This window comes from Bombina bombina, chromosome 6, assembly GCF_027579735.1.
Source record: "Bombina bombina isolate aBomBom1 chromosome 6, aBomBom1.pri, whole genome shotgun sequence".
In the NCBI taxonomy this organism is placed as follows: Eukaryota; Metazoa; Chordata; class Amphibia; order Anura; family Bombinatoridae; genus Bombina; species Bombina bombina.
In genome coordinates, this window is record NC_069504.1 from 776,482,020 (window position 1) to 777,058,735 (window position 576,716).

The 576,716-nt window shown below is 39.5% G+C and overlaps 3 protein-coding genes across 3 annotated transcripts in view; 1 reads left to right on the forward strand and 2 right to left on the reverse strand.

Moving 5' to 3' along the window:
* Nucleotides 1–31,315, forward strand: part of TM2D2 (TM2 domain containing 2) — a 57,048-nt gene extending 25,733 nt beyond the window's left edge. The window contains exon 4 of the mRNA XM_053718081.1: nt 30,885–31,315. Coding sequence (XP_053574056.1) covers nt 30,885–30,930 — 46 coding nt within the window. The 3' untranslated portion in view covers nt 30,931–31,315. The remainder of the gene's footprint in view (nt 1–30,884) is intronic.
* Nucleotides 31,316–38,058: 6,743 nt separating this feature from the next.
* On the reverse strand, nt 38,059–40,066 carry LOC128664606 (jerky protein homolog). Its single transcript, XM_053719423.1, has 2 exons — nt 38,224–40,066; nt 38,059–38,126 (listed from the first exon to the last, which is right to left on the reverse strand). The coding sequence occupies exons 1-2, from the start codon at nt 39,998–40,000 to the stop codon at nt 38,059–38,061; spliced, it is 1,845 nt and encodes a 614-aa protein (XP_053575398.1). The 5' UTR covers nt 40,001–40,066.
* Nucleotides 40,067–50,562: 10,496 nt separating this feature from the next.
* Nucleotides 50,563–362,262, reverse strand: HTRA4 (HtrA serine peptidase 4). Its single transcript, XM_053718083.1, has 9 exons — nt 361,319–362,262; nt 262,494–262,593; nt 188,071–188,275; nt 176,559–176,753; nt 162,562–162,594; nt 149,746–149,860; nt 115,598–115,655; nt 78,170–78,265; nt 50,563–51,954 (listed from the first exon to the last, which is right to left on the reverse strand). The coding sequence occupies exons 1-9, from the start codon at nt 361,788–361,790 to the stop codon at nt 51,789–51,791; spliced, it is 1,440 nt and encodes a 479-aa protein (XP_053574058.1). The 5' UTR covers nt 361,791–362,262; the 3' UTR covers nt 50,563–51,788.
* Between the last annotated feature and the right edge of the window lie 214,454 nt (nt 362,263–576,716).

Genomic DNA, 576,716 nt, shown 5'->3' on the forward strand with positions numbered 1-576,716 from the left:
TCTTCCCAGTAAAATTTCATATCTAAAAATGCATCTAATTGGTTTTTTCTATAGTAGCCATATTGCTCTAGTGGGAGTATGTCATTGGTCTTCGATATCCATTGCTGGACTGTGGGTGTCAGTGGTGACTTCCAATTTAATGCTATTAGTGACTTTGCACTATTCAAGCTTATCTGTATTAAGCCTTGGCGAATCCTGCATCTACAACTAGAAGGGTTATTTAATAACGCCGTTAATGGTGATAGAGTGAAATCTGTGCCTCCTAGTTTCTGTAGTATCTGCTCAACTCTCCCCCAAAAAGGTTTAATCTTGGGGCAGTGCCACCAAATGTGTGCCATAGTCCTTGTGTCCCCGCAGCCCCTCCAGCACAGCGCCGTAGATGAGGGGTAAATTCTATGTAGCCTATGTGGTGTGACATACCAACGCATCAGAATTTTAAAATTAATTTCAATTATTTTGGTGGAGGTAGATGACCTGCGGGTGTTGTTGAAGATTTTTTTCCAGGCTTCCTCGTCTATTTGTATATTTAAGTCTTGTTGCCAGTGTGTTGTGTATGTTGGGAGGCGTGTTTGCATGGCTATTTCTAGTGTTCTTTTCGCCATAGAAAGAGTACCCCTGATGGGGATAGCCGAAAGGCACAAGCTTTCGAAGGTAGTCGGTGGTCTGGTTAGATCCTGCTTGTTATGATTACTATGTATGTCGTGCGAAAGTTGTGTGTGTATACTTGAGCCAGGACGTAAAAGCCCCCTGTAGAATATGTGATGTTTCCTGCCTAGGTTTCAGTACTCTCTTATCTAGGAAGTTAATAATTGGTATTGAATCAGGAAGCTCCCATGTAACTCTAACGCCCTGTAAAGGTTCATATCCTCCTGTTAGTTCCATGTTAGCCGAAATTGGTGTAAGAGGGGATTGGGATGAGGATAGTTTTGGGTATTTTTGGATTAGGTAGTCCCATACCTCCAATATATGTTTGTAAAACAATGATGTGTGGCAGATTGCAGGTCTGAGGCACTTGGCCATCCAGCAAATGGCGCCAGGTTTTGGGCCCTAAGAATCTGGGAGTCCAAGGAAACCCAGGCTTTTACATCTTTTTTCATATGCCAATCTAGTATATGTTGGAGGGTTATTGAGTGATAGTAAGTCTCTAGTTTCGGGACCCCCAGTCCTCCCTCCCTCACCGCTCTATGTAGAGTGGCCGCGTTGACACGCAGTTTTATCTTGCCCCAAATAAATGAGTGGATGAGTTTTTGTAGCGGTGGTAGATATTGCTTAGGTAGGGTGACTGGGATTGCTTGTAAAGTATAAAGGATCTTAGGGAGAATTGTCATTTTTATCGCCTGCACTCTGCCCCACCACGATATAGGTTTATGACCACTAAATTTGACCAGGTGTTGTGGCTACAAAAAAGGCTAAAAAGAGTCATTTTTGAATACCCTACTACTCTACTCTACTTTTGCAAATAGTATGCCATGATGGAGTAATTTTCATTCCTGCGCTGCCATACTGTCTCAAAGGCAACATAGGTCCAGAAAATCAATGTGGCTTCTAAATAAGATTGAACCTTGGAATCAGAAGGCATTAGAATTGAGAACCAGGAAGACAAACAATATACTGTATGGAGATGACATCTTGCTCACACTGACTAATATTGAAAAATCTATACCATCTGCCCTACAAGAACTCGAGGAATACGGGGAAATATTGAATTTCCACCTTAACCTATCAGTTGCTCAACATATCGGAACACCAATCTAAGAAATTATTTATAGCCTATGCCTCCTCAAGGTAGCACAACCTATAATGCAATACTTAAGGAATACCCTTATAGCCGATGTCCACACCTTAGTCAATATCAGTTATAAGCACAACAAAGAGGAAATCGTCAGATTGGAAGAAAAAAAACATATCTCATGGTTAGGATGGGTGGAGATGGTAAAAATTAATATTTTACCTAGAGTCTTATACATTCTTTAAGCAATCCCCATCTCTCCCTTGCCCCCTTACATTACTTAAATCCAAAACATAGCATTGAATCCTACATTTGGCAGGGGGTTAAACCTAGAATCAGAAAAAAAAACATGTACTTACCAAAGGAAAGAGGTTTTGTTGTCCCAAACCTCTCATTTAATAAACAAGCTGTCCTCCAAAGATTAGTGTCAGAACCCATGCCAAGAAGCCTGGGTTCAAATGGATAACACAATTTTCCATAAGGGGAATGTTGATACCCAAAAATAATCCCAAACTACCCTCCTAGTAACTGACATATTCTGTGAAAGGGACACAATTACACAAATAGTCACATCTGCACACCCTACTCTCCACTAAACCCCATTAGAGAAGATCCAGAGATCGGAACACTTCCTTGTCTAGGGGCATCTAAAACTCACTCGCTGGGAGAGGATCGTCTGTGGTGCCCTATCACAAGGAAAATTAAGATTGCAGCCAGAACTCCGCAAATGAAATAAACTGCTTTTCTCTTCCTAGTTCAAATATGCACAGTTCTCCCACTATTTTGTCTCTCACAAGCATAACGCTTCTATGGTTAGAGACCTCACTACTTACGAAAAACTGTGCATATCCTTGCACCCAGCCAGGCATATGATATCATTAATATATAAGATATTATTGATTCCAGACGATACCTTACCATCTTAGATACACAGCTGTAATAAAGACCTTGGCTACATAATAGACAACAAACAATGGTTACAAGTATTTGAACTAGCAAAAAAGGCCTCTGTTTCTGCAAAGGTATATAAAACTAGGTGAAATCTCACACCCAGTAGATTAAAATACACCTAGCCCAACACAAATGGAAATTGCTGGAGGGGCTGCGGAGGCGAAGGTACATTACATTTATGGTGGCACTGTCTCAAATTGGCACTTTACTGGAATTAAATTTTTACAGAAATGAGCAAGATATTAGGAAGGACCATTAAACCTGACCCTCACATCCTCCTATTTATTAAACTACCAAAACAGAGGGAAAAGACCAAGAAGTTCCTACTATTATTCATCCCCAGACATTGGAAGACTCACATACCCCCAAGCATGTCTAAGTGGAGATTCAAGGTTACTGAATTGCTACGTCTTGAAAGATATCATTATCTCAGGACAGATAACCTAGATCGCCATGAATTAATGACCCTCTTATGGGAGGGTAAAAGCTTGTAAACTAAAAACATTGACTCATCACCCAATTTGCTTACTGCCAACCTTTTATTTCAGACATTGGACAGTCAATAGAGAAAGACTGATAATTTCATTCTCCCCTGAGTATGATTCCCCCTTATTATTTCCTTCACAGCGACTGGCCCATACAGTAGGACAAACAACCCCCCGCCTTTTTTTCCCCTATCCCCCATTCTAGTGATGGGAATGCCCTATACTTCTTGAATAAATCTAATACTTACTGTTGATCACTTCAATTTTATTACAAGGACAGAAACTCCTATTTTGCATAAACTTTTCATTTACTGAACAGACAGCACTTCAAATTTGAATAAAGTATACAGAAAAATTCAACCAATAGGGTTACAAGTACATGTTATGCAATATGTAAACAGCCAATCAGATAACAGCCAAGGATTTAGTAGACAGTGATATAACATCTAATCCTCTTTTCACTTTGCTGAACAGATGTTTAGTATTCAATTTCAAATTTTATTGTTAATAAATTAATATTTATTGTTAATTTAGTTTATTATATTTATATGTATTTCTCTTATAAGGTGTATCCAGTCCACGGATTCATCCTTTACTTGTGGGATATTCTCCTTCCTAACAGGAAGTGGCGAAGAGAGCACACAGCAGAGCTGTCCATATAGCTACCCCTCTAGCTCCACCCCCCAGTCATTCTCTTTGCTGACTCTAAGCAATAGGGTCTCTCTCGGAAGGGTAAAGTGAATGTGGTGTTAGATTTGTAGTTTTTGTTCTACAAGCAAAAGTTTGTTATTTTTAAATGGTACCAGTTTGTACTATTTACTCTCCAGCAGAAAAGGGATGAAGATTTCTGCAGAGAGGAAAATGATTTTAGCATGTTGTAACTAAAATCTTCTGCTGTTCCCACACAGGACTGAGGAGTACAAGAAAACTTCAGTTGGGGGGAACGGTTTGCAGATTAAGCTGCAATAAGGTATGTTCAGTCATTTATTTCTAGACAAGACTGTGATAATGCTAGAAAAGGACTGATAAGATCCCCATGAGGGAAGCGTAAGCTTTATTCAGAGACTAAGTATGGAATTACAAGCTTACATTACAGGGCTAATTTATGCTGGTTGACACTTTTTTATGGGTTGACACTTTTTTATGGCAAACGGTTTTTACTTATAAACATCGTTTTTGAGATACTTTGAAGGTCCTTTTGTCTAACACGCCTCCCTAACATAGCCCGCACTGTCTAACACGCCTCCCTAACATAGCCCGCACTGTCTAACAGGCCTCCCTAACATAGCCCGCACTGTCTAACCCTCTATCCGCTATCCCCCCTCACTAGCCTAACAATAAAAATGCTATTAACCCCTAAACCGCCGCTCCCGTACCCCGCCGCAACCTAATAAAGTTATTAACCCCTAAACCGCCGCTCCCGTACCCGCCGCCAGCTATATTATATCTATAACCCCCTAAAGTGAGCCCCTAACACCGCCGCCATCTATATTAAAATTATTAACCCCTAATGTAAGCCCCTTACACCGCCGCCATCTCTATTAAAATGATTAACCCCTAATTTAATCTACCTACCCCGCCGCCAGCTATATTATCTATATTAACCCTAAGTATATTATAGTTAATATAGTTATTACATTATATATATTAACTATATTAACCCTAATTATATTAGGGTTAATATAGTTAATATAGTTACTATAGTATTTATATTAACTATATTAACTCTAACCCTAACACCCCTAACTAAATTTATATTAAATTAATCTAATTAATTAATAAACTAAAATATTCCTATTTAAATCTAAATACTTACCTATAAAATAAACCCTAAGATAGCTACAATATAATTAATAATTACATTATAGCTATGTTAGGGTTAATATTTATGTTACAGGTAAATAGTTCATTATTTTAACTAGGTATAATAGATATTAAATAGTTATTAACTATTTAATATCTACCTAGTTAAAATAATTACCCAATTACCTGTAAAATAAATCCTAACCTAAGTTACAAATACACCTACACTATCAATAAATTAAATAAAGTACAAACATCTATCTAAAAATACAATTAAATTAACTAAACTAAATTACAAAAAAAAACAAACACTAAATTACAAAAAATAAAAAAAAGATTACAAGATTTTTAAGCTAATTACACCTATTCTAAGCCCCCTAATAAAATAATAAACCCCCAAAATAACAAAAATTCCCTGCCCTATTCTAAATTAAACAAATTTCAAAGCTCTTTACCTTACCAGCCCTTAAAAGGGCCTTTTGTGGGGCATGCCCCAAAGAATTCAGCTCTTTTGCATTCAACAAATACAATCCCCCCCCCCATTACAACCCACCACCCACATACCCCTATTCTAAACCCACCCAAACCCCCCTTAAAAAATCCTAACACTACCCCCCTGAAGATCTCCCTACCTTGTCTTCACCACACCGGGCCGAACTCCTGATCCGATCCGGGCGATGTCGTCCTCCAAGCGGCAAAGAAGAATTCTTCCTCCGGCGACGTCTTCCTCCAAGCGGCAGCAAAGTCTTCATTCTTCCGGCGGCATCTTCAATCTTCTTTCTTCGCTCCGCCGCCGCGGAGCATCCATCCCGGCCGACTGCTAAACTTGGAATGAGGTACCTTTAAATGACGTCATCCAAGATGGCGTCCGCCGAATTCCGATTGGCTGATAGGATTCTATCAGCCAATCGGAATTAAGTTAAAAAAATCTGATTGGCTGATTGAATCAGCCAATCAGATTCAAGTTCAATCCGATTGGCTGATCCAATCAGCCAATCAGATTGAGCTCGCATTCTATTGGCTGATCGGAAGTCCTTACGCTGCATATTGGATACCAAACTGCGCGGGTTTGGTATACCTGCCTATGGCCCAAAAAACTGCGGGCGACGGCAGAAATATACGCGCGTAACTTCTAGCTTACGCCGTATATAGGATACCAAATCCGCGCAATTATTGGCGTCGCCGGCTTTTGCGGGCGACGCTTTATATCGGATCGACCCCTAGATCTTCAGGCTGTGTTCACATGGTGGCTCCTGCTACAATTTGAGGACCCATAAGAAGCTTTTTCCCCATAAATCCGACTCCTAAGGGAAGGTAGGGCCACAGCAGAGCTGTGGCAAGGTGCTAAATTTGTTTTAACCGGTCTGTTAGCTTACTATTGATCCGGTTTGGGCATTAAGGGGTTAATCGATTTTTTTGCTAGCTGTGCAATCTTACCAATGCTTTAGGTACATACTGTGAAAATTTCAGAAAGTTTGGTGCATTTTTCACTGTTTTGGAAAATTGTGTGCCTTTTTTATTTCTTAAAGGCACAGTAACGTTTTTTTGCAAAGTGTGTTTTTGCTTGATTAAAGTTATTTCTAAGCCTGTTTGTCTTACTATTAGTCTGTTAAACATGTCTGTCACCAAGGAAAATCCTTGTTCAATGTGTTTAGAAGCCATGGTGGAACCCCCTCTCAAAATGTGTCCCACGTGTACTGATATGTCTATACATTTTAAAGACCATATTGTTGCACTTAAAAATGTGGCCCGGGGGGCGGAGCTGACAATTGGAGAGAGCAGACATGTTTTAGCAGAGCTCCGTCAAAAATATCAAATAAATATGCATTTTCCCACAACTCTGGAACTTAAAAGCACCCCACTCTACACTATTTGATCTGCTCATCGCAACTTGTCTGAGGGGGGCAATTATTGCCAGCTACGCGGCTGAAAAGATTTGTTGCTGGCGGAGGAAGGCTGTGCTACCTGCCCAGCCCAATATTGAGGCCACGAACCATACCCTAACTGCGTGATTATCTAGCTCAGCCATGGAGGATTTTGAGGCTGGTTTCCGGGTCCTGATGGCGGATTACGAGAGGAGATTCCTTGAAAGGATTGACAGGATCATTGCAGCATCGCAACCTAGAGGGAGCCGGGCCTGTGACGCATCGCATAGCATGGCGGTAGCCGGGAGAACACCAGATGCGAGTGATGCCATGGATCAGCAAATGCTGCCAATACCTACCTTGTTGTCCCCGTTTCCTTCAGGGGCCGGACTGGAGGAGGGGGTGAATATGGACCGTGAGCTGCAGAGACCTGAGCCAACTTCCCCCGCCTCAGTTACCCCCCAGGGGGGCCCGGACTTCATTAGTTTCCTCTGCAATGTGGTTGGTGAGACTAGTTTTCCCCAGTCTGGTGGGAGCGCGGCCCAACTTTATTTGGAGCAGTGGAGTGGTGACGGAGTGATTGCATCTGGGTGTGCGGCTGGTTCCCATGAGCGTGATGCTGGTGTCCTGAATGCCCTACTAATAACTTTCAGCCAGCGGTCCACCCTACCTCTTTTTGCATGCGAAGCCATGGTCTTCTGGCGTAGAGGCGAAGGGTAAACACTGGACATTGTTTTAATATGAGCAGTGTGTAGCTCATCTCTTTTGTGTTCTAAAACTTGGGACAGAATGGCGGACTCATCTTCTAAAATTCATGATATTTGTCTGTCTCTCCCCTCTGATTAAAATACATGACAGTTCTGTGCCTTCCGCCCTGTTAATCTAGGAGTTTTGAAATGTTAATAAACAGTATATGGGGCAGGGTACACCATCTTAGCTTAGATGAGAGGTCATTATAATTTATGTCATAGATATTTGGCCTGCTTGCCTGGGTGAATGCTTGTTGCATTGGAATGTCATACCTTGTACAGCACCTTGAATACTGAAGTACACATACATATCACATATTCTCAGTTCACAACTCATATAAGTTTGACTCATAGCTAGTGTCTGGAAATATCTAGTATATATTTTGGCTGGGTGGAGAGAGCTTAACGGTATATACCATAGATGTTTTTCTCCTCCTCCCCCATAATTCATTAGTACACACAGATATGCTCCGTCAGCGGCCGAGATGGGGCGATCTGTTCAGATTCCTATTATCTTCTTAGGAGGGGTAGGAACCCATAGTTATAAACATGCTCTCCTCCCTTGTATCGATGCAACATGTTACAGATACTGGTTATATTTCTTCTCTTCTAGCATCTTTATTCACCTAGTCTAGCTATGCTATTACTAATCTCGATGACACAATATACGTATTTTTCACCTCACTTTGTACCCCCCCCCCCTGTGTAATTATATACACCTCCTATGTCGGATTATAACTGTGTAAGGCCCACAAGGGGCCTCTAGACAGTTAGGAGGCTAACATAAAGATCATTTTATTAAAACCCTCATATGGTGTACATGGGTAGATAAGGCCCGTGAGCGGCCTGTAATATTTCAGAGGGCAAAATAAGAGGTTTATTAATTGGCACCTTAACCATTTCCTTTAGTTCTACTAAATTAGGCACTCCTAATCCACTAGATGATATCTGCACTACATTATGTACATTTGACAGGGTGTATGTTGTTGCAGCCATAGGATCCTCCTGAGACCAGTTAGTAATTGCCCAGGGTTGTTTGGGCAATCTTTATATAGTTTGGAGGTCCAATTATATGTCTCTTTGCATTAGGGGTATGTGAATTTGAGGCTCTCTAGCAGCCTATAATATTTTGGGAAATATCGTATTATAATGTATATCTCTCTGTGCAGCTGCTAAATTTTCAATTTGTTGGCGGATATGCATTGTGAATTGTGTTTATTGGGTGCTTATTTTGTCTTTGTATTGTTTAAACCTCAATAAAAATATTATTTTAAAAAAAAAAAAAAATGTGGCCCAAGATGATTCTCAGACAGAAGGTAATGAGGTTAGCCCGTTGACCTCTCACCAAGTGTCACAACCAGTTACGCCCGCTCAAGCGACGCCTAGCACCTCTAGCGCGTCTAACTCTTTTACCTTACAAGATCTGGTGGCAGTTATGGATAATACCCTCTCAGTATTTTTATCTAAGCTGCCCGTGTTACCTGCAAAGCGTGATAGCTCTGTTTTAAGAACAGATTATGAGCATTCTGACGCTTTAGTAGCCGTATCCGATATACACTCACAACGCTCTGAAATGGGGGCGAGGGATGTGCTGTCTGAGGGAGAAGTTTCCGATTCGGGAAAGGTTGCTCCTCAGACAGACTCTGATACGTTGGCTTTTAAATTTAAACTAGAACACCTCCGCTTATTACTCAAGGAGGTATTAGTTACTCTGGATGACTGTGACCCTTTGGTGGTCCCAGAGAAATTGTGTAAAATGGACAAGTACCTAGAAGTTCCTGTTTACACTGATGTGTTCCCGGTCCCTAAGAGGATTGCGGATATAGTAACTAGGGAGTGGGATAGACCAGGTATTCCGTTTGTTCCCCCTCCTGTTTTTAAGAAAATGTTCCCCATATCTGACACCATGCGGGACTCGTGGCAGACGGTCCCTAAGGTGGAGGGGGCTGTTTCTTCACTTGCTAAATGCACAACCATACCAATTGAGGACAGTTGTGCTTTTAAAGACCCTATGGATAAAAAATTAGAGGGTCTACTTAAGAAAATTTTTGTTCAACAAGGTTTTCTTCTCCAACCTATAGCGTGCATTGTTCCTGTAACTACTGCAGCTGCTTTCTGGTTCGAGGCACTGGAAGATGCGCTCCAGACGGAGACCTCATATGAGGATATTATGGACAGAATTAAGGCTCTTAAGCTGGCTAATTCTTTTATCACAGATGCCGCTTTCCAACTAGCTAAGTTAGCGGCAAAGAATTCAGGTTTTGCCATTCTGGCGCGCAGGGCGATGTGTCGTCAAAATCCAAACTACTGAACATCCCTTTCAAAGGAAAGACCCTTTTCGGGCCTGAATTGAAAGAGATTATCTCTGAAATCACTGGGGGAAAAGGCCATGCTCTTCCTCAGGACAAATCCTTTAAGACAAAGAACAAACAAAATAATTTTCGTTCCTTTCGAAATTTCAGGAGCGGTCTCGCTTCATCCTCCCCTGCTGCGAAGCAAGAGGGTAACACTTCACAACCCAGGGCAGCCTGGAAACCTTACCAGGGCTGGAACAAGGGTAAACAGACCAAGAAGCCTGCAGCTGCCCCCAAGACAGCATGAAGGGGTAGCCCCCGATCCGGGACCGGATCTAGTAGGGGGCAGACTCTCTCTCTTCGCTCAGGCCTGGGCAAGAGACGTACACGATCCCTGGGCCTTAGAGATTGTATCCCAGGGATATCTTCTAGAATTCAAGGACTCCCCTCCAAGGGGAAGGTTCCATATTTCTCGTCTGTCTACAGACACGACAAAGAAAGAGGCGTTCTTACGCTGTGTAGAAGACCTACATACAATGGGAGTGATCCACCCAGTTCCAATTGCGGAACAAGGGCTGGGTTTTTACTCAAACCTGTTTGTGGTTCCCAAAGAAGAAGGAACTTTCAGACCAATCCTGGATCTCAAAATTCTAAACTAATTCCTCAGAGTCCCATCATTCAAGATGGAGACCATTCGGACAATCTTACCAATGATCCAGGAGGGTCAATATATGACTACCGTGGATCTAAAGGATGCGTATTTACACATTCCTATCCACAAAGATCATCACCAGTTTCTCAGGTTCGCTTTTCTGGACAAGCATTATCAGTTTGTGGCTCTCCCTTTCGGGTTGGCCACTGCTCCCAGAATTTTCACAAAGGTGCTAGGGTCCCTCCTGGCGGTGCTAAGGCCGCGGGCATAGCAGTGGCGCCTTATCTAGACGACATCTTAATTCAGGCGTCAACTTTCCAAAGAGCCAAGTCTCACACGGAAATTGTAGTGGCCTTTCTGAGGTCTCACGGGTGGAAGGTGAACATCAAAAAGAGTTCTCTCTCCCCCCTCACAAGAGTTTCCTTCCTAGGAACACTAATAGACTCGGTAGAAATGAAAATATTTCTGACGGAGGTCAGAAAGTTAAAACTCTTAACTACTTGCCGAGCTCTTCATTCCATTCCTCGGCCATCTGTAGCTCAGTGCATGGAGACAATCGGATTAATGGTAGCGGCAATGGACATAGTCCCTTTTGCACGGATACACCTCAGACCACTGCAACTATGCATGCTCAAACAGTGGAATGGGAATTATGCAGATTTGTCTCCTCAAATACAGTTGGACCAGGGGACCAGAGATTCTCTTCTCTGGTGGTTGTCTCAGGATCACCTGGCTCAGGGAATGTGTTTCCGCAGACCAGAGTGGATCATCGTAACGACCGACGCCAGTCTGTTGGGCTGGGGTGCAGTCTGGGACTCCCTGAAAGCTCAGGGCTTATGGTCTCGGGAAGAAGCTCTTCTCCCGATAAACATTTTGGAACTGAGGGCGATATTCAACGCTCTTCAGGCATGGCCTCAGCTAGCTGCGGCCAAATTCATCAGATTTCAGTCGGACAACTTCACGACTGTAGCTTACATCAACCATCAAGGGGGAACAAGGAGTCCCCTAGCAATGATGGAAGTAACAAAAATAATCAGGTGGGCGGAGGATCACTCTTGCCACCTCTCAGCAATTCACATCCCAGGAGTAGACAACTGGGAAGCGGATTTTCTAAGTCGTCAGACTTTTCATCCGGGGGAGTGGGAACTCCACCTGGAGGTATTTGCCCAGCTGACTCAGCTATGGGGCACTCCAGAATTGGATCTGATGGCTTCCTGTCAGAATGCCAAACTTCCTCTTTACAGGTCCAGGTCCCGGGATCCCCAGGCGGTGTTGATAGATGCTCTAGCAGCGCCTTGGTCCTTCAATCTGGCCTATGTGTTTCCACCGTTTCCTCTCCTTCCTCGTCTGGTTGCCAGAATCAAGCAGGAGAGGGCGTCGGTGATTCTAATAGCACCTGCGTGGCCACACAGGACTTGGTATGCAGACCTAGTGGACATGTCATCCGTTCCACCATAGACTCTGCCAATGAGGCAGGACCTTCTACTTCAAGGTCCTTTCAAACATCCAAATCTAATTTCTCTGCGTCTGACTGCTTGGAGATTGAACGCCTAATTCTATCTAAGCGTGGTTTCTCTGAGTCGGTTATCGATACCCTGATTCAGGCTAGAAAGCCTGTCACCAGGAAAATCTACCATAAGATTTGGCGAAAATATCTTTGTTGGTGCGAATCTAAGGGCTACTCATGGAGTAAGATTAGGATTCCCAGGATATTGTCTTTTCTCCAAGATGAATTGGAGAAAGGATTGTCAGCTAGTTCCTTAAAAGGACAGATATCTGCTTTGTCTATTCTTTTACACAAACGTCTGGCGGAGGTACCAGACGTTCAAGCGTTTACTCAGGCTTTAGTCAGAATCAAGCCTGTTTATAGACCTGTGGCTCTGCCATGGAGTCTGAATTTAGTTCTTTCAGTTCTGCAAGGGGTTCCGTTTGAACCTTTACATTCCATAGATATTAAGCTTTTATCTTGGAAAGTTTTGTTTTTGGTAGCTATCTCTTCTGCGCGAAGAGTTTCAGAGTTATCTGCTTTACAGCGTGACTCACCTTACTTGGTGTTCCATGCAGATAAGGTAGTTTTGCGTACCAAACCTGGTTTTCTTCCTAAGGTTGTGTCTAATAAGAATATTAACCAGGAAATTGTTTTTCCTTCTCTGTGTCCTAATCCTTCGTCAAAGAAGGAACGTCTGTTACACAATCTTGATGTGGTTCGTGATTTAAAGTTCTATTTACAAGCAACTAAAGATTTCAGACAAACAACTTCCTTGTTTGTCATCTATTCTGGTAAGAGGAGAGGTCAGAAGGCGACTGCTACCTCTCTTTCCTTTTGGCTGAAAAGCATCATCCGTCTGGCCTATGAGACTGCTGGCCAGCAGCCTCCTGAAACAATTACTGCTCATTCTACCAGAGCAGTGGATTCCACATGGGCTTTTAAAAATGAGGCTTCTGTTGAACAGATTTGTAAGGCAGCGACTTGGTCTTCGCTGCATACTTTTTCCAAATTTTACAAATTCGATACTTTTGCTTCTTCGGAGGCTATTTTTGGGAGAAAGGTTCTACAAGCAGTGGTGCCTTCCGTTTAAGGTACCTGTCTTGTTCCCTCGCGTCATCCGTGTCCTAAAGCTTTGGTATTGGTATCCCACAAGTAAAGGATGAATCCATGGACTGGATACACCTTACAAGAGAAAACAGAATTTATGCTTACCTGATAATTACTTTCTCTTGTGGTGTATCCAGTCCACGGCCCGCCCTGGCTATTAAGTCAGGTAGATTTTTTTTGTTTAAACTACAGTCACCACTGCACCCTATGGTTTCTCCTTTTTCTTCCTAACCTCCGGTCGAATGACTGGGGGGTGGAGCTAGAGGGGGAGCTATATGGACAGCTCTGCTGTGTGCTCTCTTTGCCACTTCCTGTTAGGAAGGAGAATATCCCACAAGTAAAGGATGAATCCGTGGACTGGATACACCACAAGAGAAAGTAATTTATCAGGTAAGCATAAATTCTGTTTTCTTTCTCATTCCTTAATGGGTTTAGTGACTTTTTTCCTTTTTTCTTTGTTTATTTTGCTGCTTTTTCCCTACCGGTATATATATTAGCCCTCCATATTGTGAACCGCTTCCATTTTAAAAAAAATTCCCTAGTTTTTACCCTCTCACTTCTACCTTTAGTCTTATCAGCGTCTCTGATTCAGGGCTACTCAATTGTCGGCCTTTGTCTCCACCCCCTTCTTTGTGACGCATCATTTTTTCCTTTCCCGCCCTCAGTCCCGCCTCAGCCTTTCCGTCATGTACATCTTATCCTCCTCCTCTCACTCGTTATTATATTTTGGCAACGTTTGTTGCAATCCGCTCAGTTTTTTATTTTTATGTTGTGTCAGTTATATTAGTTAAATATTTGGTAGTCTTTTAGTTACATTGAACTGGACAAATAGCTTAGTGGTTAGCTTGTCAGTTTTTATACCTCAGAGTCTTCAGTTCAATTCCCTATGTTGAAATAATAATATTTTAATAGCTGCTCTGAAATTGACAATTAAATGAGTTTAATTCCCATATTATTATTTATCAATATTATTGAATAATAATTTTATTTTAATATTTATATATAAATTATTATTAACATGTCTAGCTGCTATGATTAAGGCTTACTAGCCGAAACGCATAAGCATATTCCTGTGGGACAGCTGTCCTTACTGTTTTGCCTATGGAGGGTGCCTCCGTTTTTTTTATATATTATTCAGTCTCTGCCGCCTATTCATTATTTGCACATACCCAGAAAAGCAGCTTGCAAAAGAAAGCATTTGAGTATTAATAATGACATTCCCCCCCATAAATTCTGCTGATAAATTAAATAAAAGTCTGCCTGGTTTAGACAATGAGTCTGCTCTTCCCAAAAAATTACAGGATTTTTCCTCTGAGGATTCAGATCCTGTTTTATATAAAACAAAGAAACAAAAAATTAAGCGCAACGTTAACATTGTTTCAACATCTGAGCCTGACGACTCCTATTCTTCTAAAAAATGTTATGATGATAAAGATGATGATTCTTTTTATGAGTATGTTTCTGAGTTATCATCCTCTTATGATGATTCTCCCAAATATAAAAGGTCCAAAAAACTTAAGTCTAAGAAACCTAGATTATTAGATAATGCTTGGGAATCCTGCCTAGATCCTGATGACATTGAACACCCCAGGTCTTCTAATTGGAGACCATCTAAAAGGGTTTCTAAATTTATAGCTTATTATATTAGGAGACCCTTATGCAAAAAATAAAAAAATATTTTAAGGGCAGAATGTCCTAGGCCTAAATTACTCAGTTTAGCTCATGCTACTCCTGAGATTGATCTCAATTTATTGAAATGTATTGGTACAAGAAATTTTAATATACGCAAAGGTCCTGACAGGTTTTTAAAAGCCTTTCAGGACAAATTGTTGGACACTCTGGGTCCTGTTACTAAATTATTAGAATTGTCTGAAGATGGAATTTCTAATGAAACTCAGGTTGACCCTATAGTGATTAAACAATGGGTTCAACTATTAGTGTATTTGTTAGGTGATTCTAACTCAGATTTGTCTTGCCAAAGGAGACGTATTTTATTAAGAAAACTTGACCCTAAATTAACAGATTTCGCACACAAAGAGATGGGTCGAAAGGCCAAAGGCTTTTCATTTGGTGATACAGGACTGAAAGAACTCTCCAATTATGTTCATCTCTCAATTCTTTGAATAAAATCAAATTCCAAACAAAGAACATTTTCAATCAAAACACTAGAGTTTTTGACAGGGCCAGGAAAGGAAGGGGCAGCTTTCCTGGGCGCTCATCCTACGTCTCCAGGCCTCTCTACCAGAACAATCCAGTTTCTATCAACCTCCTTTAACAACTTCTTTCCAACAAGAGGCAGACAATGGTAATCCAGCCCATTTTAGAGGAATAACGTCTAGAAGACCCTATTCAGGTAAATTTGAACATTTGTCATTCCATACTTTCCCTCAAAAGATAGGCGGCAGACTTGCCTTATTTATTCACAATTGGGAGAAAATATCTCAAGACCCGTGGTTGCTTCAAGCAGTATCAGGTCTTCACCTAAATTTCATTTCCATCCCCTATCAGTCATCTCTTCCAAATCCCATAATCTTTTCCCTTTCGGATTATCATCAATTAGATCTAGAAATCTCAGAGTTAGCTAAAAAAAACAAGCTATAGAGAGAGAGCTCCATCAGACAAAGATTATTTTGTCCTGTTATAAACCTGAGAAATCTCAATTACTATTTAGTATACAATCATTTCAAGATGGAAGGAATTAATCTCCTCAGAGATTGTCTTCTTTCCAAAGATTGGTTAGTTCTTCTAGACCTGAAAGATGCATACCTTTCTATTCCTATTCATCATTCTTTCAGAAATTTTTAAAGATTTCTTTGGAAAAACAACCTTTGGCAATTCACATTCCTTCCTTTTGGACTTTCTTCAGCACCTTGGGCATTTACAAAGATACTTTGCCCTATAGTTGCTAGGCTTCGGATGAGGGGTGTTCGTCTTATAATTTATTTAGACAAAATCCTCATCATGCACCAAGATCGTCTTTGTTTAACTTCTCATCTCAATTTAACGATAGATCTCTTTCAGAATTTAGGATTTGTTATCAATTTCAACAAATCGGAAATCGATCCTTCCCAATCTCTAAATTTTCTGGGGGTTTTAATAGATTCTCAATCTGCAACCTTGCGTCTTCCTTTGGACAAAGTCAAGAAGATAAAGAAAGAAATTTCTTATGTGCTCAAGAAACCTCAATTTCCAATTCGGACTTTAGCCCGTTGGTCTTCTTTCATCATCCATCCAAGCTATTTTTCCAGCTCCCCTTCACTACAGGGCTCTTCAGAGACTGAAGATTTATTATCTCCGACAATGTTTTTCTTATTTTCACAAGATTACTTTGTCAGAAGAAGCAAGATCAGAATTATTATGGTGGCTAGACAATTTAGAGGCTTGGAATGAGAGAGCCATTTTTGGATGTTCTCCCGACATTATTTTGGAATCAGATGCCAGCAATTCGGGATGGGGAGCCAGATTTGGTCTCCTAATTACTGAAGGCAAATGGACTTCAGAGGAAAAGAACCTTCATATCAATTGTTTAGAACTATTAGCAGTTTCTTTTGCCATCAAGAGCTTTGTTTGCTCCGACCATCCTATTTCTGTCTTACTCAAGATGGACAATATTTCTGCTGTCAGGTACCTCAACCGTTTAGGAGGTACTACATCAAAAATATTTTCAGATCTAACATCAGAATTTAATTATTCTTGTTTGGATCACAATATTCACATTCAGGCAGAATATATCCCAGGTCAGAACAAAACCATGGCAGATTGGGGTTCTCGTCACCTTAAGGATTCCAGCGTTTGGAAATTGAACTCCAAGATTTTTCAAATCCTGTCTTATCGCAGAGGTCCTTTTTTCCATAGACCTCTTTGCCTCTCGCTTGAACCACCAACTGACTCCATTTTTCAGTTGGAGACCAGATCCTCTAGATTTAGTGACTGATGCATTCCTTCACGAATGGCCAATTCTAGGAGCTTATGCATTCCCTCCTTTTTCAATGATTCCACGGACGATATCCTTTGTCAGGAAGAATCTTATCTCAATTCTTCTAATAACTCCCTGGTGGTCAGCCTAGTCTTGGTTTCCAGTCCTCCTGGAGATGTCTTACCTTACTCCTCTTCTTCTTCCTCTCCAACAAGATCTTCTATTGAACCGGACAGGACAACCTCACAACCTGGTTCTTCAAGGATCCCTTCATCTGATTGCTTGGATGATTTCAGGGGATCCTGGTCATTCGAGGGTCTTTTGGAAGAAGCTAAATCACTACTCCGAGAATCTTGGGCACCAGGGACCAAAAAATTATACAAATATGCATGGCTCAAATGGTCTAATTTGTTGCAGTTGCAGGGACCTGGATCACTTTACAGCCCCTGTAAATGAAGTCATTAACTATTTGACTTCTTTGTTCAAAGCAGGTTTGGCATACAGGTCTATTAATGTTGCACAATCTGCAATTTCAGCAGGGCATTATCCTTTAGCTAATATTCCTATTGGCCAGATCTCTGCTGTTAAAAAAACTTCTTAAAGCTGGGGCGTGTCTCTGGGCAGCACCTTGAATGGTCGCAATATCGGTTGTTCTCAGGGGATCACAGATAATCTGCCCTCTATCCGTGACTAAGAGAACCATCTACCTGCTGTTACCTGATAATATAAGTCTACACATCAAGCTGATTTGATCAAAACTATATTATTGGGAGAACTACCTTTGACAACTGATCTGGAGCGTTGAGGCCTAAGGCAGTTCCCACAGAGAAAGGCCTTCAACACCCCCCCCCCCCCCCCCGGTATCTTGTAAGCCGGGTATACAGTGCCTTGACACTGATGTTCTAAAACCCTTAACATAAGTACCTACAGTGGAACTTACTACTTGTTATCTTTTGGGACAAGGGACATATCATATCTGATCAAGTATCGCACATTATACATTCACAATGGCGCTAGATACTACGCTGATCCTAAGGGAAATGAAAGCCATGCTGGATGCCCACTTTAAAGAAATTTGCGCAACACTTAAAGAGGAATTCGCCTCCCTAAAAGATTTGTGTATCAATGCAAGGGGAGAGATGCAGCCGTCACTAAAGCTACCCACTAAACCTCCTACATGCCCGATTCAAGCACCCATACTAAACCTAACGGGGAAGCTTCTCCTTACTTCAACAACTCACCAAAGCGCAGACATGGCGGCTGCGTGTGCACCGTCTGGCAAGTGGATGAAGCGACCGGCTGATCTGGAGTGGAGAGTTGCGTTGGCGAGTTGCACTGAGAGCTGCAGGGTTAAATCTATGGGAGGAGAGGTGCCGTGGCTGAGTCAGCAGATGGAAGCTAACCGTCTGGATCCCCAGGGGCCTGTGTTGCCAGCGGTTTTTGAGGTGCCTGCTCCCGACATCCACCGCACAGGATTTGAGACTGTACATTCCCAGGACCTCTTCACTCACACCGCGAGATCAAATGCGACCTGCGGACCTAAGTCTGAAGAGACAAACCCATTAGGGAAGAAGCTGCACTCGCAGGAGACGCTGGCATATGCGGGTCACATTTATCATAAGAGCCGTCGTATGATCCGCTGGTCAGTAACTTTATCCGCTAAACTAATTCTTTCAATTGCCAGCTCCCCTGAAACTGGATGTGTGCAAAGGCTCCTTAGAGCCGGGATAGGATAAGACACTAATCGTTATAGGCTCCTATTAGTGGCACAACATGCTATGTCTACTACCATGCTAATTTTCCTATTTGCTTGTTTTAACGAACTATTGCAGCGTGCTTGAATTGTCCTCCTTCTGGTTTAATTTTAATATTTCTCGCAGCAATTTTTGGAGACATGACTACCTGTTTAGCTAAATAGCTGTTAGATTTATATTATCAAATGTACCTCATTCTGTTGCTGCCCAAGATTGCTAGGCATCGGGGAGAGAGAGAAAGAGTGAGTATATATGGCATGTTTACTTAAGTTTATCACAGGGCAATAACATTATGGTATATGATTTATGCCTATCTCCTTTTTGTTTCTTTCCTTACATGTGAATCCCTCTCTTACAATGAGCCATATACACTATTTGAATATATTGATACCTATGTGATGTCATCATACTTGCAATACCATGCTATTTCTATGTTTTGTCCTCTGTGACTTCCTTAGAGCTGGTGTAGGTTGACTTCCAGAGACTCAGAACAGTGGACCCAGTGCTCTTTATTAGTTAATCCTGTTTGATGTTAGGCATAGGGTTATATGACAGTCACGGACTTGATATTAACTGATGCACTATTTTACTGTTTCACCTACCTATATCATTGATATTATGTTATGCCCTGTTGTTTGTGTTCTTTATAATTATCATGCATGGGATCTCTACCTATTGATAGGGTACTGCTACACACCTAACAAGTCCAGAAATTACTGACTCCTCCACAGGCTTCTTGACCTAGAGAGACTTTTGCATTTGGTATTTGAAGATTCTTCCATACACATTCCTATAGTAATCCCCATACAAGGTCCATAAACCTAATTTATACTATTAATGTTGTTCTTAATCTCACTGTCTACTCTATTCTTCAGGTAGTCTATAAGGTAGAACGTTTTATATATAGCTGCATTGTCTTTCACTATCCACAATACCCTGAAATTGGGCCAGTGTTTTTGTGCTGCCGGCGGCCGAGGTGGCGTGTATACATGGCATTAAACATGGTTTACTATAGTTAAAGGGACATTAAACACTTTGAGATGGTAATATAAAATGATAAATTGTATATAATAAAACAACTCTGCAATATACTTTCATTATTTATTTTGTCCTCTTTGCCTGTATTTCCATTCTGAAATTGTGAGCTTTTCAGTTCCTGTTAGAAATGGAAGTGCAGAAAACTGTTAAATCCAGCACAACCATTGGCTGCACAGTCTAGTGACCTATTTATAACTGACCCTAATTGGCCACAGCAGAGAAGGTAACACAAGTTACAACATGGCAGCTCCCAGTGTTTTATAGACACTAAAACTTTACACTTATTTTGTCACTTTTTAAACAACTAATGAATCTTTAAAAAATACATCTACATGTTAGTCATGGACTAATCTTTTCTTTGAATGCATCATTCTATCTAACATGTATTTAGTGTTTAATGTCCCTTTAAGTAAGGACTCCTTAGTTGAGGTTTGATATTTTTAAGTGAGGTTGTGATCAATTTCACACAAAATTAGCATAAATGGGATACTACTGGAACTAGTTTATGTCTAAGACACTCAGTATATGTAAACTATAGATAGTGCTAAGATAGTCTGATTTGTTTTCTACATGTGTTTATTTAAACTGTATTCGACTGAGTGGGTTTTGGGCATACTCTGGCCCATAGCCTTTAATATATGGGAAGAATATTGTTCTTGTTAGTTTGCTATACTTACGCCAATATATAGGTTTTATTCAATATAATATCCCCTGGTTTCTGGGTTATAGGGCCATCAGCTCCTATAATATTTTTATGCCGACTGTATCTCCCCTCACCCTTTCCCGCTCTACATTTGCAAGCGGGTCATATCCACTACCCCTTACCCGTCTGTGTCCAGTGGTGACAATATTCCTGAGGGGAGATACTGCATAAACACTACATGATTCTTCTTACCATAGTGATCCAGTGGTGTTAGGTTCCCTTACCAATCCGGTCTTAAACTTATATTTCTCTGTTTTTTGTCTTAGCCTCACCTCCTTTGATTTTACTCCCGTTCCTCTCCCCCCCCCCCCCCCCATGACACCACTGAGCCTAATTCATAGGCAAAGGAAAATGAGTCCTATAGAAACATTTATTCTCTTTTTTTGCATGACAACCACCCAATTAATTCATCATCATTATTTCGCTCTAGTGATCTTAACAATATTGTGATATGCTTGATTGACCTTCTTTAGATAATGAGTAGGTGTTGATGAATGTACCACACTTGTTTTCAGGTGAGCGATATGTTATTCATGCTGGTTGATAATTATTTCATGATTATTGTTGATATATATATCTAATGTTATATACTATACCAAGCCCAAAAGTGGCTATAGACCCAATTTACCTACCTCCGACAAGTCTTTATATTGTACCATGGACCAAGAGTGGCCTACTATTTTCAGAGGAGGTATATATCAGTATAAAAATTAGGATATTGTTGTTTTTGCCCATTACATTCTGAATTTATATTTATCTAATTATTCACTGTTTCTTATTGTGAATGATATTCCAAAGTTTGTAATACTCAAGTATTGGCATTTCTTCATACGCTGTATATGTTTATGATATCCTCAATAAAAAAAAAACTTCTTAAAGCAATCAGTTTTAAAAAACCTCCTGTTCCTAAACATTCTTATTTTTGGGATGTAGATTTATTAAAGGGGCACTTAGCTACTTTATTATGTTTACTTTCCTGTAAAAGAGTTTCAGATGTAAGAGCAATAGATTACAATTCTAAAATGTTTTTTCCTCAAGGTGCGTTTTTTTTTTTCTCTATCTAGGAGAACTAAATCTTTCATCCTCAATTTTCTATCCTTACTTTTTTTGTTTACCCTAAATTATGTGTAGTTTCTTGTTTGAAAGAGTATGAATCTAAAACTTTACCTTTTTATATTATCTTCTTCCTGTCAACTCCTTATTTATTTTGTTTCTCCTCATCTGCCTGTCTCAACTACCACAATAAGTAGGTGGGTTAACCCCTTAACGACCAAGGATGTCCCTGGCACGTCCTCTGGGATTTGAAGCTCTGGAAGCGATCCTGATCGCTTCCAGGGTATTGCAGTGATGCCTCGATATTCAGGCATCTCTGCAATACCCTTTTTACCCCACCGATGCAGAGAGAGTCACTCTGTGGCCCTCTCTGCATCGGCCATCGATGGGGGCGATTGTTGGTGGGTGGGAACTGCAGTAGGGAGGTGGGTGGGTGGCCCCTCGATGGTGACATCAGTCTGTGATATACCAGACCCCGTTGGCAAGTGACGCGGTTGCGGCGGGAGGGGGTGGGGCGCCGTGTGCACGCGCGCCGCAAATACCCGGTAATACTTTGACTCAATGGAAAGGAGGGAGAGGGTGGGTGTCATCAAACGTGCTGGGGAAGGGATCTGGGAGGGGGAGGGTGGGTAGGGTATTGAGGGGGGCTGCAGCTACAGTACAGAAAATATCATTTTAAAATTTAAAAAAAAAAAAAATTGGGGGGGGCTAATTGGGTACTGGCAGACAGCTGCAAGTACCCAAGATGGCGGCAAATAGGTAGAGGGGGGAGGGTTAGAGAGCTGTATGGGGGGGGGGGGGGGGGGATCAGAGGGGATCCTACACAGCAGAATAAGTTTTTTTTTTTTTAAAAAAAACAAACAAAAAAAACCTACTTTTATTTTAGTACTGGCAGTACTTAAGATGGAAGGGACAGGTGGGGGAGGGAAGAGATGGGAGGCTGATCTCTACACTAAAGCTAAAATTAACCCTGCAAGCTTCCTACAAGCTACCTAATTAACCCCTTCACTGCTGGGCATAATTCACGTGTGGTGCGCAGCAGCATTTAGCGGCCCTCTAATTACCAAAAGCAACGCCAAAGCCATATATGTCTACTATTTTTGAACAAAGGGGATCCCAGAGAAGCATTTACAACCATTTGTGCTATAATTGCACAATCTGTTTTGTAAATAATTTCAGTGAGAAACCTAAAATTGTGAAAAATGTAATGTTTTTTTTTTATTATTTGATCGCATTTGGCGGTGAAATGGTGGCATGAAATATACCAAAATGGGCCTAGATCAATACTTGGGGTTGTCTACTACACTACACTTAAGCTAAAATTAACCTTACAAGCTCCCTACATGCTCCCTAATTAACCCCTTCACTGCTGTGGCATTTAACGGCCTTCTAATTACCAAAAAGCAACGCCAAAGCCATATAAGTCTGCTATTTCTGAACAAAGTGGATCCCAGATAATCATTTACAACCATTGGTGCCATAATTGCACATGCTGTTTAAATAATTTCAGTGAGAAACCTAAAGTTTGTGAAAATTTTTTTGAAAAAGTGGAAAAAAATTTTTATTTGATCGCAATTGGCGGTGAAATGGTGGCATGAAATATACCAAAATGGGCCTAGATCAATACTTTGGGTTGTCTTCCAAAAATATTTACATGTCAAGGGATTTTCAGGGATTCCTGAAAGATATCAGTGTTCCAATGTAATTATCGCTAATTTTGAAAAAAAGTGGTTTGGAAATAGCAAAGTGCTACTTGTACTTATTGCCCTATAACTTGCAAGAAAAGCAAAGAACATGTAAACATTGGGTGTTTCTAAACTCAGGACAAAATTTAGAAACTATTTAGCATGGGTATTTTTTGGTGGTTGTAGATGTGTAACAGATTTTAGGGGTCAAAGTTAGAAAAAGTGTGATTTTTTTTTCCTCATATTTTATAATTTTTTTTATAGTAAATTATAAGATATGATGAAAATAATGGTATCTTTAGAAAGTTAATTTAATGGCGAGAAAAACGGTATATAATATGTGTGGGTACAGTAAATGAGTAAGAGGAAAATTACAGCTAAACACAAACACAGCAGAAATGTAAAAATAGCCTTGGTCCCAAACGGACAGAAAATGGAAAAGTGCTGTGGTCATTAAGCGGTTAAAGGGACATGAAACTCTAAAATTGTATCCTCTATCTGAATCATGAAAGAACATTTTTAACAAGTTTCTAATTTACTTCTATTATCTAATCAGTTTTATTCTTTTGGTATCATTTGTTGAAGGAGCAGCAATGCACCAATGGTTTCTAACTGAACACATGGGTGAGCCAATCACAACCAGTATATATATGCAGCCACCAATCAACAGCTAGAACCTAGGTTCTCTGCTGCTCCTGAACTTGCCTAGATAAACCTTTCAGCAAAGGATAACAAGAGAAGGAAGCAAATTAAATAATAGAAGTAAATTGGAAAGTTGTTTGAAATTGTATTCTCTATCTGAATCATGAAAGAACAATTTTGGGTTTCATGTCCCCTTAAGTGGATTCAATGGTGTCACTAGAGGGGTGCAGACCGCACCCGGGTGACACCTGCTCAGGGGGTGACACCATGGCTGGCCCCGCGCTGGTCCAAAGTAACTATTGTTTTTGTTTTTTTAAATTGCAGAAGAATGCTTGTGCGTAGTATGCTGGTGCACATGCGCCGGATCCTTAGATTCCCTCGACTCCCCAAGAAGATGAATATGGGTTATGACTGCATGGGCATGGTTAAAACATCACAGATGGAGGGTGTGGCTAGTCGCAGGGTTGCAGCCATGGCCACACTGGATGCTGAAGTGAGCAAGGATAACAGGCAGTGCAGGAGGCAGGAGCTGGTCAGAGAGCTGTTCCGGAGTCTGTGCAAGACTTACAGCTCCCGCGCCGGCCTGTGTGGGATTATGAAGGGATGCTGGGTCCAGGGCTGCGAGAGTGGCTATGTGCAATGCTATATCCGGGATGGAGCAACATGTGGCAGCTCACCGGAGTCACGGCAGGCAATGTGTATATAGTACTCACTGTAAACAGCTCAAATAGTGTGCTTCGCTATATGCTGACTCCTGTATATTGCTCTCTATGTGTCCCTCACGTTAGGCTGCTCTCTGTATAAAGATAGCTGTCTATTTGTACCTCACTATAATCTGCATGTATAAGTGTATGCTATGTAGTGTGTCTGTGTGTGTATCTGTATGTATAAGTGTATGTTATGTAGTGTGTGTGTGTGTGTGTATCTGCCTGTATAAGTGTATGCTATGTAGTGTGTGTGTATCTGTATGTATAAGTGTATGCTATGTAGTGTGTCTGTGTGTGTATCTGTATGTATAAGTGTATGCTATGTAGTGTGTGTGTGTGTATCTGTATGTATAAGTGTGTATCTGCATGTATAAGTGTATGCTATGTAGTGTGTGTATGTATCTGCATGTATAAGTGTATGCTGTGTAGTGTGTGTATCTGTATGTATAAGTGTGTGTGTATCTGCATGTATAAGTGTATGCTTTGTAGTGTGTGTGTGTATCTGTATGTATAAGTGTGTGTGTGTGTCTCTGCATGTGTAAGTGTATGTAATGTAGTGTGTGTGTATCTGTATGTATAAGTGTATGCTATGTAGTGTGTGTGTGTGTGTGTATATCTGCATGTATAAGTGTAAGCTATGTAGTGTGTGTGTGTATCTGTATGTGATGTTCAGTCCATATCAATACTTGCTATTATTCTAAAACGTATAGCTGTCTTATTCCATAGTTTTAACCTCCCCCAAATTTTATTGTCTGTTTACTTAACATCTCACCCTGACCAGACCAGAATCTAACTTTCCAATTGGCCTTTCCAATTGTTTTTGATTAGCAATCAACTAAATTTAGTGGACTCAGCTGACTGCCCTCCATGCATATATTTCACACCAGTCTGGCCTGTGCATTGCTATAACAACATATGTTCACATTTTTAAAGTGAACATTTTATAAGTGAGGCACTAGCAATAGAATTATACAAGAATTGAACAAGGATTGGGCAAGGGGCAAGAAAAAGGCAGGTACTTTTGTAATATTATGTTTTATATACCTTACTGTTTTCTTATGAAATTGCTACTGTAATACTGTGCCTTATGTGTTTAACTGGTTCCCTCTTTTGTAAAAATGCCTAATATCTTCTTATTCCTTTTTTCTGCCTTCTGTCTCTATAACAAACTACATTATTCAATTACTCCTTCTCCCTCTCCACCTGCACTGTTCATTAGCCCATCTCTCTTAAACTCACCTTACTTTTGTACTCATGAACTTTACTTATTCCTAAACACTCTCTCTCCCCCCTGCACCTTGTCTCAAAAGCAGTCTCACTACTGCAAATCTGTATCTCATCTCATGTCACTCTCCCTCTTGCTTTTACTAACTGCTGGTGACATCTCCCCTAATCCTGGTCCCCAACAACTGCCTAGCCGTGCACATCCATGTATACCGTCCCACAGACTCTAAAAACAAAACTCTGACAACCTTACTCACATTCCTCTTGCATCAAAAGCCACTTCCCCTTTCACTTGTGCACTTTGGAACTCTCTCTCTGTTGGCAACAAACTCAATTCTATACATGACCTCTTTATCTCCCACTCCCTCAACCTTCTGGCCCTAACAGAAACCTGGCTCTCTCCCCTAGACACAGCATCCACTGCTGCTCTGTCACATGGGGTCTCCACTTCAGCCACACTCCTAGGTCTGGTAATAGACAAGGAGGTGGTGTAGGTATTTTACTTTCCTCTAGTTGCACCTTTCAACAAATACATCCCATCTATTCCCTCACATTTTCCTCATTCGAAACCCCCATGATTTGCTTATTCTCTCCTCTTTCTATACGTGTTGCAGTCATATACCGTCCTCCTGGCTCCTCAACTCAATTTCTAGATCACTTGGCTGCCTGGCTACCTTATTTCCTTTCCTCAGACACCCCTTCTCTCATTCTTGGTGACTTCAACATCCCTCTTGACAATCCCACTGCCTCCTCTGCAAAACAACTTCTGCAACTCACTTCCTCTTTCGGTTTGTCACAATGGACTGATTCTACCACTCACAAAGACGGTCACTCCCTTGACCTGATCTTTAGCTATCGATGCACCCTCTCAAACTTCACAAACTCCCCCTTTCCTCTTTCTGACCACCATCTCCTTACTTGCAACATATCATCCCTCCCTACAACTCTCCCTCCTTCTGCTCCTCACACCAAACTTCACAGAAGCATTATGTCATTAGATCAACAACAGCTTTCTAATTCCCTCAAATCTCTCCTCTCATCCTTCTCCTCCTTTTCATGCCCTGACCAATCTATCTGCCACTATAATTCCACCCTTACATCCGTCCTTGACAATCTCGCCCCTCTTACCATAGTTCAGAAATCAAACACTCATCCTCAGCCCTGGCATACTCCTCTGACACGATACCTACGCAGATGTTCCCGTACTGCTGAGCGGCACTGGAGAAAATCTAGGAGTTCAGCTTTTTTTCAACATTACAAATTTATCTTGAAATCCTACTACTCTGCCCTTAATTTCCATAAGCAACACTATTTCTCTACTCATCTCTAATCTTTCTTCAAACCCAAAACGTTTGTTCTCCACTTTCAATACTCTTCTCCGCCCTCCCCCACCTCCTAATACAACTTCTCTGTCTTTGCCAACCACTTCAATAACAAAATCGACTCCATCAGAAGTGAAATCAGCTCTCAACATAATTCCATTCTTTCACCCCCTCAAATGCTCTCAATCAACCACAACCCACATAACCTTAAACTTAGCTCATTCTCCCCTGTTACTGAGGAAGAAGTTTCGGCACTTATACTGCGCTCTCACCTCACTACCTGTCCCCTTGACCCTATCCCCTCACAGCTACTCCCCTCCCTCTCTGCCACCCTTACCCCTATACTCACACACACTTTCAACCTCTCCCTCAGCACCGGTATATTTCCCTCATCCCTGAAACATGCACTGGTCACACCTATCCTAAAAAAACCTTCCCTTGATCCTACCTCCCCATCCAACTACCGCCCTATTTCCCTCCTCCCTCTTGCATCAAAGCGTCTCGAAAAACTAGCTTATGCACGCCTATCCCATTTCCTTACAATAAACTCCCTCCTTGACCCATTGCAATCTGGATTTCATCCCCATCACTCCACAGAGACAGCAATTGTTAAGGTTACCAACGACCTACTTACAGCAAAATCAAAAGGCCACTTCTCTCTGCTTATCCTCCTTGATCTGTCCGCAGCCTTTGACACTGTTGACCACCCTCTCTTGCTCCAAACCCTCCAATCCTTCGGCATATGTGACATAGCCCTCTCGTGGCTCTCTTCCTGTCAAACCGTACCTTTAGTGTAGCCTTCTCTGGGGCCTCCTCTGCCCCGTCACCACTTTCTGTCGGAGTACCGCAAGGCTCTGTCCTCGGTCCCCTTCTCTTCTCAATCTACACGTCATCACTAGGTTCCCTAATAAAGTCCCACGGTTTACAATATCATTTGTATGCCGATGACACCCAAATCTACTTCTCTGCACCAGACCTTTCTCCTTCCTTGCTAACCCGTGTCACTAACTATCTTTCTAACTGTCCTCTCACTACCTCAAGCTAAATCTCTCCAAAACTGAGCTCCTTATTTTCCCCCCTTCTTCTAAACTCTCCACCCCCAATCTCTCTATAACTGTCGACAACTCCATCATTACCCCTACCCCGCATGCCCGATGTCTCGGGGTCACATTTGACTCAGATCTTTCATTCACTCCTCACATTCAGTCATTGGCTAAAGCCTGCCACTTCCACCTTAAAAAGTCTCTAAAATTAGACACTTCCTTACACAAGACACAACTAAGATTTTAATCCACTCTCTCATTGTCTCCCACCTCGATTACTGCAAGTCTGTCCTCTCTGGTCTCCCCACCTACCGCCTAGCTCCTTTACAATCCATAATGAATGCCTCTGCCAGACTCATCTTCCTTACACTTCGCTCTTCATCTGCTGCACCTCTCTGCCAATCTCTTCACTGGCTTCCTCTTGCCTCTAGGATCAAACACAAAATTCTCATTCTTACATACAAAGCCCTCAACTGCACTGCTCCCCCCTATATCTCAGACCTTGTCTCCAGATACTTTCCCTCCCGTCCCCTTCGCTCCGCTCACGACCTCCTACTCTCCTCCTCTCTTGTCACCTCATCACACTCCCGTTTACAGGACTTCTCCAGACTGGCTCCCATCTTGTGGAACTCTCTGCCTCGCTCCACAAGACTCTCTTCTAGTTTTAAAAGCTTCAAGTGCTTCCTAAAGACTCTACTGTTCAGGGATGCATACAACCTACACTAACCTTTCTTTATACCAGTTCCTCTCCTCCATTGCTATCCCCTGAACCCCCTTACCATGTAAGCCTAAGAGTCCAGCTGTTTGTTGATCACCTTATCAAGAGCTGACTACAACAGTGCAACTCTTGGCAGGGCCCTCTACCCATTTGATCCCTATAATTGTTTTGTTGTACTCCGCCTTTGTTAATAGCGCTGCGGAATCTGTTGGCGCTCTACAAATAACCGATAATAATAATAATATAAGTGTGTATCTGCATGTATAAGTGTATGCTGTGTAGTGTGTGTGTGTGTGTGTGTGTATCTGTATGTATAAGTGTGTGTGTGTGTGTGTGTGTATCTGTATGTATAAGTGTGTGTGTGTGTGTGTGTATCTGTATGTATAAGTGTGTGTGTGTATCTGCATGTATAAGTGTATGCTTTGTAGTGTATCTGTATGTATAAGTGTGTGTGTGTGTGTGTATCTGCCTGTATAAGTGTATGCTATGTAGTGTGTGTGTATCTGTATGTATAAGTGTGTGTGTGTATCTGCCTGTATAAGTGTATGCTATGTAGTGTGTGTGTATCTGTATGTATAAGTGTGTGTGTGTATCTGCATGTATAAGTGTATGCTATGTAGTGTGTGTGTGTGTATCTGTATGTATAAGTGTGTGTGTGTATCTGCATGTATAAGTGTATGCTATGTAGTGTGTGTGTGTGTATCTGCATGTATAAGTGTAAGCTATGTAGTGTGTGTGTGTATCTGCCTGTATAAGTGTATGCTATGTAGTGTATGTGTATCTGCATGTGTAAGTGTATGCTAATGTAGTGTGTGTGTGCATATGTAAGTGTATGCTATGTAGTGTGTTACTGTGCATTTTTGCTAACTTTAAAGGCCAGAATCTAGAATATTAATGGGGAATGCAGAGAGCAGCTTTAAAGAATCTATTATTAAATGTCCAATTAAGATAAAAATATTTAGCACTGTCTCTGCAAAGGTGGTTTGAGCTTGTGTTTGATTTGCTGCCTAAGAGTATTAAAATATGACTTTATTTAGAATTTTATTTGTATTACTTTGGTCTTATGATTTTTTAAGCCCCGCCCCTTCTCCTGCCCACCACATTTCAAATTTTTGCCACATTAAATCAAATTACAATTTTATTACATTTTAGGATTTGTTGGTTGTTTTGATATATTTTGCACATGGCACAAGTACTCCTTTGCACACCATCACTATTCTATGCACACTCCACATTTTGGTTGGTTACACACTTAGGGGTTTGCAGACGTCACATTATTAAAAGTTTGATTACAATGGACGTCCTAAGACCTGTAAATGTTTACTGATTTTTTTTTTTCTCACTCTATACTATATATATATATATATATATATATATATATATATATATATATATATATATATATATATATATATATATATATATACACATACATACACACAAACACACACACACATATATAACTATATTTTATTCCTGAGGGGGGTGACACCATGAGTTACCGCACCGGGTGACAGCAACCCTAGTGACGCAACTGAGTGGATTATGTCTTTAGCTGGTGTGGAAGACAAGTTTTCAGCTCATTCAGTTAGAGGAGCTACTGCTTCAAAAGCCTTTGTTAAATCTGCTCCATTACAAGAAATTCTTAGTGCAGCAGATTCTGTATTCTGTCCGTTTTATTTTAAACCGATCACTTTGATTCCACACAATCTTTTGTCATGATTAATTTTGCTTTAAACTTGCAAAATAGGAGTCTCTGTCCTTGTAATAAAATGATGATTATCCCTAACATAGTGACGGAATAATCTAGATTTTATTAAAGAGACAGAGACGAGTATTTTCACTCCCATATTTTCTATGTAGTTTATTTAAATTACATGTATATTTTTTCCCCTCCCAGTTAATTGAGGGTTTATTATATATTATGTTGTTATTTTACATTTTCTCTTTTTCAGCTCAGAACCTTGCGAATTCAGGATTCCAACAATGATCAAGCCTTAATATCATATATTTCAACAAGAAATTCTTCTCTCCATCAGAATGACGTCAGACCTCTTCAGGAATTTTTATTTCGTCTCTGGAAACAGCTTCTTTCCATCAAGTTTTCTGTGTTTTTCACAATTCTGTTTTGCATATTTGCTTGTATTTCCCAATTTTGTTTCATATTTGTTCCTATCTTCTTCATGTTGTTAGCAGCAAAGTTTAAAGAGGATTAGATGTTATATCACTGTCTACTTATACCCTTGTATGTTATCAGATTGGCTGTTTACATATTGCATAAAATGTACTTGTAACCCTATTGGTTGAAGTTTTCTGTATACTTTATTCAAATTTTCAGGGCTTTTAAGTGGTGTATGTTCAGTAAATAAAAAGTTTATGCAAAATACTCCTCTCTGTCTCTTTAATAAAATCTAGATTATTCCGTCACTATGTTAGGATAATCGTCATTTACGCACATAATCCTTTGCTTGCTCAACCTTAAAAATTCTGAAGATACAAGGTCAAAAGGGACTAACTTTCAGTTGTTTGATCGACATCACAGACATATGTTATGGATATGCTTCAATTTAACCCGAAAACAACCTCAATCCTAAACTTGGACGCTGATTTACAGATTGTAGTTCAGTAACCAGTTACATTTCATTACAGTTTTTACATGTATGAATGTCATAATAACAATTCATTGTTGTTGTTTTTTTCCCCTGCAATATTTTGGTTGTACTATATATAAATGTTAATAAAGCTTGTTATAAAAAAATAATAATAATATATATATATATATATATATATATATATATATATACCTTAATATTATTAATTTTTTATTTCCTTTCAAGACAAACTTTATCCAACCACAGCTCTAAGAATTTGCGAGTTAGTGTATATATTGCGGATCATGTCCGCTACACATCGATAAATGCCGACAGCATACGCTCTCGGCATTTACCATTGCACCAGCAGTTCTGGTGCAATGCCGCCCCTGCAGATTTGCGGCCAATCGGCCGCAAGCAGGGGGTGTCAATCAACCCGATCGGATTGGATCGGGTTGCTTTTCGGTGATGTCTGTCCGCTGCCTCAGAGCAGGCAGACAGGTTATGGAGCAGCGGTCTTTAGACCGCTGCTTCATAACTTGTGTTTCTGACGAGCCTGAAGGCTCGCCAAAAAACACGGGGCATCGGGAGCTTGATAAACAGGCCCCTTAGCATATACTCTCTTGCGCTATTTCTGCGTTAACTGTTGCTGATGCTGTTGATCTTTATTTAAAAAGAGATTGTTTCTGCTTATAATAAACCATTTCATCATCACACTGACAACTGAGCTTTGTCTCTTTTGATGTCTAACTTGCTGTAATTAGATAACTGTCCTGGTAAGGGAATTTCAGCAAATACCATCTGAAGAAGTTACTCCTACTGATTGTAACTCACTGCTGTGAAAATACACAACCTGCCCTTCAGCCTATAGAGAGAGAGCGATTGTAACTGAGACTAGCTTCCAAGGAGGAGATACAGTCACTAACCTGACCCCGGTTTCAGCAACGGCTCAGAGAGCTTAAAGGGATAGGAAAGTCAAAATTAAACTGGCATGATTCAGATAGAGCATGCCATTTTAAGACACTTTTAAATTTACTTCTATTTTCAAATGTGCTTCGTTCTCTTTGTATCCCTTGTTAAAAAATGAATACGCACATATCATACACTAGTGGGAGCTGCTGCTAATTGGTGCCTGCACACATTTGTCTCTTGTGATTGGCTAAATAGATATTTCCAGCTTCCTGTCAGTAGTGCAATGCTGTCCCATCAGCAATGGATAACAAGAGAATGAAGAAAATTTGATAATACAATTAAATTGGAAAGTTGTTTAAAATTGTATGTTCTATCTGAATCATAAAAGAAAATTTTGGGGTTTACTATCCCTTTAAACTCCTAAAGATAACGCTGGGTGGAGAGAGTGCTCCAGGGGTCAGTATTGCCACATTACCCGCCTAATTTACTTCACATTTTCAGTCATTGATAGTGCCCACAAAACTGCAAAGAAATGAGTTAATCCAATTCTAAATTGCTAACACCTGCAAAGCAGCATTAAACATTTTAAAAAAACATTCCTGTACACACACACACACATCTGTATTATGTAGATAAAGAAACGTTTTCCTCAGAGTGCAGACACCATACATAGTTTAAATCCTACAGCATGGAATGACTGACTAAATGGAAACTCGTCACAGGAGTAAAATGTCACAGAAGTTAGTTCCAAATAAAACCGCTCCACTGTCTCCGTGCTCAACGAGATTCAGTGGTCACAGCTATCTTTCTCAAGAGCAGTAAATCATTTGGTTGAAAGGACTATATCACTTCTAGCACTAATCACCATTTTATATTACAAATAGAAAAGTCACCTGATATTCCATAACCATTCAAAGTTTAGGAGAACAGGTTTACAATAATAACCAACACCTGCTATAACATTTGTTTGGAAGGGTAAAAATAAAGTTGTATTTAAAATGACCAAAAATACAAAAAAAAAATTAAATATAATAATTAAAAATACAAAAAAAACAAAACATAAAAAGAATATAAGCCAGATTACAAGTGGAGCGCAAATGTTTGCGCACGAGCGATAAGGGGTTTATCGCAGGTGTTTGTGCTCGTCAGGCTTACCGCTGGTATTACGAGTTGAAAGTAAAAGTGATCGATTGAGCACAATCGCGATTTACGCTAAAATAATTACTGCGACTTCAGAGCTCTAGAAACATAGAAACATAGATATTGACGGCAGATAAGAGCCATAGGCCCAGCAAGTCTGCCCCACCTTACCTAACAGTATAAACTTATCTAGTTCGTAGGATAGCCCTATGCTTGTCCCATGCATTTTTAAAGTCCCCCACAGTGTTTGTTGCTACTACCTCTTGAGGAAGTTTATTCCATAAATCAATCACTCTTTCTGTAAAGAAGTGCTTCCTCAAATTACTCCTGAATCTACTACCCTTTAGCTTGAGCTCATGACCCCTTGTTCTTGAATTTTCCATTTTATGTAAAATACCCACAGCCTCAGTTTTACTAAACCCTTTAATGTACTTGAAAGTTGCTATCATATCACCTCTAGTTAGCTGTTTCGAGAAATAAAAAAGTTGCACACAACACATCAAAAATACATTACAAAGTATAGTTACATTCATAATAACACTATCTAATAAAAAAAAAATATTGTACACAAAAGTTATAAGGGTTCAAAGATATGAGGAGGAGGATTTATCAATGTCTGTCAGACATTGCTGAATGCCGACAGCATACACTGTCGGCATTTATTGTTGCACAAGCAGTTCTGGTGAACTGCTTGTGCAATGCTGCCCCCTGCAGATTTGCTGCCAATCGGACGCTAGAAGGGGGTGCCAATCAACCCGATCGTATAGGATCGGGTGGATTGATGTCTGCAGCCTCAGAGGCAGTGGACCAGTTAAGGAGCAGCGGTCTTAAGACCGCTGCTTCATAACTGCTGTTTCTGGTGAGCGTGAAGGCTCGCACGGAAACAGGGGCATCAGGAGCCATTCAGCCCTTGATAAATCGGCCCCAAAGTCTCAAGTGTTAGAAAAAGAAAAGACAGGCAAATGGCTTTAACACAGACATACATACATACATATACATGTCTAAATATGTATATGTATGCATATAAATATGTCTATATATGTATACATATGTATTTATATGTGTATATATGTATTTACAGACTGTCAGGGTTTTTTTCCCTGTTGTATTTGTCATGTGCTGCTGGCAGCCATTTTACTCACCTCTCTTCCTGACTATGGTGCATTGTGAGGGATGCTGCTCAATTCCTGCACTTCCTTTTATGGCCAGACTGGTGTGCATCATCCATGTGATAGTATTGTAAGTGTTTAAGCAGAGCGCTGGTTAGAAGGAGGATACCACACAACTTACAAAGAGGAAAGATCCTTCTTTCTTTCCAAATAGAATGAAGTTAGGAGGGGGTAGTAAGTGCGCTAAAAGGAAGCTAAAGGTATCCTAAAAAAATTATCTATAGTATATATGTTAAAATATATTAAAATTGTAAAAAGTATCTAAGTGCAAAAAATATCTTGTGTGATAAAGTGAATGGATATCTATCCAAGTGTTAGGTGAAAAACCATATAATATTTCTGATCCCTACACTGGGAAACTATAAAAAGCTCAAAAATATGTTCTATTCTAAAAGGAAATTGCTGAAAATATATGTCATTAAACAGTGGTACAATATACTAGTGGGAAATAATCTATAATCCTATGTAGTAGATTAGTTACTTTATAACTAAAGTGTCAGACAGAAACAATGTGTATTTACTATAGTGCCACAAAATATTGTTAAAAACAAATATACGCTAATAATATATACTATATGTCCAAAAGTGAATGCTTGAATAATAATCTAAAAATACTTAAGACCTTGTTATGATATAAAAGGATATTTTTATTTTTAACACCAAAAAATCAGAATTTAATTTAAACTAAAAGTAAGGGGACGTCTCCCCAAAGATAAAATGTTAAAATCAATATTGAGCAGGTTGATATTCCACAGCAGATATGATATACACAAAAATGCTTAGCTGAAAATTGTATTTGTAATCCACTCTGTTTATACAGGGAAAGTTAGTCTCTTTATATTGTATCAAGTATTCGTGAAATGCCGTTGCCTTGTAAATAGGCTTTGCTGACCAGACTCGAAGGTGAACGATAGAACAATGGTAAGACTTCTTATAACACGATACAGTCAGTGTACCTTATTAATCTTAGTATTTTAAGGTTCTTTTTACTCACTTCACCTCTCGTGTGAGACTGATGCCGTCTGTTAGGATCCAAATTCCAAGCCGAATCAGTGCGCCGCGTGTGTCTTGGCGTCTGACGTCATCGGATACTTGACAGCTTTCAATGCTGGTTATCGGCTTCCTGGATATTCAAATCTTTAGATGTTATAGAGATAGTTACCTCTTCTATTGTAGCCAGATATGATTCCCTGCACTTAGTGCTTAATGCACGCAGGAAAAAAAGAAGATATAAGAAGTTATTAGATACGTGGATAACCCGGGTTATAATGAAATGCTCTGGAGAAACTTCAGAAATGAAATGTCCTCATTCAAGTGATATTTTAGCAAATAACACAGCCACTCAGATCAACGCGTTTCGCTCACCAGGGAGCTTTTTCAAGATAGAGGTGACTGGTCAGGTGTATCCTTATAAAGGTATCAGATGGTTCTGATTGGAAGTTCCTTGATTGATATTTTTTAAGGTGGAATTTCAGAGATGCTTCATATCAGTGTTTTCTCTGTATGTGTTCTGACTTGTTAAGGTGGAATATTTTTTCTTTTTCAGCTTAAAAGAGGAATACCTTTCTTCATTCCGGTTTATGTCTTACTATTATACTAATTCAGGTATTTTCTTAAAGGATAATACTTCTTATATTTACTCCTGTGGTTTATTAGTGATATTATTAAAATTATTAAAATTTGTACTCTTCATAAGATTGGTAATTATGGTATGGTAAATAAAAAATAAAAATATGTACAACAGACATTTAAAAATTACATAAAAAGTTTTTTGGAATTTTTCTTAGTTAGATGGCCATAGAGTTTAAGTCATAACATATGAAGCGGTTTGTCAGTTATGACTAGGAGATCAAACAAAAAAATGTAGATGGTCTCTACCCGTATGGAGTTGATCTTATTTCTAATTAATCAAAAAGAAAAGGTGAGAGGTCTAGTTCGGAGTTTAGACCTTTTGGGTATAGAGTATCATATTTATAGATTAACTCAGCCTCTTTTATTAATAGTTTTTTCTCTATATTCCCACCTCTCCAATGTTTATGTACTTTCTGTATACCCCAATACTTTAGATCCTTCGTTTTGCCTTTATGGACTGATTTAAAATGTTTATATAGATGAGTATCATCTCTGCCATTTTTTATGTTCCCAATATGTTCTCTTATCCGATCCCTTACCATTCTTTTTGTTTCCCCAAAATAAAAGAGGTTACAAGAGCACTTTAGAACGTAGATTATATTTTTATTAGTGCATCTTATAGTTTCTTTAATAGTAATGGGTTTCTCTATATTATTAATTATAATACTACTCAATTTATTACTATGGCCACATGCCTTACATGAGTAGCATGGAAAGAAACCCATAATATTTTTCCCAGTTAAGTCTTTTTGTTTTAATATAGTTTTCTTTTTAGTTTTTAGTTCACTAGGTGCCAAAAGTGTTTTGAGGTTTGCTACCTTTTTGAAAACAAATCTGGGGTTATCGGTAATTTTGTCCCCTAAAAGGTCATCTTCTCTTATCAGGTGCCAGTGCTTTTTTATTATTCTTTTAATAATATTTTGATCAGCACTATAGTCTGTTATAAAAGGAACCATGATTTTATCATTAGTATCTTTTTGTTTCTCTTTATAGATTAGCAGGGACTCTCTATCTGTGTTCTTAGCTCTCTCTATGGCTTTGTCTGTGATGTCATTTTTGTATCCTCTCACCTTGAATCTTTCCAATAATATTTCAGATTGCTGTTCAAAGTCTATCATCCTGGAGCAGTTCTTTCTTATACGTAAAAATTGTCCTACCGGGATGTTCTTTTTCCATACATCTAGATGGCAACTCTTTGCATGTATATAATTACTGCAGTCGACCTTTTTAAAATGGGTCTTGGTTTCAAGTTTATTTTCTGCTTTCATTATTTCTAAGTCAAGAAACACCACTGAATCTCTACTATAACTATATGTAAAATTTAAACCCCAGGTATTATTATTCATTTCATCAAACATATTTTTAAGTTCACTTTCAGTGCCTTTCCATACTATTACAGTACAACTCCAAAAATCCGGACTGCTTGGGGATTTGTCCAGTCCGTATTTTTGGATTTTCCGGATTCTCAGACATCAATGCTAAAATACAGTACCTTGTAAATAATAAAGGAGATGTGTTAATTTTTTTAATTTTTTTTAATGCAGTAACTAATGCAGTAACTAAATAATGAACAAATTGCCTAGAATAGAGTACAGTACTGTACACATGCATATGTACATTCCTTTCTGTTGCAGGTATTTCTTCGGTACATGCTGAACTGCTTGTTCACCGAATGCTAACACCTGCTACACCTGGTGATCCGCTTGTGAACTGAGCTTCTGCGATGCAGGATGGCTATTAGCAGATGTTTCCTCTGTTTTAAAAGATAAAAAGAGATGTTTTTTTAGTAAATACTGCACTGTGTAAGGCGTTTCATTTTTACAGTATTAAAATAAAGTACAGTACTGTACCTGCATATGACATGTTTTCTTCTTCCTGCTGTGCAAGGTGATCTGTTTGTGGATTGAGTGTTGTGAGTGTTTGCTGCTGCAGTTGATTGGTAGTTTGGATGGCAGATGCTTCTGTTGTTTTTTGTAAATATCTTCGTATGTCACATTGTCTGCGACTTTGTAATTTCTTTGTGATAAAATTATTTTGCACCATGTGCACTTGCATGACGTCTTGGAGTGTAAAGCTATGGTTTTGTTCCACAAATTTCACAATGGTTTCCATGCATTTTTCAGCAGTAGCCCAAGATACCTTTTCAGTTTCAAGTCTGTCATCTTCTTCATCAGATTTTTCAGAAGTGTGCTCCTCTGTCTGATCTGGATTTGTGATGCTGTCAATGATTTCTTGATCAGTAAAAGTGGCTGCAATCTCAACATCATCTTCAATGCATATCCACTCTTCTAGGTCCTCTTCATTAAGTTTGCATAGAGGGTTGTCTTCCTGGGCTAATTTGACAGATTGCATGAGTTCATTCACTTCAGATGCTCTCTGCTCTACAAGGAACCCTTCAAGATCTTCATTTTCCTCACACTCTAGCTCTCCATGCATCACATTTGGCCATAACTTTCGCCAAGCTCTTAAAAGAGTTACAGGCTTGACTGTGTTCCATGCAGTTACAAGAGAAAACACTGCATCTTTTATTGTAAAGCTACGTTGAAATTCTATAGAATCAACATCCTTGTTTAACATTTTCATCATAAAGTCATTTTTATAATGGCATTTGAAGTTCCTAATGACTCCTTGGTCCATGGGCTGAATTAGTGATGTAACATTTGGTGGCAAGTAAGATGCAAAAATATTTCCACAATCAGACACTAATTTTGATTCATGGGGGTGAGCCCTACAGTTGTCAAGAAGCAGCAAGCACTTTGTGTTAGCAGGTTTTCCCAAATTTGTTAGGTTCTGGCGGACTGATGGAATAAAATCATTAACAAACCAATCTTGAAAAATGTCTTTGTCCATCCAAGCATTTTTTTGAGCTTTATAAGTCACAGGGAGGTGCAAAATTCCTTTAAATGCCCGTGGTCGCTTATATTTGCCAATCACCAGAAGCTTGATTTTATGCTGTCCAGAAGCATTAGCACAGGTGAGGACAGTAAGTCTTTCTTTATTCATCTTAAAACCTTTAGCATTTCGTTCTTGGTTTCCAGCCAGAGTTTTAGTGGGCAGACATTTCCAGAAAACACCTGTTTCATCTGCATTGTAAATTTGATCAGGTGTGAGATCATAGTCAATGACAATTTTTTCAAATGTTGCACTATAATCTGCTGCAGCATGTGTATCAGCTGACTGCCTTTCTCCAACAACATTTAGCTGTCTAATACCATGACGCATTTTAAAATTCCTAAGCCACCCACTGCTAAAGTTACATTCAGAATCAATGTTCATTTGCTCCTTAAAAGATTTTGCTTTGGTGATAAGCATTGGCCCAGAAATTGCCATACCTTCTGATCGTTTAATCAAAAACCATTCATGCAAAACCTTATCAAGATTTTCTAACTTTGGCTTATGTAAACTTTTTCTTTCTGCAATTTTGTTGTAAGGCTCAGATGAGGCTGTAAACTGTAGAATTTTATTTTTGGCATTTTTTATATCATAAATGGTAGACTTTCCAATGTCATATGTTTCCATTAGAACAGAAACACTAACCCCTGATTCAAGTTTTTTGATGATTTCAAGTTTGTCACTCAATTTTAGAGTGTTTCTCCTACGCTTCTGTTTATCCACTTTAGGAGACATTGGTGGTACAGTACTGTATAACGGTACTGTGCAGTGTAAAGATGCTAAATACCTGCACAGGTACCGGTCATGTACTAGTTGTGGAGCTCAGATTTCACTTTTTGCCGCACCCGCACTGAAATTTGCATGCGCTTTGAGAAACCAACACCCGGAAGTTGTGATCGCGCCGGAGTCCGGATTCTCGGGTTGTCCGGATTTCCGGGGTCCGGATTTTTGGAGTTGTACTGTAGAAGGTCATCTCTATACCTTTTGTAGAGCACAAGGTTTGCACCATAGCTGCCGGTGCCAAAGAAATCATTTTCTCAGGCACCCATGAAAAGATTGGCATAGCTAGGTGCAAACCTTGTGCCCATAGCTGTACCCTCTATCTGCAAATAAAATTTAGAGGAAAGAGAGGAAGAGGAGTTTTTAAACGAGGCAAAAAGGTGGAGATAATGGGTAAACATCAGGGTTTAGGCGAGGTCTTCAGTTGCGCAAACCCAACGCACCTTAAATTTAACTGCGCTTGTGCAAATACGTTTACTTTCAACTTGTAATACGCAAATTAACGCACCCATGATATTCTTATATTGCGTGTGCTAATGTTAGCAGGCCACTTGTAATCTAGCCCATAATGTACAAAAAAAAATTGCCAGTATTATAAAGGGATACTGAACCAAATATTTTTTTCTTCATGATTAAAATGAGCATGAAATTTTAAGCAACGTTCTAATTTACTTATTATCAATTTTTCTTTGTTCGCTTGATATCTTTATTTGAAAAAGCAGGAATGTAACCTTATGAGCCAACCCATTTTGGTTCAGCACCCTGGGTAGCGCTTGCTGATTGCTGGTGATAATAGCAGTAAATTAGAAAGTTGTTTAAAATTGCTTGCTCTATCTAAATCATGAAAGCAACAATTTGGGTTTAGTGTCCTTTTAAGAGCATAGTGACTTTAGTGGCATTGTCATAAGAAGCAACCTTAGCCACAAGCGGGTTTGTAAGACTTCTGCCTTATTATATCTGCCATGGTAGAGTGCTATTATTGTAAAGTGTCTAAAAGCAACAACAGCCCAGCCACAAAGTGTTAGACCATGCTATCTCACAGAGCAGGGCGTGTCGAGTGATGAAGCACATGGAGCATAAAAATTGCCTATAACCTGTTGCATCACTCAGTTCAGAGTTCCAAACTGCCTCTGAAAGCAAAATCAGCACAAAAACTGTGTTTTAGGAGCTTTATGAAATGGGTTTCCATGGCCAATTAGTTGTACACAAGCCTCCCATCAACAAGAAGAATGCCAAGTGTTAGCTGGGGTGGATTAAAGCATGCCACCACTGGACTCTGGAGCAGTGGAAACGTTCTCTGGAGTAAATAAAGTATAAAGGCATTTTAGACAATTGGATACTTCCAACTTTGTGGCAACAGTTTGAGCAAGGCCTTTTTCTGTTCACAAAGTGGGGTCCATGAAGACATAGATTGATTCATTTGGAGCAGAGGAACTCATGAACCCTCATCTCAACCCCATTGGACAACTGGGATTGTCTGGAAAGCTTTTTGCGAGCCAGACCTTCTCTTCCAGCATCAGTGCCCGACCTTATGGTACTTTTTTGCCTGAATGGGCACAAATTCACAGATACACTCCAAAATCTTGTGGGATGCCTTCCCTGAAGAGTAGCCACAAAGGCTCTATATTAATGCCCATGGTTTTGGATGGGGATATTCAACAAGCTCATAATGGTGTGTTAGTCAAGTGTCCACATATTTTTTGCTATATAGTATAATTATAAAGATCATTATATTATTCTAAAGTCATAGTTTAGATTTTAAACATTAAAAGGACATTAAACACTTTGCGATTGTAATATAAAATGATTAATCTTATATATAAAAAACTCTACAATATACTTTCATTATTTATTTTGTCCCCTTTTCCTGTAATTCCATTCTGAACTTGTGAGCTTTTCAGTTCCTGTTAGAAATGGAAGTGCAGAACACTGTTATATTCCACACAGCCATTGGCTGCACACTCTAGTGACCTATTTATAACTGTCTCTAATTGGTCACAGCAGAGTAGGTAACCTAAGTTACAACATGGCAGCTCCCATTGTTTTATATACACTAAAACTTTACACTTATTTTGTCAATATTTAACCCCTTAAGGACAAGGCCATTTTTCAATTTCTTTCCCTGAAGCGGTGTTTGTGTTTAGCTGTAATTTTCCTCTTACTCATTTACTGTACCCATACATATTATATACCGTTTTTCTCGCCTTTAAATGGACTTTCTAAAGATACCATTATTTTCATCATATCTTATCATTTACTTTAAAAACAATGATAAAATATGAGGAAAAAATGGAAAAAAGCACACTTTTTCTAACTTTGACCCCCACAATCTGTTACACATCTACAATCACCAAAAAACACCCATGCTAAATAGTTTCTAAATTTTGTCCTGAGTTTAGAAACACCCAATGTTTACATGTTCTTTGTTTTTTTTTGCAAGTTATAGGGCCATAAATACAAGTAGCACTTTGCTATTTCCAAACCACTTTTTTTCAAAATTAGCGCTAGTTACATTGGAACCCTGATATCTTTCAGGAATCCCTGAATATCCATTGACATGTATATATTTTTTTTTAGAAGACATCCCAAAGTATTGATGTAGGCCCATTTTGGTATATTTCATGCCACCATTTCACTACCAAATGCAATCATATAAAAAAATTGTTCACTTTTTCCCAAATATTTTCACAAACTTTAGGTTTCTCACTGAAATTATTTACAAACAACTTGTGCAATTATGGCATAAATGGTTGTAAATGCTTCTCTGGGATCCCCTTTGTTCAGAAATAGCAGACATATATGACTTTGGCGTTGCTTTTTGGTAATTAGAAGGCCGCTAAATGACACTGCGCATCACACGTGTATTATGCCCAACAGTGAAGGGGTTAATTAGGGAGCATGAAGGGAGCGTCTAGGGTTAATTTTAGCTTTAGTGTAGTAGACAACCCCAAGTATTGATCTAGGCCCATCTTGGTATATTTCATGCTACCATTTCACCGCTAAATGCGATCAAATAAAAAAAAAAGGAAAATTTTTCACAATTTTAGGTTTCTCACTGAAATTATTTACAAACAACTTTTGCAAGTATGGCATAAATGATAGTAAATGCTTCTCTGGGATCCCCTTTGTTCATAAATAGCAGACATATATGGCTTTGGCGTTGCTTTTTGGTAATTATAAGGCCGCTAAATGCCGCTGCGCACCACACGTGTATTATGCCCAGCAGTGCAGGGGTTAATTAGGTCGTTTGTAGGGAGCTTGCAGGGTTAATTTTAGCTTTAGCGTAGAGATCAGCCTCCCACCTGACACATCACACCTCAGGATCCTCCCAAACAGCTCTCTTCCCTCCCCCATCCCACAATTGTCCCCGCTATCTTAAGTACTGGCAGAAAGTCTGCCAGTACTAAAATAAAAGGTATATTTAAAATTTTAAAAAAAATTGTATAGCCTATTTACATATGCAGCTGTGTAGGATCCCCCCTTAGCCCCCAACCTCCCTGATCCCCCCCAAACAGCTCTCTAACCCTCCACCTCTACCTTACTGGGAGCCATTTTTTGCAAATAAAAATGTTTTTTTTAAAAAAAAAATTCCCTTTTTTCTGTAGTGTAGCTTCCCCCCCACAGACCAATCCCCCACCCGCTCCCAGATCCCTTAGATTTACTTTTATTAGGGATTTTATCCCCCCTTACTGCCACTTATATCAAATGTTTTTTCTGTAGTGTAGCGGTTCCCACCCGCTCCCTCCCCGTGCACGCGCCGCCCCGCCGCCCCCGTGCATGCTCCCGACAGCCCCGCCCCCGATCCCGCCCCCCTCTCTCTTTAGTCTTTCATCGATGGCCGCCCACCCGCCTCCCACGTCAGCTCCCAACCACCAACGATTGCGGCCATCGATGCCGGTGAAGAGAGGGCCACAGAGTTGCTCTCTCTGCATCGGATGGGGGAAAAATGTTATTGCAGGATGCCTCCATATCGAGGCATCACTGCAATAACCGTAAAGCGGCTGGAAGCGACTGGTCTTTAAAGACCAGGTTGTGTGCGACGTACCTTGTACGACTTGTGTCGTTAAGGGGTTAAACAGGTAATCAAACTTTAAAAAATACATCTACATGTTATTATCAGACTAATCTTTTCTTTGAATGCATCATTCGATCTATCATTTATTTAGTGTTTAAAGGGACAGTCTACAATAGAATTGTTATTGTTTTAAAATGTAGATAATCCCTTTATTATCCATTCCCCAGTTTTGCATAACCAACAGTTATATTAATATACTTTTTACCTCTGTGATTACCTTGTATCTAAGCATCTTCTGACAGCCCCCTGATCACATGACTGTGACTATTTATTATCTATTGACTTGCATTTAGTACTGTGTTGTGCTAAATCTTAAAGGGACATTAAACACTAAATACATGCTAGATAGAATGATGCATTCAAAGAAAAGATTAGTCCATGACTAACATGTAGATGTATTTTTTAAAGTTTCATTAGTTGTTTAAAAAGTGACAAAATAAGTGTAACGTTTTAGTGTCTATAAAACACTGGGAGCTGCCATGTTGTAACTTGTGTTACCTTCTCTGCTGTGGCCAATTAGGGTCAGTTATAAATAGGTCACTAGAGTGTGCAGCCAATGGTTGTGCTGGATTTAACAGTGTTCTGCACTTCCATTTCTAACAGGAACTGAAAAGCTCACAATTTCAGAATGGAATTACAGGCAAAGAGGACAAAATAAATAATGAAAGTATATTGCAGAGTTGTTTTATTATATACAATTTATCATTTTATATTACCATCTCAAAGTGTTTAATGTCCCTTTAAATAACTTCTCGGGCATGAACACATTGTTTTCTTCAGTGCTCAGCATAAATGAGTACACCCCAACAGATTTGTCAGAAAACCTTTACTTACCTTTCAGAAACAACATATTCTATTTGACACTATACTACAAAAGACTCCTACAAATGCGGGCCATTGATGGCAACCAAGATTTATTAATTTGCACCAACAACAAAGTATTTTTCCTAACACTTTTCCTAAGAAATGTCACAAGGCCTGAGAAAGAAAATAATTTAGTTACACAAGAAAGGTGAAGGCTACAAGAAAAGCAGCAAAGCTTTACTTATCAGTCAGAAAATACAAAAAAATGTTATACAAAAATGTAACAAAGATGGAACTGCAACCATCTCACAGAGACGTCCAGGCCGTCCAAGTTAACACCTCGACGGGAGCGTCTTCTGATGAGAAGGGTTGAAGAAAATTGCCATGCAAGTTCACTGCAGTTAGCTAAAGAAATAGAACTTGGGTGACTGTTTCCGTGACACACTACAGCATATACTGCATAAGAATGGCATGCATGGGTGTCGTCCAGGAAGGAAGCCTTTCCTAAAGCCCATGCACAAAAAAGCCTGCCTAGAATTTGCCAGGACACATGCTATAAAATAAGAAGACTACTGGGACTCTGTACTCTGGAGTAATGAGACCAAGATACATTTTTTTTAACTGATGGCTTTAAAACTGGATGGTGTCGCAAAGGTGAGGAGTACAATGAAAAATGCATGGTGCCTACAGTGAAACATAGTGGTGGCTGTGTCCTTCTGTGGGGCTGCATGAGTGCTGCTGGTGTTGGGGAGCTGCCTTTCATTGATGGTATCATGAATTCACAGATGTACTGCTCTATATTGAAAGAGAAGATGCTACCATCACTCCATGCCCTTGGTCGTTGTGCAGTTTTCCAACATGACAATGATCCAAAACACACATCTAAGGCCACTGTTGCATTTCTGAAGAAGAACAGGGTGAAAGTGATGCAGTGGCCAAGTATGTCTCCTGATCTGAACCCAATCGAACACCTATGGGGAATTCTGAAGAGACAAGTTGAGCATCACTCTCCATCCAGCATCCAGGCTCTAAAAGAGGTTGTTCTTGAAGAATAGAAAAAAGATAGATGTTGCAATATGTCGCCAACTTGTTCATTCCATGCCTAGAAGACTTGGTGCTGTCTTAACAAATCATGGAGGTCATACAAAATACTAGATGTAGTAGTTTTTGTTGTGGGGTGTATTCATTTGTGCATCACCTACTTTGAGTAAACCTGAAGATTTTGTAATCTAAGTTACAGTATATCATTAACCTTAGTTTCATGTAATGAGCTAAACAAATGTTCTATAAAACTTACTTTTGTCAAAATCCTGGAAATTGTTCTTGTGTTCACTGAGATATTGATTAAAATCTTACTTTTCAAAAGGGGTGTACTCTATGCTGATCACTGTATATGGCCCACATGAACTAGTAGTCTCCTGTTGTAAAAAGCAAATAATAAAGCATGGGATTAAGAGGCTGTCTATAGAGCCTTTGAAACAGGCAGAAATTTAAATGGTTTTTAAAATGTTATAAAGGATATTAATCTAACAATGTTGGTTGTGCAAACCATTATCTATCTTTTTAAACAATAACAATTTTAGTCTAGACTGTCCCTTTAATTTGAATGCTCTCAGAGAAAGAAAACTCTCTGCTCCCTAAATACATTCTTCATCATACTGCGCACAGGGACTGAAAATGCATATAGCATTAACCAGCAGCATGTTGAAACAGAAGTTATGAAGCAGTGGTCTAAAGACCGCTGCTCCATAACTTGTCCGCCTGCTCTGAGGCCGCGGACAGAAATCAACTCGATCGAATACGATCGGGTTGATTGACACCCCCTGCTAGCGACCGATAAGCCGCGAATCTGCAGGGGGTGACATTGCACCAGCAGTTCACAAGAACTGCTGGTGCAATGATAAAGCGTATGCTGTTGGCATTTATCGATGTGCGGCGGACATGATACGCTACATCGTATCATGTCCACTTGCACATTAATAAATATACCCTATAATGTGTGTGTGTATATATACAGTATATATATATATATGTAAATATATATATATATATATATATATATATGTAAAGGAGAAGTGCACTCTCACTCCAATATCATCCACCAGGAAGCAGGCAAAAAGTTTATAGATATAAAGGAAGTAGCTTGCACTCATTGGATTTTCAAATGTGTTTATTCACAAGTGTGAAGTTTCGTGTCTTCACCCCTTCTTCAGACAGAATAAAGTAATTGTTCAAGGGTGCAACTATATAACACATAAAAACGCTCCCCCTAATCAAGTAGGACTGCCTGCAATCAATTAGTGCCATAGCAACAAGTCACATAATCATAGCATAGTAACACACTAAAACAATAGTTTAACATATCATAACTCTGAATGGCAGTAGCATTAAAAGTGAAAGCATTGTTGACCGACACTGTTGACCACCCTCTTCTGCTCCAAACCCTCCAATCCTTCGGCATCTGCGACACAGCTCTCTCGTGGTTCTCTTCCTATCTGACTAACCGTACATTTAGTGTAGCCTTCTCTGGAGCATCCTCTGCCCCGTTACCACTTTCTGTTGGGGTACCTCAAGGCTCTGTCCTCGGTCCCCTTCTCTTTTCAATCTACACGTCATCATTAGGTTCCTTAATAAAGTCCCATGGGTTTCAATATCATTTATATGCCGATGACACCCAAATCTACCTTTCTGCACCAGACCTACCTCCTTCCTTACTAACCCGTGTCACTAACTGTCTTTCTCATATCTCATCTTGGATGTCCTCTCACTACCCTAAGCTAAATCTCTCCAAAACTGAACTCCTTATTTTTCTCCCTAATGTCTCCACCCCCAAAATTTCTATAACTGTTGATAATTCCATCATTACCCCTACTCCGCATGCCCGATGTCTTGGGGGCACACTTGACTCAGATCTTTCCTTCACTCCTCACAGTCAGTCCTTGGCTAAAGCCTGCCTCTTCCACCTTAAAAACATCTGTAAAATTAGACATTTCCTTACACAAGATACAACTAAGATTATAATCCACTCTCTCATCCTTTCCCGCCTCGACTACTGCAACTCTGTCCTCTCTGGTCTACCTAGCTGCCGCACAGCTCCTTTGCAATCCATTATGAATGCCTCTGCCAGGATCATCTTCCTTACTCGTCGCTCTTCATCTGCTGCACCTCTCTGCCAATCCCTTCACTGGCTTCCTCTTGCCTCTAGGATTAAACACAAAATCCTCACGCTGACATACAAAGCTCTCAACTGCACTGCTCCCCCTACATTTCAGAACTTGTCTCCAGATACTCTCCCTCCCGTCCCCTTCGATCAGCTCAGGATCTCCTCCTCTCTTGTTACTTCCTCACATTCCTGTTTACAGGACTTCTCCAGACTGGCCCCCATCTTGTGGAACTCCCTGCCTCGCTCCACAAGACTCTCCCCTAGTTTTAAAAGCTTCAAGCGCTCCCGAAAAACTTTACTATTCAAGGATGCATACAACCAACACTAACCTTTCCTAACTCCATTGCTTTCCCCTTGAACCCCTTAGAATGTAAGCCTATGAGCCCAGCTGTTTGCAGATCGCCTTCATAAGAGACGACTACAACAGTGAAACTCTCGGCAGGGCCCTCTACCCACTTGATCCCTACAAAAGCTATCCTGTATACAGACTATGTTTGCGGAATCTGTTGGCGCTCTACAAATACCTGATAATAATAATAATAAAAGCATAGTGATCTCAATTTAAAATATGTAAGAAAAAATATATATAAAAAAAGGGCATTAAATATAAGTTGTAATTCATACCTCATACACCTTGGAAACTTCATTGCAGAAACAGGTAGCAAGCAATGCACAGGGAACACAGTTTGATTGAGAGCTTGCATTGTTTGGCTGTATTAGGAACCCAGGTTTTGGGAGATACCTTGACGTGGTACCTGGGCTTGTCCCATTTGGCCAGATGCGGTAACTAACTCTTCCAGTTTTGCTTTTAATCTTAGTTGAGAGCTTATAAGTGAGTGCTGGACTTTCTCTGTGTGTTGTGTTAATTTGTTTTGCAATTTTATCTATGGGCCTTGCACCCAGACTTGTTTGGGTTTAACTGCCTGAGACTCTGGGGATGGTACAGCTACCTGAGAGTGCTGTTGAGCACCCAGGGCTGTGCATGATGCAGGGTCATGGGATGTGTACCCGGTCCAGTCTGAGAGTGCAGTTCCCTTCCGTGTTAGGGTGATTACATAAGTCTGTGCACCCTTGACTTGTTCCCAATTTGTTTGATTGAGAGCTTGCAATTGTTTGGCTGTATTAGGGACCCAGGTTTTGGGAGAGACCTTGACGTGGTACCTGGGCTTTTCCCATTTAGCCAGATGCGGTAACTATTTCAGTTTTGCTTTTAGTCTTAGCTGAGTGCTTGCAAGTGAGTGCTAGACTTTCTTTGTGTGTTGAGTTAATTTGTTTTGTAGTTAACTGCCTGGGACTCTGCGGACGGTTCAGCTACCTGTGAGTGCTTTTGAGCACCCAGGGCTGTGCATGTTGTAGGGTCATGGGTTGTGTACCCGGTCCAGTCTGAGAGTGCAGTCTCCTTCTGTGTTTTGTATATATATATATATATATATATATATATATATATATATATATATATATATATATATATATATATATATATATATATATATTTATATATATATATATTTATTTATATATTTATTTTTGAAGATACTACAGCATAGTTAAGGGACATTAAACACAAATTGTAAACTACATGATTATCAACATATCAGCATATATAATAATAGTTTTGCAATGAAACTGCAACTTTATTTTGTCAAATTAGTATATTGTTTTATGTTTATTCTTTTCACTGATTACCCTGTCCCCCAGAACAAAAGAACCCTTGCTAACCAAATAACAAACTAATATTCAGATATAGCACAAACTGTTTGCACACATGCAGACTGTGTTAGTCTTTCTCTTGTAATTACATTAAAGGGACACTGAACCCAATTTTTTTCTTTCATGATTCCGATAGAGCATGCACATTTAAGCAACTTTCTAATTTACTCCTATTATACATTTTTCCTTGTTCTCTTGCTTTCTTTATTTGAAAAAGGAGGCATCTCAGCTATTTTTTTTTGGTTCAGGACCATGGAAAGCACTTGTTTATTGGTGGGTGAATTTATCCACCAATCAGCAAGAACAACAGAGTGTGTTCACCAAAAATGGGCCGGCATCTAAACTTACATTCTTGCATTTCAAATAAAGATACTAAGAGAATGAAGAAAATTTAATAATAGGAGTAAATTAGAAAGTTGCTTAAAATTGCATGCTCTATCTGAATCATGAAAGAAAAAATTGGGGTTCAGTGTCCCTTTAAGAAGGTTAGCACTAATTTAACTTAGTTACTATTGCAAAGAATTGTTTTCCTATCATGACTGTTGCAAAACTGATAATCCACCTTTTAAAAGTGTGACAACATAGAAGCTTAGGGAGGGAGGAAAAGTAAACAAAAGCTCACATAAATTGCCTAAAAGTATTAACCTAAGCCTTCCTGGGAGAAAGTCAAACAAGCACAATTGTTAGATGTATTTTAAAGGAAAAGGCTGCAAAATAAATAATAAATGTAAATTGCAATAATGTTTCACTTGCAATAATGAAACATTTTATGCGTTGTTGAAATGTAAAGTTTAATGGTTCTTTATTTTCAAATTCTATGGCTTTCAGACGATATAATATTATTACAATACAGATGTAAAACACAATTTACATACATTTATTTTGATATATTTTGCAAAAATCTGGAATTCTTTGAATGCCGACCTTGCTTAGACCAGAAATGGAACTCTGGAGTTTTGTATTGTGAGAAAATATAATGCTTTATTCTGTTTTCTTGTAGTAAATGAACCCCAAAATGATTTACCTCACTTCTATTTAACTTCAAAGCCATCATTTTCATTTTTCAACAATTTACAACGTTTTTATTTTGGTTGAATCCTTTAATCAGAAAAACATCTTTGTTAATTAAAAAAAAAATGACAATAAAAAACATAAAATATAAAAATATATATTCTCATAAGCATTTGTTTATGCCTAGCTCTAGAATAGTTACACATTTTTTTTTGATGCGGGACACTTTTTTCTATACTTTAAGATTCATATGTTTATACGCTTAAGATAGACCCACTACTCAAATATTATAAAGCTATATAATATATGTATATATTGTAGAAGCCAGCATGATTAAGGATATCTTCTAGTGTGTTTTTATTGTTGTCTATTTTCTTTGAAATGTTGTACTTGCATTAAAAATGTCATTTCAAATAATATGCTTCCTATTTCTTGACATCAAGAATTTCTGGTTTTGCAACTAAAAATGTCTTTCCTATAGTGTTATAATTTTCAGTTGCTATATCTTTAGATGTCATAAATGCTCATCTTTAAAAGTCATATGTGCTCATCTTCTTTAAAAGCCATAGCTTCTCAGTTCTCACCCTCTTTAAGTGCCATAGCTATTCACCTTTTTATGTCATTACAAAAAGGGATGTTTGGAAATTTGTGTTTGCATCTAAACTAGGTTCAGACTTAAAATAAAGTTTTTAAAAACCTGATTACTAAACAAATAACACTGAATCACTAATTAAACATAACCTGCAAACATATTTTTTTTCTATATATTTTTATTTACTATTGCAGTTTGTGTAGCAATGGGATATTTGATATAACTACGTAATAAACTGAATAATTTGCAAAGTTGAATACCTAGCCAACCAAAGAGTTCAAAGGTTGAGACAATTGAAGGTTTCTGAGTCTAACTGTTTTCTGCACAATGAACTCAACATGATGTAAAAGTGATCTTGATAAGACTGCTGGAAGATGCGGGCGCGATCTTAACCCATCTCCTCAGGCACCACGTTGAGGATGATGTCTTCATTTCCGCGACGCACCACTATGGACAATGTTTCATTTTTCCGGACTGCCTCGCTCACCTCGTCTGTGCTGCTTACCATCTTCCCATTAATACTGATGATAACGTCATGGTCTTTCATACCTGCACTAAATTGGAATAATGATTAAATAATATAAGATAGGGATCAGGTGAGGTATACATTTTGTTACTGAAAGCAGAACATGTGCATTGTAAAGATTTCTAGTGCAGATACAAGTCCCCAAATACAGAATTCCAAAATCCATAATTATTCCAAAAATTAATGTTTTTAAAATAAAATTATTAAAAATTACTATTTGTCACTGCTATTAAGTCATAGGGGTATATTTATCAAGCTCTGTATGGAACTTGATGCCCCGTGAAGGCTTGCCGGAAACAGAAGACCGCTGCTCCATAATTTGTCCGTCTGCTCTGAGGCGGCGGACATAAATCAACCTGATCGAATACAATCGGGTTGATTGACACCCCCTGCTAGCGGCGGATTGGCCGCGAATCTGCAGGGGGCGGTATTGCACTAGCAGTTCACCAGAACTGCTGGTGCAATGATAAATGCAGAGAGCGTATGCTTTCGGCATTTATCGATGTGCGGCGGACATGATCCGCAATATTGGATCATGTCTGCTCGCACCATAATAAATAGGCCCCACAATCTTCTGTGGTTGTTTTTATACAAATATTCTGAATTCCAAACCTTTTCTGGTCCCAAACAGTTTGGATAAAGGGTTTTGTACCTGTAATAGGATCTACAAATGTATATACATACACACAGTATTGTAGAGTTGAGCTTTATGAATTGGTTCAAACAAATAATACTGATATATAGATAATACCGAGCATATAAGACCTTGCTTGGCTCTGACAGATTGGAAGTCCATACCCACATGCTTTGTCAAAATACATTTGTATTACTTTTTTTTTGTAGATTTATTGAATAGCCTGTCAGAAGTGATAACTAAATATACCTTAATGGTATAGGATTAAGCTGTTTTAAATCTTTCTTTCTTTTTAACCATTTAAAAAATAATAATTTGAAAGTATTTCTGTGTTCAGACAAATTTGGTAGACATAAATACAATGAAGGCTCTCAAGAATGTTTGTAATGCTTTTATAGTGTGTTAAAAAAATCTTTTAGCATTACTATAGTAGATGGAAGAATCTTTAATAAAAAGCAGTAGGTATAAATATCATGAAAGATTCTATATTCTTCGGGTTTAATAGAATACTAAAAACACTTGCTTAAAGGGACAATCTAGAAACAATACATAATTTTGATTACTTATTGTTACATACCAGAGAAGCATTCTGCAACTGGTCCCATATATATAAGCTTGTAAGAAGGACATGAAAAAATTAAATATTTATCGTTTGTTAGGAAATGAAAATGGTAGCCAACATCATTATTGAGTGTATAATTTGATATGTTAAAAGGGACAGTCTACTACATAATTGTTATTGTTTAAAAAGATAGATAATCCCTTTATTACCCATTCTCCAGTTTTGCAAAACCATCACTGTGATTACCTTGTATCTAAGTCTCTGCAGACTGCCCCCTATCTCAGTTCTTTTGATAGACATGCATTCTAGCCAATCAGTGCTGACTCCTAGGTAACTCCATTGGAGTGAGCACAATGTTTATCTATAAGGCACATATGAACTAGCGTTGTCAAGCTGTAAAAAAACTGTCAAAATATACTGAGGCAGCCTTCAAGGACTTAGAAATTAGCATAAGAGCCTACGTAGGTTTAGCTTTAAACAAAAAATACGTATTATAGGTTCAAATAATATATTATGACCTAGATTAGAAGATCGCAAAACTATTAGGGCTATTGAGCACTAACACAGCTCAAGCTAAATCAATAGTGTTCTTATTTTTCCACTTACATTACAAGTTGAAAGTGAGCGAAGGTCTTAGGATGCTTACATCTGGAGGTTATATAGTGGGACCCCACTGAATGCCTCACCTAATAGACTTCTATTGGATGCTCCACAAAACTCAGGCCCTGGCCTTCACTGGAGTGTTAACCTGAAGGTCAATTAAGCTGAATTGCTTTAAGAAATATAAGTAGTTTTATTCTTCACTCAGTATAACATTATAAATAAAAGTGTGTTTACACTGTTTTAAAGGGATATGGTATATAAGGTGTTGGATTGGAAAGGGCAGAAAGGTTTATATGTATGAGTATGGACTGTGTATACACATATTATCCCTTTAACTCAATGTTTTAAAGGAACAGTCTAGTCCAAAATAAACTTTCATGATTCAGATAGAGAATGTAATTTTAAACATTTTTCCAATTTACTTTTATCTCCAATTTTGCTTTGTTCTCTTGGTATTCTTAGTTGAAAGCAAAACCTAGGATGTTCTTATGCTTATTTCTAAGCCCTTGAAGGCCGCCTCGTCTCTCAGGGCATTTTGACAGTTTTTCACCAGTAGAGGGTGTTAGTTCATGTGTGTCATATAGATAACACTGTGCTCACGCATGTGGAGTTCAGGTGAGCCAGCTCTGATTGGCTAAAATGGATGTCTGTCAAAAGAACTAAAATAAGGGGTCAGTTTGCAGAGGCTTAGATACAAGGTAATCACTGTGTAATGGTTAATAACGGCATTATCTATCTTTTTAAATAATAACAATTCTGGTGTAGACTGTCTCTTTAACATTTTTATTAATAATAAACACCTATTTTACATTTAATATGTAAATATATGCACGGATAACTTTATTTTAATATATTTTACATGTGTTTTGTTAAGCTTTTATTCTAGCCCTGACACATTACTTCAGTTCTCCAGGCATAATTCGGCCAATAATATATTTACCCCTAAGGATTCTCATCTATCAGTTAATGTTCAAGAAGTATTTAGTAAGGATCTAAGCATTTCATGTCCGTGTATCTTTTCAGTGAATCTTCATATACTCAAGGGATTTAATTCTAGTCAGGTGGCAAGAGGAAGTCTTCCTTCAGTTCCAATCCATACCTCTTTTGTTTGAGAAAAAAAGTATAGGTCTGTTTTTATACAGTTCAAAGACTGTTTAAATCTTTGCTTTCCAAAAGTAAGTTTTTAAAGAAGTGCACAGAGAAATTGTTATCAATGGGAACCACTCTACATATCTTTTGTTTATTTATTGCTACTCCAGAGCATGATCAAGTAAATGGGGAAAAAAAGTTTAACCAGAGAATTTTAACGTGGCTGACATTTTTTTTTTAGCAAGCCCTATAATTTGAATCGATAGCACAGGGTGCATTATTATTACTCACAGCACAATTGTGAGTTGTGTGTTGCGCAACACATAATAGGGCTGGAAAATGTAGCACTATAGGTGAACCTGAAGTCAAGTGTTTATGCTTGAATATATTCAAAACAAAATACATGGAAAATATATGGAAGAAAGTTTTTTTATCAAGCATATTTATACATATTAAATGGAAGATAATTTTTTTCTGTGGAATATAGTATATGTAATGGATGGGAAAATGTTCATGATTCCATACACAAATTATTAATCAATATTAATAATATTAATATTGCTTAGTAGAGAACATATATAAGCAGTAAAGATATATAGTTTTCAGTATGCATACATATATTCACTATATATACACATGTTTAATAGTGATGTCGCGAACTTAAAATTTTCAGTTCACGAACGGCGGACTTGAACTTCCGCAACTGTTCGCGAACGGGCGAACCGAGCGAACCGCCATTGACTTCAATAGGCAGGCGAATTTTAAAACCCACAGGGACTCTTTCTGGCCACAATAGTGATGGAAAAGTTGCTTCAAGGGGACTAACACCTGGACTGTGGCATGCCGGAGGGGGATCCATGGCAAAACTCCCACGGAAAATTACATAGTTGATGCAGAGTCTGGTTTTAATACATAAAGGGCAAAATAACCTAACATTCCTAAATTGTTTGGCATAACGTGCTTTAAAACATCAGGTATGATGTTGTATCGATCAGGTAGTGTAAGGGTTACACCTGCTTCACAGTGACAGACCAAACTCCCCGTTTAACGCACCGCAAACAACCGCAAACAGTCCATTTGCACAACCACGAGATAGATAGATTTGATAGATACATAGATTAGATAGATCTATAGATGCAATATACATTTGATAGATACGATAGATAGATAGATAGATAAATAGATAGATTTGATAGATATATAATTTCCCAGACAGAGAATTACAAGATGTGCGGTCTGTGACCCATGGTAAGGTTCCCAGAGGCAGTTGCTGTGCCAGGGGACGTGTATATGGCATGGATTTTAGGAACCGGGAGAAGGAAAAAGATGCTTGGTCGGTCCTCCTACTTCAAATTTGGGGATATGAGTGGTGGCACTGGGCAAGTGGGCCGGGCACACACGTTGGCAGGCAGGCAAATGCAATTAGAATTACACTAGCAGACTGATGTTTCACAGTCAAAAAAGTTTTTTTTTTAAAAATTATTTACACTACTGTTACACCAGATATGGGTGGTGGCACTGGGCAAGTGGGCCTGGCACACACGCTAGCAGGCAGGCAACTGCAATTAGATTACACTAGCAGACTGATGTTTCACAGTCAAAAAAGTTTTTTTTTTTTTAAATTATTTACACTACTGTTACACCAGATATGAGTGGTGGCACTGGGCAAGTGGGCTGGGCACACACGTTGGCAGGCAGGCAACTGCAATTAGATTACACTAGCAGACTGATGTTTCACAGTCAAAAAAGTTTTTTTTTACAAAATTTACACTACTGTTACAACAGATATGAGTGGTGGCACTAGTTGGCAAGTGGGCCTGGCACACACGCTGGCAGGCAGGCAACTGCAATTAGATTACACTAGCAGACTGATGTTTCACAGTCAAAAAAGTTTTTTTTTTTTAATTTACACTACTGTTACAACAGATATGAGTGGTGGCACTAGTTGGCAAGTGGGCCTGGCACACACGTTGGCAGGCAGGCAACTGCAATTAGATTACACTAGCAGACTGATGTTTCACAGTCAAAAAAGTTTTTTTTTTTTTAAATTTACACTACTGTTACAACAGATATGAGTGGTGGCACTTAGCAAGTGGGCCTGGCACACACGCTGGCAGGTAGGCAGGTAGGCAGGCAATTGCAATTAGATAACACTAGCAGACTGATGTTTCACAGTCAAAAAAGTTTTTTTTAAAAAAATTTACACTACTGTTACAACAGATATGAGTGGTGGCACTAGTTGGCAAGTGGGCCTGGCACACACGCTGGCAGGCAACTGCTATTAGATTACACTAGCAGACTGATGTTTCACAGTCAAATTTTTTTTTTTTAAATTTACACTACTGTTACAACAGATATGAGTGGTGGCACTGCAGGCAGGCAACTGCAATTAGATTACACTAGCAGACTGATATTTCACAGTCAAAATTACACAGGCAAAAAACAAAAAAACAAACAAACTGATGTTCTAGTGCTGTCCTTACAGCAGAGATCAGATGAATCCTTCAGGACTGTAGTGGACACTGAATACACTAGCCTAGCTATCAATTTCCCTATAAAATCAGCAGCAGCTACACTATCCCTCCTCTCACAAAGAATGCAGGATCAGAATGAATCTAAAATGGCTGCTGTCCAGGAGCTGGGAGGATCTGGGAGGGAGTGTCTGCTGCTGATTGGCTGAAATGTGTCTGCAGACTGTGAGATACAGGGTCAAAGTTTACTCAATGATGATGAATAGGGGGCGGATCGAACATCGCATATGTTCGCCCACCACGGCGAACACGAACAAGCTATGTTCGCCGGGAACTATTCGCCGGGGAACTATTTGCGACATCACTATTGTTTAACATATATATCCCTTTAATGAAAATCCCTTTAAAGGGTCCCTTTAAAGGGACACTCAAGTCAAAATTGTGATTCAGATAGAGCACACAGTTTTAAGACATTTTTCAATTTACTTCCATTATCAAATTTTGCTCAGTCTTTTTATATTTACACTTTCTTGGGAACAAGATCCTACTAAGCATTTGCACAAGCTCACAGGGTATACGTATACTAGTCTGTTATTGGCTGATGTCTGTCACATGATACAGGGGGCCGGAAAATAGGACAAAAAGAATATTCGTCAGAAAAAAATCTACTGCTTATTTAAATTGCAGAGCAGGTTTTAAATCATTGTGTTTTTATTATGCACTTGTTAATTATGCAATTCTACTGCATTGAGTGGTCCTTTAAGAAGTTAAGTTACAGGGATTTTAATTATTTTGCGGGCTGTTGTTGCAAGACACTTTCTGTATATGAAAAACTTGCTATGTACTCACTTTTGTTTTGGGAAAAAGCTTTCCTTTACGTTAAAACATTTATATGCAATATGATAGACATAACCTGTAAACACTGGAAGAAGAATAGACTGAATGGGGCAAAACTGATTGCAGAAGAGACTTGATTAGATTGGACTGGTTCTGGAAATACAAATAGATTGGACTGGTTTTGGAAATATAAATACAATGGGGCCTATCTATCAAGCTCCGAAAGACTCGCCAGAAACAGCAGTTATGAAGCAGCGGTCACAAAGACCGCTGCTCCATAACCTGTCCGCCTGCCCTGAGCAGGCGGACAGACATCGCCGGAAATCAACCCGATCGAGTACAATCGGGTTGATTGACACCCCCCTGCTAGCGGCCCATTGGCCGCGAGTCTGCAGGGGGCGGCGTTGCACCAGCAGCTCTTGTGAGCTGCTGGTGCAGTGCTGAATACGGAGAGCGTATTGCTCTCCGTATTCAGCAAGGTCTGGCGGACCTGATCCGCACTGTCAGAGCAGGTCCGCCAAACCTTGATAAATAGAGGCCTATTTGTCCTGTTTGACTTGGAAAAGGGTAAAGCTGAAACAACCTTCAAACCTTAGAGCACTTTCAGCTTAGTGCTTGTTCAATAGCCTACATGAGATTTTCAGAGTGCCCTCATAGAATCCTAGTATGTGAGGGACGTAAGCGCACCGGCATTATCGGACATTAAGATTTTAGCACGCTCTAGGCTTTTTGCTTAAGCGCTAATATACTACTTTCAACTTGTAATATGAGCTCAAAAATAAAATAACTATTCAATTAACTTGAGTGGTGTCAGTGCACAATAGCGCTAATACGTTTGAGCTACACTTGTTATCTAGGCCACAGTGGGACAATGTCCTGATTCCTGTTGCAGAGGCTAAGATGGTGAATGAAAACTGTCCTGTGCCTCTAGTCCCGCAGAGGACTACAGAGCAGCTATTTCAGGAGAGGTTTCAGGATCCACTTATTGACAGCAGCCTGGAGTGGTGTCCATGGGGAAATGTTACTTAAAGATATGTAAGGCACAATAAGTGCTTGATCTGTAAAATTCATTCTGCTTTTTAAAGGGCCACTAAACCCTAAATTTTTCTTTCATGATTCAGATAGAGAATACAATTTTAAACAACATTCCAATTTACTTCTATTATCTAATTTGCTGCAATCTTTAGATATCCTTTGTTAAAGAAATAGCAATGCACATTGGTGAGCCAATCACACAAGGCATCTATGTGCAGCCACCAATCAGAAGCTACTGAGCATATTTGTTTTCCTTTCATGATTTAGAAAGAACATGCAATTTAAAACCACTTTCTAATTTACTTCTATTATCTAATTTGCTTAATTCCCTTGATATCATTTGCTGAAAAACATATCTAGATAGGCTCAGTGGTTGTTGATTGATGGCTTCACTTAGATGCCTTGTGTGACTGGCTCACCCATGTGCATTGTTTTTATCTTCAACAAAGAATATGTAAAGATTGAAGCAAATTAGATATTAGAAGTAAATTAGAAAGTTGTTTAAAATTATATTCTCTATCTGAATCATTAAAACATTTTTTTGGGTTTAATGTCCCTTTAACATGCTGTAAACAAGCATTTTGATTGGGGACTCATGCTACTTAGAATAGAGTACCCAGACTGTCCATATTACCCTTTTGTACGGTCTTTCAATATGTATACTGATTACCTTTCAATGGTAGGTCCACTCTGATGCAGAACATTCTATTTACCATACCAGGTGCAGGGAATACATCTAAGTTTGTTATCTTGTATAGCTAAGGTTTCACAACTAAACCTTTGGTGCTCACAACCTATAGCTGATATTGATATTCACAACTCTGTTGCTCTGTGCCTTTAGTTAAGTGTTAACATAGCTCTGCCATTATCTTAAAATATAGACTAATATAATTTGTGATCCCTTAATCTGCACATTGTAAGACTGTCTTGAATTATACCTTCTACTGATTGCGACATGCATATCTTGAGCAATACTCCAGAGCTTCCAGCTGATAAAGTAGTCCACACCTTGTGATAAAGTTGCACACCTTGTGGTAAGGTAATTTGTTTTATTGTACTATAGCCACAGTTGGGTATGTGCCCTTTGTATTATATCAGGGCTCAAAATTTTCACTCGCCATTGGCGAGGGGAAATTTAATGGTGGCGAGTGAATGTTGAGTCTGAAGTCTGGTGGAATGTTGTAAGTAGCAAAGTTGGTACATTGTATTTGCAGAATGTACATTCCTATTGCAGCACTGACAAAAACATATTTTGGGCTATATGTTAAAACTATTATCTAAATTGATATTATACATCCATGAAAGGGCAAGGATATGTTATTCCTATAGGGCTGTAGGGACCCCATTAGTGTTTACACTGTTACTTATGAGAGGGTAAATGGGGCAGAGAGAGAGAGATTGGAGAGGAAAAGTGAAAGTGGAGAAGAAGGTAGCGTTAAGAGAGAATGAAGAAAAAAATGAAGAGATATGAGAGAGGGGAAAGAAAGAGTGTAAAAAAAAATATATGACCTGAGAGAGAAGACAGGGTAAAAAGAGAGATTGAAGGTGAGGAGGGAGTCAAGAAAGATAGTTAAGAGCGAGAAAGAAGATATGATAATTATTATAAAAAAAAAAAATCTCCAGGTCTGCTATGACCTTTCATGACTGTCAGGATTCTCTGCACTCTCTAAATTCAACAACTTCCTTTTTTCTATCCAGCTGTTGCCTTCCCCAGAACCTCTAGTTAATGTTTCTAGCTGCTATGAACTTATTTTTGTTAATGTATTACTGTATGTAGCATTATTTAATTTGTTATGGTATAAAATAAAAACAATATTGCAAAATGTTTCACAATGGCTTAACATATGCAAATGGGGTAAAGTAATGGGTGTGGTGTGGGTGGGATTAGAAGTGGCGAGTAATATTTTGTCCTGGCTAGTATTTTAGGACTTGAAATTTTGAGGCCTGATTATATATTCTAGAATAGGGTATAAATATCCTGTGAAGCAGCTCAGCAAGAACTGGATGGAGCTAACTAACTCCTTTTACTCGTATAAATAGTTAGTAGATGAGGAAGTTCTAGTGAACTGCTTGTGCAATGCCGCCCCCTGCAGGGGGTGTCAATTAACCCAATCGTATGCGATCAGGCGGATTGATGTCCGCAGCCTCATAGGAAGCAGACGAGTTAAGGAGCAGCGGTCTTAAGAACGCTGCTTCTTAACTCCTGTTTCCGGCGAGCCTGAAAACATACATAGGGGCTTTTTTAAATGAGGGGCTTAAGGGGCTTTATAAAAATGGGTCATGGTGATCTCTAGGCCTTGTTGATGGCCTACTATAAATGTAAATATGTTAAAATCATTATTTTATTTTTTAAAGTTTACATAATTTTATATAATAATTGCCTTTCAAGCAGTGGGTTTTGGGTATTTATAGGGCTCAAGGGAGCTGAGATTGGGGGGTTTGAGGGAAAACAAATTAGCTCTGAAAGCCCCCCTCCTGGAGAAAGACAACACATGCTAACAGCAGTATACTTAGGATTGTAATTTTACAAATTCTGATTATGCTTTCACAGTTTCTGTGCAACTTTAACAAATTAGGATCATACTTTGTATATCTATTTGGATCTTTTACAAATTACACTGCTCTTAGTATTTTTTTTAAATCAATAGAAATTATTGCACAAGCAATTAGCACATCTAGGCAAGTATCCCCGCTTGCCTTTACCCAGTAAAACTCCATATACATTGTTACTAATGCACAAGAGGATTCTGGGTAAGATATGCAAATTAGATATGCAACATCTCAGGCTTTTTGCTTTTAATACTGTGTTAACACACAGCGGTCCCCTAATGGGCTTTTAATCTCAAGCTTTTATCTCCACCATAATTTTAATGATTTTTTTATTTATTTTTAAATAAAAGTGAAAAACTGCCAGCTTCAGTTTCCCAGAGAGCTTCATTACTTTCTATGGGCCTGATAAGCAAAGATTTTCTAGTTTGGAGAGAAGTAGTGCAGACTTTACAGGGGCTGAACTCACAAAATTCTATAAGAAAAAGACCAGAACCTGGAAGTCCCAGAGAGATGAGAGATGCCTTCCATGGAAACTAAATACCTAGATTCTCAACAGTTTGGATTGGTAGAGGGTGTTCAGCTGCGGGCTACGTGTAGAGAGCACCGCCCTCCCCAGTAAGATCATCACTGAGTATGTCGGCTGCACATTGTGGGGTTCAAGTACACTATGGATGCGCCTATTCTTGGATATTGGGGGACACTGTTGAGTGGCATACAAGATTAACATAGAGGAATACAGCGAATTCCGGATAGAGAGGGACAATGAGGACTATGAACTGAGCTTAGTATCTTCTGTTGCATTAACTGACTTTTCAAGATACTCTGTTTTTTCCTCCTTACCCGCAGCCTGTGATGTACAATTTCGATATTGTGAGGTATGTGCAATATAGCAATATTATAAATTGTGAGGTTTGTTCTTTGGATGGCATTTACATTCGCTAATGTGTGATACGTGTTAATAAATATTAACCAACATATATCAGAGCTTTTATTCATTTTTTAAGTTGGAATCTGTCCCTAGTTAATAAAACTAATAGTTTAAAGGCAAGAGTTCTACTTTGGAGTCTTTGTATTTCTTTTTTTTTGTGTATTTAAATGTTTTATATACTCCAGAACCGCGTACAATTTGCCTAACTATTGAGCAGAGGCTATAAGTTTATAATTTTGAAGGATAAACCTAAAATATATTTTAGAAAGACTCCTAATTTTACACATAAACTGACTAGGAGTTTTTTTTTAAGATCTGAAGGAAAGCTATTGAATTGTCTAAATAATAAAGAAAAGGGTTTTTATAGATGTAGACTATGATGCAATTCATTTGGAATTAAAAAAAATAGTTAAACATTTTTGGTACAGATAAGATTTTTTTTTGATATAGAACAACTTATTACATATAACTCACATTATGTAGTGTATGTGTTAGAATGCTCATGTAAGAAACATTATGTAGGTCATACCTCAAAACCATTAGCGAAGACACTGAGTGAACGCGTTTATAGGGACCTATTTATTAATGTGCGAGCAGATGTGATACAATGTAGCGTATCATGTCCGCAGCACATCGATAAATGCAGACAGCATACACTGTCGGCATTTATCATTACATAAGCAGTTCTTGTGAACTGCTTGTGCAATGCTACCCCTGCAGATTTGCGGCCAATCGACCGCTAACAGGGGGTGTCAATCAGCCTGATCGCATAGGATCGGGTGGATTGAAGACCGCAGCCTCAGAACAGGCGGATCAATTATGGAGTAGCGGTTTCTATTTGGAGCTTGATAATTCGGCCCCTTAATATTAAGAAAGGCTTTCAAAAACACTCATGATCAGACCACTTTAGGAAGATACATAATTGTGATGCAACACATATCATTAAATGTATGGGTAATAGAAAAGTATTTCAAAATTAGAGACAAATTTGGACAACATGAAATTAAATGGATATATTTATTAGGATCTTTGATTCCAGGTGGTTTGAATAAGGATTTTGAGTTTTGTCATTTTTTTATAGTCATTTTTATATAATCTTTTTGTAGCCTTTTCTATTATGAATCTAAATGTAATTTTTAATTGTAGTTATGTGGTCTAGGGCTCTTATTTTTGGAACCCCTACATTTAGAGTTTGAATCTTGTTTAAGCCTTCCTTCAAAAATATATTGTATATTGGTGTAACTTTAAAAATAAATAATAAATATATATATCAGTATAGTTATAATAATATCTCTTTTCTAGTTAAGTGTAAACATACACATAAAAAATGTTAGAATGTATTGGGTTTCCTTTAGTAAAAAAACATGTAAATTGCAATTAGTTTTAAGGTTTTATATACAGAAACATATTGAGAAGTATGGTAGTCCAGAAGTAATTTATGGAACCCAGGATTGACAAGTCATGGATCTCAATCCTTTTATATCCCTCTAGTTTCGATTACTATTAATATTATTATTATATTTTTTATTTTAAGTTGCAATATCTTTTTAATTGTAAAGTAGATAGATATATTAGATTGTATGTATTAAATGACATGTACCTTTGTTTTATATATGAAGTTGCTCAGAAATAACTTAAACACCTGTTTAGGGTTAAGGAGAGATGGACTTTATCCAATGAGGATGTATGAAGAACTTTAAAAGAAGTAGGATTCATGTGGATTGTATAATTGAAAAAGCTGCTGTAACAGTGAAACGTACAATTGGTTGTGAATTAATGTTATAAGGAGAGACGTTCCAGTATAAGAAAAAGACTCTTAATGCCTTTGACAAAGCCCGGATAGGGCGAAATGCGCATCAGGCGCTTAATTGAGAGCTCTGCAACCTCATAGACGTTACTTAGCGCTACTTTGTATCCATTCCTTAATTGAATATTGGAATTTCTGCTGCCATATACACCGCTCCAGTACTGCACCAGCTTAGCATAATTGGTTGAGGCTTGTCCTCTTTTGTAGATTAGTTTTAGTGCAATCCGCGAGCATTTTATGGTGTTTTTGCAGCAGACCCATTCCCTTCTATGTTTATAGACTTTATACTTGGTTACATTGTTGCAGCTACGTCTTTAAGGATACTCTCCTAGGTTCACCAGCTCTACTGTACCACAATACAGCTTTTAATGCACTACACAGGTAGTCATTACTACCTTTTTAATTAATACAATTAAATGTTAAGTTTTACCTTACACCCACTGCATACTACCTCACTGTTCTATAATTGAAACACTAAGAGTGCTCTGGTATATCCATTTTTTTCTTTGTTTTTCTGTAATTTTAAGTTTCATTGACCCTAGACTACTGTTTTCCACTCCGCTCCAGCAAGCACAGAGAAGCACTTCTACTGTGCATTTAACCCCTTTGTGAGGGTTAAACGCACAGTAGTCTATGATCATTGGTCAGGTCATTAGTCTTAAAATTACATGCTCAGATTAGAGCATGTCATTATTTGACTATTATGGCCCTTTAATTATTTAGTGCTTTGACAAGCTTAAAGGGCCACTCAATGCAGTAGAATTACATAATTAACAAGTGCATAATAAAAATACAATGCAATAACACCTACTTTGAATTTAAAATAAGCAGTAGATTTCTTTCTAAAAATATTATTTTTTTCTCCCATTTTCCAGACCCCTGTATCATGTGACAGACATCAGCCAATCACAGACTAGTATACGTATAACCTGTAAGCTTGTGCACATGCTCAGTGGGATCTTGTTCCCTAAAAAGTGTGAATATAAAAAGACTGTGCAAAATGTGATAATGGAAATAAATTGGAAAGTGTTTAAAATCTGCATTCTCTTTCTGAATCATAAAAGTGTATTTTGACTTGAGTGTCCCTTTAAGCAAAATTTATGAATAACAGAAAATGTAATAATGCAAACTATTACATTATATTATTGCCCCAGTCCAGCTACATAATACCACTCAGCTGGCAAAATGTTTTGTGGAGATCCTATATTCTAAGCAGCAGTAAACAATAGAATGAAAGTAATCTGAGAACCCTTAAATGACGAATTATGCTTATAGAAGTTCACAAATCTTAGATAAGATAAAGAAAAACATTATTTATGCTTACCTTATAAATAAATAAGTAAATAGACTTTCCACGTATGATACATTTTCCTAGTAACTGGCTTATAAGCCTAAATCAGGGTACCTATTAACAAAATAGCAAAACCCCTCTGGGCAAGTATTAACCATTCAACCTCCAAGCAGTCAAAGAGGTTAAAGATTTTTATAAAAGAAATGACCTTGAGACAACAGATCTAGACTATGCGGAAGATGCCACGGTGGAACACTTTACATTTTAATCAGATTGGCATACCATGTCCTGCGGGCCACACAGGAGCTATCAGGATTGCTGCATCTATCAGCTCTGCTTGAGGGTCACTGGATCAGACGAGACGTCATCAAATATATGTCTGGGAGGCCCCAATGTTGAACCAACTGATCAAAAATGTTCTGATTAAGGGACCGTTCCCCTGTATGAAGAGTTTGATGACTCAAGTAAACCGCCTCCCAACTGTTGAATGTGTATTGACAAAACTGTACACTGATGGGACTCTGCCCAGGATAGAATGTGAGATACCTCCTTCAATGCTAAGGAACTGAGTTTACCCCCTTGGTGATTGATATAGGCTACCAAAGTAATTTTGTCAGATTCAAAACAAACTGAACTGATCTGAGAGGAGGCCCAGCCTGGAGCACTTGGAAGATCGCACAAAGTTCCAATACATTAATTGGTAACCACCTTGGTGATTGATATAGGTTACCACAGTGATGTTGTTGGGTTGAAAACAAATACATTGAACTGACCTTAGAGAAGGCCAATCCTGGAGCACTTGGAAGATCACACAAATTTCTAATACATTGATTGGAAACCCCCTTTGTGATTGATATAGGCTACAGCATTGATGTTATTGGATTGAAAACTAATAAATTAAATTGATCTGAGAGCATAACAAGTCTGGAGTGCTTAGAAGATCGCACAATGTTCTAATACATTGATTGGTAACCTCGCCTCTTAAGGAGACCAAACTCCCTGAGATCTCCCAACCTGAGAGGCTTGCGTCCATGGTAATTATGTCCAAAAAGGGACAAAGAAAAGACATTCCCAATGAAACCGGATTGGGTGACAACCACCAAGCAAGGGATGAGTGACCAATTGACCCAACTGAATGAACTGAGACAGTTTGGAGTAATCTCCATTCCACTGCCATAGCATGCAAAGCTGAAGAGAATGAAGGTGAAACTTTGCGAAGGGAATGGCATCTGATGCTGCAATCATTAGACATTTTGCGTTGATTTGTCAAGTACAGCTGCATGGAAACTGAATCTATAATCACGCCAAAGTGTCAGGGTTTTTTCTCTGCTTTGCTTGCCATGTGCTGCTGGCAGCCATTTTACTCACCTCTCTTGCTGACTCTGGTGCATAGTGTGTGATGCTGCTCATTTCCTGCACACCCTTTTATGGCCAGACTGGTGTACATCATCCATGTGAGACAGGTTGCAGTCTCAGAATTGTGATGTCATCACTTATCATTTAAAGGGCCTCTGTTCAGTATGCTTTGCCCTTGCGTTGTCTCAGACCTGTTTGTGAGTTCCAGTTCCTGTGTATTACCTGGCTGTCTGACGTCCCTCCTGGTTCCTGATCCCTGGCTTGTTCCTGACTCTGCTGTTCACCTTGTTCCTGATTCCGGCTCGTCTGACTTCTCGCTTTGGATCCTGACTCGGCTCGTCTGACTATTCGCTTTGGCTCCTGACTCGGCTCGTCTTATTACCAGCTCTGGTTTTGACTCCTGGCTTGTTATTTGACTTGAGGACTTTTTATTATTTTTTGCTATTAATAAAAGTGTGATTATTTTTGCACTTCTCGTCTCAGTCTGATTCCTGGCACCCTGACACCAAGGAGGACACTCTTGTCTGAGGAATCAGAGAACTCTTGGCAATGTTTACTTTCCAGCCATGACTGTGAAGAAACCATAGTAGTTTTTTGGTATGAGCAGTCGCTAAAGGTAAAGATGGTGCCTGAACAAAAATATCATTCAAGTATGGCGCTACAGCTACAACCTGAGCTCTGATAACAGACAGCAACAACCACAGAACATTGGTAAAAACACTGGAAACTGTTACTAAGGAAGTGCTACAAACTGAAAATGTCTGTCCAGCAAAACTACGGAACTGATGATGTTCCCTGTGAATAGGGATGTGAAGGTAAACATCCTTCAAATCTATGGTTGACATAAATTGCTCCTGTTGGACTAACGGGAGTATTGTTCTGACAGTTTCTATCTTGAATGAGGGAACCCCCAGAAATTTGTTTAAGGTTTTCAGATCCAAAATGGGTCTAAATGTTTCCTCCTTCTTTGTAACAATAAAGAGGTTGGAATAAAACCCTTCCCCTGTTCAGACAGAGAAAATAGGATGAACACCCCCATGTTCTCTAGATCATGAATACACTGAAGGAAAGCAGACCTTTTCTTTGAAACATGAGACAGAAGAAACCTCCCATGAAGAGTCTTTGACCGAAAACCTATCCTGTACCCTTAAGATACAATATCCAGAACCCAAATGTAGCTCCTTAGCCTTTATATTGGCATATGAAATAGCTGATTTAGCCTGTAGTATCCCTATCTATACTGAAAGTTTCTAGACCTAGGTAAAGGCTATTGAGGAACTATGTAAACACAGACAGCATAAGAAATTACACTCACTGTGGGAGGTGGATGAGATAAAGCACTAAAATGTTAATTTTCAATTGTTCTTTCTAAATATTGTACAGAGACAGAGATACGATGGGCTATGGTTTCAAAGAGCAAATCCAGCTATTTCTTTTGCAAAAAAAGCATAAATTATCAATTTATCATACATTTTATATGCTCCAGCTGGTATACTAGGCTATGTAAACACATTCAGGAAAAAACAATTTTACAGTGAACTGTCCCTTTAAGCAAGGAACGTAAATGCTCAACCTTACGCCTAGATTTAGAGTTCTGCGTTAGCCGTCAAAAGCAGCGTTAAGGGGTCCTAACGCTGCTTTTTACTGCCCGCTGGTATTTAGAGTCAGTCAGGAAAGGGTCTAACGCTCACTTCCAAGCCGCAACTTTTCCATACCGCAGATCCCCTTACGCCATTTGCGTATCCTATCTTTTCAATGGGATCTTCCTAACGCCGGTATTTAGAGTCTTGGCTGAAGTGAGCATTAGACCCTCTACCGACAAGACTCCAGCCGCAGAAAAAAGTCAGTAGTTAAGAGCTTTATGGGCTAACGCCGGTTTATAAAGCTCTTAACTACTGTGCTTTAAAGTACACTAACACCCATAAACTACCTATGTACCCCTAAACTGAGGCCCCCCCCACATCGCCGCCACTATAATAAATATTTTTAACCCCTAATCTGCCGAACGCACACTGCCGCCACCTACATTATCCCTATGTATCCCTAATCTGCTGCCCCTAACATCGCCGACACCTACATAATATTTATTTACCCCTAATCTGCCCCCCCCCCAACGTTGCCGCTACCTTACCTACACTTATTAACCCCTAATCTGCCGACCGGACCTCGCTGCTACTCTAATAAATGTATTAACCCCTAAACCGCCTCACTCCTGCCTCGCAAACCCTATAATAAATAGTATTGACCCCTAATCTACCCTCCCTAACATCGCAGACACCTAACTTCAAGTATTAACCCCTAATCTGCCGACCGGACCTCGCTGCTACTCTAATAAATGTATTAACCCCTAAAGCTAACCCTAACCCTAACACCCCCCTAAATTAAATATAATTTTAATCTAACGAAATAAATTAAATATTATTAACTAAAGTCTTCCTATTTAAAGCTAAATACTTACCTGTAAAATAAACCCTAATATAGCTACAATATAACAAATAATTATATTGTAGCTATTTTAGGATTTATATTTATTTTACAGGCAACTTTGTATTTATTTTAACTAGGTACAATAGCTATTAAATAGTTATTAACTATTTAATAGCTACCTAGTTAAAATAATTACAAAATTACCTGTAAAATAAATCCTAACCTAAGTTACAATTAAACCTAACACTACACTATCAATAAATAAATTAAATCAATTAACTACAATTACATACAGTTAAATAAACTAAACTAGTGGTACATAATGTATAATGTAGGTTGCTGCGGTGTCCGGAGCAGCAGATTGGGGGTTAATAGTAGAATGCAGGTGTCAGCGATAGCGGGGGCGGCAGATTAGGGGTTAATAAGTGTAAGGTTAGGGGTGTTTAGACTCGGGGTTCATGTTAGGGTGTTAGGTGCAGACTTAGAAAGTGTTTCCCCATAGGAAACAATGGGGCTGCGTTGGGAGCTTAACGCTGCTTTTTTGATGTTTTTTTTCATCCCAAACTGCCCCATTGTTTCCTATGGGGGAATCTTGCACACGCTTGTTTTCCTAGCTTACCGCTACCGTAAGCAACGCTGGTATTGAGAGTTGAAGTGGCGGTAAATATGCCTGTATGCTCCCTTTTTGGAGCCTAACGCAGCCCTTCAGAGAACTCTCAATAACAGCGTTATTTAAAAGGTGCAGGGGAAAAAGAACACGCGTAGCTAACGCACCCCTTTGGCCGCAAAACTCTAAATCTAGCCGTATGTTAGCAGACATAGCCTCAGATTCTTAATCTGAGTTCGAGAACAAGTGCTCCGAAGGCAATTCACCCTCAGAGGATATGGAAGATTTTTCAGAATCTGAATCTTGACATGCCTTGGTAGAAACAGATATATTTTGCAAATTACCTCTGGCAGAAGAGTTAGAGGAAATACATTTACGTGTTCGCTTACTTGAAGGTGGCATAACTGCTAAATGTCTCCAAAAATTAACCAAGTTATAGGGGATACTGATTCTGCAGAAAAATACCACAGTGAGTCTGTAGCGAATGATGGCTGCCAGCAGAGTGAGGGAGGAACAGACAAGCGTGCGAAAAGGCTAGCACAACGGGAAAAAGTTTAACACTCTCCCTACCGGAGAGTAATGAATCCCGTGCTGCGCTATTGAGGCCTCCCACCATGCGCTCTCTGTGCCTCACCCCCGGAACCCTCTTAATCCTCTTAATACCCCGCAGCGCTGATCCAAAGGGGGGAAGAGGTAAAACATGTACACATTGAGAAACCCTAAAGTGCCTGAAAATCAAGTCCTGTGCATGAACATACACACATAAGTATGTACAATAACTATGTAAGCTTAAGCTGTTGTGTAAGCGGTGTCCCTTAGTTTGGTGAGATGAGACTGACTATGATGTAAACATACACATGTACCTACTAATAGCCTATTGGCTTTGTGAGTGACCAAAGTACTTACTTAGCAAACACCCACTCCCGTGTGCTTACCCGATGTTACATGAGGATACAGTACAGAACCCATCCAGTAGTGTACTATACCACTAGAGGATACACCGAGGGAGTACATCTAGATGGAAAGACAGGAGGAGGCTGAAGAACCAGTCCCGGCGATACCTGTGGCAGGCTTGTGATCACAGCTCCCGCAGGAGAATTACATAGCAAGGCCCAGTACTTTCCTATGTCCCTCTCATCAAAGTTTTTACTTTATGGAAGAAGTTAAAGTAGCCATAGCCAGCCTTTTGCCCCACAAAGCCCCAGGCCCGGATGGGTTCACGGTTACTTTCTATCAAACTCTTAGTTCTATTTTGTCTCCGATTTTGCTTTGACTATTTGCGAGGGTAGTTGTCCGGGGTAGCTTCATTCCAGAATATTTAGAAGCAAACATCATTGCAATACACAAGGAAGGCAAAGACCCAGCACTCTGCTCCAGCTATAGGCCCATTTCACTCATCAATGTGGGTGCCAAAATATATGCGAACAGACTAGGCAGACACCTGCAGACACTCATTACATCTAGATCAGGTAGGATTCATCCTTAACAGGCAGGGTTCGGATAACACTCAACGCCTCCTAGACATATTTACCGAAGCCGCCAACCTGGGGCTCCCCATGCTCGCCCTGTCACTTGATGCTGAGAAAGCGTTTGACAGGGTGAAATGGAAATACCTGTTCCGGACTCTTTCAGCGTTCGGTATACTGGACTCCTTTGGTATGGCGGTTAGAGCGCTTTATTCAGTTCCCACAGCAGTTGTGAGGGGCCTAGGGTTCTGTTCTCCCAAAATAGAGATAAAAAATGGAACTAGGCAGGGATCCTCCCTTTCAACACTTCTGTTTGTCCTAGCGATTGAGTCTCTGGGGGCAGCCATCAGAAAATGTTCAAATATACAGGGACTCCAGATGCACGACACTGTACAGAAATTAACACTGTTTGCAGACAGCCTTACGGTCTTTCTTACAGAACCCCTGGACTCCCTCCCCCCACTGATGCTCCTATTGAAGCAATTCTGCGAAGTCTCTTATTATAAGATTAATGAGGGCAAAACAGAGGCATACTCCATTAACATTACACCGAGCGAACGGGAAGCTATTTAACTTCTCTATTCCTTCAAATGGTCCACTAGGGGAGTTCGCCATTTGGGTGTCTTCCTCTCCCATATAAATTCTATAGCCATCAAAGAAAATTACAAGTACCTACTGGCAGAGATTACCTCTGAACTTAATTCCAAGAGGTATGGAGAGATATATTGGATGGGCAGGATTGTGGCCGTCAAAATGATGGTCCTCCCCAAACTCACTTATTTATTCCGCTGCATCCATATCCCGATCCCAGCAACCTTGATTCGGAGATTTCAAGCCCTATTTAACTCACACATATGGCACAACAAAAGGCCTCGTGTGGCGGCCCACATACTTCAATCCCCAACCGAGAGAGGAGGTATAGGCCTCCCTAATATAAAGATGTATCATGAGGCAGCGATGATAACTCATGTTACAGCATGGGGAAGTGATCTCTCCCCATGTAGATGGAGAGACCTGGAACAGGCCTCGCTGCCAGCATATGTCACCTTAGAAGATCTGCTCTGGCTTCCCCCGCATTGGCAATCCAAAATCCACAATAGTATAATTAAGGGATATCAAGAGACTTGGGTTAAATTGCGAGACAACAAGCTTATTGCCCCACACCCCTCACCCATACATTCCATACGGGCACTATTGCTAGGGCTACCTGACACACACCTTAATACATGGGCCAGTACAGACGTAACTGGCTTGAAAGACTTTTACTGCAACAAACAGTTACAACCACACACAGATATGCTGACACTACCCACGCTGACCCCCAGGTTTCAATTTGATCTATTGAGACTAAGGACCTTGATGAAGTCCTATGGCTTCTTAGAGAATACACTACGAGACCCTACTCCCTGGGAATCACGATGGGAGATGAACTTCCAACTATACAAACCCCTTTCAGTACATTATAAGTGCCTAATTGAGGAACTGAAATCCCCCCCCCCCCCACACACAAAACGATACACATGGAGGCCTGGAAGAGGGACCTACAACTGACATGCACACCTGAAACATGGAACAGGGCAATTAGCCTAACGAAAAAAGCTACTCATTGCATTACTCTCTACGAGTTGTATTTCAAAATATTCACAAGGTGGCACTTGGTGCCAACAAAATTGGAGAAAATCTTCCCCGATCACTCACCAATGTGCTGGAGAGAATGCAGAGAGCTGGGGACCCCCCTCCATGTCTGGTGGACGTGTCCAAAACTGGAAAGCTATTGTCGCAAAGTGGAAAAGACCTGTAACAATCTAGATTAAGTGGAAGCTCTAACTCCGGCCCTTGCAATATTACACTTAGGAATTGACAGACTCCCCAAAACCAAACAAAGCTTACTCCTATGTATTCTCATCTCCACTAAATTGCTTATCGCTAGAAATTGGAAAAAGAACCAACCCCCCAGATGGCAGGGAGTAGTGGACTGTGTAAACTATATTAAAAATATGGAAAACTATGTCTTTAGAGAACGCAGACAACTGAATGACTACTGCCTTATATGGGAACCGTGGGAATCACTTTGGACCCGTAAAATTCCACAGTCAGACTGGCCAATCGGATTAGAGTAGTAGCCAACAGATGAGACCCCCTAACCCCCTACCCCCCAGGCAGTACCAGACCCTAGATGATTCCCGGTATGTGACCCTTAAGCCTCCCCCCCTAGATGAGCCAGGTGCGGAGGAAGTCGGACAGCCTCACTGTATTAATATATTTAAGTAGAGGGGAGACTTGACATCTCCCTCCGATAGAATCCGTAATACTGTACTAACGAGGTGCCTTAGTAGACTAAACTGTTATCTCAAAGGTCACGCCTTCATTGTTTATTGTGGAACAGTCAGAAGACCCATAGAAAGAGAATATGTAAACAAAAGGTGACCTCTGTAAAAATGAGGTTTTAAGAGATGAGGTACTTTTCAACCTCCTCTCACAAAGTTTTTGTATTTCTGAGTGCAACTCTATGGCCCCTATTTATCAACCCGTCAACTTGCTTGCATTCGCCGGCACCAATACGCTTGCCTAAGATCGCCTAACATTGCTGCTGCGGACCTGAATACGTTCTCCAAAGTTACCAAAAAAGCTGTCAAAAAGCCGTGCACCAAGTACGGGGCGATGAGCAGCGGACTGTTGTTAACTAACAGTCATCGATCTCGCTGCTCTTCGGCTTTTTCCCAGCTTTATTGGTATACTGTCAATAAACACCCACACTATACTAAACTGTTTTACCCCTATCCCGCCGCTCCTGGACCCAGCCGCAACTAAATAAAGTTGTTAACCCCTAAACTGCCGCTCCCGGAGCCCACCGCCACCTACATTATACTTATTAACCCCTAATATGCCGTCCCCTACACCGCCGCCACTTACATTATGTTATTAACCCCTAATCTGCCCTTGTTACACCGCCGCCACCTACATAATACTTATTAACCCATAATCTGCCGTCCCCAACGTCGCCGCCACTATATTAAATATATTAACCCCAAACCTAAGTCTAACCCTAACACCCCCTAACTTAAATCTAATTTAAATAAATATAAATAAAAATAACTATCATTAACTACATGATTCCTATTTAAAACTAAATACTTACCTGTAAAATAAACCCTAAGCTAGCTACAATATAACTAATAGTTACATTGTAGCTAGCTTAGGGTTTATTTTTATTTTACAGGCAAGTTTGTATTTATTTGAACTATGTAGAATAGCTACTAAATAGTTAACTATTTAATTCTACCTAGCTAAAATAAATACAAAAGTACATGTAAAATAAAACCTAACCTAAGTTACAATAACACCTAACATTACACTATAATTAAATAAAATTAACTAAATTAAATACAATTAACTAAATTATATACAATTATCTAAAGTACAAAAAAAAGCAAACACTAAATTACAGAAAATAATAAACACATTACAGAAATTTAAACTAATTACACCTAATCTAATAGCCCTATCAAAATAAAAAAAGCCCCCCCAAAATAAAAATAAAACACTAGCCTAAACTAAACTACCAATAGCCCTTTTGCGGGGCATTGCCCCAAAGTAATCAGCTCTTTTACCTTTAAAAAAAAAAATACAAACAACCCCCCCAACAGTAAAACCCACCACCCACACAACCAACCCCCCAAAAAAAATCCTAACTTAAAAAACCTAAGCTCCCCATTGCCCTGAAAAGGGCATTTGGATGGGCATTGCCCTTAAAAGGGCAGTTAGCTCTTTTGCAGCCCAAAGCCCTAACCTAAAAATAAAACCCACCCAATACACCCTTAAAAAAACCTAACACTAACCCCCTGAAGATCGACTTACCGGGAGACGTCTTCATCCAAGTCGGGCAGAAGTGGTCCTCCAGACGGGCAGAAGTCTTCATCCAAGCCGGGCAGAAGTGGTCCTCCAGACAGCAGAAGTCTTCATCCAGACAGCATCTTCTATCTTCATCCATCCGGCGCGGAGCAGGTCCATCTTCAAGACATCCGACGCGGAGCATCCTCTTCGGCCGATGACTACCCGACAAATGAAGGTTCCTTTAAGTGATGTCATCCAAGATGGCGTCCCTTAGATTCCGATTGGCTGATAGAATTCTATCAGCCAATCGGAATTAAGGTAGAAAACATCCTAATGGCTGATTCAATCAGCCAATAGGATTGAACTTCAATCCTATTGGCTGATTGGAACAGCCAATAGGATGCAAGCTCATTCAGGTAGGTGGGAGGGATTATAAAGCTCTTGGTGTAGGGTGTCTTTGCCTCCTCCAGGAGGCAAGGTGATGAATTTTCAACAGTAAGGAATCGTGGACTCACCACCTAAAAAAATAAATATATGTAAAATACTCTTACCTACTGTATAGTCAAGTTGCTGAATGAACAATTAGTTAAATAAAAGCTGTCATGCTAATAAAATCTGACAGTAATGTAGTTGTATCTTATATTGTGAACATTATGAAAACGCAAAAAAAGTATCAGTGCAGCAATATATTAAAACAATCAATGGCCAAAAAAGCCATTATACCCGACGGTTCACAAGAAAATTGGTGGAACAAAATAAGGCAGGCATCTATTTAACAGACACTGCGGCCTGTAAAACCTTTCTGCCAAAAGCTGCCATAAAGAGGTAAATAAATGATAAAATTTAGACAAAGTGTGTAAAGAAGATCCGATTATTGTTTTGCAATATGTTCCACCTAAAAACTCAAGAAGTGGCAATTGAATTAAAGAAATGGGCTGTGATGTGAATTGGAGAATGCTTACCCACCTCTATCTATGTCTTATAAAATACATTTTGCAACCAAGAAGTTTAAACAGCTGTCGCTTTATTGAACCATATGTGGATCTGAAAAAAAAGGCAGATATATACTAGTTTTATTGTGTTTTGACTTTGAGGATTAAAAATTGAATTTTAGGGGGGACTTCTGGGTGGCGGCCATGATATGCTGGTTACAGTTTTGTTTCTTTCTGCTAGTTATCTCAGAACAGTTATTACATCGGCCCCTAGGTGTCAGTTGCGATTGGTCGCGAATCTGCAGGGGGCGGCGTTGCACCAGCAGCTCACAAGAGCTGCTGGTGCAATGCTGAATACGGAGAGCGTATTGCTCTCCGCATTCAGCGAGGTCTGTCGGACCTGATCCGACAGCGCGGATCAGGTCCGACAGACATTTGATAAATATGCCTCCATATGGAGGAAAGTGATAAAACAATCCCGAGTATAAGGAATATTAATATATAAACACAAGAATATGTGTAAAATACATGTAATAAAATGTGTGTTTATAAACTTAGGTATAAACCTCAATAACCTCTTCTGTGTAATCAAATAATACACACTATAGCCCCACAAGAAATAGCTGTATAAACTACAGTATGTGGAGAGCAAAAATAGTAATAATTGGTATAGAAAACGTTGCCCTCTTCTGAAAGTGCTTATTATAGCTAGCCAGGCTACAAAAAGAAAGAAACCTTAAAATGGCTGCCACTGTAAAAAACAGACTGAAGAGCTTTAATAGCATGGCGGGAAAGGTTAATATCTGCTGTACAATACTGCCATGCAATTATCAGTTACAATAGGGGTTAGAAGAGAGCGTGCTACAGGGAAACTGTAACCCGGCTCTGTAGCATGCTGGAAGTGAGAGGAAGGTAGTGCATTACCTGAAAAGAAGCTGAACCCATTCACACTGAAGGCTAAAAATGAGAGCACACTACAGAGAAACTGAGACTTCAGCTCTGTAGCGCACTTAAATTGAAAAGAAAACCATTTGCATTCGTAGGTACTTTACCTGAAATAACTGTGCAATAAAAGATTGTATAAGTATAAAAATAAAATGTAAAATAAAAACTTTATATGTTAAAACAAATAAGGATTAAAAAGTAAACACAGAAAGGTGCCTGAGAACATATAAACACACAATAGGGCCAATTTATCATACTGCAAGCAGACATGATACAAAGTAGCGTATCATGTCCGTCGCACATCGATAAATGCATTTATCTTTGCACCTACAGTTCTTATGAACTGCTTGTGCAATGCCACCCCCTGCAGATTTGCGGCCAATTCGCGACCGTTTTCGATCGGGTTGATTTCTGTCCGCTGCCTCAGAGCAGGTGGACAAGTTATGGAGCAGCAGTCTTTAGACCGCTGCTTCATAACTTCTGTTTCCGGCGAGCCTGAAGGCTTGCGCACAAACAGGGGCATCAAGCTCTATTGTGATGCCCGTGGAAGGCTTGTGACACTACCCAGTACTCCATACCCCCTATATATATATATATATGTGTGTGTGTATATACTGTATATAAATGTGTGTATATATATATAAATCCAGGAAGGGAAAGCACATTCAAACAATTTTCCCAAATGCCATGGTGCACTTTAAATCAAAGTACAGATCCAAGTCCAGAAAAGGCACTCATTGGTCTTTGATAGAGTATAAAGTAACATTTATTATACAAACATTAAAAAAAATATATATATAAAATTGAAAACTTATATAGTTTTTTTAGTCTTTTGCTTTAAAATGTTCTATATATCATAGGTTTCTTACTTAGCAGCTGCTGTTCCTGGAATGACTTCAAACACATAAACTCCAGAGGTGACATCAGGGAAATCTCTGTCTCGCATTTTGAGTTCCCGTATTAGACTAAAAAAGAAAGTTAAGGTTATAATGTTTTCTATGCAAGAGAATATTAACACTGTTTTACAATTCACTATGTAAAAATGAAAAGTGACATTTCAAACCTACTTAATGTTAAAGAAAAAAATCATCAACATTTAAAAATAAAAAATAAATAAAAAGGACTACAATTCTTTAAAGACAATCTGCACCAAAATAGTGCAAAAATTAAATCTTATCGATTGTCACTTTGATGGTACTTTCTTGATCTATATTACATAGTTTTAATCAGATACTGTTTAAAAGCTGAAACAGAATAGAACAGGCCAGAACAGCCATATAATAAGTAAAATAATTTTAAAAAAATTGCAGGGAAGACTCATCAGAACCATATTTTAGAGGTGGAAAACATATTTTTTTAAATGTTCTCCTTCCTAGTCAACATGAATACAAAATACAACTGGCCGGAACGTCCCAAGTAGCCACACCAAAAAAAATAATGAATCAGTTCCACAAGGCTAGCAAGGGACACAAAAAGCTACATATCTGCCACAAAATCCACGTCTAAGTATCCTATCTGGTCAAAACAAGTAATCACATCAAACAAATTCACCCATTCCCCAATGCTAGAATACAAAAAGCCACAGATCCAAATCCAAATCTGAAAGTGGGCTCTCTAGGTCATTTTGGTGCAAAACGTTTTCGACAAGAATGGACACTTTGCCATGGATTCTATGACAGATCTCATTCTCTGTCTCCTAGTCTTCTTGAACTGGTGAAAAATAAATAAAAAGGACTACAATTCTTTAAAGACAATCTGCACCAAAATAGTGCAAAAATTAAATCTTATTGATTGTCACTTTGATGGTACTTTCTTGATCTATATTACATAGTTTTAATCAGATACTGTTTAAAAGCTGAAACAGAATAGAACAGGCCAGAACAGCCATATAATAAGTAAAATAATTTTAAAAAAATTGCAGGGAAGACTCATCAGAACCATATTTTAGAGGTGGAAAACATATTTTTTAAATGTTCTCCTTCCTAGTCAACATGAATACAAAATACAACTGGCCGGAACGTTCCAAGTAGCCACACCAAAAAAAATAATGAATCAGTTCCACAAGGCTAGCAAGGTACAAAAAAAGCTACATATCTGCCACAAAATCCACGTCTAAGTATCCTATCTGGTCAAAACAAGTATTCACATCAAACAAATTCACCCATTCCCCAATGCTAGAATACAAAAAGCCACAGATCCAAATCCAAATCTCCATTCTAATTAAAAAAGTTCATTTTGTAACAAATGTCCCACTTTCTAAGTGCCCACAACTAACAAATTCACACATTCCAAAAGGTTTGGAGAGAGAGACAAGGAGCCATAGATCACCATGGAATGCACATGTAAATCTTCATTCTGTGGAAAAATGTGCTTTGAATAAAAAAGGTCCATAGTGCCCAGTTCCCAAGTAGCTACACAAACCAAATTGACCCATTTCAAATAACAAAGAGGGAGAGAAAAGAAGGAGCCACAGATCATAGTTATGTGGCAGATCTGTGGCTCGTTGTCTTTCTCCATCCTTGCCTTATAGAATGGGTAAATTTGGCTAGTGTGGCTACTATGAAAGTGGGCTCTCTAGGTCATTTTGGTGCAAAACGTTTTCGACAAGAATGGACACTTTGCCATGGATTCTATGACAGATCTCATTCTCTGTTTCCTAGTCTTCTTGAACTGGTGAATTGGGTTGGTTTGGCAACCTGTGAAATGGTTATTTCTTTTTTTTTTTTTTGGTAAAACATTTTATTGACTGGAATGGACACTTAAGCATGGATTCTGTGGCAAGTCTATGGCTAGTTATCTCTCTCTACTTCTAGATGTTCAGTGCCTTTTTTATGTAAACACAATAGACACTTAGATTGGATGTTGATTCCATCACAAGTCTGTGGCTCCTTTATTCTTCCCCAATTATTATTGTAGAATTTGTGAATTCAGTTAGTGTGTCTACTTGGGAATTGGGCTCTCTTGGCCTTTTTTAAGCAAAATGCTTTTTTGACCAGAAAAGACACTTGCACATAGATACAGTACCAGGTTGAGGCTCTTATTTATTAACCTTATGAATTTGGTTGCTATTGCTAGTTGGGAAAAGAACATTGTGGACCTTTTTACCACAAAATGATTACTTGACTGGAATACACTAGGATGTGGATTTCATGGTAGATATGTGGCTCCTGGTTTCCCTCCCCCATAGCTTTGTGGAGTAGGTGAATCAGTGGATTTTTTTTATATCCATTTTAGCCTTGAGGATTATGTTTATATGGAATGGATGGTGTGGCTACTTGGAAAATATAAGTTTTGGGCCATTTTAGCACTTTTCTTTTAACAGAATGGAAACTTGGATGTAAATTATGTGGCCGATCTTTACCTCTTAGTTTCTCTCCTGTTTGGCATTTTAGAATGGGTAAATTTTGTCGATTTGGCTAGTTGAAACGTGGGTGTCCCAGGCCTTTTTTACACAAAACATTTTTTTCCCTGATATGACATTTGTACGTGGAGTTAGGTCTGTGGCTGTCTCTCTCCCTCCTAGTCTAATGGAATAGGTGAGTATGGTAGGTGTGGCTACTTGGATAGTGGGTGGCTACTTGGGAGTGAATTCCAAGGTAACATGTAGGTTTATATCTCTATACCATAGCCTTGTGAAATAGGTTTATTTGGTTGGTGTGGCTACTTGGAAAGGTGGTGTTACAGGCCTTTTGAGAGCAAAAGATAGGACACTTAGGTGTGAATTCAAAGGTGTGTCTGTAGCTTGTTGTGTCTCTCCTTGCTAGCCCCATGGAACTAGATAATTTGGTAGGTGTGGCTACTTGGGAAGTGGCTGTTCCATTCTGATCCATATTCATCCTTTCATCCTTGACATCAATGGGTTAATATAATTATATTGCTTGAGTTTTCCACCTCTAAAATATATATTTTTTTAATAACTTTGCAGACATATTTACACATATAAATAAGGATTATGTAAGTGTCGTTCTTTCTTTTTACTATAATTGGCATTATTATTGTTATCAGTTATTTGTAGAACGTCAATAGATTCCGCAGCGCTTTAAACATAATCATGGTAACATTTCTAGGGATCAAATAAGTAGAGGACCCTGCCGAGAGTTGCACTGTTGTAGTCAGCACTTATGAAGGTGATCTGCAAACATCTGGGCTCATAGGCTTACATCCTAAAGGGGTCAAGGGGATAACAAAGGAGGAGAGGAACTGGGGTTAGGAAAGTTTAGTATAGGTTGTATGCATCCCTGTACAGTAAAGTCTTTAGAGAGCGCTTGAAACTTTCAAAACTAGGGTAGAGTCTTTTGGAGCAAGGCAGAGAGTTCCACAAGATAGGGGCCAGTCTGGAGAATTTGAGGAGGTAACAAGAGACAAGGAGAGGAGAAGGTCATGAGCAGAGTGAAGGGGACGGAAGGATGGAAGGGAGAGTATCTGGAGACAATGTCTGAGATATAGGGGGGGGGGGGGCAAAGCAGTTGAGGGCCTTGTATGTCAGAGTCAGAATTTTGTGTTTAATTCTGGAGGCTAGAGGATGCCAGTGATGGGATTGGCAGAGAGGTGCAGCAGATGAAGAGCGACTTATAAGGAAGACAAGCCTGGCAGAGGCATTCATTATGGATTGTAAAAGAGCTAGACGGCAGCTAGGGAGACCAGAGAGGATGGAGTTGCAGTAGTCAAGGCAGGAAAGGATGAGAGAGTGGATTAAAATCTTAGTTGTGTCTTGGGTAAGGAAATGTAGAAGACTGAATGTGAGGAGTGATATAATAAACAATTAACCAAATAAGATATTGTTACATAGTTAATAGCCAGCTTTTAAAGCAGCGCCCCCAGGACCTATTTATTAGAAATGTTTATGAATATTAATCATTAATAATAATACACAATATTATTAAATATTAATATCTAGTACTCATTAATAATAACTTACGCCGAGATTACGAGTTTTGCAGTAACAGTGGTGCGTTGCTAACGAGCCTTTTTTCCCACCGTTCCCTTAAGACAACGCTGGTATTACAGGTTTTTTTAAACCTGGCGTTAGCCACAAAAAGGTGAGCGTAGAGCAGAATTTAGCTCCACATCTCACCTCAATACCAGCGTTGCTTAAGTCAGCGGTGAGCTGGCTAAACGTGCTCGTGCACGATTTCCCCATAGGAAACAATGGGGCTGAGCTGGCTGAAAAAAAAACTAACACCTGCAAAAAAGCAGCGTTCAGCTCCTAATGCAGCCCCATTGTTTCCTATGTGGAAATTTTATGTCTGCACCTAACACCCTAACATGAACCCCGAGTCTATTACACTTATTAACCCCTAATCTGCCACCCCCGCTATCGCTGACACCTACATTATATTATTAACCCCTAATCTGCCGCTCTGAACCCCGCCACCACCTACATTATACTTATGAACCCCTAATGTACTGCCCCCAACGTCGCTGCCACCTACCTACATATATTAACCCCTAATCTGCCTCCCCCAACGTCACCACCACTATTCTAAATTTATTAACCCCTAAACCTAAGTCTAACCCTAACACCCCCTAACTTAAATATAATTTAAATACATCCAAATAAATTTACTAAAATTAAAAAAATTATTCCTATTTAAAACTAAATACTTACCGATAAAATAAACCCTAAGCTAGCTACAGGCAACTTTGTATTTATTTTAACTAGGTACAATAGTTATTTAATAGCTATAAACTATTTAATAACTTCCTAGTTAAAATAAGTACAAAAGTACCTGTAAAATAAACCCTAACCTCAGTTAGAATTACAACTAACACTACACTATAATTAAACTAATTACCTAAACTACCTACAATTAATTACAATTAAATTAAACAAACTAAATTATAAAAAAAACACTAAATTACAGAAAAAAAAAGAATTACAAGAATTTTAAACTAATTACACCTAATCTAATATCCCTAATAAAATAAAAAAGCCCCCAAAATAATAAAATTCCCTACCCTACACTAAATTACAAATAGCCCTTAAAAGGGCCTTTTGCGGGCATTGCCCCAAAGTAATCAGATCTTTTACCTGTAAAAAAAATAAAATACCCCCCCAACATTAAAACCCACCACCCACACAACCAACCCTACTCTAAAACCCACCCAATCCCCCCTTAAAAAAACACTACCCCCTTGAAGATCTCCCTACCTTGAGCCGTCTTCACCCAGTCGGGCACAAGTGGACCTCCAGAGGGGCAGAAGTCTTCTTCCGATCCGGGCAGAAGAGGTCCTTCAAGCGGCAGAAGTCTTCATCCAGATTGCATCTTCTATCTTCATCCAAACGGAGCGGGTCCATCTTCAATCCAGCCGACGTGGAGCCATCCTCTTCAAACGACGTCCTAACACTGAATGAAGGTTCCTTTAAATGACGTCATCCAAGATGGCGTCCCTTGAATTCCGATTGGCTGATAGAATTCTATCAGCCAATCGGAATTAAGTTAGGAAAAATCCTATTGGCTGATTGGATCAACCAAAAGGATTGAGCTTGCATTCTATTGGCTGATTGGAACCATCTTGGATGACGTCATATAAAGGAACCTTCATTCAGTGTTAGGACGTCGTTTGAAGAGGATGGCTCCGCGTCGGCTGGATTGAAGATGGACCCGGTCCGGATGTATGAATATAGAAGATGCCGCCTGGATGAAGACTTCTTAGGTTAGGATTTATTTTACAGGTATATTTGTATTTATTTTAACTAGGTAGTTATTAAATAGTTAATAACTATTTAATAACTATTGTACCTAGTTAAAATAAATACAAAGTTGCCTGTAAAATAAATATAAATCCTAAACTAGCTACAATGTAACTATTAGTTATATTGTAGCTAGCTTAGGGTTTATTTTATATATAAGTATTTAGTTTTAAATAGGATTAATTTATTTAATTGTAGTAATTTTATTTAGATTATTTTAAATTATATTTAAGTTAGGGGGGGTTAGGGTTAGGTTTAGACTTAGGTTTAGGGGTTAATACCTTTAATATAGTAGCAGCGATGTTAGGGACGGCATATTAGGGGTTAATACAATGTAACTAGTGTTTGCGAGGCGGGAGTGAGGCGGTTTAGGGGTTAATATATTTATTAAAGTGGCGGCGATGTCCGGTCGGCAGATTAGGAGTTAATATATTTATTAAAGTGTTTCCGATGGGGGGGGGGCTCGGTTTAGGGGTTAATAGGTAGTTTATGGGTGTTAGTGTACTTTTTAGCACTTTAGTTAAGAGTTTTATGTTCCGGCGTTAGCCCATAAAACTCAACTACTGACTTTTAGATGCGGTAGGAGTCTTGACAGGAGAGGGTAATACCAGCGTTAGGCCAATTCCATTGAAAAGATAGGATACGCAATTGACGTAAGGGGATTTGCGGTATGCTCGAGTCGCGGAAGAAAAGTGAGTGGTACACCTGTACCTGCCAGACTCATAATACCAGCGGGCATTAAAAAGCAGCGTTGGGACCTCTCAACGCTGCTTTTTAAGGCTAACGCCAAACTCGTAATCTAGCCATCTGTTCTGAAAGGTGACTATTATAAACATAGTGAATGTAATTATCCAATAACAAGAACTCAATTATGGCAAAATAAATAACAGATTTATTAAAACATTAACAAGATGTAAATCTGATCATTTAAATTATATACAAAAACAATAAAAAGTTGCGAACAGATTGCAAAAATATTTACTATATATATTAAATCTTAAACCAATTGCCTGCTACCCAGAAAATAAAATATGACAGTATATTTGAAAACTAGGTTTTAACCAAATTAATGGAAAATCTTTATCTCAATTTAAAGGTTCTAGAACAATTTAAAATAAACCAGCATTAACCAATTACAAAATCTGATTACTAAATAGCTAAATAACACTTTTGACTATTAATTATGATCCAAATACTATTAAAGAGTTTACTATTATAACAGTCTGTATCACTGACCAATTATGAATACGTTTAGTTATTAAATCTAGGATAAATTACTATAATCAAAGTAGCAGTTTAAACTTTATAATGATTTAGCAAATCTCCAGCTTTAATCAAATAATATAAAGAAAATTAAAAAACATAAATTATGCTTACCTGATAATTTCCTTTTCTTCTGATGGAAAGAGTCCACAGCTGCATTCATTACTTTTGGGAAATAAGAACTTGGCCACCAGGAGGAGGCAAAGACACCCCAGCCAAAGGCTTAAATACTCCTCCCACTCCCCTCATCCCCCAGTCAGTAGGAACAGTAGAAGAAGCATCAGGGTGAAAAGGTGCCAGAAGAATATAAGGACGCCCCAAAGAAAATGACGGGTGGGGAGCTGTAGACTCTTTCCATCAGAAGCATAATTTATGTTTTTCTTCTTAAAAGGAAAGTGTCCACAGCTGCATTCATTACTTTTGGGAAACCACTACCCAAGCTATAGAGGACACTGAATGCCAAGATGGGAGGGTACAAAAGGCGACCCCTACTGAGGGCACCAGACCTAACCCTCAATACCACAAAAAAAAAAGCTTCAACCGAAGCCGAGAAAAAAGGTTTTAAAGGAAAAGCCCCAATGACACTGACTCGCAGCTAGTCCAGAGCCAGACAAGAGACCGCAAAACGGACACAACTGAGCCAACAGTCCACCAAGAGACACTGTCGCCCACAGACGGTCCCCCACCAATCACCCCCCACAAATGAAGGGGAAACCAGACAAAATCCTCAAAGAGACAAGGCAAAAGAGGACTGAGGAACTGAAAAGTCCCTTAATACAAAAAAGAACACCTCCAAGAGTGGGCCCAGCTAACAAATACCCAAACAGACCCAAAAAGGGAAGGAGGCCATGCTGATACCAAGCGAAACCGAGTAAAACCGGGCACGGAGACAGAAAAGCCATCTCCCTATCATCCTGCAAGCATTCACACAACCAAAAGAGATAAAGATCTCCCTGTGCCAGTCCCTAGAACACTAAAGTATGCGACCACGAAAAACGTGTAATAGATCCAGGTGAAAACCCCGAGATTGAAAACCCAGAGTCCACAACAGACGACACAAAGGAAGCTTGCAAGGAAGGAAGCGTTCTTTAAGAAACCAGACCGCACAAAACAGCCCCTCAACAGAGGGCCTGCTCCCGGCAATCTTCAGAACCCAAAGGATGAGTAAAGCCTTCCCTGTCAAAGGAACAAAGAGAAAAGAAACACCATATCCAAGGAGATTGAGCTATCAGGATAGGCACAGAGCAACCTCCAGAGGAGACTGCAACCCTTAAACCGCTCTGACATCCTGGCCTGCAGATCCACACTCAGCTGGAGCAACCCAGCCACCGGAATCCAAAATAGGGAAACAAAAGAATCCCGAAACTGGTATAGGAACGAGTGCAAGATGGTACAGCTTCTGAAAAACAGACAAGGCCTTAGACCCAAGGATCTATCAAAACAAGGCCCCTCAGTCTGACATGGAAATAGCAAGATTCGAGGTGGAACCAAGTCCACCATCCACTTCCCGACCAGGAGAAGGCCCTAGTAAGGACTCTGTCTCCCAAAGAAACAAATATCCCTAAGAAAAAGGGGAAGAAGCCAGAAGGCCAAAACCACCCTCCAGGCCCGAAGCCACTGGCTAAACGGGAGAAAGATCCCCTGCTAATGACCTAGAAGGACCACAAGTAGTTCGCCTAACATAGGCACAGTCAACCCATTCGCCTGCCAAACAGAGAATCCTCGGGTATCCTGGCAAACCAACCAGGGAATGCAACCCTAAGGTGCACCAGAAGACTGTAATCCAGCACCAGCAGCTGGGTAGAAACCCACCAGTCTAGAGGCACAAGCCACCGACTAACCCCAGATTACATGGATTACTCTGTGGCAAGGAGTATACTCCAATAGACCGAGACAACCCTGACCCGGTCAGGTAGGTGGAACAAGGACATAGCCCCATTTACCAACACCGTGGAACATCCCGACCAACCCTGAGATCCCCCAAAAAATAAAAACTGGGCTAGGAGTGAAGCCCCAGAAGAGAAAGACTCAGGAAGAAAAAAACAGGCCCGGATACCTAATAGTTCAGGCAATTATACCCTGGAACTAAACACCCCAACTGGCCAAAAGCCAGACAAGAGGGATGGAGCCTATCGAGAAAACGGACAGTGCAGAGAACTCGAAAGCTCCTATCAATGAAGGAACCTCCCCTAGATAAGTCCAACTCTCCAAGGAGCAAGGCCAGAAGTCAAACGAAGAGACTGCAGCAGGCCACAGGACAACCGAAGGGATACCTCAAGTTCCCAAAACCCTACTAGCAGGGCTAGGCTCCCCATCACCTCCACATAGGTAGTGGACACAGGGGAGAGAAAAGGTGCCACACCTTCCCGGCTCCGGAAAAACCCGAGCTAAACAAGTCCCCACAATGACCAACCAACGTCCGGAACACAGATCCCTAAAAGGAGATCTAACCCACCCAGATACAATGAAAAAAGACCCAAGGTCTCATAACTCAGACAGACCTTACGTGGCCTAGAGTAAGAGCCATCTCTAAATACACTAGAAATAGCTGACACGCACCCCCTTAAAGGTGCCAAACAGTAATAGGTTTCAAAATACAAAACCTTCCACATACTGGACAAACCATACAAGCTGTTGGACCAAGTCCCATAGGACCATTCCGGGGCCTAAAGATTGAAGGCCAAACCACTCAAACAGTGGCCACGGGGCACTACGCCCGCCAGCCCCCTCCCACAAGGAGGAGGAATTCTAGGTTCTGATGAAATCAGATGTCAAATGGAGAAACGTAGCCGGGACCCTCCCCTGCCCAGACATCCATGACTGAAGGCTATAAGAGGACTGACACAATCCTTTCCCGCCTCGTGAACCCACAGGTCCCCTCGAATTCTTAGTGTAACATTAAAAACAGTGATAACTTGAACACTCAGTGAAACTACCGAACCAGCAGAAGCAGTGCCACGTGTCTGAACAGCCACAAAACCTAACAAACCCTACAGGACCAGCCTGTACCCCGGGTCCTAACCGGCAAGCTGCATAAATTCTCCCACATAGGGAAAAAAGAAAAACAGACATTATTAAACATAGGACTAACATGTCCAAACAACTTCTGAAGAAGTAACAAAGATTATTGGTACCAGAAGGTTCCTGAAGGAAACAAACGAAAATAAAAAACATCCCATCGGATACAAAATAAAATATAAGGCAACCCAAAGGTTAACGCCCAAAAAAGACACAGACCTACCCGCAGGACTAGCCAAACGGAGCCCTACTTGACAAAACTGGGAAAGAACTCCAAAACAAAGATAATAGGGGATTATCTGAGAATTAAGGGTCGCTCAATAAGTCAAACAGATGTCTGAGCAAAACGCAAATGCAATCCGGTACCGAAAGGCACAACACTCCAGAACAGCACCCTCAGGCTGCGGAGCCCCCCCCCCCAAGGTGGAACACCCGGGACAATAGGGAACAAGCACATTCTCAAAGAAACATCTGGACCCTGCAGACGAGCAAGCGTTCCGATCAGCCAATAGAATGCAAGCTCAATCTGATTGGCTGATTGGATCAGCCAATCGGAATGAACTTCAATCTGATTGGCTGATTCAATCAGCCAATCAGATTTTTCCTACCTTAATTCCGATTGGCTGATAGAATCCTATCAGCCAATCGGAATTGAAGGGACGCCATCTTGGATGATGTCCCTTAAAGGAATATCCATTCGTCGGTAGTCGTCTGGAAGAAGAGGATGGCTCCGCGTCGGCTCGTCTGAAGATGGCTCCGCTCCGGATGGATGAAGATTGAAGACGCCGCTTGGAAGATGACATCGCCCGGATGGAAGAATTCTTCAGCGCCGCCTGGATCATGACTTCATCGGATGGAAGATTTCTTCAGCGCCCCGTGGATGATGACTTCTGCTGCTCCGGATCTCCTCTTCGGTTCCATCGATGGTCGGCTGGCTGAAGACTACTAAAGGTAGGATGATCTTCAGGGGGGTAGTGTTAGGTTTTTTAAGGGGGGTTTGGGTTAGATTAGGGGTATGTGGGTGGTGGGTTATTATTTATTATTATCGGTTATTTGTAGAGCGCCAACAGATTCCGCATCACTAAATTTTAATGTTGGGGGGGTTGTATTTTTCTTTTACAGGCAAAAGAGCTGAATTCTTTGGGGCATGCCCCGCAAAAGGCCCTTTTAAGGGCTGGTAAGGTAAAAGAGCTTTGAACTTTTTAATTTAGAATAGGGTAGGGAATTTTTTTATTTTGGGGGGCTTTGTTATTTTATTAGGGGGTTAGATTAGGTGTAAGTAGCTTAAAATTGTTGTAATATTTTTTAAATGTTTGTAAGTTATTTTTTTTATTTTTTGTAACTTAGCTTTTTTTATTTTTTGTACTTTAGTTAGTTTATGTAATTGTATTTAATTGTAGTTATTTGTAGGTAATTTATTTAATTAATTTAATGATAGTGTAGTGTTAGGTTTAATTGTAACTTAGGTTAGGATTTATTTTACAGGTAATTTTGTATTTCTTTTAGCTAGGTAGTTATTAAATAGTTAATAACTATTTAATAACTATTCTAACTAGCTAAAATAAATACCAAGTTACCTGTAAAATAAATATAAATCCTAAAATAGCTACAATGTAATTATTAATTACATTGTAGCTATCTTAGGGTTTATTTTACAGGTAAGTATTTAGTTTTAAATAGGAATAATTTATTTAAGTATAGTGTAGTGTTAGGTGTAATTGTAACTTAGGTTAGTTTTTATTTTACAGGTAAATTTCTCTTTATTTTAGCTAGGTAGCTATTAAATAGTTAATAACTATTTAATAGCTATTGTACCTAGTTAAAATAAATGGAAAATTGCCTGTAAAATAAAAATAAATCCTAAAATAGCTACAATATAATTATTATTTATATTGTAGCTATATTAGGGTTTATTTTAAAGGTAAGTATTTAGTTTTAAATAGGATTAATTTATTTAATAAGAGAAATATTATTTAGATTTATTTAATTAATATTTAAGTTAGGGGGTGTTAGGGTTAGACTTAGGTTTAGGGGTTAATAATTTTATTACAGTGGCGGTGGTGTAGTGGGGGGCAGGATAGGGGTTAATACATTTATTATAGGTGGCGACGATATAGGGGGGCAGGATAGGGGTTAATAGGTATCATGTAGGTGGCGGCGGGGTCTGGGAGCGGCGGTTTAGGGGTTAATACATATATTATAGTTGCGGCGGGGAACGGAAGTGGCGGTTTAGGGGTTAACATATTTAGTATAGCTTGCGGTGGGCTCCGGGAGCGGCGGTTTTAGGGGTTAATCAGTTTATTAGAGTGGCGGTGGGCTCCGGGAGCGGCGGTTTAGGGGTTAACATATTTAGTATAGCTTGCGGTGGGCTCCGGGAGCGGCGGTTTAGGGGTTAATCAGTTTAATAGAGTGATGGTGGGCTCCGGGAGCGGCGGTTTAGGGGTTAACATATTTAGTATAGTGGCGGTGGGCTCCGGGAGCGGCGGTTTAGGGGGTAATAACTTTATTTAGTTGCGGCGGTGTAGGGGGGGACAGATTAGGGGTGTTTAGACTCGGGATACATGTTATGGTGTTAGGTGCAGACAGCTCCCATAGGAATCAATGGGATGTCTGGCAGCAGCGAACATGAACTTTCGCTATGGTCAGACTCCCATTGATTCCTATGGGATCCGCCGCCTCCAGGGCGACGGATTGAAAACCAGGTACGCTGGGCCGGAAAAGTGCCGAGCGTACCTGCTAGTTTTTTGATAACTAGCAAAAGTAGTCAGATTGTGCCGCACTTGTGTGCGGAACATCTGTAGTGACGTAAGAATCGATCTGTGTCAGACTGAGTCCGGCGGATCGAAGCTTACGTCACTAAATTCTACTTTTGCCGGTATCTAGGGCTTGATAACTAAGGCGAATCAGCCTCGCCACAAATACGCTGCGGAATTCCAGCGTATTTGAGGTTGATGGCTTGATAACTAGGCCCCAGAGCGTAACCGCGCCCGGACACAGGGTGAAGTTGTTATTGTAACTTAGGTTAGGTTTTATTTTACAGGTAAATTTGTATTTATTTTAGCTAGGTAGTTAGTAAATAGTTAATAACTATTTAGTAACAATTCTACCTAGTTAAAATAAATACAAACTTGCCTTAAAATAAAAATAAACCCTAAGCTAGATACAATGTAACTATTAGTTATATTGTAGCTAGCTTAGGGTTTATTTTATAGGTAAGTATTTAGTTTTTAATAGGAATAATTTGGTTAATGATAGTAATTTTATTTAGATTTATTTAAATTATATTTAAGTTAGGTGGTGTTAGGGTTAGGGTTAGATTTAGGTTTAAAGGGTTAATAAATTTAGAATAGCGACGGCGACGTTGGGGACCGCAGATTAGGGGTTAATAAATGTAGGTAGGTGGTGGCGATGTTGGGGGCAGCAGATTAGGGGTTAATAAATATAATGTAGGGGGCGGCGATGTTGGGGGCAGGAGATTAGGGGTTAATAATAATATTTAACTAGTGTGGCGGTTTAGGGGTTAATATGTTTATTATAGTGGCGGCGATGTCCGGAGCGAGAGATTAGGGGTTAAAAAATTTATTATAGTGTTTGCGATGCGGGAGGGCCTCGGTTTAGGGGTTAATAGGTAGTTTATGGGTGTTAGTGTACTTTTTTAGCACTTTAGTTATGAGTTTTATGCTACAGCTTTGCAGTGTAAAACTCATAACTACTAACTTTAGAATGCTTTAGGAATCTTGGAGGTAGAGGGTGTACCACTCACTTTTTGGCCTCCCAGGACAAATTGGTAATACCGGCGCTATGCAAGTCCCATTGAAAAAAGACTTTACGAAATTTACGTAAGTTGATTTGCGTTAAGGCCAAAGAAGTGTGCGGTGCTCCTAAACCTGCAAGACTCGTAATACCAGCGGGCGTTGAAAAGCAGCGTTAGGACCTTTTAACGCTGCTTTTTAAGCTTACCGCAAAACTCGTAATCTAGCCAGGTGTTATTAATTTTTAAAGAATATATTTTTCATGTGAGAGGTTACCTTTAATAAGCTACCACCTGACTGATTTAAGCTAAAATTATCAAATATTATTTTTTGTTTGTTTTTGGTGCACAAATTGAATCAGTTTATGTTAAATTGTGCAATTAATTAATATGTGCTTTATATAGCTTATATAACATTTATAAATAACAGAAAATTATATAATATTGCAAAGTATTGAACTACCCCCCCTCCCCCCGGGCTATTTTATAATGCCACCAATGGGTGTTATTGTTTAAGGTATTTCTGGTCTCAGTAATGCTTTAGCTTGATGGAATTTATTACTTACCTATTTGGATGATATTTAAACTCTGTCTTAAGTAAACCATTCCTATTCTATTTTTTTAAAAATGTTAATTCTTTTATTAAGGTTTTAAACAAGGGTAGCAGCATATATTGTGTGTACATTTATGAGGGAAATACAGTTACAGGGTACACGGTTATATGATTTTTTTTAACAAACTGACAGAAGAGAGTGGTAAGTTAAATATAATTCAATCTTAGCTATATATAATAAGTTATACTAGATTATACTTTATCTTAGCCGATTTCTCTTTTGCTTGGAGACCGCTGTTCTCGGTCTTTCCGTTCCATTGTGGGTGCTTTTAGCTTAATATCCACGAGTTGCTCCGTCTCATCTATGGTAAGTTGGAATCGAGTCCCGCTGTTGTAGCTTAACAATCTCACAGAGTTGGCTGCCCTAGATGCTCTCTGCTTCACGTTCGGAGTGATTGAGGCGGCATTCCCATGACCGACTTGGGTGAGGTCCACTGTAGTGTTAGCCTTCCTCGGCATCTGGCTTAAAGGGACATAATACTTACAGTATATGCTAAATCACTTAAAACTGATGCTACCAGCGGCTCATAAGTATGACTGAGTGTTGAGCTCCCAGCAGCGGACTTATGTGAGAGTAAGTCGCCATCATTAGGGTTGCGTTCGTAACCGTGTGCGTGGAAGCAGTCAACAAGTTGCCATGATAGTTCTTTAAATTGCTCGTCTAGCGATTTGCTCATTTCTCGTAAGAGTGAAAGTAGGATGGTTTCTATGTACGACATAGCTCAATTTGCTTGATATGGTGCAGCAGTTGGTGTGTACCTGCTCGTTTGCGGCATAACCCAGGTGCCGTGGTGGTGGGGGGGGTATGAAGTGCTCTAGGTAGGCCTCCTTCTAGTCACCTAACGGTCCAGACCAGTACTAGAAGGGCATAGAGATATTGAATATTGTATACAGTTCTGTTCAGAGGATCGCCAGGAATCAAGATATAGTAAAAAGTAATGGCAATGCTATAGATTCTAAGAGATAATCAGGGGATTACTCAGATATCTGCTGGAGCCTCAGATTCTGCGACCAGTCATGGCTGCTGCCTAGACATGCCCCCCTATTTTATTTTTTATACTACTTGAATCTAGCACAGCAAAACACCCTTCTGAATCCGTATCAACATCATATAACTCTTGATTTATGACTTAAAAATTACCTAAAATTTGTTACAAATATCCATTAAAAAGAAAGAAAGATTAGGCGTACCGTGAAACCATTCTTCACTTAGTGTCCACAGAAATATATATATAGACCCCCTGTAATTCCAAAATATATCTAATCTCCTCTCTATACTGTCTCCTACTTCTCCTGCTTCTCCAGGCGGACTTTGCCAAGAGCGAGCGTTGTCTGTCTCGCAGTTGATATATTGGGGCCTGTCTATCTATAGCCCAACCTTTTTCTTGCCTCAAAAGTGGTTGAACACTTAGGCCCTAATGATCAAAACTCTTGCAATATATTCACAAGTGATCTGTATCAGGATCGAGATTGCCTGTCAAATATTCATAACTGCTGACATCAGTGTCTGAAGGCAGTCTCGCAGAGAGTAATTTTACTACCCATCTCACTGGGTGGCGATGCTGGCGATATATTTAAAGCATCATCACTACCTACATTAAAGGTGCAATGTAAATGATCCCTTTACACAGTAATGTATAACAATGCAATTTACATGTGTTAACAGAAACTCAACCCCTTTTCTTACGATACCATAGTGGAATTATGACATTAATAATATACCTATAGGAGCTGCGGATTGTGGGTATATGATAGATGTAATTTATCTCTATTGTATTGTATTATGTTAAAATATTTATGTAAAGTCTTGTCGTGAATGCATTTTGATATTGGCGTGTTTTTTTCTTTTTTAGGAAGAAGATTTTGTGTTTGCGATATTAATGTTTTATAGAAGACAGTAGCCACAAATTCTGTTTTTAGTTATGTATTGCCGACATGAGTTCCACTTCTCACATGATTCTTGTGCCGTCGCCTTCTTTATGTACATGTGTAATGTTCCAGCTATTGTCACTGGTGAGACAGCAGACATCCCAACTCTCCCTGAAGTTCAGGGAGTCTCCCTAATTGTAGTAGCAGCTCCCTGATGCCAGCAAATGGAAGGCAATCTCCCTTAAACTCGAAGTACCATGATCCAATGTGGCCCAAATCCGGAAAAGTGTTTCTTTAAGGAATGCCTTTAGTTGCTGGGACGTTATAGTACCCTCAAAGCATGCACCAGTAACCAAAAAGCCCCCACTGATTTAAATAAAATAAAACACAAATACTACCTTATTTACTGTATGCAATAAACTTCGTATTCTAAAATATTTAAGCATTCAACAAGCGTACGATCACTGGAAAATATGTGGTTGTGCAATAAAGCTACTTTTTTGTAATGTGCCTTTAGTGGGAAGCTACTTTAATGATAAGTCTCTATCTTATTTAGGGTTTCAAGGTGCCCAATATATAACTGGGGGGGGGGAGGTGGCGTCACAGTAGCGGGTGAAGCCACCTCCCTGAAATGAGATTTTGCAGGTTGGGATGTCTGAGACAGTATACTGACGAGTTTATAAAAATGAACAGTAATCAGTTATGCAGTTTATATTTATATTTAACTATAATAGATAATGACTGGAACACTTTTATATAAAACCAAATGTAATCAGTCTTTCAGGGGAAAATCAGTGCAATCTCAGAGGAGGATTGCACAATCTCTATTGGTTGCTGACATACAGGTATAATGCACATATACTGCCCTTATGTTCAGGTAAATATTTCCTCTCAGTGGGACAACCACAGTCCTTGTTGGTGCTGAGAGAATTTACCTCAGGGAAATATCTGTGTATACACTGTACTGTGTTACTAGCTCAGGCAGCCATCTTGTTTCTACACAGTAACTGATTTCCTCAGAGACTCACTTGACTGGACCTGCCCACACACAGACTGACATGAGCTAGGTCAGTTCATCTGTTATCCTTACAACAGCATGAGGCATGTCATGGAAAACACCACTCCTCCTTCCTTTCTCAAACAACACAGAACAAGATAATTATTCAAAACAGCAATAACAATTTTAAAAGTTCTTTACAGAGAGTCTTTGTCCTGATAAAACTGCAAGTTTCTTATCAGCATAGTATTTGTGTCTTCTTTCTCTTTCTTGCCTTAGGCGAAAATCCCTCAGTTGTTCTTTGATTTGTCAGTGATCTGTTGATCATTGATTTCTTATTGGACGATGATCTCCATTATTGCTTAACACTGGTGGAATATCTGAAACTAATTCAGATAAGTTCATATCTGTATTTTGTGATAGTGATGATTCATAAGTGTAGGCACATTTTTACAATCTTAACTGATCACATTGTTTTGTTCCTTAGAAGAATTCGATCTGTAATTATGCCACACACCTGAACAGATATCTGTATCTGTAATCTGTATCTGTAATCTCAGATGATCCTGATGGTTTTATCTGTGAAACATGACTTATATATCCTTCAGTAGTTGTTACTTCATACATTTTCGGTCCAAAAACCCTTTGTGACCACTGCCGCTATCTAGCGTGTTTTTCCCCTTATAGTGATGTATACATACAATGCCTTAATCTTTGTATTGCATGTATTTCTTGCCCCTTTGAATTTTGTTTTTGTTTATTTAACACTTTTATCTATACTTCAAGTTTTATTAAATCCAGCTTTGTGAGTAACATTCTACCCAACATTAGTACTGACGGTGCCTGTCCTGTTTTAGGGTGTGTAGTGTTGTAGACATTGCAAGGTATTTATCATGTGATTTTTGTTTAGAGCCTTCATGCATTTGAAAAATCATTTTAATGTCTGTACAAAACTCTCTGCTTGCCCATTTGTTGAAGGATAATATGTAGCTGTACGCTAATGTTTGATGCCGAGATAATTTAGAAAATGTTTAAATCTTATTGATACAAACTGTGGGATCTACAATATTCAGAAATGTATCACTACCTCCTCAACAGCAAGAGAAACACCCACCGCCTGCCCAGCGGCAGCAAGTTGGTGCCATAAATGGGAAAAATGCACCTAAACACTCTTTTCCTTAGAAGGGTGAACTGGCTGCTCCCTCTTAGTCATCTAAAGCCCCACAAAATGCTAATGGGAGTGCTAGACCACCAGGACAAGGACAGCTACGTCTCTGACTACTAACTGTAATAGTGTGATAATGGTTATGTCTCACTCCCACCAGAAATGTATTATTGATTATATGATCAATATAGTTTTGTATTATTGAAAATGTTATATATTTAAAATGTCTGCTGAGAACAGTACTAATAGTTACAGTTTCAAGGATACAACTCGATATTGTTACAAAGTGGGTAAACTCCTGAGGGAAATAGCAGTTCATTCTTGTGTGTCATACAATGTTATATTTATACATTGTATATCTGTTAAAATTTGGGATTGGTTATTACCCCCTATTAATAACGATTTTTGGACATGAGGTGCTGGATGATTTGTGGGTATTCCTGTTTTTTAGTCCATTTATCTTATGCCCTCTGGCAGACTCTGCCTGGGCTTGTTAATTTTTATCTTGTTCCTTGCTATTATTATACACTATCTCACATCATAGACAAATATGTATGTGTATCTACCAATTCACATTTACAGATGAAAATGTCAGGTAGACAAACCCATTAGATCTCTCAGAATGTGAAGGGTCTGAATCCCCCCCCCCCCAAGCAGTCTATTGCCTTAACAGATCAATATAAAAGGAAGGGGGATATTCTGTTTCTCCAAGAGATGCATTTTAAGAGATTACACAAACCTAAATATTCAGAACATAACTTTACAAATAACTAACACACTTATTGTTCTTTTACCTCTAAAAAGTGCAGAGTCAGTATACTCATTGTCGCGATCGCTCAGCTGCTGATCGCTTCCTTCTGTACAGCGCGGTAACGCTTCCTTGGTTGCTTAGCAACCTTGTTCTCCAAGGCCCCTTCTGCTGACGTCAGAGGGCCTTCTTATTCCGGCGTCTCCTCACCTCGGGGCCTGTTTGTTCTGTTCCTGCTTGTAAGTAACTTTTGGATTACTTATTTTGAATCAGAATTGCTGACTTGTTTGATTCCTAATCCCTTCCTGCCTGTTTCCTGTTATCTGGACTATTGCTTGTTTTGAACATTTCTACTGTTAACCCAAACTGCCTGATTACACGCTGCTGGAACTTGGCTTGTTTGACTATTCTACTGTTTAACCCTAAACTACCTGATTACATGCTGCTGGGACTTTGCTTGCTAGACCATTCTACTGTTTAACCCCAAACTGCCTGATTACACGTTGCTGGACTTTGCTTGTTTGACCATTCTACTGTTTAACCCCAAACTGCCTGATTACACGTTGCTGGACTTTGCTTGTTTGACCATTCTACTGTTTAACCCCAAACTGCCTGATTACACGCTGCTGGAACTTTGCTTGCTAGACCATTCTACTGTTTAACCCCAAACCGCCTGATTACACGTTGCTGGACTTTGCTTGTTTGACCATTCTACTGTTTAACCCCAAACTGCTTGATTACACGCTGCTGGAACTTTGCTTGTTCGACAAACCCTTCTGGTTAACCCCTGCCTGCCTAATTCCATGTTGCCGGTTATTGCTTGATGGATTACTCTTTTGGTTAACCCTTATCTACCCGAAGTTCTTCCCCTGACCCTGCTGTATCATCTTCCAGTTTATTTCTGTGAGTATACTATTGCAGCTGTCGCAGGGTCAGGTCCGGGAATATACTCACAGTGTTAGAGTGTTATTCTAACTTCATTTTAGCATTTGGGTCTAACTCTGGACTTAACCTATCCTGACATTACAAACAGGCCATAAAATGGACCCTGGTGAGTTATCCAGAGCTGTGGCTCTACAGGGACAGCTTCTTGGAACCCACTCTGCACACCTGCAATCCCTGGATTCTAAATTGGATCAAATTACTGCTCTTTTGCATAATCTCTCTCCTTCTCAAGTTTCTGCAACACCTCTTGTTCCTGCGGCCAGTTCTAACCCTGCATTTAATCCGCCACAACCTGCAGAACAGTTTATTCCCAGAATTCCACTACCGGATAAATATGACGGCAATCCTGAAGACTGTCGAGGATTTCTAAATCAGTGCCGCCTTCACTTCAGAAATAATCCTCAGATGTTTGTTTCCTCTTCCTCCAAGATCACCTTTTTAATTTCTCTTATGAAGGGTAAAACCTTGGCTTGGGTTTCTCCACTGTTGGAAAAGGATGATCCTTTGCTCCATGATATTGACACTTTTGTTTCCATATTTTCTTCTGTGTTTGATAAACCTGGTAGATCAGCGGCTGCTGAAGCAGGACTTTTAGATCTAAGACAGGGATCTCTTTCTGTAGCACAATACGCTATAGAATTCCGGACTTTAGCTGCTGAAACTATGTGGAATCATGGGGCCTTACGTGCAGCGTTTCGTAAAGGTCTTTGTGATCGTTTGAAAGATGAATTGGTTTATAGGGATCTTCCTGATTCTCTAGAGGAACTTATCAACTTATGTATCAAGCTAGATGCTCGTTACTCTAAGCGTCTCCATGAACGTGACCGTAACAGAAGATCCTTTATCAGATCTTCTTTCCGTCCTATGCCTCGTTCACCGAACCTTCCTACTCCTAATACTTCTATCTCTGAGTCAAGTGAACCCATGGGGGTTGGTGCAATTAAATTATTCGAAGCTGAACGTCTCAGAAGGCGTAATCTGGGACTATGTCTTTACTGTGGTATTAAGGGGCATATGTTAAAAGATTGTCCAACTCGTCCAGTAAAAGCCAGGGCTTAACTCCAGAAAGAGGGACTGAGTTAAGCCAAAGATCTTTTTCTACCCTCAATCCCAAGCTATTTGTTCCAGTCACTGTTCGTTTTGGCAACACCAAATTTCAGGCTCAAGCACTCATCGATTCCGGAGCTGCCGGAATGTTTATGGATTCGGACTTTGTTAATGCTTTTCATATTCCTTTGCTTTCCAAGAGCCAAGTAATCAAGGTCACTACTGTCAGTGGTCAACCCTTAGGTTCTGGTTTCATTCAATATTCTACGATACCACTTCTCATGTCTGTAGGAGTACTTCATTCCGAAACCATTTGTTTTGACATAATCTCTTCCCCACAGTTTCCTCTCATTTTGGGACTCCCGTGGCTTCAATTACATGATCCAGTTTTTTCATGGTCTAAAGGAGAGCTTGTTGCTTGGGGATCTTCTTGTTTCAAACAGTGTCTTCAAAGTACTCCCAAAACTTCTAATACAGTTGTGGCAGCTTTGGACATTCCTGATTCCTTGCCTGGACATTATCATTCTTTCTGTGATGTCTTTTCTAAAAAGGATGCTGAAGTATTACCTCCACACCGGACCTTTGATTGTCCCATTGACCTATTACCAGGAGCTCCTCTACCTAAGGGTAAAACATACCCACTTTCTCATCAAGAAAATGTTTCACTTGAGGAGTATATCAAGGATAATTTGGCCCAAGGTTTTATCCGCCCTTCTACTTCTCCAGTAGGAGCAGGTTTTTTCTTTGTGGAAAAGAAAGATGGAGGCCTTCGTCCTTGCATTGACTATCGAGCTCTAAATCAAATTACAATCAAGAATTGTTATCCACTTCCTCTCATTCCCGAATTATTTGACCGTCTCCAGGGTGCTTCCATCTTTACCAAATTGGACCTTCGTGGGGCATATAATTTGGTCAGAATTTGTAAAGGGGACAAGTGGAAAACTGCCTTCAATACTAGGTTTGGGCATTATGAATATTTAGTTATGCCTTTTGGGTTATGCAATGCCCCTGCAGTTTTTCAACATTTTGTTAATGAAATATTCAGAGACTATCTTAATCAATTCGTTATTATCTATCTTGATGATATTTTGATTTATTCCCGGAATTTACAGGACCACGTTCATCATGTTACATTAGTACTCCAGAGATTACGTGAAAATTCTCTCTTTGCCAAGCTTGAAAAGTGCTCTTTTCATCAAGAATCTATTCATTTCCTGGGTTACATTATTTCCCCGTCTGGATTCAAGATGGATTCTGACAAACTGTCGGCAATTATAGACTGGCCTAGACCTACTTCCTTAAAATCTCTTCAAAGGTTCCTGGGGTTTGCCAATTACTATCGTAAGTTCATAAAAGACTTTGCTAACATCTCGGCACCCCTTACTGTTCTTACTAAGAAGGGTCAGGATTGCAAACATTGGTCTGATAAAGCCTTACAGGCATTTGAATCTCTGAAGTCTGCATTTACTTCTGCTCCCATTCTTTGCCATCCTGTTCCGAGTCTCCAATTCATCCTTGAAGTGGATGCTTCTCTGATTGCTGCTGGGGCAGTACTATCTCAGCGAAATCCTGTTTCTAGCAAGATCCTTCCTGTGGGATTTTTCTCCAAGAAGTTCAATACTTCTGAACTGAATTATGATGTCGGTAACAAGGAATTGTTAGCTATTAAAATGGCTTTGGAAGAATGGAGACATCTGCTTGAAGGCACGGTTCAACCATTTCTTATTCTCACGGATCATAAAAATCTTCTGTATCTTCATACTGCCAAACGCCTCAACTCACGTCAAGCCCGATGGGCTTTGTTCTTCTCCAGATTTAATTTTGTCCTCTCTTATATTCCTGGTTCTAAGAATACGAAAGCAGACGCTTTATCTAGACAATTTCTAGCTTCTGATTCTACATTTTTGGATTCTGAACCCATTCTCCGCCCTGCTAAAGTTCTAGCTCAGTTGTCTACATTTCCTTTCCAAGCATTACAGTCTGTTCAAGCTTCCGTTCCTTCATCCTTTAACATACCTCCTGGAATCTTATTTGTACCTACTGAATTCCGTCTAAAACTTCTTCGTTGGGCTCACGATAATGTTCTATCTGGACATTCAGGAGTGCGTAATACTTTGTGGAGACTCAAACAACATGTCTGGTGGCCTTCCATGGGCAAAGATGTCAAGGATTATGTTGCAGCTTGTCATTCTTGTACCTCTAATAAACAGTCTTCATCTTTACCTCTTGGACTCTTACAACCTCTACCTGTTCCGTATTATCCCTGGTCTCATGTTTCCATGGACTTTATTACAGATCTTCCCAATTCTGCCGGAAACAAGACCATATGGGTTGTGGTAGACAGGTTTTCCAAAGCAGCTCATTTTGTTCCATTACCTGGATTACCATCGGCCCAGAAACTTGCTGAATTGTTTATTCTTCATATCACCAGATTACATGGTTTTCCTTTGGACATTGTTTCTGATCGTGGAGTTCAATTTGTCTCAAGATTTTGGAAATCTCTGTGCAAACAGTTTCGGGTTACCATATCTCTTTCTACTGCTCATCATCCTCAGTCCAACGGTCAAACTGAGCGGGTAAATCAATCTCTTGAATCCTATCTCAGGCACTATGTTAATCATCAGCACTCCAATTGGTCTCAACTTCTTCCTTTAGCTGAACTTGCTTACAATTCCCGTTTCAATTCTTCTTTACAGACTTCCCCTTTTAAGGCAGCCTATGGATTTGCGCCTAGAACTTTTCCTATGTCTTCGGGAGGTTCTGGAGTTCCTGGAGCAGATCGTACAGTGAGAAATCTTTGTAAACACTGGAAGAAGGTTCGGGAAATTCTTCTTCTCTCTTCTCAAAAGTATAAAAGATTTGCTGATCGCAGACGCCGGAAGGCACCCTCTTTTCGGACTGGAGACAAGGTTTGGATTTCCTCCCGATTCATTCGACTCAAACAACCTTGTGCTAAATTGGGTCCCAAATACATTGGACCATTCAGGATTGTTTCCAAGGTTTGTTCTACTGCCTACAGGGTAGCTTTACCAGACAACTTGAAGATTCACCCTGTCTTTCACGTATCTCTTCTTAAACCGGCAGTCTCTAACCGGTTTTCCACCAAATGTAAAGTTCCCTCTCCGTTCCTTGTGGATGGTACTTCAGAATTTGAGATCAGTCATATTCTTGATTCCAGATTACGGGGTACCCGTCTATATTATTTGGTCCACTGGAAGGGATATCCCATCACTGAACGTTCTTGGGAACCTGCTTCTAATGTTCGTGCTTCTGCTTTGATCAAACAGTTCCACGCTCAGAATCCCTCTAAACCTGTTCGTGTTCCCCGGAGGGGTCCTTGAGGAGGGGGCACTGTCGCGATCGCTCAGCTGCTGATCGCTTCCTTCTGTACAGCGCGGTAGAGCTTCCTTGGTTGCTTAGCAACCTTGTTCTCCTCGGCCCCTTCTGCTGACGTCAGAGGGCCTTCTTATTCCGGCGTCTCCTCACCTCGGGGCCTGTTTGTTCTGTTCCTGCTTGTAAGTAACTTTTGGATTACTTATTTTGAATCAGAATTGCTGGCTTGTTTGATTCCTAATCCCTTCCTGCCTGTTTCCTGTTATCTGGACTATTGCTTGTTTTGAACATTTCTACTGTTAACCCAAACTGACTGATTACACGCTGCTGGAACTTGGCTTGTTTGACTATTCTACTGTTTAACCCTAAACTACCTGATTACACGCTGCTGGGACTTTGCTTGCTAGACCATTCTACTGTTTAACCCCAAACTGCCTGATTACACGTTGCTGGACTTTGCTTGTTTGACCATTCTACTGTTTAACCCCAAACTGCTTGATTACACGCTGCTGGAACTTTGCTTGTTTGACAAACCCTTCTGGTTAACCCCTGCCTGCCTAATTCCATGTTGCCGGTTATTGCTTGATGGATTACTCTTTTGGTTAACCCTTATCTACCCGAAGTTCTTCCCCTGACCCTGCTGTATCATCTTCCAGTTTATTTCTGTGAGTATACTATTGCAGCTGTCGCAGGGTCAGGTCCGGGAATATACTCACAGTGCTAGAGTGTTATTCTAACTTCATTTTAGCATTTGGGTCTAACTCTGGACTTAACCTATCCTGACACTCATACATGCAAATATCTCTTTCAGACACACACAGACCTTTAAAGATACAGATGGATGATTTTTAGGTATATTTGGTTTACTTTATGGTAAACCTAACACCCCAAACACAAAGATGCTCCACTTTTTCCGGAAACGCTTCAACGCATTTTTGCTATTTCGAAAGGGGCTATCTTTATAAGAGGTGATTTGAATGTATCACTACATCCTGACGAAAATAGTACGAATCCTAATCCTACGACCTCTAAACAAACTTTTTAACACTTTTGAAACTATTGAGGAATCATAATTTATTTCATAGTTTGAGATTTGTACATCCGGATAAATGTTATTACACTTCATTTCTCCAAACCGTAGAATTGATTATATATTAACAAATAAAATTGGATTAACATATATAGAGGGGGATTACAAGTTGTACAGTATAGCCGTAGCGTACACACTGTGCAAAATGGGTCTGTACTGCTACTTCTATACCGCAGCCATTACAAGTTACAAAAAACTCTTTTTTTCTGTGCGGTATGGTGTGTTAAGCCCCATACCACACAAAAGCCAAGTCCTGACTTGATGTGCTCGTGCACGTATCCCCCCATAGACATCAATGGAGAAAAAGTGTTAGAAAAACCTAACACCTACGGTTGCGGCATGGCGATCGCTATAACGCATTTCCCATTGATGTCTATGGAAGACAAGAAACTTTGTTTAAATCTAACACCCTAACATAACCCCCTAGTCTAATTACCCCCTGACATCGCCAACACTAAATAAAGATATTAACCCCTAATCTGCCTCTCACCCGCATCGCTAATACCTTAATAAAACTATTAGCCCCTAATCCGCTGCACCCACATCGCCAACACTACAATAAACCTATTAACCCCTAATCCGCCGCAAACCTGCATCACTAACACCTAAATAAAACTATTAACCCCTAATCCACCTCCCCCTGCATCGCATATACTAAACTAAACCTATTAACCCCTAAACCGCCAAACACCCAGATTGCGACTACCTGAATTAAACTATTAACCCCTAAACCTAACACCCCCCCTAACTTTAAATTAAACTTAAATATAACTACCTTAAAATAAATAAAAACTTACCTGTGAAATAAATAAAACCTAAGCTTAAACTATAAATAAACCTAACATTACTATTTTAAAATAATAAAATATACCAAAATAAAAAACCTAAATTACAAAATTAAGAAATACTAACACTACGAAAACAAAACAAAAAACCTAACATTACAAAAAAAACATGCTAAAATTACGAAAAATAAAAAAATCTAAGGTTACAGAAAAAAATAAACAAAATGATCCAAAATAAAAAAATTAAACCTAATCTAATACCCATATAAAAACAAAAAAGCCACCCCAAAATAAAAACAACCCCTAATCTAACACTAAACTACCAATAGCCTTTAAACTTAGGGCAATGCCCTACAAAAGTCCCTTTTAACAGCTCTTTTACTTAAAAAAAAAAATACAAATTACCCCCTAAAAGTACAACCCCTTAAAATAAAAAACACTTTTGCTGCCCATTAAAAAATAAAAAAGCCCTAATCTAAAAAAAACACCCCCCCCCCAAAAAAAACCCCCCTCTAACCCCAAAAAATGTACTCACAGTTCCTGAAGTCTGGACATGCATCTTCTTCCAGGTGGAGCAAAGTCTTCATCCAGGCGGCAAAAATCTTCTTCCAGGACGGCAACATCTTCCATCATTATCCCAGTGTCACGGAATCATCTTTATCCAGGGGTCGCGGACCTGATGCGGCGCGGAGCAGGATTGGCAACCGCAATGACATTCGATGTGGAGCCTCCTCTTCATGCGATCGTCCTTCGCACACTAAAGCTTGAATGCAAGGTACCCCGTTTATATTGGGGTACCTTGCATACCTATTGTCTGAAAATTTCAAATTAGCCAATACAATGAGAGCTACTTAAATCCTATTGGCTGTTCAAATCAGCTGGTGGTTTAGGGGTTAAAAGGTTTATTTAGGGAGCCGTGATGTGGGGGTTGTCATTTTAGGGATTAATAGGTTTATATAGTGTTGGTGATGCGGGGGCGGCAGATTAGGGGTTAATACTTTAATTTAGGTAGTCTGGATGTAGGTGGGCGGCGGATTAGGGGTTAATAGGTTTATTATGTATTTGTGATGCGGGGGATGGTGGTTTGGGGGTTAATAGGTAGTTTATGGGTGTTAGTGTACCTTGTAACATATTTTATTTGAGTTTTGTAAAATAAAATGTTTTGCAAAATCCATAACTACTGGCCTCTGAACATTCCACACTCAAAAGGCAATTTTTAAGTGCTGAATAGATCATTGTGGTATAAACTAAAATGCTAGTGAAATAGGCGTACCGCACGACTTGTAATACGGGTGAACTGACTATTCTGCATGCAAAGGACAATTTTTCAGTGGTATAGTCGTACCGCACAACTTGTAATCTCCCTCATAGTGAGCTCCTCCATATCACATACAAGATGGTCAGACTATTCTGCAGCAGTGCTTAAAATTAAACGGCCCAACACCTCTTTACATATTTTTATTTGGATGTTGGATGATTCCATATTAACAAACCCTGACCTAGCAGAAAAAATAGACAAGACCCTCCAAGAATTCTTTGCATTTAAATCTCTACCAGATAGCGCCCACTTTATATGTTTTATGAGGGGGGGAGCTTATTAAGTTAAAGCACTGCATGGGATGGAATATCTTTCATGGTTTCATGCACAAATAATTCTTCAATAGTCAATGTATTGGCAGTTTATATTATCAATTTTGCTTAGTAGAGAACATATATACAGTACATAGTATGTATACATATTCAGTATAGATACATATTTAGCACATATATCCCTTTAAAAATTGGGTTACACAGTTTCATATGTATTTCTGTTTATTTCATTGTTTTTCTTTGCTGCCTTCCCAGAGAGCAGCCTCTTATCAAGAAAGGGGGGACGGGACGCAGTCCAATGGATACACTGTTTACGAGAATCTTTCCTGAGATAACCTTGATCTTTGCTACATTATATTTTGAGAAAGCTTGTTAAGTTATTTTAACACATCGCTACAAAAAATATGATCTACATAAGACCTAGGCCTCTATTTATCAACCTGTCAACTTACCTGCATTCGACGGCACCAATACGCTTGCCTAAGATCACCTAACATCGTTGCCGCGGACCTGAATACGTTCTCCAAAGTTATCAAAAAAGCTGTCAAAAAGCCGCGCACCAAGTACGGTGCGATGAACAGCTGACTTTTGTTAACAGTCATCGATCTCGCTGCTCTTTTGCTTTTTTTCAGCTTTCTTGGTACCCTGTCACTAAACACCCACACTATACTATACTTTTTACCCCCTAAACCGCCACTCCCGGAGCCTACCGCAACGAAATAAAGTGTTTTAACCCCTAAACTGCCGCTCCCGGAGCCCACCGCAACTCTAATAAATTTTTAACCCCTAAACTGCCGCTCACGGAGCCCACCGCCACCTACATTATACATATTAACCCCTAATCTTCCGCCCCCTATACCGCTGCCACCCACATAAAGTTATTAACCCCTATCCTGCCGCTCCCGGACCCCACCGCAACTAAATAAAGTGTTTAACCCCTAAACCGCAGCTCCCGGACCCTGCCACAACTAGATAAATTGTTTAACCCCTAACCTGCCGCTCCCGTAACCCCGCCGCCACCTTATATTTATTAAACCCCTAATCTGCCCCCCCTACACCACCGCCACTATATTAAATGTATTAACCCCTAAACCTAAGTCTAACACTAACCCTAACACCCCCTAACTTAAAAATAATTTAAATAAATCGAAATAAATTATTCCTATTTAAAACTAAATACTTACCTATAAAATAAACCCTAAGATAGCTACAATATAACTAATAGTTACATTGTAGCTAGTTTAGGATTTATTTTTATTTTACAGGCAACTTTGTATTTATTTTAACTAGGTAGAATAGTTATTAAATAGTTATTAACTATTTAATATCTTCCTAGTTAAAATAAATACAAAAGTACCTGTAAAATAAGACCTAACCTAAGTTACAATTACACCTAAAACTACACTATAATTAAATTAATTACCTACATTAACTACAATTAAATAAAATTATCTAAAGTACAACCCCCCCCCACTAAATTACAGAAAATAATAAAATAATTACAAGTTTGTTAAACTAATTACACCTAATCTAATCCCCCTAATAAAATAAAAAAGCCCCCCCAAAATAATAAAATAATAGGATTGAGCTCACATTCTATTGGCTGTTCGGATCAGCCAATAGGATTGAACTTCAATCCTATTGGCTGATTGCATGAGTCAATAGGATTTTTCCTACCTTAATTCTGATTGGCTGATAGAATTCTATCAGCCAATCGGAATTCAAGGGTGACTCCATCTTGGATGACGTCATTTAAAGGAACCGTCATACAGTTGTCGGATGTCGTTGGAAGAGGATGTTCTGCGTCGGATGTCTTGAAGATGGACCCGCTCCGCGCCGGATGGATGAAGATAGAAGATGCCGCCTGGATGAAGACTTCTGCCCATCTGGAGGACCTCTTCTGGCCGGCTTGGATGAAGACTTCCGCCCGTCTGGAGGACCACTTCGCCCGGCTTCGTGGAGGACTTCAGCCCGGTTGGGTGAAGACTTCTCAAGGTAGGGTGATCTTCAAGGGGTTAGTGTTAGGTTTTATTAAGGGGGGATTGGGTGGGTTTTAGAGTAGGGTTGGGTGTGTGGGTGGTGGGGTTTAATGTTGGTGGGGGGGTATTGTACTTTTTTTACAGGTAAAAGAGCAGATTACTTTGGGGCAATGCCCCGCAAAAGGCCCTTTTAAGGGCTATTTGTAATTTAGTATAGGGTAGGGCTTTTTTATTTTGGGGGGCTTTTTTATTTTATTAGGGGGATTAGATTAGGTGTAATTAGTTTAAAAAACTTGTAATTATTTTATTATTTTCTGTTATTTAGTGGGGGGGTTTTAACTTTAGATTAGTTTTATTTAATTTTAGTTAATTGTAGTTAATGTAGGTAATTAATTTAATTATAGTGTAGTGTTAGGTGTAATTGTAACTTAGGTTAGGTTTTATTTTACAGGTACTTTTGAATTTATTTTAACTAGGAAGTTATTAAATAGTTAATAACTATTGTACCTAGTTAAAATAAATACAAACATGCCTGTAAAATAAAAATAAACCCTAAGATAGATACAATGTAACTATTATTTATATTGTAGCTAGCTTAGGGTTTATTTTACAGGTAAGTATTTAGTTTTAAATAGGAATAATTTATTTTGATTTAGTTAAATTATATTTAAGTTAGTGGGTGTTAGGGTGAGACTTAGGTTTAGGGGTTAATACATTAAATATAGTGGCGGCGGTGTAGGGGGGGCAGATTAGGGGTTAATAAACATAATGTAGGTGGCGGCGGTGTAGGGGGGGCAGATTAGGGGTTAATAAGTATAATGTAGGTGGCGGTGGGCTCAGGGAGCGGCGGTTTAGGGGTTAATAAGTATAATGTAGGTGGCAGCGGTGTAGGGTGGGGCAGATTAGGGGTGTTTAGACTCGGGGTACATGTTAGGGTGTTAGGTGTAGACATTACCATAGGAATCAATGGGATATCGGGCAGCAGCGAACATGCGCTCTCGCTGCTTTCTGACTACCATTGATTCCTATGGTATCCGCGGCCTCCAGGGCGGCGGATTGAAAACCAGGTATGCTGGGCCGGAAAGGTGCCAAGCGTACCTGCTAGTTATTTGATAACTAGCAAAAGTAGTCAGATAGTGCCGAACTTGCGTTCGGAACATCTGTAGTGACGTAAGCATCTATCTGTGTCGGACTGAGTCAGGCGGATCGTATGTTACGTCACTAAATTCTACTTTTGCCGGTCCGTAGGGTTTGATAACTAAGATGAATCAGGCTCGCCACAAATACGCTGCGGAATTCCAGAGTATTTGCGGTTGACAGCTTGATAAATAGAGGCCCTAGACACAACTGCACACTAACAGTTTTAATTCTGTTGCTAAAGGGGGGGGGGCATATTAGATTGCCTCTACTTCAAAATGCAGACTTACCAGTTGAACAAGTCATACTACTTTGCAATAGTATTTTAATTTATTGTAAAATACTGGAGAAAAATGAGGTTGTGGATAGAGGTATTCAAGTTTTTAGTGGTTGGTATGCATATATTGAACATTCACATTTTTTTGACATAATGTATATTAACAGATGAACAATAGGGGGTAGATTTATTAATGGTTTAGCAGACATGATTTGCTGTAGCTAATTATGTCCGCTCAACCTCATTAAATGGCGACAGCATACGCTGTCTGCATTTAACATTGCGCAAGCATTTCTGGTAAAATGCTTGTGCAATGCCGCCCCCTGTTAACTGGCGGCCAATCAGCTGCTAGCAGGGGCCGTCAATCATCCTGACCGCTGCTTCTTAACTTCCGTTTCAGGCTGACCTGAAACGATGGGGCATTGATGCAGCATCTGCTGCTTAATAAATCGACCCCAATAAAGGGAGGGTTATCGATGGCCTATAAGTTCACTCTTACTCATCACTCTCATCACTACCAGCCTATACCAAAACATGGGAAAAAGAGCGGCAAGCCATTTTTAGGCACATGGATAAATCTCCATCCTCAATAAATATTACTGAGACAAATATGAAATAGTTATGCCGATTGTACTTAACTCAGCATAGGCTCTCTAAAGAGTTCCCCCAGACAAAGAGCACTTGTCGGAGGGGAAAAGGGGGCACCTTGTCCTATATGTGTTGGGATTGACCGGCAATAATTACGTATTAACAAAATATATGAAAGGAAATAGAATTGGTAATATCTGCATATTATCCCTAGTAGTACCAAGCGATTAATGCCATGAATGTGAAAGAAACCTTGGGTTTTTGTGTGCTTGAATGGAGAAATCAAGTCAAATGGTTATTATCATTAGAAAAATATCACTTTCAATTTACCAAATGTATTGATATTTTTCACTCCATGAGATTTATTTGGTGAATATCAATCTTCTTTGTGAGATTATGTTTAGTTTTTGAGTATTATCGTTGTGATACCCATTTTAATTGGACAATGTGCTGTTAGGAGTGTATGTATATATCTCTATAATTTGTGATATGTTTATTTATAGCTACTTGTTTTTATTACCCATATTATCTGATAAGATAATTGTACTTTGTTGTATTTTCTTTTAAGACATGGCATTGTACTTTATAAGCGACGGTATACCTGATGAATGGTTTATTTTTTCTTTATTCTTTTGTATGTGTAAAAAATATTATAAAATTAAAACAAAACAACATTTTTAAGATATTAAAAGTTAAAAAAAAAAGAAAGAAATCGAGCACTTATCAGAATGGTTAATTTTACACATGTAAATAATTATTTTCCTTAGACACCACAATGTTTTAACTATTTTTTTAACACTTTCTCACACAATCTAATTACCTTACCTTCTGTAAGACGTAATTTTTAGGCAAAGCTCAAAAGTGGTTAAACTTTATGTAAACTTGGTGCAAATTACTGTTTAAGAGATCCAAGTCATGTCAATGGCTGGCGATAATAGTAAAATATGACATAAACTACCAAGAGGCGTTAAAGGAAAATTTAACATCTGCTGACAATTAATTATTTGCAATTCTCTAAATGCAAACTATGGGGCTGATTTATAAATGTGGGGGCAGACATTGCCCCACATCGATAAATGCCAACAGCATACGCTGTCAGCATTTATCATTGCACAAGCATTTCTAGTGAAATGCTTGTGCAATGCCGCCCCCTGCACATTCGCTCGGGATGATTGCTGTCTGCTGCCTCAAAGGTAGCGGATAAGTTAACCGGCAGCGGTCTTAGGACCGCTGCTTCTTAACTCTTGTTTCCAGTGAGCCTGAAGGCTCGCGCGGAAACTGCAGCATACGCTGCATATTAAATCGACCCCTATGTCTTCCCTCTTAAATTCCAATATGGGGCTAAATTACAAGTGGCGGGCTAAAATTTGGATGCAAGCAATATAAGAATATAAGTTTAAAGTAAATGCGTTTGCTTGAGCGCAATCAAATTTAACACATGGGGTTAGTGTGACTAAAGGCCTCATGTAAAGGGTAAGGGATAAAAAAGTTGCACCCAAACATAACATAAATACATTAAAATATACTGTTACATTCATGTAAACACTATCAAATAACATTATTATTTTTTCTTTTTTTATAATGGCTCAAAGGTAGGAGGAGGAAAGGGATTTGGGAGCAGTAATAGATAACAAGCTAAAGATGGGTGCACAATGCAGGGCACCGGCTTCTAAGGCTAATAAGATACTAGCATGTATTAAAAAAGGCATTGATTCAAGGGAGGAAAGCACAATTCTGTCACAATATAAATCCCTGGTAAGACCTCACCTTAAGTATGGAGTGCAGTTCTGGGGACCAATCTAAAAAAATACTTTGCAGGGCCACAAAGCTAATAAGGAAGAATAGAGAATTTAAGCTATGAGGAGAGGTTAGCCAAACTGGGTCTCTTTTCTCTATAAAAAAGGCGCTTGAGAGGTGACATGATTACTTAATTTAATTATTAATAAATATATTCAAGGCCCATTAAGAGATGGCAGAAGCACTGTTCATTCCAAGAAAATTGTTGTTACAAAATGTCACAATTTAAGGCTGGAGGAAAGGAGATTTAGGGGCCGAATTATCAAGCTCCGAACGGAGCTTGATGTCCCGTGTTTCTGGCGAGCCTTCAGGCTTGCCAGAAACATAAGTTATGACGCAGCGGTCTAAAGACCGCTGCTCCATAACCTGTCCGCCTGCTCTGAGGCGGCAGACAGACATCACCGGAAATCAACCTGATCTTAATACGATTGGTTTGATTGATACCCCCTGCTAGCGGCCGATTGGCCACAAATCTGCATGGGGCGGCATTGCACCAGCTGTTCACAAGAACTGCTGGTGCAATGATAAATGCTGACAGCATATGCTGTTGGTATTTATCGATCTGCAGTGGACATGATCCGCAATATCGGATCATGTCCGCTCGCACATTAGTAAATAAGCCCCCATATCTCCTGCAACGGAAACATTTTTTCAATGTTAGAGAAATAACATTGTGGAACTCATTACCAAAGGAGGTAGTGTACCTTAGATACATTTAAAAATGGTTTGGACACATTTCTGGCTAGAAACAGAATTCATGGATATGATTGCTTGTGTTAAATGGGTCACCTTTAAATAGGATTATTTTAAGCTCAACTGGAGCTTTTTTGTAATTATATTAGATTTGTAAAGGTTCAATCTTTTTTTCAACCTCATCTACTATGTTACTATGTTATGTATATGGTATATGGTCATGCATTTGACGGCAAAGGGATATAATATATATACTGTGTATATATATATATATATATATATATATATAATAATAATATTGTGTGTCTCAATATTAATTCAATAATAATATTTTATAATGTGTTTGTGTATTTACTGTAAATATTTTGTATTCCAATGCTCTTCACATACAGGAAAATATTATTTTTATTATTAAATATATATTCCTATATACATCTGTATATACCTATACCTGTATATATTCCGATAGGTATATAGATATATACTGTAGGTATAGATATATATTTTACATTAACATCAAATATATATATATTTAAATTTAATAATAAAAAAGTATTTTTTTTCTATATGAATAATATAGGAATGTAAAATATGGTTAACGCGCTTTAGGTTTTGCAATGTAGGTTTAATGCAGTGTCTGTGTAGCGCACATGAAGAATTAGTTAACTTAAGGCACGTTATTAAAACATTAAATATGAAATATTGTAAAATATTAATCATTATTAGAAATACTGTACTTCGGTCACAATATAAGAAGTCCTTTAGTTAGCATGCGTCGGGTTCCAATTACGCACAAAAGTTTTACTTTCAACTTGTAATACCTGCGCTAACCTGCGCATGCATAAACAAATTTTTGCCTGATAAATCAATTTCTTTCTTGGTTGTGAGCGTTCACAAGACTCTTGGGAATTAAATCCCCTGGCCACCAGGAGGAGGCAAAGACACCCTACACCAGAGCTATAAGTATACCTCCAAGTCCCCTTCCCTCTCAATAGTTCTGTGCTTCAACAAGGGGAGGGCAAGGATAGAGGTTTTAAGTAATGTTAGAAAAATTATATTTATCTTCAATCAAGTTTTTCCCTTAATGGTTAGTTCCTGGAAGAGAGGGATTCAGGAGAGTAGTGCAATGTTATTCTCTTCTCTGGAGTCATAGTTACAAGCATGGCCATGGGACAGTGCCTTTGCCTCCTCCTGTCTGGCCATGTGTATTTACTCTCCCATCAAGACCCTCCACTGTCAGTTACAGCACAGGACAGATCTTCACAGTGATATGGAGGGGTCTGGAGGGTATATATTTAAGCCAATAGACCACTAGAATGGGTATTTAGTAGGTACCATTAAATTTATTTTCCTAAGGTTATGGCCTTTTAAAGGGACATAATACTCATATGCTAAATCACTTGAAACTGATGCAGTATAACTGTAAAAAGTTGACAGGAAAATATCACCTGAGCATCTCTATGTAAAAAAGGAAGATATTTTACCTCACAATTTCCTCAGCTCACCAGAGTAATTATTCTGTAAAAAGTTATCTTTCAGTTACTGCCCAGCTGCAGGTTTTTAAAAAAAAGAGGAAGAAATTAACTGCAGCCAATCAGCATCAGCAGTGCTGAGGTCATGAACTCTTTTACTGTGATCTCATGAGATTTCACGTAACTCTCATGAGATTTCATAGTAAACTTCCTTAAATTGAATAGGGAAATAAGATGAGTGTGCACGAGGCTCACTCCCTTGCCTGTCCAGGGACAGGCATATTGATTGGCTGCTTACAGTTCTTTACAGTGGGTGTGAATACTTAGGACATTTTGAGGTAAAATATCTTTCTTTTTTACATAGAGATGTTCAGGTGATATTTTCTAGTCAGCTTTTTACAGCTATGCTGCATCACTTTCAAGTGTTTAAACATTTGGGTATCATGGCCCTTTAAATTCCCTCTGACTTGTCAGTCTCAGGTACCTCAGTGCTCCAGTCACATTGCAGACCTTCCGGAGCACTGAGGAAGCAGTGGCATTTCTATCTTGAGTGGGAACTAGGCACATTCGCTTCTCCTGTGGGCGAGGAAGTAGTTATCAGTTTTTCCCACCACCGGAGAGCGTTTGGGCGTGCCCCACGCCTTCTTACATGAAGCACAGCTTTAGAGGCAACGATTGTGCATCAGATCACTGGAGGATCTCGGGAGGGCGGGTAAGAACCCTATTCTGGAGCATAGGAGGTCATATTTGGCACTTTTTTTGCACAGATAAATAAGTATATTTGATAGCTATGTGAATATATTTATAATTTTTGGGACATTTGCGCTTTGTATAGCGGCTGGTGATGTAATTCCCAAGAGTAAGGTCTCATGGACTCTCACAACCATTAGAAAGAAAATTACTTCTAGCAATGTTTACGCTCAAGTGGGACCACTAAGTAGCGCAACACTTGTAATTTAGCCCATAATGTTTCTTCCATCTTTACAGTTTTAAGGCATCTAAAATATTTTGTTTTATAGTGAACAACTGTTAGGGTGTATTTTCTCTGGGGGAGGGGATCCTGGTGAAAGTTGTTGAAAGTAGAGGGAGGAATATAGAATAGTTCGATTAGAGGGAATATTTGAAATAGGGGAGGGTCTTGGGTACAGGGTTTTTAGCAGAAGCGTTCAATGGAAGAGTTTTGTGGTAGGAGATCATGCTGGGGATGTTTACAGGGGTGTGGAGCACTGAGCTTGAACAAGGTAATATATATAAATAAAAAAGAAATACAATATATAATATAAGCAAACATGAAATAAACAATTTTATTAAATTTCTCTACTTGGTAACATCATGTAAAATGAAGTAGTTATATACAGAGTTATTGTACAGACCAATGTAGACACACATATCTTATGTATCCAATATATTACCTCTTCTATATATCTATATAACAGAAACACTCACTTTGTGGAAAGCTGAAGCATCCGGACTCCAATGTATTTCTTCTTTGGAAGAGCCTTTCCTGCAAGGGAGATATATATCTGAAATTTACAAACTAAAGACCCCAATCATTTATTTTCTTATTACCTCTATATAAGGGACACCCAAACGTTTTTTTTATATGTAGTGCTAGTCACCAATAGCAGAATTAACTAGGAGATACATTACATCATACGCAAACCTAAGCTAAAGATGAAGCCTTAAATTAAAATTAGATTCTAATCATATTTTAGTTAAAATTACATAGACATTTAGTTATTATTAAATAATTAAACTAACTTGTATACGCTATTTACATTTACAAAATATGGTAAACATAAATATACTTAATTACATGATGAGAAGGGTAAAAAACTGTTTTACATATTACTGATGTCTATTTTCTGCTCGCAGGTGCTGACGGCTACACAAAGGGGCCTATTTACCAAAGGTCTTGCGGACCTGATCCGACAGTGCGGATCAGGTTCGCAAGACCTCGCTGAATGTGGAGAGCAATACTCTTGTGAGCTGCTGGTGCAACGCCGCCCCCTGCAGACTCGCGGCCAATCAGAGGGGTGTCAATCAACCCGATCGTACTCGATCGAGTTGATTTCCGGCGATTCCCGTCTGCTCAGAGCAGGCGGACAGGGTTATAAATTGTGTTTCTGGCGAGTCTGAAGACTCGTCAGAAACATGGGCCACAAGCTCCGTTCGGAGCTTGATAAATGGGTCCCAAAGTCCCTTGAAGAGACTGATTTGGCCCATAGACTGTGGTTGGGGCAGCCCTTTCATCAAGTGCCCCAACCACAGTCTATGGGCCACATCAAGTGCCAGTCTCTACACTGGCTCCCCATACACTCCAGAATACAATTTAAAGTATTAGCCCTAACCTACAAAGCACTCAACAGTCTAACTCCCAACTATATTTCCTCTCTCATCGTGAAATACTCCCCATCCCGTCCTCTTCGATCAACCTCTGACCTATGTCTCTACACTCCTGTTATCTCTACATCCCACTCCCGCCTCCAAGACTTCGCACGTGCTGCTCCTGTCCTCTGGAACTCTCTACCCCGCTCCATCAGACTGTCTCCAACCTTGTATAGCTTCAGAAGATCCTTGAAAACCCACCTATTCAGAGAGGCTTACCACCTCTCCTCCATCCCGCATCCGAACCAAGCTAATACATGTACATGAACTGCCTGACTTACTGCTGCAAATACAACCGATGTAACAAGCTACCCCAACCTTATGTCTCTGCACCCTTAACCTATAGACTGTGAGCTCTCCGGAGCAGGGCCCTCTTCCTCCTGTGCTAGATTTGTTTAGTCTTGTTATGTTTTGTATTGTATCACAAATCTTTGTCATTGAATACCCCTATCATTGTACCCAGCGCTACGGAATTTGGCGGCGCTATACAAATAAATGATAATAATAATAATAATAAGTGTCACCTGTTTTATGGTTAATATTATACTTTTTGTGATTGTATTGTAAGTACAAGATTGTGATTTGCAAATATTTGTAGTGAAATTGAAAAAGCCACATATATATACAGTATATATATATATATATATATATACTGTATATATACACATATACACACACTTACATATATACAACCTCAATTCCAAAAAAAGCTGTTACAGTATGGAAAATGCAAAAAACAAACAAAAAGAGTCATTAGAAAAATCAATTCATCCTGTACTATATTGAAACCACATTATTAACACATTATTTGATGTTTAACTTTGTGAACTTAATGTACTTTTGAAAATATACACTCATTTCAAATCTGATGACTGCAACACACTCCAAAAAAGTTGTGACAGTCGACCTTTTACCATTGTGTAACATTACCTTTTCTTTTAATAACACTTATTAAAGGGACACTCAGGTTAAATGAAATTTTCATGATTCAGATACAGCATGTAATTTTAAACAACTTTCCAATTTACTTCCATTAAAAAAAAATGTGCACAGTCTTTTATATTTACAATTTTTGAGTCACCAGATCCTACTGAGCATGTGCAAGAATTCACAGACTATATGTATATGCATTTGTGATTGGCTGATTGCTATCACATGGTACAAGGGGAGTGGAAATATACATAACTTTGAAATTTGTTATAAAAAAATCTACTACTCATTTGAAGTTCAGACTAAGTGCTATTGCATTGTCTTGTTATCTTGCATTTGAAGATTATGCAAATCTAATGTGTTGACTGGTCCTTTAAGCATTTGGGCACTGAAGACACCAGTTGATTAAGTTTAGCAAGAAGAATTTTCCCCCATTTATCCATTATGCATGTCTTCAGCTGCGCAACTGTATGGGGCTTTCATTGTCTTAGTTTGCGCTTCATAATATGCCACACATTCTCAATCAGAGACAGGTCAGGACTGCAGGCAGGCCATGTTAGCACCCGCACTCTCTGCTTACGCAACAATGCGCTTGTAATCCTGGTAGAATGTAGTTTGGAGTTGTCCTGCTGGAAAATGCAGGGACGTCCCTGAAAAAGACGACGTCTGGATGGCAGCATATGTTGCTCCAAAATATGGGGGACATAGAGGCAACATTAGATACCAGGGGCAATACATGATGACCAGGAATTGATCACGGTACAATTAGCTCAAGACCCACAATCTATATTAGGCAGCTCTCCCACTAATGATTGTACAAAAATAGATAATCTTTCTTCATTTACATTGAATCCCTAACACATTAAACTATTGGAGAAAGGTTTAAGTTTTTGTCCTAGCTCCTGTCTTGATCCATTTGAGGTTAACAAAAGATCTCCACCTCTTTGCCCGTGAAATAGCCTTAAAGAAAATCATGGCACCTAGGACAACAATTGATTTATCTAATAAAAAAGATAGGGAAGCTGTAAAATAATTTGGAAAGCCTTTTGAATGATTAAGATAGTAATAATAAAACTGAGATTATGCCAAAGACTGGCTTCAGGAAGAAGTCCACATATATGCCTACTTTTTCTTCAATACCAAACATTGCTATTTTTGTTCAAAATGTTTCTGAGGAAATTAATCATGCAAATGACTGGAATTGTTAGTGACAACTTAAGTCCTAGGGAGCGAATTGCTCTAAATGAATGAATTAACCACAAATAATTGGTCATAAAACTGTCCGATAAAGGCGGGAATGTGGTCATTTTGGATCAGAAATATTATATTGAGGAGGCCATACGTCAGCTATCGGAAATAGAACAGTATCAAAAAGTTAGTAAGGATGATTTTTTAAAATTAATTATTATTTCTTCTCAATGACGCGCAAAGGGAAGGCGGAATATCTAGCCAGGAATTTGGCTTTCTCTATAATGATAAACCTAAGATTCCAGTATTCTACTGGATCCCAAAACTTCACAAGTCATTGAAAAAACCTCCCGGCCATCCTATTATTTCTGGAATAAGAAGCCCTACAGAAGGCATTAGCTGATATGTGGACTCCTTTTTGCAGACATTCTTATCAGAATTAAGAACTTTCTTACAGGATTCAACTGATGTGATTAAAAAAACTTGATGGTATAAACATTTCAAAAGGTACTCTGCTAGTCCCCCTGGATGTCGAGTCATTATACTCCTTGATTCCTCATAGTGTAGGTATCTAATGCTGGTAAAACTTTCTTAAAAACCAGGGGCTCAGACTTTGACACTTGTTTTGTTATTAAACTGTTGGACTTCATTCTTAAAAATAACATCTTCATGTTTGACGGTAAATATTACAAACAGGTTCGCGACACCGCCATGGGGGCTACGTGTGCACCCACCTATGCATGCCTCCACCTGGGCCCTTCAGGAAAACCAGGTGGTTTTTGGAGATCTGGGCAGCATGGGTGGTGGCACACGTGTCCCTATGGATATGGTACGTGGACGATATCCTCATATTCTGTCCGCTTATCTGACCTTCAGAAATTCCTAACTTTTATGTCTTTATGTTGGTATATTTGTAAAGTGCTTTGAGTCTCACAGGGAGAAAAGAGCTATATACATCGCAAATTATTATTATTATTATTATTATTATTATATTATTATTATATTATTATTATTATTAATATTATTATATTATGTGAAGGTACCAGTGAACAACTTCATGAATTTATTTCAATACTTAATAAAAATGAATTTAATATTTTTCTTACCTGTAATAGTGGCCTGAATAATATTAGTTTCTTGGGCTTATTAATTAGTAAGGACAATGACCAAATCAGTACTGAAGCATGTAGGAAGAAAACAGCCTCGAACAGTGTATTGTTAGGCAGTAGCCACCACCCTGAAAATCTCAAATGGGGGATACCCTATGGTCAATTTGCAGAATATGTTTTAACCAGTATTCATTTGACAAACATGCAAAGGAAATGGCAAAAAGGTTTCACGATCGTGGCTACACAAAGCAGTAAAGAGAGGTCTTTATAAAGCTAAATCCCAAGATAGACAGAACCTTCTATATGGGCAGAAATCAGATTACCAAATATAACTCACATTGGCAAAAATTGAAAACTATTCTTAATAAAAATTGGTACGTATTATCTAATGATGATACTCTATGAGTTTGTGGGGAATTACCCACAGATGACTGCACGCAGAGCAAACAACCTAAAAGACCTTCTAGTTAAAAGTGAATTTACCAAGACTACACCAGACAACTGGCTGACAGTCCAAGCATAAAGAATTGTTGAATGCTCTCTGTGCAATCACTGTGTATGTTGTGAAATTGTCAAAAGGACAAAAACTTTTTGAACCACCACAGTAACAACATATAAAATTAACTCTTTCATTAATTGTTCAACAACTGGGGTCATCTATCTCCTATCATGTTCATGCCCATGTTTTTACGTGGGGAAAACATATAGGGAATTTAGATCACGCATTACTGAACACAGAGATGATATCAAGTATCTAAGTATAAATAGCCCAATTGCCACACACACTTTGCACAACACCATGAGTCCAAGCTGGACGGTTTGCAATTCATTGGAAGTGAACATGTTAAGCAGAGCAGACGAGGGGGAAACATTGACACTATATTACTACAAAAGGAAACAAGGTGGATTTTTAATCTACAAATATTGTACCCAAAAGGACTCAGCGAGAAGATGCAATTTGCCTCTTTTTTGCCAAAATGTTAGTATAAGTATAGATCATAACTCGTTAGTTTCTTTGTTAGTATCCCTTCCTCTTGCCTTCATATCTTCTGTTTTTATGAAGTTTGAAGCTTCAGCAGTAAAGCATTTGCAAAATTAGTAAAAAAAAATATTTTTCTGAATATAGTCGTAAATGCATTTATCCAATTTATGTAGGAAGACTGAATTATATTTGATAAATTAAGAAATTAATTAAATGTTTTTGCTTTTTTTTTTTACTTTGTACATATTTAGCATTAAGTTATTCACACCGTTAATTTTTGTTTAATCTGTGTAGGTTTGTGTATATGTTATTGTCTTGTTTTTGTCCTCATTTATTATCAGCATTTCATTAAAGGGACACTAAACACATGCTTAAAATTCTTAAATCTTGCTCCTTCTAATCAATCAAAATCAAGTTAGCATGAATGTCTATGCCCACTTGTCATCTTACCCCAAATTTTTCAAAAAAAGTGTTTTCAATAACAATGGTATACCTGTGCTCTATGGGTGTATGCATGCCGCCATATTGTGACGTGCGTTACACACAGGTACACCAGTCACATGACACGCACACATAGTGTTCTATTATGTATTTGCTGCTTACTTAGAAGGAATCACATCTGCAGCACACGCTCACTGTGATGCATACAACAGCAGCACATGTGATTCTTGCAGAGCGTGTGCTGCAGTGTTTGTGGAGATAATGTTTAAAATGTGACAACACAGCAATACATAAGTTAGTAAATGCACGGCGTCATGAACAAGAATTGAAAGTAGCAAGCTTTGGGGAGGAAGGGGGAGATCAGTCCGGAAATAATGGATGAGTCTTGCATAGGAAAATACAAGCTCCGGTTATATAAAATGATTGCTAAGCACTCCTGACCCTGCAGTGCATAATACTGCACTGGGAGATCCTTACCCTTCCAGCCCGAAAGTTAGATTACACCTTGGGCTCAAAGCATGACTCCACACGCCCGCTAACAAAAGGCAGCCTAGTCTGTCACCGCCAGGGAGTGTTTGTCACTGCCAGGGAGCTGGCTAACAAAAATTAATGTCACTCCACACACTAATGTCACTCCACAAGCCCGCTAACAAAAGGCAGCCTAGTCTGTCACTACCAGGGAGTATGTAGGGTTTCCAGACGCTGGTAACAGGCTGCAGTTGTGGAGTTTGCAAACGCTCCCTGGCAGTGACAGACTATTTGCGGTATGAAATTAACAGTTCACAACTCACGGAGGTAAGATAGGTAAGATCAGTAGAGGATTTCAATGATACTTGGTTTAGATAGCAGCGTAGGTTCATTCATCCACACACTGAGGTATTAAAAGCGGTGAAGTAGGAGAAAGGTTTCAAGAAAGCTGCACTGAAGTAAATGCAGAGGAGAAGGAGGAATTCCTTTGTAGAAGTTGGTATAAGTAAAACTTGATCACAGAAGATTGAGAAAACCCACAAAGTTCAGGAGCTTAGGTGGGAGTAACTACAATGGTGTCAAACAAAATACTAAGCACTGAATGAGAGGTGTGCAGGTGTTTTGTAAGGGGCGTATGCATTTGATTGGTACAAAATCCTTAAAGCAGAACGCACAAGAACAGTATCCTGACAGGACCCCCTCCTCAGGCAAGCTGTCCCACAGCTTGTGGTCGCGGGCGATCAGGAAATCTCCGGTGAAACTGAGCCACAAAACGTGGAGCATTAAGGTTAAAGGAAGGTTCCCAACTGTCTTCCTCAGCAGAACAGTCCTTCCAACGAACTAAGTATTGTACGAAACCCCTGCAGTATCTGGAATCTAGCAAAGTTTGAACCTCATAGACATCAGGATCTTGAGCATCCAAATCCGGAGGTAATAGCGGTATATTTTTCCTAGTTTGAAGATAGGGTTTGATCAACGAAACATGGAACATCGGGTGAATTTTTAAACTAGGTGGTAACTGAAGGGTAACAGCGTTGTCGTTGACGATTCTTAGAATCTGAAAAGGTCCGCAGACTTTTTGTGTTAACTTCCGAGAAGGAACTTGTATCCTCAAATTTTTGGTTGACAACCATACCCTGTCACCTATTTTATAAGGTGGAGGTTTCCTTCGACATAGATCGTAATAATACTTTTGTGTTGTTTGTGCTTTTTCTATGTTTTCCTTGATGAATCTGAAGTTGTCTAGAATATTGTTACATAAGTCATCCACTATAGGTGAACTAGAAGCAGTGGAGGAAACAGAGTCAAATCTGGGATGGAATCCATAGTTAGCAAAGAATGGTGTGAGTTTAGTTAAAGAGTTGGTTAAATTATTGTATGCAAATTCAGCTGTAGATAGGAAAGTGGACCAATTGTTTTGTTGATAGGAACAGAAACACCGAAGATATTCATCCAACCATTGAGCCTTTCAGCCTGTCCATTGGCTTGTGGGTGATATGAAGTTGTATAATGGTGATCTATTTTGAGTGCAGTATATACATTTTTCCAGAAGTGTGAAGTAAATTGTGTTCCTCTATCTGATATTATTATTTTGGGTACTCCATGGAGCTTAACAATGTTATCCAATATTAATGTGGCTGTTTCAGAGGAAGTGGGTAATTTATGAAATGGTAAAAAATGTGCCATTTTGGTAAACGTGTCGATAACTACCAGTATAGTAGTGTAAGTCTTGGATGGTGGTAGTTCAACTATGAAATCCAGAGCAACTTGTTGCCAGGGTTTTGTAGAAGTGGGTAAAGGCATAAGCAATCCATATGGCGATTTCCTTTCTGTTTTTGAGACTTGACAGATAGCACAAGATTTTATATATTCGAGAGCAGTTTGGTACATATCAGGCCACCAGTATTTCCTTGTGAGTAAGTCTACAGTACGTTTTACACCTGGATGACCTGCCAAAGGAGAGTCATGATTTTGTTCTATTAGTTGAATCCTGAGTTCTTTGGGAATGTATATTTTATCCTTGTGGTAGTACAAACCATCTTTGTGAATTAGGTTTTTGTAGAAGCTTGGAGGTGATAGGTCAGTATTTTTTTTGACGTCCTTCAGGAACATTGAAGTGAACCCTATGAAACGTTCAGTTGGTATAATGCATGTTGGGTTTTGAGTTTCGCTATGAGTTGTAACCTGACGTGAGAGGGCATCTGCTTTTCCATTCTTGTACGCAGGTCTGTAAACTATTTGGAAATCAAACCTGGAGAAATATAAACTCCAACGTACCTGTCTACTTGATAAAGTTTTGTTGTTTTGCAGATATTGTAAATTTTTATGATCTGTAAAGATTGTAATTGGCAGTGAAGCTCCTTCTAAGAGATGTCTCCAGAATTCAAGCGACTTATGGATAGCAAGCAACTCCTTATCTCCAATAGCATAGTTTTTCTCTGCTGAAGACATTGCTTTGGAGAAAAATGATATTGGATGTAAAGGATCTGTTGGAGATTCTTGTTGTGAGAGAACTGCTCCTATTGAATGATCAGAGGAGTCAACCTCAAGGATGTATTGTAGGTTAACATTTGGAAACTTCAGAATAGGAGCAGTAGTGAATAAAGTTTTTAGCAATTGGAAAACCTTGGTATGAGTCAAAGTCCAGTTAAATGGAACTGTAGAACCAGTAAGCTGTGTGAGAGGTTGAACAACTATAGAAAAATCTTTTATAAATTTTCGATAGTAATTTGAAAATCCCAAGAATCTTTGTAATTCTTTTCTGTTACTGGGAGTAGGCCAATCTCTAACTGCTTCAACTTTTTCAGTCTGCATTTGTATACCAGATGGTGAAATAGTATAACCCAGAAATTATATTGTAGTATTATGGAAAGAGCATTTTTCTGGTTTGGCATACAATTTGTGAACTCTTAACCGTGCTAAGACCCATCTGACATGTTTGATGTGCTCTTCCAGGTTGACTGAGTATATAAGTATATCATCAAGATAGACCACCATACACACGTCCAGCAAATCCCGAAAGATGTCATTAATGAAATGTTGGAACGTGGCAGGGGCATTGCATAAGCCGAATGGCATCACTAGATATTCAAAAAGCCCATATCGGGTCCTGAACGCAGTGAGCCATTCGTCGCCCTCACGTATTCGTATCAGATTGTAGGCGCCGCGGAGATCAAGTTTTGAAAAAATGGTAGCATCAGTCAGTCTTTCAATCAGCTCTGGTATGAGAGGTAGTGGATAGCGTTTTTTCACTGTACATTTATTTAGTTCTCTATAGTCTATTATGGGTCTTAATGTTTTGTCTTTATACGTAACAAAAAACATACCAGCAGCTGTTGGAGAAGTGGAAGGTCTTATAAAACCTTTACGTGTATTTTCTTGTAAGTATTCTTTAAGATGTGAAAGTTCAGGTTGGTTTAAAGGATACAAGTGTCCAACTGGTAGAACTGATCCGGGAATTAATTCAATCGGACAGTCGTAGACTCGGTGGGGTGGTAAGGTCTCAGCTTCAACCTTACTAAAGACATCCTCAAAATCATTGTAGCAAGTAGGCAATTTCAATGTATCATTAGAAGTATGTAATATATCTAGTTGAGGAAAACATGTATTTTTACAGTATGATGATATGAACAAGGGTTCTAAAGTATTCCAATTGATTGAGGGGTTATGCAGCTGCAACCATTGTAGTCCTAAAACAACAGGAAAATGAGGTGAAGGGATTATATCAAAAGTCAAAATTTCAGTATGACCTGATTCAGTTGTAGTAAAAAGAGGTACTGTGTGGTGAGTAATGGGTCCACTATCAAGTGTGGATCCATCAATAACTCTGAGAGAAACAGGCATACTCTTTTTCACAACAGGAATTTTATTGGTATTAACATAAGTAGCATCTATAAAGTTGCCGAAGGCTCCGGAGTCGATTATGGCGGTGGTCTTCAGTCTGTTAAGGTCCCACTGCAGTAAAAGAGACAGATTGCAGTAAGTTTGGGTTAAATCAGAATTGCGTGACTTATATAAATATGTAGACTTACTCTTTTTATTCTTGTGGAGAGTAGGGCAGTCAGTGATTGTATGGTTAGGATTCGCACAGTACATACACAGTCTCTGCAATCTATGTTGTGATCTTTCTTCTGCTGATAGCGGGCCTCTTAACATGCCAATTTCCATAGGAGTGCTTCGGTCAGTTGTAGAGCTATGATCTGAAGATCTAGTAAATGGTTGTGTTTTCTGCTGTACCTCAGTGTGTTGTCGCTCAGCCCTCCTTTCACGCAACCTGCAATCAATTTGTGTAGCTAGTTTCATTAACCCATCTAAAGTGTCTGGCAACTCAGTGCGAGCAAGTTCATCTTTTAAATTGTCAGAAAGTCCAAGTCTAAATTGATTTCTAAGAGACACTAAACTCCAAGATGAATCTGTAGCATACAATTTAAATTCACTTATATAGTCTTCAACTGGTTTTTTACCTTGGTTCAATTGCCTCATTTTGGTTTCTGCTGATAACTGGATATCAGTGTCAGAATAAAGTTCATACATAGCATGGAAGAAGTCACTCAGTGAATTTAATACAGGTGAATTTAATTCACAGAGCTGGTCTGCCCATATTCTAGGTTCAGCCTTTAAATAAGAAATAGTTGTTAACACTTTCACACGGTCAGTAGGGTATGTTTTAGGTTTTAAATTGTACAAAAGACCACAAGCATTTTTAAATTGTCTGTAATGTTTTCTATCTCCAGAAAATATTTCTGGTAAGCAGACTTGTGGTTCAGAAGATGTGCTATGCTGCTCTTTAGAGTCTTTAATTAATTCTCTTAAGACTTGATTTTCTATTTGCAGATCTAATATGGCTTGTCCCATCTGGTCCACCTTTTGGGACAAATTATAGACAACCTGGGGGAGGTCTGGTTGTTCCATCCTGTGTATTTCTCTTTTAGGCTTAGTATTATGAAACGCAGTACAGCAACTCTATTTGATATATTCAATTAGTACTGCTGCTGAGATTTACATTAGAGTATAACCTGAGTTAATGAAGTACTCAGAGATATGTTTGTGTTACACCTTTAATTTGTTAAGACTATGTGGAAGTAATAACCAATTGAAAAGGTGTTTTTATATAACAAATCCCAACAGGGACGAATGACAGAAACTCTTATAGAGAGTAAATAGATTGAGCAACAATACTTCCGGTGTCAGGAAGTCAGAGCAGATTAAACTTCAGCGTTATATGAGATATGTTGATAGAAGTAAATTCACAAAACAAGGTAAGCGTAATTCATATATGTACAAGAAATGAGCAATGAGAATTGACATTAGTTGCAGGTAAGAATAAAGAAGTTACCTAGAGTCCGGTAAGTGAGAGATCCTCCTCTGTGTGTAGGGAGATGCAGTTGGTGTTCCGCTGCAGACTGACTAGCCCTCAGCTTCAGTGGCGTCTGACGTCAGTGTAGGGGAGACAGATGAATGCTGTGACGATTCCAAGCAATCCGTATGAGAGAAGGTAAGAACAATTATTTGCGGTATGAAAGTAACAGTTCACAACTCACGGAGGGAAGATAGGTAAGATCAGTAGAGGATTTCAATGATACTTGGTTTAGATAGCAGCGTAGGTTCATTCATCCACACACTGAGGTATTAAAAGCGGTGAAGTAGGAGAAAGGTTTCAAGAAAGCTGCACTGAAGTAAATGCAGAGGAGAAGGAGGAATTGCTTTGTAGAGGTTGGTATAAGTAAAACTTGATCACAGAAGATTGAGAACACCCACGAAGTTCAGGAGCTTAGGTAGGAGTAACTACAATGGAGTCAAACAAAATACTAAGCACTGAATGAGAGGTGTGCAGGTGTTTTGTAAGGGGCGTATGCATTTGATTGGTATAAAATCCTTAAAGCAGAACGCACAAGAACTGTATCCTGACAGGAGTTGGCTATGTGCTGATGGAGGTCTGACCAGTGGAGTTGGTGTTGCTAACAGCGGTCTGTCTAACATTAGGGTGTTGGTTTCCCTTGGTGCTCATGTGGACACTTTCTGTATGGTCTATACAAATGGAGCTTACATTTTGAGTACTTACTCGCTTGCTTTGAGTGCTAAATGCTAATGCTACTAACATCCAGCTTGCTTGCTGAACTTTAACTACTATGGTGCACCATATGAAACTCTCTAAGCCGGGTTGTTTTGCTCTTTTGTAAATAATTCTATATATGCATGTTCCAATATTTATATTCATGATTACATAAAGTATATATTTTTTGCATTTATCAAACTGTCCCTGTGAATAATTTTAGATAGTTGGTGTGCTATACCCCTGGTCTTTTGGATGTCCCTTATTTTGGTCCATCCACTTTTCTATATATAATCTTCATATATAAATCTTTTCCAGGCAGCACTTTACTAATATTTTGTATATTATTGAATTGCATTCATAGATGAGCAAACTTCCCCCTATTTTCGTTCCATGTCAGGATATCCATTGCAGACTCATGACGGTTTTTGAGACAGTGACGTCTGAGGGATCATAGATCATGCGCATTCAGAACTGGTTTTTGGCCTTGCTCTTTACACCCTGAGATTTGACTGGAATCATGAAATCTTATAATTATATTGTGCACTGTAGAAGGTGAAATTACCAAAATTCTACCGATTTGTTTATGGGGAATGTTGTTTCAAAAATATTCGATTATTCTGTTGGTAGATTGGCGAGCCTCGACCCATCCTTGCTCTTGAAGGACTTGGATTGTTTTGGAGCCTCCTTATATACTATGATTACACGGTTGCCTCATCTGTTTCACATCATCTTCTTATTTCAACTTGTCACATCGCTATTTGTCCTAAATTGCCCCGTCCCAACTTTTTGGAACGTGTTGCAGTCATCAGATTTGAAATTAGTGTATATTTTCAAAAACAGATTAAATTCACAAAGTAAAACATCAAATAATGTGTTAATAATGTGTTTCAATATAGTACAGAGTGAATTTAATTCTCAAATTACTCTTTTTGTTTGTTTTTTGCATTTTCCATATTGTCCCAACTTTTTCGGAATTCGGGTTGTATATATATATATACAGGTAGCCCTCAGTTTTGAAACCCAGTTTATAATGTAAGTCAATGGGAAGTGAGGGAGATAGGTTCCAGGCCCCTCTCAAAAATGTGATAAGTAACACCTAATACATTATTTTTAAAGCTTTGAAATGAAGACTTTAAATGCTAAACAGCATTATAAACCTAATAAAATAATCACACAACACAGACTTCACTTGCATTTTTCTGCAAACTTTTCTTTCTATACATTCCAATCTGGACTAATTTATAGACAGGAAGATCTTGTTCCTTTGAAATCTGCTCGATAGCTCAGGTCTGGTTAAACTGATTAATTTCAGCTTGCTTGGCTTTGCTGCAACACAAGCGGACAGCTCCACCTACTGGCTATTTTAATCAAATCACTGCTTCTCAATGCTTTTCAATAGCAGTCACATGACTGGAAAAAAAGGTTGTTATTCTGAAACGGTGTAAATTGAACCGTTGTAAAACGAGGGCCACCTGTATATATATATATATATATATATATATATATATATATATTATAATGTGTAATATAACAGAAGAACTCATCCTGGAAAATAGCCAGGTTGAAAAAAGACAGGGAAACAGCACTCTTTTGAAAAAACAATATTTTTACTAGCACGATTTATATACATAAGTGGTAAAGGGGATGGCAATCGGGAGTCCTGCCTCCACCCTTGAACCGCAAGGATAGGCAAAGTACACTGTGTGTAAGGTACAAAATAGTTTGCAACAACAATATTTATCAAAAAAAACAAATATTTATAATGGGACCTTCCGAGTCCAATATACAAAAACTGACCGGTCAGGGGATGTGCGGAACAAGTTGCGCAATATGTAAATGCAGCACAATACAAAGCTGACTTAAGTAAAGCCTGTCACACTTCCTACACCCAGCTGCACACAGCACCTCTGTGAAGAGGTAATTGCTGGGCAGGTAAAACGTAGTAAGGGATCTAAGAAAGTGATGACAGCTTTATAACAAGCGGGATAAGCTAGTCAGATATACCTTGCAAACTGTACATAGAAGAATTTATATTCAGAGGGGAAGTGTATTCCTGGGATCAACTACACCCTGCTGCAGCCGACGCCTCACTCAGGAGGTATAGCGGTCGGGCAGGTAGAAAAATGGGATCTAAGTGATCTTAATGGAAACACGCCCTCAGGATATGTACATAAGTAGATAGACCAGACATTTAAATCTTCATGTATGGATGACATGTATTGCAGACAAGGTATAAGTAAGTACATTCAAGAAAACAGCGTTATTGCATGCCATGCAGAAAAGCAATTAGGTGTGTTAGTATTCAGCATATGTCTGTCCATTTTAAGTTCCTAGAAAAAGCTGTGCCCCCTCTCGACAGAGTGGCGTTTGCCAGGTGCGAAATTCATGCACATAAGCCAAAGCTGATTCATGCAGTTAGCGGCAAGGAATGTAATGGAACCATACGACCTGATAGCTGAAATGACAAGTCGGCCGTGCCGAGTAGCTGTGAGTCCATGACATGTATGCCAAAATATGCCGAGTTTTGATTCTGACTTTGCTTTAAGAGTGCCTGGTAGTAAACCGCAGGGCTTGTTTGCAGATTCTTTGCTTAATGATCTTCACACGCACATCACGTGATCCGGTCGGCTGGACCTATGCCGACGCGCGTTTCACCCGTGCGTCCAAGTTGCTTAACGGGCTTCGTCAGGGCCCTGACGAAGCCCGTTAAGCAACTTGGACGCACGGGTGAAACGCGCGTCGGCATAGGTCCAGCCGACCGGATCACGTGATGTGCGTGTGAAGATCATTAAGCAAAGAATCTGCAAACAAGCCCTGCGGTTTACTACCAGGCACTCTTAAAGCAAAGTCAGAATCAAAACTCGGCATATTTTGGCATACATGTCATGGACTCACAGCTACTCGGCACGGCCGACTTGTCATTTCAGCTATCAGGTCGTATGGTTCCATTACATTCCTTGCCGCTAACTGCATGAATCAGCTTTGGCTTATGTGCATGAATTTCGCACCTGGCAAACGCCACTCTGTCGAGAGGGGGCACAGCTTTTTCTAGGAACTTAAAATGGACAGACATATGCTGAATACTAACACACCTAATTGCTTTTCTGCATGGCATGCAATAACGCTGTTTTCTTGAATGTACTTACTTATACCTTGTCTGCAATACATGTCATCCATACATGAAGATTTAAATGTCTGGTCTATCTACTTATGTACATATCCTGAGGGCGTGTTTCCATTAAGATCACTTAGATCCCATTTTTCTACCTGCCCGACCGCTATACCTCCTGAGTGAGGCGTCGGCTGCAGCAGGGTGTAGTTGATCCCAGGAATACACTTCCCCTCTGAATATAAATTCTTCTATGTACAGTTTGCAAGGTATATCTGACTAGCTTATCCCGCTTGTTATAAAGCTGTCATCACTTTCTTAGATCCCTTACTACGTTTTACCTGCCCAGCAATTACCTCTTCACAGAGGTGCTGTGTGCAGCTGGGTGTAGGAAGTGTGACAGGCTTTACTTAAGTCAGCTTTGTATTGTGCTGCATTTACATATTGCGCAACTTGTTCCGCACATCCCCTGACCGGTCAGTTTTTGTATATTGGACTCGGAAGGTCCCATTATAAATATTTGTTTTTTTTGATAAATATTGTTGTTGCAAACTATTTTGTACCTTACACACAGTGTACTTTGCCTATCCTTGCGGTTCAAGGGTGGAGGCAGGACTCCCGATTGCCATCCCCTTTACCACTTATGTATATAAATCGTGCTAGTAAAAATATTGTTTTTTCAAAAGAGTGCTGTTTCCCTGTCTTTTTTCAACCTGGCTATTTTCCAGGATGAGTTCTTCTGTTATATTACACATTATAATACTATTTAAGGGCCTGCACCATATGTACTTATAATACCAACAAGGACCGATTGGAGGTTACCCTTGTTCACTAGCTTATATATAAATTTTAAAGCATTTGCTTCTCTCCCGTATCTATTTCTCGATATATATATATATATATATATATATATATATATATATATATATATATATATATATATATATATAAAACTAATTATATTGAAATATATATTTTTATTTATAACTACCTTCGGACTGTAGGTCTAACATTGTGTTGTTTTTTTCTTCACTGAAGCATATGGGGAGACAAAGTTGCAATATCCAAAGTCCTGAAATTAGCGGGCAACAGCTTTTGTTCGCAATTTACTTTCAACGTGTAATTTGTGTGCTAACCCACCAACATTAAAAGTTTACTATCAACTGTGTTTGCTCATGAGCAGAAAAAATAATAATAATGTGCCACTTGTAATCTGGTGTTGCATATTTCTGCAAATATATATAGGCACATAATCATGTTTACATTTAGCTGTTCTATAGTTTATTACTGTGCCCTCCAGTCTAAGAGACTTAAATAGTTCATGCAGGCTTTACTATATATATATATATATATATATATATATATATACATACACACAGTATCTCACAAAAGTGAGTACACCCCTCACATTTTTGTAAATATTTTATTATATCTTTTCATGTGAGAACACTAAATAAATGACACTTTGCTACAATGTAAAGTAATGTAGTGTACAGTCTGTATAACAGTGTAAATCTGCTGTCTCTTCAAAATAACCCAACACACAGCCATTAATGTCTAAACCGTTGGCAACAAAAGTGAGTACACCCCTTAGTAGAAATGTCCAAATTGGGCCCAATTAACCATTTTCCCTCCCCGGTGTCATGTGGTTCGTTAGTGTTACAAGGTCTCAGGTGTGAATGGGGAGCAGGTGTGTTAAATTTGGTGTTATCGCTCTCACACTCTCTCATACTGGTCACTGGAAGTTCAACATGGCACCTCATGGCAAAGAATTTTCTGAGGATCTGAAAAAAAGAATTGTTGCACTACATAAAGATGGCCTAGGCTATAAGAAGATTGCCAAGAGCCTGAAGCTGACCATGCAGCAGTTTCACAGGACAGGTTCCACTCAGAACAGGCCTCGCCATGGTCGACCAAAGAAGTTGAGTGCACATGCTCAGCGTCATATTCAGAGGTTGTCTTTGGGAAATAGACATATGAGTGCTGCCAGCATTGCTGCAGAGGTTGAAGGGGTCAGCCTGTCAGTGCTCAGACTAAATGCTGCACACTGCATCAAATTGGTCTGCATGGCTGTCGTCCCAGAAGGAAGCTTCTTCTAAACATGATGCACAAGAAAGCCTGCAAACAGTTTGCTGAATACAATCAGACTAAGAACATGGATTACTGGAACCATGTCCTGTGGTCCGATGAGACAAAGATAAAATTATTTTGTTTAGATGGTGTCAAGCGTGTGTGGCGGCAACCAGGTGAGGCATTCAAAGACAAGTGTATCTTGCCTACAGTCAAGCATGGTGGTGGGAGTGTCATGGTCTGGGCCTGCATGAGTGCTTCTGGCACTGGGGAGCTACAGCTCATTGAGGGAACCATGAATGCCAACATATACTGTGACATACTGAAGCAGAGCATGATCCCCTCCTTTCAGAGACTGGGCTGCAGGGCAGTATTCCAACTTGATAACGACCCCAAACACACCTCCAAGATGACCACTGCCTTGCTAAAGAAGCTAAGGGTAAAGGTGATGGACTGGCCAAGCATGTCTCCAGACCTAAACCCTATTGAGCATCTGTGGGGCATCCTCAAACGGATGGTGCGGGAGTGCAAGGTCTCTAACATCCACCAGTTCTGTGATGTCATCATGGAGGAGTGAAAGAGGACTCCAGTGGCAACCTGTGAAGCTCGGGTGAACTGCATGCCCAAGAGGGTTAAGGCAGTGCTGGAAAATAACACACACACAAAATATTGACACTTTGGGCCCAATTTGGACATTTCCACTTAGGGGTGTACTCACTTTTGTTGCCAACGGTTTAAACATTAATGGCTGTGTGTTGAGTTATTTTGAGGGGACAGCAAATAGTTATAGTTAAAAGTTTACTCATAATGAAATAAGGATTAATTTTTAATTATGTAGCATGAAGCAGTATATTCATGGATGCAATATATATATATATATATATATATATATATATATATATTTTTTTTTTTTTTTTGGCAAATAAATTCCATTAATCCATTCACACTGTCATGCTCTACTAGAGGTTTCTGTAAAATGAGTTTGAGCAATGTATATTTCTGGAAGATATTATCACAGGATGCTTGGTTTTGTAGTTCTTAAAACTGTGAATTTGTGTCTGCAGAGATTACATGCTTCTTCTTCACAGCACAAATGTTTTAAATAAACATACATAGTTGAGAAAAAGACCTTAACAGTATTTGCAACCAACATTTTTTCTTTCATTTTTCAGAACATCCAACTTTCCAAGTTGTTTAATTCTCTTTGTATCATTTTTTGAAGGAGCAGCAATGCACTACTGGCAGCTATCTGAACACATCAAGTAAGCAAAGTCAATTAAGTTGTTGTAAAGTGCATGCTGTATCTAAACAATGAAAGTTTAATTTTCATTCCCGTGTGTAAATGTAGACACTGTGTGGGTGTGCAGCCGTGTGTGCGTGCCGATGCCTACCCTTGCACGTTCCACTCATTTTTTTTTTTTACATTCTTTTATTAACAACTTATAATTATTGGTCAAATATATTTGCTGTCTCGATTTTCTTCATAGTTTAATATTAAAATAACCCTGCTGCCATCTAGTGCTCAAAGCATTCTTAAAAACTGTGGTCATATATTATTTACTGTAAATGTAAGTATCAAAAAAAGCTCAAAATTGGATCAGTACTGTAGTGAAACAAGATTTAACAGTGAAAGGGTTAAACATTGTCACTTAGCAGTTTCACAATTTACAGTGAGTAAAAACCATTAAATTCTTGTTTTAAAAGATCATAAGTTGCAGCCACTTATGAAAATTAATTTTACAAACTGTTCTTGATTTTAGCTCTGTGGAATCTGTTTGCACTCTACAAATAACTTATAATAATAATAATAATTTTAGATTAAAATGTTGCCAAAAAGAAAAACAAATTAAAAACAAACAAATTAAAATAAAAATAAAAAACACATTTAAAATATTATGGGCCAGATTACAAGTGGAGCATTATTTAAAGCTCCAACTAAAGTGTTCACTGCTTGATTTTTGCGTATGTATTACAAGTTAAAAGTAAGCTGTTTTCACTCCCGACGCGCAAAAAAAGCTAAACTTACCCCCCATAGAAGTTAATGGAGCAAGTGCGCTAGCCCAACATGAATATATGAATATTTCACATTCCAATGTCCTTCATATAGAAGAATATGAAGGATATTGGAATGTGAAATATTCATTAATACATGTTTCTTTATATATCTGATGGTATTTTGGTACAATATATATTTTTACCTCTCTCTCTCTATGTGTTTATATGTGTATGTATATATATATATATATATATATATATATACATACAGTATATATATATATGTGTGTGTGTGTGGGCGTGTATATTTATGTGCTTATATGTGTCTGTAAATACATAAATACACATATAAATACATATGTACACATATATGGACACACACACACACACACATATATATATATATATATATATATATATATATATATACGTATATATATATAAATATATATATATATATATACAGTATCTCACAAAAGTGAGTACACCCCTCACATTTTTGTAAATATTTCATTATATCTTTTTATGTGACAACACTGAAGAAATTACACTTTGCTACAATGTAAGGTAGTGAGTGTACAGTCTGTATAACAGTGTAAATTTGCTGTCTCCTAAAAATAACTGAACACACAGCCATTAATGTCTAAACCGTTGTCAACAAAAGTGAGTACACCCCTAAGTGGAAATGTCCAAATTGGGCCCAAAGTGTCAATATTTTGTGTGGCCACCATTATTTTCCAGCACTGCCTTAACCCTCTTGGGCATGGAGCTCACCAGAACTTCACAGGTTGCCACTGGAGTCCTCTTCCACTCCTCCATGATGACATCACGGAGCTGGTGGATGTTAGAGAGTTTGCCCCCCCCACCTTCCGTTTGAGGATGCCCCACAGATGCTCAATAGGGTTTAGGTCTGGAGAAATGCTTGGCCAGTCTATCACCTTTACCCTTAGTTTCTTTAGCAAGGCAGTGGTTGTCTCGGAGGTGTGTTTGGGGTCATTATCATGTTGGAATACTGCCCTGCGGCCCAGTCTCAGAAGGGAGAGGATCATGCTCTTCTTCAGTGTGTCACAGTACATATTGGCATTCATGGTTCCCTCAATGAACTATAACTCCCCTGTGCCGGCAGCACTCATGCAGGCCCAAACCATGACACTCCCACCACCATGTCTGACTGTAGGCAAGACATTTATATACATCTTTACACGTTTATTTATGTATCTCAATGTTAAAGCCCTTTGCCTGCCTTTTTTGTCTAACACCTGAGACCTCATATCTTTAAGCCCTTATAACTTTTTTGCGCATTTTTTTAAAAATCATTTTTATTAGATTGTGTTTTTATGAGTGTAAGTGTACTTTATAATGTATTTTTGATGTGTTGTTTGACACTTTTTAGTTTCACAAAACAGTTAATCAGAGCTCGCGGGTTAACTTCAATTCCACTCAAGCGATCACATTTACTTTCAACTTGTAATACGTGTGAAAAACCTGACGCTCGTAAACAGACGAGATAAACCCCTTTTCGCTAATGCGCAACAGTTAGCGTCCCACTCACAATCTGGGTCTAAATGTTTGAAAAGCATAATTCATCAAATGTGGCATCATGCCTACGTACAAATGGCAGTCATGTAATATTAAAAACACCACCTTGTCCAAGTATGAAACACTCAAATAGCCTCCATTTACTTAATTAACCCATTTGGGATTTCATTGATTAGAATCCATTATCAACAGCACCGATTGCCGTTGGGGGGAAAATGGAGATCAAATCTCATGTGAGTTAACAATCTCAGCTTTGTTTGACAAAGCTTGATAAAAAACAAAACAGAAAGAATGAAATTGACCCCAATATGGGAAAACACCACACGTGAAATGCAAAAAACATAATTTATGCTTACCTGATAAATTTATTTCTCTTGTAGTGTGTTCAGTCCACGGGTCATCCATTACTTATGGGATATATTCTCCTTCCCAACAGGAAGTTGCAAGAGGATCACCCAAGCAGAGCTGCTATATAGCTCCTCCCCTCACATGTCATATCCAGTCATTCGACCGAAACAAGACGAGAAAGGAGAAACTATAAGGTGCAGTGGTGACTTGAGTTATAATTTTAAAATTTAGAACCTGCCTTAAGAAGACAGGGCGGGCCGTGGACTGAACACACTACAAGAGAAATAAATTTATCAGGTAAGCATAAATTATGTTTTCTCTTGTTAAGTGTGTTCAGTACACGGGTCATCCATTACTTATGGGATACCAATACCAAAGCTAAGTACACGGATGATGGGAGGGACAAGGCAGGAACATTAAACAGAAGGAACCACTGCCTGTAGAACCTTTCTCCCAAAACCAGCCTCCGAAGAAGCGAAAGTGTCAAATTTGTAAAATTTGGAAAAAGTATGAAGTGAAGACCAAGTTGCAGACTTGCAAATCTGTTCAACAGAGGCCTCATTCTTAAAGGCCCAGGTGGAAGCCACAGCTCTAGTGGAATGAGCTGTAATTCTTTCAGGAGGCTGCTGTCCAGCAGTCTCATAGGCTAAACGTATTATGCTACGAAGCCAAAAAGAGAGAGATGTAGCCGAAGCCCTTTGACCTCTCCTCTGTCCAGAGTAAACGACAAACAGAGAAGAAGTTTGTCTAAAATCTTTAGTTGCCTGTAAGTAGAACTTCAGAGCACGGACCACGTCTAGATTATGCAAAAGACGTTCCTTCTTTGAAGAAGGATTAGGACATAATGATGGAACAACAATCTCTTGATTGATATTCCTGTTAGAAACAACCTTAGGTAAAAACCCAGGTTTAGTACGCAGTACTACCTTGTCTGAATGAAAGATCAGATAAGGAGAATCACAATGTAAGGCAGATAACTCAGAGACTCTTCGAGCCGAGGAAATAGCCATCAAAAACAAAACTTTCCAAGATAAAAGCTTAATATCAATGGAATGAAGGGGTTCAAACGGAACACCCTGAAGAACTTTAAGAACCAAGTTTAAGCTCCACGGAGGAGCAACAGCTTTAAACACAGGCTTAATTCTAGCCAAAGCCTGACAAAAAGCCTGGACGTCTGGATTCTCTGCCAGACGTTTGTGTAAAAGAATAGACAGAGCGGAAATCTGTCCCTTTAGTGAACTAGCGGATAAACCCTTTTCTAAACCCTCTTGTAGAAAAGCCAATATCCTAGGAATCCTAACCTTACTCCATGAGTAACTCTTGGATTCGCACCAATATAAATATTTACGCCATATCTTATGGTAAATTTTTCTGGTCACAGGTTTCCGAGCCTGTATTAATGTATCAATAACCGAATCCGAAAACCCACGCTTTGATAGAATCAAGCGTTCAATTTCCAGGCAGTCAGCCTCAGAGAAATTAGGTTTGGATGGTTGAAAGGACCCTGAATCAGAAGGTCCTGCCTCAGAGGTAGAGACCATGGTGGACAGGACGACATGTCCACTAGATCTGCATACCAGGTCCTGCGTGGCCACGCAGGCGCTATCAGAATTACCGATGCCCTCTCCTGTTTGATCCTGGCAATCAGTCGAGGTAGCAACGGAAATGGTGGAAACACATAAGCTATGTTGAAAACCCAAGGGGCTGCTAATGCATCTACTAGCACCGCTCCCGGGTCCCTGGACCTGGATCCGTAACAAGGAAGCTTCGCGTTCTGGCGAGATGCCATGAGATCCAGATCCGGTTTGCCCCAACGACGAATCAGTTGAGCAAATACCTCCGGGTGAAGTTCCCACTCTCCCGGATGAAAAGTCTGGCGACTTAGGAAATCCGCCTCCCAGTTCTCCACGCCTGGGATGTAAATCGCTGACAGGTGGCAAGAGTGAGACTCTGCCCAGCGAATTATCTTCGAGACTTCCAACATCGCTAGGGAACTCCTGGTTCCCCCTTGATGATTGATGTAAGCCACAGTCGTGATATTGTCTGACTGAAATCTGATGAACCTCAGTTTTGCTAACTGAGGCCAAGCTAGAAGAGCATTGAATATTGCTCTTAATTCCAGAATGTTTATTGGAAGGAGTTTCTCCTCCTGAGTCCACGATCCCTGAGCCTTCAGGGAATTCCAGACTGCTCCCCAGCCTAGAAGGCTGGCATCCGTTGTTACAATCGTCCAATCTGGTCTGCGAAAGGTCATTCCTTTGGACAGATGAACCGGTGACAACCACCAGAGAAGAGAATCTCTGGTCTCCTGGTCCAGATTTAGCAAAGGGGACAGATCTGAGTAATCCCCGTTCCATTGACTGAGCTTGCATAGTTGCAGCGGTCTGAGATGCAGGCGCGCAAATGGCACTATGTCCATTGCAGCGACCATTAAGCCGATTACCTCCATGCACTGAGCTACTGATGGGCTTGGAATGGAATGAAGGACACGGCAAGATTTGAGAATCTTTGATAACCTGGACTCCGTCAGGTAAATCTTCATCTCTACAGAATCTATAAGAGTCCCTAGAAAAGGAACCCTTGTGAGTGGTAACAGAGAACACTTTTCCACGTTCACTTTCCACCCATGCGACCTCAGAAATGCTAGAACTATCTCTGTATGAGACTTTGCATTCTGAAAACTTGACGCTTGTATCAGAATGTCGTCTAGGTACGGAGCCACCGCTATGCCTCGTGGTCTCAGTACCGCCAGAAGTGAGCCCAGAACCTTCGTAAAATTCTCGGGGCCGTGGCTAACCCGAAGGGAAGAGCCACAAACTGGTAATGCCTGTCTAGAAAGGCAAACCTTAGGTACCGATAATGATCTTTGTGAATCGGTATGTGAAGGTAAGCATCCTTTAAGTCCACTGTGGTCATATATTGACCCTCTTGGATCATGGGTAGGATGGTTAGAATGGTTTCCATCTTGAACGATGGTACCCTTAGGAATTTGTTTAAGATCTTTAAGTCCAAGATTGGTCTGAAGGTTCCCTCTTTTTTGGGAACCACAAATAGATTTGAGTAAAATCCTTGTCCCTGTTCCGATCGCGGAACTGAGTGGATCACTCCCATGATTAAGAGGTCTTGTACACATTGTAGAAATGCCTCTCTCTTTACTAGGTTTGTTGATAACCTCGATAGATGGAACCTCCCTTGTGGAGGAGAGGTTTTGAAATCCAGAAGGTATCCCTGAGATATAATCTTCAACGTCCAGGGATCCTGCACATCTCTTGCCCAAGCCTGGGTGAAGAGAGAAAGTCTGCCCCCCACTAAATCCGTCTCCGGATAGGGTGCCCTGTCTTCATGCTGTCTTAGGGGCGGGAGTAGGCTTTCTGGCCTGCTTGCCCTTGTTCCATGACTGGTTGCCTTTCCAACCCTGTCTGTAACGAGCAGTAGTTCCTTCCTGTTTTGGAGCGGAGGAAGTTGATGCTGCTCCTGCCTTGAAGTTACGAAAGGCACGAAAATTAGACTGTTTGGCCTTTGGTTTGGCCCTGTCCTGAGGAAGGGCGTGGCCCTTACCTCCCGTAATGTCAGCAATAATTTCCTTCAAGCCGGGCCCAAATAAGGTCTGCCCTTTGAAAGGAATGTTAAGTAGCTTAGATTTGGAAGTTACATCCGCTGACCAGGATTTAAGCCAGAGCGCTCTGCGCGCCTGTATGGCGAATCCGGAATTTTTAGCCGTAAGTTTGGTTAGATGTACTACGGCATCTGAAACAAACGCATTAGCTTGCTTAAGGGTTCTAACTTTGCTCAAAGCCTCATCCAATGGCGCTGTGCGAATCGCCTCTTCCAGAGACTCAAACCAGAATGCCGCTGCAGCCGTGACAGGCGCAATGCATGCAAGAGGCTGCAATATAAAACCCTGTTGAACAAACATTTTCTTAAGATAACCCTCTAATTTTTTATCCATTGGATCTGAGAAAGCACAGCTATCCTCCACCAGGATAGTGGTACTTTGGCTAAAGTAGAAACTGCTCCCTCCACCTTAGGGACCGTCTGCCATAAGTCTCGTGTGGTGGCGTCTATAGGAAACATTTTTCTAAATATCGGGGGAGGGGAAAAAGGCACACCGGGTCTATCCCACTCCTTACTAATAATTTCTGTAAGTCTTTTTGGTATAGGAAAGACGTCAGTACACACCGGTACCGCATAGTATCTATCCAATCTACACATTTTCTCTGGAATTGCCACCGTGTCGCAATCATTCAGAGCCGCTAATACCTCCCCTAGTAACACACAGAGTTTCTCAAGCTTAAATTTAAAATTTGAAATTTCTGAATCCGGTCTCCCCGGATCAGAACCGTCACCGACAGAATGAAGCTCACCGTCCTCATGTTCTGCAAATTGTGACGCAGTATCAGACATGGCTCTCGTGTCATCAGCGCGCTCTGTCCTTAACCCAGAGCTATCGCGCTTGCCCCTTAATTCGGGCATATTATATAATACTTCTTTCATAACATTAGCCATATCATGTAAAGTGATTTGTAAGGGCCTAGATGTACTTGGCGTCTCAATCTTACGCATCTCCCGAGCGGGAGACGCAGGTACTGACACGTGAGGAGAGTTAGGCGGCATAACTTCCCCCTCGTTGTCTGGTGATAGTTTCTCTATCGGTACAGATTGACTTTTATTCAAAGCAATATCAATACAATTGGTACACATCGTTCTATTGGGCTCCACATTGGCTTTTGATCATGATGAACAAACAGTTTCCTCTGAATCAGACATGTTTAAACAGACTTAGCAATGAAACTAGCAAGCTTGGAAATCACTTTCAATAAGTTTACAAGCAATATAAAAAACGCTGCAGCGCTTCAAAAATACAGATATAATTAAACAATTCTTTACAAGAAGTGTATTATTAGCAGAGGATTGCACCCATTAGCAAAAGGATGATTAACCCCTCAATACCCAAAACGGATAAAACGGATATCAATTAAGATTTAACGCTTTTAATCACAGTCAAACACACTGTCACAGATCTGCTGTGACTGATTACCTCCCTAAAAAATGAATTTTGCAGACCCCTGAGCTCTCTAGAGACGTCCTGGATCAAGGAGGAAGAAGCAGGAAGACTGTGCTAGAATTTTAACTGCGCAACAAGGCGCTAAAACAAGGTCCCTCCCACTCCTATTACAACAGTGGGAGCCCTGTATAACGGTTTCCATGCAGAAAATATATGTAAGCCATGTGGAAAAAAATCATGCCCAAAGAGATTTATCACCAAAGTACCTCACAAAAAACGAATAACATGCCATTATCACTAAGCCTGCTACCAGTCGCTACCACTGCAGATAAGGCTTAAGTATTATTTCAGTTTTAACAGTATTTTCTCAGTCAAATTCTAGTCCCTAGAAAATAACTCGACTGAGCATACATTTATCAGCCTGATACCAGTTGCCACTACTGCATTTAAGGCTGTACTTACATCATACGGTAACAGCAGTATTTTCTTAGTCAATTCCATTCCCAGAAAATAATGTACTGCACATACCTCATTTGCGGAGGACCCCGCATGCTATTCCCAGTTTCTGAAGTTACCCCACTCCTCAGAATGTCGAGAACAGCCAGTGGATCTTAGTTACGCCTGCTAAGATCATAGAAAATAACGCAGGCAGTTTCTTCTTCCAAATACTGCCTGAGATAGAAAAACAGCACACTCCGGTGCCATTTAAAATAACAAACTTTTGATTGAAGAATAGTTAAGTAAAAACTCCAGCTCCTCTCGCGACCTCCTTCTTTGTTGAGGGTTGCAAGAGAATGACTGGGTATGACATGTGAGGGGAGGAGCTATATAGCAGCTCTGCTTGGGTGATCCTCTTGCAACTTCCTGTTGGGAAGGAGAATATATCCCATAAGTAATGGATGACCCGTGTACTGAAAACACTTAACAAGAGAAATAGTGTTGTATCATATTTTTTTTTTATGGTGTACATAGTAAATAGCAGCACAGGAGTAATTATTTCTTAAAGGACCAGTAAATACAGTAGATTTCCATAAACAACAAATACATGGTAAAAAGACAGTAGATTTCCATAAACAACAAATACATGGTAAAAAGACAGTATAATAGCACTTAGTCTGAACTTCAAATTAGTACTAGATTTTTTTTCTGAAAAATGTCAACGTTATGTCTATTTCCATTCTTCCTGTATCATCTGACAGCCAACAGCCAATCACAAATGCATATAAGTATATACTATGAATTCTTGCACATGAGCAGTAGGAGCTGGTGACTCAAAAAGTGTAAATATAAAAAACTGTGGACATTTTGCTAAAGGAAGTAAATTGGACAGTTGTTAAAAATTGCTGCTCTATCTGAATTATGAAAGTTCAATTTTGACTTGCGTGTCCCTTTAAATATTTCAAACCGCATTTCATTGTCATACATTTTGCATCAGTTCATCTTCCCAAAACATAAAGATTTAGGATTCTATACCTATATTGTTAAATAAAAAGTAAAATTAATCATCAGAAAAGAAAATGTATTATTTTTGTCCCTGTGCACCATGTTACAATTTATGCAGAAAAGGAGTAGGCATAAAATAACTAACCATACAAATATTAGTTTAAAATTACTCAATATTCTGATTTCCCAGAGGGATTTCTTAACCCATTTTGACAATGTGTTCATGTTCCACTTAAAATATTGTAGTTATCCGAAAAGTCACCATATATAGGATATCACCTATTTTTACATTCATAGTTTCTCCCATTTATTGGGGCTATTACTTATAACTTCATAGAAACATGGATCTAAGCAGGAACATCAACAACAAATCAAAATGATGCTAGCAGTTATTCCCAGGTTATCATAATTACTATGACAATCACTTCATAGCTATAAATGTGGGGTCCTATGATATATTATTTTGATGAGGGTCTCTTAAAAAGTGTCCCCAAAATAAAACTAATGCTAAGATGGTAGCTAACAGCTGTAAGGACACAGGACCACTCATTTGAAAGATGAGGTTTGCTGCTTTCTGAAGTTTATCTATATAAGGGGCCAACACATGAGATACTCCACTCCCTTGATGTTGTTCCACAGTATACTTATGGTTGCCACCATTATCAGTAGATAGCCACCATGTGAACCCCTTCTTTGAAAAAGCGACCTCAACTCTTTTTGAAAGAGAGGTCGCTTGTCCCATTGTAGTGCTTATTTTGAGGTGCTCAAGTCCATTTTAAGACCAGCACACTGTAAAAGGCAGGGATGTATCTTGCATAGCATCCCATGGTACTTTCCAGCAAAAAGCCAACTCAGAAGAGGCATGAATGTCTAAATTGTAACATTTAGTATGAAAATAGGACCAAGTATCTGCTTCACAAATTGGTCAAGAGAAGAATGATTGCACAAGGTCCAAGAACTAACCACTACTCTAAATTAATGAACAGCAATTTGATGATGAGGGTCTTACCCACCAATTGGCTGATTTTTGAATTCCAATTCAAATCAGCCAATAGAATGAAAGCTTTTTCTATTGACTAATTTGATTTAGAATTCAGCATGAAGAAAGATCGGAAGATCAAAAGACAATCCATGAAGATCAAGGAGCTATACCATGGACCCGCTGCTGTCCCCCAAATTAGCCGGATTCAAGATAGTGAGTCTAAACTTAAGGGTTTAGTGTTAGTTTGTTTTCAGCGTTTTTTTTTATGATAGAATTTTTCGCAAAAGAGCTATAATCACTTTTTTGCATAAAAAAAACGATAATCACTTAAACTTGGGCACTGCCTGACAAATACCCTTTTTGGGTATTTTTTTTTAGAAGGCTTTTTTGTTTTTAGTGTACTTTTAAGAATAGATATTTTTTTTAGTAGTGTTTTTATTTTTGGTATTTTTTTTCTATTGGTAGTATTTATTTTTATAACTCATAGCTCATAGCTTTAGGGGTCTAGGGGGGTTAGCTGTTATGAGGTTAAGCAGTGTAGGGGTTGGGAGTAATGGCAGTTTAGGGGCTAAATAGTGTAAGGGTTATTGTGGTGGGGGTTGTGGGGGTTTAGAGGTTAATAGTGTAGAGGTTTATTGTGGTGGGATTGTGGCGGTTAAGGGGTTAACAGTGTAGGGTTTAATGGCGATGGGAGTTATGGCAGATTAGGGGGCAATAATGTAGTACGTTAGTTTGCGAGGGGGCTTATGGCAGATTAGGGGTTAATAGTGTAGTGGGATAGTTTGCAATGGGGGATGTGGCGGATAGGGGTAATAGTATTGGGTGTAGATAGTGTAGGTCGTGAAACTTAACTTACATTTTTTTGTGTTTAGAGTAACTTTTTTCAAGCACAAACCATTTAAGCGAGATTTGAGATCTCATAAAAAGTTTGAGCATAAAATGCAATTGCGTTCAAGTGATCGCATTTACTTTCAACTTGTAATATGAGTGTAAGGTAACGTGATTGCGATATTCCAATATCGCACTTGGGTTAATGTTACTGCTCCACTCGTTATGTAGCCCTCTGTATTTTTGACATTTCCTTGACAACTTAAATTTATATTTGATTTTATTTGATCGTATACACCTAGGAACGAACAACCAGCTCAATAGCTTATTAGCTTGTTATATAATGATTTACCACCTGGGTGCATCTTGTTTTTAGCTCAGTAATGCTTGTCACAGAGTAGAACTTTCCTGTAGAATATCAGTCTGATCCTGCCTATTACGGTCAGTCCAGCACCAAAATACTAGGCATCTCCTCTCTGAACAAGGAACACAGCAACCCCAGATGACCGTTTCGGCCATCATTGGGCCTTTGTCTCTGTCTGAGTTGTTTTGACCTATTTAAAAATTATCCCTTTACTTCTTTGTCTGTATTATTTATTATTTCCCTGCCAATTTTGTCCCTATTATCTTACTCCAGTTCTAGTGTTTCTGTTGTGTTATGTGCTTTATAAATTTCCCATTTCGTGAAAGTAGCACAACAGTTACAGTGTTTTCCACTTAAAATTTTTGCCAGCCTGTTGGCATTATAAAGTAGCTGGTGGGGGGACAATGTAATACTTTCTAAGATTATAATATTTTCTGCTATCCCAAGCACAAATTATTGACATATATTTTAACATAAATATATTTAATGATAATTTGAGCAACAAAAAAACATATAAAAATTTTAATATTAGTCCATTTCTGAGGAATCTCACATGATACCTGTGAATAGAGATATGTAGAAAGACATCCCTTAAGTCTATGATTACGGCAAATTTGTAAAGCCGAAACGTGTCAGTCCTATTTCTACCACAATATGCTAAGCTTTTTGAATAAAGTTCACTTTTTTTTAACCTTATCGGTGGCTTTTCCTTTCTTTTTGAATCCCTTAAGTCTATCATAGAACACCTTTGTTCTTGTGCGAAAATAAAAAAAGGACATCATGGAGGGAAAATGGTTATACCTCCAATCTAATGCTCTCCAAGGATTGCACAAAGATCTGTACATCTGGAAATTGAGTTAAACTGTAAAAATCAAATTTGAAGAGTTTAAATTGAACCTGAAAGGAACTAGGACTGCAAAACAAATATTCTTTACATTCTAAAGAATGCCCTCTGGATCTGCAAGATTAACCCAAGGAAAAACATGCCTTCTTTATTTGAGATACATTTTCCTAGTTTCCAGGAGTCTAGCCTGTAAGGAAGTTAAACAGTGTATCAGAGAAATCTCTGTGCAACAGCAAGAATTGGACAACCTCCACGTCGAAAAAATCTTGATATTTTAGAGCTGAGAAAAACAGTGGCAATGTGATAGGAGACAAAGTGGAGAACTTGGCATCAGAAAACAGATCTGCATACCAGATATAGCAGAGCCCCACTGGAACTAACAGAATGACTGAAGCATATCCCAGGATAACTCTGGCCGCAAGACTCAGTAGTAAAATAAACTGATAAAGAGATCTAAACTCTCTAATGCACCTTAAAAAATCTAAGTTTAAAATAAATTTTCATGGGCGCTAACCTGACCGCATTAAGATCTAAATTGCGACACTATGCGCCAAATGCATAATTTATGTTATATGATACTGTTCATATAAAATAGGTATATACATATATATATATAAGGTAGGTAAGCCTATGTAGCATAGGTAAGCCTATGTCCACACTTTTGTCTTTTTTTAACTTTTGTATTCCCCCTGTATATACAATTTCACATCTTTATAGATATTGATTCAATGTTGATATATAACTTTATGTCAGTATATGCTCTATGTAAAGCTATATATTTCCCCTGTCTGTTCTCCTGCACTGGACACTGTCTGTCTGTTACCTAAGCCCCCCCTCATGATTTTTACGACACCTCCTCCTCTCCCTGCACTTTCTGTCTTTTTAGCTATTCTGTGTTTTAAGATATAATCTGTAAATTCCATTGAATTGGTCAGTATTGCTTCAGACTTGATAAAGGAAGGAATCTTCCGAAAGCTTGTCATCTTATAAATGTATAGTTAGTCCAAATAAAAAAGTATCTTTGCTCAATGCAATACTCTTGTTATTTTGATATATATATAAATAAAAAAGACATTTTCCTGTAAGTGAAGAACAGTAAATATACAGTAAAACACATAAATACATCTGTACACACATATAAATATATATATATATATATATATATATATATATATATATATATATGTATATATATATATATATATATATATACAGTATATATATATATATATATATATATATATATATATATATATATATATATATATATATATATATATATAGTTATATACATATTTAGACATATATATGTATCTCCATATAAAAGCCCTTTACAGTCCTGAGACCTCATATCTTTGAGCCCTTATAACTTTTTATTGCAATATATATTTTTTTAAATAATTTTTATTAGACAGTGTTATTATGAGTGTAACTTTTCTTTTAAATGTATTTTGATGCTTTTTGTGCCACTTTGTATTCAAGCATAACAGTTAATTAAAGCTCTGAAGTTACGCTAAACCAACGCAAGTTAAATTCAATTGCGCTCGAGCTAACCTATTTACTTTCAACTTCCAATGCTAGAAAACACTAGCTATAAACCACTTATCGTTTGTGCGCAACAACTAGCGCTCTACTCAAAATCTAGCCCTTAATTGTGAATCATTAACAAGAAAACACCTCATTAGTGCAGTTAAGTAACTTCATCATCTGCTTTTCATAAAAGGGATACTGTTGTTGTTTTGTTTTTTGTTTTATCTAAAGTTTTTTGATTTTTGAAAAATGCATACACTTCGTGCATAAACCAACATTTATTTTGTTTGTCTCTGTAAACAGAGCTGTGGGAGTCGTCCATATCAGCCAATGAGCTTTATTAAGAAGTACTGCAGTATTAGTATTAAAGGGACACTAAACCCAAATATTTTATTTCATGATTCAGATGGAGCATGCAATTTTAAGCAACTTTCTTATTTACTCCTATTATCAATTTTTTTTGTTCTCTTGCTATCTTTATTTAAAAAGAAGGCATCTAAGCTTTTTTTTTGGTTCATAGTTCTGGACAGCACGTTTTTATTGGTGGATGAATTTATCCACCAGTCAGCAAGGACAACCCAGGTTGTTCACCAAAAATCGGCCAGCATCTAAACTTACATTCTTGCATTTCAAATAAAGATACCAAGAGAATATATAAGAAAATTTGATAATAGGCGTAAATTAGAAAGTTGCTTAAAATGTCATGCTTTATCTGAATCATGAAAGAAAAAATATTGGGTTCAGTGTCCCTTTAATATTTTCAGTAAAAAAAAATAAAAACGTTTCCATTTATGATTTGTACACCTCAAGAGCTTTTGTCTAGCAAATTTATGATCAAAGCAAAACAGAATTACACCGCTCAAAATTAAAAGCAAAACAGAGGCATGTAGTTTGTCAGTCAAAATATTAGCACCCTTGACTTCTTTAACTCTTTTATTAAAGGGATAGTCTAGTCAAAATTTAACTTTTGTGATTCAGACAGAGCAGGCAATTTTAAGTAACTTTCTAATTTACTCCTATTATCAATTTTTCTTTGTTCTCTTGATATCTTTATTTGAAAATGGTGGGATGTAAGCTTAGGAGCCAGCCAATTTTTGGTTCAGCACCCTTGGTAGCTTTTGCTGATTGGTGGCTATTTTTAGACACTAATCAGCAAGCGCTACCCAGGTGCTGAACCAAAAATGGGCAAGCTCCTAAGTTTACAGTCTTGCTTTTTCAAATAAAGAAACCAAGAGAACGAAGAAAAAATGATAATAGGAGTAAATTAGAAAGTTGCTTTATCTCATAGAAGCCACCACTGACTCTCTGAGATGGTGTAGTGTTTGAATACCGGTGCATGGGCCCCCACAGGATATGTGCATATGCCTCAGAAAGCCAGTAATAACTTTTATTAGAAGCATTTTTGCTAATGGAAGTATATTGAAAAAATGCTTCAATTTCACATTGAAATGCACCTATGCACATTTCAATTTTGACTTTTCTATCCCTTTAATTTTTATTTTTTTCCATAGAACAGCAGACACCACTGCTATGTGTAACCTTTTATTGGCTAAGATGATACTTGGGGTTGATTTATCACGGCCCGAATGGGGCCGTATACCCCTATTTCAACAGGAGTTAAGATGCAGTGGTCTTAAGACCGCTGCTCCTTAACTCGTCCGCCCGCCTCTGAGGCGGCGGACAGCAATCAGCCCATTCGAATACAATCAGGTTGATTGAAAACCCCTGCTAGCGTCCAATTGGCCGCAAATCTGCAGGGGGGCGGCATTGCACAAGCAGTTCACCAGAACTGCTTGTGCATTGTTAAATGCTGACAGTGTATGCTGTTGGCATTCAGTGATATCGGACGGACATGATCCGCTACAGCATGATCCACTTGATAAATCTGCCCCTTTTGCCTTCTGTAAATAAAGCAGCACTTTTAGATTGAACAAAAAATACAATATCTACTTAAAAATAAATGATGAATCACTTACCCTTAAGCTGTCGGTCATGAGATTCAGCTAGGAATTGTTTAATACGGTCAGAGGGAATCGCAAAAGAAATGCCTGCAGTCACCTTTAAAGTGTTTATGCCTATAACCTCTCCATCCTATTGGTTAAGAATAAATAGGGTATTAAAATTATTTGAAAACCATAGTTAATGTTCTATTTTTTTCTCCACTATGTTATTTAAAGGGGCGTGAAACTCAATTTTTTCTTTCATTTTTTTCTAATTTTCTTTTGATATATCTATATCTTTATATATCTAGAGATATCTAGATAGGTAGCGTGCGCACATGGAGCATTACATGACAGGAAATAGTGCTGCCATCTAGTGCTCTTTCTAATGTATAACATTGTTACAAAACTGCTGCCATCTAGTGCTCTTTCTAATGTATAACACTGTTTCAAAACTGCTGCCATATAGTTCTGCACACTCCTGAACTCACCTTTCTGTTTCTCAACAAAGGATAACAAGAAAATAAAGAAACATTAATAATAGAAGTAAATTGGAAAGTTGTTTTAAAATGATATGTTATATCTGAATCATAAAAGAAAAATATTTGGTTCTATCTCCCTTTAAACTTCCCTATCCAGAAGGGTTTCTAAACTTTTTTTTTTCTTTTTTTTTTTCAAACAATTCAGTTTTATTTAAATAAGAAGCAAAATGTTTAATGTTACTCAAGCAGTATAGGCTATATTTGTGTTCTGTTTTTTTTTTACTCATAAATCATCTAGTCATTTTAGATTGTTCAGCATTTTATTCACCCTCCTTTGATAAATGACTAATTTATATTTTGACTAATTTGTAGGATTTTAAATAAGCATGCAAAAGCTATAATATAATGTGAAAATACATCACATTTCTGTTATCCTATAGAGATGATTCACAATGATTTCCAATTTGTTTTCACTGTAGTGTTTTATGACTCTTCATGAATAAAGGCCATACAGTCTAGCAGGCCCATTTATCAAGCTCCGTACGGAGCTTGAAGGGCCGTGTTTCTGGCGAGTCTTCAGACTCGCCAGAAACACAAGTTATGAAGCAGCGGTCTAAAGACCGCTGCTCCATAACCCTGTCCGCCTGCTCTGAACAGGCGGACAGGAATCGCCGGACATCAACCCGATCGAATACGATCGGGTTGATTGACAGCTCCCTGCGAGTCAGCAGGGGGCGGCGTTGCACCAGCAACTCTTGTGAGCTGCTGGTGCAATGTTAAATGCGGAGAGCGTATTGCTCTCCGCATTTAGCGAGGTCTTGCGGACCTGATCCGCAGTGTCGGATCAGGTCCGCAAGCCCTTTGATAAATGGGCCTGTAGGAATTTACACATTATTATTAGTATGGTCTGGATTATATTATTTCATGAATATATTGTATTTGTAGAACCTCATTGATCCCAAAGAACAGACCACATGACCATTGGAGTGTACAATTTATTCTACACACACACATATATTTACTGCCCCCACTCCCCCCTTAGGAGTTTTACATGACATCAATGACTTTACTGATCACACATGACATTGTTGATGACATAAATGACATCACATATGATATATGTGTATATAGTATAATCTGCAACATTTAAACTCACTCTCCCTTACAAAAGCCGATGGTCACCTTTTCTTTCCCCCTCATATACAACCACAGCATCAACCCCCCCCCCCACACTCGCTCACAATCTTCTCTTCTCTCTCTTACCTCCATTTCCCCTATGCATGTGTTTTTTTAACCTACTCTAACTCATCTTATCAACAACCTCTCCCTCACATCATGCTTGCCCATCCAACTAACCCTCACACCAGCTTCTGTTCATCCCTTTAGCCCTCCCTCCTCAAACAAAACCGCCGGTGCCACCACAACCTCTCTTGCCACCAACCTGATATTCACTTTCCTCCTTACCATCTCACACTGCTTCGTCTTCAAACAGTCTCTTCACACCCTCTTATTCCACTCTCCCTCATACACAGCGGCCTCCTCATCCACTGTCTGTTACACATAGCTTCTTATCCTCCCACCCCTTCATTGTTACACACAGCCCTGCTTATCCTCTTAGGCCATTGTCCCTCACATGCCATCCCTTGCTCACTATCTCAGCCTCCTTCTCCCTTGCACACAACATTCTCATCCCCTCTCTGCATCACATATAACTCCTCCGTACCCTTCAACACCAAACACACACATTTCTCTCGTGAAACACGTACACTATTACAAAAGCTAAAAAATGTGTTTTTATATATGATCAGTGCTTTAAAAATGCACTCATTCAGTCATCTGAGACAATTACATAATGAGACCGGATGAGAAGGCAGAGGAAGCTTCTTTTTATTGTGTTTTACATTCAATTTATGTGAATATTGAAATTATACTACCTGTGCACAGAATGTAACCATTTCCTGCACACGTACATTTGCAGAGAGATGAGGTCTGTGAAGGGAAGGGGATGGAGTAAGGTTGCCATGCATCAAGTAGGAGTTGCGCTGCGCTGTCCTGTAGACAACGCTGCTGTCTTAAATTAAAGGCAGCATGTCAGGTGGGTTCTAGCCTCTGCCTCTGGATGGCAGCTCTGATGTCAGCAGTTGGACACAGAGGGAATGTTATAGGAATGTTAAGGAATCTGTGTGTGTGTATGTGTTTATATTTATATCTGTGTGTGTTTACATATGTGTGTAGGTGTGTGTACTCTCTCTCCCTCTTCCTCTGCCCTCTCCTGCCCTCTGCTATCTCTCCCTGCTCTCTTTACCCCACCCCCTCTACTCTCTCTCTTGCCCTCCACCCTCTGCTCTCTTCCTCCCCCTCTGCTCTCTCTCTCTTATTCACCCTGTTTTCTCTTTCCCCTCTCTGCTTTCTCTCCCCCTCTGTTCTCTCCGCCTTTCCGCTATCTCTTTTTCCCTCTGTGCTCTCTCTCCTCCTATCTACTCTCTCTCTTACTCTCTCTCTCTCTCTCTCCCTTCTGGAATCTCTTTTCTCCTCTGCTCACTTTCTCCCTCCCCTGCTCTTTCCCTTTTCCACCCTGCTGTTGCTCTTACCCCTCTGCTTTCTTCCCCCCTTATCTCTTCCTCTCTGCTCTTCCCCCCCTGCTCTCTCTTTCCCTCTCCCTCTGCTCTCTTTCTCTCCCTCCCCCACCTCCCTCTGTTCTCTCTGTCACCCTCTGTTCTCCCTCCCTCTGCTCTCTCTGCCTCTGCTCTCCCTTGGTTCTCCTTCCCTCCCTGTCTCCCTCTGCTCTCTCCCTCCCCCTACTCTTTTTCCCTATCTGCTCTCTCTCTCTCCTACCCCTCTGCTCTTTCTTTACCCCATCTGTTCTCGCCCTCCCCCTCTGCTCTCTTTCTTCCCATCTACTCTCTCTTACCCCTCTGCTTTTTCTCCCCCATCTGCTCTTGCCCTCCCTCCTCTGTTCTCTCTCGACCCTCTGCTTTCTCTCCCCCCTGCTCTTTGTCCCCTCTGCTCTCTCCCCCTCTGCTCTCTTCCCCCCCATCTGTTCTCTCCCTCCCTTGCTCTCTTTCTCTCCCCATCTGCTCTCGCCCTCCCTCATCTGTCTCCCTCTGCTCTCTCCCTCCCCTTACTCTCTTTCCCCCTCTGCTCTCTCTCTCTTCTACCCCTCTGCTCTCTCCTACCCCCATCTGTTCTTCCCCTCCCCCTCTACTCTCTTTCTCCCCCAATCTGTTCTTGCCCTCGCCCTCTGCTCTCTTTCTCCTCCATCTACTCTCTCCTACCCCTCTGCTTTTTCTCCCCATCTGCTCTTGCCCCCACTCCTCTGTTCTCTCTCTTGACCCTCTGCTCTCTCCTCCCCCCTGCTTTCTCTTCACCCTGCTCTGTGTCCCCTCAGCTCTCTCCCCCTCTGATCTCTCCCTCCCCTCTGCGCTCTCTTTCCCCTTCTGCTCTCTTTTCCCCCTCTGCTCTCTCCTGCCCCATCTGTTCTTGCCCTCCCCCTCTGCTCTCTTCTCGCCCCATCTGTTCTCGCTCTCCCCCCTGCTCTCTTTCTCTCCCCATCTGCTCTTGCCCTCCCTCCTCTGTCTCCCTCTGCTCTCTTCCTCCCCCCTACTCTCTTTCCCCCTCTGTTCTCTCTCCTTTCTCCTACCCCTCTGCTCTCTCCTGCCCCATCTGTTCTTGCCCTCCCTCCTCTGGTCTCTCCTCCCCACTGCTTTCTCTCCACCCTGCTCTGTGTCCCCTCAGCTCTCTCCCCCTCTGATCTCTCCCTCCCCTCTGCGCTCTCTTTCCCCTTCTGCTCTCTTCCCCCCCCTCTGCTCTCCCTCTCCTTCTCTCTCTCCCCCCCATCTCTGCTCTCTCTCCCACCTCTGCTCTCTCTCCCCCTCTGCTCCCCCATGCTCTCTCTCTCTTTCCCCCTCTGCTCTCACTCTCTCCTACCCCTCTGCTCTCTCCCTTCCCCATGGTCTCTCTTATTCCCCCATGCTCTATCTCTCCCACCTATCTGCTCTCTCTCTCTCTCTCTCTCTCTCTCTCTCTCTCTCTCTCTCTCTCTCCCCCTGTTCTCTCTTTTCTCCCTCTCTGTTCCTGTTCTCCCCACCCCTCTGCTCTCTCTCTTCTTCCCTCCATTTGTTCTTCCTTCCTGCCTTTTCTGTTCTCTCTGTCACACCATTTTATCCCTCCCTCTGCTCTTCCTCCATCTGTTCTGTTTCTTTCCTTCCTTGTCTCCCTCTGCCCTCCCTCTGTTCTGTCTACTCTTCCTTCCTCTGCTATTCCTGCCTCTGCTCTATGCTCTTTTTTCCTTCCATCCCTGTATCTCTGTTTTCCCTCCCTCTCTTCTCCTTCCCTCCCAGTCTGAATCTGTTCTGTTTCCCTCCATCCCTGTCTCCCTCTGTTCTCTTTGCTCTTATTCTCCCTCCCTCTGCTTCCTCCCCTCTATTTCCCTCCCTCTGCTCTCATTTTTTGCCTCACTCTGTTCACTCCCTCCCTCTGTTCTCTCTGTCTGTTCTCTCCCTTCATCTGTTTTCACTGCCTCTGCTCTCTCTCACTGTCTCCCTCCCACTGCTCCCCCTGAATTTTCTCTTTCTCACTCTGTTCACTCCATCTCTCTGTTCTCTCTACAGCGGATCATGTTCATCCGACTGTTAGTAAATCAGACCCCATGTCTCTCTCCCTCTTCCTCTCTCTGCTCTCCCTGTCTCTGTTTTTCCTTCCTCTGTTCCCTATCTCCCTTACTTTGTTCTCTCCCTCCTTTTGCTCTCTCTGCCTTTCTCTGCTCTCTGTCTCCCTCTGACATAATGAAATCCCTGCCTCACTTTGCAATCTCTGCCTCCCTCTGCTCTCTTCCTGCGTCTCTATGCTCTTTCCCTGCCTCTACCTTCTCTTTCAGTGCCTCCCTCTGCTCTCCCCCAGCCTCCCTTTGTTCTCTCCATCCCTCCTTCAATTCTACCCCTCCCACCCTCACCTGTACTCTCCCTCCCTCTGTTAAATTAAATTAAAATTACAATATCCCTATCTTAAACTAAATAAAAACTTACCTGTGAAATTAAAAAAAACCTTAGTTTAAACTAACAATTAACCTAACATAACTATTATACTAAAATTAAAATAACTACCAATTAAAAAAAACTAAACTACACATTAAAAAACATAACACTACTAAAAAAAATTAAGTCTAAAATTAAAAAAAATTAAAAATACTAAATTACAAAAAATAACAAACAAAATTATCAAAAATAAAAACAATTACACCTAATCTAATAGCCCTATAAAAATAAAAAGCCCCCCAAAACAAAAACACCCCTTAGCCTACAATAAACTACCAATAGCCCTTAAAAGGGCCTTTTGTAGGGCATTGCCCTAAAGAAATCAACTCCTTTACCTTGAAAAAAATACAAAGACCCCCAAACAGTAAAACCCACCACCCAACCAACCCCCCTAAATAAAAAAACTAACTCTAACAAAAACCTGAGCTACCCATTGCCCTGTAAAAGGCATTTTATGGGCATTGCCCTTAAAAGGGCATGTAGCTCTTTTACATTGCCCTGAAAAGGGCATTCAGCTCTTTTAAAAAAACCCAAACCCTAATCTAAAAAAAAAATAATCAGCCAATAGAATGCGAGCTCAATCCTATTGGCTGATTGAATCAGCCAATAGGATTGAACTTCAATCCTATTGGCTGATTGCATCAGCCAATAGGATTTTTTCTACCTTAATTCCGATTGGCTGATAGAATTCTAATAGCCAATCGGAATCTAAGGGACGCCATCTTGGATGACGTCACTTAAAGGTACCTTCATTCAGTAAGAAGACTCCGGATGAAGAGGATGCTCCGCGTCGGATGTCTTGAAGATGGAGCCGCTCCGCGTCGGATGAATGAAGATAGAACATGCTGTCTGGATGAAGACTTCTACCTGTCTGGAGGACCACTTTGCCCGGCTTGGATGAAGACTTCTCCCGGCATCATTGAGGACTTCGGCCCGGTTGGATGAAGACTTCTGCCGCTTCCTTGAGGATGGATGTCCGGGCTTCAGAACAGTAAGTCGATCTTCAGGCGGTTAGTGTTAGGATTTTTTAAGGGTGTATTGGGTGGGTTTTATTTTTAGGTTACGGTTTGGGCCTGCAATAGAGCTAACTGCCCTTTTAAGGGCAATGCCCATCCAAATGCCCTTTTCAGGGCAATGGGGAGATTAGGTTTTTTTAGTTAGTATTTTATTTGGGGGGTTGGTTGTGTGGGTGGTGGGTTTTACTGTTGGGGGGTTGTTTGTATTTTTTTACAGGTAAAAGAGCTGATTTCTTTGGGGCAATGCCCCGCAAAAGGCCTTTTAAGGGCTATTGATAGTTTAGTTTAGGCTAGGGTTTTTTTTTTATTTTGGGGGGCTTTTTTTATTTTGATAGGGCTATTAGATTAGGTGTAATTAGTTTAAATATCTTGTAATTTGTTTATTATTTTCTGTAATTTAGTGTTTGTTTTTTTGTACTTTAGCTAATTTAATTTATTTAATTGTTTTTAATTTAGTAAATTTATTTAATTATAGTGTAGTGTTAGATGTTATTGTAACTTATGTTAGGTTTTATTTTACAGGTACTTTTGTATTTATTTTAGCTAGGTAGTTATTAAATAGTTAATAACTATTCTACCTAGTTAAAATAAATACAAACTTGCCTGTAAAATAAAAAATAAACCCTAAGCTAGATACAATGTAACTATTAGTTATATTGTAGCTAGCTTAGGGTTTATTTTATAGGTAAGTATTTAGTTTTAAATAGGAATAATTTAGTTAATTATAGTAATTTTATTTAGATTTATTTAAATTATATTTAAGTTAGGGGGTGTTAGGGTTAGGGTTAGACTTAGGTTTAGGGGTTAATAAATTTAGAATAGTGGCGGCGACGTTAGGGGCAGCAGATTAGGGGTTAATAAAAATAATGTAGGTGTCAGCGATGTTGGGGGCAGCAGATTAGGGGTTAATAAGTATAATGTAGGTGGCGGAGATTAGGGGTTAATTCTATCAGAAAGAGTGATTGATTTATGGAATAAACTTCCTCAAGAGGTAGTAGCGACAAACACTGTGGGGGACTTTAAAAATGCATGGGACAAGCATAAGGCAATCCTACAAACTAGATAAGTTTATACTAATATAAATATTGGGCAGACTTGCTGGCCCATGGCTCTTATCTGCCGTCAATATCTATGTTTCTATGTAGGTGGAAGCGATGTTAGGGGAGGCAGATTAGGGGTTAATAATATTTAACTAGTGTTTGTGAGGCGGGAGTGCGGCGGTTTAGGGGTTAATATGTTTATTCTAGTGGCGGCGATGTCAGGAGCAGCAGATTAGGGGTTAAAAATTTTATTTTAGTGTTTGCAATGCGGGAGGGCCTCGGTTTAGGGGTTAATAGGTAGTTTATGGGTGTTAGTGTACTTTTTAGCACTTTAGTTATCAGTTTTATGCTACAGCGTTGGACCATAAAACTCGTAACTACTGACTTTAGAATGCGTTAGGGATCTTGGAGGTAGTGTACCGCTCACTTTTTGGCTTCCCAGGACAGACTCGTAATACCGGCGCTATGGAAGTCCCATAGAAATAAAGACTTTATGAAGTTTACGTAAGTCGTTTTGCGGTAAGGCCAAAGAAGTGTGCAGTGCCCCTAAACCTGCAAGACTCGTAATAGCAGCGGTAGGGAAAAAGCAGTGTTAGGACCTGTTAATGCTGCTTTTTCAGCCTAATGCACAACTCGTAATCTAGCCGGCAGTAAGCCAATAGAATTTCAGTTGGATGAGGATGGATGTCTGGGCTTCAGAAACCGTGAGGGGATCTTCGGGGGTTAGTGTTAGGTTTTTTTAAACTTGTTTTGGGTGGGGTTTTTTTTTAGATTAGGGTTTGTGCTTTTTTAAATTTTTTATTTTGCGGGGGTTGGTTGGGTGGTGGGTTTTACTGTATTTTTTTCAAGGTAAAAGAGCTGATTTCTTTAGGGCAATGCCCTACAAAAGGCCCTTTTAAGGACTATTGTTAGTTTATTATAGGCTAGGGGGTGTTTTTATTTTGGGGGGCTTTTTATTTTTATATGGCTATTAGATTAGGTGTAATTGTTTTTATTTTTAATCATTTCGTTTGTTATTTTTCACAATTTAGTGTCTTTTATTTTTCGTAATTTAGTATTTTAAATTTTTTGTAATGTCAGACTTAATTTTTTTTAGTAGTGTTAGTTTTTTTTAATGTGTAATTTAGTTTTTTTAATTGGTAGTTATTTTAATTTTAGCATAATAGTTTAGTATAATAGTTATGTTAGGTTAATTGTTAGTTTAAACTTAGGTTTTTTTAATTTCACAGGTAAGTTTTTATTTATTTTAAGATAGATATATTGTAATTTTAATTTAAAGTTAGGGGGTGATAGGTTAAGGGGTTAATAGTTTAATTTAGTTTTTTGCAATGTGGGGGGCTGGTGTTTTAGGGGTTAATAGTTTTATTTAGTGGCGGTGATGTGGGAGGCCAGGGGTTAATACATTTATTATAGTGGCGGCGTTAATAACTTTTATTAGTGGTGGTGATGTCGGGAGCGGCAGATTAGGGGTTAATAACTTTATTTAGGTGTCAGTGATGTCGGTACGGCAGACAAGGGGTGTTTAGACTTGGGGTTTATATTAGGGTGTTAGGTTTAAACGTAACTTTTTTTTCCTCATAGACATCAATGGGGTTGCGTTATGGAGCTTTTCATTCCGCGCTTCAGGTGTTAGTTTTTTTTCTAACACTCTCTCCCCATTGATGTCTATGGGGAAAGCGTGCATGAGCACGTATTCTCAGCCCTTGGATTTTGTGCGGTATGAAACTTATCGGCACCATATCGCACGCACAAGAAAGGCTTTTCAGAAACTCGTAATGGCAGCGCTATGGAGGGTGAAATAACACATTTTTTGTTGTGTTCGTTTAGTACCCTCTATAGGGCAAAACTTGTAATCTAGACGAAACACTTTTATACTGCAAGAAGGGGCACTATTACAGTATATTATATTATATACATCGATATAGCTTTGTAGGAGGATTGTATATAATACAGTTGCCATTTTAAGCTTTACTACAGTGCAACAGATAGGAATCAACTAAAGTGGGAAGAACAGTGGAATTTCTTGGTTTCTCTGAAGCTCTCTCACAACTCTATATTCTTTAAGCATTTGACACCTGCAGTTCTTACTGATTTTAAAGGGACAGTATACACTCATTTTCATATAACTGCATGTAATAGACACTACTATAAAGAATAAGATGCACAGATACTGATATAAAATTCAGTATAAAACTGTTTAAAAACTTACTTAGAAGCTGTCAGTTTGGCTCTGTTGAAAAGGTAGCAGGAAAGCCCACTGCAAGTGGCAAATAAGACACTCCCCCCCTCCCCCTTCTTTTGCATATGAAAAGACCCTTTACACAAACAAAAGCAAGCTGGAGAAGGTAGCTGACTGTATTCACATAAAACTTTGGGGCTTGGTTAGGAGTCTGAAAATCAGAGCAATGTTATTTAAAAATAAGCAAAACTATACATTTATTTAAAAAAAAAATCTTTAAGGGCTATATAAATAGATCATCTACAAAACATTTATGCAAAGAAAAAATGAGTGTATAATGTCCCTTTAAGGGACAGTAAACACCTTGTAATTAGAACGCATTTCTGTTGGGTGGCTATAGAATAAAACATTTTAAAACAGTTTAACATCATTTTACTGCAATTACTTTTTAATAGCCAAACTTTACCCAACCATTTGCCTTATCTGGAGGAGCCAAACTGTCAAAAAGTTAATATAAAATGAATTGTTTTGCAGTGGTTATCTGACAAAACCACATAGAGACAGATATTCAGCAGATTTATCCTTGAGAAGTAAGCAGGGTGCATTTCAAGTTCTAAGACTAAAAAATTGCTCTATTTTCCGAGCTAAATTACATGAAAAATGGTCAAAATAAAGAATTAAAATATATTTCAAAGTTGTTTCATTAAGCATAGAAGCATAAGCAAACATTTTATATACAAATCTCAAAGTGTTTACTGTCCCTTTAAAGGGACAGTAAAGTCAGAATTAAACTTTCATGATTCAGATAGAGCATGCCATTTTAAACAACTTTCAAATTTACTTCTGTTTTTAAATTTGCTTCATTCTCTTGGTATGTTTTATTGAAGAGTAAAAATATGTAGGTTCATAAGAGCTCAGGAGAGTGCACGTGTCTTTAGTTCTCTGTGGCAGCAGTGGTTTGAACATTATTTGTAACTTTGTTATACAATGTTGCAAAACAATGCTGCCATAGATTCTGCTGCCATAGACTCTCTGGGGCCCATTTATCAAGCTCCAAATGGAGCTTGAGGGCCCGTGTTTCTGGCGAGCCTGCAGGCTCGCCAGAAACAGCAGTTATGAAGCAGTGGTCTAAAGACCGCTACTCCATAACCTGTCCGCCTGCCAAAAATCAACTCGGTCGAGTACGATCGGGTTGATTGACACCTCCCTGCTGGCGGCCAATTGGTCTCGAATCTGCATGGGGCGGCGTTGCACCAGAAGCTCATAAGAGCTGCTGGTGCAATGCTGAATACGAAGAGCGTATTGCTCTCCGCATTCAGCGAGGTCTGTCGGACCTGATCAGGTCCGACAGACCTTTAAGAAATAGGCCCTTCTGTATAAAGTGTCTCTCTAGGTTGTTGTGCATAAATATATAAAACATTTTTGCTTGTGTTTTATCTCGATTACTGACCTATGCCTGAATCTTTGACCATTCTCTTGCCTGACAATTCTGTTTGTTTGCTGCCTGACTTGATCTGGCCCTTTGCCTGACTTTGGCTCTGATATTTGGATTCTGATTTTGTCTATGTTATTTTTTCTTGGCCTGCAGTCACTCACAGCATTGTAGTCTATGTTATGAGTATTGTTCTTCATACTGCCTTTCCACCTGACACTGAATTTAAAAGACCACTGGCCATGAAATAGTCTGGGAGATGTACAGGACATAACAATAATACCTATATAAAGTAATATTCTAGAGATGAATGAGATAAAATGAGTAGTTGTTGCAATAATGGCATGAGCCAGTTTTAAAGGGATAGTCTAGTCAAAAAGCAACTTTCTAATTTACTCCTATTATCATTTTTTCCTCGTTCTCTTAGGAATCGTTATTTGAAAAAGCAATAATGTAAGCTTAGGAGCCGGGCCATTTTTGGTTCAGCACCCTGGGCAGAGCTTGCTGATTGGTGGCTACATTTAGACACCAATCAGCAAGAACTCCCCAGGTGCTGAACCAAAAATGGGCCAGCTCTTAAGCTTACATTATTGCTTTTTCAAATAAAGATTCAAGAGAATGAAGAAAAATTTATATTAGGAGTAAATCAGAAAGTTGCTTAAAATTGCATGCTCTATCTGAATCATGAAAGTTTAATTTTGACTAGACTATTCCTTTAAGTTTAGATTGGTGGGATATGACGGCTTAGAACTTTTATGATTATTTATGGTAGGCTTCTCTAAATAGTACTTTTCAAGGAGCACTCACTGTTCTCTCTACCACCAACCTACTTCCACTACCATTTGTAGCAAACCCATCATGATAGCTTGTGATTTGATTATTTTAGTACTACAGATATTGCAAAACATAGGGTCAGTTGGGTTACAGGTTGTTTATAATATATATTCTCTAACGTGAACATGGCACTTATTGCCTCTTCCTTCACATTTTGTACTTGCAGTGTAATTGCTGTGCTGCATCCTTTCTTTACTTTTTAATTATATATAAAAACAACTCACAGGTCTATTTACAATAATGTAGACATTATTGTAAAGGGACATGAAACCCAATTTTTTTTCTTTCTAGATTCTGACAGAACATGCAATTTTAAACATCTTTCCAATTTACTTCGATTATCTAATTTGCTTAGTTCTCTTGTTATCCTTGGTTGAAAAACATACCTAAATAGGTTTAGTTGGTGGGAGCTAGCTGCTGATTGGTGGCTGCACATATATGCATCATCATTGGCTTACCAATGTGTTCAGCTAAATTTATTTAAATAATTACATTTTCATTTTGAATTTACTGTCCCTTTAATCAATATTGGCACGTCTATGAAATGAAAGATCAATAAAATAGTAACGTACTGGTTTAAAGATATCAAGATATTATTGTAATCACAAAAAACAGGTTATAACGAGTATCTTGTTCATACAACTGTCTGTGGGGTCTTCTCAATCTCTCATTTACATGCAGGGAAAAAATAGAACCCTAAACACAACTAACTGAAGCTATCTCAACCCCCCCACGGTACCCCGATACCACCACACTGCAAGTTTCCACTGAAATCTAATACACCCTGTAAGAACCTCTCAAAGCAAACCCCTGTTATTAAAATAAGAGACACTTACCAGATTTACAAGTGGCCCTCCTGAGTTTCCATACTGTAAAATAATGAAAAATGCATTATAATGACCTAATGCTGCAAACTCTTGTTAGAATGCATAAACGCTTACACTTTTATATTTATATACAGTATGTTACCCCATCTAAACTGTTACAACATAATTTGTGCTTGTAGAAGCCATTTTTTAAATATACATATATGGTTGGTGTTAATTCCTTTTCCCCACAGTTTTAACCCTACACTTCCATAATCTTAAGTTCATAATTTAAAAAAAACCTTACATAAAAATGGAAAACATTTATGACATTTATGTTAATGTAATTTTTGTTTGTGTTTGTGAGCGAGACTGACAAAACAAATGGTAGCAAAGACAGAGAGAGACTAAAGAGAGATAAAGACTTGTAGCCAGGGTCGAGTTGTGCTTGAATTCAGCAACGGTAAGAATCACAAAAAAATGTAACATTCATTCAGTAACATAACAAATACATCATTGATATCTGTATTTTAAGGCTACAATTCCGTCCACAAATTTTGGGGATATTTACAAAACATAGATCTATTTTTTTACTTCCCCAGACCCCTTGATGGCATGATAATTCCATAAAATATACCTGAATAATGTATTAAAGGGACAGTCTACACTTTAGTCATTTTAAAGTTTTATCTTAGCTTAAGCTGCAAATAGCCTCCTGCACCCCTTTCTATATTATGCAGCAGGAATGGTAAAAAAAGTTATTTTATAATGAAAATTATTTCTGGCCACTTTAAAATGACTGCCAAGCTCCACCCAATGATGACATAACAATCTGGGCTACATCTAGGCACTCTGCTGTATAGCATTGGCAGTCTGTTGAATACAACTAGTGAGCCTTTTGTGATTGGATGCCATATGCAGTTCAGACTGTGATGTCATTAGCGGGCGGAGCTTGGCAGCCATTTAAAAGTGGCCAGAAACAATATTCATTTTAAAATAACTTTTTTACCATTCCTGCTGCACGATATAGAAAAGGTGCAGAAGGCTATTTGCAGCTTAATATAAGGTAAGACTTTAAGATGACTAAGGTTTAAACTGCCCCTTTAAAAATAACAGGAAATTCTGATTGTTTTGTCACTGTTATTGCGAATCACTCGCATCATCTGGGAATCTTATTAGTCCTTTTTTCAGTGCTTCTCGATGGGAGGAGTTTGCTGTTAGTAGGGAGTTACTGTCTGTTGGATTTGAGTAAAGTGTTGTTCCAATTTTCATCTATGGATCAGTTGTGTCCTTGTAGATTTCTATATCTGAAAGAAATGGATTTTGTGTCTGCTAGATTCCATTTTGAATTTTACATAGGGTAAAGCATTGTCGATTTGGTTAAACCATTCTGATAGTTCCTCCTCTTGTCCATTCCATATTAGGAAGATATCATCTATGTACCTGCGGTATATGATGATGTTGTCCATGCTTTTTGAATACACAAATTGGTTTTCAAACCAGGCCATAAATAAGTTGGCTATGATTTTACTTATGCACCTTTTTATTAGAAAACAGTCTTGAAAAAGGTCCCTGTGAGGACCAAAACGTTGACTGAATCTTTATAAAATTATGTTCATTAAGTCCTGTGAGTGCCTCTTCTTTCTTTGAAGTTTCTATATATGTACAGGGAGTGCAGAATTATTAGGCAAGTTGTATTTTTGAGGATTAATTTTATTATTGAACAACAACCATGCTCTCAATGAACCCAAAAAACTCATTAATATCAAAGCTGAATAGTTTTGGAAGTAGTTTTTAGTTTGTTTTTAGTTATAGCTATTTTAGGGGGATATCTGTGTGTGCAGGTGACTATTACTGTGCATAATTATTAGGCAACTTAACAAAAAACAAATATATACCCATTTAAATTATTTATTTTTACCAGTGAAACCAATATAACATCTCAACATTCACAAATATACATTTCTGACATTCAAAAACAAAACAAAAACAAATCAGTGACAATATAGCCACCTTTCTTTGCAAGGACACTCAAAAGCCTGCCATCCATGGATTCTGTCAGTGTTTTGATCTGTTCACCATCAACATTGCGTGCAGCAGCAACCACAGCCTCCCAGACACTGTTCAGAGAGGTGTACTGTTTTCCCTCCTTGTAAATCTCACATTTGATGATGGACCACAGGTTCTCAATGGGGTTCAGATCAGGTGAACAAGGAGGCCATGTCATTAGATTTTCTTCTTTTATACCCTTTCTTGCCAGCCACGCTGTGGAGTACTTGGACGCGTGTGATGGAGCATTGTCCTGCATGAAAATCATGTTTTTCTTGAAGGATGTAGACTTCTTCCTGTACCACTGCTTGAAGAAGGTGTCTTCCAGAAACTGGCAGTAGGACTGGGAGTTGAGCTTGACTCCATCCTCAACCCGAAAAGGCCCCACAAGCTCATCTTTGATGATACCAGCCCAAACCAGTACTCCACCTCCACCTTGCTGGAGTCTGAGTCGGACTGGAGCTCTCTGCCCTTTACCAATCCAGCCACGGGCCCATCCATCTGGCCCATCAAGACTCACTCTCATTTCATCAGTCCATAAAACCTTAGAAAAATCAGTCTTGAGATATTTCTTGGCCCAGTCTTGACGTTTCAGCTTGTGTGTCTTGTTCAGTGGTGGTCGTCTTTCAGCCTTTCTTACCTTGGCCATGTCTCTGAGTATTGCACACCTTGTGCTTTTGGGCACTCCAGCGATGTTGCAGCTCTGAAATATGGCCAAACTGGTGGCAAGTGGCATCTTGGCAGCTGCACGCTTGACTTTTCTCAGTTCATGGGCAGTTATTTTGCGCCTTGGTTTTTCCACACGCTTCTTGCGACCATGTTGACTATTTTGAATGAAACGCTTGATTGTTCGATGATCACGCTTCAGAAGCTTTGCAATTTTAAGAGTGCTGCATCCCTCTGCAAGATATCTCACTATTTTTGACTTTTCTGAGCCTGTCAAGTCCTTCTTTTGACCCATTTTGCCAAAGGAAAGGAAGTTGCCTAATAATTATGCACACCTGATATAGGGTGTTGATGTCATTAGACCACACCCCTTCTCATTACAGAGATGCACATCACCTAATATGCTTAATTGGTAGCAGGCTTTTGAGCCTATACAGCTTGGAGTAAGACAACATGCATAAAGAGGATGATGTGGTCAAAATACTCATTTGCCTAATAATTCTGCACACAGTGTATATATATATATATATATATATATATATATATATATGTGTGTGTGTGTGTGTGTGTGTGTGTGTACATACAAGGCTCAGGACCAGGGCCCATGATGGATTTAATATAGACTATGATGTCAATAATTTTTGGGAATAGTTGGCCTGGGCCTGTGTACACAATGAACCACCTAAAGAGCCCATGCCTTATATATATATATATATATATATATATATATATATATATATATATATATATATATAAATATATATTTATTCAGATGAGAACTTGCCCAGTCTGTTTAAAATGCACATTAATCTGAAATTAAGAGCTAACAATGTTTAATAAATAGTAATAATATTCCAGGAATGTATTAGTGAATGCTGTAGACAGAGACATTATATTATATTACGTGAAATGTTGTAAATATGCCACAGCCTAAGGGGGTGGAGCATAGAGGAGTTTACTACAGGCTATTTTGTTTTTAGCCAATCATGTAGAACATGTGTATTTAAAAGGGTAGTTCATTACCCATGACTGCAGCTATGATCACGGCCTTTTGACAGCCGAAATGTGTCAGAAACAGTCAGCAGGGGAGTAGGCTCCTTTAATCCACTCACACAGACACTGTGTGGATCTGGTTCTGTTTGGATTTTATCCGGTGTTTGGATTTTATCCGGTACTTCAATAAAGGCTACATTCTAACAAGTGTCTGTTGTGTGGGAGTGCTCCTCTATCTATCGTTTGTGTACATACGTATATACACATATAAATACATAAAAACATCTGTACACACATATGTATATATATATATATATATATATATATATATATATATATATATATATATATATATAACCATCAAAGTCAAGAGTCTGTGTTGCTACAACAAAGGCATAATATTTCAGTCCAACAACATATGAACACTTTCTTTATGTGCTTACACTACCGTTCACTCTGAGCATCATGGAAAAAGTGGTGAGAGTCCATCCACCCTGTACATTTATCTGTGGGTCAGGTTGTGCGTTTCAGACTAAGGCTATACATCAAATGCAATATGTGTATAAGTGCTGGGGACCGGGCCCCGTGCAGCCTATGGCCGCTTGCAACTCACGATTACTGTCGTGGCCTCTCGGTCTGATACAGCGGTCCTCCTGCCTCTCTCTTTCGGTCTCCCAGCTTGCAGCACCAGGGCTGTCTTGGACGTCTGTAGCGTCGGGAGTCCTCCGTGTCCACGTGGTAGAGTGACGTCAGATCCTTGCGCCGGATATCTGTTACTGGCGCCGCAGTAGTTTCGTAGTGAAAGCACTATTGCCTGTATCCTTTAGGAAGAAAGTTGCCGAGCTTGTGACCCCGGATCCTGGCCATAGATGCACAAAAAGGTGAAGAAAGAATTCGATCCGTAGGTCAGATAAGTAGGTTAAAAACAACTTTATTTGTTCTCCATTAAAAAGTCCCTGGAGGGGTCCTACAGCAAAGAAACATTGAGCACTGTGTACTCAAGCTGACATGTTTCGGCTGTGTGCCGTAATCATAGCTTGATTGAGTGCATCAGTGCTAACCATTTAAAAGACAAAGTTAATTCTAATTGGTTAAAACATAATTGCACATTTACAATGTTAGAACTAAAGTGCTGTGTTAACCTATTCCCTGCCTGATTATTTTATGCTACTGACCAACTACTCACTTTTGTTGAAGAGTTACATTCTTGTGTTTGTATGTACGTGTGGATATGGAAAACTATGAAAAGTTATTTGAGATTTGGGACCTAATGCACTGTATGACCATCATTAAGGTGTTTAAAATAAATTATGTATACTACTTTGTGTTGTATTTAAACCCTCTGTTTAGCGCAGCACCCATGTTCTATGCATTAACTATGTACCTAAATCATAACACTAACTGATTGAGAATCGTACCTATAGTGAATAAAGTTCTTATTGTAGTTTTTAAATATCTACTTTGAAGACCTCTGCTAAGTTTCACTGGACTGGTGACTTATTATACATTATGCTTACTAATCAATATCCTTATGTAAGTGCATAACAGAGACACTTCTTTTTCTTCTCTATTGTTTTCTTCTGTTTACTGCTGAGGTACGTGAGAGTGTATGTATTACCCATTTGTCTAAGTGCTCTGTCTAACAATCAAAGCTTTTACTCAATAGTATATTATGGGAATTTTCGAGATCTATAAATCTGTGGTACTTAGTGGTTGCTTAGTAATATTATGTGAATATATATATTATTCTACAATGCTGTTTATTGTTATTGCCAATAGTTAATTAGATCATATTCGGAGTTAAGACCCCTTGGCACTCTTGTTTGGAGTTTAAAGATCCAATACATCTCTCTTTTTCCCAAAATTAAATTCCTGTCCCCACCTCTTAAAGGGGTTTTGATTTTTTCAATGGCTTGCCATCTCAGAGTGGTACTGCTTTTGTTGTGTGAATCTTTAAAATGTCTGACCAAGGGGGTAGTTGCCTCTCCCATTTTGATGGTGGACAAATGATTACGTATTCGGACATTAACCTCAGTTGAGGTAAGTCCTACATATTGCAGCTTACATTCCACACAGGACAGAACGTATATGACATAGGAGGATGTACAGTTTAGGCAGGAGGTTATTTTGAACACTTCACCTGTGACTTCTGAGCGAAATTCATTCGAGATAGTGGCTTTGTCACACGGTTTACATCTGGCCCTGCCACATCTGTACATCCCCCTATGCCTCAGCCAAGAGCTTTCTTCTGTGGCTGTTATTCTGGGTAATTCAGAGGGTGCCAAATAGTTACCTATGGTCTTGCTTTTCCGATAAGAGCATCTGAGGCCCCTATCCACACTATCTACAAGTCTGTCGTCAGCTTTGAGTAGATGGAAGTGTTTGTTGATTATACCACAGATGTTCTTATAATCTGTGCTATAATCGGTTACAAATGTGACCTTTCCTTCCTGAGTGGATGGATTGGAGGATCTTAATGATCCCTGTAAGAGTGCCTTCCTATCCAGTCTATCTACCTGTGACTTCGCTTGCTTGACAGTATATTTGGCATAGCCCCTTTTCAAGAGTCTCTTCTCCAGATCTCTGCTTTGTGCCTGATAAGTGCTCTCATCTGTACAGTTTCTTTTTGTTCTGATAAGTTCACCTTTAGCCACTGCAAGTGGAACTTGCTTAGGATGGCAACTCTTTGCATGAAGCAAAGTGTTTCTTGTAATCGGTTTCCGATAAGTACTAGTTCTGACTCTTTCATTTTCAGCAACTGTTAGGGTAAGGTCTAGAAAATGTATCTGACTAGTATTGGTCTCATGAGTAAATCTGAGACCTATGCTGTTGTTATTCAGTTTGGTCATAAAGTCAGACATTTCATTGTCTGTACCCTGCCAGACAAGCAAGAGATCATCTATGTATCGCCTATAGAAGGCGATACATAATTTGTGATCATTTTCTTCTCCATAGATGTGGGACAGCTCCCACCAACCCATAAAAAGGTTGGCATATGAGGGCGCAAATTTGGCCCCCATTGCTGTCCCACACCTCTGGAGAAAAAAGTCCTCATTAAACCTAAAATAATTATGCTTGAGGAGAAAGTTAGTGACTCTCAGAATATACCTGATGAATGTTTCATCAAAATAGGAAGATTCCTCTAGAAAGAAGGTTATAGCTTTTATTCCTTCTTCATGTGGAATGGAAGAGTACAGAGCCGTGACATCAATTGTCAGCCACTTAAACTGGCTTTCCCAATTGAAGTCTTCCATAAGATTTAATAAATCTTTCGTATCTCTTATGTGGCTCTGTAAGCGGACCACAAACGGATAGAGGATTGCATCAAGCCATTGTGACAGATGCTCAAGGAGGGACCCTATGCCGCTCACAATGGGCCGTCCCTGAACATCCGTCAAGCTCTTATGCACCTTTGGAAGATGGTGGAAGATGGGCACAACGGGATTCTTTACAAAAAGAAAATCATGTGTGTTTAGATTCAGGTGCCCATCCTCCAGACCATCATCCAAAAGTGATCGTAGTTCCTTTTGAAAAGGAACGGTGGGATCCCTTGATAGTCTTACATAATTGTTAGTATCATTAAGTTGTCGCTCTGCTTCACTAATGTAAGCACTTCTGTCCTGGACTACCACTGACCCCCCTTTATCCGCTGAGCGGATGATAAGGTTTTTGTTTTTCTGTAACTCTAGTAGAGCTTGTTTCTCTTTGTGGGACAAATTTGCTTTGTGCTCACCTCCATCCGTCATATGTGACAGCTGTGTGAGATCTTGTTCTATCCTGTTGTAGAAAGTTTCCAGGATGGGGCCCCTAGACTGTATGGGATAGAATGTTGATTTATTCTTGAAACCATTAAAATTCTTAATCGTATGTGTGGGATTATCATTTTCCCCTACACAGGCCAAGTTTTGTAGTGTGATCAGATCACAAGTTTCTGAAAAATCCAAGAGCTGTGAATTTTCAGGGCCATGCTGGAATGATGTTATGTTTTCAGGGTCCTCAGCCCTCCTCTCATTACTCCCCTGAAAATGTTTTCTAAGGGTGAGATTTCTGATTAGTCTGTTTACATCCAGCATGGTCCTGAAAAGGTCAAATGAGCAAGAGGGGGCAATACATAGATGATCTCTTGCTTGTCTGGCAGGGTACAGACAATGAAATGTCTGACTTTATGACCAAACTGAATAACAACAGCATAGGTCTCAGATTTACTCATGAGACCAATACTAGTCAGATACATTTTCTAGACCTTACCCTAACAGTTGCTGAAAATGAAAGAGTCAGAACTAGTACTTATCGGAAACCGATTACAAGAAACACTTTGCTTCATGCAAAGAGTTGCCATCCTAAGCAAGTTCCACTTGCAGTGGCTAAAGGTGAACTTATCAGAACAAAAAGAAAATGTACAGATGAGAGCACTTATCAGGCACAAAGCAGAGATCTGGAGAAGAGACTCTTGAAAAGGGGCTATGCCAAATATACTGTCAAGCAAGCGAAGTCACAGGTAGATAGACTGGATAGGAAGGCACTCTTACAGGGATCATTAAGATCCTCCAATCCATCCACTCAGGAAGGAAAGGTCACATTTGTAACCGATTATAGCACAGATTATAAGAACATCTGTGGTATAATCAACAAACACTTCCATCTACTCAAAGCTGACGACAGACTTGTAGATAGTGTGGATAGGGGCCTCAGATGCTCTTATCGGAAAAGCAAGACCATAGGTAACTATTTGGCACCCTCTGAATTACCCAGAATAACAGCCACAGAAGAAAGCTCTTGGCTGAGGCATAGGGGGATGTACAGATGTGGCAGGGCCAGATGTAAACCGTGTGACAAAGCCACTATCTCGAATGAATTTCGCTCAGAAGTCACAGGTGAAGTGTTCAAAATAACCTCCTGCCTAAACTGTACATCCTCCTATGTCATATACGTTCTGTCCTGTGTGGAATGTAAGCTGCAATATGTAGGACTTACCTCAACTGAGGTTAATGTCCGAATACGTAATCATTTGTCCACCATCAAAATGGGAGAGGCAACTACCCCCTTGGTCAGACATTTTAAAGATTCACACAACAAAAGCAGTACCACTCTGAGATGGCAAGCCATTGAAAAAATCAAAACCCCTTTAAGAGGTGGGGACAGGAATTTAATTTTGGGAAAAAGAGAGATGTATTGGATCTTTAAACTCCAAACAAGAGTGCCAAGGGGTCTTAACTCCGAATATGATCTAATTAACTATTGGCAATAACAATAAACAGCATTGTAGAATAATATATATATTCACATAATATTACTAAGCAACCACTAAGTACCACAGATTTATAGATCTCGAAAATTCCCATAATATACTATTGAGTAAAAGCTTTGATTGTTAGACAGAGCACTTAGACAAATGGGTAATACATACACTCTCACGTACCTCAGCAGTAAACAGAAGAAAACAATAGAGAAGAAAAAGAAGTGTCTCTGTTATGCACTTACATAAGGATATTGATTAGTAAGCATAATGTATAATAAGTCACCAGTCCAGTGAAACTTATCAGAGGTCTTCAAAGTAGATATTTAAAAACTACAATAAGAACTTTATTCACTATAGGTACGATTCTCAATCAGTTAGTGTTATGATTTAGGTACATAGTTAATGCATAGAACATGGGTGCTGCGCTAAACAGAGGGTTTAAATACAACACAAAGTAGTATACATAATTTATTTTAAACACCTTAATGATGGTCATACAGTGCATTAGGTCCCAAATCTCAAATAACTTTTCATAGTTTTCCATATCCACACGTACATACAAACACAAGAATGTAACTCTTCAACAAAAGTGAGTAGTTGGTCAGTAGCATAAAATAATCAGGCAGGGAATAGGTTAACACAGCACTTTAGTTCTAACATTGTAAATGTGCAATTATGTTTTAACCAATTAGAATTAACTTTGTCTTTTAAATGGTTAGCACTGATGCACTCAATCAAGCTATGATTACGGCACACAGCCGAAACATGTCAGCTTGAGTACACAGTGCTCAATGTTTCTTTGCTGTAGGACCCCTCCAGGGACTTTTTAATGGAGAACAAATAAAGTTGTTTTTAACCTACTTATCTGACCTACGGATCGAATTCTTTCTTCACCTTTTTGTGCATATATATATATATATATATATATATATATATATATTATATATATATATATATATATATATATATATATATATATATATATATATATATATATAAATCAAGAAAAAAACAGGCACTCTCCGGTGTTAAGATCCTCAGTTTCTTTAGTGTGACGTTTCGGGGTCTTTAGCCCCTTCCTCAGACCATAAAAGACATATAATTACACTCAAAACTTACCCTCCTAACGTCAACACACATGAGTCAAAACAAAAAAGCAAAGTGACTCATGTGTGTTGCCGTAATTGGCCGTTTGTGCATGTGCAGTAGCGCTAACGGGACGCCGGTCCTGCACACATGAGTTGAATTAGCTGCACGTTGTGGGGTATATATAGAAGGGTAAGTTTTGAGTGTAATTATATGTCTTGTATGGTCTGAGGAAGGGGCTAAAGACCCCAAAACGTCACAATAAAGAAACTGAGGATCTTAACACCGGAGAGTGCCTGATTTTTTCTGGATTTATATGCTATTGTTCAAGAGCACCCTGGAAGCTGTATGATTTTTGGAGAGTGCTGGTCTGTATTTGATTTAATATTTAAAGATTTTTTTATCAGACAGTGTTTATATGAGTATAGTTGTACTTTTACGTGTATTTATGTTGTGTTTAATGTAACTTGTTCTCTTCCCCTACGGCCCTACCCTTTACATAAGCTCTCAATTCACGCTACCCAGACGGACATTAAATTTGATCTAGCTTAAGTAAACGCATTTACTTTAAACTTGTAATACGCGCGCTATTTCCACCACGTGCAAAAAGCCAAAAATAAATAAATAATATCACTTGCACGCTACAGTTAGCACTCCACTCGTAATCTAGCCCAGACTGATACTTCAACTCGCAATAATTTCATAATTATTTATCTCTGTAGCTCTAATGGTGCATAACATACGGCTAGATTACGAGTTTTGCGTTATGAGGGGTGCGGTGCTAACATGCAGTTTATTCTCACCGCTCACTTACCTGCAGTGCTGGTATTACGGGTTTTTATCAACCCGGCGTTAACAGGCAAGAAGTGAGCGTAGAGCAAAATTGCGCTCCACACTGCACTCCAATACCAGCACTGCTTAAGTCAGCAGTGAGCTGGTTGTACGTGCTCGTGCACAATTTCCCCATAGACATCAATGGGGAGAGCCGGCTGAGAAAAAGTCTAACACCTGCAAAAAAGCAGCGTAAAACTCAGTAACGCAGCCCTATTGATTCCTATGGGGAAACACATTTTATGTTTACACCTAACACCCTAACATGAACCCCGAGTCTAAACACCCCTAATCTTACACTTATTAACCCCTAATCTGCCGCTCCGGACATCGCCGCCACCTGCATTATACTTATTAATCCCTAATCTGCTGCCCCCAGCATCGCCGACACCTACATTATATTTATTAACCCCTAATTTCCCTCCCCCAATGTCGCCGCAACCTACCTACATTTATTAACCCCTAATCTGCCGCCCCCAACGTTGCCGCCACTATTCTAAATTTATTAACCCCTAAACCTAAGTCTAACCCTAACACTTAGTAACATAAATATATTTAAATAAATCTAAATAAAATTACTATCATTAATTAAATTATTCCTATTTAAAACTAAATACTTACCTATAAAATAAACACTAAGCTAGCTACAATATAACTAATAGTTACATTGTATCTATCTTAGGGTTTATTTTTATTTTACAGGCAAGTTTGTATTTATTTTAACTAGGTAGAATAGTTACTAAATAGTTATTAACTATTTAATAACTACCTAGCTAAAATAAATACAAATTTACCTGTAAAATAAAACCTAACCTAAGTTACACTAACACCTAACACTACACTACAATTAAATAAATTACCTAAATTAAATACAATTAAATAAATTAAATACAATTACCTAAATGACAAAACAAACAAACAAACTAAATTACAGAAAATAAAAAACAAATGACAAGATCTTTAAACTAATTACACCTAATCTAATAGCCCTATCAAAATAAGAAAAGCCCACCCAAAATAAAAAAAACCCTAGCATGGCCCCCAAGAAATCAGCTCTTTTACCTGTAAAAAAAAATACACACAACCCCCCCAACAGTAAAACCCACCACCCACACAACCAACTCCGCAAATAAAACCCTAACTAAAAATACCTAAGCTCCCCATTGCCCTGAAAAGGGCATTTGGATGGGCATTGCCCTTAAAAGGGCATTTAGCTCTATTGCGGCCCAAAGCCCTAACCTAAAAATAAAACCCACCCAATACACCCTTAAAAAATCCTAACACTAACCGCCGAAGATCCACTTACTGGGAGAAGTCTTCATCCAAGCGGCAAGATGTCCTCAAGGATGCCGGCAGAAGTGGTCCTCCAGACGGGCAGAAGTGGTCCTCTAGACGGACAGAAGTATTCACCCAGACGGCATCTTATATCTTCATCCTTCCAATGCGGAGCGGGTCCATCTTCAAGACATCCGGCGCGGAGCATCCTCTTCCAACGACGACTACCCGACGAATGAAGGTACCTTTAAATGATGTCATCCAAGATGGCGTCCCTTAGATTCCGATTGGCTGATAGAATTCTATCAATCGGAATTAAGGTTGAAAAAAATCATATTGGCTGATGCAATCAGCCAATAGGATTGAGCTTTCATTCTATTGGCTGTTCCAATTTGTAGCGTAAAACTCATAACTACTGACTTTAAAATGCATTAGGAATCTTGGAGGTAAAGGGTGTACCGCTCACTTTTTGGCCTCCCAGGACATACGCAATTTACATAAGTTGATTTGCGGTAAGGCCAAAAAAGTGTGCGGTGCACCTATACCTGCAAGACTCGTAATACCAGCGGGCGTAAAAAAGCAGCGTTAGGACCTGATAACGCTGCTTTTTTACCTTAACGCAAAACTTGTAATCTAGCCGCAAGTTAGCAATTTTCTGATTTTTTTAACTGTAAAACTAATCTAAAAAGATATTCTAAAAATTAAACCATCTGGTTGTAAATATTATGATTATAACCAGCAAAAGTCTTTATATAGCAAACCATAGACAAGACAAGTAGCAGAGCTGTGGGAAAGAAAGGGAATGACCTACAAAGGGAAAAAGAGAAAGAGACATAAGGAAACAAAGAAAGACATTTGTTTGCCTATTTAAAAGGATATGAAACCCAATATTTTTCTTTCATGATTGAGACAGAGCATACAATTTCTTCTATTATCAAATTTGCTTTGTTCTCATGCTATTCTTTGTTGAACAGATATCTAGATAGGTAGCATGCACATGTCTGGAAAATTACGTTGCTAGAAGAAAGTGCTGCTATCTAGTATTCTTGCTAATGTATAACATTCTTGAAAAATTGCTGCCATATAGGGCTGCAGACACGTGCATGCTCCTGAGCTTAACTCCCTGCTTTTCAACAAAGGATACCAAGATAATGAAGAAAATTTGATAATAGAAGTGAACTGAAAAGTTGTTTAAAATGGTATGCTCTATGTTGGGTTTTATGTCCCTTTAATTAAACATGTCAATGGCTGTGTCATATACAGCAAGTATTTTATAAATGTATCACATGCGTTCTCTCCTATATTATATAAGTCTTGCACTGTCATTTTAATCAGTTATTAGCCAATAGAGGTTATAACACCATGTAGCTATTTTATATCATAAACCATTTCTTTCTAAGCAAAAAACTAAATAGTACTTAAAGGGATAGTAAACTCACATTTTTTTCTTTCACAATTCAGATAGAGCATGCAATTTTAAGCAACTTTCTAATTTACTCCTATTTTCAATTTTTCTTTGTTCTCTTGGTATCTTTATTTGAAAAAGTAGGAATATAAGCTAAGGAGCCGGCCCATTTTTGGTTTCAGCACCCTGACTAGCACTTCTGATTGGTGGCTACATTTAGCCATCAACAAGCAAGTGCAACCCAGGTCTGAACCAAAAATGGGCCGGCTCTTAAGCTTACATTCCTGCTTTTCAAATAAAGATACCAAGAGAATGAAGAAAAATGTATAGTAGGAATAAAATAAAAAGTTGCTTAAAATTGCATGCTCTATCTGAATCATGAAAGAAAAAAATTGGGTTTACTATCCCTTTAAAATAATAGTAGAATTTCTAAAAATCTAGCATTATGTGTTTCTAGTATTGTTATAATGGTTGTAGGCTTACATTTATTATTGCATCTGTTTGGATGTAATCCATGTCGGAGTCTTTGAGCCCCAATTCTTTGCCACCTCTCTGTGTGGTACTGATGATCCCTGTGGTCACTGTGTTCTGTAGAGAAAAGGGGCTTCCCAGGGCAACCACAAACTCTCCCGGCCTCAGATCAGCAGATCTACCCAACATGAGAACCGGTAGGGGAGACTGCACATCAAAAGAAAAGAAAATTTTTTTTGTTCAGGTAGGTATATATGTAGAGAAGATTTAATATAGGTTATGACTTTATTAAAATAAAAACAGATATTTCAGTCATGCATATGAAAGAGCGTGATTTAAATGAAGGGTTTAAACTACTGGTTTTCAAACCTGCCCTCAGGCCTCCCCAACAGGACAGATTTTCAGTGAGAGCAGGTAAAATAACAGTGTTTACTAATCAGCTGATTATTCCACCTGTGTTCTAGTTCAGATATCCTCAAAATCTGACCTGTTAGGGAGGCATGAGGACAAGTTTGAAAACCAGTGCTTTAAAGGAACACGAAACACTTTGAATTTGTCAGATTACTTGCTGTAAAAAGCATCTTTACCAAATTCTCTTATTATTTTTTTGCCTCCTGTAATATGTCTTAAAATTGTGAGTTTTCCCACTTCTGAGAATTGAAAAAGCACACTGCAGATTTCAAAATACTAACCTTCCCACTGTATGTCCTGCCTGTGTCACAAATATTGAAGCTCCTTTTTGCAAGACCATATGTTGGATTCTGTGTGCCTTTAAGAGACAGCTTAGTTTTAGTTTCAACACTTTTGTCCATCTGTCAATCACATTTCTATGGGAGTTCCCTTCACTGCTGTGACTTAATCATTATAACGATTCTTCAAAGGCCTATCCATTGCATCAGCATAGGTTACCATTTAGGGTTGTCACCTTGGCCATGTTTTCCTGGACACTTATGAGTTACACATGCTGAAGGGTGTGCATGGTTTGAACAGGTATTGTGCTGTTCATCAGCACTTTTTATGTGATGTCCAGAAGCACAATACATGTTCCCCCTGCTTACCCTGCAGTATGTATAACTCATAATTGTCCAGAAATATATGGCTGAGGTGGCAACCCTATTACCACCCTATTACCATTGTCTGTGCAACTAGCAAATCTGGACTGTTTATCTGAATGTTTTTCTACAGCTTTTTGTTATTCTGTTATCTGCTCTGGATTATTCCTCTAACAAACACTTTCCAAGCTTTATAAATACCTTAGTCCTTTGTGTTTACCTGCTTGAGTTCTAACATCTTATCTGCTTTACGTGTTACTTCCCAGCTATACTCTTGGGTATTTATCAGCTGTACCACATATCACACTCTTTACGAATTGCTGCACAAGCTATACATGTGGTTATTTAGTAGCAGAGGCGGCTCTACCATTAGGCCAAATAGGCGATCGCCTAAGGCCTCACTCATGATGGGGCCTCACACAGGGGCAAAGGAAAATATGCCCTTTTTTTCTCAGATCATACAGGTGTTGTAGCATAGTAGCCCAGCCCATTGGCTTCCTCCAAGCAATGCCATGTATCATGGCAATGCCATGATATATGTAGAATAATGCAAAACGTTATTAGCAAGGGGTGCAATTGCTGACTTGTATTTGGGGATCCTTGCATGAAAAATATTCTGTTTAATTAATATATGTTGCTAAGTTTTGCAGTTTTTTTTTTCTTTTGTGTGTTAAAGAACAAGAGATATGAAACCCAAAATGTGTCTTTCATGGTTCAGACAGAGCACCCAATTTTAAACAACTTTCTAATTTACTTCTATTGTCTAGTTTGCTTTGTTCTGTTGGTATCCTTTGTTAAAAAGCATACTTAGGTACGCTCAGGAGTAGCAATGCACTACTGGCAGTTAGCTGCTGATTGGTGGGTTACATATACAACTCTTCTTATTGCCTCACCAGATATATTCAGCTAGCTCTCAGTAGTGCATTGCTGCTCTTTCAAATTAAGATGCCAAAAGAATGAAGCAAATTTGACAATAGAAATAAATTTGAAAGTTGTTTAAAATTGTATGCTCTGTCTGAATCATGACAGTAAAATTTGAAGATTTATATCCTTTTAATAGGGGCCTCAAAATTTAGTTTTGCCTAAGGCCTCCCTTAGTCTAGAGCCGCCACTGTTTAGTAGCTCTGCAACATATCACATTTAGGGTTGCCAGGTGTCCGGTATTAGACAGAAGAGCCCGGGATTTTAGAAAACCCAACATTTCTTCTGATTTTATTTTTTTGATCATCAGTGACAATAAGTGACAGTAGACAGTTAACTTCATATTCCAATATCCAATATGCTGAGTTGTGTAATGGTAAAGTGGTAACGGTTGCCGGTAAATTACCAACTGTGTGTGACAGCGACAGGCAGCCAGAAGTGACAGGTCAGGTGGTGTGTGGTGCAGTGCCGGTGTTACAGCGTAATCTGACTGAGTCTGACTGTGAGTGACACACATACACGTACACGTCACGTAAGCAACTAAGGAGACCCGCGCGGCGCACATGCTTTTTGAGTCACAATCAAACTTGCAACAGCAGCTAATCCCTTGGAAGCTCTTTTAAAGTGCTGATTAAGACAGGGCTTCTGCCAATGCCCTTACCATAGTATACAGCAATATGAAGTCCACAGCACAATGTAGAAGAAATCTTTATCTTTATTCAATTAACTTGGTACAAAAGTCATGCAACATTTCAAGACTAGCTCTTAATCTTGCATTCTTGAAAATACATTGACACTCATCTTAAAGGGACATTATACACTCATTTTTTCTTTGCATAAATGTTTTGTAGATTATCTATTTATATAGCCCATAAAGTTTTAAAAAAAAAAAATGTATAGTTTTGCTTATTTTTAAATAACATTGCTCTGATTTTCAGACTCCTAACCAAGCCCCAAAGTTTTATGTGAATACCGTCAGCTACCTTCTCCAGCTTGCTCCTGTTTGTGTAAAGGGTCTTTTCATATGCAAAAGAAGGGGGAGGGGGGAGTGTCTTATTTGCCACTTGCAGTGGGCTTTCCAGCTGCCTTTTCAACAGAGCCAAACTGACAGCTTCTAAGTAAGTTTTTAAACAGTTTTATACTGGATTTTTAGATCAGTATCTGTGCATCTTATTCTTTATAGTAGTGTCTATTACATGCAGTTATATTAAAATGAGTGTATAATGTCCCTTTAAATAGACTCTATTTTGCACCATTCATGTATTCATTTACATATTACATACCATTAATGCCACCTACTGGTAGTAATAAATCATTACATGTTATATTTTCATAAAAAATCAGTTCCATTTTATATACATAATTAATTACAAGTACATTTTTCCTGGACTAAAACCAATAAAAATATCACTATACTACTGACTTAAATTGCAATAGAATCACTACACTTCCTATCAGGCCTACTTTTTTGTTTTAAGAAGACCAGTTATAGGGGCCAAGTTATCAAGCCGTCAACCTCAAATACGCTGGAATTCCGCAGCGTATTTGTGGTGAGGCTGATTCGCCTTAGTTATCAAAGGCTAGAGACCGGCAAAAGTAGAATTTTGTGACGTAAACTTCGATCCGCCGGACTCAGTCCGACACAGATCGATTCTTACGTCACTCCAGATGTTCCGCACACAAGTTCGGCACTATCTGACTACTTTTGCTAGTTATCAAAAAACTAGCAGGTACGCTCGGCACTTTTACGGCCCAGCGTACCTGGTTTTCAAACCGCCACCCTGGAGGCGGCGGATCCCATAGGAATCAATGGGAGTCTGACCATAGCGAAAGTACAAGTTCGCTGCTGCCAGACATCCCATTGATTCCTATGGGAGCTGTCTACACCTAACACCCTAACATGTACCCCGAGTCTAAACACCCCTAATCTGTCCCCCCCTATACCGCCGCAACTAAATAAAGTTATTACCCCCTAAACCGCCGCTCCCGGAGCCCACCGCAAGCTACATTATATATATTAACCCCTAAACCGCCGCTCCCGGAGCCCACCGCAACTATAATAAATGTATTAACCCCTAAACCGCCGCTCCCGGAGCCCACCGCCACCTACATTATACCTAGTAACCCCTATCCTGCCCCCTATACCGCCGCCCTCTATAATAACGTTATTAACCCCTATCCTGCTGATCCCGCACCTCGCCGCAACTAAATAAATAGTTTAACCCCTAAACCGCCGCTCCCTGAACCCGCCGCAACCTATATTAAATTTATTAACCCCTATCCTGCCCCCCCTACACCGTCGCCTGTACCCTGACCCACAGTCCAGAGGCCGGGTGTCTTTGTGTCCTACCACTGTACTGAGGGTTTGCTTATAGACAGGTATGTTATCTGACCCTAAAACCAACTCGTTTGCTCCTAATTGACCTCAGCAGAGATAATTAGTTAAGGAACTGCAAAACAATTGATATTTGCTAACAACATGATGGTGACAAGCTTTGTTTAATCCAGTAACATGTCTGGATTGACTCCTCCAAATAAGACAAGTGGTGGTGGAGTTCAATCATTGAAAAACAAACAGTGTTAATGCATTAAATAAAATGTAAAATATCCTAGTATGTTCATTATTTGCAAGACTACAGAAATGTATTAAAATTACAAGGTGCCTACTGTCCCTTTAAAGTTGTTTATCTTGATTTTGAAGGTACCAGGAAATAAATTTCTGTTTCTCTAGTGACCAAGGGGTCAATCACAATCTATCAGTGATCTGCTCCTGAAAAGGCTTTTGGCTTTCCGACCAAATTGTTATCTAGTTTTGCGAGTGATCACAGAGCAATATGGTTTAGTTTGATAAAAGCCTGCAGCTGCGAGTGACTTTTCAACAGAAAAGCTCCCAAAAAGTCAATTTTGTGTGATAAGTACCTATTCTTAAAATAGAAACTGGGAGGTCACCCAAAACTGAAAGGTACAATAGCCCATTCACATCTCTTAAGGTTACAATAAAGGTCTATTCATGTAACCCCTTTGTTCACTGTGCAAGGCAAATACTCATTTAAATATGTGATATTAATCTATTGTCATCAGAATCCATACTTGATACTGATTAACCATATGAACGCCATAGGTATAATTGCTTAATGGGCATACTTTTAAAGTCACTTTAGGACCCCCACATCTACAATTGGAGTGTCTATATATTTAATTATGTCACACTTGCACTGTCATGAGTGTTACTATAGTACTGGCATCTTTAAAATTGTGTAATCGCACAATTACAACTTTCATAGGAAACTACTGTAATCTCTTTCCATCCGTACTGCTGCTACACCATCTGATTGTATCTGTTATGTTGTCAGGATGAGCAGATTGTGCACCATGTACCTATCACTATATAGTCACTTTTCAACTAGTGTTTTTAACAATATTTATTTCTATTGTTGGTTAAAGCACTATTTCCATTTTAGCATGAACTGAAAACAAGATAGTGACTACAGGTTTCTATTGAAACGGCTTATAATATTGTCTTATACTAAATAACTCCCACCATTTGTGGCTCAGAATGAGAGACACAGGAGGTTGATAGGAGCCTGTAACCATTTTGTGGGTGGAGCCATGTTGGGAGGGGAGGGGTCATGGGTGGTTAGTGGGCAGGATTGTGGGTTTCTCTGGGTGGTCTGTGGTCGTGTCAGGGCAGTTTGTGGGTGTTTCTGGGTGTTCCGTGGGTGGGGCTAAGGGAAATTTGGTAAAGAAGGACATGGCTGTCTCAGAGAGACAAAGAGACAGAGCTCAGAATCAGGGACTGTTCCTCTTAAAAAGGGACAGTTGTGAGGTCTGATACTAGATTTTCACATTAATTAAACTGTAAATCATGAACCATAAATTAAATTAGCTTCTTAGCTGAAGACCTTAAAACACCTTAATTCAGCATTGCTGGGGACTAAAAACCATCCCCTACTTTTGTGTACTGTTTCCTGTAACAGAGTGAGCATATGCTACAAACTGAAGTTAGTGGATAGATGCTCCCCTTGAGCAAAAGAGAAGCAGTGTGAGACCCAGGTTCTGACTCCTCATCGGATGATTTGTCAACATGAAGTACACCATCTCCCTTTAAAACGGAAGCCTGATATGTCACACAGCACAGAGGACAACAAGAACAATATTACTTGACTGAAAGCTACCTAAGAATTCAAACGTACACCTGCACTAAGTATGATGTTGCATGGCAGACAGTAATTCAGCCATTGCAGACTGATTATAGTCCAGAGTGAAATTAAAGGGACATGACACCCAAAAGTTGAAGTACTTGAAAGTGATGTAGCATATGTGTAAACAGCTGACTATAAAATATCACCTGAACATCTCTATGTAAAAAAGGAAGATATTATGAGGGGTAGTTATCAAGCCGTCTACTTTCCTGGCTTCGCCGGCCCAATACGCCTGCCTAAGCTCGCCTCACATCGCCGCCGCGGACCTGAAAAAATACGCCTAAGTTATCAAATAAAGCTGTCAAAAAGCCGCGGGGCGATGAGCAGCGGACTGTGAGAGTTATCACTCATCCGATCTCGCTGCCCTTCGGCTTTTTCCCAGCTTTATTGCTAGCTTGTCACTAAGCACTCACACTAAACTACACTGTTCTATCCCTATACCGGCGCCCCCGGAGCCCCCCCGCAACTAAATAAAGTTACTAACCCCTAAACCGCCGCTCCTAGACCCCGCCGCAACTCTTATAAATGTATTAACCCCTAAACCGCCGCTCCTAGACCCCGCCGCAACTCTTATAAATGTATTAACCCCTAAACCGCCGCTCCTAGACCCCGCCGCAACTCTTATAAATGTATTAACCCCTAAACCGCCGCTCCCGGACACCGCTGCCACCTACAGTATACCTAGTAACCCCTATCCTGCCCCCCTACACCGTCGCCCTCTATTATAAAGTTATTAACCCCTATCCTGCTGATCCCGCACCTCTCCGCAACTAAATAAATAGTTTAACCCCTAAACCGCCACTCCCTGAACCCGCCGCAACCTATATTAAACCTATTAACCCCTATCCTGCCCCCCCTACACCGTCGTCACCTATAATAAATTTATTAACCCCTAATCTGCCTCCCCTACACCGTCGCCCCCTATAATAAATTTATTAACCCCTATCCTGCCCCCCACTACGCCGCCTCCACTGTAATAAAATTATTAACCCCTAAACCTAAGTCTAACCATAACCCTAACGCCCCCCTAACTTAAATATTAATTAAATAAATCTAAATAATATTTTTATTATTAACTAAATGAATCCTATTTAAAACTAAATACTTACCTATAAAATAAACCCTAATATAGCTACAATATAAATAATAATTATATTCTAGCTATCTTAGGATTTATTTTTATTTTACAGGTACCTTTCAATTTATTTTAACTAGGTACAATAGCTATTAAATAGTTATTAACTATTTAATAGCTTACCTAGCTAAAATAAACTGAAATTTACCTGTAAAATAAATCCTAACCTAAGTTACAATTACACCTAACACTACACTATACTTTAATAAATTATTCCTATTTAAAAATAAATACTTACCTGTAAAATAAACCCTAAGATAGCTACAATATAATTAATAATTATATTGTAGCTATCTTAGGATTTATATTTATTTTACAGGTAACTTTGTATTTATTTTAGCTAGTTATAATAGTTATTAAATAGTTATTAACTATTTAATAACTACCTAGCTAAAAGAAATACAAAATTACCTGTAAAATAAATCCTAACCTAAGTTACAATTAAACCTAATACTACACTATCATTAAATTAATTAAATAAACTACCTACAAATAACTACAATTAAATGCAATTACATAAACTAACTAAAGTACAAAAAATAAAAAAAGCTAAGTTACAAAAAATAAAAAAATAAGTTACAAACATGTTAAAAATATTACAACAATTTTAAGATACTTACACCTAATCTAAGCCCCCTAATAAAATAACAAACCCCCCCAAAATAAAAAAATGCCCTACCCTATTCTAAATTAAATAAAGTTCAAAGCTCTTTTACCTTACTAGCCCTTAAAAGGGCCATTTGTGGGGGCATGCCCCAAAGAAAACAGCTCTTTTGCCTGTAAAAGAAAAATACAACCCCCCCAACATTAAAACCCACCACCCACATACCCCTAATCTAACCCAAACCCCCCTTACAAAAACCTAACACTAATCCCCTGAAGATCATCCTACCTTGTCTTCACTCAGCCGAGCAGCGATGGAACCGAAGTGGACATCCGGAGCGGAAGAAGTTAATCCTCCAAGCGGCGCTGAAGAAATCTTCCATCCGATGAAGTCATCATCCAGGCGGCGCTGAAGAAAAGTCTTCGATCCAGCCGATGTCATCTTCAAAGAGGCGCTGAAGAGGTCTTCTATCCGGGCAAAGTCATCTTCCAAGCCGGGTCTTGAATCTTCCTTCCGCAGACGCGGAACCTCCTTCTTCACCGACGGACTATGACGAATGAAGGCTCCTTTAAGGGACGTCATCCAAGATGGCGTCCACTCAATTCCGATTGGCTGATAGGATTCTATCAGCCAATCGGAATTAAGGTAGGAAAATTCTGATTGGCTGATGGAATCAGCCAATCAGATTCAAGTTCAATCCGATTGGCTGATCCAATCAGCCAATCAGATTGAGCTCGCATTCTATTGGCTGATCGGAACAGCCAATAGAATGCGAGCTCAATCTGATTGGCTGATTCCATCAGCCAATCAGATTTTTCCTACCTTAATTCCGATTGGCTGATAGAATCCTATCAGCCAATCGGAATTGAGGGGACGCCATCTTGGATGACGTCCCTTAAAGGAGCCTTCATTCGTCGTAGTCCGTCGGTGAAGAAGGAGGTTCCGCGTCGGCGGAAGGAAGATTCAAGACCCGGCTTGGAAGATGACATCGCCCGGATAGAAGACCTCTTCAGCGCCTCTTTGAAGATAACATCGGCCGGATCGAAGACTTTTCTTCAGCGCCGCCTGGATGATGACTTCATTGGATGGAAGATTTCTTCAGCGCCGCTTGGAGCATTAACTTCTTCCGCTCCGGATGTCCACTTCGGTTCCATCGCTGCTCGGCTGAGTGAAGACAAGGTAGGATGATCTTCAGGGGATTAGTGTTAGGTTTTTGTAAGGGGGGTTTGGGTTAGATTAGGGGTATGTGGGTGGTGGGTTTTAATGTTGGGGGGGGTTGTATTTTTCTTTTACAGGCAAAAGAGCTGTTTTCTTTGGGGCATGCCCCCACAAATGGCCCTTTTAAGGGCTGGTAAGGTAAAAGAGCTTTGAACTTTATTTAATTTAGAATAGGGTAGGGCATTTTTTTATTTTGGGGGGGTTTGTTATTTTATTAGGGGGCTTAGATTAGGTGTAAGTAGCTTAAAATTGTTGTAATATTTTTAACATGTTTGTAACTTATTTTTTTATTTTTTGTAACAGCTTTTTTATTTTTTGTACTTTAGTTAGTTTATGTAATTGTATTTAATTGTAGTTATTTGTAGGTAGTTTATTTAATTAATTTAATGATAGTGTAGTATTAGGTTTAATTGTAACTTAAGTTAGGATTTATTTTACAGGTAATTTTGTATTTCTTTTAGCTAGGTAGTTATTAAATAGTTAATAACTATTTAATAACTATTCTAACTAGCTAAAATAAATACAAAGTTACCTGTAAAATAAATATAAATCATAAGATAGCTACAATATAATTATTAATTATATTGTAGCTATCTTAGGGTTTATTTTACAGGTAAGTATTTATTTTTAAATAGGAATAATTTATTAAAGTATAGTGTAGTGTTAGGTGTAATTGTAACTTAGGTTAAGATTTATTTTACAGGTAAATTTCAGTTTATTTTTACTAGATAGCTATTAAACAGTTAATAACTATTTAATAGCTATTGTACCTAGTTAAAATAAATTGAAAGGTACTTGTAAAATAAAAATAAATCCTAAGATAGCTAGAATATAATTATTATTTATATTGTAGCTATATTAGGGTTTATTTTAAAGGTAAGTATTTAGTTTTAAATAGGATTCATTTAGTTAATAAGAGTTAATTTATTTAGATTTATTTAATTAATATTTAAGTTAGGGGGGCGTTAGGGTTAGGGTTAGACTTAGGTTTAGGGGTTAATAATTTTATTACAGCGGTGGCGGTGTAGTGGGGGGCAGGATAGGGGTTAATAAATTTATTATAGGTGGCGACGGTGTAGGGGGGGCAGATTAGGGGTTATTAAATTTATTATAGGTGGCGACGGTGTAGGGGGGGCAGGATAGGGGTTAATACATTTAATATAGGTTGCGGCGGGTTCAGGGAGCGGCGGTTTAGGGGTTAATACATTTATTATAGTTGCGGTGGGCTCCGGGAGTGGCGGTTTAGAGGGTAATAACTTTATTTAGTTGCGGCGGTGTAGGGGGGACAGATTAGTGGTGTTTAGACTCGGGGTACATGTTAGGGTGTTAGGTGTAGACAGCTCCCATAGAAATCAATGGGATGTCTGTCAGCAGCGAACTTGTACTTTCGCTATGGTCAGACTCCCATTGATTCCTATGGGATCCGCCGCCTCCAGGGGTGGCGGTTTGAAAACTAGGTACGCTGGGCCGTAAAAGTGCCGAGCGTACCTGCTAGTTTTTTGATAACTAGCAAAAGTAGTGAGAATGTGCCGCACTTGTGTGCGGAACATCTGGAGTGACGTAAGAATCGATCTGTGTCGGACTGAGTCCGGCGGATCGAAGCTTATGTCACAAAATTCTACTTTTGCCGGTCTCGAGCCTTTGATAACTAAGGCGTATCAGCCTCGCCACAAATACGCTGCGGAATTCCAGCGTATTTGAGGTTGACGGCTTGATAACTAGGCCCCTAAAACTCAAAATTTCCTATGTATTCACACCCCACTGTAAAGATACTTTTAGCAGCCAATCAGGATGCTGGTCCCAGGACTTGAAAAGGAGTGTGCATCTGGCATGTGCAGGCACAGTCATGTTATTTTTCTTCTATTCAGTTTAAGGAAGTTTGCTATGAAATCTCACAAGATTTCAGTGAAATATCATGGGATCACAGCAAAGCAATGCATGACATCAGTACTGCTGATGCCGATTGTCTATTGTTTGTTTCTTTTTCCAACTTGCAGCGGGGCTGTAGTTTAAGTATAACTGTTCACAGAGCATTCACTAACATATTTCTCATCTTTGAGCCCTTTACTCTTCTCATATGAACCCCTTGTACTACACACAGGCAGTGTCCTTTCCTACATCGTTTTTGTTATTGCCTTTTATATTTTCTATCATGACATCATCACATTGCAAAATATGAAAGCACTCTACACAATGCATAAATAATAACAAAATGACAACTGCTTTTGTTTGCATAATCTGTTTAGTGCTTTCAGCTCAATTAGACCCTGCCATTTCTGTTCCATTAAATCTAATTATAATTATTGAGTATAGTTATTTTTCCATATTATATGCAAAATATACAACAAACAAAACATTTGTCTGTCAAGGTAAATTAACTTATGATACTTACATCTGGGTTGATCTTAATCAATGCTATATCGATTTTCTGATCAATATCTTTTATTGTAGCATCATAATGAGCACCATCTTTCACTTCCACCTTAATGCGTTGTTTGTTTGTCAGTACATGGGCATTTGTCACTATTAGACCATCTTCAGACACAATAAATCCAGAGCCACTGGACACAGCCATCTCCTGGCCCGTAAAAGGGGATCTGTAATAGTGATATGCTTTCAAGTCATTATTACATACTTTAAGCACTATAAGACATTTAACAAGGATCCCTATTTAGAATTAGCTTTACAAATAAAACTTTGATATTTAAATTCAATATTTAATTTGCATGCAGCTTTCAATCTATTTTCTACACTCTTAAATACTAGATTTTAGCTACATTTACAAGCATAATCATACAATAACAACATTTATGCTTACCTGATAAATTAATTTATTTTGAGGTGGTGAAAGGCCACAAGTTCATTACTTCTGGGATTCAACTCCTGGCCACTAGGAGGAGGCAAAGATTCCCAAAACTTCTAGAGTATTTTATCCCCCAGCCAGTCTTACGTATAGCCAAGTAAGGAGAAGTAGCAAGGTAGGAAAGGATAGAACAGGGAAATGAGAAAACTAGACCTGCCGCCAAAAAAATATAAAAAAAATAGGGTGGGCATTGTGGACCCACCACCTCGAAATAAATTCATTTATTATGTGATCATAAGTCCACAAGTAACTAGGGCAGGATAAAGCCTTTTGAAAAGCCACCTCATTTTCAGACACTGCTGCCTGGAGAACTTTCTTACTAAAAGCCGCTTCAGAAGAAACAAAAACATTTAAGTGGTAGAATTTAGAAAAGGTATGTAGAGATGCCCATGTTGCTGTCTTGAATTTTTTTTCAATCCAAGCCTTATTTTGAAAAGCTTAGGAAGAAGAAAACTGATATAGTATAATGAGCAGAAAACATATCAGGAAAGCCTTTCTTACCTCCAAGTAAGTCTTGTGAATTAAAAACTTTAACCAAGGGGCGTGGTGAGGAAGCGGCCATGGCCGGTCTCAATTATGAAGCTCACAGATGAAGTCTGATAATCTGTAGGTTATCTTAGAAGTTTCCTATCATCCTACTTCTCAGCTACAAGATTTAATCACCTTATCAATCGCTATTTTCATTATTGATGCGAATACTCACTTATACATACTGGGACCTGAACTAGCACGTTTTGATCCTAGGCCGAGGCCTACCCAGCACCCCCCCTCGGTCCTCCGTATCGAGCAGCTTTGGATCTGCTGATATATGGCTTTTCATTCAAACTTAAGGCAAACACCAACAATAACATACAGTAAATATCTTCAGCTTTAGGGAGATTAAGAAGTTCAGATTAACTAAATATCACAGAATGGGCTCCTATTACATGTTCGACTGGAGCACACTGTAAAGCCTGCAGAGTAAACTATCTTCATACCTACGTGGTGAAAATGGAGGCTGCAACCATACTACTGCTACATGACATGGAGGCAAGACTCAATATTCACTTTCTCATGCTTCGAGAAATGATCACAGAAGAATGGAACTCATTGAGAGAGGCCTGTAACCCCCTGCTTCATAAGCCAAAGCCCGCATCTGAACACACAATTACTTACCACTTGCTTACTAAGCAAGAGAGCCCTTTGGAGTCTGCTGCAGATCTGGCAGATATCGGAAAACTAAAACATAGGGCTGTCAACAAAAGGTTGTCTCCCAGACAGTGTTTGTCTACCTCCCCAGAAGTCAAGGTAGTCCGGCGTGACATATGTGGACAGCCGACAATATGGAAAGACACAACTACATTATCAGATACCAAAGCACACAGAGCTGGTGTTCCAGCCAGCGGTTTAGAGATTCAGAGCTCTGAGGTGCTACCAGGTGACAGTGACGTATTTAGGTTTTGTGCTGCCCTAGGCACTGAAAATTCTGCTGCCCCCCCAACCCCCTAGGTTTTAGACTGTTTTTTGGCAATAATATTTTTTGGTCAGGGTTTGATGTAACTTTCAATAAACCTGCATACACCCAGGATATATATATATATATTAGTGATGTCGCGAACCTAAAAATTTGCATTCACGAACGGCAGATGCAAACTTCTGCAAATGTTCGCGAACGGGCGAACCGGGCAAACCGCCATAGACTTCAATAGGTAGGCAAATTTTAAAACCCACAGGGACGTCTTTCTGGCCACAATAGTGATGGAAAAGTTGTTTCAAGGGTACTAACACCTGGACTGTGGCATGCCGGAGGGGGATCCATGGCAAAACTCCCATGGAAAATTACATAATTGATGCAGAGTCTGGTTTTAATCCATAAAGGGCATAAATCACCTAACATTCCTAAATTGTTTGGAATAACGTGCTTTAAAACATCAGGTATGTACACTACTGTTACACCAGATATGAGTTGCACTGGGGTGACACTGTGCCCTGGCAGGCAGGCACTGAAACGCACACGTGTGAAGGAAACTGACTGCTATTATTTCACAGTCAAAATTTTTTTTTTTTTTTTTTTTTAAATCTACACTACTGTTACACCAGATATGAGTTGCACTGGGGTGACACTGTGCCCTGGCAGGCACTGAAACGCACACATGTGAAGGAAACTGACTGCTATTATTTCACAGTCAAAATTTTTTTTTTTTTTTTTTAAATCTACACTACTGTTACACCAGATATGAGTTGCACTGGGGTGACACTGTGCCCTGGCAGGCAGGCCCTGAAACGCACACGTGTGAAGGAAACTGACTGCTATTATTTAACACAGTCAAAAAAGTGTTGTTTTTTTTAAATCTACACTACATGTATATTAAACCTGACCTTAAACCTACAATAAGGGAAGATATTTATGATACAAGTGACAATGTAGAGACCCTGTGGGTTGAAATAAAGAGTGGGGGGAAAAATCCTAAAAAAATATTACTAGGAACATGCTACAAGCCTCCCAACATTAGTGACCCGGAGGAAACTCAACTACTTATCCAAATAGGTAAGGCTGCTAATAACAGTGCTGTAATTATGGGAGATTTTAACTACCCTGATATAAACTGGGCCAATGAAACTAGTAATTCAGCTAAGGGGGATAGATTTTTAAATGTTCTCAGGGATAACTTCTTGTCACAATTAATAGAGGAGCCAACTAGGAGTAAAGCTATATTGGATTTAGTGCTATCAAACAATACAGATATAATATCAAACATAGAAGTTAAAGAACATTTGGGTAACAGTGATCATAACATGGTCACATTTGAAATTTCTTTTCATATGCAGTGTTTTAAAGGCTTAACTAAGACTTTTAATTTCAAGAAAGCAAAATTCAACGATTTAAGGAAATCATTAAATAATATAAATTGGGACAATGTATTTTCTAATAAAAATACAGAGGATAAATGGATAATATTTAAAAATTTGTTAAATAAATATACATATCAATACATACCATATGGTTATAAAAATAAAAATAAAAAAAATAAGCCGTTATGGCTAAATAAAAATGTGTTAAAAGAAATTAGGAAAAAACGTAGGGCATTTAAATTATTAAAAGAAAATAGTACAGACTCAGCATACAATATTTATAAGGAATGTAACAAAGCATGCAAAAAAGCAATCAAATTAGCCAAAATTGAAAATGAAAAATTAATTGCCAAGGATTCTAAGTCTAACCCTAAAAGGTTCTTTAAGTACATAAATAGCAAAAAATCTAAGAAGGATAATATAGGTACATTAAAATGTGTGGAGGGTAGCATGATAAATAATGACAGGGAAAAGGCTGAGGTACTAAACCAGTTTTTTTCTTCAGTATACACAAGAGAGGAACCATTGAATGATACTTTGGAACAGAATAGAACATGCCAGTCCATACCACTAACTGGGTTTTGTTTAGAGGATATCAGGAAAAAACTAAAAAATATTAAGGTAAATAAAACTCCAGGCCCAGATGGAATACACCCAAGGGTGTTAAGTGAATTTAGCACTGTTATAGACAAACCTCTACTCTTAATTTTTCAAGACTCATTATCCTCAGGCATGGTACCCCAGGATTGGCGTAAAGCTGATGTGGTGCCACTCTTCAAAAAGGGAAGCAGGGATGATCCAGGAAGCTATAGACCAGTTAGTCTGACATCAATAGTGGGGAAGATATTTGAAGGGATTATAAGGGATTATATTGATGAGCATATTCGTGTAAACAAGATTATGAGTTCTAATCAGCATGGCTTTAGGAGAAATAGATCATGTCAAACTAATCTAATTAGATTCTACGAGGAAGTAAGTAAAAATATAGATAAAGGGGAATCAGTTGATGTGATATACTTAGATTTTGCAAAGGCATTTGATACAGTGCCACATGAGAGATTAATGCACAAAATTAAGGGACTGGGAATAGCTGAAAATGTTAGCTCATGGATAAATAACTGGATAAAAGATAGGGAGCAACGAGTAGCAGTAAATGGATCATACTCAGATTGGACAAAGGTAATCAGTGGTGTCCCCCAGGGATCAGTACTGGGCCCTGTTCTTTTTAATATTTTTATAAATGACTTGGAGCAAGGATTAAATAGCGACATCTCTATTTTTGCAGATGATACTAAGTTAAGTAAGGTCATTAGGTCAGAGCAGGATGAACTCTCTTTGCAAAGGGATTTGCTAAAATTAGAACTATGGGCAAGTGAATGGAAAATGAGATTTAATACGGAAAAATGTAAGGTTCTACATTTTGGAAGTAAAAATAAGCAGGCTATGTATTTTTTAAATGGGACAAGACTTAGCCAAACACAGGAGGAAAGGGATTTGGGAGTAGTAATAGATAACAAGCTAAAGATGAGTGCACAATGCAGAGCAGCGGCTTCAAAGGCTAATAAGATACTAGCATGTATTAAAAGAGGCATTGATTCAAGGGAGGAAAGCATAATTCTGTCATTATATAAAGCCCTGGTAAGACCTCACCTTGAGTTTGGAGTGCAGTTCTGGGGACCGATTGCTAAAAAAGATATTGCAGAACTAGAAAAAGTTCAGAGAAGGGCCACAAAGCTAATAAGGGGATTGGAGAAATTAACCTATGAGGAGAGGCTAGCCAAACTGGGTCTGTTCTCTTTAGAAAAAAGGCGCTTGAGAGGTGACATGATTACTTTATATAAATATATTCAAGGCCCATATACAGAGATGGCAGAAGCTCTTTTTATTCCAAGAAAATTGGTTCTGACAAGAGGTCATAATTTAAGGTTGGAGGAAAGGAGATTTAATCTCCTGCAACGGAAACGTTTTTTCACTGTAAGAGCAATAAAATTGTGGAACTCATTACCAAAGGAGGTAGTGAATGCCAATACCATAGATACATTTAAAAACAGTCTGGATAAATTTCTGTATATAAACAAAATTCATGGATATGATTGCTAGTATTAAATGGGTCACATTTTAATGGGGTTATTTAAGCTTAACTGGAGCTTTTTGTAAGTATTTTAGATTTGTATAGGTTGAACTCGATGGACTTCAGTCTTTTTTCAACCTTATCTACTATGTTACTATGTTACTATGTTACTGTTACACCAGATATGAGTTGCACTGGGGTGACACTGTGCCCTGGCAGGCAGGCACTGAAACGCACATGTGTGAAGGAAACTGACTGCTATTATTTAACACAGTCAAAAAAGTGTTGTTTTTTTTAAATCTACACTACTGTTACACCAGATATGAGTTGCACTGGGGTGACACTGTGCCCTGGCAGGCAGGCACTGAAACGCACACGTGTGAAGGAAACTGACTGCTATTATTTAACACAGTCAAAAAAGTGTTGTTTTTTTAAAATCTACACTACTGTTACACCAGATATGAGTGGTGACACTGGGCAAGTGGGCACAGTATACGCTGTGAGCCTGACACACACGCTGGCAGGCAGGCAACTGCAATTAGATTACACAGGAAAAAAAAAGAAAAAGCAGACTGATGTTCTAGCCCTAAAAAGGCTTTTTGGGGTGCTGTCCTTACAGCAGAGATCAGATGAGTTCTTCAGGACTGTAGTGGACACTGAATACACTAGCCTAATTATCGATTTCCCTATTAAATCAGCAGCAGCTACACTGTCCCTCCTCTCACTAAGAATGCAGCTTCCAAATTAATCTACAATGGATGCTGTCCAGGAGGTAGGAGGGTCTGGGAGGGAGGGTCTGCTGCTGATTGGCTGGAATGTGTCTTCAGACTGTGAGGTACAGAGTCAAAGTATTACTCAATGATGACGAATACGGCGGGAACTATGCGCCAGCGAACTATTCGCGACATCACTACTCTAGACATGAAATCCTTAAAGCTCTGAACACGTTTAAACGCTCTGTCTGTAAAGTATATAGTCTAATCTATTATTCTACCTATCTGTAAGATACGATATGGAGCTAGTAAGTGGAAATGGTAGTCTGAAATAATTTAAACTAGTATGTACGTGATAATTTCGTATAGGGATTAATGGAACCTCAGTTCTATATTATATGGAAAAGAAAAATGATCCCCTCATTGCTATAAAAAAACATTTATTAGGTTATCTATTCTAAAAGAAATGAGGCAAGAGGAAGTTAACTTTTTTTTATTTTTGGGGAAAGGAAATTCAGCCGGCAAGAGACGCTCAAAATGAGATAAGGGAGAGGGAGAAGAAGAAGAAAGGGTGGGGTAGTTAGGATGCTAGACTGGCAAATGCTTTTGAGCCTTTAAAGTATGTGAATGCTGAGCAAGAAAGTATATCTTCTATTGGTGCTGCGCACAAAGGGGGAGACTTGATATATGTTTTAATACCTTTCCTTATGTACCATATACAACAGCAATATGCCGTAGCCTGAAGGATATTCTCTAATAATAACATTAATATAAAGATATAGGACAAGAGTCGCTCCCATATAGGTGCTAGACTAAGTGCAAATAAGAAGAGAATTGTTTACAAATAACTAGTGCAACGCAAACATATGAACGATTACACATTGGAACAATCATGTAAAACCCATAATGCCATAACTTATCCTGTGAGGTACTATACCCAGAGGTGAAAATAGCAATTATTTAGTAAATTAAATAGATGACCTAGGTCACCAGAGGGCGCTCTTTGTGCATAACGTATAAAATAATAATAATGATAATAAATAAATTAACGAAAGGTAACCTCAATAGAAAATGTCAAAATCACAATTCGATAGCCAAATACAATGTATAATTACAATTATTTATAATTACAATTATTTATAATGAAAAGTGGAACCTCATTAAATGGCGTTGGGTTAAATGTCCGTGATAGGTGGATGTTGGGTGTATGCTCCTTGGAATCCTGGCAGTCCCGATATGTCTCAAAATTAGGCACACTTTCTCACGGCTGCACTCTCCGAAACGATCCTGGATTGGAAAACGTGTTTGCTGAAAGGTAGTGAGACAAAAGAAGAGAGGCGCACCAATGTGTGTATCAATCGTTACAATTCTGCATGAGCTCCAAGTATTGTATGCACAGGGTACTCACACTTTGACATAGCACACCAGTGTGCTTGTGGAAGCGGGCTGGTACTTAGAGCTGACCAGCTGGCTCTCTCCGGCTCCTTGCTGGATACGGCGGCTTTCCTGTGTGTTGGGCTGTCTGGTAGTGGTGTGCTTGTATTGAAACTCCAGGTTCAAATGTTTTAAAACCTTTTATTATACAAAGTTCACAAGCACAAATTTAAAAAGATACAGATTAAAATATTGTTACGCGTTTCTCGGCCCTCCTGGCCGTTTCATCAGGCATATTAACAACATTAAAAACTCGGCTTTTTATTGCCGCCACTACCAAACAGTTTCTGGGGCCCTCCCCTTTCTCATTAAGTGTATACAAACGAGCCTATCATTGCTAGCACTTGTTTCTAAAGGTATCACAATGATAGGCTCGTTTGTATACACTTAATGGGAAAGTGTGGTGTGCTATGTCAAAGTGTGAGTACCCTGTGCATACAATACTTGGAGCTCATGCAGAATTGTAACGATTGATACACACATTGGTGCGCCTCTCTTCTTTTGTCTCACTACATTTAGTAAATTAACCCTGACATTACTAAAATATCTGTTCTCACATGCTATAGTACTATGTCACACAATTTAATTGTAAAGGCGGCAATATCACATTCTGCTACTAGTAAACTGCAGTAGAAATAAAAATAGCTATGCAGACAACCCTTCTCAGGCATATATAAGTGTCTAATGTATATAAACATGGAACCTTGGTTTTGGACTCTTCAACCTGTGGTCCCTATATAGTACAAATGGCCACTCTTGTACCTACCTAAACTTAAATTGATATAGAATGGGGGATTGGTTTCTAGTCACTGTCACTCTTGGACCTTTTCATACAGAATATAGGGAGGAGTACCTAATATACGAATACAACATATATATATATATATATATATATACATACACTAACATTTACATGAGGAGCGTATGATAGATTATATAAACCAATGTTCCACGTAGTCTAGGACATATGAAAGGGACTCAGTTAGGGCTGAGATAGTAAATAAAGCAAACATTACTAAGAGTGGGTAAAACATGTGCTAAGGGTAGTGAAGAAGATTTAATACAAATAGCAAGCTTAGTAACCTTTATTCAGTCTGTACCGTAAACTCAGCAACTGGAAAGAAGCTTGTATGAGATCCAGGGGGGGGGGGGGGGGGGTATCAGTGAGCAAAGACTGCATTTTGGACCTTAGAGACACATCCCGCATTGTAATATAAATAAGTATAAAATAAGTATCCAAAAAGGAAACATACAAGGCCATTATATAAAATGCTATCAGTCTACTATATCTACTAAAGCAAGGTCAATGTTTAGGCAACATCTCTCAATATAGTAGAGAGGTATATTTAACATATCATCTCCTAGGAACTACATGAAGAACAGTCTATTACGATTAAAATACATTAGGGTTACTTAAAACAGTTCAATTATACAATGCTGTCTCGGCCGCAGACAGCAAAGGTCTAGCACAAAGTAGGAGAATGTAACCAAACAATTAAATAGGTAAAGTCTGAAAAATATTAATCATAAAATCCTGGAGATGAAAAGTTTGCACTAAATGAGAGTATGTTGAGTAATATTTCAATCTTAGCTTGCTTAAGGTATGGCTATATAAGCATTTCTCAGCCAGTGTGAGCCTCATTGTATGACATCTATGTATAGACTGTGTGTTTGAGTTAGGCCTGCTGTTTAACTATAAAGTATAGCAGTGCTGCATATGATCAATAGAGAACTAATAGGTCTAATGAATATAGTCGGCCCTAAGTACTTAAAAGTAGTGATACAGTCAATTAAGTTACCATGGGGTTACAAGGCTAGATTATGAGGTACTCCACCTAAATAAACATTTGTCGTGCCATTAACTAGGATGATCAAAATTTGTTGATATATATAGCAATATTATTAACTGTATATATACGCACAATTAGTGTATGGCTATGTGCTATATAAATATCTTAAGACTTAGTCAACCTCCATACCTTTAGCTTTGTAAAATAAGGACCCCAAATATATCCTCTATATTGTAACTTAACAACTGAACACATTACTTCAGAGGGCTCAGTAAAAACATTCGAGAATGAATTGCATGTTACACTGCTGCTGTAGAAAATCCAATGGCTGTGCAGACAGAACTTTTCGTCTAAACTATCTACTAACTACCCTTTATCCAGGGTTTCAACAATAACATTTAGAGCATGTGTGTGCAGGATGTATGTTTTGTATGGGGGGTATAAGCAGTATAGTTCACAACTATAGAATAACTAAAGTAAATTTAGACATAGGTAAATCTATTACAGAAAATCCTCCTAAAAATAGAGCTAAGCGTAGACAACAGTAGCAACACAAACCTCTGTTTGAATGTGGATGAATACTGGTAAGGTATCCTGAGTCATAGACAGCCGTTATAAGACTAATAAGTTGAATAGCTTCTAGTTTACTAAGACCCAACATTAAGGAGCTATGTTACAACTGCAAACTAACTGACGTAAAACATCAAGGGAGCAGTATTAAAACTCACTATGATAATCTGCCTACGCTGTATATTAATAGCTGGAGTGCATGTATAGTTCATGTAGCCCGCTGAAAAGCCACACATCCCCACATTTAGAGCAATGCAAACAATAAGATTCTCATAGGGGAACCTGTTAAATGAATTAAACATTCCATCAATTCAGGTACAGAGATTAGTAGTATCATGCATGAACATTAGCACAGAAAGTGGAACAACATGGTTTATCATTAAACAAGTAATGCAGTACTAAAGTCTATATTGCTAAAGTTATCTGTGTCTTGAGACGCTTCTCCTGCCAGACCCCTGGAGAAGAACGGAAATTAAGGAGATATGAGCTTCCCAAACCGCTCCTACCTTTTGGAGGTATATGTTAGGTGGTGTCTGAGCCTTCCCATCAGCCTGGGAACCATGCGCTACATGAAATGGCCGCCATAAAAATTGTACAAAGGAACGTCAAAAACCGCAAAAAGTAAAAAGCCCCACATAGACAATTATCATGAATTCCATAAGTATACGTCCTGTTGCCATCTGTCCTGCCACAAATAAGCGAGAGTTGGGCACATGAGACATCGGGGCTGCTAACGCAAATTTACCCTACTCCAGTTCTGAATCCCATCAACACATGAACCGTTGCGGAATTCTGCCCATATGCCGTGCTGCGACATCGATAGTGGGCCCTCAAAATCTGCAAGACGGATCTGGTAACATTCAGTGACCCATATGTGTGTAGTTTCTCCTCCTGGCTTTCAATCACAGTCAGGAGTCTAGCCGCATACCTGGGATACCAAGGAGGGCTGGTGCTAAAACTGTAGTCGCTGAGGTTCTCATAGCATTCTAAGCTCAGCTCGGTTCCCAACAAGTTGGGAGTACCTGTCAATAGGTTACCTTCACATTCAGATATTTTCACACTCATTAGCTGACATCTTGTGCTCTCCCATGAGCAGACCATATACCCTGAGGTAAGAGAGGCCGAAGAAGAGGAGGTCACTTGCGCCTGGGATAGTGGTGCTATCACAGCATCTTGCTGCACAGCGTTGGGATTTGAAGGCACTTGTGTGTGAGCCTGGAACTCCACTCGTTCGGCTACTGCCAAGGCGGACCCCCGCCTGTGCCCATAGCCACTCAGGATAATAGATCTCAGGCTGTTAAATTGGCTTGTCATTTGGTGATCAAAGTTCTCTAGGAGAGCTCTCAGTTCACTATAGAGATCCTCCATGGTGGGGTATTAGAGCTGATGATTTTTGGCTGGTTAAACTGGCTTGTAGTTGTGTGGGAAGTACAGCTTGCAAAATAGTGTTTCACACCGCATGGCTTCACTTCCATCTTCAGAGTTGATAAGTTTTTGTTTCTTGTGAAGTATTAGACAGATATCAGGGTCTTTAGCAGGATAATAAAGATAATAAATACATTTTAGGGCTTATATTAGTTAGTTAATCCATAAAGTCTAGTCCCAGAACCAGAAGCTGCAGAGAAACACGTCTGGTCCCCACGGTAGTTGGCTCCACCCCCTAGGACTTATCTTTTTTAAACAACAACATTTATGGTGTTGACTGTCCCTTTAACTGCACCCACCCTGGTCTTACCTCCTGCAGAAATGACTGCTTCCAGTATATAGCCCAACCAGTGCTGTGTACGTCATAGCAGAGGATCACTATTAAGAGTATATCAATGACACAACAGGAGGAGGCTAGGGGGCTGGTCACTGTGACACCTGTGGCAGACTTGTGACAAACTCCACCACCGGGAGCAATTTTGCCACTATCCCATACTTCAATCTCCCCTCTTTCAGAATCAGCTCTCTTAGGGGCAAATAGGCCTCAAATAGGTCTGAGGATCCCTCTCAATAAAGAATCTTGAGCACCTCAATTCTTCACCCACATCCTTAGAGGCAAAGGCTAATCAGGCTAATAAGTGAAGTAGGAGGGATAGCATATTCTTGGAATGTTGGGAATCTTTTGCTTTTACTAGTGACCAGGAGGTAAATCCCAGAAGTAATGAACTTGTGAACTATCACCACCTTACAAAAGAAATAGGGTTTATAACCTTGTTATTGTTTAAATAGGATCCCTTTGTATTATTTTAAAACAATTATCCATCCCAGGGCACATGGGCCATAAAACAAACAGAAGCTTAGATACTATGCAAATCATGATAAAGGATCTACTACTCAAAAAGGTAGCAAAAGTGCTTTTTTAACCCAACACATTTTAGAGGCTGTATTATATTTAAAGCACTACTATTTCATGATAATATGCTTCTTGTGTCTCACTAAACAGTAGGGGAACCTGAGAGATCAATCTGTGACTAGCTGTCTGGGAGTATCTGACCCCAGCCAATACAAATACACAAAGCATAAAGGCCCAGCACTAAAGTCCAATAGTGCATGCCTAAAGTTACTGCATAAAACTCCAATAAAGTAAATACAAAAGTGTAAGCAGCCCCTATGAATCTTCAAAATTATTCCTTTATTGGATACTCAGGACCAAAAAACCCCACAATGTTTTGGTCTACAGGTCTTTATTCATGTTGTATCACACACACCTGTAAAACAAACCTTTTAAACTCTAAAAAGACAGTGATAAATATTAGCATACACCCATATTAATAGAATAATACATCTACACAATACCTCCAAGTGTCCATAAACACTAAACACATTAAATCTTTGATTTTTTTTTTCTAAGTATACTGAATAAACCTATTTTTGGTAATGAAAATATGTCACTGCTATACTTTCCTGAGTGGTCACTCGACTGCCACGCTAACAAATCCTGGTGCGCTAAATCCAAGGTCTAGCTCATCGTGCAGGACTGCGCTAAGCCCTGTAGCACAGATATCCAGAGTAGCTAACACCACACTATCCTCAGTCATGGTATCCGAACCTAAGTCTGTGTTGGCTTCACTAACCCCTTTTATGAACTCTGCTCCAACCCTTGGAAGTGTGCTAAACTATACTTATGTGAGACCAAGCTAATATTTAAAGAATGCACACAACAAAGGTTGCAGCTCATACATAGAAATGCCGGTTTCTTGTAATATGAGTCTCTTATCAATCCTTACAGTGAAAATATTTGCTACCTTGTTATGTCGACACCGCTTCACAGACTGAATCCGAGACACCTTGCTGTCAGGTAAGGAGACACTCCCCCGGCTCCCAGAAGAGAAAATCAAACAGCGGTTAAAGGATTAACCCGATGCAAGAAGAGGACCACCGCAAAGGTTATGCAGGTAAAAGCAGACTTTATTGTAAGTCTATATAAACATACAAGGTACATTCAAGCTTAGGAGGGAGCTAGAAACAAGCAAAACGTTTTGCTTGTTTCTAGCTCCCTCCTGAGCTTGAATGTACCTTGTATGTTTATATACTGTAGACTTACAATAAAGTCTACTTTTATCTGCATAACCTTTGCGGTTGTCCTCTCCTTGCATCGGGTTAATCCTTTAACCGCTAATATTTAAAGAAGTCAATGCGGTTTAATGCACGCCAAAGGCTAGCACCCAATCAAGTAGCTTCCCTACATATTATGATAACATTACAAAAGGCCCTGTAAAAACCTCTGAAGACCTTCACTCCTCGCTTAGTTATTGAAGTGACAAGTCATTTGTTCCTCAGCACCTAGTTGCATGTCTAGATGTTCCTTGTATCTTTGCCTCTGCTACCTGTTGCCTTGTCTGTGCCTTTTACTGTTTTCTGGTTCTCTGACTTCTGGCATCCGGTTCTGACCCTAATTGTGTCTGCACCATTCTGTTTGAGGTTTATGTGGACTGATCCTAATCTGACCTTAGCCTGGACTTTGACCCTCTGTATGCCTGTTTTGGTTTGTTGTCTGGAAGAATGTCTATCTGTTGCTGACGTTGCCTGCTGCCTTGTGCTTTTTTTTTTTTTTTTAAATCATTTTTTATTGAGGTTCGATTTAAGGCATAATATGTCAGTGAACAAAACAAAAATATAAATAAAATTAGTTTCAAGGTAGTTTCAAGGTATACAATTAATATAAACCAAAAAGGGTATATATCACAGGATAATATGCCAAATGTCAAGAACATTTATATACAGGGAGTGCAGAATTATTAGGCAAGTTGTATTTTTGAGGATTCATTTTATTATTGAACAACAACCATGTTCTCAATGAACCCAAAAAACTCATTAATATCAAAGCTGAATAGTTTTGGAAGTAGTTTTTAGTTTGTTTTTAGTTATAGCTATTTTAGGGGGATATCTGTGTGTGCAGGTGACAATTACTGTGCATAATTATTAGGCAACTTAACAAAAAACAAATATGTACCCATTTCAATTATTTATTTTTTCCAGTGAAACCAATATAACATCTCAACATTCACAAATATACATTTCTGACATTCAAAAACAAAACAAAAACAAATCAGTGACCAATATAGCCACCTTTCTTTGCAAGGACACTCAAAAGCCTGCCATCCATGGATTCTGTCAGTGTTTTGATCTGTTTACCATCAACATTGCGTGCAGCAGCAACCACAGCCTCCCAGACACTGTTCAGAGAGGTGTACTGTTTTCCCTCCTTGTAAATCTCACATTTGATGATGGACCACAGGTTCTCAATGGGGTTCAGATCAGGTGAACAAGGAGGCCATGTCATTAGATTTTCTTCTTTTATACCCTTTCTTGCCAGCCACGCTGTGGAGTACTTGGACGCGTGTGATGGAGCATTGTCCTGCATGAAAATCATGTTTTTCTTGAAGGATGCAGACTTCTTCCTGTACCACTGCTTGAAGAAGGTGTCTTCCAGAAACTGGCAGTAGGACTGGGAGTTGAGCTTGACTCCATCCTCAACCCGAAAAGGCCCCACAAGCTCATCTTTGATGATACCAGCCCAAACCAGTACTCCACCTCCACCTTGCTGGTGTCTGAGTCGGACTGGAGCTCTCTGCCCTTTACCAATCCAGCCATGGGCCCATCCATCTGGCCCATCAAGACTCGCTCTCATTTCATCAGTCCATAAAACCTTAGAAAAATCAGTCTTGAGATATTTCTTGGCCCAGTCTTGACGTTTCAGCTTGTGTGTCTTGTTCAGTGGTGGTCGTCTTTCAGCATTTCTTACCTTGGCCATGTCTCTGAGTATTGCACACCTTGTGCTTTTGGGCACTCCAGTGATGTTGCAGCTCTGAAATATGGCCAAACTGGTGGCAAGTGGCATCTTGGCAGCTGCACGCTTGACTTTTCTCAGTTCATGGGCAGTTATTTTGCGCCTTGGTTTTTCCACATGCTTCTTGCAACCCTGTTGACTATTTTGAATGAAACGCTTGATTGCTCGATGATCACGCTTCAGAAGCTTTGCAATTTTAAGAGTGCTGCATCCCTCTGCAAGATATCTCACTATTTTTGACTTTTCTGAGCCTGTCAAGTCCTTCTTTTGACCCATTTTGCCAAAGGAAAGGAAGTTGCCTAATAATTATGCACACCTGATATAGGGTGTGGATGTCATTAGACCACACCCCTTCTCATTACAGAGATGCACATCACCTAATATGCTTAATTGGTAGTAGGCTTTCGAGCCTATACAACTTGGAGTAAGACAACATGCATAAAGAGGATGATGTGGTCAAAATACTCATTTGCCTAATAATTCTGCACTCCCTGTATATATCTCTTGCCTGTCAAACTAAATACCTTCTAGAAGAAATATGAGGACACTCTTGGACCTCCTAGTAGCAGGAAAGATAGAAAGCTATAGAAGGTAGACTTGAACAAAAGGAGACCACTCTTGGGCCTCTAGTGCTGCACCTCATTTTACTTTTTTTTTTTACTTTTCTGTTATAGGTGTTAATCTATACCCTTTTTTCAACTGTCTAAGCTTAGATAGGGAATAACCCCTTGTGATAACTATTGGCCACTCTTGGGCCAAAAATCATTAATATATGGTTTGATAGGGGAATTAGTCAAGGGCGCCTTGCACTTTTTTGGACAAATTTCCTGTCTGACCTTGACTTACTTCTGACTCTGACGCATGCCTACTTCCTCTCTTGTCGTATGTAAGAGAGTGCTAAATATATGCAAGTGGAGTCCTACTCAGCAACTGTCATGTAATTCTAACAAAATATAGGCAAATACAGATCATATAAATTATGTTGATACAAAAATAATAAAAGGTATTACTTAATTATAAGAAGGGATACCAGTCTATCTATCTATTCCTCCTAATGATTCTAACTGGTAAATCCATTAAGATTCTCTACCTGTAAAAATTCATTCTCTATCATCACGCCATCTAAATTTACAAAAAATATCTATTTTTTTAAAATGCAATTGGGATCTTATGACCAGCTGTTAAAATAAAAATTCTTAGTCCGAAAGTATTAGACCAGGGTGGAGTAGTTGATGTAGCATATCTAGATTTCAGCAAAGCATTTGACATTGTCCCACACAACAAACTAATTCACAAACTGTATCTCCTTGGTCTAGATTAAAAAATAGTGAACTGGGTATAATGCTGGCTTAAGGACAGAAAACAAAGTGTCTTTGTAAATGGAGTATATTCAGCAGAGGGGACTGTTACTAATGATGTTCCTCAGGGGTTAGTTCTGTGGCCTGTTTTGTTTAACATATTTATACAATATATCAGCAAAGGGCTACAGGGGAAAGTATGTCTGTTTGCAGATGATACAAAAATTTGTAATAGAGTAGATGTTCTGGGTGGGGGTAGACACAATGAGAAGTGATATACAACAATTGGAGGATTGGACAAATAACTGGGATCTAAAGTTTAACACGACAAAGTGTAAAATTATGCATTTAGGGAAGAAAAATCCAAACGTTAATTAGAGTCAATGACACTTTACTGACTGTTACAAATGAGGAACGGGACTTGGAGATTATTATTTCAGATTACTTAAAATTTAGTCAACAATGTAGTACTGCAGCAAGCAAGGCCAGCAGAATTTTTAGATGTATTGGTAGAGGTATTTGCAGCAGAAATAGTAAGGTTCTTATGACACTTTACAGATCATTAGTTAGGCCTCATCTTGAGTATTGTGTGCAGTTCTGGAGGCCACATCATCAGAAGAATATAAACAAACTTGAATCTATGCAAAGGAGGGCTACCAAAATGGTACATGGTCTAAAAAATAAAACGTACCAGGAGAGGCTCAATGACCGAAATATGTATAGCTTAGAGGAGAGAAGGGAAAGAAGTGATATGATAGCAAATTTCAAGTATATTAAAGGGCTTAGTAAAACTGAGCCAGTGAGAATTTTACATAAAAAAGGAAAATTCAAGAACAAGGGGTCATGATCTCAAGCTGAAGGGTAGTATATTCAGGTAATTTGATGAAGCACTTCTTTACAAAATGGGTGATTGATTCATGGAATAAACTTCCACAAGAGGTAATAATGATAAACACTGTGGGGGACTTTAAGAATGCCTGGGACAAGCAAAAGGCTATCCTACAAACTAGATGAGTTTATACTTTTCGGAAATCTCGGGAAGACTTGCTGGGCCTATGGCTCTTATCTGCCATCAATATCTATGTTTCTATGCTGCTAGGGTATTTGATTAAATATATAGCAAATTAAGTATTGCAAGTAAAAAAAAAAACTTTTATATTTTGTTTACCAGTTTTTGGATGAGTAAAAAAGATCCCTTAATCATACTGTTGCAAATACAACAGCCCAAGTAAGCAAAACCCCTCTTTGGTAGTAGATAAACATATTTGGGAAGAACCCAAATCAGCCCTAACTAATTCATCCCTTAGATTTTTAGGAGGTTTGTAACTAAGCTGGCATAAGAAGTGATTGAAATTGTATAAGGTAGGATTGCAATTTCGCAATCACTCCAATGTTTTTTTTTAAATTATCCTCATTACCTGTCCACTCAAGGGACTAGTCTCTGAAATAAATACCAATGTGTATTCTGTTTCCTTCTGCCAGCTGTTTTGATCAATTCTGCCATTGGTTTCCCTTTAACAGTAGCAATTTGTTCTTTTACTGTATTAACCCAACAGCATACCCTATCTCTATAAAAGAATTTCCCATTTCTTGTAGCCTCGACTCAATCTTTACTTCACCGCTATCAAAACTTAAAAAATTATTCCTATCGCTATTTTCTTTCTTAATAAATCAACACCCAATTTTCTATCCACCTTGTAAATTGCTGTATCCAAGAAATCAATTGGTACTTACTATAGGATAATTTAATTTGTTATATACATTGAAGAATTATTTAAATCTTCAACAAATTAATGTAAGGGCTCCTATGTGCAGCCCCATATGCCAAAATAAATAATCAAAGTAGCACCACCATATGATGCCACATTGTAAAAACAACTTAAGTGTAAACACAAACTTCTCTTCAAACATATTCATGGAAATGATAGCATATGTGAGGGCCACATTGGAGCCCATTGCTGTATCTTGTTTTGAAACGTAGAAACAATCAGGAATAAGAAAATAATTACAATTCGAGATCAGCTCTAAAAGATATAAAATTAATTATTACTGAAAAGTCCTACATAAATCACTAGAGGATAATACATTTGGATTGTTCCTAACCCATTTGTATGTGTGATTGAGGTATATAGGCTTGTTACATTTAAACTGAAAAGAATAAACAATACTTTCCAAATGCACATCTAATTTACTCAATAAATCCCCAGTGTCATTAATAAAGAACACAGAATTTTCAACAAATGTCCTCAGAATCTTATGTAAACCAATTTATACATGGGGGAGGAGCTTAGTAGCACTCTGTGATGGCCCTACTTGGTTGAGGCTCCATAGGAGATTGTGCTGGAGTGGGTGCTTATCCTGCACATCTATGCCTACTGACCCTGCAGACTAGCCAAACTAGATCCCTGAGGCTGCAGAAGTGAGATTGAGCTGAACCTCTTCTGAATTTGTAGTGTGAAAATGCTAACACAGTTGCAAAGGTGGCGGAGCTCGATGTAGTTGCCAGAGCTATGATGGAGGTCAGAATTTCTCCATAAGAGAGGAGCAGTATTCTGGTAGTGGTAGTGGTAGTGTTTCTGCACAAAATTGGTATATCAGTCAATGTTATGTGACCTTTGCAACTTTTTGTCTATGTCCGGATTAAAAGGACTTTTTATAGAGATTTTAGCTTCTTTAATATACCAGCTATAACAAATCCAGACAGCAACAGCATTGTGTGACCTTACATTATAGCCACTTGCAACCCAGAGTTATGTTTCTTTGGTTTATATGACCAATACCTCTCAATATCCATCCACAGCTACATATATATCTATTTAGTCAGACATTCTCTTTATTCTCTTATAGCGGAACAAACATACATCGCTTATTGAAACTGACAGTAGATCTTTACCCTTTATTATAAAAGTTCTAATGATTATATATTTGTCTGACTCCACATATTTATGGAGGTTATAAACCTTTTCCAAATGTGATATAATAGATTATACGGATGTGTGTGAGAAAGGACCACCATCTAGTGGTTAATTTGTAGAACTGCACCTATTACCAAACTTGATAAAATGATATCTAAATCAGTACCATTGCTGACTTGTCAGTCTCATAGTCTCCACCTGCTACTCTTCCTTTTTATATTTTATCTGGCAGTGACTTACTTGTTGTTATAGATGGACAGACCCTCTCTCAACTATTGAACCATGTCAGTGAAGAAAACCACTAAACTTGAAAAGGTAGGGAGCTCTACGTCTATGAATCTGTATTTCAAGACCACTTTCCAGATAAACACTTAGAAAATATGAGTCTGGAAGAGGATGATAATGTAGAAAATGACTTTCTCTTCTGCTCCATCAGCGACACAACTCCACTTACCAGAGCAAATCTAAAACTACTGATATCTAAACAAGACATCACAACCAACTTTTACAAGTTATGGGATAAAATAGATACCATGCACCAACCTGTAACTACCAGACATAAAGAAAGATCTCACAAATTTAGGTTCCAATGGAGTGGAGTCCATGGAAGATCACAGAGTTACAATTGTGGAAGATGTAGAGATGGTGACACAGCAAATCTCTCAAAAACAATCTCAGAAATTATGGATAAAATAGAAGACCTGGAAAACAGGAGCAGGCTATTATACTCAATATTCACCACATTGCTGTTTACTAGCTAACAAACTGCCTATTGACATCTGCTAATGAATGCTGAGTTAACCTACTCCCTCTTCTGATTTCAGGAATGTGAATTGGGTCCCTGCATTCAACTCCTGCCAACTTCCCTGTTGTGTGCCATTTGTATTGCAAGTCTCTCTTTTAGTATGTGAATTGGGTCCCTGCATTCAACTCCGGCCAACTTCCCTGTTTTGTGTCATTTGTATTGCACATCTCTCTTTTGATATGTGAATTGGGTCCCTGCATTCAACTCCTGCCAACTTCCCTGTTTTGTGCCATTTGTATTGCACGTCTCTCTTTTGGTATGTGAATTGGGTCCCTGCATTCAACTCCTGCCAACTTCCCTGTTTTGTGTCATTTGTATTGCACGTCTCACTTTTGATATGTGAATTGGGTCCCTGCATTAAACTCCTGCCAACTTCCCTGTTTTGTGTCTTTTGTATTGCCAGTCTCTCTTTTGGTATGCGTCTGTAGTCTGTGTAATAAGTTATGTATTTACTCTGCTGATATCTTGTCTTTATCTATGTGATGTTCAAACCTTGTCAATACTTGTTATAATTCTTAAATTTTTAATTTCACTAATGGTAGAACCCCAGCTTCCCCCAAATTCTATTATCTGTTATTTTTACTTATCTCACTCTGAATCAAACTTTCCCAATAGGCCTTTTGACTGTCTTTGATCATGTAAATACCTAATTTATTGCAATCAGCTGAATGCTCTGGCCTATAGATCTAACACTGCTAAGGGGAAGCAATGCAGGAGTTAGTATTGTAAGATCATCTGTTCACATCTCTTAAGTGAACATTTATAAGTGAGGCACAAAGAATTATACATAAATTTAACAAGAATTGGACAAGGGATAAGGCAAGTTCTGTTATAATACTGTGTTTAATCCACTGTTTGACTATTTTGTAAAAATGCTCAATATATTTATATTCCTCTTTGCCACCCTTTTGGGCCTATTTATGAAAGGCCTGTCGGACATGATCCGACATTGCGGATCATGTCCGACAGACCTCGCTGAATGTGGAGAGCAATACGATCTCCGCATTCAGCATTGCACCAGCAGCTCTTGTGAACTGCTGGTGCAACGCCGCCCCCTGCAGATTTGCGACCAATCAGCCGCTAGCAGGGGGTGTCAATCAACCCGATCGTATTTGATCGGGTTGAATTGCGGCAATGTCTGTCCGCCTCCTCAGAGCAGGCAGACAGGTTATGGAGCAGTGGTCATAACTGGTGTTTCTGGCGAGCCTTCAAACACAGGGCTTCAAGCTCCATAAGGAGCTTGATAGATAGGCCCCTTTGTCTCTTTAACAAACTACTTTACTCTCTTACTCCTTCTCCCTCACCACCTACACTGTTCATTAGCCCATCTGTCTTAACCTCACCTTGCTTTTGTATTCATCAACTTCACACATTCCTAAAGACTCTCTCTCCCCCTTGCACCTCATCACAAAAACATTACTGCAAATCTACATCTCATCTCATGTCACTCCCCCTCTTGCTTATACTAGCTACTGGTGACATCTCCCATAATCCTGGTCCCCCACAACTTCCTTGCCCTGCACACCCACGTATGGCCTTCAATAGACTTCAAAAACAAAACTCTGGTAACCTTAATCTTATTCCTCTTGCATATAAAGCCACCACCCCCTTCACTTGTGCACTATGGAACTCTCGCTCTGTTTGCAACAAGCTCACTTCTATCCATAACCTCTTTATCTTCGACTCTCTCAATCTTCTGGCTCTCACAGAAACCTGGCTCTATCCTTCAAACACAGCTTCCTCTGCCACACTGTCACATGGGGGTCTCCACTTCAGCCACACTACTAGGTCTGATAATAGACAAAGAGGTGGTGTTGGTTTTTTACTTTCCTCTCATTGCACCTTTCAACAAATACAGCCCTTCTCTTCCGTCACATTTTCTTCATTTGAAACACACACGCTTTGCTGATTCTCTCCCCTCTCTATACGTGTTGTAGTCATATACCGCCCCTGGCTCCTCAACTCTATTTCTAGATCCCTTTGCCACCTAGATACCTTATTTCCTTTCCTCAGATACCCTGCCCTCATTCTTGGTGACTTCAACCTCCCTGCTGATAATCCCATTGCCTCCTCTGCAAAACAACTTCTGCAATTCACTTCCTCTTTTGGCCGGTCACAATGGACTGACTCTCCCACTCACAAAGATGGTCACTCCCTTGATCTGATTTTCAGCAATCGATGCACTCTCTCAAACTTCACAAACTCCCCTTTTCCTCTTTCGGACCATTACCTCCTTACTTGTAACATCACTTTCCTCCCTACAACTCTCCCTCCTTCTATCCCTCACACCAAACTTCACAGAAGAATCAAGTCATTAGATCAGCAACAGCTCGCTAGCTCTCTAGAACCTCTCCTGTCTTCCATCCCCCCTTTTTCCTGCCCTGATGAATCTATTTGCCACTATAACTCTACCCTTACATTGGTCTGGCCCCACTTACCATAGCTCGGAAATTATACACTCATCCTCAGCCCTGGCATACTCCTCTGACAAGGTACCTACGCAGATGTTCCCATACTGCTGAGCAACACTGGAGGAAATCTTGGAGTTCAGCTGACTTTTTTCACTATAAGTTCATCTTGAACTCTTACTATTCTGCCCTTAATCTATATAAACAACATTACTTCTCTACTCTTATCTCTACTCTTTCTTAAAACCCAAAACATCTATTCTCCGCATTCAATACTCTTCTCCACCCACCCCCACCTCCCACTACAACTTCTCTCTCAGCTCAAGATTTTGCCAGCTACTTCAAAATCGACTCCATCAGAAATGAAATTGGCTCTGCAACATACTACCAGTCTCCCAACCCCCCAAAAGCTCACAATCATCCAAAACCAACATAGCCAAATATTTTGCTCTTTTGCCCCTGTTACAGAGGAAGAAGTTTCTGCCCTTATACTATCCTCTCACCTCACTACCTGTCCCCTCGACCCCAACCTCTCACAGCTACTCCCCTCCCTCTCTTCCACCCTTATACCATACACACACATCTTTAACCTCTCCCTCAGCACTGGTATATTTCCCTCATCTCTTAAACATGCACTGATCACACCTATCAAAAAAACTTTTCTCGATCCAACCTCCCCATCCAACTACCGCCCTATATCCCTACTCCCTCATGCCTCAAAGCTTCTTGAAAAGCTAGTATATGCATGTCTATATCATATACTTATATTAAACTCCATCCTTGACCCACTGCAATCTGGATTTCGCCCCTACACTCCACAGAGACAGCAATTGTTAAGGTAACCAACGACCTACTTACAGCAAAATCTAAAGGCCACTTCTCTCTGCTTATCCTCCATGATCTGTCTGCAGCCTTTGATACTGTCAACCATGCTCTTTTGCTCTAAACCCTCCATTCCTTCGGCATCTGAAACACAGCACTCTTGTGGTTCTCTTCCTATTTGTCTAACCGTACCTTTAGGTTATCCTTCTCTGGTGCATCCTCTGCCACATTACCTCTTTCTGTTGGGGTACTGCAAGGCTCTGTCCTCAGTCCCCTTCTCTTCTCAATCTACACCTTATCATTAGGTTCCTTAATAAAGTCCCATAGGTTTCATTATCATTTATATGCCGATGACACCCAAATCTACCTCTCTGCACCAGAACTATCTTCTTCCTTGCTAACCCGTGTTACTAACTGTCTCTCTCATATCTCATCTTGGATGTCCACTCACTACCTCAAGTTAAATCTCTCCAAAACTGAGCTTCTTATTTCCCCCCCTTCTTCCAAAATCTCCACCCCCCATTTCTCTATAACTGTTGATAACTCCATCATTACCCCAACCCCACATGCCCGATGTCTTGGGGTCACACTTGACTCAGATCTCTCTTTCACTCCTCACATTCAGTCCTTGGCTAAAGCTTGCTGCTTCCACCTTAAAAGCATCTCTAAAATTAGACATTTCCTTACACAAGACACAACTAAGATTTTAATCCACTATCTCATCCTTTACCGCCTCGACTACTGCAACTCCATCCTCTCTGGTCTATCTAGCTGCCGCCTAGCTACTTTACAATCCATAACGAATGCCTCTGCCAGGCTCATCTTTCTTACACATCGTTCTTCATCTGCTGCACCTCTCTGCCAATCACTTCACTAGCTTCCTGTTGCCTCCAGGATTAAACACAAAATTCTCACTCAGACACACAAAGCCCTCAACTGCACTGCTCCCCCCTACATTTCAGACCTTGTGTCCAAATACTCTCCCTCCCGTCCCCTTCACTCCACTCATGATCTCCTACTCTCCTCCTCTCTTGTTACCTCCTCACATTCCCGTTTACAATATTTTTCCAGACTGGCTCCCATCTTATGGAACTCTCTGCCTCGCTCCACAAGACTCTCCCCTAGTTTTGAAAGCTTTAAGCGCTCCCTGAAGACTCTACTATTCAGGGATCCATACAACCTACACTAACCTTCCTATCTCCACTGCTATCACCTTAAACCCCATAGCATGTAAGCCTATGAGCCAAGCTGTTTGCAGTTCACATTCATAAGAGTCGACTACAACAGTGCAACCCTCAGAAGGGCCCTGTACCCACTTGACCCCTGTAAATGTTATTTTGTATACCACTTATGTTCATAGCACTGCAGAATCTGTTGGCGCTCTACAAATACCTGACAATAATAATGATAATAATAATATTATTATTATTATTATTATACTTTATTTATGAAGCGCCAACATATTCTGCAGCGCTGTCCATGGATACAATTAATTTAAATAAAACAATACAAGACTTGCAAGAGACAGGACAAAATTTACAAACACATACAGGAGGGATTGAGGGCCCTATTCCCGTGGGAACTTACAATCTAGAAGGGTAGGAGGTTAAGAAACAGGAGGTGAGGACTGCAAGATTTGGAAAAATATTAATACAGAGTTAGATGAGGGAAATGTTAGGTAAGTGAAGTTAATTTATTATTGAGTTGGGTGGTAGGCTTCCCTGAACAGAAAAGTCTTCAGGGAACATTTAAAGGTTAGGGCAAAGCCTGACAGCACGAGGGAGAGTGTTCCAAAGGGTAGGTGCTGCACGACAGAAGTCCTGCAGTCTAGCATGAGAGGAGGTGATAGTTGCGGATGCAAGGAGCAGGTCATTGTGGGATCTTAGTGGACAGGCTGGAGTATACTTGTATATTGGAGAGGATAGGTAGAGGGGAGCGGTGTTGGTGAGAACTTTGTATGTAAGGGTGAGAATTTTGAATTTAATTCTGCTGTGAATGGGGAGCCAATGAAGGGACTCGCAGAGAGGTGCAGCAGATACAGATCGACGGGAAAGGTGGATCAGCCTGACAGAGGCATTTAGGATGGATTGAAGGGGGGAGAGGCGGGAAAGAGGAAGGCCAGCGAGTAGGTTATTGCAGTAGTCAAGTCAGGAGATAACAAGGGAGTGGATTATTTGCTTTGTGGTGTCAGTGCTCAGAATATCTGTCTGAAAGGAATGCCAGAAAGTATTATGACCTCTGACCTCCCCAATTACCTATAGCAGCTTTATACTGCAATCACTGGAGAAACAATGGAGGAACTTCCAGTAGAATGTGCATATAGAGCCTTAAATGAAAAGCCTGAAGTTGAGGAACCACCTAGAAATTAAATTTTTAAGCTCTTTAAATTCAGATACAAGGAAACAATCCACATTCAAATTTCAAGGAAATATGATCCAGTTCTACCAAGATCTAAGTCTTCGAACTCTGCAAAGGCGAAGTGCTCTACGTCCACTCTACTAAAAAAACATCAAATTAACTACAGGTGGGGATTTCAATTTGCATTATATATAAGTAAAGATGGCAAATCCTATACTATTAAAGAAACTAGTGAAATTCCAGACCTGTGTTTCGCCCTCAGACTGGATAGCCGGAACCTACACATTACATCGACTCAGGAGGTATCCTTGGTATTACAAGACTCGCCAGTAAAATCTCAAAGGACCAGATGGACTAAAGTATAGAAGAAAAAACACAAGAAATAACTTGTAGGCCTATGCATAATATAAGCATTTTAGAGTAACTGCACTTTGCTTGACTCCAGACACTCCTCTTGGTGCCAGGAGAGCTTCACAAAGAAATGACTAAATATCTTATGTCTTCTGGTAAAATAGATTGCTACTATTTGATCTTGCAATATAAAATGGTTTACAAGGACATTTCCTAGTTCTTACCTTCTAATATTATTAAACAATCACTGTTGTTTTTGGGTTAACGTTAGTTGCAGCAGACAATATTTATTTCATAAGGTACATGAAGTTCCACAAAAGGGTCAGGTTGGAGAGGGGATCCCCAACTTAACTTAAGTTTACTTTTTTACCTTAATTTTTGGTTACATAAATTAATTAGTTTAGCCTCAGGCTTGTGGGCAGGATTATGGGGTATATTATATATTGTCACAAGGGTGGAATGCATTCAGGCACAATGAGTATTCTCCCCAAAGGTTTACATTTTTATTTTATTATTATGCAATTGCATCTTGATGTTCAGTTTGTTATATGTTCTATGTTACAGATCTCTTTTTCACTCTCTCTCTTTTTCTCTACTTAGATGTTTGCTCTAACTGGAAATTGGATAAATGGAGGTCACTCTAATAACAGGTGGAAGACAGCAACCATAGGGAATGATTTACACTAGGTACTCGGGTATAGGTGGCCAAGGGACTTGTGGGAAGTCAAATTAACATGTTTGATTATCTCACCATGGACACACCACAGATAACATTGTTTTCTTACATGTTAGGGACCTAAATTCCAATATTAAGAGACAAAAGGCTAAATCCCAATACCTACATTTAGGGGCTAAAGTTATCTTTTTTGCAGGAAACTAATTTTTTTAGGCAACAAATCACCAAGTACAGGACTAAACACTTCACAATTAATTTTCTTGCTACTGCAGGTAGAAAAAGAGGGGAGTCTCTATACTCTTTCATTCATCACTTAATTTTTTACAAGAGGAGGTTTAGGCAGATAAAGAAGGGCGGTATTTGATAATAAAGGGGCACATTCATGGAATTGACATACTTTTTAGTAATGTATATGCGCCAAATGAAAAACAAGACCAATTATTTGTTAACCTTTCCCCTTACTTACCACCTGGGCACATGCTACTTTCTTGGTAGGAGATTTTAATATTTCATTAAAGTTAAGGTATAATTGCACGAAAGTTTGACAAACACCCAACTTTGCTATAATAAAAGAGTAACATCAATATTAGACATTTTTAAAGGACATCATTTATTGGACTCATGGACAGTGCTCCATGGGGATACTAATGATCCTACATTCTATTCGGCAGCCCATAAAAGTTATTCTAAACTGGATTATATTGTACTGTCAGATTATTTTATCAAACCTGATCTCATCTATTCAACCACATGCCTGGTCTGATCATTCTATTGTACCGATTTCTTTAAAAGGATTGTTACCCACAAAAACATCTAAACATTGGACTTTTGATCCAACCTTCCTAAATGATTCATTGATTAGAGACTCAATATTAAGAGATTTGGTAGAATATTGGCAAATAAACATAGATACTACAAATAACCCTATTATGACATGGGCTACACATAAACTATATTTAAGAGGGCAATTAATCAAATATAAATCTCAATATAAAAAACAGGCTGCATCTAAGATGATACAACTACAAAAAGAGATAGTCAAACCTTTAAAAACTCCATCAACTAACGAGATTAACAGTAATATACCTGAACCTTTTGAAGAAACTACAATCATTAGATTGGATATTAAACTCAAAAGCCTTCAGAGCTAGTCAGAAATTAAAAGCGAAATACTTTGTATATGCAAATAAACCAGATACGTTCTTGGCACATAATATTAGAGATTGGATAAAATATATTTCTATACCTCTTTTGCAAAAACCAGATGACACATGGGCCTCTATTTATCACAGGTCTTGCGGACCTGATCCGACAGTGCAGATCAGGTCCGCAAGACCTCGCTGAATGCATTTAACATTGCACCAGCAGCTCACAAGAGCTGCTGGTGCAACGCCACCCCCTGCTGACTCGTGGCCAATCGGCCGCCAGAAGGGAGGTGTCAATCAACCCGATCGAACTCGATCGGGTTGATTTCTGGCGATTCCTGTCCGCCTGCTCAGAGCAGGCGGACAGGGTTATGGAGCAGCAGTCTTTAGACCGCTGCTTCATAACTGCTGTTTCTGGCGACTCTGAAGACTCGCCAGAAACACGGGCCGTCAAGCTCATTTTGGAGCTTGATAGATAGGCCCCTTAAACATCTCATCCAGAAGAAATTGTTAACACATTTGCCATACTATAACTCTTTATATGATGGCCCGGCCGCAAAATAATTTATTCCCCTCAAATGTCAAACTTAAAGCATCAATTTTTAGATGAGGCTTATTTACCATCTATTTCTACTACTGACCTAGAGAATTTAAATGCAAGCATATCTAGTCAAGAGGTTATATTAGAAATTAAGGAATTCAATCCGGGTAAAGTTACTGGTCTAGATGGTTTTCCCAGGGGAATATTATAAACTCTTTAAAACAACTTTGGTTCCCCATTTGGTGACATTTTGTAATTATATTCTTCAAGGCTATGATATACCCTCAGAACTCCTTGATGCCAAAATAGTAGTCATTCCTAAGCCTGGAACAGATAGACAACACAGTAAAAACTACAGACCAATTTATCTGATTAACCAATACCAGAAACAGATATTGACCACACTAATACATTCTGATCAGGTAGGATTCATAAAAAAAGAGATGCACCTGGTAATGTAAGACAAATGATTTCTAATATAGATTACCAACATGTTTCAAAAACTCCTTCTCTGCTCCTCTCGCTGGATGCCGAGAAGGCGTTTGACAGGGTGGACTGGAAGTACATGTATGTAGTGTTGGAAAGGATGGTAATCAGAGGACCATTCATTAAAGTTATTCAGGGAATATACTCAATACCATCTGCATATGTGTGTGCAATGGGAAATGAATCCTCTCAGATTCTTATACTAAATGGAACTAGACAAGGACGTCCACTGTTGCCCTTGTTGTTCTCCATCTGCATTGAACCCCTAGCCTTGAAAATAAGACATTTTCCAGATATCCAAGGGGTTACTATAAAACAAAGGAAATATAAAAATGACATTATTGTCCTTAACCAGACCTCTTATGTCCCTCACAAATCAGTATAGGGTACTCCAAGATTTCTCTTCCATATCTGGTTATAAAGTTAATCTCGAGAAATGCAAGGCAATGTCACTATCCCTACCGACCCATACCAGAAAACTAATTGAGGTTAACTTTGAGTTCCATTGGGTTAATGAAGATTTATAGTATTTAGGTATCAAACTTACCAAAGGTTAATCTGACCTCTATAAGGCTAATTATTTATCCCTCTTCAAATGGATGAAAAATTAGATAAATATAATTTTTCATGGTATGAATGTCTATAATAAATTAAAATGACCATTCTTCCAAGATTATTGTATTTATTTTATACCCAATAATTCTGAAGTACCTGCACCCCTTCTTATCAAACACAATACTGGGAAAATTGTTGAATAAAGATCTATTTAGAGTTGCACATGTAGTGGAACGAGGTAAGAATATGGCATTTACTCAATTAAAAGAGAAACTTGACCTGTTTGGACAACATTGGTTATATATTTGCTAATAGCCTCTACTATGAAAGATTATATTTCTGATTCCCCAGTGAGAGCCCCATCTATACTAGAAATCTCTTGCAGTTCTATATCTAGACCTAAAAAAGTGCCTTTACATCGTGTTCTATGGGGAACTGTGTGTTCTCTTTAAATATATATGTATATGCTTATATCCAAATATATTTATGTGTTAATATGTTTTTATACTCATATAAAGACAAAAATATATATGTATATATTCATATACATACAATATATATTTCAATTTGCTGCCCATCACTGCACGACTTGCACCCTTCGCTGCACTAGGTTCTCATGCCGAGTCTCACGGCATGAGAATGGGGCTCCCATTGGAGCCTATAGAAGCATGCTCTATTGAACACAAAGCTTCCATGACCTCGCGTTCGCATTGTGGGTCACTTTAAATACCAAGGAGCACAAATATCACTCTTGCGAAAGCGCAATTTTGCACTCAACTCATAATCTGGCCCTTTGTATATTGATATCTTAAAAATGTAATAAAAAATTATTCAACATAAATATATTGATACGTTGGAAAAATAAAGTGATTTCAAATTTATGTGGATTGTAGGGAGTATATAAAGGACAGAAATTCTATACTCTCTGAGAGTTGAAAATGTGGTCATCTCTTCAGTAATTAAACCATCCTTTAAGGCATTAGATACACATTTCTCTAATTACTTTTTTATTTTATATGATGGATTACTATCCCCTGTACAATATACATTTGTATCTGCAAGATTACTTAAAATTTCATTAATACAGTAGGACTTTTCAAGTATTACAGTAGCTCCACCCTTATCGACAGGCTTTTAAATGATCTCAGAATTGTTTTAAAACAATTGTAAAGTCATACTTTCCCTATTATAAAATTTGCTTTTCACAATTTTTTTTCATCAAATCCATCCCTTAATGGATGATACATCGATGATGTATCCTTTTTATGGGAAGATCCTAAGGAACTTCTAAATAAATGTAATGAAAGTCTTGAATAATAGACACCAGAACATTGACTAAACATATGTGATTATTCACAGATTTCATTGTTAGACCTGCTGAATATGAAAGATAAAACGGTAGAAAGATATCCACAAACATTTTACAAATACATAAACTAACATTTAATTACATCACTCAAGTGCATATGCACAAAGTATGTTAAATTCAATTTACCAAAGGCAAATTCTTCTTTTCAAGTAATGGATTGATGATAAGATTAAACCAAAGGGCTTATAGTTAACATGGTGTTTCATGTATATATATAAATGGGATAGTTTACATCCTACACTGTTCATGTAACCTCCTTTATTTGGCCATGACCTCAAGAGAGGTAAGGAAAAGGATATTGTAATATTTGGAATACCCGCAGTGAAAGTCGGTTGTACAAATAAATTACAAGTGTGGCCATGCACTTCTTAAAATTTTACAATAGCCTACAAATAAAGCACACCTGGGGAAGGGGGAGGAGACCTGAAACATATCATGTGGATTAAATACCTGGCCAGGCAATCAGTGTTTGTCTCTTTACTTTATACATTTAGATGAATCAGTACACTCAATCATTTTTTTTGATACAGTGTTTAAATTACATATCCATCTATACCCTTTATTATTAACAATCTATGTAGTATTTTTTTGCTTATATTTGAACTAAAAATATATGAAATATTTTATACATTGCAGTGTTGTTTTTCTTTTTGGTGCTATCCATATTGTGAATATTTCAATTGTGTATTGTTCTAGATAGCAGCCCAGATAGCAGCCTCAAAAATGTATATGAAATTTCTTATTTTTATCTTTAAAATATTATAACTGTGATTGCAGGGGGGGGGGGGGAGGGGGTGTCATAAAAATCATGAGGGAGGTTAAGGAGACAGAGGCATACAGTATCCAGAGAAGGATAACAGACAGGGGAAATATATGGTTATACACAGAGCATATACTGACATAAAGTTATATATATCAACATGGAATCAATATGTATAAAGATGTGAAATTAGATATACAGGGGAATATAATATAGTCAAAAAAGGAGAAAGGAAAGAAAGAAAAAGGGGAACAATAATAATAATAATAACAAAAGTGTGGACATAGGTTTACCATATTATTATTATTATTATCGGTTATTTATAGAGGGCCAACAGATTCCGCAGCACTATAACCATAGGCGGAATACAAGGAAACATTTAAAGGGATCAGACGGGTAGAGGGCCCAGCCAAGAGTCGCACTGTTGTAGTCAGCTCTAAAGAAGGTGATTTACAAACAGCATGGCTCTTAGGCTTACATGCTAAGGGGGTTCAAGAAGATAGCAATGGAGGAGAGGAAACAGTTTAAAGAAAGGTTAGTGTAGGTTGTATGCATCCCTGAACAGTAGAGTCTTTAGGGAGCGCTTAAAGTTTTCAAAACAAGGGAAGAGTCTTGTGGAGTGAGGCAGAGAGTTCCACAAGATGGGAGCCAGTCTGGAGAAGTCCTGTAAGCGGGTGTGTGAGGACGTAACAAGAGAGGAGGAGAGTAGGAGGTCATGAGCAGAGTGAAGGGGACGGGAGGGAGAGTATCTGGAGACAAGGTCTGAGATATAGGGGGGAGCAGTGCAGTTAAGGGCTTTGTATGTCAGAGTGAGAAATTTGTGTTTAATCCTGGAAGCAAGAGGAAGCCATTAAAGGTAGTGGCAGAGAGGTGCAGCAGATGAAGAGCGAGAAATTTAGCTTGAAGTAGTGAGAGGACATCCAGGAAGAGATGTAAGAAAGACAGTTAGTGACACGGGTTAGCAAGGAATGAGATAGGTCTGGTACAGAGAAGTAGATTTGGGTGTCGTCTGCATACAAATGATATTGGAACCCGTGGGACTTTATTAGGAAACCTAATGATGATGTGTAGATTGAGAAAAAAAAGGGGACTGAGGACAGAGCCTTGCGGTACCCCAACAGAAAGTGGTGATGGGGCAGAGGAGGCCCCCGAGAAGGATACACTAAAGGTACGGTTTGACTGGTAGGAAGAGAACCACGAGAGGGCTGTGTCACAAATGCCGAAGGATTGGAGGGTTTGGAGCAAAAGAGGGTGATCAACAGTATCAAAAGCTGCGGACAGATCAAGGAGGATAAGCAGAGAGAAGTGGCCTTTTGATTTTGCTGTAAGTAGGTCATTGGTAAACTTAACTATTGCTGTCTCTGTGGTTCGAGGAGGAAGTTTAATGTAAGGAAATGGGATAGGTGTGCATTTACTAGCTTTTCGCTTTTCGTGAAGCTTTGAGGCAAGAGGGAGTAGGGAAATAGGGCGGAAGTTGGATGGGAACGTTGTATCAAGAGAAGGTTTTTTGAGGATAGGTGTGACCAGTGCATGTTTCAGAGATGAGGGAAATATACTGGTGCTGAGGGAGAGGTTGAAAATGTGTGTGAGTATAGGGGTAAGGGTAGAAGAGAGGGAGGGGAGCAGCTTTGAGGGGATAGGGTCAAGAGGACAGGTAGTGAGGTGAGAGCTCAGTATAAGTGTCGAAACTTCTTCCTCAGTAACAGGGGAGAAGGAGTTAAATTTATGGATGTGAGTTGTGGTTGATTGCGAGGGTTTGAGGGGGTGAGAGAATGGAAGTATGTTGAGAGCTGATTTAGTTTCTGATGGAGTCAATTTTGTTTTTAAAGTGGCTGGCAAACCTGTGTACCTATGCATACATTACAAAAAAAATTATAATGGGTTAAGAAACCAGAGTCCACATTTAGTCCAGAATTTAGCAAGTTGAAGTGCATTATCATTTTCATTTCAAAGGTTTTTCTTTCCATAGTGTTTTTGAAGTTGCCTCTAGGTTGGGTCAAATGGTGACCAACAGGGGTAGAGTATTTTGTTTCACAGTGATTTTTGATTGAGTGTCTGTGTAAGTTCAGGTGCAGTTTTTGGCTTGTTTTTCCAATATAACATGCTACTTCACATGCAGTGCAATATATCATGTATACCACATTTGCAGATATACATAAATATGCCTCTTTAATGTTAAAGGACTTACTCTTGTGATTTGCTGTGCTCCTTCTACAAATGTGTTGACATAGTTTGCAGAGAGCTTTGTTGCAGCGCTTGGTTCCATTTTAAGTGTTCTTTTTATCAAGGGGTAGCTTCCTGTGGACCAGTTTCTGTTTTAGGTTGGGTTTTTGTCTGAGTGCCAGAATAGGGGGTTTTGGAAAGATTATTTTGAGTGTGGGATCCTCTAAGAGTAGTGGCTGTAAGTCTTTTATGATTTTTCATATTCCTTCTACAGCAGGGTTATATTTGACTACTAATGGGATACGCAATATGTTTTTCTTCTCCCTGTATTGTAGCAAGTGTTCAGGTGGGGTATTAAGGGCAGAGTTAATTTGTTTATTTATAACCCTTGACTTATAACCTTTTGAATGATTTGGACAGTGTGATGAGGTGTTTGTCACAGTCCTTGACTGAGCAAATATCGGGCCTAGTGGAGAATATTCTTAAGCCCTTAGTTGTTAACACCACTAGCTTTATAAAAGACACCACAGATTTTTTTAACAAAATCAGCCAGATAACAGAATTACTAGAGAATACTATACTTGTGACAATGGATGTGGAATCCCTGTACAACAATATTCCACATAAAGATGGTATTGATGCCTGCTTAAACTTTCTTTCCTCAGACAGCTCTAAACAGACATACAGTGCTTCTACAGTCAGTAAACTTACAGAATTTATACTTACCCACAATTATTTAATCTTCAATAACTCCATCTATTTACAAACCATGGGAACAGCCATGAGCACCAAAATGGCACCACAGTATGCAAACCTCTTCATGGCTTACTTAGAACAGAGATTCCTAGCCACTCTCACAAACCCTTCAAATACTTTTGCTACATTGATGATATTTTCATTATATGGACAGAAGGAGAAAAAAACCTAGAACATTTTCATAAATCATTTAATCTATTTCATGCATCAATCAAGCTCAAAATTAACTTTTCTAAAGACTGTGTCAGCTTCCTGGATACAACAATATCCATCACAAATGGCAACTTGCACTCATCTGTATACAGGAATCCAACAGATAGATGCAGCTAGCCCCACAGCTCCAGCTCCCACCCCAATCACATTTAAAAATCCATAATCTACAGTCAGGCTACCAGATATAACAGAATTTGCTTAGACACCAAGGACCATGAAAAACACCTCATCACACTGTCCCAATCATTCAGAGAAAAAGGTTACAAATCAAGGGTTATAAACAAACAAATTAACTCTGCCCTCAATACCCCACGTGAACACTTGCTACAATACAGGGAGAAGAAAAACATATTGCGTATCCCATTAGTAGTCAAATATAACCCTGCTGTAGAAGGAATATGAAAAATCATAAAAGACTTACAGCCACTACACTTAGAGGATCCCACACTCAAAAAAAAACTTTCCAAAACCCCCTATCTTAGCACTCAGACAACCACCCAACCTAAAACAGAAACTGGTCCACAGGAAGCTACCCCTTGATAAAAAGAACACTTAAAATGGAACCAAGCGCTGCAACAAAGCTCTCTGCAAACTATGTCAACACATTTGTGAAAGCAGCACAGCAAATCACACGAGTAAGTCATATAACATTAAAGGGCATATTCATGTATATCTGCAAATGTGGTATACATGATACATTGCACTGCATGTGAAGTGTAATGTTATATTGGAGAAACAAGATGAACTTACACAGACACTCAATCAAAAATCCCTGTGAAACAAAATACTGTACCCCCGTTGGTCATCATTTCACCCAACCTGACCACTCCATCCAAACCCTCAAAATCAAGATTCTCAGAGGCAACTTCAAAATCACCATGGAAAAAAAAACCTTATGTATATCTGCAAATGTGGTATACATGATACATTGCACTGCATATGAAGTGGGATGTTATATTGGAGAAACAAGCCAAAAACTGCACCTTCGGATGAACTTACACAGACACTCAATCAACAATCACTGTGAAACAAAATACTGTACCCCTGTTGGTCACCATTTCACTCAACCTGACCACTTAATCCAAAATCTCAAAATCAAGATTCTCAGAGGCAACTTCAAAAACACCATGGAAAGAAAAACCTTTGAAATGAAAATGATAATGCACTTCAACGTGCTAAATTCTAGACTAAATGTAGACTCTGGTTTCGTAACCCATTATCAAAAATGTTTGTAATGTACTTTCATATACTGTAGTCAATTACATTGTATATTCCACACTCTCTATGCATAGGTACGCAGGAAGTCTATCTCCACACTTATGTCATTATTATTCCCCTTTTTCTTTCTTTCCTTTCTCCTTTTTTGACTATCTTATGTTCCCCTGTATACCTAATTTCACATCTTTATACATATTGATTACATGTTGATACATATAACTTTATGTCAGTATATGCTCTGTGTATAACCATATATTTCCCCTGTCTGTTATCCCTCACTGGACACTGTATGCCTCTGTCTCCTTAACCCCCCCTCATGATTTTTATGACACCCCCTCCTCCCCCTGCAATCAGACCTCTGTAACACTTTCTGTCTTTTTAGCCTGTGTTTTAAGATATAATCTCTAAATTCCATCAAATTGGTCAGTATTGCTTCAGACTTGAAAAAGGAGGACATTCTTCCGAAAGCTTGTCATCTTATAAATGTATAGTTAGTCCAATAAAAAAGTATCATTGCTCAATGCAATACTCATATATATATATATACACAGTATATATATATATATATATATATATATATATATATATATATACACACACAGTATGAGTCACATAAGAACAATCTTACACCTCTTTTTATATAGAATCACATTTTTTTTTGTAATTATTCAAAATTGTTCACTAAAGGACCTAGGAATTTGAGATTTGAGATTGACAATTGTTTCTTATTTTCTTGTTAGTTTTTAGATCTACCATTACTATTACGCATTCACTGTTTAAATACCATAAATATTCACCCCCTCTTTTCCATTTTTCAAATATAATTATATACATTTTAGGTCCCCCCAAAAAATGTCACATGTAAGCATGACCGAACAATATTTAGTTTCACCCAGTAAATTTCCTGTCACTTTATTTTTTCTTGTTAATACAATAGCAATATGTTATTTATAGACAATATAAAAATAAATGACTATCACCATATTATATATCCTCCAATTATTTATAATGTTTTTTTCCCCTATCTCTTGTCCTTTTCCCACAAACATACACAATTGGGATAAGCATAGACTTTGACTCATTACTTTGCTGAATTTATAGATATGCAAGATATATTTACAGTTTTCTAATATGTTAAGATGATCATCAGGGTTTATTATTAAAAAAAAGTGTGTAACACAATATTTATCCATCCTATTATAAAACCATGGATGAATAAAATGGATACATGATCAGTGCAACAAATTAATATAGAATTTTCAGTTCCAGGATACATAGTAACAGTATGTGACTTAATGAGGATATTGCTAATATCCACCAAGTGAATATTTCTAAATCATAAAGGGAGATCTGCCCATAAGAGAGGTGGGTATTTCCCCCCCCCCCCCCCCAATGAATAAGGTTGTGGTGAATGGGTGTAGTCTGTCGGGAAGAGTTTATTTTTCTTTTCGCCGGCTAACCACAAGATGAAGAAAGCGTATAACATAAGGAGGAGTAGGCCACTAATATGACAATCTATCTCACTATGTCCTGCTCTGGATAAGAAATGATTTGTTGATGCAGTGGCAGGAGGCAATGGAGACTTTGTTTATAAACAATAATCCAATGTGAGTCACAAACATTACAATGTGACAATGTAATTTACACCAAAACAAATACAATGCCACAGAGATGTGACATGCAGAACTAAAAAAAAAATTGTTAGATATCACTGATGGTTCTAATTGTTCTTGTGTGAAATTATAAATCAGCACTACCATGAGTGGCATTTAATTAATTAATATGGAATATTTCATCCCAGGACCAATAGTAACAGTATTGATAAAATGAGGATATTGCTAAAATTCACTGAGTCACTATTTCGAAATCATAAAAGGAGATCCACCCATTAGAGAAATAGGGATTTTTTTTTCTCCCCAATTAATGATGCTGTGGTGAATGGGTGTAGTCTATTGGTAGGGCTTCTTTTTCTTCTCGCTAGCTATCCATAAGAGTAAGAAGGAACATAACGTAAGGAGAAGCAAACAACACCCATCAATAGGACAATTTATCTCATTGTGTCCGACCCCACTATAAGGATAAGAAATAATTTATGGATGCAACAATAGGAGGCGGAGACTTTGTTTACAAATAATCATGACTCACAAATGTTACGATGATATGGCAAGTAATTTACACCAAAACTGAATTAATACAATCCCAAAAAGATTTTAATAAAGACATATGGAACCACTGAATTGTTATATATAGCTTCTACTGATGGTTGTGATTGTTCTTTTATTTATACACAGATATTTGTGGAATTATATTGTCCTACAAATCTGAACTATGATGAGTGGCATGAGCAGAGTGTAGGTATAAAATATTGTTAGGAATATAATATTATCTGTAACAGTGTAAGATGATCAGCCGTAATTTATAAAGTGGCCAATGGTTAAAGGGACACTCAAGTCAAAATAAAAGTTTCACTATTCAGATAGAGCATGCAATTTTAAACAACTTTCAAGTTTACTTACATTAACAAAATGAGCACAGTCTTTTTAAATTTACACTTTTTGAGTCACCAGATCCTACTGCATATTCTGTGCAATAATTCACAGAATATACATATATGCATTTGTGATTGGCTGATAGTTGTCACATGATACAGGGGGAGTGGAAATAGACATAACTTTGATATTAGTTAGAAAAACATGTACTACTCATTTGAAGTTTAAACTAAGTGCTATTGCATTGTCTTCTTATTGTGCATTTGTTGATTATGCAAATCTTCTGTATTTACTGGTCCCCTTAAGGCAGTACGAAACATCTAATACATACAGGCAAACTGCAACCTTGATTACCCAGGGTACATGGGGAAAAGCAACAATATCCTTATTTTAATTTTCTTTTTATGTTTCTGAACTAATCTATGAAGATAAAACACAATTTATGCTTACCTGATAAATTTATTTCTCTTGTGGTGTATCCAGTCCACGGATCATCCATTACTTGTGGGATATTCTCATTCCCAACAGGAAGTTGCAAGAGGACACCCACAGCAGAGCTGTAATATAGCTCCTCCCCTAACTGTCATAGCCAGTCATTCGACCGAAAACAAGCCGAGAAAGGAGGAACCATAGGGTGTAGTTGGTACTGTAGTTTAAATTTAAAAATTACCTGCCTTAAAATGACAGGGCGGGCCGCGGACTGGATACACCACAAGAGAAATAAATTTATCAGGTAAGCATAAATTGTGTTTTCTCTTGTAAGGTGTATCCAGTCCACGGATCATCCATTACTTGTGGGATACCAATACCAAAGCTAAAGTACACGGATGAAGGGAGGGACAAGGCAGGAACTTAAATGGAAGGAACCACTGCCTGTAAAACCTTTCTCCCAAATATAGCCTCCGAAGAAGCAAAAGTTTTAAATTAGTAACATTTTGAAAAAGTATGAAGCGAAGACCAAGTTAGTTTCTTAAAGGGCCTTGCAAATCTGTTCAACAGAAGCCTCATTTTTAAAGGCCCAAGTGGAAGCCACAGCTCTAGTGGAATGAGCTGTAATCCTTTCAGGAGGCTGCTGTCCAGCAGTCTCATAGGCTAAGCGGATTAAGCTTCTTAGCCAAAAAGAAAAAGAGGTTGTCAAAGCCTTTTGACCTCTCCTCTGTCCAGAGTAGACAACAAACAAAGCAGATGTTTGACGAAAATCTTTAGTAGCTTGTAAGTAAAACTTTAAAGCACAGACCACGTCCAGATTGTGTAACACAAGGATGGAACCACAATCTCTTGATTGATATTCTTGTTAGATACCACCTTAGGTAAGAACCCAGGTTTGGTACGCAGGACTACCTTATCCGTATGAAAAATCAGATAAGGAGAATCACATTGTAAGGCAGATAGCTCATAGACTCTACGAGCTGAGGAAATAGCTACCAAAAAAAAAAAAAAAAAAAAAAGAACTTTCCAAGATAAAAGTTTGATATGTATGGAATGAAGAGGTTCAAACGGGAACTCCTTGAAGAACCTTAAGAACCAAGTTTAAGCTCCATGGTGGAGCAACAGGTTTAAACACAGGCTTGATTCAAACTAAAGCCTGACAAAATGCCTGAACGTCTGGAACATCTGCTAGACGCTAGTGCAAAAGAATAGACAGAGCAAAAATCTGTCCCTTTAAGAAACTAGCTGACAATCCTTTTTCCAAACCTTCTTGGAGAAAAGATAAAATCCTAGGAATCCTGACCTTACTCCATGAGTAACCCTTGGATTCACACCAATAAAGATATCTACGCCATACCTTATGGTAAATTTTCCTGGTGAAAGGCTTTCGTGCCTGTATTAAAGTATCAATAACTGACTCAGAGAAGCCACGCTTTGATAAAATCAAGCATTCAATCTCCAGGCAGTCAGCCTCAGAGAAATTAGATTTGGATGGTTGAAAGGACCCTGAAGTAGAAGGTCCTGTCTCAGAGGCAGAGACCATGGTGGAAAGGATGACATGTTCACTAGATCTGCATACCAGGTCCTGCGTGGCCACACAGGTGCTATCAGAATCACAGATGCTCTCTCCTGCTTGATCTTGGCAAATCAGTCGAGGGAGCAGAGGAAACGGTGGAAACACATAAGCCAGGTTGAAAGACCAAGGCGCTGCTAGAGTATCTATCAGTGTCGCCTTGGGATCTCTGGACCTGGATCCGTAACACGGAAGTTTGGCGTTCTGGCGAGACGCCATGAGATCCAGTTCTGGTTTGCCCCAACGGAGAATCAGTTGTGCAAATACCTCCGGATGGAGTTCCCACTCTCCCGGATGAAAAGTCTGACGACTTAGAAAATCCGCCTCCCAGTGCTCTACACCTGGGATATGGATAGCTGATAGGTGGCAAGAGTGAATCTCTGCCCAGTGAATTATTTTTGAAATTTCTAACATCTCTAGGGAACTTCTTGTTCCCCCTCGATGGTTGATGTAAGCTACAGTCGTGATGTTGACCGACTGAAATCTGATGTACCTCAGAGTTGCTAACTGAGGCCAAACCTGAAGAGCCTTGAATATCGCTCTTAGTTCCAGAATATTTATTGGAAGGAGAGACTCCTCCTGAGTCCACGATCCCTGAGCATTCAGGGAGTTCCAGACTGCACCCCAACCTAGAAGGATGGCATTTGTTGTTACAATAGTCCAATCTGCCCTGCGAAGGTCATACCTTTGGACAGATGGACCCGAGATAGCCACCAGGGAAGAGGATCCCTGGTCTCTTGGTCCAGATTCAGTTGAGGGGCCAAATCTGTGTAATCCCCGCTCCACTGACTGAGCCTGCATAGTTGCAGCGGTCTGAGATGTAAGCGTGCAAACGGCACTATGTCCATTGCCGCTACCATTAAGCCGATTACTTCCATACACTGAGCCACCAAAGGGCGCGGAATGGAATGAAGAACCCGACAGGAATTTAGAAGCTTTGATAACCTGGACTCCGTCAAGGTAAATTTAAATTTCTACAGAATCTATCAGAGTCCCTAGAAAGGAAACTCTTGTGAGTGGGGATAGAGAACACTTTTCCTCGTTCACTTTCCACCCATGCGACCTCAGAAATGCCAGTACTACGTCCGTATGAGACTTGGCAATTTGGAAGTTTGACGCCTGTATCAGGATGTCGTCTAAATAAGGGTCTACTGCTATGCCGCGCGGCCTTAGGACCGCCAAAAGCGACCCTAGAACCTTTGTAAAGCTTCTTGGGGCTGTAGCTAATCCAAAGGGAAGAGCTACAACTGGTAATGCCTTGAAAGGCAAACCTGAGAAACCGATGATGATCTTTGTGTATCGGAATGTGAAGATAAGCATCCTTTAGATCCACTGTAGTCATATATTGACCCTCCTGGATCAGTGGTAGGATGGTACGAATAGTTTCCATCTTGAACGACGGAACTTTGAGGAATTTGTTTAAGATCTTTAGATCCAAAATCGGTCTGAAGGTTCCCTCTTTTTTGGGAACCACATACAAATTTGAGTAAAAATCCTGTTCCTGTTCCTCCTTTGGAACTGGATGGATCACTCCCATAACTAGGAGGTCTCGTACACAGTGTAAGAATGCCTCACTCTTTATCTGGTTTGCAGATAATTGTGAAAGGTGAAATCTCCCTTTTGGGGGGGGAAGCTTTGAAGTCCAGAAGATATCCCTGGGATATAATTTCCAACGCCCAGGGATCCTGAACATCTCTTGCCCATGCCTGGGCGAAGAGAGAAAGTCTGCCCCCTACTAGATCCGTTACCGAATAGGGGGTCGTTCCTTCATGCTGTCTTAGAGGCAGCAGCAGGCTTTTTGACCTGCTTACCTTTTTTCCAGGTCTGGTTTGGTCTCCAGACCATCTTGGATTGAGCAAAAGTTCCCTCTTGTTTATTATTAGAGGAAGTTGATGCCGCACCTGCCTTGAAGTTTCGAAAGGCACGAAAATTAGACTGTTTGGCCCTAGATTTGGACCTGTCCTGAGGAAGGGCACAACCTTTTCCTCCCGTGATATCAGCAATAATCTCCTTCAAACCAGGCCCGAATAGGGTCTGCCCCTTGAAGGGAATGTTAAGTAGCTTAGATTTTAAAGTCACGTCAGCTGACCATGATTTAAGCCATAGCGCTCTGCGCGCCTGTATAGCAAAACCAGAATTCTTAGCCGTTAGTTTATTCAAATGAACAATGGCATCAGAAATAAAATAATTGGCTAGCTTAAGTGCTCTAAGTATGTCATCCAATGGAGTCTCTACCTGTAAAGCCTCTTCCAGAGACTCAAACCAGTACGCCGCAGCAGCAGTGACAGGGGCAATGCATGCAATGGGCTGTAGGATAAAACCTTGTTGAATAAATATTTTCTTAAGGTAACCTTCTAATTTTTTATCCATTGGCTCTAAAAAAGCACAACTGTCCTCGACAGGGATAGTAGTACGCTTTGCTAGAGTAGAAACTGCTCCCTCCACCTTAGGGACTGTCTGCCATAAGTCCCGTGTGGTGGCGTCTATTGGAAAACATTTTACTAAAAATAGGAGGGGAAGAGAACGGCACACTTGGTCTATCCCATTCCTTATTAATAATTTCTGTAAACCTTTTAGGTATTGGAAAAACATCAGTACACACCGGCACTGCAAAGCATTTATCCAGTCTACAAAATTTCTCTGGCAATGCAATGGTATCACAGTCATTCAGAGCAGCTAAAACCTCCCTAAGTAACACGCGGAGGTGTTCAAGCTTAAATTTAAATGTAGAAATATTAGAATCAGGTATCTTTCCTGAGTCATTAACATCACCCACTGACTGAAGCTCTCCTTCCTCAGCTTCTGCATATTGTGAGGCAGTATCAGACATGGTTCTTAAAGCGTCAGTATGCTCTGCATTTTGTCTCACCCCAGAGCTATCTCGCTAACCTCTAAGTTCAGGTAGTCTGGCTAATACCGCTGACAGTGTATTATCCATGACTGCCGCCATGTCTTATAAAGTAAACGCTATGGGCGCCCTAGATGTACTTGGCGCCATTTGAGCGTGAGTCCCTTGGGCGGGAGTCAAAGGGTCTGACACGTGGGGAGAGTTAGTCGGCATAACTTTCCCCTCGTCAGATTCCTCTGGTGATAATTTTTTTAAAAACAGAATATGATCTTTATTGCATAAAATGAAATCAGTACATTTGGTATACATTCTAAGAGGGGGTTCCACCATGGCTTTTAAACATAATGAACAAGGAGTTTCTTCTATGTCAGACATGTTTATACAGACTAGCAATGACACTAGCAAGCTTGGAAAACACTTTAAATCAAGTTAACAAGCAAATATAAAAAACGGTACTGTGCCTTTAAGAGAAACAAATTTTGTCAGAATTTGAAAAACAGTGAAAAAATGCAGTAAATCAAACGAAATGTTTACAGTGTATGTAATAGGCTAGCAGAGCATTGCATCCACTTGCAAATGGATGATTAACCCCTTTGTTCAAAAAACGGATAAAAAAAACGAAATAGACGTTTTTTTTGTTTTTTTTAACAGTCACAACCAACTGCCACAGCAAGCTGTGGTCCTACCTTCCCCAATAAACGACTTTGGAAAGCCTTTGAGCCCTTTAGAGATGTCCTATAGCATACAGGGGACTCCTGAGGGAAGCTGGATGTCACAGTTTGTAATTTTAACTGCACCAACTGTAACTTTTATACTATAACAGTGGAAAGCCTCAGTAAAACTGTTTCTAGTCAAAATTTAAGCCAGCCATGTGGAAAAAACTAGGCCCCAATAAAGTTTTATCAACAATGCATATATAAAAACGATTAAACATGCCAGCAAACGTTTATATTGCAATATCATAAGGGTATTACCCCTGGGAGTAAGCATGATACCAGTCGTTATTAAATCACTGTATTCAGGCTTAACTTACATTAATCCGGTATCAGCAGCATTTTCTAGTGTTTTCCATCTCTAGAAAAAATTATAACTGCACATACCTGATAGCAGAATAAACTGCACGCCATTTTCTCGCTGAAGTTACCTCATCTGTGTAATCCCCTCAGACATATGTGAGAATAGCAATGGATCTTAGTTACAACCTGCTAAGATCATAGAAACCTCAGGCAGATTCTTCTTCTATTTACTGCCTGAGATAAAATAGCACAACTCCGTTACTATTTAAAAATAACAAACTTTTGATTGAAGAAAATAAACTAACTATATTTGACCACTCTCTCCTACAACATCCTAGCTTGTTGAGAGTTGCAAGAGAATGACTGGCTATGACAGTTAGGGGAGGAGCTATATTACAGCTCTGCTGTGGGTGTCCTCTTGCAACTTCCTGTTGGGAATGAGAATATCCCACAAGTAATGGATGATCCGTGGACTGGATACACCTTACAAGAGAAATAGTAATCTCTTTTTGACTATCTCTTCTATCTAATTTTGAGGAACCCCTAATCTCAAGGAAAGAGATAAGTAGCTGGTAGTATATACATTGCTGGGAATCTCTATTTAGGAAAATAATTGAGCATTTTGTCTAAGATCAATAGTGGACTTAGGTGAATATTAAAATGTATATTAAATATGGGAACTAATTATATAGCAATTTAATTAATAAGTGATACTTCTTGCTTATATTTTTTTTGAACTAAGGAGCCAATTTATCAAAGCGTCAATCTCAGCGCATTCGCTGGAGGCAATCTGCTCGCCAGACATCGCTGCTGCAAATCTAAATTCGACTGCCTTATTTATGAAACAATCTGTCAAAAACTTGCGTGTCAAGTACGGTGCAATGAGTATCGGACTGTTGATAAATAAGCGTGATCAATATTGCGGATATCCTTATGGGGCATGTGAAATAAATGTGATAACAATAGTAAATGAAAATAATAAAAAGGAAAGAAAACCAAATAAAGTTCTGAAATAAGGATATGTCTGAGTCCTCTGGATGAATTGTTCAGCTTGTTAGCGTTCCTCAGTGAGATCCCATGCAAAAGGAAACAGAAAATTGCAACATAATGTGAATCTGTAACGGCGCTTTGAGGAAGTAGTTGTTTTGTAACAAATGACTACTCACATTTGTTGGAGCTTTCGATTAAGCTCAAGGATATGCGCACTCCCACTTTATACTGATGGGAAAACAGTACACTAGGCAAAACTTGGATACAAATTTTATTTAAAATATATAAAAGCGTCACAAAAGCCTTAATAACACCACAGTGTGAGGGTAGAAAAGCAGAGTTAATATAACAGATGCTTCAAATAGCCAAACTTGCAGAGAGGTGAATGGATCAGCAGAAGTATGACCGCCGAAACCAATACCTCTTAGTTACAAGGCAACAGCGCTATTGCCCAAGGTGTCCTGGCTGATGTAGAGACGCAATAAAAGTCAAATAGAACAGTTCAGTTCCGACGTACGTTTAGCTGGTATGCTTTGTCAAGGAATGAAAGTGCGCATGTCCAAGAATTCTTGGACATGCGCACTTTCATTCCTTGACAAAGCATACCATCGAAACGTACGTCGGAACTGAACTGTTCTATTTGACTTTTATTTAAGTAGTTTATATATATGTGTTATGTCTATCTCTACCTTGAATGTCTATCAAATGAAGACAATTTAGTCTTCTTATTCCCAATTTGTTTATAATATTGTACATATATACTTACATATATGTACATATATATATATATATATATATATATATATATGTAACTCTATATATCTGTATATATATTTTTTTGGCCTTTGGATTTTGTTCTCGATGGGGGGGAGGGAAGAGTTTGGGACTTCGTGCAGGACTGCGTGTGGCCATCATAATAAGCTCAGCCTCAGCGTGAAGACTTGGAGAAGGAATGGAAGGAAGGAGCCGGTAAGTAAGTGAGTCAATCAGTCAAGTGACAATGACTGACAATACACTGACTGACTTAAAGGCTTGGCACTAGCAGACCAGAGTGCTGCACTTCTGCCCTGCAATATGTGGACCGGGTGACTGTGTATAAATTCCAAATCCGGTCCACATATTATGATGATCACCTTGTCTCCTGACTCCTGGCTGGCTGCTCAGCTGAAGCTCCACCCATCCACATGCGGCACGCCATGCGCACACAATTTTAACTGTGCATTTGAGGCGGCAGCCGCGGGATAGCCTCAGGATGAGGCTCAGACTGAGTGCATAACAGTTTGTGGCAGCACTGGCAGGGTAAGGTCTTAGGCGGCAAGTGAAGGAGCTGGTGGGTTGCCGGACCGGAGGCAAGTCATCTCTTCAGAGTCAGACTTTAGTTTGTTTTTAGTAGAAAGAATACTCTAAATTTAGAGTTAAACATCAAATGAAATGTATCAGAAAGTCAGACTCAGTTGTATATAAAGCTCTTCTTTAGCTACTTATTATACAGTAAGTAGGGAGCTAAAGAAGAGCTTTATATACAACTGAGTCTGACTGTCTGACACATTTCATTTGATGTTTAACTCTATTAGTTATGTTTTGGGCTAAACGAGATCACCTTTCTAAGATGCTCCTTTTGGAATTTACAAAAGCCATGATCTTGAACCTTGAGAGTTATTCTTGCCCCTAAATTTATAGTATTCAAAATAGCAAGAAAGGGAAACTTCGGATAAACATGAAAAATCACTTTATTGCAAGTAACAATTTACAGGGACTGAGGAATTAACTTCATCATTGTTTCATCTATTTTGAATGATGAAGTTAATCCCTCAATCCATGTAAATTTTTACTTGCAATAAAATGATTTTTCATGTTTATCCGAAGTTATAAGGCAATATGGTACTGTGTATTAAATATATTGTGAATTTAGATTAGTATAAATACAAACCTGTATATAAATATACACATATATAGATATATACACATAAGCATTACATACACACATATATATATATATATATATATATATATATATATATGTATATGTGTGTATAAGTGTGTATACGAGTGTATGTATAACTGTGCATGTGTGTGTAAATGTGTGCCCCCCTCGTGAAAAAAAAATGCCCCCCCCCATTTAATTTGTTCTGGAGTCGACCCTGTCTTGGATATCAGGGCGGTCCAAATCTGTTCCTGAATCATCGCCTGGAAAACCCTCAAGCAGTGTCAATGGCAGCGGGGGGGGGTGAGTGATTGCTCTGTCGCCATTGACACAGGCCTTACGTACCGGTGTATCCTCTCTCTCAGCCGACTCAAATCTGTGAATATACAGTATAAAGATGTATGTCAACATTAGATCCATGTGCTATTTTTTTCTGTGTAATGTATCTGCAGCTGTAATAAATGCACCATTAATTATTCTGCTGAAAATAACCTATTTTAAATAATATATATCAACTTCACTGCTGGGTGAAGTTGATTCTGGGCAGAAAACAACAACATTTTAAATTAGGGGGAGATAAAAGGTGAGTTTAAAATCCTCCACTACGCATAAAATATAGAAAAAATAACTCATTGTGTAGTTCATTAACAAATCTAGACAGGCCCAGAGGCTTGTTTACCCACAGAAAATCTCTGAATTACATTGTTTCCAATGCAGCAAAGGATTCTGGGTAAGATATGCAAATTAAGTACACAATGGCACACCTTTTTACTTCAGTCTGCTTTTCAGCAGGTTCCCTTTACGCCAAAGTATCGCTATTCACACAGCTTATAAACTTAGCTAGGGTTAGTGCAGTGATTCATAACCATCCCAGGACAGCTGTTTCGTGGTTTTTGCCACTCATCAGCTGGGAGTAGGTTAGAATCACTGCTGGGTGAAGTTGATTCCGGGCAGAAAACAACAACATTTTAAATTAAGGGGAGATAAAAGGTGAGTTTAAAATTAACAAATCTAGACAGGCCCAGAGGCTTGTTTACCCACAGAAAACCTCTGAATTACATTGTTTCCAATGCAGCAAAAGGTGTGTCATTGTGTACTTAATTTGCATATCTTACCCAGAATCCTTTGCTGCATTGGAAACAATGTAATTCAGAGGTTTTCTGTGGGTAAACAAGCCTCTGGGCCTGTCTAGATTTGTTAATGAACTACACAATGAGTTATTTTATATATATATATATATATATATATATATATATATATATATATATATATATATATATATATATATATATAAAAAAAATAATATATATATATATATATATATATATATAAAATATATATTTTTATATATATATGTGTGTGTGTGTGTATATTTTTTTTTTCTTTCTTCCTTCCTTGTGTTCTCAGCTTCAGATTAAATTGAGTCAAACATCATTAGTATTATTTAATTGATTAACAAATGATGAATCCTTCAGACTTCACAAAATATTCTATAGTAAGATATATGTTTACTCTATGTCTCTCCCTAATACCAAATTCACATATACATAATTTCTCATTATAATACAAAATATAATAAATGGCACTTACAAGCCCTGATGAGACGTTGAATATCTTTGTAGCGCTCCTTCTCGCACTTCTAAGGTCCGAAAACCGTCTCAGGCACTGTCTGTGCGTCCTTTTCGTCCCAGACAGGTGCTTCATCCTTCTCATCATCTCATATACAATCTTATCGCTGTTTTCATGGCGCACATAACGGGCACCTCCAATTCTCCTTGTGAAGTACTTGTCCATCCCATATTCGAGGCAGACAAGTTCGCCCTCAGAGAATGGAGCTGGACGCGCCATGATTGCTATAAATATTTCTTCTGAAGTCAATTGTGGGTTTTAGATTACAATTCTTTCTTCATATAATATTATATGCTTCATCAATGATGCACTTTTTTTTTTTTCTCCACACCCACCTACATATCCGTTAACAATGACAAACTTTTATTTTAGAATATATCTTCGTCAGCAATTATTCAATTATAGAGTTATTTTATTAGTGATTGATGAAAATGCGTATATTACATTCAGATTGGCTGATTTAAATGATCACATGGTTGGTCACTTCCCAATAAAAAGTGCTTGAAAATGCCATAGATTGTGTGTAGTTTAGGAGGCTGTATTGTGCGTTTTGGAAGCTGTTTGTGCGTCATATTTTGTGATTATATTTAATCAGATATATTCTTTGTTATGGCGTCTGCTGAGTCTGGAAAGACAAAATCTGGGCACAATATACAATTTAATTTTCGCCAGAACCAGGTTCTTGTAATTTTGGTTCTGAAGCATTATGACATGTTTTATGGTGCTAAAGCCCAGAAGACCACTTCGTCACATAAAAATGAAATTTGGCGAAAAATAGCAGACAATGTTTCTGCCGAGGGAACTCAGGTTAAATCGGTAGAACATTGCAAAAATTGCTTCTCAGATATAAAGCGGATTTTGAAGTCCGAGTTGGCCAGGGAAAAGTCTGTACATGTCACAGGTGGTGGCGTTCCATATGTCGCAGAGCTTTCTTCTTATGAAAATATGCTTATGGAGAAGTTGGGGGAGAATATGCCGCAGGGTTTTGACGAGGTCAGACACGATACCGACGCATTTAGCAGGCATGCCTTAATCACGTCGCAAAAATTGTGGGGCGCGATCCGATATCGATCGCAGTTTGCGGCGCAAGCGAGGGAACCGGCGTCGCCCGCAGTTTCAGCTCGCAACTCGAGCTATCCCATATAGGTCGCCGTCAGATGCTAACGTGCCGTAAGTCTCACAAACCAGCGATGTCCAGAAATCTGCGTAAGTACAAATTTCTGGCGTCGCCAGTGACTTGCGCCACGTTAGAATCTGCCGGCGCCTATAAAACCTGACTAAAGTCTAAAACACCCGCACTGTCTAACACGCCTCCCTAACATAGCCCGCACTGTCTAACACGCCTCCCTAACATAGCCCGCACTGTCTAACACGCCTCCCTAACATAGCCCGCACTGTCTAACCCTCTATCCGCTATCCCCCCTCACTAGCCTAACAATAAAAATGCTATTAACCCCTAAACCGCCGCTCCTTTACCCCGCCGCAACCTAATAAAATTATTAACCCCTAAACCGCCGCTCCCGTACCCCGCCGCCAGCTATATTATATCTATAACCCCCTAAAGTGAGCCCCTAACACCGCCGCCATCTATATTAAAATTATTAACCCCTAATCTAAGCCCCTTACACCGCCGCCATCTCTATTAAAATGATTAACCCCTAATTTAATCTACCTACCCTGCCGCCAGCTATATTATCTATATTAACCCTAAGTATATTATAGTTAATATAGTTATTACATTATATATATTAACTATATTAACCCTAATTATATTAGGGTTAATATAGTTAATATAGTTACTATAGTATTTATATTAACTATATTAACTCTATCTAACCCTAACACCCCTAACTATATTTATATTAAATTAATCTAATTAATTTATAAACTAAAATATTCCTATTTAAATCTAAATACTTACCTATAAAATAAACCCTAAGATAGCTACAATATAATTAATAATTACATTGTAGCTATGTTAGGGTTAATATTTATTTTACAGGTAAATAGTTAATTATTTTAACTAGGTATAATAGATATTAAATAGTTATTAACTATTTAATATCTACCTAGTTAAAATAATTACCCAATTACCTGTAAAATAAATACACCTACACTATCAATAAATGTAATAAACTACAAACATCTATCTAAAAATACAATTAAATTAACTAAACTAAATTACAAAAAAAAACAAACACTAAATTACAAAAAATAAAAAAAAGATTAAAAGATTTTTAAGCTAATTACACCTATTCTAAGCCCCCTAATAAAATAATAAACCCCCAAAATAACAAAAATTCCCTGCCCTATTCTAAATTAAACAAATTTCAAAGCTCTTTACCTTACCAGCCCTTAAAAGGGCCTTTTGTGGGGCATGCCCCAAAGAATTCAGCTCTTTTGCATTCAATAAATACAATCCCCCCCCCCCCCATTACAACCCACCACCCACATACCCCTATTCTAAACCCACCCAAACCCCCCTTAATAAATCCTAACACTACCCCCCTGAAGATCTCCCTACCGGGTCTTCACCACACCGGGCCGAACTCCTGATCCGATCCGGGCGATGTCGTCCTCCAAGCGGCAAAGAAGAATTCTTCCTCCGGCGACGTCTTCCTCCAAGCGGCAAAGAAGAAATCTTCCTCCGGCGACGTCTTCCTCCAAGCGGCAGCAAAGTCTTCAGTCTTCCGGCGGCATCTTCAATCTTCTTTCTTCGCTCCGCCGCCGCGGAGCATCCATCCCGGCCGATCGCTAAACTTGGAATGAGGTACCTTTAAATGACGTCATCCAAGATGGCGTCCGCCGAATTCCGATTGGCTGATAGGATTCTATCAGCCAATCGGAATTAAGTTAAAAAAATCTGATTGGCTGATTGAATCAGCCAATCAGATTCAGGTTCAATCCGATTGGCTGATCCAATCAGCCAATCAGATTGAGCTCGCATTCTATTGGCTGTTCCGATCAGCCAATAGAATGCGAGCTCAATCTGATTGGCTGATTGGATCAGCCAATTGGATTGAACCTGAATCTGATTGGCTGATTCAATCAGCCAATCAGATTTTTTTAACTTAATTCCGATTGGCTGATAGAATCCTATCAGCCAATCGGAATTCGGCGGACGCCATCTTGGATGACGTCATTTAAAGGTACCTCATTCCAAGTTTAGCGATCGGCCGGGATGGATGCTCCGCGGCGGCGGAGCGAAGAAAGAAGATTGAAGATGCCGCCGGAAGACTGAAGACTTTGCTGCCGCTTGGAGGAAGACGTCGCCGGAGGAAGATTTCTTCTTTGCCGCTTGGAGGAAGACGTCGCCGGAGGAAGAATTCTTCTTTGCCGCTTGGAGGACGACATCGCCCGGATCGGATCAGGAGTTCGGCCCGGTGTGGTGAAGACAAGGTAGGGAGATCTTCAGGGGGGTAGTGTTAGGATTTATTAAGGGGGGTTTGGGTGGGTTTAGAATAGGGGTATGTGGGTGGTGGGTTGTAATGGGGGGGGGGGGGATTGTATTTATTGAATGCAAAAGAGCTGAATTCTTTGGGGCATGCCCCACAAAAGGCCCTTTTAAGGGCTGGTAAGGTAAAGAGCTTTGAAATTTGTTTAATTTAGAATAGGGCAGGGAATTTTTGTTATTTTGGGGGTTTATTATTTTATTAGGGGGCTTAGAATAGGTGTAATTAGCTTAAAAATCTTTTAATCTTTTTTTTATTTTTTGTAATTTAGTGTTTTTTTTTTTTTGTAATTTAGTTTAGTTAATTTAATTGTATTTTTAGATAGATGTTTGTAGTTTATTACATTTATTGATAGTGTAGGTGTATTTATTTTACAGGTAATTGGGTAATTATTTTAACTAGGTAGATATTAAATAGTTAATAACTATTTAATATCTATTATACCTAGTTAAAATAATTAACTATTTACCTGTAAAATAAATATTAACCCTAACATAGCTACAATGTAATTATTAATTATATTGTAGCTATCTTAGGGTTTATTTTATAGGTAAGTATTTAGATTTAAATAGGAATATTTTAGTTTATAAATTAATTAGATTAATTTAATATAAATATAGTTAGGGGTGTTAGGGTTAGATAGAGTTAATATAGTTAATATAAATACTATAGTAACTATATTAACTATATTAACCCTAATATAATTAGGGTTAATATAGTTAATATATATAATGTAATAACTATATTAACTATAATATACTTAGGGTTAATATAGATAACATAGCTGGCGGCGGGGTAGGTAGATTAAATTAGGGGTTAATCATTTTTATATAGGTGGCGGCGGTGTAAGGGGTCAGATTACGGGATAGATAAGGTAGATGGCGGCGGTTTTAGGGGCTCACAGTAGGGGGTTAGTTTATGTAGATGGCGGCGGGGTCGGGGAGCGGCGTTTTAGGGGGTAATAACTTTATTAGGGATTTCGGGGGGGGGGGGATCGCGGTTGACAGGGAGATAGACATTGCGCATGCGTTAGGTGTTAGGTTTATTTTAGAAGATCGCGGTTGACAGGGAGATAGACATTGCGCATGCGTTAGGTGTTAGGTTTATTTTAGCAGATCGCGGTTGACAGGGAGATAGACATTGCGCATGCGTTAGGTGTTAGGTTTATTTTAGCAGCTAGTTTAGGGAGTTACGGGGCTCCAATAGTCAGCGTAAGGCTTCTTACGGCTGCTTTTTGTGGCGAGGTGAAAATGGAGTAAGTTTTCTCCATTTTCGCCACGTAAGTCCTTACGCTGCATATTGGATACCAAATTGCGCGGGTTTGGTATACCTGCCTATGGCCCAAAAAACTGCGGGCGACGGCAGAAATATACGGGCGTAACTTCTAGCTTACGCCGTATATAGGATACCAAATCCGCGCAATTATTGGCGTCGCCGGCTTTTGCGGGCGACGCTTTATATCGGATCGACCCCGTGAAGTGTATTAACTAATTTCTATTTATGCCTTAAAAAAAATAATTGTGAAGTGTATTTTTTATGCCTTTTATTGTTTGTACATTATATTAATTAATGTAAATTTTTATATACTTACATCATCTACTAGAGCTGCTGCTGCCACACAGGCATTAGTGAGCCTGTAATTATCCTGACCGAGTCCAGCCACAGCTTCTCCTCTGATGCGACTCATTGCAGTCATGTGCAGCACTCCTGAAGCAGGTGTTGGCCAAACAACAGGTATGTCTGTTGATTTTAGATGTTTTTTTAATTGAATGCTATTATCCTTATGATTTAAATTTGATTTTTAACATTCAAATTACATTTAAAATACCTTTTTTTTTTTTTTTTTTTAGTGGAAGTGAGAAGGGCTATGGGAGCACCTCCAACCTCTTCCATATCCTCCACAGGTAACAAAATCAAGAAAACACCTGAATGTTATAAATTTGCTTCCTTAAAGGGACAGTCAATGCCATAATGTTTAATCAGTCTTTTTCCCAAAAATCACAGTATTTAACAACACTGTTAAATAACATATATGTGTCAATCTGTGATGGACTAGTAGCTAAACCTCTTCAATCATCCCCCTTATCGCAGATATATTTTTGTAATTAAAATAACAGCCTTAATATAAAAGAAGATTTTGAGATTATAAATAGGAGCAAACAATATCAGGTGTGACATATTGTTAATCTTGTGCTGAAGCATGTGAAGGGTTAATCAGTCATTAGAAGCAATGTAAGTTTAGAAGAGAAAAGGGTTTTTGGAATAACAATTAAAGGGACATGTAACACAAAGGATTCTTTTCACTATTTGGATAAAGCATACACTTTGAAAAATATAAAAATGAAAAAGATTATCAATTGAGCTTAAAGGGACATTAAACAAAAACTGCTTCTTTCGTAATTCATATAGAAATTACAATTTTAAACAACATTCAAATGTAATTCTATTTAATTTTATTCTGATTTTATATATCCTTTGTTGAAGAAATAAGAATGCACATGGGTGAGCCAATCACTCGAGGCATTTGTGTGCAGCCTCCATCAGCATCTTCTGATCAAATACATATATGCTTTTCAGCAAAGGATATAAAGAGAATGATGAAAATTAGATATTTTAAGTAATTTTTTAAATGTATGTAAAATTGCATGCTCTTTTTAACTGTTAAAAATAACTGGAAAAATATGACATTCATTTGAATATTGTACTTGGCATAAAGTTGAGCAATGTGAGATTTGTTTTTGTTAAAAGCACTGTAGGCTTTGTTTAGAATCTTGTCAAAATGTGTCTTTTTGATTTTGACTGTTCAGTGCGGTATCGTTTAATTATCCTTTATTTTGGATCATCAATAAATATGTAAAACAAAATAAAATAAAAAGAAGGAAGAAAAAATGTGTGTTTAATGTCCCTTTAATTATCTTGTTATCTTTTGCTAAATGAAAAGCATTGCCATCCTGGCAGCTAGCTGTACACATATGGTTAGACAATCACAAGAGACAAATCTGTGCAGTCAAAAACAAACAAATATCTCCCACTAGTGTAGGATATGTGAGTATTTATATTTAAGGACAAACAAAGAGAAGAAAACACAATTGGAAATAGAAGTAAATTCTAAATTGTATTAAAATCACATCACCTATCTGAATCATGCAAGTTTCATTTTCACTTTAATATCCATTTAATCTTTCCATTTAAATTATATGTGATTATAATATTGTTATTTTATTTTTACAATAGATACAGACTGGTCTCATCAACTCTCTGAGGAGCTGACCACTACTCTGAGAGAGATACATGAAACTCTATACGAGGAATCAGAGAAGACTATGAGCAGGAAAGCTCAAAAGAAACTGCAGCTCCATCTGATCTTGGCCCTGCTGCCCCTGCTGCACCTGCTGCCCATGCCCCAGCTGCTACTGCACCATCTGCTCATGCCCCAGCTGCTCCTGGTCCTCCTTCTCATGCCCCAGCTGCTCCTGGCCCTGCTGCTGCCCCTGGACATCGGACTGTACCAGAAGAGGCAGCAATGCAGGAGCTGGTCAATCTGGGGAGGCAGTACAGGGATGATCATTAAGAGTTAATTGGGGCCTTAGGAGCATATGTCCAATGAGGCATTGAATCAGATAGGGAAAGATTTGCTATAGATAGGGAGAGATTGTTAATAGATAGGGAAATATTAGAATTAGGTAGGGAGAGGATAGTTATAGACAGTCACAGGGTAGCCATAGAGCAGGGGGAGTTGGAGCGTAGGCAGAGGGACTTTAGGAACTTTAACACAAATCTCCTACTATTGATCAGGGGACCCTGACTGAATTAAGGGCCATCTCACCCTGCCTCAAAGAGGTCTAAGGAATAGATTTCTTCTTATTTTATTAATATTTGTTTCTTGTAAAAAATATATGTATGAAGCAATGCTTCTATTTTTTTATTATTTGAAGAATTTCATGAATTAAATTATTTTCTTGATTTATTTGTTTGTTTTTATTTAATTTACACAATCCATTATTTTAATATGCTTGTTTTACAATAATACAATGCATTGGCCAGATATACTTTGATTTCTTTCTTAAAGGGACAATGTACAACAACAGTTTTTTTTTAAACAAAATATATATTCACATTATTACACATTCAACATTTATGCATAACCAACACACTTATATTAAAGGGACATGAATCCAAAAACAGAATTTATGCTTACCTGATAAATTACTTTCTCTTACGGTGTATCCAGTCCACGGATTCATCCTTACTTGTGGGATATTCTCAATCCCTACAGGAAGTGGCAAAGAGAGCACACAGCAGAGCTGTCCATATAGCTCCCCTCAGGCTCCGCCCCCCCAGTCATTCGACCGACGGTTAGGAGAAAAAGTAGAAACTATAGGGTGCAATGGTGACTGTAGTTTACTAAATAAATTTGAACCTGACTTATTTGCCAGGGCGGGTCGTGGACTGGATACACCGTAAGAGAAAGTAATTTATCAGGTAAGCATAAATTCTGTTTTCTCTTACATGGTGTATCCAGTCCACGGATTCATCCTTACTTGTGGGATACCAATACCAAAGCTTTAGGACACGGATGAAGGGAGGGAACAAGTCAGGTAACCTAAACGGAAGGCACCACTGCTTGCAAAACCTTTCTCCCAAAAATAGCCTCCGAAGAAGCAAAAGTATCGAATTTGTAAAATTTGGCAAATGTATGCAGTGAAGACCAAGTCGCTGCCTTACAAATCTGTTCAACAGAAGCCTCATTCTTGAAAGCCCATGTGGAAGCCACAGCTCTGGTGGAATGAGCTGTAATTCGTTCAGGAGGCTGCTGTCCAGCAGTCTCATAAGCCAATCGGATGATGCTTTTCAGCCAGAAGGAAAGAGAGGTAGCAGTCGCTTTCTGACCTCTCCTCTTACCAGAATAGACAACAAACAAGGATGATGTTTGTCTGAAGTCTTTAGTTGCATTTAAATAGAATTTTAAAGCACGAACCACAACAAGATTGTGTAACAGTCGTTCCTTCTTCGAAACTGGATTAGGGCACAGAGAAGGAACAATGATTTCCTGGTTAATATTCTTATTAGAAACCACCTTTGGAAGGAAACCAGGTTTGGTACGCAAAACAACCTTATCTGCATGGAACACCAGATAGGGAGAATTACACTGCAAAGCAGACAATTCTGAAACTCTTCGAACAGAAGAAATAGCTACCAAAAACAAAACTTTCCAAGATAATAACTTAATATCTATGGAATGTAAAGGTTCAAACGGAACCCCTTGAAGAACTGAAAGAACTAAATTTAGACTCCATGGAGGAGCCATTGGTTTGTAGACAGGCTTGATTCTAACTAGGGCCTGTGCAAACGCCTGAACGTCTGGTACAGCTGCCAGACGCTTGTGTAACAGGATAGACAGAGCAGATATCTGTCCCTTTAAAGAACTAGCTGACAAACCTTTCTCCAATCCTTCTTGGAGAAAAGACAATATCCTTGGAATCCTAATCTTACTCCACGAGTAACCCTTGGATTCACACCAACAAAGATATTTCCGCCAAATCTTATGGTAAATTTTCCTGGTGACAGGCTTTCTGGCCTGGATCAGAGTATCTATAACTGATTCAGAGAACCCACGCTTAGCTAGAATTAAGCGTTCAATCTCCAAGCAGTCAGTTGCAGAGAAACTAGATTTGGATGCTTGAATGGACCTTGTATTAGAAGATCCTGCCTCGATGGCAGGTTCCATGGTGGAACCGATGACATGTCCACTAGGTCTGCATACCAAGTCCTGCGTGGCCACGCAGGTGCTATCAGAATTACCGAAGCCTTCTCCTGTTTGATTCTGGCTACTAGCCGAGGGAGAAGAGGAAACAGTGGAAAGACATAAGCTAGACTGAATGACCAAAGCGCTACTAAAGCATCTATCAATGCCGCCTTGGGATCCCTGGATCTGGATCCGTAAAGGGGAAGTTTGGTGTTCTGACGGGACGCCATCAGATCCAATTCTGGAATGCCCCATAGCTGGGTCAGCTGAGCAAAAACCTCCGGGTGGAGTTCCCACTCCCCCGGATGGAAAGTCTGACAACTTAGGAAATCTGCCTCCCAGTTGTCTACTCCTGGGATGTGAATTGCAGATAGATGGCAGGAGTGATCCTCCGCCCAATTGATGATCTTGGTTACTTCCTTCATCGCTAGGGAACTCTTTGTTCCCCCCTGATGATTGATGTACGCTACAGTCGTGATGTTGTCCGACTGGAATCTGATGAATTTGGCCTCCGCTAGTTGAGGCCACGCCTGGAGCGTATTGAATATCGCTCTCAGTTCCAAAATGTTTATCGGGAGAAGAGATTCTTCCCGAGACCATAGACCCTGAGCTTTCAGGGAGTCCCAGATCGCACCCCAGCCTAACAGACTGGCATCGGTCGTGACAATGATCCACTCCGGTCTGCGGAAACTCATTCCCTGGGACAGGTGATCCTGAGACAACCACCAGAGAAGAGAGTCTCTGGTTTTCTGGTCCATTTGTATTTGAGGAGACAAATGTGCATAATCCCCATTCCACTGTTTGAGCATGCACAGTTGCAGTGGTCTTAGATGAATTCGGGCAAAAGGGACTACGTCCATTGCCGTAACCATCAAACCAATTACCTCCATGCACTGAGCCACAGAAGGCCGAGGAATGGAATGAAGAACTCGGCAAGTATTCAAAAGCTTTGAATTCCTGACCTCTGTCAGAAAGATTTTCATTTCTACCGAGTCTATTAGTGTTCCCAGGAAGGGAACCCTTGTGAGCGGGGACAGAGAACTTTTTTCTACATTCACCTTCCACCCGTTAGACCTTAGAAAGGCCAGAACAATGTCCATATGAGCCTTGGCTCTGTGAAAAGACGACGCCTGTATTAAGATGTCGTCTAGGTAAGGTGCTACTACAATGCCCCGCGGTCTTAGTACCGCTAGAAGGGACCCTAGCACCTTTGTGAAAATTCTGGGAGCGGTGGCCAACCCGAAAGGAAGGGCCACGAACTGGTAATGCATGTCCAGAAAGGTGAACCTTAGGAACTGATGATGATCTTTGTGGATAGGAATATGTAGGTACGCATCCTTTAGATCCACGGTAGTCATATATTGACCTTCCTGGATCATCGGCAAGATTGTCCGAATGGTTTCCATTTTGAAAGATGGAACTCTGAGGAATTTGTTTAGAATTTTTAGATCCAGGATTGGCCTGAAAGTTCCTTCCTTTTTGGGAACTACAAACAGGTTTGAGTAAAATCCCAGTCCTTGTTCTGCAATTGGAACTGGTTGTATCACTCCCATCTTTAGAAGATCTTCGACACAGCGTAAGAACGCCTGTTTCTTTGTCTGGTCTGAAGACAAACGAGAAATGTGGAACCTTCCCCTTGGAGGAGAGTCATTGAATTCTAGAAGATACCCCTGAGCAACAATTTCTAATGCCCAGGGATTTGGAACGTCTCTTGCCCAAGCCTGAGCAAAGAGAGAAAGTCTGCCCCCTACTAGATCCGGTCCTGGATCGGGGGCTACCCCTTCATGCTGTCTTGGCAGCAGGTGCAGGCTTCTTGGCCTGTTTACCCTTATTCCAGCCCTGCAAGGGTTTCCAGGTTGCTTTAGGCTGGGAAGCGTTACCCTCTTGCTTAGCGGCAGCAGAGGTTGAAGCAGGTCCGCTCCTGAAGTTGTGAAAGGAGCGAAAATTAGCCTTGTTTTTGGCCTTAAACGGTCTATCCTGCGGGAGGGCATGACCCTTCCCCCCAGTGATATCCGCGATAATTTCTTTCAACTCGGGACCAAAAAGGGTCTTTCCCTTGAAAGGAATGTTTAGTAATTTTGTTTTGGACGACACGTCAGCCGACCATGATTTGAGCCAAAGCGCTCTTCGCGCCATAATGGCAAAACCTGAATTTTTCGCCGCTAACTTCGCTAATTGGAAAGCGGCATCAGTGATAAAAGAATTAGCCAGCTTTAAAGCGTGAATTCTATCCATGACTTCGTCATATGAAGTCTCCCTCTGGAGCGACTCCTCCAGCGCCTCAAACCAAAAGGCCGCTGCAGTAGTTACAGGAATAATGCAGGCAATTGGCTGGAGAAGGAAACCTTGCAGAACAAACATTTTCTTCAGCAAACCTTCCATTTTTTTATCCATAGGGTCTTTAAAAGCACAACTGTCTTCTATTGGTATAGTTGTACGCTTAGCAAGTGTTGAAACTGCTCCCTCCACCTTAGGGACCGTCTGCCACGCGTCCCGCCTGGGGTCATTTATGGGGAACATTTTCTTAAAGATAGGGGGGGGAACAAAAGATACACCTGGTCTCTCCCACTCCTTAGTCACAATATACGCCACCCTCTTTGGGATCGGAAACGCATCAGTGTATACAGGGAACTCTAAAAATATGTCCATTTTACACAATTTTTCTGGGACCACCATGGGGTCACAATCATCTAGCGTAGCTAAAACCTCCTTAAGCAGGACGCGGAGGTGTTCCAGCTTAAATTTAAACGCTAATGAATCTGACTCTGCCCGCTGAGAAATTTTTCCTGTGTCAGAAATTTCTCCCTCGGACAGACCATCCCTCACTGCCACTTCAGAGTGTTGTGAGGGTACTACAGATAAATCATCCAAAGCTTCTGATTGCTCATCCTCCGTTCTTAAAACTGAGCTATCACGCTTTTTTGGCAAAACTGGCAGTTTGGATAGAAATGCCGCAAGGCAATTATCCATGACTGCTGCTAATTGTTGTAATGTAATAGGGCACAATGCGCTAGAGGTACTAGGCAACGCTTGCGCGGGTGTAACTGGTGTAGACACATGGGGAGAGGAAGGAGGACTATCCTCATTACCTTCCGTTAAAGAATCATCTTGGGCTACATTTTTAAGTGTCACTGCATGGTCATTAAAATGTTTAGATACCTTAGCACACTTTAAACACAAATGCAATGGGGGTACCGCCATGGCTTTCAAACACATAGAACAAGGTCTATCTGTAGGCTCAGACATGTTAGACAGGCTTAGATAGTACTTAAATACAAAAAAATACACTTTTTGAAAAAACGTTACTGTGCCTTTAAATAATAAAAAGCACCCACTTTTTTACCAAATCTCAAAAAAAACATCCGATCTTTATGAAATTTACACCATATGATCCTAATGCTTTGAAAAGATTGCACACCAAGTTTCAAGCCAATTAACCCCTTATTGCCCAAACCGGAGCAAATTGAAGCTGCCACTGGTTTAACACACTACAGCACGATGCCACAGTCTCTGCTGTGGCCCTACCTTCCTTGGGGATTAGTTTTGGAACGAAAACAAGCCTCCCTGAAGTCCTTCTGCAATCTCTGGACTCTACATGTGAAGCTGCATGAAGCTGACTTGCAAAACAACTGCGCAACTGAGGCGCGAAAATTAGGCCCCCTCCCTCTTCACTCCGGAGTTGTGGGGACTTCCTGAGTCAATTTAGGTGTCTAAAATTATGCCAGGCGTAAAAAAACCCTATAAAGTGTTCCAAACATGATAAACACTTGTGCAAACATCAGATTATATTAAAAAATAATCGATTTTCCCCATAACAGTGTCCACCAGTGATTTAAGCCCTTTTAACTAAGCCATCCTTCTATACTGAGTCTGAGAATATGGCTTACCTTCCCACATGGGGATTTCTGTCAGTCTTCTAGCATTACCAAGTCTTGTTAGAAAAAAAGTGACTGAGCATACCTTAAGCAGTTAAGCCTGCAAACTGTTCCCCCCAACTGAAGTTCTCCGGTACTCAACAGTCCTGTGTGGGAACAGCAATGGATTTTAGTTACAACATGCTAAAATCTTTTTCCTCTCAGCAGAAATCTTCATCACTTTCTGCCTCAGAGTAAATAGTACAAACCGGCACTATTTTAAAATAACAAACTCTTGATTGAAGAAATAAAAACTACAAATCTAACACCACATACTCTTTACCCTCCCGTGGAGATGCTACTTGTTAGAGCGGTAAAGAGAATGACTGGGGGGGCGGAGCCTGAGGGGAGCTATATGGACAGCTCTGCTGTGTGCTCTCTTTGCCACTTCCTGTAGGGATTGAGAATATCCCACAAGTAAGGATGAATCCGTAGACTGGATACACCATGTAAGAGAAATATTTTATTTCAAGATTATAAAATAGCATGTGATTTAAAATAAATGTAGATTTTTCATCTATTATTTAATTTGCTTCATTCTCTTGTTATCCTTTGCTGAAAGGTTTATGTATGTAAGCTCGGGAGCAGCTAATAACCAATGTTGTAGCTGCTTATTGGTGTCTGCATATATACAGTTGTGCTCATAAGTTTACATACCCTGGCAGAATTTACGATTTCTTGGCCATTTTTCAGAAAATATGAATAACACAAAAACATTTCTTTCACTCATGGTTAGTGTTTGGCTGAAGCCATTTATTATCAATCAACTGTGTTTACTCTTTTTAAATCATAATGACAACAGAAACTACCCAAATGACCCTGATCAAAAGTTTGCATAACCTGGTGATTTTGGCCTGATAACATGCACACAAGTTGACACAAAGGGGTTTGAATGGCTATTGAAGGTAACCATTCTCACCTGTGATCTGTTTACTTGTAATTAGTGTGTGTGTATAAAAGGTCAATGAGTTTCTGGACTCCTGACAGACCCTTGCATCTTTCATCCAGTGCTGCACTGACGATTCTGGATTCTGAGTCATGGGGAAAGCAAAAGAATTGTCAAAGGATCTGTGGGAAAAGGTAGTTGAACTGTATAAAACAGGAAAGGGATATAAAAAGATATCCAAGGAATTGAGAATGCAAATCAGCAGTGTTCAAACTCTAATAAAGAAGTGGAAAATGAGGGGTTCTGTTGAAACCAAACCACGGTCAGCTAGACCAACTAAAATTTTAGCCACAACTGTCAGGAAAATTGTTTGGGATGCAAAGACAAACCCACAAATAACTTCAGGTGAAATACAGAACATGTGGTGTGGCTGTTTCAAGATGCACAATAAGGAGGCACTTGAAGAAAGATGGGCTGCATGGTCGAGTTGCCAGAAGAAAGTCATTACTACGCAAATGCCACAAAGTATCCAGCTTACAATACACCAAACAGCACAGAGACAAGCCTCCAACCTTCTGGCACAAAGTCATTTGGAGTGATGAGACCAAAATTGAGCTTTTTGGCCACAACCATAAACGCTACATTTGGAGAGGAGTCAACAACGCCTATGATGAAAGGTACACCATTCCTACTATGAAACACGGAGGTGGATCACTCATGTTTTGGTGATGTGTGAGCTACAAAGGCACAGGAAATTAGGTCAGAATTGATGGCAAGATGAATGCAGTACTGTATGTTATCAAACAGAACGCCTCATTTTCCATTCTTGATTAGAGTTTGAACACTGCTGATTTGCATTCTCAATTCCTTGGATATCTTTTTATATCCCTTTCCTGTTTTATACAGTTCAACTACCTTTTTCCCACAGATCCTTTGACAATTCTTTTTCTTTCCCCATGACTCCGAATTCAGAAATGTCATTGCAGCACTGGATGAAAGATGCAAGGGTCTGTCAGGAGTCCAGAAACTCATTGACCTTTTATACACACACACTAATTACAAGCAAACAGATCACATGTGAGGATAGTTACCTTTAATAGCCATTCAACCCCCTTTGTATCAACTTCTGATCAGGGTCATTTGGCTAGTTTCTGTTGTCATTATGATTTAAAAAGAGTAAACACAGTTGATTGATAATAAATGGCTTCAGCCAAACACTAACCATGAGTGAATGAAAAGTTTTTCTGTTATCATTCATATTCTCTGAAAAATGGCCAAGAAATCATAAATTCTGCCAGGGTATGTAAACTTATGAGCACAACTGTATATATATATATATATATATATATATATATAAATATCCAAAAAAGAGAGCACTCACCAGGACTTATACTTTAAAGCATTTACAGCTTTATTTTAACAAAGTGACGTTTCGAGGATTTTAACCTCGTCCTCAGACTTTACAACAGTGTACATACCTCAATGCTTTTAAACCCTCCACCGACTATCACCGCGATACCGGAAGTCACCCGGCGTCCCGTGCGCAAGACTGCGCATGTCAGAGCGTCGGCATGGCAACCGGCCGCGGTGTACACTAAAAACAAAAATGTGAATACAAATGGTTATAATACAGAGCTGTTCAATTGTTACAATATTCTCAATGCCCTTAACATTCTAACAATATCCATTATAAGAGCTAGATAGTTACAACACTTAACATCCCTACGATGCATGTAGATTATTGTGTCAAATTTACCTAACTATTTCAAAAACTGGGAATTGGTATAGACATGATATTGAGTCAAACCTACCACCACGTATGGCTATACTGGCTATCATAATACAAATTATTGCTAACTTCAGGATAATACTCCCTAGACTTATGGTATCACAGATAGCAGTGCCAATCCAGGTTGGTATTCAACCCTCCGGGCACCAAAGTGCCCAGATTGAAGATCCACCTGGACTCGCACTGCAACAGGAGGATATTGTTAGAATGTTAAGGGCATTGAGAATATTGTAACAATTGAACAGCTCTGTATTATAACCATTTGTATTCACATTTTTGTTTTTAGTGTACACCGCGGCCGGTTGCCATGCCGACGCTCTGACATGCGCAGTCTTGCGCACGGGACGCCGGGTGACTTCCGGTATCGCGGTGATAGTCGGTGGAGGGTTTAAAAGCATTGAGGTATGTACACTGTTGTAAAGTCTGAGGACGAGGTTAAAATCCTCGAAACGTCACTTTGTTAAAATAAAGCTGTAAATGCTTTAAAGTATAAGTCCTGGTGAGTGCTCTCTTTTTTGGATATTTGTGAAGGCACACTGCGGCATTGGATGCACCCTGGGCAGTTGAACAGCGGAGTGAGTGCAGAGTTCATTTGGGATTTTGTGTACTACGGTTTAACTCTGGCACCCTGAACTATCAGATTTCCCTACCTCTGGCTATTCTATTGATTTAAACCGGTATTGGTTTTTTAATACACCATACATGATGGATTACAATATAGAGCCTCTAACTACAGCACTGTGTGAAATGGAGACTCCAGATGAGAACGTTCAAGGCGCTACTACATTCAACTATACAGAAGATGATGCCAATAGAATCCGTTTTGCTACTGTTCCCAATAGGGATTTAAAGGAACAGCCCTCCCACCTATATGCAAAATTATTGAAACTGAAAAAAAGAAAGATCGATTTAACGTTGCACGGAACTTTCCTATCAGATTATCATAGGAAACTCTTTATTCCTAGAGGATTCAGAGTAAAGAACATTCCGACTATAGGCAGGAACAACCCTGCGTTTTGCATTAAGTGGTGCAGCATTTTGAATAAATGCGCTTTAGATTTGATGCTTCTGGTCATTGAAGAAGTGAGAATATTACTGGATAAAGTCGATGTCGAAATACAACAATTTGAATTCACACATATAACGACACTAGAAGCAGATCAAGAAAACAAATGGTTAGAAAAATTAACCAAACAAGTACTGGATTTCGAAACAGAATTGCTAACTTTCAAGAATCGTAAGTGGGATGCTGTAGAATCTGACTACAAAGAGAAAAAGGTCTATAGGTGGTTACTTTCGGCAGAAGAAAGACAGAGGACCTTTGAAATCAGACCTAGGAGACCAAGATTCTACAAACCAAGAAATATGACCACAATAGATTCTTCTGGCAATAGCACTGACTCAGATGGGATAACATCTACCGAAGCATCACAGAGATCATTTGATGGGGGGATTACTACAAGATCAAAAAACTTGGCAGGCATCGGACGCACATCAGGAGAGGGGGTGGTAAGGGGAAGACCACCCAGAGCCAAACGCAGAATGTAATGAATGATATAGTAATCAACCTCAGCTCATACCAGTTGTCAGCATTGGAGATCAAGATACTAAACAAAGGCTTGTCATTTATCCCAACAGCTTTCTACAAACCCTTTGACATGTACATAGATATGCAAAAGTTTGAACGGAACTTAAGATTGAAGGAACATTTTGGCATGGGACTTGGGGATACTACTGGGGATACTACTGAAGAAACTGCTAACATCCACAAATTAAAACCTAAAAGCACCTATGATTGTTCAAGTACAAATCCTAGTATTAAAACATACAGTAGACTACTATTGGATGACACAGATAAAATGTGTACATCGGTCAAACCGGGTTGCAGAAACAACCTAACCAAAGAAGAAAAGAGAACACTGGATAACTTGAGCACAAATAAAGATCTAATTTTTAGGGAGGCCGATAAGGGAGGCGCATTGGTCATAATGGACTATTCTTACTACAAGCAAGAGATACTTTCTCAGCTGACTGATACGGCTACATACAAACAACTGACCTACAACCCTACCATATTGTTCAAGAAACAGATAGATGAAGTTTTGGATCGAGCATTTAGGAATGGATGGTTGACGAAACAAGAAAGGAACTTTATGGAAGTAAAGTTCCCAAGGGTTCCGGCGTTCTATACACTGCCGAAGATCCATAAGCACCCAAATTGCCCACCGGGCAGACCTATCGTGTCCTCCATAGGATCCCTCTTACAACCGTTAGCAGTATTTCTGGATAGTATACTCCAACCATGTGTCCGCAATATGCCTTCGTTTCTGTTGGACTCGATTAGTCTGATTAAAGAGATCAAATCATTCCCAACAATCAAGCAACCCACCTTATTAGCAACATTGGATGTGGTTAGTCTTTATACTTCCATACCACACGAACAGGGGATGATGGCAGTTCGCAAACAATTGAACCGATACCCATACGTGGGACCACCAGTAGAGCTAATCCTGGAATTATTGGATCTCTGCCTCAGCAGAAACTACTTCAAGTTCGAGAAATCGTTCTTTTTGCAACTACAAGGGACGGCGATGGGGTCTAATATGGCCCCATCGTACGCCAATTTATTTATGGCAGAATTTGAAGAACGAGACACGGATCTATTTCTACACCAACACATTAAATATTTCAAACGCTACATAGATGATTTGATCATTCTATGGTCAGGTACGGAGGAAGAATTAGATGATTGGCATAGGATATTAAACAACATTAATCCAAAGCTACAATTTAAGATGACCAAAAGTTCTACATCAGTAGATTTCCTCGACCTGCGAATATCTATGGAAGACGGTGTGTTGGGCACAACCTTGTACAAAAAGGAGACAGATAGGAACTCATTGTTGGAGGCTACTAGCTGTCATCCTCCATCACTTAAGAAGGCTTTACCTATCTCTCAATTTAAGCGGGTTATGCGAAATAACAGCAAACAGAGTAATGCCCAACAACAGCTGATAGAGATGAAAGCACGATTCTTACAGAGGGGCTATCAAGAGAAACAGATTAACCAACACTTCCAGAAATTTACCTCCATGGATCAGGATACAGCTTTAAGAACTGTGCCAAAAGGGGATAAAGAGAGAAGGATGATACTTACGACCACTTACACCTCAGACAAGCAGAACCTACAAAAATTGGTAAAAAAGAACTGGAATATCGTGGAAAGTGATAAAAATCTGCCATTTAGGGGTTCTAGATACCCACAAGTAGGCTTCAGAAGATCACGCTCTCTACGGGACATTCTGGTGAAGGTTGACCCTGTACTGTGCTACGAAAAATCGAACTGGCTACAGACTAAAAAACCTGGATGTTATAAGTGTGCGGGATGCACTACATGTAGTGGTTTGTCTAACGCAAAATTCTTTGTTCATCCAACCACCAATCGCAGATACACGATCCGACATAGAGTAACCTGCACGACGACACATATAGTGTATTTATTACACTGTCCGTGTGGGTTATTCTATGTCGGGAAGACTATCGACGACTTGCGCACCCGTATGGCCAATCATCGTGCAGCCATTCGATTGGCTATAAAAAACAAGGGGTCAGACCAACCCGTGGCACGACATTTTGCGCTGACTGGCCATACGGTTGCTGACCTGAGATATGTGATCATTGATCACATTCCACCCCCAACTAGAGGGGGTGATAGGGATAGACTCCTGTTGCAGTGCGAGTCCAGGTGGATCTTCAATCTGGGCACTTTGGTGCCCGGAGGGTTGAATACCAACCTGGATTGGCACTGCTATCTGTGATACCATAAGTCTAGGGAGTATTATCCTGAAGTTAGCAATAATTTGTATTATGATAGCCAGTATAGCCATACGTGGTGGTAGGTTTGACTCAATATCATGTCTATACCAATTCCCAGTTTTTGAAATAGTTAGGTAAATTTGACACAATAATCTACATGCATCGTAGGGATGTTAAGTGTTGTAACTATCTAGCTCTTATAATGGATATTGTTAGAATGTTAAGGGCATTGAGAATATTGTAACAATTGAACAGCTCTGTATTATAACCATTTGTATTCACATTTTTGTTTTTAGTGTACACCGCGGCCGGTTGCCATGCCGACGCTCTGACATGCGCAGTCTTGCGCACGGGACGCCGGGTGACTTCCGGTATCGCGGTGATAGTCGGTGGAGGGTTTAAAAGCATTGAGGTATGTACACTGTTGTAAAGTCTGAGGACGAGGTTAAAATCCTCGAAACGTCACTTTGTTAAAATAAAGCTGTAAATGCTTTAAAGTATAAGTCCTGGTGAGTGCTCTCTTTTTTGGATATTTGTGAAGGCACACTGCGGCATTGGATGCACCCTGGGCAGTTGAACAGCGGAGTGAGTGCAGAGTTCATTTGGGATTTTATATATATATATATATATATATATATATATATATATATATATATATATATATATATATCAATATTCATTGGCTTAAGCATGTGTTCATTTAGGAACCAGTAGTGCATTGCTACTCACTTAGAAAATGATAACAAAAGAATGAATCACATTTGATAGTAGAAGTAAAATTACAAGTTGTTGAATATTTCATCTTCTACATAAATCATGAAAGGAAATGTTTGTGTTTCATGTCCCTTTAATAACATAATGTGTACCTCTCTTTACCTTGTATCTAAGCATCTTCTGAGAGTCCTATGATCAAATGAAATACCATTTATAATTTATTGATTAGCAAAGAAACACTTTAGAAGTAAAAACAGAGTCAAGTGTGCAATAATGAAAATGTATTTAACTATATTTTTTTAAAGATATGTTTCAAACTTGTTTGAAAGTAAATAATAGTAAGACACCCAAAATAAACATCTTTTGGATGAATGCAATAACAAAATATACCATGAAATAACATATGCACAATATTCTATATTTACAAGATTATTAGCCAAATACTGCATTATGTAATCAGATCTAGCTTGTACTCCCCTAACATCATTTTGCTCTACGGGTGTAAGATTATCATCATATTCATGAACATCAAAGTTAGAAATGTCTACATCTGGCATGGTTAACCCCTTAATGACCACAGCACTTTTCCATTTTCTGTCCGTTTGGGACAAGGCTATTTTTACATTTTTGCGGTGTTTGTGTTTAGCTGTAATTTTCCTCTTGCTCATTTACTGTACCCACACATATTATATACCGTTTTTCTCGCCATTAAATGGACTTTCTAAAGATACCATTATTTTCATCATATCTTATAATTTATTATAAAAAAAATTATAAAATATGAGAAAAAAATGGAAAAAAAAACACTTTTTCTAACTTTGACCCCCAAAATCTGTTACACATCTACAACCACCAAAAAACACCCATGCTAAATATTTTCTAAATTTTGTCCTGAGTTTAGAAATATCCAATGTTTACATGTTCTTTGCTTTTTTTGCAAGTTATAGGGCCATAAATACAAGTAGCATTTTGCTATTTCCAAACCATTTTATTCAAGATTAGCGCTAGTTACATTGGGACACTGATATCTTTCAGGAATCCCTGAATATCCCTTGACATGTATATATTTTTTTTAGAAGACATCCCAAAGTATTGATCTAGGCCAATTTTGGTATTTTTCATGCCACCATTTCACCGCCAAATGCGATCAAATACAAAAAATCGTTCACTTTTTCACAAACTTTCGGTTTCTCACAGAAATTATTTACAAACAGCTTGTGCAATTATGGCATAAATGGTTGTAATTTTTTCTCTGGGATCCCCTTTGTTCAGAAATAGCAGACATATATGGCTTTGGCATTGCTTTTTGGTAATTAGAAGGCCACTAAATGCCGCTGCGCACCACACGTGTATTATGCCCAGCAGTGCAGGGGTTAATTAGGGAGCTTGTAGGGAGCTTGTAGGGTTAATTTTAGCTTTAGTGTAGTGTAGCAGACAACCCAAAGTATTGATCTAGGCCCATTTTGGTATATTGCATGCCACCATTTTACCTCCAAATGCGATCAAATATAAAAAAAAACTTTGAATTTTTCACAATTTTAGGTTTCTCACTGAAATGATTTACAAACAGCTTGTGCAATTATGGCACAAATGGTTGTAAATGCTTCTCTGGGATCCCCTTTGTTCAGAAATGGCAGACATATATGACTTTGGCGTTGCTTTCTGGTAATTAGAAGGCCGCTAAATGCTGCTGCGCATCACACGTGTATTATGGCTAGCAGTGAAGGGGTTAATTAGGTAGTTTGTAGGGAGCTTGCAGGGTTAATTTTAGCTTTAGTGTAGAGATCAGCCTCCCAGCTGACACATCAGACCCCCTGATCCCTCCCAAACAGCTCCCTTCCCTCCCCCACCCCACAATTGTCCCCGCCATCTTAAGTACTGGCAGAAAGTCTGCCAGTACTAAAATAAAAAAAAAAATATTTTTATTTTTTATTTTTTTAAGCATATTTACATATGCTGTGGTGTAGCATCCCCCCTTAGACCCCAACCTCCCTGATCCCCCCCAAAACAGCTCTCTAATCCTCCCCATCTGCCTTATTGGGGGCCATCTTGGGTACTGGCAGCTGTCTGCCAGTACCCATTTTGCAAAATAAATTTTTTTTTGTTTTTATTTTTATTTTCTGTAGTGTAGCTTCCCCCCCCCCCACAGACCAACCCCCACCACCTGCCTGATCTATTTTTTTCCAACTTTTTTACCCCTTTTCTGCCAATTTTACTGCTACTTTTTCTGTAGTGCAGCAGTTCCCACCCGATCCCTCCCCGTGCATGCGCCCGCCCCCACCGTCCCGTGCAAGCGCGCGCGCCCATGCGCGCCCCCGGGCATCCCCGCCCCCGATCCCGCCCCCCTCAGCATCATCCAGGGCCATCGATGGCCGCCACCCGCCTCCCACACCGGCTCCCACACACCAACGAACCTAGCCATTAATATCCGGTGCAGAGAGGGCCACAGAGTGGCTCTCTCTGCATCGGATGGCTAAAAATGGTTATAGCAGGATGCCTCGATATCGAGGCATCACTGCAATAACCGGAAAGCAGCTGGAAGCGAGCAGGATCGCTTCCAGCTGCTTTCCACACCGAGGACGTGCAGGGTACGTCCTCAGGCGTTAACTGCCTTTTTTTTGAGGACGTACCCTGCACGTCCTCGGTCGTTAAGGGGTTAAGGCAATATTATGAAGCATGCAACATATCAAGAAAATAAGTGACACTTTTTTGAGGGCGTATTGAAGTACTCCACCAGAACTGTCCAAACATCTAAATCTGCTCTTCAGCACCCCAAATGTTCGCTCTATGACGCATTGGGTTGATATGTGTGCCTGATTATAGCACACTTGCCCATCAGTTGTTGGATTATTCACAGGTGTGAAAAGCCATGGGAGACAAGAATAGCCTGAGTCTCCTGTGTGCAAGAAATAGACCATTGATTTTAGCAATATGAATGAAATAATACTAGAATATACATAAATTAATATTTATAAGAGACATTTAACTAGTTGAATTCCCTCTGGCATTTGTCCATCCTGAAAGCGATCATAGATATAAGAATTCCTCAGGATAAAGGAGTCGTGAATGGAACCTGAGAATCCAGAGCGGACGCTCATGGTCCTTAAATTTGCATCACAGATCACCTGTATATTAAGAGAGTGATTCTGTTTCTGGTCCCAATATGGCTCCTCTCTTCCCTTTGGAGGCTGCACAGATATATGGGTGCAATCAATTGCATCCAATATGTTTGGCATCCTGGCAATCAAGTAGAATTTTAATTTCAGCTGATGCCAATCCTCTGCTGTTTGGGGGAAATGCAGATAATGCATTAGCTTTTGGTGCAAGGTATTTAGAACTACATTTAAATGCCTGGATAATGTTGCCTGACTCATTCCAACAGCTAGACTGGTTACTGCTTGAAAATATCCTGTTGCCAGGAAATAGGGTACAGACAGGAGTTTGACCAACCCAGGGATTGCCCTTGTCCTCGATGTGATTGGTTCTAGGGAGTCTTTTATTTACTGATAGAGTCTCTCTATCGAACCCCTATTTATCCTGAATCTACGGATAACTTACCTATAACTCAGGGCATGTAGTCCAATTCTAGGTAAAAATACCATGGGTACTCTCCTGCGTCTTTCCTGATGCTCAGCTAGGTACAATAACCTTGCCGTGCGTCGTTGTAGGATCGCACACGCAAACAAATTTAGCATCTCCATCTCAGAAACCAAACTGCAAATAACTGAACCATTCTGTTGTTAGCCACTCCCTTTTATAATGCATTAACAGCCCTTTCCATAGACAAGAATTAAAGTAATTATTTCTGCGTCACAAATTTTAATTCAAGTATAGATACAGATTAGTGCGTCATGGAAAGAGTAAAAAGTTATTTGTTATAAATTTTGTAAATTTAGAATATGAATTTTATATATATTTATATTTATATATTTATTTATTTATATATATTTAAATTTTGATTATTATAGAGGAGGTAACTCATCGTATGGAACTACCTCAAATATCTATATCCTCTCAAGGTATGAAAATATTTTTGTATTAGAGCTAAACCTTTCTTTTTTAAGACTCCCATTGATTTTTATAGCATTTTATATATATTTATATTTATATATTTATTTATTTATATATATATTTCAATTTTGATTATTATAGACGAGGTGACTCATTGTATGGAGCCACCTCCAACATCTATATCCTATCAATGTAAGAAAATATTTTTGTATTTGAGGAAAAGCTTTCTGTTTTCAGACTCCAATTGAATTCTATGGCATTCGAGGCCTTAAAGGTGGCAGTTTGAACGATAGGTACGCTGCGTCGGATTAGAAGCGAGCGTACCAGTTGAATGTTTGATAAATTGTCAACATGTTTAAATAGAGTCAAATGTGAAGTCAAATCATCAGTATTCCGCACCAATAACGCACGCATCGATCTGTGTCGGATTGATCTTGCCAGAGCGTATATTACGTTGAACATTGTTAACTATGGCGGATCAGATTCTCATCGAATATGATGCGGAATTCCAGTGTATTCTCAGTTGAAGCATTGATAAATCGGCTCCATAGTGTAGTGTTTTTTACATTAGTGGCAGCAGCCATCTTGTCTGTTTTTGGTTATTTTGTTATAGTTTATTTTTTAATTTTTCTATTTGATTAAAAGCTATGTTTTCTTAGCATTTGCCTAACATCCAATTGCAGATTTTTTCTTATGGTTCAGAATATGTTTATCTGATAAATAACGTTCCTGCTGCACAACTCCGGGCACAATTACAGTAATTATATGGCATTACTGATCAAGATTATCCGAAGAGATCATATAGTTTCTACATATCTACCCCTATTTTTTTTCTTCTTATTACTGTTTCAGCGGCATATACACAAGGCACTCACAGTATATTTGTGTATGCCACTGGAAAACAGTAATACATTTTATAAAAAGCATTGTTGCTAATGGAAGTATATTGAAAAAAATATTCTAATTAAAATTTAAATGCACCCGTAATCACTTCAATTTTAACCTTTCAATATGTTTAAAAAAACATAAACTTACACATCAATAACATTGAATAACCATTTTGCTATTAGCAACACAACAATAAGTTAACCCTTGACTGCCTGTCTCCGTATTTGTACAATTCTTATTCTGTATATTATCGGTCCTTCCTATTAATTAAAGGTAAATGTATTTATTCTATTTCATATTGACTTCAGACATACCTTTTAAACAATTCCAGGTGTACAACAGCAGGCGCGATTTTCTGGACCACATCTGCTATGAAATTAAACTTGTATCTTAGGCTGTCAGGGTAGCGAGAACCTAAAACACAAAACAATAAAACATTTAAAAGGATTATTATTATTTGTATAGTGTTGCATCTTCACTGGTTTCAATTATCTGCAACTTGTTCAAAAAACCTGTGAAAAGATCAACTTTTTTTCATTTTGGTATGCTATTAGTTGGTCTATGACAGTGATATAGAACCTTGGCACTCCAGATGTTTCAAAACTAAATTTAAAGCATCATGGGAAATGTAGTTCTGAAACAAATGGAGTGCCAAGGTTTGCCATCACTGGTCTATGATAACCACATTTGAAGTAGTCCCCAATATGCAAGTTGTTGAGAAATATTTTCTCTAAATAAATATTTTGTTTATAGAAACTCACTATCTATAACTGCATCACCATGTACTCAGTTATGTATTCCAAGTCAAGGATATTAATGATACTTAAAGGGACATAAAACCCATTTGTTTTCTTTCATGATTCAAATAGAGCATACAATTTTACACAACTTTTCAATTTACTTCTATAATTAATTTTGCCTAGTTCTCTTACTATCCTTTTTTGAAGGAACCGCAATGCACTACTAGAAGCTAGCGAAACAGATTGGTAAACCGATGGCAACATGCAAATATGTAAAGCCATCAATCAATAACTAGCTCCCAGCTCCTGAGCCTACCTAGGTTTGCTTTTCAACAATGGATACTGAAGAGAACTATACAAATTATATAACTTGTATGTTCTATCTAAATCATGAAATTAAAATATTGGGTTTCATGTCCCTTTAAAGTTTTGTAGAGGGCTCCTCTACAAGAATAAAATGTAATCAAATTGTGTTATGTGTAGCTCACTAGGTCAGTATCGTGAATGGACATTTTTGAGTTTAATGTCCCTTTAAGGAGCAGCGGTCTTAAGACCGCTGCTTCTTAACTTATGTTTCAGGGGAACCTGAAACTACGGGCGTAGATTGCAGCATCTGCTGCTTGATAAATCTACCCCATTGCATCATTTTAGACAAAGCTCCAGATAAAGATTTTAAAATAATTAAAAATAATTAATAAATATATATGTTTGGTGCGACCAACTGTGAAGGCACCTCACTTTTGAACTATTAAGCCCCTACCTGGGTTGAAACAATATGCTGTAGTCTCTGAACTGTACATTGAATACCATGCTGTAATGCTGTTGATTTACAAAAAAAAAATAAAAAAAAAATATATATGTTTGGTCTTAGCTGAATAAGAGAATGCCAATCAATGAATTTTCAAATTCTATCATTAGAAAGCTACAGGTTTTTGTTTAAAAAGAGTCATTACAAAAAGGGGCTAAAAAATCTCTGTACTTTGGGCAAGTTTTTCTCTGAAATTCAAAATATCCAATGTGTTAATTATAGGAGGACTTCAAAATGGTTCACAAGACACCTTTTTATAGGTTTAAATTAAACTCAGAGAGATATGAGAATAGACACTCAAAGAGAGAGACAAAATGGTTTAGAGATCTTAAACTTAACAACATATGGAGAATCAAAAATCCAGATAGTAAAGGCTTCACTTATATCTCAAAAGCGCATTAAGACCTACTCTAGGATTGACCTACTGTAAAAAAAATTAAACTGTTTTTGGGAAAAAACTGTATAATTAAGTAAATGAAGCCAAAATAAAGCATATTGCTATCTCAGACCATGCAACCTTTTAGGGGCCTATCTATCAAGCTATGGAGCTTGATGTCCCGTGTTTCTGGCGAGCCTTCAGGATTGCCAGAAACACCAGTTATGAAGCAGCGGTCTACAGACCGCTGCTCCATAACCTGTCCGCCTGCTCTGAGGAGGCGGACAGACATCTTGGGAAATCAACCCAATCAAATTAGATCGGATTGATTGACACCCCCTGCTAGCTGCGAATCTGCGTATGCTGTCGGCATTTATCGATGGTCAGCGATGTGCAGGGGACATGATACGCTACTTCGTATCATGTCCGCTCACACATTGTTAAATATGCCCCTTAGTCTGACTTTGTTTAACAGATAATCTATTAGGGGATAATTAGAGAGCACAGTTCTAACAAAGAAAAGTGTTGCAAACTAAAAACTGTGGCGCTAATGCAGCTTAATATAAACTATGTGGCTATTTATATTCGATATAATATTAATATTAGTGATGACAAGAGACTGATAATGGTATGACAAGGAATTAATATTGAATAATAATGGTATTATTGATATTAGGAGAGTTAGGATTAAGATTAAAAATCATTTAATAAACGCCTCATAAAACACACTCATATAGTATGTGAAAACAACACACTTCAAAAAAAATGCGCACTTCAAATCAAAAATCAAAACACATATTAAAACACATAAAACATTTCATGATTAAAACAAAAACAAAAGTGCAAACAAAAGGGAATCTTATCAAAGAAACCCTGTTACGATTCGCTCAGTAAAGTGCAGTAAACTGAAAGCACTCTGTGAGTTCCAAGTTTGTCCCGTATAGTCAAAGAAACAGATTCCTCACAGTCTTTTAACAGTTTATGTCAAAGCAAACAAATAGACTCCTTTCAATCTCTAGATAGAGCATTGCACGGTAAGATGTTTCCTATGTAAGGGAAAGGAGAGACAAGCAAAGAAATATTCAAAATTAAGGCGTTCTTCAAAGCAGCAGTCTGTTCAAAACAGCAGTCTGTGTGGTTAAGTGCAAAAATGGATGCAAAGCAAATCTCCTTTGGCAAAACCAGAGCCGGCAACTTCAATGTTCTGTTTGGCGTCTGGGTTTCAGGAGCACTGCAGATTCATGTACGGATCCTCAGATGGATCAATATTAGAGCTATACAGAGCTACAGAATTTAGCAATCCTAAATTCTGTAGACTATAACAAAATGTGTGAGGACATTTTGGGAGATGCTTTAACTTACAGTAAGATACCAAAAAAATCTTACATTACAATTCAATTTACAACTTAAAAATATTTTAGAGAAAGCAAGCGAAGAGGGAATACTTAATAAAAAAGAAAATTAATACCTTCTGCTAAAAACTCCCAATATTTAATTATTGTATTGCATTCCGAATATACACAAATCATTGACTTCACCTCCAGGAAGGACGATAGGGTAAGAGATAAACTCAGTCCCCTCCAATCTCTGAATATATTGATGTTTACTTGCAGAAGTATGTAAAGAATTTAGCTTACTTCTTAAAAGATTCTACGGAAGTGTTAAAATTGCTAAGAAATATCAAATGGGAAGATAACTATTAGTTTGATACCTGTGACGTAGCTTCATTATATACGCACATTTTACAAAAAATGGATTAGAAGCAGTACAACATGTTTTAGTTAAAGATGATACTATAAAGCCATTACAAAAATTGTTTATATTAGAAAGCATACATTTTATATTAATCCACAACTATTTTAGCTATATTAAGGAATTTTTTATTTAGAATTGTGGAACAGCAATGTAGACCAGATTTGCCCCAAGTTATGCAAACCTCTTCTTGGGTTTATGGAAGAAAGAATTCTTGTCATCTAGCATACTTGTGGCATATCTGGTTCTATACAGGCGCTATATCGATGATATAGTAATGATCTGGAAGGGCAGCCATTCGGAATTTGAAAAATTTATATCAGAGATGAATAATAACCCCAAAAAATTAAAATTCACTAGTGAAATCAGTAATGAAAAAATATTTTTGGGGGGATTTAGAAATCTATAATAGAAATAAAATTATTAACACTAGAATGCATTTTAAAACCGTTGATGCAAACAATTATATACATCAAACTAGCTGCCACAACCAAAAGTGGAAAGGGACAACTATTACGTATTCGCAAGATTTGCAGTGGTGATACAAATTACGATACGCAAGCTGAAATTCTAAAGTATACATTTATAGCTAGAGGATACAAAGATACAGAAATTATAGCAATTAAAGAAGAAATAAAAACAAGAGATAGGAAAGAGCTACTGACAAGAAAGAATGCAACACAAAAAATAAGGGATAGCAAAGAGCTCTTTATCCCCTTCATTACTAAGTACAGCCAAAACAATTACTTAATAGAAAAAAATTATAAGAAAACATTGATCAGTCAAAAAAAAGCAATGAAAGGATAGGGGAATTTCTGCCAAAATACCCCAATATAATCTATAAAAATAAAAAATAAAAAATAAAGTCTATTCTTGCCCCTACAGAAATTAAGAAAAAAAGCAATAGGGACTTAGATCTTATGGGTGAAGTGATTAATGGTTTCTTCCCGTGCCTTACTTTCAAGGCCTGTAAACATGCAGAGAAGAAGAAAGAAATAAAGTCTAATATTACAGGAAAAAGGTATAAAATTAAACAACAAATTAGATGTTCAGACAAAAATGTTGTCTACCTCCTAGAATGCAAGTGTGGCCTACAGTACATAGGGGAATCAGAAAGGTCCCTTAGAGATCGTATCAGAGAACACATCCTGTCAATTGAGAACGATGACCAGAAAAGAAATAAAGAACACCCTGTTCCAAAACACTTTTTAAACTGTAACAAAGCAAAATACTAATGGCTAGATTTAGAGTTTTGTTGGTAAAGACCCACGTAGCTAACGCTGATTTTTTTCCCAGCGCACCCTTAAGACAACGCTGGTATTTAGAGTTGTCTGAGGGGCTGCGTTAGCCTCAGAAAAGGGTGCGTTGAGCCTAATTTAGCTCCACATCAACCCTCAATACCAGCGTTGCTTACGTTAGCGGAAAGCAGGAAAAATGTGCTTGTGCACGATATCCCCATAGGAAACGATGGGGCAGTTTGGGCTGAAAAAAAACCTAACACCTGCAAAAAAGCAGCGTTCAGCTCCTAATGCAGCCCCATTGTTTCCTATGGGGAAACACTCTCTAAGTCTACACTTAACACCCTAACATGCACCCTGAGTCTAAACACCCCTAATCTTACACTTATTAACCCCTAATCTGCCGCCCCCACTATCGCTGACACCGCCGCAACCTACATTATCCCTATGAACGCCTAATCTGCTGCCCCTAACACCGCCGACCCCTATATTATATTTATTAACCCCTAATCTGCCCCCCCAACGTCGTCGCCTCTACTTTACCTAAATTTATTAACCCCTAATCTGCCGACCGGACCTCGCCGCCACTATAATAAATGTATTAACCCCTAAACCGCCGCAATCCCGCCTCACAAACACTATAATAAATAGTATTAATCCCTAATCTGCCCTCCCTTACATTGCCGCCACCTACCTACAATTATTAACCCCTAATCTCCCATCCGCACCATCGCCGCTACTATAATAAAGTTATTAACCCCTAAACCTAGCTCTAACCCTAACCCTAACACCCCCCCTGACATAAATATAATTTAAACAAAATAAAATTCCTAAAATTAACTAAATTAATCATAAATTAATCCTGTTCCGATAAGCCAATAGAATGCAAGTTCAATACGATTGGCTGATTGGATCTGCCAATCGGATTTAACTTCACTTGAATGCATCAGCCAATCTGATTTTTTCTACCTTAATTCCGATTGGCTGATAGAATTCTATCAGCCAATCGGAATTGAAGGGACGCCATCTTGGTTGACGTCCCTTAAAGGAACCTTCATTCATTGGGAAGTCGTCGGTAGAAGAGGATGGCTCCGCTCCGGATGGATGAAGATTGAAGACGCCGCCTGGATGAACACTTCTACTGGATGGAGGACCTCTTCTTGCCCCGCTTGGATTAAGACTTCTACCGGATCAAGGACCTCCTCTGCACACCTTGGATGAAGAATTCGGCTTGGCTGGGTGAAGACGACTCAAGGTAGGGAGATCTTCAGGGGGTTAGCGATAGGTTTTTTTAAGGGGGGTTTGGGTGGGTTAGAGTAGGAGTATGTGGTTGGTGGGTTGTTATGTTGGGGGGGTATTGTATTTTTATTTTCAGGTAAAAGAGCTGATTACTTTGGGGTAATGCCCCGCAAAAAGCCCTTTTAAGGGCTGGTAATAGAGCTGATTACTTTGGTAGTTTAGAATAGGGTAGGGTATTTTTTTATTTTGGGGGGATTTTTTTTATTAGGGGGCTTAGATTAGGTGTAATTAGTTTAAACTTCTTGTAATTCTTTTTTATTTTTTGTAATTTAGTGTTTTTGTATTATAGAATAGTTTATTTTATTGTATTTTAATGTAGCTAATTGTAGGTAATTTATTTAATTAATTTAATGATAGTGTAGTGTTAGGTGTATTTGTAACTTAGGTTAGGATTTATTTTACAGGTATTTTTGTACTTATTTTAACTAGGTAGCTATTAAATAGTTAATAACTATTTAATAGCTATTGTACCTAGTTAAAATAAATACAAAGTTGCCTGTAAAATAAGTATAAATCCTAAAATAGCTACAATGTAATTATTAGTAATATTGTAGCTATATTAGGGTTTATTTGATAGGTAAGTATTTAGTTTTAAATATATATATTTATATATATATTTATATATTATTTATATTATTTCGTTTAATTTAAATTATATTTATGCCAGGGGGGTGTTAGGGTTAGGTTTAGGGGTTAATAACTTTATTATAGTAGCGGCGACGGTGTGGGCGGGAGATTAGGGGTTAATAATTGTAGGTAGGTGGCGGCGATGTTAGGGAGGGCAGATTAGGGGTTAATACTATTTATTATAGTGTTTGCGAGGCGGGAGTGCGGCGGTTTAGGGGTTAATACATTTATTATAGTGGCGGCAAGGTCCGGTCGGCAGATTAGGGGTTAATATTTGTAGTTAGGTAGCGGCGACGTTGTGGGGGCAGATTAGGGGTTAATAAATATAATATAAGGGTTGGCGATGTTAGGGGCAGCAGATTAGGGGTTCATAGTTATAATGTAGGTGGCGGCGGTGTCCGGTCGGCAGATTAGGGGTTAAAAATTTTTATTATAGTGGCGGCAATGTGGGGGGCCTCGGTTTAGGGGTACATAGGTAGATTATGGGTGTTAGTGTACTTTGTAGCACAGTAGTTAAGAGCTTTATATTCACACGTTAGCCCATAAAGCTCTTAACTACTGACTTTTTTTGGCGGTAGGAGTCTTGTCGGTAGAGGGTCTACCAGTCACTTCTCCCAAGACTCCAAATACCGGCGTTAGGCAGATCCCATTGAAAAGATAGGATATGCAATTTGCGTAAGGGGATCTGGGGTAGCCTGGAGTCGCGGTGAGGAAGTGAGCTGACATACATAATAGCCTACTAAAATTAGAAAGTAAATGGATATTCAAAATGAAGACCCTGAACCCCATTGGATTAAACCTAGAATTTGAATTGGGCTGTTTCCTCTTAGACTAATATTATCGATAAATCAAATAATTTGATTCATATTTGAACCCACATTTAAATTCAATTTAGATTTTGTATAACTTATTTTTAAATATTTCAAATACTTAGATCCATTGATATATTCTAATTGCTTCCAAAAATCCTAATATTTTAAATATTTTAAATATTTGTATTATTTGTAGGATTTTTAATATTCTCTCAACTTTTAAACTATCAAAAAGAAACCAATAAATAGTTAAAAAAAGTTGCAAATAATTTAATAACATTAATGTTTCCGCTATTAAAACATTGTTGTATATTTTACACTACAAATTCCCTTAAGTGACTCTCTTGAATTATAAAGATCAATGAAACCAGCATCAAAAAATTCAATTAACCTGAGTAATCTTAAGCTCCAATTCTATCATTATAATTTTCCAAAAAAAGGGTCAAACATAATCTAATTCATTTTTGATTGTACTTAAAGACCCGGTATTTGATATATTTGTGTCCTTGTTTTGCGATTATCTTTTGTAACAATGAATGTATTAAAATGTGAATCACAATTAAGTAAGTTTCATATCAGACTGTGAGCAGTCACTACCAGCCTCTTTTATAAGGATACATATACAAAAGTGGTCCGGTATGAAAATAGTTTTAATTTGACCGTATTATATATAGCATCAGATTTAATAATACTCTTTTTATAATGTTGCCATTTGCTAATAACTAATAGTCATGAATAGCCAAATCAATATAGTTATGATACTCTCAATTTACAAGCCGCACTTGACACTTTAATATTTATCTCATAAGGAGCTAAAAATACCCCTATAAAAGGCACTAGGTTCGATTGCAAGGTAGGGCTTGAGAAAGGATTAATAGCTGAAACGCGTTGCTCTACTATTGATCCATCTGAGGATCAGTACATGAATCTGTAGCGCTCCTGAAACCCAGATGCCAATCGGAACATTGAAGTTGCCAGCTCTGTTTTTGCCAAAGGAGATTTGCTATGCATCCATTTTTGCACCTAACCACACAATCTGCTGCTTTGAAGAACATACATGATTAATCTAGGAGAGACACCTGACACCACCCGGTGCAAGTATGACGTTAAACACCTTCATTTTGAATATTTCTTTGCTTGTCCTCTTATCTCTCCTTTCCCTTACATAGGAAACATCTTGCCTTGAAAGGCTCTATTTAAGGAGATTGAAAGGAGTCTATTTGTTTGCTTTGACATAAACTGTTAAAAGACTGTGAGGAATCTGTTTCTTTGACTATACGGGACAAACTTGGAACTCACAGAGTGCTTTCAGTTTTACTGCACTTTACTGAGCAAATCGTAACAGGGTTTCTTTAATAAGATTCCCTTTTGTTTACACTTTTGTTTTTGTTTTTATCATTAAATGTTTTATGTGTTTTAATATGTGTTTTGATTTTTTATTTGAAGTGCGCATTTTACATTTCAAGTGTGTTGTTTTCACATACTATATGAGTGTGTTTTATGAGGCATTTATTAAATGATTTTTAATCTTAATCCTAACTCTATCCTATATCAATAATACCATTATTATTCAATATTAATTCCTTGTCATACCTTTATCAATCTCTTGTCATCACTAATATTAATATTATAGTGAATATTAACAGCCAAATAGTTTATATTAAGCTGCATTAGCGCCACAGTTTTTAAGTTTGCAACAGTTTTCTTTGTTAGAACTTTGCTCTCTAATTATCCCTCTAATTCATTCCACAAGGTGTGCTGGAGAAATCACCTGTACCTGTTGGCATTATAAACTACCTTTTGCTAGCGCAGATCATTCTTTGAGGCCGAATTATCAAATATCTGTTGGACCTGATCCGACAGTGCGGATCAGGTCCGAAAGACATCGCTGAATACGGAGAGCAATACGCTCTCTGCATTCAGCATTGCACCAGCAGCTCACAAGAGCTGCTGGTGCAACGCCGCCCCCGTCAGACTCGCTGCCGCCAGCAGGGAGGTGTCAATCAACCAGATCGTACTCGATCGGGTTGAATTGTGGCAATTCCTGTCCGCCTCATCAGAGCAGGTGGACAGGGTTATGGAGCAGCGGTCTTTAGACCGCTGTTTCATAACTGCTGTTTCTGGCGAGCCTGCAGGCTCGCCAGAAACACAGGGCCTCAAGCTCCATTCAGAGCTTGACAGATAGGCCCCTCTGTTTCTAAATATTTGTTAACAGATAATCTAGCAGAATAGGTATTCAATTCCCTAGCTTGTTAGATCAGTGCAGCATTGCATGTGTGTAGTTCTGTAAGTGTGCTAGTTCATAAGTGTAGAGAGAGTTATAACAACAGAGTTATTATATATATTATATATGTGTATTATAAATGGATATTAAAAATATAGAACAGCAACTGGTATATAATTGGAACATAATTTGAACTTTTTACCCTGCTTACACTGCTGTCTCTCCTCTCTCACCAGGTATGTGCATAAGGACTCCATTTCAACCCTGCTTCACATACTATACCTGCATATTCCCCTACAAATCTTTATCTCTGGTATGTGCATAAGGACTCCATTTTAACCCTGCTTCACATACTATACCTGCATATTCCCCTACAAATCTTTATCTCTGGTATGTGCATAAGGACTCCATTTTAACCCTGCTTCACATACTATAACTGCATATTCCGCTACAAATCTTTATCTTTGGTATGTGCATAAGGACTCCATTTTAACCCTGCTTCACATACTATAACTGCATATTCCCCTACAAATCTTTATCTCTGGTATGTGCATAAGGACTCCATTTTAACCCTGCTTCACATACTATAACTGCATATTCCCCTACAAATCTTTATCTTTGGTATGTGCATAAGGACTCCATTTTATCCCTGCTTCACATACTACAACTGCATATTCCCCTACAAATCTTTATCTTTGGTAAGTCTCTATTACCTTTAAAAAAAACCCTTTCTTTTCTCTGTCTTCCAGTTTGATAAGAAAGGTGCCATCTGCAATGTTTGCTTATGCCTTGTTTGATCCTGCTCTAATTTATGACCTTTGCTAATTAGAAGCATGTGACTGTTATTAATTTTAAATTGAATATCCCCAGCTTGTTACAATTAAGCTTAGCTTGTTAGATCAGTGCAGCATTGCATGTGTGAAGTTCTCTAAGTGTGCTAGTTCATAAGTGTAGAGAGAGTTATAACAACGGAGTTAGACAAAGGAGTGGACAACAGAGATAAGTACTTCAAATTTCCCAAATTAAATGCAAACACGCTACACTTTCTAATATCTTTATTAACCTTTTCCTGCCCACGTAACCCTCTAAACCTCATTAACTGCACTTCTATTAGTACACCCCAATTCTCGTGTGCCCTTTGGAATGCATGCTCTGTATGCTTACATCTATTCACAATCTATTTATTTCACATTCACTTAGCCTGTTAGCCCTCACTGAAACTTGGCTTTCCTCCTCTAACACAACTGCTGTAGCCTCTCTGTCTTATGGCAACCTGCATTTCAATCACACTCCCAGGCCTGGAGACAAACAAGGAGGAGGAGGAATTCTCTTGTCGCCACACAGTACCTTTCACGGCAATCCTTCACCCCCTCTCTTTCCTTCTCATCTTTTGAATTTCACGCCATCCGCCTCTTCTCCCCTATAGTTCTTCATGTTGCAGTTATTTATCGGCCCCCTGGCCCAGCATCAATATCTCTGGACCACTTTGAAGCCTGGCTTCCACATTTTCTCTCTTGTAATGTCCCTTCTCTCATCTTAGGGGACTTCAACATACCCCTTGATAATCCTAACATGCCTGCTGCCTCTAAACTTCTATCCCTTACCACCTCTTTAGGCCTGTCCCAATGGACAACATCTCCAACACACGGTGAAGGCAACTCCATAGACCTGGTCTTCACAAATCTCTGTACTGTTTCCAACTCCCTTAACCTCCCCTTTCCTCTCTCTGACCATCATCTACTAACTTTCTCTCGTACTCTACCTGCTACATCTTTGCAAGCCCCCAAAAAACTGCTACTTTACAGGAATTTAAATGACTTGGATCTCACAGACTTTTCCACTCAACTGAGTCCTCAGCTCTCTGACATTTCATCCCTCTCTTGTCCAAACTTTGTGACTCTACAGTATAATTCGGCACTAAAATATGGGTCGCAATCCGATATAGATCGTAGTTTGCGGCGCAAGCGAGGTAACCCCCGCCGCCCGTAGTTTCAGCTCGCAACTCGAGCTATCCTATATACGGCGCCGTCAGATGCTAAAGTGCCGTACGTCTGACAAACCAACGATGTCCAGAAATCTGCGTAAGAACAAATTTCTGGAGTCGCCAGTGACTTATGGCACTTTAGAAACTGCCGGCGCCTACAAAACCTGACTAAATTATTAAATCTCCCGTACTGTCTAACACGCCTCCCAAACATAGCCCGACACGTCTAACCCTCTATCCGCTATCCCCCCTCACTATCCTAACAATAAAACATGTATTAACCCCTAAACCGCTGCTCCCGGACCCCGCCGCCACCTAATAAAGTTATTAACCCCTAAACCGCCGCTCCCGGACCCCGCCGCCAGCTATATTAAATCTATAACCCCCTAATGTGAGCCCCTACCCCGCCGCCATCTACGTTACCTACCCCCTAAAGTGAGCCCCTACCCCGCCGCCATCTACCTTACCTACCCCCTAAAGTGAGCTCCTACCCCGCCGCCATCTATTTAAAAAATATAAACCCCTAATTTAATCCCCCTACACCGCCGCCACCTATATTAAACACATTAACCCCTAATCTAATCCCCCTACACCGCCGCCAGCTATATTAACTATATTAACCCTAATTATATTAGGGTTAATATAGTTAATATAGTTATTATATTATTATATATTAACTATATTAACACTAATTAGATTAGGGTTAATATAGTTAATATCGTTATTATATTATATATATATTAGGTATAATAACCCTATCTAACTCTAACATCCCTAACTAAATTCTTATTAAAATAAATCTAATTAATATTAATATTATTAATTAAAATATTCCTATTTAAATCTAAATACTTACCTATAAAATAAACCCTAAGATAGCTACAATGTAATTAATAATTACATTGTAACTATTTTAGGGTTTATATTTATTTTACAGGTAACTTGGTATTTATTTTAACTAGGTACAATAGCTATTAAATAGTTAATAACTATTTAATAGCTACCTAGTTAAAATAATTATCAATTTACCTGTAAAATAAATACTAACCTAAGTTAGAAATACACCTACACTATCAATAAATTAAATAAACTACAAATATCTAAACTAAAATACAATTAAATAAACTAAACTAAATTACAAAAAAAACAAAACACTAAATTACAAAAAATAAAAAAAATTACAAGATTTTTAAGCTAATTACACCTATTCTAAGCCCCCTAATAAAAAACAAAGCCCCCCCAAATAAAAAAATTTCCCTACCCTATTCTAAATTAAAAAAGTTCACAGTTCTTTTACCTTACCAGCCCTTAAAAGGGCCTTTTGCGGGGCATGCCCCAAAGAAAACAGCTCTTTTGCCTGTAAAAAAACCCACAATACCACCCCCCAACATTACAACCCACCACCCACATACCCCTATTCTAAACCCACACAAACCCCCCTTAAAAAAACCTAACACTACCCCCCTGTATATCTCCCTACCTTGTCTTCACCCAGCCGGGCAGAACTCTTCATCCGATCCGGGCGATGTCCAATCAAGCAGCAGAGAAGTCTTCTTCCATCCGGGCGATGTCTTCAATCAAGCGGCAGTGAAGTCTTCTTCCATCAGGCAATGTCTTCAATCAAGCGGCAGTGAAGTCTTCTTCCATCCGGCGATGTCTTCAAGCAAAGTGGCATCTTCAATCTTCTTTCTTCGTTCCTCCGCTGCGGAGCATCCATCCGGCACGATGACTGAACGAGGAATGAGTACCTTTAAATGACGTCATCCAAGATGGCGTCCGTAGAATTCTGATTGGCTGATAGAATTCAGCCAATCGGATTGAACTTGAATCTGATTGGCTGATTCAATCAGCCAATCAGATTTTTCTACCTTAATTCCGATTGGCTGATAGAATTCTATCAGTCAATCGGAATTCAACGGACGCCATCTTGGTTAATATAGTTACTATATATAATATAATTAGGGTTAATATAGTTAATATAGCTGGCGGCAGTGTAAGGGGATTAGATTAGGGGTTAATGTGTTTAATATAGGCGGCGGCGGTGTAAGGGGATTAAATTAGGGGTTAATATTTTTAAAATAGACGGCGGCGGGGTAGGAGCTCACTTTAGGGGGTAGGTAAGGTAGATGGCAGCGGGGTAGGGGCTCACTTTAGGGGGTAGGTAAGGTAGATGGCGGCAGGGAAGGGGCTCACTTTAGGGGGTAGGTAAGGTAGATGGCGGTGGGGTAGGGGCTCACATTAGGGGGTAGGTAAGGTAGATGGCGGCGGTGTAAGGGGCTCACTTTAGGGGGTAGGTAAGGTAGATGGCGGCGGGGTAGGGGTTCACATTAGGGGGTAGGTAAGGTAGATAGCGGTGGTGTAAGGGGCTCACTTTAGGGGGTAGGTAAGGTAGATGGCGGCGGGGTAGGGGCTAACTTTAGGGGGTAGGTAAGGTAGATGGCGGCGGGGTAGGGGCTCACTTTAGGGGGTAGGTAAGGTAGATGGCGGCGGTGTAAGGGGCTCACATTAGGGGGTAGGTAAGGTAGATGGCGGCGGTGTAAGGGGCTCACATTAGGGGGTATGTAATGTAGCTGGCGACGGTGTAGGGGGATCACATTAGGGGGTTATACTTTTAATGTAGGTGGTGGCGGGGTCCGGGAGTGGCGGTTTAGGGGTTAAATACTTTATTAGGGATTGCGGAGGGGGATCGCGGTTGACAGGTAGATAGACATTGCGCATGCGTTAGGTGTTAGGTTTTATTTAGCAGGTAGTTTAGGGAGTTACGGGGCTCCAATAGACAGTGTAAGGCTTACTACGGCTGCATTTTGTGGCGAGGTGAAAATGGAGTAAGATTTCTCCATTTTCGCCACATAAGTCCTTACGCTGTATATTGGATGCCAAACTGCGCTGGTTTGGTATACCTGCCTATGGCCCAAAAAACTACGGGCGAAGGCAGAAATATACAAGCGTAACTTCTAGGCTATGCCGTATATGTGATACCAAACCAGCGCAAATTTCGGCGTCGCTGACTTTTGCGGGCGACGCTGCATATCGGATCGGGCCCCAACACTTGACAAAACTGCACCCTCCACTCTTCGACGTACATCAATCACACAACGGCAACGTGGCACACTAAACAGACCAGATATATTCAGCAATGCTCACGGGCTGCTGAACGGCAGTGGAGGAAATCACGCACCTATGCTGATTTCCAGCATTATAAATTCACCCTTAAGTTCTACAACTCTGCGCTCAGCCTGGCCAAACAAGTCTATTTCTCCTTCCTTGTGTCATCTCACGCATCGAACTCCAGAAAGCTGTTCTTAACCTTTAACTCCCTTCTACGTCGGTCTAACCCCTACCCCATCTCATCTCGTTAACCAATCTCTCACCGCTGGCACATTTCCTGACACATTCAAGCATGCATCAATCATACCAATCCTAAAAAAGCCCTCGCTTTACACCTCCTCGCCTTCTATCGACCAGTCTCCTTACTTCCCTTCAAAATTATTGGAACGACTAGTCTATAATCAGCTAACTCAATTTCTCACAACTAACTCCTTATTTGATCCACTACAATCTGGTTTCCACTCCAAACACTCAACAGAAACCACTCTTTCTAAAGTAACAAATGACCTGTTATCAGCTAAAGCAAAAGGCCATTACTCCTTACTAATTCTTCTTGACCTGTCCGCAGCTTTTGACACAGTTGACAATCCTCTCCTCATAAAAATACTACATACATTTGGCATCCGAGACACAGCCCTCTCCTGGTTTGCATCATATCTGTCAAACCGCTCGTTTTTAGTTTCCTTTAACAACATATCTTGTGATCCTATGCCTCTCTCAGTTGGAGTACCGCAAGGCTCTGTCTTGGGCCACTTGCTTTTCTCTATCTATACATCCTGCCTTGGAAAACTTATAGTTTCCTTTGGATTCCAGTACCACTTGTATGCTGATGATACCCAAATCTATCTTTCCTCTCCCGATATCTCTCCCTCTTTACTCAACCAGATTTCTGACTGCCTCTCTGCAATTTCCTCTTGGATGTCTTCACACTACCTCCAACTCAACCTGTCCAAACTTGAGCTGCTTCTTATCCCCCCTCTTCGAGACATCCAACACCTGACATTTCTCTGACGGTTGGAGACTCTATTCTCAACACCTCACCCCAGGTCCGCTGTCTTGGGGTCACACTAGACTCAGAACTCACATTCAACTCATTTCTAGAATTCGTCCCTTCCTTACTCAAAAAAACAACAAAAATACTTATTCATTCCCTCATTTTGTCATGCATTGATTATTGCAATCTACTCCTAAATGGCCTTCCAAAACATTGCCTCTCCTCCTTTCAATCTATTATGAATGCTTCTGCTAGACTCATCCACCTAAGACGCCGATCTACATCAGCTGCTCCGCTCTGCCAGTCTCTACACTGGCTCCCCATACACTCCAGAATACAATTTAAAGTATTAGCCCTAACTTACAAAGCACTCAACATTCTAACACCCAATTATATTTCCTCTCTCATCGTAAAATATTCCCCATCCCGTCTTCTTCGATCAACTTCTGACCTACGTCTCTACACTCCTGTTATCTCTACATCCCACTCCCGCCTCCAAGACTTTGCACGTGCTGCTCCTGTCCTCTGGAACTCTCTACCCCGCTCCATAAGACATCCGAACCAAACTAATACATGTACATGAACTGCCGGACTCACTGCTGCAAATACAACTGATGTAACAAGCTACCCCAACCTTATGTCTCTGCACCCTTAACCTATAGACTGTGAGCTCTCCGGAGCAGGGCCCTCTTCCTCCAGTACTAGATTTGTTTAGTTTTGCTATGTTTTGTATTTTATCACAAATCTTTGTCATTGTATACCCCTATCATTGTACCCAGCGCTACGGAATTTGGCGGCGCTTTACAAATAAATGATAATAATAATAATAATAATATCTAATGTCTAACAATAAATTTATCAGGCCTAGTTTCCATTGAGTTGGTAAAGTTGTGAAAACTGGTGGTAACATAAAAAGTCTTCATAGACTTTAATAGAGATAAATGTTTTTACTACCAGTTTCCAAACTTTACTAACTAAAAGTTGCACAAAACACATCAAGAATAAATTACAAAGTACAGTTACACTCATAATAACACCATCTAATAAAAAATAATTTAAAAAAAATAATATTGCAAACAAAAGTTATAGGGGCTCAAAAATATAAGATCTCAGGTGTTAGAAAAAAAAAAGGCAAACAAAGGCTTTAACATAGACATACATACATATGCATGTCTAAATATGTATATGCATGTATGTATGTAAATATATATATATATATACAGTATATCTATATATATATATATATATATATATATATATATATATAAGCACACACACGTATCTATGTATTTATATGTGTATATATGTATTCACAGACATATGTATCTATGTATTTCTATACACATATAAACACATAAATACATATGTATACACATATAAACATATATATAAGTGCATTGGAGCCTGTTGCTGTTAAGTAGATGAAAACATGGAGAAACATATTTATGCAATATTCATATTTAATAAATGTTTTAACTATGTATTTACTGTACATATTTCACATTCCAATGTTTTGCACATAGAAGAATATGTTATAAGTATTTCTAAATAGATATTCCTATATATATATATATATCTGTATATATCTATACTGTACCTATATATAATCATGTATATTTATAGGTATAACTGTACAAAAAAACCCATCAGATATTTGTAGAAATATTTAGTTATGAATAAATAGAACATAATAGAACGTATGTGAAGAACATCGGAATGTGAAATATTCATATTTTCATGTTGGGTTAGCACACATGAGAATATACGATCGGGTTCGGGTATTCTATGGGGAATACATGAACGCGCACCAGATATTCTATGTTTGTTTTTTTGCGCTTGTCGGGTTAGCATGCAAGCGAAAACAATTTACTTTCAACTCATAATATGAGAACAACTTCTAGCACAATTAGTGCTCCCACTAGAGCATTAATTAGCGCTCCACTTGTAATCTGGCCCATAAGCAGTATGGATGTGCATTAAGAACATTCATTATGAAACAAATGCTGAATATGGCCGCCGACAGCAGCATTCGGCTATTTTCAGAGCTGGATTTCTACTAGTGAAAGAGCAACACAATAAGATCTGGATTTGCATAGATATTGTGTTGCACGTTTACAAAAAGAAACCTGGATTCAAAAATAGCAGAATGCCTCTAGCGGCAGCCATATTCAGCATTCGTTTCATAACGAATGATCCGAATGCACATCTCGAATAATCAGTATCTAAGAGAACCTACTAAGCAAAATTAGGAACTACAGGGAGTGCAGAATTATTAGGCAAATGAGTATTTTGACCACATCATCCTCTTTATGCATGTTGTCTTACTCCAAGCTGTATAGGCTCGAAAGCCTACTACCAATTAAGCATATTAGGTGATGTGCATCTCTGTAATGGGAAGGGGTGTGGTCTAATGACATCAACATCCTATATCAGGTGTGCATAATTATTAGGCAACTTCCTTTCCTTTGGCAAAATGGGTCAAGAGAAGGACTCAGAAAAGTCAAAAATAGTGAGATATCTTGCAGAGGGATGCAGCACTCTTAAAATTGCAAAGCTTCTGAAGCGTGATCATCGAACAATCAAGCGTTTCATTCAAAATAGTCAACAGGGTCGCAAGAAGCGTGTGGAAAAACCAAGGTGCAAAATAACTGCCCATGAACTGAGAAAAGTCAAGCGTGCAGCTGCCAAGATGCCACTTGCCACCAGTTTGGCCATATTTCAGAGCTGCAACATCACTGGAGTGCCCAAAAGCACAAGGTGTGCAATACTCAGAGACATGGCCAAGGTAAGAAAGGCTGAAAGACGACCACCACTGAACAAGACACACAAGCTGAAACATCAAGACTGGGCCAAGAAATATCTCAAGACTGATTTTTCTAAGGTTTTATGGACTGATGAAATGAGAGTGAGTCTTGATGGGCCAGATGGATGGGCCCGTGGCTGGATTAGTAAAGGGCAGAGAGCTCAAGGCCAACTCAGACGCCAGCAAGGTGGAGGTGGAGTACTGGTTTGGGCTGGTATCATCAAAGATGAGCTTGTGGGGCCTTTTCGGGTTGAGGATGGAGTCAAGCTCAACTCCCAGTCCTACTGCCAGTTTCTGGAAGACACCTTCTTCAAGCAGTGGTACAGGAAGAAGTCTGCATCCTTCAAGAAAAACATGATTTTCATGCAGGACAATGCTCCATCACACGCGTCCAAGTACTCCACAGCGTGGCTGGCAAGAAAGGGTATAAAAGAAGAAAATCTAATGACATGGCCTCCTTGTTCACCTGATCTGAACCCCATTGAGAACCTGTGGTCCATCATCAAATGTGAGATTTACAAGGAGGGAAAACAGTACACCTCTCTGAACAGTGTCTGGGAGGCTGTGGTTGCTGCTGCACGCAATGTTGATGGTGAACAGATCAAAACACTGACAGAATCCATGGATGGCAGGCTTTTGAGTGTCCTTGCAAAGAAAGGTGGCTATATTGGTCACTGATTTGTTTTTGTTTTATTTTTGAATGTCAGAAATGTATATTTGTGAATGTTGAGATGTTATATTGGTTTCACTGGTAAAAATAAACAATTGGAATGGGTATATATTTGTTTTTTGTTAAGTTGCCTAATAATTATGCACAGTAATAGTCACCTGCACACACAGATATCCCCCTAAAATAGCTATAACTAAAAACAAACTAAAAACTACTTCCAAAACTATTCAGCTTTGATATTAATGAGTTTTTTGGGTTCATTGAGAACATGGTTGTTGTTCAATAATAAAATTAATCCTCAAAAATACAACTTGCCTAATAATTCTGCACTCCCTGTATATAATTCAATAAAAAACAATGAGATACCTTTTTATTTCAAAAAGCAACCCAAGATTATATTAAATCGAAAAGTGCTTTTTTATATTTTGGGAAAAAAGTTCAGATAGTACCTACCAAATTTAGTTAAAGTGATTTTAAAGTATAACATAATACTAGGCAGTATATAAATGTAATCTTTCAAACATGGGCACTTTAATTTATTAAAATTTAGAAAGACGCTTTGTTTTTAAAATATTTCCCTCTTGGTTTAAGTAAACATACCGTCATTTCTCCACCCGCATCTCCTACCTTCTTTAGCATATCGATGATGAATCCGGCTTCCTCTAATCGCGTGCCCAATAAGATGGATGCCAAAGGGGGCACCATGATTGAAGGAAGCATCTCAAAATTTTAATAAATGAAAGTGCCCCTGTTTTAACCCCTTAATGACCGCAGCACTTTTCCATTTTCTGTCCGTTTGGGACCAAGGCTATTTTTACATTTTTTGTGTTTAGCTGTAATTTTCCTCTTACTCATTTACTGTACCCACACATATTATATACCGTTTTTCTCGCCATTAAATGGACTTTCAAAAGATACCATTATTTTCATCATATCTTATAATTTACTATAAAAAAATTATAAAATATGAGGAAAAATTGAAAAAAAAACACTTTTTCTAACTTTGACCCCCAAAATCTGTTACACATCTACAACCACCAAAAACACCTATGCTAAATAGTTTCTAAATTTTGTCCTGAGTTTAGAAATACCCAATGTTTACATCTTCTTTGCTTTTTTTGTAAGTTATAGGGCCATAAATACAAGTAGCACTTTGCTATTTGCAAACCACTTTTTTTTCAAAATTAGCGCTAGTTACATTAGAACACTAATATCTTTCAGGAATCCCTGAATATCCATTGACATGTATATATTTTTTTTAGTAGACAACCCAAAGTATTGATCTAGGCCAATTTTGGTATATTTCATGCCACCATTTCACCGCCAAATGCGATCAAATAAAAAAAATCGTTCACTTTTTCACAATTTTTTTCACAAACTTTAGGTTTCTCACTGAAATTATTTACATATAGTTTGTGCAATTATGGCACAAATGGTTGTAAATTCTTCTCTGTGATCCCCTTTGTTCAGAAATAGCAGACTTATATGGCTTTGGTGTTGCTTTTTGGTAATTAGAATGCCACTAAATGCCACTGCGCACCACACGTGTATTATGCCCAGCAGTGAAGGGGTTAATTAGGGAGCATGTAGGGAGCTTGTAGGGTTAATTTTAGCTTTAGTGTAGTGTAGTAGACAACCCCAAGTATTGATCTAGGCCCATTTTGGTATATTTCATGCCACCATTTCACCGCCAAATGCGATCAAATTAAAAAAAATGTAAAATTTTTCACAATTTTAGGTTTCTCACTGAAATCATTTACAAACAGCTTGTGCAGTTATGGCACAAATGGTTGTAAATGCTTCTCTGGGATCCCCTTTGTTCAGAAATAGCAGACATATATGGCTTTGGCGTTGCTTTTTGGTATTTAGAAGGCCGCTAAATGCCGCTGCGCATCACACGTGTATTATGGCTAGCAGTGAAGGGGTTAATTAGGTAGCTTGTAGGGAGCTTGCAGGGTTAATATTAGATTTAGTGTAGAGCTCAGCCTCCCACCTGAAACATCAGACCCCCTGATCCCTCCCAAACAGCTCTCTTCCCTCCCCCACCCCACAATTGTCCCCGCCATCTTAAGTACTGGCAGAAAGTCTGCCAGTACTAAAATAAAAGCTATATATATTTTTTTTTAATGATTTTTTAAGCATATTTACATATGCTGCTGTGTACTATCCCCCCTTAGCCCCCAACCTCACTGATCCCCCCCCCAAACAGCTCTATCCCCTCCCACTCTAACTTAATGGGCGCCATCTTGGGTACTGGCAGCTGTCTGCCAGTACCCAGTTTAGAAGAAAAAATTGTTTGTTTTTTTAATTTGTTGAAAGTTTAGCTTCCCCACACACAAACCAACCCCCCCACCCCTCCACGATCGCTTTTTGTGCTTTTGCACAAACAAGATTAGGCAGATTTTATGAAAAGATTTTCCGTAGTGTAGCGGTTCCCACCCGCTCCCGCCCCGTGCACGCGCCCGCCCGCCACCCTCCGTGCACGCGCGCGCGCCCGTGCGCGCCCCCGACGGTCCCGCCCCGATCCCGCCCCCGTGACGTCACGCGCAACACCGATGGCCGCCCACCCGCCTCCCAATTCGGCTCCCACCCACCAACGATACCGGCCATCGATGTCCGGTGCAGAGAGGGCCACAGAGTGGCTCTCTCTGCATCGGATGGCCATGTGAGGTTATTGCAGGATGCCTCCATATCGAGGCATCACTGCAATAACCGGAAAGCAGCTGGAAGCGAGCAGGATCGCTTCCAGCTGCTTTCCACACCGAGGACGTGCAGGGTACGTCCTCAGGCGTTAACTGCCTTTTTTTTTAGGACGTACCCTGCACGTCCTCGGTCATTAAGGGGTTAAAGCTAACATTTATATACTGCTCAATATTGTGTTATACTTTAAATCACTTTAAACTGAATAAAAAAAACTAACTATATTAAATATATTAAAAGAGATGGAAGCCAATATACAGATCCTAGTAAGATAGCTTAGCAATTTATAAAATATTTTAGAAGAATTTATAAAATATTTTAAAGAACTATATAAAGATAGAGACATAGATTATAAAAAGAAAGGTTTTTTTTTAAATGTCCCATATAATAGGTGTAATCATAACCTTGGCTTGTTTTTTTTATTTAGCCAAAAATATACCAATGCCCTTTTGAAAGAACAAAATTAAACTTAAATGGATTCCATAGAGCAAAAAAGTTTAAACAATTTTCCAATTTGCTTCAATTTTCTTCTTTGTTTACGCCTAGATTACGAGTTTTGTCGGTAAGGCTGTGCGGTGCTAACGAGCAGTTTTTCCTCACCGCTCACCTACAGACAACGCTGGTATTACGGGTTTTTACAAACCCGGCGTTAGCCGCAAAAAAGTGAGAGTAGAGCAAAATTTAGCTCCACATCTCACCTCAATACCAGCGTTGCTTACGTTAGCGGTAAGCAGGTAAAACGTGCTCGTGCTCGATTTCCCCATAGGAATCAATGGGGGAGAGCCGGCTGAAGAAAAACCTAACACCTGCAAAAAAGCAGCGTAAAGCTCCTAACACAGCCCCATTGATTCCTGTGGGGAAACACATTTTATGTCTACACCTAACACCCTAACATGAACCCCGAGTCTAAACACCCCTAATCTTACACTTATTAACCCCTAATCTGCCGCCCCCCGACATCGCCGACACCTGCATAACATTATTAACCCCTAATTTGCCGCTCCGGTGAGAGGTACACCTGTCATTTCAAGACTCGTAATACCAGCGGGCGTTAAAAAACAGCGTTGGGACCTCTCAAGGCTGCTTTTTAACCCTAATGCACAACTCGTAATCTAGCCGTTAGTTTTTTGGTATCATTGTTTTAAAAAGTAGTCATAGATGAGCTAACCAGCAAGCAGCAGTGTTTGTAACATTGTTTATAGCAATGTTATACATACTAAAAAACACTGCTGCAATACACTGCTATATACATGTGCACACTATTACCCTGCTTAGGTTTACTCTAAACAAAGGATTTCAAGGGAACAAAAAAAATTTGATAATAGACATAACTTGGAAAGTTGTTTAAAACTGAATGATCTATCTGTTCTTAAAGTAAAATAAAAACAAAAATATATTTTCATTGCTGGAGATTAAAAAAATACTTTCCTCTTGCTTTAAAGAGGCAGTAAAGTCAAAACTAAACTTTCATGAGTCAGATATAGAGCATTACATTTTAAACAACCCTTCCATAAAATTCTATTAACAAATCAAATTTGCTTCAGTCCTATTTTATAAATCAACTCCAGAGCAGCAATGCACTACTGGGAGATAGCTTAGAACACTATCGGCTACATTACGAGTTGTGCGTTAGGCTAAAAAGCAGCGTTAACAGGTCCTAACGCTGCTTTTTTATGCCTGCTGCTATTACGAGTCTTGCAGGTATAGGTGTACCGCACACTTCGTTGGCCTTACCGCAAAACGACTTACGTAAACTTCTTTTTTCTATGGGACTTCCATAGCGCCGGTATTACGAGCCTGTCCTGGGAGGCCAAAAAGTGAGCGGTACAGCCTACCCTGTCAAGAGTCCTAACGCATTTAAAAGTCAGTAGTTAAGAGTTTTATGGTACAACGCCGTAACATAAAACTCATAAGTAAAGTGCTAAAAAGTACACTAACACCCATAAACTACCTATTAATCCCTAAACCGAGGCCCTCCCGCATCACAAACACTAAAATAAAAATTTTAACCCCTAATCTGCCGCTCCAGACTCTGCCGCCACCTACATTATATTTATGAACCCCTAATCTGCTGCCCCCAACATTGTCGAAACCTACATTATATTTATTAACCCCTAATCTGCTGCTCCCAATGTCGCCGCAACCTACCTACACTTATTAACCCCTAATCTGCCGCTCCGGACATTGCCGCAACTATAATAAACATATTAACCCCTAAACCGCCGCACTCCCGCCTTGCAAACATTAGTTAAATATTATTAACCCCTAATCTGCCGTCCCTAACATCGCCGCCACTATACTAAATATATTAACCCCTAAACCTAAGTCTAACCCTAACCATAACACCCCCTAACTTAAATATAATTTAAATAAATCTAAATAAAATTACTATAATTAACTAAATTATTCCTATTTAAAACTAAATACTTGCCTATAAAATAAACCCTAAGCTAGCTACAATATAACTAATAGTTACATTGTAGCTAGCTTGGGGTTTATTTTTATTTTACAGACAAGTTTGTATTTATTTTAACTAGGTAGAATAGTTATTAAATAGTTATTAACTATGTAATAACTACCTAGCTAAATTAAATACAAAAGTACCTGTAAAATATAACCTAACCTAAGTTGCAATAACACCTAACACTACACTATAATTAAATAAATTAACTAAATTAAATACAATTACCTAAATTAAATTAAATTAGCTAAAGTACAAAAAAAACAAACACTAAATTACAGAAAATAATAAACAAATTACAGATATTTAAACTAATTACACCTAATCTAATAGCCCTATCAAAATAAAAAAAAGCCCCCCCAAAATAAAAAAAAAACCCTAGCCTAAACTAAACTGAAAATAGCCCTTAAAAGGGCCTTTTGCGGGGCATTGCCCCAAAGTAATCAGCTCTTTTACCTGTAAAAAAAATACAAACAAACCCCCCAACAGTAAAACCCACCACCCACACAACCAACCCCCCAAATAAAATACTATCTATAAAAACCTGAGCTCGCCATTGCCCTGAAAAGGGCATTTGGATGGGCATTGCCCTTAAAAGGGCAGTTAGCTCTTTTGCGGCCCAAACCCTAATCTAAAAAATAAAACCCACCCAATACACCCTTAAAAAAAACTAACACTAACCCCCTGAAGATTGACTTACAGTTTTGAAGACCAGACATCCATCCTCAAGGAAACGGCAGAAGTCTTCATCCAACCGGGCTGAAGTCCTCAACAAAGCCGGGAGAAGTCTTCATCCAAGCTGGGCGAAGTGGTCCTCCAGACGGGCAGAAGTCTTCATCCAGACGGCATCTTCTATCTTCATCCATCCGACATGGAGCGGCTCCATCTTCAAGACATCCGGCGCAGAGCATCCTCTTCAAACAACGGCTTCTTACTGAATGACGGTTCCTTTAAGTGACGTCATTCAAGATGGCGTCCCTTAGATTCCGATTGGCTGATAGAATTATATCAGCCAATCGGAATTAAGGTAGAAAAAATTGCATCAGCCAATAGGATTTTTTCTACCTTAATTCCGATTGGCTGATAGAATTTTATCAGCCAATCGGAATCTAAGGGATGCCATCTTGGATGACGTCACTTAAAGGAACCGTCATTCAGTAAGAAGCTGTCGTTTGAAGAGGATGCTGCGCGCCGGATGTCTTGAAGATGGAGCCGCTCCATGGATAAAGATAGAAGATGCCGTCTGGATGAAGACTTCTGCCCGTCTGGAGGATCACTTCGACCGGCTTGGATGAAGACTTTTCCCGGCTTTGTTGAGGACTTCAGCCCGGTTGGATGAAGACTTCTGCTGCTTCCTTGAGGATGGATGTCCGGTCTTCAGAACTGTAAGTCGATCTTCAGGGGGTTAGTGTTAGTTTTTTTTTTAAGGGTGCATTGGGTGGGTTTTATTTTTTAGATTAGGGTTTGGGCCGCAAAAGAGCTAACTGCCCTTTTAAGGGCAATGCCCATCCAAATACCCTTTTCAGGGCAATGGAGAGCTTAGTTTTTTTTAGATAGTATTTTATTTGGGGGGTTGGTTGTGTGGGTGGTGGGTTTTACTGTTGGGGGTTGTTTGTATTTTTTTTACAGATAAAAGAGCTGATTACTTTGGGGCAATGCCCCGCAAAAGGCTTTTAAGGGCTATTGGTAGTTTAGTTTAGGCTAGGGTTTTTTTTTTGGGGGGGGGGCTTTTTTATTTTGATAGGGCTATTAGATTAGGTGTAATTAGTTTAAATATCTGTAATTTGTTTATTATTTTCTGTAATTTTCTGTAATTTAGTGTTTTTTTTGTACTTTAGCTAATTTAATTTAATTTAGGTAATTGTATTTAATTTAGTTAATTTATTTAATTATAGTGTAGTGTTAGGTGTTATTGTAACTTAAGTTAGGTGTTATTTTACAGGTACTTTTGTATTTATTCTACCTAGTTAAACTTGCCTGTAAAATAAAAATAAACCATAAACTAGATACAATGTAACTATTAGTTAAATTGTAGCTAGCTTAGGGTTTATTTTATAGGTAAGTATTTAGTTTTAAATAGGAATAATTTAGTAAATTATAGTAATTTTATTTAGATTTATTTAAATTATATTTAAGTTAGGGGGTGTTAGGGTTAGGGTTAGACTTAGGTTTAGGGGTTAATACATTTAGTATAGTGGCGGCGATGTTGGGGGCGACAGATTAGGGGTTAATAAATGTAGGTAGGTGGCAGCGAAGTTAGGGACGGCAGATTAGGGGTTAATAATATTTAACTAATGTTTGCAAGGCGGGAGTGCGGCGGTTTAGGGGTTAATATGGTTATTATAGTGGCGGCGACGTTGGGGGCAGCAGATTAGGGGTTAATAAGTGTAGGTAGGTGGCGGCGGCATTGGGGGCAGCAGATTAGGGGTTAATAAATATAATGTAGGTGGCAGCGATGTTGGGGGCAGCAGATTAGGGGTTCATAAGTATAATGTAGGTGGCGGCGATGTCCGGAGCGGAAGATTAGGGATTAATAAACATAATGTAGGTGTTGGCGATGTCGGGGGCAGTAGATTAGGGGTTAATAAGTGTAAGATTAGGGGTGTTTAGACTCAGGGTTCATGTTAGGGTGTTAGGTGTAGACATACATTTTATTTCCCCATAGGAATCAATGGGGCTGCGTTAAGGAGCTTTACGCTGCATTTTTGTAGGTGTTAGACTTTTTCTCAGCCGGCTCTCCCCGTTGATTCCTATGGGGAAATTGTGCACGAGCACGTACGACTTAAGCAGCGCTGGTATTGGAGTGCGGTAAGGAGCAAAATTTTGCTCAACACTCATTTCTTGCCTTTTAGCGCCGGGTTTGTAAAACCGCATAGCTTATAACGTAAAACTCGTAATCTAGCCATAAGTGATCCAAAGAGACAAGAATCATATAAATGCAGCCACCAATCATCAGCTAGCTCCCAGTAGTGCATTGCTGCTACTGAGGCTATCTAGGTATCAACAAATGATACCAAGAGAGGGAATAAAAGATGATGGTAAAATAAATTATTCAACTGACTCTGCATGTCAGGCGAAAATATTTTTTTAACTATCAAGCAGAATGCACTTTATTTTGTGTCAGAATGTTGGAGTATGTGGCAGGTTGTTAAGATACTACCCAAGGATTACGGATTAAAATGTTTGTCAGATTATAAAAGCGCTTGTGACCACTAGTAACCCTACTGGATTGGCAATCATAAGACGGAGGAGAATGACATTGCTTATTTTTCTTTATTCTTATATGTTCCCATTTTAGCCAATCTCAGATTCCCCATTTATGAATGGAGATTAAAGACATAGGCCTAGATTTGGAGTTTTGCGGCCAAAGGGGTGCGTTAGCTACGCGTGCTTTTTTTGGCCGCACCTTTTAAATACCGCTGGTATTTAGAGTTCACAGAATGGCTGCGTTAGGCTCCAAAAAAGGAGCGTATAGCATATTTACCGCAACTGCAACTCTCGATACCAGCGGTGCTTACGGACGCGGCCAGCTTAAAAAACGTGCTCGTGCACAATTCCCCCATAGGAAACAATGGGGCTGTTTGAGCTGAAAAAAAACCTAACACCTGCAAAAAAGCAGCGTTCAGCTCCTAACGCGGCCCCATTGTTTCCTATGGGGAAACACTTCCTATGTCTGCACCTAACACCCTAACATGTACCCCGAGTCTAAACACCCCTAACCTTACACTTATTAACCCCTAATCTGCCGCCCCCGCTATCGCTGACCCCTGCATATTATTATTAACCCCTAATCTGCCGCTCCGTACACCGCCGCCACCTACATTATAGCTATGTACCCCTAATCTGCTGCCCCTAACACCGCCGACCCCTATATTATATTTATTAACCCCTAATCTGCCCCCACAACGTCGCCACCAGCTACCTACAATAATTAACCCCTAATCTTCCGACCGCATCTCACCTCTACTATAATAAAGTTATTAACCCCTAATCCGCCTCACTCCCGCCTCAATAACCCTATAAGAAATAGTATTAACCCCTAATCTGCCCTCCCTAACATCGCCGACACCTAACTTCAATTATTAACCCCTAATCTGCCGACCGGAGCTCGCCGCTACTATAATAAATGTATTAACCCCTAAAGCTAAGTCTAACCTTAACCCTAACACCCCCCTAAGTTAAATATAATTTAAATCTAACAAAATAAATTAACTCTTATTAAATAAATTATTCCTATTTAAAGATAAATAGTTACCTGTAAAATAAACCCTAATATAGCTACAATATAACGAATAATTATATTGTAGCTATTTTAGGATTTATATTTATTTTACAGGCAACTTTGTATTTATTTTAACCAGGTACAATAGCTATTAAATAGTTAAGAACTATTTAATAGCTAAAATAGTTAAAATAATTACAAAATTACCTGTAAAATAAATCCTAACCTAAGTTACAATTAAACCTAACACTACACTATCAATAAATAAATTAAATACAATACCTACAAATAACTACAATTAAATAAACTAACTAGGGGGGCGGAGCCAGCAACTGAACAAACAAGACGTGTTTATGAGAGCTCCTGCTGCAATATATCTAATTTTGCTGTAAATAGCGATTACACCCTCTGAGATTTACCTCAAAATTCTCCTTCAAGATATTCTCTACCCCATCGGAAGATTCCAGTGAATTGTCGCCGCGGTAGCCACTTTATTTGCTCATTTATACCGTGTGGGAAATGACTAGACTTTCTTCTGTTAAGTGTGATCAGTCCACGGGTCATCATTACTTCTGGGATATTACTCCTCCCCAACAGGAAGTGCAAGAGGATTCACCCAGCAGAGCTGCATATAGCTCCTCCCCTCTACGTCACTCCCAGTCATTCTCTTGCACCCAACGACTAGATAGGATGTGTGAGAGGACTATGGTGATTATACTTAGTTTTTATCTTCAATCAAGAGTTTGTTATTTTTAAATAGCACCGGAGTGTGTTATTATCTCTCTGGCAGAGTTTGAAGAAGAATCTACCAGAGTTTTTGTTATGATTTTAGCCGGAGTAGTTAAGATCATATTGCTGTTTCTCGGCCATCTGAGGAGAGGTAAACTTCAGATCAGGGGACAGCGGGCAGATGAATCTGCATAGAGGTATGTAGCAGCTTTTATTTTCTGACAATGGAATTGATGAGAAAATCCTGCCATACCGATATAATGTCATGTATGTATACTTTACACTTCAGTATTCTGGGGAATGGTACTTCACTAGAATTACACTGTAAGAAATACATAAAGCTGTTTAATAACTAGAGATTATGTTTAACGTTTTTGCTGGAATGTAAAATCGTTTTCATTTACTGAGGTACTGAGTGAATAAATGTTTGGGCACTATTTTTCCACTTGGCAGTTGCTTAATCTGTTTTCTGACAGTTTCTGTTCTCCCTCACTGCTGTGTGTGAGGGGGAGGGGCCGTTTTTTGGCGCTTTTACTACGCATCAAATATTTCAGTCAGCAACTCATTGTATTCCCTGCATGATCCGGTTCATCTCTACAGAGCTCAGGGGTCTTCAAAACTTATTTTGAGGGAGGTAATTTCTCTCAGCAGAGCTGTGAGAATTGTAGTTTGACTGAGATAAAAAACGTTTATTCTGTAATTTGTTTCCTGCTTTCAGAATTTGTTATCTTTGCTAATGGGATTAAACCTTTGCTAAAGTTGTGTTGTTTACAAGGATTGAGGCTATAACTGTTTCAATTTATTAATTTTCAACTGTCATAGATCTTCTGTGCTTCTTAAAGGCACAGTACGTTTTAATATTATTCTAATTGAATTGTATTTCCAAGTTGCAAGTTTATTTGCTAGTGTGTTAAACATGTCTGATTCAGAGGATGATACCTGTGTCATTTGTTGCAATGCCAAAGTGGAGCCCAATAGAAATTTATGTACTAACTGTATTGATGCTACTTTAAATAAAAGTCAATCTGTACAAATTGAACAAATTTCACCAAACAACGAGGGGAGAGTTATGCCGACTAACTCGCCTCACGTGTCAGTACCTACATCTCCCGCTCAGAGGGAGGTGCGTGATATTGTAGCGCCGAGTACATCTGGGCGGCCATTACAAATCACATTACAGGATATGGCTACTGTTATGACTGAGGTTTTGGCTAAATTACCAGAACTAAGAGGTAAGCGTGATCACTCTGGGGTGAGAACAGAGTGCGCTGATAATATTAGGGCCATGTCAGACACTGCGTCACAGGTGGCAGAACATGAGGACGGAGAACTTCATTCTGTGGGTGACGGTTCTGATCCAAACAGACTGGATTCAGATATTTCAAATTTTAAATTTAAACTGGAAAACCTCCGTGTATTGCTAGGGGAGGTGTTAGCGGCTCTGAATGATTGTAACACAGTTGCAATACCAGAGAAAATGTGTAGGTTGGATAAATATTTTGCGGTACCGACGAGTACTGAGGTTTTTCCTATACCTAAGAGACTTACTGAAATTGTTACTAAGGAGTGGGATAGACCCGGTGTGCCGTTCTCACCCCCTCCGATATTTAGAAAAATGTTTCCAATAGACGCCACCACAAGGGACTTATGGCAAACGGTCCCTAAGGTGGAGGGAGCAGTTTCTACCTTAGCTAAGCGTACCACTATCCCGGTGGAGGATATCTGTGCTTTTTCAGATCCAATGGATAAAAAGTTAGAGGGTTACCTTAAGAAAATGTTTGTTCAACAAGGTTTTATATTGCAACCCCTTGCTGCAGCGGCATTCTGGATTGAGTCTCTGGAAGAGAACATTGGTTCAGCTACTCTGGACGACATTACGGACAGGCTTAGAGTCCTTAAACTAGCTAATTCATTCATTTCGGAGGCCGTAGTACATCTTACTAAATTTACGGCGAAGAATTCAGGATTCGCCATTCAGGCACGCAGGGCGCTGTGGCTAAAATCCTGGTCAGCTGATGTTACTTCTAAGTCTAAATTGCTTAATATACCTTTCAAAGGGCAGACCTTATTCGGGCCCGGGTTGAAAGAGATTATCGCTGACATTACAGGAGGTAAAGGCCATGCCCTGCCTCAGGACAAGGCCAAAGTTAAGGCTAGACAGTCTAATTTTCGTTCCTTTCGTAATTTCAAAGCAGGAGCAGCATCAACTTCCTCTGCACCAAAACAGGAAGGAGCTGTTGCTCGCTACAGACAAGGCTGGAAACCTAACCAGTCCTGGAACAAGGGCAAGCAGGCCAGGAAACCTGCTGCTGCCCCTAAAACAGCATGAATTGAGGGCCCCCGATCCGGGATCGGATCTAGTGGGGGGCAGACTTTCTCTCTTCGCCCAGGCTTGGGCAAGAGATGTCCAGGATCCCTGGGCGCTAGAGATAATATCTCAGGGATACCTTCTGGACTTCAAATACTCTCCTCCAAGAGAGAGATTTCATCTGTCAAGATTGTCAACAATCCAGACAAAGAAAGAGGCGTTTCTACGCTGCGTACAAGAGCTCTTGTTAATGGGAGTAATCCATCCAGTTCCACGATCGGAACAGGGACAGGGGTTTTACTCAAATCTGTTTGTGGTTCCCAAAAAAGAGGGAACTTTCAGACCAATCCTGGACTTAAAGATCCTAAACAAATTCCTAAGAGTTCCATCGTTCAAGATGGAGACTATTCGGACAATTTTACCTATGATCCAAGAAGGTCAGTACATGACCACTGTAGATTTAAAAGATGCTTACCTTCACATACCGATTCACAAAGATCATTATCGGTACCTAAGGTTTGCCTTCCTAGACAGGCATTACCAGTTTGTGGCTCTTCCATTCGGATTGGCTACAGCTCCAAGAATCTTCACAAAGGTTCTGGGTGCTCTTCTGGCGGTACTAAGACCGCGGGGAATCTCGGTAGCTCCATACCTAGACGACATTCTGATACAAGCTTCAAGCTTTCAAACTGCCAAGTCTCATACAGAGTTAGTGCTGGCATTTCTAAGGTCACATGGATGGAAGGTGAACGAAAAGAAAAGTTCACTCGTTCCACTCACAAGAGTTCCCTTCCTGGGGACTCTTATAGATTCTGTAGAAATGAAGATTTACCTGACAGAGGACAGGCTAACAAGACTTCAAAGTGCTTGCCGCACCCTACATTCCATTCAACACCCGTCAGTGGCTCAATGCATGGAGGTAATCGGCTTAATGGTAGCGGCAATGGACATAGTACCCTTTGCACGCTTACACCTCAGACCACTGCAACTGTGCATGCTGAGTCAGTGGAATGGGGATTACTCAGACTTATCCCCTTCTCTGAATCTGGATCAAGAGACCAGAAATTCTCTTCTATGGTGGCTTTCTCGGCCACATCTGTCCAGGGGGATGCCTTTCAGCAGACCAGACTGGACAATTGTAACAACAGACGCCAGCCTTCTAGGTTGGGGTGCCGTCTGGAATTCTCTGAAAGCTCAGGGACAATGGAGTCAGGAGGAGAGTCTCCTGCCAATAAACATTCTGGAATTGAGAGCAGTTCTCAATGCCCTCCTGGCTTGGCCCCAGTTGACAACTCGGGGGTTCATCAGGTTTCAGTCGGACAACATCACGACTGTAGCTTACATCAACCATCAGGGAGGGACAAGAAGCTCCCTAGCTATGATGGAAGTATCAAAGATAATTCTCTGGGCAGAGTCTCACTCTTGCCACCTGTCAGCAATCCACATCCCGGGAGTGGAGAACTGGGAGGCGGATTTCTTAAGTCGTCAGACTTTTCATCCGGGGGAGTGGGAACTTCATCCGGAGGTCTTTGCCCAAATACTGCGACGTAGATAGATCTCATGGCGTCTCGACAGAACGCCAAGCTTCCTCGTTACGGGTCCAGATCCAGGGATCCAGGAGCAGTCCTGATAGATGCTCTCACAGCACCTTGGGACTTCAGGATGGCTTACGTGTTTCCACCCTTCCCGTTGCTTCCTCGATTGATTGCCAGAATCAAACAAGAGAGAGCATCAGTGATTCTAATAGCACCTGCGTGGCCACGCAGGACTTGGTATGCAGACCTGGTGGACATGTCATCCTGTCCACCTTGGTCTCTACCTCTGAAGCAGGACCTTCTGATACAGGGTCCCTTCAAACATCAAAATCTAACTTCTCTGAAGCTGACTGCTTGGAAATTGAACGCTTGATTTTATCAAGACGTGGGTTTTCTGAGTCAGTTATTGATACCTTAATACAGGCTAGGAAACCTGTTACCAGAAAGATTTACCATAAGATATGGCGTAAATACCTATATTGGTGTGAATCCAAAGGTTACTCTTGGAGTAAGGTTAGGATTCCTAGGATATTGTCTTTTCTACAAGAAGGTTTAGAAAAGGGTTTATCTGCTAGTTCATTAAAGGGACAGATCTCAGCTCTGTCCATTCTGTTACACAAACGTCTGTCAGAAGTTCCTGACGTCCAGGCTTTTTGTCAGGCTTTGACCAGGATTAAGCCTGTGTTTAAAACTGTTGCTCCACCATGGAGTTTAAACCTTGTTCTTAATGTTTTACAGGGCGTTCCGTTTGAACCCCTTCATTCCATTGATATAAAGTTGTTATCTTGGAAAGTTCTATTTTTAATGGCTATTTCCTCGGCTCGAAGAGTCTCTGAATTATCAGCCTTACATTGTGATTCTCCTTATTTGATTTTTCATTCGGATAAGGTAGTCCTGCGTACTAAACCTGGGTTCTTACCTAAGGTAGTTACTAACAGGAATATCAATCAAGAGATTGTTGTTCCTTCTTTATGCCCAAATCCTTCTTCAAAGAAGGAACGTCTACTGCACAACCTGGATGTAGTCCGTGCTCTAAAATTTTACTTACAGGCAACTAAGGAATTTCGACAAACGTCTTCTCTGTTTGTCATTTACTCTGGGCAGAGGAGAGGTCAAAGAGCTTCCGCTACCTCTCTTTCTTTTTGGCTTCGTAGCATAATTCGTTTAGCTTATGAGACTGCTGGACAGCAGCCTCCTGAAAGAATTACAGCTCATTCTACTAGAGCTGTGGCTTCCACTTGGGCCTTCAAGAATGAGGCCTCTGTTGAACAGATTTGCAAGGCTGCAACTTGGTCTTCGCTTCATACTTTTTCCAAATTTTACAAATTTGACACTTTTGCTTCATCGGAGGCTATTTTTGGGAGAAAGGTTCTTCAGGCAGTGGTTCCTTCTGTATAAAGAGCCTGCCTATCCCTCCCGTCATCCGTGTACTTTTGCTTTGGTATTGGTATCCCAGAAGTAATGATGACCCGTGGACTGATCACACTTAACAGAAGAAAACATAATTTATGCTTACCTGATAAATTCCTTTCTTCTGTAGTGTGATCAGTCCACGGCCCGCCCTGTTTTTAAGGCAGGTAAATATTTTTTAATTTATACTCCAGTCACCACTTCACCCTTGGCTTTTCCTTTCTCGTTGGTCCTTGGTCGAATGACTGGGAGTGACGTAGAGGGGAGGAGCTATATGCAGCTCTGCTGGGTGAATCCTCTTGCACTTCCTGTTGGGGAGGAGTAATATCCCAGAAGTAATGATGACCCGTGGACTGATCACACTACAGAAGAAAGGAATTTATCAGGTAAGCATAAATTATGTTTTTACGGCCTACACTATTCATGACGTCAACAGATAAGGAAGCCTGGTCTGACATCTACGCAGCTCTGCAGGATTTAAGTTTGCAAATGTCGATTGGGTTCTCTGATATATTAACCCACCTAAGAGCTTCCGTATCACAGCATGAATTGCTGCAGCAGGATAAGGTGGAAAATGTCACTATAGGGACTTATGGAGACCGAGCCTGCAAACAAAGGGATTGGATAACGGACTCTATACTGGATGCTTCTGAGACACCTAGTATTGTCACCGATCATTCCCTGCCCAGCTACAATGCAGATCGGAGAGATGCGGCTAGCGCCTTAACTCAGACCTCTATCCACTCGTTTGTAAAGAGAGAGATTCTGGTGAATACCGGAGAGGTAACTATGCCTACTGAGGTACGGAACCGTAGATTATTTTTGTGGCCGCCAGACTACAGCCATCTGAGCTGCGACTCCGCAGGTGAGCATATGAGAGGAGACTGTACTGAACCTGTTAGTGACTCGGGGACTCTGTGGAGATTCTGTCATGCAATTTATCATTGCGTCCTACCTGATGACCTTTCCCTGACAAGTTGTGAAACTTACCATACCGCTACAGAGACTGACGCACAGAAGGGGTCACTATTTGAGCCGTACAGGAGAAACATTATATTTTATGCCGCAGCACGTTTGGACCCTTTCTACATCAGACCGGGTGCTCTTCCTAGCCCTGCAGACTTTACAACTCATATCTACAGCAGGAAGCTAATACCCGTGTATTGGAGCAATCTAATCAGATGTGGCGTGGGCTAGTGGAGACCTCTCTCGCTATGCTTTCAAGGACAGATAGATCCTTTTCTGACCTCTCTCTTTCAGGACATTGTGTAACTCTGATATCACATGTAATTTTTAGTCAAATATTTCTTTTATAGTTAGACAATGTTGTCTGTTGAATGTCTTTATATTGCCTGCTCCTCCAGCATGACGCAGATACAGGCTACTATCGTAGAATACAGTCTTATGCATTTGTGTGTAATGTTTCTATTGTACTACAGGTCAAGTTTAAAAATAGGCTAACTATAGCTCTAGCTTATGTTTGATTTTCTTATGTTATCGTATCTATTTGCTCCTCTGCTGACTAAACTTTACATAGTTAATCCAGATACCCAAAGATATATACGGATGGGTTATGCTTATATCAAGACTCCCCAGCTACACAGAGACTATATTTCTTCCAACAATAACTGTTAGTTATAATAATATCTCAAAAAGGGAGCTAATTAAAGTGGGTTTGATTTTGGATACACTAGCAAAGCAGGATTTTAATACAAACCCCTTTTAGATAAACAGCTCGCTGGTGTCTAGTTATTGTACTGGGGCTTTGTTTAACTAAGTATATTGAATGTTTATCTAAATCACACTACACACTTTATTTCCGCAAAGGGGGTAAATTGAATATACTTCAATAGCCATTTTACTCTGACAGGACAATCTCAGTGAGAGAGTTTTAGACTAAGAGAGTTTTAGACTACTGTAGGATCGTCAATTTATATTTATCTAGCCCTATGCACCCCCCCTGGTATTACTAGTACATGCTCACAATGCTCACAATGCTCACTAAAAATTTTTTTACTCCAGCTAGCTAAGATACAGATATAGTTTACTTTCTCATTCGCCCGCAGAGATATGTGTATGTTTGGGTGCTAGGGGGTCCATTTAATGTATTTAATACTCTTAGCTCTTATAACTGTACATGGAACTACGTTATGTTTTCATATTTATGTAAAATTATCTGTCTCAGTTGGGCTCCTCCCCTCCCTTTCCCGCCGGTACTGATTGCCTGCGGGTCATACCCCTATGCCTTTTTCACACACTGCCTATAGTTGGTAATCCCCTAGGGGTGGAGCTCCTCTAGAAATCTCTTATGTTTCATATATACTAATCTCCCCCACCCCTCTTAATATTGATGGGAGTCACCCCTTTTCGTTTTATCTATTGAAAGTCAACCCCTACTGTTAGTCATGACATCGTTGTACTGGGTGTTTAATTTTACTCTAGTCCTCATACTTCATGTACTAAGATCCATTCTGGTACTTTAAGCTCTACCTACAGGTCATAATGAGACTAATGAAAGTTCGCCACTATATCCCTTTAATTGAGTACTCCAATTTATACTCTATCTACTTGGCAATTCAAACTAACGCTCACTTAGGGTCCCGATCATAGTTAATTCAAGATTGACATCCCGCCGGCTCCGCCCTTCATCCCCTCCTCCATCTCCCCCCCTCTTATACTTCGTCCATGATAAGCCTCTCTCCTCCCTTTCCCGCCGGAGTTTATTGCCGGCGGGTCATACCCCCACTCCTTTTTCCAGCTTCGTCTATAGATGACACTTCCCTAGGAGAGGGACTCATCCGGAGATTCCCTATATCCCGAACATTTTACAGCCCCCCTCTCCACATAACACTATAGAGTGATTAGTGAGGCCCCTTACCTCCCATAATTGAGCTCTGGTTTTGTTTTGGTTGCATATTTTACACATTTGTCATAACTTTCTCTTTATATAGGCATAATGCTATATTTAGATAATTATTTCGCTTTGATGGAGCTATACCCATCCCAGTAGTCATGTAAATAACAAGCCCTCCCTGTGAAGTCCACCCTTATATCCATCCAATAAGGCTTTCCATACCTGCTCTCATGCCCTATTTGGCTCCGCCCCCCCATTCCCCTCCCCACTCCACTTTGAGCGGCTCTTGCCCGCTGCGTCCCCTTCTCCCCCTCCCCGCTAAATTGGCCCATAAGTGGCCAAACACAAGCCAATCCATGTTTATCTTACTTTACTAGTTTATATTATGCTACAAACGCTTTTCAGGATAATGTGGAGAATATACTCTATTTCGCCCCTCCCTCTACCCCCATAAAACCAACCCTTCCTTGTTTATATTTTCTAAATTTATAACTTATGGTGTATTTATCCATCACAAGGTTGGGTCACTTCTAGTCTACATACCATATAAAAAAAAATAAAAACTGAGGTCTCAATTTGGATAGTCCAAAATTTTTACTAATACCTTTAATAAACGGGATTTATATGCCCCTTCTGTTTAGATTTATTGCCTAGTAAACCTCCATGCTCCTTCATAACACTAACTAGCTATAGCTTCTCCATTCTTTTACCACTCACCATAGAGTATTACTCTTTATATTCTTGAATCTATACAATGTGGGCATATCTAGTATTGTTTATCTGGCAAGATCATGGTATTAGTATTGTACTATCCTCCTTTGTTATTATTGTTGGACGTTTCATTATTGTTATATTTGTTTATGACTTCAATAAAAAACTATTTAAAAAAAAAATAAAAAAAAAATAAACTAACTAAAGTACAAAAAATAAAAAAGAACTAAGTTACAAAAAATAAAAAAATATTTACAAACATTAGAAAAATATTACAACAATTTTAAACTAATTACACCTACTCTAAGCCCCCTAATAAAATAACAAAGACCCCCAAAATAAAAAAATGCCCTACCCTATTCTAAATTAAAAAAGTTCAAAGCTCTTTTACCTTACCAGCCCTGAAAAGGGCCATTTGCGGGGCATGCCCCAAATAATTCAGCTCTTTTGCCTGCAAAAAAAACATACAATACCCCCCCAACATTACAACCCACCACCCACATACCCCTAATCTAACCCAAACCCCCCTTAAATAAACCTAACACTAAGCCCCTGAAGATCTTCCTACCTTATCTTCACCATGCCAGGTTCACCGATCCGTCCTCCGAAGTCTTCATCCAAGCCTCCGAAATCTTGATCCAAGCCCAAGCGGGGGCTGAAGAGTGACTTCCATCCTCCGGCTGAAGTCTTGATCCAAGCGGGCAGAAGAGGACATCCGGACCGGCAAACATCTTCATCCAAGCCGCATCTTCTATGTTCTTCAATCCGATGACGACCGGCTGATCTTCAAGACCTCCAGCGCGGATCCATCCATCTTCACCGACGACTTCCCAATGAATGACGGTTCCTTTAAGGGACGTCATCCAAGATGGCGTCCCTCGAATTCCGATTGGCTGATAGGATTCTATCAGCCAATCGGAATTAAGGTAGGAAAATTATGATTGGCTGATGGAATCAGCCAATCAGATTCAAGTTCAATCCGATTGGCTGATTCAATCAGCCAATCAGATTGAGCTTGCATTCTATTGGCTGTTCCGCTTAACGCTCCTTTTCATACAAACTTGTTATACTAACCACAGCTGCTTTACTGGACATATACCTACTTGCTATAACTATCGCAACTGCTCAAACACTCAGCAACTAAATATACAGACTATGACTGAAACTCGCCACTAAGTGTCCAAATGCTGTTGACTCTATTCTATAACAAAATACAATTGTTCCATTGGACATATGCTAGCTTGCTATAAAAACATAAGCTATCCCGCACTAAAGAATAAAGGCAGTAATCTAAGCTGAACTGTAAGTCAATCACTGCTCAAGATAACTTTATGCTAGACTGTGCGTATTAAATAACTCATACCCCACTTCTGCATAAAATAGGGGTAAAACCCCCAATTCCAGAATCACTATAAAAATAATCCACTGGACTCTCCCATAACCCTAACGGTAGGAGTATAATTGGATCAATCTATAATAGGCAGTGGACACAGAAAGATCTAGAAGCCCAGACTGTACAGGCTTAAAACAAGAAGAAGGAAGGAATACTTACTGGAAACGCCTAACTGTTAGCCTGTGCTGGGAAATTCTAACCTAAGAGGCAACTGTGCACATGGAAATTGGCCCTCCCATAACCCAATGGGTAGGAGACTGTAGAAGGCCAAAACATATCCAATTAAGTCAGTAGTCTGGTTGAATACCATCCCAAAGGACGAACACTCTCAGAAAAAAGAATAAAATAAGACATTGGACATACCATTGTAACACACTTTTTATGTAAAATCTAGAGAGGTTAACTATATAAAAGGGATTTGCATAACACAAAATAAGTCCCTACAAATAAGGAAGAAGAAGAAAGTGAAAGCTCACTGGACTGGCTGACGTGGCAATAGACACTAATCACGGTTTTTTTTTTTTTGGTTTTTTTTTGCTTCGTTTGGTTTTTTTCTCTTTTTCTATTTTCTAATAATGTTTTTTCTTCACTATTATTAGTAATTCTTGTCTTAGTTTTGAGTACACTATCCCTGCACTTATACACTATAATTTAACCCACTGAACATAATACACACCGGTTTTAGTTTAAACTGGTAAATCACATACGTAAATTATATAACGAATTGCACATTTCACTTAAAAAAAAACAAAAACACATATCTTCATTTTATCCTTTTTCCTTTTTCCGGATGGAAAAATACATGGCACCTCCGAAAGGTAATTCACCAGCCATGCCGCCAAAGACCAGAGAGAAAAAACACACTAAATTAACAGAGACACATTTAGATCAATCACAAGAACAATCAGATATAAGTCTTACTAATACAGGCATTGCAGATATAGTGGCACAAATAACTAAAGCTATCACACCTCAACTAGAGTCCCTCAAAATAGAGATTAAACAGGAGATCAACACGCTAACAAATGAAATTAGACAATTTGCTACAAGGATGAATGAGGTGGAAACCAGGGTTTCCGACTTGGAAGACAGGATAAGCCACTTTGAACACATTGACTCACAATATAGTAAAACCTCACTTAATTTCCAAACAAGATTAGAAGACCTAGAGGATCGCTCTAGGCGAAATAACATAAGAATCATTGGAGTCCCAGAGACCATAGAGTATCAAGACTTAATGTCCTTTGCTATAGATACACTCCCAAAACTACTTAATATGACACCATCTACACACCCTATCCAAATAGAGAGGATTCACAGAATAGGCCCTATACGGAAAAACCCAGATGGAACAATTAGGCCAAGACCAATTATCGCTAGGTTCTTAAACTTCCAGGACAAAACAAATTATCTTAGAAGCTATAAGAGGAACATCCCCCTAAATATACAACAAGGGAAAATCTATCTTTTTCAAGATTTTTCGGTGGAAACTTCCACCAAAAGAAGGGAGATGTCCCCCTATTGCTCAAGATTAATTGAAGCCAAAATCAATGCTAAACTAATATACCCAGCAAAACTAGGTATAACAAAGAATGGAGATACAACAATCTTAAAAAATGTACAAGAAGCACAAGATTTTTGTAAAAATATGGGCCTAGAGTAATCTGCTTGTTATCCTGTTTTTGTCATATCATAAGAATAGAGTATTATGATTTTAAGTTTTTTTTATATAATGATTTTGGCAGATGAATTTTTCTACTGCTTTGTTTATGTATGGTATCCTTTTATTTTTGTTCTGTTGTTTTCTATTAAGGATATAGATGTGAAGTTCCAGAGAATATATGTAACGACAATGTATATATTAGATTATGCTTGCAACAGGTATATGTGTCTCTCTCCCTCCCGCCCCTCCCACATATTCAGGGGGCTATGCCCCTCGTTCATCTCCGGAGTATATTAACACTACACTATATAATGCTACCATATATACATAAAGAATATGCTTAAGATCTTGTCTTGGAATGTAGGGGGGTCACCTCCCCAATTAAGAGGAAGGCAATTATTAAAGAGTTAGCACAATATAAACCAGATATAGCAATGCTACAGGAAACTCACCTAAACACCCAGGAAGCAAATAAACTAAGATACAGATGGGTTGGAGAGGTTCTCTCTTCTCCAGGCAAAGAAAGGAAGAGGGGAACTGCTATTTTAATAAGTAAACACTTGACATACCAAATCTTAGACCAAATAACAGATACAGAAGGTAGGTTTCAAATCATAACTATTAAAATAGATAAAACTGATTTTACTCTGTGTAACATATATGGCCCTAACAAAACTGATAACAACTTCTGGGATAATTTGACATTAAAGCTGATGGAATATACAGGAAAGAATCTGATAGTGGGGGGAGATATGAACCTAACACCTATGGCAAATATAGATAGAATAAGGATAAAGCCCACAAGAAACAGGGAAATACGTATCTTACAGAGATTCTGTAATAAGATTGGTTTGCGGGATATATGGAGAATCCAAAACCCAGACTTAAAAGCATTCACGTGTATATCAAAAGGACACCAAACTATGCCCAGAATAGACATGTTTCTAATATCAGATAGATTGGCAGGTCTAGAAGTTAAAACAGAAATTCACGATATATGTCTATCAGACCACGCCATCATATCATTAGAATTACCAAGAAAAACATTCCAGCAAATTCAATCCAATAACTTTTTCTTTCCCAAATATCTCACACATAACCCTAAATTCCAGAACTGGTTAAAAAATAAATGGCAGGAATTCATGAGCTTTAATCAGGCTTCTACAGAGAAAATAGAAATTCTATGGGAGACCGGGAAGGCGGTAATGCGTGGCGACATTAAAGCATATCTATGTGGTCTTAAAAAAAAATACAGACAACAAAGTCTACAACTATCAAATCATGTTAAGAACACATATAATAAATATCTGGCCTCACACAATAGAAACAATTGGGATAAATATATAAATGCGAAAACGCAACGCGACCTCTTCTTAAAACAAAATATAATCCAAGAAGAACTGCGCCTTAAGGCACTATATGGAGGATTCAGGGGCAGATCAGCCAAATATTTAGCACATATTACAAAGCAAAAAATGCGCAATCAGATTACAGCAATCAAAGTAGGCCCTAATAGATACACTACAAACACAGATATCAAAAAAAAATTCCATAACTTTTTCAAAACAATATACAAAGAAGAGGGAATTAATGAAGAACAGGAAAGCATGTTCTGGAGAGATGTTAAAATACCAAAACTACCAGACGAAGTAGTTCAAGAACTAAACCAAACAATAACTATGGAGGAAATAATAAATGAGATTAAAGCAGCCAAATCAAATAAAGCCCCTGGACCAGATGCCATTCCAATAGAATTTTATAAAATCCTACTTCAACAGGTGACACCGAGTCTATATAAATTGTACAACACCTATTTTAAGACAGATATTAAACAGGCTCCTAACTTCACCACATCTAATATAATATTAATACCCAAAAAAGATAGAAATTTAGAAAATCTAACATCTTACAGACCAATAGCCTTACTTAATGTAAACTACAAAATTTTGACATCAATCATTGCAAACCGGATAAAGCCACATTTACATAAGATAATCCATGAAAACCAAACTGGATTCATGCCTAATAGGAACCCAGCAAGGAATATACGTAAGACTATGTTACTGTTAGATTTTTTCTGGAAAGAGCACAAATACAAAAAACTATCTAAAAAAGAGAGTATGGCAATTTTAACAGTCGATGCCGAGAAGGCATTCGACTATGTAAATTGGGACCATCTATTCCATACACTGGAAAGATGTGGCTTCTCAGGTAATATATATAATTGTATAAAACTAATCTATAATAAACCAACATCAGCTATTATAGTTAACGGTTTGGTCTCCGAAAGATTTCAACTATTTCGAGGTACTAGACAAGGCTGCCCACTCTCACCCCTTCTTTTTAACATCTCTCTGGAACCTCTAGCAATACGACTCAGACAACAACTACATGGCATTAAAATAGGTGGACAACAATTTACCCTCTCTCTATATGCAGATGACTTAATACTATATCTAAGTAACCTAGAAAAAACCCTCCCAATACTGACTAAAACTATACAACAATTTGGAACCATAGCAGGATACAAGATTAACATGGAAAAATCAGAACTGTTATGGTTAAACAAGCCAACAAAATTTACATATAAACACCCATTTAAAGAAGTACGAGCAATAAAATACTTAGGCATAACCCTAACACGAGACCCACAGGAATGGTATGAAAACAATTTTACTCAATTTTTTTCATACTGCAAAAAGAAAACCTTAGACTGGATGAGTCTTCCAATCTCTATCACAGCGCGAATAATGTTAGTTAAAATAATTTTATTTCCTAAATTATTGTACCTATTACAAAATATTCCTCTCCTTTTAAATAAATCAGATATAAATAAGTTCAACCAAATATGTACAAAATTTATATGGGGAGGAAAAAGAGCACGAATCTCCATAAACAAACTGATGAGGACTAAAGAATACGCCGGCCTAGCTTTCCCAAACATAGAATTTTATAATTTAGCTGCACTTCTTAAATTTGCTCTAGATTGGGTAACTGAACAGGATTATGTGACATTTTCCCAATGTGAAAATAATATTATTGCGCCATATAAGTTAAAAGCGATACTTCACTGCCACAAATCTAAATTACCAGTAATAATTACTAATATGTTCACTTTTAAACATATAATATTGGCATGGCAAAAGTACTGCCTGGAAAATAAGATCAACCCCCACTGTTCAAACATTCTAACTATTATGGGGAACCCAGAATTTACACCAGGTCTTTCCTATGGGGTTTTTTCGCAATGGGAAGCCAAGGGTCTAATATACATTAAACAACTATTACTACCAAACCTAAGTATTGACTCCTTTCAAAACATAGCAACCCAATTTAATTTACCGAACCGAGACTTTTATGCTTACCTACAAATCAGGAATTATATCAATAAGCTACAAACAAAGCACAATTCAACAAGGACATTAGGGGTGTTAGAAAGTAGAATTAAACTATTTCAAGGTGGAATACACTCAATAGCCCATTTATACAACCTGATAAACTCCAACTCTAATTTAACTCAGATAGAGGGGATTACAAATAAATGGCGGGAGGATTTTCCAAGTATAAATAGTTCAGATGTACAGGAGAGTCTCAGAATAATAAATAAAACATGGGTACCAACAGTATGGCATGAATCACACCTGAAAGTAATAAATAAAGTATATATAACAGCACACAATCTTAGAAAGTGGCATAAATCAAATCACACCTGCCCGAAATGCAATACACAAGTAGCAGATATAGTACATTATTTTTGGGCATGTCCCAAAATCCATCAACTTTGGCTACAAATTAACTACTGGTTGAAAAAGAACTTATTAATAGGGGATGAAATCCTAAAACAACCTGTGTTTTTCCTAGTAAAATATTCAGAACAACACAAAGATAATAATTTAATTAATACTATAATATTACTAGTACGAAACCTCATATTAAAAAGATGGAAATCTCCAAAAGCACCTAAGTTTGTAGAATTTAAAAAAACATTGATAAATCAATGTGTCATTGAACAAATATCGATACAATACCCCAGTAATATTCAGATTCAAAATTATTTCAAAAAGTGGATAAAAGTCATTAAAAGCCTTCCAGAAAACGTGCAAACTCAATTAGTTAAACCATTTAGTACCACTGAATATGTACTGCAAAATGTATATGCAGGCCACTTTCCGGAATGTTGGGCACCGATATAGACTATGGCTGTGGGAAGGGGGATGACGGGAGGAGAGAGGAGCTACACATATACTTTTTTCTTTTGTCTCCTTAAGCTATGGGAAAAAACGAGTATCATGACACTTGCTATTATTGTTTATTTCAATCCCAATACAGAAAATGTATGTAATGTTTTGCTTTTGTTGTGTTCTTTGTCTTGTTTTTTGCTCTTTTCTTTTTTGATCTGTGAATCTATCTGAAAATTAATAAAATACTATTAAAAAAAAAAAAGAAGATGGATGGATCCGTGCTGGAGGTCTTGAAGATCAGCCGGTCGTCATCAGATTGAAGAACATAGAAGATGCGGCTTGGATGAAGATGTTTGCCGGTCCAGATGTCCTCTTCTGCCCGCTTGGATCAAGACTTCAGCCGGAGGATGGACGTCACTCTTCAGCCCCCGCTTGGGCTTGGATCAACACTTCGGAGCCAGGACGGATCGGTGTGATACCCGGTGTGGTGAAGACAAGGTAGGAAGATCTTCAGGGGCTTAGTGTTAGGTTTATTTAAGGGGGGGTTGGGTTAGATTAGGGGTATGTGGGTGGTGGGTTTTAATGTTGGGGGGGTTTGTATTTTTCTTTTACAGGCAAAAGAGCTGAATTCTTTGGGGCATGCCCCACAAAGGGCCCTTTTAAGGGCTGGTAAGGTAAAAGAGCTTTGAACTTTTTTAATTTAGAATAGGGTAGGGCATTTTTTTATTTTGGGGGGCTTTGTTATTTTATTAGGCGGCTTAGAGTAGGTGTAATTAGTTTAAAATTGTTGTAATATTTTTCTAATGTTTGTAAATATTTTTTTATTTTTTGTAACTTAGTTCTTTTTTATTTTTTGTACTTTAGTTAGTTTATTTAATTGTATTTAATTGTAGGTATTTTATTTAATTAATTTATTGATAGTGTAGTGTTAGGTTTAATTGTAACTTAGGTTAGGATTTATTTTACAGGTAATTTTGTAATTATTTTAACTAGGTAACTATTAAATAGTTATTAACTATTTAATAGCTATTGTACCTGGTTAAAATAAATACAAAGTTGCCTGTAAAATAAAAATAAATCCTAAAATAGCTACAATGTAACTATTAGTTATATTGTAGCTATATTAGGGTTTATTTTACAGGTAAGTATTTAGTTTTAAATAGGATTAATTTAGTTAATAATAAATAATTATTTTTTTTTTAGATTTAAATTATATTTAACTTAGGGGGGTGTTAGTGTTAGGGTTAGACTTAGCTTTAGGGGTTAATACATTTATTATAGTAGTGGCGAGCTCCGGTCGGCAGATTAGGGGTTAATACTTGAAGTTAGGTGTCGGCGATGTTAGGGAGGGCAGATTAGGGGTTAATACTATTTATTATAGGGTTATTGATGCGGGAGTGAGGCGGATTAGGGGTTAATACATTTATTATAATAGGGGCGAGATCCGGTCGGCAGATTAGGGGTTAATAAGTGTAGGTAGGTGGAGGCGACGTTGGGGGCGGCAGATTAGGGGTTAATAAATATAATATAGGGGTCGGCGATGTTAGGGGCAGCAGATTAGGGGTACATAGGGATAACGTAGCTGGCGGCGGTGTACGGAGCGGCAGATTAGGGGTTAAAAAATTTTAATAGAGTGGCGGCGATGTGGGGGGACCTCGGTTTAGGGGTACATAGGTAGTTTATGGGTGTTAGTGTACTTTAGAGCACAGTAGTTAAGAGCTTTATGAACCAGCGTTAGCCCAAAAAGCTCTTAACTACTGACTTTTTTCTGCGGCTGGAGTTTTGTCGTTAGATTTCTAACGCTCACTTCAGCCATGACTCTAAATACCAGCGTTAGAAAGATCCCATTGAAAAGATAGGATCCGCAATTGACGTAAGGGGATCTGCGGTATGGAAAAGTCGCGGCTGGAAAGTGAGCGTTAGACCCTTTCCTGACTGACTCCAAATACCAGCGGTAGCCCAAAACCAGCGTTAGGAGCCTCTAACGCTGGTTTTCACGGCTACCGACCAACTCTAAATCTAGCCGATAGCTTCTCTACTCTTCTCTACTCCTCCTTTTTCTACTATTCTACTAGGTCTTTAACCGATTTCTTCCATTTCACGTTACAAATAGGATAATAATACAAACAAAAATGTTGATAGGACATAGAGTTTAAAATCACAATAGCCGCTTGGGGAAATTACTATTATTAATATCACAATTATGTTTAATAAGATAAAATGGTATTTTATTGTTTAGAAGATTATGAGGTTTTCACATAGGCCGCCACACACAAGTGTTTAGTGCTAATTTGTTATAAATCAGACAATATGAGCTAGATTACAAGTGGAGCGATACATTTTTATCGTTCTTAAGAGATAAATCAATATAGCTCCCATGTAAGCAATGGTTTTAAAAGTTTTATAGTAAAACCTGAGCGTGCAAGTGAAAGGACCAGACACGCTAACAGTGAGCGATAACTCAAAGGTGCGCTAGGCCAACTCGAAGGTGCGTTAGAAATACCTCAAATACCTATGTTCTTCACTTAGAAGAAAATGTTCTTTTTGTTTTTAAATATATATTTCTATTATAACACAGAATACTTTAAACCACAATCTTCTAGGGCACAAATGCAACACAGGACAGTCCACTTTAGCTTCAAGTGTTTTATTGAGATAGCAACAGCAAACAGGCAGTTTAACATTTAACAGTATAAATCCTTCCTCCACAGCACATCACAGCACAGCACTTTAAAAAACAAAATTCACAGCAATAAATTATTTTAACAGACCAGTCCCTCAGGCTGGGCAACAGTTTACTAGGCCTAAGGCAGCCGACAGACTTCCTTTTAAACTCTAGTAGCTGCAATAATGAGCTACACCTGTAATTAACAAGCTCCTAATCAAATCCTGGACTGGACAGCTTCACAGCTGTTGGAGTACTGGCCCACCCATTTCTCCAAATACTCCACCCCAGGGACCCAGAACACATTTTACAAATTACGCAATTTAAACATACAATATTTTCCTGGGGGTTTTAACAGAAAGGGTAAATTAAACTTAAAAGGCTTGGTCTTATGTACCTCCCATTTTTTTACCAGGTCCTGCTTTATGTTACACCATATATATCTGTATATATTATTGTAAAATATATATCTATAGCTATATTTCTATATAAATAGATATAGATATGTATATCAATCAATACTATATATATATATATATATATATATATATATATATATATATATATATAGAGAGAGAGAGAGAGAGAGAGAGAGAGAGATATTTAAAAATAACATTTTCTTTTAAGTGAAGAACATAGGAATTTCAAGTATTGAGTATGCAAATCAGGTTGAAATAGCTCAACACAATGGGCCCATTTATCAAGCTCCGGATGGAGCTTGAGGCCCGTGTTTCTGGCGAGCCTGCAGGCTCGCCAGAAACACCAGTTATGAAGCAGCGGTCTAAAGACCGCTGCTCCATAACCCTGTCCGCCTGCTCTGAGCAGGCGGACAGACATCGCCACAAATCAACCCGATCGAGTACGATCGGGTTGATTGACAACTCCCTGCTCACAAGAGCTGCTGGTGCCATGCTGAATACAGAGAGCGTATTGCTCTCCGCATTCAACGAGGTCTGTCAGACCTGATCTGCACTGTCGGATCAGGTCCGACAGACCATTGTTAAATAGGCCCCAATGAATGCTTCAAGTAGTTTCCCAAAATTCAACTAAAAATGCAACTTTTAATGAATTCTGCAGTCTCAATATTATTCATCCCCTTCATGGCAACCAACTTTAGTACAAAGTAGATCACCCTTTTGCTGTTATGACCTGCTGCAAATAAGATGCACAGCCAGGCACCAGCTTCTGGCAGCATTCCTGAGGAATCTTAGCCCATTATTCACGAGCAATGACCTCCAGTTCAGTAATATTCTTGGTTTTGCGTGCTGCAATCACCTTCTTCTAATCCCACCAGAGATTTTCTATGGGGGGGTTCAATTCAGGTGACTGACGGTCACTGTAGAATCTTCCAGAACTTCTTCTGCAACCAAGCCTTGGTGGAATGTTAAGGTATGCTTGGGATCATTGTCCTGTTGGAAGGTCCAATGACGCACAAGCTTCAGCTTCCTCATAGAAAGCATAACCTTTTCTCCTAGGATTTCCTGATACTTCAATGAATCCATCTTGCCTTCCACATACTGCAGGTTTTCAGTGAAAGAGGATGCATAGCAGCCCCAGAGCATCACTGAGCTACCACCATGCTTAACTGTAGACAGAGTGTTCTTTTCAGCGTATGCTTCATTCTTCTTCCTCCAGACATACTGCTGATATATCAGGCTGAAAAGTTTCAGTTTTGTTTCATTGCTCCACAGAACTGAATCCCAAACCTTCTGTAGCTTATTTATATGATTTTGAGCATATTGTAGCCAAATTTTCTTGTGCTTTTGGGTCAGTAGTGGTGTACCTCTTGGAGTTCTGGCATGGAAACCTTCTGTGTTTAGTTTGTGCCTTACTGTGCAAGAAGAACCTGTAGTGCCTCTTGCCACAAAGTATTGCTGCAGGTCTTTTGCAGTCACTCAAGGGTTTTTCTCAACCTGCCTTCTCAGAAATCTGGTTGCAGCCATTGATACTTTCCTTTTTCTGCCCCTTCCAGGTATTGTAACCACATTAAGTGCCTTCACTATCTTTTTGAATCCGGTTACTTGTTTGTGAAGGGAGATGATCTCTTCTCTTAACTTTTTGGACCATTCTTTTGACTTAGCCATATATCTAACATGCAGTCAAACGTGACACTCAACAAACCCCTAGCCAGTTCAGGTGTTTCATGTGTTCTAGCTCAAGCATACCTGGTGCAACTAATGAAGCCCTCGATTAGTGTGCTTGAGAAAACACCTGTTTTGCATATGTGTGCTGTGTTGAGGGATTCTATTCAGGGGGTTGAATAATTTCAGACTGCAGAATTCATTACAAGTTGCATTTTCAGTTGAATCTGGGGAAACCACTTGAAGCATTTGTTGTGTTGAGCTATTTCAATTTCTTTTGTTTGATTTGTTCATTGCAATCAGCTGATAGTCTGTAAATTTGGACAATAAACCTGATTTGCAATGGGGGTTGAATAATTTTTACAACTGTATGAGTAATTTCCATGTGTTTTGTAGAATTTTTTTTTTAACCCTAACACTTTACTTCAGGTCTCAGGCCGCATACATTTTTCTAGCACTATATTGGCATTTGCTCAAGCGCAAGCCATAACTTTCAACTTGTAATATGAGCAATATTTAGCATGGTTGAGATCTCCATTGAAAGTATAGGGCACGCTAAAGGGATGTTGGCCACACTAAACCTTCTATGGTATCTGTTTCACCATGGACTTGTAATATCAATTTGCAAGCTAATTTTAGTGTGGTCAAGCCATATTGATATTGCACCCTGCGAGCTCCACTTGTGATCTGGGCCTCTACAAGCAGGTTTTTAACTATAAATCTGAAGAAACAGTAGGTGGAGAGATTCGATAAATGCATTACTTGAATTCAATCTGTTTTTATTTGCAAACCTGCTTTGAGTGTGTTTCCTGATGATCCCTATAAGAATCTATCACTACAAGAGGTACATTTAGATGGGAGACCAGGAGGTGCCAGACTGCACTTGAAGCACCTGGAGGTGCTATGCACTTGTGAGTTGTTATATTGTAATTTATTCCTTATTGATGACATTTTGAACAAATTACGCTATGTGAATAAAGGTTTTAAGCTATATTTTTTTTTAAATGGACACTAAACCCAAATTTTTTTGTTTCATGATTCAGATAGAACATGTTATTTTAAGCAACTTTCTAATTTACTCCTATTATCAATTTTCTTCATTTTCTTGCTATATTTATTTGAAAAGGCAGGAATGTAAGCTTAGGAGCCAGACCATTTATTTTTAATGACACAATGAGTCCACGGATCATCTTAATTACTAATGGGCTATTTACCTCCTGGTCAGCAGGAGACGGCAAAGAGCACCACAGCAAAGCTGTTAAATAGCTCCTCCCTTCACTCCCACTCCAGTCATTCTCTTTGCCTACGTTAGTGATAGGAAGTGGTAAAGTGAGGTGTTAGTATAGATTCTTCAATCAAGAGTTTATTATTTTTAAAGTAGTGCAACATTGTGCTGCTTTGTTCTAGGGTGTAGCCGTAGTCCATATCAGTCTCTTCAGTAGAGCAGTGGTGGCTTTAGAGCAATGGGAACTTGTGGGACATAATTCTCACTGCACCTACCATATATAGATTGCTGCCCTAATTCAGAATACCTGAGGGATATTAACTCAGGAATTTCTTTCTTTCTCAGGCCCATGTGGGAGAGAGGACCTCTCAAGCCTGGGGTTCTGCCTTGCTGTACTTTAGAGGTAAGTGCTTCTTTTTATTTTTCTGGGGCTAACACAGAAATAGACACTCAGAAAAGGAGGGGAGCACTTCACTATCTTTTATTCATAATATAAGTGACACATATAACACTCTTTATTATGTTTTGGGCAGCATTGAACATTAAAATATAAAGCAGGCACTGGGTGGCAGTTGGCTCTGGTGGTTTCACACATAAATGGCCGGGAGACTTGGTTGTTTATTTTCAACGCCCATGATGGATGGGGCCTTCCGTTTTTGTGCTTTTACATTGCTCCTGTATTACGATTAAGCAGGGGACGACAGAGGCAGAAGGTTCCAGTCTCTTCCTAGAAGCGCATGTTTTAAGTCGGAACAAGTGCTTCTAGGACCGGAAAGCAGCGTTTCCTTTTCCATATTGAATCCGGATAATTTCTCCAAGTAAAAGGGAAGTCCTCCGGTTTTTGCAGTAAGGTAGGCAGCTCAGCAGAGCTGCTGAGGTGTAGGGGTGTCATTTTATTTGGTCTTAAATGCCAGAGAGTATGTTTTTTGTTTGCACAGTAAAAAAGTTAAATGTTTAAATTTAAAGGGACACTGAACCCAAATTTTTTCTTTCGTGGTTCAGATAGAGCATGCAATTTTAAGCAACTTTCAAATTTACTCCTATTATCAAATTTTCTTCATTCTCTGTGTATGTTTATTTGAAAAGCAAGAATGTAAGTTTTCATTTTTGGTGAACAACATGGGTTGTCCTTGCTGATTGGACAGCACCAATAAACAAGTGCTATCTATGGTTCTGAACCAAACATTTGCTGGCTCCTTAGCTTACATGCCTTCTTTTTCAAATAAAGATAGGAAGAAAACGAAAAAAAAAATGATAATAGGAGTAAATTAGAAAGTTGCTTAAAATTGCATGCTCTATCTGAATCATGAAAGAAAAAATTTGGGTTCAGTGTCCCTTTAAAGTGACAGTAACGTTTTTTTCACTTAACATTTTTTATTGCTAATTTGAGGTTTTATTTGATAATTACTTAATTGTGACCTAGTATGGAACAAGGAGACTTGCAAGATGTCACTTGCTCCTTATGTTTTGATGCCAATGTGGAACCACCAATCCCTTTCTGTCCCTCATGTATTGAGAGGACTTTAAATTATAGGGAAAAGATTTTTTCTGAGCCAATCTCCTCTAAGGCAGATGTTGTCCAAGAGTCTAATGACGAGGTTCAATATATGCTGCAGCTTTCTCTCCAAGCGTCCCAAATTTTACCACCCTCACAAGCAGTGCCCTGCGCTTCCGATATAGTCCCTTCTGGGGTTACTTTAAAAGACATAGCTTCTCTCATGTCTTCTACTATTTCTGAGGCATTGTCTGCCTTTCCAATGTTGCAGGGAAAGAGTAAGAGGAAAATCAGACATTCAGTAAGCGAGGTTTCTGACGCAATTGTTGCAATTTCGGAGGTATCCTCCCAAAGACCCGAAGAGGAGGGTACTGTTGTAGCATCTGAGGGTGAAATTTCAGATTCAGAGAGTTTATTACCTATGACAGACATGGAGGTGGTATCTTTTAGGTTTAAACTAGAACACCTTTGTCTGTTACTTAGGGAGGTTTTAGTTACCTTGGACGACAGTGACTCCACAGTAGTGGTTGTCCCTAAGAAGTCTAGTAAACTGGACAGATATTTCGAGGTTCCTTCCTACACAGACATATTTCCAGTTCCTCAACAAGCTTCTGAGACCGGGCATACCTTTTTCTCCCTCTCCTATTTTTAAGAAGATGTTACCAATAGCCAACTCTATCAAAGAGGCTTGGCAAACAGTTCCTAAGGTGTAAGGGGCCGTTTCCACCTTAGCTAAGAGAACTACTATTCCCATAAAGGATAGTTGTGCCTTCAAAGATCCTATGGATAAAAAGTTAGAGGGTTTACTCAAGAAGATATATGTACACCAGCGTCTGCAATGGCAACCAGCTGTGTGCATTGCCACTGTCACTAGTGCGGCGGCGTATTGGTTTGATGCACTGTCTGAGGCCCTCAGGACAGAAACTTCTTTGGATGAGATCCAAGATAGGATAAAGGCTCATAAACTAGCTAATGCCTTTATTACGGATGCTTCCCTTCAAGTTAACATGCTGGGAACTAAGATTTCGGGTTTCTCTATTCTAGCTTGCAGTGCCTTATGGTTAAAACCTTGGTCTGCGGATGTGTCATCTAAGTCTGAGCTTCTAGCTATTCCTTACAAGGGGAAGGAATACGGTAATTATCTCTGATATCACGGGAGATAAAGGTCATCTTCTCTCTCAGCATAAGAGAAACAAACAAAAAGGGTGACAGAGTAATTTTCGTTCCTTTCAAAATTTCAAGGGAAATTTTTCCTCTTCCTCCTCTAAGCAGGAACAATCTAAACCTACATGGAGACCCAGCCAGTCTTGGAATAAGGGAAAGCAATCCAAGAAGCCTGCTAGTGAATCCAAGACAGCATGAAGGGCATGCCCCCGATCCGGGACCGGATCTGGTAGGGGGCAGACTTTCCTTCTTCGTTCAAGCTTGGGTTCGGGATGTTCAGGATCCCTGGGCAATAGAAATAGTGTCTCAGGGATACAAACTGGAGTTCAAAAGTTTTCCTCGAAGAGGCATGTTTCTACTTTCAAGATTATCTGCAGACCAGACAAAGAGAGAGGCATTCTTACACTGCATAGGAGACTTCTCCCCCCTGGAAGTGATTGTTCCCGTTCCAGTACAAGAACAGGGTCTGGGCTTTTTTCCAATCTGTTCGTGGTTCCCAAAAAGGAGGGAACCTTTAGACCAATTTTAGACCTCAAGGCCTCTATTTATCAAAGGTCTGTCGGACCTGATCTGACAGTGCGGATCAGGTCCGACAGACCTCGCTGAATGCGGAGAGCAATATGCTCTCCGTATTCAGCATTGCACCAGCAGCTCACAAGAGCTGCTGGTGCAACGCCGCCCCCTGCAGACTCGCGGCCAATAGGTCACCAGCAGGGAAGTGTCAATCAACCCGATCGTACTCGATCGGGTTGATTTCCGGCGATGTCTGTCTGCCTGCTCAGAGCAGGCGGACAGGTTATGGAGCAGCAGTCTTTGTGACCGCTGCTTCATAACTGATGTTTCTGGCGAGCCTGCAGGGGGCCTCAAGCTCCATTCGGAGCTTGATAGATAGGCCCCCAACAAATTTCTCAGGGTACCGTCCTTCAAGATAGAAACTATTTGTTCCATTCTTCCCTTGATCCAAGAGGGTCAATTTATGACAACAGTGGATTTAAAGGACACGTACCTACATGTTCTCATTCACAGGGATCATCACAAGTTCCTAAGGTTTGCCTTTCTGGACAAACACTTCCAGTTTGTGGCTCTTCCTTTCGGTCTGGCCACAGCTCCCAGAATTTTCACAAAGGTTCTGGGATCTTTGTTGGCGGTGCTTCGATCACGCGGAATTGCAGTGGCGCCCTATCTGGATGACATCCTAGTCCAGGCGCCATCTTTTCAGCTAGCAAGATCCCACATGGACTTGGTGTTGTCCTTCCTACGATCTCACGGGTGGAAGGTAAATTTGGAAAAGAGTTCCTTAGTTCCAAATACAAGGGTAACTTTCTTAGGAACCATAATAGACTCTATGTCTATGAAGATTTTTCTGACAGAAGTCAGGAAATTAAAGATTATCAATACTTGTCTAGTCCTTCAGTCCACTTCTCGGCCGTCAGTGGCTCATTGCATGGAGTTAATCGGGCTGATGGTGGCAGCAATGGACATCATCCCGTTTGCTTGCTTCCATCACAGACCTCTGCAGTTAAGCATGCTTAGGCAATGGAATGGAGATTATGCGGACTTGTCTCCTTGAATACTACTAGGGCAGGAGACAAGGGATTCTCTCCAATGGTGGTTGTCTCTAGATCATCTCTCCCAGGGAACTTGCTTTTGCAGACTATCTTGGGTGATTGTAACAACAGAGGCCAGCCTTCTAGGGTGGGGGACAGTCTGGGGCTCCCTATAAGCTCAGGGAGTTTGGACTCTGTCAGAGTCTGTTCTTCCTATAAACATTCTGGAACTGAGAGAGATTTTCAATGCTCTCCTGGCCTGGCCCCAGTTAGCCACGGTCCGGTTTATCTGGTTCCAGTCGGACAACATAACTTCTGTGGCTTACATCAATCATCAAGGAGGAACGAGGAGTTCCTTAGCGATCACTTCTTGCTGTTAAGAGTGTCAGGAAACCCAGTAAAGAGAGCGGCATAACTCCACTGCATTGAAGACCTCATTACCATAGGAGTGGTGGTTCCAGTTCCACCATCAGATAGAGGAAAGGGTTTCTGCTCCAATCTGTTCATGGTCCCCAAGAAGAAGGGCATGTTCCACCCTATTCTGGACCTAAAATGTTTCAACAGATTCGTAAGAGTTCCCACCTTCAAGATGGAAATAATAAGATCCATCTTCCCCTGGTCAAAGACGGTCAGTTCATGGCTACTATGACCTAAAGGACGCATACCTTCACATTCCGATTCACAAAGATCACTACTGTTTCCTATGGTTTGCCTTCCTAGACAAGCACTACCAATTTGTTGTGCTTCCATTTGGACTGGCTACTGCACCCTGAATGTTCACCAAGGCATTTACCTCACAGATCACCAGAGAGAAAAGCCTCAGAGGGCTTGTCACCTACTTCAGGCCACTGCTCATCCTTTGGTGGCACAATGCATGGAAGTGGAAGGTCTAATGGCGGAGGCATCAGATGCTATACTGTTTGTTCGCTTTCATCTGAGACCACTTCAGTTGTGTATGCTCAGACAATGGAATGGAGATCATTCAGATCTGTCACAGATCATCTGCCTGGTTTCAATCCCCAACTCCAGTAGCTGTTACCCGTCTTGGATAATAATCCCCACAGACGTGAGTCTGTCCAGCTGGATGGCAGTGTGGGGTTCCCTGAGAGCCCAAGGAACCTGGTGCCAGGAGGAAGTGTCTCTTCCGATCAAAATATGTGGTTGCAAATACTAAATACTAAATATACAAAAATAAATGATAAGTCCCACAAATTAGTAGATGGTATATATATTACTACAGTTTATGTAAAAAGTCTCGGATCCAAGGGGCTCCAAACAATGAAAGTTAGAAAAATACAGTACCGGCTGTAATAGTAGAAGTCACGTATGGAGGGCAGGTATATTGGAATCACAATTTATTGGATCGATTTTTTCTCCTCACTTGGGGTATAGTAAATAACAATCAATCCAAGAAGGCTGGTGGTGAGAATCCAAGATAAATAGTATGATAATCAGAGCTGGGAGCTGCTGTATGTTGTAGGAAACTTCCATCTGTGAGTCAAACTGAAAAGAAAATAACACAGCGCATCCCAATATAAGGGTAAAACTGTTTTAATCAAAAGAAGATTGCCCACAATAAAATACACTTACAAAATTTAAGATCAATAAAAGCAAGATAATTGACACACCTAGTGTCCTTAGGTCCAGAGTCAACCTCAATGCGTTTCATCCAATTCTGCAACCCACTTCCCATTTAGTTTATTTTATTTGTCCGATATTTTGTACAATTATTTGCTCTGTATGTTCCACCAACTTGATAATTAGTTTGGTCCTAATATCCCTAGGTTACCAACATGTATTTTTTGGGCCGCTATTAGACCCCTTACAGACAGGTTTTACGTGTTTCTCTATATACCCATTGTGTACACTTTTTTTATGTTGCTTATATCTGAATATGTGTTACTATGTATTTTATATTATACATTTCAGTTTTGATTTACTTATTTATTTACTTATTTTATTTTTATCACTCACACATTATTGTTACATCTCTGTGTTTGCTCAGTATTAACTTTGTTTATAACATGTATCAACTGATTCCGCTTGTATTTTTATTCAGCATTTGTATTTTAACAGCCATTGACTACAACCTACTAGAGTACTGGACAGCATTTATTTAGCAGTTCACCCAGCCCCTTCACATAATCCTCTTGAGAAAGTCCTAACGCTATAGGACGAAACACGATGAGGTCATCACGCCTTCTACGTCACTGACGTTCACCGACTCCAGGAAGCTGTTTCTCCACACTGGTGCGGCGCATACCAAGGACACGGCTGAATCTTGTTTACCATCTTTCCCTGGTTGACTCTGGATCTAAGGATGCTAGGAGTGTCATTTATCTTGCTTTTATTGATCTTACATTTTGTGTATTTTTATTGTGTGCAATCTTCTTTTGATTAAAACAGTTTTACCCTTAGATTGGGATGCGCTGTGTTTCTTTCTTTTCAGTATTAATCTATAGAAACAGAACAAGCTTTTGATGGCAAAGACTGATGATCTTGAGAATAGATCCCGCAGAAATTATCTTTGGATTGTGGAATTTCCAGAATCTTTTTCAAGCTAAGCCCTCGTAAAGTTTGCAGAAAGTACACTGCCCCTCCTCCTGTGCCATGCACAGTAGAAAGAATATACAGAGTGGGAGGTACCAGAAAGCAAGATGCAACCAATACTGCACCTTGACAGGTGATGGTTAAATACTTAAACTTTAAAGCTTATGGGGCCGATTTATCAAGCTCCGTATGGAGCTTTATACCCCTTGTTTCCAGCGAGCCTAAAGACCGTTGCTCAATAACTTGTCCTCCTGCTCTGAGGCAGCGAACAGAAATCAAACGTGATCAAATACGATCGGGTTGATTGACACCCCCTGCTAGTGGACGATTGGCCATGATCCTGCAGGGGGCAGCATTGCACCAGCAGTTCACAAGAACTGCTGGTGAAATGATAAATGCCGACAGCGTATGCTGTCAGCATTTATCGATGTGCGGCGGACATGATACGCTACATTGTATTATGTCCGCTCGCACATTAATAAATATACCCCAAAGTCTTAATCCTGCAAGTGTCACAAAGAGAAGGGAGTTCTCAGTCTACTCCAAACAACTAATGGAAAAAGGTAGCTCTGTAGCTCTTCTACTGTATTTCCGGATCGCCTGAAGGTACAGGCACCCCAAGGGCCCAAAGTCTTTGACTCGCCCAACTATGTAAAGCTTTATCTCAACAAGGAAAACTCTCTACACCCACCTGTAGGAATTTCAAGTAGGTCAGTGAGAACATCTTTCTTTGTAATTCCTAAACAGGATATTGTCTTTTATTAAAAAATCTGAGTTTTATTTACTTACCTTACCATCCTTCATACAAAAGCAAATTCATTATCCACTTAGGAACACAGAATATATTTTGAATGCACAATTACAATGTGAATGGCATTTGAGTATTTCTGATGTCAATGAGAACAGGTGATTCTTTTTGATTGGAAGATGTGTTTAAGAGGAGTGGCACCCTGAAGGGGATGGGAAGTGGCATGCATGTAGTGCTGGATCTCAAAATGTCCAGTACTGTGGTAGTTAGGGTTTCCCTATGTGTTAAATGGGTTTACTATCTCAAAAATGTTAATGCAGTTCATGTTGACCAGTTGTTCTGTTGGACTCTTGTTAATTGAATTAAGAAGACTCAGAGACCTATTGTGCTGATAATGCTGACGAACCAAAGACTATCTAGTTGTTTTACACTGTTAATATAATTTTAGGTATTAGGATTGTAATTATTTAATTAAGCTTTATACATTTCCAGTGATAACTTTTCATACAACTACTATAAATTAAGTTAAAACAAAATAAGTAAGATAAATTCACAAGAGTCATAAGATACACAGACAACCATGATATGTGGTTATAGAGTGATAACCTACACAACCATTAAGAGTATAAGCCAACAACACCAATGAATATAAGCCTCAATCACAAGCCTACGTTTTGATTCAGCATGATCACAATAACACATCTTTTAGCTGATTCTCGCATTCATAAACAGGTTTTTTGATTCTTGACAAAAGCCCTATTTTCCCTATAGAGCCAAAATGTTCTCAGGGATCACAACACATTTTAGAGTCACTTTTCAATAGCTTTTCATACCCAGATTTGGCATTTTGACACCTCTAGGAACTTGATAAATTCTCAAAAAGGCATTTTGGACAACGTTATAACTATGTCACAGCTATTTGTAAACAGTCTTTTATCTTGCATATATGTTAAACACTTTGAATTTGAATACTCCACAGGAGTCATTTTAGCAGTTTATTAGCATATATAGTATGGATTCATTAAAGCTCCATTCATCCCTATTGAGAGGCTTTATGAAGGGAACAAGCCACATATTTAAATGTGCATGGCGACAAGTTTCTATGCAAAAGGGCTTATTATATCTTTTTTTTTACTTAAAATCATGACCCAGCTGCCTTGCTGCTTTGTATCTTCCTAAGGGACCCTTAAATGAGATTGGGCCTTAGTGGCCCGGTTTTTATAGAGGATTTTGCATCCAAACTCATTCAGAACAGTGCCTTTCAAAGTGTTTGCGCTTCCATTAAAGAACTCACGGGGCTCATTCCAGTTTATAAGTTCCATAATGTAGGCGCATACACTGTGAGAGGCATTGTCCCAAACGAGTTTGGATGCGAAAACCCGGCCCCTTATAATAAAATGATCACAAAGACGCAATCTTGTTTAAGGCTCTCTTAAGAAGATAAAGTTAAAATCCAGTAAAAAAAAAATGTAAGTCCTTCAGTTTACTTGGACTTAGAAACAGTCCTTTACTAAACAATAGAAATAAATATTACTTAAAACAATACTTGTGAATGTTGCAAAGAGACCATATAGCAAAATAAAAAATTGCATAGGCTGCCTATTTCAAAACAACCTCAAATATGCATTCAGCTGGGTTAGCAGGGGTGCGGATGGAAACGGAATGCAATAGTTAACTATGAAAGTCGTGAGTAAGCGATACCCTGTAAGAACAAGACACCAGTACTGTTAGTGAAAATCATCACAATCCGAGTGAGACTTAAAATAAAATATTAAAAATTAAAGATTACAAGGTAAAACATAAATATTCAGTAAATTCTTTTTCAAACAATACAATGATTTACAACAGCATTTGATTTCTGGAAGAATCTCAAAGTAGATGGTTGAAAAACCTTTTAATAAAGATTCACATAGAAAGAGGCAAAGCAAAAGGACAAGATCGGAAAGGTTTGATATTTAAAGGGACAGTCTAGTCCAAAATAAGCTTTCAGGATTCAGATAGGGCATGTCAAATTAAACAACTTTCCAATTTACTTTTATTCCCCAATTTTGCTTTGTTCTCTTGGTATTTTTAGTTGAAAGCTAAACCTAGGTACGCTCATATGCTAATTTTTTTTGAACTTGAAGGCCGCCTCTTAAGCGAATGCATTTTGACAGCTTTTCAAAGCTAGAGGGCATTAGTTCATGTGTGTCATATAGATAGCATTGTGCTCACGCACGTGGAGTTACCTAGGAGCCTGCACTGATTGGCTAAAATGCAAGTCTGTCAAAAAAACTGAAATAAGGGGGCAGTTTGCAGAGGCTTACACACAAGGTAATCAAAGAGGTAAAAAGTTTATTAATATAACTGTGTTGGTTATGCAAAACTAGGGAATTGGTAATAAAGGCATTATCTATCTTTTAAAACAATACAAATTCTGGTATAGACTGTCCCTTTAAATCAGTATCATGTAGTGCCATAATTAAAACAATGTTTACCTATGTTATATGGAGATAAACAACTGAAACAAGCCATTACCAAAGAGTGTCCTTTTGTCTAAATTAAAAAAGTTAGCATTAAAAACCTAGTATCCCCCAGTGAGTAAAAAGACAAACCCAAATAGCTAGCAACTCAAATGTAAAGGGACAGTAAGCACCTTGTACTCAAGACATTTCTGCTGATGTGCTATAGAACAACATATCAGCCAAGTCTGAACATTTTAAAACAAATTAACATATTTTTGCTGCAATTGGTTTTAGATAGCCAAATTCCACCAACCACTTGCCTTATTTGGAGAAGCCAATACAGGGCTTGGGTCCAGAGTTGACAAGGCTAGACATGGTAAATTTGTTAACATAAACTGCATTGTCTTCTAGTTGTTATCAGTAAAAGAGTGGACATATATGTAACATGGTTGGCCTTGCTAAATCTACAGTGTGTATAGTGTTCTCTCCAGGACCTTTTTAGAAGGTGCACCACCCAGCTGATTTTACTGACCGTATAGTGTTCTCTCCAGGACCTTTTTAGAAGGTGCACCACCCGGCTGATTTTACTGACCTGCCTGCCGGCTAAAATTTTAACCAAAATTAATCTAAAAATGAGCTAATATTAAAATGGTCCAATTTTAATTATTATTAAATACATTTATGTTAAATTATGCAATTAATTTGTGCTTTGGATAGCAGAAAGTATTACACTGCCCCCACCCAGCCACTTCATAATGCCACCTGGCTGGCATAATTTTCTTTGGAGAACACTGGTGTGTTTACAGCTTTGAGAATTATAAAGTCCACAATTTTCAGAGCTACATTACATTAAAAGGGGACAAAATATATAATGGACGTATATTGAAAAATTATTTTATTATGCATGACTATTATTATTTTTATGTTATATAATAAAATTAGAATTGTAAATGTGGTAATAAAGATTGTAATGTACTAGAGGGTTCATTAAATTATAATAGGTCTTATGTATTATACACTATGGGGCCTATTTATCATTGCGTTAATCTCGATGCATTCGCTGGAGTCAATATGCTCGCCAGACTTTGCCAGAAATCGCTGCCGCAAATCTACATACGTCGGCCTTATTTATTAAAAAGTCTGTCAAAAATACGCGCGTCAAGTACAGAGTGATGAGCTGTTGATAATTAAGTAATCGATGTTGCGGATATTCTGTTTTTTGCTACTTTATTTATACCATTTCATTACTGTCCATGAACTAGCACATTTCTCTAAAGCTAATCTTTTATTTTTCATCTGTTAATGTCCAAGAAATAGCTAGATTTATACCTCAACAACCAATAATATCTCTTAGAAAGTAATTTTATATGTATTTTTTATACAAAAAACTGATATATGATATTTCCACATAAATTAATGTGTATTTGTAGTTCTAGAAATCATGATATGCCCATCTCATCTTTGTTTTTTTGTTTTTTTTAAATGATTATTAATGCTAGAATTTGTACATATATCTTTGCACATACATACATATATACAGTATATATATATATATATATATATATATATATATATATATATATATATATATATATCTCCGTGTTATGTCAGAAATCGTTTTGCAAACATATTTACATGTCCCTAAATTCCTTTTTTGTTCTAAACAAGGTTGTCTTTCATATCTCTGTGTTTATTTATACCACTATATGTATATAGTGTAAATGTATTATTATTCTGAGCAGGAATAATTGCGACTATAACATGTAATCAGGGTATCATATGTATTTATTTGCAATCAATGTATATTTTAAGAGCTGGGCTAGTTTTCTCTGTGCACCTGTGTAACCCCTCCTGATTGCAGTCTAGTTTCAAACACCACCCCTACACAGGTGTTATAAAATTGGCTGGCATATAAGATGACATTTCTTCATGAAAATTAAATTCAAGAGAAGGAAGAAAAACACTGAAAATGGCTTAACAGTAAAGAGGTGGTTTTAATTTCTGCTGTATATGAATAATGACAGTTTAATGTTAGGTAAACTATCCCTTTGAGCTATCAGTTTAAGATTATATTGAATCAAACATCATTCAAATTTTAAAATCATTGTCTAAAATATTACACAGTATGTCCTAATGTCATCATCAATGTTTAACTTTAATACTAATTTCACATATACATAAGTATAATACACAATGTAACAAATGGCACTTACAAGTTCTGATGAGTGATCAATGACACAAGTATCGAGCAATTTGATTCGTTAGTGATACTTTATAATGCATATTTAAATCAGATTGGCTGATGTCATAAATCATGTGATTATGCATTTCCCAATCAAAAGCAGTAGAAAATGTCACTAGTTTGTGGGTTGTTTAGGAGTATTGCGTCAAATTTGGTGCGAAAGGTGTTGCGTGGAGTGGAGAGTGGGACTTGTATTACATGCATTATACATGGTGCAAATAGATTTATAAAAAAAAAAGTTAACTATATTATGTTATGTATTTATTTAAATCTACTAGTGCACCAAGTTTGGAGCAATACTTCGCACCAAATTTGGAGCAATAATACTGTTTGATTTAGAGTATACAATTTTGATATTCTAATTTACTTTTATTATTTAATATGCTTCATTGTCTTGCAGCATCAAACATAACCTTTCTGTGTTTTTAGACTCTCATTGATTTCTATGGCATTCACGGCCTCAACGGTGGCGGTTTGAACGATAGGTACGCTGCGTTGGAATTGACGCAAGCGTACCTGTTGAATGTCTGATAAATTGGGAAGAGGGTCAAATAGAGTCGAATGTGAATTTGAAACATCTGGAATGACACAACCATCGATCTGCAGCGGATTGATATCGCGGGATCGTATATTGCGTCACACATTTTGTTAACTATAGCGGATCAATCTTGCGGCGAATTTGACGCAGGATTCTAGCGAATTATCAGTTGAAGCTTTGATAAATCTACCCCTATAGCTGAATTATAAAGCAATAGAAGTGCATCACAGACAAAAAGAAAGGTAAAAAAGATCATTGTAGATGTTGGTGTCCTTAAATGACTATAGAAATATGTCCATCATGTCAAGATACTTATGGCATTTATATTGTTACTGGAAAGCGTTTTCGAGAGCAAATTGCCAATTTATTTTAATTGATGCCATAATGGTTTTGATCCATGTCTTACTCATAAGCACCTTTGTGCTTTCACACAAACATCCTCATTTGAAATTATGCTCAGTTAAAGGCAATTACATGTTGAAAAAAGGATAATTTATAGCTGGAGGCACGTATTAAATTACACCATTGAGTCCACACTTAAACATAAGTCAATCACCAGGTTCACTTTTATGTTCTTATAATGTGGAACAGCTAAAAAGTGGTAATTACAGGTGAATTAATGCTGCAATAGTTATCTACATAAACATATATCTAAGATGTGAGAGTGAAATCTAGCAGTGAAAAGGCACTAGTACAACACATTTAAACTTCACAGCCCACATACTGGGACAAAGTGTAACGGCATGATAGTAAACCTAAGCTTCCACAGCTACAATTGCATAATAAACCATATGAATTACAATGGGCAGTGCATTTTTGAGACTAGTACAAACATATGTAATAAGACATAACTTCTAAATAAAACAAAAAGAAAAGACACTATGGGGCATATGTATCAAGCTCCGAATGGAGCTTGATGCCCCGTGTTTCTGGCGAGCCTGCAGGCTCGCCAGAAACAGCAGTTATGAAGCAGCGGTCACAAAGACCGCTGCTCCATAACCTGTCCGCCTGCTCTGAGCAGGCGGACACACATCGCCGCAATTCAACCCGATCGAGTACGATCGGGTTGATTGACACCCCCCTGCTGGCGGCCCATTTTGCAATCTGCCACCTAAAAGGTGGCGGACAAGTTAAGGAGCAGCGGTCTTACGACTGCGGCTTCTTAACTTCAGTTTCCGGTGAAAAAAAGCAGCATTCGCTGCTTATTAAATCTGCCCCCTAGTGTAAAGTGTAAGAGGTGAAAACAAAAAATGCACCAAACAAATACAGTCAAATAAAATGTTACACTCATATATACACTTTCTGATAAAAAAATATTCAAATAAATATTAATACAAATGTTTTATAAGGGTTCAAAAGTATATGACAAGGTATTTGGCTGGGAGGGGCTATAATATGTGTGTGTGTATATATATATATATATATAAACAAAAGAATAGAGACGCACTCGCCGGGTCTTAGCAAATTAGAGTGTTTAATACACCATTACAAGTGATGTTTCGGGGTAGTTAGCCCCGTCCTCAGACCATAACAAATATACAATAATAACAAGCATATATAGCCTTACCCTCCACCAAGATTCCATACCGGAAATGTCCATAGCGTTCCCCCTGCGCCACTGCGCAGGACCGGGGGTAGTCATGGCAACCGGTAAAGACAATACTCACAAAATGACGTAGTGGACACCGGATCATACGGACACGCCCATCTGCACTGTCAGTGCCAAAGGTAGCCGTAAAAACCGGATAGCATTTACTATGCTAACTACAAGTCTGCAAAAGAAAAAATAATATAGTAATACATGATAATGCTTTACAATCTATAACAAACCATTCAGTGGACAGGATAAACTGTAGTTCTATATGAGGCATATAAGTCAATATACACAACAGATACTATATACAAAGCACAGATAATTAGAGAGTAAAGATAACAGCCTATATAACACTGATGCAGTCATTGAGAGTTAACTATAAACAAATTATAGACTGACAAATGACTATGAATAAATTATACACTGTTATCATAGGAAGCAGTGCCAATCCAAATTTACATTTAACCCATTCGGAGTTAAAGTATTGAGTATATAAATCCATCTGGATTCTTTTTGTAGAAGTAGTTTGGCCCTGTCTCCCCCTCTGCTAGGTCTAGGGACATGATCAATGATGACATATCGTAGGTTTGACACCGCATGGCCAGCCAACGCAAAATGTCTGGCAACTGGTTGGTCAGATTGTTTTTTATCAATTGCTGATCTAATTGCAGTGCGATGGTTGGCCATGCGGGTCCGCAGATCATCAATGGTTTTACCCACGTAATATAACCCACAAGGGCAATGAATCAGATAGACAATGTATTCAGTAGTACAGGTTACCCGGTGTCTAATAAAGAATTTTTTGTTTGTATGAGAGTGTACAAAGAACTTTGTGGCACTGAGGCCATTACCCGTTGTACATCCTAGACATCTAAAGCAACCTGGTTTAGGTGGATTCAACCATGTCTGTTTTTTGTAGCAGTCAATAGGGTCCACCTTAACTAGAGTGTCCCGAATGGATCTAGATCTTCTAAAACTGACTCTAGGTGGTCCCATGTTGGTAAAGGATAAAGTCTGATCAGACTGCACAATGTCCCAGTCCTTCCTTAGTACTGCTGGGAGACCCTGTTTGTCTACTGTATATGTGGTCACATATGTCATCCTGTCAGTACTAGATTTCCTAGTAGTTGCCCGCAGAGCTTCCTCCTGTGTCAGGTCCCAAAATTCTTCCAGGTGTCTCTTTAGGTGCTGTTCACTGTATCCCCGTTGCAAAAATCTTGTTTTCATTTCTAACAATTGTTTTATTGTTTGCACCGAGTCGCTGTTATTTCTCACGACTCTTTTGAATTGTGAGATTGGCAAAGCCTTTTTTAGAGTCGGAGGATGGCAGCTGGTAGCCTGGAGCAGGGAATTTATGTCGGTGGCTTTGTGAAATAGTGTAGTAGAGAGTTGGTTCTGATTCTTATGTATACGTAAATCCAAAAAATCTACAGATGTTTCACTGTATTCCATCTTGAATTGGAGATTGGGTCGTAACTCATTCAGCTTTTTGAACCATTGTTGAAGATCATATACTGAGCCATCCCAAATTAAAAACAGGTCGTCTATGTAGCGACGAAACACCTTGATATTGGGATGGGCAAATAAGTCAGTCTGGTACTGTTCGAACTCTGCCATGTAGAGATTGGCAAACGATGGGGCCACACTTGACCCCATCACCATAACTAGAAGCTGGAGATAGAACAGGTTCTCAAAGCGGAAATAATTCATTGTGAGGCAATAGTGTAGCATTTCCATAATCCACTCCGTATTTGGTCCTACAAAAGGATATCTTCTCAGGTGGTTACGGACAGCCTCCATCCCCTGGCTATGTGGTATAATAGTATAGAGACTAACCACGTCCAGTGTAACAAGAAGTTCCGTCCCCTTCAGATTGTTATGTTGTTAAAGTTCTTTGATAAGGGCCATGGAGTCCAACAAAAAAGAAGGCATGTTGCGACCATCGGTTGAAAGAGGGAATCCAAATATGTAGCAATGGGCTGAAGCATTTTATATACTCAATACTTTAACTCCGAATGGGTTAAATGTAAATTTGGATTGGCACTGCTTCCTATGATAACAGTCTATAATTTATTCATAGTAATTTGTCAGTCTATAATTTGTTTATAGTTAACTCTCAATGACTGCATCAGTGTTATATAGGCTGTTATCTTTACTCTCTAATTATCTGTGCTTTGTATATAGTATCTGTTGTGTATATTGACTTATATGCCTCATATAGAACTACAGTTTATCCTGTCCACTGAATGGTTTGTTATAGATTGTAAAGCATTATCATGTGTTATTATATTATTTTTTCTTTTGCAGGCTTGTAGTTAGCATAGTAAATGCTATCCGGTTTTTACGGCTACCTTTGGCACTGACAGTGCAGATGGGCGTGTCCGTATGATCCGGTGTCCACTACGTCATTTTGTGAGTATTGTCTTTACCGGTTGCCATGACTACCCCCGGTCCTGCGCAGTGGCGCAGGGGGAACGCTATGGACATTTCCGGTATGGAATCTTGGTGGAGGGTAAGGCTATATATGCTTGTTATTATTGTATATTTGTTATGGTCTGAGGACGGGGCTAACTACCCCGAAACGTCACTTGTAATGGTGTATTAAACACACTAATTTGCTAAGACCCGGCGAGTGCTTCTTTCGTTTATATGTTAACTCTAGATGCACCCCGGGCACCTGCTTTCTATTTGTTACAGTGAGTGCGGAGCTCCGGGACTGTTTTATATATATATATATATATATATATATATATATGTATATATATATATATATAGCAGTATAACAGTTCAGGGGTAAACCAATAGAATGGTCAGGCTGCCAGAGTTCAATTCAGCAATGCTGAGGTTAAGGCAAGCAGAGTAGTCAAACATGTAGAGTTCATCAACAGTAAAGCAGTCTAGCAATTCAGGGGTTAAGGCAAGCAGAGTAGTCAAACAGGCAGAGTTCATCAACAGTTAAGCAATCCAGCAATGCAGAGTTTAAGGCAAGCAGCGTAGTCAAACAGACAGAGTTCATCAACCGTTAAGGAGTCCAGCAATTCAGGGGTTAAAGCAAGCAGAGTAGTCAAACAGGCAGAGTTCATCAACAGTTAAACAATCCAGCAATGCAGAATTTAAGGCAAGCAGCGTAGTGAAACAGGCAGAGTTCAACAATAGTTAAGCAGTCCAGCAATTCAGGGGTTAAGGCAAGCAAAATAGTCAAACAGTTCAACAGTGAATCAATACAGCAATTTAGCATACAGATATACAGCCCCCAGGAGCACAAGAAGTAACACCTATACTTGGGCACATGTGAGAGAGACTGAGGCTTTTACATAGGGAAGACAGGGCGGGCAGTGATGATGTCTTTACCGTGCTGCAGTTACACTGCCGTATCCCTAGCAACAGGAGGAGTGCCTGTGTCCGTGGCAATGGCCACAGCAGAGCAGTGGAGCAGCGTGACACATATTGTTTGATTTTATGTGTGCTGAATATCGTTTGGTTTTATCAAGCTACAATAAAGAATTTGTGGATTTTACCTTTTCATATGGAACGTTATTGGGAAGGTGCACTTTAACGTTTGGCATATATATATAGCAAAACTGGTGATGAATCCCACGGACGGTCTCCGCGGTGCAATAGGACTCAAGACTCAGCAGGCACAACAGGCTTTGAAACAATCCGTTTAATGATGATAATGGAGAGAAACCATACGTTTCGGCTCTCACTGGAGCCTTTTTCAATGGTGATCAAACCGGACATGTTTGATCACCATTGAAAAAGGCTCATGTAAGAGCCGAAACGTCTGGTTTCTCTCCATTATAATCATTAAACGGATTGTTTCAAAGCCTGTTGTGCCTGCTGTGTCTTGGGTCCTATTGCACCGCGGAGACCGTCCGTGGGATTCATCACCAGTTTTGCTGTATGTCCTTCTGTGGCAGAGCACCGGATGGCTGATTTGATAAAGTGTGTGCCGTTTCAACTTAGAAGTTTATATATATATACTTTATATATATATATATATATATATATATACAATAAAAATAAAATTTTCTATGTGAAGAGCATTAGAATATAAAATATTTATATCTACCTTTGGGTTTAACACTAGGGGGGTAGTTATCAAGCCGTCTACTTTACCTGCCTTCGCCGGTTCAATACGCCTGCCTAAGCTCGCCTACCATCGCTGCCGCGGACCTTTAAAATTTCATCTAAGTTATCAAAAAAGCTGTCAAAAAGCCGCGCACCAAGTACGGGGCGATGAGCAGCGGACTGTGAGAGTTATCACTCATCCGATCTCGCTGCTCTATGGCTTTTTGACAGCTTTATTGATACCCCTGTCACTAAGCACCCACACTAACTACACTGTTCTACCCCCTATACCGGCGCCCCCGGAGCCCCCTGCAACTCAATAAAGTTATTAACCCCTAAACCGCCGCTCCTAGACCCCGCCACAACTCTTATAAATGTATTAACCCCTAAACCGCCGCTTCTGGACACCGCCGCCACATACATTATACCTAGTAACCCCTATCCTGCCCCCCTATACCGCCGCCACCTATAATAAAGTTATTAACCCCTATCCTGCGGATCCCGGACCCCGCCGCAACTAAATAAATAGTTTAACCCCTAAACCGCCGCTCCCGGACCCCGCCGCAACCTATATTAAACTTATTAACCCCTAATCTGCCCCCCCTACACCGTTGCCACCTATAATAAATTTATTAACCCCTATCCTGCCCCCCCCCCCTACACCGCCGCCACTGTAATAAAATTATTAACCCCTAAACCTAAGTCTAACACTAACCCTAACACCCCCCTAACTTAAATATTAATTAAATAAATCTAAATAATATTTCTCTTATTAACTAAATTAATCCTATTTAAAACTAAATACTTACCTTTAAAATAAACCCTAATATAGCTACAACATAAATAATAATTATATTGTAGCTATCATAGGATTTATTTTATATTTTACAGGCAACTTTCAATTTATTTTAACTAGGTACAATAGCTATTAAATAGTTATTAACTATTTAATAGCTACCTAGTTAAAATAAAGAGATATTAACCTGTAAAATAAAAACTAACCTAAGTTACAATTACACCTAATACTACACTATACTTAAATAAATTAATCCTATTTAAAACTAAATACTTACCTGTAAAATAAACCCTAAGATAGCTACAATGTAATTAATAATTACATTGTAGCTATTTTAGGATTTATATTTATTTTACAGGTAACTTTGTATTTATTTTAGCTAGTTAGAATAGTTATTAAATAGTTATTAACTATTTAATAACTACCTAGCTAAAAGAAATACAAAATTACCTGTAAAATAAATCCTAACCTAAGTTACAATTAAACCTAACACTACACTATCATTAAATTAATTAAATAAATTAGCTACAAATAACTACAATTAAATACAATTAAATAAACTAAAGTACAAAAAATAAAAAGTTTATTAGAGTGGCGGTGGGCTCCGGGAGTGGCGATTTAGGGGTTAACATATTCATTATAGTTGCGGCGGGGTCTAGGAGCGGCGGTTTAGGGGTTAATAAGTTTATTAGAGTGGCGGTGGGCTCCGGGAGCGGCGGTTTAGGGGTTAACATATTCATTATAGTTGCGGCGGGGTCTAGGAGCGGCGGTTTAGGGGTTAATCAGTTTATTAGAGTGGCGGTGGGCTCCGGGAGTGGCGGTTTAGGGGGTAAACACTTTATTTAAATGCGACGGTGTAGGGGGGGGCAGATTAGGGGTGTTTAGACTCGGGGTACATGTTAGGGTGTTAGGTGCAGACATCTCCTATAGGAATCAATGGGATGTCTGGCAACAGTGAACATGAACTTTCGCTATGGTCAGACTCCCATTGATTTCTATGGGATCCGCCGCCTCCAGGGCGGCGGTTTGAAAACCAGGTACGCTGGGCCGGAAAAGTGCTGAGCGTACCTGCTAGTTTTTTGATAACTAGCAAAAGTAGTCAGATAGTGCCGCACTTGTGTGCGGAACATCTGTAGTGACGTAAGAATCGATCTGTGTCGGACTGAGTCTGGCAGACTTTCTACTTTTGCCGGTATCTAGGGCTTGATAACTAAGGCGAATCAGCCTCGCCACAAATACGCTGCGGAATTCCAGCGTATTTGAGGTTGACGGCTTGATAACTAGGGGCCTATATGCACTGTATGTCTAATGTGGTGTCGGATTAGCATGCAAGCAGTCCTGAAGTTGGCGCACATCAGTTTTCGCTTCTGCACAGAAATTTACTATCAACTTGTAATATTCGTGCTAACCCTTCCACATTGAAAATTTACTTTGAGTGATGCTTGAGCGATCAAAAACAATTGTAATTTGGCCTTTAATAGGCACACAACTTCTTGGCTGATTTAACTGACCACCCAGCTACAATTTAAGCCAATATTACATATTTTCAATATTTGTTGCACAAATTATCATTAAATCAATTTACCTTAAACCTATCGCTGCTGGGCCATTTTCACATCCATGTGCTACAGGTGCTTTTAGTTGTTTCACTCTCATTGCATTTACAAATAAATTTTAACTTTTTTATGTGAGGTATCCACTAAAATAATACCTTTTTTTTCCAGAAGACGAAGCATTTTTAGATAATAACTTCAGTTTTCAGAAATATATTATATGAGAAAATGTCACCATATTATTTTTGTGACTATTCACCACCTTGCAATTTATGCAGAAAATTAGTAGGTATAAAATATCTAATGATACAAATATTAGATACATTTAAACTGACACGAAATTCTGAATTCCCAGAGGGGTGGTTTTGAAACTGTAAACATGTTCCTATCACCGTTCAAAATCCCTCAGCATAGTAAAAAATATTTAAAACAAAAACATGAAAAAAAAACATAAAATAGTTGCACCAAAAATTCATCCTATATAGTATTTCACAAAATATTACTCACGTTTAAATTTTCCCAGTTTATTTTGATTCTTAGATTTTTGTATTAGTTCAGACAAACATCATTCTATGGGGTATATTTATCAAGCTCCGTATGAAACAGAAGTTTTCAAGAAGTTATGAAGCAGCGGTCTAAAGACCGCTGCTCCATAACTTGTCCGCCTGCTCTGAGGCGGCAGACAGAAATCAACCCGATCGAATTTGATTGGATTGATTGACACCCCATGCTAGTGGCCGATTGGTCGCGAATCAGCAGGGGGCGGCATTGCACCAGCAGTTTATCGATGGGCAGCGATGTGCCGGCGGACATGATGCGCTACTTTGTATCATGTCCGCTCACACATTGTTAAATATGCCCCTATGAGCCAAAGGGGCCTATCTATCAAGCTCCGAAAGGAGCTTGACGGCCCGTGTTTCTGGTGAGTCTTCAGACTCGCCAGAAACAGCAGTTATGAAGCAGCGGTCACAAAGACCGCTGCTCTATAACCTGTCCGCCTGCTCTGAGCAGGCGGAGAGACATCGCCGTAAATCAACCAGATCGAGTACAATCAGGTTGATTGACACCCCCTGCTGGCGGCCCATTGGCCGTGAGTCTGCAGGGGGCGGCGTTGCACTAGCAGCTCTTGTGAGCTGCTGGTGCAATGCTGAATACGGCGAGCGTATTGCTCTCCGTATTCAGCGAGGTCTGGTGGACCTGATCCGCACTGTCGGATCAGGTCCGCCAGACCTTGTTAAATAGAGGCCCTAGCATCAACAGTACAAATAAATAAAACTTGCGGTTAGAGCCAGGTTTTCAGTCTATAGCGATTACTTTATATATCAGCTATAAGGACATGAAACCCCTTATCTGAATCGTGAAACCTCAATCTTTTTTAAATGCAGGATATTATATGATATATATATTATATTATGGTGAGTGGGTAATAATGGTCTCTTAAAAAGCACCAGAACCCTAAAAATAGAAATTGACAGGTATTTCTCATTCTTGTGACAATCGGCTGGCAGCAGTTGGACACAGGACTACTAATTTGAAAGACCAGAATTGCTGCTTTCAAATAAGGGGTCTCAATTTCATGTTTGAATTGTGGGGGGCAACATAGTGCATATGCTTACAGTTCCAACAGGTGATGATTGTTAACATAGTGGTCAGCGAATAACCACCTGGGCATGTGGCCCCTCCTTTGGTAGTGCATATTTTGGGGTGCAAGGGTCCCTTTTTGTAGCTCAAAGGACTGTAAAAGGTACCAAATGCAGGTGATTGCTATATCTATAGCAATCCCATGCAGTTAAAAGGGGGATTAGACCACTTATTTGAATATGGACAATCTCCTCTTTCATTTGAGGGTTATTGTGTGTGGTTATGTGTTGTATGCCGTCTTTAGGCGATAGGGGAACACACAAAAATGCCAATCAACTACTAATAATAGGGGTCTGAGACCCACACTGTAAATAGGGGGTTCCCCTCTTTTAAATAGGGTTCTCATACCCCTTTGTATTTTATGGAGGGGAATTTCTGCAGATGATCCTGAAAATTAGAGGGGAGTGTGAACCCTCATTTGAAAGAGGGGAATTCCCTCTTTTACATGAGGTGTACCATACCCCTCTAGTTAAAGACAGGGAGATAGGGTGTATAGCCTATAGCCCCCTCCTCCACTACTAGAAATCACTTTGTTTCTAGTGGGGTAGGTGACCACCATTTTTAAACAACAGGGTGGGAGATAGGGACTCCATTAGCTTCAAGTTAAATATCTTTTTTAATGCTGTTGCAGGTGTTCACCATTTTTATGACAATTACCTACAACTTACTCCCCACTTGTAATTGTAAGTGGCCTGGAAGCTGAGATACAGGCTTCCAAAGCCCTCTTCCCCAGTCTCCTGGAAAGCAGCTCTCAATGCCTGCTTCAGCCCACTTGTGACATCACCAAGAGCCTGCACTGGGGGTCCTTAGGATCCAGATGAGAAGTGAGACGCCCTGGATGACAAACCTGTGTTCATTATCTGCACTGCATCTGCACTGCAGGAGAGATGTGCATGACGAGGATGTCTTGTCATGTGCATCTAAGAGGTTGAGTAACATTTATAAATAACAGAATATGTTCTAATATTTCACTGCCCCCACCCAGCTATAATTTCACACGGCTGGCAACATTTTCTATGGAGAAAACTGAATTGTTAACAAATAGCAGTTGACAGGTATAAAAAAAGAGAGCATTCTGAAAGAATGGCAAGCTGCACATATATAAATGATCAAACTTACTATGACAATTACTAAAACTAACACTTCTGCCCACACCATATATACCCAGATAAAATTATTACAGAACAGTTCATTTATGAAGATTTTAAAAATATGTATGTCAAAAAACTTTGCTGAATTTGACTATATAAATACAAAATCCTGAAACACAGAAGTGCGTACACAAATACACAATGTCCAGTTTTTTGGTAGACGTCTCCTGCCAAAGTTCAGCAAAATAATAAATGCCAAAAGGAAGACAATGTTTATCCGAAATATTCAAGTGTGACACGTAAATATACACTCAGTGGCTCACCGATATAATGCACTAGATCAGACCCTAAGGGGCATATCTATCAAGCTCCGTGTTTCTGGCGAGCTTTTAGGCTCGCCAGAAACACCAGTTATGAAGCAGCGGTCTAAAGACCGCTGCTCCATAACCTGTCCGCCTGCTCTGAGGAGGCGGACAGAGATCGCCACAATTCAACCCGATCAAATACGATCGGGTTGATTGACACCCCCTGCTAGTGGCCGCAAATCTGCAGGGGGCGGCGTTGCACCAGCAGTTCACAAGAGCTGCTGGTGCAATGCTAAATGCGGAGAGCGTATTGCTCTCCGCATTCAGCGAAGGTCTGTCGGACATGATCCGCAATGTCGGATCATGTCCGACAGGCCTTTCATAAATATAGGAATAAAACTGGTTGAGGAACAGCCAAACTCTGCTAACATGCACCTAGATTACGAGTTTTGAGTTGCGGCTTTTAACGCTGAAAAAAATGGCACTATTGGGAGTCGTAACGCAACGTCGATCCCGCACTCAAAAAAATGATGTCTTTGCATTGGATTTTAATAGCGCCGGTATTACAGGTTGTGCAGTGAGGCTAAAAAGCTTGCGTTACAGCCTATACCGACACGATCCATACCGCCATCTGAGACCAATAGTTATGGATTTTGTGTAACAAAAGTGTTTCACAAAACTCATAACTAAAGTGTTACAAAGTAGACTAACACCCATAAACAACCTATTAACTGCTAAAACCGCCGCCCTCCTGCATCGCAAACACTATATTAAACTTATTAACTCCTAATCTGCCACTCACCCACATTGCGACTATTAAATAAACCTATTAACCCTAAACCGCCGCTCCCCAACATCGCCGCCACTATAATAAAGTTATTAACCCCTATTTTGCCGCTCCCCGAGATCGCTGCCACTAAATAAAGTTATTAACCCCTAAACCTCCGGCCTCCCACATCTCCGCCACGAAATAAACCTATTAATCCCTAAGCCGCCGCCCCCCACGTCGCAAAACACTAAATTAAACTATTAACCCATAAACCTAACACCCCCCTAACTTTAAATTAAAATTACAATATAACTCTATTTAAATAAATAAAAACTTACCTGTGAAATAAAAAAACCTAAGATTAAACTATAAATTAGCCTAACATTACTATTCTAATAAAATAAAAAAACTACCAAATAAAATATCTAAATTACAAATTTAAAAAAACCTAACACTCTGAAAATTTTAAAAAAATCTAAATTACAACTAAAAAAAAACAAATCCTATGAAAAATTTTAAAAAATCTAAGTTTACCAAAAATAATAAACACTAAAATCACGAAAAAAAATAAAAAACACTAAGATTACAAAAAAATAAATGAAATTATCAAAAATAAAAACAATTACACCTAATCTAATAGCCCTATAAAAAAAGCCCCCCCAAAATAAAAACACCCCCTAGCCTACAATAAACTACCAATAGCCCTTAAAAGGGCCTTTTGTAGGGCATTGCCCTAAAGAAATTAGCTCTTTTACCTGTAAAATATACAAAGTCCCCCCACACAGTAAAACCCACCTCCCAACCAACCCCCCAAAATAAAAAAACTAACTCTTTTTCAAAGCCCAAACCCTAATCTAAAAAAACACCCCAAAAAATGAAAACACTAACCCCAGAAGATCTACTCACGGTTACTGAAGTCCAGAAATCCGGGCGGCGAGGTCTTCATCCAGGCGGCAAGGTCTTCATTCACCCCCAGGGGCATCTTCTATCTTCCTTCCAGCGGTGCAGAGCAATCCTGGAAGTCGATCCCATCCTGTGCGGAGCATCCTCTTCATACAGTCGCCGACGTACACTGAAGTTGAATGCAAGGTAGGTATTTCAAAATGGCATCTCTTGCATTCCTATTGGCTGATTTAATTCTTCAAATTCAAATCAACCAATAAGATGAGAGTGTCTGAAATCCTATTGGCTGTTCAAAACAGCCAATAGGATGAGAGCTACTGAAATCCTATTTGCTGTTCAAAACAACCAATAGGATGAGAGCTACTGAAATCCTATTAGCTGATTTGAGCACCCAATAGGATTTCAGTAGCTCTTATCCTATTGGCTGTTTTGAACAGCCAATATGATTTCAGAAGCTTTCATCCTATTGGCTGATTTGAATTTGAAGAATCAAATCAGCCAATAGGAATACCAGAGACTCCATTTTGAAATGGCTAACTTGCATTCAACTTCCCGTGTATGGCGGTGACCGTATGAAGAGATGGACCTATGAAGACCTCGCCGCCTGGATGTCCATACTTCCGTGAGTAGATCTTCTGGGGTTAGTGTTAGTTTTTTCATTCTGCACTTCAGGTGTTAGGTTTTTTTCTAACACTCTCTCCCCATTTATGTCTATGGGGGAAAGCGTGCACGAGCACATCAAAGCAGCCTTTGGCTTTTGTGCGGTATGGAGCTTATCGCCACCATATCTCAGGCACAAGGAGGCTTTTCAGAAACTAGTAATGGCAGCGCTATGGAGAGTGAAGTAACGCAACTTTTGTTGCGTTCGTTTTTGCACCCTGTATAGCGCAAAACTCATAATCTAGGTGTAGGTGAGGTTGCTGAAGACAGTTTAATGTCAAAAGTTATACAACATCAAAAGACTGAGCACAGCAACAAGGTAGTCATACTGCATCAGCAAGGTCTCTTCCAGACAGAAATTTCAAGACAGAGAGGAATTCCCAGATGTGGTGTCCAAGCTCTTCTGAAGAAGCACAAAGAAACAGGCAATGATGAGGACTGTAGACGCAGTGGTCAGCCAAAGAAATGTCCAGCAGTGTCTTCAGCTCAATATCAGCAGAAACCAGTGGGACTCCACTGTATCCACTGTACAGAGAAGTCTGGTCAGAAGTGCTCTTCATGGAAGACTTGCAGCCAAAAACCCATATATCAGATGTGAAAACAAGGCCAAGCGATTAATCTATGCACGAAAACACAGGATCTAGGGTGCAAAAAAATTCAAGCATGTGTTCTGGACTGATGAATCAAAATTTGAAATATTTGTCAGTAGCAGATGATTTGGAGAGCTGTACAATAATGAGTGTCTGCAGGCAACAGTGAAGAATGGTGAAGGTTCCTTGCAAGTTTGGGGCTGTATATCTGGAAATAGTGTTGGGTAATTGGTCTGAATTAATGGTCTCCTAAATGCTGAGAACTACTGTCAGATACTTATCCATCACGCACACCATCAAGTAGGCATCTAATTGGCCGCAAATGTATTCTGCAGCTTGACAAGGACCTAAAACATACAGCCAAAGTAATTAAAAACTATCTTCAAAGTAACAACAAAGAGTGCTGGGAGTGGTGGCATGACCCCTACAGAGCCCTGATCTCAACATCATCAATCCTGTCTGGGAGTACATGAAGAGACAGAAGCAACTTATATATGTATATAAAACAATAACTACATATACAGATCTGCATAGAAATTTGTATGATTGTATTTTTTTTTGGAGTGCATATTTTGGGGTGCAAGGGTCCCTTTTTGTAGTTCAAAGGAATGTAAAAGGCACCAAATGCAGGTGATTGCTAATTCTATGGCAATCACATACAGTTTAAATGGGCACTCTCTTTCCTGTTCTCTCTCAATCAGTCTTTTCATCACCCTGTTTTCTTCTCTCACACATTACCTTCTAGCTCAGTCTCCTTGCATGCACTTTTATTCCCTCAAGCATTGCCTCCTCTTTACACTTTTGCTCCTCTCTGTCACACTCTCTGTCTTTACAATGTCACCCATATTCCTCAGAGTCACTTGCATGCTTACTTACACACATAGACCTCTACCTCATAAATTATTCCCTGCTTACTCTCTTATTACCTGCTTACTCTCTTATTCACTGCGGAACCTTTTGGCGCTCGACAAATACCTGATAATAATAATAATAATAATAATATCCTCCATACAATCACACTACTCGCACAAGTCAGGTGTGAAACTAGCGCTGCTGATTGGATCTGCAGCATTTTCAGTTTGGGACCAGCAAAGAGTGGGGCTTCTATCATGTCAGCAATTATGCAAATTAAGGCATTACCAGGTATACAAACAACAATGCTAGTGCATGGAGCATACTTAAAGGGACACTAAACCCAACTTTTTTCTTTCATGATACAGAGAGAGCAGAAAGTTTAAGCATGTTTCTAATTTACTCCTATTATCAATTATTATCTATCTTTCTTTCTCTTGGTATCTTTATTTTAAAAAGCAGGAATGTAATCTACATTTAGCCACCAATCAGCAAGGGCTACCCAGTTGCTGAACCAAAGATGGGCTGGCTTGTAAGCTTACATTCCTGCTTTTTCAAGTTCAAGTAAACGAAGAAAATTTGATAATAGTAGTAAATTAGAAAGTTACTTAAACTTGTATGCTCTATCTGAATCATGAAAGAAAAAAAAATGGTTCAGTATCCCTTTAAGTGCACTGTTGAAACAGCATTAGCTTTTACTAGAAGCATTTTGTCTAATTCATGTATATTGCAAGAATGCTTCTATTCAAGCCTGAAATTCACTTGTGTGCATTCCAGTTTTGTCCAAAATGTCCCTTTCACAATTCTAAAAATATACCAATGTACTTCAAAATGTACACATCTGTAGTCACTGAGCTGTCCCACAAGAATACTAAATTTGACAGAAATATGCTAAAGCAATCCAACGTTATAAGCACCTGAAACATTAGTTAAACATTGAACTGTCCAGTGAACTCAAACTGTAGGTGCACTACCGTACACCTATAGTAATTTGTTAACACACCCCATGGGCTGGCACCTAGATATTGAACAAATCCATCAAGTCTTGATATATTATATATACAAGCATTAAGTTTGTCTCCCAATATCCAAGAAAATGTAGGAAGAATTTTGTCCAAAGTTGAAATTAGCAGATGATGGGGCCGAATTATTATTGTGCGAGCGGACATGATCCGATATTGCGTATCATGTCCGCTGCACATCGATAAATGCTGACAGCATACGCTCTGAGGATTTATCATTGCACCAGCAATGCCGCCCCCTGCAGATTTGCGGCCAATCGCCCGCTAGCAGGGGGTGTCAATCAACCCGATCATATTCAAGCTGGTTGATTTCTGGCGATGTCTGTCCACCGCCTCAGAGCAGGCGGACAGGTTATGGAGCAGCGGTCTTTAGACTGCTTCTTCATAACCTGTATTTCCGGCGAGCCTGAAGTCCTTATGGAGCTTGATAAATATGCCCCTATGAGTAAGGGCAGTATGTGACCATCACAGACTTGTTTGTTTAAAGAGATAGTAAAGTCCAAATTAAACTTTCATGATTCAGATAGGGCATGTCATTTTAAACAACTTTCTAATTTGTTTTTATCATCAAATTTGCTTTGTCCTCTTGGTATTCTTAGTTGACAGCTAAATCTAGGTAGGCTCATATGCTAATTTCTAAGCCCTTGAAGGTCGCCTCTTATCTGAATGCATTTGACAGGTTTTTACAGCTAGAGGGCGTTAGTTCATAAGTTTCATATAGATAACATTGTGCTCATGAACGTGGAGTTATTTAAGAGTCAGCACTAATTGCCTGAAATGCATGTCTGTCAAAAGATCTGAGATAAGGAAGCAGTCTGCCGCAGCTTAGATACAAGGTAATTACAATGGTAAAAAGTATATTTCTATGACAGTGTTGGTTATGCAAAAATGGGAAATTGTAAATAAAGGGATTATCTATGTTTTTAAAACAATAACATTTTTGGCGTTTACTAGCCCTTTAAGACTAATAAAAAACATAATATTAACCAAAATAATTAGGGTGGTGTTAAACGGGTAAATCCTAATAATCTTTTATAATAATTTAGTTTTAGGTTAGTTCTGTGGTGGAGGGATGTCACTGTTGTGTTTTATGCATTTGAGTTCTTGGTATATGTTGTTTTTATTATATGGATTCCAATTGTGTATTTTGTATTTTTTTAGAACATTTTTGCCTTGAGAAAGGCCTAAATTGAGGCTGAAACGTTGGAAATCAAACTGTGACTGCCACCATTTGGAAATAAAGATTATTATGTTTTGCAAAAGAAATCCTGTGAGTGCCCTCCCAAAATGACAAAGTTTGGATAGCACCCAGGTAGTAAGTACACCCTGGAGGTTGGAGTACTGGGCTACCGGCTAATTACTATATATATATATATATATATATATATACATACTGTATATATATATATATATATATATATATATATATATATATATATATATAGCAATCAGAATGTGAATCCGCCCCCTCCTGGGGTCAACCACCCGGTTGTTCCATGTAAATATGATAGCTCCAACAGAAACAGAGACAAACCAGGATTTTTTCAAATGCAAAAGTCAAATTTATTGACGTTTCGGGGAATAAAACTCGCCTTCTTCAGAACTTCCAGTGTACACACAAAACCATGCTTAAATACAGTGAACTAAACAAACAGTTACCTCCTTCTTCCTGTTCAAAAAAGCGCCAAACATACATCATATCCGGTATAGTATAGAGTGAACTCGGAAGTTAACAACCTTCACTTCCGGTATTAGTATACATCAAACCATTCAGTCAAAAAAGTACATAATTATATACATAGTAATAATAATATGTGGGATTGATGGCACATAATCACGATATGTTTGGGCACTATATTATGTGATATTCAACACTGAGGTATCTATAAATATGATGTTAACCCGTATAAGGGAATAAGAATGTTTACTATGTATATAATTATGTACATTTTGGCGTTGTATGTTTGGCCCTTTTTTGAACAGGAAGAAGGAGGTAACTGTTTGTTTAGTTCACTGTATTTAAGCACGGTTTTGTGTGTACACTGGATGTTCTGAAGAAGGGGAGTTTTATTCCCCGAAACGTCAATAAATTTGACTTTTGCATTTGAAAAAATCCTGGTTTGCCTCTGTTTCTGTTGGAGATATATATATATATATATATATATATATATATATATATATATATATATATATACAGGGAGTGCAGAATTATTAGGCAAGTTGTATTTTTGAGGATTAATTTTATTATTGAACAACAACCATGTTCTCAATGAACCCAAAAAACTCATTAATATCAAAGCTGAATAGTTTTGGAAGTAGTTTTTAGTTTCTTTTTAGTTATAGCTATTTTAGGGGGATATCTGTGTGTGCAGGTGACTATTACTGTGCATAATTATTAGGCAACTTAACAAAAAACAAATATATACCCATTTCAATTATTTATTTTTACCAGTGAAACCAATATAACATCTCAACATTCACAAATATACATTTCTGACATTCAAAAACAAAACAAAAACAAATCAGTGACCAATATAGCCACCTTTCTTTGCAAGGACACTCAAAAGCCTGCCATCCATGGATTCTGTCAGTGTTTTGATCTGTTCACCATCAACATTGCGTGCAGCAGCAACCACAGCCTCCCAGACACTGTTCAGAGAGGTGTACTGTTTTCCCTCCTTGTAAATCTCACATTTGATGATGGACCACAGGTTCTCAATGGGGTTCAGATCAGGTGAACAAGGAGGCCATGTCATTAGATTTTCTTCTTTTATACCTTTTCTTGCCAGCCACGCTGTGGAGTACTTGGACGCGTGTGATGGAGCATTGTCCTGCATGAAAATCATGTTTTTCTTGAAGGAAGCAGACTTCTTCCTGTACCACTGCTTGAAGAAGGTGTCTTCCAGAAACTGGCAGTAGGACTGGGAGTTGAGCCTGACTCCATCCTCAACCCGAAAAGGCCCCACAAGCTCATCTTTGATGATACCAGCCCAAACCAGTACTCCACCTCCACCTTGCTGGCGTCTGAGTCGGACTGGAGCTCTCTGCCCTTTACCAATCCAGCCACGGGCCCATCCATCTGGCCCATCAAGACTCACTCTCATTTCATCAGTCCATAAAACCTTAGAAAAATCAGTCTTGAGATATTTCTTGGCCCAGTCTTGACGTTTCAGCTTGTGTGTCTTGTTCAGTGGTGGTCGTCTTTCAGCCTTTCTTACATTGGCCATGTCTCTGAGTATTGCACACCTTGTGCTTTTGGGCACTCCATTGATGTTGCAGCTCTGAAATATGGCCAAACTGGTGGCAAGTGGCATCTTGGCAGCTGCACGCTTGACTTTTCTCAGTTCATGGGCAGTTATTTTGCGCCTTGGTTTTTCCACATGCTTCTTGCGACCCTGTTGACTATTTTGAATGAAACGCTTGATTGTTCGAGGATCACGCTTCAGAAGCTTTGCAATTTTAAGAGTGCTGCATCCCTCTGCAAGATATCTCACTATTTTTGACTTTTCTGAGCCTGTCAAGTCCTTCTTTTGACCCATTTTGCCAAAGGAAAGGAAGTTGCCTAATAATTATGCACACCTGATATAGGGTGTTGATGTCATTAGACCACACCCCTTCTCATTACAGAGATGCACATCACCTAATATGCTTAATTGGTAGTAGGCTTTCGAGCCTATACAGCTTGGAGTAAGACAACATGCATAAAGAGGATGATGTGGTCAAAATACTCATTTGCCTAATAATTCTGCACTCCCTGTATATATATATATATATATATATATATATATAGTGGAGGGATATGGGAGATGTGCTTTAAGCGCTAATATTTGGTGGTCTCATTTAAATAAATAAAAGAATAAATCAGATACCTGAGAACAACTGAAAAAATATTATTGACTATATAGTAAAATTACTTATTAAAAAGTTAGGGAAGTGCACTAAAATGCTTCTATCCTCTGACAACCATAAAAATACAAGGATGATACAGCAATGATAATATCAAAATGTAAATATGTAAAACAGAATAATAGCAGTAAAATTTGTACAAATAAATTAATTATTAATATTAATATTCTAGCCTCTGATGAAGAAGGGAGAACGAAGGTTCTATAATACACCTTTGAAACGCGTAAGGCTGGATAGAATATTATGTTGAGACTGGCACACCGCAGACCACCGCATTGATTGATTTCCCACCTACTGAAAACTGTATATCATGCTTCAAGTTACCTCATAACATTGAGGTCTATGAATGTGAGTGAAAACGCTTGTTTTGTTTTTTAAACTAATAAATTTGTGTAAGACAATATTGCACTAGTTTTTGCATTATTTCTGTCTTCACCGGCTGAAGGGTGCGGAAAGGAAACACATATATTTCATTGCTCCTTTTTCACAATTTCTTGACACTTATTGGGATCTCTGAATATATAAAGACTACTGTATTTTCTATCTCCTGTTACTACTAAGGACTTTTCCTACCTTAGTGTGTCTTTATTTGTACAAATTGTACTGCTACTATGCTGTTTTACATATTTACATTTTGATATTATCATTGCTGTATCATCCTTGTATTTGTATGGTTGTCAGAGGATAGAAGCATTTTAGTGCGCTTCCCTAACTTTTTAATGATAAGTAATTTTACTATATAGTCAATAATATTTTTTCAGTTGTTCTCAGGTATCTATAATTTATTCTTTTATTTATTTAAATGAGACCACCATATATTAGCGCTTAAAGCACATCCCCCATATCCCTCCACTATACATTTTTCTTATTTAGAGATATTTGGAAAAGATATTTTGCATCTTGGGGGTTTGTGCTCTTAGCAGCTTTTATTGGGGGGGGGGGGTGTCCACATATATGTATATATATATATATATATATATATACACTCTTTTCATATTATATGTTCTTCGTTCATATATACCTATTTTGTAACACTATTTAGTGTGCGTATTTCTATATATTTATACTTTTTTTCCCATACATATATTACATTTTATGAATTATTGTAATTTTTGGCTGGCCCTTTTCAACCGTGCGCTTCATTAGTTCCAGAGCTTATACCTCTACTAGTTAGTGGTATATTCTATCCTACTCTAGTATATATATATATATATATATATATATATATATATATATATATATATATGTGTGTGTGTGTACATATGTAACTATTTATGGCTGAAGGATGTGGATGTATTCCCGCAGTTGAAGTACGATGGCTTCCACCTTCAGTAAGAACATGGAGACCTGGGAATCATGCTGTACCTAGGCTTTTTTTTTTATGTTTTCAATTTACTTCTATCATCAATTGTGTTTTATTCCCATGATATTCTGTGTTGAAGAGATACGTAGGTAGGTGTGTAGCGCACTACATGACAGGAAATATTGCTGCCATCTAGTGCTCATGGAAATGGATAACATTCTTGCAAAACTGCTGCCATATGGTATTCTAGAAATGGGCTGGCTCCTAAATATACGTCCCTGCTTTTTAACAAAAGATTCTGAGAAAACAAAGAAAATTTGATAGAAGAAATAGAAAGTTGTTTAAAATCGCATGCTATATCTGAATTGTGTTTTAATAGTGGAACAAAATTATCTGGGCTCATGTAAACCAATTCATAAATCAAGCAGGGGAGCAATATGACTTTTTAGGAATCATAAAAGTCAATTTAGGCTGATTTTACTCCTGTGCGGTAAGTCATTAAAGGGACATGATACTCATATGCTAAATCACTTGAAACTGATGCCACATAACTGTAAAAAGCTGACAGAAAAATATCACCAGATAATCTATATGTAAAAAAGGAAGATATTTTACCTCAATTTCTTCAGCTCAGCAGAGTAAGTGCTGTGCAAACAGTTATACTTCAGCTGCTGTCCAGCTGCAGGTAAAAATAAAATAAAAGAAGAAATAAACAGCAGCCAATCAGCATCAACAGAACTCTTTTACTGTGATCTCATGAGATTTAACTTAACTCTCATGAGATTTTATAGTAAACTTCCTTAAACTGAATAGGGAAATAACATGAGTGTGCACGAGGCTCACTCCCTTGCCTGTCCTGGGACAGGCATCCTGATTTGCTGCTTAAAGTAATTTACAATGGGTTATGAATACTTAGGACATTTTGAGGTAAAATATCTTTCTTTTTTACATAGAGATGTTCAGGTGATATTTTCTAGTCAGCTTTTTACAGCTATGCTGCATCACTTTCAAGTGTTTCAACATTTGGGTATCATGGCCCTTTAAGGACTAGATTACAAATGGAATGCAAAATATACGTAAATGTGCGCTGGTATTACATATGAGGCGCAATGCAAACACAACCTCAAGTTTGCATTGCCCTGAAGCCTTGTGCTCACAAGAGCGCGTTTCCATAGTCTCCAATAAGAGCCTCGTTTTCATGCTGTTAGACACAGAAAACCACCTAGCGCAGTGCAAATTGTGCAGCATTGAGCAGCAATAAATAAATACATTTGTATATTTATTTATATATATATATATATATATATATATATATATATGTGTGTGTTTTTATGTGTATATATACACATAAATATATATGTATATAAGCATATACAGTACATATATATTTAGGGTGAAAACCCAGTCCCCTTTCACCTCTATGTAAAGGCACATTAGTGACTTTATTTTTCTAACACATCACATCCTCTCACTTTAACCCCTTATAACTGCTTCGTGCAGTTTTTTTTTTTTTTTTTTTTAATAAAAATTGTCCTCTTTATATAAGACTGTTATCTGTATTTTGCGGGCAATTGGGGCATATTTGAACTATTAACCAAAGGTCTGACTTCTGGTTAATTGCACTAGGCACAAAGTGAAACTGCATGCTTGCTGGAGCATTAACCAACCACTTGTAATGGCTGTTTATTGAACGTGCGCCTGTGAAAGGGCAAATTTTCCCCTTAAAGGGTGCACGTTAAGATAGCACTCTACTCGTAATCTGACACGAAGTCTGTTAGCCAAACCAGTAGCTAAAAACTATGCATCAACTAGATGTGAAATGTTAATAGTGCATATAATGAAACAGTTCATTATGATTAATTAATTAATTAATCAATTTCTATATAAATTCACACTGACATAAAGGGACATGAAACTCAAAATGTTTCTTTCATGATTCAGATAGAGAATACAATTTTAAACAACTTTCCAATTTACTTCTATTATTTAATTTGCTTCCTTCTCTTGTTATCCTTTGTTGAAAGGTTTATCTAGGCAAGCTCAGGGGCAGCAGAGAACCTAGGTTCTAGCTGTTGATTGGTGGCTGAATATATATATTGATTGTGATTGGCTCACCCATGTGTTCACTTAGATATAATTAGTGCATTGCTGCTCCTTCAACAAATAATACCAAGAGAATGAAAAAGATTATATAATAGAAGTAAATTAGACAGTTGTTTAAAATTATATTCTCTATCTAAATCATGAAAGAAAATGTTTAGGTTTCATGTCCCTTTAACACTTTAGAAGTGACCTGACATTAGATATTGGAATTGTTGATATAGGTTATTTTATACGAATATAACCATATAAAAGTCATGACAGTTTGTTATTGAAAATATTATCTGTGCATACATAGATAATTTACCATTTTTTATTATTTTTTTCATGCAAAAAAAAAACATAATTGTAACACGATGTTAAAGCTTCAGGACTGAGTGGAAAAGAATATTTTTAAAGCCATGCTAGAAATACTCAACTCCTTAAAGGGACACTGAACCCAAATTTTTTCTTTCGTGATTCAGATAGAGCATGACATTTCAAGCAACTTTCTAATTTACTCCTATTATCAAATTTTCTTTATTCTATTGGTATCTTTATTTGAAATGCAAGAATGTAAGTTTAGATGCCGGCCCATTTTTGGTGAACAACCTGGGTTTTCCTTGCTGATTGGTGGATAAATTCATCCACCAATAAAAAATGCTGTCCAAAGGTCTGAACCAAAAAAAAAAAAGCTTACAGGCCTTCCTTTTCAAATAAAGATAGCAAGAGAACGAATAAAAATTGATAATAGGAGCAAATTAGAAAGTTGCTTAAAATTGCATGCTCTATCTAAATCATGAAAGAAAAAATTTGGGTTCAGTGTCCGTTAAAGGCTGATCATTCTGCAAAATTTGGAAAAGATTCATAATTTCTCCTTTCTCCCTTTCTAAAATACAAATTTATGTCAGATTTCAATCAAATTTGTTCATGTTTTCAAAATTTGTTAGTGTCTTAAAGCCAGGTATCAACATGGAATATTTTATGTACAGAAATTACTTTCACTGAACATTTGTTTGTCTTTAAACCATGTACAAAAATGAACTGTGAATCTTGTAAAAAAATTAGGATATTTCTTAAAGGAACAGTAAACACCTTGTAATTACAGACATTTCTGTTGTGTCATTATAGAATAACATATCTGCCAAGTCTTAACGTTTTTAAAACAAATGAACATCATTTTTACTGCTACTTTCTTTCAATAGACAAAATCCACCCAATAGTTGCATTATTTGGATGAGCCAATCAGGGCTTTGGTCTGCAAACAACAAGGCTACCCACTGTCATATTGCTAGCATAAAATGCATTGTTTTGCAGTTTTTATAAAACCAATTTTTATAATACCAATTAGAACCTGCAACATTAAGCATAGCAGTAAGGTGTTTTAAATCAGGGGTCGACAACTTTTTGGACCTCAGGGACCACTAAACTCACAATTTTTAATCCCATGAACCACTAACGAATTTTTTAAAGGTTCAATCCTCTATAAGGTGTATATACACAGATATACACACACACACACACACATATATATATATATATATATATATATATACACACACACACATATATACACACACACACACACACATATATATATATATACACACACACAAATACACACACACACATATATATACACACACACACACACACACACATATATACACACACACACACATATATACACACATATATTCACACACACACACACAAATACACACACACACATATATACACACATATATATATACACACACACACATATATATACACACATATACACACACACATACACACACACATATATATACACACATATACACACACACATATGTACACACATACACATATACACACACACACATATATACACACACACACACAAATACACACACATATATACACATACACACACATATACACACACATATATACACACACACATATATATACACATATACACACACACACATATACTGTACATAGCTAGTATAACCATAGCTAAGTTTACATTATGTATATATTTACACATTTTTAAGAATTATTTTTTGGAATTAACTAACTGAATGACAGAACTGAGAGAATACTTCCAATTGACAGATGGAGGGTGAGTGCCAACTTTTGAGCTGGAAACAGAGAGGCAGAAAGTGGGAAAAATAGAATTATGTTTCAAAGGACCACAAGACTTCCAAGTTACCTCCCCAGTTAGGAATTATTAAAAGCTACTTATGATCATGGACAGACATTGGAGTCATAAATTAAGTTTATATCAGAAAGCTCTCAATATGAATGTGAGCTAACCCTGACTGATGTTACTGGCAATTACTATAATACTGGTGGGATATGGCTGATCTGCTGGATGGCAATTAATGGAATTAATTAGAATGAAAAATAATTAATATTTAATTTAAAAAAAAGAAAATGAAGGGGAGGAAGACAAACAGTGATGTAAGTCCATCTGAAGGAATTAGGTAAACTACTACAAAGAGACAGGTAAAGGGAAGAAAATAAATGACATATAGGAGAATTTTTTTTTTAAGATTTTCTTTTTTTATATACTTTAATTCCACTATTTCAAGCCAAGACTGTACCAACCTCTGCTGGCTTTAGAATGGAAGCATCTTCCTCTGAGTAGCGCGCCGGGCGGGATGAGTTAAAAATACAATCTAGCTATGCAAGTTGCGCAGTACTACGCAATGTGCGTAGGGAGATTGCAATTTAACTCCTCCTCTGTCGGTTTTCACTGATGTCCAGCCAGGCACTGTAGGGAGTTGTGGCGCGACACCATCAGAGGAGATTAATTCCTGCTTGATAGTGTCAAGGACCACCAACATCTTCTCGTAGACCACTGGTTGGTGACTGCTGTTTTAAAGCCTATGCTACCTGGCCACTTTTGAAGTTTTCCATTTGAAAAATACATCATGTTGTGTCTCTAGAATTGTGTATTCTCCATTTATGTATGTATGTATGTATTGGGTACTTGTAAAGCACGGCTAATCACCCGTATGGGTCTCAAGGCGCTGCTCATTTTATCGACCTCGGAAGGATGAAAGGCTGAGTGGACCTCGCCGGGGATCGAACCTGAAACTCTTGGGCTGCTACAGAGCTCAGCCACAGTTTCTACCGTGATTCAGACAAAGTATATCATTTTAAAAAAGTTTCCAATTTACTCATATTATCAAGGTTTCTTTGTTCCCATTATATTCTTTGTTGAAGAGATACCTAGGTAGGTATTTGGAGCACTACAATGCAGGAAATAGTTCTGCCATCTAGTGCTCTTGCAAATGGATAACATTCTTGCAATACTGCTGCCATATAGTGCTCCAGAAATGGGCCGGCTCCTAAGCATACGTCCACACTTTTCAACAAAAGATACCAAGAGAATGAAGAAAAATGAATAATAGAAGTAAACTAGAAAGTTGTTTAAAATTGCATGCTCTATCTATGAATGAAAAATGTTGTGTTTCATATCCCTTTAACCTTCTTACATTCCCTGTTTTACATTAGGGTTTTGTTTAGCAATAACAAAAGCTTCTAAGCTATCTCCAGTTGTCAGGTATCTGCTGGAGTGTATGTACCTTTAAACAAACTCTATATAAGGCTACTCCTCCCCCTACCACCTGCCAATTAATTTGGTTGTGTTACTGAACAAACTACCTGCATACAGATTCTGCTGACGCTCTGCAAAGATAATTTAATTTCAAGCTTCAAGATTATATTCCTGTGAATAACCTTAACGTATCCAACCATTCCAAACAATCTGCTCACTAAGGGATTACCAACGGACTGTTATTATCTGGCGAGTACAAACTAATCTAATCCCTGTTCATCCACCTCACAGGATACATAAGCCTTCACCGGACCTTAACAACAATTCATCTGTTACCTAAGTCGCTGTGTTTCATATGAACTGAGATTTGAATACCGGCTACTCTGCTTCCAGCCTCTCATTGCCTTGTTCGGCTTCCAGCCGTTCGCTCTCTGTGCTCTCATCGTGCACTCAGCCTGTCAGTACATTCAGCGACCTGATTGGTCAGACAGTACACACCTCTCTCACAGTCGCTACCGCTGCAGCTCCACGCACCTCTCCTCTCTCACAGACGCTGCCGCTGCAGCTCCAAGCACCACTCCTTACTGTAAGTTACAACGGACTCTCTTGTGTGTGCTCTCTCAATAGTCTCTTGTTCAAGACCTATGCCAACCATCTCAGAGAGCCAACAGCTAGCGAAGACAATCTCATCTCATTGCATTTAACTACTAAACTGCTGTTCTCCTACTAAAGTGCAGTCTGACTGTCTCATATACTTCTCCTGTAACAAGATAACAGGAGTCACACTAAAAATCTTAACTATACTTTCATATTTGGTCTGCAGTTGAGATTCACTGTTCACAAGTCCTGACATATTAATTGGCCTTAAAAAATAATGGATCCAGCAGACCTTCCCAACGTTGTGTACAACCTCACACAACGTGTAGATCAACTCTCACAGGCTTTCAGAGAGCTCCAATTGCAAAATGATAATTTGAGGGCAGCTTTAAGGGATAATACACCAGAACCACAAGTCTGCTTACCGGAAAGATTCTCAGGTGACAGAAAGAATTTCAGACAATTCAGGAATGCCTGCTACCTTTTGTTTCAAATGCGGCCAAGGACCTATCAAACAGAGAGGCTAAAGGTTATGACTGTTATTTCCTTTCTGTCAGGTGAAGCCAGGATCTGGGCCGATAATCTTTTTGAAAATAATGATCCATCTCTCACTTCTTTGACTGATTTCTTCACACAAATGAGCTTACTTTACGAAGATACGCAAAAACAGCTCACGGCAGAAGCCAAGATGCGTTCCCTTAGACAGGGTAGACGTCCAGTGGAGGAATACCTCTCAGAATTCAAACTATACATCAAAGACTCTGAATGGAGTGAGGTAGCATTACGGAATCAGTATCGTTTGGGACTATCGGATATACTCAAGGATGAAATAGCCCGTACTGAACTCCCCAATACTCTGGAAGGTATCATGAACCTCTCCATACAGATAGATCGTAGAATCAGAGAGAGACGTTCCGAAAGACAACAGTCTGAACCTTCGCTAAGAATGACCTCACCTTCCCAAGGTACAAAGGATTCCTCTGTTCCCATGGAGATGGGTTTCACAAAAGGCCCACTCACACTAGAAGAAAGGCATCGCAGACAGCAGAAGGACCTATGTATGTATTGCGCTTCCCCTGCTCATACAGTAAAGAACTGCCCTCTGCTCCAACGTCAGAAAAAAAGTAAGTTGACAGTCACTAGGAATTGTCTAACTAACAAGATATCTGATGTTGCTTACTGTACTCTCCCCTTATCCTTACAGTGGGACCACCAGGCCCTTCAGGCGGAAGCAATCATTGATTCTGGAGCCTATGCAAACTTCATTGACTTATCCCTTGTAAAAAAAAAAAAAATTCCCTTGTGTGTGAAAGCAGTACCTGTGTCTCTACGTGTTATTGATGGTTCCATGGTGAGCTCTGGTCCCATTACACATCACACAGTTCCCCTTAGAGTCACTATAGGTAAGGGGCACACTGAATTGATATGCTTTGATGTCATTCCTTCCCCTTTATTTCCTATAGTGTTGGGGTTGTCATGGTTACAGCAACATCAGCCCTCCATCTGCTGGCAGTCCCTACAAGTGGACTTGAACTCCACTTACTGCGTTGAGACCTGTTATCCTCAACAGAAAATACTACATCTTTCAAACCCAACGATCCCCGCTGAATATCAGGATTTTCAAGATGTTTTTGACAAGAAGCAGGCAGAATCTCTGCCCCCACATCGGATATACGACTGTCCTATTGAGTTGTTACCTGGATCAACCATCCCCTATGGGCACCACCTCTCCACGCACCTCTCCTCTCTCACAGACGCTGCCGCTGCAGCTCCAAGCACCACTCCTTACTGTAAGTTACAACGGACTCTCTTGTGTGTGCTCTCTCAATAGTCTCTTGTTCAAGACCTATGCCAACCATCTCAGAGAGCCAACAGCTAGCGAAGACAATCTCATCTCATTGCATTTAACTACTAAACTGCTGTTCTCCTACTAAAGTGCAGTCTGACTGTCTCATATACTTCTCCTGTAACAAGATAACAGGAGTCACACTAAAAATCTTAACTATACTTTCATATTTGGTCTGCAGTTGAGATTCACTGTTCACAAGTCCTGACACCAGTGTATATAAATAAATATACACGTTTGCATACATACATACATTTGACTTCTAGGGGCCACACAAGTTAATTAGGCCAATTTTTACTGTAGTTATGCATCAACTAGAGACCTCAAATGTGACAAGTGTTTGTAATAAAACTGAACTAGCTATGCCAGATCAGAATAGTTGTCAATTTTGATATATAACTGTTAACATTTTAAAATTCAGTTGCATGTTATATTAAAGGAACAGTCTACTCCAGAACATGTATTGCTTAAAAAGATAGATAATCCCTTTATTACCCATTCCCCAGTTTGGCATAACCAACACCTTATATTAAAGGGCCATAATACCCAAATGTTTAAACACTTGAAAGTGATGCAGCATAGCTGTAAAAAGCTGACTAGAACATATCACCTGAACATCTCTATGTAAAAAAGAAAGATATTTTACCTCAAAAGTTCCTCAGTAGCCACCTCCCATTGTAAAGGATTTCTAAGCAGCATTTTAGTGTGTCTGTCCTGGGACAGCTGAAAGGATGAGCCTCGTGAACTCTCATATTATTTCACCAATCAGGTAAAGGAAGCTTACTATGAAATCTCATGAGAGTTAAGTCAAATCTCATGAGATCACAGTAAGAGTTCATGACCTCAGCACTGCTGATGCTGATTGGCTGCTGTTCATTTCTTCATTTTTTTTTTTTTTTTTACCTGCAGCTGGGAGCAGCTGAGTATAACTTTTTACACAGAACTTACTCTGCTGAGCTGAGGAGATTGTGAGGTAAAATATCTTCCTTTTTTACATAGAGATGCTCAGGTGATATTTTCCTGTCAGCTTTTTACAGTTATACTGCATCAGTTTCAAGTGATTTAGCATATGAGTATTATGTCCCTTTAATATACTTTTTACCTCTGTGATCACCTTGTATCTCAGCCTCTGCAGACTGCCTCCTCATCTCAGTGCTTTTCACAGACTTGCATTTAAGCCAATCAGTACTGACTCATAAATAACTCCACAGGAGTGAGCACAATGTTATTTATATGGTACACTTTCTAGCTGTGAAAAACTGTCAAAATGCACTGAGATAAGAGGGGGCCTTCAAAGTCTTAGTAATTAGCAAATGAGCCTACCTAGGTTAAGCTTTCAACAAAGAATACCAAGGGAACAAAGCAAGTTTGATGATAAAAGTAAATTGGAAAGTTGTTGCATGCCCTATCTGAATCATGAACGTTTCATTTTGATTAGACTGTCCCTTTAATATATGATATATTTTGTATTGTTATAATGCAGACTACAATTTAAAAGTTATGATCATTTAGTATTGGGAATTCCACCTGGGCATGGATTTTTAGCATATACAGTACATACAAATAATAACACAATTTAAAAATAAGGATTAATCTACTGTTCAAGCTATAAATACTCTACCCCATAAAATCCATCATCCTTCCAAAGTTCATCAAAAATGGTAGAACAGTTTTTGCCGGTGCCTTGTCTGAATTTCCATAGCTCTCAGTTCAAAAAAGTCCTTTCACAGTCATGCATAAATAACTTTTAAAATACTGAACAAATGTATGTCCTATTTTAATCAAATTAATGTAAACATCTCATAGTAATAAGCATTTAAAAGAGATTAACAGAAATCTTATTTAAAGGGACAGTCTAGTCAAAATTAAACTTTCATGACTCAGATAGGGCATGTAATTTTAAACAACTTCCCTAATTTACTTTTATCATCAAATTTGCTTTGTTCTCTTGGTATTCTTAGTTGAAAGCTAAACCTAGGTAGGCTCATATGTTAATTTTTAAGTCCTTGGAGGCCGCCTCTTATCTGAATGCATTTTGACAGTTTTTCACAGCTAGAGGAAGTTAGTTCATGTGTGCCATATAGATAACATTGTGTTGACGCCCGTGGAGTTACTTATGAGAGGGCACTGCTTGGCTAAAATGCAAGTCTGTCAAAAGAACTGAAATAAGGGGCAGTCTGCTGAGGCTTAGATACAAGGTAATCACAGGGGTAAAAGGTATATTAATATAACCGTGTTGGTTATACAAATAAAATGTAATAAAGGGATTATCTATCTTTTTAAACAATACAAATTCAGGAGTAGACTGTCCCTTTATACTTAAAGGGGCAGTAAGTTCAAAATTAAACTTTCCTGATCCAGATAGAGCATGTCATTTTAAACAACTTTTCAATTTACTTCTATTACCAAATTTGCTTTGTTTTCTTGGTATTCTCTAGTGAAGACTAAACCTAGGTAGGTGAGTAGGAGCTTAGGAGAATGCACTTTTCTAAAGCAGTCTATGGCAGCAATGTTTGTAACTATGTATAACATTGTTGTACATAATGTTGCAAATACTGCTGCCAGATGGCTTAAAGGGACAGGCAACACCAAAATTGTTATTGTTTAAAGGGATAGTCTAGTCAAAATTAAACTTTCATGATTCAGACAGAGCAGGCAATTTTAAGTAACTTTCTAATTTACTCCTATTATAAATTTGTCTTTGTTCTCTTGGTATCTTTATTTGAAAAAACAAGAATGTAAGCCTAGGAGCCGACCCATTTTTGGTTAAGCACCTGGGTAGCACTTTCTAAATTGGTGTCTAAATGTAGCCACCAATCAGCAAGAGCTACCCAGGTGCTGAACCAAAAATGGGCTGTCTCCTAAGCTTAAATTTAAATAAAGATCATCATGAAAGGTTTTTTTTGACTAGACTATTCCTTTAAAAAGATAGATAACACCTTTACTACCCATTCCCCAGCTTTGCACAACCAACTTTGTTATATTAATATACATTTAAACCTCTACATTTCTGCCTGTTCCTAAGCCACTACAGAGACAGCCTCCTATCACATGCTTTTTTTTTAGCTTTTCACAAGAGACTACTAATTAATATGAGCCATATAGATAACATTGTGCTCTATCCCGTAGAGTTGTGCATGACAATGCACTAATTGGCTAAAATGCAAGTCAATAGATAATAGTCATATGATAAGGGGGCTGCCAAAATAAGCTTAGATACAAGGTAATCACAGAGGTAAAAAGTATATTAATATAACCGTGTTGGTTATGCCAACCTGGGGAATAAAGGGATTAGCTATCTTTTTAAACAATAACAATTTTGGAGTTGACTGACCCTTTAAGACACATTCACGTTCCTGAACTCACCTAGGGTTACTCTTTAACAAAGGATACCAAGAGATGTAAATTGGAAAACTGTTGAAAATTGCATGCTCCATCTGTTTAATTTAGATTTTACTGTGCCTTTAAACAACAGGGCTCCACAGTACAGAACACACACAAACTCATGTCTTTTAATTCCTAACTTTTTCTTGGTTCCTGAAAATATGTTTAGTAAGTCTTGAGGATTCATTCTGACTTCTAAAGAAAGATACACTTTAATTCTAGTCAATTCTTATCATAATGTTCATATGTTCAGTAAGGAAAACTTACTAACAATTATCATAAGATCCATACAAATATATAAAATATGGTATATATCTGTAGAATTTGCTTTGCTTTGTTAAATATCCCCCACATTCATTTATATAGCATGTTCCCGCATGACACTGACACATATATACAGGTATTTAGCCTGCAGAAATCAGCGTCACCTCAAGCAGTTACACACAAGGATTACAAGTGGAGAGCTAATTAACGCTGCCGCTCGAGCATGAAGTTTGGCTTTTTGTGTTCGTCGGTTTACGCTCATATTTTTGAAAGTAAACTGTTTTCACTCGCACTCTAAGCTGATGAGAACATATTCTGCTATGTGCAGAACATTGAAATGTGAAATATTTACAGTAAATACATAGGTAAAACTTGTATTGAAAATGAATATTGCATAAATATGTTTTTAAATGTTTTAATCTACTTAACTGCAAAAGGCTCCAATGCACTTATATATATGTCTATATATATATATATATATATATATATAAATATATATATATATGTATGTATGTGTTCATATGAGTATTTATGTCTGTAAATATATATATATATATATATAAATATATATATATATATATAAAATACACACATACATATACATCTCTAGACGTATATATCTCTATGTTAAAATCCTTTGCCTGCTTTTTTTTCTAACACCTGAGACCTGATATCTTTGAGAACCTATAACTTTTTTGTGCAATATTTTTTAGAATCATTTTTATTAGATAGTGTTATCATGAGTGTAACTGTACTTTGTAATTTATTTTTGATGTGTTTTGGGAGACTTTTTTTCTTTTGTAAAACAGTTAACCAGAGCTCAGAAGACGCACTAATCATTCTAGAGTAAATCGGGATCGCGTTTACTTTCAACTCGTAATACCAGCGGTAAACCTGACGTGCGCTCCACTCGTAATCTGGACCAAAATTAGCAAAGTAACCTCCTTTAGGCTATTGCAACCCCTATCCTAGTTTAGCATATTTTTACAAGAAAACAAATATAATTACCAATGTAAACATTTGCAAAGGACTGTTAAAAAAATAACAATTTGAAATCTTCATAGTGACATAAGTGTACCTTAAAATGTTTTTTTGTTTCAGCTACAAGAGAGCTGTTTTCCATGATAAACCAGAGGGGGGGGGGGGGGGGGGGGGGGGAACTATTCATATGTGTCTGTTATATTAAGTAATATATGAAAAATACTAGTATTTTTATCTAAATGAAAGGTTGATCCAGTATAGGTCATAAAGCTAAAACTCCTCCTTTCTGTGTTCACAGTATTTTGTTTTATATAAATTTTGTTTTACTATGGTCAAGTTTGTTATGGTATCCACACAAAAAAATTATTTTTAAAAAGTCACAAAACTGAGTTGGAAACCCACATTTTTTCTTTCATGATTCAGATAGAGCATGTGATTTTAAACAACTTTCCAATTTACTTCCAATTTGTGTTCTTCTCTCTGTATTATTTGTTGAAAAGGAGACCTAGGTAGGCTCAGGATGGAACTGCTGATTGTTGACTGCACATTTATGCCTCATTTTATTGGCTCACCCTATGCTCCCAGTCGTGAATTGCTGCTTATTCAACAAAGGATACAAAGAAAATAAAGCAAATCTGATGACAGAAGTAAATTGGAAAGTTGTTTAAAATTGTATGCTCTTTCAGAATCATAAAATAAAACAATATGGTTTCATGTCCCTTTAAGGTGGGATGTTATAAGATATTAACTTAGGTGGATTCAGTGTATTGATCAGAGATTTGGGGAGCATAGAGTTCTTTAGCTTCTCACCAATTAGTTATACGTCTAAGTCCATTTACTAAGGAATGGAGAGTTTGGGGAATTTATTGCTCATCAGACTAACAGGAAATGACACCAGTCAGCCAAATAATGAAAACTGGCAGTGTACAGTAGTGGGGAATGAAGTTATATTTATATTATTTCATCTAGACATGGCAAAAAATTGGCAAAACAAGATGAAAAGAAATAATGTGAAACAAAAAGAAGTTATATAGCAATATTATCCAGATAACATCTAATGTTGTATCATGCCCCCTACCTGTTTCACATGGTCCCTTCTGGATGTGGATAGCAGGTGGTGAATTGAGCAATCTTGCCTGTCTGTTCTCTGCTTTAAGATGGCACACATTCCTGTAGGTTCTTCCATCGCTTCCACATACTGGTTCACCGGTACTACAAACACAAACGCCCACTATCTTCTTCACTGTCCCTGCGGTATTAGGCAGAACACACTCCAAACCTTCTCCACAGGGGGGACCCCCACGTTGCCCACAGACCTCTCCCTCACCTGCTCCACAAACTGGACAGCACCCACATGCATCCCTCACCTCACCAGCTGGACATGGTAATGGAGTGCGCACGCAACGGGAAAGCTCACAGACCCGGGGACAACTAGGGGTTTGGCGGCGGGAGACGCGAGGAACCGCAGATGTTGAAAGGAAAAGGAGGAAAATGTAGAATAGGGGCCATGACGAAGACATTGCTCTGGGGTATATGATAGATGCTCCCATTCTAGACAAATCAGGTGGATAACTAAAGGACCTAGATTTATGCCCTTTGATGTAAACACTATAAAATAAACTTTTAACTTTCACTAAAATTAGCTAAAGTATTATAAAGAAACTTCTAAGGGAAGTATGATTTACAGATTGTCATTTCAAAATAAAGCAATTCCCTTAAAAATGTAATTTTGCATAGTCCTGTTCCCTATTTTGACTAAACATGTCAAAATGTACTAAAACACCAAATATGATTTAAATCTTACGCCCCTACTATTCTAACACACTAACTAAAAAAAATACAGCATACGGCAATCCAAACTTTTGCTTTCTAAATTAAAAATATAAATATATATATATTTTTCCATAGGTCATTAGCTCCCACAGCATAAGTGTCACACAAATCTCCCTCAGCAATAGACAAGAGTAGTAAGATTCAGTTCTTCAGTTCATCTTGTGTCCAGATGAAATATCCTCCTAATACTACACTTGAGTACATATAAAAACATCTAATTCCACCTACTTGAGCACTAAAACCCGCCCCCAAAATTCCTTGTCATGATTTCTGTGTAAGCTATAAAATTAACTCATAAAGCAGAGAAGAGCGTAGTATCATTAAGCAATAATACCATCACTTATTTTTTTTTAAGTTCTTGGTGTTTTTTTGAGCATTCTTTCTGACTTCTAAAGAAAGATACACTTGAATTGTAATCAATTCATATCATACTGTTTATATGTTCAGTAAGGAAAACTTACTAAAATTATAAAATGATCCATAAAATAAAAAGAAAAAAAGAAAATCTTTAAAATTTGATAGTGATAAAATCACTGACAAAGTATGGATATAAAATATAGTACATATCTGTAGAATTTGCTTTGTTAAATGTTTTTTTTCTCTCCTTATATCCCTCACATTCATTTATTTAGCATGTTCCCGCATGACACTGACACATATATACAGGTATTTACCCTGCAGAAATCAAGAAGTTACACACAAAATCAGCAAAGCAACATCCTTTAGGCTATTGCAACCCCCTATCCTAGTTTAGCATATTTTTACGAGAAAGCAAATATAATTACCAATGTAAACATTTGCCAAGGACTGTTAAAAAAATAGCTATTTGAAATCTTCATAGTGACATAATTGTGCCTTTAAAATGTGTTTTTTTTATTATTTTTTAATCCATCTAAGAGAGCTGTTTTCCATGATAAACCAGAGGGGGGGAAATAACTATTGATATATGAAAAATACTAGTACTAGTTTTACCTAAATTAAAGGTTGATCCAGTTTGGGTCATAAAACTAAAACTCCTCCTTTCTGTGTTCACAGTATTTTGCTATTTAAAATGTGTGTTTTACTATGGTCAAGTCCTTGTTATGGTATTCACAAAAAAAAAAAAACTTTTAAAAAAGTCACTATCAGTTGCAAACACTTTAAAGGGACATAAAACAATTTGATATAATATAAAAAGCTAAATCATATATATATATATATATATATATATATATATATATATATATATATATATATAAACATCTGCAATAAACTTTTATTGTTTATTTTGTCCCCTTTTCCTGTAATGTGAGCATTTCAGTTCTTGTTAGAAATGGAAGTGCAGAACACATATTCCTTACAGTCATTGGCTGCAAACTCTAGTGACGTATTTATGACTGTCCCTAATTGGCCACAACCGAGAAAGTAACCTAAGTTGCAACACGGCAGCTCCCATTGTTTTATAGAGATTCCATTTTTACACTTATTTTGTTACTATTTAAACTAATAAAACTAAAAATACATCAGCATGTTATTCTCAGACTAATCTTTTCTTATCTAGCATTTGTTTAGTGTTTAATGTCCCTTTAAGGTGGGATGTTATAAGATATTAAAGTAGGTGGATTCAGTGTATAAATCAGAGATTTGGGAAGCACAGAGTTATTTAGCTCCTCCCCAATTAGTTATACGTCTAAGCCTATTTACTAAGGATTGGAGAGTTTAGGGATTTTATTGCTCATCAGACTAACAGGAATTGACACCAGTCAGCCAAATAATTCAAATTGACAATGTACAGTAGTGGGGAATGTAGCTTAAAAAAGCTAATTATTTTATTATGATATCTAGACAGGAAAATCTGGAAAGAAATAATGTAAAACATAGAGAAGTGATAGAAAATAACACGATGTATATAGATATATATACTGCACAAAAATACAATAATACAATATATATATATATATATATATATATATATATACATACATAAGTATACTGTATATAGGGGTGCCAAGTATAATAGTGAACCACAAAAAGATTAAAAGATTATTATAACAATGTGATAAATATTAAAAGTAATATAAAGAGTACAATGTGATGCTCACAGTCTCTGCAAATATATAATATAAAAAGAAGCATTCTTCTTTATGTGGTATGTTCCATAAAAGTCTGCTCTTCTTGTAAAGTCCGGACGATGAAAGCTCCATAACGATACGAAAAAAAAGGAGGCGCCTCATAGGGCAGCCAACCACATTTATAGTGAAGGGATCGGTCATAGGGGTAGATTTAACATGCTGCAATCTACCCCCGACGTTTCCGGATTGCAGGAAACTTAAGATAAGAAGCAGCGGTCTTTAGGTGGCGGACTGCTATCATCCCGATCAAATACTTTAGCAATGTCGGGCAGACATGATTCAATACAGCGAATCTTGTCCGCCCGCCATTTGATATATTGGCCCCATAGTGTTATTCAAATGTGAGAGAGCACAAATGTGTGCTACACAGGCAAGCCGGAACCTCGGAGTCATCGGCAGACTTAACTCCAGTATTGGAACACAGTCAAAGTGTGATGACAGCAAACTTCAGGCCAAAGCTCCAAAGATGGAATCCAGGTAAGTGTGCATCCGGCAGATACTGCTTTTGAGGCGATATCTGATCCGCTTGAGCCGAACACCTGCTATCTACAGGAAGTATAGATAACCTCCACTAACAGGAGGAAGATACAATGGCCTCTAGTTATCAAGCCGTCAACCTCAAATACGCTGGAATTCTGCAGCGTATTTGTGGCGAAGCTGTTTTGCCTAAGTTATCAAGCCCTGCTTCCCGGCAAAAGTAGAATATAGTGACGTAAGCTTCGATCCGCCGGACTCAGTCCGACACAGATCGATTCTTACGTCACTCCAGATGTTCCGAACGCAAGTTCGGCACAATCTGACTACTTTTGGGAGTTATCAAATGACTACCAGGTATGCTCAGCACTTTTCCGGCCCAGCGTACCTGGTTTTCAATCCGCCGCCCTGGAGGCGGCGGATCCCATAAGAATCAATGGGAGTCTGACCATAGCGAAAGTTCATGTTCGCTGCTGCCCGACATCCCATTGATTCCTATGGGAGATGTTTGCACCTAACACCCTAACATGTACCCCGAGTCTAAACACCCCTAATCTGCCCCCCTACACCGCCGCAACTAAATAAATGTATTACCCCCTAAACCGCCGCTCCCGGACCCCGCCGCAACTATAATAAACTGATTAACCCCTAAACTACCGCTCCTGGACCCCGCTGCCACCTACATAATACCTATTAACCCCGATCCTGCCCCCCCTATACCGCCGCCACCTATAATAAATGTATTAACCCCTATCCTGCCGATCCCGGACCACGCCGCCACCTATATTAAACTTATTAACCCCTAAGCTGCCCCCCCTACACCGTCGCCACCTATAATAAATTTATTAACCCCTATCCTGCCCCCCCTATACCGCCGCCATCTATATTAAACTAATTAACCCCTAAACATAAGTCTAACACTAACCCTAACACCCCCCTTACTTAAATATTATTTTAATAAATGTAAATAAAAATTACTCTTATTAACTAAATTAATCCTATTTAAAACTAAATACTTACCTATAAAATAAACCCTAATATAGCTACAATATTACTAATAATTATATTGTAGCTATTTTAGGATTTATTTTTATTTTACAGGCAAATTTTAATTTATTTTAACTAGGTACAATAAATAATTTATTTTAACTAGGTACAATAGCTATTAAATAGTTAATAATATTTAAAAATGCCCTTCATCCATCCGACGAGGAGCGGCTCCATCGTCAAGACCTCCGGCGCGTAACATCCTTCTTGACCAACGACTAGACGACGAATGAAGGTTCCTTTAGTGACGTCATCCAAGATGGCGTCCCTCGAATTCCGATTGGCTGATAGGACTCTATCAGCCAATCGGAATTAAAGTAGGAAAAATCTGATTGGCTGATCTGGATGTCCTCTTCTGCCCAGATAGGATGAAGACTTCTGCCGCTCCGGATGCCCTCTTTTGGTCCATCGGTGCCCGGTTGGGTGAAGACGACTCAAGGTAGGGAGATCTTCAGGGGGGTAGTGTTAGGTTTATTTAAGGGGGTTTGGGTTAGAGTAGGGGTATGTGGGTGGTGGGTTGTAAATGTTGGGGGGTGGTATTGTGGTTTTTTTAACATGCAAAAGAGCTGATTTCTTTGGGGCATGCCCCGCAAAAGGCCCTTTTAAGGGCTGGTAAGGTAATAGAGCTGTTAACTTTTGTAATTTAGAATAGGGTAGGGCATTTTTTTATTTTGGGGGGCTTTGTTATTTTATTAGGGGGTTTCAATTAGGTGTAATTAGATTAAAAATCTTGTAATATTTTTTTATTTTTTGTAACTTAGTTTTTTTTTATTTTTTGTAACTTAGTTTATTTAATTGTATTTAATTGTAGGTATTTGTAGTTAATTAATGTAATTTATTTATTGATAGTGTAGTGTTAGGTTTAATTTTAACTTAGGTTAGGATTTATTTTACAGGTAATTTTGTATTTCTTTTAGCTAGGTAGTTATTAAATAGTTAATAACTATTTAATAACTATTCTACCTAGTTAAAATAAATACAAAGTTACCTTTATAATAAATATAAATCCTAAAATAGCTACAATGTAATTATTAATTACATTGTAGCTATCTTAGGGTTTATTTTACAGGTAAGTATTTATTTTTAAATAGGAATAATTTAGTTAATGATAGTGTAGTGTTAGGTGTAATTGTAACTTAGGTTAGTTTTTATTTTACAGGTAAATTTGTCTTTATTTTAACTAGGTAGCTATTAAATAGTTATTAACTAGCTATTTTACCTAGTTAAAATAAATTAAAATTTGCCTGTAAAATAAAAATAAATCCTAAAATAGCTACAATATAATTATTAGTAATATTGTAGCTATATTAGGGTTTATTTTATAGGTAAGTATTTAGTTTTAAATAGGATTAATTTAGTTAATAAGAGTAATTTTTATTTAGATTTATTAAAATAATATTTAAGTAAGGGGGGTGTTAGGGTTAGTGTTAGACTTATGTTTAGGGGTTAATTAGTTTAATATAGATAGCGGCAGTATAGGCGGGGCAGGATAGGGGTTAATAAATTTATTATAGGTGGCGATGGTGTAGGGGGGCAGATTAGGGGTTAATAATTTTAATATAGGTGGCGGCGGGGTACGGGAGCGGCGGTTTAGGGGTTAAACAATTTATTTAGTTGCGGCGGGGTCCGGGATCAGCAGGATAGGGGTTAATACATTTATTATAGGTGGCGGTGGTATAGGGGGGCAGGATAGAGGTTAATAGGTATTATGTAGGTGGTGGCGGGGTCCGGGAGCGGCGGTTTAGGGGTTAATCAGTTTATTAGAGTGGCGGTGGGCTCCGGGAGCGGCGGTTTAGGGGTTAATACATTTATTATAGTTGTGGCGGGGTCTAGGAGCGGCAGTTTAGGGGTTAATAACTTTATTTAGTTGCGGGGGGCTCCGGGGGCACCGGTATAGGGGGTAGAACAGTGTAGTTTAGTGTGGGTGCTTAGTGACAGCTTATCAATAAAGCTGGGAAAAAGCCGAAGAGCAGCGAGATCGGATGAGTGATAACTATCACAGTCCGCTGCTCATCGCCCCGTACTTGGTGCACAGCTTTTTGACAGCTTTTTTGATAACTTTGGCGAGCGTATTGAGGTCCACGGCGGCGATGTGAGGCGAGCTTAGGCGGGCGTATTGGGTCGGCGAAGGCAGGTAAGTAGACGGCTTGATAACTAGAGGCCAATATATCATGGCAGAATAAGATCATAAAACATTAATTAAAAACAGAAGTGATATAGCTATATTATTCAGGTAACATCCAATATTGTATCATGCCCCCTACCTGTTTCACTTGGTCCCTTCTGGATGTGGATGGCAGGTGGTGAATTCAGCAATCTTGCCTGTCTGTTCTCTGCATTAGGATGGCACACATTCCTGTAGGTTTTTCCTTCACTTTTCACTGGTACTGCAAATACAAACACCCACTATCCTCTTCACTGTCCCTGCAGTACTAAGCAGAACACACTCCAAACCCTCTCCACAGGGGAGCCCCACGTGGTCCACAGGCCTCTCCCTCACCTGCTCCACAAACTGGACAGCACCCACAGGCATCCCTCATTTCACCAGCTGGACATGGTAATGGAGTGTGTGAGCAACTAGAGAGCTTACAGACCCTGGGACAACTAGGGGTTTAGCAACGGTAGATGCGAGGAATGGCAGATGTTGAAAGGAAATGTAGGAAAATGTAGAATAGGGGTCGTGACGAAGACATTGCTTTGGGGTATATGATTAATGTGCAGATTCTAGACAAATCAGATGGAACACTAAAAGACCTAGATATATGCCACTACACACTAGTATATTTTGCCCTTTAGATGTAACACTATAAAATAAGCTTTTAACTTTCATAAAGAAACTTCTAAAGAAAGTCTGATTTACAAATTATCATTTTAAAATAAATGCAACTCCGTGGCTTCTGTGGCCTTTTCTATGTCCTCTGGGTCAAATTCGGCTCAGTCCCCTGCTCCCCCTCCCATCCTCTGTTCTGTGCACCTTATCTGTTCCCCTGTCTTCCCTCCGTTAATTCCACTTGGTCAGGGTAGCCCCGCCGCATCGGCTGGTAACGTGGCCAAGCGGAGTTGTGACAGAGCGATCTCAGGGCCCTCTCATCTGACGGGGGGTCTGTTGCTTCTGGGCTAGGCCGTAGATCTGCCACCAATTTTTTCTCCCTCTGCTGTACGTGGGGCCACATGTCTGGGCCACATATCGAAGACGTCACTGGCGTACGCGGGGGCCAAAGCTAATTCCACATAGTATACACAGGTCGCTGTCATCTTTGGTGAGGGCCTACGTCGTAGATTCCCTGTAGTCCATCATAGGTCCGGGTGGGGGCGGGTTCATTCAGCTAGCGCCGTATCAATCTGGGGCTAGATGGGGAACTGCACGGGGGTATTGTATATGTATCCAGGTCACCAGGTGGTGTGGGGAGGGGCCACAGAATAGTCACTTATGAGGCCCCTCCCTTGGACGATGATGTATATGTATATAATGACTGCTTTTATTACACTAAATTACAGATCCTTAAGACAGTATCAGGTACATAATAATTATGACAAGGTACGTGATGTTGTTCCCAGGGGGAATGTAGTAGGGGAAATAACCAAAGGCCAATAAGGTCTATACCTCATCAGGCTATGGATTTGCCTCATATTCCTAGTGGGTCTTCCTCTGTCTCTGCTGCAAAGGTTATGGGTGCCAATACATTTATCAGAGATAACAGTAATTTATATGTCAGGGTTGATGATTTCTCATGCAGATAAAGATGTCAGTCTGAGAACTGCAACTGAGGATGTGCAAAGGGCTGTCCAGACCAAGGAGTTGCAGGACTAGATGGCAAGAAAGAAGCGGGAGCAGCCTAGTACCAGCAAGGAAAAAGCAAGAGAGGGATAGACGGGAAAGGAGCCAGGTGTTCAGAAGAAAGGTAAGAAATAGTCAGCTAGATTACGAGTTTTGAGCGCTATAGGGAAATTAACGAGCGCCACAAAAGCGTTGTTAATTCCTCCCTATAGCGCTGCTATTACAAGTTTACAAAAAGCAAGCTTGTACGGGCGATATGGTGGCGTTGAGCTCCATACCTCACCCAAATACAAGCGCTGCTTTGACGTGCTTGTGCACGATTTCCCCATATAGATCAATGGGGAGAGCCGGCAAAAAAAAAGCCTAACACCTGCGATCGCGGAAACAAAAGCTCCGTAACGCAGCCCCATTAATGTCTACGGGGAAAGAAAAAATTATGTTTAAACCTAACACCCTAACAAAAACCCCACGTCTAAACACCCCTAATCTGCTGCCCCTGACATCGCCGACACCTACATAATGTTATTAACCCCTAATCTGCTGCCCCTAACATCGCAGTCACCGAAATACACTTATTAACCCCTAATCTGCCGCCCCTAAACATCGCCGCCACCTACATTACAGTTATTAACCCCTAATCTACCGACCCAATGCTGCCGCCACTATACTAAAGTTATTAACCCCTAAACCTCTGGCCTCCAACATCACTAACACTAAATAAATATATTAACCCCTAAACCTAACCCTAATCCTAACGTAACCCTAACCCTAAGCATAACCCTAACGTAACCCTGAACCTAACCCTAACACCCCTAACTTAAATATAATTTAAATAAATCTAAATAAACCTTATAATTATTACCTAAATACTTCCTATTTAAAACTAAATATAAACTTACCTGTAAAATAAAACCTAAGCTAGCTACAATATAACTAATAGTTATATTGTAGCTATCTTAGGCCTAGATTTGGAGTTTGGCGGTAGCCGTGAAAACCAGCGTTAGAGGCTCCTAACGCTGGTTTTAGGCTACCTCCGGTATTTGGAGTCAGTCAAAAAAGGGTCTAACGCTCACTTTTCAGCCGCGACTTTTCCATACCGCAGATCCCCTTACGTCAATTGCGTATCCTATCTTTTCAATGGGATCTTTCTAACTCCAGTATTTAGAGTCGTGTCTGAAGTGAGAGTTAGAAATCTAACGACAAAACTCCAGCCGCAGAAAAAAGTCAGTAGTTAAGAGCTTTCTGGGCTAACGCCGGTTCATAGAGCTCTTAACTACTGTGCCCTAAAGTACACTAACACCCATAAACTACCTATGTACCCCTAAACCGAGGTCCCCCCACATCGCCGCAACTCGATTAAATTTTTTTAACCCCTAATCTGCCGACCGCCACCTACGTTATCCTTATGTACCCCTAATCTGCTGCCCCTAACACCGCCGACCCCTATATTATATTTATTAACCCCTAATCTGCCCACCACAACGTCGCCGCCAGCTACCTACACTTATTAACCCCTAATCTGCCGTCCGCACGCCGCCGCCAGCTACATTATAGCTATGTACCCCTAATCTGCTGCCCCTAACACCGCCGACCCCTATATTATATTTATTAACCCCTAACCTGCCCTCCCTAACATCGCCGACACCTAACTTCAATTATTAACCCCTAATCTGCCAACCGAATCTCACCGCTATTCTAATAAATGTATTAACCCCTAAAGCTAAGTCTAACCCTAACACTAACACCCCCTAAGTTAAATATAATTTAAATCTAACTAAATTAATTAACTCTTATTAAATAAATTATTCCTATTTAAAGCTAAATACTTACCTGTAAAATAAATCCTAATATAGCTACAATATAAATTATAATTATATTATAGCTATTTTAGGATTAATATTTATTTTACAGGTAACTTTGTATTTATTTTAACCAGGTACAATAGCTATTAAATAGTTAAGAACTATTTAATAGCTAAAATAGTTAAAATAATTACAAAATGACCTGTAAAATAAATCCTAACCTAAGTTACAATTAAACCTAACACTACACTATCAATAAATAAATTAAATACAATACCTACAAATAACTACAATGAAATAAACTATCTAAAGTAAAAAAAATAAAAAAGAACTAAGTTACAAAAAATAAAAAAATATTTACAAACATAAGAAAAATATTACAACAATTTTAAACTAATTACACCTACTCTAAGCCCCCTAATAAAATAACAAAGCCCCCCAAAATAAAAAAATGCCCTACCCTATTCTAAATTACTAAAGTTCAAAGCTCTTTTACCTTACCAGCCCTGAACAGGGCCCTTTGCGGGGCATGCCCCAAGAAGTTCAGCTCTTTTGCCTGTAAAAAAAACATACAATACCCCCCCCAACATTACAACCCACCACCCACATACCCCTAATCTAACCCAAACCCCCCTTAAATAAACCTAACACTAAGCCCCTGAAGATCTTCCTACCTTATCTTCACCATACTAGGTTCACCGATCGATCCAGAAGAGCTCCTCCAATGTCCTGATCCAAGCCCAAGCGGGGGGCTGAAGAGGTCCATGATCCGGCTGAAGTCATCATCCAAGCGGGAGCTGAAGAGGTCCATGATCCGGCTGAAGTCTTCATCCAAGCGGGAGCTGAAGAGGTCCATGATCCGGATGAAGTCTTCTATCAACGGCATCTTCAATCTTCTTTCTTTGGGAGCCATCATCTTCCATCCGACGCGGAACATCCTCTTCTCCCGACGCCTACTAGCCGAATGACGATTCCTTTAAATGACGTCATCCAAGATGGCGTCCCTCGAATTCCGATTGGCTGATAGGATTCTATCAGCCAATCAAAATTAAGGTAGGAATATTCTGATTGGCTGATTCCATCAGCCAATCAGAATCAAGTTAAATCCGATTGGCTGATCCAATCAGCCAATCGGATTGAACTTGATTCTGATTGGCTGATGGAATCAGCCAATCAGAATATTCCTACCTTAATTCCGATTGGCTGATAGAATCCTATCAGCCAATCGGAATTCGAGGGACGCCATCTTGGATGACGTAATTTAAAGGAAACTTCATTCGGCTAGTAGGCGTCGGGAGAAGAGGATGTTCCGCGTCGGATGGAAGATGATGGCTCCCGAAGAAAGAAGATTGAAGATGCTGTTGATAGAAGACTTCATCCGGATCATGGACCTCTTCAGCTCCCGCTTGGATGAAGACTTCAGCCGGATCATGTACCTCTTCAGCTCCCGCTTGGATGAAGACTTCAGCTGGATCATGGACCTCTTCAGCTCCCGCTTGGATGATGACTTCAGCCGGATCATGGACCTCTTCAGCCCCCCGCTTGGGCTTGGATCAGGACATCGGAGGAGCTCTTCTGGATCGATCAGTGAACCTGGTATGGTGAAGATAAGGTAGGAAGATCTTCAGGGGCTTAGTGTTAGGTTTATTTAAGGGGGGTTTGGGTTAGATTAGGGGTATGTGGGTGGTGGGTTGTAATGTTAGGGGGGGGGTATTGTATGTTTTTTTTTACAGGCAAAAGAGCTGAACTTCTTGGGGCATGCCCCGCAAAGGGCCCTGTTCAGGGCTGGTAAGGTAAAAGAGCTTTGAACTTTAGTAATTTAGAATAGGGTAGGGCATTTTTTTATTTTGGGGGGCTTTGTTATTTTATTAGGGGGCTTAGAGTAGGTGTAATTAGTTTAAAATTGTTGTAATATTTTTCTTATGTTTGTAAATATTTTTTTATTTTTTGTAACTTAGTTCTTTTTTATTTTTTGTACTTTAGATAGTTTATTTCATTGTAGTTATTTGTAGGTATTGTATTTAATTTATTTATTGATAGTGTAGTGTTAGGTTTAATTGTAGATAATTATAGGTATTTTATTTAATTAATTTATTGATAGTGTAGTGTTAGGTTTAATTGTAACTTAGGTTAGAATTTATTTTACAGGTAAATTTGTAATTATTTTAACTATTTTAGCTATTAAATAGTTCTTAACTATTTAATAGCTATTGTACCTGGTTAAAATAAATACAAAGTTACCTGTAAAATAAATATTAATCATAAAATAGCTATAATATAATTATAATTTATATTGTAGCTATATTAGGATTTATTTTACAGGTAAGTATTTAGCTTTAAATATGAATAATTTATTTAATAAGAGTTAATTAATTTCGTTAGATTAAAATTATATTTAATTTAGGGGGGTGTTAGTGTTAGGGTTAGACTTAGCTTTAGGGGTTAATACATTTATTAGAATAGCGGTGAGCTCCAGTCGGCCGATTAGGGGTTAATAATTGAAGTTAGGTGTCGGCGATGTTAGGGAGGGCAGATTAGGGGTTAATACTATTTATTATAGGGTTAGTGAGGCGGATTAGGGGTAAATAACTTTATAATAATAGCGGTGCGGTCCGGTCGGCAGATTAGGGGTTAATAAGTGTAGGCAGGTGGAGGCGACGTTGTGGGGGGCAGATTAGGGGTTAATAAATATAATATAGGGGTCGGCGATGTTAGGGCAGCAGATTAGGGGTACATAGGGATAATGTAAGTAGCGGCGGTTTACGGAGCGGCAGATTAGGGGTTAATAATAATATGCAGGGGTCAGCGATAGCGGGGCGGCAGATTAGGGGTTAATAAGTGTAAGGTTAGGGGTGTTTAGACTCGGGGTACATTATAGAGTGTTAGGTGCAGACGTAGGAAGTGTTTCCCCATAGCAAACAATGGGGCTGCGTTAGGAGCTGAACGCGGCTTTTTTGCAGGTGTTAGGTTTTTTTTCAGCTCAAACAGCCCCATTGTTTCCTATGGGGGAATCGTGCACGAGCACGTTTTTGAGGCTGGCCGCGTCCGTAAGCAACTCTGGTATCGAGAGTTGCAGTTGCGTTAAATATGCTCTACGCTCCTTTTTTGGAGCCTAACGCTGACATTATATAGACTCTCAATACCAGAGTTATTTTAAAGGTGCGGCCAGAAAAAAGCCAGCGTTAGCTACTCGGGTCCTTACCGACAAAACTCTAAATCTAGCCGTTAGCTTTTATTTTTATTTCACAGCTAAGTTTGTATTTATTTTAAAGAGGTAGACTAGTTAGTAAATAGTGATTAACTATTTACTAACTACCTAGTTAAAATAAATACAAAGTTACCTGTAAAATAAAACCTAACCTGCCTTACATTAAAAACTAACATTACAATAAAATAAATTAAATTAATAGGATTGAGCTCTCATTCTATTGGCTGATTGGGGAAACTTCATTCTATGTTGACCATCAGAAGAAGAGGATGCTCCACGCCGGATATCTTGAAGATGGACCCGCTCCGCACCGAATGGATGAAGGTAGAAGATGCCGTCTGGATGAAGACTTCTGCCGGCTTCGATGAGGACTTCTGCCGCTTGGATGAGGATGGATGTCCGGTCTTCGAAAACTGTAAGTGGATCGTCGGGGGTTAGTGTTAGGTTTTTTTAAGGGTTTATTGGGTGGGTTTTATTTTTAGCTTAGGGTTTGGGCAGTAAAAGAGCTAAATGACCTTTTAAGGGCAATTCACATCCAAATGCCCTTTTCAGGGCAATGGGGAGTTTAGGTTTATTTAGTTTTTATTTGGGGGGTTTGGTTGTGTGGGTGGTGGGTTTTACCATTGGGGGGTTGTTTGTATTTTTTTTTTTACAGGTAAAAGAGCTGATTTCTTTGGGGCAATCCCTTGCAAAAGGCCCTTTTAAGGGCCATTGGCAGTTTAGTGTAGGCTAGGGTGTTTTTTATTTGGGGGGGGGGGGTATTTTGATAGGGCTATTAGATTAGGAGTAATTCGTTGTTTTTTTTTTAATAATTTCTTTTTTTATTTTGTGTAATTTAGTGTTTATTTTTTTTTTAAATTTAGTTAAATGTATTTTATTAATTTAATTTAATTTATTTTATTGTAATGTTAGTTTTTAGTGTAAGGCAAGTTAGGTTTTATTTTACAGGTAAGTTTGTATTTATTTTAACTAGGTAGTTATTAAATAGTTAATAACTATTTACTAACTAGTCTACCTAGTTAAAATAAATACAAACTTACCTGTGAAAGAAATAAAAATAAAACCTAAAATAGCTACAATATAACTATTAGTTATATTGTAGCTAGCTTAGGTTTCATTTTACATGTAAGTATTTAGTTTAGGAGTAGGAATTATTTAGGTAATAGTAGTAAGTTTTATTTAGATTTATTTTAATTATATTTAAGTTAGGGTTACGTTAGGGTTAGGTTTAGGGGTTAATAGGTTTATTATAGTGGCGGTGTGGGTGGACGGCAGACTAGGGGTTAATAATATTTAAATAGTGTTTGCGATGCGGGAGGGCGGCGGTTTAGGGGTTAATAATTTCATTATAGTTGCAACGATGTCGGGAAGCGGCAGAATAGGGGTTAATACATTTCTTAAGTGGCAGCGATGTCCGGAGCGGCACATTAGGGGTTAATAATTCTATTATAGTGTTTGTGATGCGGGAGGGCCTCGGTTTAGGGGTTAATAGGTAGTTTATGGGTGTTAGTGTACTTTTTAACAGTTTAGTTATGAGTTTTATGTTAAAGCTCTTGTCATTTTAGGCTGTACGGCTCACTTTTTGGCCTCACAGCAAAACTCGTAATACCGGCGCTATGGAAGTCCCATTGAAAAAGGACGGTACTGACGTTGCGTGACGGCCAAAAAGGTGTGCGGTACACCTATTCTGACAAGACTTGTAATAGCGGCATTAGGGAAAAAGCATAATGATGCTTTTTCACTCATAATGCAAAACTCGTAATCTAGCTGAGTGTATTCTCTAAGGCCTAGATTTGGAGTTTGGCGTTAGCCGTGAAAACCAGCGTTAGAGGCTCCTAACGCTGGTTTTAGGCTACCTCCGGTATTTGGAGTCACTCAAAAAAGGGTCTAACGCTCACTTTTCAGCCGCGACTTTTCCATACCGCAGATCCCCTTACGTAAATTGCGTATCCTATCTTTTCAATGGGATCTTTCTAACTCCGGTATTTAGAGTCGTGTCTGAAGTGAGCGTTAGACATCTAACGACAAAACTCCAGCCGCAGGAAAAAAGTCAGTAGTTAAGAGCTTTCTGGGCTAACGCCGGTTTATAAAGCTCTTAACTACTGTACTCTAAAGTACACTAACACCCATAAACTACCTATGTACCCCTAAACCGAGGTCCCCCAACATCGCCGCCACTCGATTAAATTTTTTTAACCCCTAATCTGCCGACCGCCACCTACGTTATACTTATGTACCCCTAATCTGCTGCCCCTAACACCGCCGACCCCTATATTATATTTATTAACCCCTAACCTGCCCCCCACAACGTCGCAGCCAGCTACCTACAATAATTAACCCCTAATCTGCTGACCGCAAAGAGCCGCCACCTACGTTATACTTATGTACCCCTAATCTGCTGCCCCTAACACCGCCGACCCCTATATTATATTTATTAACCCCTAATCTGCCCCCCTCAACGTCGCCTCCACCTGCCTACACTTATTAACCCCTAATCTGCTGAACGGACCGCACCGCTATTATTATAAAGTTATTAACCCCTAATCCGCCTCACTAACCCTATAATAAATAGTATTAAACCCTAATCTGCCCTCCCTAACATCGCCGACACCTAACTTCAAACATTAACCCCTAATCTGCCGACTGGAGCTCACCGCTATTCTAATAAATGTATTAACCCCTAAAGCTAAGTCTAACCCTAACACCCCCCTAAGTTAAATATAATTTAAATCTAACGAAATAAATTAAAATGTAAAAATATTACAACAATTTTAAACTAATTACACCTACTCTAAGCCCCCTAATAAAATAACAAAGCCCCCCAAAATAAAAATATTTTTGATTGGATGATCCAATCAGCCAATCAGATTGAGCTCGCATTCTATTGGCTGTTCCGATCAGCTAATAGAATGCGAGCTCAATCTGATTGGCTGATCGGATCAGCCAATCGGATTGAACTTGATTCTGATTGGCTGACTCCATCAGCCAATCAGAATATTCCTACCTTAATTCCGATTGGCTGATAGAATCCTATCAGCCAATCGGAATTCGAGGGACGCCATCTTGGATGACGTAATTTAAAGGAACCGTCATTCGTCGTTCAGTCGTCGGCCAGGATGGATGTTCCGCGTCGGAGGTCTTCAGGTTCCTGCCGCTCCGCTCCGGATGGATGACCATAGACGATCCCGCTTGGATGAAGACTTCAATCGGATGGAAGACCTCTTCTGCCCCGCTTGGATGAAGACTTCAGCCGGATCATGGACCTCTTCAGCCCCCCGCTTGGGCTTGGATCAGGACATCGGAGGAGCTCTTCTGGACAGATCGTTGAACCCGGTGAGGTGAAGACAAGGTAGGAAGATCTTCAGGGGCTTAGTGTTAGGTTTATTTAAGGGGGGTTTGGGTTAGATTAGGGGTATGTGGGTGGTGGGTTGTAATGTTGGGGGGCTTGGGTATTGTATGTTTTTTTACAGGCAAAAGAGCTGAACTTCTTGGGGCATGCCCCGCAAAGGGCCCTGTTCAGGGCTGGTAAGGTAAAAGAGCTTTGAACTTTAGTAATTTAGAATAGGGTAGGGCATTTTTTTATTTTGGGGGGCTTTGTTATTTTATTAGGGGGCTTAGAGTAGGTGTAATTAGTTTAAAATTGTTGTAATATTTTTATTATGTTTGTAAATATTTTTTTATTTTTTGTAACTTAGTTCTTTTTTATTTTTTGTACTTTAGCTAGTTTATTTAATTGTATTTATTTGTAGGAATTGTATTTAATTAATTTATTGATAGTGTAGTGTTAGGTTAATTGTAGGTAATTGTAGGTAGTTTATTTAATTAATTTATTGATAGTGTAGTGTTAGGTTTAATTGTAACTTAGGTTAGGATTTATTTTACAGGTAATTTTGTAATTATTTTAACTATTGTAGCTATTAAATAGTTCTTAACTATTTAATAGCTATTGTACCTGGTTAAAATAAATACAAAGTTACCTGTAAAATAAATATAAATCCTAAAATAGCTATAATATAATTATAATTTATATTGTAGCTATATTAGGATTTATTTTACAGGTAAGTATTTAGCTTTAAATAGGAATAATTTATTTAATAAGAGTTAATTAATTTCGTTAGATTTAAATTATATTTAACTTAGGGGGGTGTTAGTGTTAGGGTTAGACTTAGCTTTAGGGGTTAATACATTTATTAGAATAGCGGTGAGCTCCAGTCGGCAGATTAGGGGTTAATGTTTGAAGTTAGGTGTCGGCGATGTTAGGGAGGGCAGATTAGGGGTTAATACTATTTATTATAGGGTTAGTGAGGCGGATTAGGGGTTAATAACTTTATAATAATAGCGGTGCGGTCCGCTCGGCAGATTAGGGGTTAATAAGTGTAGGCAGGTGGAGGCGACGTTGTGGGGAGCAGATTAGGGGTTAATAAATATAATATAGGGGTCGGCGATGTTAGGGCAGCAGATTAGGGGTACATAGGGATAATGTAAGTAGCGGCGGTTTATGGAGCAGCAGATTAGGGGTTAATAATAATATGCAGGGGTCAGCGATAGCGGGGGCGGCAGAATAGGGGTTAATAAGTGTAAGGTTAGGGGTGTTTAGACTCGGGGTACATGTTAGAGTGTTAGGTGCAGACGTAGGAAGTGTTTCCGCATAGCAAACAATGGGGCTGCGTTAGGAGCTGAACGCGGCTTTTTTGCAGATGTTAGGTTTTTTTTCAGCTCAAACAGCCCCATTGTTTTCTATGGGAGAATCGTGCACGAGCACGTTTTTGAGGCTGGCCGCTTGCGTAAGCAACTCTGGTATCGAGAGTTGAAGCTGCGTTAAATATGCTCTACGCTCCTTTTTTATGTTTAAATCTCTTTATTATAGGTGTAACAAGTATAACAAGTATTAGCACATCAATGGAACAGCCAGTTTGTAATTAGTTTAACAATCAGAACTTCATGCTTGAGATAGTCATGCAATAATATACAGGGTTCATATAGTTTACTTTTGGCAACAGTTGAATCTTGTAGCTTTAACATAAACTATAGTAGTGTTCAACGGCTACATGCCAGTTAGTCTCTATATCGGGTTAGACCCTGTTTTCTATTAAGATCCGGGTGGTTCCAGGATGTGAAATCTCTTAAGTCCCAATTTTCATAAAGGTATAACAATAAGGTGTAGAAAGAAAAAAAAAAAAAAAAAAAAAACATTTTGTAACCTCAATTAACTAAATTTAAATGAAAAATAAAACCTGCCCACTCTCTTTCAAGTTTCTCTAGGACTCTTAAAATCCGGTTTAGGTAAAAAAAACAAGAAAAAAAGAAAACAAGAACAAAATGGTTACCAAGAGTCTCCCCCCCCCCTACCTCCACAGATCAGCAAGTATATCTCCTCTCCTCTATATATCTAGAAGACGGGAATAAGTATCTAAATCTCAGTGGTTAGTGTCCTATTCAGTGTCCAGTAAAACCAGATCTTCTCAAATTGTGCCTGTGTATCCATTACCTGTGAGGCGGATTCATACATACGGTAAGTTAGGGAAATTCTATTATAAACTTCCTCCCAAGGAGGCGCTGAGGTTTTCCAATATTTTGCAATACAGGTTCTGGTAACCGTGCAAATGATTCTAATAAATGTATTTAACTGTTTGTTGAATTGTGGTAGAGGCACATGTAACAGAGCTTGAATCGGGGTCAACTGAATATTTTCCTCTAGAACGGAGCTAAGTAGACTTGATATTTTAGTCCAGATTACTTGTATTGTCTCGCATTCCCACCACATATGACAATATGAACCTATTTCCCCGCAACCCCTGTAGCAAAACCTACTATGATTAGGTGACATATGGGCAGTCTTAACCGGGGTCAAGTACCATCTGAACATGGTCTTGAATGTGTTCTCTCTCATATCTGCACTTAATAAACCTTTACAAGCTGAATTGAACATATCATCCCACCATTTTTTATCTTTGTTAATATTTAAGTCTCTCTCCCAGTGTAGGAGTATCTTAGGTTTAAGTGAGTTACTGGGTGTTTGGATCTGAATGTACAGTTTGGAGATGGCCCCTTTTGGTCTATGTTTGGATTTAAGTAGGCACTCTAGTGCGGTGGAAGTGCCAGGTTGTCGATCTCTAGTGTAGTCTTGGATTGCTGAGTTGACTCGCAGGTATTGGAACCATTGTAGTTTAATTGGGTCTAATTGAGCCTGAATCTGATTAAATGTCTTGAATGTCCTACCGTCCATCCAGTCTGCAACCCTGTAAAGGCCTTTATTAGCCCATTTGTCTAAAGTATAATGTAGGTCTCTGGAAAGTAAGTATCTAATTGGGCAGACTAGCGTTTGGTTAGATAAAAGGTTTTGTCTTTTTGTCCAAAAGGACCACATTTGAGTAGTGTGCCTTGTGATTTGTAGGCCTGGTTTGTCAGTAAGATCTTTCGCAGTGTGTCTGTTCCATAGTGTATCATCGGGATAGGTGGAGTCTCTAAGTTCGGCTTCTAGGTTAGGCCATATGACCCCTTCAAATCTTCCCCCTAATATTGTCGACTGGGCTAACCTTGCTGCTCTGTAATAATCTATTATGTTAGGGGCTCCCATTCCTCCCAACTCACGGTGTTTTGTGATGAGCGCAGTTGCTATTCGCGCCATTTTGTTCCCTCTAATGAAGGCTACTAGTTCCCTTTGTATCTTTTTCAGGTCAGTTATTGGTACCTTTATCGGGAGGGTCCTAAATAAGTATAGTATCCTGGGCAAGATTGACATTTTAATCGATGCCAATCTGCCCAGCCACGAGAAAGTGTATGTCTTCCATTTGTGTAAGTTTTTCCTAATTTCTTTGTATATAGGTTCGTAATTATATTTATACAGTTGGTTAATCTGAGGTGTTAAGTGTATTCCCAGGTATTTAATTGAATGAGTAGCCCATTTAATTTCAAAGTTAATTTCTATGACTTTCTTGGTGTGCTGTGGGAGTCCTAAAGACAGTGCTTCGCATTTATCGAGGTTAATTTTGTACCCTGAAATTTGGGAAAATTGATCCAAGTGTCTGTATAGGTTGGGTATTGATATAAGAGGTTTGGATATTGTTAGAAGGATATCATCGGCAAAGAGTGACAACTTATATTCCTGATCTTTGATTTTCACGCCTGTAATGTCAGTTGCTAGTCTAATTTTTGCCGCCAGAGGCTCTATACATATTGCAAAAAGGAGAGGGGAAAGTGGGCACCCCTGTCTCGTGCCATTTAGAATGGGAAAAATCTTGGATTTGTAACCTGAGATGGACACTTGGGCAGAGGGGTTCTACGCTCCTTTTTTGGAGCCTAACGCAGCCTTTATGTGGACTCTCAATACCAGAGTTATTTTTATGGTGCGGCCAGAAAAAAGCCGGCGTTAGCTACGCGGGTCTTTACCGACAAAACTCCAAATCTAGGCCTATGTGTCTTCTGATAGTTCTAGTAGCAATTCTGTATCTGACTCTGAGGAGGCAAAGGCCCTAATAAAAAAAATACTAAAAATAGTGAGAAATATTTATGCTAAGCAAGGTTCCAGCAGGGTTCATAAGGATTCCGATTCTGAGGATAGTCAGAGAATTCAAGGCAGACAATGAGACAAATGGTACTAAATTAGTTCCACTTACATCACATTTGAAGGTTAAAATTGGTTCAAAAGGCTCAGAAAGGGAAGTTTCTAGAATTGTTTTACTACTAGGGAGGCTTGTTACACAGCCTATGTTTTTTTTTTCATGGAAGGCGTATGATGAGGAGTTCAGAAGTGGTAGCCTAGCTACAGGGGACAAGGGCAGAAAATACTTTGGGGTGAAGATTATTGATATGTGGCGGAAGGCCAGGGGTATAGTAATTCTGTAGTAATAAGAACGGGGAAAACTGATGTAAAGGAATGTTGGACTTTTAAAGACAAACATTGTGACAGGGGAATGTCCTGCAAATACAAGCATATTTGCAGACACCGTGGAGTTGGTCATCCAGGAGTGGATTGTAGGAGGAATGAAGGGGAGAAATAATTCCTTTCAGGGTTGAGGCAGATTTACTGGAGGTAATGCTGGGGTTAGCCAAGACACCAATTAAAACAAATGATATAGTAGCGACATTGGAGGAATACCTTAAAGAGAGGGATAGAGAGACGTTAATTGAAGGCTTTAAAGCCAGATTTAAGGTACCTATTCAGTAGTGGCGGAAAAGAAGGCAAAACATTTAAAGTCAGCACATGAGTTTCCAGAAGTATTGAGGGAAAAACTGAATAAGGAGGTGGATTTGGATAGGATGGCAGGACCCTTTAAGGAGACACCTATGGAAAAGCTGATAATATCACCATTAGGTGTGGTAGATGCTGGAAAATACAGAATGATACAGCACTTGTCATACCCTAAGGTTCAATCTGTTAATGATGCTATTAGTAGGGAGGATGCATCAGTGACTTATCAATCATTTGATCATGCCGTGAACTTGGTTAGGTCAGCAGGCCAGTCTGCTGACTTAGCAAAGTCTGATATCTAGTCCGCATTCAGATTGTTACCTTTACAACCAGAGAGTGTTGTATTGATGGGTTGTAAATTTGAGGGCAAATAGACAAATGTTTACCTATGGGGTGTCAAATATCTTGTCCATATTTTGAAATGTTCAGTACTTTTTTGCATTGGTTGGTTGAAAGGAGAGCAAGAAGTAAGGCCATATTGCATTATTTGGATGATTTTCTGGTTGTTGGTCCAAAGGGCCTAGGGGAGTGTGATAGGATTAAAAAAATGTTGCTGAAGACATACGGTGAATTAGGGGTAGCTGTGACAGATGATAAATCAGAAGGGCCTTGTTCTAAGTTGTCTTTTTTGGTTATTGAGACCGAATCAGTGAAACAGCAATGTAGGTTGCCTCAGGAGAAAGTGGTTAACATGAGAGCGGTAGTAAGTGAAGCAAAAATCTAACTCAAAGAGATGCAATAATTCTTAGGGTTACTGAATTTAGCATGTAGGGTGATTCCAGTAGGAAAGACTTTTAAGAGAAGAATGAAAATGAGTACAAGGGGAGTTATGATCCCAAAGGAAGATTTAAGAGTTTGTGACTGTTTTTTAAAAGATTTCAGTGGTGTAAGGATTTGAGAACAGGGGGTATCAGCGGATGAGATTCATTTGTACAAAGACGCTGCAGGAGGGGCAGGCTTTGGTGCATTTTTTAGCGGAAAATGTTACGCAATGAAATGGCCACAGGAGTGGAATGAGAGGGGTTGGACTAAGAATTTGGTGTTGCTTGAGTTGTTCCTTCCCAATTGTTGCTACAGTTACGCTATGGGGGAAAGGAATTGACTAATAAAAGCATCTTATTCTGGTTAGACCATAAGGTAGTAGTGGATGTATTGAATAACATGTCAGCTTCATCACCTCAAGTCACAGCACATGTGCGGTATTTGGTTTTAAAATGCTTTAAAATGCTTACAAAACATTGTAAACAATGTAATTGCTGATACTCTATCCAGATTTAATAGGATGTTTTTTTTAAAAATTGGTGCCTGATGCGGCTCTAAAAGGTAAGGATTGCACTGTTTATCTTTGGCAGATTGGGAGCAATTAGATTTCATCAACAGTTTGGTAAAAAAAAAAAAAAGCATTGGCACCAAAGACGGGGACGGCGTATAGGAAACACTGGATAGGGATGAGAAAAAAAAGACTGGATTATTTAGTAGAATTGAGGCGGTTAGGGGTTAAAAAAGGGAATCTTAGCAGCATACTGGTGGGCATATGATATTTTGCCCAGTTGTTTGAGGAAGAAGATGTAAAGAAACGATTTGTAGTTAAGAAAGTTTGAAGAGGTTGGTCAACAGGAGAAGAAAACAATTAGGCATAAGAGAGAACACATTACAGCGAAAAGGCTACAGGGATTAGTTGAGGTATTAGGCAAGGTTTGTGTGGATGGATTTGACGCAGCATTGTTTACTGAAAGCTTTTGTACTGTTTTTATTGACAGCATTAAGGACAGGCTATTTAGTTTCCACTGTTAAGGGGTCTTATGAATCATGTTTGAAGTTAGAGGATGTTAAGGGTTCTGAGGAGTCAGTTTTGGAGTTTATTAGGTCTAAAACTGGCAGGGAAAGGAGCATGTATAACGCAGAAGGGAGGCTACAAGAGCAGAAAAAATAAGAATCAGACAGGTAGTAAAGTGATAGAAGAGAAAGGGGGTAAGGTAATAGAACATCCACTAATCAGTGAGAGGAGTGAAGAACTGTACAGAGACTATGGTGTCCATCTTTCAAAGTAGGGCAACAACATATTCCTAGAGGACATAAGGAGTATGAAACAGAATTGTTTTAAGGTAAGAAAGGGTCACGGTGGGAGTTGAGGTGGGCAGAAAATAGGATCCTCTTTATAATGGAGGTGAAATATGTGGCCTAGCACGTGGGTAAGGTGATAATGGGGGGAGATCAGTGGAGTACGGAGACATTGAGTGGGGGTCTGTCAGTCAAACTCATATGCCCTCTTAGTCTGCAGATCTTTTGACTTGTTATTTGCCATTTACACCCCTGAGTAGCTATTAGGTCACGTATGGCCGCTTAATTCTTGACAATGCTGGTTCATTAGAATTATTTATGTGGTCTTAATTTGGTTATGATTTGGTTCATGATGTCATTATTATTTGACAGTTTAATGAGGATTGCTCATAATTCTGCCATAAAGGCAATGATTTGGGGGCAGCAGATTAGGGGTTAATAAATATAATGTAGGTGGCGGCGATGTCCGGACCGGCAGATTAGGGGTTAATAAGTATAATACAGGTGTCGGCGATGTCAGGGGCGGCAGATTAGGGGTTAATAAGTGTAAGATTAGGGGTGTTTAGACTCGGGGTTCATGTTAGGGTGTTAGGTGTAAACATAACTTTAGTTTCCCCATAGGAATCAATGGGGTTGCGTTACTGAGATTTACGCTGCTTTTTTGCAGGTGTTAGACTTTTTCTCAGCCGGCTCTCCCCATTGATGTCTATGGGGAAATCGTGCATGAGCACGTACGACCAGCTCACCGCTGACTTAAGCAGCGCTGGTATTGAAGTGCGGTATGGAGCACAATTTTGCTCTACGCTCACTTCTTTTCTTTTAACGCTGGGTTTGTAAAAACCTGTAATACCAGCGCTGTAGGTAAGTGAGCGGTGAGAAAAAACTGCACGTTAGCACCGCACAGCTCATAACGCAAAATTTGTAATCTGGCCGTTTGGTATTAAATCCTTCTAAAAATAAAACCTGCATCCAAAATTCCTCGTTACAATTTTGTGTGTAATGTGCTAGTGCAAGAAGTTTGAGTTTCATTAAGCAATAATCCCATCATTAATTTAATTTAAATAGTTAAATTTAAATTACCAATGTAATTGAATGGGGAGGAGGGAGCGGGAGAGGGAGAGGGGAAAAATAATGATCAAAGGATCTGGGAGGGGAGAGGGAGGGGGTATTGAGGGGGGCAGCTACACTACAGAAAAATGCAAATTGTATACAAAAAACTAAAAAAAAACGTTTTTTTTGGGAGGCAAACTGGGTATCAGGGAGGTTGGGGGCTAAGGGGGGGTCCATCACAGCTGAACAGATTTTTTTTTAAAAATAAAAATAAAAAAAATCCTTTTATTTTAGTACTGGTAGACTTTCTGCCAGTACTTAAGATGGCGGGGACAATTGTTGGGTGGGGGAGGGAATAGAGATGTTTGGAAGGGATCAGGGGGTGGGATGTGTCAGGTGGGAGGCTGATCTCTACACTAAAGCTAAAATTAACCCTTCAAGCTCCCTACAAGCTACCTAATTAACCCCGTCACTGCTGGGCATAATACAAGTGAACAATTTTTTTTATTTGTTCGAATTTAGCGGTGAAATGGTTGCATGAAATATATTAAAATGGGCCTAGATCAATACTTTAGGTTGTCTACTACACTACCCTAACGCTAAAATTAACCCTACAAGCTACCTAATTAACACCTTCACTGCTGTGCCTAATACAAGTGTGGTGCGCAGCGGCATTTAGCGGCATCTAATTACCAAAAAGTAATGCCACAACCATAAATGTCTGCTATTTCTGAACAAAGGGAATACCAGAGAAGCATTTACAAGCATTTGTGCCGTAATTGCACAAGTCTTTGCAAATAATTTCAGTGAGAAACCTAAAGTTTGTGAAAATGTTTGTGAAAAGTGAACGATTTGGCGGTGAAATGGTGGCATGAAATATACCAAAATGGGCCTAGATCAATACTTTGGGTTGTCTACTAAAAAAAATATATACATGTCACGGGATATTCAGGGATTCCTGACAGATATCAGTGTTCCGATGTAACTAGTGCTAATTAAAAAAAAAAAAAAAAAAGTTGTTTGGAAATAGCAAAGTGCTACTTGTATTTATTGCCCTATAACTTGCAAAAAAAGAAAAGAACATGTAAACATTGGATATTTCTAAACTCAGGACAAAATTTAGAAACTATTTAGCATGGGTGTTTTTGGTGGTTGTAGATGTGTAACAGATTTTGGGGGTCAAAGTTAGAAAAAGTGTGTTTTTTTCAATTTTTTCATCATATTTTATAATTTTTTTATGGTAAATTATAATATATGATGAAAATAATGGTATCTTTAGAACGTCCATTTAATTTCGAGAAGAACGGTATATAATATGTGTGGGTACAATAAATGAGTAAGAGGAAAATTACAGCTAAACACAAACACCACAGAAATGTAAAAATAGCCCTGGTCCTTAAAAAGAAATTGAAAAATGGCCTTGTCCTTAAGGGGTTCATTATATATATATATGTGTGTGTGAAGATAATGTAGCCAGGGCGCTGTGATATAGAATTTAGAAATCTAAATGCTGCCAATAATTCACCTATTGTGTTTCCAGATTCCCTCAAATCTAGATACACAATATAAAAATTGAAAAGAAAAAGGTTTTTTTTGTGAATTAGCGCATGAGAATAAATATATAACAAATGATCACATAAAGATGTGTATACACTTCAGATAAAAACATGCAATAAAACAATATATATTGGTACACAAAAGCAATACTATTAGAATATGTAAGTAATAACTATTAAAATCTTATATAAATACATAAAAAAAATCATAAAATTATAAAAATTAGAGTCCCAATAAATTTCTCCTGGATAAGAATAGAATGAACCAATAGTGGTCAAAAGTTCATAGTAAAAAAATCAAGATAGGAAGATCAAAAAATCCTGGTCCCCTTAGGGCATCTACTTACACTCTTCTACCCCAATCAATATGAGGTAAGGGCCTCACAGTGTAGAGAAGATCTAGTAATCGATACCAGGAATAACAATATCCAGCGTTGTCCCAAAGAATGCAATCACGGTTTACATGAAGTACAAATGGAGAGAGGGATAGTGCAACACATTATTTATTGTTCATAAAAAGCAGACATACAGTTAGCACCATATGATTATGTGCTCACATTTAAATCCCTCAGTCGATATGAGGTAATCATAAAAACACTTCCACAGAATATATTTTGCTTCTCTCCAACTAGATGTAAATGAGGACAACACCAGTGGCATTATCTAACGCATGCACGATATCCACCTCTCAACCACAACCCTCCACAATAACTAATCTATTAACCCCTAATCCGCCAACCCCCATATCGCAAAGTATCTATCAAAGTTATTAACCCCTAAACCGCCATCCCCCACAATGCAACTTATCTATTAAACCTATTAACCCCTAATCCGCATTGCCCCACAACGCAAACGATCTATTAAGTCTATTAACCCCTAATCCGCAATGCCCCCACAACGCAAACTATCTATTTAAACTATTAACCCCTAACCTTACATTAACCCACATCGCAATTAACTTAATAAATCAATTAACCCCTAAACCGCCAAACCCCAAAATGCAAATAACTAATCACTAAGCCCCCTAACCTAACACCCCCTAAATTAACCCCATTACATAATTTAAAATAATCCTAAATTACAATTAAAATAAAAAAGATAACATTACTTAAAACATAAAAAAGTTTAAATTAATAAAAGTCTAACATTACATAAAATAACAAACAAAATTATCAAAAATAAAAAAATTAAACCTAATCCCTATGAAAATAAAAAAGCCCCCCAAAATAAAAACACCCCCTTGCTTGCTATGTGGATAAATGGCCGTTGCAGGGACACAATCTATTTAAATATCAGGGGCATGGCGTGATTACGACATGGCCTTCCACAGAAAAATGGTGGGTAACCCGTTGCTGCATTTTGGAACACAGGACATGCACCTGTTGTCAAAATTAGGGTTGCAGGGGGCAACTTCACCGCCCACAATGGTGCGTCTAGGAGCAGCCAGAAGAAGCGAGGGAGTGTTGGAAGTACCAGAGGCGTAACTAGAAACCACAGGGCCCAGGTGCAAGAATCTAAGAAGGGGCCCCCCACCACCCCTCCCCCTCCAAAAAAAGGTGAATTTAATACATATATATTTTTTTTTACATTTAACACAGAACAAAATGTGAATCAGATTACATGTCTGCAAAAGGAGGTACCCTGTGCCCACAGTCTGTGAGATGGTCTGACCCCCTATTACTGTATATATATAGTGACACTATTTAACCCCCCAGTACTGTATATATTAAGTTAGTGTCACAGTCTGTAATCTGCCGGTGAGATCTCTGGCCTGACCCTACCCGCCCCAGTACTTTATAAAGTGACAACAGTAGTCAGTGACATGGTCCACCCCCCCATACTGTATATAGTGGTACTGTATAGTGACACTGTTTACCCCCTGCCCCCCCCCCCCCATGCTGTAGTAACAAGGTCTGTAATTTGCTGGTTCCACAAACATACACAAACACACATACATGCATAAATACTAGGGTTGCCACCTGTCCCTTAAAATACAGAACACTTATAAGTTACACATGCTGCAGGATATGCAGGGAGGAACATGAATAGTGCTGTCCAGAAACACAATACATGTTGCACACCCTGCAGCATGTGTAACTCATAAGTGTCCAGGAAAACATGGCTGAGGTGGCAACCCTAATAAATACACACACAGTCACATACATACACACACACACACACACCATACACACACACATAAACACCAATGGGTATAACAGAAACACTAACCCCTGTAGTCATGTCACATTCACATGATATCAGTGCAGGCAGTGGTAGGTTAACGTTTTTTATTTAAAAAAAAAATAAATTCTAAAAAAAAAAAAAAAAAAAATTTTTTTTTTAAGCTGGGCCCCCACCCTCAGGGGCCCAGTCGCACCTGCGACCTCTGCACCCCCTGTAGTTTCGCCCCTGGGAAGTACCAAGACAGGCAGTGCGACAGAGGAACTAGCTGTTCCTTTCATCACAGCTGCAAATACTGTAGTGGCCCTCACCCAGGGATTGAATGCAGCAAGAGGAGGGAACAAGGGGCCGAGAGGCCTACCCCTAATCCGGGAGCTGGTGTCAAGAGCACCAAATCCACTTAGGCTGGCGGTAATGGTGCCATGGCTGGCACATAACCCTGATCAGGGAGCGGCAGTGTTTTAAGATCAGGGCTAGAGGAGGGTTTTAGGATTCCGGTGCTAGGCCAGGTAGTGGGGTCAACTGTTCACAGAAATTTTAAAACAGCGTATGAATTCCCACAGGTGGTTAGGGAGAAATGGCAAAGGAATTGGAATTTGATAGGGTTGCGGACCCGTTTGGGGCCCCTCCTTTTCTGGACCTGGTGGTCTTGCCCATAGGAGAAGTGCCAAAAAAAGAATTAAGGAAGTTTAGATTGATTCATCAAATGTCGTACCGGAAAGGGTTGTCAGTGAATGACGCAATTGATCCGGAACTTAGTTCGGTACACTACCAGTCATTTGATGATGAATTGGAGATAGTGAGAGCTAAGGGTCCGGGGGCATTGATGGCAAAGGTGTATATAGAATCTGCTTTCAGGCTCCTGCCCTTTCATCTGTCTTCCTTTTGGCTGATGGGGATGAAGTTTGATGGGGCATACTACGTAGACAGATGTCTACCCATGGGGTGCTCATTATCTTGTTCACTGTTCAAGTGCTTCAGCTCTTTCCTTCACTGGGTGGTGCAGAAGGCATCCGGGGGAGGGGCTTTGGCACATTACCTAGATGACGTCTTGTTAGTAGGGAGGGCAGGTTCCACTGAGTGTGACAGGCTAATGAAGGTAATGCAGGACATGATGGCTGTATTCGGAGTGCCACTTGTGGACGATAAAACGCAGGGTCCATGCACCTGTCTCACCGCCTCTTGCAGGTGGTATAAAAAGTGGGTAGAGATGACAGGGTCTCCATTAAGGATCTTCAGTCCCTGTTGGGACTCCTTAACTTTGCTGGGAGAGCCACACCTATGGGTAGGGTGTTTAATCGTTGCTTGGAGAGTCAGCTGAAGGGGCCCAGAGGTCAGCATAAGTGGGCTAAGGTTACGACAGAGATAAGGGAAGATTTGGGAGTATGGGAAAGATTTATGGTCCACTTTAATGGAGTATGTATCTGGAGGGCAGTGCCCATATCAAACCAGACATTGCATCTATTTACAGATGCAGAAGGAGGTTTCGGTTATGGAGAATACCTAAATGGGGAATGGAGCATGGCTCCATGGCCCAAAGATTGGATAGCAGAAGGCTTGACTAGGAACCTGACATTGCTAGAGCTTTTCCCAATAGTAGTTGCCATTGAAATTTGGGGGCGTAAGTTAGGAAACAGGTCAGTGTTTTTTTGGATGGACAATATGAGTGTGGTTTACACCATAAACAGATTGTCTGCATCCTTTCCCGTGGTGGTGACTTACTTAAGACAGTTAGTGCTACGCTGCTTGCAGCTTAACATTTGCTTCACCGTCAGACACGTCCAGGGGGTGCATAACGTGATTGTGGATGCACTCTCTCGATTCAATTGGGAGCAGTTTAGGAGGGCAGCACCTAGGACAGCAGCAAATGGATTAAGGTGCCCTCCCTTTCTTTGGCAGCTGGCACAGAAAGGTAAATCATTCTCCCTTTAGTTTGGACATCATTGGCGCCAAAGACCTGGAGAACATTCATGAGCCTTTGGAAAGGATGGGAGACATTCTGTCTCCGGAAAGGGTTTCAAGTGCATCAGGCAACACAGGTATAGGTGCTTGACTGGTTGGCATGCTTGAGGCAGGAGGGGATCTCCAAACTGGGGGTGGGTAGCAGGTTGGCTGCGATAGCCTTCTTTAACAAAGCGTTAAGTAATACTGATCACTCCAAATGGTTCCTGGTCCGTCATGGTTTTAAAGGGTTGGGGTAGGCTGGAGCCTCGCCCGAAAGTTTAGAGGGAGACGATCACACCGCTTTGCCTAAGGCAGCTGGTGTTGGAGCTGAGGACAGTTTGTTCCTCAGAGTATGAGGTTTTGCTTTTCCATACAGCGTTCGCCCTAGCCTTTGCGAGGGCACTGCGACTAGGGGAATCGGTTGCGTCTTCCAGAGCCAAGGGCTCGGGGGGGATACGAATGGAGCATGTAAGGTCGTCAGAAGATGGACTACTTCTGTTAGTGTCTCGGTCCAAGACGGATCAAGAAGGTAGAGGGGCATGGCTGCCCCTGGTTAGGCATGATTTCCCAGAGTGCTGCCCGGTGCTCTGTGTTGGGGAATTTTGTAAGATTAGGCCGGAGTGTTGTCAACAGTTTCTCGTACACGAGGATGGCAGCTCATTGTCAGTTTTCCAGTTCTGTAAGGTGCTGTCAAGAGCAGCGGAGAGGCTGGGTCTTGACCCATCTAGAATAGCGACACACTCATTTTGTATACGGGAGGCTACTAGGGCGGCGATGCAGGGGGCTTCCACGACTGAGTTCAAATACATATGGCATTGGAAGTTGGGGAGTTAGAAAGCATACATCAGGCCACTGCATAATACATAAAAAATATATATATATTAACATATAGACACTGGTATTCTGTGTCGGGGGGTAAAGATTAAGCAAGAGGGGAGGGGGTAGTCGGGGACTATCAACTTGGTGCGGACAAAGTGCTAATGTTGTCTAATCATGTCTTGCCAGGTGTGTTAGGTGCAAATTCCCCTCCAGTTCGAGTGTGGATAATAGGGCATTCATTTATCCACTGGGCGTCCATCAGGGCGTTGAGCTCCCCGGAAGATCAGCAGCTTGAATTTGCAACATCCAAGGCCAATGTCTGTTGGTTATGGCGTAGGGGCTTGACGTGGGAGGAGTTACCCGCCCTTCTACAAGACGCACACAGGAGGTGGGGGCAGCCTCACATCATTGTGTTGCACATAGGGGGGAATGACTTGGGATCAATTCCAGCATTGGATTTCATTAGGAGGATGGTGGCCGATATAAAGTGGGTTCATGCTTGGCTCCATGATGTGAGGATAGGTTGGACCAATGTGGTTGCTCGGCTGCATTGGCGGTACATAGCAACCCAGAAGGCGGCCTATAACATCCGCAAGAAAGTTAACAGGGAGCTAGGAAGAATGGTCACGGCCCTGGGGGGGCTTTGTTATCAGGCACGAACTGATAACGGCTGACAAGAAGGACCTATATCGCCCTGATGGAGTCACCTAACGGACGTTGGGTTAGATCTGTTTACGAAGGACATCAGGAGAGCACTATAACAGATAATCTAAAAAAATGATGGTAGTTGCTGTGGGTAACTGAAGATTAGATAGCTATACTCAAAAAAAAAAAAAGAAATGTTTATATGGTTACGTAGTAATTTAGTGTGTAGGGTACTTGTTGGTTAAAGGTGGCAGCAAGAGTAAATTTAGTCCTTTTCTCTTGTGGCGGTCGGGCAAGGCCCTGGGAGCGGGTATTGAGAGAGAAGAGTGACGGTCTGGGAGCAGGGAGGGGAGACGCCCACTAGGTGCCGGCCTAGTGGTCCTCTCCCTTACGGATTGCAGACCAAAGATCTCTACACATCACAGCTCTCTCTCTATGCCATTAAGCACGAACAGCCAGGGGTCACGCTGCAAACACTGGAGGGCCCTTTTCCGTCTGTCAGTAGGGGTTAGGATAGGGTTAGATGCCACCACCAGTTATGACAAACTTGTTACAAGTTTGAGTTGTATTAAAGAGTGCCTAATATAAGATAATATTAGCCATAGTTAAATCCGTTTATTGAATAAACGTGACTGTGACCGGTCTTTTCTCCCAACCAAGTTGTTGTGTTTTATTTATTAAGGTTATAGTAGTAGAGTGCAGCTGACGTAATAGGGGGTTTATCTCTTATGACAGTGGAGGGCCCTCTAGTGGGCCTGTAACAACATTAAGAGATAACCAACTTGAAGTCTGGAGTGTTCAAAGTTATGTTGTTACATTGTTGCATGTTTGGAGGCGGGTATTTGTGCTTACCTTTATAGGGTCTTGTAGCAGTGATCCTGGCCTCTTCATGTTCCAGACTTGAAGGAGAACGTTTCCTCGCCCTGCTATCTCCGAGTTGAAGATTGTGGCGGCAACAATGTGGCTTGGTAGAGGTATCAGAGGCAGCTCGACCGGGGTAGGTTTAATTGAGCTAGCCTTTGTAAGACCGGGCCTTTAATATAGCCTTCCACCCCTTTCAGGAGGGTTGTGCGATTCACCTGTGGGGGTCGCCTTACTGGGTTGGTGAGGATATGCCCTAGCGGGCGGTCGGGCAAGGCCCTGGGAGCGGGCATTGAGAGAGAAGAGTGACGGTCTGGGAGCAGGGAGGGGAGATGCCCACTAGGTGCCGGCCTAGGGGTCCTCTCCCTTACGAATTGCAGACCGAAGATCTCTACACATCACAGCTCTCTCTCTCTCTATGCCATTGAGCGCGAACAGCCGGGGGTCACGCTGCAAACACCGGAGGGGCCTTGTCCGTCTGTCAGTAGGTGTTAGGATAGGGTTAGATGCCGCCAGCAGTTATGATGAACTTGTTACAAGTTTGAGATGTATTAAAGAGTGCCTAATATAAGATAATATTAGCCATAGTTAAAGCTGTTTATTGAATAAACGTGACAGTGACTGGTCTTTTCTCCCAACCAAGTTGTTGTGTTTTATTTATTAAGGTTATGGTAGTAGAGTACGGATGACGTAATAAGGGGTTTATCTCTTAGGAATTTCAGAATAGATACATTCAATTTAAAAATTATAAGAAAAATTTAGTTTTGGTGCAAAACAAAGATTTGGTTTTTAAAGGGGCAGACAAGGGTGGTGCCCTTGTAGTTATGAACAAAGCAGACTATGTGAATGAAATTAAAAGACAACTTAATGATTAAGATGTATATAAGGCACTTACCTATGACCCTACATTTAAAATCAGTAAGGAAATAGAATATGTTCTACCAGAAGCTGTTGATCAGAATATTATTTATGAAGAATTGAGTGAATCCCTTCTTGTTGAATATCCATTGTGGCCTGTGATATAGAGTGCATACCGAAAATTCATAATGATGAATTTAAGCCCCCTGGCAGAACAACAGTAGCAGGAACAGGGTCTATTTTTACAAATATTGCAATTTTTTTAGATAAGATTTTGCAACCTTATGTGGTAAAAACATCTTCATATATAAAAGATACATATGATTTTCTTGAAAAATTGAAATCAATAGATCTACAGAGTTCAAAATGTATTCCCCCTAATGTCACTTGCTTATATACATCAAATAAGCATACTAGTGGGGTGATGTCTTTAAAGAAGATATCTACAGATAAGAGTTACACAAAACAACAAATAAATTTTTCCCTTAACGGGACACTGAACCCAATATTTTTCTTTTGTGATTCAGATAGAGGGGCATGTTTATTATTGTGCGAAAGGACATGATCCGATAAAGCGGATCATGTCCGCTGCCCATCGATAAATGCCGACAGCATACACTCTCTGCATTTATCATTGCACTAGCAGTTCTTGTGAACTGCTGGTGCAATGTCGCCCCCTGCAGATTCGTGGCCTATCAGCCGCTAGCAAGCTATATCAATCAACCCGATCGTATTCAATCGGGTTGATTTCTGGCGATTTCTGTCCGCCGCCTCAGGGCAGGCGGACAGGTTATGGAGCCGCGCTCTTTAACTCGCCGGAAACACGGGGCATCAAGCTCCATTCGGAGCTTAATAATTCGCCCCCAGAGCAATTTTAAGCAACTTTCTAATTTACTCCTATTATCACATTTTCTTCATTCTCTTGGTATCTATATTTGAAAAGTAAGAATGTAAGTTTAAATGCCAGCCCATTTTTGGTGAACAACCTGGGTTGTTCTTGCTGATTGATGGATAAATTCACCCACCAATAAACAAGTGCTGTCCAGGGTCTGAACCAAAAATTGGCTGGCTCCTTAGCTTAGATGCCTTCTTTTTCAAATAAAGATAGCAAGAGAATGAAAAAAAATTGATAATAGGAGTAAATTAGAAACTTGCTTAAAATTGCATGCTCTATCTGAATCACGAAAGAAAAAATTTGGGTTCAGTGTCCCTTTAAACTTTTGGATATTGTCCTACACTGTAATTATTTTTTATTCAAGGATACTTTTTTCTACAGAGCAAAGGGACGGCAATAGGATCCAATAACGCCCCTACATATGCCAATGTGTTCATGAGTAATTTTGAAGAGTCATATGTATATGAAAATAATTTATTTAGACAATATGGCGCCCCCTGGTGGAGACTTATAGACAACACATTTGGCATATGGTATGGCAACATTAGATCTCTGAATGACTTTGTAGATGACTTAAATAGTTCAGTGAATGGCATTAAATTGACCCTATCTTATAGTGAGGAAGCAATCCAATTTTTGGATACTTGGGTTTATAATGATAATGGCTCACTAAAAACTTATATCTATACTAAACCCACTTCCCTTCAATCTTTAAATCTATCCCAAAATGTCATCTTTTGCGAGTAAAGAGGATTGTCTCAGATGAGACATTGGCCTCTAGTTATCAAGCCGTCAACTGCAAATACGCTGGAATTCCGCAGCGTATTTGTGGCGAGGCTGATTCGCCTTAGTTATAAAGCCCTACTGCCTGGCAAAAGTAGAATCTAGTGACGTAACCTAGGATCCGCCGGACTCAGTCCGACACAGATCGATGCTTGCGTCACTACAGATGTTCCGAACGCAAGTTCGGCACAATCTGACTACTTTTGGTAGTTATTAAACTACTACCAGGTACGATCGCCACTATTCCGGGCCAGCGTACCTGGATTTCAATCCGACGCCCTGGAGGCGACGGATCCCATAGGAATCAATGGGAGTCTGACCATAGTGAAAGCTCATGTTCGCTGCTGCCCGATATCCCATTGATTCCTGTGGGAAACGTCTGCACCTAACACCCTAACATGTACCCCGAGTCTAAACACCCCTAATCTGCCCCCCCTACACTGCCGCAACTAAATAAAGTTATTACCCCCTAAACCGCTGCTCCCGGACCCCGCCGCAACCTACATTATACATATTAACCCCTAATCTGCCGCCCCCTATACCGCTGCCACCTACATAAACTAATTAAACCCTATCCTGCAGATCCCGGATCCCGCCGCAACTAAATAAATTGTTTAACCCCTAAACCGCCACTCCCGGACCCCGCCGCAACTATAAAAAATATGTTAACCCCTAAACCGCCGCTCCCGGACCCCGCTGCCACCTACATATTGCCTATTAACCCCTATCCTGCCCCCCCTATACCGCCGCCACCTATAATAAATGTATTAACCCCTATCCTGCCCCCCCTACACCGCCGCCACTATAAGAAAATTATTAACCCCTAAACCTAAGTCTAACACTAACCCTAACACCCCCCTAACTTAAATATTAATTAAATAAATCTAAATAATATTACTCTTATTAACTAAATTAATCCTATTTAAAACTAAATACTTACCTATAAAATAAACCCTAATATAGCTACAATATAACTAATAGTTACATTGTAGCTATTTTAGGATTTATATTTATTTTACAGGCAACTTTGTATTTATTTTAACTAGGTACAGTAGTTATTAAATAGTTAGTAACTATTTAATAACTACCTAGCTAAAAGAAATACAAAATTACCTGTAAAATAAATCCTAACCTACGTTACAATTAAACCTAACACTACACTATCATTAAATTAATTAAATTAATTAGCTACAAATACCTACAATTAAATACAATTAAATAAACTAAACTAAATTACAAAAACAAACAAACACTAAATTACAAAAATACAGGTGGCCCTCGTTTTACAACGGTTCAATTTACAACCTTTTTTTCCAGTCATGTGACTGTTATTGAAAAGCATTGAGAAGCAGTGCATTAATTAAGATAAGTAGGTGGAGCTGTCCGCTTGTGTTGCAGCAAAGCCAAGCAAGTTGAAATGAATCAGTTTAACCAGACCTGAGCTATCGAGCAGATTCCAAAGGAACAAGATCTTCCTGTCTATAAATCAGTCCAGATTGGAATGCATAGAAAGAACTGTTTGCAGAAAAATGCAAGTGAAGTCTGTGTTGTGTGATTATTTTATTAGGTTTATAATGCTGTTTAGCATTTAAAGTCTTCATTTCAAAGCTTTAAAAATTATGTATTAGGTGTTACTTATGACAATTTTGAGAGGGGCCTGGAACCTATCTCCCTCACTTCCCAATGACTTACATTATAAACTGGGTTTCAATTTAAAAACGGTTTCGATTTACAACCATTCCTTCTGGAACCTAACCCCGGCGTAAACTGAGGGCTACCTGTATTACAAGAATTTTAAACTAATTACACCTAATCTAAGCCCCCTAATAAAATAATAATAAAAAAAAAAAATAATAGAAGTCCCTACCCTATTCTAAATTACAAAGTAATCAGCTCTTTTACCAGCCCTTAAAAGGGCTTTTTGCGGAGCATTGCCCCAAAGTAATCAGCTCTTTTACCTGTAAAAAAAAATACAACCCCCCCAACATTAAAACCCACCACCCATATACCCCTACTCTAACCCACCCAAACCCCCCTTAAATAAACCTAACACTAACCCCCTGAAGATCTCCCTACCTTGAGTCGTCTTCACCCAGCCGGGCCGAAGTCTTCATCCGATGGGGCAGAAGAGGACATCCAGACCGGCAGAAGTCTTCATCCTATACGGGCAGAAGAGGACATCCGGACCGCCAGACATCTTCATCCAAGCAGCATCTTCTATCTTCATCCATCCGACGAGGAGCGGCTCCATCTTCAAGACCTCCGGCGCGGAGCATCCTTCCTGGCCGACGGACTAACGACGAATGACGGTTCCTTTAAATGATGTCATCCAAGATGGCGTCCCTCGAATTCCGATTGGCTGATAGGATTCTATCAGCCAATCGGAATTAAGGTAGGAAAAATCTGATTGGCTGATTGGATCCTATCAGCCAATCGGAATTCGAGGGACGCCATTTTGGATGACGTCATTTAAAGGAACCGTCATTCATCGTTAGTCCGTCGGCCAGGAAGAATGCTCCGTGCCGGAGGTCTTGAAGATGGAGCCGCTCCTCGTCGGATGGATGAAGATAGAAGATGCCGCTTGGATGAAGATGTCTGCAGGTCCGGATGTCCTCTTCTGCCCGGATAGGATGAAGACTTCTGCCGGTCTGGATGTCCTCTTCTGCCCCATCGGATGAAGACTTTGGCCCGGCTGGTTGAAGACGACTCAAGGTAGGGAGATCTTCAGGGGGTTAGTGTTAGGTTTATTTAAGGGGGGTTTGGGTGGGTTAGAGTAGGGGTATGTGGGTGGTGGGTTTTAATGTTGGGGGGGTTGTATTTTTTTTTTACAGGTAAAAGAGCTGATTACTTTGGGGCAATGCCCCGCAAAAAGCCCTTTTAAGGGCTGGTAAAAGAGCTGATTACTTTGTAATGTAGAATAGGGTAGGGACTTTTATTATTTTGTTTTTTTTTATTTTATTAGTGTGCTTAGATTAGGTGTAATTAGTTTAAAATTCTTGTAATATTTTTTTATTTTCTGTAATTTAGTGTGGTTTTTTTTGTAATTTAGTTTAGTTTATTTAATTGTAGGTATTTGTAGCTAATTTATTTAATTAATTTAATGATAGTGTAGTGTTAGGTTAAATTGTAACTTAGGTTAGGATTTATTTTACAGGTAATTTTGTATTTCTTTTAGCTAGGTAGTTATTAAATAGTTAATAACTATTTAATAACTATTGTACCTAGTTAAAATAAATACAAAGTTACCTGTAAAATAAAAATATATCCTAAAATAGCTACAATGTCATTATTAATTACATTGTAGCTATCTTCGGATTTATTTTACAGGTAAGTATTTAGTTTTAAATAGGATTAATTTAGTTAATTATAGTGTAGTGTTAGGTGTAATTGTAACTTAGGTTAGTTTTTATTTTACAGGTAAATTTGTCTTTATTTAACTAGGTGGCTATTAAATAGTTAATAACTATTCAATAGCTATTGTACCTAATTAAAATAAATACAAACTTGCCTGTAAAATAAATATAAATCCTAAAATAGCTACAATGTAACTATTAGTTATATTGTAGCTATATTAGGGTTTATTTTATAGGTAAGTATTTAGTTTTAAATAGGATTAATTTAATTAATAAGAGTAATATTATTTAGATTTATTTAATTAATATTTAAGTTAGGGGGGTGTTAGGTTTAGGGGTTAATAATTTTATTATAGTGGCGGCGGTGTAGAGGTTAATAAATTTATTATAGGTGGCGGCGGTATAGGGGGGCAGGATAGGGGTTAATAGGTATTATGTAGGTGGCGGTTTAGGGGTTAATATATTTATTAGAGTTGTGGCGGGGTCTAGGAGCGGCGGTTTAGGGGTTAATAACTTTATTTCGTTGCGGGGGGCTCCGGGGGCGCCCGTATAGGGGGTAGAACAGTATAGTATAGTGTGAGTGCTTAGTGACAGGGGTATCAATAAAGCTGTAAAAAAGCCGAAGAGCAGTAAGATTGATGAGTGATAACTATCACAGTCCGCTGCTCATCGCCCCGTACTTGGTGCACGGCTTTTTGACAGATTTATTGATAACTTTGGCGAGCGTATTCAGGTCTGTGGCGGCGATATGAGGCGAGCTCAGGTGAGCGTATTGGGCCGGCGAATGCAGGTAAGTAGACGGTCACGGCTTCATAACTAGAGGCCATTGTGTGATACATGCCTTGAACAGATGAGCAATACATTCATACAGAGAGGGTATCCCACTGATTTAATGAAAGATGTAACTCATTTGGCTAGAGTGCAGGACAAAAGAAGTGTGTCTAAAAAAGAAAAGAAAGAGGAGAGATTAGTTTTTGTTTCTTAATATAATAGAAGGAGCCATCAAATGAATAACATTTTGTGGAAATATTGGTATTTACTTCAATTGTGTCATCCTGAAAATAAGGATTTTTATAATCCACCAATGCCAGCATATAGGAGAGGTATAAATCTAGATTAGAATTTTGCGTTACGGTTTAAATGCTGAAAAAATTGCCATTTCAGCGTAAAAACCGTAACGCAGCCATTACGAGTCTTGTCGGTATAGCTGTACCGCAAGCATTTCAGCCTATAACGCAACGTCAATCCTGTACTCAAAAAAATCCTATACCGACACGATCCATACCGCCATCTGAGACCAGTAGTTATTAGTATTGTGCAACAAAACTGTTACACAAAACTCATAAATAAACTGTTACAAAGTACATTAACACCCATAAACTACCTATTAACCCCTATTCCGCCTCCCTCCCGCATCGCAAACACTATTTAAAACGTATTAACCCCTAATCTGCTGCTCCCGACATCGCCGCCACTAATAAAAGTTATTAACCCCTATTCCGCCGCTCCCCGACATTGCTACAACTAAAATAAAGTTATTAACCCCTATTCCCCCCCACAACCCAACATCGCCCACACTATAATAAAGCTATTAACCCCTATTCCGCTGCTCCCCGACATCGCCACCACTAAATAAAGTTATTAACCCCTAAACCGCCAGCCCCCCACATTGCAAAAAACTAAATTAAACTATTAACCCCTAAACCTAACAACCCCCTAACTTTAAATTAAAATTACAATATCCCTATCTTAAAATAAATAAAAACTTACCTGTGAAATTAAAAAAACCTAAGTTTAAGCTATAAATTAACCTAACATAACTATTATACTAAAATTAAAATAACTATCAATTAAATAAACTAAATTAAACATAAAAAAAAACTAACACTACTAAAAAAAATAATTCTAAAATTACAAAAAATTAAAATGACTAAATTACAAAAAACAACAAACACTAAATTACAAAAAATAACAAACACTAAATTACGAAAAATAACAAATGAAGTTTTCCAAAATAAAAACAATTACACCAAATCTAATAGCCCTATAAAAATAAAAAAGCCCCCCAAAATTAAAAAAAAAAACCTTGCCTACAATAAACTACCAATAGCCCTTAAAAGGGCTTTTTGTAGAGCATTGCCCTAAAGAAATCAGCTCTTCAATGTAAAAAAATACAAAGACCCCCCAACAGTAAAACCCACCACCCAACCAACCCCCCAAAATAAAACACCTAATTCTAACAAAAACCTGAAAAGGGCATTTGTATGGGCATTGCTCTTAAAAGGGCATTCAGCTCTTTTGCATTGCTCTTAAAAGGGCATTTAGCTCTTTTGCATTGCTCTTAAAAGGGCATTTAGCTCTTTTAAGAAAGCCCAAACCCTAATCTAAAATAACCCACCCAAAAAAGTAAAAAAAAAAACTAACACTAACCCCCCCGATGATCCACTTACAGTTTTTGAAGTCCGGACATCCAGGGGCGAGAAGTCTTCATCCAGGCGGCGAGGTCTTCATCCATCCAGGCGGCGTCTTCTATCTTCATCCAGGCGGCATCTTCTATCTTCATCCAGGCTGCGTCTTCTATCTTCATCCCGGCAGCGCGGAGAGGGTCCACTCTTCAAGACATCGGGCATGGAGCGTCCTCTTCATACATCGCCGCCATACACTGAATCTTCAATGCAAGGTAGCCTTTTCAAAATGGCGTCCCTTGCATTCCTATTGGCTGATTGATTTTTATAATTCAAATCAGCCAATAGGATGAGAGCTACTGAAATCCTATTGGCTGTTCAAATCAGCCAATAGGATGAGAGCTACTAAAATTCTTTTGGCTATTCAAATCAATGCAAAAGAGCTAAATTTCACAGGTAAGTTTTTATTTATTTTAAGATAGGGATATTATAATTTTAATTTAAAGTTAGGGGTTTGTTAGGTTTAGGGGTTAATAGTTTAATTTAGTTTTTTGCGATGTGGGGGGCTGGCGGTTTAGGGGTTAATAGGTTTATTATAGTGTTGGCGATGTTGGGGTGTGGGGGAATAGGGGTTATTAACTTTATTATAGTGGCGGCGATGTCGGGAGCGGTGGAATAGGGGTTTATAACTTTTATTTGTGGCGGCGATGTCGGGAGCGGCAGATTAGGGGTTAATAACTTTATTTCGGTGTCGGTGATGTCAGGGGCAGCAGATTAGGGGTGTTTAGACTTGGGGTTTATGTTATGGTGTTAGCTTTAAATATAACTTGTTTTTACCCATAGACATCAATGGGGTTGCGTTACAGCGATCGCCATTCCACACTTCAGGTGTTAGTTTTTTTCTAACATGCTCTCCCCATTGATGTCTATGGGGAAAGCGTGCATAAGCACGTATTCTCAGCCCTTGAAATTTTGTGCGGTATGGAGCTCATCGCCACCATATCGCACGCACAAGGCGGCTTTTCAAAAACTTGTAATGGCAGCGCTATGCGGGGTGAAATAATGCAACTTTTGTTGCATTCGTTTCGCACCCTCTATAGCACAAAACTTGTCATCTAGGTGAGCGGTAATAAAGGTCGATATAGGGAGCAAAACTATTTTACAACAAACCCCTACTGGGAAACCTAGAACAGGTTGCTTCCCATATCTTAATTGTGTGAACTGTAATGCAATGATTAAGGGTAATATTTTTTTATCATCCATATACAGGGAGGAAATACCCTATACATGAATATATGACATGTAGATCGTCATATTTAATTGACATTATTAAATGCCTGTGTTCTTTTATTTACATTGGTCAAACGACTAGGAAAGCCCATGAAAGAATCTCTGAATACAGTACAAATCGACCATTAGATGCAAATATATGGATGCACCTGTAGCGTCATATATTTTTCCGAATGGGTCACATTATAATCTAATTATGATTCCAGATTATAGAACAAGTAAAAATGTCCAGGCGTGGGGGGGGGGGGAATAGAAAAATGTTGTTAAATAAAAGGGAGATGTTTTGCCTACAACTTATGGCGCTTGCATGGGTAGCTCAAGCTATGGCAGTCCTGTCTCTGCTGGTCCCAACAATCAAATCAGCAAATGGAAATGTTGGCTAAAATTATTCATGACTTGTCTCTCAAGATATCTTCTATGACAGGGGTCAGCAACCTTGGCTCTCCTGATGTTTTGGAACTACATTTCCCATGATGCTAAGACATTCTTTAGGCTGTCTGAGCATCATGGGAAATGTAGTTCCAAAACATCAGGAGAGCCAAGGTTGCTGACCCCTGTTCTATGACACAGCCTTTGCCAACTGCTACCCCAGACAGTTAAAGGAACATGAAACCCAACATTTTTCTTTCGTGATTCAGATAAAGAATAGAATTTTAAACAATTTTCAAATTTACTTCTATTATCTAATTTGTTTAATTCTCTTGTTATGCTTTGTTGACCGAGCAGCAATGCACTACTGGTTTCTAACTGAACACATGGGCGAGCCAATGACAATTGGTATATATATGTAGAAACCAATCAACAGCTAAAACCTAGGTTCTCTGCTGCTCCTGAGCTTGCCTAGATAAACCTTTCAGCAAAGGATTACAAGAGAAGGAAACAAATTAAATAATAGAAGTAAATTTGAAAGTTGTTTAAAATTGTTTTCTCTATCTGAATCATGCAAGAAAAATTTTGGGTTTCATGTGCCTTTAAGTTGAGCATTAATTTTACGCATAAGAATGCAGTGCCTAAATTTGACATTTGTTTTCCATCTACTATACAGGACAGCCTCAGCACCTGAGTTGAGCCAAACACATTGCAGATATGAAAACTAATCACCAATGTCACCCTTCCTAAAGAAGAAATGTCTCGGAAGAGGCTCAAAGCACATCATTTTTACTGTGGGGGTTTAGGACATTTCATACAGGCCTGCCCAGTTCAGCCTCCGAAGAGTGCTTAACTAAATCTGCTTACTAAATTAAAACACTGCTACCAGATCAGCAGGCCAAAAAAACTGATGACAACTAACTCTGCTGCTTCATCTGAGAGAAAAAACCTAAATAAACCTAGAATATCTCCTAGGCCACAGCCGACTAGACATTGGCACAGCAGCCTGAGTAGCTTTCTAAGGACATGACACTTCCAAAGGCTGACAGCTGTGAAATAAATGATGGAGAGTGTGAAGTTAATCCTGAGGCTAAACTTTTGGATCCTGACTATGAATCATACTCTACTGATAATGACATGGAAAAGGATAACTTACAGGAAGATGTACAGACCACTGGTTCCTGTTTATCTGTCACAACTATGACCAATGCTAAAAAAATATCCTATAAATGTGTTAAATCTCAATAATTTGGAGTGTGATAGTAAATTAGGACTAGCACATGTTAACCCCCTAAGGACCAGGAATTTCAGAGAGAAACTTGCCCAAATGACCAGAGAATTTTTAGCATGTTTCCTATCACTCAATTTAAACAGAAATATTTTTTAATTACCTATTTAAAGGGCCATAATACCCAAATGTTTAAACACTTGAAAGTGATGCAGCATAGCTGTAAAAAGCTGACTAGAAAATATCACCTGAACATCTCTATGTAAAAAAGAAAGATATTTTACCTCAAAAGTTCCTCAGTAGCCACATCCCATTGTAAAGGATTTCTAAGCAGCATTTTAGTGTGTCTGTCCTAGGACAGCTTAGGGGATGAGCCTCGTGCACTCTCATATTATTTCACCAATCAGGTAAAGGAAGCTTTCTATGAAATCTCATGAGAGTTAAGTCAAATCTCATCAGATCACAGTAAGAGTTCATGACCTCAGCACTGCTGATGCTGATTGGCTGTTGTTCATTTCTTCATTTTTTTTTTTTTACCTGCAGCTGGGAGCAGTTGAAGTATAACTTTTTACACAGAACTTACTCTGCTGAGTTGAGGAAATTGTGAGGTAAAATATCTTCCTTTTTTACATAGAGATGCTCAGGTGATATTTTCCTGTCAGCTTTTTATAGTTATACTGCATCAGTTTCAAGTGATTTAGCATATGAGTATTATGTCCCTTTAAACTATATATATTTTTCAGTAGACAACCTGTGATGCCTAGCAGAGGTTCTGTAAGACAAGCAATGTTTTGTTGGAACCACAGCTGCTGAGATGTACATAAAAAGAAATTGATATTTTGTAGCGCAGAGAACACAAGGGAAATTACATCAATTACTAAGTCTAGTAATGTGAAATCCCAGAGATCCTCCTATGCTATTTATTGGTAGAGGGTTTGTTTTGATACATTGAACTATTGCTGCCACCTGTGGTATTAGCACTGAAATTATGCAGCAGGTCAATCCTTGGAACAAACCCTGAAGGTGTTAACACAGTAGAAATTGATAGGGGCGAGTTGCAACAATATTTTACAATAAGTATAGTGTACACATAAACAGCATGAAGTATGTACAGACAATATTATTAAACCGTGTGTGCAGCGCATTGGAGTAAGTACAGTGTTGTACCTTAAGAGAGCAGAACGGCTCTTAGTTGAGAGGAGCAGCGGTAAACAGTCCGTAGGAAATCTGCAGAGTACTGAACAGCTGAGAGGCGGTAGCCGAGATGGCGTGTGACATCACCGCAGGAGTGAGAGAGAGTTCCAATCAGGCAGAGCAGCTGTTCGTTAGAGAAGCGGATGTAATCCAGTGACAGGCTGAGACTCTAAAACACAGTAGCTGCAAGTAGGAGAGGCTTGTGTAGCATACATAGCAGGAAGTAGATACAATACCAAGCACTTTGGTAAGTGTGCTTAAGCCTTAAATAGGGGAGCATGAAAAGATGGATCCTTAAAGGGCCAGAAGATGTTAGATAAACTAGGCAGTGGGAGGTGAAAAGGAGCATATGATAAGAGACATGACAGGATAGAAAAAATGAGAAAAATAGGAGCGCTGCAGCTGAAGGTGGGTGTGTCAGTGTAAGAGATATAATACTAAATCCCACAGAGGGAATCAATTATAACCAAAAATATGAACAATGGCTATGCCAAATTTAATTAAACATTCAAGAGGTATACATATAGCAAAAAACCAGATAAAATGAAATTAAAATGAAATTAAAAAACGGACGTCTCCGTTATAAACGTTGCCACCACATAAAAAAATATAAATATAAGTTCCAGCAAGCAATGAAGAAAGAACTCCTGAAAAGATTCAAGGTAACACAATGTCTACTACCTTACTTGTCCGGATAATGATCAAACTCTGACGGCTAACAGCCATAGCACCTCCGTACAAACACACTCACGTGACCGCTTGGCAGACCCAATTGGTGAAAATAAGAATAGTATGGAGACAAATACATCACAGGATCAGTGGACTGTGGTTAACTCTCATCCAGACTGGCAGTTTGGATGAGAGTTAACCACAGTTCACTGATCCTGTGATGTATTTGTCTCCATACTATTCTTATTTTCACCAATTGGGTCTGCCAAGCGGTCACGTGAGTGTGTTTGTACGGAGGTGCTACGGCTGTTAGCCGTCAGAGTTTGATCATTATCTGGACAAGTAAGGTAGTAGACATTTAGTTACCTTGAATCTTTTCAGGATTTCTTTCTTCATTGTTTGCTGGAACTTATATTTATATTTTTTATGTGGTGGCAACTTTTATAACGGAGACGTCCTTTTTTTAATTTCATTTTATCTGGTTTAATGCTATATGTATATCTCTTGAATGTTTAATTAAATTTGGCATAGCCATTGTTCATATTTTTGGTTATAATTGATTCCCTCTGTGGGATTTAGTATTATATCTCTTACACTGACACACCCACCTTCAGCTGCAGCGCTCCTATTTTTCTCATTTTTTCTGGTCTAACATTTAACCTATTGTGAGGGAGACTTAGGTTGTTTAGGAGTTTGGTGGTACACTCAGCACACACTAATATATACTCTTTCTGACATGACAGGATACCCGCCCCAAGGAGCAGCTCTGCGGCTCACGGATGCGGGCGATCAGGATTTCTCTGGTGGAAACGGGAGAGAAGCCTGGGAGCAGATATGTTGGAAGCCGGTTCCCAGGAGTTGTCCTCCACTGGGTACCCCTTCCAATGGACGAGATACTGCAGTGCACCACGGCGTACTCTGGAATCCAATATGGAGTGGACCTCATATTCAGTGTTAGGGTCAATGGTGAGCTGAGGAACGTTTGAGTGTGAAGTGGCATCGCATACAGATCGGTAAGGTTTCAGTAGGGAAACATGGAAGGTTGAGTGAATCTTGAGATTATCAGGTAACTGAAGTCTCACTGCATTTACGTTGATAATTTTGACAATCGGGAAGGTCCGATGAACAGGGGGGAAAGCTTCCTGGTAGGAGTAGAGAGGTGTAGGTTTTTTGTGGAAAGCCAGACAAGATCACCAATTGAATAGTGAGGAGGCGAAGTTCGTTTTCTGTTATAGTAGTGTTTGTAAAGAGCTTTTGCTTTCTCGATAGTATCCCTAACAACGGTGAAATTAGACGAAAGACAAGTCATTAAATCCGTTACATAAGGATAAGAAGAGTTGTTATCAGGGAGTATTTGGAAGCTTGGATGATATCCATAGTTTATAAAAAAGTGGAGTTTGTTTATTGGTAGAATGTCTAGTATTGTTAAAGACAAACTCAGCATATGGTAAAAGGTCAGACCAAGAATTCTGTTGCGTGGAACAGTAGAATCGTAGAAATTGTTCAATCCACTGGTTACACCTCTCAGTTTGACCATTGCTCTGTGGATGATAGGAAGTCGGAAGTCTTATGTCTATAGCAAAAGCTTTGCAAAATTCTGCCCATAACCTACTGGTGAACTGGGAACCCCGGTCTGTGAGTATCTTTCGAGGTAACCCATGTTGTTTGAAAACATTAGTAAGAAGTAATTGAAGAGTCTCCACAGCGGTAGGTAATTTGTGGTAAGGTATTAGATGTAACATTTTACTGAATAGATCAGTAACAACTAGAATGGTAGTGTTATTGGATGACTTCAGTAAGTCAACAATATAATCCAGAGCAATTTCTTGCCAAGGTCTGGACGGTGTGGGTAGAGGCAGAAGTAATCCATAAGGGGCTTGTTTCGACCTTTTAGAAGTGGTACAGGTCTGACAAGAGTTTATGTACTCAGTGATGTCTGTGGTCATGTTAGGCCACCAGTAAGACCTCTTTAATAGGTCTTAAGTTTTGTAGATACCAGAGTGACCAGCAAGAGGGGATTCATGGGCAGAATGCAAGAGTAACTTCCTTACTGATGGAGGTATATACATTTTGTCTTCACAGTAGAGTAGGGAATCTAAGTCCAGATGTAAGTTATATGAGGATTTTGTAGTATCTTTCCGTTGTTCTTCCTTTAGGAAAGATATGGAGTCAATAGTAAGCAAGAGAAAATTTCTTTCAGGGATGACAGATTCTGGGATGTGAATCTTGGGAAAATTAGTGGGTATACGTGATAAGGCATCAGCTTTACCATTTTTCTTGGCAGGTCTATATGTAATGAGGAAATTAAATCTGGAGAAGTATAGGTTCCAGCGCACTTGCCTGGCGGTAAGTGTTTTGGTGGATTTCAAATATTGTAAATTCCAATGGTCTGTATAAACGATAGTTGGCAAGTTGGCTCCTTCAAGCAGATGACGCCAGTTCTCGAATGCTGCCTTGATTGCCAATAATTCTTTATCCCCAATGCGGTAGTGTGTCTCTGGAGTTGTCAGTGATCTGGAATAGTATGCCACAGGATGTAAGGGATCTTTTAAATGTTCTCTCTGTGGAAGAACTGCCCCTATCGCAACCTCAGAGGCGTTAACCTCCAGAATGAACTGCAGATTAGGGTTAGGGAACCGTAAAATGGAAGCTGTGGTGAATTTGTTCTTTAAGTTGTCGAAAGCCAATTGGGAATTGTTAGACCATTGAAATTTAGTATCTTTTTTAGTGAGATTAGTCAGTCCTTTAGCAAGAGAGGCAAAGTTCTTTATGAACTTGCGATAAAAGTTCGCAAAGCCCATAAACCTTTGCACATCTTTTTTTTATGTGGGTGTTGGCCAATCCAAGATAGTTTGGATCTTTGTATCATCCATTTTAATCCCTGTATCAGAAATGTGGTAACCCAGGAAAGAGATACTTTGTGAGTTAAAGATGCATTTTTCGCCCTTAGCGTAGAGGGAATAACTCCTGAGTCTGGAGAGTACTTGTCTGACATGGTTTCTGTGCTCTGGAAGGGTTTTGGAGAATATCAAAATATCATCCAAATAGATGACTACAAAGATGTCCAGGATGTCTCTGAAAACATCATTGATTAGGTGCTGGAAGGTGGCGGAGGCATTACAGAGACCGAATGGCATGACGGTGTACTCGTACAACCGTAACGAGTGCAAAACGCCATCAGCCATTCGTCTCCTGATCTCATACGGATGAGGTTATAAGCCCCCTTAGGTTGAGCTTGGTGAAGAACTTTGAACCCTCCAACCTTTCAATCAATTCGTGGATGAGAGGAAGAGGATAGCGATTTTTGATAGTGACTTTATTCAGTTGTCTATAATCAACTATTGGCCTTAATGACCCATCCTTGATTTTAACGAAAAGCATTCCCGCTCCAGCTGGTGATGTGGAGGGTCTTATGAACCCCTTCCTTAGGTTCTCATCAAGGTATTCTTTCAAATGGTCAAGTTCTGGTTTTGATAGGGGGAATATATGGCCACAAGGAATGGTTGCACCTGGTAGTATGTCAATAGGACAATCATACTTCCTATGTGGAGGTAAATTCTCTGATTCTTTTTTACTGAAGACGTCCAAAAAATCTAGGTATTCCTTGGGAATATTGGTCTCAGCAGGAATTTGAGCTGGTTGGAGGAGGAGTGTAGGGAAACATGTAGTATTACAGTATGGTGAGGTAAATTGTACAGAGAGAGAAGACCAAGATATAAGTGGGTTGTGAGTTCTAAGCCATTGTAAGCCTAATATGAGTGGGAATGCAGGTGAAGGTATAATATCAAAGACAATGTATTCCCTATGATGGTTATGTGTTGCAACTAGCAGAGGGACAGTCTCATACACAACTGGGCCAGAGCATAGAATCTTCCCATCTATACCCCTTAAAGGAACGGGGGAGACTTTTTTCACAAGTGGTATTTTATTTTTATTAGTGAAAGACAAGTCAATATAGGAGGCGGATGCCCCTGAGTCAAGAATCGCAGTTACGTTCAACCGAAGCTGATCACACTGTAAAACACGGGGTAGTTTACAATAGATTTTATCATTAATATCAGTATTTAAGCAGTATTGAGTAACGGTAGTCTTACCCTTGTTCTGTCGTAGGAGTATGGGACAGGCTTTTACAACATGTTCGTCTGAGGCACAGTACATGCACAAGTTTTGTGTGCGTCTTCTAACCTTCTCTTGGTTACTAAGTGGTCCTTTAAGAAATGCTATTTCCATTGGTTCACTACTGCTTTTGGGTTGACTATAGGTAAGGCTGGTGTTAGTGTGCTTTTTGGCTGAACTGTCATGGTAAGACTTTTCATGTAATCTCTCTCTCTGAGACGTCTGTCTATGCTAATACTAAGGTTTATAAGTTCCTCAAGAGTAGGGGGTATTTCAATGCGGGACAATTCATCTTTTATTGCCTCAGAAAGGCCAAGGAGGAACTGATTTCTGAGTGATAGGTTATTCCACTGTGCGTCTTTAGCCCACCTCTTGAAATCCGCTATGTAATCCTCAACATTAGTTTCAAGGAAGTTGTTCGCCCAACTTCTTGGCTCTGCTCTAAGATATGAAACTGTGGTCATAACTTTAATTCTGTCATTATGATAAGTGTAAGGTTTTAACGAAAATAACAGAAGACAGGAATTTTTAAAATCCCTAAATTGTTTTCTATAACCACTAAAAGTGTCAGGCGGGCTAACTTGTGGTTCTGGGAAATGGCTTTTGGTTTCAACAAAGTCTTTTATATATGCTTTCATTGCATAATTTTCAGCTTTCAATGTATTTAAGTCATCATTGAGCAAATCCACTCTCTGGTTAAGTGTCTGCATGTGAGAGGACATCTCAGCTGGGTCCATCGTATTTTAGGGCTTGGTATTCTGTGATGCCTAGCAGAGGTTCTGTAAGACAAGCAATGTTTTGTTGGAACCACAGCTGCTGAGATGTACATAAAAAGAAATTGTTATTTTGTAGCGCAGAGAACACAAGGAAAATTACATCAATTACTAAGTCTAGTAATGTGAAATCCCAGAGATCCTCTTATGCTATTTATTGGTAGAGGGTTTGTTTTGATACATCGAACTATTGCTGCCACCTGTGGTATTAGCACTGAAATTATGCAGCAGGTCAATTCTTGGAACAAACCCTGAAGGTGTTAACACAGTAGAAATTGATAGGGGCGAGTTGCAACTATATTTTACAATAAGTATAGTGTACACATAAACAGCATGAAGTATGTATAGACAATATTATTAAACCGTGTGTGCAGCGCATTGGAGTAAGTACAGTGTTGTACCTTAAGAGAGCAGAACGGCTCTTAGTTGAGAAGAGCAGCGGTAACAATCCGTAGGAAATCTGCAGAGTACTGAACAGCTGAGAGGTGGCAGCCGAGATGACGTGTGACGTCACCTCAGGAGTGAGAGAGAGTTCCGATCAGGCAGAGCAGCTGTTCGTTAGAGAAGCGGATGTAATCCAGTGACAGGCTGAGACTCCAAAACACAGTAGCTGCAAGTAGGAGAGGCTTGTGTAGCATACGTAGCAGGAAGTAGATACAATACCAAGCACTTAAGCCTTAAATAGGGGAGCATGAAAAGATGGATCCTTAAAGGGCCAGAAGATGTTAGATAAACTAGGCAGTGGGAGGTGAAAAGGAGCATATGATAAGAGACATGACACAACCCAAGGTATAGGTCCATTTTAGTATATGTCATGCCATTGTTTCACCACCAAATGCAATCATATTAAAAATATTGTTAACTTTTTCACAAACTTTGGGCGTCTCACTGAAATTATTTACACACAACTACTGCAAGTCAAAACACCAATGGTTGTAAAAGCCTCTTTGTTCAGAAATAGCAGACATGCATGGCTTTGTCATTGTTTTTGTTAAAGAGACACTTTCATGATTCAGATAGAGCATGCAATTTTAAACAACTTTCCAATTTACTTTCATTAAGAAAATGTGCCCAGTCTTTTTATATTTACACTTTTTGAGTCACTAGCACCTACTGAGCATGTGCAAGAATTCACAGAATATACCTATATGCATTTGTGATTGGCTGATGGCTGTCACATGATACAGGGGGAGCGGAAATAGGCATAACTTTAAAATTTGTGATTTATCAAATGTCGGACGGACATGATCCGCTGTAGTGGATAATGTCCGTCCGACATTATGCTGTCGGTATTTATCATTGCACAAGCATTTCTGGAGAAATGCTTGTGCAGTGCCGTCCCCTGCACAATCAAGGCCAATCAGCCACTAGCAGGGGGTGTCAATTATCCTGATCGTATCCGATCGGGATGATTGCTGTCCCCTACCTCAGAGGTGGCAGATGAGTTAAAGAGCAGCTTCTTAACTTAAGTTTTAGGCGGACCTGAAACTTCGGGGGTAGATTTCAGCATCCGTTGCTTGATAAATCTACCCCTGTGCTAGTGCATTGTCTTTTATCATGTATGTGTTGATTACAGTATTTAATTGTCCTTTAAATAGAAGGCCCCTAATTGCAGCTGCGCAACACAGTGGCGTCACTAGGGTTGGTGTCACCCGGTGCGGTAAGTTATGGTGTCACCCCCCCCCCCAGAAAGCAGACACACACAAAAACACAGGCACACACACATACAAACACTCAGACACACTTAAAAACATACTCAGATGCACACACAAACACTCGGAAACACACTCAGACACACACACACACAAAAACTCAGACACACACTTACAAAATATGTAAACTGCACTGCATTAATTATGAAGCTCATGCCTAGAGCTGCTCCCTGGCTCAGCAGAACATCAAATGAAAGATAAACAGAGCACTCTATAAATAAATCACTAAAGAAAAGGTTTAGGCACAAACTATGAAAATTCTGCTCTCTGACTCTGTTCCAAGTCTGTCAGTGCACAGCCCCGAGCCGCGTGCCTACCGCTTCTTATGGCCAATCACCTCTGCACTCTGCCCACCCCCAGACCCCCGCCCGCCCTCCTACCTGTTCAGTGTGCACTTACTGTGCCGTAACCGTAATGGTCTGGTGGGCATCATACGTGGCTGCTTCACTTTAAAGACAGTGTCAAACAGTCATGCGGTCAGGTGCCAGGCATCCCCTCATGATTTGCCAGTTCCCGTTTAGAGAGACAGCACAGCAGTGAGTGACTCCACTGCTCCACATGTCACTGAGCAGTGAGCACAGATAGGCAGGCAGGTTTAGGCTAGCAGCGCAACTTTGCAAGCCCCACGGCATGCCCACAACATTCATAGCGAAATTGGGCAGGGGAGAAGCAAAGTACAAACAAGCAAAAGCAGCCGGGAAAACTATTTGTTGAAATTGCAGCACTGGCTCAAGGGGCAAAAGAATTGTGTGTCTACAACTTCCCCAGTCCCACCAATGTTCACAAATGCCAGCCCCTCTAATAAAAAAAAATCTACCCTCCCACCCCATGATCCCTACCTAATCCCTCTCAAACAGCTCTCTATGCTCCTTTACCCCACACTGGTCATCACCATCTTAGGTACTGGCAGAGAGCCTGGCTGTATGCAGTGTAGGTATTATAGTTTTTTCATTTTATTTTTTAAAATGTCTGGATTGTAGGTAATGCTTCTCACCCACACACTTTCCTGATCTCCCCCCCCCACCCCAAAACAGTTCTCTAACCCTCCCAACAAATGTATGCCACCATCTTAGGTACTGGCAGCTGTCTATAGTATCTAGTTTGTATTTTTATTTTTTTTAAATATTCAATATATTTGCTTTTTTCTGTAGGCAGTGGTTCCCCTCCCCCAACTAATTTTCACTGAGATCCTGCTCCCCCACTCACCCCTTTCTGTAGTGCACCATTCCATCCCTCACAGCTGGGACCACAGCATGACATAAGGTTGGACTTAGCTACTACGTCATTAGGGTACAATGGCAAAAGTACCCTGTTATGAAGTAGCTACGTCCAAGTGGCTTTATGGGTTAAGTATAGTGTCATTTTTCAATGCAACTCTAATCAAATCAGCACGGTTTTATGAGAAATATATCATGTTAAACTAATCTAATTTGATTCTATGTAGAAGTAAGCAAAAATATAGAAAAAGGTGAATCAATTGATGTGATATACATAAATTTTGATACAGTGACACATGATACATTATTGTACAAAATAAAGGGACTGTGAATATCCAAAGATAGCTCATGGATAAATAACTGGATAAAAGACAGGGAGTAACAAGATGTATTAAATGGATCAGAATATTACTGAGGGCACCCAAAGATAAGTACTGGGCCCTGTTCTTTTAAACATTTTTATAAAGACTTGGAGGAAGGATTAAATAGCAACATCTCTATTTTTGATGATGATACAAAGTTTTGTAAGGTGATTAGGTCGGAGCAGGATGTAATTGCTCTGCAAGGAGATTTACAAAATTTGGAAGAATGGTCTGGTAAATGGCAAATGAGATAAATGAGCATATCTATCAATCTCCGTATGAAGCTTGAAGCCCCGTGTTTCTGGCGAGCCTTCAGGCTTGCCAGAAACACCAGCTCTGAGGAGAAACATCTGCTCTGAGGAGGCGGACAGACATCGCCACAAATCAACCCGATCAAATACGATCGGGTTGATTGACACCCCCCTGCTAGTGGCCGATTAGCCACGAATCTGCAGGGGGTGGCGTTGCACCAGCAGTTCACAAGAGCTGCTGGTGCAATGCTGAATGCGGAGAGCATATTGCTTTCCGCATTCAGCGAGGTCTGTTGGACATGATCCGCAATGTAGGATCATGTCGACAGGCCTTTCATAAATAGGCCCCTTAATATTGGTAAATGTAAGGTTCTACATTTTAGAAGCAAAAATATGCAGGATACCAGACAAGACTTAGCAAAACAGAGGAGTGAAATGATTTAGACTCATAGATAACCAGCTAAGAATGAGTATGCAAGGCAGTGATTTCGAAGGCAAATAAGATAATATCATATGGAGTGCAGTTCTGGGGACCAATTTTAAAAAAAGACATTGCAGAATTAGAAGTTTAGAGAAGGGCCACAAAGCTAAGATAAATGGATAATTTAAACTACAAGGAAAGGTTAGTCTAATTGGGTATGTTCACTCCAGAAAAAGGCTCTTGAGAGAGTTAAAGTGATTACTTGTACAAACATATTAAAGGTGTAATGCTTATGGGATATTTCTCTATTAGACCAAACTTGGCCAGTAGTCTTCTTATCCTGGCATCAAGTGGAAGGATAGGAAATATCCCTGGACAGAGTGAGTTTATGAAATGAGGTAAGCAGTATTCACAGCAGACAGGACAGCCCTTCATGGCAATAAGATGAAAGCAGAGACAGGCAGGGTCCGGAAACATGAAGGCAATCCAGCAGTATAGCAGTTAAGGGGTGAACCAATAGAATGGTCAGACAGGCAGAGTTCAGCAATGATATGGCAATCCAGCAATATAACAGTTCAGGGGTAAACCAAATAGAATGGTCAGACAGGCAGAGTTCAGTAACGGTATGGCAATCCAGCAGTACAAGGTTTAAGCAAGCAGAGTGGTCAGAGTGGTCAGACAGGCAGAGTTCAGCAACGGTATGGCAATCCAGCAGTACAAGGGTTAAGCAAGCAGAGTGGTCAGACAGGCAGAGTTAAGCAATGGTATGGCAATCCAGCAGTACAAGGGTTAAGCAAGCAGAGTGGTCAGACAGGCAGAGTTCAGTAATGATATAGCAATCCAACAATACCAGAAATACAGCACCCAGTAGCACACACAGAAATACCTATACTTGGGCACAGGTGGGAGTGACTGAGGCACTTACATAGGGTAGGATTCGCACCACAGGACCAGCATCAGAAGACAGGGTGAGCGGTGATGATGTCATCACCATGCTGTAGTTATACCACCACATCCCTAGCAACAGGACCGCCTGCATCCGTGGCAACAGCCACAGCAGAGGGGAGGAGCGGCATGACAAAAGGTCCATATACAGAATTAGTGGAAGCACTATTTATTCCAATGAAAGTGTTTGTGACAAGAGGTTATAGTTTAAGGCTAGAAAAAAAAAGATTTAATCTCCAGCATTGTAAACAAACTTTTAATTATAAGAGCAATCAAATTGTGAAACTCCTTACCTAAGGAGGTACAGAATGCCAATATTAGGGATGGGCGAATGTGTTTATATTGGAATTTGAATGTTAGAACAAATGTTATTGTAGAAATTTGATTTACATAATCGAATGTTGATAATAACGAATATTCATAAAAATTCTATTATCAAATGTTATTTACAGTTTTCAAATGTGGCATTCGAATTTGAATATTACATTTATAAAACACAGTTGTAGACTAGACATACTGTTTTGAATTTGAATGCTACATTCGAATTCGAATGTGACATTCAAATTCGAATATTACATTTATACAACACAGTTGTAGACTAGAAATACTATTTTGAATTTGAATGTGACATTTGAATTCATATGTGACATTCAAATTCGAATATTACATTTATAAAACACAGTATTAGACTAGAAATACTATTTCGAATTCGAATGTGACATTCGAATGTAGCATTCGAATTTGAATATTACATTTATAAAACACAGTATTAGACTAGAAATACTATTTCAAATTCGAATGTTACATTCGAATTTGAATGCAGCATTCAAATTCGAATATTACATTTATAAAACAGTATTAGGGCTCCATGTACGAAGCAGCAAAAGCGAGCCTGCTTCCTGCAATGCGAGCCGCTGCTTCTTACACCCTACGCCACCTCTGAGGTGATTGACAGCCCCTTCAGTCGCGTGATTGGTCACGTGAATGAAGGGGCGGGCATTACACACTCCGATGAATGTGTAATTATACATACGGGCAAGCGGATCAACAGATCCGCTGCCCGTGTGTAGCGAAGGCGGGCGGACAGCTTCGCGAGTTGAGAAGCTGTCTGCCCGTCGCTTAGTACATGGAGCACTAAGACTAGAAATAGTATTTCGAATTTGAATGTAACATTCGAATTCAAACGTAGCATTCAAATTCGAATATTACATTTATAAAACACAATATTACAGGGAGTGCAGAATTATTAGGCAAATGAGTATTTTGACCACATCATCCTCTTTATGCATGTTGTCTTACTCCAAGCTGTATAGGCTCGAAAGCCTACTACCAATTAAGCATATTAGGTGATGTGCATCTCTGTAATGAGAAGGGGTGTGGTCTAATGACATCAACACCCTATATCAGGTGTGCATAATTATTAGGCAACCTCCTTTCCTTTGGCAAAATGGGTCAAAAGAAGGACTTGACAGGCTCAGAAAAGTAAAAAATAGTGAGATATCTTGCAGAGGGATGCAGCACTCTTAAAATTGCAAAGCTTCTGAAGCGTGATCATCGAACAATCAAGTGTTTCATTCAAAATAGTCAACAGGGTCTCAAGAAGCGTGTGGAAAAACCAAGGCGCAAAATAACTGCCCATGAACTGAGAAAAGTCAAGCGTGCAGCTGCCAAGATGCCACTTGCCACCAGTTTGGCCATATTTCAGAGCTGCAACATCACTGGAGTGCCCAAAAGCACAAGGTGTGCAATACTCAGAGACATGGCCAAGGTAAGAAAGGCTGAAAGACGACCACCACTGAACAAGACACACAAGCTGAAACGTCAAGACTGGGCCAAGAAATATCTCAAGACTGATTTTTCTAAGGTTTTATGGACTGATGAAATGAGAGTGAGTCTTGATGGGCCAGATGGATGGGCCCGTGGCTGGATTGGTAAAGGGCAGAGAGCTCCAGTCCGACTCAGACGCCAGCAAGGTGGAGGTGGAGTACTGGTTTGGGCTGGTATCATCAAAGATGAGCTTGTGGGGCCTTTTCGGGTTGAGGATGGAGTCAAGCTCAACTCCCAGTCCTACTGCCAGTTTCTGGAAGACACCTTCTTCAAGCAGTGGTACAGGAAGAAGTCTGCATCCTTCAAGAAAAACATGATTTTCATGCAGGACAATGCTCCATCACACGCGTCCAAGTACTCCACAGCGTGGCTGGCAAGAAAGGGTATAAAAGAAGAAAATCTAATGACATGGCCTCCTTGTTCACCTGATCTGAACCCCATTGAGAACCTGTGGTCCATCATCAAATGTGAGATTTACAAGGAGGGAAAACAGTACACCTCTCTGAACAGTGTCTGGGAGGCTGTGGTTGCTGCTGCACGCAATGTTGATGGTGAACAGATCAAAACACTGACAGAATCCATGGATGGCAGGCTTTTGAGTGTCCTTGCAAAGAAAGGTGGCTATATTGGTCACTGATTTGTTTTTGTTTTGTTTTTGAATGTCAGAAATGTATATTTGTGAATGTTGAGATGTTATATTGGTTTCACTGGTAAAAATAAATAATTGAAATGGGTATATATTTGTTTTTTGTTAAGTTGCCTAATAATTATGCACAGTAATAGTCACCTGCACACACAGATATCCCCCTAAAATAGCTATAACTAAAAACAAACGAAAAACTACTTCCAAAACTATTCAGCTTTGATATTAATGAGTTTTTTGGGTTCATTGAGAACATGGTTGTTGTTCAATAATAAAATTAATCCTCAAAAATACAACTTGCCTAATAATTCTGCACTCCCTGTAGACTAGAAATATTTTGAATTTGAATGTGATATAAAATACATAGCTAAATATTTTATTATTCAAACGAATATTTTCGAATTATTGAAAAATTCGAAAACGAAAATTCAAAAATAGAATGTTATATAAACATTCAAAATTTGATTTGAACGAACGAATGTATCAAAATTCGTTTTAAATTGCGAATTTTTAGAAACATTCACCCATCCCTAGCCAATATCTTTGATAAATTTAAAAAAGGCTTGGATACATGCCTGGCTAAAAACAGAATAAATTCAGGGATATGATTGCTTTTGTTAAATGGGCTGGCTTTGTAATTGTATTAATGTGATCTGATATAGCAATCCAACAATACCAGAAATACAGCACCCAGTAGCACACACAGAAATACCTATACTTGGGCACAGGTGGGAGTGACTGAGGCACTTACATAGGGTAGGATTCGCACCACAGGACCAGCATCAGAAGACAGGGTGAGCGGTGATGATGTCATCACCATGCTGTAGTTATACCACCACATCCCTAGCAACAGGACCGCCTGCATCCGTGGCAACAGCCACAGCAGAGGGGAGGAGCGGCATGACAAAAGGTCCATATACAGAATTAGTGGAAGCACTATTTATTCCAATAAAAGTGTTTGTGACAAGAGGTTATAGTTTAAGGCTAGAAAAAAAAAGATTTAATCTCCAGCATTGTAAACAAACTTTTAATTATAAGAGCAATCAAATTGTGAAACTCCTTACCTAAGGAGGTACAGAATGCCAATATTAGGGATGGGCGAATGTGTTTATATTGGAATTTGAATGTTAGAACAAATGTTATTGTAGAAATTTGATTTACATAATCGAATGTTGATAATAACGAATATTCATAAAAATTCTATTATCAAATGTTATTTACAGTTTTCAAATGTGGCATTCGAATTTGAATATTACATTTATAAAACACAGTTGTAGACTAGACATACTGTTTTGAATTTGAATGCTACATTCGAATTCGAATGTGACATTCAAATTCGAATATTACATTTATACAACACAGTTGTAGACTAGAAATACTATTTTGAATTTGAATGTGACATTTGAATTCATATGTGACATTCAAATTCGAATATTACATTTATAAAACACAGTATTAGACTAGAAATACTATTTCGAATTCGAATGTGACATTCGAATGTAGCATTCGAATTTGAATATTACATTTATAAAACACAGTATTAGACTAGAAATACTATTTCAAATTCGAATGTTACATTCGAATTTGAATGCAGCATTCAAATTCGAATATTACATTTATAAAACAGTATTAGGGCTCCATGTACGAAGCAGCAAAAGCGAGCCTGCTTCCTGCAATGCGAGCCGCTGCTTCTTACACCCTACGCCACCTCTGAGGTGATTGACAGCCCCTTCAGTCGCGTGATTGGTCACGTGAATGAAGGGGCGGGCATTACACACTCCGATGAATGTGTAATTATACATACGGGCAAGCGGATCAACAGATCCGCTGCCCGTGTGTAGCGAAGGCGGGCGGACAGCTTCGCGAGTTGAGAAGCTGTCTGCCCGTCGCTTAGTACATGGAGCACTAAGACTAGAAATAGTATTTCGAATTTGAATGTAACATTCGAATTCAAACGTAGCATTCAAATTCGAATATTACATTTATAAAACACAATATTACAGGGAGTGCAGAATTATTAGGCAAATGAGTATTTTGACCACATCATCCTCTTTATGCATGTTGTCTTACTCCAAGCTGTATAGGCTCGAAAGCCTACTACCAATTAAGCATATTAGGTGATGTGCATCTCTGTAATGAGAAGGGGTGTGGTCTAATGACATCAACACCCTATATCAGGTGTGCATAATTATTAGGCAACCTCCTTTCCTTTGGCAAAATGGGTCAAAAGAAGGACTTGACAGGCTCAGAAAAGTAAAAAATAGTGAGATATCTTGCAGAGGGATGCAGCACTCTTAAAATTGCAAAGCTTCTGAAGCGTGATCATCGAACAATCAAGTGTTTCATTCAAAATAGTCAACAGGGTCTCAAGAAGCGTGTGGAAAAACCAAGGCGCAAAATAACTGCCCATGAACTGAGAAAAGTCAAGCGTGCAGCTGCCAAGATGCCACTTGCCACCAGTTTGGCCATATTTCAGAGCTGCAACATCACTGGAGTGCCCAAAAGCACAAGGTGTGCAATACTCAGAGACATGGCCAAGGTAAGAAAGGCTGAAAGACGACCACCACTGAACAAGACACACAAGCTGAAACGTCAAGACTGGGCCAAGAAATATCTCAAGACTGATTTTTCTAAGGTTTTATGGACTGATGAAATGAGAGTGAGTCTTGATGGGCCAGATGGATGGGCCCGTGGCTGGATTGGTAAAGGGCAGAGAGCTCCAGTCCGACTCAGACGCCAGCAAGGTGGAGGTGGAGTACTGGTTTGGGCTGGTATCATCAAAGATGAGCTTGTGGGGCCTTTTCGGGTTGAGGATGGAGTCAAGCTCAACTCCCAGTCCTACTGCCAGTTTCTGGAAGACACCTTCTTCAAGCAGTGGTACAGGAAGAAGTCTGCATCCTTCAAGAAAAACATGATTTTCATGCAGGACAATGCTCCATCACACGCGTCCAAGTACTCCACAGCATGGCTGGCAAGAAAGGGTATAAAAGAAGAAAATCTAATGACATGGCCTCCTTGTTCACCTGATCTGAACCCCATTGAGAACCTGTGGTCCATCATCAAATGTGAGATTTACAAGGAGGGAAAACAGTACACCTCTCTGAACAGTGTCTGGGAGGCTGTGGTTGCTGCTGCACGCAATGTTGATGGTGAACAGATCAAAACACTGACAGAATCCATGGATGGCAGGCTTTTGAGTGTCCTTGCAAAGAAAGGTGGCTATATTGGTCACTGATTTGTTTTTGTTTTGTTTTTGAATGTCAGAAATGTATATTTGTGAATGTTGAGATGTTATATTGGTTTCACTGGTAAAAATAAATAATTGAAATGGGTATATATTTGTTTTTTGTTAAGTTGCCTAATAATTATGCACAGTAATAGTCACCTGCACACACAGATATCCCCCTAAAATAGCTATAACTAAAAACAAACGAAAAACTACTTCCAAAACTATTCAGCTTTGATATTAATGAGTTTTTTGGGTTCATTGAGAACATGGTTGTTGTTCAATAATAAAATTAATCCTCAAAAATACAACTTGCCTAATAATTCTGCACTCCCTGTAGACTAGAAATATTTTGAATTTGAATGTGATATAAAATACATAGCTAAATATTTTATTATTCAAACGAATATTTTCGAATTATTGAAAAATTCGAAAACGAAAATTCAAAAATAGAATGTTATATAAACATTCAAAATTTGATTTGAACGAACGAATGTATCAAAATTCGTTTTAAATTGCGAATTTTTAGAAACATTCACCCATCCCTAGCCAATATCTTTGATAAATTTAAAAAAGGCTTGGATACATGCCTGGCTAAAAACAGAATAAATTCAGGGATATGATTGCTTTTGTTAAATGGGCTGGCTTTCTAATTGTATTAATGTGATCTCAATTGGCAGCTTCTTTATTGTACATCAGATAGGTTCTGTATAGGTTAAACTCGATGGACTTCTGCTATGTTACTTTGTTATGCTAATGAAAAAGTGCTGCTGATAAACAACAAAAATAGTCGATGGTGATCTTGTTGAATTGAAAACTGCTCGTTGACAATTGTTAACATGCCAGTAACTATACATTATAGATTGTGATCAACCCTCAAATCAGTCTAAGTAAAGGAAAATACAAAAAACAAAGCACAAAGGCACCAAAACACTAATTTCATGTAATCTATTGTACTGTGCTTGTTTCCCTTCAAATCCAGAAATGCAGGAAACAACCTCCAAGAGAGATAAAGCAACATTTTCCTTTTTAGAATCTTGTAGAAGACTTTGTAGTGCTGCTAAATCATTTTATGTATGTGTGATATGTTTTATGTACCAATGGGTAAGCTGCAGTCCACAAAATTGGCTGTTGTTTTTTTTTGTATGTTTGTTTGATTTATTGATTCTGAGGAACCTGTTGGCGCTCTACAAATAACCGATAATAATAATAATACAGCAGATATTCTGAAAATAAATAATCACCTAAGCTGATATAACATATTGTTCCGAGTATAGGCCGCTCCTGATTATAGGCTGCACCCCTAAAGTTTAGTGCCATTTTAAAGAAATTTAATTTTTAACTGCACCCCCTGACCCTTTCAGTCCCTCTCCCTCATACACCCCTCTCCCTCCCAAAAAGTCTCTCCTTACACTCTCAGACTCCTTCTCCTTCACACAGCTCTAATCTTATCCTCATGCACAGCCCCTCTCAGCCCCCCTATAGCCCTCACAAATGCAGACACCTCCTTAAAGGGACAGTCTAGTCAAAATTAAACCTTCATAATTCAGATAGGGCATGCAATTTTAAATAACTTTCCAATTGACTTTTATCATTATATTTGCTTTGTTCTGTTGGTGGTATTTTTGAAAATCTAAACCTAGGTAGGCTCAAACTGATTTCTAAACCATTGAAAACCGCCTCTTTGCTCAGAGCATTTTGAAAGTTTTTCATAGTTAGACAGTACTAGTTCATTTGTGTCATATTAGATAACATTGTGCTCACTCCCATGGAGTTATTTAGGAGTCTGCACTGATTGGCTAAATTGCATGTCTGTCAAAAGCACTGAGATAAGGGGGCAGTCTGCAGAGGCTTAGATACAAGGTAATCACAGAGGTAAAATCAAGAAAATAGAGAGACACACTCACTGAGACAGAACAATAGCTAGAAAAACCTCCGTGCTTGTCCACAAGGCCAGTTCCACTCAGGGTGCAGTCTCTTTTTGCACACATTGGCCCATATTTATCAAGGTCTGTCGGACCTGATCCTACAGTGCGGATCAGGTCCGACAGCCCTCGCTGAATACGGCGAGCTATACGCTCACGGTATTCAGCATTGCACCAGCAGCTCACAAGAGCTGCTGGTGCAACGCCGCCCCCTGCAGACTCGCGGCCAATAGGCCGCTAGCATGGGGTGTCAATCAACCCGATCGCACTCGATCAGGTTGATTTCCGGCGATGTCTGTCCGCCTGCTCAGAGCAGACGGACAGCGTTATGGAGCAGCGGTCTTTATGACCGCTGCTTCATAACTGCTGTTTCTGGCGAGTCTGAAGACTCGCCAGAAACAGGGGCCATCAAGCTCCATACGGAGCTTGTTAAATAGAGCCCTATGCCTTTTCACAGAGAAAAAATATCCTGTAGCATATCAGTCTGATCCTGCCCAATGACAGTCCAGCACCGAAATACCAGGCAATTCTTCTCTGAACAAGACAAACAACAAACCCCAGACGTACGTTTCAGCCTCTCTTGGGCCTCGTCAGTGAGGTGCAGTTGCATATCTCTAGGGCATGTGTACAAGGAGTTCATATCTGGTTTCCCCCGTTTTACTCTTAGGGAGACCTAAGAGCAATTTACATAAAATCAAGAAAATCGAGAGACTCACTCACTGAGACAGAACAATAGCTAGAAAAACTTTCGTGCTTGTCCACAAGGCCAGTGCCACTCAGGGTGCAGTCTCTTTTTGCACACTATGGCTTTTCATAGAGAAAAAATATCCTGTAGCATATCAGTCTGATCCTGCCCAATGACAGTCCAGCACCGAAATACCAGGCAATTCTTCTCTAAACAAGACAAACAACAAACCCGAGACGTACGTTTCGTCCTCTCTTGGGCCTCGTCAGTGAGGTGCAGTTGCATATCTCTAGGGCATGTGTGCAATATCTGGTTTCCCCCTTTTGCATGGTGTGCAAAAAGAGACTGCACCCTGAGAGGTAAAAAAATATATTAAAATAACAGTGTTGGTTATGCAAAACTGGGGAATGGGTAATAAAGGGATTATCTATCTTTTTAAACAATAACAATTCTGGTGTAGACTGTCCTTTTAATCTCTTAGCCTTCCTGGCAGATAACAGTCTCCTTACCCTCCCCCCAACACACACACAGCCCCCTCATAACCCTCACAGGCTGCCTCCTCTTAACCCACTCAGCCTCCTTCCTTCACATAGTGCCACTACTCACCCTATTAAGCAGTGGTGTGCTGGCGTGGTGGCTCTGTGTCTCTCCTGACAGATTCTGTCAGATTAGCAAACTTGTCAGATCAGCTAACATTCCATCAGTTGTCTGACCGCACGCATGCGCTCCACTAATAACATTAGACCCATCAGATTGCTGGACAATTTTTAAAGCCCATGCGGACCCGGGTGCACGCTCATTTATAACACTGGCTCCTTCATTGGCCAAATGAATCATGGGCATTGTAGTTTTAAATAAATATTTGTGCATTTACTTCGACACTGGTTGACAAAAAAGGCTCACTTTGTACCCACAAAAGTGTCCAACAATCTGACGTTGAGGGGTGTTGTATGCGGGGGCTTTGGTTGTCAGCGGCGGCCGGCAGAGTCTCCTGGAAGCCAGTGTGTGCCCAAACCTCCTCCCTATAATTAGAACAAGAACAGTGCTTACCGTTTTTACCGTATACCCTCACCTGCCTGTCTGGTGTTTGTAGGGAGAATACAGTTAAAGCCAGGCACTCTGTGGAATGCCAGAGGGGGAGGAATAATTAGCATTTTCAGCGTCAGCTGGCAGAGTGGGGAAATTATTTTCTGTTCTAAAATGACACATTGTTCGTAGGGGCAGAATTCTCCCTGTAGTAGAGCAGCAGAGAGTAACATCCCGATTGTAGGCCACACCCCTAGTTTAAAGACTTACATTAGGGGGAAAAGTGCGGCCTATACTCGGGACAATACGGTACATTCGAAAATAATGGAAATGTTTTTTTATGAACAATAAGGTTGTTTAAAACTGAAGTTTCGTTCATTATCTAATCAATTTTGCTGTCTGTTCTTTCATCTGTTTTGATCTACTAGCAATCACCTAGATTACAAGTTTTGCGTTCGGATTTTAACGCTGAAAAAAAACATAATTTATGTAAGAACTTACCTGATAAATTCATTTCTTTCATATTAGCAAGAGTCCATGAGCTAGTGACGTATGGGATTTACATTCCTACCAGGAGGGGCAAAGTTTCCCAAACCTCAAAATGCCTATAAATACACCCCTCACCACACCCACAATTCAGTTTAACGAATAGCCAAGAAGTGGGGTGATAAAAAAGTGCGAAAGCATATAAAATAAGGAATTGGAATAATTGTGCTTTATACAAAATCATAACCACCACAAAAAAAGGGCGGGCCTCATGGACTCTTGCTAATATGAAAGAAATGAATTTATCAGGTAAGTTCTTACATAAATTATGTTTTCTTTCATGTAATTAGCAAGAGTCCATGAGCTAGTGACGTATGGGATAATGATTACCCAAGATGTGGATCTTTCCACACAAGAGTCACTAGAGAGGGAGGGATAAAATAAAGACAGCCAATTCCTGCTGAAAATAATCCACACCCAAAATAAAGTTTAACGAAAAACATAAGCAGAAGATTCAAACTGAAACCGCTGCCTGAAGTACTTTTCTACCAAAAACTGCTTCAGAAGAAGAAAATACATCAAAATGGTAGAATTTAGTAAAAGTATGCAAAGAGGACCAAGTTGCTGCTTTGCAAATCTGATCAACCGAAGCTTCATTCCTAAACGCCCAGGAAGTAGAAACTGACCTAGTAGAATGAGCTGTAATTCTCTGAGGCGGAGTTTTACCCGACTCAACATAGGCAAGATGAATTAAAGATTTCAACCAAGATGCCAAAGAAATGGCAGAAACTTTCTGGCCTTTTCTAGAACCGGAAAAGATAACAAATAGACTAGAAGTCTTTCTGAAAGATTTAGTAGCTTCAACATAATATTTCAAAGCTCTAACAACATCCAAAGAATGCAACGATTTCTCCTTAGAATTCTTAGGATTAGGACATAATGAAGGAACCACAATTTCTCTACTAATGTTGTTGGAATTCACAACTTTAGGTAAAAATTCAAAAGAAGTTCGCAACACCGCCTTATCCTGATGAAAAATCAGAAAAGGAGACTCACAAGAAAGAGCAGATAATTCAGAAACTCTTCTGGCAGAAGAGATGGCCAAAAGGAACAAAACTTTCCAAGAAAGTAATTTAATGTCCAATGAATGCATAGGTTCAAACGGAGGAGCTTGAAGAGCCCCCAGAACCAAATTCAAACTCCAAGGAGGAGAAATTGACTTAATGACAGGTTTTATACGAACCAAAGCTTGTACAAAACAATGAATATCAGGAAGAATAGCAATCTTTCTGTGAAAAAGAACAGAAAGAGCAGAGATTTGTCCTTTCAAGGAACTTGCGGACAAACCTTTATCTAAATCATCCTGAAGAAACTGTAAAATTCTCGGAATTCTAAAAGAATGCCAAGAAAAATGATGAGAAATACACCAAGAAATATAAGTCTTCCAGACTCTATAATATATCTCTCTAGATACAGATTTACGAGCCTGTAACATAGTATTAATCACAGCGTCAGAGAAACCTCTTTGACGAAGAATCAAGCGTTCAATCTCCATACCTTTAAATTTAAGGATTTCAGATCCTGATGGAAAAAAGGACCTTGTGACAGAAGGTCTGGTCTTAACGGAAGAGTCCACGGTTGGCAAGAGGCCATCCGGACAAGATCCGCATACCAAAACCTGTGAGGCCATGCCGGAGCTACCAGCAGAACAAACGAGCATTCCTTCAGAATCTTGGAGATTACTCTTGGAAGAAGAACTAGAGGCGGAAAGATATAGGCAGGATGATACTTCCAAGGAAGTGATAATGCATCCACTGCCTCCGCCTGAGGATCCCGGGATCTGGACAGATACCTGGGAAGTTTCTTGTTTAGATGGGACGCCATCAAATCTATTTCTGGAAGTTCCCACATTTGAACGATCTGAAGAAATACCTCTGGGTGAAGAGACCATTCGCCCGGATGCAACGTTTGGCGACTGAGATAATCCGCTTCCCAATTGTCTACACCTGGGATATGAACCGCAGAGATTAGACAGGAGCTGGATTCCGCCCAAACCAAAATTCGAGATACTTCTTTCATAGCCAGAGGACTGTGAGTTCCTCCTTGATGATTGATGTATGCCACAGTTGTGACATTGTCTGTCTGAAAACAAATGAACGATTCTCTCTTCAGAAGAGGCCAAAACTGAAGAGCTCTGAAAATTGCACGGAGTTCCAAAATATTGATCGGTAATCTCACCTCCTGAGATTCCCAAACTCCTTGTGCCGTCAGAGATCCCCACACAGCTCCCCAACCTGTGAGACTTGCATCTGTTGAAATTACAGTCCAGGTCGGAAGCACAAAAGAAGCCCCCTGAATTAAACGATGGTGATCTGTCCACCACGTTAGAGAGTGTCGAACAATCGGTTTTAAAGATATTAATTGAGATATCTTTGTGTAATCCTTGCACCATTGATTCAGCATACAAAGCTGAAGAGGTCGCATGTGAAAACGAGCAAAGGGGATCGCGTCCGATGCAGCAGTCATAAGACCTAGAATTTCCATGCATAAGGCTACCGAAGGGAATGATTGTGACTGAAGGTTTCGACAAGCTGCCATCAGTTTTAGACGCCTCTTGTCTGTTAAAGACAGAGTCATGGACACTGAATCTATTTGGAAACCCAGAAAGGTTACCCTTGTCTGAGGAATCAATGAACTTTTTGGTAAATTGATCCTCCAACCATGATCTTGAAGAAACAACACAAGTCGATTCGTATGAAATTCTGCTAAATGTAAAGACTGAGCAAGTACCAAGATATCGTCCAAATAAGGAAATACCACAATACCATGTTCTCTGATTACAGACAGAAGGGCACCGAGAACCTTTGTAAAAATTCTTGGAGCTGTAGCAAGGCCAAACGGCAGAGCCACAAACTGGTAATGCTTGTCCAGAAAAGAGAATCTCCGGAACCGATAATGATCCGGATGAATCGGAATATGCAGATATGCATCCTGTAAATCTATTGTGGACATATAATTCCCTTGCTGAACAAAAGGCAAGATAGTCCTTACAGCTACCATCTTGAACGTTGGTATCCTTACATAACGATTCAATATTTTTAGATCCAGAACTGGTCTGAAGGAATTCTCCTTCTTTGGTACAATGAAGAGATTTGAATAAAACCCCATCCCCTGTTCCTGAACTGGAACTGGCATAATTACTCCAGTCAACTCTAGATCTGAAACACAATTCAGAAATGCTTGAGCTTTTACTGGATTTACTGGGACACGGGAAAGAAAAAATCTCTTTGCAGGAGGTCTCATCTTGAAACCAATTCTGTACCCTTCTGAAACAATGTTCTGAATCCAAAGATTGTGAACAGAATTGATCCAAATTTCTTTGAAAAAATGTAACCTGCCCCCTACCAGCTGAGCTGGAATGAGGGCCGCACCTTCATGTGGACTTAGAAGCAGGCTTTGCCTTTCTGGCTGGCTTGGATTTATTCCAGATTGGAGATGGTTTCCAAACTGAAACTGCTCCTGAGGATGAAGGATCAGGTTTTTGTTCTTTGTTGAAACGAAAGGAACGAAAACGATTATTAGCTCTGTTTTTACCCTTAGATTTTTTATCCTGTGGTAAAAAAGTTCCTTTCCCACCAGTAACAGTTGAAATAATAGAATCCAACTGAGAACCAAATAATTTGTTACCCTGGAAAGAAATGGAAAGTAGAGTTGATTTAGAAGCCATATCAGCATTCCAAGTCTTAAGCCATAAAGCTCTTCTAGCTAAAATAGCTAGAGACATAAACCTGACATCAACTCTGATAATATCAAAGATGGCATCACAGATAAAATTATTAGCATGCTGAAGAAGAATAATAATATCATGAGAATCATGATGTGTTACTTGTTGCGCTAAGGTTTCCAACCAAAAAGTTGAAGCTGCAGCAACATCAGCCAAAGATATAGCAGGTCTAAGAAGATTACCTGAACACAGATAAGCTTTTCTTAGAAAGGATTCAATTTTCCTATCTAAAGGATCCTTAAACGAAGTACCATCTGACGTAGGAATAGTAGTACGTTTAGCAAGGGTAGAAATAGCCCCATCAACTTTAGGGATTTTGTCCCAAAAAGTCAGACGGCACAGGATATAATTGCTTAAAACGTTTAGAAGGAGTAAATGAATTACCCAATTTATCCCATTCTTTGGAAATTACTGCAGAAATAGCATTAGGAACAGGAAAAACTTCTGGAATAACCACAGGAGATTTAAATCCCTTATCCAAACGTTTAGAATTAGTATCAAGAGGACCAGAATCCTCTATTTCTAAAGCAATTAGAACTTCTTTAAGTAAAGAACGAATAAATTCCATTTTAAATAAATATGAAGATTTATCAGCATCAACCTCTGAGACAGAATCCTCTGAACCAGAAGAGTCATGAGAATCAGAATGATGATGTTCATTTAAAAATTCATCTGTAGGGAGAGAAGTTTTAAAAGATTTTTTATGTTTACTAGAAGGAGAAATAACAGACATAACCTTCTTTATGGATTCAGAAACAAAATCTCTTATGTTATCAGGAACATTCTGCACCTTAGATGTTGAAGGAACTGCAACAGGCAATGGTACTTTACTAAAGGAAATATTATCTGCATTAATAAGTTTGTCATGACAATCAATACAAACAACAGCTGGAGGAATAGCTACCAAAAGTTTACAGCAGATACACTTAGCTTTGGTAGATCCAGCACTAGACAGCGATTTTCCTGTAGTATCTTCTGACTCAGATGCAACGTGAGACATCTTGCAATATGTAAGAGAAAAAACAACAACATATAAAGCAAAATTGATCAAATTCCTTAAATGACAGTTTCAGGAATGGGAAAAAATGCCAAAGAACAAGCTTCTAGCAACCAGAAGCAATGAAAAATGAGACTTAAATAATGTGGAGACAAAAGCGACGCCCATATTTTTTAGCGCCAAATAAGACGCCCACATTATTTGGCGCCTAAATGCTTTTTGGCGCCAAAAATGATGCCACATCCGGAACGCCGACATTTTTGGCGCAAAATAACGTCAAAAAATGACGCAACTTCCGGCGACACGTATGACGCCGGAAACGGAAAAGAATTTTTGCGCCAAAAAAGTCTGCGCCAAGAATGACGCAATAAAATGAAGCATTTTCAGCCCCCGCGAGCCTAACAGCCCACAGGGAAAATAGTCAAATTTTTGAAGGTAAGAAAAAATGATTAAATCAAATGCATTATCCCAAATATGAAACTGACTGTCTGAAAAATAAGGAAAGTTGAACATTCTGAGTCAAGGCAAATAAATGTTTGAATACATATATTTAGAACTTTATAAACAAAGTGCCCAACCATAGCTTAGAGTGTCACAGAAAATAAGATTTACTTACCCCAGGACACTCATCTACATGTTTGTAGAAAGCCAAACCAGTACTGAAACGAGAATCAGCAGAGGTAATGGTATATATAAGAGTATATCGTCGATCTGAAAAGGGAGGTAAGAGATGAATCTCTACGACCGATAACAGAGAACCTATGAAATAGACCCCGTAGAAGGAGATCACTGCATTCAAATAGGCAATACTCTCCTCACATCCCTCTGACATTCACTGCACGCTGAGAGGAAAACCGGGCTCCAACTTGCTGCGGAGCGCATATCAACGTAGAATCTAGCACAAACTTACTTCACCACCTCCATCGGAGGCAAAGTTTGTAAAACTGAATTGTGGGTGTGGTGAGGGGTGTATTTATAGGCATTTTGAGGTTTGGGAAACTTTGCCCCTCCTGGTAGGAATGTATATCCCATACGTCACTAGCTCATGGACTCTTGCTAATTACATGAAAGAAATGGTAATTTCAGCGTTAAAACAGCACTGCAGCCATTACAAGTCTTGTCAGTATAGCTGTACCTCAAGCCTTTTAGCCTGTAACGCAACGTCAGTTCCGCACTTGTAAAAATGTTGTTTTCTCATGGGACTTCCATAGCACAGCCATTATGAGTTTTGCGGTGGGGCTAAAAAGCTTGCATTACACCCTATACTGACAAGATCCGTTTCGCAATCTGAGAGCAGTAGTTATGAGTTTTACACAACAAAACTGTTACATAAAACTCATAACTAAAGTGTTACAAAGTACACTAACACCCATAAACTACCTATTAACCCCTAAACCAAGGCCCTCCCGCATCGCAAACACTATATTAAACTTATTAACCCCTAATCTGCCGCTCCCGACATCGCCGCCACTAATAAAATGTATTAACCCCTATTCCGTCGCTCCCCGACATCGCCGCCACTATACTAAAGTTATTAACCCCTATTCCCCTGCACCCCAACATCGCCCACACTATAATAAAGATATTAATCCCTATTCCGCCACTCCTTGACACCGCCGCCACTATATACCTGTTAACCCCTAAACCGCAAGCCTCCACAACGAAATATACTAAATTAAACTATTAACCCCTAAACCGGAAGCCCCCACAACAAAATATACTAAATTAAACTATTAACCCCTAAACCGAAAGCCCCCCACATCGCAATAAACTAATTTAAACTAGTAACCTCTAAACCTAATGCCCCCCTAACTTTATATTAAAATTGCAATTTCTTCTAATTAGAAAAAATAAAAAAATACTAAATTACAAAAAATAACAAACACTAAATTACGAAAAATAACAAACAAAATTATCAAAATAAAGAATTACACCTAATCTAATAGTCCTTTAAAATAAAAAAGCCCACCCAAAATAAAAAAAACCCTAGCCTACAATTAACTACCAATAGCCATTAAAAGGGCCTATAGTAGGGCATTGCCCTAAAGAAATCCGCTGTTTTCCCTGTAAAAAAATACAAAGACCCCAACAGTAAAACCCACCACCCAACCAACCCCCCAAAATAAAGGGCATTTGTATGGGCATTGCCCTTAAAAGGGCATTTAGCTCTTTTGCATTGCCCTGAAAAGGTCATTTAGCTCTTTTAAGAAAAACCCAAACCCTAAACTAAAAAAAAACACCCAAAAAAGTTTAAAAAATCCTAACACTAACCCCCGAAGATCCACTTACAGTTCCTGAAGTCCGGACATCCAGGCGGCGAGAGGTCTTCATCCAAGCGGCGAGAGGTCTTCATCCAGGCGGCTCCATCTTCATCCATCACGGGACCGGCATCTTCTTCATTCCTACGGAGGCGGAGCAGTCAATGCGTAGAGACGGAGCGGTTGATGCGCGGAGGTGGAGGTCCAGGCGAAGGTCCAAGGAGGAGGTCCAGGCAGAGGTCCAAGCGGAGGTCCATCGATATAACGTGGAGGTCCTCTTCATGCGATCGTCCAACCAGTCCATGCAATTTTTCAGGGCAATGCCCATACAAATGCCCTTTTCAGGGCAATGGGTAAAATACGCCTAGATTTAGAGTTCTTCGTTAGCCGTCAAAACCAGCGTTAGGGGGTCCTAACGCTGGTTTTTACCGCCCGATGGTATTTAGAGTCAGTCATGAAAGGGTCTAACGCTCACTTTCCAGCCGCGACTTTTCCATACCACAGATCCCCCTACGCCAATTGCGTATCCTATCTTTTCAATGGGATCTTTCTAACGCTGGTATTTAGAATCTTGGCTGAAGTAAGCGTTAGAAATCTAACGACAAGACTCCAGCCGCAGAGAAAAGCCAGGAGTTAAGAGCTTTCTTGGCTAACACCGGTTCATAAAGCTCTTAACTACTGTGCTCTAAAGTACATTAACACCCATAAACTACCTATGTACCCCTAAACCAAGGACCCCCCACATCGCCGCCACTCTATTAATTTTTTTTAACCCCTAATCTGCCGACCCCTACATAATATTTATTAACCCCTAATCTGCCGCCCCCAACGTCGCCGCCACCTACCTACAATTATTAACCCCTAATCTGCCGACCGGAACTCACCGCTACTCTAATAAAAGTATTAACCACTAAAGCTAAGTCTAAACCTAACCCTAACACCCCCCTAAGTTAAATATAATTTTAATCTAACGAAATAAAATAAATCTTATTAAATAAATTATTCCTATTTAAAGCTAAATACTTACCTGTAAAATAAACCCTAATATAGCTTCAATATAAATAATAATTATATTGTAGCTATTTTAGGATTAATATTTATTTTACAGGCAACTTTGTATTTATTTTAACCAGGTACAATAGCTATTAAATAGTTAATAACTATTTAATAGTTACCTAGTTAAAATAATTACAAAATTACCTGTAAAATAAATCCTAACCTAAGTTACAATTAAACCTAACACTACACTATCAATAAATAAATTAAATAAACTATCTACAATTATCTACAATTATATCAACTAAACTAAATTACAAAAAAAAACACACTAAATTACAAAAAATAAAAAAAAGATTACAAGAATTTTAAACTAATTACACCTACTCTAAGCCCCCTAAAAAAATAACAAAGCCTCCCAAAATAAAAAAAATGCCCTACCCTATTCTAAAACTAAAATTGTAAAGCTCTTTTACCTTACCAGCCCTTAAAAGGGCCTTTTGCGGGGCATGCCTGTAATAAAAAACATACAATACCCCCCCCAACATTACAACCCACCACCCACATACCCCTAATCTAACCCAAACCCCCTTAAATAAACCTAACACTAAGCCCCTGAAGATCTCCCTACCTTGTCTTCACCACGCCGGGTATCACCGATCCGTCCAGAAGAGGGTCCGAAGTCTTCATCCTATCCGGCAAGAAGAGCTCCTCCAGAGGGTCCAAAGTCTTCATCCTATCCAGGCAGAAGAGGAGATCCGGACCAGCAGACATCTTCATCTGGCGGCATCTTCTATCTTCTTCCATCCGGCGCAGAGCGGGACCATCTTCAAGCAGCCGACGCGGAGCCATCCTTCTTCACCGACGGACTAACGACGAATGAATCAGCCAATCAGATTGAGCTCGCATTCTATTGGCTGTTCCGATCAGCCAATAGAATGCGAGCTCAATCTGATTGGCTGATTGGATCAGCCAATCGGATTGAACTTCAATTTGATTGGCTGATTCAATCAGCTAATCAGATTTTTCCTACCTTAATTCCGATTGGCTGATAGAATCCTATCAGCCAATTGGAAATCGAGGGAAGCCATCTTGGATGACGTCCCTTAAAGGAACCTTCATTCATCGTTAGTCCGTCGGTGAAGAAGGATGGCTCTTTTTCGGCTGCTTGAAGATGGTCCCGCTCCGCGCCGGATGGAAGAAGATAGAAGATGCCGCCTGGATGAAGATGTCTGCCGGTCCGGATCTCCCCTTCTGCCTGGATAGGATGAAGACTTTGGACCCTCTGGAGGAGCTCTTCTTGCCGGATAGGATGAAGACTTTGGACCCTCTTCTGGATGGATCGGTGATACCCGGCGTGGTGAAGACAAGGTAGGGAGATCTTCAGGGGCTTAGTGTTAGGTTTATTTAAGGGGGGTTTGGGTTAAATTAGGGGTATGTGGGTGGTGGGTTGTAATGTTGGGGGGGTATTGTATGTTTTTTTTAACAGGCAAAAGAGCAGAATTATTTGGGGCACGCCCCACAAAAGGCCCTTTTAAGGGCTGGTAAGGTAAAAGAGCTTTACAATTTTTATTTTAGGGTCTTAGGTGCAGATTTAGGAAGTGTTTCCCCATAGGAAACAATGGGGCTGCGTTAGGAGCTGAACGCTGCTTTTTTGCAGGTGTTAGGTTTTTTTTCAGCTCAAACTGCCCCATTGTTTCCTATGGGGGAATCGTGCACGAGCACGTTTTTTAAGATGGCCGCGTCCGTAAGCACAGCTGGTATTTAGAGTTGAAGTGGCGGTAAATTATGCTCTACGCTCCCTTTTTGGATCCTAACGCAGAGAACTCTAAATACCAGCAGTATTTAAAAGGTGGTGGGGGGGAAATACACGCGTAGCTAATGCACCCCTTTGGCCGCAGAACTCTAAATCTAGCCGACAGTTTTTTTAGATAGTTTTTTTTTTTATTTTGTGGGGTTAGTCGGGTGGGGGGTTGTAATGTTAGTGGGTCTTTGTATTTTTTCAGAAAAAGAGCTGATATCTTTAGGGCAATGCCCTATAAAAGGTCCTTTTAAGGGCAATTGGTAGTTTATTCTAGATTAGGTTTCTTTTATTTTGGGGTGAGTTTTTTTTAAAATGGGTATTAGAATAGGAATAATTTTAATTATTTTGGATAATGTTTTTTTTTCGTTTTGGGTGGGTTTTTATTTTTAGATTAGGGATTGGGCATTTCATAAAATAACTGAATGCCCTTTTAAGGGTAGGAAAAAGAGCTAAATGTCCTTTTCAGGGCAATGGGTAGATTAGGTTTTACTTTATTTTTATTTTGTGTGTTTGGGGGGTGGGGGTTTCTATACTGTTAGGGGGTGTTTGTTTTTCTTTTGTAGGAAAAGAGCAGTTATCTTTAGGGCAATGTCCTATAAAAGGCTCTTTTAAGGGCCCTAGTAGTTTATTATATATTAGGGTTCTTTATTTTGGGGTGGGTTTTTTATTTTTTTAAAAGGGTATTAGAATAGAAATAATTTTTATTATTTTGGATAATTTTGTTTGTTATTTTTTGTAATGGTAGATTTTTTATTTTTTGTAATGGTAGCTTTTTATTTTTGTAATGTTAGGTTTTAGTGTAAGGCAGCTTAGGTTTTATTTCACAGGTAAGTTTGTATTTATTTTAACTACGTAGTTAGTAAATATTTAATAACTATTTACTAACTAGTCTACCTAGTTAAAATAAGTACAAACTTACCTGTGAAATAAAAATAAAACCTAAGCTAGCTACAATATAACTATTAGTTAAATTATAGCTAGCTTAGGTTTTATTTTACAGGTAAGTATGTATGTAGTTTTAAATAGGTATTATTTAGTTAATAATTGTAACTTTAATTTAGCTCTATTTTAATTATGTTAAAGTTAGGGAGTGTTAGGTTTAGGGTTAGGGTTAGGTGTTAGTTTATTTAGGTTGTTGCGATGTGGGGGGCTGGCGGTTTAGGGGTTAATACGTTTATTTAGTGGTAGTGATGTGGGAGGCCAGAGGTTTAGGGGTTAATAGCTTTATTTAGTGGCGGCGATGTCGGGGAGTGACGGAATAGGGGTTATTAGATTTATTATAGTGGGGTCAATGTTGGGGTGTGAGGGAATAGTGGTTAATAACTTTGGTATAGTGGCAGTGATATCGGGAGCGGCAGATTAGAGGTTAATAGATTTATTTAGTTGGCGGCTATATCAGGAATGGCAGATTAGGGGTTAATAACATTATGTAGGTGTCGGCGATGTCGGGGGCAGCAGATTAAGGGTGTTTAGACTTAGGGGGATATTTATTAAGCTGTCAACCACAAATACGCTAGAATTCCGCAGCGTAATTGTGGTGAGCTTGATTCGACCTAGTTATCAAAGCCTACAGACCGGTAAAATTTTAAATCTGTGATGTAACATATGATCCGCCGGTCTCAATCCGACACAGATCGATGCTTACATCATTACATATGTTCCGAATACACATTCAGCACTATTTGTCACTTTTTCCAAGTTATCAAATAGTTAACAGGTACGCTTGCGGCTATTCTGACCCAGCGTACCTGGTTTTCAATCCGCCACCCTGGAGGCCGCGGATGTTATAGGAATCAATGGGAGTCTGAAAACAGCAAAAGCTTATGTTCAATGCTGCCAGATATCCCATTGATTTCTATGGTAGAAAACCAGTTACGTTTACACCTAACACCCTAACATAAATCCCGAGTCTAAACACCCCTAATCTGCCGCCCTGACATCGCTGCAACCTAAATAAAAATATTAACCCCTATTCCGCCGCTCCTGGACCCCGCTCCCACATAAATAAATGTATTAACCCCTATTACGCCGCTCCTGGACCCCGCCGCCACCTAAATAAACGTATTAACCCCTAAACCTCTGGCATCCCACATCACTACCATTAACTAAACCTATTAACCCCTAAACCACCAGCCCCCACGTAACCATAAACTAAATTAAGCTATTAACCCCTAAACCTAACAACCTGCTAACTTTACATTAAAATTACAACATCCCTATCTTATAATAAATTAAAACTTACCTTTAGAATTCAAATAAACTATATTAAACTATTAATTAACCTACCCTAACTATTATACTACAATTACATTAAAGTAGCAATTAAATTAACTATATTACATATTAAAAAACCCTAACCCTACTAAAATTATTTAAATATACTATTAAACCTTATTAAAAATTACTAAGTTACAAAAAAACAAACACTAAGTTACAAAAAAAACCCCACAGTATCAAAAATAAAAACGAATTACACCTAATCTAATAGCCCTATCAAAATAAAAAAGCCCCCCCAAAATAAAAAAAAAACCTAGCCTACAATAAACTACTCTCAAAGTCCACACACAGTGGGTGCCAAGTGTAATAAACTCATGCTCCAACAGATTAGAAATCCTTTATAGTATTAATTGCGGGCTAAAGTGAAACCCCACACACAATCATTTATAATAAACACCAAAGAACGATTCCTTCAACTCCTTAATAAACTCGTTCAGATTACTTTCTTTTTCCATATATTTTAAACCGGGTTATATAGGTAAGGTATGGTCCTGATATCCCATGAAACTCAACAGCCAGTATATTGACCGTAAACATTTAACTCCCAAAGCTGGGCTACAGAGTCACTTCTCTTTCATGCAGCTTCTTAAACATCAAACATAATAAGGGTATGTATTCATAAAAGTTTTTCTTACCCACTTTTCTTAGTTGCAAATTTTTGTTGTACAGACTCTGACGCCTCTCTCCAGCTCCAAACGCTCTCCGCTGTATGGCATGTGTTGAGACTTCCATCTATCCAGAGCCCAGCATGATTGGGTGGTGCGTAGGTGTGTGTGAGGTGTGTGTGAGGATAGCCCTCCAATCCTGAGCAGGAACTTCGCTCCCTGATCCGTGCTGCACTATGCGGCCCCAGTCAATAGTGAGAAAGTCAGTGAATGAATGTAAGGAGCACCGGATATGCGGTAAAACTTAGAACTTTATTAAGACAATTAAAATCACATTATATCCATGCATACAGTAGGAGTTACCACGGGAATTCACCAGCAGGGTAAAAAATAATGGCTGACGCATTTCGGCTTTACGCCGTACTCAAAGCCACTTAAAAAACACATGTGCTGTGCTCACTTAAAAACCCAACCCTACTAGCCTATTGGTCAGTTTTCCACCTATGGGATGTATTAAATGAGAGGACTTGTTCATCTCACCAATCATAGGAGCTATTGTATAAATATAAACATAAGCCTTCACCCATGAATTCTCACAGCCCTATACAACCTAACAATTTTTCCCACTCTCATCTGTTCTTACATCCCGTTACTAATACGTGCTTATAAGAAATCCCAATTATGTTGTACTAGGTAAACTTTGTCTAAACCTAAGGATAGTTATCAATTCTGATAGGTGACAAAGTATTTCCAGAGGGGGCTACTAGGAGGTAAACTTACAACTCTGTTGTTTAATATAAAGATGCTTACACTTGATTTCCTCTAGACTGACACACTAACTATAGGGTCACCAGAAGTTTATCAAATCGTATTGGGAGTTTAATCCTAATGGGACTTGATAACCCTGCAAATTTCATGATATTGGTTTGAGTAATCCGTTATAAACATAACCTTCTCTTCTCCCTGTTTCGTTTTGCGCTTGAACTTATCTCTATTGGACTTGTCTCTTAATAAATCCTCCCTGTTGATTTTATTAACTATTCCTCTCGCCTGTTCAATCACTTTTGACTCATAACCTCTTTCCTTCAACTTTCTAGCTAAGTTCGCTGCTTCCTGTTGGTTGTAATATAAAATCCAACCATTCAGATAAGTGCTCTGATACCGACCAAATTCCACTCACTATTGGCCTTCCTCTTACCTCTTCAAGGGATTTGTGGACCTTGGGTAGATGATTGAACAGAATTGTATTATAGAACTGACCTAACACAAGGGCATAACCTAACAAGGAATGAGAGAGAGGCTCTTAAGAGATTAGGTAAAAACAATAATGGGGGATCTGTGGTCCTCATGAACAGACAGGATTTTATAGCTGAGGCACACAGACAATTAAGTGAAGAACAGGATTATCTCATAATTAGGAAGGATCCGGTAAGACAGTTCCAAAAAACAACTTGCTTCTTTGATTGATCATGGTGTGGACCTTGGGTATATTGATGAGAAAACAAAAGGTTATCTACTGGTGGCAAATCCGATTACCCCAGTGTTCAATCATCTACCCAAGGTCCACAAATCCCTTGAAGAGGTAAGATGAAAACCAATAATGAGTGGAATTGGGTCGGTATCAGAGCACTTATCCGAATGGTTGGATTTTATATTACAACCAATTGTGAGCAAATTGGCAAGTTATATATTGGATACTAAACAAGTGCTAAATTTACTATCGAATGTAACATGGGATAAGAGATATACTTGGCTGACAGTTAATGTTAAATCTTTGTATTCTAGTATACCACATGAAACGGGCTTGCAAGCCTTGAAATTCTTTTTGATGTTGAGATTTAAACAGGAGGAAGCTTACGTTAACTACTTGCTGAGGGTAGCAGAATTTCTTTTGACCCACAATTATTCGAATTTGGGGGGACTTTCTATCTCCAGAGGTGTGGAACAGCTATGGGGGCTAAGTTTGCCCCCTCCTATGCCAACCTGTTCATGAGTTGGTGGGAGCTGTTCCATGTCTATGGGGAGGGAAACCCATACAGAGACAAAATTGTGTGGTACAAACGCTATATAGACAATCTCCTGTTTATTTGGAGAGGTGAGGACTCAGATTTGTTGGATTTCACCCGCAAGTTGGACATTAACAATGTGGGAATCAGCTTCACCTCAGAATCCAACAAGCAGGAGATCAATTTTCTGGACATCAGGCTGAAAGGAATTCATGGAGAATGGATTGAGACCAGGGTTTATTACAAACCGATATCAGGGAACTCCCTACTGCATGCTAGGAGCTGCTATCCAGAAACAGTCTTTAAGGCAGTAGCGAAAGGACAGTTTATCCGTTTGAAATGGAATTGTTCTAAGGAGAGTGTTAATCAACAGGAAGCAGAGAACTTAGCTAGAAAGTTGAAGGAAAGAGGATATCAGTCAAAAGTGATTGAACTGGCGAGAGGAATAGTTAATAAAATCAATAGAGAGGATTTATTAAGAGACAAGTCCATAAGAGATAAGTTCAAGCGTAAAATGAAACAGGGAGAAGAGAAGGTTATGTTTATAACAGATTACTCAAACCAATATCATGAAATTTGCAGGGTAATCAAGTCCCATTTCAGTATGTTGGTGGCAGATGATGATCTGAAGGACTTAACACAAGGAGGATGTAAGTTTGCCTATAGGAAGAACAGATCCATAGGCAATATGGTAGCCCCTACAGAGCTTAAAAATACCTCCACAGAGAGTGGCTCTTCGTGGCTAAGGTTTAATGGCACCTTCAAATGTAATTATACAGCTTGCAAAGTCTGTGAGAAGGTCACACTGGGGGATCAGTTTCACTCCACTGTGACAGGGGAAGTTTTTTCGAAGAAACACTGCTTGACCTGTCGCTCCACATATGTTGTATATCTTATAACCTGTGTGGAGTGCCAGCTTCAATATACAGGCCTAACAATGAGAGAAGCTAGAGTGAGAATGAAAGAGCACCTCTCAGATATCAGGCAAGGGACCCTCACAACCCCACTCATTAACCATTTCACAATGGTCCACAATAAGAAAGCTGATAGCTTTAGTTGGACCATTATTGAACAGGTGAAGAGTAGAAAGAGGGGTGGCAATAGAGATGAGATTTTAGCGGAAAGGGAAACGTTCTGGATTTTTCATCTGAAAACTAGGGTTCCATTAGGATTAAACTCCCAATAGGATTTGATAAACTTCTGGTGACCCTATAGTTAGTGTGTCAGTCTAGAGGAAATCAAGTGTAAGCATCTTTATATTAAACAACAGAGTTGTAAGTTTACCTCCTAGTAGCCCCCTCTGGAAATACTTTGTCACCTATCAGAATTGATAACTATCCTTAGGTTTAGACAAAGTTTACCTAGTACAACATAATTGGGATTTCTTATAAGCACGTATTAGTAACGGGATGTAAGAACAGATGAGAGTGGGAAAAATTGTTAGGTTGTATAGGGCTGTGAGAATTCATGGGTGAAGGCTTATGTTTATATTTATACAATAGCTCCTATGATTGGTGAGATGAACAAGCCCTCTCATTTAATTCATCACATAGGTGGAAAACTTTGACCAATAGGCCAGTAGTGTTGGGTGTTTAAGTGAGCATAGCACATGTGGTTTTTTAAGTGGCTTTGAGAACAGCGTAAAGCCGAAATGCGTCATCAGTTATTTTTTACCCTGCTAGTGAATTCAAATGGTAACCCCTACTGTATGCATGGATATAAATGTGATTTTAATTGTCTTAATAAAGTTCTAAGTTTTACCGCAGATCCAGTGCTCCTTAAAAGGGCCTTTTGCGGGGCATTGCCCCAAAGAAATCAGCTCTTTTTCCTGTAAAAAAAATACAAACACCCCCCAACAGTAAAACCCACCACCCACCCAACCAATCCTCCAAATAAAAAGTCTATCTAAAAAAACTAAGCTCCCCATTGCCCTGAAAAGGGCATTTGTATGGGCATTGCCCTTAAAAGGGCATTTAGCTCTTTTACCTGCCCAGACCCTACTCTAAAAATAAAACCCACCCAAAAAACCCTTAAATAAACCTAACACTAAAACCCGATGATCCACTTACAGTTTTTGAAGTTCCGCTTGAAGGATCCATCCAGCGGGCAAGAAGTCTTAATCTGGGCGGCCTCTTCTATCTTCATCCATCCAGCGAAGTCTTCATCCATGCAACCTCTTCTATCCTCTTCCATCCGGCGCGGAGCGGATCCATCCTGAAGACATCTGATGCGGAGCTCCTCTTCAATATGGTCACCGCCGTAAACTGGAACTTGAATGCAAGTGACGTCATCCAAGATGGCTTCCCTTGCATTCCGCACCGGATTAATGAAGATAGAAGAGGCCGCATGGATGAAGACTTCACTGGATGGATAACGATAGAAGAGGCCGCCCGGATGAAGACTTCTTGCCGGCTGGATGGATCCATCAAGCAGAACTTCAAAAACTGTAAGTGGATCGTCGGGGGTTAGTGTTAGCTTTATTTAAGGGTTTTTTGGGTGGGTTTTATTTTTAGATTAGGGTCTAGGCAGGTAAAAGAGCTAAATGCCCTTTTAAGGGCAATGCCCATACAAATGCCCTTTTCAGGACAATGGGGAGCTTAGGTTTTTTGGATAGGCTTTTAATTTGGGGGGGTTGGTTGGGGGGTGGTGGGTTTTACTGTTGGGGAGTGTTTGTATTTTTTTTTTACAGGTAAAAGAGCTGATTTCTTTGGGACAATGCCCCGCAAAAGGCCCTTTTAAGGGCCATTAGTAGTTTATTGTAGACTAGAGTTTTTTTATTTTGGGGGGGCTTTTTTATTTTGATAGGGCTATTAGATTAGGTGTAATTCGTTTTTATTTTTGATACGGTGGTTTGTTTTTGTCAGGATACAGCTGATCCTCGTACTGTCACTTTAACTTTTACATCATGTGACCAGCACTTCCTATATAAGCTTACCTTGCTTATCACACATTGCTAGGTAATTTGAATCTATTGGAATCTTTATACTAGTCACTCTTTGAAAATTCCTTATTGGAACCTGAAGTCTTAATCAACTATTCCGGATATTCTACTTGTTACTCTTCAAGAACTGGACCGCAATTTTACCATCTCTTTGGTAATATTTTGTTTTGCATAATCTCACCTGTTCTACTTTCCTCACAGTACTGCACCGCAAACACGCTGGAGCGTGTTACGTCACTCTGCAGAGCGGCGCGCCTAAACTGAGTTTCAGACACAGGATTCCCTGAAGCTCTACAGTGTGTCAGCTCAAACAGCTCCGGACACCGCAACTGAATTACGGTACAGTGTCTATTCCAAGTATCTATCTTCTCCCACACAGTTTGTTTGTGCTCTAACATACTTCATCTGTAGTTTTAGCTTGTCCATGTTTCTGTGTTGCTACAAGCCTCATTAGACACACTCATGTCATGCTGCATTTATACAAATCTATGCACATTGGTATTGTTACTTTACAGACATATCTCTCACATACTATTTTTAGTTAGATTAGTTTCCTATATTGGCCTCAACAGTGTATAGGTACTTTGCAGTACTGTTCCACTAACCTGACCTATGTAGGTCACCCTCATGTCTATGAGCAAACCAGGGTTTATTCTTGAAATATTCCCGAAGTGGGGTGTGAGACTGAGTGGCTGATTAAACATACATTCACATATAAGGGTGTTACACTGATTCCTCACATATTACCTAGCCTAAAAAAATAGATCACCCTATATATATATATATCTATTTTTTCATTTCCAGAACATGGACATAGCAGAATTGTCTAACCGTGTTGGAACACTTGCACAAAACATGGATCTCATGATACAAGGGCTGAGAGAAATGCAAGCAGAAAACTTAGAGTTGCGTAAATTTATACGCAATCAAGCACAACATAAACCTCTCACTGCTGAATTCTCACCTCCTGAGCCTATACCTTGTCCTCCTGACAAATTCTCTGGGGACAGAACACAATTTCGTGATTTCAAAAACTCCTGCACTCTTTACTTTTCTTTGAAACCACGTAGTTACCCGACTGATAGAATAAAAGTTCTGACAGTTATTTCCTATTTGAGGGGTGATCCAAAGAGTTGGGCGAATACCTATTATGAGTCTGATGACCCCATACTCGATTCCCTTGAGTCCTTTTTCTCAGCTATGTCTCTTCTATATGAGGACCATGATAAGCAGACTACTGCAGAAACAGCTATCAGATCTCTCAAACAAGCACGTCGTCCCGTAGAAGAGTACATAGCTGAGTTTAAGAGGTGGGCCCCTGATACCTTATGGAACACCCCAGCCTTAAAAAACCAATTCCGCATTGGTTTATCGGATTCATTGAAAGATGAATTGGCCCGTATAGACATGCCTGATAGCCTGGAGAATTTAATGACTCTCACTATCAATATAGACCGTCGTCTCAGAGAAAGGAAACATGAAAGGGGCACAACAGATATAGGAAATCATATAGTCCCAGTTCCTTCAGCACTCCTAAGAACCAGGAAGAACCTATGGAGATTGCTTTCATTCGTGGACCACTCAAGCCGGAGGAAAAGATTAGACGCCGCTTAAACAATCTCTGCCTTTACTGTGCTTCCAAGGATCACACCGTAAAGGAGTGCCCAACCCTGTTAAAATCCAGAAAGGGTAAGCATGATCGGCATAAACTTGAGCTTGTGCATAATAATGTTTTAAAACATTCTTCACATTTTAACCATTCTGTTTCTCTGCAGTGGGATCACCAGGTGGTATCCGCGGAGGCGGTGATTGATTCAGGAGCCACTAACTGCTTTATTGATTCCACTTTTGTGCACTTGAACAAAATTCCACTAATAAAAAAATCTGTATCACTTGCAATTCGTGTTGTAGATGGTTCTTTAATTAAATCAGGTCCTATATTGCACCACACTCGACCTTTACAGTTAGTTTTTCCTAATGGTCATACTGAAGTACGCTCCTTTGATGTTATACACTCACCTCTTTTCCCTTTAATTTTGGGTTTTAATTGGCTGAAACATCACCAGCCCACCATAAATTGGTTACATGGTACTCTTACCTTTGATTCACAGTTCTGTGCTACTAACTGCAGGTCTGTGCCTATTCTGTTTCAGTCCACTACACATTTGATCCCACAAGAGTACTCAGATTTGAAAGATGTGTTTGATAAAAAACAAGCTCAAGCTTTGCCGCCCCATAGACCATTTGATTGTCCGATTGATCTTATACCCGGTTCAAAGATCCCTGTAGGTCATGTCTATCCTCTTTCGCAGCCTGAGCTCACTCATTTGAAACAATATCTCAATGAGAATTTAGAAAAAGGATTCATTAGGCCATCTTCCTCTCTGGCAGGTGCCGGAATGTTCTTTGTTCGAAATAAGGATGACACCCTCAGACCAATCATTGACTACAGGGATCTCAACAAGTGTACAATCAAGAATCGTTATCCTCTTCCCCTTATCCCGGAGTTGATTGAACGACTTCAAGGTGCCAAAATTTACACTAAGCTTGACTTGCGAGGTGCGTACAATTTGGTCAGGATAAGAGAGGGAGATGAGTGGCTCACAGCGTTCCGCACCCGATATGGCCTTTATGAATATCTTGTAATGCCATTCGGGTTGTGCAACGCACCTGCCACGTTTCAATATTTCATCAATCATCTCTTTCAGGACCTACTTGACACATGTGTTGTCATCTATTTGGATGATATCCTTATATATTCAGATACCTTTGACCATCACATTAATCATGTTAGAACCGTTTTACTTAGACTCAGAGAGAATCAACTATTTGCTAAATTGGAGAAATGTATCTTCCATTCTGAGACTATAACATTCCTTGGTTACCACATTTCACCAGATGGTATTAAGATGGAATTGAACAAAGTAGAGGCCATTACCAATTGGCCCCCACCATCTTCCAAAAAGGATGTACAGAGATTTTTGGGCTTCTCGAACTTTTATAGGAAGTTCATTAAAGATTTCTCAGCAATAGTAAAGCCTCTCACTGCACTTACAAGAAAATCAAATAAATTTCTTTGGACTCCTCAAGCGGATCAAGCTTTCCGAATTCTTAAGGAAAAGTTTGTCAGCGCTCCAATTCTTCAATTTCCAGATCCTGACAAGCAGTTCTTCCTCGAAGTGGATGCTTCGGACTATGCCTTAGGCGCTATTCTCTCCCAAAAACATTCCGAGGAGGAATCTTTACATCCAGTAGCCTATTATTCGAGAACTATGAATAACGCCGAACTTAATTACTCTATTGGCGAAAAGGAGCTCTTAGCAATCAAGGCGGCTCTTGAATTTTGGAGGCATCTACTAGAAGGTGCAAGCCATCCCATCATTATCTATACCGACCACAGGAACTTGCAGTATTTAAAGACTAATAAAACATTGTCAGCTCGTCAAGTTCGGTGGAGCCTTTTCTTTACTCGATTTAACTTCTCAATCACCTACCGTCCTGCTTCAAGAAACCAAAAGGCTGATGCTCTTTCTAGATCCACTTCCAGACCTTCCAAGCAGTATACACAGGATACTATAATACCACCACATAAAATTATTGGTTTAACCATGCAACAAGTTGCTTATTTTCGGAACCACCAGAGGAGAGATGTTAGTATCCAAGGTTTACAACTACAAAAGGATTCTCAGGGTCTTTACCATTCAGGGGGGAAGATATTCGTACCTCAAGCTATCAGAGATACGGTGTTGCGCAATGCACATGAAGCCCCTCTCTCGGGACACCCTGGAATTCGAAAAATGATACACCTCATCCAAAGGGATTTCTGGTGGCCTGGACTTGCTGACAGTGTGAAACATTATGTTCGAACTTGTTCTGTATGCACTACCTCCAAGCCTTCACATATCAGGCCTTATGGCCATCTTCTTTCTCTGCCCATAGCTGACAGGCCATGGAGGCATATTGCTATGGATTTCATTGTGGAACTTCCTACTTCATCTAACCATAACACCATATTAGTTGTAGTCGACCAATTTTCCAAAATGGCCCATTTTGTTCCCATGTTGGGACTTCCTACTGCTTCTGAAACAGCTCAAGCTTTCCTAAGGCATATAGTACGGCTTCATGGACTTCCTGATTCTGTTACGACTGACAGGGGGTCCCAATTTACTTCGAAATTTTGGATTCATCTTTGCAAGTCCTTGAACATTGACAGACATCTTACTTCAGCATACCACCCCCAGTCAAATGGTCAGACTGAGAGGACAAATCAGACTCTTGAGCAATACCTTCGATGTTTTTGTAATTTCCAACAAGACAACTGGTATGATTTTATTCCAACTGCTGAATTCTCTTTTAACAACACTGTTAACTCTTCAACTAAGCTTACTCCATTTTATGTCAATTATGGCTATCACCCTACTTATCATTTACTACACAGGAATGACAACATTTCCCCTCTGGTAACAGAATCTGTCAATAGCTTGAAGCAAATCTTCAAGCTACTACAAGAAACTCTATCCTCAGCCCAGGCTAAGCAGAAACACTACTACGATCTACGGAGATCCCGACCACCTTCGTACAAACCTGGAGATTTAGTTTGGTTATCTACGAAGAACCTTAAACTACAAATTCCTAGTAAGAAATTGGGCAGTCTTTTCATCGGTCCTTACAAAATCGTTAAGATTATTAACTTAAACGCTGTTACTTTGGAGTTACCCTCATCCTTTAAAATTCATCCCACCTTCCATGTTTCTTTACTCAAGCCTCACCTACCTACAAGAACTCCTGTTCCGCAGACATCTCTTCCCGTTCCTGATCCGGATTTGAAATCCTATGAGGTTGCCGATATACTTGATTCTCGTATCTACAGACGTACTTTACAGTACCTTGTCCGTTGGAAGGACTATGGACCTGACGAAGATTCCTGGGAACCTGTTTCCAACATCTCCGCTCCTCGATTGGTTTCCCTCTTCCATCGACGTCATCCTGACCGTCCTCACCCTTGATGGATAGGGGATTTCTTGAGGGGGGTATACTGTCAGGATACAGCTGATCCTCGTACTGTCACTTTAACTTTTACATCATGTGACCAGCACTTCCTATATAAGCTTACCTTGCTTATCACACATTGCTAGGTAATTTGAATCTATTGGAATCTTTATACTAGTCACTCTTTGAAAATTCCTTATTGGAACCTGAAGTCTTAATCAACTATTCCGGATATTCTACTTGTTACTCTTCAAGAACTGGACCGCAATTTTACCATCTCTTTGGTAATATTTTGTTTTGCATAATCTCACCTGTTCTACTTTCCTCACAGTACTGCACCGCAAACACGCTGGAGCGTGTTACGTCACTCTGCAGAGCGGTGCGCCTAAACTGAGTTTCAGACACAAGATTCCCTGAAGCTCTACAGTGTGTCAGCTCAAACAGCTCCGGACACCGCAACTGAATTACGGTACCGTGTCTATTCCAAGTATCTATCTTCTCCCACACAGTTTGTTTGTGCTCTAACATACTTCATCTGTAGTTTTAGCTTGTCCATGTTTCTGTGTCGCTACAAGCCTCATTAGACACACTCATGTCATGCTGCATTTATACAAATCTATGCACATTGGTATTGTTACTTTACAGACATATCTCTCACATACTATTTTTAGTTAGATTAGTTTCCTATATTGGCCTCAACAGTGTATAGGTACTTTGCAGTACTGTTCCACTAACCTGACCTATGTAGGTCACCCTCATGTCTATGAGCAAACCAGGGTTTATTCTTGAAATATTCCCGAAGTGGGGTGTGAGACTGAGTGGCTGATTAAACATACATTCACATATAAGGGTGTTACACTGATTCCTCACAGTTTTTTTGTAACTTAGTGTTTGGTTTGTTTTGTAACAGTGTTTGTTTTGTAACTTAGCGTTTATTTTTTTTGTAATTTAGTAATTTTTAATAAGGTTTAATAGTGTATTTAAATAATTTGAGTAGGGTTAGATTTTTTTAATATGTAATATAGTTTATTTAATTGCTAGTTTAATGTAATTGTAGTATAATAGTTAGGGTAGGTTAATTAATAGTATAAAAATAGTCGGATAGATTACGAGTCTTGCGTTAGCCTTAAAAAGCAGCGTTGAGAGGTCCCAACGCTGCTTTTTAACGCCCGCTGGTATTACGAGTCTTGAAGTGACAGGCTCACTTTTCTGGTCAGACTTGAAAATACTGCAAATCCACTTACGTCAATTGTGTATCCTATATTTTCAATGGGACTTGCATAATGCCGGTATTATGAGTCTTCCAAAAAGTGAGCGGTACAGCCTCTCCTGTCAAGACTGATACCGCATTTAAAAGTCAGTAGTTAAGAGTTTTATGGGCTAACGCCGTAGTATAAAACTCTTAACTAAAGTGCTAAAAAGTACACTAACACCCATAAACTACCTATTAACCCCTAAACCAAGCCCCCCCCCCCCCCCACATCGCAAACACTAAAAAATAATCTGCCGAACCGGACATCGCCATCACTATAAAAAGTATATTAACCCCTAAACCACCACCCTCCCGCATCACAAACACTAGTTAAATTTTTTTTAATCTGCTGCCCCCAACATCGCCGCAACTATATTAAATGTATTAACCCCTAAATCTAAGTCTAACCCTAACCCTAACACCCCCTAACTTAAATATAATTTAAATATAGCTAAACAAACATTACTACAATTCACTAAATTATTCCTATTTAAAACTAAATACATACCTATAAAATAAACCCTAAAATAGCTACAATATAACTAATAGTTACATTGTAGCTAGCTTAGGGTTTATTTTTATTTTACAGGCAAGTTTGTATTTATTTTAACTAGGTACAATAGTTATTAAATAGTTATTAACTATTTAATAGCTACCTAGTTAAAATAAATTCAAATTTTCCTGTAAAATAAATCCTAACCTAAGTTACAATTACACCTAACACAACACTATAATTAAATTAATACCTAAACTAAACACAATTAAATACAATTTAAAAAAATGATCTAAAGTACGAAAAAAAACAAACACTAAATTACAGAAAATAATAAAATAATTACACGTTTTTTAAACTAATTACACCTAATCTAATCCCCCTAATAAAATAAAAAAGCCCCCCAAAATAATAAAAAGCCCTACCCTATACTAAATTACAAATTACCCTTGAAAGGGCCTTTTGCGGGGCATTGCCCCAAAGTAATCAGCTCTTTTACCTGTAAAAAAAAGTACAATACCACCCCAACATTAAAACCCACCACCCACACACCCAACCCTACTCTAAATCCCACCCAATACCCCCTTAATAAAAACCTAACACTAACCCCTTGAAGATCATCCTACCCTTGAAGATCATCCTACCTTGAGAAGTCACTCCTACCTTGAGAAGTCACTCTTGAGATTTTTTTAATATGTAATATAGTTTATTTAATTGCTAGTTTAATGTAATTGTAGTATAATAGTTAGGGTAGGTTAATTAATAGTATAAAAATAGTCGGATAGATTACGAGTCTTGCGTTAGCCTTAAAAAGCAGCGTTGGGAAAATACATTTATGTCTACACCTAACACCCAAACATGAACTCCGAGTCTAAACACCCCTAATCTTACACTTATTAACCCCTAATCCGCCACCCACAGCATCGCCGACACCTGCATAATATTATTAACCCCTAATCTGCCGCTCCGGACACCGCCGCCACCTACATTATACTTATTAACCCCTAATCTGCTGCCCCCAACATCTCCGAACCCTACATTATATTTATTAACCCCAAATCTGCCGCCCCAATGTCGCTGCAACCTAACTACATTTATCAACCCCTAATCTGCCGTCCCCAACGTCGCTGCCACTATATTAAATGTATTAACCTCTAAACCTAAGTCTAACCCTAAACCTAACCCCCCCTAATTTAAATATATCTAAATAAATATTCCTATCATTAACTAAATAATTCCTATTTAAAACTAAATACTTACCTATACAATAAACCCTAAGATAGCTACAATATAACTAATAGTAACATTGTAGCTATCTTAGGGTTTAGTTTTATTTTACAGGCAAGTTTGTATTTATTTTAACTAGGTACAATAGTTATTAAATAGTTATTAACTATTTAATAACTACCTACTTAAAATAAATTCAAATTTACCTGTAAAATAAATCCTAACCTAAGTTACAATTACACCTAACACTACACTATAATTAAATTAATTACCTAAACTAAATAAAATTAAAAAAAACAAAAAACAAAGTCCAAAACATCCAAAACATCATCCAAGATGGCGTCCCTTGAATTCCGATTGGCTGATAGATTTCTATCAGCCAATCGGAATTAAGGTTGATAAAATCCTATTGGCTGATGCAATCAGCCAATAGGATTGAGCTTGCATTCTATTGGCTGATCCAATCAGCCAATAGAATGTAAGCTCAATCCTATTGGCTGATTGGATCAGCCAATAGGATTGAACTTTAATCCTATTGGCTGATTGCATCATCCAATACGATTTTTTCTACCTTAATTCCGATTGGCTGAATTCTATCAGCCAATCGGAATTCAAGGGACGCCATCTTGGATGACGTCATTTAAAGGAACCTTCATTCTTCAGTTGGACTTCGTTTGAAGAGGATACTCCATGTCGGATGTCTTGAAGATGGAGCCGCTCCTTGCCGGACGGATGAAGATAGAAAATGCCGCCTGGATGAAGACTTCTGCCCGTCTGGAGGACCTCTTCTTCCCGGCTTGGATGAAGACTTCTGTCCGTCTGGAGCATCACTTCGCCCGGCTGCGCTATAGAGGGTGAAATAACGCAACTTTTGTTGCGTTCATTAAAGTCCCTATAGCATGCATAACTCGCATAAACTGACATCTATTGCACTACTATTACATTTTTGTATTCCAGTTCTATTTTTACAGTGTTATATCATAGTTTGACTCACTCCTTGGTAAGCAAGCATAATCAAACTTTAAGGACAACATTTCCATCTTAATTAAAGTTATTTACAAAGACTCTTATTTTTTAAAATACTTACCTTTGCGTTATGGTAAACATAACGCCGATCCTCCACCCGCAGCTACTGGTTGCCTCCAATCGTTGCGTGCTTTACGAGCTGGACGCCAAAGAGGGCATGCAACAATTGGAGGATGCCAGATTCGTCATCAATCTGCTAAAGAAAGCAGGAGCTGTGGGTGGAGGATCAGAATTATGTTTACCATAACGTAAAGGTTAGTATTTAAAGAAATAAGCATAATGTAGTGAATGAAGTCTCTTTTTCACTCTGCATAGCTAGATAAACTGTTTTCAAGCTAGAATTTGCCTTTCTAAACTTTTTTGTGGTACCATATAATACTGATGAGATTTCTTAGATAATCTTTTCAAATTGGAGGGCTTTAGATCATCAGGTCCTAGGTCACATAGAGCCATTCCTGATACCCCCTCTTAGCTCAATATCCACAAATGGTAATATAAAATAAATTGTATGTATTAAAAAAAAACCTCTGTAATATTAAATTTATTATTTATTTTGTACCCTGTAATTCTGGTCTGAAGTTATGAGCTTTTCAGTTCCTGTTAGAAATGGAAGTGCAGAATACTGTTATATTCCACACAGTCATTGGCTGCACACTCTAGTGACTTAGTTATAACTGTCCCTAATTGGCCACAGCAGAGGAGGTAACCTAAGTTACAACATGGCAGCTCCCATTGTTTTATAGACACTAAGGGGCCGATTTATCATCGGTCTGTCTGACATGATCCATTTAGCGCATCATGTCCGACAGACATTGATGAATGCCGACAGCATATGCTGTCAGCATTTATCATTGCGCAAGCAGTTCTTGTGAACTGCTGTGCAATGCCGCCCCTGCAGATTCGCGGCCGCTAGCAGGGGGTGTCAATCAGCCGATCGCATGAGATTGGGCGGATTGATGTCCGCAGCCTCAGAGCAGACAGGCCAGTTAAGGAGCAGCAGTCTTAAGACCGCTGCTTCATGACTGCTGTTTCTGGCAAAACAGGGGCATCAGGGGCCATTTGGCCCTTGATAAATCGGCCCCTAAAACTTTACACTTATTTTGCAAATATTTAAACAGCTAATAAAACTTTAAAAAAACAAATCTACATGTTATTTATAGACTAATCTTTTCTTTGAATGCATCATTTATTTAGTGTTTAGTGTAGTCCTGCTTCATAAAAAGGGTAGTAGGGAAGATTCTGCTAACTATAGGTCAGTCAGTTTGACCTCAATGCAGGGAAATGAATGGAAACTCTTTTATTATTATTATTAACAGGTATTTGTAGAGCGCCAACAGATTCCTCAGCACTATAAACATAGTTAGTATACAGGATAACATTTATAGGGATCAAATGGGTAGAGGGCCGTGCCGAGAGTTGCACTTTTGTAGTCGGCTCTTATGAAGGCGATCTAAAAACAGCTGGGCTCATAGGCTTACATTTTAAGGGGTTCAAGGGGAAAGCGATGGAGTTAGGAAAGGTTAGTGTTGGTTGTATGCATCCCTGAATAGTAGAGTCTTTAGAGAGCGCTTGAAGCTGTTAAAACTAGGGGAGAGTCTTGTGGAGCAAGGCAGGGAGTTCCACAGGATGGGGGCCAGTCTGGAGAAGTCCTGTAAACGGGAATGTGAGGAAGTAACAAGAGAGGAGGGGAGTAGGAGATCATGAGCAGAGCGAAGGGGACGGGAGGGAGATTATCTGGAGACAAGTTATGAAATGTAGTGGGGAGCAGTGCAGTTGAGGGCTTTATATGTCAGCGTGAGGATTTTGTGTTTAATCCTGCAGGCAAGAGGAAGCCAGTGAAGGTATTGGCAGAGAGGTGCAGCAGATGAATAGCGAAGTGTAAGGAAGATGAGCTAGGCGGCAGCTAGGTAGACCAGAGAGGACAGAGTTGCAGTAATCGAGATGGGAAAGGATGAGAGAGTGGATTAAAATCTAAATTAAAAGTTGTATCTTGTGTAAGGAAATGTCTAATTTTAGAGATGTTTTTAAGGTGGAAGCTGCAGGCTTTAGCCAAGGACTGAATGTGAGGAGTGAAGAAAAGGTCTGATTCAAGTGTGACCCCCAAGACATCGGGCATGCAGGGTAAGGATAATTATGTTATAGAAAATTGGTGGGTGGAGATTTTGGAAGGGGGAAAAATAAGGAGTTCAGTTTTGGAGAGATTTAGCTTAAAGTAGTGAGAGGACATCCAAGATCAGATATGAGAAAGACAGTTAGTGACACGGGTTAGTAAGGAAGGAGGTAGGTCTGGTGCAGAGAGGTAGATTTGGGTGTCATTGGCATGCAAATGATATTGAAACCCGTGGGACTTTATTAAGGAATCTAATGATGGCGTATAGATTGAAAAGAGAAGGGGACCGAGGACAGAGCCTTGAGGTAACCCAACAGAAAGTGGTAATGGGGCAGAGGATGCTCCGGAGAAGGCTACACTAAAGGGGGGTGAGGGTATTAGAGAGGGAGGGGAGTAGCTGTGAGGGGATAGGGTCAAGGGGACAGGTAGTGAGTTGAGAGGACAGTATAAGGGCAGAAACTTCTTCCTCTGTAACAGGGGCAAAAGAGCTAAATTTAAGGGTATTTGGGTTTTGAATGATTGTGAATTTTTGAGGGGGTGGGAGATTGGTAGTAAGTTGAGAGGTGATTTCATTTCTGATGGAGTTAATTTTGTTATTGAAGTGGCTGGCAAAATCTTGAGCTGAGAGAGAAGTTGTATTAGGAGGTGGGGGTGGGTGGAGAAGAGTATTGAACGTTGAAAACAGACGTTTTGGGTTAGAGAAAGAGTAGAGATGAGATTAGAGAAGTATTGTTGCTTATGAAGATTAAGGGCAGAATAGTAGGAGTTCAGGATGAACGTGTAGTGAAGAAAGTCAGCTGAACTCCGAAATTTCCTCCAGTGTTGCTCAGCAGTACGGGAACTTCTGCGTAGGTACCGTGTCAGAGGAGTATACCAAGGCTGAGGATGAGAGTGTTGTTTCTGAGCTATGGTAGGAGGGGCCAGGGTGTCAATAAACAGATGTAAGGGTGGAGTTATAGTGGCAGATAGATTGGTCAGGGCAGTAAAAAGGAGGTGATGGAAGAGAGGAGAGGTTTGAGAGAGCTAGTGAGCTGTTGCTGATTAATGATTTAGTGCTTCTGTGAAGTTTGATGTAAGGGACAGAGGAAGGGGGGGTTGTAGGGAGGGAAGTGACGATGCAAGTTAGGAGATGATGGTCAGAAAGAGGAAAAGGGGAGTTTGTGAAATTTGAGATAGTGCATCGATAGCTGAAAATCAGATCAAGGTAGTGACCTTCTTTGTGAGAGGGAGAGTCAGTCCATTGTGACAGGCCGAAAGAGGAAGTGAGTTCCAGAAATTGTTTTGCAGAGTAAGTAGTGGGATTGTCAAGAGGGATGTTGAAGTCAACAAGAATGAGGGCAGGGATGTGTGAGGAAAGGAAATAAGGAAGCCAGGCAGTGATCTAAAAATTGAGTTGGGGAGCCAGGGGGACTGTATATGACTGCAACACGTATAGAGATGGGAGAAAATAAACTAATCATGTGTGCTTCAAATGAAGAAAATGTGAGGGAAGAGAAGGGCTGTATTTGTTGAAAGGTGCAATGAGAGGAAAGTAAAATACCAACACCACCTCCTCGTCTATTGCCAGACCTAGGAGTGTGGCTGAAATGGAGACCCCCATGTGACAGTGCAGCAGTGGATGCTGTGTCTGAAGCAGAGAGCCAGGTTTCTTTAAGAGCCAGAAGGTTAAGAGAGTGGGAGATAAAGAGATCATGGATAGAAGTGAGCTTGTTGCAAACAGAGTGAGAGTTCCAGAGTGTACAAGTGAAGGGGGTGGTGGTTTTAGATGCAAGAGGAATAAGATTAAGATTACCAGACTTTTGTTTTTGGAGTCTATTGAAAGGCAGGTGTGGATGTGCAAGGCTAGGAAGTTGTGGGGGAACAGGAATAGGGGAGATATCGGCAGCAGCTAGTATGAGCAAGAGGGAGAGTGACATGAGGTGAGATGCAGATTTGTAGTAATGAGACTGTTTTCGGGTTGAAGTGCAAGGGGGAGAGAGAGTCTTTAGGAATGTGTGAAGTTTATGAATACAAAAGTAAGGTGAGGTTAAGAGAGATAGGCTGATGAACAGTGCAGGTGGTGAGGGGGAAGGAGTAATAGAATAAAGTAGTTTGTTTTAGAGACTATAGGTAGCAAAAAGGAATGTGAAGAAATTGAGCATTATTACAAACTAAGCAAACAGTGAATAAAACACAGTGTTAAAACAGGACTTGCCTTATCCCTTATCCACTCCTTGTTCAATTCTTGTGTAATTATTTTGCCCAATTGTTAATGTCTCACTTATAAATGTTCACTTAAGAGATGGGAACATATGATGTTACACTATTGCTATCTAACCTGCATTGCTATCCCCATAGCAGTGTTAAATTTATAGGCCACAGCATTCAGCTGATTGCAATAAAGTAGGTAATGACATGATCAAAGACAGTCAAAAGGCCAATTGGGAAGGTTTGATTCAGGGTGAGATAAGTAAAAATAACAGACAATAGAATTTTGGGGTTATACCATTAGTGAAATTAAAAAATTGAGGAATTATAACAAGTATTGACAAGGTTTGAACATCACATAAATAAAGATGAGATATCAGCAGAATAAGTACATAACGTATTACACAGACTACAGACACAAACCAAAAGAGAGACTTTGAGTACAATTAACACAGAAAACAGAGATTTTGGCAGCAAATGAATGCAGGGACACAATTCACATACCAAAGAGAGACTTTGAGTACAATTAACACAGAAAACAGAGATTTTGGCAGCAGATGAATGCAGGAACACAATTCTATCTATCTATCTATTGGGTTCATGTAAAGTGCGGCTATTCACCCGTAAGGGTCTCAAGGGTTGTTCCTTTATTAATGTGAGTGTCCGAGGGCTGTGGGCCACCAGGAGTTATTCCAGGCAGATGTAGTGGGAGCGAGGAGGAGGACTTCAGTCTTGTCTACATTCAGCTTTAGGCAGTTGTAGCACATCCAGGTGGCGACTGCTGTCAGCCCTTTGTGGACGTTTCTCTTGGTGGTGGTGGGGTCACTGATGATTGAGATGATTAGCTGGGTGTCGTCGGCATAGGAGACGATGTTGAGGTTGTGTCATCGGGCGATGGTGGTGAGAGGGGCCATGTAGATGTTGAATAGGGTGGGGCTCAGTGAAGAGCTTTGGGGTACACAGCAGCTGATTTCTGTGGGCTTGGAGGTGAAGGGTGGGAGTCTAACTTTCTGGGTTCTGCCAGTGAGGAAGGAGGTGATCCATTCCAGGGCTCTGTCGCATATGCCGGCGTCATGTCGGCAGGTGCGGAGGGTGAGGTGGGAGACAGTGTCGAATGCTGCTGAGAGGTCTAGTAGAATAAGGACCGCTGTCTCTCTTCGGTCAAGTAGGGTGAGGATGTCATCTGTGACAGCGAGGAGGGCGGTCTCAGTGCTGTGGTTGCTCCTGAAACCAGATTGGGAGGGTCCAGGGTGTGGTTGGCCTCGATGTGGTCCATGAGTTGCGCGTTGATGGACTTCTCAATGACTTTGGCCGCAAAGGGGAGCAGAGAGATGCGGCGGTAGTTCTTTGGATCATTGGGATCATCCATGGGTTTTTTCAGTAGGGGTTTTAATTATGTGTGCTTCCAATCATCCGGGAAGGTGCTGGTTTCTATGGACCAGTTGATGGTGCTGCAGAGCTCGGGGGTGATAGTGTAACCCACTTTGTTGAATATGTGATGCGGGCATGGGTCCGAGGGTGATCCGGAGTGGATCGATCTCATGATTCTGATGGTGTCCTCTGTGGTGAGGGGGCTTCAGATGGTCCATGGGGGAAAGGCGGTGGTGTATTTGGGTGAGGTATCGGTGGGAGTTTGTGGGTAGGCATTGGTGGGTGAGTTCTGGGGCGCGAAGCTGTCATAGATGTCGACAATCTTGCGGTGAAAGTACGTTGCGAGGTTATCGCAGAGGTCCTGGGAGGGCGGGATGTCGTTGGTGTCGCTGTTGGGATTGGAGAATTCCTTGATGACTATGAATAGCTCCTTGCTGTTGTGGATGTTGGCATTGATACTGTCTTGGATGGCTGTCTTCTTGGTGGTTTTGATGAGGTGGTGGTGGGTAGTGATGGCTTCTTTGTAGGCCATTTTATTTGCAGGGTTCTTGCTGGATCTCCAGGTCCTTTCCAATCACCTGCAGTGGCGTTTGGAGTCCTGGAGGGCTGGGGTAAATCAACTTGCCTTGTTGGTGGGTTAGTATTGGACGGTTTCTTGAGAGGGGCGAGGGTGTTGGTGCAGTCTGTGAGCCAGTGGTGGAGGTTGCGGGCGGAGGAGTTAACGTTTGTGGAGGTAGCTGGGGGGGACTTGTTCAGGGTGGAGTGCAGTTGGTCTTCAGTGATGTTGTTCCAGTTTCTGCGGTGCAGGTGGTGCTGCCGGAGGTGTGTGGTGGGTTTGTTGAAGGAAAAGTGTATGCAATGGTGGTCGGTCCAATGGAGTTCGGTGATGTGGTTGACTGAGATGTGGTTGCCTGCAGAGAAGATAGGGTCAAGGTTGTGTCCGGCTAAGTGGGTTGGGGAGTTGACGAGTTGCTTCAGTCCGATGGTTCCAAGGTTTTCCAAGAGGTTGGTGGTGTTGTGGTCTTTGGGGTTGTCTAGGTGGAAGTTGAGGTCACCGAGGAGGATGTAATCTGTTGAGGCGAGGGCGTGGGGTGTGATGAGGTTGGTGATGGAGTTGTAGAAGGCAGGACAAGGTCCGGGAGGTCTGCAGATAGGGGTGCCGCAGAGGGTGGTGTTGGGACTGACCTGGATCTTGAAGTATAGGTGTTCCAAGCCTGGTGAGTGGTAGTCGGAGCTGGTTGTTACGTGGAGGGAGTGTTTGTGGATGATGCTGCAGTCCTTGTGGGAGATCTTGTATCCATTGGGGATGGTGACGGCGATGTAAGGCATTGATGTGGGGTTCAGCCAGGTTTCGGTGAGGAAGGCGATGTCTGAGGAGGTGGAGTTGAGCAGGTTCCAGATTTTGATGGCGTGCTTGTGGACAGAGCAGGTGTTGAGGAGGATGCAGTTGAGGTGGTTGCAGTTGTTTTTGCATGAGGTGACTGGCACTTAGTGGTCCAGAGGGAGGAGAAGGACCAGTTGCGGCAGGCTAAGGGTCCTATGGTGTTCGTCAGGGATGCATGATGGCAAGCGGTTGTTCTACCAGTGTGGAGATGGAGGAGGGTGCTGGCGTCGTAGTGGCGGAGGTTGTAAGAGCCAGGGTTTGTGGCGCTCGGCGCGGTCCAGGCATGGACGGGTGCTGAAGGGCTTGCCTTTGGCGCGCCATCACCGGTCGCACAGCGACCTCCATTAAATGGGTGCCGGGAGGTGGGAGGGCTGTGAGGCTGGAAGGCGGGGGGCAGGGAAGTGGCTGTAGAAAGAAAGTTAAGAAAGAGAGTTACCTGTGCTGTGCTGGGAGGCGGGGGGCAGGGTAGTGGCTGTGTCATGGGAGAGACAAGCAGGAGCAGAGCAGACAGGAAGAAGCTGCTGTCTAAAACTAAGGCAGCAGCGACCTCCATTAAATAGGTGCCAGGAGGTGGGAGGGCTGTGAGACGGGGGTAGGGTAGTGTCTGTAGAAAGGAAGTTAAGAAAGAGAGTTACCTGTGCTGCGCTGAGAGGCGGGGGGCAGGGCAGTGGCTGAGGCATGTGAGAGACAAGCAGGAGGAGAGCAGGCAGGAAGAAGCATACCAAAGAGAGAAACTTTGAGTACAATTAAGACAGAAAACAGAGATTTTGGAAGCAGATGAATGCAGGGACACATACCTGAAAGCAGAAGAGAGAGAGAGTAAGTTAGCTTAGCTTTCCTTAGCAGATGTCAATAGGCAGTATGTTGGCTAATAAGCTGCAGTGTGGCGAGTATAAATTTTGTGTAATTCTTTTGCCCAATTGTTAATGTCTCACTTATAAATATTCACTTAAGATATGTGAACATATGATGTTACACTATTGCTATCTTTTAAAGGAAAGACTTGTATCTTTCCTTTAGACAAACAACTTAGAAGACAAAGGGCAGCATGGTTTCACTGCTGGAAGATCATGTCAGACTAATCTAATAGATTTCTTTGACCATGTAACTAAAATAATAGACCAGGGAGGAGCCGTAGATGTTTCATATCTAGACTTTAGCAAAGCATTTGACACCGTCCTTATTCACAAAATGTATTACCTTGGAATAGATGGTAAGCTTGTTAACTGGGTAGAATGCTGGCTTAAAGATAGACAATAGAGGGTTTCAATTAATGGAGTACATTCAAAAAATGATCCTCTCAAACATTATTTGAAACTATCATTATTATGAGGCAATAATTTACTTTCACCTAGATTATGAGTTTTGAGTATTTAACCTCCTATAGCGCTGTCATTACAAGTATAAAAAACCTCGCTTGTGCGGGCGATATGGCTGCGTTGAGCTCCATACCACACCAAAAACAAGCGTTGTTTTGATGTGCTCGTGTATGCTTTCCCCATAGACATCAATGGGGAGAGCCGGCAAAAAAAAAGTCTAACACCTACGATCGCAGAAACAAAAGCTCCATAACGCAGCCCCATTGATGTCTATAGGGAAAAAGAAAATGCAGTTTAAACCTAACACCCTAAAATAAACCCTGAGTCTAAAGCCCTCAAGGGAGTGAAACGCATGGATTTGTAACATAGAGCCTGGCAGAGTGTGGCAGATTTTTTTCTGGAAAGATATCCACAACATTGTGGAACCAGACACAGCCGAAAGGTAAAGGAAGGTCTAATCTCTGCATACATTGTACTAAAGTGCAGAGTTTTAAGAGACCGGTCCGACAGAGCTAGAGAAATTGAAGAGAAAGGAGCAAATAGTACTTGCGCAAGTACCCGACAAAAAGAGCTGGGAGTGAGTGACATCACACCAACCGGTAACAGAGGGAGTTGAAGCTCCGGAAACCAGTAGAGGCTTGTAAAGAGCCAGAGATATCCAGAGGTAAGATCCACCTAATACTTTGACTGTGGAGGATTATAGAAACAAAGGTGAGAGAAAAAAAACTCTTTAAACAACAGATAGATGCTTTAAAGGAGCGTATTGCAGACCAAAGTTACAAAATAATAAATAAACACACGGTAAAGGGGATTATTTTTATTCTCACTGTATAAATTCAACACACTCGAATGTATTAATATACGCCAATATGATGGAAGCATAGCAAGCCCAAAGGAACTTGGTATAAGGATCCTACAAATAATAATAGTTTGGGAACGGACTTTGTTTCTTTCATGTAATTAGCAAGAGTCCATGAGCTAGTGACGTATGGGATATACATTCCTACCAGGAGGGGCAAAGTTTCCCAAACCTCAAAATGCCTACAAATACACCCCTCACCACACCCACAAATCAGTTTTACAAACTTTGCCTCCTATGGAGGTGGTGAAGTAAGTTTGTGCTAGATTCTACGTTGATATGCGCTCCGCAGCAGGTTGGAGCCCGGTTTTCCTCTCAGCGTGCAGTGAATGTCAGAGGGATGTGAGGAGAGTATTGCCTATTTTGAATGCAGTGATCTCCTTCTACGGGGTCTATTTCATAGGTTCTCTGTTATCGGTCGTAGAGATTCATCTCTTACCTCCCTTTTCAGATCGACGATATACTCTTATATATATACCATTACCTCTGCTGATTTTCGTTTCAGTACTGGTTTGGCTTTCTACAAACATGTAGATGAGTGTCCTGGGGTATTTTCTGTGACACTCTAAGCTATGGTTGGGCACTTTGTTAATAAAGTTCTAAATATATGTATTCAAACATTTATTTGCCTTGACATTCCTTATTTTCAGACAGTCAGTTTCATATTTGGGATAATGCACTTGAATCAATTATTTTTCTTACCTTAAAAATTTGACTTTTTTCCCTGTGGGCTGTTAGGCTCGCGGGGGCTGAAAATGCTTCATTTTATAGCGTCATTCTTGGCGCGGACTTTTTTGGCGAAAAAAATCTTTTCTGTTTCCGGCGTCATACGTGTCTTCGGAAGTTGCGTCATTTTTGACGTTCTTTTGCGCCAAAGATGTCGGAGTTCCGGACGTGGCGTCATTTTTGGCGCCAAAAGCATTTAGGCGCCAAATAATGTGGGCGTCTTATTTGGCGCTAAAAAAATATGGGCGTCGCTTTTGTCTCCACATTATTTAAGTCTCATTTTTCTTTGCTTCTGGTTGCTAGAAGCTTGTTCCTTGGCATTTTTTCCCATTCCTGAAACTGTCATTTAAGGAATTTGATCAATTTTGCTTTATATGTTGTTTTTTCTCTTACATATTGCAAGATGTCTCACGTTGCATCTGAGTCAGAAGATACTTCAGGAAAATCGCTGTCTGGTGCTGGAACTACCAAAGCTAAGTGTATCTGCTGTAAACTTTTGGTAGCTATTCCTCCAGCTGTTGTTTGTATTAATTGTCATGACAAACTTGTTAATGCAGATAATAATGTACCATTACCTGTTGCAGTTCCATCAACATCTAATGTTCAGAATGTTCCTGATAACATAAGAGATTTTGTTTCTGAATCCATCAAGAAGGCTATGTCTGTTATTCCTCCTTCTAGTAAACATAAAAAATCTTTTAAAACTTCTCTTTATACAGATGAATTTTTAAATGAACATCATCATTCTGATTCTAATGACTCTTCTGGTTCAGAGGATTCTGTCTCAGAGGTTGATGCTGATAAATCTTCATATTTATTTAAAATGGAATTTATTCGTTCTTTACTTAAAGAAGTACTAATTGCTTTAGAAATTGAGGATTCTGGTCCTCTTGATACTAAATCTAAACGTTTAGATAAGGTCTTTAAATCTCCTGTGGTTATTCCAGAAGTTTTTCCTGTTCCTGGTGCTATTTCTGAAGTAATTTCTAGAGAATGGAATAATTTGGGTAATTCATTTACTCCTTCTAAACGTTTTAAGCAATTATATCCTGTGCCGTCTGACAGATTAGAATTTTGGGACAAAATCCCTAAAGTTGATGGGGCTATTTCTACCCTTGCTAAACGTACTACTATTCCTACGTCAGATGGTACTTCCTTTAAGGATCCTTTAGATAGGAAAATTGAATCCTTTCTAAGAAAAGCTTATCTGTGTTCAGGTAATCTTCTTAGACCTGCTATATCATTGGCTGATGTTGCTGCAGCTTCAACTTTTTGGTTGGAAACTTTAGCGCAACAAGTAACAGATCATGATTCTCATAATATTATTATTCTTCTTCAACATGCTAATAATTTTATCTGTGATGCCATTTTTGATATTATCAGAGTTGATGTCAGGTTTATGTCTCTAGCTATTTTAGCTAGAAGAGCTTTATGGCTTAAAACTTGGAATGCTGATATGTCTTCTAAATCGACTCTACTTTCCATTTCTTTCCAGGGTAACAAATTATTTGGTTCTCAGTTGGATTCTATTATCTCAACTGTTACTGGTGGGAAAGGAACTTTTTTACCACAGGATAAAAAAATCTAAGGGTAAAAACAGGGCTAATAATCGTTTTCGTTCCTTTCGTTTCAACAAAGAACAAAAGCCTGATCCTTCATCCTCAGGAGCAGTTTCAGTTTGGAAACCATCTCCAGTCTGGAATAAATCCAAGCCTTCTAGAAAAGCAAAGCCAGCTTCTAAGTCCACATGAAGGTGCGGCCCTCATTCCAGCTCAGCTGGTAGGGGGCAGGTTACGTTTTTTCAAAAAAATTTGGATCAAATCTGTTCACAATCTTTGGATTCAGAACATTGTTTCAGAAGGGTACAGAATTGGTTTCAAGATAAGACCTCCTGCAAAGAGATTTTTTTCTTTCCCGTGTCCCAGTAAATCCAGTGAAAGCTCAAGCATTTCTGAAATGTGTTTCAGATCTAGAGTTGGCTGGAGTAATTATGCCAGTTCCAGTTCTGGAACAGGGGCTGGGGTTTTATTCGAATCTCTTCATTGTACCAAAGAAGGAGAATTCCTTCAGACCAGTTCTGGATCTAAAAATATTGAATCGTTATGTAAGGATACCAACGTTCAAAATGGTAACTGTAAGGACTATCTTGCCTTTTGTTCAACAAGGGCATTATATGTCCACAATAGATTTACAGGATGCATATCTGCATATTCCTATTCATCCAGATCATTATCAGTTCCTGAGATTCTCTTTTCTGGACAAGCATTACCAGTTTGTGGCTCTGCCGTTTGGCCTAGCTACAGCTCCAAGAATTTTTACAAAGGTTCTCGGTGCCCTTCTGTCTGTAATCAGAAAACAGGGTATTGTGGTATTTCCTTATTTGGACGATATCTTGGTACTTGCTCAGTCTTTACATTTAGCAGAATCTCATACGAATCGACTTGTGTTGTTTCTTCAAGATCATGGTTGGAGGATCAATTCACTAAAAAGTTCATTGACTCCTCAGACAAGGGTAACCTTTCTGGGTTTCCAGATAGATTCAGTGTCCATGACTCTGTCTTTGACAGACAAGAGACGTCTAAAATTGATTTCAGCTTGTCGAAACCTTCAGTCACAATCATTCCCTTCGGTAGCCTTATGCATGGAAATTCTAGGTCTTATGACTGCTGCATCGGACGCGATCCCCTTTGCTCGTTTTCACATGCGACCTCTTCAGCTCTGTATGCTGAATCAATGGTGCAGGGATTACACAAAGATATCTCAATTAATATCTTTAAAACCGATTGTATGACACTCTCTAACGTGGTGGACAGATCATCATCGTTTAATTCAGGGGGCTTCTTTTGTTCTTCCGACCTGGACTGTAATTTCAACAGATGCAAGTCTTACAGGTTGGGGAGCTGTGTGGGGATCTCTGACGGCACAAGGAGTTTGGGAATCTCAGGAGGTGAGATTACCGATCAATATTTTGGAACTCCGTACAATTTTCAGAGCTCTTCAGTCTTGGCCTCTTCTGAAGAGAGAATCGTTCATTTGTTTTCAGACAGACAATATCACAACTGTGGCATACATCAATCATCAAGGAGGGACTCACAGTCCTCTGGCTATGAAAGAAGTATCTCGAATTCTGGTTTGGGCGGAATCCAGCTCCTGTCTAATCTCTGCGGTTCATATCCCAGGTATAGACAATTGGGAAGCGGATTATCTCAGTCGCCAAACGTTGCATCCAGGCGAATGGTCTCTTCACCCAGAGGTATTTCTTCAGATTGTTCAAATGTGGGAGCTTCCAGAAATAGATCTGATGGCGTCTCATCTAAACAAGAAACTTCCCAGGTATCTGTCCAGATCCCGGGATCCTCAGGCGGAAGCAGTGGATGCATTATCACTTCCTTGGAAGTATCATCCTGCCTATATCTTTCCGCCTCTAGTTCTTCTTCCAAGAGTAATCTCCAAGATTCTGAAGGAATGCTCGTTTGTTCTGCTGGTAGCTCCGGCATGGCCTCACAGGTTTTGGTATGCGGATCTTGGTCCTTTTTTCCATCAGGATCTCAAATCCTTAAATTTAAAGGTATGGAGATTGAACGCTTGATTCTTGGTCAAAGAGGTTTCTCTGACTCTGTGATTAATACTATGTTACAGGCTCGTAAATCTGTATCTAGAGAGATATATTATAGAGTCTGGAAGACTTATATTTCTTGGTGTCTTTCTCATCATTTTTCTTGGCATTCTTTTAGAATTCCGAGAATTTTACAGTTTCTTCAGGATGGTTTAGATAAAGGTTTATCCGCAAGTTCTTTGAAAGGACAAATCTCTGCTCTTTCTGTTCTTTTTCACAGAAAGATTGCTATTCTTTCTGATATTCATTGTTTTGTACAAGCTTTGGTTCGTATAAAACCTGTCATTAAATCAATTTCTCCTCCTTGGAGTTTGAATTTGGTTCTGGGGGCTCTTTAAGCTCCTCCTTTTGAACCCATGCATTCATTGGACATTAAATTACTTTCTTGGAAAGTTTTGTTCCTTTTGGCGATCTCTTCTGCCAGAAGAGTCTCTGAATTATCTGCTCTTTCTTGTGAGTCTCCTTTTCTGATTTTTCATCAGGATAAGGCGGTGTTGCGAACTTCTTTTGAATTTTTACCTAAGGTTGTGAATTCCAACAACATTAGTAGAGAAATTGTGGTTCCCTCATTATGTCCTAATCCTAAGAATTCTAAGGAGAAATCATTGCATTCTTTGGATGTTGTTAGAGCTTTGAAATATTATGTTGAAGCTACTAAGTCTTTCCGAAAGACTTCTAGTCTATTTGTTATCTTTTCCGGTTCTAGAAAAGGCCAGAAAGCTTCTGCCGTTTCTTTGGCATCTTGGTTGAAATCTTTAATTCATCATGCCTATGTCGAGTCGGGTAAAACTCCGCCTCAAAGGATTACAGCTCATTCTACTAGGTCAGTTTCTACTTCCTGGGCGTTTAAGAATGAAGCTTCGGTTGATCAGATTTGCAAAGCAGCAACTTGGTCCTCTTTGCATACTTTTACTAAATTCTAACATTTTGATGTATTTTCTTCTTCTGAAGCAGTTTTTGGTAGAAAAGTACTTCAGGCAGTTGTTTCAGTTTGAATCTTCTGTTTATGTTTTTCATTAAACTTTATTTTGGGTGTGGATTATTTTCAGCAGGAATTGGCTGTCTTTATTTTATCCCTCCCTCTCTAGTGACTCTTGCATGGAAAGATCCACATCTTGGGTAGTCATTATCCCATACGTCACTAGCTCATGGACTCTTGCTAATTACATGAAAGAAAACATAATTTATGTAAGAACTTACCTGATAAATTCATTTCTTTCATATTAGCAAGAGTCCATGAGGCCCGCCCTTTTTTGTGGTGGTTATGATTTTTTTATATAAAGCACAATTATTCCAATTCCTTATTTTTTATGCTTTCGCACTTTTTTCTTATCACCCCACTTCTTGGCTATTCGTTAAACTGATTTGGGTGTGGTGAGGGGTGTATTTATAGGCATTTTGAGGTTTGGGAAACTTTGCCCCTGCTGGTAGGAATGTATATCCCATACGTCACTAGCTCATGGACTCTTGCTAATATGAAAGAAATGAATTTATCAGGTAAGTTCTTACATAAATTATGTTTTTACCCACTTGGTTTTAAAGAAAAGATTTTTACTCTTTATTTTTATTTTAGTTTAGTTTTTACCATCAGTAATCATATTTTTGTTTCTCTGAGTCAATTCGTTAGCCACATTTCAACAGTTTGAAGAAACTGCCTCGGGTGTATCAACTGTTTTAATTGTATCTAAATAAGGAGAAAGAGTAACCAATTTTTTTAATTTGTATTAGAATAGGGACGAGTAATCAATTTGTATGAATATTAGACAGATTAAGTTATTTTTTATATATATTGAATACATTTACATTTTTACTTCACTATTTTGTATTTTACATTTTTTCTTCACTATTTTGCATTTGAAATATATGAGACTTTGGTTAATAGCGGGTAGTACACAAATGTGCTTCAAATACTAGTTACTATTTCACAAACATGTTTTAAATAATAGTCACCATTACAATATTTAAGATTTTCCATAATAAGAATATTATATATAAAATATTTTACATTTGATTATATTCACAGTTGAAATATCCTAGACCTCCAAGTTGCACTATTTAAAGAGGGTTTGGAACTATACACAGTTTATGTTATATATAAAATCACTATTAAAGGTCCCTTGTTTGTTAGTATTTTTAAGATTGTTTATTCAATATATAAGACGTGGAGTTTTACATTTATTTAAAGTGAATACCTAATCGCTGTAAGCGCCCTCTTCTAGAAAATCTGAGTCTAAACACCCCTAATCCGCTGCCCCTGACATTGCCGACGCCTGTCTACAGTTATTAACCCCTAATCTGCCGCTCCCGATATCACCGCCACCTAAATACAATTATTGACCTCTAATTTGCCGCTCCCAATATCGCTGCCACTATACTAAAGTTATTAACCCCTATTCTACCGCACCCAAACATCGCTGCAACTAAATAAAGTTATTAACCCCTTAACCTCTGGCCTCCCACATCACTACCACTAAATAAACCTAAAAACCCCTAAACTGCCAGCCCCCCACATCCCAACAACCTAAATTAAACTATTAACCCCTAACCCTAACCCTAACGTAACCCTAACACCCCCTAACTTTAACATAATTAAAATAGAGCTAAATTAAACTTACAATTATTAACTAAATAAACCTATTAACCCCTAAACCACCAGCCCCCCACATCGCAACAACCTAAATTAAACTATATTAACCCCTAACGTAACACTAACACTAACGTAACACTAAACCTAATCCTAACCCTAATCCTAAACCTAACGTTAACACCCCCTTACTTTAACATAATGAAATTAGATCTAAATTAAATGTACAATTATTAACTAAATAATTCCTATTTAAAACTAAATACTGACCTGTGAAATAAAACCTACGGTAGATACAATATAACTAATAGTTACATTGTAGCTATTTTAGGATTTATTTTTATTTCACAGGTAAATTTGTATTTATTTTAACTAGGTAGACTAGTTAGTAAATAGTTATCAACTATTTACTAACTACCTAGCTAAAATAAATACAAATTTACCTGTGAAATAAAACCTTACCTGCCTTACACTAAAACCTAACATTACAAAAAACAGAAAAACCTACCATTCCCAAAAAAAACAATGAAATTATCCAAAAAATAAAGATTATTCCTATTCTAATATCTTTTTTTAAAAAAAATAAAAAAATAAACACCCCAAAATAAAAAAAGCCTAATCTAGAATAAACTACCAAGGGCCCTTAAAAGGGCCTTTTGGGGGGCATTGCCCTGAGTTAAACAACTCTTTTGCTCCAAAAAAATACAAACATCCCCTAACACTATACAAACCCCCACCCCTCAAACTACCAAGGGCCCTTAAAAGGGCCTTTTGGGGGGGGGGGGGGCTTAAAAGGGCCTTTTGTAGGGCATTGCCCTGAGTTAATCAGCTCTTTTGCTCCAAAAAAAAAGGGCCCTTTGGGTGGCCCTGTTTTGTTTGTTTCAATTAGCCAATAGAATGAGAGCTGCTTAAATCCTATTGGCTGATTCGAATAGCCAATAGGATTTTAGCAGCCCTAATTCCTATTGGCTGATTCAAAATTTTCAGCCAATAGGAATGCAAGGGACGCCATTTTGAATCGCGTCCCTTGCATTGAGGATTCAGTGTACGGTGGTGACCGTATGAAGAGGATGCACCGCGCCCGGATGTCTTCAGTATGGACCTGCTCCGCGCCTCCGGGATCAAGATAGAAGATGCCGCCTGGATGAAGATTGAAGAGGCCGCCTGGATGAAGACTTCTCACCACTTGGATCAGGACTTCGCCACCGGGATGAAGATTGAAGAGGCTGCCTGGATGAAGACTTCTCGTCACCTGGATTAGGACTTCAACTACGGGATAAAGATTGTTTAAGCAGGACTTCAAAAACTGTAAGTTGATCGTCAGGGGGTTAGTGTTAGGCTTTTTTAAGGGTTTATTGGGTGGGGTTTTTTTAAGTTTAAGGTCTGGGCAGTAAAAGAGCTAAATGCCCTTTTAAGGGCAATGCCCATACAAATTCCCTTTGCAGGGCAATGGGTAGCTTAGGTTTTTTTAGAATTAGGTTTTTTATTTTGAGGGGTTGGTTGGGTAGTGGGTTTTACTGTTGGGGGGGGTCTTTGTGTTTTTTTTTACAGATAAAAGAGCTGATATCTTTGGGGCAATGCCCCACAAAAGGCCCTTTTAAGGGCCATTGGTAGTTTATTGTAGGCTAGGTTTTTTTTATTTCGGGTGGACTTTTTTATTTTGATAGGGCTATTAGATTAGGATTAATTCTTTTTTATTTTGGATAATTTAATTTTATATTTTTTGTAATTAGATAGTTTGTAATTTTTAGTAATGTTACGATTTTTTAGTGTGTAGTTTAGTTTAATTTAATTGGTAGCTAGTTTAATTTTAGTTTAATAGTTATATTAGTTTAATTGTTAGTTTAAACTTAGTTTTTTTAATTGGACAGGAAAGTTTTAATTTAATTTAAGATAGGGAAATTGTAATTGTAATATAAAGTTAGGTTTATGGTTAGGTTTAGGGGTTACTAGTTTAAATTACTTTATTGCGATGTGGGGGGCTTTCAGTTTAGGGGTTAATAGTTTTATTAATATATTTTGTTGTGGGGGGCTTTCGTTTTAGGGGTTAATAGGTTTATTATAGTGGTGGCGGTGTAGGGCTTAATTACTTTAGTATAGTGGGGGCGATGTAGGTGGATGGCAGATTAGGGGTTAATAATATTTAAAGTGTTTGTGATGTGGGAGGGCGGCGGTTTAGGGGTTAATAAGTTTATTATAGTGGTGACGATGTCGGAGTAGCGGAATAGGGGTTGATACTTTTTTTAGTGGCAGCGATGTCGGGAGCAGCAGATTAGGGGTTAAAAATGTTAAAATAGTGTTTGTGATGCAGGAGGGCCTCGGTTTAGGGGTTAATAGGTAGTTTATGGGTGATAGTGTACTTTTTAACACTTCAGTTATGATTTTTATGTTTTAGCTTTGTAACGTAAAACTCATAACTACTGACTTTAGATGGCAGTACAGATCTTGTCATTTTAGTCTGTAACGCTCGCTTTTAGCCCCACCGCAAAACTCGTAATACCAGCGCTATGGGAATCCCATTAAAAACTTTTTTAGGAGTGCGGTACTGACGTTGCATTACAGGCTAAAAGGCTTGCGGTACACCTATACCGACAAGACTTGTAATGGCTGCATTAGGGAAAATGATGCGTTGTGGGCCACAATGCTGCTATTTGACTCATAGCATAAAACTCGTAATCTAGGTGTTTGAAAATTAAAAACAGAATTTATGTTTACCTGATAAATTTCTTTCTCGTACGGTGTGTCCGGTCCATGGCTTCATCCTTACTTGTGGGATATTCTCATTCCCTACAGGAAATGGCAAAGAGAGCACACAGCAAAGCTGTCCATATAGCCCCCCTCTGGCTCCGCCCCCCAGTCATTCGACCGACGGTTAGGAGAAAAAGGAGAAACCATAAGGTGCCGTGGTGACTGTAGTGTACAGAAAAATAATTTTTTTTAAACCTGACTAAAAGCCACGGCGGGCCATGGACCAGACACACCGTAGGAGAAAGAAATTTATCAGGTAAACATAAATTCTGCTTTCTCCTACATTGGTGTGTCCGGTCCACGGCTTCATCCTTACTTGTGGGAACCAATACCAAAGCTTTAGGACACGGATGAAGGGAGGGAACAAGTCAGGTAACCTAAACGGAAGGCACCACAGCTTGCAAAACCTTTCTCCCAAAAATAGCCTCCGAAGAAGCATATGTATCGAATTTGTAAAATTTGGCAAATGTATGCAGAGAAGACCAAGTCGCTGCCTTACAGATCTGTTCAACAGAAGCCTCATTCTTGAAGGCCCATGTGGAAGCCACAGCTCTAGTAGAGTGAGCTGTAATTCGTTCAGGAGGCTGCCGTCCGGCAGTCTCATAAGCTAATCGGATGATGCTTTTTAGCCAAAAGGAAAGAGAGGTAGCAGTAGCTTTCTGACCTCTCCTCTTACCAGAATAGACGACAAACAAGGAAGATGTCTGTCTGAAATCCTTTGTTGCTTCTAAATAGAATTTTAAAGCACGAACCACATCTAGGTTATGTAACAAACGTTCCTTCTTCGAAACTGGATTCGGACACGGAGAAGGAACAACTATTTCCTGGTTAATATTCCTGTTGGAAACCACCTTTGGAAGAAAACCAGGCTTGGTACGTAAAACTACCTTATCTGTATGGAATACCAGATAGGGTGAAGTACACTGCAAAGCAGACAATTCAGAAACTATTCTAGCAGAAGAAATAGCAACCAAAAACAGAACTTCCAAGATAGTAACTTAATATCTATGGAATGCAAAGGTTCAAACGGAACCCCTTGAAGAACTGAAAGAACTAAGTTTAGACTCCATGGAGGAGTCATAGGTCTGTAGACAGGCTTGATTCTAACTAACGCCTGTACAAACGCTTGTACATCTGGCACGGCTGCCAGACGCTTGTGCAACAAGACAGACAGAGCAGATATCTGTCCCTTTAGAGAACTAGCTGACAAACCTTTATCCAAACCCTCTTGGAGAAAGGAAAGTATCCTAGGAATCCTAATTTTACTCCATGAGTAACCCTTGGATTCACACCAACAGATATATTTTTTGCCATATCTTATGGTAAATTTTCCTGGTCACAGGTTTTCTGGCCTGAACCAGAGTATCTATAACAGATTCCAAAAACCCACGCTTAGATAGAATCAAACGTTCAATTTCCAAGCAGTCAGTTGCAGAGAAACTAGATTTGGATGTTCGAATGGACCTTGAACTAGAAGGTCCTGTCTCAAAGGTAGCTTCCATGGTGGAGCCGATGACATATTCACCAGGTCTGCATACCAAGTCCTGCGTGGCCATGCAGGAGCTATTAGAATCACCGAAGCCTTCTCCTGTTTGATCCTGGCTACTAGCCTGGGAAGGAGAGGGAACGGTGGAAACACATAAGCTAGATTGAACGACCAAGGCGCCACTAATGCATCCACTAGTATCTGGAGTGCCCCATAGCTGAATTAACTGGGCAAAGACCTCCGGGTGAAGTTCCCACTCCCCCGGATGGAAAGTCTGACGACTCAAATAATCTGCCTCCCAGTTGTCTACTCCTGGGATGTGAATTGCAGATAGATGGCAGGAGTGATCCTCCGCCCATTTGATGATCTTGGATACCTCTCTCATCGCCAGGGAACTCTTTGTCCCTCCCTGATGATTGATGTACGCTACAGTTGTCATGTTGTCCGACTGAAATCTTATGAATTTGGCCTTCGCTAGTTGAGGCCAAGCTAGGAGCACATTGAATATCGCTCTCAGTTCCAAAATGTTTATCGGGAGGAGAGACTCTTCCGAGACCATAGACCCTGAGCTTTCAGGGAGTCCCAGACCGCGCCCCAGCCTAAGAGACTGGCGTCGGTCGTGACAATGATCCACTCTGGTCTGCGGAAACTCATTCCCTGAGGCAGGTGATCCTGAGACAACCACCAGAGGAGTGAGTCTCTGGTTTTCTGGTCCATTTGAATCTGGGGAGACAAGTCTGCATAATCCCCATTCCACTGTTTGAGCATGCACAGTTGCAATGGTCTTAAATGAATTCGAGCAAAAGGAACCACGTCCATTGCCCCAACCATTAGTCCTATTACCTCCATGCACTGAGCTATGGAGGGCTGAGGAATAGATTGAAGAACTCGACAAGCGTTTAGAAGCTTTAACTTTCTGACCTCTGTCAGAAAAATCTTCATTTCTACAGAGTCTATTATTGTTCCCAGAAAGGGAACCCTTGTGGACGGAAACAGGGAACTCTTTTCTATGTTCCCCTTCCACCCGTGAGATCTGAGAAAGGCTAAAACAATGTCTGTATGAGCCCTTGCTTTGGGAAGGGACGACGCTTGAATTAGAATGTCGTCTAGTTAAGGTGCTACTGCAATGCCCCTCGGCCTTAGGACCGCTAGAAGGGACCCTAGCACCTTTGTGAAAATTCTGGGAGCAGTGGCTAAACCGAACGGAAGAGCCACGAACTGGTAATGTTTGTCCAGAAAGGCTAACCTCAGGAACTGATGATGATCTTTGTGGATAGGAATATGCAGGTATGCATCCTTTAGGTCCACGGTAGTCATATATTGACCCTCCTGGATCATTGGTAAAATCATCCGAATGGTTTCCATTTTGAATGATGGAACTCTGAGGAATTTGTTTAGAATTTTTAAATCCAGAATTGGTCTGAAAGTTCCTTCTTTTTTGGGAACTACAAACAGGTTTGAGTAAAAACCCAGACCTTGTTCTGCTGTTGGAACTGGGTGTATCACTCCCATCTTTAATAGGTCTCCTACGCAATGTAAGAATGCCTGTCTCTTTATCTGGTCTAAAGATAAGCGAGACATGTGGAATCTTCCCCTTGGAGGAAGTTCCTTGAACTCTAGAAGATACCCCTGAGAGACAATTTCTAGTGCCCAGGGTTCCGGAACATCTCTTGCCCAAGCCTGAGCAAAGAGAGAAAGTCTGCCCCCTACTAGATCCGGTCCCGGATCGGGGGCTACCCCTTCATGCTGTCTTGGTAGCAGCAGCAGGCTTCTTGGCCTGTTTTCCCTTGTTCCAGCATTGCAATGGTTTCCATGCTGGTTTAGGCTGGGAAGTGTTACCCTCTTGTCTAGAGGCTGCAGAGTTAGAAGCAGTTCCGTTCCTGAAATTGCGAAAGGAACGAAAATTAGACTTATTCTTAGCCTTGAAAGGCCTATCCTGTGGGAGGACATGGCCCTTTCCCCCAGTGATTTCTGAAATAATCTCCTTCAATTCTGGCCCGAAAAGGGTCTTACCTTTAAAAGGAATACTAAGCAATTTTGTTTTGGACGACACATCTGCCGACCAAGATTTTAGCCAAAGCGCCCTGCGCGCCACTATTGCAAAACCTGAATTTTTTGCCGCTAATTTAGCCAATTTAAAAGCGGCATCCAAAATAAAGGAATTAGCCAACTTTAGTGCGTGAATTCTGTCCATGACCTCATCATATGGAGTCTCCTTTTGGAGCGAATTTTCTAGTTCATCGAACCAAAAAGACGCCGCCGTGGTGACAGGAATAATGCACTAAATTGGTTGAAGAAGGAAACCTTGCTGAACAAAAATCTTTTTAAGCAATCCTTCCAATTTTTTATCCATAGGATCTTTGAAAGCGCAACTGTCTTCTATATGAATAGTTGTGCGCTTAGCTAATGTTGAAACTGCCCCCTCTACCTTAGGGACCGTTTGCCATGCATCCCTTCTGGGGTCGACAATGGGGAACATTTTCTTAAATATAGGAGGGGGAACAAAAGGTACGCCTGGCTTCTCCCACTCCTTAGTCACTATGTCCGCCACCCTCTTGGGTATCGGAAAAGCGTCAGTGTGCACTGGGACCTCTAAGAATTTGTCCATCTTGCACAACTTCTCTGGAATCACCAAAGTATCACAATCATCAAGGGTAGCTAGCACCTCCTTAAGCAGAGCGCGGAGATGTTCTAGCTTAAATTTAAATGCCACGATATCAGGTTCTGCCTGCTGAAAAACTTTACCTGAATCAGAAATTTCTCCCTCAGACAGACCCTCCCTCACTGCCAACTCAGATTGATGTGAGGGTATAACAGATAAATTATCGTCAGCGCCTACTTGCTCATCCTCTGTATTTAAAACTGAGCAATCACGCTTTCTAGGAAATGTTGGCAGTTTGGATAAAAGAGCTGCTAGAGAATTATCCATTACTGCTGTTAATTGCTGCATAGTAACAAGCATTGGCGCGCTAGATGTACTAGGTATCGCCTGCGCGGGCAAAGCTGGTGTTGACACAGAAGGAGAGGATGATGAACTATCCCCACTACCTTCATTTAAAGAATCATCTTGGGCAACATTATTAAATGTGACAGTACTGTCCTTACTCTGTTTGGACACCATGGCACAATTTGCACATACATTTAATAGGGGAACCACCTTGGCCTCCATACACACAGAACATAGGCTATCTGAAGGTACAGACATGTTAAACAGACTTAGGCAGGTTTTTAATGCAATAAAAACAATTTTAAACAAAACCGTTACTGTCTCTTTAAATAATAAAAAGGGCACACTTTATTTCTGAATGATCGAAAAAACATCAAGGAAATAATGTCTTAATGTATTGCATACCAAATTTCAAGTCTCTTAACCCTTAAATGACCAAACCGGAGCTAATAATCCCAATTGACCAGTTAAAACACACTACAGTCCCTGCCACAGACTTTGCTGCGGCTTTTAGCTTCCTTAGGGGTTATTAACAACAGAAATAAGCCTCTCTGAGTCCTTTTCTAAGCCACTGGACCTCCTCCCGTGAAGCTGCATGCACTGTCTTAGAGAAGTAACTGCGCAACTGAGGCGCGAAAATGAGGCCTCCTCCCTCTGCATTCCAGAGTGAAGGGGCCTTTCTGACAAGATTAGGCGTCTAACCAACTGCCAGGCGCAAATATACGTCCCCAAAAGTGTTTCAAAGTTTATCAAACACTCCAAATGTCAAATAAATATGATAAAAATCAATCGATTTAGCCCACAATAGTGTCAACCAGCATAGAGCCCAAGATATAAGCCTTAATTCTGTAACTGAGTCTAAGAAAATGGCTTACCTATCCCCTAAGGGAAAACTGACAGTCTTCTAGCAGTACTGTGTCTTGTTAGAAAAGTGACTGATCATACCTGAAGCAGATAAGCCTGCAAACTGTTCCCCCCAACTGAAGTTCTCTGGTTTCAACAGTCCTGCGTGGGAACAGCAATGGATTTTAGTTACTGGTGCTAAAATCATACTCCTCTTTTAACAGAAATCTTCATCACTTTCTGTTGTAGAGTAAATAGTACAAACCGGCACTATTTTAAAATAACAAACTCTTGATAGAAGAAATAAAACTACAACTAACACCACATACTCTTTATCATCCCCGTGGAGATGCTACTTGTTCAGAGCGGCAAAGAGAATGACTGGGGGGCGGAGCCAGAGGGGGGGCTATATGGACAGCTTTGCTGTGTGCTCTCTTTGCCATTTCCTGTAGAGAATGAGAATATCCCACAAGTAAGGATGAAGCCGTGGACCGGACACACCAATGTAGGAGAAATATAATTAAATTTTTTGTTAAAACTGTTATTGTCATTTTAGTGTCTATATATAAATCTAAGTTTGCAGTACAGGAAAAGCATTTTATCTATCTCTCTTGTGTTTCTCCTAAATGAACTTGTTTTAAAGGGACATGAAAAACCAAACATTTTCTTTTGTGATTCAGACAAAGCATAGAATTGTAAAAATGTTTTTATTTTACTTCTATTACAAAATTGACTTTGTCCTCATGCTATTATTTTTTTGAAGAGATACCTAGATAGGTAACATGCACATTTCTGGAGAGGAAACCTTTCAGGTTGCGGACTACAATCATCCCGATCCGATTGGGATGATTGACAGCCCCTGCTAGCGGCCAATTGGCTGCGAATGTGCAGGGGGCAGTATTGTCGAAGCATTTCACAAGACATGCTTGTGCAATGTTAAATGCCGACAACATATGTCCGTCCGCCATATAATAAATCTACCCCTCTACCTGAATTAGGAAAAAAAAATTGGGGCTGTTATGTCTGTTTAACATAAACTTTTTTTATGATTTGTAAATTTGCTATTGGTCCAGTGGATATTGGTTGTAGGCAAATTACCGGAAAGCAATGCTAAAACATTATCTCAAATTTGCTAGTGCCCATTTGTTTCTTATACAATATTTATCAGTCTAATGCATTAATGTATTCAACAACTTGAAAAGGTTTTGGGCTAGAATACAATTGGATTGCTAAATTATCGAGCGCCCGTAAACAGGCAAATTTGCCCATTTTCAGGCAAGAGGTAATTAAAACCGTGAGCTTGCGGTAGCAATTAGCGCTCAGAAAATTAATCTTCTAAAAATGCCCCAAATGCCCTCAATACATAGGACATTATAGTTTTTAATTAAAAAAAAAGTAGCATTTTTTTAAAATTAAAAACAACTGCACTAGCACTAGGCAGTTGTTGGGGTCTGAAGTTGGTGGGAGTGGGGTGTTAGAAAAAAAACGGCACTGAAAAGTGCCTTTACTATGGGAACTGTGTGTTCACAGTAAATATATATGTATATGCTTATATACATATATATTTATGTGTTAATATGCGTATATAAAGATATTAACACATAGCTATATATGTATATTGTCATATACATAAATATTTAAAAATGCTGCCCAATTGCGTTGGTATTACACAGTGGAGAGCTAATATCGCTTTCATGAAAGTGATATTTAGCGCTCCACTTGTAATCTGGCCCTTTATGATTTAAAAATGAATCAATTGTTGCAATGTTGGAAGAAGGGAAATAGGATGGATCTTAATCAGGTCACAGTTTATAGCTACAGTGTCACTGTAAGGCAGTAATCCTGTCACTATTAGTAGAAGTAAAAGTTTACCTGCAATCCAAATCCAAGCATGTAAAATGATAGTGACAAAGAGAAAAAGCTCCATTGAATAGTGACAGACCTTACTTAATATGGTAGCTGCTATACCATAATAGGAACAGTAAACCTATTGCAGTCATGTGAAGAAGGTGCAATTATTGCTAAAATAAAGGGGTCGATCCGATAAAAATCGTCGCCCGCAAAAGTCGGCGACGCCAATATTTGCACGGGTTTGGTATCCTATATACGGCGTAACCTAGAAGTTACGCGCGTATATTTCTGCCGTCGCCCGTAGTTTTTTGGGCCATAGGCAGGTATACCAAACCCGCGCAATTTGGTATCCAATATACAGCGTAAGGACTTACGTGGCGAAAATGGAGAAATCTTACTCCATTTTCACCTCGCCACAAAAAGCAGCCGTAAGAAGCCTTACGCTGACTATTGCAGCCCCGTAACTCCCTAAACTGGCTGCTAAATAAACCTAACACCTAACGCATGCGCAATGTCTATCTCCCTGTCAACCGCGATCTGCTAAATAAAACCTAACACCTAACGCATGCGCAATGTCTATCTCCCTGACAACCGCGATCTGCTAAATAAAACCTAACACCTAACGCATGCGCAATGTCTATCTCCCTGTCAACCGCGATCCCCCGCCGCAATCCCTAATAAAGTATTTAACCCCTAAACCGCCGCCATCTACATAAATTAACCCCTTACTGTGAGCCCCTAAAACCGCCACCATCTAACTGATCTATCCCCTAATGTGAACCCCTAAAACCGCCACCATCTAACTGATCTATCCCCTAATGTGAACCCCTTACACCGCCGCCATCTATATTAAAATTATTAACCCCTAATTTAATCTACCTACCAATCAGCCAATCGGATTGAACTTGAATCTGATTGGCTGATTCAATCAGCCAATCAGATTTTTCTACCTTAATTCCGATTGGCTGATAGAATCCTATCAGCCAATCGGAATTTGGCGGACGCCATCTTGGATGACGTCATTTAAAGGAACCTCATTCATCGGGAAGTCGTCGTGCCGGAAGGATGCTCCGCGGCGGAGGAGCGAAGAAAGAAGATTGAAGATGCCGATTTTCTTGAAGACGTCGCCGATGGAAGAAGACTCTCTGCCGCTTGCTTCAAGACATCGCCCGGATGGAAGAAGACTTCACTGCCGCTTGCTGGAACACATCGCCTGGATCGGATGAGGAGTTCGGCCCGGCTGGGTGAATACAAGGTAGGGAGATCTTCAGGGGGGTAGTGTTAGGTTTATTTAAGGGGGGTTTGGGTTAGATTAGGGGTATGTGGGTGGTGGGTTGTAATGTTGGGGGGTGGTATTGTGGTTTTTTTTGCAGGCAAAAGAGCAGTTTTCTTTGGGGCATGCCTCCACAAAAGGCCCTTTTAAGGGCTGGTAAGGTAAAAGAGCTTTGAACTTTTTTTAATTTAGAATAGGGTAGGGAATTTTTTTATTTTGGGGGGCTTTATTATTTTATTAGGGGGCTTAGAATAGGTGTAATTAGCTTAAAAATCTTGTAATCTTTTTTTTATTTTTTGTAATTTAGTGGGTTTTTTTTGTAATTTAGTTTAGTTTATTTAATTGTATTTTTAGATAGATATTTGTAGTTTATTTAATTTATTGATAGTGTAGGTGTATTTGTAACTTAGGTTAGGATTTATTTTACAGGTAATTGGGTAATTATTTTAACTAGGTAGCTATTAAATAGTTAATAACTATTTAATAGCTATTATACCTAGTTAAAATAATTAACAATTTACCTGCAAAATAAATATAAACCCTAACATAGCTATAATGTAATTATTAATTATATTGTAGCTATCTTAGGGTTTATTTTATAGGTAAGTATTTAGATTTAAATAGGAATATTTTAATTAATAATATTAATATTAGATTTATTTTAATAAGAGTTTAGTTAGGGATGTTAGAGTTAGATAGGGTTATTATACTTTATATATATATATAATATAATAACGATATTAACTATATTAACCCTAATATAATTAGGGTTAATATAGTTAATATATATAATATAATAACTATATTAACTATATTAACCCTAATATAATTCGGGTTAATATAGTTAATATATATAATATAATAACTATATTAACCCTAATATAATTAGGGTTAAAATAGTTAATATAGCTGGCGGCGGTGTAGGGGGATTAGATTAGGGGTTAATACATTTATTATAGGTGGCCGCGGTGTAGGGGGATGTAGATTGTAGGCAAAAGAGCAGTTTACTTTGTGACAAAGCCCCGCCAAAAGCCCTTTTAAGGGCTGGCAAAAGAGCGGAATTCTTTGGGGCATGCCCCGCAAAAAGCCCTTTTAAGGGCTGGCAAAAGAGCTGTTACTTTGGGGCAATGCCACGCAAAAAGCCCTTTTCAGGGCTATTTGTAGGGTTAGACTTAGGTTTAGTGGTAGGGATAGTTTAGTATTTTAGAGGTTAAATAATTTAATATAGATGGCGGCGGGGTAGGGGGGTTAGATTAGGGGTTAATAATTTTAAAATAGATAGCGGCAGGGTAGGGGCTCACTTTAGGGGGTTATAGATTTAATATAGCTGGCGGCGGTTTAGGGGTTAATAACTTTATTAGGTAGCGGCGGGCTCCGGGAGCGGCGGTTTAGGGGTTAATACATATTTTATGGTTAGGATAGTGAGGGGGGATAGCGGATAGAGGGTTAGACGTGTCGGGCTATGTTAGGGAGGCGTGTTAGACAGTGCGGGTGATTAGTCAGGTTTTGTAGGCGCCGGCAGTTTCTAACATGCCGCAAGTCACTGGCGACGCCAGAAATTTGTACTTGCGCAGATTTCTGGACATCGCTGGTTTATCCGACTTACGGCACGTTAGCATCTGACGGCGCCATATATGGGATAGCTCGAGTTGCGAGCTGAAACTGCGGGCGATGCGGGTTCCCTCGCTTGCGCCGCAAACTACGATCTATATCGGATCGCGCCCAAAGTGTTACCATGACATGGCACCTTATCGCCATTAACCCTAACCATAATCTAACCCCACACTGTAGTTTGCCCTAACTGTGACCTGCCCGTTCTTCATTTAAACAATAACACAATTATATAATTCAACAGCCTGGCATCATGGTTATGTTAATGTGGTCCATTTGGTCATGGTTAGAGTTACTGGGCAGTAAAACTGGTTTATTTGTATTTGTTTTATTTTTTTTACAAGGTTTTTATTAAATTAGTGACTACATGGTTTGTAGTTTCATCTAAAATTGCAATTTACACTATATTCATGATAAATTATTTGAAATTAGTTTTAGGGTAATCTATTATATCAAAAGGTATACATGGTCTTTAAAAAACACAATAAGACACTGATTAATAGAACTTCATAGGAGTGTTGCACATGTGTGGGGGGTGTTATACTCATGCAAGAGATAAATTATGTAGATTTTTTACCAGCACTAGGAGGTTAGAGGTAATTGATGGAAGACCGACAGATTATTTTGATCAATTTAGGTTCCTTTCTGTATATGTTAAGAGTAAAGTGTTGTGGGGGTCATAATATCATGCATTATGTTCAGAGCCGGCTCAACCATGGGACCAAGTGGGTCCAACGGAACCAGGCTGCACTTAACAAAAAGTATTGCTTCAGTGACTGAGTCAGTCACTGTCAGATGCAAACCACTCCTGTCCTCTGTCCTCATCATGCACAGACACAGAACCGATCAGGGGCCAAATTAAAAGTGGGAGAAGTGCATCTCTTCTTTGTTGCGCCATTTTGCATATGCATTCTTTGCATGCAGGTAGGCAGGCTTTGTAAGGTCAGCAGCCAGACTAGTGGGTTGATATGCTAATCAGTAATATTACTACTGGGGGGGGTTCATTGCATTCTTGGACCCAGTCGCAGTCACCACAACATATTGAGCAAGCCATGATCATGTTGGTTGAATATTCATCTTATTATTTCTTTATGTTCAAGATTAGGCGGCATATTTATCAAGCTCTGTATGGAGCTTGATGCCCCGTGTTTCTGGCGAGCCTTCAGACCCCCCGGAAAAACAAGTTATGAAGCAGCGGTCTAAAGACTGCTGCTCCATAACCTGTCCACCTGCTCTGAGGCGGCGGACAGACATAGCCAGAAATCAACCCGATCGTATTCGATCGGGTTGATTGATACCCCCTGCTAGCGGCCGATTGGCCACAAATCTGCAGGAAGCGGCATTGCACCAGCAGTTCACAAGAACTGCTGGTGCAATGATAAATGCCGAGAGCGTATGCTGTCGGCATTTATTGATGTGCAGCGGACATGATCCGCAATATCAGATCATGTCCGCTCACACAATGATAATTCAGCCCCTAGGTATTAAAAAAACAATAATGTATCTATAACAACAAGTTATCTTTAATCTATAAACCCTGGTTGTTGTTACTTAATTTCCTTTGGAATAAATCCATTAGTAAAGTTGCCTTAGGAGACAACAAAAGCTATAAATAAAGATTTAAAATAGTTTAGTACATTCTTTACTGAATAACTTTTATACAAAAATGTAGTATTTTCAAAGCAGGTGATACAAAATGTGTGCCTCAGGCAGTTAAAACTATGTAAGTATTTCTTAATTTTCTCTTCACACCCATTTGAGGTTCACAAGCAAACAATTAAGGATTATCTATAAAATGAAGTAATTGAGGATCAGAATTTGGCTATAATACAAATATTGTATGAAGGGCAACATTTGAAACAGTTTTGTGTTATTTTGTAAAAGATCGCATTATACTGTTTTTCTTTGGTTGCAAAAAGAGAAAATACTGGCACTGCGAAAAGTATACGAAAAGGAAAAATTAACCCTCTAGTAATACTAAATGGGTCCGTTGCTACCTCTTTAAAATATTTATAAGGCCAAGAAAGAAGGGGAAAGTAAGGGGCTAAATAGCACTCACTCATTAACAAGAGAAAAACAGTAGACCCCCTGAACACATATACCACCACCAAAAACACAATAAATAAAAACGTGTATAACCCCCCGTTTCCTGGCTGACACGATAGCTGCAGACGTGTTTCAGCCTTCGTAAGGCCATTTCAATGTAATAATAGGCAAGCCGAAGTCTCATTAGGTAGTCCCTTAAATACCATTCAGGTATAGTGAATCCACCAATCCCAGTGCACCCTCTATATCACGCCCTCCTATTGCCCAATCGTATTCACTGGCTATTCAGTCTGGAGGCATGTGGTTATGCGCACAAGCTCATTGGTGCATTCCAGTTGAGCATCATTGAAGTGGGTGTGTATCTTGGGTTGTCAGCATGATTTTATATGAGGATTAACACTGTGTCTCAATATTCAACGTAACATTCATTATGATAGCCAAGAATTTTATGAATTTTTCTGCTGTCCTTTAACATAATTAAAAGGGAATAGTGAATTCATTTCTTCGTTAGTGACTTTATTCACATTCATTTGTGTGTCTATATTTCCATATTACCATAGTCTACTCCCTGCTGCAGCCTTCCTTAGCTCATATGCCATTGATATTATAGCCTATCATAGGGCTACATACTTAGCGCTTACACTCATTCAATATCTACCAAAAGGGACTGTGCAACAATAGCACAATGGAACTTGATTGTTAAATTAACACATACATAACCACAATTCCTGAAAGTATTTATCTCATATCTCCAATTTTTAATCATATAAAGACGCCATGATCAGCAAACCTTTCTACATGTCACTCATAATTTTAAAGGAACGCCCAATAATTATTGAATGTATTCATGCCATGGGGCATTACTGAATTCAATCTGAAAATCCACTTAGTTTCTTTTTGAAGTAATGTGCATTCACTGTCTACTCCTCTGATACCTGGTTTTAATCTCGCCAAACCCCAACGTTAAAAGGCATTAGTGTCACCTTGATGATGTTGCAGAAAGTGTCTTGCCAAACTAGTCATTTTTTATTCTAATCCAGATCGTTCTTGGTATTACTAATATTACTCCAATGTTTTATCATCCATTTACCCATGCTTCTTGTTGTCATGCCAATATAAAATAAATTACAGCTGCATGATACACAGTATATCACATTGGTACTTTTACAGTTAATAAAATTATTGATAGTCCATCTTTTATTGAATCAATCAACTACCTGCTTTTTAACCATATGTTGACATACTTTGAGGCTTTTACATGGGAGGGATCCTTTATACAGTGGAGGTTGCTTAGCATTTCTATCAAAATGACTCTTAGTAAAACAGTCATTTAGATTACTAGCATTCCTAAACGTGTATATTGGTTGTCTGCAAAGAATTGATTCTAACTGTTCATCAGCTCTTAAAAAGTGCCTTTTCAAAATGTCAGAGATCTGTTTGCTCTGAGGGGAGTAGGTGGAGATGAATCTCAGAGGATTGGAGTTGCTGTGCTTTTTAGGTTTAAGCAAATCGTTTCTGTCACGCCATGCCGCTCTAGCCGTTGCAAGGGGCGCGGTGTCTCCTTCCCTACTCGTTGCCAGGGGGAAGTGTCGGGTCCAGATGCGTGCGGCGCTGACATCATCGACACATGCTCCTGAAGCCGGTCAGACCTCTGTGGCGCGAATCCTACACCTATTTAAAATGGTTACAAACGATCTGTTGCTGCCCAAGTATAGGTGTTACTTTGTGTGCTCCTGGGTGTGACAGATCGTTCTATCTATGTGCCTTATTACCGTTACTGAACTTGCCTGTCTGACTACTCTACCTGCTTTACCCCTTAACTGCTGGATTTCATTATTATTGCTAAACCTGCCTGTCTGACTACTCTACCTTCTTTACCCTTAATTGCTGGATTGCTTTACTGTTGCCAAACCCTGCCTGTTTGACCATTCTAGTGGTGTGCCCTTGGACTGCTTTACTGTTGTCAAACCCTGCCTGACCATTCTAGTAGTTTATCCTTGGACTGCTTTGCTGTTGCCAAGCCCTGCCTGCCTGACCATTCTAGTGGCTCATCCTTGGACTGCTCTGCCGTTGCTGCTGGGGACTGTCCTGCCTGTGGTGAGTGCCGCCTTCCTCATCTCACTAACTTTCTCTGCTCTGGGATATTCCCTATCATTCCGGCTCGACTCCGGGATAACAAGACTACTGGCCGAGTTTGGTCTGATAGAGGAGTATCCCACGAGCGTTACAGTTTCTATCCTTTCCTAGAGCTATATGATATGCCCTAGCAAGTGATTTTTTAGAATAACCTCTTTGCAATAACCTAATTCTTAAATCTGATGCTGCTGCTTTGAAAGCTTCAATTGTACAGTTTTTCCTGATTCTAAGGTATTCCCCTACTGGCAACCCCGTAATGGTAGCTGGGTGATGGTGGCTCATGGCACATAGTATATTATTAGTTGCCATGGGTTTCTGAATAAAATCTTGCAGAGGGTTCCTTGGTCTATTCCATACAAAAAAGATATCATTAATATATCTGGACCAGTGAGATATATATTGAGTAAAATTACTTAAGGATTCGTGAAATACCACAGTTTCCTCCCACCACCCTAGATATTTATTTGCATAAGTGGGTGCACAAGATGTGCCCATCGCGGTACCATATACTTGCAAATAAAATCTATCATCAAATACAAAGTAATTATGATTTAAAACAAAATCAAGCAGTCTGATTATAAAGTCCTTAATTTCTTTGGTCATATTAGAATTTTTTTGTAAAAAATTAGAAACTGCTTTACACCCTCATTGTGTTTGAATACTCGTGTAGAGCGATTCCACATCACAGGTAACTAGAATGGAATTAGAGGTGATTTTGATATCATTGATGTTATTAAGTATGGGCATGGTATCTCTTGTATTGGATGGGAGAGAATCAACTATATATCTCAATCTAGCATCCAAATATTTACTTGCCTTTTTAGTCAAAGCATCAATGCCTGATGCAATGGGCCTTCCTGGGGGACATAACAGATTTTTATGTATTTTAGGCAGTACATACAGGGTTGCTACCTTTGGATTTTTAACTTCCAGAAACTTAAATTCTTTTTATCAATTAAACCTTCTGCAAGAGCACTGCTCATCAGTTTGCTATATTGCTCTAAAAACATTTCTGTAGGATTCCCCAGCAGACATTTGTAGCTTGTGCTCCTAGTTAGCTGTTTATTGGCCTCCTCTATAAACATAGTTCTGGGCCAAATGACTATATTTCCCCCTTTGTCACTTTTCTTGAATTGTACATCTGTTTATTTGGTTAGTTGTTTTAGAGAGTTTTTTTTCTTGCATTGTCAAGGTATCTCCCAACATATTATTGGGTTGGGTAGAGGTGTCTCTGTGATCTTTATATAGACACTATATAGATACTTTACTTTCAAACACCAAGGTAATGCCAAGAGTTTTAGCTTCTTGGGTATCCAAAAAGTCATGAAAAACTGGAGAGGAGGAGACTATGAAAAAAAGGCTATTAATTGCAGAATGCAAATGGATCTTTAACACACACTGCTTATATCCTAAAGGTCTGAACAATAAAGAAGACCTTTTACATCTCCTTAATATATGAGTTAACATATGAGTGAATACATAAATAAGTAACACAAGATTATTTTCTCTGTCAAGATTGAACTACAGACTACATGTATGTTCATACTAGTTTTATGTAGAGTACAGTCAGAGTCTATATACATCTTATTATGTATCAGGGAATGTACTAAATACAAGACCTATAGACATGCCTATACGATAGGATTGAGTGTTTTTTTTTAATCTTTTATCATCTTTTTGCACCTCTTTCATATAGGTAAAATAGTCATATATTTAACTCAAATATATTATATGTGTATACCTATAATTGGTATCCCAATGAGTCCTTTATATACAAAATGAGTTGTCAATAATGATTTCGAGTCCAATCTCTAAATATTGCTCATTAGGCCATGTTTGCCCAGTCTACTGGATTAATCCATATTTACCTATTATATATTTCACCTATTCTTGAATTGATACTATTATTTTTCTCTGATCTGTTATATCTTCATTTTTGGTTCCTTTATTATATAGTCAATATTGTGTTTTCACTCTCTCCATTTCCACACCAATACCAGTAATATTAATGTTGATATTAATATTATTTTAACATTATATACATTTTAGGAATGCATTCTTTCCATATCTTTTAGATTTATTTTTTATGCTTACTTATACTGCTCATGTATTTGCACCAATTCATATACTTGTATGTACATATCTTTATAAATATATTGTTATATACTTTTGTGTATGTTTTTAAGATTTAAACATTTGTAGACATATGGTATATATGTATGTGTCTTCCATACTGTAGGTTTATGTCACCTGTATAATATTATATATATATATATATATACTTCTGATTTCTATATATATATAATTTTAATTTTATTTTATATGTAATTATATGTATATCTATTGCATGCACATTTTATGTACTGTATATACATTTTTATTAGTATCTTTAAGATTTCAATATAGATATCCTCTGCAATACAGATACCCTTTTCCACATAGATAACTCTTACATAACTCTTGTCCCACAGTGCTTGTAATAACATTAGTCATTTACTTCTTCTATGTTATATGGGACAATTTGCATAGTACAATATACAAACCGAAAACGAGAACTGACGTTGCTGGATATAGGATACAAAACAAAACCGGACATAATCCAAGTCAGATTGCGCTATTTCCAGACGTCAGGGATAAAGCATTGAACATAACATGAGTTATGTGTATTGGGGGACGCATTACTCTGATGCACAAAGAATATTAACATCCAATATTAATGATAATCCAACACACTGAATAACCGGAACCGGAAATGACGCAATCTGATGATGTAATTTCCGGTTGACACAGAACAAACTACACATCGAGTTTAACCATTTCTACACACATTAAGGGGCGTATTACATCATTTTTGGCGCCTTAACAATCACATTTTATCCAATAGGGATACATACTATATCCTATAAAAGGCTACCTCACATTACCATTTAAAATCTTGATAAAGGCCTGTATTCAGGCCGAAATGCATTGACACACATCGTAAGCCTACATCTGATTATTATATACACATTTATTTTGCACTATATCACCATTTGTTCACAGGGAATAACGGAATATGATACACACCTGCAAAGGGATTTACTTGGACATATTTAATCTTGAACCACAACAGTAAGTTTTTTCTGAACCACAATTTTTGATTTTTTAATTTTTTAATTTTACTTTTTATTTTCCCATTTTTCTTCCTTTTTTTTCCTTTTTCCTTTTTTATTTCTCTTTTTTCTTTTTCCAACATTTTTTGGGATTACTACAACACACACAAGGATCTACGATTGTTCACATTATAAATTATTATATATTTCTGTACTAGTCCGATCTGGCCTACATGTTTCTGACTGTATTCACATGGATCCACGTTTTTAGCATTGTTTGTAGTATGTTTTAGCATTGTTATCTATTGTAATAAATGTTTACATATTGTGATTATATTGTAACCAGATTGTAATTATATATTTATTTTATTTTACCTTAGCCTTTTAGACGCTCTTTATACTATTTTCTAATATTCCATTTTCTCAGGGTTAGCTAGGCACCCTTTATAGGAAGCAATAGGTGTTAACAGTTTACTTTCTAGTTCTTCCATATACACATACTAACACATAAATATATATGTATATAAGTATATACATATATATTTATAGGCAACATATAGTTGCCATAGACCACAATGTAAAGGCACATTTCAGTGCTGTTTTTTTTCTAACTACCCACAGCCACCAACTTTAAAGACCCAAAATTGCCTAGTGCAGTTGTTTTTTATTTTAAAAAATGCTACTATTATGCCCTCCATTTTGAGGGCATTAGGGGCATTTTTAGAAAAGAGATCTAATCTCTGGTTAATTTTCTGAGCGCTAATTTCTACCGTGAGCTTGTGGTAGCAATAACAAGTGGTGCAGTGTTTAAATTAGCATGAATAAATTTGCACAAACTCACAGTAATTTACGCTCCCCATATTTTCTATGGGCATCATTGAGTGTGAATGTGCCCTCATATTACAAGATGCGATCACTTGAACACAATCGCATTTTATGCTCAAACTTCTAACATGAACTCAAAGCTCACATAAAGAGTTTGGGCTGAGAAAAAAGTTGCACTAAGATTCCTATACCGCCGTTTAGCCCATCGCAAATCATCCCTCTACACTATTAACCCCTAAATGCCACATAGCCCACCACAAATCCCACCTCTACACTATTAATCCCCTAACTGCCACAATCCCCATCGCAAAATACCCCCTAACCTATTAACCCACTAAACTTCATCACAAAATACCCTCAAACATATTAACACCCTAACCGCCACAACCCCTCATTGAAAAAAAAACCCTAACCACCTAACAGCTAACCCCACAACACCCCACGCTAAGCTAACACCCCCTAAGGGACAACAAATTTTAAAAAAACTATCATTGCAAACCTAACAACATTTTTTTTTTAGAAAAATATCATTACAAAAAAAAAATACTATTACAGAATTTTTTTTAAAAGTAAAAATAAAAAACCTCAACCAGTAATACCTATCCTAAAATTGAAGTCCCTGAAAGTCCTCCCCTAAAAAAAATAAACTAACACTAAAACCTATTCTAAAAATTTCTCTGAAAAGGGCATTTGTTTAGGCAGTGCCTTAGTTGAAGGAATTATACATAGTAACATAGTAGATTAGGTTGAAAAAAGACCGAAGTCCATCAAGTTCAACCTATACAAATCTAATATACTTACAAAAGGTACAGTTGAGCTTAAATGAATCCCACTAAAATGTGACCCATTTAATACAAGCAATCATATCCATGAATTTTGTTTCTAGCCAGAAATGTATCCAAACTATTTTAAATGTATCTAGGGTATTGGCATTCGCTACTTCCTTTGGTAATGAGTTCCCCAATTTTATTGCTCTTACAGTGAAAAAACATTAAACATTAACATTAAATCTCCTTTCCTCCAACGTTATATTGTGACCTCTTGTTACAAACAATTTTCTTGGAATAAACAGAGCCTCTGTCATCTCTGTATATAGGCCTTGAATATATTTATAAAAAGTAATCATGTCACCTCTCAAGTGCCTTTTTTTCTAGAGAAAACAGATACAGTTTGGCTAGACTCTCCTCATATTTAAATTCTCCATTCCCCTTATTAGCTTTGTGGCCCTTCTCTTTTATAGTTATTTTGCATAAAAACCCTATCCTAAAACCCTATCCCCACATTCCCAAAAAGAAACATATCTTTAAAAAAAAAACTATCCTAAAAAAAGTACCCTAAAGTAATCATAGCTCCTTTGCATTACATTCAATTCCTATCTAAATAAAATTCCTATCATAAAAAAATCCTATCTTAAAAAAAACCCTATGATAAAAAAAATAGCCAAAAAAAAAAATTAGGCCCTGAAAAGGGCATAAGTGATTATAGCTCTTTTGATAGTTAAAAAAAATTATTCTAAAAAAGACCTACCCTAAAAAAAGATTGCCCTGTAAAAGGGCATTTGATTGGGCATTGACATTAGAAGGGCATTTTGTAAGGCATTGCCTTAAAGTGATTAAATAATTTGCCCAATAAACAAATAAAAAATCCATATTCTAAAAAAATCCCTATCCTAAAAAACAAAGCCCACCCAAAAAATCCTAACGCTAAACCCCAAAGTTTCTACTCACCCAACTTGAATCCAGCTCTTATGTGATTAGCTCCTCTTCATCTTCATCCATCGGTCTTCAACCATCTTCATCCATTGCATCTTCTGATCTTCTGTCCAACGTCCTCTTCATGTGGTCACCACCACACACTGAAGCTTGAACACAAGGGGAACCGCATGAGGAGGACGTCGAATGGAAGATTAGAAGATCAGAAGATGTGAAGAAGAAAAAGAGCTATATCACTGATTTTTCATTTTTCAGAGCATCTTTTTTAGGATAGGGGTTTTTTTTTTGTTTTTTTTTTAGAAAATGAACTATATCACAGATGAACTTTTCAAGACATCTTTTTTAGGATAGGGTATTATTTTTCATTTTATTAGAAAAAGAGCTTAAATGATGGTTTTTGTAAAAATAAATAAATTTAAATGGTAGTTTTTTATGTTTTGTTACTTAGGGGGGTGTTAGGTTAGGGGTATTTGAGGGCTATTAGAAGGTTTGCTATGGGGGGTTGTGACGGTTTGGGGTTAATTGGTTAGGGGATAGTTTGCGATGGCGGATGTTGCTTTTAGGGGGTTAATAGTTTAGTGGGGTATTTTGCAATAGGGGTGTGGCAGTTTAGGGGTCAATAGTGCAAGGGAGAAGTTGTTGATGGTGTGTGTGGCAGTGTAGAGGTTAATAGTATAGTTTAGTACAACTTTTTCCTCCGCCACAACTCTTTATGCAAACTTTCAAGTCGGCATAAAATGCTATTGTGTTTCACCAATCACATTTACTTTTTTCCTGTAATATGAGCTCCCTTTTGAGCTCTATGGAGCCCATTGAATGTATAGGGTGTGCAAATTATCGCGATTTAGTGCAAATGAACTTGCGGTAATTTAAACACCGCTCCACTCTTAATTCAAGCACAAAAAACATTGCAATCTCGCAATCACATTTGCACTTTTGCGCAAACAATTACGTGGCTCCTCTCGTAATCTAGTCTTTCATCAGATAGTGTATATATGATTGTGACACTTTATTTTAATGTATTTATGTTGTGTTTGGTGCAACATGTTATTTAGCCCTAACTATTTGACTTTAGTCATGCTAACCCGATGAGTGCAAATTAAGTTGGTGCTTGGGTGGTCGCGTTTACTTTCAACTTGTTATACGCACACAAGTTAGTGCAAGGCGCAATATTTCACTATCACACGCACTAATATTAGCGCACCACTTGTAATCTAGCTCTATATCAGTGTCTTCTCCCTCGCCAAGTAGACGTATCCTGTGTTGTGCACGTTGCATGATTTTCCACTTTTAAAATAGGCAACCCCATACCCCTAGAAGTTTAGTGTTAAAGAGATACTAAACACTAAATAGATTTAATACACCTCCCTCTAATTATGGGCGGCGCCATGTTGGAACTTAGGTTACACTGCAGGTATCTGAAAGAGCGTTACTGCACATGCAATAAAAAGGTACATTTCAATATGGCAGCATCCATGACTAACAGGAGGCAGTGAATAACCTCAATACTATGCATATATAATGTATTTAGGGCTATATTACGAGTGGAGCCCTATCGTTTGTACTCAAGTGATATTGGGTTTTCATTGCCGTTTGCTCACAAATTAAATTCCACTCATATTACAAGTTGAAATAAATGGGATATAAGGTCTAAGGTGTTTGAAAAAAAATGACGGCAAAGGGGGCTTCAACATAGAGATACACATATACATATATATATATATATATATACACATGTTTTATGTGTGTACATATGTATTTATATATTTATATGTGTATATATGTATTTACAGACATATATATACACATAAATATATATGTACACACATGTATATATATATATATATATATATATACTGTATGTACATTTGAGCCCTTTGCAGTCAAGTAGATGAAACCATGAAAAATCATATTAATGCAATATTCATATTTAGTAAAATGTTATACTGTGTATTTACTACATAAATATTCCACATTCCAATGTTCTGCATACAGGGGAATATGTTCTATGTATTTTAAAATATATATTCATATATATATATATATATATATGTATTTGTGCAAAAATCTATCATATATATATTTAAATATCACTTTAAGAAGAAACAAACCATATTCTGCTATGTGCAGAACATTGTATTATGAAATATGTAATATTATCTTCTTCTGTTGCGCTTTTAAATAACGGCAATCGTGTTTGCGTGACTTGTGGGTGTTGAGTTTTTTTCACATTTTTTGGCTCTATTGAAGCCTATGGGGAATGTAACTTTGCATTCACAATTTCTCAGTCAATTTGTTTCCATGACTTTGCGCACGTGAGAGCGCAAACTTTTTACTTTCAACCCGTAATGCGAGCGCAAAAAATTACTTCCAGCTGTGTTAAAGCTCGCACACGAGTGCAAACTACTGCTCCACTTGTAATCTGGCCCTAAGTGTTTAATGTTCCTTTAGCATTTATTTGGTTAATATTTCTCTTTAATTCATCAGAACATATAAGACACACTAATAAACAGACAAATAACTGACTGATCTCATCACGCCACCCATTCTTATCATGACAGGCGAGATATGGTAAGATAGAATCTTGAAGGAACAAAGATGGCAGAGGGCTGAAGAATGTTCATTTCTTTAGGTAACGTAAGAAGAAGATGCATTACCCAAGTACAGAAAAAAATGTACAGAACCTACTGTAACCCAGTCCTAATGATTCATTTAAAGAGTCAAGTTTAATCAACTTTGCAATTTACTTTGAGATGTAAACATTTCCTTATTTATCTTGATATCCTTTGTTTAATTTCATCTCCTTTCCAAAACAGCATACTTAGGCCTAGATTTAGAGTTTGGCGGTAGCCGTCAAAACCAGCGTTAGAGGCTCCTAACGCTGGTTTTTACCGCCCGCTGGTATTTGGAGTCAGTCAGGAAAGGGTCTAACACTCACTTTGCAGCCGCGACTTTTCCATACCGCAGATCCCCCTACGCCATTTGCGTATCCTATCTTTTCAATGGGATCTTTCTAACGCCGGTATTTAGAGTCTTGGCTGAAGTGAGTGTTAGAAATCTAACGACAAAACTCCAGCCGCAGAAAAAAGTCAGTAGTTAAGAGCTTTCTGGGCTAACGCCGGTTTATAAAGCTCTTAACTACTGTGCTCTAAAGTACACTAACACCCATAAACCACCTATGTACCCCTAAACCGAGGCCCCCCCACATCGCCGACACTCTATTATAATTTTTTAACCCCTAATCTGCCGCTCCGTACACCGCCGCCACCTACGTTATACCTATGTACCCCTAATCTGCCGCCCCCAACGTCGCCGCCACCTACCTACACTTATTAACCCCTAATCTGCCGATCGGACCGCACCGCTACTATAATAAATGTATTAACCCCTAATCCGCCTCACTCCCGCCTCAATAACCCTATAATAAATAGTATTAACCCCTAATCTGCCCTCCCTAACATCGCCGACACCTAACTTCAAGCATTAACCCCTAATCTGCCGACCGGAGCTCACCGCTACTCTAATAAATTTTTTAACCCCTAAAGCTAATTCTAACCCTAACCCTAACACCCCCTATGTTAAATATAATTTTTATCTAACGAAATAAATTAACTCTTATTAAATAAATTATTCCTATTTATGTTTAAATCTTTTTATTAGTAACATGGGTTTTCACAATACAGAAATAGATCTTTTCATATGAAACAATCAATCTACAATTAACTGAGCATTAGGAAAGAGATGGGTGAGTATAAGTTGCAACATATTATGGGTTGAGTAACTGTTCTACCATACAGGAGTATCGTTTACCTTAAACAATCACTGCTCGAGGATTCTCGAGCCTTTCTGATCATATATTTGTCCATATCTTCCTTTCTTTTCTGGATTGTTCCAGATTATGTTGTCCCAAGTTTAACCATTTTCTTAAATAACTATATTGAAGTATAATCAACAATTCAAGATTATTAAATGTAAATTTTAACAGGTAACTGAACCTAAGCTGCATTTCTTAAGGTCTCTCTAGGCATCTTAACATCAGCTTAGAAAAATAAAAATAAATAATAAATACAGAAAAGAAAAGTTAACAAAAGGGTAAACTAGGTCGCAGGATGTCCCCTCCTCTCTTTCCTTCCAGGTCTTACTATCTTCTCCCCCTATTTCTAGGTTACAGGAGATCATCTATTGAATCTATGTTTATTCAGTGTCCAGTAAAACCATATCTGTTCAAATTGTGTCTGTGTGTCTAGTAACTGCGAAGCAGTTTCATACATGTGGTATGTTAGAGAAATTTTATTGACTACTTCCTCCCAGGGTGGTGCTGAGGTTTTCCAATATTTTGCTATGCAGGTTCTGGTGACCGTTCTAATAATTCTAATGAATGTGTTTATCTGTTTGTTAAACTGAGGCAGTGGGAAATGTAAAAGAGCTTGCATCGGTGTCAAATGAATGTGTTCATCTAGAACAGAGCTCAGTAGATCTGATGTTTTAGCCCAGATATCTCTCACCATTCCGCACTCCCACCACATATGACAATAGGATCCTACTTCCCCACATCCTCTATAACAATTCCTATTATGATTAGATGACATATGGGCGGTTTTTACTGGGGTTAAGTACCATCTAAACATCGTCTTGGTGGTGTTTTCTCTCAAATCGGCGCTTAAGAGTCCTTTACAAGCTGAATTAAACATGTTATCCCACCATTGCTTATCTTTATTTATATCTAAATCTTTCTCCCAGTTTAGAATTAAGTTAGGTTTTGATGAATTGTTAGTTGCTTGTATCTGTAAGTATAATTTAGAAATGACCCCCTTTGGTCTGTGTGTGGACTTAATTAAACTCTCCAGAGGTGTGGTTATAGTTGGCTGAAGGCCTTTAATATATTCATGGATTACAGAGTTAACTTGAAGATATTGGAACCATTGTAATTTTACTGAGTCTAATTGGGTCTGTATCTGATTGAAAGTCTTAGGTTTACCTCCACTTAACCAGTCTGCCACTCTATAGAGGCCTTTATTGGCCCATTTATCTACTATATGTTGTGACTCTTTGGGAAGCAGATATCTAATTGGATGAACTAATGTCTGGTTAGGTAAGAGATTCTGTCTGTTGGTCAAGACGGACCAGATTTCGATAGTATGGTGTATGATCTGTAATCCTGGTTTATCCTTGAGGTCCCTCTTTATATGTTTATGCCATAGAAAATCGTCTAGATAAGGGGTATCTCTTATCTCTGCTTCTAGATTGGTCCATGTGACCCCTTCTACATTCCGTCCCACTAATGCCGTCTGTGCTAATCTTGCTGCTTTGTAGTACTCTACTATGTTAGGAGCTCCAATTCCACCTAGACTCCTATGCTTGGTTATCAAAGCAGTTGCGAGCAACTTTGTTCCCTCTAATGTAAGTTATTAGGTCTCTTTGTAATCGTTCAAGATCTTTTAGTGGTACTTTTATGGGTAAGGTTCTAAATAAGTATAATATCCGGGGAAGAATTGACATTTTGACTGTTGCTAGTCTACCTAACCATGAGAAAGTGTGCGTCTTCCATTTGCTTAAGTTTTTCCTTATCTCCTTGTATATAGGTTCATAATTGTATTTATATAGCTGGTTTATCTGAGGTGTAAGGTGAATCCCTAAGTATTTAAGCGAGTGAGTGACCCAACGTACTTCAAAGTTAATGTCTATAATTTTTTTGGTGTGTTGTGGAAGTCCCAAAGGTAAAGCTTCACATTTATCTAGATTGACTTTGTACCCTGATATTTGGGAAAATTGGTCCAGTAATTTGTATAGATTGGGTAAAGATGTGAGGGGTTTCGTCAGTGTTAGAAGGATGTCATCCGCAAAGAGTGTCAGCTTGTATTCCCTATCTTTGACCTTCACCCCTGAAATGTCTGGGTCTTGTCTAATTTTGGCCGCTAGGGGTTCTATGCATATTGCAAAGAGCAGAGGTGACAGTGGGCACCCCTGCCTTGTGCCGTTTAATATGGGAAAACTTTTAGATTTGTAACCTGAGATACACACTTGGGCTGAGGGGTTAGAGTAGATTGCGTTTAGGGTTGTAACGAAAGCACCCTCAAATCCCATCTGCTGTAAAACTGCAAACATATATCCCCAGTCTACTCTATCGAATGCCTTCTCCGCATCCAACGAGAGGAGCAGGGAAGGCATTCGTTTATCTCCCACATAGTCTATAATGTCTAACAGTCGGCGTACATTGTCTGGTGCTTCTCTGTCCTTCACAAAGCCCACTTGATCAGGGTGGATCAGTTTTGGAAGTATGTGTTTTAATCTGTTGGCCAAAATCTTCGTCAGTATTTTTAAATCTTGGTTAATGAGCGATATCGGTCTGTAGTTTGCACAACATTTGTGGTTTTTACCGGGTTTAGGAATCACTATGATTTTGGCCTGCAACATGTCTGCTGGGATGGTGTGTCCTTCTAAAATGAAATTACAGAGATCTGTGAGGTGGGGGATTAGGGTTCCCTTGAAAGTTTTATAGTATTCCCCCGCAAACCCATCTGGTCCCGCTGCTTTCCCAGTTTTAAGTTCCTTTATAACCTTCCCGACCTCCTCCCTTGTGACTGGGGCATTTAGTGTGTCGTTGTCTTCTTTAGTAAGAAGGTGCATGTCAGCTTCTTTAAGAAATTTCTCAGTTTGGGATTGTAAGGTGTTTGAGTGTGTTACTTTTTTACCGTCATATAGATTTCCATAAAACTCTGCAAATGCATCTGTTATATATTGTGGGTGGGATACAGTGGTGACGTTTGTCAGTAAGATAGAGGGAATAACAGATGCCTTACACCTCTCTTTTAATTTATTTGCTAGGTATCTATCGGGTTTGTTCGCATGGATATAATATTGTGTATTTAGTCTCTGTATTGCTCTAGCTGATTGGTTGTTTAGAATTTTGTCTAAGTTTTCTCTTTTGGCTGTGAGGGTGGAAAGAATTTCTTTTTTTTGCGTGGTTTTGTGTAGTTTCTCTAGTTCTGCAATTTCTCTGTGTAAGTGTGTTAGCTGGTCTTTGTGTTGTTTGTTGCTTTTGGATTTGTCTTGAATGAGTAACCCTCGTATGTATGTTTTGTGTGCTGCTCATGGGGATATGGGGTTAGCTGTGGTTTCTTTGTTGATATCCCAGTATTCGTTTAACGATTTGATGTATGTTTCTTTATGTGTAGGATTTTTTAAATATGAAGGGTCATATGTCCAGGTTCTAGATCTATGTGTATCTACGAGTCCCTCTAAATGTAGAGAAAGTATTGAATGGTCAGACCACACACAGGTCTGAATTGACGAGGTCTGGAGAAGTGGTTGTAGGATTTGGCTAATATATATGTAATCCAGTCTTGTATACTGCTTGTGGGCTGCTGAGTAGAAGGTAGTGTCAAGGGTTTTACCATATAATGTGTACCAAGAGTCAAATAGTGCATGTGGGGCCAGGTGTTCTAGAATAGAGTTCACTATCTTGTTGTGTCTAATTTGTTTAGCGGTAAGTTTAGTATTTTTTTCTACAAATTTGGTCATTGTAATGTTAAAGTCTCCTGCCAGAATAATTTTGTGTTGGGACCAGTTAGTAAGCAAGTTAGATATATGGTTGAAGAATGAGTGTTGATTATCATTGGGAGCATATATGTTACATAAGATGATATTAGTTTCCCCACATTGGCCTTTAACTATAAGATAACGCCCCTCTTTATCCGCTATAGTAGATTCATGTTTGAAGTCAAGACTAGCATGGACCAGAATCGAGACCCCCCGTTTCTTAGTGTCTGTGGTTGCATGGTAATGTTGTGTAAAGTTTTTTGCCCAATATTTTGGGATTATGTCTCTAGTAAAGTGAGTTTCTTGGAGAAATAAAATATTGGCCCCTAATCGGTGATATTGGGACATGGCTGTGCGTCTTTTAATGTTAGTGTTTAAGCCCCTCACATTATGAGTAATGAGATGTATTTTTGGAATCATGGGATAGATGTATTGTGGTATTTAGCTTTTGTCAATTTAGGTGTGTAAAATTTTGATACATACGACCCTAACGAGGTAGATGGTTCCACAAAGAAGATCTTACTGTAGATTTCTGACCTGGGGGAGGGGACAATCCTGGCAACCTTAAAAAGAATAAAAAATGTAAATAAAACAGAACTTTTAGAAAACATACAAGAAAAATAACATAAGGAATAAAAGATTTTATATCTAATCATTAGGCAGTTGTCCAATAATCCTTATTTCACCTCCAACTAGGTGACTGGAGCTGTGCAAAATCATAAATTATGCTATTAGCTAAATTATCAGCAACTTAAAAGCAGGATAAGATTTTACTAAACAAAGGAACTAAGCAGGAATTAACTGACTATTATATATTTTCTTCTAACTAGAGGAGACATTGTTGGGGTTCTGACTTCTCTCAAGAAGTGTAGAGTCAATTTGACTCTTTGAGTTCTCCATCTAGGAAGAATTTAAAGTCACAAACCGACAGTTAGCGGCTCTAAAGGCAGAACTTCATCTTCCTACATTGTTGCAGGAGTGTTAAAGGAAGACCTTTTAGATGATCATCTTGTTTCATTTCTTGACTCTTTTTCGGTTTACTTTTGTCCATCTTGATTGTCCCAAGATGCTCGGTAATTGATGTGGTTGTTCTTCAGTTGACATGGTAGGGATTTCCAGTCCCAGAAGCTTGCAAGTGGAAGAAACATCCTCAATCTCATGAACTGTGATGGTTTTATTGTCCTTGAGGATGTGCAGGGCGAAGGGAAACCCCCATCTGTATCTAATTTGGTTTTTACGTAGTATAGAGGTCAAAGGGCGCAGGGTGCTTCTTCTTTGCAGAGTGCGAAGGCTAAGGTCTTGGAAGAATTGAATGACGCTTCCTTGGAATTTATAAGTTGGTTTGTCCCTGGAGGCTTGGAGGATTTTTTCTTTATCTTGGAAGAATGACAGTTTTATGATGACATCCCTAGGGGGTGCATCTTCTTTGGGCCTTGCACGTAAAGCCCTGTGAGCTCTTTCAATTGCAAATATTGAATCTTCTGCCTCCCCTGTTATGTTTCTAAACAGGTGTTGTAGATACGTGATTAGCAATTGTTTCCGGGACCCCTTTTAACCTGATGTTATTGCGGCGTGACCTATTTTCTAGGTCATCGACTTTATCTTGCAAGTCATTAATGGTTTGTTGTTGTATCTGCAGGATCTGAGATGAGGCTTCTATTTCGTTCGTTACTGTGTCCCTCTGTTCCTCCAGAGCTTCGACTCTGCCTCCTAAATCTGTTATATCAGCTCGTATGTCGTTAAGGCTAGATGTGACGGCTGTATGCATGGAGTCTATCTTCCCCCACAGCTTCTCAAAGTTTGCCGCAATATCTAATTGCGAGACTAGGGCTTTAAAGTCTGCTTTAGTCAGTGGTGTTGTGTCTTTAAGGGAGGATGGCTCTGTTTCTGTATCTGAATCTTTTCCTGATTCCATATTGTCTGGCTCTGTTATCTTGGTATGGCGTGAAGGCTTGAAAAAAGTGTTCACATTTGTCATTTTATTCGTTTTATCTCCCTTAGTCAGTTTTTTGGTTGACATATTAACTGCCTGTTTCCAGAGGTAGGTTTGTGTATTGGAGAAGTGTGAGTTATAAGAATTTGGCGATGATCTCTCACTTACACATGCAAGTGCAAACGGCCCAGGCCGCAAAAGCTAGGGTGTTAGTTGGTATCTAGGGAAAGTAGTAAAAGTATCACTCAGAGTTCCTTGCTTATTACTGTGTCCATATAGATAGCCAAATTTGTATTACCGTTGTTTGTACACCCTTTGCATCAAGGTGTCTAAACTTTTTTAAATGTATTTCTTCCTCCTTGTTTCTCTATCTAGCCAGATCCCCAGCTCAGCTCCTTGTTATCTAGGGACATACATTCCTGCTTTATTGTGGTTTCTTAGTTAGAGGCCTCATGCATTCTTGCTCGATGTCTCTGTGAGTAACCTGTTTCTTACCCCTAACGGTTAAGGGGGTAAGATGGAAATAGAAAGATATCCTCCCATTCTCCTTTCTTGTCGCTAAACATAATGTAAATCCTGATGCTGGGGGAGAGCCAAGGTTCCTTATCTCTATCTCTGTAATCCAGCCTCCCACCTCGGCCTTTAACGTTCTGGGTTATATATTTGTCCCCAGGTCCGTGTGTGTGACTTATATGTGCGGCCTACCTGCGTGGCTTTAGAGAGTCGGACCGGACTTGTTGGCGGGGTCTCTAGCCGTTTAAGTGTTTATTTACTCACTGTGCGCTGCACGACTGATTGTCCTCTGATCATGTCAACAGGTTACGATGCTGTATTCTGCGCGAGCTCGGCGCGCCATTACTGTTGTGGCTGTAAGTTTATTTTCGGCGTGAACGCCCGGCATCGTTTAGAGATGTCTTCCCTTAATCTGTCGAGCTCATTTGGTTTTATATTTATGGCCCCAGTGTCCACACACCATATAATAAGTTTTGAGGCAGCTTGTTCAAGAAGTAAAGCAGTTTTGCTGATTTATATATTAGTTGCAGCTCGGAGCTCAAGGATCACACTTCCATCCTCGAGCTCAGTCAGGCTCCGCCCCTCAAATTATTCCTATTTAAAGCTAAATACTTACCTGTAAAATAAACCCTAATATAGCTACAATATAAATAATAATTATATTGTAGCTATTTTAGGATTAATATTTATTTTACAGGCAACTTTGTATTTATTTTAACCAGGTACAATAGCTATTAAATAGTTAATAACTATTTAATAGCTACCTAGTTAAAATAATTACAAAATTACCTGTAAAATAAATCCTAACCTAAGTTAAAATTAAACCTAACATTACACTATCAATAAATTAATTAAATAAAATACCTACAATTATCTTAAATACAATACCTACAAATAAATAAAATTAAATAAACTAACTAAAGTACAAAAATAAAAAAGAACTAAGTTACAAAAAATAAAAAAATATTTACAAACATTAGAAAAATATTACAACAATTTTAAACTAATTACACCAACTCTAAGCCCCCTAATAAAATAACAAAGCCCCCCAAAATAAAAAAAATGCCCTACCCTATTCTAAAATTAAAATATAAAAGCTCTTTTACCTTACCAGCCCTGAAAAGGGCCCTTTGCGGGGCATGCCCCAAAGAATTCAGCTCTTTTGCCTGTAAAAAAAAAAACATACAATACCCCCCCCCCCCAACATTACAACCCACCACCCACATACCCCTAATCTAACCCAAACCCCCCTTAAATAAACCTAACACTAAGCCCCTGAAGATCTCCCTACCTTTTCTTCACCACGCCGGGTTCACCGATCGATCCAGAAGAGCTCCTCCGATGTCTTGATCCAAGCCCAAGCGGGGGGCTGAAGATGTCCATGATCCGACTGAAGTCTTCATCCAAGCGGGAGCTGAAGAGGTCCATGATCGGGCTGAAGTCTTCATCCAAGCGGGAGCTGAAGAGGTCCATGATCGGGCTGAAGTCTTCTATCAAGCGGCATCTTCAATCTTCTTTCTTCCGGATCCATGTTCATCCCGCCGACGCGGAACATCCATCTTCACAGACGACTTCCCGACTAATGACGGTTCCTTTAAGGGACGTCATCCAAGATGGCGTCCCTCGAATTCCGATTGGCTGATAGGCTTCTATCAGCCAATCGGAATTAAGGTAGGAAAATTCTGATTGGCTCATGGAATCAGCCAATCAGAATCAAGTTCAATCCGATTGGCTGGTGGGTTGTAATGTTGGGGGGGATATTGTATGTTTTTTTTTTACAGGCAAAAGAGCTGAATTCTTTGGGGCATGCCCCGCAAAGGGCCCTTTTCAGGGCTGGTAAGGTAAAAGAGCTTTTCTATTTTAATTTTAAAATAGGGTAGGGCATCTTTTTATTTTGGGGGTCTTTCTTATTTTATTAGGGGGCTTAGAGTAGGTGTAATTAGTTTAACATTGTTGTAATATTTTTCTAATATTTGTAAATATTTTTTTATTATTTGTAACTTAGTTCTTTTTTATTTTTTGTACTTTAGTTAGTTTATTTCATTGTATTTATTTGTAGGTACTTGTATTTAAGATAATTGTAGGTATTTTATGAAACGGAGCTACTCTTCAACAGTAGATACTAAAAGATAAGTCAATTTGATTGTAGAAGTAAAGTGGAACGTTTACAAGAAGGATTTACTGTTCTTAAGGGAGCCCAAGGATAAAGCTTGTGAGACTTAGTAGTGCTACTAGACTGGGGGTTACCACTAAGCTATGTAGCAAGAGTTTTTTTGTTTTTTTTAAAGGGACAGTCTACGCCTTGGTCATTTTAATGTCTTACCTTAGATTAAGCTGCCAAGCTCAGCCCACTGATGACATCATGATCTGGGCTGCAAATGGCAACCAGTCACAAAAGGCTCACTAGTTTGATTTAACAGACTGTCAAAGCTCTTCAGTAGAAAGCCTTGGCAGCTATTTCAAAGTGGCCAGAAACAATATTCATTTTAAAAATTTTTTTTTACTGTTCCTGCTGCATATTAAATAAAGGGGTGCAGGAGGCTATTTGCAACTTAATCTAAGGTAAGACTTTAAGATGACTAAGGTCTAGACTGTCCCTTTAAATTTTCCCTTTACAACATTTATCTCTCTTGACCAAGGTAGGAAAAGGAATATGTATATTAAAATGTGCTGCCTTGTAAATGGATGCATTTTTTTAAACAATTGGCAATTAGGGGCCTAATTATTAAGCACCATATGGTGCCTAATACGTAGGCTGACCATATTGCCGCTTTAAAAAGGGACACATGAAAAATACATATGTCAGGGCTGTTTAAAGAAATGCTTTGAATAATGTTCTGTTATAAGAACCCTGAAATATGTATTTTTCATATTTGTCCCTTTTTAAAGCGGCAATATGGTCAGCCTACTAATATATCTGTTTCCGCTGCTCCTTAACTGGTCCGCCGACTCGATCGCGTTGATTGACACCCCCTGCTAGCAGCCGATTGGCCTTTTAGGGGAGTGAGAATCTAGCGATTCTCTTTTTTAACTAGCCAATCTTCATGTGCATTTAGCAATTCTAGTAACCGGGACTATATTTTTATAAGGTTTGTGCCAAATATAAAGTTGGTGGCATAGCCACACCTAATATAACCGATATTTTGTTTATTTAATGATCAACTTACAACGGGCAGTGTCATTTGACACTAGCGAATTACTGTTTAAATTTCATAACTCAATATTGGTATATGATATCCTATCATCTAATATAGTATGGCATTGATACTAATTTTGACTTTGACGTAAAGAGAACTGAATGTATATCAATTACTGCAAATATACTCAACCTTACAGAAAAATAGGCAATACATTGCCATACAATAAGCACATATACAAATGTATAATCAATAACATTTCTGTGACTGGTAGTCAGATATCCATCAAGCTATTCAAGACACCGGGATTGTGCTTAGCATAATTATGTTGGTGGCATTGCCTCAAAATATATATAACAGTGTCTCTACCAGTATCATATAGGGTAATACTATATACCATATACTATATTTCTTTTTTAGGTTTGTGCCTAATATAATGTTGGTGGCAGAGCCACGCCCTATATAACAGATATACTGCTTTCTTAACTATCTTCCATTTATAACGGGCAGTAGCATTGACACTAGTGAATTACCATTTAACTTTTAGAACTTAATACGATCAGACGATATCTTACTATAATATATATTACGGCATTGACACCAATTTAACTTTGATTCCAGTGGATCAAATGTATATATACTACCGTAACTATACTCCTCTTTACAGAATAAATAGGTAATATATTGCCAGATAACAAGCATAGGTATATAAATGTGCAGACAACTGGCATCCCAGTCCGTGACTAGCAACAGTTAGGATCTGTGCCATCCACTTTTTCTGATAACCCCATATATTAAATTCATCTAGGCCCACCGGTGAATTACCACTATAAAGCATCCCTAGTCAACCGATTTAGATTGACATTTTGTTATTTCCAATTTGCGCCAGCACATGCCTGATTTATGTTTTTATATGGGTTTAATATTTTAACATCTCAAATAAAAGTAAAATTTTATAAAAAAAGACCTTCTTGTTCTTTGTTTGTTCTTTTTGGTCACAATGAGTAGTTGAGTGCTATTGTACACGCTTCTTGTAATGTTATCCTTACATTACTAACCTCTAGTTCATATTAATCAGTGTACAGCACCTTTCCCCCTAATCAATATCTATAGGTAAGATATATATATATAAATACATCCTATTAATATTCACAATAGGAGACTACTCCTGGTAGTGTCGCTATTATTTCCTTTCTGAAGTAACTTGTATATCCAGGCCTACAATTCATTCTTCTATATGTGAATAAGTGAAAATGTATATCATTAGTCATTTTAAAAAAAAACATATGGAAGATGATCCCCACTTAACCAGTCAGATCAGCTGACAAATACAGTGATCTGAAAACAATAGCGTATTAATATTTTAAGCAAAATTAGTACATTTTTCTTCTTGGAAATCTGTGCGATAATTTTCCATGGGAAAATATAGTTATAAAGTCCTAAACACAATTCCTATTTTTCCCAACATACATGCAAACTTTTGATCAGGGTCATTTGGGTAGTTTATGTTGTCATTATGATTTAAAAAGTGTAACCACAGTTAATTGTTAATAAATAGCTTCAGCCAAACACTAACCATGAGTGAAAGAAATGTTTTTGTGTTATCATTCATATTCTCTGAAAAATGGCCAAGAGCATGCAGTTTTAAGCAACTTTCTAAATGAAGCCACCAATCAGCAAGCGCTACCCAGGTGCTGAACCAACAATGGGCCGGCTCCTAAGCTTTACATTCCTGCTTTTTAAAATAAAGATACCAAGAGAACAACAAAAAATTGATCATAGGAGTAAATTAGAAAGTTGTTTAAAATGGCATGCTGTATCTGAATCATGAATGTAAACATTTGGGTTTCATATCCCTTTAACTTGTTTTTTTATTCTAGAAATGTGACACTATTTGGGAACAATTTGCTTCTGTAAACATGACATTTCTACTGTCTTGACTATAAACTACCATCTTTAGAACTACTGATTTGTAAGAGGGACAAATACCCTTTAAAATGAAATGTAACACATTGTTTCATATATTGTAGGGGCAAAGGATATGTTACCCACAACCACTATGGATAAATTCCTTATAGCATAGGTGGTTACCATTGTTACTGTGATTACCCACACAGACATTAGACTGCTGAATTAAAAAAAGGGTTGTTCATTTTTGCCCTATTATACTAATAAATGTTAATAAATATAGGGTGCCAGAATCTCTTTTTCTCCCCAGAAAAGGGAAAATGTCACATAGTTGAGTGGTGATTATTTCTGTAGCAATACGGGAGTACCTAGGGGAGTATGAGAACCCCTTTTTCATATAAAGGATGCTTTGTGTGCGGTGTATGCTATATTCATGGCATCATAGATTTTTTATGATTCATGATGGATAGTTATAGACATCAGTGCTAGCGGGGAACTAATCTGGATTTATGCTAAAAGAAAAAAGAGCACTGGTCATTCATGTGACAATTTATCATCATGTGACTTAAACTGTGTGGGAATTGGCCGATCAAACATGTGCATTTTGCACCCAAACAGAAAATATTTCTATTAAGCAATAACAGAAACACAAAATGTGACAGATGTGCTTATACTTGTAGTTTACTCTTAAAGAGATTCCTTAATTTGTCTCTTCCTAATCCTTCCTTTTCTATATCTTTTCTACATATATTTGGTTCTTCAACCTAACTTGATGTAGCAAGTGTAATCATCATTGTTATGCCAACCTGAAACAAAGCAGGTAGAGCTGTTGCTAGGCAACATATAGTTTCACCATTATGATGGGCAGTTGATGCTGTAACTGTCAAGTGTCAGGTAAAGAAGAGGCTGCAAGGAAGAGCAAGTCCTAACCTCCTGCTACAGTTTGTGGGACAAAGAATACTCTAAAGCAAGTGAACCAGAGGATATTATTAACAAATAGGTAAGATTAAAGCATACCATCAAATTGAGAGTCATTTAATTAAGAAAAAAGCTTACATTTGAACTTGGTTTTTCTAGCAAATTGTTTTAAATTTTTTCAAAGTAAAGTACTGGCCATTCATGTGACAGTTTATCATCATGTGACTTATGTCATGTAGTTATTGGCCAAGGAGAAACTCAGATACAACCTTAAAATAAAAAAATGATAACCCCATGATGTAAATCATAAAAACCTTGAATAGATATATTTTTTTATTTTTTAAAAAAAAGGGATATTTAAATATATTTTTTATAGGACTCTTTTATTCATTTCTTTGTTCTGATCATTAATGTTTTCTATTTGTTAAGGGCTATTTAATGCACTTTGGGCTAGAGTGTATATATTTTCTAGAAACATCTGACTAATTTGAATTTGTTTGTTTAATCAGTGGGAAATGATTAGGACCTGCCATTTTTTGTTACTATGTTTCAACACTCTGCAGGATCGTTCTATAGCAGCAGTATTGTAGCAGACCTACATGTATTTTGCAAGATGAATCACTTTTTTACTATTTTTATTTTAATTATATAAAGGTCTTTTGTAATTAAAAATTAATAATAAGTGATTTTAAATGTCGCCTACAAACACTTTAATATTTATGGACATAGTCTTTTTCTTCCCTAATATCTCCATAGTATTGTATTTTCTACCTCTATTACTTTTTCTCAGCTGCATATCACCTTATGTATTTTGCTCCTGCTGCCATTTTAAAGAGACGTTATACCCAAATGTTGAAGCTCTTGAAAGTGATGCAACATAGCTGTAGAAAGCTGACTAGAGAATATTACATAAACATATTTGACCACACTAATAAAGTATATATATATATATATATATATATATATATATATATATATATATCCTGTTGTTTCTTAGTGGGTTTGGGCTCCTCAGAGCAACCACAATCTCTGGGAGCTTTTTTGTTTGCTTTTTGTTGGCTTGTTTTTGTTTAGAGAAGAGCTGGTCTATGACCGTGAAAACCCTCCTAGGCTGGCTGGGCTCCTGGAACTCCCGGTCGGCCACAGGAAAGCCGCTAACTTTACCCCTGGTCGCTCCAGCAGCCCTTTGCCCCAGAGCTCCGCTCTTTTGGGGATTGGTAGCCCCTAGGGAGAACAAGAGCTGGGGGAATTATCAGAGGGGAGCTCCTTTGGGAACCGGTGGTTTTGGACACCCCTGACCCCATTACTTCAACGGACTGTAACTCCGGTCCCTGGGACCGAGAGCTTTAAAATGACACCGCTCCACCGGGATCACCCTGAAACCGCCACCCCTGTGTCATGGGACTGTGGCTGCTATGGAGGTGCCGGTCCGTCTGGAGGGGCGGGAATGGCGGGAAAATTGTGGGATTGTCCTTTGTCTTATCAAGATGAGATGTGTGTATAAAAGGAGTGTGTGTTTTCAATAAAACCAGTTCTTGTTTCACCTGAGTGCTAGTCTGTCTAGTTATTTGGGTGGGCTCCAGCTAAAATCACTTTTCTGGGCTACATAGCAGCCTGTCCCAGGCAGAGGAAGGACCCTCAGGCAGAGCTACCCAGTTGGGGTAGCTGGAGTCTGCCACATGGTGGGACCCTGAATACTGATGCTGTCGGGCATCAGGGGTGGCTACAGGCCGTGGTCACTTGCCAGCTACATAGCTGCAGTTGGCAGGGAGGAAGCAGGACCCACTTGGCAGCGCTACCTGGTTGGAGTAGCTGGGGTATCCATCGCATTGGCTGGCAGCGGTGGGATCTGCTTCTTCCACATAATTCCTGCTGACAGAGGAGAAGGGCCACAGTAGCCGGTAACTATGGAAGTCAAATTTCTAAGGAGAGTACAGGAGGCGCTGGCCCAGCTGGACGGTCCTATTTACCAACAGGACATGCTGGAACAGAGGGACCTGATCCGCCGGGACCTCTGGTGGGAGGCTCTTCACCAGGAGCGGGACAATGGAAAGGTCCTCCGCACGAATGACACAAGGTTCCGGGTTCGGCGGACCATGAGAGTGCCTTTCTTGGGAAAACAGCCAAAGAAGGAATGGCTATCTGTCCTACACAGACTGGTCCAGCAAGAGATGTGGGTGGAGGATGGCTATCGGGCCCTCCAATGGCTTGCTATGCAAGTGCAGCCATGGCTGGAGGATGACTCCCCCACAGAGGGCTTTGGCTTTGGATTACTGTTTGCAAAAAGGACAGAGGACCCACAGTTTGGGAGCAAGACGGACCAGGGTCTGGAGCATATCTCTGGGCTCCAAGAGGAACTGCTGGATCTCTTGGAGGAAACCTGGCTGCTAGAAGATCTGGATTTTATAATTGACCAGGAAGAGGCACTGGTCAAAGAATACAAGAGGCTGCTAGATCTCGTTGAGCAGCGTGCCAAGGGTATACAGATCTGGGGTGCAGCCCTCTGGGATTCATGGAGCTGGACCATGGAGGAGGGGACACCAAGAAAAAGGGAACCAGGGCTGCTGGATCTTGATCAGCAGTCTGGCTTTGAGCTTATGGTCTTGGACCAGGGGCCACCCTAGCAAAAGTGATGGCAACAGGGCAGAGAGCCACCGGCCTCTGCCCAGCCCCTGCAGCAGCTCTGGTAAACCAGGGAGAGGAGGTAGTTGTCCTCCTTCCCCTTACACAAAACCCCTTGCAGGGAGAAACGGATGCCGATAACTCTCCCCAGCAGCAGAACCCCTTCCCGGGAGATGAGACATTTGGTCTCTCTCCCCAGCGGCAGAGCCAGGAGCTGGGAGAGGAGACAGTTGGTCTCTCTTCCCAGCGGCAGAGCCATCCCCTGGGAGCGGAGGTAGTCATCCTCCCTACCCTTACACAGAACCCCTTCCTGGGAGAGGAGACAGTCAGACTCTCTCCCCAGCGGTAGAGCCGGGAGAGGAGACAGACGGTCTCTCTCCCCAGCGGCAGAGCCATCCCCTGGCAGTGGAGGTAGTCATCCTCCCTCCCCTTACACAGAACCCCTTGCAGGGAGAAATGGATGCTGATAACTCTCCCCAGTGGCAGAACCCCTTCCCGGGAGAGGAGACAGTTGGTCTCTTTACCCAGCGGCAGAGCCAGGTACAAGGAGAGGAGACAACCGGTCTCTCTCCCCAGCGGCAGAGCCATCCCCAGGGAGAGGAGGTAGTTGTCCTCCCTCCACTTACGCAGAACCCCTTCCTGGGAGAGGAGACAATCGGTCTCTCTCCACAGCGGCAGAGCCAGGAGCCATGAGACGAGACAGTTGGTCTCTCTCACCAGCAGCAGAGCCATCCTCTGGGAGCAGAGGTAGTCATTCTCCCTCCGCTTACACAGAACCCCTTCCTGGGAGAGGAGACAGTCGGTCTCTCTCCCCAGCGGCAGAGCCAGGTACAGGGAGAGGAGACAGTTAGTCTCTCTCCCCAGCGGCAGAGCCATCCCCTGGGAGGGGAGGTAGTCGTCCAGCTCCCCTTACACAGAACCCCTTGCAGAGAGAGACAGATGTTGATAACTTTCCCCAGCGGCAGAACACCTTCCCAGGGGAGGAGACAGCCAGTCTCCCTCCCCAGCAGCAGAGCAGTTTCCCATGGAGCGGAGGTTGCAGACCTCCCTCCCCAGCGGTAGATCTTCTTCTCGGGAAGAAGATCTCCCCTCAGTAGCTTGGCAGGGTCTTTACCCTTTTCTCGTCCCGGAGTATTTCTCACAGGGGGATACCCGCTCATGCAGTTGGTGCCACAAGTTTGGGCTCCAAGTTTTGCCTGCCCCACCAAGGAGCAACTTCCACCTACAGCCAGGAAACCGGCAATGGCTTTGTTGGATACTCACCCCTGCATTTGGTGCCACCAGTTTGGGGACCCGAGTCTTGCCTGCCTTACCAAGGAGCGACCTCAACCTACAGTCTGGGGTGGGGATACAACCTGGAAACCGGCACTAGCTTTGTTTATGGGTGTGTCAGCCGGTACTAAACAGAGTGTCCCAGAGAGAGGCAGTGTGGCTATGGAACTTAAGGACACTGAAACTTGTGGGACAGCAATTGTTTGGGAGCCGACCTTAGCAAACTTGTTTGGGACATTGCATTATGTGACTATCCCTGCGCCCAGGGTGCAGGGTATAAACACCAGCAGGAACCCCCCAGGATGCCCCAAGCTCAGGAGAGATGGGATAACCTCTCCCAGCAACCAAGAAGTCGAGGGCCACTGTCGGAGAGCCCCAGGCTGACCCGTTAAGGGTCTAGCTGGGTCTGCCAAACTGGAGGGGGGAGATGTCACGGATACCAGGCTGCAAAGGTTAAACCCCTACCCCCTACAACCTCACTCCTGTTGTTTCTCAGTGGTTTTGGGCTCCTCAGAGCGACCACAATCTCTGGGAGCTTTTTGTTTGCTTTTTGTTGGCTTGTTTTTGATTAGAGAAGAGCTGGTCTATGACCGAGAAAACCCTCCTAGGCTGGCCGGGCTGCCAGAACTCCCGGTCGGCTGCCTCACAACCGACACCCGTCTAACCCCTCTAAGGCTTGCCGGGCTCCTGGAACTCGGCCAAAGGACAGCAGGACACCCGCTAACTTTACCCCTGGTCGCTCCAGCAGCCCTTTGCCCCAGAGCTTTTTTGGGGATTGGTAGCCCCTAGGGAGGACAACAGCTGGGGAAATTATCAGAGGGGAGCTCCTTTGGGAACCGGGAGTTTTGGACACCCCTAACCCCATAACTTCAACGGACTGTAACTCTGGTCCCTGAGACCGAGAGCTTTAAAATGACACCACTCCAATGGGATCACCCCAAAACCGCCACCCCTGTGTCCTGGGACTGTGACTGCTAGGGAGGTGCCGGTCCGCCTGGAGGGGTGGGAATGGCGGTAAAATTGTGGGATTGTCCTTTGTCTTATCAAGATGAGATGTGTGTATAAAAGGAGTGTGTGTTTTCAATAAAATCAGTTCTTGTTTCACCTGAATGCTAGTCTGTCTAGTTATTTGGGTGGGCTCCAGCTAAAATCACTTTCCTGGGCTACATAGCAGCCTGTCCCAGGCAGAGGAAGGACCCTCAGGCAGAGCTACCCAGTCGGGGTAGATGGAGTCTGCCACAGGGTGGGACCCTGAATAATGATGCTGTCGGGCATCAGAGGTGGCTACAGGCCGTGGTCACTTGACAGCTACATAGCTGCAGTTGGCAGGGAGGAAGCAGGACCCGTTTGGCGGAGCTACCCAGTTGGGGTAGCCGGGGTATCCATCACAAGCTACGTATGGAGCTTGAAGCCCCGTGTTTCTGGCGAGAATGCTGCTCCATAACCTGTCCGCCTGCTCTGAGGCGGCGGACAGACATCACCGAAAATCAACTCAATCCAATACGATCGGGTTGATCGATACCCCATGCTGGCGGTCGATTGGCCGCAAATCTGCAGGGGGCAGCGTTGCACCAGCAGTTCACAAGAACTGCTGGTGCAATGATAAATGCCGACAGCGCATGCTGCAATATCGGATCATGTCCGTCCGCACTTTGTTAAATTGACCTCAAAGAGTCATTAGAAATTCAATTCACCTTGTACTATATTGAAAACACATTATTAACACATTGTTTGATGTTTTACTTTATTAATTGAATATATTTTTGAAAATTTACACCCATTTCAAATCTGATAACTGCAACACGTTCCAAAAAAGTTGGGACAGTCGACTGTTTACCACTGTGTAACATCACTTTTTCTTTTAAAACCACTTATTAAGCATTTGGGTACTGAAGACACCAGTTGGTTAAGTTTATCAAGCAAAATTTTCCCCCATTCATCCATTATGCATGTCTTCAGCTGCGCAAGTGTACAGGACCTTGTTGCCTTATTTTATGCTTCATATTGTGCCACAAAATCTCAATCGGAGACAGGTCAGGACTGCAGGCAGGCCATGCTAGCACCCACACTCTCTGCTTACGCAACCATGCACATGTAATCCAGGCAAAATATGATTTGGCGTTGTCCTGCTGGAAAATGCAGGGTAGTCCCTGGAAAAGACAACGTCTGGATGACAGCATATGTTGCTCCAAAATGCTTCATAATGCGCCACAAAATCTCAATCGCAGACAGGTCAGGACTGCAGACAGGCCATGCTAGCACCCACACTCTCTGCTTACACAACCATGCACTTGTAATCCAGGCAGGATATGGTTTGGCGTTGTCCTGCTGGAAAATACAGGGTAATCCCTGGAAAATACGATGTCTGGATGACAGCATATGTTGCTCAAAAATGCATACATATCTTTCTGCACTAATGGTGCATTTACAGATGTGTGAGTTACCCATGCCATGGGCAATGACACACCCTCATACCATGACAGATGCTGGCTTGGATGGTCCTTTTCCTCTTTAACCCGGAGAACACAATGGCTGTTTTTTCCAAAAACTATTTGAAATGTTGACTGGTAGGACCACAAAACACTCTTCTATTGTGCTACTGTACATCTCAGTTGAGACCGAGCCCAGAGAAGTCGGCGGCGCTTCTGGATAGTGTTGATGTATAGCTTCTGCTTTGCATAGTAAAGCCTTACTTGCATCTGTGGATGCAGTGGCGAATGGTGTTAACTGAAAAAGGTTTACCAAAGTATTCCCGAGCTCATGTCAGGATATCCATTACAGACTCATGATGGTTTTTGAGAAAGTGACATCTGAGGGATCGAAGATAACACGCATTCAGAAGTGTTTTTCAGCCTTGCCCTTTACGCACCGAGATTTGACTGGATTCCTTGAATCTTTTAATTATATTGTGCACTGTAGAAGGTGAAATACCCAAAATCCTACCAATTTGTCTTTGGGGAATGTTGGTCTCAAAGTGTTGGATTATTCGCTGATGCATTTGTTGGCAGATTGGCGAGCCTTGACCCATACTTGCTATTGAAGGACTAGGCCTTTTTTGGAGGCTCCTTATATACTATGATTACACAATTGCCTCAACTGTTTCACATCACCTTCTTATTTCAACTTGTCACATCTCTATTAGGCCCAAATTGCCCCTGTCCCAACTTTTTGGAACGTGTTGCAGTCATCAGATTTGAAATGAGTGTATATTTTCAAAAATACATTAAATTCACAAAGTAAAACATCAAATAATGTGTTAATAATCGCCTAGATTTAGAGTTTGGCGTTAGCCGTCAAAAGCAGTGTTAAAGGGTCCTAACACTGCTTTTTAAAGCCAGCTGGTATTTAGAGTCAGACAGGAAAGGGTCTACCGCTCACTTTCTTTCTGCGACTCGAGGCTACCGCAGATCCCCTTACATCAATTGCATATCCTATCTTTTCTATGGGATTTGCCTAACGCTGGTATTACGAGTCTTGGAAGAAGTGAGCGGTAGAGCCTCTACCGACAAGACTCCTACCGTCAAAAAAAGTCAGTAGTTAAGAGTTTTATGGGCTAACGCGGGAACATAAAGCTCTTAACTACTGTGCTATAAAGTACACTAACACCCATAAACTACCTATGAACCCCTAAACCGAGGCCCCCCCCCCCACATGGAAAACCCTATAATAAATTTTTTTAACCCCTAATCTTCCGACCGGACATCGCCGCCACCTATATTATCCCTATGAACCCCTAATCTGCTGCCCCTAACATCGCCGACACCTATATTATATTTATTACCCCTAATCTGCCCCCCCCAACGTCGCCGCAACCTACTTACACTTATTAACCCCTAATCTGCCGACCGGACCTCACCGCCACTATAATAAATGTATTAACCCCTAAACCGCTGCACTCCCGCCTTGCAAACACTATAATAAATTGTATTAACCCCTAATCTGCCCTCCCTAACATCGCCGCCACCTACCTACAATTATTAACCCCTAATATCACACCCCCAACGTCGCCACTACTATAATAAAGTTAATAACCCCTAAACCTAAGTCTAACCCTAACACTTACACCCCCTTAAGTTAAATATAATTTAAATTAATCTAAATAAATTTACTATAATTAAAAAAAATTATTCCTATTTAAAACTAAATACTTACCTATAAAATAAACCCTAATATAGCTACAATATAACTAATATTTACATTGTAGCTATTTTAGGATTTATATTTATTTTACAGGCAACTTTGTATTTATTTTAACTAGGTACAATAGCTATTAAATAGTTAATAACTATTTAATAGCTACCTAGTTAAAATAATTACAAAATTACCTGTAAAATAAATCCTAACCTAAGTTACAAATACACCTAACACTACACTATCAATAAATTAATTAAATAAATTACCTACAATTAGCTAAACTAAAATACAATTAAATAAACTAATCTATAATACAAAAAAAAACACTAAATTACATAAAATAAAATAAAAATTACAAGAAGTTTAAACTAATTACACCTAATCTAAGCCCCCTAATAAAATAAAAAAGCCCCCCAAAATAATAAAATGCCCTACCCTATTCTAAATTACAAAGTAATCAGCTCTTTTACCAGCCCTTAAAAGGGCTTTTTGCAGGGCATTGCCCCAAAGTAATCAGCTCTTTTACCTGTAAAAAAATACAACCCCCCCAACATTAAAACCCACCACCCACATACCCCTACTCTAACCCACCCAAACCACCCTTAAATAAACCTAACACTAACCACCTGAAGATCTCCCTACCTTGAGTCGTCTTACCCAGCCAAGCTGAATTCTTCATCCAAGCGGAGCAAGAAGAGGTTCTCTATTGGGTAGAAGTCATCATCCAAGCGTCGTCGTCTATCTTCATCCATCCGGAGCGGAGCCATCTTCCATCCAGCCGACGCGGAGTCATCCTCTTCAACCGACGGACTAACAACGAATGACGGTTCCTTTAAGGGACGTCATCCAAGATGGCGTCCCTCGAATTCCGATTGGCTGATAGGATTCTATCAGCCAATCGGAATTAAGGTAGGAAAAATCTGATTGGCTGATTCAATCAGCCAATCAGATTGAAGTTCAATCTGATTGGCTGATCCAATCAGCCAATCGGATTGACCTCGCATTCTATTTGCTGATCGGAATAGCCAATAGAATGCGAGGTCAATCCGATTTTTCCTACCTTAATTCCAATTGGCTGATAGAATCCTATCAGCCAATCGGAATTCGAGGGACGCTTTCTTGGATGACGTCCCTTAAAGGAACCGTCATTCGTCGTTAGTCCGTCGGTTGAAGAGGATGGCTACGCGTTGTCTGGATCGAAGATGGCTCCGCTCCGGATGGATGAAGATAGAAGACGCCGCTTGGATGAAGACTTCTACCGGATGGAGGACCTCTTCTTGCCACGCTTGGATGAAGACTTCTACCGGATGGAGGACCTCTTCTTGCTCTGCTTGGATGAAGAATTCAGCTCGGCTGGGTGAAGACGACTCAAGGTAGGGAGATCTTCAGGGGGTTAGTGTTAGGTTTATTTAAGGGGGGTTTGGGTGGGTTAGAGTAGGGGTATGTGGGTGATGGGTTTTAATGTTGGGGGGTTTATATTTTTTTTACAGGTAAAAGAGCTGATTACTTTGGGGCAATGCCCCGCAAAAAGCCCTTTTAAGGGCTGGTAAAAGAGCTGATTACTTTGTAATTTAGAATAGGGTAGGGCATTTTATTATTTTTGGGGGCTTTTTTATTTTATTAGGGGGCTTAGATTAGGTGTAATTAGTTTAAACTTCTTGTAATTGTTATATTTTATGTAATTTAGTGTTTGTTTGTTTTTTATTATAGATTAGTTTATTTAATTGTATTTTAGTTTAGCTAATTGTAGGTAATTTATTTAATTAATTTATTGATAGTGTAGTGTTAGGTGTATTTGTAACTTAGGTTAGGATTTATTTTACAGGTAATTTTGTAATGATTTTAACTAGGTAGCTATTAAATAGTTATTAACTATTTAATAGCTATTGTACCTAGTTAAAATAAATACAAAGTTGCCTGTAAAATAAATATAAATCCTAAAATAGCTACAATGTAAATATTAGTTATATTGTAGCTATTTTAGGGTTTATTTTATAGGTAAGTATTTAGTTTTAAATAGGAATAATTTATTTAATTATAGTAAATTTATTTAGATTAATTTAAATTATATTTAACTTAGGGGGGTGTTAGTGTTAGGGTTAGACTTAGTTTTAGGGGTTAATAACTTTATTATAGTAGCGGCGACGTTGGGGGCGTGAGATTAGGGGTTAATAATTGTAGGTAGGTGGCGGCGATGTTAGGGAGGGCAGATTAGGGGTTAATACAATTTATTATAGTGTTTGCAAGGCGGGAGTGCGGCAGTTTAGGGGTTAATACATTTATTATAGTGGAGGCGAGGTCCGGTCGGCAGATTAGGTGTTAATAAGTGTAGGTAGGTGGCGGCGACGTTGGGGGGGAAAGATTAGGGGGTAATAAATATAATATAGGTGTTGGCGATGTTAGGGGCAGCAGATTAGGGGTTAATAGCGATAATGTAGGTTGCAACGGTGTCCAGAGCGGCAGATTAGGGGTTAATAATAAAATGCAGGTGTCAGTGATAGCGGGGGGCGGCAGATTAGGGGTTAATAAGTGTAAGGTTAGGGGTGTTTAGACTCGGGGTTCATGTTAGGGTGTTAGGTGTAGACTTAGAGAGTGTTTCCCCATAGGAAACAATGGGGCTGCGTTAAGAGCTGAACGCTGCTTTTTTGCAGGTGTTAGTTTTTTTTCAGCCAGCTCAGCCCCATTGTTTCCTATGGGGATATCGTGCACAAGCACGTTTTTCCAGCTTACCGCTACCGTAAGCAGCGTTGGTATTGAGGGTTGAAGTGGAGCTAAATTATGCTCAATGCTCCCTTTTCTGAGGCTAACGCAGTCATTCAGACAACTCTAAATACCAGCGTTGTCTTAAGGGTGAGCTGGAAAAAAAAGGAGCGTTAGCCGCGCGGGTCTTTACCGACAAAACTCTAAATCTAGGCGATAGTGTTTTCAATATAGCACAGGGTGATTTGCATTTTTAAATGATTCTTTTTGTTTGTTTTTTTGCATTTTCCATGCTGCCCCAACTTTTTCAGAATTGGGGTTGTGTATGCATATATATGTGTGTATATATTCATATAGATATATAGGTTTAAATTACATTAAAAAAATCATAGCTATAGAAATATCTATTTTAAAATAAAAAGAATAATTTTTACTAGTGAAGAACATAGGAATGTAAAGTATTCCTAACTCACTTTGGGTTTAGCGCAGTTGCTAGTGCAATCTTGGGTTAGAGTGTGTGCGATAACTGAAAGTTTTCTTTTGTAGCCTGTCCTATAGAAGTCTATGAGGATAAGAAGTTAGCATGGCCTCAATATTAAAAGTCCTGAAGTTAGTGCGCCTGAGTGCCACATTTTTAACGAGAACAGTTAGCATGCAAGCGGAACATTTTTTTGTTTTATGACACTTGTAATCTAGCCCTGTGCGTTTAATCCCTTTGCAGGTTGATTAAAATTACATGTAATATATTTTACTATTATGGCCCTTAAAGGGACAGTCAAGTTAAAATTAAAATTGAATGATTCCGATAAAGCATGACATTTTAAACAACTTTCCAATTTACTTTTATCATCAAATTTGATTTGTTCTCTTGGTATTTTTTGTGGAAGGCTAAACCTAGGTAGGCTCATATGCTAACCTACACCTTTCCTATCAGTACCTTATCTCTTTCACACTAAATTGACTTATCCTGTGATGTGCACAATTATAATTTCCTATAATTTCTAAAATCTTTGAAATCACATTAATGAAAATAGGTTACCCCATACCCCTAGACTTTCTCTTCATATAATAATAATATAATGGTCAAAATAGTGATTTCTTTCCATCTAGACCACTTTTTGATCATCAAGCCCATAGTCTTAAAGTGTGTCTGGTTAGTATTTTTCTTTAGTTAAAGGGAAACTAAACCCAATATTTTTCTTTCCTGATTCAGATAGAGCAGGCAACTTTAAGCAACTTTCTAATTTACTCCTATTATAAATTTTTCTTCGTTTTCTTGCTATCTTTATTTAAAAAGCAGGAATTTTTAGCTTAGGAGCCCGCCCATTTTTGGTTGAGAACCTGGATTATGCTTGCTTATTGGTGTAAGCAAGCGCTATCCATGGTGCTGAATATAAAATGGATCAGCTGGTAAGCTTTACATTCCTGCTTTTTAAATAAAGATAGCAAGAAAACGAAGAAAAATTGATAATAGGAGTAAATTAGAAAGTTGCTTAAAATTAGATGATCTATCTGAATCAGGAAAGAATTTTTTGGGGGTTTAGTGTCCCTTTAATAAACAAATTGATAACACAGAAAGAAAGCAATTACATACATACACTGATAAAAAGAAACATAACAGATTTCATCAAGTTATCCTTTCTTATAATGACAGATCAAAACATGGTAAGTTTGAATCTAGGAGGAATAAAGATTACAGATAGCAGTAGTCAGAAATCTCAAAAATAAAGGTAAGGTAAGAAGAAAATTCTGCTTTGAAAAAATATGGATATAAGGTATGTAGAAAAACAATACTGTAACCCAGTCCCTATAATTCAGAGAAGATATTAAAGGGATACTAAACCCAAATAATTTCTTTCATGATTCCGATAGAGCAGGCAATTTTAAGCAACTTTTCTAATTTACTCCTATTATCATTTTTTCTTTGTTCTCTTGACAAGCATAAAGATACCAATAGAATGAAGAAAATGTGATAATAGGAGTAATTTAGAAAGTTGTATAAAATTGCCTGCTCTGTCTGAATCACAAAATAAAAAATTGGGTTCAGTGTCCCTTTAAGGCCAAAAGGTTAATTTAGTTAACCAGGTAGGCAGCTGGAATTTGAGATTTGTCTTCACCCCAAATAGTGTTTGAAACATAAAATATATATTTAATGTGGCTATTTGTGGAAGATTAATTAACCCTTTTTTTTACTGTTAATGCATCTTTTGGAAACATTTTTATAGATTTTTTTATCTGTTGAGTCATTGTGAATTAAGTTATGGACTTTGTTATTACAGAGACATAATGAAAATATCAGTGTCATTTGTTTTAAGTATTGTAATTCAAATACATTTGCACTATTTGTATATTACAAAATTCTAAGATTTAAGAATTTTAATAAAACTTTATAGTCTACTGAAAAAAGAAAAAAGAGTCATAGGCCTCTAGTTATCAACGTGTCTACTTACCTGCCTTTGCCGGCCCCAATACACCCGCCTAAGCTCGCCTCACATCGCCGCCGCGGACCTGAATACGCTCGCCAAAGTTATCAAAAAAGCTGTCAAAAAGCCGCGCACCAAGTACGGGGCGATGAGCAGCGGACTGTGATAGTCATCGCTCATCCGATCTCGCTGCTCTTCGGCTTTTTTACAGCTTTATTGATAAGCTGTCACTAAGCACCCACACTAAACTACACTGTTTTACCTCCTATACCGGCACCCCCGGAGCCCCCCGCAACTAAATAAAGTTATTAACCCCTAAACCGCCGCTCCTAGACCCCACCGCAAATATAATAAATGTATTAACCCCTAAACCCCCGCTCCCAGAGCCCACCACCACTCTAATAAACTGATTAACCCCTAAACCGCCGCTCCCGGACCCCGCCGCCACCTACATAATACCTATTAACCCCTATCCTATCCCCCATACCGCCGCAACATATAATAAATTTATTAACCCCTATCCTGCCGATCCCGTACCCCGCCGCAACTAAATAAATTGTTTAACCCCTAAACCGCCGATCATGGACCCCGCCGCCACCTATATTAAACGTATTAACGTCTAATCTGCCCCCCCTACACCGTTGCCACCTATAATACATTTATTAACCCCTATCCTGCCCCCCCATACCGCCGCCATCTATATTAAATTAATTAACCCCTAAACTTAAGTCTAACACTAACCCTAACACCCCCTAACTTAAATATTATTTTAATAAATCTAAATAAAAATTACTCTTATTAACTAAATTAATCCTATTTAAAACTAAATACTTACCTATAAAATAAACCCTAATATAGCTACAATATTACTAATAATTACATTGTAGCTATTTTAGGATTTATTTTTATTTTACAGGCAACTTTAAATTTATTTTAACTAGGTACAATAGCTATTAAATAGTTAATAACTATTTAATAGCTACCTAGTTAAAATAAAGACAAATTTACCTGTAAAATAAAAACTAACCTAAGTTACAATTACACCTAACACTACACTATCATTAACTAAATTATTCCTATTTAAAAATAAGTACTTACCTGTAAAATAAACCCTAAGATAGCTACAATGTAATTAATAATTACATTGTAGCTATTTTAGGATTTATATTTATTTTACAGGTAACTTTGTATTTATTTTAACTAGGTAGAATAGTTATTAAATAGTTATTAACTATTTAATAACTACCTAGCTAAAAGAAATACAAACTTACCTGTAAAATAAATCCTAACCTAAGTTACAATTAAACCTAACACTACACTATCAATAAATAAATTACATTAATTAACTACAAATACCTACAATTAAATACAATTAAATAAACTAAGTAAGTTACAAAAAATAAAAAAATATTACAAGATTTTTAATCTAATTGCACCTAATCTAAGCCCCCTAATAAAATAACAAAGCCCCCCAAAATAAAAAAAATGCCCTACCCTATACTAAATTACAAAAGTTAACAACTCTATTACCTTACCAGCCCTTAAAAGGGCCTTTTGTGGGGCATGCCCCAAAGAAATCAGCTCTTTTGCATGTTAAAAAAAACACAATACCACCCCCCAAAATTACAACCCACCATCCACATACCCCTACTCTAACCCAAACCCCCTTAAATAAACCTAACACTACCCCCCTGAAGATCTCCCTACCTTGAGTCATCTTCACCCAACCGGGCACCGATGGACCAAAAGAGGGCATCCGGAGCGGCAGAAGTCTTCATCCTATCCGGGCAGAAGAGGACATCCGGACCGGCAGACATCTTCATCCAAGCGGCATCTTCTATCTTCATCCATCCGACGAGGAGCGACTCCATCTTCAAGACCTCCGGCGCGGAACATCCTTCTTGACCGACGATTAGACGGCAAATGAAGGTTCCTTTAAGTGACGTCATCCAAGATGGCGTCCCTCGAATTCCGATTGGCTGATAGGATTCTATCAGCCAATCGGAATTAAGGTAGGAAAAATCTGATTGGCTGATTGAATCAGCCAATCAGATTCAAGTTCAATCGGATTGGCTGATCCAATCAGCCAATCATATTGAGCTTGCATTCTATTGGCTGATCGGAACAGCCAATAGAATGCAAGCTCAATCTGATTGGGGCATGCCCCACAAAAGGCCCTTTTAAGGGCTGGTAAGGTAATAGAGCTGTTAACTTTTGTAATTTAGTATAGGGTAGGGCATTTTTTTATTTTGGGGGGCTTTGTTATTTTATTAGGGGGCTTAGATTATGTGTAATTAGATTAAAAATCTTGTAATATTTTTTTATTTTTTGTAGCTTAGTTAGTATATTTAATTGTATTTAATTGTAGGTATTTGTAGTTAATTAATTTCATTTATTTATTGATAGTGTAGTGTTAGGTTTAATTGTAACTTAGGTTAGGATTTATTTTACAGGTAATTTTGCATTTCTTTTAGCTAGGTAGTTATTAAATAGTTAATAACTATTTAATAACTATTCTACCTAGTTAAAATAAATACAAAGTTACCTGTAAAATAAATATAAATCCTAAAATAGCTACAATGTAATTATTAATTACATTGTAGCTATCTTAGGGTTTATTTTACAGGTAAGTATTTATTTTTAAATAGGAATAATTTAGTTAATGATAGTGTAGTGTTAGGTGTAATTGTAACTTAGGTTAGTTTTTATTTTACAGGTAAATTTGTCTTTATTTTAACTAGGTAGCTATTAAATAGTTATTAACTATTTAATAGCTATTTTACCTAGTTAAAATAAATACAAAGTTGCCTGTAAAATAAAAATAAATCCTAAAATAGCTACAATGTAATTATAAGTAATATTGTAAGTATATTAGGGTTTATTTTATAGGTAAGTATTTAGTTTTAAATAGGATTAATTTAGTTAATAAGAGTAATTTTTATTTAGATTTATTAAAATAATATTTAAGTTAGGGGGGGTGTTAGGGTTAGTGTTAGACTTAAGTTTAGGGGTTAATTAGTTTAATATAGATGGCGGCGGTATAGGGGGGGCAGGATAGGGGTTAATAAATTTATTATAGGTGGCGACGGTGTAGGGGGCAGATTAGGAGTTAATACTAGGGTTGCACCAATACCAAGTACTTTGCACTCGTGCAAATGCACCGATACTTAAACCGATACCTCCACTTACTACCCATATGCTATCTTGTGGTGTTTTTTTCAAACTCCATGTTCCCATTTCAATTAAAGCTGGAGTGGAGACTAAACTAAAAATTGTTTACTACTGTTCTGCCAATACAAATTGCTCTTATTTGTATTATTATAGGAGAGATCACTGTACTGCGTTCAGACAAACCCTGAAGTACTGGGCAGTTAATAAACTGTGATTTCCAGCTCTGGCTAAAATGGCCCAAAAACATCTTTCTGCCCCATGCAGTAGTGTGGAAAGTTGAACCTCCTTACTGATAGCAAAAACAAACTTATAGCTGAACATGCAGAGATGCTTCTGTTCTGTTCCTTAAAAAGAACTTGCCACTAACTTTTGAAAAATTATTCTAATTGCTAGATTGCCTTTTATACTGCTAGTTCTCATCTTGCACAATTATGTTCAAAACATACTGTACTCTGAGGAACATCTTATCTTATATAATTGCAGGAAGAGTACTCATAGGAAAAATTAAGTTAATCCCAATGAACACTCATCCTGCAATTATAGGACTAGATTTAGATTACATTTGATTGGTAAGCTTTACCAATGCTCTGTTCACATTTCCAACTCCATAGCCTTTAATGGAGTAGGACGTGTAATGAGAGCATTGGTAAAGCTTACCAGTCAAATGTAATCTAGCCCATAGTGTTGTTCACCATGATTAAACAGTATTCTGTTCTATTTTTTACTGTATGGCACTTTTGGTTGGTTGCAATTTTATATTTGTTATTTATTGTTGTTGTTAATATATTTTATTGTAATATTTTTATTTCTAAACATGTTCTGTGAACTTTGTGACAAATAAAACCTGTTTTATTATTTCATAATGTATTTTGAGCTACAGTCCTTCATAATTATAAAGAAGGAATCTTAAGTAATTAGTCTGTATTGTGCTTGGTAAACTGTCACGACATAAAAAAAAAGTATCGGTAATTGGTATCGGCGAGTATTTGAAAACAGGTATCGGTACTTGTACTCGGTCTTAAAAAAATGGTATCGTTGCAACCCTAGTTAATACGTTTAATATAGGTGGCGGCGGGGTCCGGGAGCGGCGGTTTAGGGGTTAAACAATTTATTTAGTTGTGGCGGGGTATGGGATCGGCAGGATAGGGGTTAGTACATTTATTATAGGTGGCGGCGGTATAGGGGGGGGCAGGATAGGGGTTAATAGGTATTATGTAGGTAGCGGCGGGGTCCGGGAGCGGCGGGTTAGGGGTTAATCAGTTTATTAGAGTGGCGGTGGGCTCCGGGAGCGGCGGTTTAGGGGTTAATCAGTTTATTATATTTGCGGTAGGGTCCGGGAGCGGCGGTTTAGGGGGTAATACATTTATTTAGTTGCGGCAGTGTAGGGGGGGCAGATTAGGGGTGTTTAGACTCGGGGAACATGTTAGGGTGTTAGGTGTACACACTTCCCATAGGAATCAATGGGATGTTGGGCAACAGCGAACATGAACTTTCGCTACGGTCAGACTCCCATTGATTCCTATGGGATCCGCCACCTCCAGGAAAAGTGCCGAGCGTACCTGCTAGTTTTTTGGTAACTAGCAAAAGTAGTCAGATTGTGCCGAACTTGTGTTCGGAACATCTGGAGTGACGTAAGAATCGATCTGTGTCGGACTGAGTCCGGCGGATCGAAGCTTACGTCACTATATTCTACTTTTGCCGGTGTGTAGGGCTTGATAACTTAGGCGAATCAGCCTCACCACAAATACGCTGCGGAATTCCAGCGTATTTGAGGTTGACGGCTTGATAACTAGGGGCAATCGAATCAATACAGCACATGGTATAGGCCTGATAAGGCTAAGTAATTAGATGCAAAACAATCAGCATATCTATGATAGGAACTTAAGAAGGTTTTGTTCATAGTAGAAATAATCTTTATGTGCTTTAGTACAAAGAGATACTAAGCAACAAATAATCAAACTAAGATTAATAACAATGTTGTAATAAATGACAAAAGAAGCGCATTGCAATACGGCGCCTAACTTGGATGTGTCTGTAGACTTGGAGCTTGACTACCCTACGTTTCTCGTACATTGGACTTTGAATAATGTGCAGTTTCTAGCAGGGGAGCTTATTTCATTGCAATCTAGGGATGATATTCCACCTTACCACGGATTACTTACCTTATAGGAGGATTATAAAGCATGATGGAGAAAGTATCTGTAAAAGAAAAAGGGGACCCCTGCTTAAGCCATGAAAGAAGCCGAATCAACCCTAGATATCAATTGGGTGATAGATAACACCCCATGAAAGGTGGAAAGAGTTCATTACATGAGCTTGTAGTCCACATACAACATTGTTATTTAATCTGTTCCAAATTTACATTTTATTGTGAATAAAACTATGAAAAACAACGCTAAAAGGGATATGAAACCCAATTTTTATTTGTTTCATTGTTCAGATAGAGAAATTTTAAGAAACTTTATAATTTACACCTATTTTAAATTTTGCTTTATTCTCTTGGTATCTTTATTTAAAAAGCAGAAATATAAGCTTAGGAGCCGGCCGATTTTTGATTAATCCCTTGGGTAGTGCTTGCTGATTGGTGGCTTAATGGAGCTACCAAACAGCAAGCACTACCTAGGGTGCTGAACCAGAAACGGGCCAGCTCCTAAGCTTACATTACTGCTTTTTAAAATAAAGTTACCAAGAGAACGAAGAAAAATTGATAATAGGAGTAAATTGGAAAGTTGCTTAAAATTGCCTGCTCTGTCTGAATTATGAAAGAAAAAAACTGGGTTTCATATCCCTTTAAAAATTTTTAGCTATCAATAATACTTTGAGAAAAATAATTCATTTTTTTCACAGATAATATAATTATAATAATTTATAAATTATATATAAAAGAAATACTTATTTTCTCCTGTTAAGTGTAGTCAGTCCACGGGTCATCCATTACTTATGGGATTATATCTCCTCCCTAACAGGAAGTGCAAGAGGATCACCCAAGCAGAGCTGCTATATAGCTCCTCCCCTCTACGTCATACCCAGTCATTCTCTTGCACCTAACTAATAGATAGGACGTGTGAGAGGACTGTGGTGTGTTAAACTTAGTTTTTATTTCTTCAATCAAAAGTTTGTTATTTTAAACGGCACCGGAGTGTGTTGTTTCCTCTCAGGCAGCATTAGAAGAAGAATCTACCTGAGTTTTGTCTATGATCTTAGTGGTCGTAACTAAGATCCACTTGCTGTTCTCGGCCATTCTGAGGAGTGAGGTAACTTCAGAACAGGGGATAGCAGGCAGGGCTCACCTGCAAGGAGGTATGTGCAGTATATTATTTTCTAAGGAATGGAATTGACTGATAAAATACTGCTAATACCGATGTTATGTAAGTGCAGCCTTAAATGCAGTAGTAGCGACTGGTATCAGGCTGATATGTATGTATGTATACTCTGAGGTATTTCTGGGGAATGGAATTTCACTAAGAAAATACTGTCTATATTAAAGTAATATTTGAGCCTACACTGCAGTGAAAGTGACTAGCAGCAGGCTTATTAATAACACTTCATTTTTAAAACGTTTACTGGCATGTTAATCGTTTTTTTCTGAGGTACTTGGTGATAAAACTTTATGGGCATGATTTTTACCACATGGCTGTCGTTTGTTTCTGAATAAAAACAGTTTACTGAGCTTCCCCACTGTTGTAATATGAGTGGGAGGGGCCTATTTTAGCGCTTTATTGCGCAGTAAAAATTTAGTCACAGTCTTCCTATTTCTTCCTCCATGATCCAGGACGTCTCTACAGAGCCCAGGGGTCTCCAAAACTAGTTTTGAGGGAGGTAATCAGTCACAGCAGATCTGTGACAGTGTGTTTGACTGTGATAAAAAACGTTTATTATTTCAACTGTTATCCGTTTTGGGTATTAAGGGGTTAATCATCCTTTTGCTTGTGGGTGCAATTCTCTGCTAACTTTATACATTTTCTGTTAAAATTTGGTTGTTTTAACATATTTGGTTCATCGTTAATTCAACTGTGTCACATTTTTATGTTTCTTAAAGGCGCAGTAGCGTTGTTTATATAGCTTGCAAATTTATTTAAAAGTTTTTTTCCAAGCTTGCTAGTGTTATTGCTAGTCTGTTTAAACATGTCTGACACAGATGAAGCTGTTTGTTCAATATGTTTAAAGGCCAATGTGGAGCCCAATAGAAATTTGTGTACTCAATGTATAGATGTTACTTTGAATAAAAGTCAAACTTTATATGTGAAAAATATATCACCAGACAACGAGGGGGAAGTTATGCCGACTAACTCTCCTCACGTGTCAGTACCTTCGCCTCCCGCTCAGGAGGTGCGTGATATTGTGGCGCCAAGTACATCAGGGCGGCCCATACAAATCACTTTGCAAGACATGGCTAATGTTATGACTGAAGTACTATCTAAATTGCCAGAATTTAGAGGTAAACGAGATCACTCTGGAATAAGAACAGAGTGCGCTGATAATAATAGAGCCATGTCTGATACTGCGTCACAATTTGCAGAACATGAGGACGGAGAGCTTCATTCTGTGGGTGACGGATCTGATCCAAGTAAACTGGATTCAGACATTTCAAATTTTAAATTTAAGCTTGAGAACCTCCGTGTATTACTAGAGGAGGTTTTAGCGGCTCTGAATGATTGTAACACGGTTGCAATTCCAGAGAAAGTATGTAGGCTGGATAAATATTTTGCGGTACCGGCGTGTACTGACGTTTTTCCTATACCTAAAAGGCTTACAGAAATTGTTAACAAGGAGTGGGATAGACCCGGTGTGCCTTTTTCACCCCCTCCTATATTTAGAAAAATGTTTCCAATAGACGCCACCACACGGGACTTATGGCAGACGGTCCCTAAGGTGGAGGGAGCAGTTTCTACTCTGGCTAAGCGCACCACTATCCCGGTGGAGGATAGCTGTGCTTTTTCAGATCCAATGGATAAAAAGTTAGAGGGTTACCTTAAGAAAATGTTTGTTCAACAAGGTTTTATATTACAACCCCTTGCATGCATTGCGCCTGTCACTGCTGCGGCGGCATTCTGGTTTGAGTCTCTGGAAGAGACCCTTAGCACAGCTCCATTGGATGAGATTATAAACAAGCTTAAAGCCCTTAAGCTAGCTAATTCATTTATTTCTGATGCCGTAGTACACTTAACCAAACTTACGGCTAAGAACTCCGGATTCGCCATTCAAGCGCGTAGAGCGCTGTGGCTTAAATCCTGGTCAGCTGATGTGACTTCTAAATCTAAATGGCTTAATATTCCTTTCAAAGGGCAGACATTATTCGGGCCCGGTTTGAAAGAAATTATCGCTGACATTACTGGAGGTAAGGGCCATTCCCTGCCTCAAGACAGGGCCAAACCAAGGGCTAAACAGTCTAATTTTCGTGCCTTTCGTAACTTCAAGGCAGGAGCAGCATCAACTTCCTCCGCTCCAAGACAGGAAGGAACTGTTGCTCGCTACAGACAGGGCTGGAAACCTAACCAGTCCTGGAACAAGGGCAAGCAGGCCAGAAAACCTGCTGCTGCCCCTAAGACAGCATGAAGTGAGTGCCCCCGATCCGGAAACGGATCTAGTGGGGGGCAGACTTTCTCTCTTCGCCCAGGCTTGGGCAAGAGATGTCCAGGATCCCTGGGCGCTGGAGATCATATCTCAGGGATATCTTCTTGTTATGTTCCTGTCCCTTTAAATCAGGATGTTCAGGTATTCACATTCCTATATAAGGCCCCTCCTCCAGTCTACCTATGCTTGGTAATTTGTATTCACTTAGCTATAAGCTGAGCAACAACGAAGACACCTTGCTGATATTCCTAACCAAGGAATTTACTATTAGTAACTACAATTGCTGTGTGCTTTTCAACTTTGGATCGTCATATTTCAGGTTTCCTTATTTTGACCGGAATCCTCAAAGTATCTTTCACTTGTTAAATCTGTTTCTCCCGGCTTATACATTGAAGCCGTGTATCGGCGTCTGACGTCACCGTAAGTCTCAGGAGCTCTCTCTCACTCTGGCTGCAAACAACCAACTCCTGTGCTTAATAGCAACTCACCTTGAAGCTGCGGTAACCGTTATTATTTCTTACTCTCTGAAGGTGGTAACGTATTATACCTTAATTCACTTACTACTTTAAAGGACTTTCCTGCATGTTATACAGTGTGACGCTTATGCAAATACAGCTACCTTTAACAATCTGATTGCTTGTAATATATATCGATTCAGCTTGACGAACTGTGCTTTAATATTCTATGTGCCTTATCAAATATCATACTGTTGGTTGTGAAGGACTGCCTGCTGTTTACATGAATACTAACAACGTTATAGACTAACTAAGGACTGCCTGTTAACTAAAAACAATATAACCTGTTATAGAGCTCTCCTGCTTAATTTATATAGAAACACCTCCTGGTTGCAACCTGTGTTATTTGAGGCTGACATTCACCTACTAACACTAATCTATATTTATCTTTCTTTTATCTACTATCTCTATAATTATCTGCATATTGCAAACTGCTATTGCAATCGGGATAATATACCTTTAAATCTCATTTCCTCCTCTCTGTATAATTATCTGCATATTGCAAACTGCTATTGCAATCGGGATAATATACCTTTAAATCTCATTTCTTTCACTCTGCATCCATGCAGCAGTGACCCTCAGATCTATGAGCAAAAACTAGGTTCTTGATTACATCTAATGAACCTAAAGGTTTGGTGTGAGACTGAGTGGTCCTGCAGTTAAGGATATCAAATACTTGCACCTAACATAACATATTACCAAGCCTAACATATATCCTACAGCATGGATATCAGTGAACTTACAAACCGTGTTGGTTCCCTTGCACAAAGCATGGACCATATGCTACAAGGCCTCAGAGAAATTAAAATTGAAAATGATCACATTAGGAAGTTTATTAATGTGCATTTATCTGATAAACCTGCTCCTATTGATTTAACACCTGAACCAATTGTATCTCCACCTGAAAAATTCTTTGGTGACAGGACTCAGTTTAGAGAATTTAAAAACTCCTGTACTTTGTATTTTTCTTTAAAACCCCGAACCTATGCATCTGATCGAGTCAAAGTTCTGACGGTCATCTCATATCTCAGAGGAGAGGCTAAATCATGGGCTAACGCCTTCTATGAGAACAATGACCCCATATTGGACTCCTTAGATGCCTTTTTCTCTGCCATGTCCCTATTATATGAAGACCATCATAAGCAGAATACTGCTGAGACTGCTCTTAGGAACCTACGACAAGGTAAAAGAGCAGTAGAAGAATATATCACGGACTTTAAAAGATGGGCACCAGACACCCAATGGAATGAACCTGCTCTGAGAAATCAGTTCAGAACAGGTCTTTCTGAAACATTAAAAGATGAATTAGCCCGTGGTGCAGTTCCTGTGGATTTAGAGAATCTTATGACCTTATGTATCACTGTTGATAGAAGGATAAGAGAACGTAGATCTGAAAGGGCACTATCTGATCCTGTTGTCAAGAAAATCCCAGCATACCATCCTGTGGTCACTGCACCATCTAAATCAAATGATGAACCTATGGAAGTTGCTGTCATGAGGGGTCCTCTAAAACCAGAGGAAAAAGCCAGAAGGAAGCTACATAACTTGTGTTTATATTGCGCAGCAAAGGACCATGCTGTTAGAGACTGTCCTGTGCTTATCAGACAGAAGAGGGGTAAGAATCTTCAACACCAAAATTGCCTTAATAAATTGTCTGCGCTTACCACTCATTTACCAATTTCTGTTCTTTTGCAGTGGCGTCTACAGAAGACAAAAACCCAGGCCGTTATTGACTCTGGTGCATCTGGGAATTTCATTGACCAAGCATTTGTAACAAAACATAAAATACCCACAATAAAAAAAGATAGTGCACAAGCCATAAGATTGGTTGATGGTTTTCTTATGAATACGGGGCCTATCACCCATCACACTACACCCTTACAAGTTATCACACAGAAGGGCCATACTGAGACATGTACATTTGACATTTTGCCCTCTAGTTTATACCCGTTAATTTTTGGTATCAATTGGTTGATAAAACATGATCCTGATATTTCTTGGAAGCAAGGTGTTGTGAATTTTAATTCCACTTACTGTAAGGAAGTCTGTTTTCCCAAAGCTTCTGTGTGTTGTATGACTGATCATGTTTTACCTGAATGTTATAAAGAATATTCTGATGTGTTTGACAAAGTAGAAGCTCAGAACTTACCCCCCCACAGGTCATATGACTGTCCTATAGACTTACTACCGGGCAGTTCCATTCCCTTTGGTCATATATACCCTATGTCAGAACCTGAATTGGTTCATTTGAAACAGTACTTAGAGGATAACCTTAAGAAAGGTTTTATAAGACCTTCCACCTCTCCAGCGGGTGCTGCAATGTTTTTTGTTAAAAATAAGGACGGATCACTTCGTCCTATTATCGACTACAGACAACTTAATAAATGTACCAAGAAAAACAGGTACCCACTCCCACTTATCCCTGAACTTATAGAACGGTTGCAAGGAGCTAAAATTTACACAAAATTAGATCTTAGAGGAGCTTATAACTTGATAAGAATGAGGAAAGGCGATGAGTGGCTAACAGCTTTCCGCACACGTTATGGACTGTATGAATATACAGTAATGCCTTTTGGGCTGTGCAACGCTCCTGCAACGTTCCAGTGTTTTATAAATGACGTATTTCATGACTTACTTGATGTCTGTATGGTCATTTATTTAGATGACATTTTAATCTATTCTGACAATATAACAAACCATCACACCCATGTCAAGCTTGTTTTGTCCAGACTTCGTACACACCATCTCTATGCCAAGTTAGAGAAATGCATTTTTAATACCACTACTATCTCCTTCTTAGGATACCAGGTTTCCCCTTCTGGTATCGCTATGGAAGCAAACAAAGTGGAAGCTATTACTAACTGGAGCACCCCCCGTACAAAAAAAGATGTTCAGAGATTTCTTGGGTTTGCAAACTTCTATAGGAAGTTTATCAAGGGCTTTTCTGAGATTGCTAGACCCTTGACTAAATTAACTCAGAAAAAACCTGGTTTCTCTTGGAATATACATGCTGAGAACGCATTTAAAGTATTAAAGGAGAGGTTTGTAACAGCACCGATACTCAAATTCCCAGATCCCAGTTTACAGTACACGCTTGAGGTTGATGCTTCTGAGTACGCTCTTGGAGCTGTACTCTCACAAAGAGTTTCACCCAAGGAAGCACTACATCCCATATCATATTACTCTAGGGTAATGAGCTCAGCCGAGCTAAATTATGCTATTGTGAAAAAGAGCTTCTCGCTATAAAATCAGCACTAGAGTTTTGGAGACACCTCCTTGAGGGTACTAAACATACTATTCTTATATTTACGGATCATAGAAACCTTGAATATTTAAAAACCAGCAAAACATTAACATCTAGACAAGTTAGATGGAGCCTCTTCTTTTCAAGATTTGATTTTACCATCACTTACCGCCCAGGTTCCAAAAATACAAAAGCAGATGCGCTTTCAAGGAAGGATCCAAAACCTCAACATTATATACCTCCAGATTCTATCATTCCACAAAATAAGTTCATTGGATTGACTTCAATCACTGAAACCTCTATAAAAGAGTATCAGAGAGCAGATCCAAAACTCCCATTAGCAGATCTACAAAAACACAGTAGTAATCTGTATTACCATGGAAACCAGATATACATTCCAGAACCTCTACGAAATGAATTGATGCATTCTGCACATGATTCTCTCCTTTCAGGACATCCTGGACTTCATAAAACACTACGCATACTACAAAGAGACTATTGGTGGCCCAATATGAAAAGTTCTGTCTCTTCTTACATTCGATCCTGTTCTGTCTGCGCTACTTGCAAACATACTAGAACTCGTCCTTATGGCCTTCTACTTTCATTACCAGTTCCTGAAAGACCCTGGAAGGACATAGCAATGGACTATATAGTGGAGCTACCTCCATCCTCTAACCATAACACAATTCTAGTCATTGTTGATCTGTTTTCTAAAATGGCACACTTTATCCCACATATGGGTTTACCAACCGCATCCGAAACAGCCATACTGTTCTTGAATCATGTTGTAAAGTTACATGGACTACCTGACTCCATCACGTCTGATAGAGGATCTCAATTCACCTCTAAGTTCTGGACTCAGTTATGTTCTATTCTCAAGATTACTAGGAGATTAAGTACTGCTTATCATCCCCAGACTAATGGTCAGTGCGAAAGGACTAACCAGTCTCTTGAACAGTATCTGAGATGCTATTGTACCAACCAACAGGATAACTGGTTCGCTCTGCTGCCTACTGCAGAATTTGCACATAATAACATGACCAACGCATCCACAAAAACTTCGCCATTCTATATTAATTATGGTTTTCACCCTTCATATCATCTTTTCCACAGAACCGATTCCTTGCTACCTACGGTTGATCAGACAGTTAATACTATTGCTGAGGGTTTTTCTGTTCTCAAAACAACCTTACAAGAAGCTCAAGCTTCACAGAAACATCATTATGATTTGAGACGCTCAAAACCCCCTCCTTATAAACCTGGGGATAAGGTTTGGCTAAGTACCAAACACCTGAAACTCTGTATTCCAAGTAAAAAGCTTGGAAGTCTCTTCATAGGTCCCTATGACATAGTTAAGGTTGTTAATCCAAATGCTGTGACTCTTCAGCTACCTCCCTCTCTCAGGATTCATCCTACATTCCATGTGTCCCTCCTGAAACCTTTCTCTCCGACAAGGGATCCCCCTCATCCGTCATTGACTAACCCTCCAGTTGTGGATGATGTTGAGTATGAAGTGGATTCTATTTTGGACTCTCGTTTATACCGCAATCAACTCCAGTACCTGGTACGATGGAAAGGTTTTGGGGCTGATGAGGACTCCTGGGAACCATACTCTAATTTGTCGGCACCCCGTCTTCTTTCAATTTTCCATCGAAGACATCCCGACCGACCCAAGCCTTGATCCGCGGAGCGGCTCTTTTTAGGGGGGCGTCCTGTTATGTTCCTGTCCCTTTAAATCAGGATGTTCAGGTATTCACATTCCTATATAAGGCCCCTCCTCCAGTCTACCTATGCTTGGTAATTTGTATTCACTTAGCTATAAGCTGAGCAACAACGAAGACACCTTGCTGATATTCCTAACCAAGGAATTTACTATTAGTAACTACAATTGCTGTGTGCTTTTCAACTTTGGATCGTCATATTTCAGGTTTCCTTATTTTGACCGGAATCCTCAAAGTATCTTTCACTTGTTAAATCTGTTTCTCCCGGCTTATACATTGAAGCCGTGTATCGGCGTCTGACGTCACCGTAAGTCTCAGGAGCTCTCTCTCACTCTGGCTGCAAACAACCAACTCCTGTGCTTAATAGCAACTCACCTTGAAGCTGCGGTAACCGTTATTATTTCTTACTCTCTGAAGGTGGTAACGTATTATACCTTAATTCACTTACTACTTTAAAGGACTTTCCTGCATGTTATACAGTGTGACGCTTATGCAAATACAGCTACCTTTAACAATCTGATTGCTTGTAATATCTATCGATTCAGCTTGACGAACTGTGCTTTAATATTCTATGTGCCTTATCAAATATCATACTGTTGGTTGTGAAGGACTGCCTGCTGTTTACATGAATACTAACAACGTTATAGACTAACTAAGGACTGCCTGTTAACTAAAAACAATATAACCTGTTATAGAGCTCTCCTGCTTAATTTATATAGAAACACCTCCTGGTTGCAACCTGTGTTATTTGAGGCTGACATTCACCTACTAACACTAATCTATATTTATCTTTCTTTTATCTACTATCTCTATAATTATCTGCATATTGCAAACTGCTATTGCAATCGGGATAATATACCTTTAAATCTCATTTCCTCCTCTCTGTATAATTATCTGCATATTGCAAACTGCTATTGCAATCGGGATAATATACCTTTAAATCTCATTTCTTTCACTCTGCATCCATGCAGCAGTGACCCTCAGATCTATGAGCAAAAACTAGGTTCTTGATTACATCTAATGAACCTAAAGGTTTGGTGTGAGACTGAGTGGTCCTGCAGTTAAGGATATCAAATACTTGCACCTAACATAACACTTCTGGACTTCAAAGCTTCTCCTCCACAAGGGAGATTTCATCTTTCAAGGTTATCAGCAAACCAGATAAAGAAAGAGGCGTTTCTACGCTGTGTACAAGACCTCTTACTAATGGGAGTGATCCACCCAGTTCCGCGGTCGGAACACGGGCAGGGATTCTATTCAAATCTGTTTGTGGTTCCCAAAAAAGAGGGAACCTTCAGACCAATCTTGGACTTAAAGATCCTAAACAAATTCCTTAGAGTTCCATCGTTCAAAATGAAAACTATTCGAACCATCTTACCCATGATCCAAGAGGGTCAGTACATGACCACAGTGGATTTAAAGGATGCCTACCTTCACATACCGATTCACAAGGATCATTACCGGTATCTAAGATTTGCCTTCCTAAACAGGCATTACCAGTTTGTAGCTCTTCCCTTCGGGTTAGCTACGGATCCAAGAATCTTTACAAAGGTTCTGGGCTCTCTTCTGGCGGTACTAAGACCGTGAGGCATAGCGGTAGCTCCGTACCTAGACGACATTCTGATACAAGCGTCAAGTTTCCAAACTGCCAAGTCTCATACAGAGTTAGTTCTGGCATTTCTAAGGTCGCATGGGTGGAAGGTGAACGTAGAAAAGAGTTCTCTATTGCCACTCACAAGAGTTCCCTTCTTAGGGACTCTTATAGATTCTGTAGAAATGAAAATTTACCTGACGGAGGACAGGTTATCAAAACTTCTAAATGCTTGCCGTGTCCTTCATTCCATTCAACACCCGTCAGTGGCTCAGTGCATGGAGGTAATCGGCTTAATGGTAACGGCAATGGACATAGTACCTTTTGCGCGCCTGCATCTCAGACCGCTGCAATTGGGCATGCTAAGTCAGTGGAATGGGGATTACTCAGATTTGTCCCCTCTGCTAAATCTGGATCAAGAGACCAGAGATTCTCTTCTATGGTGGCTTTCTCGGCCACATCTGTCCAAGGGGATGCCCTTCCGCAGGCCAGATTGGACGATTGTAACAACGGACGCCAGCCTTCTAGGTTGGGGCGCAGTCTGGAATTCCCTGAAGGCTCAGGGATCATGGACTCAGGAGGAGAGACTCCTTCCAATAAACATTCTGGAATTAAGAGCAATTTTCAATACTCTTCTGGCTTGGCCTCAGTTAGCAACTCTGAGGTTCATCAGGTTTCAGTCGGACAACATCACGACTGTGGCTTACATCAACCATCAAGGAGGAACAAGGAGTTCCCTAGCGATGTTGGAAGTCTCAAAGATAATTCGCTGGGCAGAGTCTCACTCTTGCCACCTGTCAGCGATCCACATCCCAGGCGTGGAGAACTGGGAGGCGGATTTTCTAAGTCGCCAGACCTTTCATCCGGGGGAGTGGGAACTTCATCCGGAGGTGTTTGCCCAACTGCTTCATCATTGGGGCAAACCAGATCTGGATCTCATGGCGTCTCGCCAGAACGCCAAGCTTCCTTGTTACGGATCCAGGTCCAGGGACCCGGGAGCGGTACTGATAGATGCTCTGACAGCACCTTGGGTCTTCAACATGGCTTATGTGTTTCCACCCTTCCCGATGCTTCCTCGATTGATTGCCAGGATCAAACAGGAGAGAGCATCAATGATTCTAATAGCGCCTGCGTGGCCACGCAGGACCTGGTATGCAGATCTAGTGGACATGTCGTCCTGTCCACCATGGTCTCTGCCTCTGAGACAGGACCTTCTGATTCAGGGTCCTTTCAAACATCCAAATCTAATTTCTCTGAGGCTGACTGCATGGAGATTGAACGCTTGATTCTATCAAAGCGGGGATTCTCGGAGTCAGTGATTGATACCTTAATACAGGCTAGGAAACCTGTTACCAGGAAAATTTACCATAAAATATGGCGTAAATACCTATATTGGTGCGAATCCAAGAGTTACTCATGGAGTAAGGTTAGGATTCCTAGGATATTGTCTTTTCTACAAGAAGGTTTAGAAAAGGGTTTATCTGCTAGTTCGTTAAAGGGACAGATTTCAGCTCTGTCTATCCTTTTACACAAACGTCTGGCAGAAGTTCCAGACGTTCAGGCTTTTTGTCAGGCTTTGGCTAGGATTAAGCCTGTGTTTAAGACTGTTGCTCCGCCGTGGAGCTTAAACTTAGTTCTTAACGTTCTGCAAGGTGTTCCGTTTGAACCCCTTCATTCCATTGATATCAAGCTGTTATCTTGGAAAGTTCTGTTTTTAATGGCTATTTCCTCGGCTCGAAGAGTCTCTGAGTTATCGGCCTTACATTGTGATTCTCCTTATCTGATTTTTCATTCAGACAAGGTAGTTCTGCGTACTAAACCTGGGTTCTTACCTAAGGTAGTCACTAACAAGAATATCAATCAAGAGATTGTTGTTCCATCATTGTGCCCTAACCCTTCTTCAAAGAAGGAACGACTTCTGCACAATCTGGACGTCGTCCGTGCCCTGAAATTTTATTTGCAGGCAACTAAAGATTTTCGTCAAACTTCTTCCCTGTTTGTCGTTTATTCTGGACAGAGGAGAGGTCAAAAAGCTTTGGCTACCTCTCTCTCTTTTTGGCTTCGTAGCATAATACGTTTAGCCTATGAGACTGCTGGACAGCAGCCTCCTGAAAGGATTACGGCTCATTCTACTAGAGCTGTGGCTTCCACTTGGGCCTTTAAGAATGAGGCCTCTGTTGAACAGATTTGCAAGGCTGCAACTTGGTCTTCACTTCACACTTTTTCAAGATTTTACAAATTTGACACTTTTGCTTCTTCGGAGGCTGTTTTTGGGAGAAAGGTTCTACAGGCAGTGGTTCCTTCCGTGTAAAGATCCTGCCTGTCCCTCCCGTCATCCGTGTACTTTTAGCTTTGGTATTGGTATCCCATAAGTAATGGATGACCCGTGGACTGACTACACTTAACAGGAGAAAATATAATTTATACTTACCTGATAAATTCATTTCTCCTGTAGTGTAGTCAGTCCACGGCCCGCCCTGTTTTTTACGGCAGGTCTAAATTTTAAATTAAACTCCAGTCACCACTGCACCCTATAGTTTTCTCCTTTCTCGTTTGGTTTCGGTCGAATGACTGGGTATGACGTAGAGGGGAGGAGCTATATAGCAGCTCTGCTTGGGTGATCCTCTTGCACTTCCTGTTAGGGAGGAGATATAATCCCATAAGTAATGGATGACCCGTGGACTGACTACACTACAGGAGAAATGAATTTATCAGGTAAGCATAAATTATATTTTTTTCCTATCCATTTTGACTTTTTATCAGATTTTTTATTGCCAATAGTACTAAAATTATCTTGCATTTGATTAGTTAACGTCATCAGGCCTCTCCATGTGAAAATTGTTTTAAACTAAATATATGTTGACTCAAGTGAATTCTATTAGTGTTTGTAAATTAAGATGCAAGAATTTGGAATATAATGATATACATTTAATGCAACTGTTATAAAACATTTTCAAATCTATGAAATGCAGTCAAGTACATGAAAACATATTTATACAATATATAAAATATAAAATCAAATAATACCATTAGAATGTCCTCATTAAAAACTATTAATATTATATAACCGCTGCCAATATTAATTATAATTTTGTAACTACCAAATATATAAATATAACCTTAAGGAAATTAAGTAACACCAGGAGGACAAAGCAGTGACCAATGAGAGCTGTCGCTCACACCTAAAATGTTTTCACTGGATGATTAAAAAGGAGGGAGGAGCTAAATTAGCAGACAAAAAAGCGCTACACTTTCTTGAAAAAGAAAAAACACTTTTTGAGAGAGAAACACTTTGGCAGAGAGAGCTGGCTAAGCTTTGAAGGTCGTTTGTGATACCTGTTTTCCTTTTTCTATATTGTGGAATAATCTCCTGTATGACAGTAAAACTTTTGGGGTGAAGACAAATCTCAAATTCAGGCTGCCTACCTGGTTAACTAAATTAACCCTTTGGCCTTAAAGGGACACTGAACCCAATTTTTTCTTTTTGTGATTCAGATAGAGCATGCAATTTTAAGCAACTTTCTAATTTATTCCTATTATCAATTTTTCTTCGTTCTCTTGCTATCTTTATTTGAAAAAGAAGGCATCTAAGCTAAGGAGACAGACAATTTTTGGTTCAGGCCCTGGACCGCATTTGCTTATTGGTGGGTTGAATTTATCCATCAATCAGCAAGAACAACCCAGGTTGTTCAGCAAAAATGGGCCGGCATCTAAACGTACATTCTTGCTTTTCAAATAAAGATACCAAGAGAATGAATAAAATGTGATAATAGGAGTAAATTAGAAAATTGCTTAAAATTGCATGCTTTATCTGAATCACGAAAAGAAAAAGAAAATTTATGCTTACCTGATAAATGTATTTCTTTTTAGACACAATGATTCCACGGATTTTATCCTTACTTGTGGGATATTCACCTCCTGGTCAGCAGGAAGTGGCAAAGAGCACCACAGCAGAGCTGCTATATATAGCTCCTCCCTTCCCTCCCACTCCAGTCATTCGACTGAAGTTAGGAAGAGAAAGGAAAAGCCAAGGTGCAGAGGTTTCTGAAGTTTACAAAAATTAATAACCTGTCTTAGAGAACAGGGCGGGCCGTGGACTCATCGTGTCTAAAAAGAAATATATATATCAGGTAAGAATACGTTTTCTTTTCTTTTTACTTGTGGGATACAATACCAAAGCTAGAGTACACGGATGATAAGGGAGGGACAAGACATGGAACCTAAACGGAAGGCACCACTGCTTGAAGAACCTTTCTCCCAAAAACAGCCTCAGCCAAGGCAAAAGAGTCAAATTTGTAAAAGCTTGAAAAAAAGTGTGAAGAGAGGACCAGGTTGCAGCCTTGCAAATCTGTTCTACAGAAGCTTCATTTTGTAATGCCCACGAGAAAGCAACAGCCCTTGGAATGAGCCGTAACTCTCTCGGGAGACTGCTGTCCAGCAGACTCATAAACAAAACGTATTATGCTCTTCAGCCAAAAAGAAAGAGAAGTATCCATAGTTTTCTGTCCCTTACGTTTTTCCGAGAAAACCACAAACAAAGAAGAAGACTGGCTAAAGTCCTTAGACGCCTGTAAATAAAACTTTAAAGCACTGACCATGTCCAAATTGTGCAGAAGTCATTCCTTTTGAGAAGAAGGATTAATACACAAGGAAGGAACAACAATCTCCTGATTAATGTTCCGATCAGAAACAACCTCAGGAAAAAATCCTAATTTAGTACGTAAAACTATCTTATCTGAATGGAAAATAAGGTAAGGTGACTCATACTGTAAAACTGAGAGTTCTGACACTCTTCGAGCAGAAGAAATAGCTGCAAGAAATAAAACTTTCCAAGATAGTAACTTAATATCTAAGGAATGCATAGGCTCAAACGGAACCTGAAGAACTTTGAGGACTAAATTAAGACTCCATGGAGGAGTAACTGGTTTGAACACAGGCCTGATGCTAACCAAGGCCTTACAAAATGATTGAACATCTGGGACATCCGCCAGACGTTCGCATAACAAAATAGATAAGGCCGAGATCTGACCCTTCAGAGAACTCGCCGAGAAGCCCTTCTCCAAACCCTCTTGGAGAAAAAACAAAATTCTAAGAATCCTAACCCTACTCCATGAGTAGCCCTCGGATTCACACCAATAAAGGTATTTACGCCAACCTTATGATAAATCCTTCTAGTCAGAGGCTTACGAGCTTGAATCATCATCTCTATGACCGAATCAGAAAAAACCCTCACTTGGATAAAATTAAGCATTTAATCTCCAAGCAGTCAGCTCCAGAGAAACTAGATTTGGATGAAAGAAGGGTCCCTGAATCAAAAGGTCCTTCCTCAATGGAAGTTTCCAAGGCGGTAGAGATACCTTCTCCACCAGATCTGCATACCAAATCCTGCGAGGCCAAGCCAGAGCTATGAAAATCACCGAAGCCCTCTCCTGTTTGATTCGAGTAACTACCTGAGGAAGAAGAGCAAACGAAGGAAGTAGGTATGCTAGACTGTAAATCCAAGGGACCGCCAGAGCATCTATCAGTTCCACTTGGGGGTCCCTGGACCTCGACCCGTATCTCGGGAGCTTGGCATTTTGACTGGACGCCATGAGATCCAATTCTGGTTGACCCCACTGGAGAACTATGTTTGAGAACACTTCTGGATGGAGTTCCCACTCCCCTGGATAAAAAGTCTACCTGCTCAGGAAATCCGCTTCCCAATTCTCCACCCCTGGGATGTGGATCGCCGATAGGTAACAAGAGTGGACTTCTGCCCACTAGATTATTTTGGCTACCTCTGTCATCTCTAAGGAACTCTTCGTTCCTCCCTGATGATTGATGTAAGCCTGAAGTTAAGTTGTCCGACTAGAACCTGACAAACTGGACCATGACTAACTGAGTCCAGGCCAGAAGAGCATTATAGATCTCTCTCAGCTCCAGAATGTTTATAGAAACACAAACAGACTATGACTGAGTTCAAACTCCCTGAGTCTTCAGTGAGCCCCAGACTGCTCCCCACCCCAGAAGGCTGGTGTCAGGTTAGGTAATGTCCAGAAGAAGACTCAAATGCTAGGGCGAACTAAAATAACACCCTTGTACTCTGAGTTTTATCCAGGACGTGACCCACGACAACTACTATAAAACAAGGTACTCACAATATGGAGCAGTATTGGTCTGGGTCCTCTGGAAAGGGTAAAGTGAATCTTGATTGTTGCAGGTAAAACTTCAGAATAGGGTACCAAAAACAAACAGTCAAATAGGAAGGATTAGGTAACTTGAAATCTGGTACTTTGAGGGTTAAGCTCAGCGTGGTCAATGAAGCAGAGTTTGGCAACTTGTAATCTGGCAGTTTGTGGGTTAAGAAATAGAGTAGTCGTATATGCAGAGTTTGGCAACTTGTAATCAGGCAGTTTGAGGGTTAAGCAATATAGTAGTCGTATATGCAGAGTTTGGCAACTTGTAATCAGGCAGTTTGAGGGTTACGCAATAGAGTAGTCGTATATGCAGAGTTTGGCAACTTGTAATCAGGCAGTTTGAGGGTTAAGCAGTAGAATAGTCTTACATGCAGAGTTTGGCAACTTGTAATCAGGCAGTTTGAGGGTTAAGCAATAGAGTAGTCGTATATGCAGAGTTTGGCAACTTGTAATCAGGCAGTTTGAGGGTTAAGCAATAGAGTAGTCATATATGCAGAGTTTGGCAACTTGTAATCAGGCAGTTTGAGGGTTTAGCAGTAGAGTAGTCGATCAGGCAAAGGTTCATGAACAGGACAAATCAAAGCAAGAGTACTCACGGAAGACACAAGAAAGAAACAAACAATAAGGCACCGGAGGATAGGGAGACCGGAATAAGAAGCCGGTCCTGACGTCAGCAAAGGGGATGGCTCAGAGAGAGGAAGACGTTGCCCGGCAACCAGACACGCCGGAAGAGCCGCCGGGACCTCTGGCGGCGAGCGTGACAGCTGGTGTCTGTTGTCACAATCACCCAAGATGGTCTACGAAAGCAGGTCCCCTGGGAGAGATGATCCAGAGACAACCACCATTGAAGAAAGTTCCTTGTCTCCTGTTCCAGAATTATTCGAGGAGACAAGTCTGCATAATCTCCGTTCCATTGCCTGAGCATGTTTAGCTGCAGAGGTCTGATATGGAACCGAGCAAACGGAATGATGTCCAATGCCGCCACCATCAGCCCGATTACCTCCATGCACTGAACCACTGAAGGCCGAGGAGCGGACCGAAGGACTATACAAGTATCGATAATCTTTGATTTCCTGACTTCTGTCAGAAAAATCTTCATTGACATGGAATCTATTATGGTTCCCAAGAAGTTACCCTTGTGCTTGGGACTAAGGGACACTTTTCCAAATTTACCTTCCACCCATGAAATCACGGGAAGGATAACACCATGTCCGTGTGAAATATTGCTTGCTATAAGGATGGCGCCTGGACTAGGATGTCATCCAGATAGGGCGCCACTGCAATGCCCCATAACCGAAGCACCACCAACAGCAATCCCGGAACCTTTGTGAAAACTCTGAGAGCTGTGGCAAGATCGAAAGGAAGAGCCACGAACTGGAAGCATTTGTTTAGACCGGCAAACCTTAGAACTTGAGACGATTCTCGTGAATGGCACATGAAGGTACGCGTCCTTTAAATCCACTGTTGTCATTAATTGACCCTCTTGGATCCAAGGAAGAATGAAACGAATAGTTTCCATCTTGAAGGACGGTCCACTAAGGAATTTGTGTAGACTCTTGAGATCTAAAAAGTGGTCTGAAGGTTCCCTCCTTTTTTGGGAACCACAACCCGATTGGGATAAAAAACCCAGAACCTGTACCTGTATTGGAACTGGAACAATCACTCCCAGGTCTGAGAGGTCTCCTACGCAGTGTAAGAACGTCTCTCCTTTTGTCTGATCTACAGATCATCTTGAAAACAGAAAACTTGCCTCTGGGAGGAAAGCTTTTGATCTTGAACCCAAGCCTGAGCGAAGACGGAAAGTCTGCCCCTTACAAGATGGCATGTCCTTCATGCTGTCTTTGATTCAACAGCAGGCTATGATTTTTTTTTTTTTTTTTTTTACATCTTTAAATTTTCAAAAGAGATTATTTCCATGAAGCCAAGTCCCAAAAGGGTCTTCTCCTTGTAAAGAATCACTAAAAGCTTAGACTTAGAGCATATATCAGTAGAACAAGGCTCTAACCATAAAGTTCTGTGAGCTGGAACAGAGCAACATATGCTCCCAGTTTGATAAGTTGAAGGGAAGAATTTGAAATAAAGGAATTAGCCAATTTGAAAGCTTTTATCCTGTCCTGGATTTTATCCAGGGAAGTTTCTGACTTAGTAGCATCAGACAACGCATCAAACCAATCTGCCGTCGCACTAGTGAGGGTAGTCAAGTACACACCTGGTTGCCATTGTAAGCCCTGGTGTACATCCCACTTGTAATTTTTGTCCATAGGACATTTAAAAAAACAAAAACAACTATCCTCTAAGGGTATAGTAGTTCACTTAGCTAAGCTGAAACTACTCCGTCCCCCCTAGGGAAAGTTTGTCCAGCCTCCTTAGCTGAGTCGGCGATGGGAAACAGTTTTGTAAATATAGGGAATGCGTCCATCCTTATAATTCACTGGAAGCACTGGTATAGATTACACCGGACATGTCTTTACTGGACGTACTATGTTGGGGTCACCCAGGATAGATAAAACCTCCTAAAGTAAGAATTCCATCTGAGTCTGAGAATTCTCTCTCAGATAATCCCAAAGTATCTTCCTCCTTCAGTAACATGGAGCAACCATTAGGAATAGCAACTACTGAAATAATTCCTCTAGTAATGTTTTCTACCTCATGGTAAAAACATATAATGCATCATAACTCCAAGTGGAGTGTAAAAGGAAGCGCAGGGCACTGCATGTGGGCCATAAAATTTTGTGGGACACTATAGGAGAAATCTGTGGCATTACTTGGCCATTGTCAACAGACTCCTAAACAGCAATCGCTTTAGAGGGAGTAGGTTCAGAATTTTTTTTTTTTTTTTTAATAAAATTTACACATAAAAAATGTTACTGTCTCTTTAATCTTAAAAGTAACTTTATTGTTGTGTGCTTTTGTTCCATCCTAAGTCACAAAGGATGAATTAACAAATAAACAGCTGAAATTATTTAATAAAATTAACAGATAAAAAACGTTACTGTTTCAGAAAAAAGAATAGCACGCAAGTATCATATCACCTACCTACACCTCAAATATATCTTGCTGAGGTGATCCATCAGAACTTCATGCTTAAATTCAACATAACATAGTTCCCAGGCAGATCCGGAGCGTAATCCGGACCCACCTAATGACAGCACTAAGTATTGTGCTAGAAAGGAAAAAATGCTCAACCATCCGATGAACGGAAGGAATGTAGCGAGTTCAGTCTTAGTTGGCTTCAACATAACTCTGCCCCTCGTGGGCGTAATAACAGACAATCCCTGAATCTGCAGAGAGATAGAAAATTGCGCTCCAAAACGGCGCCAAAAATAACCCCGCCCATCGTGGGCGTTACCACACACCTCTCCCGGTCGCCATTACAATCTTTAGAAATAGTACTCCGGGAGATCTGAACCCTTCCTCAGCCCCAGTGCCTGCTAATAAAATGCTGTCACAGGATCCTTATATTTGTAGGAGTTTTATGTACCAGAAAAGTGCTACACTTCCTCTGTCCTGAATCTTTACTTTTTTCAGACCCAGAATAAAAAAATCAGCACTTACCTTTGTATTCTGCCCGACAGCAGGGCAGCTCAGCAGGGTTAGGAGGTCCTCTTCCTCCCATAGCCCTGTGGAAAATCATAAAGCCTGAGTAAACTTTGCTTAGGCTTTTAGGAGAAGGGCAGCATCAATGTATAGCAGGCGCAGTGAGAATTATGTCCCACCAGTTCCTATTGCTCTAAAGCCACCAAAAGCTCTACTGAAGAGACTGATATGGACTACGGCTACACCCTAGAACAAAGCAGCACTCTCTGGCACTACTTTAAAAATAATAAACACTTGACTGAAGAATCTTTTCTAACACCTCACTTTACCTCTTCCTATCACTAACGTAGGCAAAGAGAATGACTGGAGTGGGAGGGAAGGGAGAAGCTATATATAGCAGCTCTGCTGTGGTGCTCTTTGCCTCCTCCTGCTGACCAGGAGGTGAATATGCCACAAGTAAGGATGAAATCCGTGGACTCATCGTGTCTTTAAAAAGAAATTGGGTTCAGTGTCCATTTAAGGCCAAAAGGTTAATTTAGTTAACCAGGTAGGCAGCATGAATTTGAGATTTGTCTTCACCCCAAATAGTGTTTGAAACATAAAATATATATTTAATGTGGCTATTTCTCAAACATTGGTGTGTCCGGTCCACGGCGTCATCCTTACTTGTGGGATATTTTCTTCCCCAACAGGAAATGGCAAAGAGTCCCAGCAAAGCTGGTCACATGATCCCTCCTAGGCTCCGTCCACCCCAGTCATTCTCTTTGCCGTTGGACAGGCAACATCTCCACGGAGATGGTTAAGAGTTTTTTGTAGTTTTATTCTTCTATCAAGTGTTTGTTATTTTAAAATAGTGCTGGTATGTACTATTTACTCTGAAACAGAAAAGCATGAAGATTTCTGTTTGTAAGAGGAAGATGATTTTTAGCAGACAGTAACTAAAATCGATTGCTGTTTCCACACAGGACTGTTGAGATGAAGTAACTTCAGTTGGGGGAAACAGTTAGCAGTCTTTTCTGCTTAAGGTATGACTAGCCATATTTCTAACAAGACCATGTAATGCTGGAAGGCTGTCATTTCCCCTCATGGGGATCGGTAAGCCATTTTCTTAGTTAAACATAAAAGAATAAAGGGCTTCAAAAAGGGCTTAAAAACTGGTAGACATTTTTCTGGGCTAAAACAATTGCTTTACTAGGCATATTATGCAGATTCTAACTAATCATTGGTATTATAATCTTGGGGAACGTTTAGAAAAACGGCAGGCACTGTGTTGGACACCTTTTTCAGATGGGGGCCTTTCTAGTTATAGACAGAGCCTCATTCTGGGACTGTATAGGGGTTAAATGTAAAAACGGCTCCGGTTCCGTTAATTTAAGGGTTAAAGCTCTGAAATTTGGTGTGCAATACTTTTAATGCTTTAAGACACTGTGGTGAAATTTTGGTGAATTTTGAACAATTCCTTCATACTTTTTCACATATTCAGTAATAAAGTGTTTTCAGTTTGAAATTTAAAGTGACAGTAACGGTTTTATTTTAAAACGTTTTTTGTGCTTTGTTGACAAGTTTAAGCCTGTTTAACATGTCTGTACCATCAGATAAGCTATGTTCTATATGTATGAAAGCCAATGTGTCTCCCCATTTAAATTTATGTGATAATTGTGCCATAGTGTCCAAACAAAGTAAGGACAGTAATGCAACAGATAATGATATTGCCCAAGATGATTCCTCAAATGAGGGGAGTAAACATGATACTACATCATCCCCTACTGTGTCTACACCAGTTATGCCCACACAGGAGGCCCCTAGTACATCTAGTGCGCCAATACTTATTACCATGCAACAATTAACGGCTGTAATGGATAACTCCATAGCAAATCTTTTATCCAAAATGCCTACTTATCAGAGAAGAGCAAGAGGACACTGATGATAACTGTTCTGACATACCCTCACACCAATCTCAAGGGGCCATGAGGGAGGTTTTGTCTGATGGAGAAATTTCAGATTCAGGAAAAATTTCTCATCAAGCTGAACCTGATGTTGTGACATTTAAATTTAAATTAGAACATCTCCGCGCACTGCTTAAGGAGGTGTTATCTACTCTGGATGATTGTGACAATTTGGTCATTCCAGAGAAATTATGTAAGATGGACAAGTTCCTAGAGGTTCCGGTGCCCCCCAACGCTTTTCCTATACCCAAGCGGGTGGCGGACATAGTAAATAAAGAGTGGGAAAGGCCCGGCATACCTTTTGTTCCCCCCCCCCCTATATTTAAGAAATTATTTCCTATAGTCGACCCCAGAAAGGACTTATGGCAGACAGTCCCCAAGGTCGAGGGGGCGGTTTCTACTCTAAACAAACGCACTACTATTCCTATCGAAGATAGTTGTGCTTTCAAAGATCCTATGGATAAGAAATTAGAGGGTTTGCTTAAAAAGATTTTTGTACAGCAAGGTTACCTTCTACAACCAATTTCATGCATTGTTCCTGTCACTACGGCAGCGTGTTTCTGGTTCGAGGAACTAGAAAAATCGCTCAGTAAAGAATCTTCGTATGAGGAGGTTATGGACAGAGTTCAAGCACTTAAATTGGCTAACTCTTTTGTTTTAGATGCCGCTTTGCAATTAGCTAGATTAGCGGCGAAAAATTCAGGGTTTGCTGTCGTGGCGCGCAGAGTGCTTTGGCTAAAGTCTTGGTCAGCGGATGTGTCTTCCAAGACAAAATTGCTTAACATTCCTTTCAAAGGTAAAACATTATTTGGACCTGATTTGAAAGAGATTATTTCAGACATCACTGGGGGAAAGGGCCACGCCCTCCCACAGGATAGGTCTTTTAAGGCTAATAATAAGCCTAATTTTAGTCCCTTTCGCAGAAACGGACCAGTCTCTAATTCTGTATCCTCTAAGCAAGAGGGTAATACTTCACAACCCAAACCAGCCTGGAAACCAATGCAAGGCTGGAACAAGGGTAAGCAGGCCAAGAAGCCTACCACTGCTACCAAAACAGCATGAAGGGATAGCCCCCGATCCGGGACCGGATCTAGTGGGGGGCAGACTTTCTCTCTTTGCTCAGGCTTGGGCAAGAGATGTTCAGGATCCTTGGGCGCTAGAAATAGTTTCTCAAGGTTATCTCCTGGAATTCAAGGAACTACCCCCAAGGGGAAGGTTCCACAGGTCTCAATTATCTTCAAACCAAATAAAGAGACAGGCATTCTTACATTGTGTAGAAGACCTGTTAAAGATGGGAGTGATACATCTAGTTCCAATAAGAGAACAAGGAATGGGATTTTATTCCAATCTGTTCATAGTTCCCAAAAAAAAGGGAACATTCAGACCAATTTTGGATCTAAAGATAATAAACAAATTTCTCAGGGTACCATCGTTCAAAATGGAAACTATTCGAACGATCCTACCTACTATCCAGGAAAATCAATTTATGACTACCGTGGATTTAAAGGATGCGTACCTACATATTCCTATCCACAAGGAACATCATCAGTTCCTAAGGTTCGCTTTTCTGGACAAGCATTACCAGTTTATGGCACTTCCATTTGGATTAGCCACTGCTCCAAGGATTTTCACAAAGGTACTAGGGTCCCTTCTAGCGGTTCTAAGACCAAGGGGCATTGCAGTAGTACCTTACTTGGACGACATCCTGATTCAAGCGTCGTCCCTGTCAAAAGCAAAGGCTCATACGGACATCGTCCTAGCCTTTCTCAGATCTCACGGATGGAAGGTGAACAAAGAAAAAAGTTCTCTGTCCCCGTCAACAAGAGTTCCCTTCTTGGGAACAATAATAGATTCCTTAGAAATGAGGATTTTTCTGACAGAGGTCAGAAAATCAAAACTTCTAAGCTCTTGTCAAGTACTTCATTCTGTTCCTCGTCCTTCCATAGCGCAGTGCATGGAAGTAATAGGATTGATGGTTGCAACAATGGACATAGTTCCTTTTGCACGAATTCATCTAAGACCATTACAACTGTGCATGCTCAGACAGTGGAATGGGGATTATACAGACTTGTCTCCGATGATTCAAGTAGATCAAAAGACCAGAGATTCACTCCGTTGGTGGCTGACCCTGGACAATCTGTCACAGGGAATGAGCTTCCGCAGACCAGAGTGGGTCATTGTCACGACCGACGCCAGCCTAGTGGGCTGGGGCGCGGTCTGGGAATCCCTGAAAGCTCAGGGTCTATGGTCTCGGGAAGAGTCTCTTCTCCCGATAAATATTCTGGAACTGAGAGCGATATTCAATGCTCTCAGAGCTTGGCCTCAACTAGCAAAGGCCAAATTCATAAGGTTTCAGTCAGACAACATGACGACCGTTGCATATATCAATCATCAGGGGGGGACTTCCCTGGCGATGAAAGAAGTGACCAAGATAATTCAATGGGCGGAGGATCACTCCTGCCACTTGTCTGCGATCCACATCCCAGGAGTGGAAAATTGGGAAGCGGATTTTCTGAGTCGTCAGACATTCCATCCGGGGGAGTGGGAACTCCATCCGGAAATCTTTGCCCAAATAACTCAATTATGGGGCATTCCAGACATGGATCTGATGGCGTCTCGTCAGAACTTCAAGGTTCCTTGCTACGGGTCCAGATCCAGGGATCCCAAGGCGACCCTAGTAGATGCACTAGTAGCACCTTGGACCTTCAACCTAGCTTATGTATTCCCACCGTTTCCTCTCATCCCCAGGCTGGTAGCCAGGATCAATCAGGAGAGGGCCTCTGTGATCTTGATAGCTCCTGCGTGGCCACGCAGGACTTGGTATGCAGACCTGGTGAATATGTCATCGGCTCCACCATGGAAGCTACCTTTGAGACAGGACCTTCTTGTTCAGGGTCCATTCGAACATCCGAATCTGGTTTCCCTCCAACTGACGGCTTGGAGATTGAACGCTTGATTTTATCAAAGCGTGGGTTTTCAGATTCTGTAATAGATACTCTGATTCAGGCTAGAAAGCCTGTAACTAGAAAAATTTACCATAAAATATGGAAAAAATATATCTGTTGGTGTGAATCTAAAGGATTCCCATGGAACAAGATAAAAATTCCTAAGATTCTATCCTTTCTACAAGAAGGTTTGGAGAAAGGATTATCTGCAAGTTCTCTGAAGGGACAGATCTCTGCTTTATCTGTTTTACTTCACAAAAGACTGGCAGCTGTGCCAGATGTTCAAGCATTTGTTCAGGCTCTGGTTAGGATCAAGCCTGTTTACAGACCTTTGACTCCTCCCTGGAGTCTAAATCTAGTTCTTTCAGTTCTTCAAGGGGTTCCGTTTGAACCCTTACATTCCGTAGATATTAAGTTATTATCTTGGAAAGTTTTGTTTTTGGTTGCAATTTCTTCTGCTAGAAGAGTTTCAGAGTTATCTGCTCTGCAGTGTTCTCCGCCCTATCTGGTGTTCCATGCAGATAAGGTGGTTTTGCGTACTAAGCCTGGTTTTCTTCCGAAAGTTGTTTCCAACAAAAATATTAACCAGGAGATAGTTGTACCTTCTTTGTGTCCGAATCCAGTTTCAAAGAAGGAACGTTTGTTACACAATTTGGACGTAGTCCGTGCTCTAAAATTTTATTTAGAGGCTACTAAAGATTTCAGACAAACATCTTCCTTGTTTGTTGTTTATTCTGGTAAAAGGAGAGGTCAAAAAGCGACTTCTACCTCTCTTTCCTTTTGGCTTAAAAGCATTATCCGATTGGCTTATGAGACTGCCGGACGGCAGCCTCCTGAAAGAATCACAGCTCACTCCACTAGGGCTGTGGCTTCCACATGGGCCTTCAAGAACGAGGCTTCTGTTGACCAGATATGTAAGGCAGCGACTTGGTCTTCACTGCACACTTTTGCCAAATTTTACAAATTTGATACTTTTGCTTCTTCGGAGGCTATTTTTGGGAGAAAGGTTTTGCAAGCCGTGGTGCCTTCCATTTAGGTGACCTGATTTGCTCCCTCCTTTCATCCGTGTCCTAAAGCTTTGGTATTGGTTCCCACAAGTAAGGATGACGCCGTGGACCGGACACACCAATGTTGGAGAAAACAGAATTTATGCTTACCTGATAAATTACTTTCTCCAACGGTGTGTCCGGTCCACGGCCCGCCCTGGTTTTTTAATCAGGTCTGATGAATTATTTTCTCTAACTACAGTCACCACGGTATCATATGGTTTCTCCTATATATATTTCCTCCTGTCCGTCGGTCGAATGACTGGGGTGGGCGGAGCCTAGGAGGGATCATGTGACCAGCTTTGCTGGGACTCTTTGCCATTTCCTGTTGGGGAAGAGAATATCCCACAAGTAAGGATGACGCCGTGGACCGGACACACCGTTGGAGAAAGTAATTTATCAGGTAAGAATAAATTCTGTTTTTTAATGTGGCTATTTGTGGTAGATTAATTAACCCTTTTTTTTACTGTTAATGCATCTTTTGAAAAAATTGTTTTTTATCTGTTGAGGCTTTGTGAATTGAGTTATGGACTTTGTTATTACAGAGACATAATGAAAATATCAGTGTAATTTATTTTAAGTATTGTAATTCAAATACCTTTGCACTATTTGTATATTACAAAATTCTAAGATTTAAGAATTTTAATAAAACTTTATAGTCTTCTGAAAAAAGAAAAAAGTGTCAGAATCAATACAGCATATGGTGTAGGCCTGATAAGGCTAAGTAATTAGATGCAAAACAATCAGCATATCTATGATAGGAACTTAAGAAGGTTTTGTTCATAGTAGAAATAATCTTTATGTGCTTTAGTACAAAGAGATATTAAGCAACAAATAATCAAACTAAGATTAATAACAATGTTGTAATAAATGACAAAAGAAGCGCATTGCAATATGGTGCCTAACTTGGATGTGTCTGTAGACTTGGAGCTTGACTACCCTACGTTTCTCGTACATTGGACTTTGAATAATTTGGAGCTTCTAGCAGGGGAGCTTATTTTATTGCAATCTAGGGATGATATTCCACCTTACCACGGATTACTTACTTTATAGGAGAATCATAAAGCATGATGGAGAGAGTATCTGTAAAAGAAAAAGGGAACACCTGCTTAAGCCATGAAAGAAGCCGAATCAACCTTAGATATCAATTGGGTGAGAGACAACGCCCCATGAAAGGTGGAAAGAGTTCATTACATGAGCTTGTAGTCCACATACAACATTGTTATTTAATCTGTTCCAAATTTACATTTTGATACACTTTATTATGAATAAAACTATGAAAAACAACACTAAAAGGGATATAAAACCCATATTTTTTGTTTCATTGTTCAGATAGAGTAATTTTAAGAAACTTTCTAATTTACTCCTATTTTAAATTTTGCTTTATTCTCTTGGTATCTTTATTTAAAAAGCAGACATATAAGCTTAGGAGCCGGCCCATTTTTGATTCATCCCTTGGGTAGTTCTTGCTGATTGGTGGCTTAATGGAGCTACCAATCAGCAAGCACTACCTAGGGTGCTGAACCAGAAACGGGCCAGCTCCTAAGCTTACATTCCTGCTTTTTAAAATAAAGTTACCAAGAGAACAAAGAAAAATTGATAATAGGAGTAAATTGGAAAGTTGCTTAAAATTGCCTGCTCTGTCTGAATTATGAAAGAAAAAAAACAGAATTTATGCTTACCTGATAAATTACTTTCTCCAACGGTGTGTCTGGTCCACGGCGTCATCCTTACTTGTGGGAATATCTCTTCCCCAACAGGAAATGGCAAAGAGCCCAGCAAAAGCTGTCCATATAGTCCCTCCTAGGCTCCGCCCACCCCAGTCATTCGACCGACGGACAGGAGGAAAAAAACAGGAGAAACTATAGGGTGCCGTGGTGACTGTAGTTAGAAAAAATAATTAATCAAACCTGATTAAAAAACCAGGGCGGGCCGTGGACTGGACACACCGTTGGAGAAAGTAATTTATCAGGTAAGCATAAATTCTGTTTTCTCCAACATTGGTGTGTCCGGTCCACGGCGTCATCCTTACTTGTGGGAACCAATACCAAAGCTTTAGGACACGGATGAAGGGAGGGAGCAAATCAGGTTACCCAAACAGAAGGCACCACGGCTTGCAAAACCTTTCTCCCAAAAATAGCCTCAGAAGAAGCAAAAGTATCAAATTTGTAAAATTTGGCAAAAGTGTGCAGGGAAGACCAAGTCGCTGCCTTACATATCTGATCAATAGAAGCCTCGTTCTTGAAGGCCCATGTGGAAGCCACAGCCCTAGTAGAGTGAGCTGTGATTCTTTCAGGAGGCTGCCGTCCGGCAGTCTCGTAAGCCAATCGGATGATGCTTTTAAGCCAAAAGGAAAGAGAGGTAGAAGTCGCTTTTTGACCTCTTCTTTTACCAGAATAGACGACAAACAGAGAAGATGTTTGTCTGAAGTCTTTTGTAGCTTCTAAATAGAATTTTAGAGCACGGACTACATCTAAATTGTGTAACAAACGTTCCTTCTTTGAAACTGGATTCGGACACAAAGAAGGTACAACTATCTCCTGGTTAATATTTTTGTTGGAAACAACCTTTGGAAGAAAACCAGGCTTAGTACGCAAAACAACCTTATCTGAATGGAACACCAGATAGGGAGGAGTACACTGCAGAGCAGATAACTCAGAAACTCTTCTAGCGGAAGAAATAGCAACCAAAAACAAAACTTTCCAAGATAACAACTTAATATCTATGGAATGTAAAGGTTCAAACGGAACCCCTTGGAGAACTGAAAGAACTAGATTTAGACTCCAGGGAGGAGTCAAAGGTCTGTAAACAGGCTTGATCCAAACCAGAGCCTGAACAAATGCTTGAACAGCTGGCACAGCTGCCAGTCGTTTGTGTAACAAGACAGATAAAGCAGAAATCTGTCCCTTTAGAGAACTCGCTGATAATCCCTTATCCAAACCTTCTTGTAGAAAGGAAAGGATCTTAGGAATTTTGATCTTATTCCATAAGAATCCCTTGAATTCACACCAGCAGATATATCTTTTCCATATTTTATGGTAAATTTTTCTAGTTACCGGTTTTCTGGCCTGAACCAGAGTATCTATCACGGAATCTGAAAACCCACGCTTTGATAGAATCAAGCGTTCAATTTCCAAGCCGTCAGCTGGAGGGAGACTAGATTTGGATGTTCGAATGGACCCTGTATAAGAAGATCCTGTCTCAAAGGTAGCTTCCATGGTGGAACCGATGACATATTCACCAGGTCTGCATACCAAGTCCTGCGCGGCCATGCAGGAGCTATCAAGATCACCGAGGCCCTCTCCTGCTTGATCCTGGCTACCAGCCTGGGAATGAGAGGAAACGGTGGAAACACATAAGCTAGGTTGAAGGTCCAAGGCGCTACTAGTGCATCCACTAGAGTCACCTTGGGATCCCTGGATCTGGACCCGTAGCAAGGAACCTTGAAGTTCTGATGAGACGCCATCAGATCCAAGTCTGGAATGCCCCATAATTGAGTTAACTGGGCAAAGATCTCCGGGTGGAGTTCCCACTCCCCCGGATGGAATGTCTGACGACTCAGATAATCCGCCTCCCAGTTTTCCACTCCTGGGATGTGGATCGCAGATAGGTGGCAGGAGTGATCCTCCGCCCATTTTATTATTTTGGTCACTTCTCTCATCGCCAGGGAACTCCTTGTTCCCCCCTGATGATTGATATAAGCAACAGTCGTCATGTTGTCTGATTGGAATTTTATGAATCTGGCCTTTGCTATTTGAGGCCAAGCCCTGAGAGCATTGAATATCGCTCTCAGTTCCAGAATGTTTATCGGGAGAAGAGACTCTTCCCGAGACCATAGTCCCTGAGCTTTCAGGGATTCCCAGACCGCGCCCCAGCCCACTAGACTGGCGTCGGTCATGACGATGACCCACTCTGGTCTGCGGAAGCTCATTCCCTGGGACAGGTGGTCCAGGGTTAGCCACCAACGGAGTGAGTCTCTGGTCTTCTGATCTACTTGAATCACTGGAGACAAGTCTGTATAGTCCCCATTCCACTGTTTCAGCATGCACAGTTGTAATGGTCTTAGATGAATTCGCGCAAAAGGAACTATGTCCATTGCTGCAACCATCAATCCTACCACTTCCATGCACTGAGCTACGGAAGGACGTGGAATAGAATGAAGAACTTGACAAGCATTTAGAAGTTTTGATTTTCTGACTTCTGTCAGGAAAATCCTCATTTCTAAAGAATCTATTATTGTTCCCAAGAAAGGAACTCTTGTCGACGGAGACAGGGAACTTTTTTCTATGTTCACCTTCCATCCGTGAGATCTGAGAAAGGCCAGAACGATGTCTGTGTGAGCCTTTGCCTTTGAAAGAGACGACGCTTGTATTTGAATGTCGTCCAAGTAAGGTACTACTGCAATGCCCCTTGGTCTTAGAACCGCTAGAAGGGACCCGAGTACCTTTGTGAAAATCCTTGGAGCAGTGGCTAACCCGAATGGGAGGGCCACAAACTGGTAATGTTTGTCCAGAAAGGCGAACCTTAGGAACTGATGATGATCTTTGTGGATAGGAATATGTAGATACGCATCCTTTAGATCCACGGTAGTCATAAATTGACCTTCCTGGACTGTAGGTAGAATCGTTCGAATGGTTTCCATTTTGAACGATGGTACTCTGAGAAATTTGTTTAGGATCTTTAAATCCAGAATTGGTCTGAAAGTTCCCTCTTTTTTGGGAACTACAAACAGATTTGAGTAAAATCCCATTCCTTGTTCCGCCGTTGGAACTGGGTGTATCACTCCCATTTTTAACAGGTCTTCTACACAATGTAAGAATGCCTGTCTCTTTATTTGGTTTGAGGATAAGTGAGACATGTGGAACCTTCCCCTTGGGGGTAGTTCCTTGAATTCCAGAAGATAACTCTGAGAAACTATCTCTAGTGCCCAGGGATCCTGAACATCTCTTGCCCAAGCCTGAGCAAAGAGAGAGAGTCTGCCCCCTACTAGATCCGGTCCCGGATCGGGGGCTACTCCTTCATGCTGTCTTGTTAGCAGCAGCAGGCTTCTTGGCCTGCTTACCCTTGTTCCAGCCTTGCATCGGTTTCCAGGCTGGTTTGGTTTGTGAAGCATTACCCTCTTGTTTAGAGGATGCAGAGTTGGAGGCCGGTCCGTTCCTGAAATTGCGAAAGGAACGAAAATTAGACTTATTCTTGGCTTTGAAAGGCCTATCTTGTGGAAGGGCGTGGCCCTTTCCCCCAGTGATGTCTGAGATAATCTCTTTCAATTCTGGCCCAAAGAGAGTTTTACCCTTGAAGGGGATATTAAGCAATTTTGTCTTGGAAGATACATCCGCTGACCAAGACTTTAGCCAAAGCGCTCTGCGCGCCACAATTGCAAACCCTGAATTTTTCACCGCTAATCTAGCTAATTGCAAAGCGGCATCCAAAATAAAAGAATTAGCCAACTTGAGTGCGTGAACTCTGTCCATAACCTCCTCGTACGGAGTCTCTCTACCGAGCGACTTTTCTAGTTCCTCGAACCAGAACCACGCTGCTGTAGTGACAGGAACAATGCACGAAATGGGTTGCAGGAGGTAACCTTGCTGTACAAAAATCTTTTTAAGCAAACCCTACAATTTTTTATCCATAGGATCTTTGAAAGCACAATTATCCTCAATAGGAATAGTAGTGCGCTTGTTTAGAGTAGAAACTGCCCCCTCGACCTTAGGGACTGTCTGCCATAAGTCCTTTCTGGGGTCGACCATAGGAAATAATTTCTTAAATATAGGAGGGGGGACAAAAGGTATGCCGGGCTTCTCCCACTCCTTATTCACTATATCCGCCACCCGCTTGGGTATAGGAAAAGCGTCGGGGTGCACCGGAACCTCTAGGAACTTGTCCATCTTGCATAATTTTTCTGGAATGACCAGGTTTTCACAATCATCCAGAGTAGATAACACCTCCTTAAGCAGTGCGCGGAGATGCTCTAATTTAAATTTAAATGTCACAACATCAGGTTCTGCCTGTTGAGAAATTCTACCTGAATCTGAAATTTCCCCATCTAACAAAACCTCCCTCATGACCCCTTCAGATTGGTGTGAGGGTATGACAGAGCAATTATCATCAGCGCCCTCCTGCTCTACGGTGTTTAAAACAGAGCAATCGCGCTTTCTCTGATATGCAGGCATTTTGGATAAAATATTTGCTATGGAGTTATCCATTACTGCCGTCAATTGTTGCATAGTAATAAGCATTGGCGCGCTAGAAGTACTAGGGGCCTCCTGCGTGGGCAAAACTGGTGTAGACACAGAAGGAGATGATGTAGAACTATGTCTACTCCCTTCATCTGATGAATCATCTTGGGCAACTTTACTATCTATGGCAGTACTGTCCTTACTTTGTTTGGACGCTATGGCACAATTATCACACAATTTTGAAGGGGGAGACACATTGATCTTCATACATATAGAACATAGCTTATCTGAAGGTGCAGACATGTTAAACAGGCTTAAACTTGTCAATAAAGTACAAAAAACGTTTTAAAACAAAAACGTTACTGTCTCTTTAAATTTTAAACAGTGCACACTTTATTACTGAATATGTGAAAAAGTATGAAAGAATTGTTCACCACAGTGTCTTAAAGCATTCAAAGTATTGCACACCAAATTTCAGAGCTTTAATCCTTAAAATAAAGAAACCGGAGCCGGTTACAGTTTTAACCCCTCTACAGTCCCAGCTACAGCCTTTGCTGCGACTTTACCAAACCCAGGGGGGAATACGATACCAAATGAAGCCTTCTAGGAACCTTTCCAACTACTTTCAGATCCACACACATGCATCTGCATGTCTTGCTCTCAAAAGTAACTGCGCAGTAATGGCGCGAAAATGAGGCTCAGCCTACAACTGGGAAGGCCCTTTCTGACTGGAAAGGTGTCTAACTCAGTGCCTGACGTTAAAAAATGTTCCCCAAAGTTTATAAGTGTGAATTTCAACATAAAGATGTATAAAATGCCTAAATAAAGCAATCGATTTTGGCCATAAAAGTGTCTACCAGTTTTATAGCCCATATTAAGCCCTTTATTCTGTTTGACAGCCTTCCAGCATTACACAGTCTTGTTAGAAATATGGCTAGTCATACCTTAAGCAGAAAAGTCTGCTAACTGTTTCCCCCAACTGAAGTTACTTCATCTCAACAGTCCTATGTGGAAACAGCAAACGATTTTAGTTACTGCTGCTAAAATCTTCTTCCTCTCACAAACAGAACTCTTCATAATTTTCTGTTTCAGAGTAAATAGTACATACCAGCACTATTTTAAAATAACAAACTCTTGATAGTAGAATAAAAAACTACAACTAAACACCACATACTCTTAACCATCTCCGTGGAGATGTTGCCTGTGCAACGGCAAAGAGAATGACTGGGGTGGGCGGAGCCTAGGAGGGACTATATGGACAGCTTTTGCTGGGCTCTTTGCCATTTCCTGTTGGGGAAGAGATATTCCCACAAGTAAGGATGACCCGTGGACCGGACACACCAATGTTGGAGAAATTGGGTTTCATATCCCTTTACAAAATTGTAGCCATCAATACTTTGAGAAAAATAATTCATTTTTTTCACAGAGAATATAATTATAATAATTTATAAATTATATATAAAAGAAATACTTATTTTTTTCCTATCCATTTCAACTTTTAATCAGATTTTTGATTGCCAATAGTACTGAAATTATCTTGCATGTGATTAGTTAATGTCATCAGGCCTCTCCATGTGAAAATTGTTTTAAACTAAATATATGTTGAATCAAGTGAATTCTATTAGTGTTTGTAAATTAAGATGTAAGAATTTGGAATATAATGATATACATTTATTGCAACTGTTATAGATAGTTACATTTTCAAATCTATGAAATGCAGTCAAGTACATGAAAACATATCTATAAAATATAAAATCAAATAATACCATTAGAATCTCCTCATTAAAAACTATTAATAATATATAACCGCTGCCAATATTAATTATAATTTTGTAACTACCAAATATATAAATATAACCTTAAGGAAATTAAGTAACACCAGGAGGGCAAAGCAGTGACCAATGAGAGCTGTCGCTCACACCTAAAATGTTTTTGAGCTTGCATTCTATTGGCTGTTCCGATCAGCCAATAGAATGCGAACTCAATCTGATTGGCTGATTGGATCAGCCAATCGGATTGAACTTGAATCTGATTGGCTGATTCCATCAGCCAATCAGAATTTTCCTAACTTAATTCCGATTGGCTGATAGAATCCTATCAGCCAATCGGAATTCGAGGGACGCCATCTTGGATGACGTCCCTTAAAGGAACCGTCATTCGTCGGGAAGTCGTTGGCCAGGATGGATGTTCTGCGTCGGTGGGATGAAGATGGAGCCAGAAGAAAGAAGATTGAAGATGCCGCTTGATAGAAGACTTCAGCCGGATGATGGACCTCTTCAGCCCCCGCTTGGATGAAGACTTCAGCCGGATGATGGACCTCTTCAGCCCCCGCTTGGATAAAGACTTCAGCCGGATGATGGACCTCTTCAGCCCCGGATAGGAGGAAGACTTCGGACCCTCTTCTGGACGGATCGGTGATACCCGGCGTGGTGAAGACAAGGTAGGAAGATCTTCAGGGGCTTAGTGTTATGTTTATTTAAGGGGGGTTTGGGTTAGATTAGGGGTATGTGGGTGGTGGGTTGTAATGTTTGGGGGGTGAATTGTATGTTTTTTTTACAGACAAAAGAGCAGAATTCTTTGGGGCATGCCCCGCAAAAGGCCCTTTTAAGGGCTGGTAAGGTAAAAGAGCTTTTCAATTTTTATTTTAGAATAGGGTAGGGCATTTTTTTATTTTGGGGGGCTTTGTTATTTTATTAGGGGGTTAGAGTAGGTGTAATTAGATTAAAATTGTTGTAATATTTTTTATAATGTTTGTAAATTATTTTTTCATTCCTGCTTTTTAAAATAAAGTTACCAAGAGAACGAAGAAAAATTGATAATAGGAGTAAATTGGAAAGTTGCTCAAAATTGCCTGCTCTGTCTGAATTATTAAAGAAAAAAATTGGGTTTCATATCCCTCTACCATTAGAATGTCCTCATTAAAAACTATTAATATTATATAACCGCTGCCAATATTAATTATAATTTTGCAACTGCCAAATATATAAATATAACCTTAAAGTGAATGTAAATTTTGATGCTAAAGTGCCGGGTTTTTCAAACTTTGATTATAAACAGGGGCACTTTAATTCATCAAAATTTACATTTCAGTCCTGTTGTGAAAAAAAACTTACCTTTTAAACTCTACAGCAGCTCCAGCTTCCTCCACCCGTTTGAAAGCCTCTTCCTGGGTATAAAATGAGGCATTTGGCTTCCTCCAATCACAGCATTGAATCAGACACTGATTCCCCTGGGGGGGGGGGGAGCTGTGATTGGAGGATGACCTATCAATCATTTCTGACATCAGAAATGGCTTGTGAGACCGGAGGAAGTTGGAGCTGCTGTGAAGTTTAAAAGGTAAGTATTTTTTCACAACAGGAGTGAAATGTAAATTTTGATGAATTAAAGTGCCCCTTTTTATAATCGAAGTTTGAAAAACCGGGCACTTTAGCATCAAAATTTACATTCACTTTAAGGTTATATTTATTTATATATAGTGTCGGATCAGGTCCGCCAGACCTTCATAACTAGAGGCCATGGACTTTGTTATTACAGACACATATTGAAAATATCAGTGTAATTTGTTTTAAGTATTGTAATTCAAATACATTTGCACTATTTGTATATTACAAAATTCTAAGATTTAAGAATTTTAATAAAACTTTATAGTCTTCTGAAAAAAGAAAAAAGTGCCATAGAATCAATACAGCACATGGTGTAGGCCTGATAAGGCTAAGTAATTAGATGCAAAACAATCAGCATATCTATGATAGGAACTAAAGAAGGTTTTGTTCATAGTAGAAATAATCTTTATGTGCTCTAGTACAAAGAGATACTAAGCAACAAATAATCAAACTAAGATTAATAACAATGTTGTAATAAATGACAAAAGAAGCGCATTGCAATATGGCGTCTAACTTGGATGTGTCTGTAGACTTGGAGCTTGACTACCCTACATTTCTCGTACATTGGACTTTGAATAATTTGGAGTTTCTAGCAGGGGAGCTTATTTCATTGCAATCTAGGAATGATATTCCACCTTACCACGGATTACTTACCTTATAGGAGGATTATAAAGCATGATGGAGAGAGTATCTGTAAAAGAAAAAGGGGACACCTGCTTAAGCCGTGAAAGAAGCCGAATCAACCCAAAATATGAATTGGGTGAGAGACAACACCCCATGAAAGGTGGAAAGAGTTCATTACATGAGCTTGTAGTCCACATACAACATTGTTATTTAATCTGTTCCAAATTTACATTTTGATACATTTTATTGTGAATAAAACTATGAAAAACAATGCTAAAAGGGATATGAAACCCATTTTTTTTTTGTTTCATTTTTCAGATAGAGAAATTTTAAGAAACTTTCTAATTTACTCCTATTTTAAATTTTGTTTCATTGTCTTGGTATCATTATTTAAAAAGCAGAAATATAAGCTTAGGAGCCGGTCCATTTTTGATTCATCCCTTGGGTAGCGCTTGCTGATTGGTGGCTTAATGGAGATACCAATCAGCAAGCACTACCTAAGGTGCTGAACCAGAAACGGGCCAGCTCCTAAGCTTACATTCCTGCTTTTTAAAATAAAGTTACCAGAGAACGAAGAAAAATTGATAATAGTAAATTAGAAAGTTTCTTAAAATTGCCTGTTCTGTCTGAATTATGAATGAAAAAAATTGGGTTTCATATCCCTTTAAAAAATTCTAGCTATCAATACTTTGAGAAAAATAATTCATTTTTTTCTCAGAGAATATAATTATAATTATATAAAAAAAATACTTATTTTTCTCTTGCAAGATGTATCGAGTCCACGGATTAATCCATACTTGTGGGATATTGTAAGGATACACATAGAAATACCCTGATATATATTTGTAAGTATTAATCTTATCCGCCTCTCCACTCAGTCTCACACCACACCTAGGGTAATTAGATAGAATAAAAACCCATAGTTAGCTCATTGACTGAGGGTGACCTATGGTGGGGTCATTAAAAGAGATATAAGATATGAAATGTATCTATGTGTAGATGCAGTTCACTATATTCTTCCTGCAATGGTTAATAATTTAGTAGTAGTTATAAGCTACGCTGAATTGGAAGTGCGTTACTAAATTCACAATAACATAAGACAGGCAAGATATATCTAGATACTTTTAGAATAGAGATTTATAAGTTGCAGTACTGTTCAATCATAGGTTAACCGGTATTTGCATAAAGTAAAATGTTGCAGTTTTGTAACTGATTAAATTACCTTGAGTCCCTCTGAGTAAATTCGATAATCCTTGGATACTTGATCCTAAATAGAGTTTACCGTAGCTGGAGTAGTGTAGTAGTTGAACTGTTCATCCAGTTTCTGTTAAATAAGAAATGAGCAAGTTGTACACAGGAGCGAATTCGTAATGTCTGCAGCTCAGTGAAATGCCGGGCGGGTGTGACGTCACACGCCGAGTATCAGTGTGAAAGAGCTGGCGTGGCTAATCTGCATATGAAAAGCAAAATAACAGTTTGTTATGTTAAGCACAAAAGAATCAGATACAATGTGTCAGATGTATTGATCTTCCTGCATCCTTTGTTTTATGGATTTAGTTTCCAAGGCAAATCTTAGTTCTCTGTGAAATCCAGATACTGACTCAGGAGATATCCTTAGAATCTCAAATTACCAAGCAAGGTTGAGAGGGTGAATGATCCTTAAGTAGGATAGAATAGTCACATGATCAGGAACTTAAAGGAGAAGTACAGGAGTATGATAAACACATAGTTCCTGACAGATATTCTCCTTCCCAACAGGAAGTGGCAAAGAGAGCACCCACAGCAGAGCTGTCTATATAGCTCCTCCCTTAGCTCCACCCTCCAGTCATTCTCTTTGCCGGCTCTAAGCAATAGGAAGGGTAAAGTGAGTGTGGTGACAAAAATGTTAGTTTTTATTTTCTCAAGCAAAAGTTTGTTATTTTAAATGGTACCGGTGTGTACTATTCACTCTCTAGCAGAAAAGGGATGAAGATTTCTGCAAGGAGGATGATGATCTTAGCACTTTGTAACTAAGATCCACTGCTGTTCCCACAGATGCTGAGGAGTACAGGAAAACTTCAGTAGGGGTAAGGGTTTGCAGGCTAAACTGCATTGAGGTATGTTCAGTCAATTTTTTTCTAGACAGACTGTGACATTTCTAGAAAAGGCTGACAGTATCCCCATGAGGGAAGGATAAGCTGTATTCAGAGACTTAGTATGGAATCCCAGCTTGCATGAAGGGCCAAGTTGTTACTGGTGACACTTATAGGAAACGTTTTTTATTACAAGATTAACGTTTTTGAGGGACTTTTGAGGGGTCATTATGGCTTATTTCAGGGTTATTAACCCACATGGCTAGTTTAGAAACACTTTGGTGTGTTTCTTTTAGGCAGAAATAACATCAAGTGCGGTGGGAGGGGCCTATTTTCGCGCCTCAGTTGCGCAGTTTCTTTCACACACAAGACATCCAGCTGCTTCTCCGGAGGATCCTGCTGTTCTTGAGGGCCTAGAGGAAGCTTTTTCCCCACAAATCTATCTCTAAGGGCAGGTAGGGGCCACAGCAGAGCTGTGGCAAGGTGCTGATGCTGAACGTTTTTATACCGTTTTTTTACGTTTTGTCAATCCGGTTTTTCCATTAAGGGGTTAATCGTTTATTTGACTGGTGGTGCAATTTTACTAAGGCTTTATGATTCCACTCTGTTTTGCAGAGTTTGTGCATCTTTTTTTCTCTTAAAGGCACAGTACCGTTTTTTTCTAAGTATTGTATTATTTTGAATAAAGTGTTTTCCAAGCTTGTTTGTTTCATTACTAGCCTGTTAACATGTCTGACATCAAGGAAACTCCTTGTTCAATGTGTTTAGAAGCCATTGTGAAACCCCCTCTTAGAATGTGTCCCACTTGCACTGATATGTCTATAAATTTTAAAGATCATATTATAGCACTTAAAGATATAACGCTAGCTAATTCTCAGATAGAAAGAAATGAGGTTATGCGATCTAGCTCTCCCCAAGTGTCACAATCAGTAACGCCCGCACAAGTGACGCCAAGTACCTCTAGTGCGTCGACTTCTTTACTTTACAAGACATGGCCACAGTCATGAATTCAACCCTCACAGAGGTTTTATCTAAACTGCCTGGGTTACAAGGAAAGCATGACAGCTCTGGGTTAAGAACAAATGCTGAGCCTTCTGACGCTTTAGTAGCCGTATCCGATATACCCTCACAATGTTCTGAAGTAGGGATAAGGGATTTACTATCTGAGGGAGAGATTTCTGATTCAGGGAAGACGCTCCCTCAGACAGATTCTGATATGACGGCCTTTAAATTTAAGCTTGAACACCTCCGCTTGTTGCTCAGGGAGGTATTAGCGACTCTGGATGATTGTGACCCTATAGTGGTCCCAGAGAAATTGTGTAAAATGGACAAATACTTAGAGGTTCCTGTTTACACTGATGTTTTTTGCGAACATTGTTACTAAGGAGTGGGATAGACCAGGTATACCGTTCGCTCCCCCGCCTGTTTTTAAGAAAATGTTTCCCATATCTGACACCATGCGGGACTCGTGGCAGACGGTCCCTAAGGTGGAGGGAGCTATTTCTACTCTCGCCAAGCGTACAACTATACCTATAGAAGACAGTTGTGCGTTCAAAGATCCTATGGATTAAAAATTAGAGGGTCTCCTAAACGTTCATCAAGGTTTTCTTCTCCAACCTATTGGGTGCATTATTCCTGTAACTACTGCAGCTGCTTTCTGGTTCGAGGCTCTAGAAGAGGCTCTTCAGATGGAGACCCCATTAGAGGATATTATGAGATAGAATTAAGGCCCTTAAGCTGGCTAATTCTTTCATTACAGATGCCGCTTTTCAACTGGCTAAATTAGCGGCAAAGAATTCAGGTTTTGCCATTTTAGCGCACAGGGCGTTATGGCTTAAGTCCTGGTCTGCAGATGTGTCATCAAAATCTAAACTTTTGAACATCCCTTTCAAAGGAAAGACCCTATTCGGGCCTGAACTGAAAGAGATTATTTCAGACATCACTGGATGGAAAGGCAATGCCCTCCCTCAGGATAAAACAAATAAAATGAGGACCAAACAAAATAATTTTTGTTCCTTTCGGAACTTCAAGGGTGGTCCCTCTTCCTCTTCCCCGGCTGCGAAGCAAGAGGGGAATTTTGCCCAATCCAACTCAGTCTGGAGACCTAACCAGGCTTGGAATAAGGGTAAACAGGCCAAGAAGCCTGCTGCTGCCTCTAAGACAGCATGAAGGGGTAGCCCCCGATCCGGGACCGGATCTAGTAGGGGGCAGACTCTCTCTCTTCGCCCAGGCTTGGACAAGAGATGTTCACGATTCCTGGGTTTTAGAGATTGTTACCCAGGGTTATCTTCTGGACTTCAAAGACTCCCCCCCAAGGTGGAGATTTCACATTTCTCAATTGTCTGCAAACCAGACAAAGAGAGAGGCGTTCTTATGCTGTGTAGAAGACCTACATACCATGGGGGTGATCTGCCCAGTTCCAAAAGCGGAACAAGGGCTAGGGTTTTACTCAAATCTGTTTGTGGTTCCCAAAAAAGAAGGAACTTTCAGACCAATCTTGGACCTAAAAATTCTAAACAAATTCCTCAGAGTCCCATCTTTCAAAATGGAGACTATTCAGACTATTCTGCCACTGATCCAGGAGGGTCAATATATGACCACCGTGGATTTAAAGGATGCATATCTGCACATCCCTATTCACAGAGATCATCACCAATTTCTCAGGTTCGCCTTTCTGGACAGGCATTACCAGTTTGTGGCCCTTCCCTTTGGGTTGGCCACGACTCCCAGAATTTTCACAAAGGTGCTAGGGTCCCTTCTGGCAGTTCTAAGACCGTGGGGCATAGCAGTGGCGCCTTATCTAGATGACATCTTAATTCAAGAGTCGGCTTTCCAGCTAGCCAAGTCTCACACGGACATCGTGTTGGCTTTTCTGAGATCTCATGGGTGGAAGGTGAACATAAAAAAGAGTTCTCTCTTCCCTCTCACAAGAGTTTCCTTCCTAGGGACTCTAATAGACTCGGTAGAAATGAAAATATTTCTGACGGAGATCAGGAAATAAAAGCTTGTAACCACCTGCTGAGCTCTTCATTCCATTCCTCGGCCGTCAGTGGCTCAGTGTATGGAGGTAATCGGACTAATGTTAGCGGCAATGGACATAGTTCCATTTGCTTGCCTACACCTCAGACCACTGCAACTATGCATGCTCAAACAGTGGAATGGGGATTATGCAGATTTATCTCCTCAGATACATCTGGATCAGGAGACCAGAGATTCTCTTCTCTGGTGGTTGTCACAGGTTCACCTGTCCCAGGGAATGTGTTTCCGCAGGCCAGAGTGGATCATAGTAACAACAGATGCCAGCCTACTGGGCTGGGGTGCAGTCTGGAACTCCCTGAGAGCACAGGGTTTATGGACTCAGGAGGAGGCTCTCCTCCCGATAAACATTCTAGAACTGAGAGCGATATTCAATGCGTTTCAGGTGTGGCCTCAGCTGGCTGCGGCCAAATTCATCAGATTTCAGTCGGACAACATCACGACTGTAGCTTATATCAATCATCAAGGAGGAACACAGAGTTCTCTAGCGATGATGGAGGTGACCAAAATAATCTGATGGGCGGAGACTCACTCTTGCCATCTTTCAGCAATCTATATCCCAGGGGTAGAGAACTGGGAGGCGGATTTCCTAAGTCGCCAGACTTTTCATCCGGGGGAGTGGGAGCTCCATCCGGAAGTATTTGCCCAGCTTACTAAGCTATGGAGCACACCAGAATTGGATCTGATGGTGTCCCGTCAGAACGCCAAGCTTCCTTGTTACGGGTCCAGGTCCCGGGATCCCCAGGCAGTACTGATAGATGCTCTAGCAGTGCCCTGGTCCTTCAACCTGGCCTATGCATTTTCACCATTTCCTCTCCTTCCACGTCTGGTTGCCAGAATCAAGCAGGAGAGAGCCTCTGTGATTTTGATAGCACCTGCGTTGCCACGCAGGACTTGGTATGCAGATCTTGTGGACATGTCATCTGTTCCACCGTGGACTCTGCCGATGAGGCAGGACCTTCTAATCCATGGTCCATTCAAGCATCCTAATCTAATTTCTCTGCGTCTGACTGCTTGGAGATTGAATGCCTGATTTTATCAAAGCGTGGTTTCTATGAGTCGGTCATTGATACCCTGATTCAAGCTAGAAAGCCAGTCACCAGGAAAATCTATCATAAGATATGGCGAAAATATCTTTGTTGGTGTGAATCCAAAGGTTACTCATGGAGTAAGATTAGGATTCCTAGAATATTGTCTTTTCTCCAAGAAGGATTGGAGAAGGGATTATCAGCTAGATCCTTAAAGGGACAGATATCTGCTTTGTCTATTCTTTTACACAAATGTCTGGCAGATGTCTCAGACGTTCAGGCGTTTAGTCAGGCTTTAGTCAGAATCAAGCCTGTATTCAAACCTGTTGCTCCGCCATGGAGTTTGAACTTAGTTCTTAAAGTTCTTCAAGGGGTTCCTTTTGAACCTATGCATTCCATAGATATTAAGCTTCCATCTTGGAAAGTTCTGTTTTTAGTAGCTATCTCTTCGGCTCGAAGAGTTTCTGAGTTATCTGCTTTACAGTGTGACTCACCTTATCTTGTTTTCCATGCAGATAAGGTGGTTTTGCGTACCAAACCTGGATTCCTTTCTAAGGTTGTTTCTAATAGGAATATCAATCAAGAAATTGTTGTTCCTTCGCTGTGTCCTAATCCTTCTTCCACGAAGGAACGTCTGTTGCACAATCTTGATGTGGTTCGTGCTTTAAAGTTCTACTTACAAGCAACTAAAGATTTCCTTCAAACATCTTCATTGTTTGTTGTTTATTCTGGTAAGCCGAGAGGTCAAAAGGCTACGGCTACCTATCTTTCTTTTTGGCTGAAAAGCATCATCTGTTTGGCTTATGAGACTGCTGGCCAGCAGCCTCCTGAAAGGATTACTGCTCATTCTACTAGATCAGTGGCTTCCACATGGGCTTTTAAAAATGAGGCTTCTGTTGAACAGATTTGTAAGGCGGCGACTTGGTCTTCGCTTCATACTTTTTCCAAATTTTACAAATTCTATACTTTTGCTTCTTCAGAGGCTATTTTTGGGAGAAAGGTTCTACCAGCAGTGGTGCCTTCCGTTTAAGGTACCTGTCTTGTCCCTCCCTTCATCCGTGTCCTAAAGCTTTGGTATTGGTATCCCACAAGTAAGGATGAATCCGTGGACTCGATACATCTTGCAAGAGAAAACAGAATTTATGCTTACCTGATAAATTTCTTTCTCTTGTGATGTATCGAGTCCACGGCCCGCCCTGTCTATTTAAGACAGGTAGTATATTTTTATTTAAAAAACTTCAGTCACCTCTGCACCCTATAGTTTCTCCTTTGTCTTCCTAACCTTCGGTCAAATGACTGGGGGGGAGCTAAGGGAGGAGCTATATAGACAGCTCTGCTGTGGGTGCTCTCTTTGCCACTTCCTGTTGGGAAGGAGAATATCCCACAAGTATGGATGAATCCGTGGACTTGATACATCGCAAGAGAAATAAATTTATCAGGTAAGCATAAATTCTGTATATTTTCTATCCATTTTGACTTTTATCAGATTTTTGATTGCCAATAGTACTGAAATTATCTTGCATTTGATTGGATAACGTCATCAGGCTTAAGATTCTTCAATCAAGAGTTTATTATTTTTAAAGTGGTGCAAGATTGTGCTGCTTTGTCCTAGGGTGTAGCCGTAGTCCACATCAGTCTCTTCAGTAGAGCAGTGGTGGCTTTAGAGCAATGGGAACTTGTGGGACATAATTCTCACTGCGCCTCCCATAGATGTTATGCTGCCCTGATTATGAGAGTCTGAGGGGAAATACTCAGTCCTTTTTGTTTCCATAAGGTCTATGTGAGGGAGAGGACCTCTTAAACCTGGTGAGCTGCCCTGCTGTTGGGCAGATTTGTGAGGTAAGTGCTGACTTTAATTATTTCTGGAGCAAGTCACTCAGAAAAAGTAGGCACTTTATTTTCAGAGTATGAGGAAAGAAAAGGGCCTTTTTAATACCAAGCACTTTATTTCACATGGGACATTCTATCTCTCCTTGCTGGAGAGGACTTTTGACAGCATAAGCAGGCACTGGGGCTGACATAGCTGCTTATTATTGAGGGCATACAAACTATGGTGGTTCCTCTTCTCCCGGTGGTTAAACTTAAAAAATACCGACCGGGAGATTGTTATTTAGATATGCCCATGATGGGCGGAGCCAAGTGAGGCAGTAATCTCTGCATTATGCACCATTTTTCTTACTCTGGAGCAAAGTTGACTGAGTTTCTGACTGACTAGATGCGTATGGGTTAGAAATTGAACTTATATTGCTAATTTGATCCATTGTGAGTCAGAATGGACCAAGAGGCCTTGCAAATTGTCACCTGCTCCTTGTGTTTTAATGCTAATGTGGAACCACCAATCCCTTTTTGTTCATCTTGTATTGAGAGGACTTTAAGTTATAGGGATAGACTTTTTTCTGAGACAACATGTTCCAAGGAGGATGTTGCCCAGGAGTCTATTGAGTTTATGCCGCAGCTTTCTCCTCAAGCGCCCCAAAGTTTACCGCCCGCACAAGCAGTGCCCTGCGCTTCCTCTATAATCTAAACCTTCTGGAATTACGTTGCAAGACATCACTTTTACCATGTCTTCTACAGTTTCTGATGTGTTGTCTGCTTTTCCCATGTTACAGGGAAAGCGTAAGATAAAGAATAGACATTCAAGCGAGATTTCTGACGCAGTTGTTGCTATCTCGAATGCCCCCTCCCAGAAGCATGAGGAGGGGGATTCCTTAGTAGCATCTGAAGGTGAAATTTCAGATTCTGACAGTGTAATTCCTCTTGCTGATACTGAAGTTGTGTCTTTCAGATTTAAGCTGGAACACCTCCGTCTGTTACTCAAGGAGGTTTTAGCTACATTGGACGACTGTGACACCACAGTCGTAGTTAATCCTAAGAAATCCAGTAAGCTAAACAAATATTTTGATGTAGCTTCCTTGGTGGAGGTTTTTCCTGTACCAGATTGAGCTACTGAGATCATCGCTAAGGAATGGGAGAGTCCGGGTATCCCTTTTTCTCCTTCTCCTATATTTGAAAAGATGTTTCCCATAGCAGACTCTATCAAGGAGTCTTCGCAAACAGTACCCAAGGTGGAAGGAGCAGTTTCCACTCTGACCAAGAGAACTTCTATACCCATAGAGGACAGTTGTGCCTTTAAGGATCAGATGGATAAAAAACTGGAGGGGTTACTGAAGAAGATGCACGTACACCAGGGGTTACAATGGCAACCTGCAGTGTGCATTGCTACCGTCACTAGCGCGGCGGCATACTGGTTTGATGCGTTGTCTGATGCTATTAGGACAGACACTCCCCTTGATGAAATTCAGGATAGGATAAAAGCCCTTAAGTTGGCTAATTCCTTTATTACTGATGCTTCCCTACAGGTTATCAAACTGGGAGCAAAGATTTCAGGTTTTCCTATCTTAGCTCACAGAGCCTTATGGTTAAAGCCTTGGTCTGCGGATGTGTCATCTAAGTCTAAACTTCTAGCTATTCCTTACAAGGGGAAGACGTTGTTTGGACCGGGCTTGATGGAAAGGGTCACCTTCTTCCTCAGGAGAAGCAAGCAAAAGGGATGTCAAAGTAATTTTCATTCCTTTCGAAATTTCAAAGGAAGTTCTTCTGTTTCCGCCTCCAAGCCGGAGCAGGCCAAACCCTCCTGGAGGCCCAACCAGGCTTGGAATGAAGGAAAACAATCCAAGAAGCCTGCTATTGAATAAAAAACAGCATGAAGGACATGCCCCCGATCTGGTACCGGATCTGGTAGGGTGCAGACTTTCCTTTTTCGCCCAGGCTTGGGTGCGAGATGTTCAGGATCCCTGGGCAGTAAAAATAGTGTCCCAGGGATACAAACTAGAGTTCAAAAGTTTTCCTCCCAGAGGCAGGTTTCAGCTTTCAAGATTATCTGCAGACCAGACAAAGAGAGAGGCGTTCTTACAATGTGTAAGGGACCTCTCCACCCTGGGAGTGATAGTTCCTGTTCCGATGCAGGAACGGGGTCTGGGATTTTATTCCAACCTGTTCGTGGTTCCCAAAAAAGAGGGAACCTTCAGGCCAATTTTAGATCTCAAGAGTCTAAACAAATTCCTCAGAGTACAATCTTTCAAGATGGAAACTATTCGTTCCATTCTTCCTTTGGTCCAAGAGGGCCAATTTATGACAACTGTGGATTTTAAGGATGCGTACCTGCATGTCCCCATCCACAGGGACCATCACAGGTTTTTTAAGGTTTGCCTTCCTAGACAAACACTTTCAATTCATAGCTCTTCCTTTCTGTCTTGCCACAGCTCCCAGAATTTTCTCAAAGATTCTGGGATCTCTGTTGGTGGTGCTTTGATTAAGGGGCATTGCAGTGGCGCCCTATCTGGACAACATTATGGTCCAGGCGCCATCCTTTCAACTAGCAAGGTCCCACACGAAAATGTTGTTATCCTTCCTGCAATCTCACGGTTGGAAGGTAAATTTAGAAAAGAGCTCCTTAGTTCCAAGTACAAGGGAAACCTTCTTGGGAGACATAATAGATTCCGTCTCAATGAAGATTTTCTGACAGAAGTCAGGAAATCAAAGATTTTTGATTCTTGCCTAGCGCTTCAGTCCGCTCCTCGGCCATCAGTGGGTCAGTGCATGGAGGTAGTAGGGCTGATGGTAGCGGCAATGGACATCATCCCGTTTGCTCGTTTTCATCTCAGACCTCTGCAGCTAAACATGCTCAGTCAATGGAACGGAGATTATGTGGATTTGTCTCCTCGAATACTACTGAAGCAGGAGACAAGGGATTCTTTTCAATGGTGGTTGTCGCAGTATCATCTCTCCCAGGGAACCTGCTTTCGCAGACCCTCTTGGATAATTGTGACAACAGACGCCAGCCTTCTGGGATGGGGAGCAGTCTGGAGCTCCCTAAAGACTCAGGGAGTTTGGACTCAGTCAGAGTCTGCTCTACCAATCAACATTCTGGAGCTGAGAGCAATCCTCAATGCTCTTCTGGCCTGGCCCCAGTTAGCCTCAGCCCAGTTTATCAGGTTCCAGTCGGACAACATAACTTCAGTGGCTTACATCAATCATCAGGGAGGAACGCAGAAGGAGGTAGACAAAATTCTTGTTTTCTGTCAGTGATCCACATCCCAGGGGTGGACAACTGGGAGGTGGACTTCCTGAGCAGGCAGACCTTTCCCCCGGGGGAGTGGGAACTCCATCCGGAAGTGTTTTCCAGCCTGATTCTCAGATGGGATCAGCCGGAATTGGATCTCATGGCATCTTGTACGAATGCCAAGCTTCCAAGGTACGGATCGAGGTCCAGGGACCCTCAGGCTGTACTGATAGGCGCCTTGGCGGTACCTTGGACTTTCAGTCTAGCATACCTATTTCCTCCGTTCGCTCTTCTTCCTCGAGTCATTGCTTGAATCAAGCAGGAGAGGGTGTCGGTGATTCTCATTGCACCGTTTTGGCCCTGCAGGATTTGGTATGCAGATCTGGTGGACACGTCATTTCTACCACCTTGGAGACTTCCGTTGAGGAAGGACCTTCTACTTCAATGGCCGTTCCTTCATCAGAATCTAGTTTATCTGAAGCTGACTGCTTGGAGATTGAACATTTAATTTTATCCAAGCGGGGCTTTTCAGAATCGGTCATAGGGACCATATGATTCAGGCTCGTAAGCCTGTAACAAGGAATATTTCCTACAAGATATGGCGTAAATATCTCTATTGGTGTGAATCCAAGGGCTACTCTTGGAGTAGGGTTAGGATCCCTAGAATTTTGTCTTTTCTCCAAGAGGGTTTGGAGAAAGGATTATCAGCTAGTTCCCTAAAGGGTCAAATATTTGCCTTGTCTATTTTGTTAAACAAGCGTCTGGCAGACGTGCCAGACGTGCAATCTTTTTGCCAGGCTTTGGTCAGGATCAGGCCTGTGTTCAAACCAATTACTCCTCCCTGGAGTCTTAATTCAGTTCTTAAGGTTCTTCAAGGGGCTCAGTTTGAGCCTATGCATTCCTTAGATATTAAGTTGTTATCTTGGAAAGTTTTGTTTCTTGTTGCTATTTCTTCTGCTCTGCAGTATGAGTCTCCTTACCTTATTTTTCATTTGGATAAGGTAGTTTTACGTACAAAGTTAGGATTGCTTCCTAAGGTATTTTCTGACAGGAACATTAATCAGGAGATTGTTGTTCCTTCGTTATGTCCTAATCCTTCTTCTCAGAAGGAACGGCTTCTGCACACTTTAGACGTGGTATGTGCCTTAAAATTTTACTTACAGGTGACTAAGGACTTTTGTCAGTCTTCTTCTTTGTTTGTGGTTTTCTCAGGAAAACGTAAGGGACAGAAAGCTACTGCTACTTCTCTTTCCTTTTGGCTGAAGAGTATTATTCGTTTTGCCTATGAAACTGCTGAACAGCATCCTACAGAGAGTGTTACGGCTCATTCCACGAGGGCTGTTGCTTCCTTATCGGCATTCAAGAACGAAGCTTCTGTGGAACAGATTTGCAAGGCTGCAACTTGGTCCTCTCTTCACACTTTTTCAAAATTCTTCAAACTTGACACTTTTGCTTTGGCTGAGGCCGCTTTTGGGAGAAAGGTTTTTCCAGCAGTGGTACCTTCCGTTTAGGTTCCCTGTCTTTTCCCTCCCGTATCATCTGTGTACTCTAGCTTGGGTATTGATTCCCAATAGTAATTAGATGATCCGTGGACTCATCGTGTCATTAAAAAGAAAAGAAAATCAAAGCAAATGGAAAATCCTGGAACAGGCGACCCTACCTGACCCTCTTCTCCTGGTGGATCTTATATGATTACCAAAACACATCAAGACCTACTATAAGATCCAAAACCCAATTATCCTACATGCACTCCGCTTCTAGGACAAGATCCATTCCTTACCACAGATAGCTCCCCATCCGTCGCCAATTCATTCCTTCTCAGGCCTACTAATGGCTCTTCGAGACTCTCACCCTTCCCTATGGGAAGAACATGGTATAATGCATATTGCTGACTTACTACCCGAGGGTCGCTTGATATCGCTAGCTCAATTTAACTCCACTTTTAACCCCCCTCCTCTCCTACGTTTTGAATTTTGGAGAGTGCGCAGCCTCCTGAAATCTTGGGGCTTTTTGAATTCCCCTCCAAGAGAACCTACCGCTTGGAAGAAGCAATGGCTGACAGGTATTAAAGTCCCGCACGCACTTGCAACCTTATACAAGGACCTGTTGAACCCCCCAATTTTCAATAAATCAGCTTATATCACTGCATGGGAGAGATCTCTTAATTTTAGTGCTGAGCAGGATGAGTGGTCCAAGGCCATTTCGCTCACCAGACAGGCCTTGCATTGTATAACCCTGTCGGAACTTTATATCAAAGTATGTCTTCAGTGGCACCTTTCCCCCCTCAGAATCTCCCCGGTTAATTCCCCCCTTTGCTGGAGGGAATGCGGTTCTGTTGGTACGCCCTCCCACATCTGGTGGGAGTGCCCTGTGTTAAAACCCTTCTGGCATGAGATTGTTTTCAGACTAAAGCTCCTAGACCCTTCTTTAGAGGTCACCCCACAGACCTTACTATTTCATCTCCACATTACAACGATAACAAAGGCTGGGGACCTCCTCAGCATCTATATACTTACGGCAGCAAAGTTGTCAATAGCTAGATTATGGAAGCAGAAACTCCTTTCAGTGTGGAGCGAAGTTACTAAGATAATGTCATATCTTGAGATTATGGAGCTCCCGATATTTACTCAGAACAACAAAGCCCCACTACACTCACAAATTTCGGACCAATGGAAGTCTCTCAGATGATAACCTGCTGGGTACATCCCCTCGACTCCCTTCCCCTTTACCAACTCCATATAATGTAATAAAATATACCACTCCAGCTTCTTCCTAACCTTCTCCGTTCCCTTTCCTCCCCATTCCCCCCTTCCCTTTTTTTTTTCCCTCCCCCCCACCCCTCCTTACTCTATGGTATCTGACCAGTATGTCTAGCTTTCCAAATTTATCTACTCCTTCATTTCCAGTTGGATGTGTTTTTTTGCCCATG

Coding starts and splice junctions, on each gene's coding strand:
- LOC128664606 (XM_053719423.1), bottom strand. CDS start 40,000: ATGTCTCCTAAAGTGGATAAACAGAAGCGTAGGAGAAACACTCTAAAA. Junction 38,127..38,223: donor AGAAAACATGTCATATGCAG/GTACAGTACTGT, acceptor CTTTTAAAACAG/AGGAAACATCTGCTAATAGC.
- HTRA4 (XM_053718083.1), bottom strand. CDS start 361,790: ATGGGAGCATCTATCATATACCCCAGAGCAATGTCTTCGTCATGGCCC. Junction 115,656..149,745: donor TCATGACCGACAGCTTAAGG/GTAAGTGATTCA, acceptor TCTCCCTTGCAG/GAAAGGCTCTTCCAAAGAAG. Junction 78,266..115,597: donor ATGCTTCAGCTTTCCACAAA/GTGAGTGTTTCT, acceptor TTTCTTTTTTAG/TCTAATACGGGAACTCAAAA.